General features: G+C 36.2%; 3 protein-coding genes and 1 pseudogene across 11 annotated transcripts; 2 read left to right on the forward strand and 2 right to left on the reverse strand.

Annotated features, from left to right (window-relative positions):
* Positions 1–75,841: 75,841 nt before the first annotated feature.
* On the reverse strand, positions 75,842–323,346 carry ARAP2 (ArfGAP with RhoGAP domain, ankyrin repeat and PH domain 2). 9 transcript variants are annotated; one of them, XR_010126032.1, is made up of 37 exons: positions 322,082–322,427; positions 307,004–308,070; positions 292,886–292,944; positions 291,707–291,783; positions 290,863–290,954; positions 288,866–289,216; positions 272,159–272,228; positions 265,998–266,118; positions 256,467–256,645; positions 245,512–245,627; positions 243,489–243,688; positions 240,118–240,203; positions 239,147–239,329; positions 238,020–238,194; positions 237,417–237,551; positions 229,603–229,747; positions 227,096–227,198; positions 225,903–226,101; positions 225,651–225,714; positions 211,641–211,804; positions 206,873–207,085; positions 203,190–203,295; positions 199,529–199,676; positions 198,001–198,069; positions 195,424–195,498; positions 192,527–192,644; positions 185,931–186,059; positions 170,219–170,358; positions 153,669–153,751; positions 152,553–152,588; positions 150,520–150,583; positions 144,009–144,143; positions 128,007–128,186; positions 116,556–116,695; positions 115,816–115,913; positions 83,043–83,311; positions 75,842–77,484 (listed from the first exon to the last, which is right to left on the reverse strand). XR_010126032.1 is itself a non-coding variant. In XM_054484483.2 (33 exons), exons 2-33 carry the CDS (start codon positions 307,909–307,911, stop codon positions 138,550–138,552), a joined length of 5,115 nt encoding a protein of 1,704 aa, XP_054340458.1. In that variant the 5' UTR covers positions 307,912–308,070; positions 323,256–323,346; the 3' UTR covers positions 136,641–138,549. The 9 variants fall into 9 exon arrangements, 8 of the variants coding, with proteins under 8 accessions (XP_054340458.1, XP_054340459.1, XP_054340457.1 ...); XM_054484483.2 differs by lacking the exons at positions 75,842–77,484; positions 83,043–83,311; positions 115,816–115,913; ... (1 more) ...; positions 128,007–128,186; positions 322,082–322,427 and adding exons at positions 136,641–138,921; positions 323,256–323,346; XM_054484484.2 differs by lacking the exons at positions 75,842–77,484; positions 83,043–83,311; positions 115,816–115,913; ... (1 more) ...; positions 128,007–128,186; positions 322,082–322,427 and adding exons at positions 136,641–138,921; positions 322,652–323,321.
* On the reverse strand, positions 135,735–136,338 carry LOC129034523 (LIM and senescent cell antigen-like-containing domain protein 2; annotated as a pseudogene).
* Positions 318,067–352,287, forward strand: LOC129034524 (taperin-like). Its single transcript, XM_054484055.1, has 6 exons — positions 318,067–318,091; positions 322,482–322,684; positions 322,767–323,304; positions 323,698–323,832; positions 326,991–327,115; positions 351,610–352,287. Exons 1-4 carry the CDS (start codon positions 318,067–318,069, stop codon positions 323,727–323,729), a joined length of 798 nt encoding a protein of 265 aa, XP_054340030.1. The 3' UTR covers positions 323,730–323,832; positions 326,991–327,115; positions 351,610–352,287.
* A 7,828-nt stretch (positions 352,288–360,115) lies between these two features.
* DTHD1 (death domain containing 1) lies at positions 360,116–426,903 on the forward strand. Its single transcript, XM_054485288.1, has 10 exons — positions 360,116–360,386; positions 362,333–362,948; positions 368,741–369,071; positions 371,892–372,071; positions 373,164–373,408; positions 384,538–384,702; positions 386,556–386,845; positions 394,558–394,802; positions 418,504–418,561; positions 422,880–426,903. The coding sequence occupies exons 1-10, from the start codon at positions 360,116–360,118 to the stop codon at positions 423,200–423,202; spliced, it is 2,724 nt and encodes a 907-aa protein (XP_054341263.1). The 3' UTR covers positions 423,203–426,903.
* The last annotated feature ends 149,813 nt before the right edge of the window (positions 426,904–576,716 follow it).

Consider the following 576,716-nt stretch of genomic DNA (forward strand, 5'->3'; position numbering starts at 1 on the left):
CATTGTACATAAATTCCGAGCAGTATTTGACCAGGTTGAACATGCAACTAGGTTTCTGGGATACCTTAAACAAATTGGCAGTATCTTCCTTCTTAGGCTCTATCTTCTTGATCTCCTTTACTGGTTTTACCTCTTGAATAAATATAATACCAGGTGGTCCAGAACTTGATACAAGTTTTCTTTGTAATCCTTTACTTATATTCTTTCCTTGAGAAAACTCATCTGTTTCTATTATTCATAATATCATCAATGCCCTGATAAATATGAAATTTATGCCTCTAGTCCAGCACCAGCTGTCTCCTTTGAGTTCTATACTGGTATATCCAGCTGCCAATATGCCACTTCCACTTGGCTACATATTGAACACTTTTAATGTAACATGGCTAAAACATCACCCTGTATTTTTCCTTCCAAATTCATTGTCCAAAAACTTCCCTAGGAAATGGTACCGCTATCTCTGCAATTATACAGAACAAAAGCCCACAGCTTTCTTGATTCTTCCTGTTTTGTCACACCCCTAACCTTCCCACATGGAAGGTCTGTCACTCTTATTCTGTAATATAACCCAAATTTCAGCCCTGAAATGCCAACCATCTTCTGCTTTCTCCTGATATAAAACAATCGACTTATAACTGCTCTAACAGCCCTCATAATCACCAGCCTCCACATCCCAAACTTTATTCTTCATACAGAAGTCAGAGTGAACCAAATCACCTTACACCCAAATTTTATTTGAAAAGCTTTAAGTAAATAACTTACTTATTATGTAAACTACAATTGTGTTACTTACTTATCATGTAAGTAACAAATAAACTGAGTTTCATAATAAGTGATAAGTAAAAATACTATAAATAATAGTAAAGAAAAAACAGTATTATTTTATTAATTGATTTTTAATTGAAAAATAATAATTTTTTATACTTAGAGGGTACAGTGTGTCATTTTGACCTATGTATAAGTAGATTAAATCAAGATAATTAGCATATTCATCACCTCACCAACTTCTTATTTAAAAAAAACACTATACTTGGTTTATAATGTCTTAAAAATCTAGTTATATCTTTAACATCATCTGCCTCTGTTCCACCTTTATTTATAATCACTCCATTTATGTTTAAAATTTTTGATTTCTTGAACACTTCAAGCTTATTTCTATTTTTAGTATTTGTATTTTAGTATTTGCATTTAGTATTTTTCTGATCTCTACATTTCTTCCTCCTTTTTATCATTCATATATCAACTCAAATATCATTCCTTAGAAAATTTTCTCAAACCACCTTTAATAAAGCATGTCACTTTCAATACTGTATTCCATATTACACTGTTTTATCTTCTAGATAGCTTTTACCATTATCTGATATTACACCATTTCTTGTTTACCTGTTAGCTTTTTTGTCTTGTACTGTTGAACATAAGTTCCTTGAGAACAAGGGCCTGGCCTTGTTCATAGCTACTTTCCAGTGTCTAGGACAGTATTTGTCACATAATAGGTTCTCAATAAATATCTGTTGATGGATTTATTCCAGGAAAAATTTACCATATTTTAACAGTGTGGAACTAAAACAGAAATAGAAACACAGATACTGCTCATGTTTTTATTGGCATTGCATTAAAGTCTCAATTTGCTTAGGGAAAAAAAATGTCAATTATAGTGTTGTCTTCTATTCTTCTTATCTATTCCAAACAAACTTAGAATTGTTTCTGTAGTTATTCAAGTTTTCTTAGTTATTCACATTAATCTTTCTTGGGCTTCTATGTGTGGAAGTCTGGTACACTGTGCATTGGTATTTTATTCTTGTAAATGAAGACTGATTTTTACTGCACTATCTATCTGGCTAATAGGAATATTATAGTTTCTCATAAAGGAGAAAAGGAGTGAAGCTTACATTACAGGGGCAGTATTGATTAGCTCCTTTGTTTTTGTCAGTTTTGTTTTTTGAGAATCAAATGACATAATGTAGGTAGAGTGGTTTTATAAACTGTAAAGGGTTACACGAATGGTAGTTTATATAGTAACTATGAACTATAAATGATTGTTTTCCTTATATCGGTGCTGTCTATAAGTGATATTTTCATTATTTCTTTAAAAATATTATTCCTTATTTTGACGGTTTGCATGTACAGCATAAAATCTGTGCCTTGTTTTGACAGTGTACGTGCCATATATTATGTTGGAGATAACAGTGGTGGAGAATTTTTAAAGTTTCCCAATTCTAATCTGTGCTCATTCAGCTATCTCAGCATGGAAATTATTTGTGTTCTCTTCTACACCTTCTCAAGCAGCAACTCCTCTGTGAAGCCTTCCCCAACTCTGCTTTTCCATTGTACATATACATGCTATTCTTTACTTTGTTTCGATTGCACTTAGATGATAGAACATAATGTTTGTTTCTGTAGAAACTTAAAACAATATAGTCAACCATTACATAGTACCTATCCCATGTCATACACAATGTCTACACATTTTACATGATTTATTTTCTTATCTTCTTCACAAAAATCATGTAAGGTAGATATTCTTTGTTTTTCATTTTACAAATGAGGAGATTAAAGCAGAATAAAATATAATTTGCCCTGTGTCCTACCTCTAGTAAGTAGCAGAAGCAGAGTGTGAGTTTGTTTTCTTTCCCTGCCTAGCTCCTCTCTATAATTCAACAGAGTAATGAAACTTCATAAATACAAAAGTCAGATCACATTAATAGAAGCCTAATATTCAGAATGGTGTCAGTGATAATAGTCCAATCTGTGCAGCTCATTCATTCATTAATTCTTTCAAGAAATGTTTATGAAAATATACCAAGTGCTAGGCATTGTGCTTCACACCCATGACACAGAGATGAGGTAGCATAAGTCATTGGCTTTGTTAATTTGTTCATGAGAAAAGGTATGGGAAGAAGCACTTGGAGTGAAGAAGAATCAGATCATTTCTTTTTTTTTTTTTTTATTTATTTTTTTTTTTTTATTTTTTTTTTTTAGTGTTTGTATTTTTTTTTCTTTTTTTTTTTTCTTTTATTATCATTATTATTATTATTATACTTTAGGTTTTATGGTACATGTGCACAATGTGCAGGTAAGTTACATATGTATACATGTGCCATGCTGGTGCGCTGCACCCACCAACTCGTCATCTAGCATTAGGTATATCTCCCAATGCTATCCCTCCCCCCTCCCCCCACCCCACAACAGTCCCCAGAGTGTGATGTTCCCCTTCCTGTGTCCATGTGTTCTCATTGTTCAATTCCCACCTATGAGTGAGAATATGCGGTGTTTGGTTTTTTGTTCTTGCGATAGTTTACTGAGAATGATGATTTCTAATTTCATCCATGTCCCTACAAAGGACGTGAACTCATCATTTTTTATGGCTGCATAGTATTCCATGGTGTATATGTGCCACATTTTCTTAATGTGATGTATTTTTGCTCTATTTGAGGACTGTATCTTAAGAAAAAACTAATGCATTGGCACATAATAAATGAGAAAAAGCCACAATATAAAGAAAATTCAGAACCAACGCATAGAAGAAATGAATGAAATAAGAGAGTCTACTTAGATATTTAGCCTGGAAAAGAAATAAGACAGAAATATTCTCATAGCTAGGTAGTTTTGGAAGACAGAACTAGTTCTACAGGGAGAAAGACATGCAGTAACAGAATTAGCTTCAGAATGAAGAACAAATTTTTAATAAAGTCATTCTACATTGCAATAAGCTACTTATGTTAAATTCCCTGTCATTGTAGTGGTTAAACCTAAGAATGAACAACTTATTATTCAGAGAATTGTAGAAAGTCTTTCTATATCAGATTAGAAAGCTCAACTCCGCTAGATGACTTCTTCAGTCTATTCTGAACCAAAATCGATTCTGCTGCAAATAGTTGGAGAACAACAGGATAGACTGTCAGAAACTGTGTAAGATCTGGGATTCACTGTTTCATGGATGCTGTCAGAAAAAAAAAAAAAAAAACTGAATGAGGGACAAAACGCTTTATTGCTCATGGCAAAAGCAGTAGCTAGATCTTTATGCTTGTTTGCATAAATTCCCTTTGTCCCCCAAGTCCCAAGGTGGTGACATCAAGAATCCATGACAGCTGCTTTCATTGAAAGGCTAGAATCCTGAGCTTGGGGTCATCACCACTTTCACGGTAATTGAAAGTAAACCTACTCTTTGCCCGATGGAGACAGTACCTCATCCTTCAAGGTTAAGGGTTGCAAACAAAACAAGGTTGAGAGATGCCTCGATGGTCAAGGCCTTGCCTTCTTGGAATACACAGCAAGAATATGCAGGGACACTCAGGGCTTATGCTGGATTGCCTCTCTCAACAGACTAAAAAGCCATTCAAAATTGAGATTCCTTGGGTATGCCAGAGTCTCTGATTACCAAAGAAAGCAGATAACAGGGAGGAAAGATATTTCAATGACACAGCTCCTATTTAAAAGAATATCCGAACAGTGAGAGATAGACAAGATAAAAACAGTTTGCTTCTAAACCTATTGAATAAAGATAGAAGTTACATATGTCATCAACCTTCTTGTTTGCATGCCAAAAGAACTAACCTATTTGGTGCAGGCTTATTTATAAGGTTTCTAATGGCATGAAGCACCCATTTTTCAAGTTCAGTATTGCCCAAATCAGCTCTTTCCTATGCAGGAATTTTCATTAGATTAAAAAAAAAAGAAGAAGAAAAAGGAAAAAACTCAGACTCCTACTGCTTTCAAGAAGATAAAAATTTCTGTTCAAACATTAGTAGATGAATCAACATTGCCACCTAGTGGAAAAATTCATTTTTCCAGCAACATAAAATTATATTTTCTACAGCTCTATCCACTTTTTCCTTGTGTTTTGTGAGCAAAGATGAGCTGTTTAAACCCCTACTTCAATCAGTCTGTTTTAAAGAATTAAACTTTCCTTTTATTCCTTCTTAAAAATTTATTTTTATGCACAAATCATATACAATTTAAATTGTGTAAATGGGAACAGTCCCTAAAATAGAACTTTAAGGGATGCTGGTCATAACTTAAAGTTTAAAAGCTTACAACTTTTTGCTGTTGTAAAAGCAAGAAAAACAAGGTTGTTACTTTTGTTACATCAGAATTTAAAGTTGAATGTGTGTTTATATACATATATGTTTATATGTATAAATATTTTTAATATTGATCACTCTAAAAAGTCACAGTGACTCTAATTACTGTAATTATGAGTCACAAACAGATTTTTCAAGGACTTTCAGACTTTTTAAGGTTTTATTAATGACCTTTTACATTTCATTTTTTTAATTAAAGTACTTAATTATCGAAGCTGGAAATAAAGCAAGGCATTGAAAAAAATAACATTTTAACAACCTTTTTAGAACAAAGAATTGGACAAAATTGTAGCCTTTTGTTTTAAAAAGTATGGGACATACGTTACAGTCTAGTCAATGGGCATCTTGTGAAAAGCCACCACAGATACTACAGAAATAAAGACCACTTCTATAATTACATTTTCCAGTAGCTTTCATAATCTTGTTGGTATCATGGTCAAATTTTTCAGGTGAAATGGAAGAGAGAAAAATGAAACACTCAGAGAAATCAAAATGAATTTGAGTCTCTTTCCATTGACTCCAAAATCCCATTATTTTTCCCTTGAATAAAGCAGTATAGCCAAGTGATTATGATCATGAACTCTGCAATAATGTTTGTAGGATGGAATTATATAAAATGGTGTTTGGGTTTTTTTTTCTGTAAATCAAAATAAGTCAAATATTGACAGTTTCATATGGCTCCACCTGTACGTTAAAATCTTAACTTCATATGTAACTACAAAATTTTCATTAGGAAAGTTGATTTACCTCAATAAGCCTTAGCCTCCTCATGTTGTCAATAGGAATAATAATACATATCCCAGTAGATGGTTATGAGAAATCAGTGAAGGAAGTCTCAGGCAGTGCTTAACAACTACCCAATCTTTAGTGAGCATGCAATGAATGACTGCTGTCATTAATAGCTACTTTTCAAAACATACGTTTGGCTACTACAGAAAAAATGCTTATTAGCTGTCAACAATTAAAATATGTAAATGGTAAATTAGAAAATCACTTTCTAACTGCCTCTTTGTGAGTTTCTTTCTGATTTTTAGAGTTTCTGTCTAAGCCTTCTTCATGTACTTACTCTTCTCTACTTCATGTACTCACTCTTCATGTAACCACCCTTTTAAAATTTATTTTTCTAACCAATTAGAAGAGACACAATCAATTTCTTTCACTAGTGCCCCTGAAGGATGAGTTGCCACTCAGTGGTTGTTTCTGCTGATCTAGTCTTCTTTGACTTAGTCACGAACAAGAGGACAGATAATGTTGAAACTTATGCCCCTCTTTAATGTGGAAGCATATTCCACTACAATGTACTTCTCCTCTGTCCTGGTATCTCAGTTCTACTCTATATTTGTGAGCCCCAGTTAAAATAAAAACATAATTGCATTGGGTTCTAGTGTGTTATGTATTTCCTTCTGATGTACTCATCATTTTCCCAGGATCTCTCTAAAGACAATGATTTTTTTAATCCACAAAGGAAGTGGTGCCATTTCATGATTAAAGGCATAGTCTCTAAAGTTAGGTTGCCTAAGATAAAAACTAGGCTTGAACAGGTCTTAGGTATATGATCAAAGGCAAGTTGCTTACCACCTTTAATTCCTTTATCTGTGAAATGGGAATAATGATGGCACTTGTCTAACAGAGTTGTGGTAGAAACATAATGTACCTGCCTGGAGTAGAGTGAGTCCTCAAGAAATGTTAGTTATTACTAATTCAGGAGTCTTGTTCTGAGAGTTTCAGGCATTCAGAAGTTCAGAGAGAAAGTAATTCAAAGCATTCCTTCTTTCATTCTAATGTTTGAGTTGTACTAACTACCTCGTGACGTGAAAAGGTAAAGGTTGATACGGTTTCACTTTCCACGAAATTTACAATTGGGATGTCAGCAAAATAGAGAATTGGGACTATTTTTGATGATCACAGATGTGTCCCAGGAACAAATGGACACAAAGGAAAAAGAGAGTATCTGTCTGAGGAATTTCCTCACCATGAGGATGCTGACATTCTTCAGAAGGCTCCCAGGCTTGTTCAGTGCCATGGAGAAGAGAGCTTCCTTTGAGCCTAGTCCCAGGAAGAGTAATGCTGTGAGTGTTCACTGTGTGCCAGCCAGTTCGTGTTCTATTTTCATTCTTTTTTCAGAATATTTCATAAGGTTGGCACATTTATAAGTAAATAAATTAATTTTCAGAAAGATTGAATGACATGGCCAAGACCACCACAATAAAAAATTTTAGGTCAAGAATCTGAACTCAGGTCAACTTAGCTCCTAAGGCACACATGCCTGACCTTTTCTTGAGGGCTACGTGTGGTGGGAGGTACATTAGCTTGAGGTTATTATAAACAAATCTTGCAAATACCAGAATTGTGGCACCACTGGAATGGAGAGCAGAGATGCCCCATATTATGAGTAAGAAGAACAATGGTTTATTAGGGGGAAAAAAAAGAAGTCTATAGAATTGAAAAATGTAGGATAGGCTACCACAAAAGCCAACAGGTCTGTATGAAGCCTGATGAGCGTGGGTGCAGGAAATATGGCCAAACTTGCTCTAAATTTCTTATGTCTTGCCCTTCGCCAAGCTTTTTTGAACCTTCATACCATTCACCAGGGCAGAAACTGTGCCATTCAGATATGCCAGCTTTGCCTCACAAGATGTTCTCAGATTGCAACTCAACTTACTCATTTCTTTTTTTTTAATTTTGTTATTATTATACTTTAAGTTTTAGGGTACATGTGCACAACGTGCAGGTTTGTTACATATGTATACATGTGCCATGTTGGTGTGCTGCACCCATTAACTCGTCATTTAACATTAGGTATATCTCCTAATGCTATCCCTCTCCCCTCCCCCCACCCCCCAACAGTCCCCAGTGTGTGATGTTCCCCTTCCTGTGTCCATGTGTTCTCATTGTTCAATTCCCACCTATGAGTGAGAACATGCGGTATTTGGTTTTTTGTCCTTGCGATAGTTTGCTGAGAATGATGGTTTCCAGTTTCATCCATGTCCCTACAAAGGAGATGAACTCACTCAACTTACTCATTTCTAAAAAGATGTAATAATACCTGCCTTACCAAATCCGGGGAAAATTCAGTGAGGTGGCATGTATGCAATGCCTATCCAACAGACTGATACATAACAGATGTTCGATGCATGTTAGTTCAGTGTATTTCAGACCGCAAATTGTAAAATCAATTTCATGGTTCACAACCAGACACTGGAATGGAAAGGAATAGATCAGAGTGTATTGTAATTAATAAGAGTAAGACTTGTTCATGAATCTTCTTTAAGATATGTGTATGACATTTACATATGTGTGTTTGAATTACAATATAAAAATCAATTATCATGAGTCACAATTAAAATGTTGCAAGCCCCTGCACTGTCTCACCTTCTCCTTAACACATTTCCAACTAATATAACCCATAGTGAGCATTGACTAAGCCCCAAATCATTTATTCAGAAGTTTACAGGTTGGTCTTAACGTTTTCCATTATTGTTTCATGGATTAATTTCATTCCACCTAAAATACTTTGCAAGTGCTTTTATTACATAGCATTTATATCCCACAATTATTATTATTTGTTCATATGCATTTACTCCCTCTGTGTTTTAAAGGGTGAGGACCTATCATGATTTCTTTACTCTTTTCTAAGATTGCTAAGAAGACAATGATTTGTTGCTATTGTTATTAATAAGAAAAACATCAGTTAAAAATCTATAATTTTCCTAAAGTAATGTGATCATATTTAGATGTTCCTGGTAGAGCTTTTAAACTTCCCTTAATTATATTAAAATTACAAAACTATTGAGGAAAAAAAAATGCGAAGAAAAGAAATCGGCCTGGACTTGGAAGAAATGTGGTTTCCAGATAGGACTGCTATTCCTCAAAAGGTAACCTCTTGAAAGTCATTTACTCTCTGTTGGCTATAGTTGCCACCTTTTCAATGCAATTGTAAAAGTGCAGGATTTTTAGTGTCTTCCAAATTTAATGTTTTTGATTTTGTTGGAAATTATGTATGGCAGAAAAGCATATTCAATGTGAATGACAGTAAACAAAAGACAGATCCAGAATTCAGACCCTTAATTCTATAGTTATTTTTTAATCCTTCAATCTACATTATAATATAATACAGATTATAAATTTTGAGTAAAGAACTAAAAGCATTCAAAACAACAGTGCTTTGAGGAATAAAGGAACAATTCTGACCACCAGTTTTAGTAAACTAGAAAAACAGGAAGAAGAAATAACAAGTGAATCTTGCTTGCTTATCAGCTTTTGGTTTCATCAAGCGGCTGAAGTGAATCTTTTTTGTAATTATAAATGATTATTATTTATATAGTAATGCACTAGAATTATTGTTCTTAACTTGTTTTAACGATGTCCAGAAAATGGTTAGGTATTTAATAGGTGTTCATTTGATATTCAAAAAAAATCCCATAGTGTATAAGAGACTGTGCTTTCCATTGTAACGATGAGAAAACCAAGGTTTACACAAAGATATCTCAAAACTTTGTATCTTTTATGGAATTGAAAATATAATGAAATATACGTGAGATGAATAAAAAGATATTAAATAGGAATAAATGTCAGACAAATTGAGTATAAGCTCCAAAATCAGAAATGGATTAGGGTTTAAAGCAAATTCTTAGATTATAAACTTCCGTTGGAATTTTACAAACATTCAATTCAGTTTTTTGTCCTTCTTGGTTTGTTTTGGATTTGTTTATTTACGTTGGTATAGGGTCTCTGAGGTATTATTGAGGAAAGATTTATGGCAACACTCTTTTAACAATAACAAAATCCTTATTAACTAGTCAGCATATAAATGAAACATAATGATCAGGAATTAGAGACAATTCCTAAATTTCTTATGTCTTCTCTCTAATTGGATCACCAGCAAGCAGCATTCACTTTTTAGTACTGTCTTTGAAATCCTTATTGTTTCTATGTTTCTGGGATAAAAGCTGCAGTAGAAATTTAAAAATTGCACTAAGCAGTGTTGGTCTTATGAGTGATCTGACAGACCAAGTGTGCACTAGTGCCCTGTGTCTAACACCAAAGTGTACAGGGGCTCATTGGCTTGCTGCCAAGATAAGATTACTTGAAATCACCCCTGACAGGCTAAAGGTAGTACAGTCATTTGGAAAACAAACAGAGCGGTCTCTTTTATTTCAAAAGTATCTCCCATATTGCCTTGAGCATTTAAAATTACACAATTGCAAAACATACTATTGAGGTTTGCTTTTTTTCTTTTTAAGAGAATGAATGTCTTTGTATTTATTTGAAGACCTTAATAAATACTGACTTCAGTTCATTGTCATAGTCAGTAGATTTTACATTTAACCTTCCAGTTTAGGATCTCTACAAGACATTACATTGTAAAGCATCAATAGTATATTGATTTCAAATTCAAATGTCATATAAAACACGGGTCCTCACCACCAGATAAGGCCTGCAATTATTTCTATGTTATTTCACACCAAATGAACAACTGACAACAAGAATCCATCAAGAACTAATAATTGACAAAATTTCTTGCTTTAAATCACAAGGTTAGAAAAATCTATTACATATTTAAAGTACTTTAAAATAGTCTAGGTCTATTTATTATAATCAATGTTGTCATGGAAGTATTCACATCCCAGGGAATATTTTGTGCTGATTTATACATTTGAAGGGAAATGGAAATTATGTCATAAAGTCATAATCATCTCACAGGCTTTTAAAAATTTGCTGAGACTTTCATATACAGATGCTAATCTGAGCAATAATATTGACTTTTCATTTACCTGAATGGAAATAAGACTGATGGAGTAAAGGCAAAGGATGAATAGAACAGGGACAAATCTCTGCAGTCTTTGAAATACAGAGTAAATAGACAAAATAGGAAGAAAGCTGTGTTTCAATAGTATTAACTATTTCACTTCAATTTCACAGTCATGCCATGCGTCAGCAAGTGGACTAGTTACTTGGAATTGATAATAACAGCAAAAGACACAAAACAGGAAAACTTAAATAGCAAAGGTGAAAGCACTGTTAGCAATGTGAAGTGTGACTTCATCTTGGAGAAGAGTCAAAGCAAAGCAGGCGACAAATTTGTGATCATTTTCTATAAGAGTTATAAGCTGAATTATATCTCCCCTAAAATGTATATATTGAAGTCCTAAACCCTAATAACTCAGAATATGAGCTTATTAGGACATAGGATTGTTGCGAATACAATTCATTAAATGAAGATGAGGTCATACTGTTGTAAGATGGGCTCCTAATCCAATATGATTAGTGTCCTTAGAAGAAGACAAGCGTGCTGGGAGAAGTCCACGTGAAGATGAAGGCAGAGATGCGGGTGACTGAGGAAAAAAAGGAATGCCAAAGATTGTTCACAAACCACCAAAAGCTAGAACAGAGGCCCGGGACAGATCTTTCCCTAGCCCCATCAGAGGGAGCAAGGCCCTGCTAACACCTAAATCTTGACCTTCTAGCCTCCAAAATTTGAGAAAATAACAATTTCTGATGTTTACATAATTCTGTATGTTGTATTGATACAGCCACCCTGGGAAACTGAAACAATAATCATGATATACTGATTTTCAAAAGTATTACATTTACTGTTTTGACGAATGAGATCTACATGCCAAGTTGCCTTTGGGAAAACAAGTAAAAGAGTGGCAGAGAAGCTGTGGTGCAAGTGGGAAGCAATACTAAGAAACAGGAACAAAGAGTAAAATTATAATCGCAATGGTTCTCATTCAAAGTCACCCAGGCTCATTTCTTAATCACTTACCTATTTTTAATTTCTATATGTGGTTTCCCTTGCCCTCTCCTGGGGGGCCACATTTCTCACCTCAGTAGTACTTGAGGTTTTCATCATAGGTCCACCCTGAAGAAGATAAAGTGAGTACCCAGTATGTACAACTATTATTTCCCTGATTGAATAATCCAACATGAAAAATACAGCTTCATAAGGAACCAAATACTTACTTGATGTGCCTTAATGACCTTCCTCAAACGGCATAAAATAACTCAGAGCTTATATAAATATCACAACATTCTCAGGCAGTGAACCTTTTTAAATACATTAGACTTACAGAATATAATAGACGGAAAGAAGAAAATTACTCATAATTGTAGGATTACATAGAAAGTGTCTTTTAGGAGCAATTGCTCCATTTTCAGGTTTTAGTTTGCCAGATTTGCAATTTTTTCCCCTAGGGGAGGTACATGGTGAAATTGCTGATGAAATGGCAGGCTTAAAAGAAATCAAGTGACCCAATTGATGATCCTACATTAGGAAAATTACTCCTACACTTTCACTCCATTATGGTCAGTTTCTCAACAGGAAAAGCTGAGGCAGAGGGCAAGTGCCATTGCTTTTGCAAAGTATTTCCCTGAATTGTATTATTTCAGAGATTGTGTTTCTGGTTCAACTTCCTTATGTTACAGATGAGGAAACTCTAAGATTTTTTTGGTGTTTTTATATGCCTTAATCAAAGTCACTCAGGGAGAAGCAAACAAAGTGAGAGCACCAGTTTTTCTTATATCTGTTTAATACATGATCATCAGAGCAAAATATGTCACCAGTAATGGTGATGGCACCATTACTGGTGTTGCCACACTCTTATTCTGTTCCCTCTAAAGTCATTGACATGAAAATGCTGAATATATTAAAAGCAAAAATAAGTACTTTTTCTCATTGCATCTTAAAGGGATGTCCACTACTTCCCAAGTTCTTAAATTAAGCAACAGATCATCATGTGGGCTACAGATTCACTGTTGCGCAAGTCACCTAAACCTTTATATATTACCTGTGCCCTACAATCTATATTGCAACACTTAGTTCAAACATAAATAACTATGATAAATGTTGTCAACTTACTTCAGAAGTAGGTTTCAAGTTATAATTTTGCATTTTTGTTAAGTCTTTTACATTTTTATTATTCTGTTTCTGTGTCTTATTCTAAAGCATATTTAATGGTATGATATCAAGTAGGATAAATATTAATAGAAATAGTAAAGTGTGATACCTCAACCCAATAAGGCTTGACAAACAGAAGATATAGAAATGGAATGTTGCTTGATCATTTTGGTCTTATATGTGTTTAATAATTTTTATTTCTGTCCAGTTTTTTAAGCACTTGAAGCACAGAAACGAGTTGTTTTAGTGTCACCCATAATTAGCTGTAAATTGTGTCACAACTCAACAGAAATTAAGATATTATCCAAAGGGGCATGTTCACCTTATTTTGCATATTATAAGCACTGGAGGATTGATTGTATTTTTGGTATTTGTTTCATTTCATTACATCTTTTATCTAGAGACTTTGTGAAGATAAAATAAAGAATTGACATACTATAGACCTGTTTACTACAAACTATAGATGATGATCAGTATGTTTTCTGATTATATATTTTTAATTGTCATCTCATTAAGGAATTAACAAATTCAATTTTCCATGCATAACATAAAGACTAGTCTATGGTGTGTCACTTGGAAGTAGTGAAGTGGTAAAATCCAGCAAAGAGACCAAGAGGCGTGAAGGAGTTAAGTTGATATAACTTAGGGAAAAATTCTTACAGATCAACTAGAACTTGTGGAGAAAGACAGATAAATCAAGAACTATGGATTGACTTGCAATGTTTTTAACACAAGAGTAAAAAGAGCCCAAATTAAGAGGAAATTTGAGTTAGAGTGAATTAGATTTAGAGTTTGAGCTAGAGCTAAAGTTAGAACTAGTGTTAGAGCTGGAGTTAATGTTGAGTTAGAATTAGAGTTCTAGGTCAAATCTATCCTGCTTCTGTTCACTTTCAGATGCCAGAGACTAGAAAAACCACAAGTCAGAAGCAACCAGTCTCTAGACAAAACACTATAGGTAATACACACAAGTTAAATCCAGATCTCACTTTTCAGTAGCTTGCTGTTCACCACTAGGGTTCTAAGTATCAGTATATTTATCTCTAACAAACATGGCAGCTGCTAGTTTCTTGCCCCTTTAGAAATGGTGCTGCTTCTGGACAGCCTCACCCTGGACACTGCATGAGCCTGTCCTCTGGTCTGTCTTTGCTCTGAGTACACTGCGCAGCTGTCTCACTATTGGAGATTTTTGCATCATTTCATCAATGTTGTACCTACACTGTAGAAGAAAAAAAGCATATAGTTGGGTTGGAGGATGTGCTTTGGATGTTCTCTGTAGAAAAATGATTCCCTGGCGGGCACTGTGGCTCATATCTGTAATACCAGCACTTTGGGAGGCTGAGGCAGGCGGACGACGAGGTCAGGAGATCAAGACCATCCTGGCTAACACGATGAAACCCCGTCTCTACTAAAAATACAAAAAATTAGCCGGGCATGGTGGTGGGCTCTGGTAGTCCCAGCTACTCGGGAGGCTGAGGAATGTCAATGTCATGAAAGGCAAAGAAAGACTAAGGAACTTTTCCAGATTGAAGGAGACTAAACAGACATGACATTTAAATTTGATATGTGGTCTTGGACCTTATTCTTGAAGGTACAAAGGTATCGAAGGTATTACTGGGACAAAAATCAGATTATGACTCATAGAATTAAGTATCAGTGTTAAATTTGTATACTAGATAACTATACAGTCCTTTTGTAAGAGAATATCCATGTTCCTAGGAAATACTAACTGACACGTTACGGGACAAAAGACGATGATGCACAAAAACTACTCCCAAATATATTCTTTTTGAAGAGTTAAATTGTTTTTGAAATTCTTGGATGTAGGCAGATTTAACAGACATTATGAGATTTTGTGTCTATTTTTGGTACACATCTGAATACATTGTTTATTTTAAATTTTTATGTTAATCAGTTTCAAACTTTCAGAAAAGTTATAAGAATAGTACAGAAATCTTATACACACACACACATACACAAGGGGGAAAAATCAAGTTTAAAGAAGATACCCCCTCTTTGGGGCAATTATACAGCATTTAACAAAAACATAAAATAAATTCATATAGTTATTTGGCCACTGAGAGAATGAAAGAGACATGATCCCAATAAATATCTATCTGTTTGCTATATCATCTGCATCCAACATTAAAATTAGAGCGGAAAGTTGAGTGTATTGATAACTATGCTTGCATGGTAAGTTATTTTTGTTGCACTAGAGTATGACTGAACTTGTTAAGAGAAAAAAAACAACAACAGATCTATAATGAAAAAGCTGTTTATAACTCCTTCTGGATAGGTAAAATATTCACTGTTAGACAGGTGTCACAGGTGTCATTTCTTTGGAAAATAAAGAGTAAAACAGATAAAAGCATCATCCATACTCAGCAGTACCTAAATGTTCATGATCGTGTTATTTCTAACTAAATCTTCATTTTTTTTTTTTTGTCTTTCATATCCCACTTTGAATCCTCCTAGTAGAACCCAGCTGAGCTCAGTCAGACATGCAAGGCTGAATGTGCCTGCCAGACAGGCTTAACTATTTCCTATATATCTTAGTAGATACTAAAAAGTTACTATATTAAAATTGTTGATGAACAGGAATTAAAAGCATCCTTCCTCAGGTGTAAGCCAGCATGTGATATTTCTGAAGATGAGATGATCTGGCAATAATCATAAATACTGAAGCTATTGCTCATATAAGTTAGTGTACATTGCCAGAATGAATTATTTAATGAATTTTACTGATGAATACCTCAAACAGCATTCAGTTTAGACAGTGATGTGCTTTCTAGTTAAGGAAAGCATCTAAAACACAAACATACTCATGTTTTAACTACTAAAATCCAATATATTACTTTGCATTAACAATCATATATCTCAACCATAAAATTCACCTTCTCTGACTACTTGTTAAAATCTAATCCTGCACCGCTTTTCTCATGACCCTTTCTAAGAGGCCATGATTGTGTTTATTAAATAGTGGTAGCCTTACTCACAAGAGTAGCAGTGCTGTGCTGTGTCAAGAGACTGTCAAAACATTAGGAGAAATACATTATTTCTCTGGATTTACAAAGGAAAAAAAAACAAAATTTTTAGAAGATAAAATCAATACATTAAATAGTTAAATGCAAAACATATATGTTTTTACCCATATATGTTGATGTGATTAGGATGATGATAACTTTCCTGCTATGAAGTTCATTGATCCCAAACAATGAAATTCAATTACACCTAACTTTGGAACAAAAAGAACCTACTGAATCAGACACAGTAACTAACAGAATTGAGGGAGAAGAGGAAATGAGGAAGAGACCAGCCTTAAGAAGGAGTAAAGTTAGAGAACCAGGACTCCAAAGAGTAGTGACTAAAAGTCTCTTCAGCATTCTTTCATCTGAATGACTAAGCTAAGTTTAAAGGAGAAAAGAAAAGATAATGTGAACAGTTTAGCTATCCTCAAATAAAGGATCTTAGGCCGGGCGCGGTGGCTCACGCCTATAATCCCAGCACTTTGGGAGGCCGAGGCAGGCGGATCACGAGGTCAGGAGATCGCGACCATCTTGGCTAACAAGGTGAAACCCCGTCTCTACTAAAAATACAAAAACTTAGACGGGCGTGGTGGTGGGCGCCTGTAGTCCCAGCTACTCTGGAGGCTGAGGCAGGAGACGTGAACCCGGCAGGCGGAGCTTGCAGTGAGCCAAGATAGCGCCACTGCACTCCAGCCTGGGCAACAGAGCGAGACTCCGTCTCAAAAAAAAAAAAAAAAGGGATCTTAGATCAATGAAGAATGAGACTTATTCTGAGTTATATTCAGAAGGAAGAATATAACTCAGTGGGGAAATTTTTGTCTAATGACATTACTTTCAACTCAGTAACAATTAGAATCACTCTTAAAAGAGGTCAAGGCCAGGCTCGGTGGCTCACACTGTAATCCTAGCACTGTTGGAGGCCGAGGTTGGCGGATCACTTGAGGTTAGGAGTCTGAGACCAGCCTGGCAACATGGTGAAACCCCATCTCTACTTTAAACACAAAACTTAGCCGGGTGTGGTGGCCCAAGCCTGTAATACCAGCTACTCAGGAGGCTGAGGCAGGAGAATTCCTTGAACTGGGAGGCAGAAGTTGTGATGAGTGGAGATCACATCACTTCACCCCAGTCTGAGTGACAGAGACTCCGTCTCAAAAGAAAGAGGTCAAAACACTCTTCATAGATGTGTCCAGAGAGCAGCTAGGTGACCATCATGTAACCCATCAGGCATGGAACAAAGGTAATCTCTATCTTGGTTGTCAGTTGACCAGGTGACTACCCAGACCCTTTTCAACTTAAGATTCTGTGATTTCCCCCTGAGGACAAAATAATTTTCTTCTCTAATAATATTTTTCCTAGGAAATATGTCCAAAGCCCAAATGTGGATGCTTAAAGGGTTCTTTCTCTTATTTCAAAAGAGATTATTCTAGAATTTAAAAAAAATATATTAACTTTCAAAATTCCCAATTAATCTAGAATTTCTCCATTTAAAACCCAAAGCTGGGTATATTTTATTAGTGTACTTTTTCTTCTAATTGCTCTGCTTACTAGTATTAATTGCCAACTGCAGAACATCTGGGTTCCCGGGCCTGAAGCTGTGGATTTGGAGTATGTTAAAACTACGTGTTAGACATACATTATAATAATTAATCTCTAAAAATGTGGTTATTTTAAATTAAATTATTTTTGCACGTAACCAAATAGATTCTATGGTACAGTTTTAATAAAGGTCTATCCTCTTTCTGAAAAAGCTTTTATCATCTCGCCTTTAGAGTCTTCTTCAATATAAATTGTGCAAAAGATTAACAAAGATTATATATTTGAAAATTCTTTGCAAGTATTTTGATATGTACTTCCAGTGAGAAAATATACATTTATCAAAAAAATCTTGTCTATGGCAAAATAAATGTAAGCACAGATTTGCAGCTCATTGGCTTATATTATTTACAAACAAAAAAGCTCAACTGTTTCTGCCTCACAGAGATACACATGTGCACACAAACACACACACACAGAGAGAGAGAGTAATATACTGGGTGACTACACATAAAAGTTTTACTAAATATCAAATAAAAGTCAAGAAATTAATCAAAGCATACAATTAACGAACATTGGTTCCAAGAACTAAGAGTTTCTAGAGAACTAGTAGAAAGAAAATATACAAGTTAGTTGTAAAATTAAAAGACAATGTTGACCTTAATATTCTCATTTTAAAATAAAAATGTGGCCAGATTGGTAGAAATAATAAATGGAGGAAAGTGTGTAAAATTCATTAGAAATTTTCTAAAAGGAGGTGGCAAGATTTCTTTGAAAAATCAAGCTCCTAACAGAGTATGGGAGATTTTCTTTATTTTTAGTTCAAAATCTGTTATGAAGAAAGAGTTCCAGGGAAGAGAAATATAAATGGCAGCACCAGACCTCCAAAACACTGCAGAGTTCTAACACCTCCAGGAATTGCAGTTGTCTCTTCCGCCTACAGATTTCAATCATCCCTGCAGCCTCAGTCTTCAACCATCTGAGGACAACCCATCAATATAACTGATAACAAACCCAATCTGTGTTCTGGAAGGGAAAGTTAATAGTGAACATATTCAGAATACCATCTATCCCAGAAGACACATTGACATTCTAGAGTTAAGAAATATGGTTTCTTTTCAGATTACTTTCATTGTGAAAAATTGTTGACTATTTTGGAGTTTAGCTTTTTGATTGCAATTTGAATGGTGAATTAACAGAAACTACTGGAAGGCATCTAGAGGTTGTGTAGGTGAATGAAGCACTGATAATGTGTTACTCAAATCAATCTATTGTGTTATAAAGCAAATCCTTTTGTCCTTGTATGTTCTGTCTCAAGAGATAATTATAACGCATATTTATTACTTACAGCAATCTACTTTATATAACATAATATTAATAAATATCTATTGATAAACTAATATTAGTATATTGATACCTTATTTTGATGTGTTTTTTATAGCTTTAATAAACTGAAAATAAAATATAGAATTTTTTTTTTAAAAGAGGAAAAACAATCCTCTGTTATTCTACACTAAAATCACTGCTTCACAAAGAAAGGAAACTTTGATGGATTAGAAACAAATACTGTATGATATTTATATTGTGCTGTTACTCACATAGACATTAATACAATAATGCAATAAGACCAGAATGGTGAGCCAAATGAAGGAGTTAAGAGCATAGACTTTGGAGCCAGATTTACTGGACTTAAATCCTGTATTTAATTAAAGTTGAATTGTTTATTGCAGTGTAGCCTTGGGAAAGTCTCTTATTTCATCTATCCAATATGTAAATATTGAATGATATAGTAGTGATATTGCTAGGGTTGTAAAAAAAAAACCATGAGTAAAATATATGTTGTGCACTAGAAAACACTTCAAGCATGTTATCATGTACAAATAAATATTTGCTATTAAATTGTATGTTTGTGCATATACACAGACACAAATGCTCTTTTCCAAACCTACACTACACATATATTAACTAAAATTGCCATGGGGGTTATTAGTGAACAGAGATCTATTGTGAAAACAGAAATGGTTATGGAAACAGAAGGCTGGAGTTCAGTTCCCAGCATAAGCACTTTACTCCCATTGTGCTGCAATTTATTGGATATTTTAAATGCTCCCCTTACCCAATTATTTTTTGCAGCTAATTTATCCATATTCCATAAATACAGTATGTATAGGCTTCATAAGTTCCAAATACATTTCTCTGGTTTACCCTGGATCTTGTACTTTATTCTTGAGTGTACGTTTTGTAATGTCTATGGCTGTTTTCAATACTAGAGCAGTAAGACAAAAATTTAAATAGGTATTTATTATTTAAACAATTGTAGAGGTTTTACTTTAGGATTTCAGGTGGGAAATAATGAGAGGAAAACACTGAAATTTAGACATTTTAATCTTTATATCATATTCAATTAGACTTTGAATCCAACAATATATCAGGGCTTATAGTGATTAGAAGTCTAAGTATGTTGAAATATAAGAGTAAAGTATATTCTGTAGATCCCCTTTTTTAAAATCTAGGTTAAACATGTCAGTGTAATGGAATAAACAAACAGACAAACAAAAAGCAGTGACTACTGCTAAATGTACATACTTTCCAATATTATTCCCATGTTTTTGCTTTGCCTCCTATACATATGTATTTTCACGTATGTGTTCACACACAGATACACAAAGCTAGTGGACCTGTGGTGCATATTACATTGAGAAAATATCAAATCTGTTGAACTTAAAGATATAATCCAGGGGAAAGTTAGGTTTTCTTAATGACTCCTTTTTGTCTCTTTCATTTTCTTAACATGTAATATATTGAACAAATATTTAAACATTTAATATATTGAAACTATAATGAAGAGTGTTTACTATGAGAAAAGAGAGAGGACAGACAAGAGAAAAGAATGGCTAGAATAAGCAGCAGGACTGATATACCCAGAGATGAGACAGAGAGACAGAGGTTTACATATTCTATGATCAACAATTATCTGTGTCCTAGACCCTATTTGCTACACTCTCACAAAGTCTACAACAAATAGGATATTAGTCTGTTCTCACACTGCTATGAAGAAATATTAAAGACTGGGCAATTTATGAAGGAGTGAGGTTTAATTGACTCACAGTTCCACATTGCTGGAGAAGCCTCAGGAAACTTATAATCATGTTAGAAGGCAAAGGAGAAGCAGGCACCTTCTTCACAGGGTGGCAGGATGGAGTGAGTGCAAGCAGGGGAAATGCTAGACTCTTGTATAACCATTAGATCTCATGGGAACTCACTCACTATCATGAGAGCAGCATGGGGGAAATTGCCCCATGATCTGATTACTTTAACTGGTCCCACCCTTGACTCATGGGGATTCTGGAGTTTACAATTTGAGGTGAAATTTGGGTGGGGACACAGGACCAAACCATATCAGTGTGCCCTTGGCCCCTCCTAAATCTTATGTCTTCTTACATTTCAAAATGAATTATGCCTTCCCAACAGTCCCCCAAAGTCACAACTCATTTCAGCATTAACTCAAAAGTCCATAGTCCAAAGTCTCATCTGAGACAAGGCAAGTCCCTTTTGCCTCTGAGCCTATAAAATCAAAAGCAAGTTGGTTACTAGCCAGACACAATAGGTTTACAGGCATTGGGTAAATACAGTCATTCCAAGTGGGATAAATTGGCCAAAACAAAGGGGCTACAGGGCACATGCAAGTCCAAAATCCAATAGAGAAGTCATTAAACCTTAAAGTTCCAAGATGATCTCCTCGTTTGACTTCATGTCTCACATCCAGGCTATGCTGATGCAATAATTGGGCTCCCATGGCCTTGGGAAGCTCCATTCCTGTGGCTTTGCAGGGTACAACCTCCCTTCTATCTGTTTTCACAGACTGGCATTGAGTATCTGCAGCTTTTCCAGGCACACAGTGCAAGCTGCCTGTGTATCTACCATTCTGGTGTTTGGGGGACAGGAGCCCTCTTTTCACAACTCTACTAGGCAGTACCCCAGTGGGGACTCTTTCTGGGGACTCCAACCCCACATTTTCCTTCAGCACTGCCCTAGAAGAGGTTCTCTGTGAGGGCTCCACCCCTGCAGCAAACTTCTGCCTGGATATACATGCATTTTCATACATCCTCTGAAATCTAGGCAGAGGTTCCCAAATCTCAATTCTCAACTTCTGTGCACCCACAGGCTCAACATCACATGGAAGCTGCCAAGGCTTGGGGCTTTCACCATCTGAAGCAATGGGCTGAGCTGTCCCTTCGCTCATCTTAGACATGGCTGGAGCTGAAGCAGCTGGGATGCAGAGCACTATGTCCTGAGGCTGCATAGAGCATGAGTGCCCTGGGCCCAGCCCACAAAACCATTTTTCCCTCCTAGGCCTCCAGGCCTGTGATGGGAGACACTGCTGCCAAGGTCTCTGAAATGCCCTGGAAATTTTCCCCATTGTCTTGGTGATTAGCATTTGGCTCCTGGTTACTTATGCAAATTTCTGTGACCAGTTTGAATTTCTCCCCAGAAAATGAGTTTTTCTTTCCTATTCATCAGAAGGCTGCAAATTTTCCAAACTTTTATGCTCTGTCAACTCTTGAATGCTTTGCTTCTTAGAAATTTCTTCCTCCAGATATGCTAAATCATCTCTCTCAACTTCAAAGTTCCACAGATCTCTAGGGAAGGGGCAAAAAGCCACCAGTCTCTTTGCTAAAGCATAGCAAGAGTGAATTTTACTCCAGTTCCCAACAAGTTTCTCATTTCCATCTGAGACCACTAGGCCTAGACTTCATTGTTTGTATCACTATCAGCATTTTGGTTCAAAGGCATTCAACAAGTCTCTAGGAAGATCCAAACTTTCCCACACCTTCTTGTCTTCTTCTGAGTCCTCCAAACTGTTCCAACCTCTGCTTGTTACCCAGTTCCAAAGTAACTTCTACATTCTCAAGTATCTTATAGCAATACCCCACTCCTGGTACCAATTTACTATATTAGTCTGTTTTCACACTGCTATGAAGAAATACTCAAGGCTAGGTAATTTATAAAAGAAAGACATTTAACTGACTTGCATTCCTGCATCTCTGTGGAGGCCCCAGGAAACTTAAAATCATGTTGGAAGGCAAAGGAGAAGGGCAGCAGGACACAGGGCCACAGGACAGAATGAGTGCAAGCAGGGCAAACACCAGATGTTTGTATACCCATCATGATAACTCACTCACTATCATGAGAACAGTATGGGAGAAACCTCCCCCATGATCCAATTACCTTCACCTGGTCTTACCCTTGACATGGGGAGATTATGGGGATTACAATTTGAGGTGAGATTTGGGTGGGGACCCAGAGCCAAACCATATCAAATAGCATCTAAGAGAAATAATTTTATCCTGAGGTACATGAACTACAACCTTCCCAAGATTTTTGTGCCCCAAGTTGAACAAAAGCAGCAGAATAGCAGCCATCCAAATGCATTAGGCAGTGCAGGGTAATAGGCTCCTTGACAAGAAGTCTGTGGATATAAAAGCTGGTACCTAAGAGACCTCAATGTTTTGACACTGTGTGAGATGTGGGATTATTTTATCTTACTCTAAGTAATAAATGTCACTATGTAGGTTATAACTAAAATTCCCCCATATTAGTGAAATGAAGATCAACATCAAATTTAATTTGAATAAAAATGTTAAAGTATGTATAAAGACTTCTAGTTTCAGCTCTAATATGTAAAGATCTCAGTAATTTTTATTCTGAAACTTACAATAATGAAAGTCTAGATTAACTGAAAATTATCACTTTATTTGGACTTACAAAAGAGCTGAGTTTGCAGGGCAAACCACTATCATAAAAATTTGGAAGACAGATGAATCCAGAAAATCACAGCAGAGACCTAATTACCTGGAACAAAAGCCACTGCAGCCGTAAAATGATGTTAAAGATAAATGGTAATTTTGAAAAATTGCTAGAGGCTGAAAGTAGACTAGCATGAGATTTAAAAACTAAAACCAGAGTAATAATAGGTAGATCCCAAAACTTTCATAGGAAGGTACAGAAATATAACCAGGTACTCACAGTAAAGATTCTGGAAAGACCACTTCCAAGATCTGACTAAAGGAGAAGGGCATTTACTGGGAAATGTACCCAGAGCCTTCTCCATAACAAAAGCTTAGTATTCAGAAGGAAAAATCTTACCATAGCCTTCTCCCAGACCATGTGGGAAGGGTATTCCTTTCTCTCCAGCTCCTTTTAACCTTTTTGTCTCAATTATTGGAGAGTGGAGATTATAGAATAATCCCCTGTTTTCATAATGTACTACCACACTAACATAACTGTAGTATAACGACAGTGGATTACAGCTAAATGATCTACATGACACAGGTTCTGACTGATAAGGAGCACGTAGGAGAGGCCAAAGTCAAGAGGAGACCTAAAAACAAGAGGAATTCAAAGCCTCTAGCACCTACTGTTACATCAAACACTAAACACAACCCAACTTCTTACCACATTAACGTAAATTCTCAAGTTTAAGCCTGTTTATCTCAGTTCCTATTGCCAGATAACATGTCTGGCTTTCAGTTAAAACAACAAAAACGACAACAACAAAAAACATGACTCATGCCAAAAGGCAGGTAAAAACACAATACGAAGAAACAATGAAAGTAACAGAACCAGACTCAGATATGAAACAAACATTGGAATTATCAGACAGGAAATTTACAATGTCTAATGTTCATGTGTTAAGGGATATAATGGAAAAAATGGACCACATACAAGAGCAGATGTGTAATGAAACCACAGAAATAGAAAATCTAAGATGCAAAAATAAATGCTAGATGTTAAAAACATTGTTATAAAAAGTATCTTTGATGGTCTTAGTATAATCAAAACAGATCAGAAAAAATAATCTCAAAGTGATGTTAATAGAAACTTCCCAAACTGAACTGCAAAAAGAAAAAAGAAAGACAAAAGCCAAAAACAGCAAAAGCATCCAAGAACTCTGAGACATTATTAAAAGATCTTTTCATAACTGGAATAATGGAAGAAGAAAAATAGAAAGCAGAGCAGAAGGAAAAACATTTAAAACAATAATTGGCCAAGAACTTTTCAAAATTAATGACATACACAAAATAAGATTCAATAGCCCAGAGAACACCAAGCATAACAAATGCAAATAAAATACAATTTCACCTAGGAATATCATATTCAAGACAATCAAAAGCAAAATTATGACAGAAGCTGGAGTGTAGGCTGAACTCTTACCTATAGAGCAATAAGGATAAGAGTCACTTTGGACTTCCCATCAGAAACCATGTAAGCAGGAAATGAGTTTATATATACAAATGTGTGGGTGCCTGTGTGTGCATTCTCAATTTTTATTTTATGTTAAAGGAGTACGTGTGCAGGTTTGTAAATTGCATGTAGCTGGGGTTTGGTGTCCAAATGATTTCATCACATAGGTAGTGAGCAAAACACCTAATAGGTAGTTTTTTGACTCTCACCCAATTCCCACCCTCCCCTTTAAGAAGTCTCCAGTGTTGGCTGGGCACGGTGGCTCACACCTGTAATCCCAGCACTTTGGGAGGCCGAGGCAGACAGATCACGAGGTCAGGAGATCGAGACCATTTTGGTTAACACGGTGAAACCCCGTCTCTACTAAAAATATAAAAAATTAGCCAGGCGTGGTGGCGGGCGCCTGTAGTCCCAGCTACTTGGGAAGCTGAGGCAGGAGAATGGCGTGAACCTGGGAGGCAGAGCTTGCAGTGAGTCAAGATCACGCCACTGCACTCCAGCCTGGGCGACAGAGCGAGAATCCATCTCAAAAAAAAAAAAAAAAAGAAAAAAAGAAATCTCCAGCGTCTACTGTTTCCATCTTTGTGTCAGTGTGTACTTAATGTTTAGCTCCCACTTATAAGTGAGAACATGCAGTATTTGGTTATCTTTCCAGCATTAATTGACTTAGAATAATGGCCTCTAGCTCAATCATGTTGCTGCAAAGTACAAAATTTTGTATTTTTTATTACTGCGTAGTATTCCATGGTGTATATATACCACATTTTCTTCATCCACTCTACCATTAATTGGCATCTACGTTGACTCCAGGTCTTTGTTATTATGAATATTGCTGTGATGAACCTACATGTGCATGGATCTTTTTGATAGAATGATTTATATTCCTTTGGGTATATACCCAGCAATGGAACTGCTGGGCCAAATGGTAGTTCCATTTTAATTCTTTGAGAAACCTCCAAACTGCTTTCCACAGTGACTGAACTAATTTACATTCCCTCCATAATATATAAACATTTCCTTTTCTCTGTAACCTCACTAGCATCTGTAACTTCTTGACTTTTCCATAGTAGCCATTCTGACTGGTGTGAAATGGTATCTCATTGTGGTTTTCATTTGAATTTCTCTAATAATTAGTGATAATAACCCCTTTTCCTATGCTTGTTTGATGTGTGTGTTTCTTCTTTTGATAAGTTTGTGCTCATGTCTTTGGCTAATTTTTTAATGGGGTTATTTGGTTTTTGCTTATTGATTTACTTAAGTTCCTTGTAGATTCTGGATATTAGGTCTTTGTCAGATATAAAGTTTGTGTACATTTTCTCCCATTGTGTAAGTTGTCTGCTCTGTTGATAGTTTCTTTTGCTGTGCAGAAGCTCTTCAGTTTAATCAGATTCCGCTTGTCTATTTTTGTTTTTGTTGCAATTGCTATTGGAGACTTCATCTGAAATCTTTGCCAAGGCCTGTATCCAGAATGGCATTTCCTAGATTTTCTTCTATGTTTTTATTGTTTTAGGACTAATGTATAAGTCTTTAATGCATCTCGAGGTGATTTTTGTATGTAGTGAAAGAAAGTGGTCCAGTTTCAATCTCCTGCATAGGCTCACCAGCACTTTTATTCAATAGGGAGCCCTTTCCCAATTGCTCATTATTGTTGACTTTGCTGAAGATTAGATGGTTGTAGGAGTGCAGCTTTATTTCTGAGTCCTCTATCCTGTTACATTGGACTGCATGTCTGGTTTTGTACCAGTATTATGCTATTTTGGTTACTGTATCCTTGCAGTATAGTTTAAAATAAGATAATATGGTACCTCCACCTTTGTTATTTTTGTACAAGATTGCTTTGGGTATTTGAGCACCTTTTTTTGGTTACATATGAGTTTTAAAATAGTTTTTTTTTTCTAAATGTGTGAAAAAATGATATTGGTAGTTTTATAGGAATAGCATTGAATGTGTACGTTGCTTTGGGCAGTATGGCCAATTTAACAATATTAATCCTTCCTATCCATGAGCATGGAATGTTGTTTTGATTTTTTCATGTGATTTCTGATTTCTTTGAGTAGCATTTGGTAATTCTCATTGTAGAGTTCTTTCACCTCTCTGGTTAGTTGTATCCCTAGATAATTTGGTTATTTCTTTTCTCCTGTTAGCTTTGCAGTTGGTTTACTCTTGTTTTTCTAGTTCCTGTAGGTGTGATGTTAGATTACTAATTTGAGATCTAAGTTCTTGATGCAGTGCTATAAACTTTCCTCTTAACACTGCTGTAGCAGTGTCCCAGAAATTCTGGTACGTTATATCTTTGTTTTCATTTGTTACAAATTTATTTTTTATTTCTGCCTTAATTTCATTTTTCAACCAAATGTCTTTCAGTAGCAGGTTGTTTAATTTCCACGTAATTCTATGGTTTTGAGCAATTTTCTTAATATTGATTTCTTTTTTTATTGTGCTGTGGTCCAAGAATTTGGTTGGTATGATTTAAGTTTTTTTTTTTAATTTGTTGAGGATTGCTTTATGGCTGAGCATATGGTTCATCTTAGAGTATGTGCTATGTGAAGATGAGAATAATGTATATTCTGTTGTTCTTAGGTGGAATATTCTCTAGATGTCTGTTTGATGCATTTTTTCAACTGCTGAGATTAGCCCCTACCTTTGTTAGTTTCATGTCTTTGTGATCTGTCAAACACTTTCAGTGGGGTGTTGAAGTCCTCCACTATTATTGTGTGGCTACCTAACTCTCTTTGTAGTTCTCTAAGAACTTGTTTTGTAAATGTGGGTGCTTCCATGTTGGGTGCTTATATATTTAGGATAGTTAAGTCTTCTTATTGAATTGAACTCTTTACCATTACGTAATTCCTTTTTTGTCCTTTTGGTCATTGTTGATTTACAGTGATTGGTCAGAAATAAGCAAAGCGATACCTGCTGTTTTATGTTTTCTTTCTGCTTGACAGATCTTTCTCCATCCCTTTACTTTAAGCCTCTGCTTGTCATTGCATGTGAGATAGGTCTCTTGAAGACAGCAAACAATTAGGTCTTGCCACTGCGCCTTTTAAGTATGGTGTGAAGTCCATTTACATTCTCAGTCAGTATTGATATGTGAGATTTGATCCTGTCATTGTGTTGTTAGCTATTTGTTATGTGTACTTGATTGCATAGTTGCTTTATAGATTAATACATAGTTAAGTACATAAATGCACTTACTTTATTTATTTATGTATTTATTTTCAGATGGAGTCTCGTTCTGTCTCCAGGCTGGAGTGCAGTGGCGTGATCTTGGCTCACAGCAACATTTGCCTCCCGGGTTCAAGTGATTCTCCTGCCTCAGCCTCCCAAGTAGCTGGGACTACAGGCAGATGCCACCATGCCCAGCTAATTTTTTTAATTATTTTTAGTAGACACAGGATTTCAATATGTTGGCCAGGATGGTCTCCATCTCTTGACCTCATGATCCACCCACCTTGGCCTCCCAAAGTGCTGGGTTTACAGGTGTGAGCCACCACACCTGGCAAATTCACTAAATTTAAATGTGTTTTTTGGTAGCAGGTATTGTTCTTTTGTTTTCATATTTAGTACTTCCTTAAGGATCTCTTTCTAGGCACATCTGGTGGTAACAAATTCCTTTAGTGTTTACCTGTCTGAAAAGGATTTTATTTCTCCTCTGCTAATGAAGGTTAGACTGGCTGGATATAAAATTCTTAATTGGAATTTCTTTTTGTTAAGATGCCAAAAATAGATCCCCAATCTCTTATGGCTTATAAGGTTTCTGCTGAAAGGTCTGCTGCTAGCCTGATGGTCTTTCTTTTGTACATAACCCGTTCCTTCTCTCTAGCTGCCTTTAGGATGTTTTCTTTTGTGTTGACCTTGGAGAATCTGATAACTATGTGTCTTGGGGATGGTCTTCTTATATAGTTTTTCACAGGGGTTCTCTGAGTTTCCTGAATTTGCGTGTCAATCTGTCTAGCAAGATCAGGGAAACTTTTGTAAACAATATCCTCAAATATGTTTTCCAAGTTGCTTGCTTTCTCTCTTATATTTTCAGGAATTCTAAAGTGTGGTAGATTTAGTCTCTTGACACAATCCCATATTTCTTGGAGGTTTGCCCATTTTCAAATTTTTTTCTCCTTTTTTGTCTTTCTGAATGATTTGAAGAAGCAGTCTTCATGCTCTGAAATTCTTCAGTTTGGTCTATTCTGTTATCAATGCTTCCAATGGTATTATGAAATTTCTATAGTAAATTTTTCATCTTTAGAAGTTCATTTTGGTGCTTTCTTTAAATGGTTATTTTGTCTTTCAACTTTTGGATCAATATACTGCTTTCCTTAGATTGGGTTTCAACCTTCTCCTGTATCTGATTGAGCTTCCTTGCCATCCAGATTATGCATTCTATGTCTTTCATGTCAGCCATTTCCATCTGGTTAGGATCTATTGCTGGGGAACCATTACAGTTGTTTTGAGGTAAGAAGACACTCTGGCTTTTGAGATAAGAAGACACTCTGGCTTTTAGAATTGCCAGATACTTCTACTAGTTTTTCTCCTCTGTGTATGCTGATGTTCCTTTTATCTTTGAACTTTCTGTCTTCTGGATGGAGCTTTTTACTTTTAGTTTCTTCAATACCCTTGAGGGTTTGATTGTGGCATAAGTTGAGTTCAGTCAGTTGGCATTTTTTTCTAGATGCTTTCAGGGGCCAAGTCTCAACTAATCAGTCCTGGGTTATGTGCTCTACCCTAGGGTGCTGGGATGAGGCCCACAGTTTTGTTCTCTTGTCCCTTAAGGTCAAGTACCTGCTGCATGGAGAGGCCGAGGTATTTCCGGTATACTAGCAACAACACTCTGACAGGGGCTGCCAGCAAAAGCACTGCAGTGAGGAGGCTGGGGGTCCATAACACTTTGTGCACCAATGGGGCAGTGGGTGTTTGCAGGCACACTTGCAGGGTGGCAGGGATTTACACACATGTGCATGGTGGGGGGTGGTGGAGGAAGGCTGCAGGCCAGTGAAGGCTGTGGCCAGATGCAGGTAGGCCAAGGTTTGATATGGTTTGACTGTGTCCCCACCCACATCTTATTTTGAATTCCAACATATTTTTGGAATGGCTACATTTACCCAATGCCTGTACCCCCATTGTATCTAGGATGTAACTAACTTGCTTTTGATTTTACAGGCTTATAGGTGGAAGGGACTTGCCTTGTCTCAGATGAGATATTGGACTATGGACTTTTGAGTTAGTACTAAAATTAGTTAAGACTTTGGGGGACTGTTGGGAAGGCATGATTGGTTCAGAAATGTGAGGACATGAGATTTGGGAGGGGCCAGGGGTGAAATAATATGGTTTGGCTCTGTCCCCATCCAAATCTCAGCTTGAATCCACACATGTTGTGGGAGGGACCCCATGGGATGTAATTGAATCATGGGGGCAGTCTTTCCCATGCTGTTCCCGATAGTAAATAAGCCTCATGAGATTTGTTGGTATAATAAGGGGGAGTTTCCCTACCCAATCTCTCTCTTTGCTTAATACTATCCATGTAAGACTTGAATTACTCCTCATTGCATTCCACCATGATTGTGAGGCTTCCCCAGCAAAGTGGAACTGTAAGTCTGTTAAACCCGTTTTCCTGTATAAATTACCCAGGATCAAGTATGTCTTTATCAACAGTGTGAAAATAGACGAATATAAGTTTCATCTGAAAAAAGCACCCAATGTGAAGGCAGGGTCTGCTAGAGAAAGAGATATAGTGGTGGCTACTGGCAAGCATTGTAGTAGGGCAGCTGAGGCTGCTTTGCAAGAGGGTGCAACTAAGCAGAAACCCTGCCAGTAGACAGTGGGGCGTTCAGATTATACTAGCCCGTTTCCTGAGGCCTCCCCAGCAATGCGGAACTAAGAGTCAATTAAACCTCTTTCCTATATAAATTACTCAGTCTCAGGTATTTTATTAATAGCAGCGTGAGAACAGACAAATACAGGAGGGCAATTTATAGTGTTTCAGATCTAAAATCTATAACCTACATTTGTACTTTAGGAAACTGGAGAAAGAACAGCAATATGAGCCTAAAGTAATAAGATGAAAAGAAATAATAAAATACAGCACAAAAATCAATGAAATTTAAAACACAAAAACAATAGAGAAAAATTGAAATAACAGTATACTTTTTGAAATGATCAACAAATTTAAAAACATTATAGTAAAGCTAACCAAGAAAAAAACAAAATTACTAATATCAAAAATGAAAGAAGAATCATCACTATATATCTTAGTGACATTAAAAAATAAGAAAATACTATGAACAACTTTGTGCCCATAAATTAGGTAACTTGAATAGAATGGACCAATTTCTTAAAAGAAACAAGCTACTAAATTCACATGGGAGTAAGAGATAACTTGAATATTTCTATATATAATAAAAATATAGAATCAATCATTCATTATCAGCATTCCCCTCCAGAGCGGTATATTTGTTGCAATTAATGACCCTACATTAACAATATCACCCAAAGTTCATGGTATTACATCAGGTGTTGTACACCGGTGTTCTACATTCTTTGAGTTTTGACAAATATATAATGATATGTATTATAACATCATACAGTATAGTTTCACTGCCATAAAAATCTTGTGTGCTTTGATGATTCATCTTTCCCTCCCCTTATCCCCTAGCAACTACTGATCCTTTTACCATATCTATGGTTTTTGCCTCTCCCAGAATGCCATATGGTTAGAATCAAATAGTATGTGACTTCTTTTACTTAGTAATACACAAGAGGTTTTCAAATAATTCATGGAAAGTGTATATTATTAAAAAAAAACTCTGCATGGATATCAACTATTTTGGACCAAAATAAACTTGTACTAACTTGGAATAACATTGCTGAGCAGGACCTAATTTGAGGAAATACGAAGGATAAAACATCAGTTTGAAAAGAGCCCCTGTCAGGGCAACATAAATTTTGCTAATATTGAAGCAATAATAAATATCAAATTTATGGTGAAGCCTGGGTGGAAGAGTGATAAAATCATTAGTGGTTTATGAAAAGCTTATTGAGACAATGCCCCAAATAAATCAGCAGTTTATAAATGAATAACTTATTCTAAGAAGTGATGGGGCAATGCTGAAGTAGAAGATTGCAGAGGTAGACAATTCACATCAATTTGCAAGGAAAAAATTAATCTTGTTCATGTTCTATTTGAAGAAAACTAACAATTTACAGCACAAACTATAGCCAATACCATAGGCACCTCCATCTGTTAAGCTTACAAAATTCTGACTGAAAAATTACAGATGAGGAAATTTTCTACTTGGTCGCTGGCAAAACCATTGCACTGAAATCAGCTGCAGGCAGGAGCAGAGCATTCAATGGAAATTTCAAACAAGTCAATCAAGCTCCGGAAACATTTATTCTGGACCTCAAAGAATTGTAAAGAGAGACAGAACATGGCTTTACCAGTGTGATCTTGAGGACAAATCCCAATCAAAACAATGGCTAACAAGAGATGGAAGTGGTCCAGACAAAGCAAAAGTCGATTGGTCAAGAGCAAAGGTCATAGCAATAATTTTTTGGCATGCTCAAAACATTTGGTTGTTGATTTCTGCAAGGTCCAAGAACAATAATATCTGCTTATTATGAGGGAGGGGCTTTGAGACAGACAAAGCTTTAACAGAACAACGCCTGGAAAACCTTCACCAGAGTCCTTTACCACAATTCTCCTCATTCCTCTCATCAAACAAGAGCAATTTTGCAAGAGTTTTGATGGGAAATCATTAGGCATCCATTTTGTGGTCCTGATTTGTCTCCTTCTGACTTTGTTTTGTTTCATAATCTGAAAATTTTCTAAAAGGCACCCTTTTTTTCCCAGTTAATAGTGCAAAAGAGACTACACTGACATGGTTAAATTCCCATGACCCTCAGTTCTTTAGGGATGAACTAAATGGCTGGTATCATTGCTTACAAAAGTATCTTGACCTTGATGAAGCTTACATTGAGAAATAAATCTCATATTTTTATTTTTATCTTTTAATTCCATTTACTCCATGAACTTTTTGAAGTCTCCTTGTACATTTTTTTCTCCATGTCTTTTCATGGCCTAATAGCTAATTTCTTTTTAGTTTTAAATAATATTCCTTTACATGAATGCATCACACATTCATTCGCCCACATGAGAACATCTTGGCTGCTTTCAAGTTTCAGCAATTATTAATAAAGCTGCTATAAATACCTGTGTGCAGGTTTCTGTTAGACATAAGCTTTCACCTCCTTTGGGTGAATACCAAGGGGCACTATTGCTGGATTACATGTTAAGAGTGTATTTTGCTTTGTAAGAAACAGCCAAACTGTCTTCCAAGGTGGCTGTACCATTTTACATTTCTACCAGCAATGAGTGAGAGTTTCAGTTGTTGTACATTCTTGCCAGCATTTGAATTTTGCCCATTATAATCAGTGTGTAGTGGCATTACATTGTTATTTTTATCTGTAATTCCCTGATGACATACGATGTGTAACATCTTTTCAGAGCTGATGAGTTTCTAAATATGGCATCTGATCCATGAAGTAAAACGGATGGACTTTATTAAAATTGAAAACTTCCACTGTGCAAAACACACTGTTTAGAATAAAAAGAAAAACTGGGAGAAGATATTTCACAACACATATTTGAAAAAGATTTGTATCCACAATATGCAAAGAAATTACAAAAATAAAAAATATGAAAAAGACTAAATTTTAAAATAAGCAAAATATCTGACTAGACACCTCACTAACAAAGATATACAAATGACAAATAAGCATACAGAAATGTTCAACATGGTTCATTGTTAGGAAATTGTAAATTAAAACAAGAATATGATACTGCTACACAACTATTAGAATGGCTAAACCTTAAAAATTGACCATACTAACTGCCAATGAAGATATGAAGCTATAGGAACTCTCATTTATTGCTGCTGGGAATAAAAAATAGTAAAGCTACTTTGAAAGACAATTTGGTAATTTCTTACAAAGCTACATATAGTCTTACCCTACAATCCAGCAATCATACTCCATAGTATTTACCCAACTGATTTGGAAACTTATGGCCACACAAAACCTGCACACAAATGTTTACAGCAGTTTTATGCATAATTTCCCAAACATGGAAGTAACCAAAATGTCCTTCAATATGATAAGCAAAATCGATAAACAAACCTGTCTTACCTCCATATTCAGCAACTTTAAAAAATGAGCTATCAAGCCATGGCGAAACAGAGATGAATCTTAAGTACACATTGTTAAGTGAAATAAACCAATCCGGAAAAGTCACAAAATGTATGATTCCAATTATGTGACATTCTGGAAAGGACAATCTGTAGAGATGATAAATAGGTCAGTGGTTGCCAGGAGTTCAAGCTGGTGGAGCGTGGGGAGGTTGAATGGGTGAAGCACAGGAAGTGTTTGCACTGTACTCTAACTGGTAGAGTAGTTTTTCAGAGAGAATGGGTTAACAAGTGAAACGACAATACATTTATACTGAAATTGAGCTAAGTATATAAATTGTGGATGTTAGGAGCCAGATTTCTCACTGTTGGGGGTAAGAGTTTACAGATAAGCAAGGATAGGAAGCTAGAATGTTCATGCGGTAATGGAATGTAGTGGAAGACATCAGTGGGGACTCATGTTGAGCTTAATACCATTACTTTTAATGACAAAACTCACATTTACTTTTGCACCAACTTATTAGATATAGGTGGTTGCATATAGAAATATCTGTAGCTACGTGGATATGTTAGGCTGATATACATGCATATATTTGTTTTTTCTGTCGGCTGAGAAGCCCTAGAAGCAACCACATCTTAGCAGCAATGAGCACACCTAATGACCAGAATAAAAGGAATCATAGCTTCTTGGAGAAATGGCTGATTGTAGGACTCTGGCAGGAAGATGTACGAGATGAACCAACAGCAACCGTAGTGCCAAAAACATAGAAAATGGTAATAATAATAATAATAATGATAAAACTACAATGCTGGTGGTATTCAAAAGGATATGGCAGCCAATGAAAGACCTTTTAATGGCTGTAACTGGAATAATTTGAAGAACAAAAAGAAAATACCATTGGGTTATAACTCAAAATATTTTGAAAATACAAATATTTGTACTGATTGAATACATATTTGTATAAATAATTAGAGGAAAGAATCAACACATATCATATATAGAAGAATTCCTGGTAACTTATGCAGGTATTCCTCCCTCAAAAAAGGAGGATCCAGCTCCCACTTCTTGTCCAAACTGTGCACAGTGACTTCTTCCCAAAGAGCACGGTATAGAACAAGAGAAAAAAAAGCTTTCAGTGATAAATCTAAGACAGTAGCCCAAGCTAGGTGATCGAGGTTAATATCAACAGTGATTACTTAAATTGGTAATATGTACTCTTGATACGAAGTGATGATAAGAGAAATTTGCCTTTTTGGTATTCCTTCTATAACATAGTGACCCATTCTAATTATGAGAAAAAAATAAAACAAATTTGAATTTGTTCATTCCACAAAATATCTGGAACATTCCACAAAATATCTGGAACATTCCACAAAATATCTGGTTAGCATTCCTCAAAACTGCCAAGGTCATAAAAGATAAGGGAAGTCCAGGAAACTCTCACAACAGACAGCCTGAGGAGACATGACTGCTAAGAGTCATGTGGTATCCTGGATGGGATCTTGGAACAGAAAATGGGCATTGAGTAGATGAATAAAGTATGGACTTTAGTTAATAATAATGTATCAATATTATCTCATTAATTATAACAGATGCACCATACTAATATAACATGTAATTGATACTAAAGGGGAAATTGGAAATAGAGTATATGAGAACTCTCTGTACTCTCTTGGCAATAATTCTGTTAATGTAATGCTGTTGTAAAGTTAAAAAGGTAATTTTCAGATTTATATATAGTCATATATGCACATATGTGTATACGTGTGTGTGTGTGTATAGGTGTGTGTGTGTGTATAGGTGTGTGTGTGTATAATGTTCCCATGAGGTCCATCCTCATGTCTTGCCAATTTCTCTTGGCACACAGCACACCGAACTTCTTCCAACAAAAACTTGTTAGCAAACTTCTAACAGCTCCTCCATTATCACATGTTCTGTTTTGCCTCTATACTGCCTCTACTAAACCTTTCCTCCCACCTTCTTTTCTATGACTAATGCATCTTCATTCTTTTTGTCTTATACCAGGAAATTCCAGAAGTCTACTCTAAACCCAGCTAAATAAAGAGGCTTTCCTAAGTATTCTGACAGTATCCCACACTTTTGTCAAATAAAAAACTTCTTTAATATTTATACCCACAGTAGAGTGGGAGTTCCCTAAAAGGAGAAACGAGGTGGGACCCGAAGCTGTTTCTAGAAACACACCACTCCCATCTCACCCTCCACATCTCCCTGCCATACTTCATTTCACCATTTCACACACACACACAGTCACACACACACACCCCCATATCTGTAAAGCTTTTTTCACCTTTCCGCTTTGTTAACTTGTTTGTTGTTCAACCCTCAGCCAAGGGGTCACATTCTCCAAAAAGGTCTTCTTGAATTTATGGAGATTTTAAGTGATTCTTTAGCATCCTACTTCCTTGAACAGGAAGTTATATTTGTGTTCATCTCTCCCACTAGTCTAAAAATGTCATTCATTTTTGTACCCCTATACTTTCAAAACGGTCTGATACATAACAGACTGTCAAGAGACACTTAATGAACTGGCTTGAACTGAACTAGGCAGCAATTTTTCTCTGGAAGAAGCATACTAAAATTGGTGGTTCTATTTTTTTCCAAAAGGGGATGAATCAATTTGGAAACTGAGAGTTAAATTTCAAACGAAGTACCAGCAAATGCCTCGGGCAAACTAACTTTATTATTAATAGGACTCATAATCTACAACTAAATGTTCTTACCGCTGCTTTTAAAAGCCAAGTATTACTATTCTAAAACTAAAAATGAGAGATAGTTTCGATGAGTAATATTTTCAAGGTAATTCACAGAAATAATTCTGATATTCTTCTCCCTTGAAAATCTTAACATCTCTAAAACACAAAATTATGTACAAAAATAATATAAATGCTAATTTGTAACATATTTTGTTATTTTGATTGTGGAAATGCATGGATATTTATTAATATTATTATTGTTATTATTATTATTGTCTTACCTTTGTCTTCAAATATTGTAGAATGCCCTAATCTATTTGTTCTTAGGACATTCCTTTACTCTCTTTTTTATTTGTTTCCGAAAAAATATGTGCCTTGTTCCAACTTACTAAATAAAAATTGAAGATCCTACTAACTTCAGGCTTATGTAATGTTAATGCATTTCTATTTTATTTTCCAATATACTTTGGATTAAATATTACTTTTGGAAAAAAGTTACCAAAGTAGCACAAAATGTAGCTTTTTAAAAATAAAAGCATCAAGAAAGACTAAAGAAAGCAGGATATTGTGCCAAAAAGAGACTTTAACAACAGTGTTATGGTCACAGAAGCCTGCTGTTTAAAAATTAATTTTTAGTTTGAAAACATTACTGGCAGGACCAGGAGTATGCAAAACATATTCTCTCATTAACAGAGCTGCTCCTTGGAGCATAAATGCCAATGTTTCAAATTAAGGACAAAGAATACTTTGAGCCTTAGAACAATGTGATGTAGAACTGAAAGTGTATAAAATTGTCTCCAACTAATACTTTCCTAAGCAAAAATATTTATAAAATAAAAAGCCAAATACTTACTTGTTTCATACATAAGCATGATATACCTTGAGATCTTTTTTTCAGTATTTGCTTTTGAATAACTAAATTTTTCTAGAGAAGGAGAAAAAATTATCTTTTAAGTTAGTAGAGTGACCTTGGAATAATTTTCTCTCAAATCACTTATGCCCTCATTAGACGTTAACTAAGTACCTGACGTGAACCAGGTATCCGGCTAGGTGATGCCTACAAAGCATAGTCATTGGCCTCAAAGTGCTCTAACTTTTATCAGGGATCAGACAGCAAGGCAATCAGAACTCAACTACAGAGGCAAAACTGTATAGCCAGCTCAGATAATGCTCGATGATGGTGATCATTTACCACAAAGCTTTAACTAACAGTGTATGCGTAGGATGTTAAGCATTTAGCATTTCCACCTAATATATGAAGTAGTACATAGAAGGATTTGAGATATGCTTACATAAAGAAATTCGCGAAAGGCTTTTAAATTTGGTGCATGTCTTGGCTGGCTCATTTATCAGGGTTGTCTTTCTCTTTGTCTTTGACTAGGCTATTTCACTACTCTACAGAGATAGAAATTTGTTTACAGTGCATTAATACTGAGGTAAATAATTCCTGTTCATAAAACTGCAAATTATATCATTGAATGCAATTGATTATGGCTCTGTAGACATTCAAGAGTTTTGCCAGTTTGCATCCATTTGTAAATGTGTTTTAGCATCTCTTATCTGACTATAAATGTGCTGCTTTTGACTTATCTTACAAACCAATTGTCATATCTCACTGCTTTTTTCATTAATTAATGAGTCAAATAAAATATTTGACAAGTGATAATTTTATATCTCTGAGAGTCATAATTTTATGCTTTTTTAAAAAATTATTCCTTAACAGGTGGATAAAGAAACCTTAAATCAGAAGAGTGTCTCTGAATATTGGTATGATTTATATTTCAAGGGAATGATTCAGAACTTACCCAGGGTTCATATGATGTTATCATTAGTACTTTTTGTTATGTATTCCTTTGGAAACCGGAAGTGATAAGCTGAAACCATGAGTTCCAGGAGAAGTATGCCGCAGCAAAGAGAAAAATGTGAGACAAAAATCACATGGTAAATATTTAGAAAGACAGTCCGTGGTTACTAGCAGCACTTATTTATTCTGACCAAAGTAATCAAGAAGCATATATACTCTGAAGCATGTGATGCCTCCTTTTATAGCCAACTCTAGAACACTGAGCCACGTGTTCATAGCTCATGGAGTCACTTAAGGTATCTCCATTTGCTTTCGGAGCAATAACACTTTTTCAAATAAATTAAAAGCCTGACTGTTTAAATTGAATCACTTCATATCTTAAAAATACAAGCAATCTTAAATGGAAGAAAATACAGGCTTTACATGTTTCTTGATGTAAATGAAATATACCAATTTACCAGCTTGTCTGCAATATGGTTCAAAATAGTTATAGATAAGTGCATACATAGAGATATATGTAACAGGAACTTAGAATGAAAGTTCCAGAACACATAAGAGTCAGCAATATCCATGCTGGACATGGTGCCTCACGCCAGTAATCCCAGCACTTTTGGAGGCCAAGGTGGGCAGATCACCTGAGGTCAGGAGTTCGAGACCAGCCTGGCCAACATGGTGAAACCCTGTCTGTACTAAAAATGCAAACATTAGCCAGGCATGGTGGCATACATCTGTAATCCCAGCTACTAGGACGGCTGAGGCAGGAAAATCATTTGACCCCAGGAGCTGGAGGTTGCAGTGAGCCAAGATCATGCCACTGCACTCCAGCCTGGACAACAGAGTAAGACTTCATCTCAAAAAAAGAAAAATAATCAATATCAAAAGTGGTATAGAAGTTAAAAAGTACATTGTCAGTAATAGATTAAAGAGCTTTTAAATTCCATGCCACAATAAGAATATAAAAGCATCAGATGATCATAGAGAAAAACAAAACAAAACAGGAGTGTTGAGGAAGATTCATTGGAGAGAGCTGTGCAGGGAGATACATATCCCCAACTGGGATGTGTCAGTTGTGCTACTTTCTAACTCCGTGTAAACAGAGAGACCTTAAGGATACCACTTAGATGCTTAATATGCATCCCCACAGGGAAACACAGTGGACTTGTGTCTGCCACCTACCTGGAAGATCACAGGCAAGATACAGGATTACTGGCCATGTTTATAGCAAAGCAAAAAAGAAACTTCTAAATTTGTGGCTATTCACATTCTCAAAATTTCTCTCAAAGTGGAGAAAAGAATACCATCACCATTCCTATGGATAAAATGTTGGAGAAAAAGAGAATCAACATTAACTCATCTTAGGTTCTGCTGTCAAAAAGGGTCACCTGGAAGGTGTAGCAGGCCTCATAAGAGAGAAGATAAAAGTACAGGCATTTGTAGCAATAAAATATGTCATCCTGAATGACCTGCAAAAATAACCTGAGCTTGACTGGGCGCAGTGGCTCATGCCTGTAATCCCAGCACTTTGGGAGGCCAAGGCAGGCAGATCAACAGATCAGGAGACCGAGACCATCATGGCCAACATGATGAAACCCCGTCTCTACTAAAAATACAAAAATTAGCTGGGCATGGTGGAGCATGCCTATAATCCCAGCTACTCACAAGGCTGAGGCGTGAGAATTGCCTGAACACAGGAGGCTGAAGTTTCAGTGAGCCGAGATTGAGCCACAGCACTCCAGCCTGGCGACATAGCGAGACTCCATCTCAAAAAAAAATTAAAATAATAATAATAACCTGAGCTTATGGGATAAAAAGGTTAGAGAGAGATGACAAAACCCATGCAACCTTTGTAATCTTATTACTAAAAAAAGAATAGAAATACACACACACACACACACACACACACATAATTGCAAAGGAGATAGATAACTCTAACATGTAAAAGCACGTGTTAAATTCTGAATAAATAAACACAATAGTAAATGAAGGGTTTTATCTTTAAGACAAAGGGAATACAATGGTAGGGCACATAGGAAGGCTTGAGACTGAGAAATTATGGAGAGAAGGGCAAAATGAACACAGAATAGAGATAATAATGCAATAAGCATTTCTCAGACAGAGCATATGGCCAAGCTAGGCCAAGAAGGAGAACGTGCATTGATTGGATATCATATCTGCAACTGCATACTTCAGTAGTTTGCTGTGATTAACTCTGTTAGTGTACTTTGCGTTCAACTGCTGATACTGGTGGCCGAAAAACAAACTCACATGACTTTCTGAAACTTCTTCTGTTATATTGATATCATTCCACTATTTACCAATCATGTACTATCTAATATGTTACAGTAACATTCTTTTTAGCAGAAGAGACTATCTCAACAGAGTAATAGACGCTGTGACAGGAACAAGCAACCAGTGGTAGCAGAGAGTATTTGCCATTGTCAATGTAACTAAAGGAGAGATGAGCAAGAGTGGAGGGATTCCTGTTGGTGAGGAGTTCAAAGAACACAACAGTTCTCAAGAGTGTTTAAACTCCCGGCCCTAGATAATTCAAGGTCTATTCACAAAAGTAGCAGTATTATAAAAGCTTTCCTTCTCTTTTTGAATTTCTTCTTCCTGTTCCCAGTTCACCTTGAGGGAGGGAGAGAGTGATATTTAGATGAGAGAAAATTATATTTGTAAAATGAGAGACAAAAAAAGTTAAATATCAAGGTGGAGAAAGAGAAAAGTAGCCATTTGTGTGTCCCTCCTGACTTTGATGCTTCCGTGTCCCCACCAAACAAGCTAGAGAAGGGAGGGATATTTAATTGTCAGCTATATGGCTTTGTATGATGACAGAGTGAGCCTGAAAACCACAGAGTTGCCAGACAAAGGAAGATTCAGCACCATCCAGTTAATTTAATGTTATAATAGATAATGAAACTTGAGGTGCTTCATGCTGCAAGCCATTAGCCCTGAAGCATATACCTCAAAGATTAGTGCTGATAACAATCAAGGTGTCCAATTATCTGAACGGCATTTTGTTTTTGTTTTTTTGGGCATTTTGTTTTTGTTTTTTTGGTCCTTTGGTTTGTTTGTTTGTTTGTTTGTTTTGAGACAGAGTCTTGCTCTGTCTCCCAGTCTGGAGTGCAGTGGCGCCATCTTGGCTCACCGCAACCTCCATTCCCCTGGGTTCAAATTATTCTCCTGCCTCAGCCACTGGAGTAGCTGGGATTACAGGCATGCACTACTAGGCTCGGTTAATTTTTGTATTTTTAGTAGAGACGGGGTTTCACCATATTGGCCAGGCTGGTCTCAAACTCCTGACCTCAGGAAATCTGCCCACCTTGGCCTCCCAAAGTGCTAGGATTACAGGTATGAGCCACCACGGCAGGCCACAGATACTCGAGTTTTACTTTAGGCAAAACAAAAACTAGATTTGATGTCTTTTTAAAAAGTTGGGACTACACAGTCTAAAGCTATTACAGTGCCTTGGCCTACCAAAGTGCTGGGATTAGAGGTGTGAGCCACCGTGCCTGTCCCTGAGTAGCATTTTGATAACAGACATAGAATAAGAAACACACACACACACACACACACACACACACACACACTTTATTCTGTACATTTCATTTTCAGGAGACTGTCCCTGTGCAGTCCCACTTCATTCTTCAGATATATAGGCAAAGACTAAATTATAAAAATGCATTATTATATTATTATAGAAGAAAGATGGATACATAATACTATAAACAGGAAAAATATGTTAGATTTCATATGCCACTTATCTAAATGTACTAGTCAGGACAGTTTCTTTTGTAAGGCATGAAAACCTAACTCATTGAACAAAGGAGGTGTTGGGGGACTCCATCCACTCTCATAATAGGAAGTTCATAGTTATACTAGTTTCAGGCATTGACTGAACCAGAGAATCAGAAGATAGCATCCAAAGTCTTACTGGCCTTATACCATCCCTAAGCACTGTTATTTTCTGTGTGGACTTTTTTCTTTGGCAAGTAGACTTACATCAGTCTTATAACTACTCCTTCCAAGGGAATAGTGGTACCTATCTTTCAGTGGTTTCACCAAAACACCATAGAAGCATTCATTCATACTAGTTGTTTTGGTTTTATCTGCTTTCTCTTAAACTACTGCAGCCAGGAATGTACTGTTCTGACTGGCCATGGCTTAGTCATGTGCCCAGATTTATGGCATTGGGTCTGAACTACTCGGAACAAATTCATCATAAAGAAAGAAAATATCTATTACCAAAAGAAGGAAAGAGGAGAAATTCAAAGTGGCCGAACAGATAATTTTAGCCATCACAATGGCTACTAAAATAATGTCTTCAGAGTCATTTAACTGAGATTAGAAAATTGGGATAGATTTAAAAGAATAGATGAGATATTGTATTGTGCATGTCTATAAATATCATATTTATCTTTATTGGTAGGAAAATAGATGGGTAAATAAATATATACACAAATGAATAGACCATGGATGTTGACTTTTAAAATGATATAGAGGTATACTAAGATGATAGAATTCTCTAAAATATTAAAAGGTATTCTCTCTGGTGGTGAAATTATGAATAATCTATTTCCTTCTTCGTTCTTTTTGTCTCCATATTTAAGATATTGAATACACACATATATCAGAAAATAATCTTAATTTTATAATCAGAAATAATCTTAAATAAGTAAAAAAACTGCATTAAATCTGTCAAAATAATTTTCTGTGTCATGATGTTTACTATCTAAGTGAAAATGAAGTTTATTCTAGTGAAATCTAATGAGAGGCAACATTTATTTATCAAAATGCTTGTAATAATAACCTCTTTTCTTCCCTGCACTTTCATTACTCTGCTTTCCCTCTCTCATAAATTCATAGGAAGTCAGTGTTAAAAGGGGCCTTTGGGGTATCTAGTCCCAGATCTTTATTTTGGAAATGATGGAACTCTAGTGCAGAAAAATGTGGGGACTTGCCATCAGTCAAAACAAAACAAAACAAAACAAAAAACAGAGTGGCAAAGTAAAACTATGTTCCCACTCTGCCTGCTCTGAATTGTGTAACCCATTCATCAAATCTTTTTCTTATTCATTATTTCAACATGCATTAATTGTATCTAACATTTTCAAAATACTCTGCTAATTTACTGTAATATATACAAGGGCATATTTTGTCTAGTAGAGAATTATATATGTTCATATATACAATATAAATATAACATCAGGTAAAAATTACTAAGTGTCTTAAGAGGAAATTTTTTTTTCTAGAAAGATGAGGATAAATCAGACCATGCAAACTGAAAACACAGTAGACTTCATAAAGCATATCTCTATATAAAAAGTACAAAATGTTTTCCATGTATTATGCAATATGTTCCTTAATGTGTATGTTCAACGTGGGTTACAAATATTTATTAACTATTTTCAAGCCATACCTCAACTAGGAATCTTCCAGTCAATCTCCCAATTAGGGTTTCAGGGACACCAAACACAATTGGTCATGTGGTAGGAATTTCCTTTTCAGTAATTAGAGAATATATTATTAATCATTTTATTCCATCAAATAACTTAAACCAAGAAGGCTCAAAAGCCACAAGGATGACTCCGTATCTCCTAGGAGCCAAAAAATGTGACATATCAGTTGTATATATATTGTGAAACCTGAAAGAAAGATTTTGGTAACAAGATTATATATTAGTGCTACAAAAAGCAATAGAGAGAGAGAGACGGTAAAGTAGATAGGTATTCTTCTAAACTATATATGTGGCTGCAAGTTAATCTTGATTTTCCATAAACCTTTAATTATATAATTTTACGTCTTCAGGCTATAAGAAATTCCTCACAAAATTCTATTTTATTAAAAATATACTGGTTTCATTAACATAAGAATGTGTATTGATGGAGTGAAAAATATGCTTGTAATAATGTTTATATACTTAAGGAAAATTCGATAATTTACATTGAAGACCAGGGTACATTCTTGAAATTCGATGATGGGTTATATTTTAATTCTGAGGTAGAGCTATTTTAAATCTAGAAATAAATTAACCTCTTAGTAAACTCTTTGCCCAGAAATTATTTATAGTATTTAAAAAACTACTTATTTCCAAGTAATAATTTTTATTAAGTGGTGTACTCATCTGAATGTTAAAAATTTATGTCCAAGAATAGTCACTGTTTTAAGAGTGCTTTTCACACTCCCCCTCCTACCTCCAGTCTTACTTTTTTTACACTTATTTGGCTTATATTCACATTTGACTTTCTGACATTTTAGAAAACCTCTCTCCCACTGGATCTGAAAATGTAACGTTTTAAATGTGTAGTGTTTGTTCACAGTAGGCTACTTTATCATTTTGTGCTTATATGATTTTCTTATAGCTAATGATGCATTTCCTTTTCACTTACTGTGGCAAAAAGAGAAAATGCAATCCATGCACATCGTTCTATGCAATCTAATGTGTACAGCAGTCTGAATCAGTGATGATTAATAGATATCTAATGATTCTTTTAGTTTACTATAATTCCTTAACTCCTATTAATTGTTGAATTTTAATAATTAACATTGTAATGTGAATGAAATAAAGAAGAAAAGGAAGGAGGGAGGGAGGGAAGGAAAGGAGAAGGAAGGAAGGAAGGGAGACTAAGTTCTCTGGAACCATTATAAAAACAGCAAAAGAGAGGAGAAAGAAGAGTAAGGGAAGGGATAGAGTGGAAAGAATAGAATGAGGAAAGCTGAGAAGGAAGAACAGAATGAGTAGAGGGAAGAAAAGAAAAACATGATTAATTATATAACTGAAAAACTATGGGGTATCAAGTCAGAAGGAATCAACTCTGAAAATACATGTCCTTGTTGTGCTTTATTGAAAGCCGAAATTTACACAAACCCACTCTTCATAGTCCAAGTTTGCCAGATATTTGACAGCATCCCTACACACAAGTTGCTTTTGTTATAAATGTTGTGATTGCATATACTGAATAATAAATGCACACATTTGCATTACTTAAGCAAAATAATATATTCAAGTCTCCAAAGTATCATATTCAACAAGCATTCTGATGGTAAATCAATTATTTTAATCGTAATTAGAGCAAGACCTTTTCTCAATGTTGATCATCAGTATCTGTGACGTTTGAGCTTAATCAACTTGTGCCTTAGTATTCTCATCTGTAAAATAGCAATAATTACTATTATCTCTAATAATTACTATTACCTCCTTATTAGAATTGTGAGACATGAACAATTTGTATCTTGCAAATAGTAAATGTTCACTGATAAGTGCTAGCTATTATTATCTATTACACAGAGCTTTCTGAATGGCTTATTTTGAAACTTTGAGGAAGATAGCTTTGGGGGGTTTCCCCAGAAGCAAACCCTGAATTTTAGTGCAAGGACTTTATTTGGGAAGTGATCTCAGAACACACGGTAGATTGCAGAGTTGAGACAGAGAAGAAAAGGGTGACAAAACAGGGTTGTAAATGAGAAGGTATCCCAGAGGGGCAGTAGAGACTTAGTCCAACTGAGGACCTCGAAGTAACACTGGAACATTCCTCAGACTTTTCCCACCCAAGGAGTAAGACAGTGGGTTACTTTTCCAATGACTCCCACCTGTCATTACTTTGGAAGAATAACTCTCCGGTGTTCTCATCCTGCCTTGCACAAGGGACATACCCGCTCTTGTTGCAGGAAAAAGCTTTAAGGCAGGGAGCAGCAGAAGTCTGTAACATGAAGTCAAGGGTGTGTACAGGAGCAATGGAGAGCCAAGAAAATACAAGCAGATCCCTGAAGGGGATAGTTACACATACACACGTTTTTCAAAATTCTGCTTCTAAAATATTCTTTCCACAAATATGTAATGAGCTTCTATTATTCTCAAATTATCAGACCAATTGGAACTAAAAGATAAATCAGGCATGACTTTGCCATTCAATGAACTAACAGCCCATTTGAAGAGTTGAGGGAATAAACAATGCTACCTTGATTCTCAGGCATCCTTCTGCCTCCTTCTCCATAATTTCTTTTCTTCAAATATGAAAAAGTGATGCATATTTAAAACCTCACTCTTGATGAGTAGAATAAATTCTTGGTCGTACTTTCCCAAATTTCTGGCATGTATTAGAGAGGATAAAATTTTTCTGGTGTTCATTTGAGAGTGACTATGTGGCTTTGGGCTAGTTATTTAACTTCTTCAAAAGTCAATTATCCTTATCTGTAAATGGGATGAAGATATCTGTAATATAGGGTGCCTTGAGCATTAATTATGCATCTAATGTGCTTGGCACTGTGCCTATCATAAATTTAGGACTCAGCAAATGGCCATTTGTTAGCAAGTTGAAATTTTTCAAATGCCCACAACCCATTGCTATGGAGTGTTTGGAGTTATAAGAAGAGAGCAAGGGTTTGTGGAACAAGACGTTGAACTTTACTAGAGTAGAGGAGAGATTACTGACTGAAGAGACAGACTCAGGTGTTTACCACTTGTCTTCACTACTACAGTTGTGCCAAATATTTGAATTATTTCAACTTTTCTGATACTCCCTTACCTCATTTAGAAAACTAGGATAACAATGCCTACTTAACCAGCCACGGTAGGAAAGCGTGAGACATTAAATAGAAATCCGTAAGAGCCATTTGGAAAAAATCAGCCAATATATTTAGAAAGAAAAAGTGTTAATTTTAAATGAGCAGAGGAAAAAATGTTTTCTCACATTAGCTATGATATTTCAGTGGAAACAAATCAGACAAAGACAACCTAATTTTATTAATATTTTTGCAATGTTATTAGACAAAGTGTACATGCTAGATAAGCCATTAAATATATCCATTAGTTTATAACAACAAAAATGTCATCTTAGGATATTTTGTCATACAGTTCCTAAGCTCTTTTGTCAGTGATCTTAGACTCTGAACTGAATTCTCAGACAATTTGATAGAATGGAAGAAACATTTCAGGTAGTGGATTTGCTCCCTGGGGGCTACCACCTAATGCTAATAATAGTTATGGTACTTTTGTTGGAGCCATAATGACATAAAACATCCCTTCAGACAGCTCTCAGCTGCTGTCACTTTCATTTTCACTCTTATTAATTCATCAAGATTAAAAAGGTCATTGGAATAAGATGGGTAGTGAATGAGTCATGTTTGATGTGAAGTTATGGAGTAGAGTAAGCCATTCTCTTCAGGTTCCTTAGTCCAATCAAGCTGAACAAAATGCTATAGACTGGAAGGTTTATAAACAGAAATTTATTTCTCACAGTTCTAGAGATTGGGAAATCCAAAATAAAGGTGTCAGCAGATTCAATATTTGGTGAGGGTCCATTTCCTGGTTCATAAATGTTGCCTTCTTGTTGTGTTCTCACATGGCAGAAGGGGCAAGGCAGCTCCTGAGGGCCTCTTTCATAAGGGTACTAACCTCATTCCTGAGGGTCTCATCCTCATGACCTAATCATCTTTCAAAGGCCCCACCTCCTAATACCATCATCTTGGTGATTAAGTTTCAACATATGAATTTTAGAGGAACACAAACATTCAGATTATAACAGCAGAGAAACTCAAGTTTCCTGTTGGTTTCTTTTTAGAACTCTCCTAAACTCAACATATACTACCAAAATAAACTATGATTTATTGTCACTCAGTTTTATTGGTCTGGAGGTTAAACATGTGGTTGACTCTATACAAATAAGTGACACAGTCTTCTGAACAGCAGTGTAAAGAAAAATTAATTGACTAGGAGTCAGAAAGGATGAGTTCTAAACCTGCTTACTTGTTATTATTCAGTCTTTCACTTGTAAATAGCAATAAAAATACCTGCTTTGACTACCCTACGGGGAAGTCAGCAGAACCAAAACGCTACATATACTAAGAGGAAACCATCTGATGTGGTTTGGCTGTGTCCTCACCCAAATCTCATCTTGAATTGTAGTTCCCATAATCCTCATACGTCATGGGAGGTGCCCAGTGGGAGGTAATTGAATAGTAGGAGCAGTTACCTCCATGCTGTTCTCATGATAGTGAGTGAGGTCTCACAAGATCTGATGATTTTATAATGGGTTTTTCCTGCCTCTTTGTTTGGCACTTCTCCTTGCTGTTGCTATGTAAAGAAGGATGGGTTGTTTCCCCTTCTGCCATGATTGTAAGTTTCCTGAGGCCTCCCCAGTCCTGTGGACCTGTGAGTCAATTAAACTTCTTTCCTTTATTAATTACTCAGTCTCAGGTATATCCTAATAGCAGCGTGAAAATGGATTAATGCACCATCTCTGTATTTATGCTCAAGTTTATAAATACAGTCCCCTCATACATTTTACAATTAATTGCTCTTGTACTCACCTGGCCAGTCATAGAAGTCCAAAAGTTTTTGGTAGTGTTACAAAGCCTAAATGTCATGTGCTGTTCTGACGTCTTTGAGTCTCACTGGGCCCTGAAGGCCTAACTGTGACTTCTTCTGCTCTGGCCAGATAAGATTCCCACCCAAACAGCCAGTTTCTTTATCAGATGGACAAACTACAGTCCATCCAGTCCTCAGCCTACCCAGTTTTACTTCCCTACCAACACAAGAAATCATTGAAATCAATCACATCCTCCCATAGAAACCAGGGGATATCTCATTCTTGTGTAACTACCAAACCTGCCCCCCATAGTTGCTGTTTTTTAATACTGTTCCCAAGTGTGATCTCCACAGGGTTCTTCGTGGTGTGAGGTGTCCTCCTTTCCTGGGCTATGAGTATATTTGACTAATAAATGGCTGTCTATCTCATCTGTCTGGGGCCAGATATTCAATTTTCAGCCGTATTGTACTAAGGTTAGGGGAATCCCTCCTTCACCAAGAGGATAGACAGCAGGTGATCAAAATACCCGCTGAGGGCTCCCTTGCAAAAATTACCAGAAGCCATGAAGACTGAATCCAAAAATAGAGCAGAGAAAGCATTCAAATCTGATCAGTTAACTACTGCCCTTGGTTCTTCTTGACTCACATTAATACTGAAGGTGAGGAACAAGTGTAAGACAAATGCTTAGTATCTGGAGTGATGCCTTTCTCCTCTGTCTCCCAGCTGATATTTTGTAGTGGTCTCCACACTGGGGACCAAAATCACAACTCTGTCTACTCATATTTACCCTCTCATTCATTGTCTCCCAGCGTCTCCAAAGTTGGCTATATCTTGAAAGGATATTTGGCTTCAGCAACAGATTATACCAAAAGTAATCATCTTACACAATATCTTAATCCTTTTTGTGAGTCTAGATTTCTAGTCCTCAAGGTCATTTAATTTCCAGGACTAATTACTCCCTCTACTACTGGCCATAATCTAAACCGCTTTGTTTTACACCTAACTAATTCTCTAACTTATATGCCTGGAGTACTGAAGTTGAGATATTGCTTCCTACCCCCACTCCAGAATGCCCTGAGATGCTTATGAAAATTGATTTGCTCTCCATCTAGTTGCTAAGTCAATATCTCAACTAAGAAATTTTTGCTAACCCATTCCATTTTTAGGCAAGCTGTAGCTCAAAGAGGGCCCATTTGCCTTACATTTACATAGTTAAATGTGTACAGCATCTCACTTCTACCAAGGGTATATGAGAATTTACTGAATAGACTAAAACAATAACAGAAACATAGATTTATTCTGCTACAGATAACAGGAAGAAATATTGTATTGTAATAAAAAACACTTTTAACCATGCTCTAGAACAGCATAGTCCAAACTAATTAGAATATGAGCTACAGATTTAATTTTAAAATTTTAAATTAAAGTAGCCACATTTTCCAAAATGAAAAGAGTAAGTAGGTGTAATTAATTTTGATAATACTTCGTATTTAACCCAACTTATATAAAACATGATTGTTTCAGTATGTAATCTATAGTTAAACTTTTTGTTTTGATAGGAAGTATTCAAAATTCAGTGTTTACAGTTAGAACATATCTTAATTAGGATTATCCCTATTTTAAGTGCTCAGTAGGCATATGAGGCTAGTGGCTGCCATATTGCACAGTGCAGTTATAGAGAGAAAATGCCAGAATTTTCATCCCGGCTTCATTTTCTATTGGCAGTGTAACCATGAGCAAATTACCAGAAATCTCTATACTTAGTTTCCTTACATGTAAAGAAAAGACGATGACAATTGTTTCTATATCAAATGGTTGTTACCAGGGTTAAATTAGCTAGTATTTAACAATATGGAACTAGTTAGTTCCAATTAGCTAGTATTTAACAATAGGGCCAGGTGCAGTGGTTCACGCCTGTAATCCCAGCACTTTGGGAGGCTGAGGTGGGCAGATCACCTGAGGTCAGGAGTTTGATACCAGCCTGACCAACATGGTGAAACCCCATCTCTACCAAAAATACAAAAATTAGCCGGGCATGGTGGCGGGCGCCTGTAGTTCCAGCTACTCGGGAGGCTGAGGCAGGAGAATGGTGTGAATCTGGGAGGTCGAGCTTGCGGTGAGACGAGATCACACCACTGCACTCCAGCCTGGGCAACAGAGCAAGACTCCGTCTCAAAATAAAATAAAATATAAAAAAAAAAGAATATGGAACAGTACCAGGCATATTAAAACTTAATAAATAATGAATGCTATTAATGAGTACAGAGCCAGAGCCAGAACAAGTGTCTCTCTCTTTTTTTTCTCTCTCTCTCCCTAGTCCTGTTTTCTTTCCATTATTATGTACTGACCACATATGACTGCTTTTCTTTTAGCATTGGGAAAATCGTGGACCACAGAAGCACTTTACTTTCAATGAGTTAAGTTTTCCAACTAATCAGATTTTAAGTGAAAACTTAATCAGGTTTCTCTGACGTGTTTCCTTTTATTTCCTTATCGCCTCTCTGACTTTCTCATAATACCTCTCTTTTCCAACACTCTTTGTTCCCTTCCTCAGTTCTTCTCTGTCATTGGTCAAGTTACTTGATGTCTCTGGAACTCAGTTTGCTCATCTGTAAAATGTGGATCAGGCAACTTTCCTCTTGGAATTGCTGTGATATTTAGTGATGCAACACAGTAAGGTACCTATACAGTGTCAACCGTTAGCGTAAGATATTTGCAGTAAGTTTATATCTCTATCTCCAAAATTAGTCTCTTCTTTCCCTGTAACCACTTTGCCATACAATTATTATAAGTGCTTACATATAAACAGGGATAATAGAAACAATTTCAAGTAAAGTTTTTTTTTTTGCACTGCAATCTGTTATTTTATTGCATATACTTATGCACAGAAATATAGACTCTCACACATACAAACATGCACATGGGGCAGACACACACAACTGAATATATTGTTCAAGGAATCTTTGATTTGAAAATTGAAGGTACTCTAAGGATTATCAAATCAAGGCTTCTCCCTTCTTTTGCATATTAGTTTGAGAGAATTATAAGGAGGTTGGCCATTTCCAAGGTTACACTGCCATTACTGATAGGATTAAAAATAGAAAACTGAAATGATGCCAGTCTATTTTCCTGTTCCATTCACAGCCTCTTACATGGACCCAGGGAAGAGAAATGTAAGAATCTTGCAGTCTTGCTCTTCAGTTTGTACCAATTATGTGATTTTATTAAGAAGTTAGTTCTAATAAACATTCTATTTGTTTTTTTAAATTTCAAGTATTATTATGGACTCAATAAAAAAGAAGTATATGAAGTAACAAATATGAAAAGCTAAAATTTTACAGATAAAAGAGAATGTTAATTTGGTATATATGAAGTAATCCTTTGAAAAAAATCTTAGTTGCTGACATTTATTCAATATCTGAAAATTTAAATAAAACAATTAAATATATGGTAGTTGTGATTTTTAAATGTACTATGAATTATCTAACTAGCTAGTAACATTTTCCCATAATATCTTTTTACTATTTTATGTATTACAGTAGAAACAATTAAAAAATTTAGAAGGAATAGTCATTAAAAACTAGAGTGTAAATTGTGACCAAGCAATATAATTTTTCTCTTTTTAAAACTAATACTTTCAATCACTAGACAACTAATGATATAAACAAACACACACAATATTTCTCTTGAGAAATCTGCACAACAAATTTTGTGAGCACAAGAAACAATGCATCTTCAAAATAGTTATATCTGTGTATTGTTATTAAAATATATAAAAATAATTTATGATTAAGTTAGATGATTACGTGGTAATGGCTATGAGTTATTATTGCTTGTGTAAATTTATTTGTTACTTGATCCTGATTCTATTTAGGGTGACATGAACTTTCTATTCAAACATTTTATTTGGGAATTTTAATTAAAATTGAAGTATTTATGCTTAATTAAAACAAATTAACTTTGCAGAAGATGTTTAATCTTAGTAAATAATATTAATAAATTAGGGAGAAATATATACATTTTATGAATAATTTATAGCAACATAAACCATTTTTAAAGTCTAATAATGTTAAATTAGTCTTAATGACACTCTTACATTTAGAAATTGCTACAGTAAACTATTATTAAAACAGCCAGATATTTGTCATACACATGCATACACACACACACCAAAAACCACAATAAAAGCAGTAAATGAAATACATTGTATTATTATTCCAGAAGTTTTTGTTTAACAGGAAGCATTTTCTATATCTTTAATCATATAATTTAAAAGTGCTCTTTCTTACCCAAAATGTATAATTCTCTGAATGAAAATAAATATATAATGTCAAGTTGTGAGTAGGTCAACATACAGTTACATAGAAATTATGGAGGGGAAAGTTGCAATAACCAGGATAAAAAATTTACTAGATAAACTCAACAGTAAATTTGAGGTGACAGAAGAAAGACTCAGCAAACTTTAAGACAGATTAATAGGGATAAACAATCAGATCAGTGGGTAAAAATAAAGAAAAATGAATAGAGCCTCAGAGAGCACAGTGCACCATTAAACACACCAACAGGAATGTAATGAGAGTGCCTAAAGGAAAGGAGAAAGGGAGAGAAAAATGTGAAGAAATAATGGCTGAAAATTCTTACAAATTGATTAAAAACACATCTACAAACCCAAAAAACTATATGTAGAATAAATGAAAAAAGACCCACAACTAAAATTATCATAGCCAAAATACTGAAAGCCAACGATAAAGAGAAAATATTGTATCCTGTAAGACAAAAATGATTCATCACTTAAATGGAACTCCAGTAAGATTAACAGTTGACTTCTCATTAGAAACAATGAAGAACAGAAACAAGAAACCAAACTGTCTTTTACAAAATGAAAATGAAACAAAATTAATCCCAGATATGCCAAAGCTGAAACAATATATTGCTATCAGATCTGCCTTAAAACAAATGCTAAAGGAAGTTCTTCTGGCTAAAAGCTAGTGACATCAGGCTGTGGTTTCAAATCTACATTTGAAAAACCAAAGAAGTAAAGGGAAGTATGCAGGCAATTATTTAAAATATATATATATAATTACAGCATATTTTCTCCATTCTTATCCTCATTTTAAAAGCAATTGCATGTCCCTGGAAGCACTCAGATAGCAGGGCAAGTGACACCACCCACCACCACTGGTAGCCAAGCAAACAATTCTTGCTCCAGCTTTGGACCCAGTGGTCCTACTTTTTCTGAAATCACCCATCAAGCTTAGACTCCTGTTATCCTGGGAAGCACCTGTACAGCAGAGCAGGTGACCCCACCAACCTCCACCACTGGTAGCCAGGCAAGCCTCACTTGCTGGAGCTTCCAGCCCAGGAGTCTCACTTCTGCCTGAATTTTCTAAGGGGCACAACCTGCTGTTACTGTGGAGACACCCAGATGGCAGGGCAGGCAACACCATCCACCCACACCTGCCTCTCGTAGCCAGAAGGGCCACACACACTACAGTTTCCAGCCCAGTGGTTCCATTTCTGCCTGAACTCTGTGGGCAGGTAAAACCAAGTGTTGCCCCAGAAAGCACTAAGACAGCAGATTAGGTCTAATCCAGCAAGGATACAGCCTGTCTCCCAACTGTGACTCCGGACTGAGGAAGCCTCAGGGACAAGAACACCTATCAAAGAAACACGCACATGAAGAAAGTCATTGAAATGGGCTCCTTCAAGACCCATGAGCAAACTAGAATCAAAGCCAGTCAGCTGAACTCACCTTTATATCACAATCAAACCCCCAAACGCATAAAAGAAGATAAAAATAAAGGAACTCATCCAAACGATGGCAACTTCAAAGATTGAAGGAACATTGGTCCACACAGATAAGAAAAACAAAAACAAAAACAAAAACAAAACAGTGTAAGAACTCTAGCAACACAAATAGCCAGTGTCTTCTTACCTCCAAATGACCACACTAGTCCCCCAGCAATGGTTTTCAACAAGAGTGCAGTGGCTAAAATGTCAGAAATAGAATTCAAAATATAAATAGGCATAAAAATTGTCAACATTCAGGAGAAATTTGAAACCCAATCCAAGAAATCAAAGGAATACAATAAAAAGTTGTGAAACAGAAAATATAAAATGGCCATTTTAAGAAAGAACCAAACTGAAATGATAGAGCTGAAAAACTCACTTCAAGAATTTTATAATACCATTGCAAGTAATAACAGCACAGTAAACCAATATGAGGAAAGAATCTCAGAGCTTAAAAACTCGTTCTCCAAAATAACTCAGTCAGAAAAAAATAAAGAAAAAATAATGAAGGAGAAAGAACAAAACTTCTGAGAAATATGAAACCATGTAACAAAACCAAATCTATGCCTCGATAACATCCCTGAAAGAAAGGGAGAGAAAGCAAGCAATTTGGAAAACATATCTGAGGATATCACACATGAAAATTTCTCCACCTTTGCTAGAGAGGCCAACATTCAAATACAGGAAATGCAGAGAACAGCTGCAAGTTACTACACAGGACGACCATCCCTGAGATACATAGTCAACGGATACTCCAAACTCGAAATAAAAAATGTTAAAAGTAGCTAGAAGGAAGGCGCAGGTCACCTTCCAAGAGAACCCCAACAGGCTAACAACAGAACTTTCAGCAGAAATCCTAAAGCCAGAAGAGTTTGGGGGCTTACATTCAGCATTCATAAAGAAAATAAATTCCAACTAAGAATTTCAGATCCAGCCAAACTAAGCTTCATAAACAAAAGAGAAAAAAGATTCTTTTCAAACAAGCAAATGCTAAGAAAACTTGGTACCACCAGATGTGTTTTACAAGAGGTTCTTATGGAAGTGCTAAATATGGAAAAGAAAGGCTGTTACTGGTCACCACAAAAGTACAGTTAAGTACAGAGACCATTGGCTCTATAAAGAAATCACATCATCAGATCTGCATAATAACCAGCTAACAACAGGATAATAGGATTAAACCAGCACATATCAATATTAACTTTGAATGCAAATGGATTAAATGCCCCAATTAAAAGTTGGATGTAAAAGCAAGACACAACTGTATGCTGAATACAAGAGAACTGTGTCACATGCAATGACTCCCACAGTCTAAAATAAAGAGATTAAGAAGATCTACCAAGCAAATGAAAAGCAGAAAAAAAGCAGAGATTGCTATTATAATTTCAGACAAAAAAGACTTTTAACCAACAATGATGAATGAAAGAAAGGGGCATTACATAATGAGAAAGATTAAATTCAACAAGAGGACCTAACTATTCTAAATATATACATACCCCAAATAGGAGCACTTAATAGAAGAACTGATCAAGTAGAAGAAAAAATTAGTGAGCTTGAAGACAGGCTATTTGACAATACATAGTCAGAAGACACAGAGAAGAAAACAAATACAAAGCAAAGAAACATGCCTATGGATCTAGAAAATAGCCTTAAAAGAGCGAATCTAAGAGTAATTAACCTTAAAGAAGAGGGAGAGAAAGAGATAGGCTTAGAATGTTTATTCAAAGGAATAACAGAGTTTTCCAAACCTAGAGAAAGACATCAATGTCCACGTACAAAAGTTCTAGAGCGCCAAGCAGATTTAATCCAAAAAAGACTACCTCAAGGCATTTAACTGTCAAACTCCCAAAGATACAGGATAAAGAAAGGATTCTAAAAGCAGCAACAGAAGATAAATAACATGCAATGGAGCTCCAATATGTCTGGCAGCAGACTTTTCCGTGGAAATATTATCAGACAGAAAAGAGTAGCAAGACATATTTAAATTGCTGAAGGAAAAAAAAACTTTTACCATAGAATAGTATATTTATTGAAAATCCTTCAAACATTGAAATCCTTTCAATCAGAAAGAAAAGGACGTTAATGAGCAATAATGAGTAGACATTTCTCAAAAGAAGAAATACAAATGGCAAACAGACATATGAAAAAGCTGGACATAGTGGCTTATGTGTGTAATCCCAGCACTTTGGCAGGCCAAGGCAGGTGAATCATTTGATTCTAGGGTTTGGAAACCAGCCTAGGCAACATGGTAAAACACCATTTCTACAAAAAACACAAAAGTTACCTGGGTGTGGTGGCATATGCCTGTGGTCCCAGCTACTAGGAAGGCTGAGGTGGGAGGACCCCTTGAACCTGAGAGGTAGTGGTTGCAGTGAACCATGATTGTGCCATCACACTCCAGACTGGGCAACAGAGCCAGACCCTGTCTCAAAAAAAAAAAAAAGAAAGAAAGAAAGAAAGAAAAAAAAGAAAAAAAAGAAATGTGATCAAAATCATTGATCATCAGACAAATGCAGATGAAAACTACAGGGAGATACCATTTCAGCCTGTTAAAAATTCTTATAACCAAAAAGACAGGCAATAACAAATGCTGGTGAGGATGAGGAGAAGAGGGAACTCTCATAAACTGTTAGTAGGAATGTAAATTACTACACCACTATGGAGAACAGTATGTAGATTACTCAAGAAACTAAAAATTGAGCTACCATATGATCCAGCAATTCTGCTGCTGCCTATATACCCAAAAGAAAGAAAATCAATATATCAAAGATATATCTGCACTCCTATATTCATTGCATCATTATTTATAATAGCTAAGATTTGGAAGCAACTTACATGTCCATGAACAGATGAATGGATAATGAAAACGTGGTACATATACACAATAGAGTACTATTTAGCCATTAAAAAAGAATGAGATCCTGTCATTTGCAAAAACAAGGATGAACCTGGAGATCATTATGTAACCTGAAATAAGCCAGGCACAGAAGGACAAATATCACATGTTCTCACTTACTTGTGGGATCTAAAATTTTGAAACAATTTAACTCATGGACACATAGAGTAGAAAAATGGTTTTCAGAGGCTGAGAAGGCTATTGGGGAGCTAGCGGGGTGGGGTGATTGGATATTTGATGGGTACAAACTATGATAGTTAGAAAGAATTATTAAGACCTACTATTTGGTAGCGCAACAGGGTGACTATAGTCTTTAATTACTAACTAAAGAAGTATAATTGGATTGTTTGTAACACAAAAGATAAATGCTTGGTAGGATGGATAAAAAACAAACACACAGGAGTACTAGATTTATAAAGCAAATTCTTAGAGACCTATGAAGAGAGTTAGATAACCACATAATAATTCTGGAAGACTTCAACGTGTCACTGACCATGTTAGACAGATCATCAAAGCAGAAAACTTTGACCAAATGGACCTAGCAGACATCTATATAACTCTCCACTGAAAAACAACAAAATACACATTCTTCTCGACTGCACATAACACATACTCTAAAATTGACCACACAATTGGCCATAAAACAATCCTCAGCAAATTAAAAAATCTGAAATCGTAACAAAAACACTCTTGGACCTGAGTACAATACAAATAAAAATTAATATGAGAAAATCACTCCAAATCATACAATTACATAAAAGTTAAACAACCTGCTCCGAAATGACTTTGAGTAAACAATGAAATTTAGGCAGAAATGAAGACATTATTTGAAACTAATGAGAATAAAAATATAGCATAGCAGAGTCTCTTTGACACAGCTAAAGCAGTATTAAGAGGAAAGTTTACAGTGCTAAATGACCACATCAAAAAGATAGAAAGATCTGAAATGAACAACCCAACATCACACCTAGAGGAACTGTAGTAACAAGAACCAACTAACCCAAAGCTAGTAGAAGACCAGAAACAACCAAAATCAGAAGTGAAGTGAATGAAATTGAGACAGAGGAAACCACACAAAAAAATCAATGAATCCAGGAGTTGATTTTTTAAAGGAATCAATAGATTGATAGACCACTAACTAGACTAATTGAGAGAGAGAGAGAGAGAATATGCAAATGAACACAATCAGAAATGCCAAAGGGGATGTTACTACAGACCCCACATAAAAAAAAAAAAAAAACAAAACACCTCCCAGAGGCTAAAAAACACACCTCTGTGTACACAAATTACTAAAATTAGAACAAATGAACAAATTTCTGGAAGTATAGAACCTCCTAAGACTAAACCAGAATTAAAATGAATCCGAGAATGGAACAATAACAAGTTCCAAAGCTGAATCAGTAAATAAAAAACCTACCAACTGAAAAAAATCCCCAGACCAGATAGATTCATAGCCAAATTCTACCAGATATGTAAAAAGAACTGGTACTATACCTACGGAAAGAATATGAAAAATTTAAGGAGGGACTCCTCCCTAATTCATTCTATGAGGCCAGCATCATCCTGATACAAAAACCTGGCAGGAACACAACAAAAACAAAAACTTGCAGCCAATATCCCCTATGAATATAGATGCAAAAATCCTCATAAAATACTACAAAAATGAATCCAACAGCACATGAAAAAGCTAATCTGCAATGATCAAGTAGGTTTTATCCCTAGGATACAAGGTTGCTTCAAAATATGTAAATCAAAAATTGTGACTCACCACTAAAAACAAACATAAGATGATCATCTCAATAGATGCAGAAAAGGTTTTTGATAAAACTCAACATCCTTTCATGTTGAAAACCCTCAACACACTAGGCATTGAAAGAAAATACCTCGAAATAATAAGAGCCATCTGTGACAAACCCACAGGCAACATCATACTGAACAGGCAAAAGCTGCAAGCATTCTCCTTGAGAACCAGAACAAGACAAGAATGCCTACTCTCACCAATCTTATTCAACATAGTGCTGGATACACTAGCCAGAGCAATTAGGCAAGAGAAAGAAATAAAAGGCACCCAAATAGGAAGAGAGAAGTCAAAAGATCTTTGTTTGCCAGCAATATGATTTTCTACATAGAAAACCCCATAGTCCCCACCCAGAGGATTCTAGATCTGATAAGCAACTTCAGTAAAGTTTCAGGATACAAAATCATTGTAAAAAATAAGTAGCATTTCTGTACACCAACAAAGTTCAAGCTGGGAGCCAAATCAAGAATGCAATCCCATTCACAATAGCCACAAAAAGAATTAAATGTATAGGAATGCAGCTAACCAGAATGAAGAAAGATCTCTACAATGAGAATTACAAAACACTGCTAAAGGAAATCAAAGATGAAACAAATAAATGCAAAAAAAATTCTATCCTCATGGTTAGGAAGAATCAATATTAATAAAATGGCCATACTTCCCAAAGCAATTTATAGACAAATGCTATTCCTGTCAAACTACCAATAACATTCTTTAAAGAATTAATTAGGAAAACCTGTTTTAAAATTGATATGGGACAAAAAAAAGAGCTCAAATAGCCAAGATAATTCTAAGCAAAAAGATCAAAGCTGGTGGTATCATTTTACCTAACTTCAAACTATGCTGCAAGAATACAGTAACCAAAACAGTATGGTACTGGTACAAAAACAGACACATAGACCAAAGAAACATAACAAAGAACCCAGAAATTAAGCCACACACATACAACCATCTGATTTTCAACAAAATCAAGAAAAATCAGCAATGAGGAAAGACTCCATATTTAAGAAATGGTGCTGGGCTAACAGGCTAGCCATATACAGAAGATTGAACCTGGACCACTTTCATACAGCATATACAAAAACTAACTCAACATGGATTAAAGACTTAAGGGTAAAACCTCAAACTATAAAAACCCTTGAAAATAACATAGGAAATACCAATCTGGACCCAGGCCCTGGCAGTGATTTTATGACAAACTGATGCCAAGTGATTTTATGACAAAGATGCCGAAAGCAATTGCAGCAAAACAAAATAGACAAGTGGGACCTAATTAAATGAAAGAGCTTCTAAACAGCAAAAGAAACTATCCATAGAATTAACAGTCTACAGAATGGGAGAAAATATTTACAAGCTGTGCATCTAACAAAGGACTAATATATGGAATCTATAAATAAATCAACAAGCAAAAACAAACAACTGCATTAAAAAGTGGGAAAAAGACATGAACAAACACTTTTCAAAAGAAGACATACATATGGCCAATAAGAATATGAGAGAATGCTTCATATCACTGATCATTAGAGAAATGCAAGTCAAAATCACAATGAGATACCATCTCACACCAGTTAGAGTGGCTATTCATAAGAAGCCAAAAAATAGCAAATGCTGGTGTGGTTGCAAAGAAAAAGGAAAGCTTATACACTCCCCATAGGAATGCAAATTATTTAAGTCCTTGTAGGAAGAAGTGTGGGGATTTCTCAAAGAACTTTAAGTACCATTTTAACCTAGCAATCCCATTATTGGATGTATACTTGGAAAAATATAAATTGTTCTGCCTAACAACACATGCATACATATGCTTGTTGTAGCACTGCTCACAACAGTAAAGTCATGGAATCCACCTAAATACCCATCAGTGGCAGACTGGATAAAGAAAATGTGGCAAGTATATACCATGGAATACCATGCAGGCATAAAAAAGAATGAGATCATATCCTTTGCATAAATATGGATTGAGATGGAGGCCATAATCCAAAACAAACTAACCCCAAAACAGAAAAGCAAATACCACATATTCTCACTTGTAAGTGGGAGCTAAACATTGAGTACACATGGATACAAAAAAGGAAACAACAGCCACCAGGGTCTACTTGATGGTGAAGGGTTGGAAGAAGGAGGTTGAAAAACTACCTATTCATTACTATCCTTATTACCTGGGTGATGAAACAATCTACACCAGCCGCCGTGACACATAATTTACATATTTATCAAATCTGCGCATGTATCCCTGAATCTTACGTAAAAGTTAAATGAAAGTAAGTGCATAGAACAATGTGAATATATTTGTATTGTTGCTTTTATACAAAAATGAAATGTATTTACCAATAACAGCCAAAGGTAATGGGTGGGAACAAAGTTGTAATGAAATAGGAAATTAGAATAAAATGTTCACTTAGAATACATAGGAAGAAAGAAAATTGGTATTTTCTTCCAGAATTGGTAATTCAGAAGGTAAATATAAAAAAATTCTATAAATATATATTTGCTCTCCTTTCTGTTCTCAGCTTTTTACAGGGCATAAAAAGACTATATACAAAGTAGTAATTGCAACACTTTTGATTGGGCTTCTAATGTATGTAACACAATATAGATAAGAACAATAGCACAAAAAACAGGGGAAGGGAATGAAAATACTTTAGAGAAAGTTTCTATCATCCATTGGAATAATGTTATTTTTAAATCTGAAGTTAATTTTGGTCACTTGCGATGTATATTTTAAGCCCTAGAAAAAAACACAAGAAACATAGTTGAAAAATATAATAAAAACGTTAAAGTGGTTTTTATTACACTAGAAATTATCTACTTAATAATAAAGAAGTCACTAGAGGAATAGAAAAACAAAGTGACATGAGGCATATAGAATACAAAAAGCTAAATGGCAGAGGTCAATGCACACATGTCAATTGTAACATTACATGTGAATAAATTAAAAAACCCAATTAAAAGTTAAAAATTATCTTATTGGATGAAATAATAAGATCCAGCTATGTTCTGTTCACAGGAGACTTACTTTAGATTCATTGATGTAGAAGGTTGAAAGCACCTAACAAAAAACACCACGATACATGAAGTAAAAATTGACAGAATTTAAGGAAGAAGGACAATTCAAAATTAATAAAGACTCAAGCAGCTCCCCAACCTTTTTTTTTTTAAAACAGAGTCTTACTCTGACCCCTAGGCTGGAGTGCAATGGTGTGATCTTGGCTCACAGCAACCTCCACCCCCACTGCATTCAAGAAGTTCTTTTGCCTCAGCCTCCCTAGTAGCTGGGATTATAGGTGCCCACCACATCTGGCTAATTTTTGTATATTTCGTAGGGACAGGGTTTCACCATGTTGGCCAGGCCAGTCTCAAACTCCTGACCTCAAGTCCCAAAGTGCCCACCTTGACCTCCCAAAGTGCTGGGATTTACAGGCGTGAGTCACCACACCCAGCCTACCCCACTTTCAACAATAGATGGAGAAGTTAGGCAAAAAAAAAAAAAAAAGAAAAAGAAAAAGAAAAGAAAAAAAAGAAATGGAATATGTGGAAAAAAATAGTACAGGAGAGATTACTTCCAAACTCATTCTATGGAGCCAATTTTATCTTGATACTGAAACCAGACAAAGACATCAAAAGAAAACTATAGACCAATACAATTTTACTGCAAAAATCCTCAGTAAAATACTCAATAAGCCAAATCCAGCAACTCTTAAAAATAATTTTATGACATGGCCAAATGGATTCTATCCCAGGAATGCAAGATTGCTTTCACATACAAAAGTCAGTCAGTGTTATGCCCCATATTAATAAAATAAATGACAAAAACCATATGATCATCTACATAAATGCAGCAAAAAAATTTGACAAAAATTTAACACTCTATCGTGATAAAAACACTCAAAAAATTAGGAATTGCTCTATAAAATCTGGTAGCCAAAATCATATTTCATGATGAAAGACTGCAAGCTTTCCTTCCAATATCAGGAACAAGAACACAAGGTCCACTCTCATCACTTATTCAACATGGTACTTCAAATGCTAGCCAGGACAGTTAGAAAAGAAAAATAAATAAAGGCATTAAGATTTGAAAGGAAAAATAAAACTATATCAATAGATGGCATAATATGTGTAGAAAATGGGAAGACATTTTTTAAACTGTTAGAATAGATATGGTTAGCATAATTATGGGTTATGAAACGACACACACAAAAAAGTTTCTATATGCTGGCAATAAGCAGTATAAAAATGAAATTAAGAAAATTTAAAAATTAAGAAAAAATTTATGTACTATATAATAAAAAAGAACATAACAGGAATAAATTTAGCAAAATAAATGCAAGACTTATACACGGAAAACTAGAAAACATTTTTGAAATACATTTTAAAAGACTTAAATGAAAATATATTCCATATTTATAAATTGGGAGGCAATTTTTAAATGGCAATAATCTCCAAATTCATCTGCAGATTCAATACAATCCCATCAAATTACCAACTACCTTTTTTTTGCAGAAATTGATGAAGTAATCCTAAAACTCATAGGAAAAGTGCAAAGAACATAGTGCAGCAAAAATAAATTTGAAAAAGAAGAATAAAGTTGAAGAATTCACATTTCCTGATCTCAAAACTTATTACACAACTATAATACTAATACAATGTGGTATTTGTGTAAAAATATAATTATAAATCAACTGAATAGATTTGAAAGTATAGAAATAAACCCATAGATTAATGGGCAATATATTTTCCCCAAGAGTGCCAAGACAATTAAATAAGGAAAGAAGTGTTTTCAACCAATCATGTTAAGACAACCAAATATCTACATGCAATGAGTCGAATCCCTCTCTTACATCATAAAAATATAAAAATATGAACTCAAAATGGATGACAGAATTACCTATATAAGCTAAAGCTATAAAAATCTTAGACAAAATCATTCATATGCGTGAATGTTCATTATGCTGGATTAGGCATGAGTTTCTTTGCAATGACACCAAAAACACAAGAAACAAAAGAAAATAAAATACTTTGACTATATCAAACCTAAAAAAATATTGTGCTACAAATGATGCCACATAAAAAAGTTAAAACTTTTTTAACATAAAAAGTTAAAAGACCACCCACAGAATGAAAACAAACTTTTTTACTAATAATATACATGATAAGAGACAAAGAGCTGTTACAAATCAATAATAAAAATACAAATAACCCAATTTTTTAAATGGCAAAATAACTAAATAGAAACGTTTCCAAAGAAGAAACCTAAATGGCCAATGAGCACATTAGGCAAATACACATCCAAAGCACAATGAGATGCAAATTCACTTCTACTAAGAGATTTCACTTCCACTAGGAGACAAGATACAATAACACACACAACAGCACAAAGAGACATGCAATAACAAATATTGGTGAGGGTGTGGATAAACTGAAACCTTTATACATTGCTGGTGGGAATGTTAAATGGTGCAACCTCTTTGGAAAACAGTTTGGCACTTCCTCCAAAGTTTAGACATAGAATCATTACATGACCCAACAATTCTACTTTTAAGTACATACGCAAGAAAAATAAAAACGTATTTCTACACAAAACCTTATTCATAAATGTTCATAGTAACATTATTTATAAATGCCAAAAGTAGAAACAACTCAAATATCCATCAACTGATGAACGAATAATCAAAATATTATTTGGCAATAAAAATAAATTACTGATACATGCAACAACACTGAAGAAACTTGAAAACATTGTGCTAAGTGAAACAAGCCATTCACAAAAGACCGTTTATTGTATGTTTCCTTTTATATTAAACGTCTAGGATACGCAAAGCTATAGAAGAAAATTTAAATTAGTGCTTGCCAATGGCTGGGGAGTGGGCAGGAGGGATGGTGATGGGTGTGATAGCAAATGGGTATGAAGTTCATTTTATGGATGATGAAAATATTTTATTTTATTTATTTTTTTATTTTTTTATTATTTTTATTTTTTTTTTTTGAGACGGAATCTCACTCTGTTGCCCAGGCTGGAGTGCAGTGGTGCGATCTCGGCTCACTGCAAGCTCTGCCTTCCGGGTTCACGCCATTCTCCTGTCTCAGCCTCAGCTGGGACTACAGGCGCCTGCCACCACCCCTGGCTAATTTCTTGTATTTTTTTCTTTAGTATAGATGGGGTTTCACCGTGTTAGCCAGGATGGTCTCCGCCAGGCATGGTGGCTCACGCCTGTAATCCCAGCACTTTGGGAGACCGAGGTGGGCCGATCATGAGGTCAGGAAAAATATTTTAACCTGTCTATATATATATAGTAAAAGCTAGTGAATTTTATGGTATGTGAACAGTATCTCAATAGGCACATTTCAAAAGTGGAATAAAATGTAATGTCATCAGAAAAATATAATGCCTCAGAGAACACAAGATTTTTGTTTTCATAGGTGAAGTCTTTTACCTAAGTAACAACAACAACAACAAAAACAGAAACCAATAGCATATGTACTTTTTAGAAAAGGATATAATTTATTGTTCTGACACCATAAAAGAAATAAATATACATTCACAAGAGAAACTTCCTTCCACTTTTTTTTTTTTTTGAGACGGAGTTTCACTCTTGTCACCCACAATGGAGTGTAATGGTCCGATCCTGGCTCACTGCAACCTCCGCCTCCCGGGTTCAAGCCATTCTCCGGTCTCAGCCTCCCGAGTAGCTAGGATTACAGGTGCCCGCCACCACTCCCGGCTAATTTTTTTGTATTGTTAGTAGAGATGGGGTTTCACCATGTTGGCCAGGCTGGTCTCGAACTCCTGACCTCAGTTTATCTGCCTGCCTCAGGCTCCCAAAGTGCTGGGATTACAGGCGTGCGCCACTGTGCTGACCCTATAAATTCTTTAAGACTAAAAAAACTGTAAGAAGTTAGTCTAATGAAAGGGAAAATATTCTCAAGATACTTGATTTTAGAGCATACAATGGAATCAAAGAAATCCTAAGCCTTTTTTAAGCATTTGAATCCGTGGAGACTTACCCCAAAGCACAGCAATCCTCTCGTTATATTATGTATAGCTGTTAGAGACGATATATTTTTATTTTAAAAAATGCCTTGAAAAGTCAATATGATTTATTTCCTTTTATCATGTGATGAACCACTTTAGTTGCAGGTTGTGGAAAATAATTTATCTCGATATTGCTTCAAAGTCCACACATTTATACAGGGTGTTATTTAGCACACACATTCAGAAATAATCCTTGTTAAAGCAGCATTTATCAGGACTATTTCAAATCTATATGTCTGTATGCATATTTGCATCAATTTGAGGAGAGACCACAGTTTCAGCAGAAGGGAACACTCCAATAGTTAAGAAAAATTGCTGTATACTATTGTTTTACTTTTATATTTTTCCTACAATTTTTAACTTAATCTATCACAAGTCACTTGAAAATTCTAGCTCATATTTTCCTAAGAGATAAAAAGATTTGAATTAATTAAAGTTATGAACTTGCCTCTAATAGCTTATATATTTAATTCTTCTTTAATCTCTCTAGGTAACAAACTTTTAATCTGGCTAGGTAACAACTTTTCCATTTACCACGGTTATACTTTGCTGTCAACTTCTGCATGTTTTCAAATGTGGTACTGGATTTCCTGGTGTCATTACAGATCTCTCATATCTCACATATAGTCTGCCGACGTGTATCATCATGTCCTACTTGTACATTGGAGCAGCATCTCTCTTGGATCCTATTACGTCACTTGGCTTTCTTTGTCACTAGAAATCATGTGGTAAACATTTTATTCTTTTTCTAAATGTGAATTTTTATGAACTGTTTACTACAGCCAGGTAAAAACGAACAAATATTATTTTGTTACATAAAATGTGCTTATAATCGTTTAAATAAAAGACTTGCATTTCTCAGTCTAACTTTGTGCCTAATATATGTTAATAGTCCACCTCTCTACAGCCACATTCTTGATATATATCAAGTCTCAATCATATAATTGACATGGAAACAAAGCCTGAAATATGAGATAATAGAGGTAAAAAAGTTAATGAAAAACTTTGGGAGGTCGAGGCGGGCGGATCACTGGAAGTCAGGAGTTCGAGACCAGCCTGGCCAACATGGTGAAACCCTGTCTCTACTAAAAATACAAAAATTAGCCAGGTGTGGTGGTGCATGCCTGTAATCCCAGCTACTCAGGAGACAGAGGCAGAAGAATCGCTTGAACCTGGGAGGTAGAGTTTGCAGTGAACTGAGGTAGCACCACTGAACTCCAGCCAGCGCCACAGAGCAAGACTCCACCTCAAAAAAAAAAAAAAAAAAAAAAGAGTTAATGACATAACCACTCATCTAATAACCCCAAAAAGAATCAAGGAATTTATTTTTAAACTCTTCCTCTTTCTCATCCTTTATGTCCTTTATATACCATCTTTCTTATAGTATTATAAATTCTATCACCTAAATGTAAATCCAGAGTTCATATTCACATTCACTACTTTCATTCATATCTTCATAATTTCTCAAGACCGTTGACATTATTTCTTAGATGCTCACTCAAAAGGTTGCCTGATATCTCTGCCATAAACTTATAACTTTGCTTTGAATAATCTTTTTTTCTTTCTTTTTTTTTTTTTTTTTTTTTTTGTGAGACAGCTTCTTGCTCTGTCACCCAGGCTGGGTACAGTGGCTTGATCTCAGCTCACTGCAATCTCTGCCTCCTGGGTTCAAGTGATTCTCATGCCTCAGCCTCCCAAGTATCAAGTAGCTGGGAATACAGGCATGTGCCACCACACCCAGCTAATATTTGTGTTTTTTAGTAGAGGCAGGGTTTTGCCATGTTGGCCAAGCTGGTCTTGAACTCATGGCCTCAAGTGATCCACCCGCCTCGGCTTCCCAAAATGCTGGGCTTATAGGTGTAAGCCACCACACTGTGCTGCTTTGAATAATCTTTTTAAAAATACAATTTAAAAAATAAGCTCAGCAATTCCACCTCTAGAAATGTATTATACAGAAATAGTTTACGATCCAAAATACTGTAAATGAATTGTAACTGTGACATATGAATAAACCTGATAATATGTGCTATGAACAAATAGATGTTTTTAAAACTTCCGCTTTGTGTTTCTAAGGGTATAGGCCCAATTTAAGAGAACAATAGATTATAATTATAAAATGTAAGACATATAAGTAGTCTAATTGAGAAGAGATTGATGTTTAGCATAATAGAAACATACTTCACATGACAGAGTAACAGGAATTTGAGGGTGACCACTGGTTGCCTCTAAATTAAGAGTGAGTGTCATGAACATTAGTTAAAGCTCTCTGATAGGAAGAGAAGATTTCCTAACGATACAGCAGTAGATCTCATGGTAAGAAGAGATACACAGCCCTTATAGATTTCTTGTTGTGAGGAATGTCTGGTTTAGTTTTTGAAACTATAATACTTAACATTTCATTTTGAACTTGTTTCCTTTTTTAGTGCTGAAATTATTCATTTTTAACTCAAAATATGTACTGTAAGTGTGTTATACACAACAGCCTTGGATGTGTGGTGCTTTGGGGAAGGAAGTTATAAAGATGTCTGTGCATTAAGCAATGCAGGGCAAAGAAAAGACAGTAATCAAAGAAGCAAAAACTAAGAGTGCAGAATCAAAATGGAGCCAATATCAAGAATCTGGAGCCGGAGCTAACAGCAAAACATACCCTACATACTGGGGAATCCTAGGCAATGTTTGGAAATATTTACTCAACTTTTGATAGTATATGAGCTATAGAGCTTAGGTCATTTTATCTGGCTATATTAAATCGCTCCAAAATGCAGGAAAACTTAGAGACATTTTGGCAGATTTTTCATTGAACTATTGATAGTTTTATATCTATAAAGTGGGAATTCTGAGATGAAGTAGAAGTGAGGATAGAGGACTAGAGATAATTTTTTCTAAATTTATATATTTCAGTGTGATTTAACTTTTTACCACAAGCCTGCATTACGCCATTCTTTGTGTTGATTGTAGGAATACCTGAGACTGGTAATTTCTAAAGAAAAGAGGTTTAATTTTCTCATGGTTTGCAGGATATACAAGCATGACACTGGCATCTGCTCAGCTTCTGGGGAGGCCTCAGGAAGCTCACAATTATGGCCTAAGGTGAAGGGGGATCATGCGTCTCACAAGGCAAGCGCAAGAACAAGGGAGAGTGGGGGTAATGACATGTAAACAACCAGACCTTGAGAGAACTCACTCACTATCGCAAAGATAGTGCCAAGCTATAAGAAATCCCCCCAACCCACTTGACCCAAACACCTCCCACCAGATCCTATCTCCAACACTGAGATTACAATTTAACGTGAGATTTCATGGAGATAGATATTCAAACTATATCAAAGACTATTTTAAAAACCAATAAGGCTTTGAACATTTCATCTCCAGTATGAAGTGTTCCTCAATTCTACCATATGGAGAATTGATCACTTTCTTCTCTGAGATCTTCTCAAAGGCAGGGGCCATACCTAGCATAGTACTTGACACATGAGTCACTTAATATATGTTTGTTGAACAATCATTTAGTTTAACATCATTATTTCACAGGTTAGATAGATGAGAGACAAAACATTAAATTTATCCACAGCAGTTTCTCAAACTCTGGTCCCCGAGCCAGAAGCATCAGTATCTCCTGAGATGTTAGAAATGCAGTTTTGGGCCCCACTTCAGACCTAGAAGTTCAGAAACTCTGGATGCCACAGAGATCTGTGCTTTATCAAGCTCTCTTGATACTTGATGCACACTCAAGTTTGAGAACCATTGCTCAAAGGTAACATAGGTAGTATGGAATAAACAAAAATAGATATTTGAAATGAAGGTTTATATTGAATTATAATGTATGACATACAAAAACGGATTCAGTGCCTAGAATAAATATTTCTAAGTTGACTTTTCACTGCAAAACCAACAAATTCATTTTTATATTTGTCTCACTTAATGTTACTGCTCTGGCTACATAAACTCTGCCTGTATCATAATGCTAAAACATAAAATGGAATGATCAACCTTTGAAATACTGAGTTTATTCGTAAACAAATGAGCCATCTCATTTTCATGAGCAAATCGCTTTAAATTACACATTTATGATCTTAAGTAAATCCAGTTACATGTTAATTATATTAGAATGAAAATGGAGCTAAAGATGCTGTAATAATTACATGAAAACTATTATTTTATTTTCTATGCTTTATGCTTTGGAACATTGAAAAGAGGGTCCCTTTCTATAATGATGATGCTCACTGTAAAGAGAATACTATGTTGTAGTTATTGTGGGGGCCTGTCAAACACAATTGCTTACATATTTGCAACCTGAAATTGTTTGTCTATATGATCTCAACATATATTTTTCTGCTTAAGGGGAAAATTACTCTATTAAGAAAAACTAGCTAGAACCACATCACTACGAAAGAAGTCATTGGTGACAGTGGTATGTAAGAAAAGAGCAGGTAAAATCATATTAGTTGATGCTGTGGTTGCAAATAGTTCTAATAAATGGATCTGTGTTTCTACCAGCTACATCCCTGAAACAAAGATAAAATGGTCATGAATTGGACTTTAGAATATACACAGTATGTAAGCAAGTCTTAGGCATGTTACCCCACTTGTTATTCCTTGACACATATTGTTTAAGAACATATTTACTGCTTGTATTATGTTTGATTCAAGTATTTTATACTAAATTAGTATATATGAAGCACAGGAGAAAGGAAGAAATAGTGTTAAAATATTTCTAATTCTAAGTCTCTCTCTATATAAAACAAAACTGATATTTAATTTTAAAAATCACTTGTAATAGACTCTCTGAGCTTCTTCTCCAAACAAGGGTCAAATTTCCATCTTCAAGATATGAACTTTGACTTTACTAAGGGAGACCACAGGCTTCAAGTATGACCTATAACTTTGCATCTCTGTACTTGTCATTCTAATTGAATCATACATCTGCTCTATCAAAGCAAATATGTCACTTCAATCCTTCCTTTTAGCTGTACTAAAAGATTAATAAGAAGTGGATTATCCATATCTCATTAATGAAGGAATAAAGCAACATAAAAATAATCGTGCAACCTTGCATTACAACACTGCTTTCAAATTCAAAAATAAAAGCTAGTGGATTTTTTTTTCTTTGTTGCTTGGCTAGAGTTTGTCTTGTTATATTGGTTTTGATGTTTCCTCCAGTCCAGTTCTCTTCCAGTAAACAAATCTGCCTTGTTTCCAGATAGCAAACTCAATTTTTCTATTTAGCAAAACTCTAATAATATTTTGTTCGTTTAGTATCATGTCTTCACCTTGATTTTTTAACTTTGGGACATATGTACATTAGTATCCGTTAAAATTTACATAAATGATTTAATTTTCTTACTCTAGTCTCACATTTATTGTCATGACAATATGCAGAAAAAAGTGATTTTTTATTGTGCTTTACTTTTAAGAAATGATTGTTGATATCGTGCAAAAAGCTTTCATCTTTGTTGGATTTCTCTCTGATTTTATCTAGAAGTCTCTCAGGAGAGTGGTATAAACTCTCGCACTGCCCTGACAGGCCTCCAGGGAATTTGATCATGGATGTTTACAAGGTGTCTTTCACAAAATATTTTTTGACCCGACAGACAGCCTGATGCCTGAGTGTTTGACTGGTGACCAGGTGTCCCTCTCACAGGAAACTAGTTTATACTGGCAGATGCCCTTGTTGCTCTTGTCTGACCTGTGTCTAGTTTATTTCTGCCAAAATATCCTCTTGACTGGGAGAAAAGTTAGGTTTGGATGTGTCAGCTAAGTGAGACCCAGAGGAGGCAACACAATAAAAACAGATGAAACTACAAGAGCAGTTTATTACTCACAGGTCCACAAGAGAAGAGGGAGACTGATAAGGGCCAATGGGAAGTTCACAGGGACAATATGCTCAATCAGCAAGTGGGGAACCAGAAAGAGATGGATATATGGGTACAGGACTTTACTGTTATCCAGGGTATTACCCAAGCAGCTCTCCCAAGGGGAGTTCTAATAAGTAGCTTTAGAGGTAGCAGGCATGTACTCTAAGTGGTCACACTGTGACTGAAAGGTGTTTACATATCTTCCCAGTCCATGAAGGTTGTGGGTGTTGATGGAATCAGTCAAGAAGGTTGTACCTATATGTCCCAGAGAGAGGTGGTCACCAGGAGGTGGTTATATAAGCCAGTTATCTGGATTGACAACACTGAGGACTTGGAAGGAGATGCAAGACTAGAAACTGTGTCAAGGGTGAATAAGCTCTGTTTCTAATATAAGAAAGTTAAACCCATATTCAAAATGGATGCCAGGACAACATAAAGTCATAGAACACCACAACCCTGCAATAGGAAGAATTGCATACCATTTTCTTACATTAAGATTCATTTATAAAATGAGATGATATTAACTACTCTGTAGAACTGAAATATGTGGACTCATTTAGGCCAAGAGCTGCCATATAGGAGAAACCCCCAAAATAGTGATAGAGCCTGAAATTTACAGAACATACTAACTGTAGCCAAAGATTTAACCAGGGGATGTATATTATATTCCACTCATACGTATAGAAATCAAACAATGTTTATTCCAGCAATACACAAAAATTTGGGTACATTTTCATATACGTAACTGAGATATTTCAACAATTCTATCCATAAACCCAACTGATCATTTAAAAGAGACACAGTGAGGTCCTATTACACAAATTATATAATATCAAGATAGCTATCTTTTTATAATTTAGGGATTATATTTATTCATTAAACATATATTTAGTGAGCACCAGCAATATGCTGGGCAATGAATGACAGAGAAGGTCTCTGCTATGAGAAAGCATATGTTATAACAGTAGGAGATAAGCAATAAACAGGAATGTATATATCAGGTAGTTCATACGTGTATTGACCAAAAACAAAAATCAACAAGCTGATGTAATGGAAAGGGATTGAAAGTCTGCTTTAGATTGAATGATCAAAAAGCGATTTGCTGAAAAAGTAACATTCAAACTGAAAATTGAATATCAAAAGTAGCAAACTAGGTAAAGAATCTTAAGGCAGGTTATTACAGCAGGGAGAAAAGCTCCTTCAAAGGAACTCAGAACATTAGAGGACTACAAAGAGGCCCACTGTAGCAAGCAGAGTTTGTCTAAAGGAGGGAGCTTTACAATGAGGACTAAGTGGAAGGCGAACTGAGGGCAGATGACTGTGCAGAAAGCTTTGCAGGCCAGGATAAGGAACATGAATTCTATTCTATGTGGAAAAAAGATGCCATTTAGGGTTTTAGGTAATGAATGACATGACTTATTGTAATCATTTTTACCTGTTTTAACAGTCAAAGGTGCTTGAAGCATGTATCTTTTCTTCCCCCCTGAGGTACCACTTTTGGATCAGCTATTAAAAGTATCCAAAGATCTGTTGGGCACGGTGGCTCATGCTTGTAATCCCAGCACTTCCGGAGGCTGAGGTGGGCGGATCAACTGAGGTCAGGAGTTTGAGACTAGCCTGGCCAACAAGTGAAACACTGCCTCTACTAAAACTACAAAAAATTAGCCAGGTAAGGTAGTGGGCACCTGTAATCCCAGCTACTCGGGACACAGAGGCAGGAGACTCGCTTGAACCTGAGGGGCGGTGAGCCTAGATTGCACCCCTGCACTCCAGCCTGGGCAACACAGTGAGACTCCATCTCAAAAAAAGAAGAAAAAAAAAAAAAGAAGAAGTATCCAAAGATCTTCCAAATGTTCCAAATGTTCTCAAATGTTATGTCAAGACACTGAAATACTTCACTAAATACCTCCTATGGGGATTGAAAAATATGCTGTTTGCAATGGGCATTTTCTTTCTAATGTTTGTTTACTCTGGTATACTTAAGTCTAGGCTTCTTAAATGTTTTTCTTAGAATGAGTTTTCACACCAAGTTGATTTTTTATTGCAAGTGTTGTGCTTGGCAAAACACTAATGAAATCCATAGCATATTAATATTAAACAGAATTACAGTTCTGTGATTTTGTGCTATTGTAAACACTAACAATAAAGGCTATTGAAGAAAAAAATAAGATTATGGTTAACAGAAGAGTATATACTTCAAAGAATTAGGAATTATATTTATTCATTAAACACACATTTAGTGGGTGCCAACAATCCTGGGCAATGAATGACATAGACAAGGTCTCTTCTATGAGAAAGCATATGTTATGTGCTTTGGATTTTGAGTAGGTAAAGTAACAGAATACATAATCCTTGAATTCAAATGTTATCTTCTACTCACTGTTAGATATTTCAATCAGGAAAAAAATGGAAAAAATAGCAAAGCAAATAACCTCAATAGATTGTTTTATTGTTGTCATTAAATATTTAATAATTAATCTAAAATGGTGAAAAACTTCCAGAAGAAGCATAGTGGATGGGAAATGTCAGACAATATTTTAGATTCACAGCTAAGCTGGTCAATAAATAAAAAGAAGGTGCAGAAATCTTGTTAGACTGGCATAGTGCACAACCGCCTGACTTCTGAGAGAGGGAGAAAGCAATGTCATTCATCTTGCATAATATTCCCTCTCTGGTAAGATTAGTTGATAACACAAGAGAATTTTCCCTGGCTTTACCTGACAAAAACTTGATACATCTTCTAGCAAGAGCAATTTTTCTACCATATTCAGCAATAGTAGTTTCTGAAGGGCTCTCTTATCTCATTTCTTATTCATCAATCTCCAAAAGACATGTTAGAAATAGCAAAATGTAAATCTCTTTATAACAAAATTAATCAAATTTTTTTACTTGTCTTTCAAGTGACACTGACTCATTGTCAGCTGAACATATGTAACAAATGCTTGTCATTTCTGAGTACTCAAAGAGCACGATCTAAAAGAGAGATAATTTCTTTTGACAAATGTATGTCAACACAAGGAACTACCTTTTTTGCTAATGATTCACCTGTCATGTAATCTTTTAAAATTAATACTTACCCACAGGTTATGGAGGAAGACTATGATAGTCACTTTATATAATTATGGTTCTGAGGAAGCATATTTCCTTGAGTTTCTCAGTTTAGCGTTTTGTCAAAATGGATAAGAAAAAACACATAACTCTATACTCTCATATTTTTTCTTAAAACATTCCTATTAACATACAAATTAGATTTCATGTGATATTAACCCTAAATTTGGCACAGCGAAATTTAATTGAAGAGAAACACTTGATAAAAAATCAATTTCCCTAATAAATTATGTTTGATTTACCTTATCCTTGTATATTATTGCCATTTGACATTTATAATTTTATTTCTAAGAAAAGTGTAGAAATCTTTAGCTGTACAGCAACAATTTGTATGTTCTGAAGAAATAAAATTTTGTGAAAAGAAAATCCAAATATCAAGTTTTCTTCCTTGATTGTATTTCCAAGTAGTTTAAAATGTTTTGTATGAATAATTCTTAGAATCCAAACTAACATGTAATCAAAAAATGTATTTCACTGGTTGTACGATAAAGCCTATAAAATTGAATTGCATTGTTTCCCAATATACCTTAAACTTTGTCTCAACAACAGAACATTTATATTTTAATTATTACTTTTTTATTAGTTACATACCATGGTACTTTATAAAATTATGAAGAGGCTTATAATTTTCACTATAAGTGACATAGTTATTAAATACTAAGTCACATTGTTCCAAAAACAAATTCAGGTGGCTTTATAAGAAATGTACAATACACTTAAATAGAATAAATTAAGTAAGGTAAGAAAAGTAAGCAAATACAAGATAAAACATGAAAATCCACACACAAATGAGGCTAGTCAAAATTTTATATTATACAATTCTATACATTTGCCATAAACTGACCACAATTTTGCCTCTAAGCTGTTTAACAGAAAACTCAGGGAAGAAAATCTAGTAAATCATGTATTCCACATAGCCCTTAAGACAAACACCAAATAGAGTAAAGTGACAGTATTTCTAATATTAGTATCAGAAAAAAAGTTGTCTCCTAAGGGTTCTCAAAAAGAAGATGCTGTGTAATGGAGTGAATATCTTCAAAGGTTTAGGATCTCTTTTTTCTTAAAGAGTCTCTCAGGGTAGACCAGTGGCATTACAAGCAAGTGCAATTTCTACAAAAGTTCCTGTAGAGAAACCATTTGATGCAACTAGCTTCTCGGCAACACTTCCTTCCAATTGTTGATTCTCTTTGATAATCTTTCAAGAAATAGAGTGTGCCAGGGAGTTTGTTTCCATATTGAATTATGGGCTCTTAAGATGTAGCTCTATGTTAGCATTTAAAGGCAAAGCCTTAACTGACAGATGAGAAGGGAGAAGGGTTAGGGGACCCAAGGACCACAACATGGACATGTTCTGAAGAGAGGACTATTCCAGTTCCTCTGAGAGAGGTCAGATGAATAGCTTATACAGGGCTAGGGCTACCTGAAAAATAATTTTGAACCTACTGTAGCAGAAAAATGGACAGCTAAGGAAGAAGTTTTCACTGCCTTGATTTTTAAGAAATAGTGTCTTAAACGTTTGTTGAGTTTTTATTGTATTATACATTATTGCTGTCAAAAACACTTGAGGAGCACTGACTCATGAGTTGATAGCATTCTTATGCAATTATGCAGATAGGAAATGAGGTTAAGACATTAGCCTAAGATCGTGTGGTTAGTGTGTAGTAGAACTAATAATTGAAGCAAGGATTCCTGGCCCCAAAGTCCGGACTCTTCATTGCTATCAGTAAATCACAGGGTGTTACAATAGACTGTTCTTTGTAACAATTTGAGTATATTATGGCATTGATTTAACTTTTAAAAGAGACTTCCAAAATTATTTGCCTTTGCAACAGAAAATAAAATAAAATTTGGAATTATTCTTATGTATTAAAAAAATCTGCTCTATATGAGAGCAGGCTATCTTTAAATTTAAAAAAATATTGTTGGCAGTCATGCTAAGCAAACAACTATTCTGCAAATTCAAGAGGAAGTGACCTTTTATATAACATATACCAGCAAATTATATTAACTGATGGGTTACATATATATGTATAAAATTTTCATTAAAATTGAAAAAGATAACAAATAAAATTTTTAAAAGAGAGAAAGTACCCAGGTGAGGTGGTGTGAGCCTGTAGTCCCAGCTACTTGGGAGGCTGAGGTGGAGGAGTAGCTTGAGTCTAAGAATTCAAGGCTGCAGTGAACTGTGATCAGGCCATTGCACCTCAGCCTGGGTGACAGAAGGAGTCCTTGTCTCTAAAAAAGGAAAAAGAGAGAGAGTGACATAAAACTAAAATTAGCACTATAGCTGTATCAGTTTGAATAAAATATCTAAACATGATGGAACGATGTCAAAGTAAAATGTATTTAGCTTGGTACTTGTAGAGGGTTGAATTGTGGCCCCCAAAATATATTCTAGATTCTGCCTAGAACCTGTGAATATGACTTTATTTGGGAAGAGTCTTTGTAGATGCAATTAAGTAAAGTAACTTGAAATTATGCTAAATTATCCAGGTGGGCCTTTAATCAAAACACAAGTTTCCTTAAAAACAGAGAAGACATCCATTGATAAGAAGGATGAGAAAAACAAATGAAACAGAGATGACAGAGAGAGAAGGGAGAAGAAAAGTTCATGGAAAATGGTGGCAGAGATTGAAGCTATGTCATCTCAAGCCAAAAATTGTTTGAAGCTACCAGAAATTGGAAGAGGCAAGCAAAGATATCTCCTATATTCTTTGGAGAAAGCAAAGACTTGCTGAACCCTTAATTAGGACTTCTGACCCCATGAAGCATGAGAGAATCAATTTCAGCCCTTTTTAAGCCACCAAATTTGAAGATGTTTGTTACAGGAGCCCTAGGCTAATTCAGTGGCTATCTACACAGATATTTCAATATGCCCATAAGTGGGTAATTTCAACTGACGTTGAATCTCAATGAAATTAAATGTTATTAATCATAAATATACTATGCTTTCATTTCTTTTTTTTTTTTCTTGTTTCTCAGAGACAGTCTTGTTCTGTCAGCCAGGTTAGAGTAAAGTGGCATGATCAAAGTTTCGGGATGCAAAATCAGTGTACAAAAATCAGTAGCAGTTCTACATTCCAATAACTTTCAAGTTGAGAGCCAAATCAAGAATGCAGTCTCTCATAATTGCCACAGAAAGAATGAAATGCCTAGAAATACAGATAACCAAAGAGGTAAAGGATTTCTACATGCAGAATTACAAAACACTGAAGAAAGTAATAAAAGACAACACAAATAAATTAAAAAATAACCCAAGCTTACAGATTGGAAGAATGAACATCACTAAAATACCCATACTGCCCAAAACAATTTACAGATTTAATGCTATTTCTATCAAATTACTAATGTCACTTTTCCACAAATTAGAAAAAATCAATTCTAAAATTTGTATGGAATCAAAAAGAGCCCAAATAGCCAAAGTAATACAAAGCAAAAAATAAATCTGGAGGCATCACATTACCTGACTTCAAAGTATACTATATGGTTACAATAACCAAAACAGCATGGTACTAGTACAAAAACAGACATATAGACCAAAAGAAAAGAATAGACAATCCAGAAATAAAGCCACATACCTATAACCATCTGATTTTCAACAAACTTGACAAAAATAAGCAATGGGGAGATGACTTCTTATTCAATAAATGCTCCTGGGATAGCTAGCATGTCTATATGCAGAAATATTACACTGGATTCCTACATACCACCATACACAAAAAATTAACCTAAGATAAAGACGTAAATGTAAAACCTCAAACTATAAAAATCCTAGAAGAAACCCTAGGAAACACCCTTCTCAATATCAGCCTTAGCAGAGAATTTATGGGCAAATCCTCAAACAAAAATTTATACAACAAAAACAAAAATTGGCTAATGACAGGACATAATTAAAGAGTTTCTGCATAGCAAGATAAACTATCAATGGAATAAACAGACAACCTAAAGAATGAGAGAAAATATTTGCAAACTATGTACCCAACAAAGGTCTATTATCCAGAATCTATAAGAAACTTTAACAAATCAACAAGCAAAAAACAAATAACCTTATTCAAAATTGGGCAAAGGACAAGAGCAGACACTTCTCAAAAGAAAACATACATACAACCAACAAGCATATGAAAAAAGGTTAATTGTCATTAATCATCAGAGAAATGCAAATCAATACCACAGTGACATACCATCTCAAACCAACAAGAATGGCTTTTGTTAAAAAGTCAAGAAATAACATATGCTGGTGAGGCTCTGGAAAAAAAGAAACACATACACTGCTGCTGAGAATGTAAACTAGTCCAGTCACTGTGGAGAGCAGTTTGGAGATTTCTCCAAGCCCTATGAATTGAACTACCATTTGACTCAGCAATCTCATTACTGTGTATACACTCAAAGGAAAATAAATTGTTCTACCAAAAAGAACAATATGTTCATCATAGCATTATTCACAATAACAAATATATAGAATCTACCCAGGTGTCCATGAACAGTAGATTGTATTCTTCAAATGTGGTACATATGCACCATGGAATACTATGCAGCCATAAAAAGAATGATTTCATGTCTTTTGCAGCAACATAGATATAGCTAGAAGCAATTATCCTAGGCAAACTAACACAGAAACAGATAACCAAATAATGCATGTTATTACATGTGGGAGATAAACATTGGGTATACATGGTCTGGTCATAAAAATTGGGACAATAGACACTGGGCAATACAAGAGGGGGTATAAAGGGAGAGGGTAAGGATTGAAAAAGACTACCTATTGGATACTATGTTCCCTACCCGGGTGAACAGATTCACTCCAAACCTCAACATCACACAATATACCTTTGTATCAGATCTGCATATTTATCCCCTGATTATAAAATAGAAGTTGACAAAAAGGACGTTACAGAGTCCACTAAGTCTATTTAAAGCATCAAAACTTTCTAAAGGAATATCTTAACAGTTGGTACATTCTTATTTCACTGAGAACATCAATGCCGTTCTGATAGAAGCCAGGGGATGAAAAAGGAACTCTTTCCAGATGGAGAAGGCAACTCTATATAGGAAAGTCCCTCTCTCTTGTTGAAATGAAATTCAGGAGCTCCTTGTTTTTTTTTTCTTTTGTGGGGGGGGTGGGTGGAATCATGAATGGAAAATTTCTAAATGTTCAAGGTTATTTCATACTGAATTTCTCTCTTTCCTTGAGATTTGTTTTTCTCTTCTGTTAATTTTTTGTTGCTAACATCACATAGGTCCTCAGTTGTATACTATACTCAAAAGTTCTTTTCATCCTTTGATTCAAATACAAACAGTAGTTTCCTCCTTTGGTGAAAGGCACAGCTGAAATCAGGGAGTATTTTCAGAGAAAACATTATAAATAAATAAATAAATAAATATATTTATATGTTGTCATGTGTTAAATACTATATGTTATATGATAACGTGCTATATATTATATTTTATATATTGTATATTATATATAACTGATATAGGTGAGCATTTTTAGAAAAAATATAAACAAATATACATCACATATTACATATATATACTATTTGAAATCATTGAAAATAAATAAAGAAAGGCTAGAAAGAGAAATGAGCTTGCTCATTCTATACAATAGTCTAGTCCTACTATGAATTAGCATGCTTTCCAGAGTCACCCTGACCAACCCCCTATGACCAGTAAGGAGCCATCTACTGCCTATTTGTACATTTTATGGATGTGTCAAGTGCCTCATTTCCCAGTCCCAGTTTTACCTCCATATGTGAAATGACACTGATTCACATACAAGCACCAGCCTCTTAGGCACTGGATACATTTGTGCTTATCAAAGACAACAATTCTCTCACCCAGTTGCCATCCTGCTGCTCCCTCATCAGATTCGTGAGGGACCTAAGGTTTTTTTCAAACCAAATGACCTAATGAATCCTCTTGCCTTTCCCACAAATTCGACCCCTTACATAGACTAATGGCCTTCCCCCTCACTTCTAAGAATAATCATTAATCCTGTTCCCCAAATATTTCCAGCTCTCTGTCTTGCGGGATATATGGTAAGATAGCATTTCCTGGCCGGCTATTATGGGCAGAGCAGTTTGACTAGTTCTGCCAAATGAATTGTGTCGTATATCTTGGTGCCTTGTGTCAAACATGTTTTACAAAATATTGCCCAAGTATTTTATCAAACTTTTGTATAATTCATAATGAACTAAATGTCAGACAAATACAGACATTTCCTTATAAGACTTGAAGAATATTTAATGGTAGTTGAGGTTTTAAGGTCAATTGTATCTTGTGTCTTTTGTGTCTGATCAAAATTGTCTTGATCCAGCAATGTCCAAGAAAGAGTGGCTCAAAGTGAAGACTGCTCAGGAAGGAACCCCTACCAAACCTACGATGGACTTGTCTTGTGAATGAGAAATAACTCTACTCTTTTATGCTACTGAGATTTTTAGTTTTGTTACTGAAGCATCATTTTGTTCATCCACTGTAAAACCTCAACCACCATTACATGTTTTTCAAGTCTTATAAGGAAACATCTGTATTTGTCTGACCTTTAATTCATGATGAATTATACAAATGTTTGATAAAACACTTAGGACAATATTTTGTAAAATATGTTTTATAAAATAAAATAGACTTTTAAAAATAAAATTGCATGTAGATTTAAATTCTGATTAGTATATTAAGGCCCTGTAAATTCTACAGTAGACAAAGTCTGCCTGAAAGTCTAGCTCACATCTTCAGTTTCCCAGCCTTATTTTATCATCAAACTCTTTTTCCACAGAATCTTAGAAGCACCCACAGAGCACACTGATGGTTTAGAGATAGTGACTGTGATGATTAGTCACTTCTGGCAGGAAGGGAATGCAATGGCTTGAGAAGAACACATAACACCTACAAATGCACCCTCATTCTCCTTCTTATATTGATAATTCTGCATATAGGCATTTATACTATCATTATTCTTTAAATCATACGTATAATTACATGCCCCTTTTGAATATGAAGTATATATCACAGTTTTAAAAGGTAGTAAACACAGCATATTAGTGGAATTAGGGAAACTGAAACACAAGAGAGCTATATTGCTCTCTTCACAGGGAAAAAGATATGGATATCAGCTTTAGAATAGTTCCTTATCAAGTTAATGGGGGTAAAAATACTTTGAAAATTATTAATGATAATAATGCATTATTATTTCACAATTTAAAGCAAGGATGTGTTCGACTGATCAATTATTCTAAAATATCTAAGGCATTGTGAAATGATCATAAGGGAAATGGCCTCAACATTTTTTCATGGTATGTCATTATTAAATAATTTCCAATGAATTATTAATTTGAAACTTTTAAAATGTGTAAATTAAAATGTCTACGATTCTTCATAATATGTCAATTGTGATTTCTAGGCTTTTTAGAAAATGTTATGGTTTTCATTTGGAAACTCTCTAGATGTAAAATTTTGCTTCAGCAAAAAGTGTTAGTCTCATGACTTTAAAACATTTTATTTTTGTCAGGTACAACTTGGACCTTAGGTCAATAAATTACACTTGCTTTGGTAGAAAACACGCCATTTCTTCTTTGCTTAACATGTTTTCTTAAAGACTCCAACCAGCCACCTGTCTTCTTTGATACCTTTATAATACTGATTATTTTTCAACTTTACTTAGTGTTGAATGTGCTTTTGCTTTATCAATATGTATGTAAGTGGGTCTGTATAGTTCAATGTAAAAGTGACAGACATATTTTCTGCATAGCTTGTCCTGCACATTTGTATAACTTTATAAAATCTACAGCAAAATCATTTACAATCCACATCAAGTTTCTCATCCATCCATGTTCTTCAAAATGTAAAGCTCCTAAGAGATCAGAAGAACTCTTTTAAAGGGCGATGTAACCTCTTAACTGTATTCATTTACATTTCCAAAGGGCATACTTCTTCATGTTGTACATCTGGTTCCCTCCGAGTAGAAAGGAGATTCCAGGGTTATGGAGAGGAGTGCACACCAGCTAATTCATGTTACTGATGGTCAGAACTCCTGTGGGGATGTGTTTCTCATTCTGACCTTGGCTCTTTCCTGTGGAAGACATACATTTTTCAAGAACTCATGGTATCAAGCTTTGTAAAATCATCATGAGAAGGTGGCATTGTCTTGTCTGCTTTACCAAACTTTATGTAGGTAACATGCATTACAATATACACCAATAAAATTATAGTCTAAAGTTTTGTAAATATAATGCCTTTTGAAGCAACAAAATATAGACTGTTCTTATAAAGACTTAAAGAGTTAACAAAGGTGGAGTATGTTACATATTGAATATATTTGTAGCCTAATGAAGTTTTATTATCCGTGAAGGATATTCCTGTTGCATTATCAACCTTAGGTTTTAAGGAATACAAAACATTCTCCTTTAAAAAGTGTGGTCCTTGTCCATGACCAGTGAATAAAGGTAGAAAGGCCAGAAAAACGCCAAGGAACTTATCAAAATTTAGAATTTTATAAGGTGGCTTCTATAGCTCTGTGTACATGACTGCCGTTTAACTAAATGATGTAATACCCTTTCTGGAATAAGCTCACAAAAGAATAGGAGGATAATAAATGGTTACTGCTAGTATAAATGTCTCTCCCTAAAAGAATCTACTAAAAAGGGTGAGGAATTAGTTGAGTGATGATGTGGTGTCAACATTTTTACCATGCCTAAATGACACTTGAAATAATAGAGTAGAAAGGAAGAGACCTATAAGCATGGAAAGAAAAGGGAGAATTATGCATACAGGGTGTTTGGGCAGGTGAGATTTTACATTACAGGAAAGAAAGTAGCATATATGGATTTAGATCAAGATAGGTTAATATATTTGCTGATGGGAGCAAGCGGAATTTAAGAAAACTATGACAGATCATAGCAAGAAATGACCTCATATAAAGGAGAGTTAGCATACATTAGAAAATAATAACCTACCCAGAGATTTAATATAATACAATTATCTTAAGGGAATAATTGGTGGACAACACCAATTCTGATAATAGGTAATTATAGGAAAAACATATATACAACAGAATCCACACTGAATCATCAAAGACAGAGACTCTTAATGAGTGAAAGAGAAAGCAGTTACATCAAAAACATTAAATAAATAAGTTAGAACAGATTTCTCATCAAGAACAGTAGGAAATCAACCTGTTGAATAAAAGTAAGTAGCAACTGGCTGAGCACGGTGGCTCACGCCTATAATCCTAGCACTTTGGGAGGCTGAGGCAGGCAGATCGCTTGAGCTCAGGAGTTCAAAGTCAGCCTGGGCAACAAGGTGAAATTCCATCTCCACCAAAATTACAAAAAAGTAGCTGAGCATGGTGGTGAGCTCCTGTAGTGCCAGCTACTTGGGGGGCTGAGGTGGAAGGATCTTGAGCTGAGGGAGGTCGAAGCTGCAGTGAGCTGACATTGTATAAGTACACGCCAGCCTGGGTGACAGAGTGAGACCCTATCTCAGAAAGAAAGAAAGAAGGAAGGAAGGAGGGAAGGAAGGAAGGAAGGAAGGAAGGAAGGACGTAAAGAGGGAGGGAGGGAGGGAGGGAAAGAAGAAAGAAAGAAAAGAAAGAAAGAAAGAAAGAAAGAAAAAGAAAGAAAGATAATGTAAGTAGCAACCACTGCCACCACCTCTTCCAGTCAATATTTTATTAACAGTGCCAAAAAACAAGGAAAATAAATTGGGGCAATGAAAAGAAGAGACACAGTTGTCCTTAATTACAATTTACATCACTATCTGTATAAAATTCATAAAATTCTATAAACTATTAAAGAAAATAAACAAATTCAGCAATATTGTTATTATAATGCCAAAATCAGAAATTCAATAACTTTTCTATATTTCAGCAAGAACCAGGTAACAAATGTTAAATAAAATACCTCATTCACTATCTGTTATACACTGAATGTTTGTGTTTCCCCATAATTCATATGTTGAAGTCCTAAGCCCCAACCTCCCAATGTGATGATACTTGGAGGCAGAGCCCTTAGGAATAATTAAGTTTATGTAAGGTCATGTGCATGGGGCCCCATGATGGGATTAGTATCTTTGTAAGAAGAGGAAGAGAGACTCATCTCTCTCTCTCTGTGAAAGATTTCTTTGAAAAAAAAGGTTTTCCTATTATAACACAAAGGCCACAGTGCATTATGTTATCGCTCTGTCTCATGCCACTCCAGGCTTTTAATGTATGCAGATGTGGTATGTGTACCTGTTAAAGTTTTGAGTATGAAAAAAGTGTTAGGGGAAACACAGAGATATTAACATAAAGACATGATGTTACTGAGTCACAAATCAATGTCTAAAACAGCTTACTTCCAGATTTCTTGTTATGTAAGAAAAGTTATTCCTTCTTATTTAAGAAACTATTATTTGGATACTATATTTATTTCATTCTATTGATTTATATCTGAAATCATTCCTCTGATATAAAAGATATTCAAAATGCTTACATAAATGATGAATAACATGTTCATAGGTAGTAAGATCCTGAACAGTATAGCAAAGTTAAATGTCTAACAACATCAATTTTATTGAGTAATTTTATGTTGCATAACAAGCACCCTAAACTCAGTGCTTAAAACAACTATCACTTGCTCACAGTACTGAGGATGAGCAATTTGGGCTATGCTCAGATAAGAAGTTCTGTTCTTCTTTGGGATCATTCATGCAGTTGTGTTTATCTGTTGGTTTGACTGGGGCTCAGTGATCCAAGGTGACCTTATTCAGATGTCTGGCAGTTGGCTGTGACATCCATTTTCTTCTTCACAAGTTATAGCTTTCTCCAGCAAGGCAGGCTGGGATTCTTCACATATGGTATATGGGTTCCAAATAGAAGAAGACAAAATCTGCAAGGTAATTCAAGGAATAGGCTATGGAACTCACAGAATGTGATTTCCACCACATTCTACTGGTCAAGGTTTGTTATTAGCAAAGAAAGCCAAATTCAATAGATGGAAAATAGATTCTACCTCTTGAAGTGAGAGGCTACAATACGCTGTGGCCATATTTTCAATCTCTATCCAAGTAATGGCAAGAATATGTACAAATATTTAGAGATTATTGATAGTGTTGTAAAATGTCTGATAAATCCCAAGAAGCGTTTGGCAATATACCTCAGGAATAAATATGCACATATCCTCCAAACCAGCAATTCCGCTTCCATGGAAAAACTCTAAAAAAAACATTGCATGTGTAAAGGAAAGCAAGTATAAGGAGCAAATCACAGCATTGTCTGTAAATAGAAAAACGATAAATCAATTTAATGTCTGCCAAGTACACAAATTAGAGTACATGCATAAGCCAAAAACTATATAGTAGTTAGTTGAAATGAATGAACTACAGGCATATGTCAATAACTATTAATTTTGGAAATTAAAATCTCTAATGAATAAACAAGTTACAAAAGAATACGCATAGTACGATAGGACTTATTTAAACTTAAAAAGCCATATAATACTATACATTATTATGGGTGTATATGTAAGTCTGAACATGAAAAAATATATTGGGAAAAATGCACATAAGCTTCAGGATAATGTTTACCTCTGTGAATAGAAGAGTATGAAAGCAGTAGAGATTTCCACAATGTCTGCAACATTTTGCTTCTTAATATATATCTAAAGCATTTTGCACAAACATTATTCATACAATCTATTTGATATGTACATTTATGTCTGTTCTATTATCCTTTATAGCTCTTGCCTGCTTGAAATCTTTCAGAGTTAAGAGAATTTTAAGTGAAATATAATCCAGATTGTGTTTGCATAGAATATCTTTAGAAATTTATAAAACTGATTAGTACCAGTGGGTATCTTTGAGGAAGGGAATCAGAGAGTTAAAGGGTACATCGGGTAAAAAAGACTTTGCACTTTATACATTTTGATACTCTTTGAATTTTTATACCATGATCATGTGTTACGTTAAAAATATATTATTTCTCCATAATGAACATGGCTCACTTGAAAATGTGAGATAAATCACACAACCTCTTGGCCATTCTTCAATTTGAATGACTTGGATGATCCTCATTATATATTCTTTGAGAGACCTCTGTCTGTCACCCTCATTCAATGAAAAACTTTCAGGTGGAGCCTCATTCCATTTATGGTACACTTTTTTTGACCTTCCTGGGGCTGCTAGAAATTTTCTATTCTCGTAAGTCTGACAAGGCCACATTCATTCTGCCCTTTCACTCTCATTGTCATTTAAAGGTCAGATTGTGTCAAATCCATGCTCATTTGTTTTACCATATGCTATTTGAAATTGCTCAAGCCTGAAAATCCTGAAGCCCAGCACATAAAGAGACAGTTGAAAACTTAAATATATATATATACACATAATTTTCATGAAACTCATATTCAAATATATATATATTCAATTTGATGTCAAGATAAAAATGAAAAATGGATATCTACTTCTTATTAAATAATTAATGTTGACACATTTTAAATGAGATAGACTCATTCACTTATGTATTTAATAAATGTAGAGAGCCTCCTGTATGCCAATCACTGTTCTTGGCATTAAGGAGATAGCACTGAACAAAAAACTAAGTTATTTCCTTCATGCATCTTACATACTGTGGGGAAGAGACAGAAAACAATTAAACCATTCTGTATGTCAGGTCATGATGAGAAACAGAGAAAAACACACCAGGATAAGGAGAACAAGAGAGAAAGGGAGATGGGAGGAGTTACTCTTTTACAGAGAATGGTGATCAGAGTCTGTGTACTTTATGCACCAACATTTAAGCAAAGACCTAAGAAAGTGGTAAAAAAGCTTTCTGAGGAATCTTCCAGGCAGAAGAAACAGAATGTGCAATGGTCTTGGGGAGAAATGTGTTTCCTCTACCCCTGGGACAGTAAATCTCATGACTGCCCTGTAGTGAGTGAAGGAAGAGTGTAGCAAGATGTCAGAGAGTGGTAATGGTTCATACCAAAACCTTGCGAGACACTTTGTAGAGACCTTTGTGTATACTTTGGCTATTATGCTGAGGGGATTTCTGAGCAGCAAAACAGAGTGAAAAGAAAAAAGCGTGGAAGCAGGAAGACTGGTGAGGAGGCAAGAGATGACAGTGACTGGAAATAATAAGATATTTGTGGGCAGAGGAAGAAATAATAACAAAAATCATGTATGATTATTTGAATTCTTCTATTATAGTATCTATGATAAAGTCCATTTTGATTGTACACAAATTGTGTTGAATGTATTTACTGTACTTTTATGACATATGAAATGTATACAATTTCAAGTTTATAATAAAATTATTCAGTTTTGCGGTGTGTGACTTAAAGTATACAAAGTTTAAAATGTTTTAAGTCTAAATTATTGTGGCCATGAAGTGTATCATGTCAGGGCCTTCACCACTTATTTGTCCCTATGTTAGAGAAGACCCAAAAGTTACTGGGGAGCACCATGACTGAGGTCGTGAGTTTCAAGAGTTGGAATGGACTACACTGAATTGGGTGTTCGTTAGGGTTCTCAATATTCTATGAGAAATTGTCAACCCAACCCACTTGCTCTGATATTTGGTATTTGTTATAAAGCACCTGGCTCTGCACTTGACCAACAGCAATGTAGAACTGTTGCAACCACCATACTTCACAGAATATGAGAGACAACTCACTCAATATCTCAAAAAATAACTCAGCTAAAAAGTAAAATGTATGTTTATTAGAATTGCCTAAAAATCATGAAGTTAATACATACCTCCAGACCTACATTATAAATGAGAGCACCACCACACAATGATCTGGTCGGAGGTATTTAGCAAATAAATTGTGTGAACACTTATATTCTTGCAAATATGAGTAAGACTGATTATTTTCTCCCATCGTCAACTTTTCCCACCTTCCATCTAAGTAGAACATTAGCTGAGCATATACTTCCTAAAATAAAGGCCATATTTATCAATCTCCTGTGCAGCTAAATGTGGCTAGGTGACTAAGTCCTGGTCATTCACACATAAACAGAAGTGACATGAGAAACTTTTAGCATGTACTCTGGAAAATAATTGGTAGGATTTCTGTTTTTCTCTTTCCACCTTCCTGTTGTCTTGAAGGTAGGTAGGGTTAAATCTTTTTGAACAATGTGGATGAGGTCAACGTCCTAGGGAGGGCCAAGCTAAAGAAAAATGGCATATAGGCAGAGGAGAGCAGCTTGGAATTTGGGGTAAGAGAAATAAATTCTGTCTTTTAGGAAACCATTTGGCGATTTCTGATAACAGCTGTTGAATTTATGTCCTAACTAATACACAAAGATTTAATATACTTTGCATATATATTTAAAACACATCTTTTAAAAATTGTCATAAAAGAAAGTTACCTTTATCATAATACTGTTCACTTGTTTTCATCTTTAGTTATGCTTGGTTCAGTAGTAGAATAAGTAGTGAAGTTACAGTGAAGACCGCAATCACTCAAGGGATGCTGTTCCTGCAGAGGAGCATTTTGCTGATGTATCATATACTGTTAATGATAGGATATCACACATTATTATTCCGTTGAAATAAACCCTTTTAATGTATTAAGTCTCAGTTTTGTCAATGTACTAGGAGCTCAAAGTTACACGGCAAACAAAGCAGGCATAGTTCAAATCTCACAGAGCTTTTGGTTTAACAAGGACAATAGAAAACTTAAAAACAATTTTAGGAATTGTGATACATGCTATGATGGAAGATTGACCTGGAAGAATATCAGATACAATTTTCCTCATCTTATACTGTAGATGTGTCTTTGTGTGTATGTATATGTATATACATAAGGGTAGACCCAGGGAAAGGCTTCCCATAAACCAAAACAAGAATGATGTGTAGGTGTTAGGTGAAAAGAAGAAAGAAGACAGTCAAAGGTAGATCAAAGGGCCAATACAAAAGGTATGAGATGAGATAGTATATGAAGAACTGAATTATAGAGTTTGAAGGTGGGAGTGGCGAGAAATAAGTTATAAAGAGGGAGGGAAAAGGTCTCACTGAGTGTTATAAGATATAGGAAAAGGTTATAGTTTCTCCTTAAGTCCATGACAAACTTAGTAGGAGAGATTAGTCTCTCCTTATGCAACAGAGCTGTGTTCCAAGACCCTCAGTGGATGTCTGAAACCTCAGATAGTGCTGAACCCTATATATACTATGTTTTTTCCCTATAAATACATACCTATAACAGAGTTGAATTTATAATTTAGGCATAGTAAGAGATGAATAACAATATCTATATGCCAGCATCACTATTCTTGTATTTGAAGGCCATTGTTAGGTCAAATAAGGGTGGCTTAAACACAAATGCTGTTATTATAATACCACGAAAATCAGACAGGGTGCGGCGGCTTATGCCTGTAATCCCAGCAATTTGGGAGGCCAAGGCGGGCAGATCAGCTGCGGTCAGGAGTTCGAGACCAGCCTGGCCAACATGGTGAAACCCCGCCTCTACTAAAAATACAAAAATTAGCCAGGTGTGTTGGTGGGTGCCTGTAATCCCAGCTACTCAGGAGGCTGAGGCAGGAGAATTGTTTGAACTCGGGAGGCAGAGGTTGCAGTGAGCTGAGATTGTGCCATTGCACTCCATCCTGGATGAAAAGAGCAAAACAAGGCCCCCACCCCCATCTAAAAAAATAAATCAAGCTGATAACTGAGATGGCTACTAAGCGACTAATGGGCAGGTTAGCACATGTAGCACAGAAACACTGGGTAAAGGAATAATTCACGTTGAGAAGCAGGATGGGTGCTGGGATGGAAGGGATGGAGTGGATGGCATGAGATTTCATCACCCTACTCAGAATGATGCACAATTTAAAAGTTATGATTTGTTTATTTCTGTATCATTCCACGAAATATTTTCAGGCCATGGTTGACTGCAGAAAACTGAAACCACAGAAAGTGAAACAGTGGATAAGTCGAGACTGCTGGTTAAACTGCAGAGTGGGTGATGGAAATTGGATTTTTGAAAGTTCACCTTTGGTTGCATGACTGGATGGAGATGATATCTAAGGCACGAAGATCAATAAGTGGCTGTGACATTCAAGTTAGATATAATGGTGACCTAGACCTTGGTAGTGCTAACAAAGTTTGGAGTAGTGAAGGATTCAAGAACTTTTTACAAGATAGTATATACAAAACTTAATTACTAATTAGATGGATTGCAAGAAGGAAAGGGAGAGTTTCCGATGTTTAAAAAACTGGGTGAATGTACATGTGATTCAATTAGATCAGAAAAACGAGAAGAAACCGTTAAGAAGGAAAGACGATATGTTCCCTTGGAAATGATAGGTTAGAGGTACCTGTGAATTGTGCTTATGCACCTATTCAGAAAGGAGATAAATGTACATAAAGTTATACTGGTACTGATTTCATCATCCAGGTGCATATGAGTTGCAAGCAGTCAAATAAAGTCAACAGTGTTTTTTGTTTTTCAATCAAGTGAAATAGAAGGTTCATGGCAAGAGTGTTAAGTGTACTAAAAGTAAAGGGTAATTTTTTAAAGAAATCATAGGATATAATATGATTTGGATCTTTGTCCTCCATTCAAATCTCATGTTCAATTGTAATCCCCTGTGTTGGAGGTGGGGCCTGGTGGGAGGTGATTGAATCACGGGAGCAGATTTCTTATGAATGGTTTGGTACCATTATCTTGGTACTGTTATCACAATAGCAAATGAGTTATCACGGATTGGTCATTGAAAATTGTGTGGCACCTCTGCCTCCTTCACTCCTGATTTTACCATATGACATGAAAGGTCCAATTCACCTTCTGCCATGATTGTAAGCTTCCAGAGGGCTCCCAAGAAGTGGATACCACTAGGCTTCCTGTACAGGCTGCAGAACCATAAGCCAATTCAACCTATTTTCTTAAAAATTATCGAGTGTCAGGTATTTTTTAATAGCAATGCAAGAACAGCCTAATACAGGATATGTGATATATTGAACAAGAAACTAAAATTGGTGATTTCAAGTAGATAGAGAAAAACAAGAGAACTGTTGGTGAGCATGCCAATGAGTTTATGAGTTGATATCATAAATATCTAATGATACATCCTCTAATGATGGAGATACATTTTGAGAAATGCGTCATTATACGGTTTTGTTGTGTGAACATCAGAGTACATTTAAACAAACCTAGATGTTGTAGATCATAGCACCTAGACTATATAGTATAGCCTATTGCTCCTAGGCCACACACCTTCACAGCATGGCACTGCACTGAATAGTGTAGGAAATAGTAGCACAATGGTAAGTATTTGTGTATCTAAACCTATGTAACATAGAAATGATTTAGTAAAAATATGTAATATGGTCTTATGGGACCACTGTAGTATATGTAGTCCATCATTGACTGAAACATCATTATGTGATGCACGACTATAGTGGAGAGGTAGATTAGGAAGGAGACTAAACCACTCTCTGCAACTGGGATTACACTTATTTTGTTAATTTAAGAGGTGCGGAAATTCCAGCTACATTTATGTTTAAGGATCACAGCCATACATGTAGGTGGCTGTTATAAAGTGAAAGATAAGATAATTTGACAAAAAGAGATTAAAAACTAAGAGATTAGGATGTTGAGTAAATCTTACCCAAGATAACGGCAGGACTTGGCGGAAAAGAAAGACTGGAAGCCAGATATTTACGCTTTCAGTGAGCGGGGAGTGAGCAGACACTCACAGGATGGCAGCCTGGAGAGGTATTAAGGCTGATGCAAAAAAGCAATTACATTCACATGAAAGTGAAGAAGTAATCATTTAGATTAAACATAGGGGTTACAAGGCCACCAACTACACATCACAAAGCAGTTTCTAGAAGTCTTTTCTCAAGAAAGTCACAGAAAGCATTATCCTCAGAGAAGAGTCATGTTCCAGAGTGCATGATAGAGAAGTGGTGATAGAGAGGAAAAGTGAGAGTTTTTAAGAAAAAATATTATTTTCAGACTAAAGCGTTCAGAAGGAGGAATGGATAACCCCTCCAAAATTTCATTTTGATCAGTGAACAAGGATAACAGAGATTTGGCATACTGTATTACATTTCAAGGTTGTAAGAAGAAAAACCTTAGAACTTGAGTGTTCCCTGTACTATCGGTGTCTTCAGGTAACATCAGAGAATACATGGAGAAGAAAATCCAAGAAACTATATGAAAATCTCTGAGATAGGCATCCTTTCTCTGAATTTTTTGGATTTGAGTTGACCATAAAGTCCCATGCAGTGTTGCCAGTCTCTCCTTGTCATCAGTCAATTCAGGACATAGCTACCAAGGCATTCTCCATTATTTCTTATATCTTGTCCTTAACCCACTCAAAAGCAGTCACTGTCACCCCACAGACTAGATATGATAAAACTTTAACTGTCCTAACTAGGCTCCCTGTGACTCAGTCAAAGAATTTGGCACCTGCTATGAGCTGGGGAAAACCAAGCACAGAGGAAAATAAAATGTCACTTGGGTCCCCTTTGAGTGTGATGGAATGGATGAGATGAATCATTTGCTTGTATAGCAGAAGTAATTACAGACATTTGTAACAATGTATAACAATGAGGTTTTCCATCATGTCATATCAGCAGTTAGGTCGTCGGTTGAAAAGGGAGCAAATTATTGCATGATGATCTGCATCTTGTTGGTATGCAACAGGGGGTTAATGCTCAGACTCCCTTTCATATGTTGGGAACATCTGTAGGAAAGGCAGCTGGCAGTATGGCAGACCACAGAGAAGTGCAACAAAGTTTTAGTTTCAATCCATGTGAGATTAGATATGTCAACCAAATGTTTGCTATTAATCTATATTGCCTGATTTGCATCTTACTGTACCACATGTTAGTGTTCTTCCAAATTGCCATTGAATGAATATGATAATTTGATATTTATTGAATTTCAGCAGTGAACTCGACAACATGCAGGACATAATAACGGAGAGATTTCATGGGCAGAGACCTTAGACAGTGCTGAAAAGCAAGAGGCAAAGTGGGCATGAATGTTGATGTGAAACTTAATTGGAAATTATTCATTTTATTGTCTTGTATTAAACTTGAAGAGTGCACATTAAAATAAAGAACAGAAGTGGTTTGAAGAAGAATTTAAAGATTTTAAAAAATGATGTTTGTGATTCTGTTAGGAGAGACAGGCATATTTCCCTAGAAGCAACCACATGGGATCATAGGGTTGGGTGAACCTTAAAACTTGTACTTGGATACCTGCAAAGTAACTCTTTTCTTCATGTGAGTTAGAAATTTCAGAAGGATGAAAGGTAAACTTCATATCGGAGTTTCCATCCAAATCAGTCTCATTATCTCTAGCAACTGTAGGGTGAATAGCATGGAAATCAGATGATCTTCACCTTCCAAAAGTTGACCAAGTCACAATGATTTATGAATAAACATGTTTATTCAAAATGACATTGCATACCTGTATAAAGCATATGTCACTGATACTGTATCATAAGAGCATATGGTATACCCAATATTTAGTTTTCTAGAAAACTGAAATGCATAACATGTCTGCTGAAATAAGTGTAAGAAAAGAAAATATTGGAATGCATAAGTCATTGACACATTCCACAAACAATGCTAGGTACTTTGTTCAGCTGACAATAATCTTGTAAGTTAGATTTTATTATTCTTATATTGTAGAAGGAACAATACAACCAAAGATGTGTTACAGTACATTAGGTTCGTAAAAGAGTGAGCCAAAACTTGAATCCAGTTGTACTAGCACCAAATTCGTACACTTTCTACTGTACTACCACTCAACTCAAAAATAAACAAATATTTAAAAGTAAAATGTTTTTTAAAAACAGTTGGTCTAAGAAAACTAACTTGTCAATATGGGAGGTAGGAACATTGTAATATGTGTATAATAAATGCAGAATTTCACAACCTATTCAATATGTAGGCTAGTTTATCTCTAAATACTATATATTATATTTTTACAAAACTTTATATCTAAATAGGATAGAATTATAATTACAATATTATAGCAAATGTGGGTTTTCTGTTACTACAGACAAAATTAACTTTCTGCTAGTCCTTGAAAGGAACCTGTGTGCAAAAGACATCTTACTGTCATCTGTAAGGTACTGATATTTTCTCCAGTGTCATTATAGTTTATAACGAATCAGGTCAGAAAATGTACTAGTCCCTTTAACAATGAGAATTGTTCTAAGATTCCCTTACTAATCACATATTCAACTTTGGCGGGGGGTGGGTGTTAGAGATAATTCATAGTCAAAAAGAATTATTAAATGATAAGCAGCTATTATTTTGCAATGCCATTCTGGGAGTCTTTGGGGATTTTACATTTACATGAGTTACACTTTAAGAAGTAAGTGGCTTAGGAATATTTTTAAACTTATTAGTGATAAAGAAGGAAAACAGCTATTGACAAGTGAGGATGAGCACCCACCATATGGATTTTAACATTTTAATTATTTTGTTCTTTTTCTTTTTAAAGCAACTCTTAGTGGTAATAATTTTTCAACTAATTAAAGACCAGCTGCTACTTAGCAAGCTAGACACCCAATTAGGAATGTGAAACCTGCTAAACAACCTTTACTGCCAGCCAGCTAGCTGAATCACCTCCTATCACTGGCGTGGAATTGATTATTTTTTGTTTTGTTAAATGCATGTTGTTGTCACACAAACTGGATCTCCAGAATGTTTGTCTTTCAGAAGAGTTGAACAATCTGACATCCCGTTCAATCTCAATTTTTGGATGAATTTGAGATCTGTAGCAAGGTCCTTCATCTATCTTTGTAAACATAATTATGGAATGACTGTGGAGAATTACATTTTGCAGAAAGAAAAAAAACCCTGAAATGCAGAAGGCAACCACCCACGTTACTTATGATTGACAGTGAGATAATGGTATCATGCAAAACGGTTTTTGTATACTCAGGAAAAAAATCACAAAATGATAATTATATTTCTATTTATGACGAAGAAGTTTGGTCTTAAATGTTAATGATTTTTTCTCCCAAGAGTATCTTAAAAATCGGAATGAAGGTGTCAGGATAAATCATAGAGAAATAAACTTGTAAAATATAGTCTTATTGTATGCACGATGTTTTTTTCCCCTCTGTAATAGTTAGAAATAGTTTATCTTCACAAAACAAAACCTCTCAAAGTGCTGGAGGAAAACAACAATTTAGCATTGATGCTATGGAAAGTCTTTAAATGTAATACAATACTCAAAAATTTCTTTCTCACTGTTTTAAATAGTTGTTGCTAATGAAAATAGGCTCTAATAAATACATAAATCAAATTGAAACCCAGAGATAATTGATCATGGATAACAAATTCTCAGACACTTTGACTCATAAAGAGAATTCAGAATTCTCTCTTAGAATTGTCCAATGCCTGGCGACTTCCTGTCAGACACCTTAGAAATTGGCAGAGCTGTAGCCTGTGAGTCACATATTTAGTTGTATCGAATAATCCTTAATGACCTGGAAGAACTCATGCTATTGGCAGGGATGTCAGACAAGACACAAAGATCACTACTTTCTCCCATTGCTTGCTTTGCTGTGCTGGTTTTTTGTAGCCTCATTTCTGTGCTCTAAGCACAGTGGGTGCTCAATAAACATTGTTGATTGGATGTCATTACATCTGCTGTGAGTGACAATGAGTCTGACAGGCCTGAATCCAAGGATCCTCTGGAAGCTCCAGCAAATGGTGAGGACAACACACTGGATATCATGGGACTGGAAGTGTTAAAGCTCTCAGCAGGAGACTAACTTTGCCTCCAGGAGCCTGAAGTTGATTCGGAAAAGATAGTACAAGGGCTGGCAATCAAGAACATGTTTGACTCTTTCTTGGCGGCATGGTGTAAGCAGTGTTTTTGATGTGAATTATGGCTGAGCTTCCATCAGGGTGCCTCTCGAGACAGATGCTGTGGCCAGAAGGCACTTTCTTGAGCTGAGAATTTTCTGCTCTATGTTGACTACTGCTTACACTAAAATTGTTTTTGTCACGTGCGCCAGCAGGGCAAGCAACAGCAACTAGAAGTCAACTTTTCTTCTACCATTCTTCAGGTCTCTATAATGCGGCCATAGCAGTTTTCTACAAGGCAGGTCAGATCATGTCATAATTGTGCATAAACACTTTAGTTGTCTTGCATTGCCTGTATGATCACATTCAGGGACTTCAGCGTTGCGGACTAATCCGAGTGTGAACTGGTCCTTGCGTAATTCTTTTAAATCTTTTGCAAGACTCAGATTTGCGTGGATAATAATACATCATATTTGGTATTTCTAATTTGCTAGGTGCTTTTCTCTGTACTTGACATATGTAAACTCATTTCATTCTCAAAATAACTCTATGAGGTAGGTGCCATATATTATCATCTCTGTTTAAAGATGAGTAAAAACTAAAGCACAGAGAGCAAAGGTAATTTCAAGGTCACGCAGCTGGTGGAGGTGAGATTCTAACCTAAATCCATCTAAGCCCTTGCTCCTGGCTACCATGCTTCTTCCCATAGATTCCCCTCTGATTGTAAGCCTCCCTCGGTGCCTTTGTATTTGCTGTTTCCTTTATCTTGAACGCCTTTCTTCTTCATGACTGATTGGGCTCAGCTGTCAAGACTCAGCTAAAGGATTTATTTCATTACGAAGCAATCTCTGATACTCAAATCAGAGTTGCCTATCTTCATGACTGGGCTCAGCTGTCAAGACTCAGCTAAAGGATTTATTTCATTACGAAGCAATCTCTGATACTCAAATCAGAGTTGCCTATCTTCATGACTGGGCTCAGCTGTCAAGACTCAGCTAAAGGATTTATTTCATTACGAAGCAATCTCTGATACTCAAATCAGAGTTGCCTACTCCCTCTTTTTGGCCAATACTACTACACCTAGGGAAAAAAATAACCACAACAATAACTACGATTGCCACTACAGTCTTAACAGCATGATAATTATTATCATGTATCTGTTACTTAATATGGCACTATTTGCCTGGTATTGTGACATACCATCTTCATCTCCACCATGGTGTGGCACAACATCATGACACAGAGAGGTTAAGTGACTTACCCAAAGATAAATGGAAAATTAGTGACAGAGCCAAGATCTGCTTATGTCTAATGTGCAATAAATTATTTAACAATAATTCCTTGTTAGAAAATGATGAAGAATTTCAAGATGGCTTCAAAAGAGCATTAAGTAAGGGTGCCTTTTAAGCATGAATAGCTGTGTGACAGCACTGGATGCATACCTATGTAGCCAGTCCTCTTCAGGAACCAATGGGACCAATGGGAATGCAACTAAATATTTACCCATTAAACATGTTCTCAGCTTGAGGATTGGGGTACATAAATAGGCATCCTAATATTGAACGATTCTTGCATTCTCAGAATAAATGTTACTGGTTTATAGTGTATTTACTATATTTTGAATGTGGTGTAGAATTTTACTTGCTAATGTTTTATTTATAATTTTACATCTATGTTCTTAGTGTTATTATTTTCAACGTATATATTAAAATTATGTATGATTCATTAAAAGAATTAGAAAGAAGATTTCCTTTTTGAATGGAAAAATGTATGTAGCGTTATAATTATGATTATCTAGTCTCTACAATGCGGTAAGAGTTCCTCCATAAAAGGAACTAAATATGGTGCTACTTCAAGTAGAGTTCCTTTTTAAAATCCTCTTATTTATGGAAATAGCTTGATTTAAAAATTCTATCTCTCTTCTAGTAAAATTTGATTATTTTTATTTTTATTGGTTATTTTTCCTTCATCTAGGCTTTCACATATATTTGTATGGACTTATACAGAGTAATCTTTCTTGATTTTTCTAATTTTTTTTTGTTTCAGTGGTTATTTTCCTATTCGATTTTTAAATTTGTGCTTTTTCATTTTCTTTCTTTATTAAATTAGCTATGTTTGTCTTCTGTTTTTTTCCTGAAAGAATCAGTCTATTGATTTATTAATTATGTTTTTTCCTGTTTTCCCTTTCACTAATCCTGTACTTACACTTTTTCCTTAAATCCTTGTGTTTACTTGCTTTATTTTTCTCTTACTAATTTTTAAATTTGGACTTGTTTTGTGTTTTATTTTATCTCCTTGGTTATTTTTATTTTTTGGAAATTTTACTATTTTTATTTACAAATTTTATTTCTATTTTATCTTTTCCCCTACATTTGTGTAACAGAGATTTTTCCTTACAGATGAAAGGGCCATTTTTTTTTCTTATGGTTAATTCCAGTTTTGTTGTACTGTGATTGAAGAATGTTGTTACCATTATTTCTACTTTAAGGAAATTAATGAGGTATTATTTCACACTGAATATATAATCAATTTTTGTGAAGAGAAACTAGTGCTTGGGAGGAAGCTATATTCTGTATTACATGCATGTAAAATTTGTATGTAAACACACACCAACACAAACATCACAATAAAATCTACCTTATTGATTGTGTTACTTATATCTTCTATATCTTTATTTATTCTTTGTTAGCCTATCTTGGACTAAGCATAGTGTGTTGAAGGCCAAAATATTTGATTATGTGTTTCTACTTATTTCTCCTTATACCTTATATGTCTTCTGCTCTATGTATAAACTGCTGTATTTGCTGCACTAATACTCATAACTATATCATCATTGTACATTTTGGCCTATAATATTTTAAGGTGTTCGTCACTGTAAATTTTAATACTTTTTAACAGGATTCCCCCTCAACTTGCATTAAGATTAAAACACCTGTTTCCAATTGGTTTCCTTTTGTTATACATTTGTCTCATATTCATTTGTCCACCCCTGTGGTTTTAGTCTTATTGAATATCTTTATTTTTAGTCTATCTTTACCTAAAACATAGAATTATGTTTCGGTTGGAAGGCAATGTAAAATGTTATTTCTTTTAATACACAAGTTAAGTTGATTTCTACTTATGAATATGGTTAATATGTTTGTTGTTAACTGGGTATAATATTTTATATATTCTTTTCCCTCTCTGCATGTGTTCTGTTTTATTTTCTTCTTTTCTATTTTTCTTTTTTGTTATTTGTAAAGATTTCAGTTTTTCTTCTAGAAGGTATCTTTTTGATAACACCTGTAATAATGTCTTTGGTCCACTTTTCTCTTAATTAGGTCTTCTCTCTTTGACTTAGCAGTTTACAATCTACTCACTGACTACATCTATCATTTATGTAACCATTGCTGAGTGTATTCTCATTTCTTCATTATCTTCCTGTTTTCCTTTTTGTCGCATTATTACTTTTTAATGTCAGAACAGATAATAATTACATTCTATTCTTCCACCCTTGTCTCCATTATAAATATGATTAAATATATTCAATGGTAATCTTAATTTTTTTGCCAAAATTTTACTAGTCAACTCTAAATTGGATGATACTCAACTTTTTGTAAATTACTCAGAAGGGCTTTTGGATACAGTATTCTCGAGTTCTGACATGTTTAAATTTGTGTCTCTATAACCATTATACTTGAAAGACAGCTTGGCTGGAAACAAAATTCTTGGCTCACATTTTTCTTTCCTCAAGTTATTTTGAAGCTGCTGTTTAATGTTATCTTTATTTCTATGTTACTATAAAAATTCTGAGTTCAAAGTTATTTTTCTTTTTTTTATTATACTTTAAGTTTTAGGGTACATGTGCACAATGTGCAGGTTAGTTACATATGTATACATGTGCCATGCTGGTGTGCTGCACCCATTAACTCATCATTTAGCATTAGGTATATCTCCTAATGCTATCCCTTCCCCCTCCCCCCACCCCACAACTGTCCCCAGAGTGTGATGTTCCCCTTCCTGTGTCCATGTGTTCTCATTGTTCAATTCCCACCTATGAGTGAGAATATGCGGTGTTTGGTTTTTTGTTCTTGCGATAGTTTACTGAGAATGATGATTTCCAATTTCATCCATGTCCCTACAAAGGACATGAACTCATCCTTTTTTATGGCTGCATAGTATTCCATGGTGTATATGTGCCACATTTTCTTAATCCAGTGTATCATTGTTGGACATTTGGGTTGGTTCCAAGTCTTTGCTATTGTGAATAATGCTGCAATAAACATACGTGTGCATGTGTCTTTATAGCAGCATGATTTATAGTCCTTTGGGTATATACCCAGTAATGGGATGGCTGGGTCAAATGGCATTTCTAGTTCTAGATCCCTGAGGAATCGCCACACTGACTTCCACAAGGGTTGAACTAGTTTACAGTCCCACCAACAGTGTAAAAGTGTTCCTATTTCTCCACATCGTCTCCAGCACCTGTTGTTTCCTGACTTTTTAATGATTGCCATTCTAACTGGTGTGAGATGGTATCTCATTGTGGTTTTGATTTGCATTTCTCTGACGGCCAGTGATGATGAACGTTTTTTCATGTGTCTTTTGGCGGCATAAATGTCTTCTTTTGAGAAGTGTCTGTTCATATCCTTTGCCCACTTTTTGATGGGGTTGTTTGTTTTTTTCTTGTAAATGTGTTTGAGTTCATTGTAGATTCTGGATATTAGCCCTTTGTCAGATGAGTAGGTTGCGAAAATTTTCTCCCATTTTGTAGGTTGCCTGTTCACTCTGATGGTAGTTTCTTTTGCTGTGCAGAAGCTCTTTAGTTTAATTAGATCCCATTTGTCAATTTTGGCTTTGGTTGCCATTGCTTTTGGTGTTTTAGACATGAAGTCCTTGCCCATGCCTGTCATGAATGGTAATGCCTAGGTTTTCTTCTAGGGTTTTTATGGTTTTAGGTCTCACATTTAAGTCTTTAATCTCCTTAAGCTGATAAGCAACTTCAGCAAAGTCTCAGGATACAAAATCAATGTACAAAAATCACAAGCATTCTTATACACCAATAACAGACAAACAGAGAGCCAAATCATGAGTGAACTCCCATTCACAATCGCTTCAAAGAGAATAAAATACTGAGGAATCCAACTTACAAGGGACGTGAAGGACCTCTTCAAGGAGAACTACAAACCACTGCTCAATGAAATAAAAGAGGATACAAACAAATGGAAGAACATTCCATGCTCATGGGTAGGAAGAATCAATATCGTGAAAATGGCCGTACTACCCAAGGTAATTTATAGATTCAATGCCATCCCCATCAAGCTACCAATGACTTTCTTCACAGAATTGGAAAAAACTACTTTAAAGTTCATATGGAACCAAAAAAGAGCCCGCATCGCCAAGTCAATCCTAAGCCAAAAGAACAAAGCTAGAGGCATCACGCTACCTGACTTCAAATTATACTACAAGGCTACAGTAACCAAAACAGCATGGTACTGGTACCAAAACAGAGACATAGATCAATGGAACAGAACAGAGCCCTCAGAAATAACACTGCACATCTACAACTATCTGATCTTTGACAAACCTGAGAAAAACAAGCAATGGGGAAAGGATTCCCTATTTAATAAATGGTGCTGGGAAAACTGGCTAGCCATATGTAGAAAGCCGAAACTGGATCCCTTCCTTACACCTTATAAAAAATTAATTCAAAGTTATTTTTCTTTGTAAGTGACTTATTTTTTGTTTTGTATTTTATTGGTGTCCTAGGGGAATGTTATCTTCAAAGTTAAATATTTTTAATGTCTTCAAGATGGCAATTCTGAGTTAATGTTTCCATGTGCACCATGTATCCTTTTTATATATAATTATAGATCTTTTATTTCCCTATGGTTTTCCTGGAGAATATTTTTAACTATTAATTCTGTTGGATTGTTTTGTTTTTCTTCTTCATGTAATTCACCTTGAAACGTAGATCTGTTTTCCTAACTGCATTAAAAATCATCATTCTCTCTGACCCTTTTGAGCTACTTTTAAGGTTTGGTTTTGTTTTCTTTTATTCTCATAAGCACATTTATACATTGCCTCATATCTTTTCATTATGTTTTTAATTAAATTTATTCTACTTTTATCAGCTTCTAATTTAGTCTTAATTACTATGACTATTTTGTCTTTACCTTCGATTCTTTCTTATGATCAGTCAACTCTTGTTTGACATTGTCCAGGTTTTTTTTTTTTTGTACTATTTCCATTATAACTATTTAAATTTCCGGCTGGGTGCATTGGTTCACTCCTGTAATCCCAGCACTTTGGGAGGCCTAAGTCGGGTGGATCACAAGGTCAAAAGATCGAGACCATCCTGGCCAACATGGTAAAACCCTGTCTCTACTAAAAATACAAAAATTAGCTCGGCATGGTGGCACACACCTGTAGTCCCAGCTACTCGGGAGGCTGAGGCAGGAGAACGGCTTGAACCTGGGAGGTGGAGGTTGCAGTGAGCCGAGATCGTGCCATTGCACTCCAGTGTGGCGATAGAGCAAGACTCGTCTCAAAGAAAAGCAAAATAAATTTCTGATTCGTGGTGTTTTCATCTGCATGATGATTGATTCTGAAGAAAAATTTTCACCAGAAATAATTTATTCTCATTTCATCGGCATGATGATTGATTCTGAAGAAAAATTTTCACCAGAAATAATTTATTCTCGTTTCATATATTATTTATATTATTTCCCTTCTATGGATATAGTCCATCATTTTCAGTTCATTTGATAGTATCTTGTTGTCCTTGTATACAACCATTCCCCATTAAATACGTTATGATAAATAAATAAAACTGTACTCCATTGTAGCAATCGAATGCCTTCTTATACTAAGAAGTTTAGTCACTGAATTCACTCACTCCTCTTTTACTGAACTGGGAAAATAGGATATTTCTTTTGTTGTGTTGTGTTTTGTTTTTCTTTGGAAGGAAATAAGTACTTATATTTCAAAATATTCACAACATTACAAAGTTAGTTAACATAACAAATACCTATACCATGCCTCTTGACCAGAAAGCTAAATTGGATCTCATATGTGGTAAATAGAAAGGAATCAGACATACATTAAAGAAAAATGTTTCTTTAGTCTGTCTTCATAATAGGATTTAAAATCATTTTTTTTTTCTTTTTTGAGATGGAGTCTCACTCTGTTGCCCAGGCTGGAGTGCAATGGCATGATCTTGGCTCACTGCAACCTCTGCCTCCCAGGTTCAAGTGATTCTCCTGCCTCAGCCCCCCACGTAGCTTGGATTACAGGCGCCCACCACCACACCCAGATAATTTTTGTATTTTTAGCAGAAACGGGGTTTCGCCAGGTTGGACAGGCTGATCTCGAACTCCTGACCTCAGGTGATCCACCCACCTCAGCCTCCCAAAGTGCTGGGATTACAGACGTGAGCCACCATGCCAGGCCAAGTTTCTGTACTGCTAATTGATATTTTTTATTAAAAGCTGTTAAAGAAAAATTATTCTGATATTTGCTAAAACAGCAAGAAGGTTTTATGCATCATTAAAATAGTAAAGAAAGACTGAAATTAACTTCCAATATGACAAAAGGTGAGTATTTATATTATCAGAATAAAGGAATCAGTGGAAGAAAACTCACTAATAGGAAACATCAAGGCTAGGGGATAGTTACTAAATTGGCCTAACAGCATTCAGAGGTCAAGAACATAGACACCAAAGGTAGGAGGTAAAGAAATTGATCAGATGTCAAGGGTAAGAGATTCTTGCTAAAGACAGGCCAAGGTCAAGGCCTAGTCAAGGAAAGGGCTCAGAGGAGCCTAACTAATGTTTTGTCAATGAGGGAGTGTTTGTCAAAGCCACCCAAAAGCTTAGTTTCTACTCTTTAAAATAAATTCACTTTTTTATTATTCACAGTAGATGATCATACTTAAATTGAGTACAGAAACAAAATGCTATAGGTAAATGAAATCTTAATGAATACAAACTACAAGCAAGAATAGAAGAGAGTTAATATAATTTACTCCTCTGAAGAGATTAAATAGTATAATGAAGCATTTATTATTAACTTCAATTTAAGATTATAAAATTATAACATTAGCATCTTTATGACATTTTCTTACCTTATGACAGATTTTATTTTATTTTTTAACTTTTATTTTAAGTTTAGAGGTATATGTGCAAGTTTGTTATATAGGTAAACTCCTGACACAAGGGTTTGTTGTACAGATTATTTTATCATCCAGGTACCAAACCTAGTACCCAATAGTTATGTTTTCTGATCCTTGCCCTCCTCTTACCCTCCACACTGAAGCAGGCCCCAGTGTTTGTTGTTCCCCTCTTTGTGTCCATGAGGTCTTAACATTTAGCTCCCACTTATACTTGAGAATATGCAATATTTGCCTTTCTGTTCCTCCGTTAGTTTGATAAGGATACTGATGTCCAGCTCCATCCACATTCCTGTAAAAGACCTGATCTCATTTTTTGTGGCTGCATAGTATTCCACACTGTGTATGCACCACATTTCCTTTATCCAGTCTGTCATTGATGAGCATCGAGATTGATTCTATATCTTTGCTGTTGTGAATAGTGCTTCCATAAACATATATGCTCATGTGTCTTAATGGTAGAATGAGTTATATTACTTTGGGTATATACCCAGTAATGGGATTGCTGGTTCAAATGGTAATTTTGTTTTTAGCTCTTTGAGGAATTGCCACTCTGCTATCAATAATGGTTAAACCACTTTACATACCAACCAACAGTATATAAGCATTCCCTATTATTTGACTTTTTATTATTAATAGCCATTCTGACTCGTGTGAGATGGTATCTCATGTGGTTTTGATTTGCATTTCTCTAATGATCAGTGATGTTGAGCTTTTTTTCACATGCTTGTTGACAAGTATGTCTCCTTTTCTGAAGTGTCTGTTCGTGCCCTTTGCCAGCTTTTTAATGGGGTCGTTTTTTTTTCTTCTAAATTTGATTAAGTCCCTTATAGATGCTGTATATTAGACCTTTATCAGATGCACAGCTTGCAAATATTTTCTCCAATTCTGTAGACTCTCTGCTTACTATATTGATTATTTCTTCTGCTGTGCAGAAGCTCTTAAGTTTAATTACATCTCATTTTTAATTATTTGCTTTTTTTGTGATTGCTTTTGACATCTTTTTCATGAAATCTTTGCCCATTCCAACATCTAGAATGGTATTACCTAGGATGCCTTCAAGGACTCTTATAGTTTGGGGTTTTACATTTAAGCTTTTTATCCATCTTTAGTTGATTTTTGTATATAGAGTAAGGAATGGGTCCAGTTTCAATCTTCTGCATATGGCTAGCCATTTTTCTCAGCACCATTTATTGAATAGGGACTCCTTTTCCCAATGCTTGTTTTTTTCAGCTTCATTGAAGATCAGATGGTTGCAGGTGTTCAGCCTATTTCTGGGTTCTCTATTCTGTTCCATTGGTCTATATATCTGTTTTTGTACTAGTAGCATGCCGTTTTGGTCACTGTAGCTATGTAGTATAGTTTGAACTCGGGTAACGTGATACCTTCAGATTTGTTATGTATGCTTACTATTGCCTTCACTATTCAGGTTCTTTTTGGTTCCATACAAATTTTAAAATAGGCTTTTCTAGTTCTGTGAAGAATGTCATTGGTAGTAATAGGAATAGCATTGAATCGTAAATTTCTTTGGACAGTATGGTCATTTAAATGATATTGATTCTTCCTATAACTGAGCATGAAATATTTTCCATATGTTTGTGTCTTCTCTGATTCCTTTAAGCAGGGTTTTGGAATTTTCATTGCAGAGATCTCCCACTTCCTTGGTTACAAGTATTCTTAGGTATCTTATTATTTTTGTGGATATTGTGAATGGGATTGCCTTCCTGATTTGGCTCTCAGCTTCGCTGTTGTTGGTGTATAGGAATGCTAGTGATTTTTGTATATTGATTTTGTATCCTGAAACTTTACTGAAGTTGTTTATCAGATCTAGAATCTTTTGGGTGGGACTATGAGATTTTTCTATGTATAAAATCATATTTCCTGCAAACAAAGATCTTTAGACTTCTCTCTTCTTATTTGGGTGCCTTTTATTTCTTTCTCTTGCCTGATTGCTCTGGCTAGCATATCCAGCACTATGTTGAATAGGAGTGGTGTTTGGTTCTCAAGGAGAACGCTTGCAGCTTTTGCCTGTTCAGTATGATGTTGGCTGTGCATGTGTTATAGATCACTCTTAGTATTTTGAGGTATACTCTTTTAATGCCTAGTTGAGGATTTTTAACATGAAAGGATGTTGAATGTTATCGAAAACCTTTTCTGCACCTATTGGGATAAGTATGAGGTTTTTGTCTTTAGTTCTTTTTGAGTGATGAATCACATTTATTGATTTGCATATGTTGAACCAAACTTGCATCCCAAGGTTGCCTATTCAATTGTGGTAAATTAGCATTTTGATGTGCTTTTGGATTTGGTTTGCAAGTATTTTGTTGAGGACTTTGGCATCAAAGTTCATAAAGGATATTGGCCTGAAGGTTTTTGGTGGTGTTGTGTCTCTGCCAGGTTTTGGTATCAGGATGATGCTGGCCTCATAGAATGAGCTGGGGAGGAGTTTCTCTTCTTTTTTTTAATGATAGTTTCCGTAGGCATGGTACCCACTCTTTTTTGTACATCTCTTATAATTCGTCTGTGAATCCATCAGTCCTGGTCTCTCTTGGTGGGTAGGCTATTTATTACTGATCCAATTTCAGAGCTTGTTATCAGTCTGTTCGGGAAGCCCATTTCTTCCTGCTTCAGTCTTGGGAGGGTGTATGTGTCCAGGAACTTATCCATCTATTCTAGGTTATTGTGGACCATTTCTTCTCATTGGTGTATGTTGTACCATTGTGTGAATATATTTATAAATTCTACTATTGATGGTTAATTGTATATCTTCTGTTTTTAGCCATTGTGAAAAGTGATGCTATGAAGGTTCTAGGATATGTTTTCACATGAGCAATAATGTATTTTTTGGATATATGCCTAGTAATGAAATTAAGTCAATTTTCCAAAGTGTATGTGCCTATTTACATCTCCATCAGAGTCTATGAGATTTCTGGTTGCTCCAAATCCTTACCAAAACTTGATGCTTTCAGTGTTTTCCATGGCATATATAAGGAATCCAACTTATCAATTTGTTCATCAACACATTTTTTAAATTTTTGTTTAAGAAATATTTTATTCACTTCAAGATGTCAAAGATGCTCTATATTTTCTCTTATTGTATTACATTTTATATTTAGATTTGAATCTGCTGAATTTTGGCAGAAGGAATATGATGCAAGGTAGTTATCAAAACTTTTTTCCATATGTCTGTCCATCTAAAATAGGAACAATTATTGAAAAGACAATTATTTCTCAACTGTTATATAGTATTAACTTTGTGAAAAATCAGATGATGATTTTGCAGTCTGTTTCTGAAATCTCTGTGACATTGGTTTGTTATTTTTTTCATGCTGCAACGTCATACTATCTTAGCTACTATAGTTTTAAAATAGGTCTTGCTGTCTTGCAAAGCAAGCCCATTTTTGTTTGCTTCTCCTTAAAATTGCACTGAATACTTTTTCTGCCTTTTATGTTTCCATGGAAATGGTAGAATCAGGTTGTCAATACACACCACACACAAACAAATACACATGCAGACTCACACACAAATATTTGCCCTATAGATATTGATATTTAGATTGGGATCCAAATGGTTCTATAGATTATTTGAGGAGGAATGGAATGTTTACTAGTTTAAATCTTCTAATCCAGGGACATGGCATATAATTTAAATTTTCATTAACTTGGCTCAATAACATTTATTGTTTTTGCTGTCTTGCAATATTTTCTATAGGTTTATTGCTTTACTTGATGTGTGTTAGTTTTTGATGTTGTTGTGGCAGCTTACTTGAATTTATTACATTCTTCAAAATAAATAAAAGGAAATATTCTTAGTCAATGATTAGATACTTGATGAATCAATCATAATGATTAATATAATTATGTTTAAATGAAGATAAAAATTGTCACCTTAGGAATAAAATAAATTATCTGTACACCACAGTAAGTATTTTATAGCTTAGAATTACGTCCTTCAGTTATATTTTTAAATATGTAAAATTATTAAGTATGGAATCATACAAGATGAAATTTTAAAGTGACTAAAATATCTACTCCAAGCATCTATTCCGCAATATCTCTAAGTTTCTGTTATATAGCTTTTGCTAGTATAGCTACAAAACCAGAAAATTTATTTTCTCATGGGACAGATCCTTTCATCATTGAGAAGCTCTACCTATTAAATACTTACATTTTATATACTTTTTGTAATGATCTAAAAACTGTCTTCATATAAGTTTCACTCTTTGGTTCTTATGTAATCTAATATCAATATACAGCCAGTTTATATCTTCTTTCATGTGATAACCCATTGGATTATAAAGGTAGTTTTCATGTTCTTATTCTTCCCCTCTTCTTTTCTCTGGGCTAAGTGTCTTCCCTAATTCTTCATACAACATGATTTCTAGTCTTTTCGCCTCATGGGTCTCTGTTCTCTGAAAGCACTTCAAGACCTCCATACACTCTTCACACTCTTTAGTATGGTGCCTATTATTTCTGAAAAACAAAAGTAGCCTAGGAATATCTCCTCACTTTGAACTAGGTTCTCTACTTCTCTACCAATGCACTGACATTGTGGTGTCATCATAGAAGCTGCCTGGCAGACAGTCAGCAGCCTTGTAAGTATCTATTTACCTTATTCATTTCACCACTGTCATTCCTCAGCTTTGCCTGCCTTGTGACTGGACTTTGGCAGGACCTGTACTTTGGGGATGTGATCACACTAAGCAAGCCTGAAAGAGGAGATTAGCCATGCATGTACTCCAGCTAGTCTTCTTTCCCTGAAGAAAAAGTCTGTCTTGCAAAATAAAATTATAATCATAAAATTGATTGGTAAGCATAGAATGGGGGCAAGGGGAATGAGTTCAGCATTTCAACATTAAATTGCATCAGGGTTTTGATAGACAGATTCATCCCCCATCAAAATAGAGACATACGAGACATACCTGTACTAAAACTAAGCAGGTTGGATTTTGTGTACTTATACCGTTTCCCTAGAACAGGACTGGAGGGAGGGGCTGGTATCATCGGTTGCCTCGTGGACTGTTTTTGGTTTTCTGTATTCTGTTCTGTGCTAATCCATCCCTGATTCAAAAAAAAATCCTTTTAAAATTCACTAATATTTTATTTTATATTGCTCTGGATGTAAAACCAACTAATCTCTTCAAGGTGATTGTGAATGTCTCATTTGCAGTGTATTTTATGACTTAACTCAGAGCGTAATCTTATTTCTCTGGTTTCCAAATTCTTAGAGAGCTTCTCACTACCACTGAATTTATAAGATCAAACAACTAGTCAATGAAAAAGATTATCCAATATGACTGCATTCAGAAGCTAGATCCTTTTTGTGCCTTTTGTGTCTTCTCCTTCTGCCACCGTTTAGCAGGAGGCATCCTGGGTTCTGGAGAGTCTAACCATAGGAGTCAAGTGAATAACATTAGGCCTTTGGATGGCCTGGCATACCTTAGACAACCACTAATATCTTAGATTGGCCCATCTCGGCCTACACAGCTTTATCGTGAGGGCAAGAGGTCTCATCTGCCCAACCTCCCATTTGCTTCCACAGCTTTGTTGTGAAAAGTGAAGATATGCATTTATGCCTAATATTTTTTTCTAAGGTATATCCAATTTTAGATAAAAGTACTACTTGTCTCAAAAGACTATAAAGGATCAGGGAATCATGGAGGTCAGAGAAGCAGTTAAAAAGCCTCACGTGTTTCATAAATATTCAAAGAGAAATTCCTTGGAATATATTTTCCTCAGTGTAAAGTAGCATTTATATTTCTGGAGTTACTTCAGAATCTCAAAAGACCCTGACAATATGTCTTGGCCTTACATATTGGCTAAAATGTAACTTCCGTGACTCAGGCAACAGTTATTTATATTTTACTGTCTCTACAGAGTTCCTCAACAGAGCTATATAAGTAGATGCAGAAGGCATAATCTTTTTATACAGCCACTTTGAATATATCTTTTTTTTGTACAGCCACTTTGAAGATATGAATACGAATTGGAGAGGAAGGTGAAGATGAGAAGCAACACCATAAGGAAAATGTGTATCTTTGTAAAAGCTAATTGTGATGATAATTACTTTCTGCTTTGGAAGCACATGGATAATGTTGGCTCTTACAATGGAATTTGTTCAAAGAAATAAAATAGATTGGGCTATTCAACAGTGACTGAATTGTTCATTATGTTAAGAATGGAAAGCAATCTTGTAAAATGTCATCTTTTGCATTTATTTTAATTTTCTGAGAACATTTATGCCAACTAAATGTAAAATTTCCCCAATATCACTCCTACCTCATTAAAGGGGAAAATAATGTGGCTAAATGCCTTTGACAAATAGTCATATTATTGAAATAATTATCATTTCTTTTCAGCACAGACACAGACAAGGAAAAATCAGGTGAAGGAGTAAAAGGAGAATTTGGGTATTTGTCAAGGACAGGGAGATAAGAAGGAAGAAAATCATTCATGGGGAATTCACCCTCTGCTGCAAACAGTGGCACCTGCAGAGCTCTGCCTCCCTCTGGAAGCATCCTGCACCTGCCATCCCTTAATCACATGCAGAAAAATGACTACAAACAAAGGCAAAAAATAAACCATTTCCTGTTCTGGAGTCACCAGCCCCACACTGTTTATATAAATCTGTACATCTCTTCCAGATTCTGCATAGCCGTTACTAGTCATCTGGTTTAAAAAATATGCTTCCTATAGTTTTCTCAGGCCCAGTTTGAATACTGGGTTGGTGCCTGTGTAATTGGCATGTTCCTGCTTAAGCATTCCTTTTCAAATTGGGCCACTGGCGGTTAACCTATCTGGGTCTGTGCAGTTCACATAGGCTTCTGCTTGTGCCCCCTGGTTGGCTTGAAACTTTGGAAGTCATTCCTGGACTGAATGCTGAGCCTGAAAATCCCGCTTATATTTTTAAACTGGCCTCATACTCACACTCTAAATTTGCTTCCTTCCCAAGCCTTGTGATGATCATTTGTGCCCTTCCCATTAAAACAATCTTCTGTGCAAGTCTATATCTAGGGTCTTTGGCTTGAAATTATTCCAAGCTTTTCCAAATACTCTTGACTTAGCAAGTCACTGTGATGAAGGAGGATCAGCAGGATTGGAAGAGGTGTCATAAAGAAAGGCATGAAGACCAGGTGTCAGATAAGGATGGAACAGCTCTGAGGACAAACTTTGTTCTCTAAAACATATTAACTCAGCAGAAGAAGTTTGGTTAGGGCTGCCAAGAGATGAAGGCCCAGAAAAAAAAGAAAACAGTGAATTGTGGAAAAGGAAATAAACTTTTTTAGTTTAGGGAAAGTTTTTGAAGGAGACCACCATTAGAAGAAGTTGTAGACTCATACCTAGAGGGATTTGTATGAGAAAGCACACAGGAATAAATGGACATGTAATACTCTATGATTGCCCCTGAATAAGTGAAGAATAATGTGTTTAGTTTAAAATGATAATTTTTAGCATTTGCAATTTGAATCATATTTTCCTCATAAAATAGATTTTTGTTCTGTCTATTTACTTTGTTATTCCTTCCAATGACACATAAAGAGGTAACCAAGAGATTTGGGGAAGGGAATGGGATGAGCAAAACAAAATCCTTGCAGTGTACAAATTTGTCCATGTGGACACAAAACACATATGATGCCCATATATATGAAGTAATACTAACTGTTGGGAAATTCTTAAGAAAGAATCTAGTTCTGTGAAGAATTAGATTGGTAGTTGGGTAGGAATAGCATTGAACCAGTAAATTGCTTTGCACGGTAGGGCCATTTTAATGATATTGATTCTTTCTATCCATAAGCATAGGATGTTTTTTTCCATTCGTTTGTGTCTTTTCTGATTTCTTTGAGCAGTACTTTGGAATTCTCATTGTACAGATCTTTTAACTCCCTGGTTAGCTGTATTCCTAGGTATTTTATGCTTTCTGTGGCAATTGTGAGTAAGATTGCCTTTCTGATTTTGCTCTTGGCTTGGCCATTGGTGTATAGGAATGCTAGTGATTTTTGTACATTGATTTTGTATCTAGAAATCTTGCTGAAGTTATCAGCTGAAGGAGCTTTTGGGTCGAGACTATAGGGTTTCTAGATATGAAATCATGTCGTCTGCAAACAGGAATAGTTTGACTTCCTCTCTTCTTATTTGGATGCCTTTCATTTCTTTCTCTTGCCTGATTGCTCTGGCTACAACTTCCAATACTATGTTGTATAAATTTATAACAAGAATGCACATAAATTTGCCAGAAGCTAAAGGCATACAGTTTGAAGATGAAGCAAATTGTCTAAAGCTGGGTACAATGACACGTGTCTGTTGCCTCCACTATATAATTTCAGAAACTCAGAAGGCTATGTGAGGATCATGTAAACCCAGGAGTTCGAGGCTGTAGTACCCTGTGATCGTGTTTGTGAAGAGCCACCTCACTCTGGGGCTGGGACATGTAGGAAGACCATGAGAAAGGAAAAAAGAAAAGAAAGAAGAGAAGGGAAGGGAAGGGAAGGGAAGGGGAGGGGAGGGGAGGGGACGGAGAGGAAGGGGAAGGGGAAGGGGAAGGGGAAGGGGAAAAGGGAAGGGAAGGGAAAAGGGGAAAGGAAAAAGGGAGGGGGAAAGAAAGAAAAAGAGAAAGAAAGAGAGGAAGAAGGAAAGAAAGAATTGAATTGTCTGAGATACATATTTGAAGTAACTAGTGAATACATAATATTTGAGGTAATGCTTCTGGATGACATAACTCAGGAAATGAGCACTAGTATGGAAGAGAAGCACTTAGAGGAATAAGCAAATGAACATTTTGTGGTTTATGTTTACATTTATTTAGCATGTAGTGTCCCGTTTACCAAGTGAAAAAGGATTTGGAAAGAGTGATCATAAACCACTGATGTCAAAGGCCACTGAATAAAGGAGTTATCCAAGGTATGAGAATTAGACAATTTATTTGGCAAACTAGAGGCCATTCATGATCTCGATTAGAAGTAGTTTGTTTTTTTGGTGGTGGTGGGTCTGATTAGAGAAACTTCAAGAGCAAAATGGAAGTAAACAAGACACTAAAGAGAATTTTAAAAGTGGTTTGCTATTGAGATATTGGGAGGTAGCAGCAGTAGAATATGGTGTCGAGAGGGAATTTGTGTGTTTCTATCATTTCTTTTTTAGGTTAAGATGGAAGCTATTATAACATATTTGTATGTTGGTGATAATTGGCTATTCACTTGCTGAAACTGGACCTTTACCTCACCCCATATATAAGAATCAACTTAAAAGAGATTAAAGACTTAAGTGTATGACCTGAAACTGTAGAGGAAAACATAGCAGAAAAGCTCCATGGCATTGGTCTGGGCAATGATTTCTTGGATAAAACCCCAAAAGCACAGGCAACAAAATAAAAATGGAATAGACAAATGAAACTAGATAAAACTAAAAAGCTTTTGTATAGAAAAGTAAACAATTAACAGGATGAAGAGACAATCTATAGAACGGGGGAAATATTTTCAAATTATGCATCTGATAAGGGGATAAATTCAAAATATTTAACAAACTCAAACTACCCAATAACAAGGAAATAACCCTGCTAAAAAAAAATGGCCAAAGAACCTGAACAGACATTTCTCAAAAGAAGATATAGAAATGGCCAACAATAATATAAAAAAAAAAAGTGCTCAACATCACTAATCATCAGGGGAATGCAAAGTAAAACCACAATGAGATATTAACTCATCATACCTGTTAGAATGGTTATCATAAAAAAGATGAAAGACAAGAAGTGTTGGTGAGCATGTAGAAGAAAGGAAACAATATAAATTGCAGGTAGGTATGGAAATTAATACAGACATTGTGGAAAACAGTATGGAGTTTCCTTAAAAAACTATAAACAAAACTACCATGGTATCCAGCAATCCCAGTTCTGGGTATATATCCAAATAAATTGAAATAAGTATGTTGAAGAGCTATCTGCACTCCCAAATTCATCACAGCATTATTCACAATAGCCAAGCTATAGAAACAATTTAAATGCCCATCAGTGGATAAGTGGGTAAAAAAAGGTGGTATATATTCACAATGGAATACCATTCAGCCTTTAAAAAGGAGGAAATTTTGTCCTTTACAACATCATGTATAATCTAGAGGGCATTATGCTCAGGGAAGTAACTTAGGTACAGATAGATAAGTACCATGTAATCTTACTTACATGTGGAATACAAAAAATTGAATTCATAGAAATACAGAGTGGAATGGTGGTTATCAGAGGCTGGGGGGTTGGAAAGAATGGGGAAAGAGGAAGCGTGAGGCAAATGGTACAAAGTTTCAGTTAGACAAGAAGAGTAAATTCTTCTAGTCATCAATTACACAGGATGGCAACTATAGGTCATAATAATGTATATTTCAAAATTGTTAAAAAAATCGATTTTAAATGTTCTCACCACAAAGAATGTATAAGTATGTGAGGTGATAGATATGCTAATTAGACTGATTTGATCATTCTAAAACATATACATGCATCATAACATCACATTATACCCCATAAAGATATGCAATTATTGACAATTATCAAATTAAATAAATAAATACAGAAAAAAACTCAAAATGAATGGAAAATTTATAAAGTAAGAGAGAGAGGGATAAGAGGGGGACAATTGTCAGAGAAGTTTACCTATGAGGAAATTAAGGTACAAAGCATTGAGAAACTTACCCATTTCCATAGCTGTTAAGTTTTAGAGCTTCAATAAAATTTCAGAATGCCTCACTCCAGAGATTCTTTTGTTAATTTCTACTCTATGTTGTCTTTTCCTGAGTAGAGGAGGGAATAATTAACCAGGTCATTGTAAACTAGGAATATATTGCAAAATATATTCATTGTACCAGCCTATAGTAAGTGAACTCCTGACCAGTATTCTCTCACTCTCTCTCTCTCTCTCTCTCTCTTTCTCTGTTTTGAGACAGGGTCTTGCTCTGTCACCCAGGCTGGAGTACAGTGGTGCAGTCACAGCTCACTGCAGCTCCACCTCCTGGACTGAAACAACAATACTCAGTCTCTTGAGTATCTGCGACTACAGGCTCATGCCACAATGGCTGGCTAATTTTGTTATTTATTATTGTTTTTTTGTACAGATAAGGTCTCACTATATTGTCCTGGCCAGTCTCAAGCTCCTGGGCTCAAGCAATCCTCCCTGTGCCTCCCAAAGTGTTGGGATTACAGGTGTGAGCCACTGCACCTGGCCTTTCTCTGCCATAAGGTTTTTAAATAGACTTTAATGGGCCTAAAATTCCCATATGGATGTTAAAAAAAAACCTAATGCAGACCACAGAAAGAATCTATTTTGAAGTGATGTAGAAAATTAAAGGCTATCATCCCCAAAAGTTGTATGTAAGAGGAGCAAGCAGCAGAGCTAACCAGAGCACTGGTCTACAAACCTAAGCAAAAGCACTCACCCATCACAATAGGAAGGCAGAACAAGGAAACCAAGAAGTTTAAGTTTCTCTTTTCTTTTCTGTCCAGGCCAGAGTACAGCAAGTTCACCAAGTTCAGCAAAATCTCCAAAACAGTGACAGTGAGACATATTGTTACCCACCTCATTAGGACAGGAAGATAACTTCATTAGATAGAAATATGTGAACAAAGCATGTTTAAATCATATTACCATATACATAAATCTAAATACTAACAATTTTCCACTCTCACCTGCATGGTCAGGAAGCATATATTTTGGGTGCCCACTCCTCTAGAGATCCCATCCATGTTTGCTGCACCTTCAGAATCCCATGTGAGTTCAGAAGCACATGCTGGGATCTCATGCCTTACAGGTGATGTAGATCTATAGGACATGACTTACATTGTGCTATGTCTTCATCTTCTGCATACCAGGTTTCTCTCCACCATGGCATCTGCTCACCAGATTAGCAGGTGGAGACCAGGTTTTCAGCTATCCTCCTACAGGCTGCACACAAGCACACTTCAAACAAAAACAGCTTCCCAGTGCCTGAGCAACCAATGCAAGCTTTCACCAGGGGACAAAGTTATCTCCCATCCAAGAGAATGTAGCACTTGAGAGAAGGTATAATTCATCTGAACACAATTGACATTTGAGAGGTCTAAACTCATTCCAGTGGCCATATAAGCTAACTGACTTTCCCATCTTCATAATTTTGTCCATAATCTAAATTATAGGCCAATCTAATTATCTAGTCTTTTCAACACAACCATCCTGTTATGTAAAAATTTTATATTCATGCTTTCTTTTATTGATCACTTCTTTATTGAAGCAGCACTCATTTATTGTGCTATCAGAAACCCCCATTCTATGATAATTAACTCATTTATTCTTCAATATTCATTTTCCCCATTTGGCATAACTGAATTCATCTTATTCCTGAGGTTACCACTTCTTCATCCTCCTCAGGTGGACACTGCTTATTCTTTTGAGGCTCACATATCTTAAGATCCAGATAGCAGCAACAACTAATATTTAACAAGTACATACTCCAATGCCTTTTAGGTTTATTATCTCTGAAATTTCGTTAGTATTCTTATTAACACTTTTCAGATGAGAAAATTCAAGCACAGAGATCAAGTAAATTTTCCCAAAGCCACACAATTGAAAGATACAGAAACAAAAAGTTCAAACAACCTGGGTCTAATCCAGATATGCAGTTAGAATCTTCTTGCCAACATGCCCCTTCCTTTTATTCAGAATATATCTGAATATACATTACAGTGAAGATGGCACTGAGAACTCCGAATGCAATGGGAATCAGACATTGGATTCTTATGGATAGTGCTGTGTCTCCCTGGTAAGCACAACATATATGAAAGCAGATTTTAATTTAGACGTTACTAAGTAAAATGCATGAGGAATAATGCTGCATATACCCAGTAAAAGATTAAAGTCAATTGATCAATTCACTATAAATGCACAGGTTTATTTCTGAACTCTTTATTATTTTTGTTCTTCTTTTAAAAATAATTTCAACTTTTATTTTAGATTCAGGGGGTACATGAGCAGGTTTGTCACATGGGTGTATTGAATGATGCTGCAGTTTGGGTTATGAATTATCATCACCAAATAGGTAGTTTTTCAATATTCGCCCTCTTATGTCTCTCCTCCCTCTAGTAGTCCACAGTGTCTATTTTTCCTATCTTTATGTCTATGAGTGCCAAAGGTTTAGCTCCCACTTATAAGTGAGAACATGTGGTATTTGGTCTTCTGTTCCTGTATTAATTCGCTTAGGATGATGCTTTTGATGCATGTTGCTGCAAAGGACATGATTTCCTTCCTTTTATGGCTGCATAGTATTTCATGATATATATGAATCATATTTGCTTTATCCCACCACTGATGGGGACCTAGGTTAATTCCATGTCTTTGCTATTGTGAATAGTGCTGCTATGGACATAACAGGTACATATGTCTTTTTGGTAGAATGATTTATATTTCTCTGGGTATATAGCCAGCAATGGGATTACTGGGTTGAATGATACTTTTAATTTTTTTGAGAACTATCCAAATGCTTTCCCTAGAGGTTCAATTAATTACATTAATTGAATTACATTCCCACCAGCAGTGTATAAGCATTCCCTTTCCTCTGTAGCCTCATCAACATCTGTCATTTTTAAAATACTTTTGAAGAATAGCAATTCTGACTGGTGTGAGACAGTATCTTATTGTGGTTGTGATTTGCATGTTTTATTGGTCTTATATGTCTGTCTCTAACTGGTACCGTACTGTTTTTATTACTGTAGCTTCAGAATATATTTAGAAATCAGAACGTGTGATGCCCCCAGCTTTGTTCTTCTTTCTCAGGATTGATTTAGCTATTCATGGTCTTTGTAGTTCCATATGAATTGTAGCATTGTTTTTATCTATTTCTGTAAAAAAAATGTCTTTGAGATTTTGATAGGAACAAATTGTGTTTTTTAAAGTGATAAATTATTCTTAAGTTTAATTAAAGCTTAAGTTGACAAAAAATTTTTTCTGACTCTTTGGGAGAAAACTTCCTGTATAATTAAATGTTTGCTTTTCCAAAAAAAGAAATGTATTCAATCATTCTTTAAGAAAATTGGTCATTTGGAGAAACACTATTCCACAAAACTCTAAAGCAGGTGGCAAAACTGTTCTTATTGTTCTAAATGTGGGCCTCCTAATTTGAGTCCCAAGTCTCACTGAAAATGACTGCCACAGGGGCCTAAGGAGAGGCTATCTTTGCCTTTTATGACTATTTGATTTTTTTGAGGAATGACTAATTATTACAGACTTCCCGCAATTGATTTAAGTATGTCTTTATTTTGTAATTCACAAATTCTGCTATTTCAAAATATGTTGTTTGCAAATTAATTCTTAAAATTTCAAAGCTTTGACTTTGTCTCATAGATCGGTATTCATCTCTAATTGAAAAGAGATGAGTGAAGCCAATGCGTAACCTAGTACACTTTAAGAGTTCAATAATATTAAAGAAAGCTAAAAGGAAAAGAAAAACACTCTACCTAAAAAGGATTACAAAAAGCCAATAAACATGGAGTATAAGGCTTTATATTTCATTTGAGTGTAGACAGATACATGAGTATGTATCTTGACTTATTACAGTTTATCTTAAATTATTTTTCACAGTTACATTGCTCTTTGAATTAAACATGCATTATTAAAATAATCTTAATGGAGAGAAGACATTGTATTTAAAACGGTAAGTTATTTTTGTGTTAATTAGTTTTTTACTTATTGATGTATTTGTTAACCCAGATTTGTTTAGTGTGGACTTTATGAAAGCTTCAACAGAAAGAGGTTTTGATAGTTGCATGATGACCAAAGGCTTGGTTTTCATGCCTAGGAAGGAGTCTCTTAAACTTGGTTATGTATTGACAAGACTATACCATATTTTAGAAGAATCTTAGTTTAATAACTCTAACCACAACAATGTAATTATCCAAATGCTTTGTATTCTAAATACATACAGCATGCTTTGGCACAGAGCATCTGCAGCCAGTGTCTAAGCAGTGTATTTCAGCCAGAAAGTCAAAACCATATCGTCCGAAACTCATGTCTGATAGTGTTTTACCTTTAGGTTTAGCCAATTAGTATAAAATTAGTACAAAAGTAACTCTTGCAGCAGTTTTTTGGAATTCTCTCGCAAAATAAGGGTATTCCAAACTAAAGCACAAAAACCTAGAAAAACATATTACACTGCAAAGCATGTCTCTGAATAAGAACAGAAGGATTTTCATGTGTGGCATTCTTTCATCCTGGCATTCTCTTCTCATTCTAATCTAAGAAGCTGCTCTGTGAGCAGTTTTATTTAAATAAGTGTTTCAAGAAAGCATTGATTTTATTAAAGGCAGTATCGAAAACTTATTTTCTCCCTTATACTTTTTTTTCTAGAAGATCACATAAAAGTAGTTATTTATGTATTTCATTGCTGAAGTGGAATACCATAAAATGGGGCATATTTGAAATATAGGTACTTTCATACAACTGAATACTCCCACAAAGTACTTGTTTGTTCACATCTTCTAGCAATTTATTTTTATCTTCTAAGGAAATGCATTATGTTTCTTTTAATGTGATATTCCAGCCCTCTATTGCAGGTAGGACAAGTATTTCCCTAATTCTTTTTGGTTTTTATATCCATCACTCAAATATGACTTATAAATATGAGTTATTTGTAGAAGTAACATTTGGTAAAGTAACATAATGAGTATTAACCTTTAAAATTCCTTCTTTAAAAATCGAAGAGATATGTCTTCACTTTTTCCATGTTTAAAAACTATCTCATGTATCATGAAGACTTCATATTATCATGAATTAATATTATAAGACATAAAATTCCTTTAGGGTTAATTTCATCACTAATGGTAGTAGGTATAATTTCAGCTAATCTTCTTACTAACTAGTTTTAGGTAAACTTTTGGTCATATAACCTTGAGAACATCATTGTTTTAAATGCATAACAACGGGCCAGGCATGGTGGCTCATGCCTGTAATCCCAGCACTTTGGGAGGCCGAGGAGCTGGAGACAAGCCTGGCCAACATGGTGAAACCCCTTCTCTACTAAAAATACAAAAATTAGCTGGGAGTGGTGGCAGGCGCCTGTAATGCCAGCTACTCGGGAGGCTGAGGCAGGAGAATCGCTTGAACCCAGGAGGCAGAGGTTACAGTGAGCTGAAATCACACCATTGCACTCCAGCCTGGGCAACAGACCGAGACTCCATTTCAAAAACAAATAAATTAATAAATAATAACAAGAATAATAGTAAATAAATACATAAATACACACAAGCATAACAAGGCTACGAACTTCTCCAATTTTGTGGTCAGGAGGATAAATTGATTTTGTAATTTTCTTGTTGTTTTCTAATGTTTACATTATTTGTATTATCTCCATTCCACAGATTGTCTTTGTTTTATCCTTTCTCCTTTCTTGCTTACTCTTTTAGAAGTGTTTTAAACCAATTATCCTTTTTGCTTTAACTTAGTTAAAATTAGTGAATATTTATAAATTTACTTAAACCGTCAAGTATGAAACACAATATGGTACAATGAGCTTAACTATTAACTCTTCCACATTGTAAAGCACTCACTCTTTCTTCAGGCAATTCAAACGCTGTTTGTGACATGTGACTGTTTGATAAAGACCAAAAGAGCATGTCCTAGCCAATCTATATGTTGAATATTAATAAAGCTTTTTAAAAATAAAAAAATGCACATAGTATTTTTTATATGCTCTTCTGACACCTTTAATGAAACTAACCAATTTCTGGACCACTGCTCTAGTGCTTGCTGTTAGAACAGTTCATACCTGAAAAATAGAGCAAGTTAAATTTATGAACTATGAAAATTTTCTGAAAGGTAAATGTTGAACATCCAAGTAGAGTCATTGAACTTGTAAACAGAAATAACAAACAATAAAATGCAACATTTATTAGGAAAAATATACATATCAGTAATATGGTAATTTGAATAGGAATATAAAAGTAAAATTGCCAGGAAACACAAACATTAATAGCTTTTAATTAGAACGCATTGGAAAGGAAGTAGGAATGAAAGCAGCAAGTTATTGAACTTATTCATAAAGAGCAAACCCAAATTTATTCTAAGTTGTTAGTGTTAATATAGTCTGCAGCAGTGGACAAATCAATGTTAATTGAGTTCTAAAGCAACGCGTGCAGGAAACAGCTTTCAGTATTATGAACAGTAGCTACATATGAAAAGGCAGCTTTGAAATTAAATACAATTTAATTCAGTCCTGAATACTTTTATTGACATAAAAATTGCTAAAGAGAATGAATAAATTATATGCACTTCTAATGCTGCATTATTTTCTTTCAAACACTTTATTATGCAAACATTTGAACTTGCAGCAAATTTGAAAGAACTTTTTAATGAACACCCCAAAATTCACTACCCAGATCTACTATTAAAATTTTACGGCTGGGCGCGGAGGCTCACGCCTGTAATCCCAGCACTTTGGAAGGTCGAGGCGGGCGGATCACGAGGTCAGGAGACCGAGACCATCGTGGCTAGCACGGTGAAACCCCGTCTCTACTAAAAATACAAAAACAAAATCAGCCGGGCGTGGTGGCGGGTGCCTGTAATCCCAGCTACTCTGGAGGCTGAGGCTGGAGAATGGCGAGAACCCGGGAGGCGGAGCTTGCAAGTGAGCCGAGATAGCGCCGCTGCACTCCAGCCTGGGCGACAGAGCAAGACTCCGTTTAAAAAGAAAAAAAAAAAAACTACAATACATCCTTATTTATGTTATTGATTCATTTATCCCTTCCTATATCCATGAATTCATCTTATTTCTATCTATTTAATGCAAATCGCAAACATCTCAACAATCTCCCCTAAATACTTCAGCATGCAGGGTTTTTTTTTTTTTTTTTTTAGATGGAGTCTCATTTTGTCGCCCAGGCTGGAGTGCAGTGGCGCGATCTCGGCTCACTGCAACCTCCGCCTCCCGGGTTCAAGCGATTCTCTGCCTCAGCCTCGTGAGTAGCTGGGGTTATAGGCGCCTGCCACCACGCCCGGATAATTTTTGTATTTTTAGTAGAGAGAGGTTTTACCATCTTGGCCAGGCTGGTCTTGAACTCTTGACCTCGTGATCCTCCCGCGTTGGCCTCCCAAAGTGTTGGAATTACAGGCATGAGCCACCGCGCCCGGCCCAGCATGCAGTTTTTTATTAAAAAAAAATTTACATGAAATGAAATACACCTATCTTAAGTGTACATTCCTCAACTGGTGCTAAATACATGCACCTGTGTAGCCTAAACTTCTACCAAAATATAGAACATTACCATCCCAACCAGAAAGTTACTTTATTACCTTCCTAGGAAATCTCCACTCCTGCCCAGGATAACTACTGATGATGTTTTCCATCAAGATGCTGCACTTTTCTAAAAGTGATGAGCTACTAAGTATAAAGGAATTACTTGTATCTTCAACTCCTGGGCTTCTAGATTCCAGAGATATCAACAATGACACCTTTCTCTTTAAAATAAAAATATTTCAAATTATCCTTGTAAAATATTTATGCATCTTTAATATAGTTGAGTAAAAATTGAAGAGTTTTTAAAGTAAAAGGAATTTATTAAAATGGAGGCTGTGTTTACTTAGAGAGTGAATTAGGTAACTTCTAATCAAATCCCAGAGTGCTGGCAAGTTTATTTGCATTATGGATGAATAACAACCACATTTCTTGTTCTTCAGCTAGTTGATTATCTTACAAATTTAGATCCACTTATGAAATTGCTAAGTAGCTCAATACCAGCCATACAGCAGATACACAACATATATTTTTAAATGGAATAAAAGAGTGAATGAGAACAAGAGAATGAATGCAAAGGGAATTGATGATTGCTGTGTTTAGGACATGTGACTAACAGAATGCTACATGCTTTCAATAATTGTGTTTTTCCATAAAACTATTCTGCGAATTAGGCATGCCTTTCACACCGTGAATGCTCGATACATCACTACAACCACTAAAATGCGCCACTATAACTGCTGAAATGTACAGGCCCTAACTAAGGAGTTTTTATCCTCAAGAACATCAGAGCAGCAATTGCATTAGTCATCTGCAGTAAGGTTAACTAATCTTTTTATACCCCAAAGTTGTCTCTGTGTCTGGAACAGAGAGGAGCAGCTTAAAAAAGATTTTATAAATATACACCATTGGCATTTACTAATCTATTGCTCAATTATTCTAAAAATGGGAAAAATAGCAACTAATTTTTCTGGATCAGATAATTGGTAAGTAGAGAGACCTACAAAATCTCTGATAAGTGGGACACATACATTACTAGTGCTGCTTATTAAAGGTGATTCAATGATAATCTATTGGGGAAGTGAGATGAGAAATTAGTAAGGATACACACCTTCCAAAATCAAGCTGGAAAATGGATTTTAATTATAATTCAGGGAGAGCAGAGCTTGACTTCCAGTATAAAATGATGTCTATAGAGACTTTTCAAATTTTTTTATTTAAATACCATTAACAAAACCAGAGCTTGACTTCCAGTATAAAATGATGTCTATTTAGAACAAATGAGACTTTCCAAATTTTTTATTTAATTACCATTAACAAAATGGAAAAAGCAAACATAAAAGGCAAAATATACAAATGAATACACAAAATAACATTAAACAAAAAATATTACATCATTACCACATACTACCAAATAAGCTTTATCACAATTTGGAAATACTTTTCACTAAGTGTAAAGCTGATGACTACTCATATTATGCAGCCACCAGAGAAATACTTTTTAAGTACTTTGTCCTAGGGCATAATAGAAGATCCCCTGATAGTCTGTAGGCTACTTTAAGGACATTTTATAATGATTGGCGATGGATTACAAATGAGGTCAGGAGTGTATTTCTTTTGCAGTAGTAATTTAAAATGTGTATTGCTAGGAATTCATTATTTAAGTTTAATGACGTTAAGTGATTGCAGTTTATGTCTTTTAAAATACGTAATAACCCTAAGGGTTGATTTTGTCATTTGTACAGTCAACTGATAGAAATGATTTAAACAGTTCTAGTATTTTGATTATATTGGATCTATGAGTGCATTTAAAATATTTTAAGCTTTTGAATCCCTAGACATAGGCACAACATCTGTCACTGAATGAGATTTAGCATTTCCACTAAGGCCCTGACAGGAAATCTAAATCCTGTAATTTTGTAATATGGTTATAAAATCTTGGATAAGATCTGATTTATTTGGAATGTGTCCATATTGTTCTTTGCCCGTGAGTGCACACTGTTTATTATTCATGAGATGGAGTAAAACAGAAAGTCATTATGTTTTGGAAAATCATCCTCATAAGAACCATCGCATCTCTGGTAATTTGATTTAGCATGTCAAATGTTTGATTTCTAACTTGTTCTAAAATAGTTGTTATATGTCTAATTTCCTGATTCAACTTGGCAGTCTCATAGTGTGGGAAGTAACTGTTTAACCATTTAGTTTCAGGTACTTTTTTTTAATTTTGATTTTGATTTATTTATTTTTTTGAGACGGAGTCTCACGCTGTCGCCCAGGCTGGAGTGCAATGTCGTGATCTTGGCTCACCACAACCTCTGCCTCCTGGGTTCAAGTGATTCTCCTGCCTCAACCTCCCAAGTAGCTGGGATTACAGGCATGTACCACCACGCCAAGCTAATTTTTGTATTTTTAGTAGAGACGGGGTTTCACCATGTTGGCCAGGCTGGTCTTGAACTCCTGACCTCAGGTGACCAACCAGCCTCGGCCTCCTAAAGTGCTGGGATTACAGGGGTGAGCCACTGCGCCCAGCCAGTTTCAGGTACTTTTATAAGGTAATTTCACAATTTTATTTCAGAGTGGGCAAGAGTTGGTATTTAGTAATAATAATACATACATGATAGCACAAACCAGATAAATTCATTGGGAGCAAAAGCTAAGTTCATCTAACAAAGAAGAAATATATTTCATTAAATGTTACTCTATTTTTATTAGGTACTTGAGTAGCTGGGCAGAAAATGATTAAGAAACATGGGATTAATACAAATGTACTCAAGCATATTGGCTACTTTCAATAGGTCCTGAACTATTTTCAATATAAAACTATAATAATAAAAATTCTTTCATCATTGTAACCATTTGTATAAAGTATGTGGGGTATATACACTTGCAATGGGGCCAGAGCATATTTATAGAGTTCAATTTGTACCACAGTAGGCACTTCCTCTTGTCTGGAGTGCATCTTCTTACAGCATGAACATGAAACCTGGACTGTGACCCTTGGAGCTTACAATTTTATTGGAACTGTAAAGCGTTTATTCATTTAACTCTCTGGTGAAATGACCACTCCTTTACAAGCAATGTCTCTATCTGAAGTAATGTTTCCTGCCTTAAAGACAACTTTGTATTTTCTTAGTTTTGGGAAATCAGTTTTCTTTAGATTATTATCTGCAGAGTATACATCTTTTTCAAACTTTTACTTTCAACATATGTCTATATATTTTATGTGTGTCTCTGAGAACCAGAACATGTATAGGTTTTCTTGTTGTTTGCTTTTAATTGAAGTGCTTAGTTTTGTATGTAATTACTGATATATTTAGCCTTATATCTACCACCTTACTACTATTGTTTTCAGTGTGACCTGTTTTTGTCCCTTTTTCTTTTTTTCTACTTTGAATTACTAAAATATATTTTAGTTTTCCATTTCTCTTTTCTATAAGCATGAAAGTCATATGTTCTTTCACTTTTCTTTTAGCAGGTACCCTAGAAATTAAAGCATGCATCCTTGACATTGTAATTAATACAAATTATTACATTCACTTCTTCCCTGATAATGCTTGCACATTTATTCACAAGACATTATATTGTCATGTAGTACAGTCAATATTAATTTATGTTTACCTGATTTTTTTAACTTTCCTTTGCTCTTTAGTTTTACTGCATTTTGGCACTTCTACATATGACCAATTTCTCTCTATCTGAAACATTAGTTTTTTTTGTTTTTTTTTCAGTGCAGCTTAACTGAGGAAATCTCTTTTTCCAAAGTAGCCTTTATTTTGCCATCTCTTTCAAGGAATATTTTAATGGATATGGAATTCTAGTTGGCATATATTTTCATATAGCACTTTAATAATTGTAATTTTTTTTTTGGCTTTCATCTTTTATGGTGAGAGGCCACTGTCATTGTATTGTTATTACTTTAAGTTTGGGGTTTTGGTATTCTCTGGATAATTTTAAGAGTTCCTCAGTAACTTTTCCATTGTTTTATTATAATGTAATTTTGTGTAGGTTTTTTTTTAAATTTACCTTGCTTAGAGTTTGGCTAACATATTGAATCTATTGGTATAAATAGATTTAAAAAATCCATTAAAAAAACCTGTTGGTCATTTTCTCCTCCAATATTGCCTCCTCCCAATTTTCTAGATAACACATTATATATATGTTCGACATTTTAACAGTGTCTCACATACTTCTTTTATCTACATATTTTGTTCTTCTGTTTGTTCATTTTGGATATATTTGATTTTTTTACTAACCTGTCTCCAATTCACTAACCCTTGGTGCATGTCAATTATGCTATAAAACCCATTTGTATTTAACTTTAGTTACTATGTTTTTAACTTCTAAAATTTTTATTTGATTTTTTAAAATTCCAATTCTCTGACAGAATTATCCAATATTTTCTGTATTTTTTCTCTATTTTCTTGTTAATATTAATATTAATCATTCCTGTTATTTAGTCCTTCTTTGGTAATTCCAACAGCTTGATCATTTGGGGATTTCTTTCTATTGTCTATATTTTCATCTTAGCATTTTGGTCAGAGGTCAATTGTCTTGAATTTTTTTCCTTTTTCTTCATTTTTAAATGGCAGAAATTGAAAAAAAAATAGAGAAGTTCTATAGAGGATTTACCTTTCCATCTTTTGGCAAAGAGGCTAATGATCCTGATCCAATGGGACTGAGCTGAATTGAGGTTGTGGGCAGTTTTGATGATGAGCAGAATCTTCTGTCAAGATTCCAATTCATACCTGCTCCAACCATATGGCTTCCCAAGGCTTCCAAATGAGAGCTTGTATGCTCACAAGGGTCTCTCTGCATGGTAGTAAATACAATTGAATTTTTGTATTCTTAGTATCATGAGACTACAAACAACTCCACTGCACTATTGGGGATTTTCTGCTAAGCTTATTAGCTTACTGTCATATGTGGCATCACAATTCAGCAAATGCCTTAAAAGGAAAACCAGCTATTGTTAGTTTTCTATTCCTCCATTCTTGCTAGGATCTTAGTGCCTTGAGTCTCCAATGTTGTTTCCTGAACAAGACTGCAAAAGCTCTGCTGTTTATTCTGTCTTAAAAAATCATCTCAACCCGAGCAAAGACTAGATTTTCAACTTTTTGTCCTGTGTAGAGATTCTTTAAATGCACCCAGAAAAATAGCAGCTATAAAATATTAGCCCACGTCTTTAATGTTCCTACTTCTTCAGAATCTGGCCACCCCTATTCCTCATTCCAGCAACAGCCGAGTTTGTTTTTGTTTTTGTTTATTTTTTATTTTGTTTCCCATTGTTTCTAGCTTTCAGTGAAATCATTGTTCTTCTTCAAGCTACTTCATTATGCCATGATTCATTCATTCAATATATGTTTCAGTAGTGAATATGAGATAAGGCACAAGCACTATTTTAGATTCTAGGAATATAGTGGTTAATCTAAGACTTTGCATTTGCAGTGTTATATTCTAGTGGAAGTAGATCATTAAAATATATACTAATAAATATGTCCATTATCAGGTGGTGATGATCCCAATGAAGTAAGAAGATAAAGGGGATAGCAGGAAGATGATGATGTCACTTCATATGGCAAGATCAGAGATTGTCTGCCTGGCAAGGAGATATTCAAGGTGGTCTATATGTAGTTAACAGAGTGATCCATGTGTATGTCTGGAAAGAGTGTTGGCCAACAGAAGAAACAGTTAGGTGAAAAGTTCTAAGGCCTTTTCATGCCTAGTGATGCTGAGGAACAGTATGCTTATAGCAAAATGAGTGAGGCAGAGTGTTTAAAAAATAGCAGGTGGTACACTGGAACAATCATTTCCAACTTGTATTTATATTTAAATATATTTTAAATATGTATATTCATAAATGCAACATGACATTGATAAAGACATTCCATTTTAACTTAACTGAAATAGACAGCTATTAGGAGAAGAGACACAGTCTTTTATTTTAGAAGTTCACTCTGTCTTTTGCTTCCTTCCACATAGTAGCATGCAATTAGGGAGACAAGTTGAGAATCTTGTGCCATAATTCAGAAAAGATATAATTAATGGCAGATTGTAAAAGTGTGGCCTCTTGAGCTAGACTTCCTGGGTTTGAACACCAGTTTTGCCAATCATTAGCTGAATAACGCTGCTTAATATCCCTGTACCTGAGTCCTAGACAAGGAAAGGCTGAGGAGCAAGTAAAGAGCTTTAGATATATTTGAGATGCTAGTTGTACATTCAAGTGGAAATGTAAACTACAGTCTGGAACTGAATGAGTAGATTCAGACTGAAGTTAAACATATGGGTAGCACAGAAGATGTACTGTATGCAAAGTTACGAGACTTGATGTGTTCCTCTAGGAGTTAGGCTACCCAGTAAAGGATCTGGGAAGACTGACTTGCGAGGAAAGAGGAAAACCACAAGATAGTAGCATCCTAGAGACCAATACTAGAATTATTACACAAAGGAGGGTGCTTAACTTTGTAAAATGCTATAGATGGTGATAGGTCAATACAATGACTGAAAACTGGTCATTACAGTCATGAATAAGGTTATTGTGACCTTACCAGGAGCAGCTTTCAAAGAGCAATGGGAAACAAAGGCTGAATAAAGAAGGTTCAAAGAAAGAATGGGAGGTTAAAAAGAGAAGGCAGCAAGTTAGACAAATGTAATGAAGAGTCTTGCTGCAAACAGGAGCAGACAAATGAGGCAATAGTAGAGGGGAAGATGAGATCCTACCCAGTGAGATATAAATGCTACTTCCATCTGATGAAGGTTGTTGTTAAGCCAGTCAACAGGCTGTAAAATCATGGTTTGGGTCAGCTGGGTTGATTGAAGTGAGTTTTTCTGTCTCTGTAGTCTAGTGTATTTGTTGATTGCTCAGTCGTTTAACTGAGAAGCTCTCTTGGTTTTTCTTTGAAAGGTTCAGCAATATTCTTTATCAGATGTTATGAAAGATAGGGCATCTTTACTCTGCTGGAAGAGTGGCTCTTGATATGAGAACTTGAGTCTTTACAAGCAGACTCCAACAGTAATTTTGCTGAGCCACAATTTTGAATTTTATGCTATATTATTTTAGTGTTCACGTTATTTAGCTAGCTGATTTCTAAGCAGTTACATATCAACATGTCATTCTTTTCCTCCATTAATCATATGGTTATTGTAACTTTGATGTGATGCTAGAAAGTTATTCTGAGATTTGGAGCAATAAGAGCACAAGGACTAATTATTTCAAGTACCAGAGGGTATTCTACTCATCATATATCAATATTAACAAATTAACACAAAAACGTGATGTATTACTTTACTAAGGTTACCATAACAAAATACCTGGGTGGCTTAAACAACAGAAATTTATTTTCTCATAGTTTTAGAGGCTGGAAGTCCAAGTTCAAGATGTCAGCAGGTTTGTTTTCTTACAAGGCCTTTCTCTTCACTTTGCAGATGGCTGCATTTTCCTTGTGTCCTCACATGGCCTTTCCTCCGTGGCTGGGCATCCCCAGTGTCTCTTTGTATGTCCTAATTTCCTCTTATGACACCAGTCAGAATGGATTAGGGCCTGCCCTAATAACTTCATTTTAACTCAATCACCTCTGTGAAGGCCCTACCTCCAAATATAGTCACATTCATTCTAAGGTATTAGGAATTAGGATTTCAACATAAGATTTTTGGGAGAAGACAGTTCACCCCATAACTTGTGGTAATCTGCTTTATTAGTGCATAACATATGTTTTAAAGGATGAAGAAAAAATTTCTAGAAGCAGTTTTTAATTTTTAAAAAAGAATTTTAATTTTTATGGGTACATAGTAGGTGTATACACTTATGGGGTATATGAGATGTTTTAATATAGGGATGCGATGTTTACTAATCACTTCATGAAAAATGGGTTATCCATCCCCTCAAGTATTTAACTTTTGTGTTAAACAATCCAGTTATACTCTTTTAGTTATTTTAAAATGTGCAATTAAACTGACTATAGGCACCTTGTTGTGCTATCAAATGCTGGGTCTTATTGATTCTTTTTATTCTTTTGTATCCATTAACCATTCTTATCTCATCCCACCCACCCTCTCACTACCCTTCCCAGCCCCTGGCTGCCATCCTTCTGCACTTTATCTCAATGAATTCAATTATTTTGATTTTTAGATCCCACAAATAAATAACAGGTGGGTCACTTAGCATATTGATGTCCAATTGCATACATGTTGCAAATAACAGAATCTCATTCTTTTTTATGGATGAATCGCACTCCATTGTGTATAAGTACCACATTTTCTTTACCGATTCATCTGTTGATGGACACTTAAGTTGCTTCCATATTTTGGCTATTGTGGATAGTGCTGCAACAAACACGGGAGTGCTGCTATCTCTTGGATATACTGATTTCCTTTCTTTGGGGTACATATCCAGCAGTGGGATTGTTGGATCATATGGTAGTTCTACTTTTAGTTTCTTGAGGAACCTCCAATTGTTATCCATAGTAATTGTACTTACATTCCCACCAAGAAGGTTTGCTTTTCTCCACAATCTCACCAGCATTTATGATTGCCTGTTTTGGGGGTATAAACAATTTTAACTTATGTGAGATGATTTCTGATTGTAGTTTTGATTTGCATTTTTCTGACAATTTGTGTTGAGCACCTTTTCATCTTCCTGTTTCCCATTTGTATGTCTTCTTTTAAGAAATGTCTATTCAAATCTTTGCCAACTTTTAATCAAATTATTAGATTTTTTTCCTATACAACTGTTGAGCTTCTTATTTATTCTGGTTATTAATCCCTTGACAGATGGATAGTTTGCAAATATTTTTTGCCATTCTGTGGATTGTCTCTTCACTTTGTTGGTTGTTCTATTTGCTCTGCTGCAGTTTTTAACCTGATGTGATCCCATTTGTCCATTTTTGCTTTGGTTGCCTGTGCTTGTGGGGATATTACTCAAGAAATTTTTGCCCAGCCTGTTGTCCTAAAAAATTTCCTCAGTGCACCACGCTGCTGCTGCTAGGGGATTGGGGAGAAATAGTGTTGATTCAAGACCATATATCCTACCCCTTCAGTGCCTCCCTCAGTGATATGAAGTTAAATCCAGGTACTGTGAGTGCTCATCTGAGTTTTGGTTCATACGAAGTTTGTTTTCTGTGTGGATAGTTGTTATTAGGTTGGTGTCCTTTTGTGAAGGACAGTTGGAAGAGCCTTCTATTCCACCATCTTGATCTGCCTGCTAGAAGCAGTTTTTAAAACGATTAGGGTCAACTAAGATCAAATGAAAGCTAGGAGGACTAATACATTGATAACTAACATTTATTGTACCTCTACTATGCTGCTATATATGTATCTATTTCATATACCTGGCTCATAATTTATGTGTGTGTGTGTGTGTGTGTGTGTATAAAATCATTGTTGAAAAAAGTCAACAAGCTAGTCAACATTCCTACTTCTCAGATGAGGACATTTGGGCTCTGAACTTTAACTCATAAAAAGAGTTAAATCTGCCGCGGTATCTCAATTATTAAAACTTTTATATTCAACATATAGTGGCTGTGGCAGAAAAGGGGTTAATACAATGTAATTTATAATATTTTAAATAAAAAAAGTTAAAATAATTATACAACTTAAAAACAAACTTTAGTTACCTGATTCATTTCTGTGCTTTGCATTTCCTTTTTATTATGATGATGATGATGATTATTATTATTATACTTTAGGTTTTATGGTACATGTGCACAATGTGCAGGTAAGTTACATATGTATACACGTGCCATGCTGGTGCGCTGCACCCACCAACTCGTCATCTAGCATTAGGTGTATCTCCCAATGCTATCCCTCCCCCCTCCCCCCACCCCACAACAGTCCCCGAAGTGTGATGTTCCCCTTCCTGTGTCCATGTGTTCTCATTGTTCAATTCCCACCTATGAGTGAGAATATGCGGTGTTTGGTTTTTTTGTTCTTGTGATAGTTTACTGAGAATGATGATTTCCAATTTCATCCATGTCCCTACAAAGGACATGAACTCATCATTTTTTATGGCTGCATAGTATTCCATGGTGTATATGTGCCACATTTTCTTAATCCAGTCTATCATTGTTGGACATTTGGGTTGGTTCCAAGTCTTTGCTATTGTGAATAATGCTGCAATAAACATACATGTGCATGTGTCTTTATAGCAGCATGATTTATAGTCCTTTGGGTATATACCCAGTAATGGGATGGCTGGGTCGAATGGAATTTCTAGTTCTAGATCCTAATCATCACATTTGATAATCATCACATGTGATAATCATACACAGGACAGAAAAATGGTCACATTTTACAACTAATTCTGTCTTAACTAATTGGTAACAGTGAAACAGTAGAAAAACTAACATAACTAACTCCATTTTTGTTTAAGGGGTCTTTACTCATTCCTGCTTATAGGCTAATTTTAGAGCACTGAGAAAAAACTCAAAGAAAACAGTCATGTAGTTTTCTTAACTAACTCTGTTATTAAAGGAGAAGTATGTAAAGAGCTATGTTTTGTAAAAGATTTGCAGAAGCAAACACCGCATGTTCTCACTCATAGGTGGGAACTGAACAATGAGAACACTTGGACACAGGGTGGGGAACATCACATACGACGGCCTGTCGGGAGGTGGGGGTCTGGGGGAGGGATAGCATTAGGAGAAATACGTAATGTAAATGACGAGTTAATGGGTGCAGCAAACCAATATGGAACATGAATACCTATGTAACAAACCTGCACATTGTGCACATGTACCCTAAAACTTAAAGTATAAAAAAAAAATTTGCAGAAGCATTGTGACCTGACCATGGACAAAACAGCTCCAGCTGCCTCAAACTCTCACTAGTACCCAAATGTCTGCAACTGTGGCTCACCTCTTGATCCCAACCCCTTCCTCTTCCTGCTACCCTAAACGTAAAAAGAGCTTGAAATTTGTACTGACTTCAAATGGTATTTTAGAACACTAGTCAGCCATCTTCTTGGTTTGCTGGCTTTCCAAAATAAAGTTGACTTCCTTGTTCCGCCTCCTTAACTTTACTGGCTGTTGTGAGGCAAGCAAAATGAGTTTGGGGTTGGTTACAAGTTCTTTTGAGTAAGGGAGAATATGTAAGTCTTTGTGCAAATTTTGTTGTGATGGTGAAAGTTTTAATCTTCCTAAAGTGATTATTAAAACTTTAAAAAGATGCAAATATCTGCATGCTATGACCTGTTCAAATACATTTGATGCATTTAAAAATTGCTTTTGCATTATAGTTTATTTTTTACTTAAAAATAATGCAATTCAGCAGCTAATATAGTTATGTTCATAAGTCATATTTTTGCTTCAATTATTTTTGTTTGGTTTTGAGTTCTCAGTGACACTTTGATGAATCATCAGGTAATGATTTGTTTAGAAATCAAATATTTAAAAACCATGTCCAATAATTAATTTTAGGGCTACAGAAATAAAATTGAGAGTGCCTTTGAGCACTTTGCTTTTTGTTTTTTTCTTTTTTTTTCCTGTGACTAAGCCTTCATTATGCAAGCCTGAGTCCCAACATAAGGTCTGCACTGGTTGTGGAGGAATCCTCCTCCTTGGAGGTGGAAATAAGCCACCTCTGACCCTACCACCTCCTATTCCCAGCCACACCCAAAGTCTCAACACAGGTTCTGGGCTAGGGGAGGGGAGAACCACAGTGGCCTAGCCAGAGGCAGGGGCCAAGGTTGGATTTCAGAAAGTCTGCTTAATGGAAGTGGGCTCCTGTCCCTGCCGGTAGTGAATGGGGTGGCAGGACTTGCTGGCCCAGTTTGGGCACAGGGATACTATTTGGTTAAGTGAATGGTGAGAGATCAAAGGGTGGTCCTGGTCCTGCAGCTCAGGTGGGCTGCCCTGGCTGTGGGTACACTCTGGGGTGGAGGGTCCCACAGGAATATGTGCAACCTGGTCCCCTGTGGGGAGGGACAGGTTAGGATAGGAGCTCTGGTGACCCCAGACCCTGATTTGCTATCCCTGGAGTTCTGCAGGCTGACGTCCATGGACACAGTAGTAGATGCAGTAGTAGGGCATGGGCCCAGGTCTTTCACAGGCTCCCCACCTCTTGGGTCCCTGCCTCTGCACAGAAGGAAAGAGAGAAGCCACCACAAAGGAGAGAAAAGACATTGGGGAAGGCAGAGATAGGAGAAAAGAAAGGGTGGAGATGATGAGGAAGGAGACAAGGGGAGGACGAGAAGCAGGTAAAGGGAGATGAGGAGTCCAAGAACAGACAATAGAAGTGGGAGGTGGCTGTGAGAAGGCAGTGAGCTGGAGAGGGAGAAGGCAGAGGTCCTCTGGGAGAAGGAAGGGAGGGAGAGAAGGGCCAGGCAAGAGAGCCTTCAGAATTGAGGTTCCCAGACTTGCGCTAGGCCTAGCGAGACGTGAGCTCCGATGACTTCTTCAGCCTCTTCTTCAGTTCCAGTGGGAAGTTCTCCTAGCACCTTTTACACACAGGCTTCATGTCAAACTCCACAAACTTGATCTTCAGAGTGAGCTGCTCTTGCAGGTGGAGCAGAAGCAGTTCACACACATCAGGCCTTGTTGAGGGCCAACACCATGCCACCCTTGACCGCATGGGTGCAGCTGTAGCAGATGTCCCAAAGAGCTGGCTGTAGTGGATCTCAAAGTAGGCCAGGCCCTTCTTCTCATAGTGCCAGAGCCCCAGGAATGGCTTCTCACACTCAGGGCAAAGAGCTCTGCATGCCACCGCTCTTTGCCCAGTGTATTCACTATGTGGCCCTTGATGGGCTGGCTGCAGTCCCTAGAAATGGGGACAGCATCTTGTCAATGCAGGGCAGGCAGCAGAGTTCACCCTTCAGCTCATGGGCCTCACCAGTCAGCTCCTTCCAACAGTGGATGCAGCTGCAGTGGCCTGGGTGGCAGGCACTGTTCCTGAACATGAGGGACTGCTCATGAATGACCAAGTGGCACTGCTGAGGTGCCAAGCACTTGTGCCAGTCCCTTGGCCTTCTCATGGTACGGCAAGGCTGGCAGAGATGCCTATAAACAAGGGGTGGTACTATGCATCTTGTAGGGATGTGGCTGGTCAGCAGCCTCGTCAATACAGGCCACAGAGCCTGTAATTGTGCCTGGTTCTCAGCAAGTGGGCCTTTAAATAAATAAAGCTACTTATAGTGACCTGTTTCGAAAAACAATACAGCCAGTTTGAAGTATATATTAAATTAAATTTTTTTAGAAAAGAAAAGAAAGCTAATCTATTTTATCTATTTCACAATAACAACCTTCAACTTCTGAAAACAATAAAGTCACATTCAAGTAGACTTGTAAAACAATTTTAATGTTTACTCAAAATAAATGAGATGTCATCATTAGCCCTTATCTCACACTTGAAAAATGGAGACAATTGTTCAGAATAGAAAGGGAAACAGCTATTAGAGTTTAAGCTCAAGTTTCAAGAAGAATTCAGATAAGGCAGGTAAAAACTCTAGATACTTTTCCACTGTCCAACATCACCAAATATTAATTTCTACATACCTCTTTTTCATAAAAATATAAATATTTATTAGAAATAGTACGTTTAAGATTAGTTTTTCTTTCTAAATAACATGATTTGTTGCTTTAAAGGAAGATTCCCTAATAGTGCCACCTATTTCATAAACTGTCCTGCAGTTTTGTGCTTTTTAAAAATTCTAATTTACTTTGATTTAAAGAATAAATATCTCATACCCATGGTGAACTATTTTATCACCCCAAAATACAAATGATCTGTATTTTACAATGAAGAAATTCATAGCATTTACCACCACATCACTGTACTATGATTGGACTGACTGAAGTATGGGCCTGTGTATATAGATTGAAAAATAGAAAAGAAATGCTAAAAAAAAGCTTAGCTATATAAAATAATGTTTAATATCAAAACTCACCAGACAATCCAATTTTAAAGAAACCGATGAAAAATGCTTCCCCTAACATGAACTATGATTAGATAGTATTGTCTGTCAGGAAAATCACCAATTCAGTAGCTGATCTTTATGTGGAAACAAAAATAGGCCTTTGTCCTTATTCATAAGTACAGGGAAGAGACCACTCCCTTATTAAAAAAAAAAAAAAACCTAGATTAAATGTGAACAGGTAGCCCCCAAATGTATAGTAAACCACCAACTAGCCCCTGGCTCCATAATGGCCATATATTGTATTCTTCCAGTTATTTCTGACAATTTGGAGAAAAGCATTACAACCTTACTTAATAATAATAAAAAAAAATCTAAAAATCAAACAAAACAACAGGACCCTGTGGTGATGAATTTTGTTCGTACCAAAAGTATAGTCAGAAATTCTGAAAAAAAAAAAAAAAAAAGATGCTTGCATACAATGACAGTGCAATCAGCATCCAGGCCAGGTTCTGTGTACACAACCTCTCCAATGCAGTGTAAGTTTCCTCTTAGCAGCCACCAACAATGAGCTCAAACGTAGTGAATCTGTAATGTGGCTGGTTTTCTAACACTATAAATATTAATAAGACTGGCTAGTGCTATTATTTACATCTGTTGGCCGAATATTACTTTTGGGAAATAAACACTGGACTTTTTTCTTAACAGGTGGTTTCTCATTGACAAGTTCTGGTCATTAGTGAACTAGAATGAATCTTAGCTCACTTCCTTGTTTTGTAGGACATTTAACTCCTTGCTTCTTTTAAAAACTCCAGTGTTTTTAGGCAGCCACTACAATAAATTCTCCCCGCTTTTTCAATTTACTTCCCTTTCTTTTCCCTAACGTAGAACTTCTATAAACCTAAAAACATATGGTAATTTAATATATAAGGTTTCTCAAAGTGCAAAATATGTTACAGATAGTTTCTTAGGCTTCATTTAAACACAGCATTTTATACAATACAGTACAGTTTGAGATTTCTGCTCATAAATTATACCAGTTAACAGACAACTACTTTAAAAGGGCTGACCACCTAAGTAACCCAATGTCTTCTTACACAAAGTTAATACAATGGAACTTTACAAGCTTTGTTCAGACCAAAATAAAGTTAATCTTACATTCAATCACATATATACATATTTTTAAATGCTCCTTAAATGCCTAAGTATAGACAAATTTGCCTATCAACAGGCAAATTCTTATGAATTATCTTATAGTTCAGTTTCGGAGTTACACATAAAGATTGCATACAATATTAAAAAAATAATCTGGGGAGCAATTCATTTTATTTCCTACTTCAAAATCTGCTCATCCTGTAATTCTTTTGGAAGGGTTCTTGACCGTTGTAGAACCACATTAAGTTCTTCAATTACCCTTGATGGTAACTTATGATCAGAGTCCAAAGTAGCTTTGCTATTCCTGTCCTCAGTCTTCTTCAATGTCTTTAGGCCTTTATGGCCTTTTGGTTGCCCAAGTGGGGCTTCAGGCTCTGTGTCCTCCAGGCAGTTGAAACTCCGATGTTTTCGGGTTCGATTTCGAAGTTTATCATCCTTGTGCTCCAGGCAGTGGGCCACCATGGAAGCTCTCTCCTTTAAGCTCGAGTCCACGGACTCTTTATCACACTTTTCACTGAGCCGCAGCCTTTCAAGTTCTGCTCTTGCACTCTAAAAATAAAATAAAATGTCTCACAGGGAAGCAAGATTTGGCATGATTTAGGTTTAGAAAGTGCAATCCATATAAAAGTTGATGCTTCCTATAAAAGATCTCATTTCTATGACTTAGGTCCTAACTTTACTTCGATACAAGTGGCATGTCTGAATTTATATACTAATCTTAGAGCTACAAAATCAACTACAGACAGTCCCTGGCTTACAATGCTTCAATACGATTTTTTGACTTTACAATGGTGAAAAACAAATATGCATTAAGTAAAAAGCATACTTCAAATTCTGAATTTTGATCTTTTCCCCGGTTAGCGATGTGTGGTAGGATACTCTCTAGTGATGCTAGGCAGTGGCAGTGAGCTGCAGCTCCCAGTCAGCCATGCACTCACGAGGGTGAATAACTGATACAGTGTGCTGTGTTGCCAGATGATTCTGCCCAGCTGTAGGCTAATATAAATGTTCTGAACATGTTTAAGCTAGGCTAGGCTAACCTACAACATTCCATAGGTTAGTTGTATTTAACACATTTTTTATTTTATGTATGTTCACCTTATGGTGAGTTTATTGGTATGTAACCCCATCATAAGTTGAGGAACATCTGTAAAATGCGATCCATGGAAATTCATTTTAACATGCATTCAGTATACCACTTCAAAGATGTCTTTTGGGTTAGTTATTCAAATTGAATCTCACTTCATACTTGCCTCTTCTAACTCACTCCTGCTTAGGTATGTCTAGCAAGGTTTCCATTTTTTTTTCCTTTTGTTTAATTAGTTCACTGAAGTGTGAGCCTTGTACACACATAGGAAATGATCAATAAATATTTTTGAATGAGTAAATGAAGAAAAGTTTAAACAGTTTCCAGTATACAACACTGTTCTATTTTCCTTAATCTCAGTAGATCCAAACATAAATTTATAACAGAAAATTCAAGTGGAATAAAAATATTTTCATGAATATAATGTACAAATAATTTTGAAATTTGGAATTTTCTGATAAGATTCTGATTATACATCTTAAGCTATATATATTTTTCCTACTCTGAAATTTATAGGAAGAAATGTTTAATATCTAGCTTAATTCCAAAGTTTCATTAGAATATGTTAAAATACTAAGAAAAAGAGTAGTGATGGTTGAACAACAATGTAAATATGACCAATGCCACTGAATTGCATGTATTTTTAAATAAAGTAGAAAATTTCATGATATATCTATTTTATCACAAATGAAGTAAAAAAAACAAGACAGGGTTTATAAACAAACTTAAATCTTGTTAAAAAGTTTCACTTGGCATCTATTACTTGGGAAAAATTAAGGATAAATATAGAGAGGTTTTATATATCAGACTGACAGTTCTCATTATCTTTCAACCATCAGCATAAAAACTTTGGGACTCTCTTAGATACAGAATTTAAGGGCCAAGTAATAACATACACAATGCTGAAATTTCAGGTACACTACTGATATGGTTTGCATCTATATCCTCACCCAAATCTCATGTTCAAATGTAATCCAGTGTTGGAGATGGGGCCTGATAAGAGGTGACTGAATCGTGGGGGTGGGGTTTTCATGAGTGGTTTTAGTACCATCCCCTCTGTGCTGTTCTCCTGAGTGAGTTATCTTGAGATCTGGTCATTTAAAAGTGTGTAGCACCTTTCCCCTCTCTCTCTTGCTTCTGCTCCAGCCATGTAAGATGTGCCTGCTTCCCCTTTGCCTTCTGCTATAATTATAAGCTTCCTAAGGCTTCCCGAGAAGCCAAGCAGATGCCACCATGCTTCCTGTGAAACCATGGGCTAATTAAACATCTTTTCTTCATAAATTACCCAGTCTCAGACATTTCTTTATAGCAATAAGGGAATGGACTAAATACATCTATAATATTAGCCTAAATTATGTAACCTTAAATGAAGGTGGGGAGATGTGATGGAAGTGAATTGTAAAGAGTTAGGGATGGGAGAGTGAGGAAGAATTTTGCATGAATAATATGGTGTGCCAAATTGCCTTGAATGTTATGAAGAAAGAAAGCCAAGTGCATAGACAATGGGGAAAGAAAGTCATAGTTTATACACTGTACTGTCCTTAAAAGATTAGGCATTCATAATTTAAAAAGAGAGCGAGATAAAGTCTGAAAGTAGAAGAGCAAGAGATGGCTTGCTACGGGCAATGCCAGTTCATGTCACAGGGTGCTGAGGGAAAACCAGTTGTTTGAACGGAAATCATAATCTGAAACAGAGTCTGTCTCTCCCAGTGGCAGACAGAGTAGTTTTTACTTATCATAGCTAGAGAATGGTATAATGGATGGGTTCTCACAGCAAATCATTCACATGGCTTTAGCCTGTGCCTTCATATTTTCCATTAAATCTAGGGGCAAGCCAATGGTTACAGAGGTCTTAGGACACCAAAAAGTAATACGACCAATACGTACAGAGTATACTAGAAACTCTCTTAACTGGCTTTCATTACCAAACTCACTGTATTACTTAATCTTTATGTTGTAAAATACATAATCATATCAATAAATTTAATCATCACAACACTTTAAACGCTTTAAACTCTGTATTATCCATAGTTTAAAGTAAATTGTCTGTATCTTAAGATGCAGAAATAGAAACTCAAAGAAAAAAATTTGCCCCAGGTTGCATAAGTGAGAGCTTGGGAGGGGACCCCAGGTTGGCCTTTCTGAAATCAATGTGCTGCTTTCTACCGCATCAAAATGTGCTCAGGATACTAACAACAAAGAGAGGGGCTTATGGGTGGGATTCTATGTCACTATTTTCTGCTTCACTGCATCATCATTCTTTGCTCATTATTTTTGTTTTACAGATATTGCTCTTAAAATAGCAACTTTGAAAAAAACTAACGAATTATTCCATATCATCTTCCAAGTTCCTTAATATTTTGTCTCAATATACGTTAAAGATATGCTAGTCATTATTCTAATAAAGTTTCATGTATAATGTCACTTAATCATCACAACAGCACTATAAGGTGGGGGCTTTTATTAATCCCACATGCTTACAGATAAAGCAGCTTAGAACAATGGCGTTACAGTAAGATATCCGTGATTTTATAGGGACTCAGTAGGAGGACCACAGGTAGTATCTAGTTTGTGCATTCTTAAGCATTCTGTTTGCCTCTTCATGTGTGATTTCCTCTGCCAACAACTTGGCATATTCAGCTGGCTCACTACTAATTTCCCCAATTAACTTGAGAAGTCACTTCCACCATGAAGCCTTCCCTACTGGATAAGGTATTCTTATATTACTTTCAATAGGACTGAATGAAAGCCAGGCTGAGCCACAAAATTTATTAATCTGCCAATAACTTCTTTGAAAAATAATTCTTCTTGAATATATTCATTGTTATGACTAATTTTTATTAATATATTATACTTAATATTTTAACTCACTTTTCATTTTTAAAACAAAGGGTCAAAAATGGTTAGTTATTTTGTAAATATATTTTTTAAAATTTTTATATGAATCTAATTCTATGGCAAGTATTTTCATGGTTTATATGAAATTTTTTTAAAAACATTTCTATTATTGCCTTATAAAGTAGGTTTCATTATGTTTTTCCAACATTAAACATTTAAAAAATGTCTTTGCCAAATTTATCAAATCACCAAAATACCTTATATTTACTAATCTTACAAAGAGCTTGGTTTATTTTAAAGACTCAGAAATTTTCCAGTAATTGAAAATGCATGTAATTCTTTTAAAAGCTTGTAAACACTCATAGTTTCAGTTCTTCAGTTTTCCTATCTTAAATATGTTAAAAATTGTCTCTGAAATTGTGGATTTGGGATAAGGCTAAGAAATTATTATACAGTCAATCATCATCTATACTAGATACTGGTTAATATATTTTGATCCCAATAATTTATTTTGCATTGCTGATAATTGATCTGAAGGCAATGTCAAAAGATTCTACAGTCACTGTAGGGCGTATCTCTCCCTATGTTAGTTTCATCTGTTCAGCCTGTGTTCCCTGTCCTGGGTTCCTGGGAAATGTAACTCTTAGAATTTTAAGATGCTTGATTAGATAAGGAACTCTGCAGAGCAGTTTATTACCTAAAAAAAAAAAAAACAAAAAAAACTCGGTACAGAATGGAAGAAATGAAAAGGTCATGATTTCCTGGAGACATATTCCTTACTTTGATTACATCAGGGCAGAATGACTAAGCAGTAAACAAAGGACCATTATTTTTGAAGCTTTTCTCTTTTAGAGAAGGAATATTACAGTGGGATAAATGTTCAAGAAAGGATATGCACAAAAAGTTTAAAAATCTGATCACTAGGTTAAAATGGCTTTTGTCTTTCAAAAGTTATTTCTGTTTGGAGAGCAAAAGATTCGAACAGCTTAATTCCAAATTTAGGCTCAAGGAAGATATAAGAACACCTTCTAACTGCTTTTCTTTTTGCTTTCAGGGACTCAATTAAGACACTGAAATATGTGTTGGTCCCAAAATGGCTAATGAGTTTTGAGAGTAAACAGCCTATGTTCTTTGCTGAAGAGGCCAAACTTCATGTCAAAATTGATGCCGCTTATGTTCTCCCAACCCTCAAGGTGAGAAGGAAAACAAACAGTAGCTCTCATGAAAGATGCCAAATCTTTTTTTTTTTGATTCTCAGGGTTCATCTTGTAGGTCCTTAAATTAACTGAGAGACCGCATCAGTTCCCAAAGCACTAGAATGTGATTATATTACTAGAAAGTTTAGTTACCAGGGCTCCAGACATATTCTGCTATGGGCTTACTCTGAGGGTGTTTTAAGTAAGCTTGTAAAATGAATTTGAAGTTGTGATTTTACCACCAGAATTTCTATACACATATTTTAAATTGGCTACTTTAGAGGTAAGAAAACAAGTAGTATTGTGCATATGTGATTGGGTGGTCAATGATATTAAAATAAAAGGTATAAGGTTATTCATACTGTTTTCTTGCTGTATGTGATTATTACCATGCTTTTCAAAGTGATTATTATTGTGCTTTTGAAGCCAATGAAGTAATTAATGACCTAATCACATTATGACATAGGAAAATATATTCTATAATTGAATATAAAACAAACAAAATCCTAACCTACCTCGATATTTTTCCGGGCCAAGGTTGCATTCCCCTCATGCTGTATAGGAATCAGAGGCAAACCTCCAATTTTGGGATTTTTGGTTATTGAACGTTTTCGTTCCTTTCCAGCTGGTGGCCATATATCATATTCATGCTGTGGAAACACAATTTCTTGCTGTTGGTGTGTGATTTTATTATGTGGTATACTATGTCATAAAGCCACTTGGTTTCTTTCCCACATATCCACATCGAATGATCTGATTTCCATGAGAATTCCATTTGTGATTATGATGTTGACTCTGGTGGCAGCATCGCTCCAGGACATGAAACTCTTAACTGAACTGAGCTTTGAGGTCTCAGCTCAATTTCTAAGTTTCAAATACATGCCTTCTATACTACTTATCAAACCAAAAGGGGAAAAATATTTGAGGCAACTGGCAAATCTCTTTGTGGAAGAAAAATAGTACACTTGTCTACATTGCTAGGCACTGTAATCTAAGTAACTATACATTTACACCAAATATGATTTCAGTGCAAAAATAATTTCATCTTATATATCCCAAATCAACCTAAGGCATGACTGTCAGAAAAATTAGCCTAACTTTATGACCTCTTGAAAAATGTTACTATTTTATCTAATTGAGTTCCAAAGAAATATCATCTTTTTACTCAGACATTTCAACATCTTTACTGAAAATCATTGTACAACGGAGAGTGGGGCACATTTGTTCTCAAATCATTGACTATATATTCTTGCCTTCTAAATAATTATACGTATGACTGGAGAAAGGTTAATTTGGATGGGGATAAATGTTCACAGGTAAAAAGATAAGCTCTGGAGTGATTCATCTCTGATACATACATATAAAAAATTCTTTAAAGAATTTTGTACTCTCTAGGGTAGACTAACTTTCCAGAATTTGGAAAAAGTATATTGATTTTCAAACAACAATCTATGATGTAAACACAGAATACCAAGTATAAAATGAAAAGTTTACAGATATTGTAATGAAATGAAAACCATTTAGTTAACTATATAGCTAGATGCCTACTCTTTATTTCCCTCAATTCTTAAGCAACAGATTATTGTTCTTAGGTTGCAGCTCTTATTTTAATGTGTTGCTTTATGGCAAAGAACTCATTTAAACAAATATTTACTGTCTACCCACCATATAATAACACTAATTTAACTAAGGGGCAAACTGCCAAGCTGTATGTTTATCAATGTACATATAATTTTCATTTATTCCTCAATGATCTTACAGTGCAGATCCTTTAATGTGCATCGTATCTACCCTTGAATGTTAGTGAAGCATTTACCTTAGTTCAGCAAATCTATAATGGTAGGTTATACAGTATTTCAATTGGAAGGTTATAGCTTCATATTATTTTTATGACACAGTACCAAACATGGTTAAAAAAAGGATATTATATATATTATATGATGTTCCCAAAACATAAACCTGGGAGAAAACTGACTGAGAGGGAATTAGGCAATTTTGTGAATTACGCTTACGCTTTCAAATCACTGATGTGTAGTGCATACGCTAAAATATATTTTGAAGAATCTAAGAGCAAATGCGGTTCCCAAATCCATATTTCTCTTTTCTGAAATAATATACAACTGTGAATACCAGCTAACTCTCCTTGAATTGAACTAAGAGGCATTTTTTTCTACTTTACATCCAAGTGATGTGTTCTGATTTAACATTTGTAGTTATTTGTAAATGACTTCAAAAGTCATACAGCGTGGATCATATAGGTGAGGATCAAACTTTCATTTTATAACCAAAGACCACACCTAAACATCTCCATTTCTGCCTTCCAATTTCTAACCTTTGCAAATCTTTCCAGCTAACTAAATTTAGTTTCATTCATTTTAACTATTCTTTTCACTCCTTGAGACCTCTAATCCACCACCACTCTTCTCACAACATTTTTGACCACTTCCCTCATTGTCTGGCTTTCATTTCATGGTCAATCAGTAAACTCACTTCCTTGTAAATATCTTCAAGTCCAAATTTTATCTGATTACTTATTTATTTTCTTGCTCCTTCGTTCTCTATCATACTTGCCTGGCAAAGCCCCAAACCTAATTAAACACAATTCAGCTTATTTCATGAGTGCCTGTCAGCTGATGGAGGACAAAAATAAATTACTCTGTAGATCCATCACACTTTAAATTTAACCTTAAATTTTAAGAAACCATTCAGCACTGCCTTGAAGTTCTACCATGGGACAACTGGTTTCCTCACTCTCTGAAGATTACTTCTCTCCTTTGCCTCTGCCCTTACACTTCAAAAACCCTGCCTGTGTCACATGTGGTGATCTCACTGATTCAATCCAACAATTATTACTGATCATTTAAGAAAATACTCCCATCATGAAATGTACCAATCTCCTTGCATCTATAGTCATCTAAGTGAGTTTACTTCTTGCAATCAATATTTGCTGATTGCAAATAACTTTTATCCAGTCATATCTATAATTGCTCAGTGGGTCATAAATTGAGGTGGTCAATAATTTGAGAAGAAATGTGCCACAGTCTCTGCTATACAATGATTTTTAATAATGAATAACCACGCACTAGATCATATCATTTCATGTCTGTTCAGGGCCTCTGCTTGTTTAATAACATCTCTCCTCTTCTATCCATTTCTTCTTCCTGATTGGATTGTCTTCATATAATGTATGCAAATACACACTCCCCCATCTTAAAGATAAATCAAAACCCCCAAACCTACCTTCACCTCTATCTAGTCACAACCTCATTTAATTACATAAGAAATTACTTGACAGAATTTTCTGTACCCATCACCTGGTTTTCCTCCTTTCTTACTTCTTATTATTGCTTTTGCTGTTTTTTTGCCTTCTGCCTATGCTTTAAATTTTGAAATGTCCCAGGGCTTATTCCTCCGTTCTCTCTCTCTCTCCCCCTCCCACCTCCATGCCTCCCTCTCCACCTCAAACCTTCTCCCCCAGGCATCTCATCTAATCCTATAGCTTTGAATATAATCTAAGTGCTGACTTCTCCCAAATTTACATTTTATCCCCAAACCTGTGCCTGAGTTTTTGATCCATACATCCAATCTGCTGCCCAGCATACACATCTGTGTATCTAATAGGCATCTCAAATTTTATGTGGCCAAAACAGAACTCTTCATTTCCTTCTACATCTCTGATGATCCCACTTACATCTGACAGTTGCCAAAAAACATAATTTTTTCTGATTTCTACTCTTCCTCTCAAACTGCATTAGCCAATGGACACAGGAGTTAAGAAGGAATTACTTAGCAGATAGCAAGGGCATGGGAGTCCTTGGTAAGGCTTTTCTTTTTAATGAAAAGCAGTCCCAACCCATTTTCTAACAAAGAGCAGCCTGCATTCTAGGAGCTTGCAGGGGTGAATGCTGACAGGAACCAAGGACTAGACGTTTTCAAGATGGCGGCTCCATCTTCCCTTCTCTGCCAGCCAAATGCATTGTAAGGAGAGGACAACATGGTGTCAATCAACTGGAAAGCCCATTTGCATAAGAAGATTAGGGTGGGGGTGACCAGACTTACCCATACACTATGTAAACGCCGTATCTGATCAATCCAATCTGTGAGCCCTTCGTAAATCAGACACAACCTCCTCAAACTGGACTATAAAACTGCGCATTCTGCACCAGCTGGTCCTTTCTGCTTGGAGACCTCTTCCTGTATAGAGGAAGCTGTTTCTCTTTCTCTTCTCTTCTACCTATTAAACCTCCTGATCCTAAACTCCTCGTGTGTGTCTGTATCCTAAATTTTCCTGGCGTGTGACAAGGAACTCTAGGGTATACACCACAGATAACGTAGTCGCTTCACAATAATTCCAAAAGCCTTATTGGCTCTACCTTCAAAATATTCCTGACTCTTAATTTGTCTTACCATATTCATTGTTACCACCCTAGTCTGAACTGACATCTTCTTTCCTATAGCTGTTCATCCCACTTGCATCTTTGACCCTCTACACTGCAGACTCAACGAAGTGAACAAAATAATTATTTTCAATTAAAATTAGATTATATCCTTCCCTTGTTTCAAACTATTAACCAGGAACTACATAATTTGTCACAAGCCTTCCTCATCTCTAATATCTTACCTTCATGATGTTTATAGAATAAAACAAGACAGTGATGATGTCTCAGGACCTATCCTGCTGGCCCCATCCCTGAATGATCCTTCCTGGAAGCCTGCATGATTCCCCTCTCATTTCAGACTGGTCTCAGGTCACCTGTCACCTACTCAGAAAGCCATTCCCTGAGAACCTTGCTCAATTAGTGCCTTCCTTATGTCAGTCACATGCTCTCCTTACCTGACATATTTTATGATTCTCCTATTTTATCACATGGATATCCATTTGAAATTTTATCTGATTACTGATTTTCTTACCCTATTTCCTATTTTAGAAATACTAACTGAACATGTACTTGACATACAAGTCAAACATAATGAAGAGTCCTTCTTTTCACGGAGTTTACATTTTAGTAAGAGAGACAGACATGAAATAGCTAATTACATTTTTTTCTTTATTAATTAGTGTCACAGTGGAGAAGTACAGGATGCTAAGGGTGATAACCTGAAGGTCTAAGTCATCTGAAGGTCAGGAAAAGTTTCTCTGAGAATGGGATATTTAAGCTGAAGTCTAGACGACTTTTGAGTTAGGGGTGTGGAAAGGATGGAGATTACAAAAGTACTCGGAATACCAAAAAGAGCTCATTATAAAAGGGGTGTTTACTGTTAATTCGCATACATGTTTGTATGTCTACGCTTTTAACATATATATTAATATTTGCTATTTTGCTGTTTCCCTACAGAGATGAACCATAAATCCTTAAATCCAAGAAGGCTTCTGTGTTTATCTTAAGGGAGGACCTGAATAATACCAAGAAGTAAAAAGAACAGAGGAAAGATAATTAGGCTAAATCTTTGAGACAAGGACTAGGATTAAAACATGAGACACTGAGAAATAACCTCGTAGTGAGAGTAGGCTTTGCTTCCTGCATTCATTCCTTAAATTTCAACTGCAGAGTCTACTGACTCCAATTATAAAAACAAAAACATCAATGTAGTTGTGCCACAAACGACACTGTAACAGCTTTAGACTCTATAGTCCCAACTTTACCAAAAGACTTCAAATCCAGTTTTTTGTTTTTCCTAAAGTAGAACTCAATGTGGCCTAGTGCAGTGGCTCATGCCTGTAATCCTAGCATTTTGGGAGGCCAAGGTGGGCAGATCACCTGAGGTCAGAAGTTTGAGACCAGCCTGCCCAACATGGTGAAACCCCAACTCTACTAAAAATACAAAAATTAGCTGGGCATGGTGGTGCGCACCTGTAATCCCAGATACTCAGGAGGCTGAGGGAGAATCACTTGAACCCAGGAGGCAGAGATTGCAGTGGGCTGAGATCATGCCACTGCACTCCAGCCTGGGCAACAGAGCAAGACTCTGTCTCAAAAAAAAAAAAAAAAAAAAAAAGAAGTTGAATATCTGAATTTTAATAAGTTACAAAAAGAAGAAGAAGAAGAAAAGCCTCTAAAAAGTTAGCAGCCAGTCTCTTGTGCACACGTTTTTCCAGGTAGTAATGGTAGAGAAACACGCTGAGAAGAGCTGTGTTTATTAACCACTGGAAAGGTTAATACATTAAATGAACAGAGAAAACTATTTTCAGAACAAATAAGAAATAGATTTTGGAGTGAGCTAACTTATTCCTTGTAAGGGAAACAGGAAAATACCTGCCATTAAGAATAGCAACTTAATCGTTACCAGTGAATTTCAATGCTCCATGAGAAGCATTGTTGGGAATTTAGCTAGACAAGGTTGGGAAACAAACCAGTCCAATTAATGGGACTACTTAACTGTTCCTCAAAAGGGTAAGTCCTGCTCTAGGAAGGAAAACAAATACAGAACTGAGTATAAGCATTGGCCTCAGACATCCCTGGGTTTAAACTACTAATTAAATATATGGTCCTGAGCAAACAACAAAACATTTGTTTTATAAAACCAAAAAACATCTTGTATGGTTTGCTGCAAGGAATACATGAGTTATTCTTATGAAGTATCCAGCACACAATAGTTATTAAAGAAAAGTAGGTTCCTGTCCTTGTTTCTGGAAAGGCAGGGGTGGAGAGAGTGGGAGAACAAGAAGGGAAATAGAACACTTTTCTAAATGAAGGTCTGTGTGGGATTGTGGTAGGATGACAGCTTAGATAAGTCCCTCTTTCTTACACGACCATTTTAAAGCAACACACCTCACCTAAGCCAAGGAGGCTGTGGGGCTGGCAGAAAAGAAGCTTTAATGGAATAAACTGTCTTTCAAAAGGTAATGAATAAATTTGAACTTTAATATACTATTTTAAAAACTAAGAATGAGAGAATCAAAGTTTATGTCAATTGTATATACATTTAAAATGCTTATTAAAAATTCTTTGGAAATCACCATCACACTAACATTTCCTGTAAACAAAGTTATTATACTCTACTGGATAGTTCAAACAAATCTTGTACCTGGGCAATAAAGATACTGGTCATCCACTCCGTCTGAGTTTGTGAACTATCACAACACAGGTGCCTGCAAAACGAGATTTATAAACTATGTCATTCAAAAAGACAATTGACTATTCTCTAGTGTATCTGCTGAGTGATTTGGTGATCAAAAATCTCTTTGGGTTTCTCCTGATTAATGACATAATGCAATCACAAAAGTGGAACATTTCAGTACAAGTTGTTTTGGTCTTCTGCTAAATGTACAATACAAAGTTACAGTGTAAATATATTGGTTTAAACAAAATACAACTGAAGCCTTTGGTAAGTGCTGCAAAATGATCACCAATATTTTTTGGAAAGGCAGAAAGATCTATTTCATTTTGCCTTTTCAAGTACATGATGGTAAAACACTGTATTCCACTAAAATTCTGAGCCTGAGAAGAAAAATATGTGCACATTCTCATAAGAGCAGATCTTTCTTTTAAAAAGGCTGAGACATAGTCTCCATCATTGTAATTATAAACACTAATATCCACAGATTCATAAAAAGTAAAACTACATGAAAAACCACTGCATATCCAATAACAGTGATTAAGTAACCTTTTATTGAAAGACTGACTAAAACAGAGACCTTGTCCTGAAGGCTCCTGTAGTCTATTAGGGGAGCTAAGCATGTAGACAAATACATTACAACACAGTGAGAAAAAGCAAAAATAAAACTGAGTGCAAACATAGAAACCACAGACTTGGGGATGAGGAGAGGGTTGTTCTTTATAAGAGGAAAATTTTATAATTGATATTGGAAAGACCTAATAGGCATTTCAAAGTAATTGTATTCTTTACATTCCTGTATTATCAAAATAATTTACCTGAAAAATGCTGAAAATGAAATTTCTAAAAAATGTGTGTTTTCTTCATCAGCACCTCATGAAAACATTGTCTTTCCCTATTACCATGTCCAGGAAAACCATTCCTGCCACAAATCATTTTAATTATGTACCCTTGTTTATAAAATACTGTAGGTGCAAAGAAGAAATAATGATGAGAGGTGAGAGCTATTAGATAAGGCTTTGGGGCATTTGAGCTATGATTTCAAAGAACATTGACAGTTGAGTTGGTTGGGTCATCAGGGGAGAATGAAAGTATGAGAGGAAAGAGAAGCGAGAAGTATAAACAAAGGTTCAGTAGAGGGACCACGTACATCACACATGCAGATCTGAAACAGCAAGGAATGCGTGGTGATTCAAGATAGATGCTTGTTTTGTCACTAAGTGAAAAAGAAAAGCTGTGGGAGATGAAGTTGATGGAGTCATATATAGCCTTGCATGCCACGCAACAATTCTGTGCTTGATCCTACAGGTGAAAGAATTCACAGAAGTTTTAAAGCAGGAGAGAAACATGGTACAGCATAGAAAACACTCCTCAGTGGAGAGGTGGAGAATGTACGCCAAAACAAAAGCAAAGAGGCCTGAAAAGCACTTAGGACTCCTGGAATAATCCAGGCAGATCAATGAAGGCCAGGCCCTCAGGGTAGAGAGGTGTAGGTGAGTGAGGGGCACAAGGAAGAGGCAGATCTCCTATGGCTCAGTGACTGATTAGACACAGGGAGGTGAAGAGAAGGAAACACCTAGTACAATCTCTAGAAATACTGATGGATACTGGTAACAGTATATAGCAAAAAGTACATATATAGAAAGAACAGGGTTGAGAGCAGGATATACGTTTTTCTTAAATCTGATTTTAGCTAGTTCTTATTCTATTTTAAAACTATCACCTACTTATCTCATAAAAGCTGAATTCCAAACTCATAATAACTATGGATGAAATCAGACGTAGTTTCACTTCAGAGGCATTGCCAAATAGGATACATGGAACTTGAACCCTGGTACAAATCTGTTTTCCTCTTCTTAGGCTCAAAGTCTTTATAAACAACCCTAATTTCACTTAGGCAAAACACTTTCTGTCTATAGTTCTATCTGCAATTACTGAAATTATTCTTTTCCTGAAATTGTCACCAATATATTATGTCCAAAAGTTGTCAGCTGCTAACTTACCAGTGATGTTTCTCAGAATATGCGGTCAATCCCCAGCTGCATCACATAGAAAAAAAAACACACATAAATTAAAAATAATACATTTTACAAGGCAGAAAACAGGATTAGATGTTAAGGAGATGAGATTTAACGGTGGGAATGCATAGACTTCCATAAGCGATGATTCAATGTGTTGGACTTAGCTAGAGGTGAGTGCTAAATGCTAAGGGATCTGGCTACACATTTATATAGAGGCAAGGAGGCTTGTGATGATATGGGGCAGAGAGGAGATGTCTCTGAGAAGATACTCTTAACTGAATAAGGTCAAATGTCTAAGAAAATGACTGGAATAAGATAATATAGAGAGACGTACTGCTACTGGGGGAGGTTAAAGAACATGCCTACTAAAACACGGGTATATCCTCTAGGCTTAGAAACTGAGTACGAAGGCTAAAGTGAAGAAATTTTCAGCAGCAAAATCTCAGAAGCAAGCATATATAAATAATGTTCATGATACTAAGTATTAGTGCAAACATTTATTAGCTAATCAAAGTAATCTGTGGTAAGAAATTGTGGTGTAAACCAAATGCTGGGGTACATGAAGTGTTAAAGAGGCACACAATCTGTAGGAGGCACCCACCTCCTCTAGCGTTTACATGCTATGATGGGTTTTCAGTACCAAAGTCAGCATAGTAAAAAGGGAAAATTACAGAGCCAGAACCAAAACATTGTAGAAGCCAAGCATCAGGAAGCTGGAGGGCAGCATTTGCTTTCCTGTGTGTAGACTTGCCTGAGACGCCCTCAGGTTGTGATGTGACAGCTCAGGGAATGAGATGCAGAGGAAGCCATGTACTTCCCAGTAGACAGGGCCTCCCGGGATTTCTTACTTTACACAGAGAGACTGCAATCACCAAGGAGCTTGGTCTCAGTCTCAGTGGGAACATCATCCCTCCTTATCTACTCATACAAGTTCCTTGATCTGCCATAAGAACCCTGTGAAAGGGTAAGCAACTTAAAAAAAATTGCTTAAAACTTACTTCATAAAAAGTTAGACTAATGCCACTGATCCCTAAATCCTTAAACAGACATATTTTTCCCATAATTTTTTCCTTTCAGCACTTCCCTTTCAAACTTTACCTTGTTGGAGGCTTCATTTTCTTTTTCACTCCACGATAAAACTTCACGGAACTGAGAGAAAACATCTTGTCATGTTTACTACTCTGTAAGGAAAAAAAATAATTTGTAATTAAATGGATTTACACATTTCCTTACATTTTCTTTGAGCATTAACGATTGGGTTTAGAATTGTTTAGTTTCTCAGTGTTTCACAAAACAAACATTTCATGAGTTTAATAAATGAAGACTCTTCGGATTTACAATGAAGACTCTTGGGATTTACAATACAATCAATACATATTAATAATGTTGGATATATTCATGTTATATATGTGTACACATGTATATACAGACATGCACATGGCTCTATAATTCTTGATTCAAAAACACTTGATGTCAGATGTGCATCATGTCATGGTTAATACTGAGTGCAAACTTGATTAGATTGAAGGATGCAAAGTATTGTTCCTGGGTGTGTCTGTAAGTGTTGCCAAAGGAAATTGACATTTGAGTCAGCGGACTGGGTGGGCATCATCTAATCAGCTGCTAGTGTGGCTAGAATAAAGCAGGCAGGAGAAGATGGAAGAGCAGACTTGGTAAGTCTTCCGGCCTTCATCTTTCTCTGTGCTGGATGCTTCCTGCCCTTGAACATCAGACTCCCAAGTTCTTCGGCTTTTGTACTCTTTGACTTACACCAGCAGTTTACCAGGGGCTCTCAGCCTTCAGTCACAGACTGAAGGCTGCACTGTTGGCTTCCTTACTTTTGAGGTTTTGGAACTCGGACTGAGCCACTACTGGCTTCCTTGCTCCTCAGCCTGCAGACGGCCTATTGTGGGACTTCACCTTGTGACTGTAGGAGGCAATACTCCTTAAACCTCCCTTCATATATATCTATCCTATTAGTTCTGTCCCTCTAGAGGACCCTGACCAAATCACATCAGAAGTGATTTTTCATATTTTAAAAATATAATACAATGCGCATCTGCCATATGTTTTGTAACTCCTCATCACCAGTGTTGACTGGGGCAGTACCCTGCATTCAAAGATATTCATATTTTCAAGATAAAGGCTATATATATCTTCATGTTGTTGTGGGTCAGATTTTGCCACCAAATGGGCTGGGATTTTCTATACTGTTTGGATTTCAGAATTATGGAAAACAGACTCGTGAATATATATGACCACATATTGAGGTATCTCAAAAATCCAAATTAATGAAAATTATCCTAATTAAAATAGACTATTAAAAATTTACAGTTGCCCTAGAGCAATTATATTTTCTTTATACCTCTTGCAATACTCAGCAGTCAAAACAGAAAAGGGAGGAAAATATGCTCATAAAATTAAAAATTAGTTTCATAAAGCAAATAGGAGGATATAAAAGAAATACAGAAGAAAAGTAACCAGGAAGATGATCAGAAACAATGCTGTGGTGACCAAAGGCCTGGAATTTACATGGTGAATTTATTCCTAATCACTATTATCAGTAAGTTCACTATTATCATCATAGTAGATAATATGTTTTAAAAAAACATATTTTGAATTTTTCCCCTTATGGCTAGATTTCTAGAAATTTAACCACTGAGTCACAGGCTAAGAATATGATTCACAAGAAAATCTTGTCTAAACTGTTAGGGTACATTTATTTGCCCTATCAAAACCACTAAGGTAACACAAACGTTAAGTGTGATTGTGTATTTATGTATTTGCTAGACATCGGCAGTTTTGATGTGGTAAACAGTTTATCCATGTCTTTATTTATTTGTTTGTACTAGTTCTTTATGTATTTAATATGAAATTGCCTTGTCTTTTTAAATGAAATATTCTATCCAAATTGCCCTTTGCCTTAACCTAGCTCATTGTTTACCCTATTTTTAATAAGTCAAATATATTGGTCTTTTGGGGGTTGCTTTCTTAACATTTGCTTAAATTTAAAGTGTTCCCCCATAGCTGATAAATATTCAATTGCACGGTCTTGTAGCTTTAAGGGTTGCTTTTTTTTAGGATTTAAATCTTTTGTCAATCTGGAATTTTTTTTATATATACAGTATAAATGATAAGTTAGACTGAAATTTTTTTGTGGACAATTATTCTACCTCAATTTATGGAACAAACATCCCTTTAGACGAGCACTTCCTGTGACATATTAAAATCAAATTCTAATATAAGATTGTTTCCCTAAATTGATGGAACAAACATCCCTTTAGACGTGCACTTCCTGTGACATATTAAAATTAAATTCTAATATAAGACTGTTTCCCTAAATTGATGGAACAAACATCCCTTTAGACGTGCACTTCCTGTGACATATTAAAACTCGATTCTAAGATAAGATTGTTTCCCTAAATTCATGGAACAAACATCCCTTTAGACGTGCACTTCCTGTGACATATTAAAATTAAATTCTAATATAAGATTGTTTCCCTAAATTGATGGAACAAACATCCCTTTAGACGTGCACTTCCTGTGACATATTAAAATTCAATTCTAATAGAAGATTGTTTCCCTAAATTGATGGAACAAACATCCCTTTAGACGAGCACTTCCTGTGACATATTAAAATTCAATTCTAATATAAGATTGTTTCCCTAAATTGATGGAACAAACATCCCTTTAGACGTGCACTTCCTGTGACATATTAAAATTCAATTCTAATATAAGATTGTTTACCTAAATTGATGGAAAAAACATCCCTTTAGACGTGCACTTCTTGTGACATATTAAAATTAAATTATAATAGAAGATTGTTTCCCTAAATTGATGGAACAAACATCCCTTTAGACGTGCACTTCTTGTGACATATTAAAATTCAATTCTAATAGAAGATTGTTTCCCTAAATTGATGGAACAAACATCCCTTTAGACGTGCACTTCTTGTGACATATTAAAATTAAATTCTAATAGAAGATTGTTTCCCTAAATTGATGGAAGAAACATCCCTTTAGACGAGCACTTCTTGTGACATATTAAAATTAAATTCTAATATAAGATTGTTTCCCTAAATTTATGGAACAAACATCCCTTTAGACGTGCACTTCTTGTGACATATTAAAATTAAATTCTAATAGAAGATTGTTTCCCTAAATTTATGGAACAAACATCCCTTTAGACGTGCACTTCCTGTGACATATGAAAATTCAATTGTAATATAAGATTGTTTCCCTAAATTTATGGAACAAACATCTCTTTAGACGTGCACTTCCTGTGACATATTAAAATTAAATTCTAACATAAGATTGTTTCCCTAAATTGATGGAACAAACATCCCTTTAGACGTGCACTTCTTGTGACATATTAAAATTAAATTCTTTTTTTTTTATTCTTTAATTTTCAATCTTTTCATTATTATTATTATTATTATTATTATTATACTTTAGGTTTTATGGTACATGTGCGCAATGTGCAAGTAACTTACATATGTAAACTTGTGCCATGCTGGTGCGCTGCACCCACCAACTCGTCATCTAGCATCAGGTATATCTCTCAATGCTATCCCTCCCCCCTCCCCCCACCCCACAACAGTCCCCGAAGTGTGATGTTCCCCTTCCTGTGTCCATGTGTTCCCATTGTTCAATTCCCACCTATGAGTGAGAATATGCGGTGTTTGGTTTTTTGTTCTTGCGATAGTTTACTGAGAATGATGATTTCCAATTTCATCCATGTCCCTACAAAGGACATGAACTCATCATTTTTTATGGCTGCATAGTATTCCATGGTGTATATGTGCCACATTTTCTTAATCCAGTCTATCATTGTTGGACATTTGGGTTGGTTCCAAGTCTTTGCTATTGTGAATAATGCGGCAATAAACATACGTGTGCATGTGTCTTTATAGCAGCATGATTTATAGTCCTTTGGGTATATACCCAGTAATGGGATGGCTGGGTCGAATGGAATTTCTAGTTCTAGATCCCTGAGGAATCGCCACACTGACTTCCACAAGGGTTGAACTAGTTTACAATCCCACCAACAGTGTAAAAGTGTTCCTATTTCTCCACATCCTCTCCAGCACCTGTTGTTTCCTGACTTTTTAATGATTGCCATTCTAACTGGTGTGAGATAGTATCTCATTGTGGTTTTGATTTGCATTTCTCTGATGGCCAGTGATGGTGAGCATTTTTTCATGTGTTTTTTGGCTGCATAAATGTCTTCTTTTGAGAAGTGTCTGTTCATGTCCTTCGCCCACTTTTTGATGGGGTTGTTTGTTTTTTTCTTGTAAATTTGTTGGAGTTCATTGTAGATTCTGGATATTAGCCCTTTGTCAGATGAGTAGGTTGCAAAAATTTTCTCCCATTTTGTAGGTTGCCTGTTCACTCTGATGGTAGTTTCTTTTGCTGTGCAGAAGCTCCTGAGTTTAATTAGATCCCATTTGTCAATTTTGGCTTTTGTTGCCATTGCTTTTGGTGTTTTAGACATGAAGTCCAGGAATTGAACTCAGCTCTGCACCAAGCGGACCTAATAGACATCTACAGAACTCTGCACCCCAAATCAACAGAATATACATTTTTTCCAGCACCACACCACACCTATTCCAAAATTGACCATATACTTGGAAGTAAAGCTCTCCTCAATAAATGTAAAAGAACAGAAATTGTAACAAACTGTCTCTCAGATCACAGTGCAATCAAGCTAGAACTCAGGATTAAGAATCTCACTCAAAACCGCTCAACTACGTGGAAACTGAACAACCTGCTCCTGAATGACTACTGGGTACATAACGAAATGAAGGCAGAGATAAAGATGTTCTCTGAAACCAACGAGAACCAAGACACAACATACCAGAATCTCTGGGATGCATTCAAAGCAGTGTGTAGAGGGAAATTTATAGCACTAAATGCCCACAAGAGAAAGCAGGAAAGATCCAAAATTGACACCCTAACATCACAATTAAAAGAACTAGAAAAGCAAGAGCAAACACATTCAAAAGCTAGCAGAAGGCAAGAAATAACTAAAATCAGAGCAGAACTGAAGGAAATAGAGACACAAAAAACCCTTCAAAAAATAAATGAATCCAGGAGCTGGTTTTTTGAAAGGATCAACAAAATTGATAGACCGCTAGCAAGATTAATAAAGAAAAAAAGAGAGAAGAATCAAATAGATGCAATAAAAAATGATAAAGGGGATATCACCACCGATCCCACAGAAATACAAACTACCATCAGAGAATATTACAAACACCTCTATGCAAATAAACTAGAAAATCTAGAAGAAATGGATAAATTCCTCAACACATACACCCTCCCAAGACTAAACCAGGAAGAAGTTGAATCTCTGAATAGACCAATAACAGGAGCTGAAATTGTGGCAATAATCAATAGCTTACCAACCAAAAAAAGTCCAGGACCAGATGGGTTCACAGCCGAAATCTACCAGAGGTACAAGGATGAGCTGGTACCATTCCTTCTGAAACTATTCCAATCAATAGCAAAAGAGGGAATCCTCCCTAACTCATTTTATGAGGCCAGCATCATCCTGATACCAAAGCCTGGCAGAGACACAACAAAAAAAGAGAATTTTAGACCAATATCCTTGATGAACATTGATGCAAAAATCCTCAATAAAATACTGGCAAACAGAATCCAGCAGCACATCAAAAAGCTTATCCACCATGATCAAGTGGGCTTCATCTCTGGGATGCAAGGCTGGTTCAACATACGCAAATCAATAAATGTAATCCAGCATATAAACAGAACCAAAGACAAAAACCACATGATTATCTCAATAGATGCAGAAAAGGCCTTTGACAAAATTCAACAACCCTTCATGCTAAAAACTCTCAATAAATTAGGAATTGATGGGACGTATCTCAAAATAATAACAGCTATTTATGACAAACCCACAGCCAAAATCATACTGAATGGGCAAAAACTGGAAGCATTCTCTTTGAAAACTGGCACAAGACTGGGATGCCCTCTCTCATCACTTCTATTCAACATAGTGTTGGAAGTTCTGGCCAGGGCAATTAGGCAGGAGAAGGAAATCAAGGGTATTCAATTAGGAAAAGAGGAAGTCAAATTGTCCCTGTTTGCAGATGACATGATTGTATATCTAGAAAACCCCATTGTCTCAGCCCAAAATCTCCTTAAGCTGATAAGCAACTTCAGCAAAGTCTCAGGATACAAAATCAATGTGCAAAAATCACAAGCATTCTTATACATAAATAACAGACAGACAGAGAGCCAAATCATGAGTGAACTCCCATTCACAATTGCTTCAAAGAGAATAAAATACCTAGGAATCCAACTCACAAGGGATGTGAAAGACCTCTTCAAGGAGAACTACAAACCACTGCTCAAGGAAATAAAAGAGGATACAAAGAAATGGAAGAACATTCCATGCTCATGGGTAGGAAGAATCAATATCATGAAAATGGCCATCCTTCCCAAGGTAATTTACAGATTCAATGCCATCCCCATCAAGCTACCAATGACTTTCTTCACAGAATTGGAAAAAACTACTTTAAAGTTCATATGGAACCAAAAAAGAGCCCGCATCGCCAAATCAATCCTAAGCCAAAAGAACAAAGCTGGAGGCATCACACTACCTGACTTCAAACTATACTACAAGGCTACAGTAACCAAAACAGCTTGGTACTGGTACCAAAACAGAGACACAGATCAATGGAACAGAACAGAGCCGTCAGAAATAATGCCACATATCTACAAGTATCTGATCTTTGACAAACCTGACAAAAACAAGAAATGGGGAAAGGATTCCCTATTTAATAAATGGTGCTGGGAAAACTGGCTAGCCATATGTAGAAAGCTGAAACTGGATCACTTCCTTACACCTTATACAAAAATCAATTCAAGGTGGATTAAAGACTTAAATGTTAGACCTAAAACCATAAAAACCCTAGAAGAAAACCTAGGCATTACCATTCAGGACATAGGCATGGGCTAAAATTAAATTCTAATAGAAGATTGTTTCCCTAAATTTATGGAACAAACATCCCTTTAGACGTGCACTTCTTGTGACATATTAAAATTAAATTCTAATAGAAGATTGTTTCCCTAAATTGATGGAAGAAACATCCCTTTAGACGTGCACTTCTTGTGAAATATTAAAATTAAATTATAATAGAAGATTGTTTCCCTAAATTGATGGAACAAACATCCCTTTAGACGTGCACTTCTTGTGACATATTAAAATTAAATTCTAATAGAAGATTGTTTCCCTAAATTGATGGAAGAAACATCCCTTTAGACGTGCACTTCTTGTGAAATATTAAAATTAAATTATAATGGAAGATTGTTTCCCTAAATTGATGGAACAAACATCCCTTTAGACGTGCGCTTCTTGTGACATATTAAAATTAAATTCTAATAGAAGATTGTTTCCCTAAATTGATGGAACAAACATCCCTTTAGACGTGCACGTCTTGTGACATATTAAAATTAAATTCTAATAGAAGATTTTTTCCCTAAATTGATGGAACAAACATCCCTTTAGACGAGCACTTCTTGTGACATATTAAAATTAAATTCTAATAGAAGATTGTTTCCCTAAATTCATGGAACAAACATCCCTTTAGACGTGCACTTCTTGTGACATATTAAAATTAAATTCTAATATAAAATTGTTTACCTAAATTTATGGAACAAACATCCCTTTAGACGTGCACTTCTTGTGACATATTAAAATTAAATTCTAATAGAAGATTGTTTCCCTAAATTGATGGATCAAACATCCCTTTAGACGTGCACTTCTTGTGACATATTAAAATTAAATTCTAATAGAAGATTGTTTCCCTAAATTTCTGGAACAAACATCCCTTTAGACGAGCACTTCTTGTGACATATTAAAATTAAATTCTAATATAAGATTGTTTCCCTAAATTGATGGAACAAACATCCCTTTAGAGGTGCACTTCCTGTGACATATTAAAATTAAATTCTAATATAAGATTGTTTCCCTAAATTGATGGAACAAACATCGCTTTAGATGTGCACTTTCTGTGATATATTAAAATTAAATTCTAATATAAGATTGTTTCCTTAAATTGATGGAACAAACCTCCCTTTAGACGTGCACTTCTTGTGACATATTAAAATTAAATTCTAATAGAAGATTGTTTCCCTAAATTGATGGAACAAACATCCCTTTAGACGTGCACTTCTTGTGACATATTAAAATTAAATTATAATAGAAGATTGTTTCCCTAAATTGATAGAACAAACATCCCTTTAGACGTGCACTTCTTGTGACATATTAAAATTAAATTCTAATAGAAGATTGTTTCCCTAAATTGATGGAACAAACATCCCTTTAGACGTGCACTTCTTGTGACATATTAAAATTCAATTCTAATATAAGATTGTTTCCCTAAATTGATGGAACAAACATCCCTTTAGACGAGCACTTCTTGTGACATATTAAAATTAAATTCTAATAGAAGACTGTTTCCCTAAATTTATGGAACAAACATCCCTTTAGACGTGCACTTCTTGTGACATATTAAAATTAAATTCTAATATAAGATTGTTTACTTAAATTTATGGAACAAACATCCCTTTAGACGTGCACTTCTTGTGACATATTAAAATTAAATTCTAATATAAGATTGTTTCCCTAAATTGATGGAACAAACATCCCTTTAGACGTGCACTTCCTGTGACATATTAAAATTAAATTCTAATATAAGATTGTTTCCCTAAATTGATGGAACAAACATCCCTTTAGACGTGCACTTCCTGTGACATATTAAAATTCAATTCTAATAGAAGATTGTTTCCCTAAATTGATGGAACAAACATCCCTTTAGACGAGCACTTCCTGTGACATATTAAAATTCAATTCTAATATAAGATTGTTTCCCTAAATTGATGGAACAAACATCCCTTTAGACGTGCACTTCCTGTGACATATTAAAATTCAATTCTAATATAAGATTGTTTACCTAAATTGATGGAAGAAACATCCCTTTAGACGTGCACTTCTTGTGACATATTAAAATTAAATTATAATAGAAGATTGTTTCCCTAAATTGATGGAACAAACATCCCTTTAGACGTGCACTTCTTGTGACATATTAAAATTAAATTCTAATAGAAGATTGTTTCCCTAAATTGATGGAACAAACATCCCTTTAGACGTGCACTTCTTGTGACATATTAAAATTAAATTCTAATATAAGATTGTTTCCCTAAATTGATGGAAGAAACATCCCTTTAGACGAGCACTTCTTGTGACATATTAAAATTAAATTCTAATATAAGATTGTTTCCCTAAATTTATGGAACAAACATCCCTTTAGACGTGCACTTCTTGTGACATATTAAAATTAAATTCTAATAGAAGATTGTTTCCCTAAATTTATGGAACAAACATCCCTTTAGACGTGCACTTCCTGTGACATATGAAAATTCAATTGTAATATAAGATTGTTTCCCTAAATTTATGGAACAAACATCTCTTTAGACGTGCACTTCCTGTGACATATTAAAATTAAATTCTAACATAAGATTGTTTCCCTAAATTGATGGAACAAACATCCCTTTAGACGTGCACTTCTTGTGACATATTAAAATTAAATTCTAATATAAGATTGTTTCCCTAAATTTATGGAACAAATATCCCTTTAGACGAGCACTTCTTGTGACATATTAAAATTAAATTCTAATATAAGATTGTTTCCCTAAATTTATGGAACAAACATCCCTTTAGACGTGCACTTCTTGTGACATATTAAAATTAAATTCTAATAGAAGATTGTTTACCTAAATTTATGGAACAAACATCCCTTTAGACATGCACTTCTTGTGACATACTAAAATTAAATTCTAATATAAAATTGTTTAACTAAATTTATGGAACAAACATCCCTTTAGATGTGCACTTCTTGTGACATATTAAAATTAAATTCTAATAGAAGATTGTTTACCTAAATTTATGGAACAAACATCCTTTTAGACGTGCACTTCTTGTGACATATTAAAATTAAATTCTAATATAAGATTGTTTACCTAAATTTATGGAACAAACATCCCTTTAGACGTGTACTTTTCGTGACATATTAAAATTAAATTCTAATATAAAATTGTTTACCTAAATTTATGGAACAAACATCCCTTTAGACATGCACTTCTTGTGACATATTAAAATTAAATTCTAATATAAAATTGTTTACCTAAATTTATGGAACAAACATCCCTTTAGACGTGCACTTCTTGTGACATATTAAAATTAAATTCTAATATAACATTGTTTACCTAAATTTATGGCACCGCACCATTGCTCTTTGTTCACTCTTATACAAGGATTATAATATTTAAGTATTTTAGTTTTATTGTATATCTTAATAGTTGGATGGGAAAATAACTCAAATCCATTTTACTTATCTCCCAAAATGTCTTCAAATTATTCTTATCTATTTATCCTTTGAGGTGAATTGTCAAATATTTTTGAAAAGTTATAAAAGTAATTTCCTTTGCAAACTTGAAAATAATTGCATTAAACCTATAAATCAATATTAGCAGATTTAACACCAATTTTACTCCTATCAGAGAAGTCTATAGTTTTTTTCTCATAAGCTTCCACTTCTTAAGGCTGTTTTCAAGTAGTTCTTGCATTTTCTCTTTTAAATCCAGGTGGGGACTGATCTTTGTATATTGATTCTGTAGCCTGCTAATTTGCTGAATTTTAAGGAAGAACATTTTAACAATTTGAACTGTCTAGTATGAGGTAGCTTTGTAAGGTAGTAAGTGCCCACAGTAGGATACATTCAAGGAGAGGAGAGCTATCAGGAATGTATGCAGTATAGGTGACTCCTAGCCACCTGTGTCAGAGGTTAAATCAAATTACAACCAAGGTTTGTGTTCCTTTTAATAATTTTGATTGCTATTCCCTCAGACGCAGTCCCAACTGAGGCAGCAGGGTTGGCTGCAACTCTAGCAGTATGGGGAAGATAGGACTTGCATATAGGAGAATGAGAAGCACTGTGCCTGAACCAGTCTTCATTTACACAGGACATTGATGATTTCATGACTGCCTACATTTTGAAAAACTTTTGGTAATAAGTAGATTGAGAGTCGAGGTAATTGACTGCCCAAGTCACTCTTGGCATGCAGGCTCATTACTTTATACCACAGCCTGTCCAAAGAAACACAAATGATATAATTTGAGAGGAGATCAGCAATTGTAGAAACACATTATTTTCCATTTCAGTTTTGAAACTGAATATTCATAAAGAAGAGCTATATAGATCTTAATGGAAAGTTCTATAAAAGGAAATGTCGTTTGGCAAGATCGCTTTACTGTTGGCTTATTACAACTTTCTCTATCGGTATGTGTAACTTACAGAGAACTTCTCCAAAAACTTCAATATACTAGACTATTATGAAGTCTGAAACGTGTAGCCACTCTATTTCAAAGTGAAGTTTTTAAGTTAGCCAATTAAATGAGCGTGCTTAAAAAATTATTCCTGGCACCTAAAAAGAGTTTGCTTATTGAAGTATAGGCATCTTTTAATGATCCCTTTTACCCATTTGCTTTCTTCACATCATTAATGGTATAATGGTAATATTCTCTGAAACCTCTCTCCTTTTATGTAAATTAAGTCTGAAAACAATTAACATTTTCTGTTCAGGGAAAACTTGCAGAACAAAAGATATCTTTCCCTGTGTATTACCCCAATTTGTCCTTAATGAGTACTCTTAAATTATCTCTAATTAACACAAAGTCACTTTAAATACACTTCTCAATTTGTAATTTTTCCTCCCTTTTAACTAAATCATTTTTAAAATATATACAAGCAAGCATATATTAATGGCAACCACTAAAACAAATGCTAAGTCTTTACTCAAAAAGGTTAGATTTTACTATTGATGATTTACTATAAAATCATTTAAAAAGTTAACATCGCCAATGGCTTCACCATCACTATTAATAGGGACAGATCAGTAACATGAAAAAATAACAAAATGAAATCATGTGCTGAAAATAATCATAGTTTGAGTTTAAAGGAAAAGCATGAATCTCTCATCTGCTTTTCAAAATGTAAAAATTAAAGTATCAGTTGCATTAATCTATTCTGACAGATATGCAAATATAACTTTCAAATGCTTAATAATCAGACAATAATTCCATAACTTGAGGTCACTGTTATTAAAAAATGTGTTCAGTGTCCTTAAAGAGCACTCTTTTCAGAGAAGTTCTTGAGACTATCACTGCCTACCAGGTTATATAAGTTAGCTCAGATTGAGCAAGATGATCCTTTCAAAAAGATACAAATTCTTAAAGCTAAACTTAATCTGTTAAGGGATATGAGACCCTTCATCTCACTTACAAAAACAATGCATCTGTAAAAGTCACTGCATGAACAGCCTTCCTTGTGGCAGATATTAAAGTGTACATCAGCTTGAGAGAAAACACTATAAAAACTGAACTGTTTGCATTTCCTTATTTAAAAATGTTTGATACTATTTAATAAAAGTAAACTTATTCTCTACACATAAAATTCTTTCAGCAAAAACACTAAGGTAATACAAATGTTAAATTTCCTTTGTAAGTTTCTGCACAGAGCCTTTGGAGTCTAATGCCTGGAAATGAATTCTGACTCCATCGCTTACCGTGTATGTGATTTTGGACAAGTTATGTAACGTCTTTGAGAGTCTATTTCTTCATCTGCATAGTGGGAATAAGAGTACCAATTTCGTGGGGGTAACTGTATAGATAAAATGAGATAATCCAAATAAAATGTATGGGACTCTGCTTCGCATAGAGTAGCCACCTGAATGTTAGTTGCTGCTATTATTACTGCACTGTCATTACTACTACCACAAACTACTATATTTGTTTTTAGCAACCTTCTGTTGCTACACAATGAAAAGTGTCAGTTTCTTGACGGGATGAAAAAGTTCAGGTTGATTTCTAAATATGCCAACTGCAAAAGTGATCCTTAACCAACATATTATGTATATGCAAGGAACGTGATTAAAGAAATCAGTCTTTTGAAAATCAAGGTGGGTGGTCCACTGCACAAAACCAAACAAAATTCTAGCAGATTCAGTTCTAGCTGACTAGAATAATAAGCTGTGAAGTCTAGCCTGTATTTTCACAAGCATAAACGTAAAGTTTGTGAACCTTAAAATCTGATGTGTTCCATCACATAACCCCATAATTCTACGAAATCTACTATTCCTCTATGGGTAAAATTGAAGAATGATAATAAATGATAGTAACCACTTGATACCCACACAGACTCCCTTCTGGATATCAAGTGGGGGTTCAAATGCAGTATATAATATGAATCTGTGATAAGGGCTGCAAAATTCAGGCTGTTTTATTAGTCTCCGGCCCAGACATTCCACTGTCCTTGAGGAAAGCAAACATTGGAATGTATACACAGAATACAATGCTACTATGATTTATTCATGCCCACACGGAGGCTCCTCTGCTGGAGGAATACACAGAGAAAGTAATTAAAGCACAGGGAGTGCTCAACAGCAGCCACAGAACAATACAGCCACGGATTTGGAAAGCTGCCTAACAATTCTTTCTTTGGAACATATTAACAGATGTTACAGTCTGGTCTTTCTTTGTGCATCTCCACAACAGAACACAGTGAAGCACCATTCACTTATAAGTGTGCAAGCAATGTTTACCCAAGTGAATTTTATAATTCAATATTTAAAAAGTATTTTCCAGGTCCTGCTGACTTCCATTCTACATTTAAAGTAATTGCCTTGGTACTACTTGAATCTCAAAGAGAGTTGTTGCTGCATACCCCCATGTGACCACCATCCAAAACAGGATAAAGAAGATTTCTATCTAGAAAGTACCCCACTGACCTTTTTCCTTGGCAATTCTGCAGCAAACTCTGTCCCCAACCTAAGCAAACACTTTCTGACTTCTATCACCATAGAATGGTTCTGCCTGTTCTTAGACTTCTTATGAACAGACTTATAGGATACTATTTTGTGTCAAGTTTCTTTGGTTTCCAAGGTTTTAAAAACTCACCAATGTTGTGGCTTGTTTTAATATTCATTTTTGTTGCTTAGTATTCCATTACATGAATAGAATATTTTCCTATTGGTGGACATTTGGAATGCTTCCAGTTACCAGCTTTTATGAATAAATCTGCTTATGAAAATTCTTGTACAAGTGCATTTGTGAATATAATTCACAAATGCTTTGAGTAGAGCTGCTGGATCATGGGGTAGATTATGTTAGTAACTTCATTTGAAAACTGACAAATAGTTTTACAGAGTGATTGTGTGATTTTACCCTTCCACGAACAATTTATGTGGGAGTTCTAATTACTCTACATCATTTTTTAACATTGGGTGTTATCACTGTTAAGATTTTAGTCATACCAAGGAGTGTAAAATAGTGTTTTGTGGTTCTAATTTTAACTTCCTGATTACTAATGATACTGAACACTTTTGGTTCAATGGGTTATTGGCCATTTCTACATCCTCCTTCATGTAATGTCTGTTCTATCCTTGCCAAAATTTTTATTGAACTGTTTTTCTTATTGTTGATTTAGAAGAGCTCTTTATACTCCTGATATGAGTCTTTTCCTGATATATGTTAATTAATACATTTTCTCAATCTGGGACAATTAATACATCTATTAATACATTTTTCTCAATCTGGGACTTGCCTATTCATACTCTTAGTGGTATCTTTGGATGAGCATGCTATTATTATTACATTATATTTATAAAAAGAATTTTCACATATATTATTAGACCACTAGCTTGACTAATAAAGAAGAGAGAATATTTGATAAACACAATCAGAAACAATAAGGGAGATATTACTACTGATCCCATAGAAATATAAACAAACATCAGAGAATATTATGAATACCTCTATGCACATAAACTAGAAAAGCTAGAAGGTACATTCTGGACATTCCTGGCCACATACAGCCTCCCAGACTAAACCAGGAAGAAACTGAATCCCCGAACAGACCAATAACCAGTTCTGAAATTGAAGCAGTAATAAAAAGCCTACCAACCACAAAAATCCCAGGAATCGAAGGGATTCACAGCTGAATTCTACCAGAGGTACAAATAAGATCTGGTACCATTCCTACTGAAACTATTCCAAAAAATTGAGGAGGGACTCCTTCCTAACTCATTCTATGAAGTCAGCATCATCCTGATACCAAAACCTGATAGAGATACAACAAAAAAGAAAACCTCAAGCCAATGTCCTTGATGAAACATCAGTGCAAAAATCCTCAACAAAATACTGGCAAACTGAATTCACCAGCACACCAAAAAGCTTATCCACCACGATCATGGACTAGTATGCATCCATAAAAAAGAATGAGATCATGTCCTTTGCAAGAACATGGATGGAACTGGAGGCCATTATCATTGGCAAACTAACATGGAATAGAAAAACAAACAATGCATGTTCTCACTTACAAGTGGGAGCTAAATGATGAGAACACATGGACACATACAGGGGAACACCCCCCACTGGGGCCTTTTGGTGAGTGGAGGGTAGAGGATCAGAAAAAACAACTAATAAGCACTAGGCTTAATACTTAAGTGATGAAATAATGTGTAAAACCAATCCCCATGACTCAAGTTTACCTATCTAACAAATTTTCACTTGCACTCCTGAACTTAAAAACCAAAAAAAATTTCAACAAATTAAAGAAAAATGCTGTTAACCTGTTGCAGTCTTATAAAAACCAAATCCCTGGAGGTGGCGCCTGTGAACATATTTGTTTTGCTTTTTTTATCCTAATGCTTTTTCAAAATTGCAGTGTATATATAATACATATATAAAAAGTACACAAAACATACATATTTAGCTCAATGAATTTTAATAAAGTGAACATACTGGTGTAACCTGCACCCAGAGAATATTTAAAAAATCATATATTATTTTTTAAGCATTAAAACAACCTGACAAGCAGAACTCATACTATCTTAAATTATGGATTCGGATACTGAGGTTGAGAGGTTAAGTTACTTATTCATGTAACCAGCTCTTCACAGAGATGAGATTTTCTGATGTTAAGTTCAATATTTTTATAGCTACATCATTTAACTACTCCCTCTTTTATATCTCTAATTCTCTTATCCACTCTACAATTATTTAGTAAGATCTTTTAGGGAACTAAATTACAGGGAATATATCAATAAGATTACACTAATACATATGAAATTAAAAATGAGTCAATTCATTCAACTGTATAGGAGAGATACTAAAAAGATTTATTTTAACTTTTGGGTTTGGTCATTTTATTGCCCCTTTTATTAATTTCCAGTAGCTAATCTGAAGCCTTTTATTTTAGGGTATCACACATTCTCTATTAATTTTATTGACTGAGATGTTGATTTATAACACATATTAGACTTTTCTTCAGGGCTTAAGTCATTCACTGTCCTACAAAATCTGAGGTGCCTAAAAAGGCCTTATAAAATTCTTCACTGTGTTACTGACTGTATTAATATCTTATACCAGAGGCTGAAGGAAATCATCAGCTTACCATGCATTTTATATACTACAGGCAGTGACTTCCAAGAGAGATGGCTGACAGTAGCATAAAATACGAATGTTAATACCCACACAAATAAAAATGTATGCATGTTCAAATACTATACCTTCACATCCTTGTAAAGAAAGAGAAACCCATCTCGTAAAACAAAATACCGGTCTTGAAACTTATTTCCAGATAGCATTTTGGATGGTTCTTCTTTGATTTTCAAGATTCCTTCTTTGATGCTTCCCAGTGTACTCCGGTCTGTAAAGTACAACATTACGTTTGTGAGTTGGGTACATTTTTACTTATTTGAAACACAGTACCAAACATTTCTGTATTGTCAGTTTTAATAATGTAAAATAAGAACTTGTTTACCACCACTAAAGTCTAAGGTGAACTTCTGGGAATACCATGTGTCTGAAGTATTGCTGTTTATCACGTATGGGCCTGCCTTGACTGTTCAAGTAGCCACAGGCTAGAAACCACACAAAATGTGGTTTGTATGGGTTGAGAGGTGCTATAAGTGTAAAGTTTCTACTACATTTTAAAGACTTTATATGGAAAAAAATATATATCGGCTGGGTGCAGTGGCTCACACCTGTAATCCTAGCACTTTGGGAGGCTGAGGCGGGTGGATTATCTGAGGTCAGGAGTTCGAGACCAGCCTAGCCACATGGGGAAACCCCGTCTCTACTAAAAATACAAAAATTAGCCATGCGTGGTGGCATGTGCCTGTAGTCCCAGCCACTGGAGGAGGTTGAGGCAGGTGAATCGCTTGAACCCGGGAGGCAGAGGTTGCAGTGAGCTGAGATCGTGCCATTGCACTCCAGCCTGGGTAACAGAGTGAGACTCTGTCTCAAAGAAAATAATAAAAAAAGAATATATCACAATTTTTAAAATATTAAGTACATATTGAAATGTATTTTGGATATTGGATATGTGATATTAAATAAAACATACTGGTAATTTTACCTATTTCTTTTTACTTTTTTCTAATGTGGCTACTATACAATTTATAATTACATATATGGCTTATATTATATTTCTTTTGAACCCCACTGGTATAAACAATGCAAATATGCAGATAAAAAAGGAAACACCTTTAAGAATTCTGACTCAAATCCACAAATTTTTAAGGCATTAAAGAAATTTTTATAAATGTGAAACAGGCAAGGGTAAGAAAGGCAAAACTGCTAAGGTAGAACATTTACCCATCAATGATAGACTGAATAAAGAAAATACAGTACATTTACATCATGGAGTATTATGTGGCCATAAAAAGGAACAAGATCATGTCATTTGCAGGGACATGATGGAGCTGGAGGCCATTATCCTTAGCAAACTAATGCAGGAAGAGAAAACCAAGTGCCACCTGTGCTCACTTATAAGTGGGAGCTAAATGATGAGAACACGTGGACACATAGAGGGGAACAACACACACTGGGGCCTATTGGAGGGTGGAGGGTGGGGGGAAGGAGAGAATCAGGAAAAGTATCTGATAGGTACTAGGCTTAATATCTGGGTGATGAAATAATCTGCACAACACACCCCCATGACCCAAGTTTACCTATGTAACAAACCCGCACATGTACCCCTGAACTTAAAAGTTATTTTTTTAAAAAAAGAAATAACAGGAGAAAACAGAACTGATTTGAGAAATAACATATTTGAAAAATTAAATCTAAACATGCAAAAATTGCTACAATTTATTGATTACCTATTAGACACCCACGAATTATATATGCTCTCTAATAATAACACCAAAAAATTGTGATTATCATGTTCATTTTACACATGATAATACTAAGGCTTAGAAAGGTTAAGCAGATTTCTCAAGGCTGCAGAGCTAACTTAAGGAGATTAAAACTCAACTTTAAAAAAAAAAATTGTGTTTTGGATTCAGGAGTACATGTGCATGTTTGTTACAAGGGTGTGTAACGCTGAGGTTTGGGGTTCCATTGATTAAGTCACCCAGATAGTAAACATAGCACCTGATAGAAAGTTTTTTCAGCCATTATCCTCCTCCTTCCTTTTGGAGTCCCCAGTGTCTACTGTTTCCGTATTCATATCTGTGTGGACCCAAGGTTTAGCTCTCACCTGTAAGTCAGAACATAAGATATTTGATAAAACCCCAATTCTAAATGCATGTTCTTTTCTAGACATTGCTGCCTCAGAGAAGAAACTGAGGAATTTTACAATAATTGAGTCCAAGTTTAAACCTAACATATCACTAGAGAGAACCCCTCACATTTCCATAATATCCTTTTCCTACTATTATGATGGGTCTAATGGACATTGACTAATAAGCCAGAATTCCCTCCAGTTTGGTTTACACATTATTTTTGTAGCTCAGAGATTGGCAAATTATGGCTGCAGGCCAAATCCAATCCTCTGCTTATTTTTATATGGCCCATGAGCTAAGAATAATTTTTACATCTTTAAACGGTTGAGAAAAATTTCTCAAAAGTTTGATGACACACGAAAATTACATGAAATTCAAATTTTAGTCCTATAAAAATAAAGTTTTATTGGAATGCAGCCTCACATCATGTCTGCGAACATGATACAGGGACAGAGCTGAGTAGTTGTTTCAGAGACCTTATGGCTTACAAAACCTATAACATTAACTCTAGGCCTTTTACGGAAAAAAGCTTGTTGACTCTCACTTCTCAAGAATAGCCTTAAGGGAAACTCCTCTCCACCAAGAACCTGTTCAATCTCTTTGCCTTTAGTTCAGTAGTTTCTTTATTCATTCTTCCATCAAAAAAGTACTTTTTCTTACTATCAAGCTTTGTGTTAGGCACTGTGGTAGAGGGACAAATAAAATTATAGAATTCCCAGGAACACAAAGGAAAGGGAAAAGGCAAAGGATATTTCAGAAAGACAGAATATGTGAAGGCATGAAGTGATAACATAATGGTAATAATCTGAGCACCCTTTAGTGAACAACTCATATAATCACCTCTAGTGTTTGTGGAGCATGAGGCAAGCACTGTGCTAGCCCTTTCCATGAATGCCTCATTAAAGGCTCAGAATCACACTTTCAGGTAGACTAATCACAATTAATATAATTTTATAGATGTAGAAACAGGTTTGATATAATTATGAAACTTATCCAAGGCACACAGCTAAAGAGTGCTGTCATCAGAATTCAAAGTCAGGTCCACCTAGCTAGACTGGGAAGGTGCTTTCACAGGTATTTAAAGATCAAAAATACCTAACAAAATGTTTGTGATTAAAATCCATTTTTGATGATGTGTGATGTATAAAGACATGTCAGATTCATCTGTTTTTGGATTAATTTGTATTGACAGGGGCATCAGAAACTGAGATATTCTTTCCTTCCCAGGAAAACTCTGGCTTATATCAGAAAAGCTCCCCTCCTTTGTCCCACAATTTTCTGCCCATGGCCCAGTCCTTGCAGGGTGGAAGAAGAGGAGGCAGAGCCACCAGCCATAGATGTTGTTCTATAGTTTGAATGCATGCCCTAAATTTTCCACTTAAATTGTTATAATGATTCATCTTTTTCTCCTTATTTTTACATTTTATTTTTAGCATGTTCTAAATGGCTAAATGTGTTTCTGGGATTCCTACTCTGTGACATTCAAGTTAGATAAATTTTGATCTGGTTTTACAAGCCAGAAAATAAGATTCAGAGAATTATAATGACCTGCCCAAATACATAAAAATTAGTAAGTGATAGAAAAGGGGATTGAAGACTAGCAGAAATAAATATAAAGCAAAACCAAAAAGCACAATACACTTTGTGCTCCCATGCACTGTAATTTTTTGTAGCTTATGAATAAAAGGCTCTGTGCAAAAAAGGGTAGATCCTTTAACAGTAATTGTATTTCGTGTGTAAAACTGACAATGTGCCTCACGTAGAAATCATTTCAACTAATTTTTGTGACACAAAAACACTTTTTTGTGAGAACATCAAATTTGTATGTGCTTTTTATCATGCACAAATTTGTCAGTATATCTCCAGTCTAAAACTTTCCCCTGAAATCCAGATACATATTCAACTGCTTACTTGAGAACTGAAGAACAATAAAAAGAAAGAGAAACCTCAAGCCAAATAGCCATGATATGGTCATTATGCTGTCAGCTTCTGCTTTTCCTGTAAAATAAGAGTAATGACACCTATCTTGAAGGATTGTTGTGGGCCTTACGTAGGATAACGTACACACAGGATGTATGGCAGAACACTGTATCAGGTCTATCAGTCTAATACCTTCCTGGTATTAAGGTGATAGAACTTTAAATATCCATGCATCATTTCTAAAATTTACAAAATAAAAACTTTAGAAAAAAAATTAGTCTTTCTGGGCACGGTGGCTCACATCTGTAATCTCAGCACTTTGGGAGGCTGGGGCAGGTGGATCATCTGAGGTCAGGAGCTTGAGACCAGCCTGGCTAACAAAGTGAAACCCTATCTCTACTAAAAATACAAAAAATTAGCCAGGCATGGTGGTGTGCGGCTATAGTACCAGCTACTCAGGAGGCTGAGGCACGAGAATCATCTGAACCTGAGAGGCGGAGGTTGAAGTGAGTCTAGATTGTGCCACTGTATTCCAGTCTGGGTGGCAGAGTGACACTCCGTCTCAAAAAAAAAAGAAAAAGAAAAAAATAGTCTTAAACCCAACAACCCTTAATCTGTTTGGGGAAAACATTTACTAATGCAGCAAATAATACACAAATGTTCACACTTAAAATTAGCATAAGAGAACAAAAGTTAAAAATACAAATAGTTCCTTACAACTCAAATATATGAGCATGGAATGACCACCTGGATGCACAAGTGCCCAGGATTAATCACATTACTGATCCTAACCATGAATAAACATATATAACAAACCCGATAGTTTTCATGATACACATACGGACCTCAGACAGTATTTTATTGATCACACTGTCATACTAATAGGTTCTTTTAGGTACTTTGTGACTTTTAAATAATTACTGAAAAATATACTGCTAAAATTTGTCTTCTGGTACAATGCCTTAATATTCAATTCCACAGAGAAATACTGTAAAGGATTTTTATAGCTAACAAGTATAGTAAGCAATTTGCTAAACATTGTATGGACTTGGTCATACAGCTGATTTAGAACAAGAGAGTCAAGAAAGGCATCTATAATGCCTTGTTGACTTACAAATAGGTATTTTTAAAAGCAAGTTATAATCAAGTTGTGAAATATAGATATTTAAATTGCTTAAGTCAGTAAAATCCATTCACACCTTCTGACAGTACTTTTCATTTACATTTTTGTTCAAATTAATAAACCTTTCCATTTTTACCAAGAAATAAGCCTATGTCTGGTATTAAAGTAAACAACTCATAGTCATAAAAAAAACAGACTTAGGGGAAACTATTGTTTAAATTTTAAATATCGTTTAAATAGTAACATTCACTTTAACAATCATTGTATGTGATTGAGCATATTGAGTATAAACCTTAGGGTGCACCCTATTAATGGACTCAGGATGAAAGTTTTGAAAGGAATATATGCTAAGGATGAGGGAAGAACAAAAAATACTTTGAAATTTGAAGCTCTATGATAAATATTATGATTTAAAAGACTTTCTAAAAGCTCTCACAACCAAACTCCTATCTGTTCCCAAGATGTTAAAATAAGTAGAAAGCCACCAATTAAAGGCCAAAATAAAGCTACACACTTTGGGGTACACTGTGTGTAACTCTATATGTTACAAAATGAAGGTCATGAATTGAATGGCTTCCAGTAATTCATTCTTCCAAACTGTTCAGGTACTGGTTGGACTCTCAACTTTGGGGTACTTCACTCATATTTTTTACTCCCTTGACCTCTTGCTAGACAGAAAGCTCCCTTGCTACTAGGGAAAACCATCTATTGTTTTCGTGTGAGTATAACAGGTTTGAAAGTTTAATGCACTCCCCAAAGCACTAAATTCTCCCAGAGATAAATCCTGGGATGCACATTAATAGGTACTATTTCATTTACTACCTTTTGATCTTTCATTCCAATCAAATTACACTATAATGTTACCTCTACTGAATCATAAAACCCTCCCCTATTCTTGGTAGTTGCTAGGATGAGAAAGGGTAGGTTGCAGTTTATTGAAAGATCTTTAGAATTAAAACTGTGGGTAAGAAAACAAACATGTATTGTAAGTTATATTGAGCTATCAACTTGTTATTAATTTAGAAAAGCTCTTAAAAGTCACACGTAGGAAACAAAGCAGAATGGCCAAATTTATTTAAGCAGAACAGACATATCATGTAACCAGGCAATGAAACTGAAAAGCTCGCACCTCCAAAAAAAAGTTTTTCTAAGCCATTCGAAAACTTCAATTTTTTAGTACAAAAGCAGTTATCTCCTAACCACCAGCCCCAAATCCCAATAGAATAATTGATAGGTGGAGGAAGCTGGGGTTGAGGGGAAGAGGAGAGAGAAACACACACCCAGGAATGGCATTTCTCAGATATATATCCCCCCCTTTACCCTCCATGTCCAGGCAGCTAGCAATCAATCATTATTCTTTCAGCAATTCTCTTTGGGATTCAATTCCACTTCATTCCCATTGTTATCACCCTACACACTTCCTTTTCTCTCTAATCCTTGGATTTCAGAATTCTCTAACTCCGTGTCCTACCTTCCTAATGCTCCAACACACAACTGCAGATTCTTGTTATGAAAACACGTCTTCATCATTTTATAAAAGCCCTGTCCAGAGCCCTACTTTTCTAATGATTAAAGCCTTACCTTCCTAAAGTCAAAAGCCTACACTCCTCTTCTGACTTTTAAAACATGAAATAAATGGACAACCCCTATACCTCTCTGTAAATTATTAAACTAAAATATAATATTTAAGTTCAATTGATAATAATACACTATTTGGAAAACCAATACTTGTCTTTGTGGTATGACTCAAGTTAATCACTTGATTGATCTTGAGAGAAATCCTGTTTTCTTTGATTCTGTACAAATTCGATTCCTACTTCTGGACCTAACTCATCCATGAAGATTCTTCCAGCTACTTCAGTCCATATTTTTTCTCTCATGCCACTAAACTCCAAGATCTAATATCACCCTTGAATTCATGAAACATCATATTTGCTTCATTATTTAACTCTTTTTTTATTTATCAACGTTTAAACTCTGGGGTACATGTGCAGGATGTGCAGATTTGTTACATAGTAAACATGTGCCATGGTGGTTTGCTGCACAGATCAACCCATCTCCTAGGTATTAATGTAAGTACCCAATAGCTGTTCTTCCTGATGTGTTCCCTCCCCCTACCCTACCCTCCCCACGGACAGTCCCTGGCGTGTGTTGTTCCCCACCCCATGTGTCCATATGTTCTCATCATTCGGCTCCCACTTACAAGCGAGAACATGCGGTGTCTGGTTTTCTGTTCCTGTGTTAGTTTGCCGAGGATAACAACTTCCAGCTCCATCTGTGTCCCTACAATGGACATGATCTCATTCCTTTTTATAGCTGCATAGTATTCCATGGTGTATATGTACCACATTTTCTTTATCCAGTCTATTGTTGATGAGCATTTGGGTTAATTCCATACATTTGCTATTGCCAACACTGTATTTTGAAAGAAAATATTTCTACTTCTTGAAGGGCATGGGCCTTATCTACAGTGCTGGGTTGACCTGGCTACAAGAAATCCACAGAAATGATAATCTAATAGTTACTCCCATTACAATATGGTACGCCTGTCATACAAGCTATAAAGGGAGAGAAAATTCACTTTTATTTGAGCTACTCTTTACTTCTCTGAGGCTTCCCTGGTTTGTGACAAACAAACATTGTAACAGTTTCACCTCTCTTAAGTACATATTCATTTTGTATTTCCTGTTTAAAATAATGTAGACTTTGGTTTATCTTCTTCAATCTAGGTAAGAGCTGACACAATACAGTGACTAAGAGCACATTCTGGCACTAGACTGCCTGGGCTTGAATGACAACCACATTCTCTGCTAGATAGCAGACAGTAATCTCTAAATCTCAATTATCTTTTCTGCAAAATGAGAATACATACAGTACTTACCCAGTGGATGTGGTATATAAATTGCTCAGAATAGAGCTTGGCAGAGAACAAGAAGAATGTAAGTCCTTGTTTAATTAATGGAGGGCGGACATAATTTTTCTCTGTGTTGCAGAATCTAAGGCAAACACTACAGAAACAACTACCCTTACAAAAGTCTGATGACTTATAGATTTAGTTTCTAAGAGTCTAAAAACCTAACAACTGATTTATCCTTGACTTCAGGATAGTAAGGGGTAAGGGGTTTAGGACAGAATATATAAGCTGGATACGGAGAGATCTTGACTATAATGCCTGTTTCTCCACTTATCAGCAGGTTGCCTTGAAAGAGTTACATAATACCTCTACGTCCCAGTTTCTCCATTTGTAAGTAGTAGTAAACAACCCTAAGACAGTAGGAAGATGACATAAAATAATGTAAGTAAAGCATTTAGCCCAGCGCACATAGTAAATTCACAGTAACTATGAACTATTGTTATCTCTCATATATTATCTGATCAGTGACAAGGAAATACACAACAAATTGATCTATTTTTCGTGGTCTGCACGTGTCTGTCTTCTTCTCTTGCTGACAAAGACTATTTCTTCAGAGCTGTGCCTTATCTTAAAAAATAATTTGTTCCAAGTTCCACCTGTCCCATGTACTCTAAGTGATGAAGGGCACAAATGGGCAGTTTCCATGAGAAGCAACCCCCTTGAAATTATGCCAAGATCAAGTAATTTTGCAATATTTGCAGGATAACATCTAAAAAGTCCTTCCGAATTCAAAATCATGCATATTTTCTCTTCTTCAGAATTGACTGTATAGATGCATTTTTTTTATAATTTTGATGAGGGAGAATTACTCATATATTTCATTCACTGTATGATATTCACTCAAAATGCATTTTGGTGAAATTTACATTAGAAGATACCAAACTGGGCATAATCGCTGCTTGAAAGTACGTTACTTCTTTCTTTCCTACTTTCTTTTTTTTAATTAACACTTGAAGATTTATTTTTAGAACACTAATGGGGGGGGCATCTTTTTAAGGCTAACAGATACAGACATATTGTGACACTTCAAGAAAGTAATCTATTTCTTAGGATAAGCCAAGTATGCCCCCTTTACTCCAATCTATTCTCCTTTATGTTATTTGTACAGTTGGCCCTCTGTATCCATGGATGCCGCATCTGTCAATTCAACCAATAGCATATCAAAAAATGTTTGAAAAAACAAAAATAACAATTTAAAATACAAACAGAAAAAAACACAGCATAGCTATTTGCATAGCATTTACATTGCATTAGGTATTATAAATAAACAGATGATTGAAAGTGTGGGAAGGATGTGCGTAGATTACATGCAGATACTCTGCCATTTGATATAAGGGACTTGAGCATCTGCAGATTTTGGTCTCCATGACAAGCAGGTGGCAGGGGGGAGACGTGGTAGTGTCCTGTACCTCCCCATGGATACTGAAGGAAGACTGCATTGAAGTAGCAGTGGTTAAAAGATCAAGTAGCCTGTTGACATCCTTCTATCATTAAATTATTTATAGTTAAATTATAAATATAGTTACTATTGGAACAGGATTTAATAAAAAAGTACCAGAGATTTTTTTTTTGCTATTTTACTACTAATGCAGCAAATTGCAGAAATCAGAAAATTGTTTTCCTATACTGTTTTCATTATTACATTGAATTATAATAAACATTTCTAAAATATAATTTAGTGTAAGTGATATATTTAGTTTATATTCAATAGTGTAAGTGATATATTTAGTTTATATTCAATGAATGTATAATTTTCAGCATACTGTTAATAAATGCAGAGATAGCACTGGAGTTTTCAGTGATCAGATATATTTTCTGATCACTGAAATCAGTGATTCAGATATATTTTCTTTCATGTGATTCTCATGCAACTTTGCAAAGTAGGGAAGACAGGTTATATCATCTTATTGACAAATGTGAAAACTGTGGCTCACAATTATGTGACAAGATTAGAAAGCAACATGCTAGAATATGAATTCAGGTCTCTTAATATCTAACATGAAATTCTGTCCTCTACCCTGGGATACTTCTAAGTAATAGTCATGATTACCATGACCACCATCATCACTATCAACCACAATAACAATACGTGTCCAGGTGCCTTGCTTGGTTTCACGCATCATTTTACACTGTTAAGCACTCTTTTTTCCTAAAAATTACTCCTTTGATAATTTATGTGGCATTGCTCTCTTTCTTTCTTGAAACTTTTCTGATTGTTCCTTCACAGGGCCTCTTTTGTTACACCTGTTCTTTAAATGCTGGCGTTGTGTCTCTGATATTCTTACTCTAACACTAAAATTGCATGACTTAGTATTCTGCCAAGGCTAAAACCACTTTCCACACAATGAGCTCTTAGGTTTAGGTATTTAGTTCCCTTCTAGACACATATCCTTAAACACACGTCAGACCCTTAAAGCTCAGCACATCCAAAACTGAATTCTGTGGCTCCGTCCATTACTCCCAACCAGCAAGCTCTTCTAGTCTCCCTATCTTAATATCCCAGGAGTTATCCAAACCAAAATACCAAGAACTACAATCCAGCTTTCATGGTAACGATCTGATGACATACAGTCTGGAAAGCATTCCCTAACTACCTAGATAAAAGTGAGTTGGCAGTCCTCTAAAATATGGTCAGTACTTGCTCAGTTATAAACTGTTTCATATATTTATATATTTTTAAAGTTTATTCAACATGTACTTTTAGTGAGTAAAAGAGTAAAATATAGCCTTGTTAAAGAAGGATAGCATGTACAAGAAAAACTAAGAAATTATATTTCCTTGAATAAGCCACATTCAGTGAAAGAAGAGATGTCTACAATTATCCAGTTGAACTACTTTTCTGTGATTGAAAGCTCTTCATAAACATCCTGACCTAGAGTAGTCTATTATTTCATGCTGTTTGTACTCTAATATTTCAACAGTTGTCATACATTTAGAATTTCTGTTCTTTCTGGGTATAGATTATGCTTAACAAAACTCTTAAATTTAAATACCTTAAATTTTCTGTAGATTACTGCATGATACAGAGAGTTAATACAAATTTACCAATAGGATTTCTCACCACAGAATTATATGTTAGAAAATGTCAGGAAATTGGTACTCCATAGTAAATATCAGTGACTATCATCAATTTCAAGAAAAAAGAAAAATTTCCAATTTAAGTAGCCTAGGTCTTATTTTAATATCTTCTACATCTTTGGCTTTAAGAAAACATGATGGGGAATGAAATGTAAATTATATCAGCTAGGTAAATTTATGGATTTGTATTATATTTGCTGAAATTGTCTTTTTTTTTAAGTTCATAGATAGTGAGTGGCTCAGCTTTCCAGGTCTGAATTTACTTGAAGTAGTTGCATTTTGAATTACACTATTCTAATGCAAATTTAATTCCATAGCATCTGTCTTATACAGCAATCTAAACTTAGAAATTCAAAGAAATATGCATTTGAGTTACATCTTATATCTCTCTATATAAGTATTTCTCTCCCATTTAGATCATTCAAATTTCATTCTCATGTATCATATTCTATTGGGATAATTTTCAAAAACCTTTAGTGCTTAAAATAAGACTTATGCAACTTGAGATTATTTATTCTGGAACCTTACAGAAGCTATACATTTATGGTTTGCTTGTGATAGATATGTTGAAGTTTAGTATAATATATAATAATAATAAATAATGGTTTAATTAGGTAAGCTATGACACTGTCTAAATAGCAATGTAAATGAAGTTTCATTCTCCCTCTCTTAATAGTTCAGTCATAATATATGGAGTTGAAAAAAATTGAGGACTATTACCTTTGTTTTCAAATTAGTTAGCTCTTTATTACAATAATGGCAACGGCACAAAATGTTCCTAAGAAATCAAATGCCTTTGAAAAACACAAATAATTTTTAAGTAGAGGCAACAAAAAATGTACTTACTCCTATCTAACTCTATAAATTATGTTACCTCCTTACCTTAAATGAATGAGCAGAAATTAACTGCTAGATTCTAAAATATATTCTTACTTACGTGTGAAGTCCACATTTTAAATAGTTCAGATAAAGAAAGAAAATTGAGAAAATTAAAACCCCTTAATTATAGCAAATTTTTATATAATATTCTTGCTTTAAAAGGAAGTGGTGAAAACATAATGTCAAGCAAAGTATATGGTTATAATTTGTTCTACATATCAGGAAAAAACTCTAAAACGAATGAAATGCAAGCCGTAGATAGACAGAAATTGTAAATGTAGGGACAGAGTAAAATTTCTGGCAACTAGGTATCTAATGTGGGGGTGTAGGGTACAAAGGATGTTATAGGGCAACTCTATGTTTTAACAAAATGTTAACATATTAGTTATTTGTTACTGAGAAAAAATGTGGTTGCAACCAACTGCTCTCCTTCTTTTTTTCAAATTCTGATGATTTCTACTTGGCCCCAGGTTAGAATAAGAAATTCTTAAGAAAGGAAAACAAATCTTTAACATTACTGCCATTTTTCTTTGAAGAACAGTTGAGTATTTCTGAGATGATTCTAGTTTATCTGCTAACACACTGACAGAGAAATCATATTTGATTTATCTTCATTATTTTCCTTTTAGATCCCAATTTTAAGGTGTAGTAGAGGTAATGAAATGGAGCAATAACTCTGGAGGAGGTAGTCATTATGATTGATTTAGGAGATATTTGACAAGACAAAAATAAATTAGACTGAATACCAAAATAATCAAAAGTCTATCACAAAGTATGCCCCATAAGAGATATTAATAAAGTTGAGGCTGCTTTAAGTCACAACTATAAGAAAAAATCATGACTTAAGAAATTGATTTTTAAAAAATATTACAGATTCCTTAAAAGGGCAAGCTTAAATTCAAACAAATGGAGAACCAACCATAATGAAAGAGATTATTTTGCTTTTACAATCTGAATATGAATCAAACTCTAATTCAATACTTATAAAAATTTTATGGGCTAGAAAATAAGAGTACTTTAGACATTTATTTTATAGGTTCTCTTATTTTTGACCAGACTACATAACTACAAATATGAAATGATCCAATTAATGTATTTGCTGATGGTTTTCCTTTAAAACACTATTTTTTTCATGCAAAGTTCCTGGGACAATAACAAGATGCATATTTGTTGGATTAAATGAGGTAGTAGGGATAGTTCAGGGACAGAGGTAGGTTTTATGGCTCCCACCCTGTTAGAGACGTGACGTGGGTAAGAGAGTGATACAGAAGTTTACTGACATTTTACTCCAAAGAATATTTCATCCTTGGGAGGTCAAGGCAGGTGGATCACTTGAGGTCAGCAATTCGAGACCAGCCTGGCTAACATGGTGAAAGCCAGTCTCTAATAAAAATACAAAAAATAGCCAGGCATTGTGATGAACACCTATAATACCAGCTACACAAGAGGCTGAGGTAGGAGAACCACTTGAACCTGGGAGGCAGAGGTTGCAGTAAGCTGAGATCACGCCACCGCACTCCAGCCTAGGTGACACAGCAAGATTCCTCTCAAAACAAACAACAACAACAACACAAACCAAAGAATATTTCATCCAAATCTCTGAAACATCACTTAAGCCTCCAGCTTGCTTTCTTCTGCTTCGCTTCTCTAGTTCTTCCCTAGCTTTTTTTCTACAAGATGGTTTGTCTAGATCTTACAGAGGCTTGATGCTTTTATAACAGAAGGACACACTCATATCTCCATCTAGAAGATGTAATGGGATAGGTGGAACATCACGAAAACACCAAATCTTCCTACCCAGTTTGTGGTCACAGCCAACCCAACGTAGCGGCTGTCACTGTACCATTGCTTCTTGCCCTTACACAACAAAGGTTTTACTCAGATATGACTGCTCTAAACTAGTGCAATCTACACCTTGTTGAGTTGTTTGCTACCCATCCCCAGCCATGCCCCGAAGATTAATAGCATTTAATGGTGAACTTGTTTTGGGTTACCCGCACCCTCAGACATACAGAACCTTCACTTATAACATAGCCTTTTAGGATCTAATTCTTACCTATTTTTATTCATATAGCCAACCTACTAGCATTCACACAACAGTAAAGGTATTATGTATAGGTGTAGGTTTTAAACATGTTGCAACATGGAGAATTAGAGATATTGCAGAGGAATATCGGAAGAAAAGAAACAAAGAAAAATTTCAACAGAAAGATAAACAATTAGAACAGATATCACAGATTATCTAAATAAGGGTTTCTCAACATCAGCATTGACCCTTGGTCTGTACCCACTAAATACCAGAAGCCCTGCCTCCCTACCCAATCTCCAAGTTCTGACAGTCAGAAATGTCTCAAGACATTGTATGTTCCATGTCTTGTGGGCGGGGAGGGGAAGGAGGGGAAATCATTCCTAGCTGAGAGCCACTGCTTTATGACATGTGCATTCATACATGTGCATTCACACGAGTACAGAGAAATCCTGTTGCAAACATTAAGAAGGCACAGGCAGTATATGGTCAGAATCATATGTAAGAGCATGAAAAAATTTCAAACAGGATAAAGGTCTCTGAAAGGCTACATTTCTACAGTATAAAGAGTTAATATCTGTTTTGGCTTTTTAGATGCTTATAAGAACACAATGACATAAAAGTTGTTATACTACTTGCATTTTGTAAAAGTACTTTCATGTAAGCAAAAGTATATAAGATATAAAAGACAGTGTCATTAAATCAGAAGTTTATATGATAAGCTTTGGTACAATTAAGAGCTCTGAATTATGACTATTAACTAGAGAATCTGCAATGATACTAGTAGTTTACCGCACTGAACAGCTGTACCATCCTCCCCACCTTTTTTCACATGATTAAAATTAGGAGGAACACCAATCAGTTCTTCAATTCAATACTTAGTAACTGAATAATATAAGGCAAATTACTTAAGTTCTCTGAGTTTCTCTTCCCTTCATTTGTAAAATTCAAAAGGTAATATAACTTACAAGGAAGTTAAAAAAAAACTTTAAATGAGCTTTGGTGTGTGTTGAGCTCTGCTGATATGCACTTAAGAAATAATAATGGTTATTATTAATATTAATCATAAAAGTAATCGTAAATTTCAATCCTTAGCTTTTTGAGTTGGATTGTATATAATCCTGGCTTGTTTTTTTCATCTTTCAGTTGATAACAACACAACAGAAGAATAATTAAGTTTCAAAATAAAAATTTTCTGAGATCTCATAGAGGTTCAGAAATGGTCTTATATAGTTCACTGTGCTAGCTAACTTACTTAATTAACCTTACATGCGCACTATCTCCTTCCAGTTGGATGGGAAGCATTCTTACTGGAAGTATTTTATTTTGTAAGTATTTATTTTCCAACTTCATCACAAAAATGTGAGATATAAAGCAAGCACTCTATCTCAGAGCCTATATAATTAGCATTCCTTTAACGCCCAGAAAGCTTTCCAACGTAAATGTAATTCACGGAGATGACTTGCCCTCAATCTAAAAATTGAGGAAAATATATAAGCATAAGCATGGTAAACAACCTTTAAAAACAACTATTATTTCCAAAAACCTGAACTTGGTACAATCAAATTAGCCAACTATTACCACAGAGCAACACATTGGGAAAATATATTCCTGTCCATATATTCTTCTTTCTTATATATGTACTATCTCAGTTCATTCTGTATCTAGCTACTCATTTTTCACATTTTCAAATATTACTTGTGCCATATTAATTACCCTTTAACCACTTGATTTTTCAATCATAGCTGCAATGTGAAGTAATGACACCTACCACTGCAGTGTTTAATTGTGTCAGTGGTTAAGAATCTCTTCACCACCAGGTAAGCAGAACCAGGTTCAGCTAATGAACTCCACCGAAGCACCTGCTCCAGTATATTTTCCTTGTAGTGAAGAGGACGCTCTGTAAAAAATAAATTCCAAATCAAATGGAAAATATATTAAGATAACAATTTTTTATTTTATAATTATAAATTTTTAAAAATCCATTTGAAAAGATCTGTAGGCAACATTATACACAATCATATCTTATATTATACAGTAATAACACTATGACTACGTAAAAGATATCCTAAGACCTAGAAAATTATTAAGCACATAATAACATTTACTATATAAATTAATCATGCAGGAATACCTGTTACTGAACTATTTTTAAAAATCAGAAGTACTTTTGATAAAAATCTCAGAATTCTACCCTTTGTACAATACTTTATTATTATTATTATTATTTTGAGACAGGGTCTCACCCTGCCACCTAGGCTGGAGTGCAGTGGTGCAATCATAGCTCACTGTAGCCTCAAACTTCTGAGCTCAGGCTACCCTCCCACCACTGCCTCCCAAAGTGGTGGGATGAACAGGCATGAACCACCATCCCCATCCTCTATCCTCGTTTTTAGATAACATACTGGTTTGTTTAGGGAAACCTTCTTATTTTTATATGCAATTAAATGGTTTTAAAAGGACTAACAAACTTAATATTGTCCGTTACTAAATAATAATCATAAATTAATCATAATCCTTTGTTTATCCCAACAAGATCAAACTCATAATTTTGGATCAATACTAGTGAATACCTCATAGCTAATATTTTCATAATCAATATAAAATTATAAAATGTAACTTCTATAGAAAACACTAAAATCATTTACAAAATAGTACTGAATAGTGTATGTTTAACTACTAGTGGAAATATAAAAAACATTATGTGTCAATATTATATATTAACTATTGACATAATAGGCCAACCAGCAAGAAACTACATGACATCTTCAATATATCTCTCTGAAGAATATTCATCCATACACATTTTGATTTAGGCAATCATAATTTTAAATGCAGCATATATTCTTAGCATAGAGTTCAAAAGAACAAGTTTTAGAATTACAATCAAAGCCTCACAGAAAAGTTTTTGATGATCAAAATATGCCAATCAGTTAATAAAATGTAGCAACAGAAACATATGCTGGAATAAAGGAAATTCAAACTTTTTCTCTGTACACTGAAAATAGCATAATTGAAATAACAAGAAAAGAAGCTCTGACATGAAGATGTCAATGCTGCTTTCCTAGCGTTGTAGCCATGTAAAAGTCAGTTCAACTCTTTCATACCATCCAAAACATAAAGCACATAGCACTTGAGCTTTTTGTTTTTGGTTAAAGTAATGAGGCTAAAGACAAACAGGAAAGAGCATATCAAAAGCATCATACTTATATGATCCATCATAATGTAACTGATAATAAAATCACAAGTTTAAATAAATATATCACATCCTCCCTAATACTGGTTTCCCCTGCTATGAACATATCATATCAGAAGTTATCAACAATTCCTAGTTTCAGATAAGAAAATAAATTGTCTGCTTCCAATGTAAATTACCAGATGTTTGCTTCCTATCCAGTAAAGAGAAATCCAGTTCTGCATTCTGTGCTTATTGGAGAAAGCTAACTCCTTATAATAATGGCAAGAATAAAGAAGGAAAGAAAAAATCCACTAGGCCATACATCCTGAAGACAAATATACATCTTGTTTACTATTATATATCCCCTATTCACAGCATAGTATTGAGTATATAATAAATGCTCAATAAATATTTGACAAATTATTGCATTATTTTCTTTGATGGCCCATAAATCAAAAAAACATATTAACAGAAAGACTCACAGATAAAATGAGTCATCATAAAGCCAGATAAAATCTTTTGTGCTATGTCAATATTACTTTTCTTCAAACAATTTTCTAAAAGATTGGGCAAAGATCATAACTGCTCACAATTTGCCAACGTTATAATTCAGTTGTTAACTAACTCATAAGTTTGTTGTCTTCTAATTGAAGCTAGATGTATTTGAAGGTAAAACTAATTATAAAATAAGCACTCCCTTTATGTATGGCTTTAAATACATTTTTTTAATTATACTTTAAGTTCTAGGGTACATGTGCACAATGTGCAGGTTTGTTACATATGTATACATGTGCGACGCTGGTGTGCTGCACCCATTAACTCGTCATTTACATTAGGTATATCACCTAATGCTATCCCTCCCCCTCCGCCTACTACTTGCAAGCTTTGAGATACTACTGATCCCAATAAAGATTGCCATTTATGGAATAACAATTATGTATCAGGCATTATATATACTGGATGCTTTAGTTATCACTTTCAAACTTCACAATAACACGCTTCACTAGATATTATTATTCATATTTCACATGTAAGGAAAACTAAGGATCACAAAGGTTTAGCCCCTTGCCTCGAGTCACATGGCTGGTTAAGGTGAGGAACAGAGATGTGCATCCCAAACCTATCTGACTTTAAAGTCCAAAATCATAACTATTATAGTTAATTTTATTCTGGACACATATGTAAGCCTTCCCATGATGGTTTTCTCACATGTAATTTGTTTTCTTGGGTAACATATGCAAAGTGAAAAACAATGTCTGCCCTGTCCACATAATCAGAAGATAACAGCAGTTTATGTGTCAGTCGGAATAGCTAGAAATAATCCTAATAAAAAATAAACAGATCTTCCACATCATAGTAGGTATGAGGAAGAAACAAGGCCATCTTTCTCTGATATTACTGCATAAAAAGTGACTGCTTCGCAAACTTGGATCTCTCAGTGAAGCCTATTTAAATGAGGGCCTTCAGCAGTTAAATGTCTTTCAAGATGTGAAAAACCTAGAGGGTAAAGGGGTCTACATTGGCAGAGGATGGGTTCGGATTTAAGGTAAAGCATTAAAATAATAGCATATTTTGGATGACTGGCTCTTATGGAAGAGAATCTAACTCAGCTTAATGTATATTTCATACCAATGTAATATAAAATGAAAACGTCAAAAATATTAAAATGTTTTAAATGGTTATAACATTTTTTCCCACGAATCTGACTACCATATAAACAAAAAAAGATGATTATGCTGTTTAGTCAGAACTCCCTGAAAAGTTGTGCACCATCTCACCAATGACAGTAATGGTGAAATATCATCTAAGTGAAAAAAAAAATGTACATGATTATAGCAATCTGAATTAGTAGCTGCCACATCCATGGTGATTCCATTTACAGGTTTAAGAATCTCTTTTCATCATCTTCAAGCATATAGGAGTTTCCCAGAATTTACATGCTAATAATGCATATGTTCCCTTTATTTTTATATTTTAATTAGGGTATTAATTTTTAATGAGTACAATAGGTTATCTCAGGACAGTAAAAGGAAGATTACCAAACATTTATTATACAAAGGAAACACTGGATATAGAGAACTCCTGCTTTAAAATATACAGATACTTAAAATCTAGCACTCTGGCTTACATATTTATAAATTTATATATTCATTCATTCATTTTTTTACTGCATTACTTGGAGGATTTATGTTTACATTAGAAAACACACCAACTGCCTGGCTGACATTCTTCTCAACTACAACCTTCTTACTACCTATGCCTTTACTTTTATCTCCTTCTCATATTTCACTTTATCTTCCCTGCATGTTACTAGATATAAAGCCTTCGACATGTGGTACACACATGTCCCACTGGCTTCAGTAAACCCACATAACCACAGGCCCTTTTGTTGCTCTCCTACCATTATTCCTCTGGAAGGTTTTCTCTTCCTGCAATTTCTACTTGTACAGTTGACCAAACATTAAGACCATGCCAAATTTGAATTCTTAACTCTAAGGGTATTCCTTCTAGGTGTACATGACACATTTCTTTGTTTATACATTGACACATTCACAAATCAAAACTTGATGTCTCCTAGTTTTTTAGATATCTTGGCATAAAGACAACTTTATTTTAATTAGAAGTAAAAATAAGAAAAAATCCAATTCAATCTTAGCATTTTATATACTAATTATCACATTCAAGTTTATAATTAGTCATTCTGAGGGTAAACATCCCTTGATTGCTCAAGATAAGATTTCAAAACAATGTTTCTTGGTATAATGCAACCCCTCTTCTAGCTATATATAATTCTTTCCTATCCTCATCCACCTGCTTGCTCCTCTTAAGATGGCCAGCAGCCAGAGACACAGAGCTCCAGTGGCACACAGATATGCTTTAGTGTACTCAAACTTTGAGAGGGCAGGGGAGGTAGGGAGGGGATGCCTACCCCTAAATCCACAATTCAGTATTCTGCTATCAAACTTTTAAAAAGCAGCAGAAATAGAAGCGTGTAGGAGACAATCATCTGTCCAAGCACTAAACAGGGCCTTGAGATCTCTTCATGGTTCTTAATCTACAGACAGAGATCTCTGTCTATGTGCCTCCCACATTTGGATGCATCTATACCAGGAACCACAATCCATATCACTCAGGTCCAGAATGCGTCTGCTTTTTTGCCCCACTTCAGTTGAAAAGGCTTTTGTGGAGTTTGATCCACATCAACTGCACTATGAGAAGTAGTCAAAAATATAAAGCCTAAAACACATGGTAAATGCCCTAAAAAAAGTATAGTCTAGGGCAGAACCAGGTATATACACATTACTATTCTATAAGTCATATAGTATGCAGTATTATAGATTTTTAAACAAATGATAAGAAATCAGTGTAAACATCATGAAGGAAGAGACATTTTACTTAGACTGTGAAGGACGAATATGCAATGAGGAAATAATAAAAGGGTTTTACGTGGTGGAACAATGTAAACCAATTTGTAATGTGGAAAGATATTTCTGGCAATAATGCTGACAGTTAACGTTTACACACAAATATAACAAAGCTGGTAACCGAGTGACCCATTCTTTACAATTAAAGACAAAAAATAAAAACTTTGTCACCCTTGTACCACAGAGTCATAGAAAATCATGCCTCACTTATTCAATAGATTTTATGGCTACTATATACTAGGCACTATGCTAGACATTAGAGATTAAAAAAAAAAAAAAACAGAATTGCTCCTACTTTCCAGGGAACCCCCATCAAAAGAGACAAGTACAAATCAAGGTGATAAGTACTATAAAGAGAAATGAGACAAAGTACAATGAAACTTTTAGTCTAGGTTTTAAAAGAGGTAATAGTGTGAGCCAGATGGAGGAAGAACAAAGGTATATTTGGGGAACACCATTTCATACATGTTAGTCAAGCACAAAAAATAGAAGAGATTATCTAATAATAATAAAAAATAAAACAGGTAACATGAGAAAAAATGGCAAAGGAGGTTGCAGCAAGGAAAACCCAATGTTTAGAAAACAGAATAAGGAGAATCTACAAAAGAGGTAAAATGATCAGAAAATCATGCAGAGAATCCAGGCAGTATGGAAAGCAGAGTGAAGATCATCAGATAAAAAGGGAAGAGTCATTAACAATAACGCCATAGAAGGTCAGGTAAAGTGAACCCAGATGTGAATCGGGGGACTTGACAGTTGGGGGGTCATAGGAGTCATTTGCCAGAGTATTTCTGTGCACGAGGAGGATTGAGACCGATTGAGGGAGACACTGTGAACTGACATCAAAGTACCATAGTCATTAGATCTTGGCAATGTACATTTGAAAATAACATTGAAACGTTTTAAATTTTAAAGAACTATGCACAATCATAATACAGGGATAAAAACATAAAGACAAAGTACTGACAATCCCATTTCATTTTATCACTGATTGCAACACTCCTAATAACACACTATGGGGTATTTTCAACATTGAATTTTAATTTTTATCCTGAGCTTGAGGGTGGCAAGATTTTCCTTTTAGCAGTTTGGCAGCTATACTCCAAAGTGTCCCAAGACCTTAGTAGGTAGCAGCTAGACAGATGGTGAAGGTATAAAGACATTCTTTATCTTATTTTTTTTTCTGGAGGCCTTTGAAACCACATGGTGTCATTAAAATGTTAAGTTCATTCAGCACTTGACTGTTGGGGTAGTCAAGGTGCTTTAAATGCTCCCTTTATTCCTAGGCATCTTGGAGATGAAAGACAACAAAATATGTGATTCACTAAAGATAGAAAAAAGAAAAAGACAAAAATGAACCTTCTGCTGCTCTTAAAATTATTTTATAGAATAATCAATATTTTAAATCAACATTCCTTGTTCTTGTTAAATAACAGTTTTCTTGTTAAATAATAGTAATTCACACCACTCAGAATATTGTGCCAAATCAAATCGCTTGTCCTTATAAACAAAGGTCTTCTTTCCTGAGGCAGCAAAAGAGATACCTAAAGTCTTGCACTATATTTTTATAGTCAATAAGGTAATATAATTATTTTGATGACTAAAATCACAAAAAGGCAACCTCAAACATATATTAACACATGCACTAAGGTAAAAAAAAATCATGACAAGATGTTAAGACATAAAATGTTTATAGTCTTGTCTTAAAGAGTACTTTTTTACAGTATAAGTAATTTAAGAATCCCTAGCATAAAAATCACTTACCTAGCTCTTCATTTTCAATGACTTCAAATGTGGCCCAAATATCACCTTTTGTAGGAATAATATTTTTTATTGCTAATATATCATTAGTTAATTCTTCTGCTTCCATCACAGGAGATATCTGTAAGAGAAGTAATGTATTTTCAAAAAACGTGTTAGACACAGAAGTAGCCTTATGCTAGGTCAATAATATTCCCCATCCACCATTTAATGATTTCTTGAATTTATTTTGAGCATGGTTAAAACCAGCTTCCCTAATCCCGTACAGAAAACAGCATGTTCAGATCTTTTCCATAAAATGTACATAACTACAAAAAGAGATTACAATATAGACATAAGAGAATATTTTTAATCACTTACTGAGCAATTAGACCACTCAGAAGGAAAGAATATACCTAATTACATGCGGAATGACCTTCGCCAGATAATGAATCCAACAGTCATCTAAATGTAAAACTTTTTACTCATCAGTTCTATAATTAAGAGTGTAGAGTGACTTGGTTTATCCAGCCTAGATTCTAAATTATACACAGTCGATGGCTATCAGTCATGCCAAAAAGCTCCAGGGTCTCGGTAGTCTGTGGTGTGCCCTGCCATGCCAAGTGACAGATGGTGGGATACCAAAGTATGCTGGAACCAGGATTCCAGGGCGGATGTCAGAGTCTGCAGTGCCAACCTGGGGGTCGGTTCTACAAAAATCCCAAAGCCTGAGGCCACTGTATAAGCACATCACCTCTTCAGGGACTTTTGGAATTTTTTATTTGCTTCTTTTTGTTTTTGCTTATGCTAATCTTAAGTGCATGCTGGCCAAAAGCAAAATGGCTTTCTTCAATTAGAATTTAGTTATAATGATGTTTTAAACATTATAATACTGCAGTTGCAACTTGGTTTGCACATTTTCAGTAAAAGGATGTCTCTACTAAAAGTTCTTTAGAAATGTATTTGTTTCCATTTCTCTTGCCCATAATTGCTCATAAGCCTACTACACATACATAAATAACAAAAAAACCTATTTCACTGCAGGTAACTTGCAAAGTCTACCTTTTGTATTTTATGAAATTTAGTGCTTTTTTGGAATATAATTATACAATGAAGTCCACTATTTTCTATTTAGAAAAGCCCAAAGAAATATAAACTTAAAAGAAAAAAAACTTATTACAGCATCTAGGAATAACAGAGAACACCAAGCAGTATGGAGTAGTTGAATCATTTCAGTGATGCTGTTGATATGCATGAACAAACAATATTTTTAAGGCTAGCACTTTCTTAAAAAAATAATAAATTATTGAGAAACCCACTTGTGAAACAGGCAGCAGGAAGCACCTTGGTCTGAAACAGGAAGACCAGAACTCTATTCCTTGCATCAAGAGAGACCAAAAGCTCCTCTTTAGTAACACCTAACACTCCACACTTGGGAAATTATTACTCTACAGAATATACAGATCAGTATACTGAATGTCCCGTCGAGATTATGATGACCCAGGTTTGTATTTCTGCCCTTAGTATTCTTACTTCCCAGTTTCCGTTCTTATAAACTTGGAACATCACCTGCTTCATCTACCTCCATGGGTTGAGGTAATAACTAGCAGAGATAAATGTAACTAAAGGGTTTTGCAGAATCATAAGCATTAAAATCTAAGTAATTGGTTTTAAATAGTTTTTGTTATTTTCTAAAGAGCATTTGGAGTTACTATAGGTGAAACTGGAAAGTCCTTTATCTAAACACACCGGATAACATAAGAACTTGGCTCAATTATAACTTCTGTTGTGACTTTAGAAGATAAAATTAAAATGCGCTATTAAAGAGCCTGCGTATAGATTTAAGTCATGAGCTTTGAATACCTTCTCCAGCATTAGTGATGAACTTGTGCTAATTGGTCTTTACTAGTTCCTCACATCTCTTATGATCAGCATTATGCATTCAGTATAAGAAATATGACATGGCCAAGGAATGGCAAGGCAAATGCCTCATAAAGACAAAACCTATAATTATAGTACTAATATTTCAGCTTCATGTACTAAGTAATGTACTTAATGGTGTATAGTTACAGTTCATAATCATTAGAAACACAAAACTTAAAATCAAAATATATTTAACTTAAGTCCAAACATATCTAATGTTGTGACTCTGTTTAATCCTGGACTTTAAAAAAGATAAGTAGCTAAAGCCAAATTTCTGTTACATGGCAGAATGTCTACTGTTCATACAAATAAAGCAGTCTTACCAAATAGCGACCCGAAATATCACTTACTATCGGTAAGGCAGACAAATTACTAAATATAGTAGCATGACAAACATCTATTTTTAATTCATCACAAATGATCAGTACTCTCAAGGGAGAAAAGAATTATCCAAATAAATATCCCAGAGTTATATACAAATAAATTGGAAGACTGGATGCTAAAGTATAGAAAACAAGGGTAACAGATTATTATTAATTGTAACAGCACTAGTAGTAATAGTCATTTATTAAACACTTACATGCTAAGCAATGTGCTAAGGGTTTTACATGCATTATCTTATTGAATCCTCACATCAATGCTATGATGTAATACTGTGATTTTTCCTCATTTTACAGGTGAGAAGACTGAGGCTCAGAGCAAATAACTCGTCTAACGTTAGGAAGCTAGGAAGGGGAGGAACAAGTATTTAAGCTCGGGGTATTTTCCAGAACTTGAAGAAAATCTTAACACGTAATCCAAAGCACATAAGATGTTCTCTTTCAAAACAATTAAAATACAGAATTCCTGGGGGATATCAGTATAAAAAGTCTATGTTGTCAGTCGTTTGAACTGGAGAGGTAACATAAAATATAATAATGGAAAATTCAAAATATATAAAATAATGCTAACATCTGTGACTTCCAACAGTCCTCTTTACATCCACCTTTAGAACTTACCCGAATTATAATACTACAGTCAGGTTCCTTCCTTTCTACATATACTTCAATTAACAAATCTCCAGCCTGGGAAACCTAGAAAAGGGCAGAGGTAGAAACAACACAGATAAACATGTTGTAAAAACACACATTTGAAACTGAAGACAGTTATAAAGCCCTAGTCATATTTCTGAATATTTTATAACAATGAAACAAGCTCAATTCCCCTGCTCACAAGCATGATGTGCCCATTTCCAGATATGGTTGATTAAGGACAAGGCATTTACACAAATGTTATAATCAGCAACAACAACCACAATGATTTTCTTTTTTATCTCTTACTCAGGAGCTTAGTGCTCTCAAATACCCTTACATTTTTCCTAAAATAATGAATCTAGCTACAATGGAAATATGCTGGCTGTGACAACAGAAGTTGTAGGAGCCATCAGCATGTACGTTAACAGGCTAGACAAAATGAGGGGTGAAAACAAAACACATGAAGTTTTGCTTCAAGCTATAATGTGTGCATGATACCAATATTTAAAAGGCAAAATATGGCTTGCTACATTTTTAAAGAGAAGATATGCACGAAATTGAACTTTGAGGATAAACTAGGTCAGAGCTATATTAAAACTACAAATAACATAAATTTAGAAAGAAAAATAAAAGTGAGGTCATTCATGGAATATGGCAGATAATAAAAAGAAGTTTTTAATTATCTTTGGCCAAGAATTAAGTACTAATTTAGGTCATTATTATATCCCAAAAGACAGACAAAGTGAAGAAGATGCAAGCCTGAAAATAAAAGGCCTTACGATATCATATCACTATATAGATTAACAGTATAGAAGGTTAACAAAGAACCATATGAATCTATGAAAAATATTTTGAGTAACTTTTTTCAGAAGTTCCCTTAAGTTATGTAACCAATTAGAAACAATATCACCTGATTTAAATAAAAAAGATCATAATCAAGAAATCATTCTCAAATTCACCTCAGCATGCAATCTAATGAGTAAACTTGTGGGGAAAACATTAAAGATGAACTTTGAAAAAGTTCCTTAATTTTTCTGGCATTACAGGCTTAGAAAAGTTTATTTCCAGTTTTTCCTCCTGACTTTCAATGCTACAGATACATTTCAGTAAGGAAAAGATACAGCTGACACTTTTGCTTTTCACTACGTTTGCATAAACAGCTCTCCAGGAAGGACACATTTTAAAACTTAAAAAGTTAAAAAAAAAAAAACTTAAAAAGTAAATACAAAGAACTCATAGAATGAAATAAAAAAGAATAGGTAAGAAATTCAAACGGGTAAGACAAAGAGACGGAATGTCAGAAAAAAATACTCCAGAAGACAGTTTTAAATGGATTAGAGGAAAAATTTAAGTAAAAAAACAGATTTTCCCAGACTCTTTTACTTATCTTTTCCAAATACTATTATTTTTACTTACATATACAGACTGAACTGAAAGCATTCAAAACTTACTTCTTTATTGTAATCTGAATATAAAAGATAAAAAATGCAAAAGGATACTCAAACATTTTTAATAACAATGTAGATAGTGTGGTCAAAGGTTACTTCTCAGCCTCACACAATCCTTTATTTCATGACTAAAGTCTTCCTCCCCGCTCCCAAAAAAAGTGAGAATTTAAGATAATTGATAATGACCTAGATTTTTTAAGGTTAAAGCTAACTCCTTTGGAAGCTGCATAATTACTCTGGGTCAAAATGGAGAAAATAATTCATTAATATCGTAGTATCAGTACTGATCTAAGCCTTCCTCTATTTTCTTTATATGGAATGACAGTTTCAATGACTCCTCTTGTTAGTTGTGGATATTTCAGGACTGAGGAGAATTTACTGTCTGACTAACAAAAAAACCATTTGCCTCATTATGTATCTGTAAACAGAGCACGTCTGATCCATTTCTATCATTTATATTGGTACCCTGAATCCACTCTAACTCCTAGTTACTAGAAGATGATTAATCATCAACCTTAAGAAATTCCAGTGAATATTCACCAAACAAGCATAGTGCAACCAGAACACAAAAATCCAGTATAATGTGACTGAGGAAAACAGGACAGGATATAGAAAAGTCAACTTAGGACAAAAATTAGAATGTGTTACAAAGATCATATTAGAAGCATTCCATTAATACAATCATCTGAAAGCATGCAAAGCAAAAGCATATAAGAAATAATTTATAGTTTCAAAATAACAATAGAAAGAATCACTAGGCTGTCTGAATTTTCAATTTACTCTAAGTATTTCTTTGGTTTTAAATGTTTCCTTTGAAATCCATTAGCATTTTCAGTCATGGTTTTATACACAAAAGTTGATTTTATAAAGAACACCTTGAAAGGTATATTAAAACTTATTTTCTCTGTATTTTTAAAAATTTACATTAAAGTATTTTGCATATATGTATCAGGTTGCAGAATTTCACAACCAATTTACTTAGGTTTTTTTTTTCACCCGTTACTTTCACTTTGCTTAAAATAGGAACTTGAAAATACACACAGCAAATGTCTTTACTTACAATGGAAGTCTTTGTTTTGTTTAATTCTTTAGAGATCTAACTATTACTACTCACTTGGGTGTCTTTCCACTTGGTAATAAAGCTATTTTCTATGTCCATTTGTTTGACTTGATCTTCTTTAACCTGTTTAAAATATAATTCGGGACATTCTAATAATGTAGAATACGAAGAGTGATGACACTCATCCTCATGTAATCTTCAGGAATTTAAATACCAACAACTTAAAAATAAATGAGAATGGCCATCGGAATTAGTATGAGCCCATACAGCTAGGTTGGAATTAAAGCCAACAAGATAGAGTATCCCAAAGTTCAAAATATTTTATGATGATACTACTTCAGGCTGCACTTGCATTGATGGAAGTCCTATTTCTTAGGAAACTTAAGCAAAGGATCTGATTACTGGCTTAAGTTTATGTAGGTTGAGAAATAAAGCTCATTTATCAAACTGAAATGTTCATTAGGTGCTTATTAAATTTCCATCATTTAGGTAAAGTTCAATTTAACATAACTATGAAGATAACCATTTTATTAATGGAAAACTACAAATACAGAAAATAGAGACAGCACATAAAGCCATACATCATATTTTTCTTAATCTTTATTTTCTCAGCATCAGATTATTGCAAAGAAGTTGCTATTGATCAAAAACAGTGGACACATATAGAAAGAAGTAAAGAGGAGATCAAAGAGCAAAGAAAATCCCACAATCTGGTGTCTATTCCTGTGTGAATTAAGATACAGACTGTGATTTTGTTTTATTAAAATAGCTCCTTTTTCTTGTCTAATGATAAGTGATTATAATAAGAATGTAAGAACTCTACAATGTAACCAATTACACTAACTGTCTTGACTTCATTTGTTATAGCCATACTTCTGGAAAACAACTGGATTCATAAACACCGTTTAAGGGAATGTTCAAAAGGTTAAATGACAAAATTGAGGTGCTAGAACTAGTTATATAATAGAACTGGACCTCTTGCCCAAATCCACCAATTTGAATCCTGGGCTTATTTCCTCTATTTTTACTTCTTTGAACCAAGAAATCATCCCTATTCCAACAGTTTTCTGACGAAACATGAAAATATTAACTTTATAAAATGGAAAATTAAAAAGTCAAAGCAGATGACTTAGTAAAACGCCATAGAATAATAACATTTTAGAATGTTATTTGTTTCCAATTGGGGACACAACTAAAAGAAAAAACCAAAGGGCTTTCAACTGCAGAATTTAAGAGTCTGGTATTTATTAATGAATTGTTCATTTTATAACTTCACACTTCTAAGTAGATATAATTCATACACATGAAGAAAAAGAAAACACATTCAAAAATCCTATAAATAGAAATATTCTGTCAAACAGACATCAGATGGTAAAAAGTTTTAAATGCAACCAAATTTAAATAATGACTATAGCTTAAAAGCTACTTATATCTATAATTTTAAAAAATATGACTATTCCTTATTTTACATATTTCTAAATATTAATAAAGATCTGAATAATAACACCCTAAAGCATATATATTTGTTGGCAAACAGTGACATTATAACCATTTTAACAAGGGCAGGATACAAAATAATTACCTCAAATATTTCTACATAATTATTAATTAGGTCCTCAATTACATTCACTTCTTCACTAGTTTGTCCCTTCGTTTGAAACAAACAGGATGAAAAGACCAAGGCCAAACTATGGGCATTCATGTGATTGATTTCTGAGCATTTCTGAACCCTGTCAGAGAAAAGCATAGTTCATTATGATACACTTTTATCTGGAAATTTCATAGAACAGAAAGCCAGTTTATCAATTTTTAAACACACCAATATTGGAATTCTCTGACATAAAAGATACAGTGGTGACTTAAAAACACATGGTTCTTTCTTCTAAGTAGCTTATAATCTAGTGAAGAACATGAGAAAAAGTACTGTTAAATAGATTAGTAAAAGTTACAAAGTTATACTTAATTGTTGATTTAGAGAAAGGGCTGACCATATTCAAACAATTGCAAACTATAAAACAACCTGTGGCCAAAGCATAGAAGTATGCTTGCAGAATGGAGTAAAATGACTTGTGGGGCTGCAGCATAGGAGGACGAAATGGGGCAGGAGGTATGTAGAAAACAGGCAAAAAAGGTAGGTCATTAGACATATAATTGACAGTTCCAAATTCCAGGTGCCAAGCTGGGCTAAATTTTCCAGAAAGTGCAAATCAAATGAGAAAGAATATCTGGGCCCATGTGTCCATACAGTTATTCCAAATAAAGTATTATCACAAGGTAGACTACTTTAAAATGCAATTACATTTTTCTTGGATATAACTAAGAACGGCTTTTTATAATGAACAGAAATGAACAAAGGAGTCAACTCTTTCTATCAGTAGGCTATAACACTGGGGTCTTAAAAGAGTTGTTAAACTATTTACTAATAAGTACAAAGTAATTAAAAAAAATTAAACCCACAATGAAATATCATCTCACACTCACAATAGTCAGAACGGCTATTACTAAAAAGTCAAAAAAATAACAGATGCTAGAGGGGTTATTGGGAAAAATGAATGCTTTTACACTGTTAGTGGGAGTGTAAATTAGTTCAACCACTGTAGAAGACAGTGTGGCGATTACTCAAAGACCTAAAGACAGAAATATCATTCAACCCAGCAATCCTATTACTAGGTATATACCCAAAGGAATATAAATCACTATATTATAAAGACACAGACACACATATATTCACTGCAGCACTGTTCAAAAAAGCAAAGACATGAAATCAAACCTAAATGCCCATCAATGATAGACTAAGGAAAATGTGGTACATATACACCATGGAATACTATGCAGCCATAACAAAGAATGAGATCATGTCCTTTGCAGGAACATGGATGGAGCTGGAGGCCAATATCCTTAGCAGACTAACACAGGAACAGAAAACCAAATACTGCATATTCTCACTTATAAGTGGGAGCTAAATGATGAGAATACATAGCAAACAACATACACTGGGGCCTAATGGAGGATGAAGAGCGGGAAGAGGGAAAGGATCAGGAGAAATAACTAATGGGTACTAGGCTTAATACCTGGATGAGGAAATAATCTGTACAACAAACCCCCATGACACAAGTTTACCTATGTAACAAACCTACACACTGTATCCCTGAACTTAAAAGTTTACAAAAAAAACAAAACAACTCCCTGAAGCATCATCCCTAAGAAAGGGAAAGTTACATTGCTAAAAATGTAACACTCGATCAAATGAATATAGTAACTCCATCAAATGAACGTAGTAAGACTAAGCTAGACATTCCCATCTAAGAAGAACACAGATTCAGGTAGCTACAAGAAAAGGTGAATAAACACGATAGCAATATATATGTTAATGTAGGGAATCCATAATAAAATACCAAACTGCATAGCAGAGATGGTGCAAGTGCAATCATCACACGTGATTTACAAGATGCAAAAGGAACTGGAATTTAATAGAAGAGGAATGTAATAATTGTGAACACCCCTCTCAAAACAATGTCTATGCTTTTACACTACACTTAACTGTAAACATCTGGAAAATTTATCTGCATGTCTGTCTCCGTTACTAGAATCTAAGTATCTCACAGTCAGAAACTCTTTCATCACATTGTGGTGCATGATAAACACCTGGCGAATGGAAGTAAGAGGATATTACTGATGGAGGAAACGCTCTTTTAGCTAGGGTAGTGATTGAATTAAATGCTAAATCAACTTGTCCTCATCCAAATTTACTTCTCAGTCTTTTAAGGATGTTATCTTTAAGGACATTCCTGCATTTCTTGAGACTTCCTTCTGCAATATCATCCCATTTGGTACTTTTCACCTCTCTTGTCTTTAGTTTAAGTGGCTGCCTTAGTTTCTGGGACAAAATAGGTGTAATATAGTGTTTCCTTTTCTTCCTTTACTTCTCTGCTCCGAGGTGTTAACATTTCCAAGTGTTCCATATTCAGCTTGCCCAGTCCCTTCTCCCCCAGGTCGTCTCACCAGAAACTCAACAAAACTGTTTCCTAGTTAATCTGTCTCTATGTGACATCTTCCCTAACAATACCATCATAGGGATTATTATCCTAAAACATTTGATCAGTTACTTCTTATCACTTAAAGGATAAAATCTAAATGTTTTTGCATGACCTACAAAGCCTTCCACAACCTCCTGCCAGCCAACTATAACTCTCTCATCTTCTAGTACTCCTATGTCCCAGACATTATCCTTCACTCATTTCTCATACTCTTCTTTCACACCCAGTTCATATGTCCCTTTAAATCTGAAGCACAGAAGCATCCCCTGGACCACAAGACACAACGAGTCATTCAGTTTATCCTCTATAATTCCATGCTGCACACTAAAATTCTCTATATTAAAGTTTGTCTCAACATCTCATAGGCATAGAGATAGGACTATATAATGTAGACTATATTTGTATGATACAATAAGAAAATCAGTTTTACAATAATGGAGCTGACATAAATGAGAAGCAGTGGTTGGGAAAAAAAAGAACAGGAGGAAAGAACACAAATTGTGAAAGATTTCTAAATTGAGACTGCAAATAAGGTACTTTTAGCAAAATCAGCTTTATGGAAAGTTATTTAAGAGAGTATTTCATCCATTCAGGGAGCTACAATATATTCCTTAATCAAAATTTATATTTATTTAAGTTTTTGTAATAATTCCTGCTAAGATTAAAAAAACCTAGTTTTAACTTAAAAGGTTATTTTCAAATGTCCTCATCCTTCAGATCTCATTTGTAAAGTCACCATTATATTCCTCATATCTTTCCAAACGCAAGGAGACTTTCATGCCTTGACATAGAAAATTGTTTTTGATTTTTAAAATTTCCTCACTGGATCAATAGCCTGATACCAAAATATAAAGGTCAGGTAAGATATAAACTGATAATAAAGAAATGTCCACCATGAGAAAATACTGTCATCACAGACAGATTCTTGTTACAGAATTCTGGCCCCTGCACATCCTTTATTCTCCAGCTTCCAAATCAAGTGAGTTTTAAAATTCTTGTTATGCGTCAGATGCATTTGAGGACACTGTATACAATTATTTCTGATTAAGAAATTCCCAGTGCTATTTATCTGGAAATGTGACTTAATTACAGAAAGAGAGACTAAGGTGAGTTCTTATGATATGTAGAAAGATTCACAATCACATAAGAAATGACTTATTGAGTGCTGTGTTTGAAATGTCTAGAAAAGTTCATTCATCTACCCACCTATACAGGTGTTCAATGATAGCTGCTAGTGTTGCTCGGTTGACCCCTGGAAGAGAACGTATAAATGCTCCATATTTTTTAATTCTTTCCTTGTCATCTTGCGTATCTGAAGGGGGAAAAAAAAAACAACCTTGAGATGTAAACTAATTATCTGTGTTGTGAATCTGTCTATCAGCAGTATTGTAAAATAGTCACAAACAAATGCATTTTAATAAGTGATACAATCAGGTTTCAGTAGACAATCGTTTGAAGTTCTAAAGTAATTGCCTATTAATCTGGAAAAGCATTTATTTACATAACATTCCAGCACTATGTGCTCTAGTTCTTATAATTTGTAATTTAAAATAAAGAATTTTAAAATAGAAGGTTAGGTGGGATTATATTTTTTTATCTTCTACTTTATTCAACACTGAACTTAACAGGAATACATTCAATTAATTACTCAAACTGGAATACAAATTAAGAGTTAAGCCAAAAGTATTTTAACTCTGGCTACAGACATGTTTTATCATTTGTATTTGAAAATGACATTTCTGATTTTTATTTCTCATGAAGTTATAAAAATCTTTCCAAAGCTATGAACCATCCTGGAACTATGAACTGCACAGTAGCCCTTCGATCCAGGTAAAGGGTACTTTCAAATCTTTTGAAAAGGTGAGAGTGCAATGGAAGAAGTCAAACCCAGGCCTTAATAACTACAATCTGGATTTAGAGGATGACAGACCTCCTGCTTTTGTCGTGAACAGAAATTTGGTGGTTTATGGAGAGGAGGATGAGAAGGACTTACCCTCCACTCACCTGACTCCAAGAAGGCAAATATCTGGAGAAACTAGAGACAGGAACCCCCAAAGATCTAGACTCTCTGTAGAGGGTGTGCAGTGACAGTTTAGTCTACACTACCTGAAGTGGAAATAGATCATTCTTCAAATAAATCAGTTGTGCTGACTTGGTAACTCAAGGAGACCGCACTTATTATTTCCTCTCAATTCACAACTATCTTTGGAAACAAGACTATTTTATTTCTTGCTTAGCCTTACCTCTTCTATTCACAGAAAATCAGCAGCAAACTAATGATGTCTTAAAAGTACAAAGTCACTTGTAAAGGACATTAGGATCCCTGGCTAGGTAAGAAACTCTGTATGACACAGTTTTCAAGTGCACTCCTATTCAAAATTGCAAGTGATATCTCTTTTATACTGATTTAGCCTGTACATGAAATCAATAACCATACACATGAGTATACTGAATTGAGTGCTCTAGTAGATGACTCTCTATAAGAGGGGGAAACACCCAAATTACATTCAAAGACATTACTGGAAATTAATTACGTATAATTCCCAGTATAATCCAAACATTTATCCTTGTGTTATCCAGTTTGTAACTGTAGGAGAAATTGCATTTATTCCTTAAACTTTAACACTACTACGGTTAAAACAAAAAGTCATGCTAGTATGCATATTCTCACAAATCTTATAAAATAGATGATATTTTCAAAATAAAGCTAAATAAATTGAAAGTAAAACTCAGGAAAGATTTCAGGCCATATAGAAAATACAATGAGCAATTCAACTAAACATATAATTTAACAGTCCTCCTAAAAGAACAGATCGTATGTCATATAAATATAGGTGGTACACGGCTATAAGGCATTCTCTACCTCAGGTATACAGTACGTCAAAAGAGTTTTATGAATTCACTCAGAAAGTACTGGTTTATTCTTTTCAGGCCCAACATGGCCACTTTTGAAGGGTCCGGCTAAACTATACTGTTTGCAAAAGCAAGGAGTTAAAGGTTACTTGACCCAGTATTCAAAGCCTTCTCCAAATAAATTCTCCAAGAACTCACATGCAAGTGAAAGGTGAACACTCCTACCCCTGCCGACTACCTTGTTCTGGTAGACTGAGAACAGTGAAGACTTGTTTGTCAATTTGACAACTTTAGCAAATATATATTTGTCACTGTTGTTGTTGTTGTTTAAGACGCAGGGTCTCAGCCCTGTCACCGAGGCTGGAGTACAGTGGCACCGTCACAACTCACTGAAGCTTGGAATTCCTGGGCTCATGTGATCCTCCCACCTCAGTCTTCAGAATAGCTGAGACTACAGGAGCACATCATGCCTGAGCTAACACTTCTATTTTTTGTGGAGACAAGGTCTCACTATGTTGCCCAGGCTGGTCTCAAATTCCTGGCCTCAAGCTATCCTCCTGCCTTGGCCTCCCAAAATGCTGGGATTATAGGTGTGAGCCACTGTGCCCAGTCTTGCCACGTGCTACTGATAACCAATTTTATAATAAAGACAAATTATAAGTCTATAAAGTAGAGATACTCTAAACAGCTTCACACATTTCAATACAATTTTCTTAAAACAAAAATGAGGGTTGCAAGGTAACTGAGCTTAAAGCAATGTATTTATCCCTGTGTTTTATACCTTAGAAAATTATACACTTAATTCTTCTTGTGATTACAGTGAACCCTACTGATTTGAGAAACATTAGAAGGCAAATGAAAGACTTCTGAAAGGTAGTTATATCGTGAGAAGCTTTATTTTCATTATAATGCTACTCTTGCTGACACTAACTAGGGTAATTCTTGGGATAATTTTCAAGCTGTGCATGTTTTGTGACATCATTTGAAAATTAATCTCTTTAAATATATCACTTGTTTTAGATTAAACAAATACGTTCAATGAGGAAAATTACTTTTCAATAGAGGAATGTCATGTGACCAGATTCAAAAGCCATTTTTCAAAACTTGAAAGAGATGAAATATATAAGAGACAAACACATTATAATTATGGAATAATTCAAAAGTAAGTTTTAAAACCTAGAACAAAAGAAAAATAAAAATTATCATTTGTAAAATATTATAGATATATGAGAAATGCTTATGGTTTATTAATAAAAATTAAAATGTCATATACATAAATTATAAAAGTGGAGAAAAGGACTATAATATGGAAAAATAAAAGCAGCTTCATTAAAAAGGTGGAATTAAAGGCAATGCTTATATTTAAGTCTTTGTTATTGTAATGTTTCAATAAAAGGACTTGTTTTAAATCATCGGAGGTTAAAAACAGGTTTTACTAAAATTAATTTGACCCATGAGGGATTTAATAAACTCCTTTTCTAGGGTCACCTCTTAATTAGCTTTTCTTACAGTGTATAACAAAACTCTATTTCATTAGATGGAATTTAGAATAAATGAAGCAAAAGTTAAAAAAATTGTTATATACACTAAAGATGTAGAACACATAATAGAAGAAACACAAAAGAGTCATAGGTGAAAATCTTGCAAAATGTACCCTGTAGTAAATGCTTCATTTTATTTTTAATGAGAAATTAGTAGCACACATGGACTTGACTGTAACATTCCAAAGTTGAAGCAAAGTATGCACTAAGAAATCCACTGAAAACTAAGTATATACCAAACAATTTAGTGAATATTTTGAATTTCTCTTGAGGTAGAGAGAAACAGCTATTGATATTTATATAATTTCGGTTCTAAGCCATTATGTACATTGTTTCTTTCAACTAAAATTTCAGCTTATCAAAGATGTTTAAAGTCTAAGTATTAAAAGGCAAGCATGTATTATGGTCTATATTATATATATATATATGTATATATACATATATACACACACACACACACACATATATATCTACATATATCTGTATAAATATTACCTAAAGCAGAGATCCAATATGGGTAGAGCTCCTTAGTAAGCAATGCATCATCAATGTCAGAGAGAAAACTTTTCAATACACCCGTCACATCTTCAAGCTGATGTTTTCCAGCCCTCAATTTAAAGCTTCTTGCATCCTTTTTGAAACTCTCCAGGAGTTCACTTATATGCAAAGGATCACCATTCTTTTGATAGATATATTTGCATCCTAAACCTTTGTTTAAAAAAAAAGGTTATATGTTAAAAGTCTAAATTCAAAAGCCAGTTTGATAGTTAAAAAACAAAACAAATGTTTGTGTTGAGATGAGGAGTAAGATGATGAAATCATTACGCAAGAGATGATATAAACATGCATGAGCAGGAAAGGCTTTTTACTCCTGATTTTAGTATTTAAAATGTAAACCTAATTAGCAAATCATTGCAGCCTCAGCTTTTGGCAAGCCCCTGATCAGTCCTTCCTCCAGCTCTGCATAGTATCTTTTTCAAATGTTCTTTTTCTTAAAGTGCCCTATCTTCACTTAGTCTCCCAGCAAACTTACCTCCATTTCTCACTGACAAAAGTGAGGCTCTCTGGTATAAATGTCATCAACCTCCTGCCCCCATATTGTATATTAATTTCTGTATGCTCCCATCTTCGTCTTATTTCCAATGGAGAGTTGAGTTACCTCTTTTTCATGGTTACTGATTCATGAAGTGCTCCATACCAAATAAAAGGAGCAGTGGTTAGGAGGAAGAGTGATGATGACAATGACAATAATTCAAACCCAAAAGCCTCCCTTGCCTCCTCCCAGGCTTCTTTCCCCTGTTCCTTTCACAACCAGGCTGAGTTTTCTATATTTATTCTTTCTACTGTCTCACATGCCTGTTCATCCTTTGACCACACAATCTTGCTTCTCTGCCCAATCCCCATTCCGTTGGGGTCACCCTTCATCAATAATATTAACAACGTTCTTTTTTTTCTAGAGGCTTTTTGGTTTTTATCTAGGGCAAACTCCTTGTAGCATTTGACATTCTGAACGAATCCCTGTAAATTCTTTTAACCCCCTAACTTTCACGACATCATAATTTCATATCTCTTTTTTCTCCCTTCCCTGTGTGACTGCTCTCTCAGTCTTCTAATTTTTTCTGCTCATCTCATACTTACTGGTCATTCCAGGGATGCTTCCTCAATTCTCTTCTCCTCCTGCCCACTGGGTGAGAACCCATCCAACCTCATCACTTCTACATAAACATTTTAACTCAGGTTTTAATTTCCATGATTTCACACATACACACATATATATACACATACCATTACATATACATGCAACATACACACACACACACACACACACCCCCATATATCTTATGGCAAATCAAAATAACCCAAAGGAATTAATTCTCCTGCCCTGTTTACTACCTCACCTTCCACCCCCACCATGTTCTTTATCTTGTCCCTCTCTACCTCAGTATATGGCATTGCCTTCTGCCTAGCCCTTTACAAGTCAGAGTATTTCTTTCTCAATCAGCACATTAAAAACAAAAAATACAGTATTGCATCACATAGATTCTTCATCAGGATCTCACTCTCAGAACTGCCCTCTCCTTTCCATCCCATATGCTATTATTTGTGCACTGAGTTCTCACTACATTGTCACAACTCCTTGCCCATATTCTTCTACAGCCCTCTGTGTGTCTCAACAATGATAACAGCATGGTTTAAAATTCAAGTCTGTATGTATTACCAACAAGCTTAAAAATCTGAATACTGCCCTCCTGCTGCCTATGAGGCAAAGTTTGAGGATTTTAGTTTGCTATATAAAACCTTACCTGAATTGGCCTAACCTGTTGCCTTTTATATTGATCAACTCCTCCTTCTCACAGTAAGCTCTGGCCACATTTACTACCACAAAGCTCCCAGCACAAACTTTGTGACTCGATACCTTGGCACACACTGTTTCTCCTCCTGGAATCCCTATCCTCTTCTCCTAACTAGCTCCCATTTTCTCTTAGGGCTCATGGTAAGCACTGTGCTTTACCCATGAAGCTCTCTGTTCCCACGCCTTCTCTGGGTGAAATTTACCCCTACACCATGGACACCGGTAGCACCCCCTGAACCTCTTTACTAGAGAATTTTATACATTGGCTTGTAACTGCTCATGTATTTGTCTCTTATTCATAAATCTGCAAACTTCCAGAAGGCAAAAATTATGTCTTATTTTCTGTGACATATCTCTGTATATATCCAGCAGTTACACAGTGCCTAGAACTACTCAGCACGTATTCAATAAATGATTGTTTAATGCAAGAATAAGCAAGTTCTACAAAAATCAATACTGACTAAGTGTTTGAGATAGTATATCCCTAGCTGAATGAATTTCTAATAGCTGGCACTCAAGTAAGTTAACTGAAAACTAATTTGAACATAATTTTGTTTATATAACTGAAATAATTTTCCCCAAGAACTAGTGTAATTTACTTTTTAAAAAATTAAAGCCCTAAAAGTCATACTATGAACTCAGTCAAGTTCAAACCTTGACACAATGACACAATGAGCACAGAAAATTGGTCTTGAGATTTTAACCCACAGGTCAGGGGGTTCAAAATAATTGCTACAATGAAACCATCTGCATCCTATAATCACTGGGTATTTTCTAAGTTTCTGTCAAATCTTTCTTCTATACATGCTGGTAGCATTGAGGTTTCCCCAATGTTCTGAATATAAATATATATATATATATTTGTATATAAATATATATTAAATATAAAGATATATGATATTAACATATTATCATAGCAGAAAGCTTCTTATAGTAGTGTCCAATATGTGATTATGTATATACTTTCAGTAGATATATAATAGACAATCATATGTATAATTATATATAATATAAAACTATGACACATATATATAAAATACATATACATCATATGTTATATAGGACTATATGTGTATATATATATGTATGTACACATATGTGTGTATATATGTAAGTGTGTGTGTATAGCTATTTGTATAAACACAATCTTTCATTGGCTTTATTATTCTAACATGCAAATGAAGGCATCTTGTAATAGAGGTATAAAATTGTTATAATATATGAGTTTTAGTTGAAAAAATCAAATGCTGAGTTATTTTAAACTCAAATAAACACAAGGAAAATTCGGATTTCCCTAGAAAAACATTAAATTGGCTACGTCAGAGCTAGTCAAGGCATTTTAATTATTTCTTGCTTAAGAAAGGCCTTATGCCATTATGAAACTAACATGGTGTAAAGATTCCCAATAAGGTTATGCTCCTGCTTAAACATAACATATATGTGATTCATGTATATCTGCAAAATGTACTAACACTGAGCGACTGTAACAAATGAAGGTAACATTCTCCTTCCTCTGTTTTTTAGTAAACAGATAATTATAGCTAATAAGAAAAACATGAACATACTATCATAGCAGGAAACTTTTATAGTAATGCCCAAATATGTGGGCCTTATGTATATGTTTTCAGTAGATACATAACAAAAACATAATGAATCTGGACATTAATAATTGCACTTGAATTACATACAAACTAAGAAAAATACTTAAAATGACACGCTCCCTAGAACAAGAGATTAAAATATGCCTCTATAGGTTTAATTTCTGAAAAGTGTTTCCTTTATCCATATCATTAGTTCTGATATTTTGTTACATATCAGTGTATTATCAGTTTCCCATACTAGAAGATTTGTATAGAAGATATACAAAGATTCATAGCTTTGTCTTGAACTTTTTACTTCCACCACTGTGTTTCTAAGAGTGAGACCAGTGACTGGCATACAATAAGCACTCTATAAAGAAGCAATGAACTAATAACACAATGCTTTACTGCAGCCCTCTCACTATTAGTACCTTCTTTTCAAATTAAAAACACCCAAAGACACCTCTAATATTAGGAGAATAAAAATTTTTAATACAATCCAAAATATCAAATCATTTTCCACTTTTCCACATTTGTAATCTAAATAGATGGCATTTATCTACAGGTTAAAAGGGCTCATGGTAACATTTTAACATTTTTACATTTAAAATAGGGTCAAGAAATTTACAGTATGAAAGACATATGCAACAAAAGGAATTTGAAGAACTCATAACCATTTGAAAATAAACATGAAGAACAGAGGATATCTTTCAGGCATATCTAAAATACTAACATAGCATATAAAACTGACATGAAGCTGGACCATGGTACAGATCAAACGTATTTTTTATTTGCAAACTATTCATTGAAATATCTGTTGAAAATGAGCACAAATTGTGAAAATTAATAGCTATGCTCCTGAATATAAACTACACGCACACTTTATGTATGCCAAAGAAAGCAAATTATTTTACATATTGTTCCACAGTTCATCACTTCTAAAAACATGCTTAGATGTGTTGTGTCCCCGTAGGCTTTAATCTAGCCTTGTAATCTCTGAAAGATAGTCTTCAATCTACTATTTTTTCTTACTTGACTAAAACATATAATCTACTATTTTTATGTACATATTATAATTTAGATTATTTCAATGTTATTTAATATTTTATGCATATAAAGGAAGGAGGAAATGGTTAAAATGTATAGTTTAAATGAGTCTTATTGGGAGAAGGAATGGTAATTAGCTGAACCGTAAATCTGCCTTTATTTTTCACTAGGATACTTACAAATATAAAGGGTTTTAATTCAGTCCAATAGAGGTACCACTTAAAAACCTGTAAGAATGATACGATCAGTTCTAGGGGTTGAATAAAAACTCAGTGATACTTACCATACTGTGTAACAAATGCTATACAGCTGTTCACTATAATGGGAACATCGTTTTTGCTGAGCTGCTGATCTTGTAAAGCATTACCATCTGTACCTGCTGCTTTTTCAATTGCAGTATGCCAGACTGTGAAATCCAACTTGGTATGCCCATGGATGTATAATGTTCTGTAAAGTTTAAAAAGCATTTCAAATTATAATTTTGCTCTTTAAAAAAAAAATCTTACTCCAAGACAGATTACCCTAAAATCCACACAATCGTGCAAAACAAACTCTTCTTTTATCTCATCCACCACGAGCTTCCACTCAATCCCTCTTTTGCCTGTATAGTCATGTCACTCCATAGCATTGAGGAAGCTCTCTGAATTTATGGTCTCACTTCCTTTCATTCCCCAGCCTCTTTTGTTCTCTTTCTGAATAACTAAACTAAAACCACTGTGGCAATCACCTGTGACTTCTAACAGATACTTCTGGTTATGTTTTTCAAGGTTTTAGAATTGTTGATTTTATTTCTTAAAAAAAGAAAAAAACTGGCATCAAATTTGAATTTTATAGCATAATTCTTTCTGGATTTTCCTCCTATCATTCTGGTCACTTAGTCTCTTTCCCAATCTCCCTTCCTCTTTCTGAATGACAAAGTCGTAACCTCAGCACACACAAAAGCTCCATGGACTCTCCAGGGACATGCCATTCAGGCCAGTAGTTTCATCTTTTCACATAAATTAGTTTACTTCCAAATCCCTATCTCCAGGCTGTAACTTTCATAAATCAGATCTCCATGTGACTGAAAAGCAGGAGAATAGAGCACCTGAGAGTGGGAATGACAATCAGACTTTTTTAACTTAAATTTTAGCTCTGCCATTTACTTCCTGTGTAACTTTAGACAAGTCAACCTTATTTTTGCTTCAGTCTCATCATTGGCAAAATAAATATAATAATAGCACCTAGGACAACACTCAATAGATGTAACATTAATGACTAATGTATAAACTATACTACTAAGGAATATTTATATTTGAGCATCTTCACCTTAATGTGCAATAAGCATATCAAAGCTTTTGCTCTCCCATACCAAGCTTCTGGCACCAAAAATTTTCCACGTACCCCACGAGAAATTTAGGATTAATTAAGTGTAGATCAGTCTCTTTACCCAACCACTGCCACATGTCTTCAGTCACAAAATTCTGTTGAGTACAGTTTCCCAATGTATTCACTCTGTCTTCTCTCCTTTCCAAGACTGCCTTATTTCAGATCTTCATGTTGTTCCTTCAGGTCACTACAGCCCCTCCTTACAGAATTCCTTTCCCAATTCTCAACCCCTGTAATCTCTACTCCTCACTATTGCCAGAATGATCTAAAATGCAAAGCTAATGACATCACTTCCAGATCACTGTCTTACAGTTCTTGAGTTTTCAAGATAAAAAGTCTTCATAATCTAGCCTATATTTTTACCTGCAACTTGATCTGTCATTCTCCTTAAGATACTCAGGAAACATAAACACACACAAATACATACATACATACACACATACACACACACACACACACACACACACACACCCCTCCTGGATTTTGTAATACATATTGCCTGCTCTTTGGCTGGCTACTCCAAACCTTCCCCCAAAATTATACTCCAGGTAAAACTCCTTAACACTGTTCCTGATCTCCCTCTTATGCTTAGTATGTCACAGATACTCCTTCTCAGTCTTTCAGTGGTGGCTTTGTCCTGCATCGTATCACTTTCTGTAGCTATCTGAATGGTTTAGCCACGAAACTCCAACCTTTACACAGGCAAGCAAACAAAGTATTTCAGTATTTCAGTCATTAGCATAGTGTCTGGCATTTAGTGGATACATACCAGTTTTAAAGACCTATCACTAGATACAAAATTTGCTTTAAAACATAAACTAATTGTTGATGTATTTTAAGTCTATTTACACCAAAGTAAAATGATATAATCTTGATTTCAGACTTGACAGGGCTAGTTTATATTCAACCCAAAGAGGCATGAATAAACCACATGAATTCTGGGGCTTTGGGGGCCAGGGGTGGGTAATAAGGAACGTAATCTTTTACATTTCTGATAATCACTGTACCTAACATAAAAAGAGAAACAAAAAACTTCCTTTCTTTCCTTTGTTTTCTTTCTTGAAATGCTCCTGTAAGAAGACAAAGATACCTGCACCTTATCACACTCATTTCTAACATCTGAACTTGCCATAACTACTACTGTTTTACTAATACTGGTGCTTGTAATCCTCATCTCTTGCTTTTTGACATCTTTATCTATTGTTTCTATTTTCCACAGCACTACAGCAGTCCTGACCTCCAGGTGTTGTAATTTTCTTTTTGAAGAATTCTGAAAGTTTCCCTAATACACCTGACATGCTACAGCCTTTTCATTGATCTTATATCATCTTTAGCTCAAAAGCATTCTATTGCTGGATGTATTTGTCTAACTGAAATTATATAACTCAGATAATTTTTTGAGAAATATCAAACCTCTTGATTACGTGAACTTAATCAAAATTATGTCTTGCTATATTCACAAGTTTAGGTAAAGAGAAAAAAAAATTTTTAAATAATTTATCTAATAATTGAGCTTTAAATATGATATAAAATCTTTGTAACTATTTGCTTATAAACAACTACAATGGGTGTTTTAGCAAGCAGTGAAAGAAATCCAAAATACAGTGGCCCTCCTACAATATGAGTATAATTCTGCCATAAACTGTGACATTTTCAAACTTCAAATTTTCTTTCTAGTCAGAAAAAAATCTACTGATGACGAGTTGAGCTGTCTCCTTGTGAATTAGTGAAGAGTAGAACTTTCTCAATTTGTCAAAGGGAGAATCCCAAAATATATATGTAGTGCAATAGATGGTTTGACATTTAATAGCATTGGTGCACTAACTTTCCTCTCTGATGCTTACCTAAAATTTGTGGACACTGAATAAAGCATCGAAAGATATTTTCAACACAAATGCTGGACGACTTTGAGATTTCAAGTGTTATCAGATTCACATTCCTGGATTAGAATTCCAAGGAAACATTTACTTATATCCTGACAATCTGAAAAGTAATGCTGATGAACTCTAATTACAGAGAAATTAGTTATGCTAATTGTCTATTTTCTAAGCATAAGTTCCAAAGGGCACTTCAAAGCCATATAAAGAAAAATTCTTATTTGCTATAATGAATCAAGACAGTTCAATAAGACCTTAGAAACCAAGTCCTAGGACTAACAAAAACAATTATATTAAAACTGCAATATAATAACCATGAAGCATAAACAATCATATTTGAGCCTAGTCTATGACAAGAACTAGAAGTGTCTTCACAAATAATAGATCAATAAACTTGACCACATAAAAAATAAATATGCTCATATAAAGAAGATTTTAAACAAAACTGAAAAGCAAATGAAATAACCTACAAATATGGCTGGAAAATATAATATCCTAAGCATTTACACAAAAATAAAATAGTAAGTCCTCCACAGAAATACGGTCATCAGCCATGGAAAGGTAAGTCACAGAAAGAATTAGCCGATGTAACCACAAACCAGTCTAAGAATCAAATATATATATGTGTGTGTGTGTGTGTGTGTGTGTGTGTGTGTGTGTGTATCTCAGTTCTATCACACCTAAGATTCACAAAACAGAATTTCCTGAGCAACTTATTACAAAGTCACACTATTAGAATGGACACACACACACACACATACACACATATATATGTAAAATCAATGATGTGTCAAAGGCAATTTATCAAAGATCTAAAATGCATAATGTTCATCACTGGAGTATAACAAGATGAGCATAGCATTTTAAAGACTGATGAGATACTCTAAAAATAAATTTGAAAATATGTTCTAAGAATCTTAAAATACGTATGCATTACTTTTGACAATTAGTTCCAACCACAGGACTCTTTCATAAGTACATGATTTGAAATGAAGGCACAATATCTGTTTCTTTCAATATATTTCTGTCCCTCTCTCATGCACATGTGCACATGCACACAAACACATGCATTTAGCCGAGCATTTCAAAAATGGAAATAAGTTGAAATCCCAAAAACTAGGGAAAGGTTAAGTGATTTAGCTACATCCAGAGATATATATTATAAACTTAGTACAATGAGCAGAGAATGCGTAATTGCACGTATGTATAAATCCAATTGCATTTCCTAAAATGTTAAATTAACTCTGGGTAGAAAACTCATGGACATTTTGTTTCCTTCTTTATACATGTCTGTGTTTTTAAAAATGTAATTAGAAACAAATCACATAAGTCGAAGTTTTGACTGATCCCTTGAAGGAAAAGATATTTAAAGCCGTCTGAACCACGCCATCTTAGACTGTCATTGAGCTTTTGAGCCAGAGAACTGGAAATATCTCTGCCAAGTTTTTTTTTTTCCATATATGACTAGGAAACTAAGAGCCAGAAACAACATGTTTGAGGTATCAGAACTAGGTGGGAATTGCACATTTGAGCTACTCAGTACTAGCCTAGTTCATGAGCCTTCCTTTACCTGAAGAATCAGATCTCCATAATTTAAAACTCTGGTCCTCAAGTCCAAAAATACTTATTCCAGAAGTGAAATGCTGATGTGTATTTCTGTTGCCTTTCTTCTTAGTCCTATCACACCTAAGATTCATGAAACAGAATTTCCTGAACAATTTATTACAGTCACACTATTAGAATGGACATGAAAGATGATCTACTAAAGCCACTCATAACAGAAGACCTATTTCTCTTCTTCAAGACTGTACACTTACATTCTGCCTTGAAAAGCATCCTAGGCATGTTGGAAATGTAATGGATAGGACTTTGGAGGATAGCTTTAGAAGGGTATGCTGTGCATTTTTCTTTACATTTCCTAAGCAACCTCTCAAGGAAGACCCTTCTTCTCATCCAAATAAGCTTTTGGGTTTGTTTTCTTCTGGAAAAGTATGAATTGTGTTATTTCAGTGAGTGATGTTTGGTCATTAGAATTTTTAATGAACTCATTTTAAGTGTATGGTTTGAAATATTTTTGCAAATGTGTACACTTGTGTAACTACCACAATGATTAATATGTAGACCATTTCCATCACTCACAATGTTCACTCATAACTCTTTGCATTGCATTCCTCTCCCCACCCACAATCTTAGGCAAGAACTTATCTGCCTTCTGTCACCATTCATTAGTTTCCCAGCTCTAAAGCTTCATAGGAATGGAATTATACAGTATTACTCTTTTGTGTCTGGCGTCTTTTACTCAGCACAATGTTTTTTAAGATTCATTCATGTTGTTGTTAATATAGGTCCCTTTATAATGATAATCAGTACTTCACATATGAACACATACCATACTCTGTTTACACATTCACTGACTAAAAATCATTTGGGGTCTCCTCACTTTATATTATAAATAAAGCTGATTTGAATATTTGTATAGGAGTCATTTTGTGGACATATATTATGATTTGTTTTGGGTAAATACCTAGCAGCTCATTTGTTGGGATGTATAGTTAAGTGTAAACCAACCGTATTATTTTAAAAAACAAAAACCTGCTAAACTGCTTCCCAAAATGAATGTACTATTTTACAATCCCACCATACTTGCCAACACTTTGCGCTGCCACTTTTTTAAAAACTTAGTTTTTTCAGTGTGATCTCACTGTGGTTTTAATTTGTATTTCTCTGGTACTTAACTTTACATGTGCTTGTTGGCTATTCATAAACATTCTTTTAGACATTTCTATTCATCATTTTTTGCTATTTTATTGGGTTTTTGTCTTCTTCTAGTTATATGTATTCTGTCCATGTTTTGGATATGAGTGCTTTATCAGACACGTGTATTTTGAATAGCACCAGTGTATGATTTCATTTTATTAACCATGTTGCTTAAAGAACAAATTATAATTGAGTTTTTAACTTATAATTCCAATACTTGTGATTTTTTCTAATTTCCTTGCTTTATCATATTAAACCCGCAATATTAAATAGAAGTGGTGGGAATAAATATGTTTGCCTAATTCCTGCATTTGAGAGAATTTTTTGATTATATCCAATGTGTTAAATTCATTGGTATGAAGTTGGCCATAATATTTTCTTATATTTTAAATATTAAACTGATGCACAGTTTTATGACACTGGTGATTTGTATCTTCTGTCCTATCTTCTAGTTAGAGTTTTATCAATTTTCTTAACTTTTCCAAAAAAGGTTAAAAATTTATTAAATAAATTGATTATTTCAAAGGACCAGCTATTGGTGGCTCAGATTTTTTAAAAAATATATTCCATTTATTCATTCTTTCTACTGTCTGTATCAATTCATTCTCTGAACCACTTTGGGTCTAATTTGCTCTTTTTTAGATTTTTAAGGTAAAAGTTTAGAGGATGGATTTTAGATCTTTTGATTTAGTGTAAGCATTTAAAGCTTTCAACTTCCTTGTAAATAGTTTTATAGCTCCATCACACAATTTTGATGTTATGATTGTATTATCATTGATCAAATATTTCCTAATTTTTCCTGTGACTTCTACTGTGAAGTATGGGTTATTTGGAAACATGTTTAACTTCCAATTACTCTGCAATCCTTTCCAGAATAAGGCAAGTTATGAACTAAATTCAATAGAAAATACTAATAGAGTATCGATCTATCTTTCCAGGCCCATTGTCACATGCGTCCTCCTCAAGCATTCAAGGTTAAGGCCAACCCATACTGAGGTTGTTTCTAGCCCATCCTATTTCTCTGAACCTATTATTTCTACCTCTTGGACTACCTTAGTGTCTCAGGCCCCTTCATTTTTTCCTACTAAAGTCCTTCATTGGATTGTAGATCCAGTTAAAAATACTTTTCTTTAAAAAACAAAACAAAAACAATACACACACACACACACACACACACACACATCTTAGAGGGATTTGCTCATTCTTTTGTCCATTTTTTCCTCATCATATCATACTTATTTCTTCACAAGCTTATCTCCTGGTACATAGAGGTACTTTGAACTAACTGAAACAAAATTGTTGAAGCAAATAATATACGTTTTAAAATCTACCTTTTGTTAATAGACATACATTCCCTTCATCATAATTTTCTTTAACATAAAATCACTTAATATTTGTTTTATAATAGTCTCTTTCTTTTTTAAAAAACCTGTGGGAGTGGTGAGAGAAGAGAATCTCTTGTTCGCCTTGGCAATACTCAGATTAAGCCATCTCTAAGAATTAAATCATCAGAAAGTTACAAAAGCAGTCAAGCTTATATTGTGGGCAATAGGCTACTGTTTAATTTGCAATTACATGCACAATTTAAAAACCACTTTAAGATAATTCAGCCTCTGGAGTATTGCTAACATATTAGCTGCTATAAAACACATTCAAGGGGGAGAAAAGATCATATGGAATAAGGTGATAGGAAATAAGAAGTATTAAACTTAGGGTGTTAATCTCCCAAATTGAGAAAAGTAATCTGTTCCATAATTGTGAAACATATTGATAAAGTGTTTATTCCCCAGTGTTAAGCTTCTTTATGTGAAGAATTTGCAATTAAAACTGAAATGCAGTCAAGCTTGGGAGACATCAAGTGTATTATGCTTTATTACATATCAACCAAAGAATCTAAAACAAAAAAACACAACTAGTCTTTTCTGTTTCTGATAACACAGTTTACTTATTCACACTGTGTTTATTAGAACCAACAATGTTTCAACAAAAGCATAATAAGTGTCTATGGCAATGGGCATGCAGCTATGGAATGTGAAATGGTAAACACAGTAACTTATTTCTTAGAAAAAGATATGCAGAAGATGTGGGTTAAAGTGCAAAAATAGTTCTCAAATTTTGAGAAAAAGATGTAATTTCTTGAACATTTCAGTCAAAGTGATGATACAATTTCCTACTGTCCAGGAAAATGCCTTCTGCCTTCCTGGTCTAGAATATTTGCTAACAAGAGATATTTGACAACATGATTTTTTTTTATTTGCACAAACAGTACTAAGGCCTAAAAGAAAAGCACAGAATCTAAGTCCCAATAACAACATCAAATAGCATGCCAGAAACCCCTAAGTGTAATCAAGAAAGCTTTATTTTCCAAAATAATTTTTAAAGTATACAAAGAATACACATTAAAACGACACCATCTGGAACACCTTCTGTTTAGAGCTTTTTAGAGCAAAAATGCTCTGTGTGTGGAAAATATTATTGCAATATTTTTCTGTCTAAAGACACTCATGCTATGCATATAGAGAAAATGACCATGAAGATTAAAATATCTATCTAAATAGTGACTATATACAGGGGATAATTATCAATTTATGAACATTTCCAGTTTAGGGGGTTCTTTCTCCTCCTTGCCTTTAAGAAACATTAATGTATTTTAGCATTTTAATCAAAGGTAGATAAGAACAGGAAAAATATGTGAAATTAATTCATTAAATTTATGTATGATTTACATTTCTGGCTCAAGCTGTTACTAGCAAAAATATAAGGTTCAAGCTTATAGCTGGTTGGTTTCTCTTTCTTTCAATTATTCACACTATCTCTATAGGCCATGAGTATAAATAATTGGAAGTTGTTTTACTTCCAAAAGCCACAATTTTATCTGTCACTGACAAGTCTAGCAGAATCTACCATTGCTGACAGTCATCATTTCCCAAAGGGCTAACAGATCAAAAGGGAGATGAAAACAAGGGTGGTACAATGAAATTTTCTCATTTTGGCATGGTATTGAAACAGCTTTTCAACAATCACAGCTATAATTAACTAGCTATGTTTGAGTACTGGGAGAGAAGTGCATATTCTCTATCTTGGCAAATGATACTATCATTCATAGCATCACCCAGGCCAGAAGCTCAGGGGTCATCACTCTTATCTCCCAGTTCACAAAGCAATTGAAAATTGACTGGTATCTCTCTCAACATTCCAGTACCACATGGAGAAAACTATCAACATCCAAAATCATCCATCAATTCTTCTTTTCTTACTTCTGCAGTTGAGGGATCTTGCTCTCTTGTTTGTACTCTCTCTTAGACCTTCAATCTCTCCCATTTTGTTTCTTTTCCATCAAAATTTAAACTTGTATAAGTTCAAGCCATCTGAAAACAAACTGCACATATATACCCTTTCTGGGTTAAATCCCTTACCTCGTTAATCCTATGAATCTCCCTCCAGATATCTTTGACAAAGTGACCTCACCAGCTGTCTCGGTTTACTCAGTTTCCATTCTTAATCTGATCTAGTACCTGCCTGTTCACTTCTGCTCTCCCCTAAGTCACCAGATGGACTCCAAATCACTTATCTCATGGAGTATGTATTCTCACTGGGCATGTCCTTCTGTCAGCACTTGACGTTTTTAACTGATCCTTCCTTTATGAGACACTCTCTTCCTGGGCTTTGTAACACTTCGTACTCTCTCTTAGTTTCTGGCCTCACTCTCTGAGGAAACAAGCAGCTACTTCTCCCTGACAAATTCCCCTAACCCAAAATGATGTATAGTCATCAAAGCTCCAACACAGGACTTCTTCCTTTCTCTTTCCATAGAATCACCCTAAGTAATTTCACTTTCTTCCTTCTTTACGCTGGTAACTTCAAAATCTGTATCTCCAATCTGTTAATCTTTTCATGAATATCTTATCCATAAAAAATAACTTTCTCCCATCAATTTATTCTTAGATGTCTTGTAAGAATCTCATGCTCAACATGTCTTAAACTCATTATCTCCCAGGCTCTCTCCCAAACCTGCTCCTTTTTCCACTATTTCCTATATGATGTCTATGTAGTCACAGAATACACAAACATATGCTTATATGTCTATGTAAATAAGTAGATATGAGACTGTTTTGCACCATACAGGGTGCTGTGCCTGTCACGTATGTATAGTCTTTGTTCTTGTTCTATCAGGGTTCATAACCTCACATTCTCGGCATCTACTGTGCAGATTTTTTACTTTTATGCACACTGTGGACCTCCCTTCTCTCCATTTTCAATTAGGTAGGAATTGTATGGACATGTTTTCTAATAATTTTATAAAAATGTTTTCTAGTAAACATTTTTATTTTTCTAATAAATGCTTAAATATTGAATTCTAGTAACTTATAGTGTCTATCCAGACTCCTAGAACACTTGTTGATTTAAACCCTGAGAAAGAGCTCTACAAAGGTATTGGTAAATTAATATTGAACACTTGATTTTTTAAAAAATATTTAAGTTACAAATTGACCTTACTTTAACTTCAAAATGAATTATTTTCCTCAATATCATACAGGCAAAAGAAGGCTGTTTAAGTACTTAAAATAGGGCTTGGCACATGGTAACTGCCCCCATTGTCATCATTGTTATTATCAGATGATTACTGATTTGGAGTAAAAAGGAAAAGCAAGTAAACCAAATACAGAAGCATGTGAAAATATAATTGCTTTTAAATGGTGGGTATGGTACATTAGCTATGTGAAGAGATTTATGGAAAATAACTTGATTATATTTATCCTCACATTTCTCCCACTCCTGTTATTACTCTTCACTTTCATAAAAATACTTTCAACATAACTTGTTAGTAACACAGTAGACAAAAACTTTCAATTACCAAAAACGTTATTAACTGTCTGTGACCATTATTTTGGAATTTCATTAGTTTTCTACTTTTCCATGAACTCAAAAATAATATTACAAATGAATTTCATCTCCTGATTTCTGCAGTCCAGTGGTAAGATCAAAACGTACAAAATATCAAAATATTTAGTGCTCTGGCTTCCGTATCTTCCATTTATGAGGGGGTGGACTGCATGCAGTAAGCACTAAATAGAATTACATCAAACTGAACCATTCTAATCCATGTTTGCTACATTTTAATTAAAACCTATGTATCATTGGTCAAATACTCCATAGGTTAAAAAAAGGGTACAAAAATACCTTGGTTATAATAACCTGAAAAAATGAAAAGGATAAACACAATTGTTAAGCTGATACTTGTCTATTTGTTTAAGAACATAAGCTCTGAGGGGTCAGACACCAAGTTTGTATTGTTTACCTTTTTTATTTTCCTGCCATGGAAGTAGCAGTCAGTAGGCATTCCACAAATATTAATAAATGATTGTAAAACTGCATTTATGCTTGTATTTTAATGTTAAATCCTATCTATACCTAATAATTCCTCATTATTTCTGGACATAAAATTAACAATACTCTCACAGTACAGTGAAATCATCATCTAGTACCAAAAATAAGAATCTAAAGTAACATTAACCATAATAATCCAAGAAATAAGTAAAAATGCAAAGTCCTAATTATGCCTAGAAACTAAAAACCACAATCTGACATAAATATCTAATCGGCAATATGCTTGCTGTATGTATAAAGCTCTTGATGTCGTCCCATGAAGTTGAAGGAAAGGCAGGTTCAGATAAGCACTGAAAGTCATTATCCTTGTCACAGCAATAAAAATAATCAAATGAAGGCTTATTTAGCTATATGTTTATATTGCAGTTAAACACTGAACAAGATAAGATTGAACTGCACAGATCCCTTTATACACAGATTTTTCTTTTGCCTCTGCCACCCCTGAGACAGCATGATCAACCTCTCCTCCTCAACCTACATATATAAAGACGACACAGATGAATACCTTCATGATGATCTACTTCCACTTAATGAATAGTAAATATGTTTTCTCTTATGATTTTAATAGCATTTTTTTCTCTAGCTTACTTTATTGTAAGAATACAAATAATCTTGCACTATTATAGAGCAAACCATATTGAACCAGTGTAATTAAGAGTTTTTTTAAGCAAATTACAAGAAGCTAAGGGGAAAAAAACCAATTGGTTGAAGAAGAAAGGCAGTTTGAAGATTTCCCAAAGAACTAAAAATAGAACTACCGTTTGATCCAGCAATCCCACTACTAGGTATATATCCAAAGGAAAAAAAAATGGTTCTACCAAAAAGACACCTGAACTCATATGTTTATCACAGCACTATTCAGAAGAGTAAAGAAGTGGAATCAACTCAAGTGCCGATCAGTGGTTGACGGGCTAAGGAAAATGTGGTCATATATACCATGGAATACTACACAACCATAAATAGGAATGAAGTCAAATCCTTTGCAGAAACATGGATGCAGCTGAAGGTCCTTATCCTAAGTGAATTAACACAGAAACAGAAAATCAAATACTGCATGTACTCACTTATAAGTGGGAGTTAAACAATGAGTATACATGAAAATAGAGATGGAAATAATAGACACTGAGGACTCCAAAAGTGGGGACCGAAGGGGATAAGGGCTGAAAAACTACCTATTGGGTGCTATGGTCACTACTTGGGTGATGGGCTCAATAGAATCCCAAACCCTAGCACTACACAATATATCCATGCAACAAACCTGCACATATGTAGATATGTGCCCCTTGAATCCAAAATTAAAAATAAAAGAAACTGTCTTCCTTATTGCTCTGGTATGTCCCTGGCTGCTCCTTCCCAGGCTTCTTTGCGTGATCATCCTCCTCTTCTAGACCTTTACATATTGGGGGACCTCCGGCTATGTCTTCAACTCTCTTTTCCATCTATAATCTCTGCGAGGTGAACCTGTCCAGTTCCTTGGCAAAATAGCATCAACACAGTGGTGACTCCCAAATTTATATCTCCAGATATAACCTCTTCACTTAATTTTAGACATGCGTATTCAACTGCTTACTCACCAGATCCACTTTGCCACCAAAGAGACATCTCCAAGTTACCATTCCCAAAACCAAACTCTTGATCTACTGTCTTAAACTTACTAATATCCTACCTCTATTCTCCAAGTATTTGTTCTCTCAAAAAACAGCAACATAATTCAGTAATTGCTCAGGTCAAAAATTCTGGGATCATCCTTGACTCTCACACTTATCTAATCCATCAGCAGATCCTGACACCTCTAACTTCACGAAATATCCACCCACTCCTATTCTCAGGTAAGCCACTGCTTTCCTGGCCAGCATCCTAACTAAACACCCACTTTCACTTTTGTCCCCCAGAAGCTTATTCATCTGGAGTCACAGTAATCCTGTAAAAACATAAATCAGACCATTCTACTTCCCAGCTCTCAAACTGAGCAGCTGCCCATCATATTTTGATTAAATTTCAAATATTCACACATCATGACCGATAAGGCCCTATATGATCAGGTTGTGGGTATCTCTGAAATCATTTCTTCCCACTCTCTCTTTCATTCAAATATTCCCAGCCACCACAGCTTCCTTGCAGAACTTGGACATGCCAAGCACAACACTCTTAGCGTTTTCAAATACTCTTGGCCCTACACCTGAAATACTCTATCTGGATTACTGCAAAGTTTACTTTTTCGCTTTATGAAGATCTTTCACCCAAGATCTCTTTTCTTAGCTAGCAAACACGGATACTATGCCATCAGACTATTTTTATATTGCTTATTTTTCTGTGTAGAATTTAAAATTGATGGACAGAATAGCATATAATTATTTTTGTCTGCTTACACTGTTTTCCCTAATAATATACATGTTTCATGATGGTAGGGACTTGTCTGTTTACTCATCATGGTATCACCAATACCTTTAAGAGTCCCTGATGCACAGTAGATGCTTAATAGTTACTGAAAAACTGAATAAATTCAAGAAATCAAGTTTTAGCTATGCATGACCCACATGCATAGATAATTCAGAATATAATTTATAGTCATCGTATTCTTACAATGAAGATATATTTATAATTATGAAACTGCTTTCCAAATATTTAAATGCAAATGTCACAGAGGAATCTAGGTCTATGGAAAACTATACAATAATTGATCACAATAAGTTTGTCATAAAAATTATAAAAATATGTAAATATCATTGGTATAGTCTTTCCAAAGAGAGCTAATATATACTATATATGTATAGTTATATGATTCAGAAAATTTCAACAGGTTTTAAAATATTGTTTTCTCCCTCAAGATAATAACAACAACAAAAAAAATCCCACTGCCCAGAGTTGTTGAGATAAAGAATAAAAAGCAAAAAGGCACTTACCTCCCTTTTTCTACCAAGAGTAAGACATCCAGTTTTTCCCCATTTTGAACCATTGTGCTGATTGCTGAAGGGAGAATGAAAAGCAAAAACTTATTTTTTAAAACACTACAATAAACACCCATGAAGACACAAATATTAATACAGCTTAGTCATAAGTTTGGGAGTGAGCCATCAAGATTTTACTAAAGGCTATCATTATTGTATGCAATAAAGAAATGTGTTCCAAAGATAAGTGAAGAAAAAAGCTCTTACTTAGCTCTTGCAGTCTTCTTAAGTGCATTCTATCTCCCTGAACTTCTTGCATTTGAAGGCAAAAATGCAAGCTGGATTTGTCCATAGCAAACCAGCCTTTTCTCCACTGATCCAGGGCATGGCAGTCTTTGTAGAAGAGTTGACCAATCAAATCATAGTCAGCTTCTGTTAAGTTTTCAGCAAATAAGGGAACAAAATGCTGTTAAAACAAATACAAAAAAAAAGTAATAAAGACAGTGAAAATAGGAAATCCCTTCCCTATCTACTGATATGAGAGAAGGTAGACAAATTATCTTAGTTTTTCAATTTTAAAGATTCAAGGGTAACACCAAATTCAAAACAACTAAACTTGCTAAATGATGAGTTCATGTCCTTTGTAGAGACATGGATGAAATTGGAAATCATCATTCTCAGTAAACTATCGCAAGGACAAAAAACCAAACACCGCATGTTCTCACTCATAAGTGGGAATTGAACAATGAGAACACACGGACACAGGAAGGGGAACATCACATTCTGGGGACTGTTGTGGGGTGGGGGGAGGGGGAAGGGATAGCATTAGGAGATATACCTAATGCTAAATGACGAGTTAATGGGTGCAGCACACCAGCATGGCACATGTATACATATGTAACTAACCTGCACATTGTGCACATGTACCCTAAAACTTAAAGTATAATAATAATAAAAAAAACAAAACTGAACAACTATAATGCATTTTTAAATGGCAGCATTTCTTAAACCATTTTTCTTGCTATGTATAGAGTTGAAACTGCAAGACATTCTCTTAACTGATTTGTGGAACTTTTCAAAATGTCAACCTTCAGCATTTTTCTCCATTTATATATTTTCCTGAATCTGCTCTTTTCTCCTTTGTGTATACCTTGAATAAAATATCTACCTATAAAAAGACATACACAGAAATGACTTTACAATATTGAGAATATCCTAACCATCAAAAACATGGCCTTAACCTGAAGAATGATTTCTCCAAGCCTTACTTTAATTTCTTCCCTGCTTAAGGCTCCTAGAAGGTAGCTACCTCTTTTGACTACTTTTTTTGAAAATCCAATGAAGTATGAACTTTATTCCTACAATCTTATATAAAACTTTCATGGACCCTGAAGCTCAAACACAGACTCCCAGTTCAGAATCTTCTCTGGATTTAGAGCAGTAACATAATATTTAAATACCTTGGCTATTGCCTCTGTCCATTTTCTTTGAGCTTGAGATGTTTCAGCTCCAAATAAAAACACACGTTCTGAGGGTAAGTAGATCTCAAAGATAAAGATGGGCCTAAAACATGCACAAATAAAAAGATACTACCAGTTATGTTTAGCTCTTAAGAAAACAAATAACACAAAGGTCATGTTTTTAATTAAATTCCTTTTAAAATAAAGTAATGCTGTGAAATCATCCTATCAGATTCTGTTAATGGTTTGCATTTTATTCAAATGAGGTAAATGGAACACACTGGATTGGTCAAAAGGAATATTTTGTATAATCACTTAATCTTAATCATTCTATTGTATAACTTTGTTTACGCCCTGGACACTCATCAGTTGACTGATGTAGCAAAGGGCTCTCCTCGGTCTCCTCTTCCCTCTCTCATCAGTCCTTGATTTACTCTGACCAACTGTTAAAAGCAAACATTGCCCAAACAGTTTTTAACCCTCTTCTTGTCTAACTTCAAATGGCCCCAGTCACACAGCAGGTTCCCTCCAGAACACAAACACATCAAGCATTAAATCTTACAGTTTTCCTAAGAAAGATAAATTTTCCTTTCATCATCTCAACTTACCCCAAGTTTCTTATTCTTACTATAGATAAAATTAAAGCAACATCCCATGCTCTGAATTCTTTCCTGAGTTCCTCATTCACAACTCCATTTATTTCTTAGCACATGCTAAGTATGTGTGCTATTCTTACCTAAAAATCTCAAAATACCCTATGCCAAAGTCATCTTCCTTTCTCCTCTTTTCCACCCCAAGCCTGTTGTACCCCCTTCATGTCCTAATTTAGAAGCATCACAATCAACCTCATCACAACAAGCTCAAAACCCTTGAGTGTAACTTGTTCTTCCCCTTAACATCAACTCTTGTCCAGTCAGTCATTTAATCTTATCAGTTCGCCCTCTTCCTCTAGTTAAATTAGCAACAATTACAGTCTCTCTTCCTCCAATCTCCTTACCACTTCTTCCAGCTCTCTTCCTAAAATATGTCTATGTAAATCTTCAGTGCCTACATTATTGAGGTCATACTCTCCAATGTGCTATTTGAGGCAATTCAGCAAGAATTTTATGGCAACAATTATTTTTTAACCACATCTCATTGTAGATACTTCCTCTCTGCATAGCTACTTGTAACAGTAATGTTATCAAGAATATTTTAAACATATTAATATACTGATATAAACTAGTATTCTTTTTTATATTTCATTTACTACTTAGTAACTTAATATATAGATTCCACTTATTTTAACATTCCATAAGTCATATTACATTGAATAATCATTTAGAGTAAAAGCACTATTAAAACAAAAACAAGTCAATTAATAATCAGTTTTGTTCGCATCAAAAATCAAATCAGATTTACTGTAAAACAAGTCATCTCAACTAGTAATCATATAATAAAGGTAATATGTTCAATGTAGTTTTATGTAAATAACAGCTTTGCAAATCTCTTCCCTTTCTTATATAAAAATCTTATTTAAAATCTATGCTCCTATAAAACTGATTTTTTTCAGATTTTAATATCAATGTTTTTCATTAATTACATCAAAAAACATGATAAGACACTTTCACACCAAAGATCTTAGGTGGCCTGCTTTTAAAGTCCTGACAGAGATTTATTTAAACAATAGTATATGTGAGTCAAATATATTACATAAATAATGCTTAATCTATTCCTTGTTTCTTTTTCTGACCACTAAATTAACAAATAGCTCTTTAAGAAATTTAGCATTTCAATCTGCTACTAAATATTGTTTATTTTAATGTGAACAGATCGTCACAGAATATTCTCCTTTCTTACCTGTTTTAATTATGATACTCATTAAACGAATAAACGAATTTTACCACTAGTCCACTATTTTAAATAATAAATAACAAAATTAAATGACTACAATGGTCATAAGTGATATGCTATACATTTACATAAGATTTGGCCAGGCACGGTGGCTCACGCGTGTAATCCCAGCACTTTGGGAGGTCGGGGTGGGCAGATCACTTGAGGTCAGGAGTTTGAGACCAGCCTGGCCAATATGGTGTAACCCCATCTCTACTAAAAATACAAAAATTAGCTGGGTGTGGTAGCACGTGCAATCCCAGTTACTCGGGAGGCTGAGGCAGGAGAATCACTTGAACCCAGGAGGCAGAGGTTGCAGGGAGTTGAGATCGCCTACTGCACTCCAGTCTGGGTGATAGAGCGAGACTCCATCTCAAAAAACAAAAAAAATTACATAAGATTTGATTCAAAGATGCTAGCACTTCATATTACCTACCATAAATATTTTAGTTTTCTTACTTTGTAGTGAATTCCCAAAAGAAATTTCAGAAGGTGCAAGATAAGTAAGCTTCAAAAACCATTCAACCCTTCTATTAGAAGCAACTAAAGAACTAAAATGATAACAAAACTCTCATTACCTGTTATAATTATCTGAAAATACCTTTTACCTCCTAATTGTGTAATGACAGACCTACCCAGTATTTAAATAGAAGTCCTCTTTGTGTATAGCCAGGCAGATAACTTCATTGATATTAATGGTGCCATTAGGTGTGGTAGACTTATCATTTTCATAGTAACTCAAGAAGCCTCCTTCCAAAACACACCATTTTTTATTTGTCTCTAAGAATTTGAAACAAAACAAATAACAAATTGAACTAATCACAAATCCAATTTTAAAAACAAATACATACTTCTAAATAATGGCTGGATGCAAGTAAATAAATTTATTAATTTCCTATTTCACATAAAGTATATGTTATTGCTGCATGGGATATAAAGTTGTCACATTCTCTGCTCTCCAAAGAATTTACAATCTAGTAGCAAGGAATGTACAAAACAAAAATGACTGTGACATTGATAACCAGAGAAGGCAGAGCCGTAAAGAGGTTGCTGAAAAACAACTCTGAAGCTACAAAGAATGAAATGCCTGTACAGAGTAATAAAAGGAAAACCAAAATGTAGCATGAAAAGTGAGACTGCAGCTTATGGTAGGTATGCAAAGGAAGAAGGGTCAGAATCTGCAGGGCCCTTAATGCTTGTTCAGAAGATTTCAAATTCATCTTATACTGAAGTCAGCACACTACCATCTGCAGGCTAAATCAGAACATCACCTAAAATATAGATTACATCTACAGACATTAAGACTACTAAGGTCTATATATTAGATATAATGGATAAAGTTTATATATTAGATAATTTCTGAAGCTGGATTACTGTTCTGTGGTTACTTTAAAGCATTATTTATAAATGCCTTTCTTTTTAAGAAATGCATACTGAAGTACTAAAGGTAAAGAGGTATCATGTCGGCAACTTACTTTTAAGTGTGCATATAAAGTATGAGATAAATAAATATATACCCGTATATACATACATATGATGCATATGTATGTGTATTATACACAGGCATATATATACACATACACAGAAAGAAAAATACAGCAAATGTAAAATGCTAATAATTGATACCTCTGGGTAAAATGTATATGAGAATTAGTTGCACTATTCTTAGAACTTTTCTGTAAGTCTCAGATTATTAGTCAAACTAATTTAAAAGTTTAAGAATATATTAAACTAATTTCAAATTTTTCCTTTAGCATATGATTAGAATCTTAGGTGGGTGTGGGGGTGACATGAAAGAAAATAACACAATGTATTTGGCTTCAAAAAACAATCACAAGGGGTAACCATCAAAACGGTGACACCTAGAGAGCTAGATAGGACACAGTATTCTGAAAATTAATTACCAAATGAAAAGTCCAATCATAACTGGTGGAAGCAAATAGCATAAACAAATCCTTTATGGGCACTGGAAAAGAAAGTTAACAGAGACCAAAGCAATTCCTGGTCAAAGGTGATATATAATTCCAGGGCCCTCAAATCCTGAGTCACAGTGTATGCCCTGCACAGTCAGATAAAAATCATGAAAAGCCACAATTTTTAAATGAACATTCATTGCGAGTTTCTAAAATATAAGAAAAGGTAAAGTCAAAATACGAATCAAAGGGAGTTTGGAAGTAATTTCAAAACAATGTACTCAGATGTCTAGAAGAATCTTCATAAGAGAATAAATTAAAAAATGCACAATTATTCATTACATAGATAATCATTGGCATAGATTAGGAGATCCACCCCTGTTATCAGGCAGCTTATAATCCAATGAAAGGGGAGATGTGTCCAAAATGATAACCAGCAGGTTGTCTCTTTAGTAGATTAGAAGCATCCAAGGAGGTAAGCACCCTCACCATACTGAAGTGATAAAAAAAAAAAACTGCAAAGAAAAAAGTCTATAAAATAATCCCTTATGATTTCGGAGGCATGTTTCTAAAGTAGCAAAAAATGCATTCAGAGCTACAATCCTTCCATAATACCAGGAAAGAACAGTATGAGGGAAGTCATAGAAAGGTGAAACTGCAAAAACCCTATTTGCCCAGAGAATCAGATTACACATGAAGTTGGGAAATGGGAAACAAGATTGCAGGTTCATGGCAGAGGCCAGACCCCAAGAGTCTCACTTGACAGATGTTCAGGAGTTTGTGCCTCTCTCACTTAGACAAGTGGGAGCCATTCAAAGGTCTTAAACAAACAGTGCCAAATCAATTAAGCATAACATAAATGTGACTGCAGAATTTCATTACGTAAATTCTAATGGGAAACAAATGACAGATCTCTTTAAAAGGGTATGTACAAACTCATTTTCAGGTAGAATAATAAGCTTCAGGAGAGTCAGTCCTGTAGCATTTTCATTTCTGTAACCATTTCTTAGCTTTATTTTTGTAAGTGAAATGGGCCAGAAGTCAGACAAGGCAGGTGCACATATTGTCTTTGAGGGTTTATAATAAGGAAGCTGTGACAGGAAATCGTGACATTCCCATTGATATGGGAAGCAATTTAAAGGTTTAACAAGATTATGTTGTATGATACTGGTCTGCTTGGGCCAATTTAGATATTCACACCTAAATCTGACTTTGAGAAATGTCGGTACCCTCCATGAAACCCTCTCTGCTCCACAAGTCATTTTAATTGTTAAAGGAAGCTGTCTACCAACATAAAATTGGGGCCACAGAATGAATGACACTCAGGCCTCAGCTGTTCCATAAACAGGAACTTATATGTAAGATGCAAGTAAAGTTAGTGGACTGGCAAGAGGGGTTATTCATTCTTTCAATTCAATCTTCATGTTGGGATCAGTGAAGAAAAACATTACGACAGGATTTACTCAAGCACAGGTAAAGAACTCCCCAGAGGTGACCCACTGAAATGCTACCATGGAATGATATGCATAATATAGTTGGACACCTTGATTGTCAGCTACAGCCTACAGGACAACATACCTAAACTCAAAGGCTAACTGGAAGCCAGGGGAAACTGTTTAAACATAAGCCCTTCACTGCTCCTCTTCTTCATCATCATCATCACATTTATGTGCCATGCACTGTTCTACACATTTTACATGCTTTAACTCATTGAATCCTCAGACCAACCCAATTATGTCAGTTATATTGTGCCCCTTCCTTGTGCCCTTTTCACTGGCACATAACAGTTAATCGACATTCCTGAGGTCACACTAAGTACTTAGGATCAGAGCTGGGGAAGGAACCCCATGCAATTGGGTTCTGAAAGTTGCTGCTTTAACTTAACAGGAAGATGGGTTCTGGAAGCTGCCCTCTTAATGCCTGCACACAGTTACTCACTGTATCTGTTATATGCTTGAACTACATACATTCAACTCAAAAAATGTATTACGGTAAAGAATGTGTACAATACAGCTGAGGTAGTTAAAACAAAACTATTATTTTTGAAACTGAATTTGTTTCATGATGAGGAATTTCCTAAATTAATAGTATTTGGCACCCACTACAAACAGTAATATACATTAGTAATCCTTTTCATTTAAAATACATGTGATTTAGCCTTGGAAAAACATCTTTAAGCTATACAATCTAGGATTTCACGGAACAAAAGATCTTCAAAATTCCTCAATGCTAATCTACAAAGTTAAATATAAACAGACAGATATAGAATTTCTAGTAATCAACATCAACCACTTTCTTTTTAAAAATCAAACACTACGTAAACAAATCAAGGTAAGATATCAAGGGAAAAAATATGGTTGAGGTGGGAAAAGGGAAAACAAAACCAGGATGCTATTATTCAACGGTGTACTTAGGTTCAACAAAAGCAATCCATCTTTCTTTTCATGAACACTAAATTGAAAAGAAAAAAAAAAAAGAAAGAAAAATACAGATCAGTCTTCATAACCAGAGGCTAGAAAAACTTCAAATCTTAAAAACCTGAACTGACAATCTGAAGCCTCTGTAACTCTGGGACTGCATGCATTTTATTCTCAGACTTTTGTCTTTGTTTTTAACCATTTTGCTCTATGGCTGTCCTGACAAGTGCTGATGGAGTGGTAGCATCCAGGTGATTACTTTCAGAGGCAAAGGTGACAACCACACTTTAATCTCTAAAACTTTCCAAATAATTTATTTTTTTCCATAAATCTGATGTTCAACAGAAACAACACTATTGCACAAACTTCAAGGGTGAAAAAGAAACAAATTCAGAAGTTTTTCTGGATAGTTCAACTTTTCCTGTTCATTTGTAAATAGGGGCTTTCTGCACAAAATATGCTTTGTGCCAGCAATTATATCTTTTTATCCACAGATCAAAACCAAAATATTGATATATGAGTCACCCATTTACACTAGTAGTAACTTCCCTAAAAAATGATTCTTCATTCATTCCACAAATATTTATCATGTCCTACCATGTGCTGACACTGTTTGGGGTATCAAAGATTTGATAATCCTTGACAAGCTAGAAAAAGCTGATGCCTCATTGAGCTTTCACTTCAGGGAGAAAGAGAAACAAATAAATGGAAATAGGATCATCTCCATGTGATCAGTGGTAGGACAAATACACACAGCATCCTATGAAAGAGAAGGGCTGGCAGTGGGCTCACACTTTAGCAGGGTGCCAGAGAGGCCTCACTAACTAGGGGACACCGAATTGATTCCTGAATAAGAAGAAGGAACCAGACTAGGGGAAGTGCCCTCTTTGCATAGGGAACAGCAGGTGAAAAGGTCCAGAAGAGGCAGAAAAGGACTTGGCATGTTCCAGGAATAAAGAGGAAACCAGTGCAGCCAGGCAAGTAACCACGTAGAGGACCACGCCACCATGGAGAGGAATAACAGTAGATGAAGGAGATGAAGGGAGGGAGGTACAAGAAGGTCTTTTTTTGTTTGTTTGTTTGTTTGTTTTGAGACGGAGTCTCACTCTGTCTCCCAGGCTGGAAAGTGCAGTGGCACAATCTCGGCTCACTGCAAGCTCCGCCTCCCGGGTTCACACCATTCTCCTAAAAAGGTCTTTTAGATCACAATAAAAAATAAGGTTATATTCTAGAATGAGGAGCCACTAAATATACTTGAGCAATGGAATTACATGATCAGTTTTCCTGTTTGTTTGTTGTTGTTGTTTACTTTTAGAAGACATGGTCTTCCTATGTAGCCCAACCTGTGTTCAAGCAATCCTCCTACCTCAGGCTCCTGACTACCTGTGTGATTTCCATTTTTAAAGATAATTGGCTGGGCGCAATGGCTCACACCTGTAATCCCAGCACATTGGGAGGCTGAGACCGGCAGATTACTTGAGGTTAGGAGTTCGAGACCAGCCTGGTCAACATGGTGAAATCTCATCTCTACTAAAAATACAAAAATTAGCTGGGTGTGGTGGTGGATGCCTATAATCCCAGATATTCAGGAGGCTGAGGCAGGATAATTACTTGAACCTGGGAGGCAGAGGTTACAGTGAGCTGAGATGGTGCCACTGCATTCCAGCCTGGGTGACAGAGCAAGAGAAAGAAAAAGAAAGGAAGGAAGGAAGGAAGAAATGAATGAAGGAAGGAAGGAACGAAGGAAGGGAGGGAGGGAAAGAACGAGAGAGAGAAAGAAAAGAAAGAGAAAGAAAGAAAGAAGAAAAGGAAAGAAAAGAAAGAAAGAAAAAAAGGAAGAAAGGAAGGAAGGAGGGAGGAAGGGAAGGGAGGAAGGAAGGCAGGAAAACAAAAAAGATAAGCCTCTTTTTTGGAGATAGTTTTGAAGGGAAGCTAGGGTAAATACAGAAAGACTATTAAGGAAGGCTCTGCAGCATAGGTAGGTCAGGATGGTGACTGTGGCTGGGAGGACTTCAGTGGAAACGAAGAGTAGCCAACTGCTTCAAGATCTGTTTTGAGTTTGAAATGATAGAACTTGCTGGTAAATTGGACGGAAGATATTAAGACAATCAAAGAATACCCTGCCAGATTATTTTCACTAAAATCATTGCCATTGAATTATACAGACAAAATACAAAAGCTCGCTTTCGTATTACCTAAAATGCAATGTTTTAAAATGGAAAAATATCCCTAGTTAAATTACATATACAGATAATGCATCAGTTTCTTTTTTTAAATAAATTTTAACCAAAAATCCATCGTTAATATATTTTAAAAAGGAATTATTTAGTTACAATTGTTTATTACATCAATGCGGTACTCGAGTAAATTTAAAAACCAATCTGTTTCAAGAAAATATTAAAGAAGACTGGTAAGTTTATAAACATTATAACCACAATTGTCAAAAAATAAAATAAAGCGTATTTTTAACGTGCAGAATGCTTACAACATATTGAAAAGCCTTAGGAAGAAAATCTCATGTTTTGATCCCCATTTGATCTTTATAAAAGTTAAGTGGTTTGAAGAGTGAGTCTGTGATATCCCAGTATTTAGAAGAAACATTCTCCTAAACTTTTTTTAAAGTACCTTAATTATTTTGATGATTGATATAGTCAATTCACAGACTGTCTAAGAACTTTCATCTTCTGATCACTTATCTTTTAACTACTTAGGGATAATACTGACAGTAAAAATGGAAGACAAAAAAAGAACTCAGTAAAATCTGACATTTATTATTGGTTAGGCTGTGTAAAGGATGACAAAAACCAATTGTTGAAAGAATCAAAAACAACTAATTCAAAGGATAAAAATGCTCTGCCATTCTACTGTCATCTGGCTGTCACGCTTTGACCAAAGCCGAAGTGCTCCTGTAACAATGATAACACAAATCAGGTGTAAAATTCTGCTTCACGCTGAGCTTCACTATTCAGGTGAAAACTAACATCACATCAACAATCTTGCAGACTTTCATGAGGATTACAATTAATGTATGTAAAGTACCTAAAGCCATGCCTTACACATAGTACATGCTCACTCACTACAGGACAGCTATTCTTTTCAGGAAAATCTAATAATGCATAGTTAATCTCAACATAATTCTGCTTTAGGATATATTATATTATATATTTGAAAATAAAGCTTTTATATTGAAATAAGAACTTCAAATCACATACATGAGGATTAACACTCTACAGTGAGTTTGTCATCCTATCGTTCTTTTGATTGAGTAATATAGCTGAATTATACCACCTAGTGAATTAATGCTAGGCTCCCGAGCCGATCAATGGCCACCATCAATTGGCATGTACAGCTTAATCTCTCTTACACTGTTTGTTACAGTAAGGCAGACTGCATTATATTTTCCTGCCTATATTTCTCAGACTTGTTCCAATGTATATACATGAGCATAAGGACTGTGTCTTAGTCATTTTTAAATTCCCAATACCTAGCATCGGTTTGACACAAGGAGTTGGAAGGATAAATGAATAAATGCCCCATTGTGACTCTACTCAGATAATTCCCCAAACCTATAATATGTTGTTAAATCAGATTCCCATCATTTTTTGAAACCAAGCTTAAGTTTTATTTTACTTAAACACACACGCACACACACACACACACACTTTTCATCAGAAAAAAAAAAAAAACTGAACTATTTGATATTACTTAGTACTCCAATTGAATATGTACTAAAAACTTGAATTTCTTCCTATGTGTTCACATTTATCTACATTATCTGGTGAGCCAGTTGGGGTGTCCATCCCTAAGGAAAGGGGCTGAGTTTCACTTTTTTTTTTTTTCGGAATAACTTTTATAACTTGAAACAGAATTGGTTAGCCTTAAGGTAGACATAAGTGAATTCTGTTGAGAATTCACTCAGCATTCCAACCCAATGGTAAATCCCTGCTGCAGTACATGAAATAATACTTGTACCCAGAAGCGTTTATAAATCCTCAAAAAATCTCTACTTGGAGATCAAATCTAACATCTCAAAAAAAAAAAACAAAATCTAAACCTAATTGTTTTGATAATGGAATAAAGTTTTTATCCGATAATAACTAAAAGGAATAGAAAAAATACCTTCAAGCAGTTTTTTCTCCGAAGAGATTTTAGAAGCAGCAGCAGGAGCTTGATACAAAAAGTCACAAAGGAATGTGGACTGGGAAGACTCTTGACTTAATACACCCTCGGAATGAATATCATGTTGAGGGAAATCTAGAAAAATTAAAGAAATAAGGCACAAGAAATCTAAAATGTAAACAATTTTCCTTTTGTTTATAATATGTACATGAGTTTTGAGCTAGAAGAAAAACTACTTCAAATTTACCAAAGAATAATTATAGAGGGATATTTATTTTACTTTGCATAAAATTTGCAAATAAGCACTTAAGTCATGTTTATTATTCATATATGAAAATCGGATTTAATGTTGGTGGAAATGATTATGTGGGATTAGCTATTTTAATCTTCCATTTATAAGATTAAGGGAATATAAAAGATTGACTTCCTAAACTTTTTATTGAAATGATATAAAAAATAGTCTTAGGCATCTCCATCTTTTTGGTAATTACATTTTTCTTCATTCTGATGGTTTCTCTTATTTGAAAAATAAACAGATTTATGCTTCAGTCCTTTTATGGATATATCGGAAGAGACCAGGTTAATGAAGAGACAGTGACGAACCTGAGAATTTGTTATGGTAGAGAAATTCCATTTGCAGACTTTGCCCAGCCTTCTTGGCTAGCAGATAGGGGGTGCTATGCACGGGGTCTCCAGTGGCACACATGACATCTGCTCCACTGAACAGCAAAGCCATTGTTTCTAGAACATCCGGTTTCACTACAGCAGCACACAGAGCCTGGTCATTAAAAGAAAATATACATCTTAAGGAAAGAAAATAAGACTCTAGCTATTAAAATGAGTGAAAGTCTAACAATTCATGTATGGGATAAAGTCTGTATTCCTTTTATCCTAAGGCGGCTAATAATAATTATGCCATGAATTAGGCAATAGGCACAAAAGGCCTGGTTTCTGTGAATTTAAATTTCAACCCAAGACCTCCAGGTCTCAATTCATTGTTTGGTTGCTATGATGTTCCTTCTAAACCTAATCCATCATACTTGCTTTGGAAGACATTTTTATGCTTACATACTATGATAATGGCTGATGCGCAGAGAATCAAAATATTTCAATACAATAATGAAGTAACCATTAAGCGTTTTTCATGTGAATGTTAATATATATTTTCCAATCTAATCAGGAGCTGCAGAATATTTGAATTATTAAGTGCTATGGGAAATCGAAAGATGAGTGCAAAGCAAATTCAGGATCTTCCCCTCAGGGGCTGAGGATAGGAAGGAGGAAGAACAGTGAGAAAGAGGCAATAAAAAAATTATTGACTTATGTTATATATCATCTTTGTACAAACAATAGGAACTGCTAGAATCTTTTTTTTTTCTTTTGCCTTGAAATAATAAGCTGCCTCTACATCTCTTCTCATCCTTTCTTCCCACATTATATCAGTCCTCAGACTTCACTTTACTGGATCCCCATTTGCTTCCAAATCCTCAGATTGTGGCAACATGAGTTAGCGGGAAACTTCAATTATGGGGGAAGAATTTATGCTCTTTTGACAACGAATCCTTAAGTGAAACAAGGGGGAAACCACTGAAATAATCTCACAAAAGGAAATAAAATAAAATTAATAATTTTGTCAGATAGTATAAGATTTTTTACTTTTTCTCAAGAACCTTGGCAAATCACTAAAAAGACATTAAAATCCATGTCTGCTGTTATGTTTAACTGAATACCTTATTTAATTCTTCTTTGGTGAGAGATGCCAAAAAGGTTTTTCTGAATTTTCCTTCTTTATATTTCTGAGTAATAAAGTTTTTTCTCTTTTCTACTGGTGAGTCCATATGTAATTCTTCATCCTTTTGAAGATTACCAGCCCAAAAGTCATTTGCTCTTTTGTTTCCAATGACAATAAAAAGCTGAATTGTCAAAAAAAACCCATAATATATCAGTTCATAAAATTTATTTGAATCTGCAGGAAACTGAATTATATTACAAATTAAAGCATAACTTAGTATAAAATACAGGAAAACACATGAAAGACTCAACTATTCCAGAAAAAGGAAGTATGAAAGCAGATACTATGATCAGTTTTTAATACAGCCTAGTCACTTTAAATAATGGAAAAAAATTAGCTTGGAAAGAATTGCAAACAACACAAATTGTAGAAAAGTATTTTCATTCGTTGACACTCAAACTGAGACAGATTCACTTTAAATGGCCGAGTAGGTGGGCTAATGCTGTCTAAAGTGCTTGGTGGTGGAACAAGAGCTGAAAATGCAGACAGGACACAGCAAAGTAGCCTCTATCACAGTTAATGACAGAGTATGGCCAAGGTAAAGAATAGTAAATTTTTCCAAATGTTTTCATTCACTCTCCTATTATTTTACCCATGTTGGGTTTAAAACACACACACACACACACATACAGTTCTAGCATTAAAAAAAAAATAAGCTGGCAAAACTTGCTAAGTACTTATTAAGGATCTTCTGTACTTTTACTTTTAAAATAACTATCTCATTTAGGAAGCATTCTCAAAAGAGTTACTACTATCAAAAAGGCTATAAGCCATTTTCATAATGTGGTGAGAACTTTATCAAACAGCCCTGAGAAAAATTCCTGCCACCCTACCCCACGGCAAACCTCCTCCCATTCTCTGCAAACTGAACCCCTACCACAACCCCCATTCAGGTTAAATAGGACTCACCTCGATGAGTTCATTGCTCCAAATGCTAGCATCCATTTTTAGACTTCTAACCTTGGAATCTTTTGGTCCTAAAGATCTATGCTGTCCTAGAGTAAAACACAATTGCATTTCTATTTTATTTGTATGTAAATTTATTTTACCATGTTTTGAAAAAAAGTGCATATGTCTGTGCATGTTCATTGCGTATCTTCTCAACTTAAAACACGTCAATACCTGCTTTCCTCAATGACAAGATGACAAGAGCACTAACAGTAGTGGTGAGAATTAGACAAATCACAGCTGGCTACAATAAAAACAGCAGCAATCATCATCAGCATCTGCATTGAAAAAAAAAAAAAAACAAAAAACTACTTGGCCGGGCTTGGTGACTGACGCCTGTAATCCCGCACTTTGGGAGGCCGAGGTGGGTGGATCATGAGGTCAGGAGATCAGAACACCCTGGCTAACACGGTGAAACCCCATCTCTACTAAAAATACAAAAAATTAGCCAGGCATAGTGGCAGGCGCCTGTAGTCCCAGCTACTCGGGGGGCTGAGGCAGGAGAATGGCGTGAACCCAGGAGGCGGAGCTTGCAGTGAGCCCAGATCTTGCCACTGCACTCCAGCCTGGGCGACAGAGTGAGACTCTGTCTCAAAAAAAAAAAAAAGAACTACACTTAAAAATATATATATATGTGCATGAGTGCATATGTACAGACACATGTATAAATATTTCCTCATTTGGTAATCAGCTAGAAATAGGCCACTGAAAACCTTTTGTAAAGCTTGCTAAAACCCCATGTATGTAAATGCAGATAATATTTCCTTACTGTTACAAAAACTTGACTATTGTAAAACTAGTTACATGTCTAATAAGTGTGTACTTAAAAATCTGACATGAATACTTTATTCAGCAAATATGTCTGGAAGAGAGTAAGAGCCCAGAATTTTATTACTGTCAATTCAATTGTGCTGTATAAATCATCATTCGGTCATTACTGAGCAACCAGGCTATGTCAGATTATTTCAAAGCTGAGAAGGAAAAAAAGTGTACAGTCCACTATCCTTGATCTTAAGGGCCCTTTGTCTAATGAACAATGAATGTTCATTCCTTTCCCTACAATAGGTAAGAGGTTCTTGTCTTTTTTTTTTTTTTAGGTAGAAACTATTCAAAGCACAAAGCCCTAAATTCCCTTGGAAGAAATCTGCATAGGTTTGCATTTATAATGACTACCTACAGGCAATACAGTACCCAGAAGGTAAAAACTTAAAAGCCTGTAGAAGAGATGAAAGGGACTGCTGCAGTAACCTAGGCATGACAGATTCTGAGTTGAGGCAGCAGGAAAACAAAATGGAGCAGACAGATTGAGAGAGATGGATAAAATAAAATGAATGAGACTTGGTGGGTTTGAAGGAAAGAGGAAGGGTCAAGAAGGTGTCTCAAATTCTAGGCTTTGAGAGTGCAGCATAGACAGTATTGCTTTTGACCAAGATTGAGAATATATGAAAATGTGCAGTTTTATGAAATGGGCTGAGGGGAACAATGATGGCTCCATTTTTGACATGTTACATTTGAGGTGTATTTGGCAAATCTAAGTAGAGATTCTAGTAGACATATAATCGTAAGAGTTTGGTGTCCAACAGCATGAGAATCATTTGCTTAAAAATGAGTGTGGAATTAAAGTGATAAATAATATCACTCAGGAGCAACACAGTAAAAGAGAAGTGAGAATGTAACCCAAGGGAACACATGTATTTCACAAGCATGGAAATACATGGAAAAAAAATACTGGAAAAAAAAAAGACTGGTAATAAGAACACAAAGAGAGATTGGTATCTTGGAAGCTGAGAGAGGATGGATGTCATAGAAAGACATGTTGTTGAGAGACTCAAATAAAGAGACAATAATAAAGATAGTAAGTGACCACACCGAAACTGAGAGGTAAAATACGTTGGTAAATGTGGTGAAAAGATTTGTACCGCAGTTGAGAGAAAAGGTAGCTGATTAGCAGTTAAAAGGTAGCTGATTACAGAATGCTGAAGAAAACTTAAGAAGTTAAAGGAATGAAAAAAACCTATGCACACTACAACTTTTCATAATATCTTTTCTATGAAAAAAAAAGGGGACAGAGAATGACACATAGAAGGAAATGGATAACTTTTAGAAATCCTGATGGTGGTAATGAGACAAACTTGTGCAAGTCTATACAATGAAACAAAAGAAACCATGGCTGAATACTTACATAAGAGAGTGAATAAATGATGAACTGGTATCCTAAGGAGGGAGGAAAGAAAGGAAGCAAAGCTAGAAAAAAACAGCTGTGAACAGCACAAAGGCCATCTCTTCCAATGAAACTGGAGAGAAGAAAAGGATGGGATAAAATACAAAGTAGAAGGTGATTCACTGGCATTTTTTGTTGTGATTGATATTATTAATTAGCTGGTGAGGAAATCTATCTTAGTTTGATGAGAAATGCAGCTGAATAGTGCTCTAGAAAAGCGTTCAGGATTTGAAGCAACTCCTGTAACTGCACTACTCACTGCATTCTAGTCCAAAATTCGTCTCATTATTGTGGAGGAAATGTCATGTCTTATACACGTTTTTAATTCCCCACAGCAGCACAGTGCCTAGTACTCGAGTTGAATTCTCTTTCTCTCTCTCTCATTTGTGTGTGTGTGTGTGTGTGTGTGCGTGTGTACATACAGTGGTGGAGAAGGTGGTGGGACACAGGTAGTCCAGGAGAACTGAAGTTTAGACTATGGTTAACTTTCTCCAAAACTTCCATGACCACACACCTAAGCTGGGGTCCACTTCCTTCCACTCACTTGGGCAACTGTCTGAGCTCTCAAATACACTGAGATGTCAGGTTGTCAAGTGTGAGGTCGCAAGAAGAAAACCAGTCATTGTACTGGTTTATATTCATAAACATCAATAGTCTTGTGAAATGCTTCTTTATAAAAATTCTTATTATAAGAGATACCAGATCTGGCATATGAAGTTTAGTGCTCAAAACAACACTGAGGTGAAAAATATGTCTTACCAAAAATGACTGGGGAAAGGTGGACAAATCTTCAAGTTAAAGATGCAAGCTTGTTCAGGATCCATACTAAAACATACTCACCTAAAATCTAGAATTTTCAACACTGTCTTTTTAAAATCTATACATGGACCAGTAGGCACAAAATATGATTACATGCTTAAAAATCCATTTTTATATCTAAGTCATACATAAGAGAAGTTTAGACTCATTTCTGAATTTGATTTAAATGTAATAAGCTTTCTCTGGTTTTACTTTTCACAACCATTAGCTAGGATATATAATATACAACAATGAAGAGCATTCAAGCCAATCTGCCACAAAGCAGTGATGAGCATAACTTGTCACTAATTACCTGCACACTTCTTACAGATGACAACACAGAGATTGATGGATGCCCAGTCAGGATCTGGGGCTTTACAATCTGCACAGCTCCTGTTGGATTCATTGAACCAAATCTTCTCAGCTACTTCATAATCAGAGAGAGTTTCTGCTATTGATTGCTGCACAGCTTCAATCCAGTCTTGTTTCTCTTTTTCAGTCTCGGCTGTAAAGCTGAAACAATTAACGTTTCTGTGTTATCGATCTCCCTTGTAAAGGCCAATTAAGCAGTATGTTCAGTTTGCATATTCATTTCACTCACAAATTAAACAACAGCTGAAAAATATGGCTGCTAGGCAGTTCTGGGTTGTCTTTTCTGTTAAAAATCATTTAACTTAACTTAATCGTGTTTTTTCCTTTTAATTTTCCACATTGCTTATGTCTTTGTTTACGCATCTTAAACCAAAATTAACATACACATTTTCTAAAGAAAACATAAAATTTGCCTTGTTAGGTCACAAGCCTAAACAAGAGGCTACGTTTCCTAAGCAATGGTTATGTAATCATCAATAAGAGATTATTGGCAGAGTTTCAGGGCTACTGGAATATTTTGCCAAGCAAGTATGCCATGATAGTCTGAAACTATGTTATCAAAAACACCCACCAGAAATGTGACTTTTTTTTCAGATTTAAGAATAGATTCTTTTTTTTTTTTTAATTAGAAGAATGCCCAGATGGTTCTAAGAAACTGGGAAATCAAAAAAGTTTTAAGTGGTTACTATTCTAACAGTTTTCTAACACATTTTTAGCCACGTTCTGATTTATTCTGAATCTTAATGTTTACTGGGAACTCGAGTGAATGAATAAAAACATTAAACAGCTGTTCATTCCTTCAAGAAATATTTACTGAGCCCCTGCAATGTGCAAAGGAATGTACTACAGTGCTACATACTCGGTCAATGACCCACAAAACTGATTCATATTAAAATTTTCTGTTGTAAAGAGGAAAATGCTTTGAAATATAATGAAAATCACAGCTAACATATTCTAAATAATCCTTAAAAATAAATGGCCTACATGAATTATACTTTTTGAAGCTCTTTAGGATTCCATCACTCTTAGTGGTTTCTGGTTCTACTAGAAATTTGTCACAGCCAATATATTAATATCTATATTTTTAGTTTTGGCTAGAATCTGCAAATGTAAAAATAAAGCTTGTTAATTTTATGCAATCATTTTTTTCTCAAAATTTGAGGCAATGGATATATTTTAACAGGCAAAATGAGTAACTACAATTGATAGTATATTTCAAATTCCTAATTGTTAGTCCTTTAAAGGCCTAGAACAATTGCCTCTGACTTACCCACTACCATGTGATGTGATTATTTATAACAAACAAATTAGTATAGTTGAACTCAAAAGATGTTGACTTATGCCTATTCTGTATACTAAAACTATAGAGTCATTTTAGTTTATTAAACCATATTAATACTTTATCTGTTTCATTGTCATAATGATGCAATTAGTAGAATACCATAATACCAGATATATAAAAAAATGCTAAAATATTTGGATCAATAGGTGCTATGAGATTCATTAAATTTAATATCATTTTAAGCCCTGGAGGAAATCATATGGAACAAATGTAATTAGGAATTGACTTTAAATGAGGGATTGTATTTGATCAGGCTAAAAGAAGATAAATAGCAATACAACTTAAAGACAATGTAATATGTTTTTATTTTATTCCTTCTAAATGAGAAGGAATTTATCATATATTTTCAAAAAAAAATAACATACACCATGCCTAGTAATAAAAATAAGTATTAAGAAATTACTCAAATTTCATGAAATAAATATTTTTGCATGTTTTGTGATTATTGAGGTCACTTTTACAAGGTGTTTTTATATAGCGGCTAACAAATTAGACAATATGGAAAAGTAGGAAGATAATTTTAAATGGCCTACAAGAGAAAAATCACCACGAACAACATAAAGGTGGATCACCCAAGCTTTCCTATAGTAGTACGAACACAAAATGTTTAAAAATAGCTTACCTGAAACTCCTATAGGGAGTGATTATTTCAAAAGATTGTTTCACAGTTCGGTCCACTTGCTTTACATTTGCTACATTCATAGGAATTATGGTAATACCAAGTCCACTCTTAAAATCCTAGTTTGGAGAAAAACATAAAAAACTATAAAGAAACAAAAAAAAGATTTTGAAAGTATAATTACATTTTCTAAATTCCAATAAATTCTACCAAATTTTACAACAAAGTCAGTCTCACTTTAGGTAGCCACTCTCAATACATAATAGCACTGGGCCAACTTAAGCTTGACAGTCGGAGTATTGATAGCGTACGGGTTTCTTCCATGTGAAAGAAACATTGACTAGGCCACCGACACTGAACTAGACATGCTTCGCTTCTGAAAGTAGGCACAATATTCACCTTTATCCATTCATTAAAGGAAGCTAAATATTAACTACCTCTTGATATATGTCAAGCAGTTTCCTAGGTGGAAATGATACTAGGAGGTTAGCATCATTACTAGTTATGTAAAAAGATGGGAAAACTGAGGCACAAAGGAAGAAAGTTACATGGAAAATTCAGCTAGTTGTATGTGGTAGAAAAGATCTGGAGCCCAATATGATTGCTCTTTCCTTGTTTTACTATCTTAGATTACCTCTGCTGTTTATCATTATTTTTCTCCTCATTCACTCTCCAACAAAAGCATTACTTGTCTTATGAGGTAAACAATTTTACCTCATTTCCAATATTTTATTGCTTTCATCTCCCTTCAATCAGATTCCTAAAAAGCTCCTCTACTGCTACTTTGGTATAAAAACTGCCGTTTGTTCAAAATCTATAGTTACTATGTTCAGCTTGTCTCATGAAAATTCAAAATTGTTCAAAAGGCTACAACAGACTCTGCATTCTAAAAGCATTAAAGTTTGCAATATATCATCTACCCACATGGATTTCAGAATGTGACTTATCAAATTAAATAATCTCCACACTTTACAAAACAATATGTACATCAAAAAATGACCTATTTGAATAAATTCAGACTAAATGTGCTCTGAATTCCTAAAGTATGACTAAAGAAAAGTAGCAATATTAAAGGCAAAATACAAAAAAAAAAAAAAATACCGGCCCATTTTCAGTAAGGACACTTGTTAGAGACTGTGAAAGAAGCCATTCATCTGCCTCTTCTCTTTGTCTCTCCTGCTATATACGCCAAAAGTAAAAGAAGTATATTCTCCTCTCCCCTACACTTAGAAGTGGCCATGTGTTGTAGTTTCCTTCAATCAAATTTAAACAACTCCTGGTAGGATGGAGGAAGAGGGGCTGAAAAGCCTTAGAAGAAGAAAGCCTTTCAGCCCTTATTTTTCCACCTTCTGGGGAAGTAACTGCTAGAAGCACAGAGTCATTTTAGAACTTCACAATCCTAGAAAAGTGAAGATTGAGGACAAATTCTTAGGCTCTAAGGATGCCAAAGTGAGGACAAAAATAGGGAGAACCCTGTTCTCTGGTAGTACCAACTCTTAACTGCCTACACCACCAGATTTGTTAAAACAAATCTCCATCTAGTTAAGCTCTTCTTCAGGTTTTTGTCATTTAGTACTAATGTGTTCCCAGCTTATAAAGTGGAGAAAAATAATTCTATAACAAATGCCCCCCAACTTGTAACAGTATCCAGAGTTTCCAGACGCAAATTGCGGGAAAGCCTCTCTTACATTTTTAATAAAGTTTTTAGTTAGAATAAGGAAATGACTCATTTAGAAAACAAATCATCAACTGAATTTTTTTTCTGATGAAAGAACTAATGGCTCACTTTACTAGGAGAAACTAGCCAGAAACTGAAAATCAGTGATATAAAAGAAAAGATGCAGAGAAATGCTGAGTGCTGTAAAATAATGAGAATGGGAGTGCCACACTTCCACTTTGTATAGTAAGCCCACTGAATGAAAAATGGCACTTAACATGATCTCTACGGAAGGAAGGAAATCAAGCTTTTCCAATCTGCCTCGTTTTAATAAGTTTCAGCCTATTGGCACAGGGTTATACTTGATTATTAATTTTTTTTAAATTCTCCAATTATCCACAGCTATGCTCCTGCTGGATCACATACCCGTTGGATAAACTTCCAATGCATGTGATTGGGAACTCAATCTCTCTTTCACAAGTGAGGAAATTAAGTAAGGTAGGAGTAGCAAGATAAGGCATTTTTAAAACAGCTTTTTGATGGCTCACATTGATGCAGGAATAAACTTTAGAATAAATAAATAAACTCTAGAATAAATACGTGGACTGCATGTCCTTCAAACAATTCTCCATAATGAGGCATTTGACAACAGCTGTGTATCACATCACTCCAGGTTATATTCTCTGATGCGGGCCTGGCCTGCAAGTCCTGTATGTTACTAAGGGAACACATAATACTCTGACCATCATACTAGCAGATGGTAAGAATGACAACCTTTTATGGAAACTGATGAGCCTCATCAAGGCTCCTGCATGAATAGATGGCTGCTCATCTCCACAGCAAGTCATAAAATGTCCACATGTAAAGCTGTAATTTCTGTTAAAATAAGGGAGTGCTAGCTGGTTAACACCCCAAATTTCCCCCAAACAAGGCAAAGATGACCTTTTTTTTTTTTTTTGAGACAGTCTTGCTCTGTCGCCCAGGCTAGAGTGCAATGGCATGATCTCGGCTCACTGCAACCTCGGCCCCCCAGGTTCAAGAAATTCCCCTGCCTCAGCCTCCCGAGTAGCTGGGACTACAGGTGTGCACCACCAGGCCCAGCTAACTTTTTTTGTATTTTAGTAGAGACAGGGTTTCACCATGCTGGCCCAGGATGGTCTCCATTTCCTGACCTTGTGATCTGCCTGCCTTGGCCTCCCAAAGTGCTGGGATTGCAGGGGTGAGCCACCGCACCACCCACTTATCAGCTGCTTGCCATGGCCATATGGTTTTGAGTAACTCGAGTATCTACAGAACTGACCAGCATAAATTGACTGTAAAATATACATAAGAGTAACAAAATAAATGTCAGTGCTCTTAAGAGCTATCATATATGAAACAACTGCATTTTCTATTAAAAAATTGTGGACATTAAGTCATTATTTTCACAGTATTTAGACAGTATTTAGAACATGTTTAGAATACATCTCATCCCTAGATACTCATAAAAATTACCTGTGGTGATCTCTCCCTCCCACCCAGAGACTCTGATTCCATGAATCTGGGGGCAGAACCTAAGAATTTTTAATTTCCAAAAACAAAAGTACAACCTCATGGCTTTTATATGTGGTCAATGCCAAGAAACACTGATTTAGATAGCAGAACCATTATGCAACTAATTTAGACAGTGTAAGTATGCAATATGTAACTATCAAGACATAAATACTTCTCTCTTGACCAGGCACTGTGGCTCACACCTTAATCCCAACGCTTTGGGAGGCCAAGGTGAGAGGATTGCTTGAGGCCAGGAGTTCAAGACCAGCCTGAGCAGCATAGTGAGACCCTGTCTCTACAAACGAAAACCAAAAAGACTCCATTTTATCTGCTTCTGTAGAATGCATGCAATCAGAACATACAAAAACCAAAAACCATTTGAAATAATTAAGACTATCAATTTCAAATAAGCAGGCCAGAACAGGATGACACATTGGATTGGTGAGATCCTATTTGTCCTGGGTGCCAACTCCTGTGTCAATGTCCAGAGGTGTTAAAAGCATCTGTCTTCATTAAGCATATAGAGTGGACTCTGTAATTGGTATAATATCTATTTGTGCATGCTATGAAGTTTACAAACAGCTATGAACTCTCGTTTGATTTCCTAAATAGTTCTGTGAAGTAAGCAGAGCAGATACAGTCATTTTTTAATGGGAAAATAGTCCTGGCAAAGCAAAGCAGTGCTTAGTAAGTACCTAGTTGTGCCAGAAACTGTGCATAGTCCTTGGGCTGCAAAAAAGCATAAGACTGGGTATCTGCCTTGGGGAAGCTTTTGGTCTAAAAATGAGATAACAGAAAAATGCAGTAGGTGAAGAAAAAAAAAAAAAGGCTGGTGGTAGGGGTACCGAATCCAACCCACAAGAGAGAGTTGTGTTCCTAACAGGCCTTCCAAAAGTTGTGACATTTGACTGGCCAAAGGACAAAACCCAGACCAGTCTTCTTATTCAGGTATTCCTCTCTTGCTTGTTCACTTATTTGCAAAATAGGGATAACAGTAGCACCTATAGCATCACTTTCGTGAGGGTTAAATTAATGGAACAAAAATGTTTAAAAGATTATAAATCATGCTGCTATAAAGACACATGCACACGTATGTTTATTGCGGCACTATTCACAATAGCAAAGACTTGGAACCAACCCAAATGTCCAACAACGATAGACTGGATTAAGAAAATGTGGCACATATACACCACGGAATACTATGCAGCCATAAAAAATGATGAGTTCATGTCCTTTGTACGGACATGGATGAAACTGGAAAACATCATTCTCAGTAAACTATCGCAAGGACAAAAAACCAAACACCGCATGTTCTCACTCATAGGTGGGAAATGAACAATGAGAACACATGGACACAGGAAGGGGAACATCAGACTCTGGGGACTGTTGTGGGGTGGGGGGAGGGGGGAGGGATAGCATTAGGAGACATACCTAATGCTAAATGACGAGTTAATGGGTACAGCACACCAACATGGCACATGTATACATATGTAACAAACCTGCACCTTGTGCACATGTACCCTAAAACTTAAAGTATAATAATAATAAAAAAAAATGTTTAAAAGAATGCCTGGCACGCAGTAAGTACTACACAGGACTAGCTAACTCTTGTTATCATTATTTTTATTTTATACCTTTTGAATTTGAAGCCAACTGAACATAGTATCTATTTAAAACTTAATTACAAAAAAAAAATGTTCTGTCCAAAAATAACTAGCAGGCATAATTTTTAAAAAATAGAATACAATGTGAATGGTAAATGTTCAACTAAACTAAAAATAAATTGCCCATTAACTACAATCTGATTGCAAGCTTTATTCTTATTATGAAAAATAGGCATGAGCCAGGGATAAGCCAAACTATCGACCTTTAAAATGCTATAAACTGGATTGAAAAAGACAGTAGCACAAAAATTCAGTGGGTAGAGTTATACTATCATAGAAAGTAGAAGGCTGAAAATAGATTCTGAAGTAAGCAATATTTTAAATTTAATTTGCTGTGATAGAACGTAGGATGTCAAGAATCATGAATCCCACTAAAATAACAATGGCTATGCTTGGCTTAGCAGATCTGGCCACTGCAAGGGTGGTACAATGACCATGTGGGCACTGCAGGTCAGACCTAGGGAGAATCGAAGCTGAGCCATTTACTGGCTGTTTGATCACTGGCAAGTTATTTAGTTTATGTAGACCTCAGTTTCCTTATTTATGAAAATAGTCAGGTCTACCTTACATGGTATTATTATAAAGGGTAAATAAAGCAACATAAATTAAGGGTCTGATACATCCACTTAATTCTTTCATTTTAGGGTACTAAAAGCAGAATTTATCTTCAATATAAATATTTCCATTTTTTAATAATTACAGAAAGTATTCATACCAATGATTCCATATTAAACATTCAGATAGAATTAATGGTAAATATTTACCAAGATACTGAAACGGGTTATTCATATGAATTTGCAGCAACAGAACCTGGCGAAAACTACATTTTAAAACTACAAAGTGAAAGAGGAAAATACAAAACTGACTCCTAAAAAGAAAAATAAGGAAGGGTTTGTTAACCCCAAATCTGCTGAAATCTCAAACCTATTTTTGGAATTACTGGATGCCAGGTTTCCATGCCAGGAATTTAAGAACTCGGTGCTTAAACATTTGTTGAAAACAGATGTGGCATTGTATGACATTGGCACCAGCTTTCCTGGGAAACACCAGATGCAGAGTTTGGCCAGATACAAAACCCAGAGAATTTGAGGCCACCACCTCCATCCTGCTGCTCCTTTCTGTGCCACACAACCCATCGCCCTATGAGGTCTATTTAAATTCTATTAGAGTTTCACTCCCATGCCAGAACACCAGGGAACATTATGTTGGGGGGGAATGAGGGAGGATGAGTCGCTTGTTATACCCTGATTTGAGAATGTTTAATCAAGTGAGTTTATGTAGTTAAAACCTCAATGCCACAATTATCATCAAATGGATACCCAAACCCACCAAGCAAGACATCTGGTTGTAATGAATTCATTAATATTAACATGATATTAAAAAAAAGTATCAAGAGAAGAAGGGAGACTGGTTGTCAGGACAACAGAACAAATGGAAACCAACGCCAATTGTCTTAACTCTTCCTCATGTCCACTTGCAGAAATTCCTTTCAACTAGCAATACCAGTTATTTAATAATTCATATATTTAAATATATGTCCATATTTGATTACCTTATTTAAACTTTTAAAAAATTCTGACTTACACACTATACCCCTATCATTTAAAGATAAATAATTTCCAAAATAATTTTTGTTCCAGAATACGGAAGCTCTATCAGCTTTGAACAGATTAAAAAACACTTTAGTACATAAACAAAATTTCTACAAAACAAAAAGGAACTGACAAATGAAAAGCAAACAAAATAGTTCAGAAAAAATTGTAGAAAATATGAAGATTCATGTCTTTCTTATATAAACAGCATAAAGTAATTAGCAAGAAAGACATAAGATCCCAATAAATAAATGGACAAAGAAGATGAGGAGAAAATTTGAGAAAAAAAAAAATTTAAAGAGAATTGGAGGGAAAAAAACTCTTCTGTCAAAACAAAAACAGCTATAAATGATCATTAATTCAACAAGTTCACCCTATCTATGTTTACTGAGTGCTAGCTTATTGCCTAAGGACACAGAAGTGAATAAAGTAAATATTCACACTGTCAATTTGGGAATATAAAAATGATAAATCTAACACTTTTAAGGTTATAATGTAACTGAATTCCTATCACATAGCTGTAACATTTTAAATGTAAACTACTCTTGAGGAACAGGTCATAGGAATTCTTGCCAATGATAATAATCATCATCATCAGAAAGGAAGACAAGGCTATATATAGAAGGTTACCAGAAACCTAATTTATTTATTTGACATTATGTGTTACCCCATCAGGAAGGCCCCAGAAAGCAGAGATCTTGTGGGTTACCACTGTACCTCTAGTTTCTAGAGCAGTGCCCAGAAATGAGAAGATGCCCCCTACATGTGTCACGTGGATGAATGAATCCAGGAACATGGTCACTATAGTGTAACCTATACAAACCCAATTACACAGCTCATTTTATACAATGCTGAAATAATAATATGAAAAAACTGTCATATTATAACACATTGCAGGCATCCAAAACATAAGCAGAGATAAGGAATGGAAGAAAATGTGCAAAAATTAAGGCAGAACACAGTTGTGAAATGGTGCTAAATATTTAAGGGATGACATTTAATTTATGTGATATTAGCACCCCACTGTTTTGCAGCACGGTAATTAGGTAAAGAATCTGAGTGTCAGTTTTTACTATGCCATTTTCTACTCTAACAAATGTTTTTACAAATATTTTCATAGTTATTTTCCACTTCTTCTTAAAACCTATCTTTAGGCTTTAAGAAGAAAACAACTGAGAGCAGTGTTTTACAATGTGTGTTTTTGGCTCATCCATCACAGAATCACCTGGGGTGCTTTTTTGTGAATTCAGATTCTACAACTCCTTTCCAGAAATTCTGAATTAACAAATCTGAAATGAGCTCAGAAATGTGGAATTTTAACATGCAACTTAAGTAATGGCCTAAGAGATAGTAATCCATCTCCCTTATTCACATAATGCCATTTAAACCTAAAGAGACTAACTTAATTACCAGAGCCAATTAATAGCAGAACAAGAATAAAAACCCACAACTGCAACCTCCCAGTCCAATCTTCTTTGCAATAAATGAGATTCCTCTTTAAAAAACTCTTCAACATTTGCTGTAATAGCTACCCTTCCACCTCTAGCCACTGTCTGTTTACTCTCTGTGGAGTAACTGCCAAAGTACATTACTAAAACTATGTATAAATTAGAGGCAAGAAAAATCAAAATAGTTCCTATGTTAGGGTAGTGTAGGTCAATTTCATTATTTTTTATTCTATTCATGCTATTAAGTTATGTGGGCAATAAATCCCATTTTAAAATAAAAGTAAGCCTTGTTGCATGTCACTAAATTAAATCCAACATAAATTAAGATACAGAGGTTCAAATCTAACATCACTTACATTTTTATGATGAATAGATTTTTTTCATCACCTTTAAAAGATACACAAGATTACTGTGTGTGTGTGTGCTTGTACAAAACTTTTCGAAGTTGCATCAAATCATCTTACTATTGTTTAGTGCTTTTCCTAAAACACAGGTTGATGCCCACACTGGCAGAAAGCCCTCTGCATTGAGGAGGAAGACCCTTTACTCAGCATGTTACCAGGTTTTTCACATGTGCTCCATCATGGGAGAAAACCAATGGGCAACTTTCCTCTGCGGAAAAAGACACATACCAGGATGTGAAAATAGATGAAAATGGAATGGTATGCCAGAGCCTGAATGTGGACGGCCTTCCTTATCGGCTCATTTTTGAGCCAACTCGTTCTTTAAGACTGACTAAAGACCAAGTCCCTTAAGACCTGAATCCATATGATATAATGCAATTTTAAAAACACATACATATACACAAACAATAGTATACATTTTAAAGGTGTGTATTTGTGTGTGTGTATATATACGTATATATGTATGTTAATGCATAGAGAAGAACTTGCATACAAGCATAAAAATATGTTTACTTATCAAAAGATGGAGAGGGGTTCAGCCTTAATGCTTTAATTTTTAAGGAGAATATACTCATTTCTCATGTACATGGAAATGCTTCTAATTCACTGACTTCATCAGATGTCCTTTTTTTGCACCTCTCTGTAACTCCTGTACAACCTATTATTGCACTGACCTCACCATCCATCATATATTCTGGTCTTGTTTGACTTTTCCTCTTGGAAGACAAGACTTGTGTCCTTCTCAGTAAACCCATCATTTTTAGTGTGCCTGACATGGTATACAATGTTTATTGAAAGCATACCCTGAAACTCCTGGGCAACTAAATTATTCAATGAAAGAATCCTTAGGCTATTTCTAAAAGTTCACAAGTCAGAAAATTTCTCTTCAACCTAGACTTTAAAAAGGCAGTTTGTAGAGTGGTTAAGAAGCTAGAATTAGAGTTATACAGTTCTGGTTTTAAACTCAACTCTGCATTATAAACTGTAATTCCTAGACCTATTACTTAATCCTCATTTTCCTCATCTACAAAACATAGACAACCATGTCTTCCTCCTATATTTGTGGTGAAGATTAAAAGGAAATGTCTACAAATTAATTACCATTCTACCTGGTACTCAGCAAATAGTATTCATTATGCTTTTCACACTCAATTCCTAATACTAAGGCAATAATTTCATGTACATTTTCACTAATCAGAAAGTGTTAATAAAACTTTTTAAATATCTATCTTATTCCTAGAGAATAACAGAAACTCAGACAGTTTAATGTAAGCAATGAAACTAATCATTTGAACTCTATGCAAGTCTATCAAGTCTTGCTATCAGGTCTATGCAAGTATAAACTGAATACCTCAGTTAATTTGGCAGAGTAACTTCCATACTGATACATGCAAATTATGCATTTTTAACCTCCATTCCAATAAGAAAAGCTGCAATCATCTTATTTTGTAGACTGAAATGTTCATATTCAATTTGTATACATTATTAAGCTATGCTTGAGGAATATGCTAACTACCCACATTATTAATAAGCCGAGAGTGCTTGATGATGCCTTCAACTGTTAATTGGCTAAGACATCTTCTCCTCCAAAATATTTAATGTGTAAGTTCACACTAAAGTTCAGAGGATACCTATAGTTAATTGTTCTGAAACTACTATTTGTTTTGATATTCCTATTTTTGTTATAAAAAAAAGTCAGCATTTATATTCCACCTTACTATAACCCATAATAATGTATCATAAAATGAGTTCATCTTAGATCAGCTATCCAAAGTGCACAGTTCAATTCCACAATTATTAAGCATCTAATATATTCTAGGCTGAAAGATTTTAAAAGGAGTTCTTCCCAAAAAAAGGGGTAAAGAATTATATATTATACATATTAAAAACATATACATATTTAAAACAAAGAATGTTAGAAAAAAGAAAGTCTACAGAATCAAACAAAGCTAACAGGATTTGTTAAAATTTTAGTTTACCATCAGACTCATCAAAACATTTAAATACTCTATTGAGTCCTTTGATATTAATCAAATTTAGTAACCAATAATTTTAATCGATTTTATTTATGTAGATGTGATATGTGTGTATAGCTAGATGTATGTATGTATGTGCACTTGAATTTGTACTTATGTAGATGTGTGTGTGTGTGTGTATATATATATATATATATATATATATACCTTACATACAACTGCTCAAAATAAAACAGGCCAATAATATTCTGTAAACTCAAGCAAATATGTTACCTGTGCTTACCCTATAATTTTCTATCACAAAAAATAAAAGCAGCACAGGGTGCAGAACTGGTCCTATTTCATCAACAGCTGTAAGGGTTCATTGGTCCTTAATTGTTCTCTCATGTAATTGTATAAGGTTATTTCAACTAAATAATACTTTTCAAAAATTATTTTCAATAATTTTACTTCCTCAATACCACAAAAGGTGATGTCCAGTTTCAAGTTTGATGGAGGTACTTTCTTGCTGGTGGAGACACCAAGAAAATTCAACAAAATCACTATTTCTTTGGTATATTTAGTGGAGTACACAATGCCAAAACAAGACTCTATAAGTAAAATCACTAATAATTCTTCCAAACAAAACATAGTCGTTACTATAATAAAATAGCAGCAATTTGCAATGACTATAACAGAGCTCACCTGTTCGTTTTTGCAAAGCCACACACTGTTTCCACTTAACACAGTAAAAATTTTTGCCTTATAGCCTCTCAGTTCAAGATATCCCCATTTCTCAGGTGTAACAACAGCTTGAGACTGCGAGGTAAGGGATTGTGATTTCAGTGCATTTAATAGTATGCTGATCCAGTCATTTCTCTCCTCTGAAAATAAAGACAGCAGAAAATACGTAAATCCATATATAGGTTACATAGACACAGAAATGTCAAGAAGAAATCCACGCTCTTTGCAACACATAAGTGACAGATTCTTTCCCACAACCACAATCTAAATGCTACTGTAAACAGGGCCAATGAGTCAATTCTTTGAGGGAAAAGGAGTAACACTATCGAGTTGTCCTGAAATCAGTTCCATTGGCTTTACCTAAGAGTTTATTAGAAGTGCAAAATCTCAGGCCCTACTCCAGATCTGATGAATCACAGGCTGCATTTTAAAAAGAACTACAGATGCTCTGTATCTCTGTTAATATTTGAGAAGCCCTCTTTTAGATCACTCATGAGATTAGATTTTCTTTTAATAGAAGAATGTGATATTGCTACCCAACAATTAACAGATTGTATGTGGAAAGTCAGTTACTCAAAGACCCCGAAAATCCTATTTTCAAACAATCACTTGGAACCTACTCTAGAGTATGCCTGCTTCAGTGTCACTTTCCCATTCCGCTCTCACCACAGTAAATAACAATAGCATTTCACCTGGCAAATTAAAATTTGGTTCTCCTACTCCTTCCACAAAAGCTAAGTGACCTTCAATTATGAACAATGCACTGTGTTACAGGCATAGGAATTCGATCTAGTACCCAAGGAGCAATTAAACCTATAAGTCAAGCAAGATTTGAACACATAATGGAACACAGTAGTATAAATGTCATATACATGGTATCAAATAATATATGAGTCAATTGAGATAAGTGATTTGCTGAAGGTCATATAGCAAGTTAGCATTAAAATGAGGAGAATCAAATGTTTTAACTCTCGAACAACTTTTCTTGAAACCATGGAGGTAAAAAAGAGGTATATGTGGTAGATCTTGAGGACAAAGAGCAATTCAAAAGACAAAACTGGAATTTGGAAGAGGGAAGAGAATAGGATTCTGAGCAGAGGTTACCAGAAGAACAAAGGCAGAAAAACCAATATCCATTCAGGGATTAATTTATCAATGAATACATTTATAACTCTGAACTCACACGGAAAAAATGGGAAATACGACCAGAGAATTCATACTGCCTGTTTAAGAATGTTGTCTTTATTACAGAGGCAAAGGAAAACCATTTCAGCATTTTTAGCAATAAAAAGACATTATGATAATACAAACAATGACAGGTAGACCATACTGGAAGCCTGAAGATCAGGAACCAGGCAACGAAGACTTAAAATACTGTGAAAATTGAAACAAAATGACTTATGAGGAATTAAGGCATTTAGGAGAGTGAAAAAAACTAGTTGTATATATATCATGGATGTTGATAAGAAAAACAAATTACTCAGAATAAAAGGTAACGTGGCATCAGAAATTGGCCAGGCGAAGAAGGAGAACCCGATTAGTTAACAGAACAACCTCAGGTTTTCAGTGCCATGGCATGAGCATCCAGGCAGACTCATAGCACTATGTGAACAACAGTAACCTGTACATGAGAAGACCCATGGAAATGAATAAACATAGAGTGTAAAAGGAGAAGAAATTGGCAAACCTTGAGGTACAACTATATCTATAAGGCTGGAAATTGGGCTACCAGAACATATGGAGAAGTAGTTATCAAAGCAAAAGGAAATAAAGCAAAACATACTGAATCACAAGTAGTAAAAGCTTTCACAGGATGAAGGAGGAAGAGAAAGCAGAGTCCAGTTTGGGAAATGGGACAGTTTATCAGATCCTTGTCAGACAGGTCTGCCCAGTGACTTCACTGTGGATTGAAGTAAGTCTCCGTAGTATTACACTTACTCATATTCAAACATGAATCCAAAGTTATTTCATAATGAGTCTTACTTTTTCAATTATCATTGTTCTTGTTCACCTTCAAAACTAATAAAAACAGTTGATTGTGTTTTTAATGACCAAAGTCAAAATGTTTATTAAAAAACTCATTCAATAGTGCTTTATTGCAGGTGTTACATAATCTTCCAGGAATTTGTGCTTGATGGCTGGGTGTGGTGTGTCCCACACCCATAATCCCAGCGCTCTGGGAGGCCAAGAGGGGAGGAACATTTGAGGTCAGGAGCTCAAGACCAGCCTGGCCAACATGGTGAAACCTGGTCTATACTAAAAATACACACAAAAAAATTAGCTGGGCATGGTGGCAGGTGCCTGTAATCTAAGCAACTGGGGAGGCTGAGGCATGAGAATCGCTTGAACCTGGGACACTGAGGTTGCAGTGAGCCCAGATCGTGCCACTGCACTCCACCTGGGCAACAAGAGCGAAACTTCGTCTCAAAAAAAAAAAGAGGAAAAAAAAAGATTTGGTGCTTGTTGCAATATATCAGGATGAAATATTTATCAAATGTCCCTTGCATTGTTATACATCATAAACCAAAAGACATTAAAATATTCAAGTAGCTAAGTCAATGTCCATGTGCAGCAGCTATTCTACATTTTTCCACCTACATAAACAGATCCAGATTGCACTACAATAATTTATTACATTTTCAGTTACAGCAACAGAACTTCCACTTAACCTGGTTATTACTTGTGATCATTAGTTTCACATAAGATATTCCTGCCAAGTAAATGGTACATAATGGTTTTTGTTTGTTTCTTTATTTGTGCTAACCCATATAAATCACTGTGTTTGAAATGTAGGTCATAATTTAATGAGTTGGGCCCAAGTGTCTATGGCTTTTAGATTACTGCTAGCATATATTTCAGTTTCTCAGGAATTAATTTAAAACTGGCAATCGCATCTGTTGGAATTAAGCTTACTTTGGCTGCATCTCAACACATAGCCTAGAAGAATTATCTAGCTCCTGAGGGCCTCAGTTACTAATAGGAAGTTAAACAGTCATGAAGAAGAACAGGAATTAACAGTAGCATTCAGTTTATTCTGAATTAGCCACGTCAATGGAAAGGAACAACAGAACAGATAATCTAAACACAATAAAATAGATTACAAGTGTCATCTGTTTTTGGCCGTGCAATGTGAGCATCCCGAGATACGGGGGAATATGCTTTGACAAGTCACAATATTCCAAACCAAATAGTGATTTCCCATTGAACAAGAGTCTAGGGCAAAGTTAGACACTGTGCTAGCTTTTGCCTGTTCTTCAAACCAAGATACTTCTTATTCTTACCGATAACAAATATCTATTGAGTGTCTATCTCGATCTTAGCACTGTGCTAAGCACCATTCCTCCTGACCTACATATGGCTTGGCTCTAAGAATAGCATTCCAGGCTGGACAAAAAGAAAGGGAGTCGGGAAAGCAAAGAATAAGTGTTGAAATTGCCATTTTCTTGTGATTATGCTAGAATGTAAATAAAAAACAATAGTAAACTCCTAAAACCTCAGATTAGTCTTGATGTTTTCAGGAATGCCAGCTTAGAGTATAAGAATAAAAAAAAAAAAGAGGTTTAAGAAAAATCAAGACAATATTCTCTGGACTACTGGGTTTAGCAGTAGGCATATTCCTTAATAACAAGGGATTGGTTATACTAGAGATTACTACATAAGGGCCATGCAAAACATCAACAACATTATCTAATAAAGTTTAGCTGGACCTTTACTTCTGATATGTTAATATGATTTGACTAAAGTTCCCTCAATGAAATTCCTGATCAATATCAGACAAGGAAGTAGTGCACATAAGTGTTGTTCTTCAAATTGATAACCAATCACTCATAAAAATATCTACTAAGCCTATTATGTTCCCAAACCTATTCTGAATACCAGGAATGAAGCAGTGAACAAGACTGACCATGACCTTACTCTCTTGGAGTTTACACTCTAGTGAAAGGAGGAAGGCCATAAGAACTTAAATATACATTACACAGTGGCAAGTGCAATTGGGTAACATAAACACAAGATGAGGGGCCCAGGAAGTATTATTTTGTACAGGATACCTAAGAAGCCTCAGAAGAAGGGGATGGTTAGCCGAAAGCCTGAAGGGAAAGGAAGTAAAGAAGCAGGTCCAGCTGAGGAGCGGGCTGGAGGAAGAGCATTCTAGGATAAGGTGAACATGTAACAAGGCGCTGAGACAACAGCAGATTTGGTATATTCAAGGAACAAAAGGCCCCAGTAGGTGAACCAACCACAGTAAAGGAGAAAGGGAACAGAAAAAGATAAGGACAGAAAGACCAAGGCCAGATCATGCAGGGGTTTTTGGACCTCACAAGTACTTTTTACTCTCACTAAGATGCAGAAACCGGCCGGGCGTGGTGGCTCACGCCTGTAATCCCAGCACTTTCAGAGGCCGAGGCAGGTGAATCACGAGGTCAGGATATTGAGACCATCCTGGCTAACACGGTGAAACCCGATCTCCACTAAAAATACAAAAAATTAGCCCGTGTGTAGTGGCACACGCCCATAGTCCCAGCTACTTCGGAGGCTGAGGTAGGAGAATCGCTTGAACCCGGGAGGCGGAGTTTGCAGTGAGCCGAAATTGCGCCACTGCACTCCAGCCTGTATGACAGAGCAACACTCCATCTCTAAATAAATAAATAAATAAATAAGATGCAGAATCCATGGAGCGTAAAGTGAACTGACATGATTTGCCCTTTGTATTGAATAACTGCTCTGACAAGTATAGGAAAAATATGATGACAGCCGATCTCATGAGAGATGATTAAAATAATCCTGATAGCAGTGGAGTTGTTGAGAATTGGTCAGGATCTAAACACATTTTCAAAGTCAAACTGATGGACTAGATATGAAGTGAGAAGAAAAAGATTCAAGAATAACTCCACACTTCATGGCCTAAGCACCTGAGGCTTCTATTTGCTGAGATGAGGAAGATTACAAGGGAGAAAGTTTGGTTGAGAGGGTGGAAATGGGAATTTTGATACGTCTCAAGTGTGAGGTGTTACTAGGCACCCATGTTGGCATGTCAAGTAGGCTGCTGAATATATGACTGTGGAGTACAGGAAGAGGTCAGGATGGAGATACACATTTGACATCAGTCACCCTAAAACCAAGAGATCGCCTTTAAAACCAGATTTGGGGCCCCACAATCGAGTATTTTAAACAGAATTTGGAGTCCTAGCAAGTTCCTAAAATACATTACGTCAGAAACTTCCAGAATATCATGATGAAGTCTTCAAAGGAAACACTTAGCAAACCATCATAATGAGATTAAGGAGGGTGAGTAAGTAAAGGGATAGTAAATGTTTCATGCCTTGCTTCTAAAAACATTGAAGCTTTCAAAAGAGGTAAGAGACTGCTTGCCCAAAACAACTAAGGGGGGCATTTATATGTTCTTTTTAATTTTTTTTTAATTAAAAAAAAGACTTTTCCATATCAGTATCAGAGCTGCCACTGGATAGCTGTATGATGTTGTCTAAAAGGAGAATTGACAGAATAACACATGTGCATGTTTCCCACAGGGTCTAGAATCTGCTAAGGTGGACAGAAGCACAGGGCCTGCAGGTGAGCACCAGTTCTGAAAATGGCCTTGGAAAGGGAATGCCCACTCAAAATTCTTAAGCTCTCTTCTAACCACGAGAACTGTGCACTCAAAACATCACGAGTGTTTTGAAGTATCACATCTCCATGTGTGACTGCAGGTGCAAAGGAATACAGACTGATTGGAGAGATCAATAGCTGTTATGACCAATTCCAGCGACTCTGCTTGAGAACAACAAGAGTCAGACCAAATTTCGTACTTGGGGAAGTGTATTTTTTAAATGTTATTATTTCAATAAAATTCACTTGCAACTAAGAGAAGAACAATGTTTCATTAGGAAATTGGTGGGGGAGGGATAGGAGCCTTAGAAAACTTGTGAGGAAAAGATTCCAAACTATAATCCTGTCTTAGTAACACCAGGGGGTGATGGAGCAGTTTAGAAATAACAACATTGGTCGGGGAAGACAAAGAATAGCTATTGTATATAGGTCATTCAAAGCCTTATCACCAAAAGTAAAGAATTCATGTCTGTTAAGATGCCAAAACTTTCCCCTTTTTGTTCTAAACTTTAATTTTGCTTCATCACTCAATCAAAATAGACCTGAATTTAGCTTAAAGTTCATTAAGTCAAAGTCCTTAAGCCACTATAGTTGATCTACCAGTTTCCACAAAATAAAAGATAATCAACCATTTGTATACATGGAAGCAAAAAAGATCACTTAATAAAACATATTTAGTGTACTGTTGAAAGTTCCATATGAAACATAGATGCATAAACATATATATATGTACACACACCTCTACACACACTTATCTTTAAAATTGTGAGTTGTTACTATGTAAAAAGAACTTTTAATCAAAATAACTCATTCAGTAATTCCATGTTTATACAGTGTTTTCACTGAAGCAATATGTCTATGGTTTCAAAAAATTAAAGACCTACAACTTATTTTAAAAACGATAAATTTATACTGAAGTTAATGAAATTTTTATACTGCCCCAAGTTTATATCAGAAAGATGAACTATACACCACAGAAGGATTTATCTGTAAATTGTGAACATGCAATTTTTAAACATGTGTGGATTAGTACACTCTACTTAAATAAAACGTGTCTGTTTAACTTTTAATGTGGCAAGTAAATATGGCTAAACAGATTTTCATACAAGTTGGAGGCTTTATTTAGTATGTCTATCTTAAAACGCAGGCTACGTAGCAATGTGAAATTCATTTGGAGAGGCCAAGAGAAAGGTGATAAGCACCTCAAAGGAACAGGCAGTCACCTTTCAGGGTGGTGGAAACCAAACCACAAGGAAAGACTGTCATGACAGTCATTCAAGAGAAGCAATGCCATGTGCTTCAAGAAATACAGTAAGAGAAAAATTGTGATTTCAAATGGAAGTCCCATATCAAGTATCACAACTGTGGACAGTTTTCTGAATTTCAGGCAATAATTCACAAAAAGTGGCTCCTCATATAGGTAATTCTAGGTAAAATGCTTGAGGGCAGGGGTTTGCACACTTTGTCTTTGAAGAATCAGATAGTAAACATTTTAGGCTTTACTGGCTGCAGTCTGTGCCACAACTACTCAGTGATACACTGAGTGCGAATGAATGAGAAATGAATGAATGACAGTGGTCGTTATCTAACAGGACTTTATTTACAAAAACAGGCACTGAGCCAGATTTAGGCTGCAGATCAGTTTGCTGACCCCTACTCTGGGACTCTAGCTTTCGTTCAACATTATTTTTAAATACTAAGTAAGAAACTTTTTTTTTATGTTACATCTATACACTATGTACATAGATAGGCTTCACAATATAACACCTACTTTAAGCAATGTACTTTGATATTTATTATTTTCTGTTTGGGGTTTGTCTTTTTATTGAGGGAGGGTGTTTCTGGTGACATCATAAGCCACTAAGTTGATCTCAGTAATCCGCAGTTTGAACAAAGCTGCTCCAGTGTGAAGGTCTGCTGGAATGTACCCATTTATTGAGTACCCCAAGAAACAGTGGAAACGTTTTAGTAGTATATAATATTTCTTGACTGCTTTTTATGTGCTATGCACTGCCATATGTGCCAGGACTCTAGCAGTTAAAAAAAAAGAAAATGTTACCCCATAATAGTTAACACTGTAGTCATTTCCAACTGGTGGTGAACTCTCTTATCTGTAAAAATAGGATAATGGATGGGCGCGGTGGCTCATGCCTGTAATTCCAGCACTTTGGGAGGCCAAGGCAGGCAGATCACCTGAGATCGGGAGTTCTAGACCAACCTGACCAACATGGTGAAACCCCGTCTCTACTAGATACAAAAAAAAAATAGCTGGGCGTGGTGATGCATGCCTGTAGTCCCAGGTACTTGGGAGGCTGAGCCAGGACAATCGCTTGAACCCGCGAGGCAGAGGTTGCAGTGAGCTGAGATTGCGCCATTGCACTCAAGCCTGGGCAACAAGAGTGAAACTGTCTCAAAAAAAAGAAGGATAATAATTTTAATACTACCAACCTTATAAGACTGTTGTGAAAATGAAGAATTAGCAAAGTGTCTGGCACATATCAGGTATTCAGTCAATTTCCCTTACCATTATTATTCAAATAATTAAAGCACCAAGAAGTACTTCTAAAAATCAAGTTGAATTATATATCTATTCCTAAATAAAAGTTGTCCATAAAATAAGTTAAAATACTAATTCTTAATGCCATGGTATTACCTAAATTACTAAAACTAGTGAATTTATAGTAATGACATATTATGATAGTCAAATAAAATACACAACAGAGAACTTTTAATTTCTCTTGCTCCTCCCCAACCCTTATTCAAACAAAATTCAGAAAAGATTTCTCTGTACACATTTAAACTCAATTCAGAAAACATGTGCCATCTTTGGATTGGCTTATACCATCAAGTGTCCCATAGATGATATAGATGAAAAGAATTCAAGAAATATAAAAGATGCTTCAAAATCTACCATAGAATGATTACTGTGCCTGTGCAGTCAGCTAAAGCGGGGGTCCCCAAACCCCAGACCATGGACTGGTACCATTACATGGTCTGTTAGGAACAGGGCCACACAGCAGAAGGTGAGCAGCAGGCAAGCCAGCGAAGCTTCTTCTGTATCTACAGCCACTCCTGGCTGCATCTATAGCCACCACTGGCATTACTGCCTGAGCTCTGCCTCCTCTCAGATCACAGGTGGCATTAGCTTCTCACAGGAGCACTAACTCTACCGTAAAATGTGCAGCGAGGAATTTAGGTTGTGTGCTCCTTATGAGAGTCTAATGCCTGACAATCTGTCACTGTCTCCCATCAGCCCCAGATGGGGCCATTTAGTTGCAAGAAAACAAGCTCAGGGATCCCACTGATTCTACATTATGGTGAGTTGTATAATTATTTCATTATACACTACAATGTAATAATAATAGAACTAAAACACACAATAAATGTAATGTGCTTCAATCGTCCAGGAACCATCTCCCCACCACCGGTTCATGGAAAAATTGTCCTCCACGAAACCAGCCCCTGGTGCAAAAAAGGTAGGGAACCACTGAGCCTGCCATAAATGTCCATATAACCAACTTAATAGTTAGAAAAATTGTTTTTGCATATCAAATAACTATTTTGCATTATCAAAACAACATCTCAAAGGTTAGCTCCATGAAAGCAGAGAATTTTTTCTACTTTTTTTCACACTGTATACCCAGAACTTATGAGTCCTTAGCATACAATAGCCTCTCACTAAATATTTGTTGCATGAAAGAGAAAACAAATAACTTGTCAACTTATTTATGCTTTAACATTATGCATTTGAAAAATTAATTTTAAAATGTAAATTATCAAAAAGTAATACATTTAAAGGTTTCTTGACATTCCTAGTCTAACTTGTTTATTAATATGATTAGTCAGAAATTAATGTATTTCATAGAGACAAAGAAATAATCTTACCTTCTTTTTCTACTCTAAAAACAAAAGTTCTTTGTGTTGTAACAACTTCAAATTTGTTGTCTCCTTGAACTCGTACTGTTGATATAGCAGAAAGGGGAATTATTCCTTTCGAATACATCTCCTGTATTGGTTAGAAAAAAAGAGAAGACATACGAAGATGAAATTCTCTTGATCTTATCAAAAAGGAATGGCACAGTATTTATAACTGCTTCTCTTTTATAATTTCAATCCAAATTTTTTAAATGACATACAAGTAATATGTCCACTCATATTCTCATGTAATACCCTGGAAAAGAAACTATTAAATATTCCCTTCTTTGAAGTGAGATCTTTTCAACTTTCTCTTCATCTGGAATTAAAAGGGAAAGAATCAAATACAAACAATCCTACTAAACTAGCAACACAGAGTTCCAAAAACCAGCAGCATGTTCTTTAAAACTATCTGCTCAAAATGATTTTATGGTGTTTGCAGGCATCTGCTGGCCACAACAGGTACTGTAACTGAACAATTTTGAAACGAGTTTGTTACATATTCGGAACCAAAATATACCTTAAACACATATTGGGTTTTCTAAATTAACCATGTTACTCAAAGCTCTGATGATGAGCATCTCAACTTCAAACTGTATCATTTTAATTTTTACTCTCCAATGAACAAAGAATAAAAAAGATAGATTTTTCTGTTTCCAAACAGCATATAAATATTACAAATTTTGTTTAAAAAAAGGTCATTCTTAAGACTTTGATAACTTTTTAATCCATCTTCATTTTCCTGGACCCTCTCAAATCATGTCATGGTAACTACTTCACAATTTAACTCTTTATATTTTCTGGGCCCCGTGTTGGAAAGAAAATTCAGAGTGCTTATACTTTCAAGGAGCCTCAAAATGAAAAACCAGCTACTGCAATGAGAGTAGAGTTTAAAACTGGGTAAAAACTAAGGGATTTAAGAGTACAAAGATGGAAAATCTCAATTCTGCTTAAAGGCTGTGAGGGATATCTTTACAAACATGGTGGTATTTAAACCTGACTTTTAAAAAACCTTAATTTTAACCAGATAGACAAGTGTAGGGCGGGGGGGCATTCTAGTCAAAAAGACTGAATAATGGAAGTGTAAAGCAGAGAAATAAGAGGACAACAACATAGAGTCAAAAGACAGGAGGCTGATAACGCATACCAAGGACACATTATAGAAGGTCTGCAATATTAGAAGAGTTTGGATACATCCTTAAAGGACTTCTTTATCTCTTCCCTTCCACAGCGTTATCCTTGGAACCCACACTTTTGAGCACGTCCCAGATATAACTGATTTGGAAAAAACAGCAAACCATTCCATGCAGGGAGCAAGTACTGAGTTTATATTTCTCCTAGCCATAAACTCCTGCCTTAGCAATTGGTAAGGGACAGTCATCATTAGCGTCACGGCATTCCACCAGAAGGATATCCTCTTCTGCTATTTACGAAGATACACTATATCATCATGGCATTATCTCTGAGTATTTTTCAAGTTTCTTCTGCTTCACTAGCTCTGTTCCAATCTCCCATCCCTGACTTTATTTATCCATCAAAATCCTATCCATTCTTTAATGTAATCTTAAATACCAATGCAATGAAGGCTCTCCTATGTCCTCCCATGAAGCCAAAACTGAGTATGGCAAATGAGCTGTGATTCAGGAAGATGAATGGGCAACCTTATACAGAAAAGAGAGAAGGATGTCAAGAAATAAGCACTTAGTGAACAACTTATTTTCTCTCCTTTTTACTTTATCTTCTCTCCCTATAAAAATCCTTTTCCACTAATTTTTTTAATTTTCTAAATTAACACACAATAATCGTTCGTATTTGTGGGATACATAGTGATGTCATGATACATAGTGATGTCGTGATACATATAAAGTATAATGATCAGAAGAGGTAACAAGCATATCCATCATCTCAAATATTCATCATCTCTCTGTGTTGAAAACATTCAATATCCTCCTTCTGGCTGTTTGAAACTATATTAAATTAGTGTTAACTACAGTCATCCTACAGTGCCATAGAACACTAGGACTTATTCCTCCTCTCTAGCTATAAGTTCCTGTCCTTTAACAAATCTCTCCCTACGTCCTCCTTTTCCCTACCCTTCACAGCCTCTACTATCCTCTGTACTACTTTTTACTTTGGTAAGATTCACTTTGAAAAAAGCTTCCTCATCAGTGAGAATATGGGCTTTTTAACTTTCTGTTCCTGCCTTATTTCACTTAATATAATGTCCTCCAGCTCTACCAACTTTATGGAGAGTAATCTAAAATTTCTCTCTTCCTTTCTTATCTATTCATTTCACTCAATTTCACTGCCATATTTCAAGTTGTCAGTAGTCTATGTAACTGTCTCGTAAGTACCACAAACTTTAAAACTGAATTTATTTTCACCTGAAGACTTACACTCTCTTTATACCTGTCCATTAAAATATCAACTCTTCTAGTCCATCTGAAATAGAATGAAGTCATCTTTGACCTTTGCTGGTTCCTTTGCACCCACATAGCTTGCATTCTCCCCACGTCTAGAATAAACTTCCTCCCCACAACTCACCAACTGTGAATTACTGTCACATTGGTTTTCCTGAGGTTTCCTGAATATATCACATTTCTACCCAAGCCAGTGCCTTTGCATACACTGTTTGCTCTGCAAGGAATTGTCTTCACACCCATCTGCACATACTTACTGCCTCCTCATCCTTCATATTTCAGCATAAATATATCCTCCTGAAGAAAGCCTTTCTGACCAGCACATTCTCTCAGACCCCTCATTCTCACAGATAACCCTAATTTAAGCTAACAGCAACCTGGATTTTTCCTTTATAACAATTATTCACTGTGATTTAAATGGTGACTTTATATTTACCTGTGTGATCATTTAATTAATATATTCTCCCCAAATAGGCTTCCGGTCATTTATCTACGTTCCTCACCACCTTTCATGTAGTTAATACTATAGAAATATTTTCTGAATGAATGAATCCTATGTCTAATCAATCACAATTATAACAAACTCTGATGGCTCATTTTTAATATTTCTTGAAATTCCTTTCTTATCACTTCCGCTGAGCCTCCACTGAGCCTATACATTAGTCTACATGCTAATAATGCCTGGCTTAGTGCAACAGTCTCCTGATTTGCCTCCCTACTTTTAGTTTGTTTTTCTTCTGAATTTTCCTGCATATTATTTTTCAAATGTCATACAGTTGGAGAAAATAAAGAAAAGCCTCATGGAGGTGAATAACAAGATGGGTCTGATGTTTGCACAGAATGTTGATGGATGGCAATGGCCAGGGAGGCTCAGATGGAAGAACAAAAACACAAGGGGAACATGTAAGAAAAGACATGCTCCAGTTTCCCATAGTGTATACTCAGTCACTGTTTAAAAAGATCATTAGGCAGAGACACCTGACATGATTGGCTTAACAAAGGAAACTCTATAAATCCAAGTAGGTTAAAATGGCAATACAAGGCCAAAACTAGACCAATAAGTGCTCTAGAAATTCAGAAGAGGACGATAACATCTTTCCATTGTCAGGCAACCTAAGGATGTGGGAAACGGCACAGCATCTTTGGGGACAGTGTAAGAGCCCCTCTCCTCTAAGTCTGTAGTGACTGAGACCAGACAGCAGGAATTAGAATGCCTAAAAACATTTACAGTTTATCCCCTATGTGATCTGTTTCCAAATTTTAGTTTGCATAAGAATTAGAGGAACTTATTACAACATCCCTCTAGTGAGATAATTAACTATTTGTTGAGGAAAATGTTACCATTAACCCATTTTGTCACTAGAAATAAGTAGCCCTGTACTGAAAGAAACAGGGACTAAAAAAAGATTATCTTTCCAACAGATCCCGTTAAAGAGAAAACAATTCCTTAAAAAATAACCTACACACCTATAGCAATGATATATTTAACAAGTAAATATTTCTGGTAGAATAATAGAAAAAAATAATTCCCCAGAAGTGATCAAAATATACTTAACAAGCAAAATACTATGTCACTATAACCTCAGAATGTTGTAGTTTATCTAATGGCTGATTTATAATCTATTATGAGAGCCCAAGAAAAATCTTGTAATTTTTAACACTGTAGAGCTGATTTTTATATTTGTCTCGCAACAGTACAAGATAAAGACAATAAAGAAAAAAAAACACTCAAATGACAACAATGCTCAAAATGCCTGTGTTTTTCAGAGTATAAAATTTTCCTTAAGGAAAGAAATTTAAAAGCATCCCTTGAGCCTGTAACACACAGATATCTAGGGCAAGTTTTGTCATTTATCTACCAATTTGAGACAATGAAACGATCACAGGGCAATTCTGCCCACAGCTGGGTGAAAATGGGGGTGAGTTAGATTTCTTTGCAGGGGATAAAATATTAGGGCTGTTTGGATCATGCCATTTTCTGTGATATAATGAAGAAGTCCTTACAGAGACGTGATTGGCGGCCTCAAAGAAAGTGGAAGAAACCTAGGGAATGTTTAACTCTGCACACTACCTCCCAAAGGCCCAACCACATGCTCCTCAAGTGCACATTTAAACATTAAAAGACCCAACTGTTCAGTTCTCATAGCTGTTAACACTGGGTCACCCAGCCAAGATAGTGGCTATGGCCACACCTATGCATCCCTTTTGCTAGAAGAGTCACAACAGAAACTCTCCTTTTAGGAAACACCAAATCCAGTGTTTCTGTTTTTTTGCCAAAACGTAACCAACCATCTAGACAATAAATGGATGAAATGTCACAGAAAATAACAACTTAAATTTTTTTAATATTAAGCTAAATGATTTGCAATGTCTCATTTTTATATGAACTTTTTAATCTCAATTTCAAACCAAGCTGCATCATTTTCATTGCATCAAGAACTAAAAACGTGAGAGGTCCTCATCTCTTCACTGCAGTTGAGATGAGCTTTAAAAGAACAAACAGAGGGAAAGAGGGAAAAAGAGTCCAGTTTGACACAGTTACTAGAAATAGTCTCAAATGAAAATAATGGTAGTGCCAGCAACAGTCTTATGGCATGGAAGCCTGTCTCACTCCTGAGTAGTTTTCCTCCTCATTTCAATCAAACCAGAACAGGTTACAGGTGCTGGAGAAAACCAGCAGTGAGATTCCATCAGCAATAGAGACTACCTTCTACTCAACCTAGGCAACGAATTGTCTTAACACTCAAATGTACAAGTGAACTAGAAAAAAATAGTAGCTAAAACAGAAAACAGCTTTTAAGGCTGGTCACGGTAGCTCATGCCTGTAATCCCAGCACTTTGGGAGGCCAAGGTGGCAGATCACTTGAGATCAGAAGTTCAAGACCAGCCTGGCCAGCATGGTGAAACCTTGTCTCTACTAAAATTACAAAATTAGCCAGGCATGGTGGTGCGCACCTGTAATCCCAGCTACTCAGGAGGCTGAGGCAGGAGAATTGCTGGAACCCAGGAGGCAAAGGCTTCAGTGAGCCAAGATCCTGCCACTATACTCCAGCCTGGGCAACAGAGGAAGACTCTGTCTCCAAAAAAACAAAAACAACAACAACAACAACAACAAAAAAAAAAACCAGACCAAAAAAAAACCAGCTTTTCTAAAATATTCATCCAACCATCTTGCAAACCTCCAAGAGATGTGTTTATACCGATTTGATGCTCTGAGTCACTGCAAAGTGAAACCAAACAATTAACACCTCTCTATATCTTCCATTATTCTCAGCCATAGAGCATGCAGTGTGTGTTATGTTGCAGTATGTGTTACTGTCTAAAAGCATATATTCTTCTGTCCTGCAGCAATAAAGAAGCAATATATAAAAAGAAGCCTAAATCTCTATTAGAGCCACAGGTATTGCCAATATTAGGGGGTGGAAATCTCTAAATAATGAGAAAGTTATGTTAGATTATGAGCTACAAAAAAAGAGCATGTGGTTAAATCTTAAATTTAGTGTGTGAAGAGAAAGTACATACTTAAGACAAAAATCATCTGATTTTAATTAACTAAGCATATGGTAATATATTTATTAGTTGCAACTTCAAATTCTTTTCATGTTGAGAATCCACCTCCTATTCTTAAAAACCAAACTGCTTGCTTAGTTTACTGAAGTACACCTAGTATGCATAAAAAAGCAATTTTTGAAAACTGTAAAATGTATTTACCTTCTCATTATTGTAGTAAGAAATGCTAAGGCCATCAAATTTCACCCATCTCTTCTGAAACATGCGTTTTCTGCAAAACATGAAATTGTTATTTTACATTCAAGTACCATGAACTTAGATTGTTAAATTCATTTGTAATGTAACGGTGTAAATATATTATCATTTAATGTTAAACAGCATAGACAACAATAGGCTACGATAATACCCAGTTTTGGCCATGGCACATAGGAAAAAATAGCATAATAGTACTTTCTAATCAGTTGACCTAGGAATTTTTTGTTAATGACAAAATTAACAGTGTTGTCACACACATTTGTAAGGTTCAGTGCGAAACAAAATGTGGTCAGAAACACTGTCACTGAACCCATTTCTAATAATAAAGATAATCCTTTCACGAAGATAATATAAGCTTTCATCCCTCATTAAGCTTATATATCTATTTTATTTTCCCTTGATTTTTGTTTTAGGGCATAAATATCTTACTAAAATAACAAGGCTTTGTCAATTGGATTTACATGGAAAACATATTTAATTTTGATTGAGTAAGGTGAAAAAGACCTGAACAAATATACAGAATCATTTATAAGCATTCAAAATTCAGTGAAAGATTAGTATATTTTTTAAATGATCATATGAAAGGCAAAGGTAGTTTAAAATGGCTACTGACATGAAAAACAAAAGCAAAATAATATAATCACATGTTTCAGGCTTAAAAGAAAAAAGAAACTATTTTTCTGACTATATAAGGAAGAAGTGAAGAACTGTTTTTACTTAGGCTTGCTTTATATTTTTATTTTATATTCTCCTTCCCTGAAGGCAGACAATCATAAGTACTTTTGGTCTTTAACACAGAAAATATACGAAAACAAACTTCCTATTTTTAAAAAAAATATTTCTAAACAAACATCAACTCTGTCTACCTTATGCTTTTGCAATTTTCTGAAATGTTTAAAACAAGGAGTTGGCATAACTTCCCTTGGCTCTCAGAAGACTTAATAGAAAAACAACTTCAGGAAGTGTAGAGAGCTTGTCTCTGGGCTGGTTCCCTAGCCACAAATCTATTATGCATGTGAAACACAGCAAGCCTCCCAAATTAATCGTTAGCAAATATGTTCTGCATAAGATAAAATTATACCAAATCTGATCAAATATAAAAAGTTTTTAAGATCCTTCAGTGCAGACACTTTCACATATAAGCATTGAATTAATTATGAAGTAATAAGAACATGTAAATTTACATGTAAAGATCTTAAAAGCATATAACCACTTCATATTTAACTCTAATTACAGAAAAAAATAAAATAAAAATTTTGGCCAGGTGTGGTGGCTCATGCTTATAATCCCATCACTTTGAGAAGCTGAGGTGGGTGGATCACTGGGCAACATGGCAAAACCCTGTCTCTACAAAATATCCAGAAAAAAAAAAAATAGCCAGGCATGGTAGCACACAACTGTTGTCCAAGCTATTTGGAAGGCTGAGGTGAAAGGATCATTTGAGCCCAGGAGGTGGAAGCTGCAGTGAGTTATGACTGCACCTCTGTACTCCAGCCTGGGCAACACAGTGAGAGCCCCATCTCAAAAAAAAAAAAAAAAAAAAAAACTTTAAAGCATATTACCACAACTGACCACCCAGCCCTCTTTCCATCTTATTTTTCATCTTTCAGTCTTTTTAACTTTTCTTGGCCTGTCTGCAATGGGTTTTCCTCACTTTGCAACATCCAACAGTGTTACAGCCATCTGGTTTTTACTTTTTCTAGCAACACAGGGTTCCTTAAATTCTCAGCATTAAATGTTGAAAGGTAAAGAAATATTATACACTGGATAAATTAGTCACTTTTTGCTCATTTCATATTTATCTCCTCTACACTTAAAGGCAGAGAAACACATACCTTCTAACACAATCCAAACAGTAATTCAGTAAATCAAGATTTTGCTTTGGGACACAACCCACTTCACACTGTGAATGACAGTAAGCTAGAGCTCAATTACACATATAATCTTCCACTTTAAGATAAAAATAATTAACATCTGTGGGGGATAGAGGCCTTAGGGCCTCCCATTACCCCACTATTCCCTTTGCTGACTACTTATCTTTCAGTTACATCTGAATCAACTACAAAGAAATCCCTTCCCTGATGACCCGATCCAAAGTGGATAACAAAGTTACTCTCTCTCTCAATACCCTCTACTTTTCCTCATAGCACTTAACACAACCTCTAATTTTATATATTTGTTTATTTGCTTAATGTTTGTCTCCCACACCAGGTCTTATGCTTTACAAGGACAACGTTTATTTCCTTCTGTATGATCAGCAAGTAACACAGAGAGGAATATGGCACTGAAAAAGAATTTGCTGAAGGAATGAGTGACATGATTAAAAGCATAGTCCTTCTGGCACCATGGGCGGGATGACAGACAGAAAAAACTCAAATGATCAGCACTCATATAATCAGCATCTTTTAAAAGAAAGGTTGAGGGAATGCAAGAAAACTTTAGAACATGCAGAATTAAATTCAAAGTTTTGAAACCTGCCAAAACATCAGGTGTAAAAGACAACCTATTTTCACATGTCTTACTTAAGATTAACTGCAGCCACTCCAACACATAAAACTTTCTTAGAATTCCATCACCATCTTGACAGACAGTTTGTGTCTGAGGCATCATCCAGGAACTTAATATTTGTGTCCACAGAAAAAGGAGGAGGGGAAGAGTGAGGGCAGATAGCTTGCTATGTGTTAGGCTTAAGGATCAGTCGAAGATGCAGCATCTGACTAGCTACAACTCCTCTCTCAGGCGCTCATAATGCAAAGGACACACCCTACCACTGGCTCTCTGAGGAAAACCTCAGCCTCTGAGAGAATCAGCTTCTAAGATATTCTCCCAATTATTTTAATTTTTTTCAACTGCCAGGTGACTATTTGATGTCTCCAACTATTTTTAACTCAATATTTTAAAGATTATTAAATCTCTTTAACATTCTATGAAGGGGCAGGTAAATAAGACAAATCCCAGCCCACAGTGAAATGGAATGAGAAACCACAGGGTGTAGCAGATGAAAGAATATGAAAGAACAACTGTCCTACAGGTGGAGAAAGCTATTCTGCACTCCTATCATTGAAAGTTGGCTTCTGTGGTCATGCATTCATCCAGTCAGCCATCAAAATCTGTGGGTACATACTCTGTGGACACCACTCTCTGGCCGCACTGCCTCTCTTCTCCAGACTCTTTCTTGCCTCATGGCCTTCCCATATGCCATTGTCTCTGCTTGGCATGCTGCCTGCCTGCTCCTAACATGGCTGGCTCCTTCCTGTTCTTGAAAGTTCATCTTTAATGTCTTTCTCAACAAGTGACCACTCCTGACTATGCATAGATCATTGAGGTCTCTCTGTTCTCTTGCTCCATTTCTTTACTTAACGACACTAAGCAGAATGTGTAATTATATATTTGTTTTGGCTTCATATGCCACCCATACTAGATTTCTTTTTCTTGAGCCTTCCTTAACTTTTTGCAAAATATGCATTTTATTGATATATATTAATTGACCTACTTATGGGGTAAATGTGATATTCTGACATACACATACAATGTGTAATGATCAATCAGGGTAAATATATCCATCACATCAAACAGACTTTGAGATCCTTAAGCACAGAATCCATTTCTGTTTTGTTCATCAATATAAAACCAGTGACTATCATAGTTCCTCACATATAGTGAAGAAACAAATGAATGTATTTTTCACTAAAAGATATTTACTTGAATTTCTATTGTACAAATATAAACACTACTGAAAAACTTCATCCTTAATTTTATTTTTGCAAATATTAAAAACCAGATTTTTATATGACAAAATAAACACTTTGTAAAACTACTGTTGCAGGATCCTCAGGGTGTTGCTTTTCTGGCCAGAAGTCTCTGTGGCTGGTGGCGCCTTTGCCTGAGTTCTGGGTTTGTTCCACCCATTCTGCATGAGCAGGCTGCGCTCGGCTCACGCTACCGGCCTGGATCCCATGACTGCCAACAGCGAGCCAGGTGTGGAGCAGTGAGGGGTGTGTGAGCAAGCGAGCATGGGGTCCAGCCACTGCACACAGTGAGGCACACCGGCTGCTGCAGCGGGGCAGCCAGCACCAGGTGTCTACACGGGCGCTGGCTCTCTGCAAGGCTGCAGCTGGACCAGGCACACCACAAGCAGCTTCCACGGCTGCCACCAGGAAACGTGGCGGCGGCTGGAAGCTTGAGACTCCAGGAACTTAAGAGGTCCAAAGAGGTAGTCACAGCCCTGCCTCGGGGAGCTTCCAGGTCTCGGTTCCCCAAAGGGCCGCAGCTCTTCTCTCCTTGTCTTCACCCATAACATGATGAGAAGGCGAAGTGTTTCAGCCCTGTTTGTGTTACAGCTATTTCAGCCCCGACATCTCCCAGGTCCCAAGTTCTTGTACTGTGTCCAGAAAGAATGAGGTACGCAGACAAGTGGAGGGTGAGCAAGGCGAAGAGGAGCTTTATTGAGTGACAGAATAGCTCAGAGGAGGTCCTGGGTGGGGAGCTCCTCTCTGCAGTCAGGTCATCTGATGTCTGCAGTTATCAGCAGAGGGTAGGCCCTGGCCGTGGGTAGCTCCTCCCTGCAGCTGGTTGTCCTGATGTCTGTGCAGCTCTGGCTGATCCGGGGGCTTTCATGGGCCTCAGGGGAGGAAGTGCGCCCCAACTGGTCCATGGGCGGCCATAGACAGACCCAGAAAAGGCACACTACAAGTTCCTACTGTGGGCTGCAGGACTAGCCGGCTCCTACCCTTCAGGCCCTCCCTGGCCTGAAGGTGGGGCCTCACCGAGGACCTGCCCCCTTCTGCCCATGGCCCAGCTTCACCTCCTGCTGCTGTTCATGGCGCCCAGGCTGTTCATGCCAAGAGGTGTCTGCAGGCCAGTGCTGCGTTGACCTCAGTGCTCCCTTGGCTTTCCTCCCTCCCATGCTCATCAGGACCCAAAGTCCAGAGTGGGGCTGAGGCAGCAGGGAGCTGGCATGTCAGCACTTCCCCAAGAGTGCACAGATCCAGATGGGCTGTGATGGTACCTGGCCCCGGCCCCATTCTTGCTCTGAGATAGGAGCAGACACCGGGAGCAGGGAGAAGCCAGGCAGTTGGAGCAGACACCTTTGAGCTTGCGTAGGTAGGGGGTGGCCTTCTGGTCCCCAAGAGTGCAGAGATGCCTGGCTCTACAGCCCTGACTTGGGCAGAGGCTGCTGCAACCGGGAACACAGGGCTCCTGCCTGCTTCCAACCTCCACCAAGAGCACAGAGAGGCCTGGACTCATAGCCACGACTTGGGCATCTGTAGCTACACCCAGGAGAGCAGGACTCCTGTCTGCTCCATGGAGTGGGAGGCCTAGGTCCCAAAGCCACAACTTGGCAACTACAGCTGCACCCGAGGAGCTCCCACCCTACCAACTCGGAAGGGGCAGGGCTCCCACTTGTCCTTGGCTCACGCCATCTCTGTAGAGTATGCAGCCCTGGCCGCACCTCTCTGCTGCAGCCAGTGTGATGGCAGCAGCGGCTCAGATGGGTCACTGCTGCCATCACTACCTTGTTATTAAAAAAATAAATAAATAAGAGCCTACAGAAAGCTTGAAAAGTTTACCATTAATTTCCATGTAATTTCAAAATACATTTCAGAATTTAAAAAAAAAAAAAAGTTTTTGAGGTGGAGTCTCGCTCTGTCACCCAAGCTGGAGTGCAGTGGCACAATCTCTGCTCACTGCAACCTCCACCTCCCGGGTTCAAGTGATTCTTCTGCCTCAGCCTATGGAGTAGCTGGGACTACAGACACATGCCACCACATCCAGCTAATTTTTGTATTTTTAGTAGAGACAGAGTTTCACCATATTGGACAGGCTGGTCTCAAATTTCTGACCTCATGATCTGCCTGCCTGGACCTCCCAAAGTGCTGGGATTACAGGCGTGAGCCACCACGCCTGACCAAATTAAAAACTTTTTAACCAACATCTCACCATTAATCCCACCTCCCAGTCCCTGTTAATCACCATTCTACTCTGTTTCTATGAGTGTATTTTTTTTAGATTCCACATATACATAGATACCACATAAAGGTTACAAACTTTCAGTTATAAGAATAAATTCTGGAGATCTAATATATAGCATGGTGACTATAGCTAATAATAATGTATTGTACACCTGAAATTTGCTAAGACAGTACATCTTAAGTGTTCTTATCACACACACACACACAAAAAAACTCTGTTAGGTGACAGTTGTTATTAGCTTGTTTGTGTTATTTCACAATATATAGGGATATCAAATCATCACACTGTATACCTTAAACACATATAGTCTTTGACAATCACATCCCAATAAAGCTGGAAACAAAAAGAAAAATTTAAATATGGTTATTTAAAATGTATGCATTTGATACTTTGCTATTTAAAAATGTTAAATAACCAATTTATTTTTAAAACTAAATTCATATAAACATTGAATAATCTATTTTCATTAAAACTATCAACATTCAATTAGCTGTTTTCCACATGTGAACTTCAACACTGAATTCCAATAATTAGTTAATTAAAGATAAAACTTTACACTTAGATCTTTTCTCAGCACTATTCCCTTTTCTAATTTTTAATTTTTTTTTTTTTTTTTGAGACACAGTTTTGTTCTTGTTGCCCAGGCTGGAGTGCAATGGTGCGATCTCGGCTCACCACAACCTCCACCTCCTAGGTTCAAGCCATTCTCCTGCCTCAGCCTCCTGAGTAGCTGGGATTACAGGCATGCACCAACATGCCTGGCTAATTTTGTATTTTTAGTAGAGACGGGGTTTCTCCGTGTTGGTCAGGCTGGTCTCGAACTCCCAACCTCAGGTGATCCGCCTGTCTCGGCCTCCCAAAGTGCTGGGATTACAAGTGTAAGCCACCATGCCCGGCCTCCCCTTTTCTAGCACATGGAAAGTTAGATTAATTCATATTGGTAAACCTTACAAATTAATCAAAATTTCAACTAAACAATAAAAGGAAAAGCTTGATAAGTCCTGTGCTTCTAACTGCCCATGTAAAATTAAATTAATAAATATCAATGATTACTAAATGTTTAAGAATTTTCTTTTCTGTGCAAAAGTTCAATACTCCTCACATGTGTTTTTAAACACATATTCACTATCCAGCAACTAATTTCATTGTAATTACATGTACTTAATACATACACTCTAAGAATTTGCTAAAGTACTTTGAAAGTTTTCTCTGAAGTTGTATCTTTAAATTTCAATTACTAACTTAATTTGCTTCACAAATTTTAAAAAACAGGAAAAGATAATGTATACAAGACAATGCCATCTTAGCCTATGTTCCGGCTACCACACAATACAAATTAGATCTGAAATAATGATGCATTATTGCACAGAAAATAGATTTAAAGTTGAAGTCAATAAAGAAGTTATTTGGTACTACATTTGGTAATAAAAATAGCAAACACATAGTCCTTTGTTCCAAGAACTGTGTGGAGCCACACACAAATATTAACTCATTTAATCCTCCAGACAACCATGTGAGACAGGTAACATTATTATATCCATCTTAGAGATGAAGGCACAGAGGCAGTGGTTGCTTAAATAATTTGTCCAAGTCATACAGCTAATATAGAACATATCTGGGAGTGTCTTCCCAAAGACTGCTCTTAACTGCTATACAAAGCAGACATTAGTACATTTTATAGCAAAGTACCCAGGACATCCCTGTAGGTAGTAATAACATTTGACCTCTACATTTTATATGTGAGTTCAATCTTGCAAAGTACTTCAGAATTCCTTCAGGAAAAAAGGTAAAGCAGACATGAAACACATTAGCCTGAGTTTTATCTCATTTTGTTTTTAGGGTTCTGAAGGGAAACATTTATTTAAGAAGCTTTTTTCGAATAATTTATAAGACTTGTGCAGTATTATTGAACAGATTTCTATAAACTCTTCCCTTGGGCTCTCGTAGGGCAGGTGATGTAAAGTTTCAACTGCTTTCATAAAAACAGCTTCACCATCTGGTATCAGTTTTTGTTGTCTCAAAATGTGTTTCTTAAAAATTATTTTTTAACAACACTGTATACACACACAATTAAATCTCTATTTATGAAGTACTCACACAGAGGCACTCTTGTTTAATTTCATTCCTAAGTGCCAGCAGAGTTTTTTTTTTTTCAAGATTACATCTTTAAGCTTAAAAAACAAATCCTAATATCTAACAAGCATGCTAACTAACCAATGATACCAATCTAAGGTGTGAGAGGCTACCAAATTGTCTTTAAAAATCACACAATTGGAAAGAACATCAAAGACATTAAGTCAAATTTATGGCTTTTATTAATCCTGCCATTTAAGGCAATGAAAAACATACTTCTCAAATATTCTAAACAATCTCAAAGGAAAAAGTATCACCATGCTGTGCCAGATTCACCTGCCTTGTTTACACAGCCCTAAAGAATCACAGCATACTTTATGTTATTCCCTCCTCTAACCCTAACGAGACCCAATATTTTCTAGGACTACAATCTCCATACGTATATATTTTTATTTATCTAATTACTCATTTTTATTCAGCTAATTATTTATCCAATTATTCTTTTAAGAAGTAGAAGACTTTTAAATGATACAGTAACAAAATATTTTAGAGAGAGAAAGATGCAAGGAATTACTAAAATATTTCTATAAAATGCCAGCACTTCTCTATTCTAAAGAGCATTTTCTCACTTTTGAGCAAACCAAAATAACAATTTCCAAGATTATATGAACCAAATGAGCTGGGGCCAGAAAACGAAAATAAAACAAAAAAAGTATCTTCAATCTCAGCTTCCATCTCTGCTATATCTACATCCTAAAATGAGAAGAAAAAAAAAGGTACTCAACATAAAATTCTAGGGGCTAAAAAGATTCTTGGAAGTCAATGATAAAGCCTGAATTTCAGTGTGCAACTACCAATTTTAAAAATATCTACAAAGAGCTTAGTGCTTTCATAAAGTGGTGTATAAAAAGCTATGTTAAAAGATTCACACTTATTTTATGGAGTCATATTATATAAAATACAACATGAACCAGCTTCCAGTTAAAAATCTCAGTTAAAAGCTTGCATTTACTTCTACTCCTCCCCAATCCTCACTAAAAGACATCAAAGGGTTAAGAAAGAAATAAAAATAAATAAATGCCTGCAAATCAACACTGACCAGAGAAGTTGAGGACAGTAACAGTATCTAGAAATCTGGAAACAGAAGGAGAGATATGAACTGATCACTAATCCAGCATTAGATTAAATTAAGAGAAAAACACATTTACTCTTGCATTACCTCTGAAAATCTCAGGAAATAGACATACCAAGTAACTCTGGAAGTGACTATGAAAGTGAGGGTGAGGTGCTGATAATGGATATATTGAAAGGCAGTTTAAGATGTAGACTTGCACTCCAACATCACAGAATCCTTCTCCCCTACTTCTCACTGTTGGAAAACTGTCTCTCCACCTTCACTCAATATAATAGTCTAGTTTTATTCAATGGAGAGAATAAAACAGGAGGTTTTGGGGCTGGGAGACTCAGGCATGGCTATATTAAAGCAGAGGAATCAAATAAAAGTCTACATCATAACTGTCAATACTCAAAGTCCACTTTCCCACATGAGCCACCCAAAAACTGGTTACCAGGCCTGGCGTAGTGGCTCACGCTGTAATCCAGCATTCTGGGAGACCGAGGTGGGTGGATCACCTGAGGTCAGGAGAATCAAGACCAGCCTGAGCAACATGGAGAAACCCCATCTCTACTAAAAATACAAAAATTAGCCAGGCATGAAGGTGTATGCCTGTAATCCCAGCTACTCAGGAGGCTGAGGCAGGAGAATTGCTTGAACCTGGGAGGTGGAGGTTGCAGAGAACCAAGATCGTGCCACTGCACTCCATCCTGGGTGACAGAGCAACACTCCGTCTCAGAAAAAAAAAAAAACTGGTTACCAGGCCTATAACGCTCAGGAAGAAGATTAATTTAAAAGATACTAGCATGAGGCTTCTGTATAGAAATACATTACCAAAAAACCTACCATGATCGCCTTACAAGAAACAAACAGCAAGGCCCATCAGAGCCTACAGTGCTTCCAATCAGTTTTGCAGTACTTTACTCTAAAGCGACAGCTCAAGATTAACATAACATTTGAGAAAAATACCACTAAGGTAAAAGATAGGGACAAAACCACCCCTCCAAAAAGTTAAAAGAAATAGACTCTACAGGAAAGCTTCAAAAAAAAAAGTATTAATATCTTCAGAGAAGTAAAAGGATTTGTGAAAAAGTAACACTATGCCATAAAAAAATAGTCAAAAGAAAATGTTTTGTATGTTAACTACAGTATAACAACAATAACAACAAAAAACTGGGTTAGGAAACACAACTGACGAAACTTCCTAATGAGCAGAAAGGGAAAATGGAAAAGCTAGATTTTTATCAGTGTTTCAGGGCAAGAAGTCCAACACCAAACTATCAGGAATTCTAGAAAGAAGAAAAGTAATTGAAGAATAAAACAGGAAAATCTCCAAGAACTGAAAAATAGGCTATGTATAAAGTATCAAAAATGAGATTTCTCAATATTACCTCTAGATTACTAGGGATCTAGAATACAAATTACTGATCTGGAGAAGGATTATTTCCAGTTAAGATTTCTAAAACATCATAAATCAACAATAACAATGTTTAGGGGGAAAAAAAAGACATCTTCAAACATGGAAGATCTGAAAACATTGACTCCCTATCCACCTTTTCTCAGGAAGCTTCAAAGAGTCGTGCTTTATCTAAAGAAAAAATGGAATGACAAAAACACTAGAGAGAAGCATAGAGAATCCCAAAGATGATACAAGGGAATCCCAAGATGTTAGTGTGCACTTGGCCTGGGGAACAACCAGCCCAAACTAAAGTTTTCTTAGAGGGCTTTAGGATGATGAAATTGATAGGTATATTTATTTTGGTTACTTCAGAGATTCATATGTTGAGGAAGAATTTTCAGATCAATGAATACACATACTGAAAATTAAGCAAACAGGCTGGGCACAGTGGTTCATGCCTGTAATCCCAGCACTGTGGGAGGCCGAGGAGGGTAGATCAGGAGTTCAGGAGTTCAAGACCAGCCTGGCCAAGATGGTGAAACCCCGTCTCTACTAAAAATACAAAAATTAGCCAGGCGTGGTGGTGGGCGCCTGTAATCCCAACTACTCAGGAGGCTGTGGCAGAGAACTGCTTGAACCCGGGAGGTGAAGTCTGCAGTGAGACAAGATTGAGCCACTGCACTCCAGCCTGGGCAACAGAGCGAGACTCCATCTCAAAAAAAAAAAAAAAAAATTAAGCAAACAAAAAAATCAACAATTATTATTTCAACAAAAACTAAACATTGTCAATGAAAAAAATTAATCATACTAAGCTATATTGCTCAAAAATGAGTAGCCTTTACAGTTATACTATAAAACAAAATTACAGATATCTAAATATTTTATGTAACTATTTTAAAAGGATAATAGGAATTGTGTCTAGAAGGGAAGGAGGGAACAGTGGTTAAAATGAATAAATATGATCTTCCATGGTCGTACATCAATAGCTAATCCCTAACACTGAAAAGTTAAAAAAAAAATCAGTATAAAAGCAATAAGACATACAAAACAAATGCTAAAAATAACTATAAAAGAGTTGAAAGTGGCTGCCTCTTATGAAGAGGTTGGAGGGAAGAAATGTCACTTTTTTTAATAAGCTATGTACTACTTCCTGATACTTAAACTCTGGGCTTTTATAACAATCAAAAAAATTGAATTCTGAAAGTTCAATGTGAACACATGACTTCTTTGCCTTGTATTTATCAAAGTATGAACTGACTAGGACTCACAGTAACATTATTTAAGGTCCTCTGCAATAAAATGGTGTCCTGGAAAAAAAAAGAAAATCGAGGTTTATTGAGCATCAATTAAGAGTGAGGCCCAAAGTTACCTACTTTTCCAAATGATTTCACAGAGGTAGTCTTGACCTCACACATTTATATGAAAATGGAGGTTCTAAGAAATTGAGTCACACAGCAAATGAATGATGTCTGTCTGATTCTACACCCTATTCATTCCTCTGCAGCTAGGATGGCTGAGAGGAATTAACCAGGTAATTTTATGGAGACTGAAACTTTTCTCCTCCTCAAACTACAAAAATATTAAAACTTTTTATTTCCTTGGCACAATGTTTACAAGTAGCTAGTGGTTTAAGAAATGCCCAGCTAATTTGCAGATTAAAAAAGAAAACATACTTTTTATCAGGGATTTCGGATTCACTTTTAAGATCAACAAGGTGACTGACATATAACACCCTAGTCGAACGTGGACTTGCCAACTTTCTGCAACACCTGCCTTTCACCACAGCCCCAAGAAAGCATACTAAGAGACCCAAGGCACTCAAACACTTGCTTAGCCAGGTGGGGAATTGTTCCAGTAAAGGAGCCTTGGAAACTAGATGATGACATGGAAACCAGTCACTGACAAAGGCACAAACAGCATAAGCTCTGAACTCCTCCCAGGTCTTGGGCTATTGGCTTCTGGGAGCTCTGACTCCCAGTCGTTGTCTGAGCTCTGACCTTTTCTTGGTATTTGATCATTGGCTTTTTCACTTTCCCTAGTTACCTGTTCTCTGAACATGCTTTTCACTGGCAGTTTCTCTCTCCTGGTCCTAGAACCCAACTGTCCATCTTCAATAAAATAACTCCAACCTCTACCTGCTCACTATCTCAACCCTCAAGTACATCTAGATATCACCTCTATCAGTGCCTTTCCCTCTAGACAGAAAAGCATTTTACCTAAAAATGCCAGTTAAAATCTTATCCATTTTCCAAAGGGCAATTCAACTGCTACCCTCTCCTTCCGGGAAGGTCTTTGAAGAAATGCTTTCTCAAGCCTTGGTAACCTCAGGACTCTGTACTCTGTAGACCTTTTTGCACCAATTATTCTACTTTCGTCTTTGGGTTTTATCGCTATTCACATATATATTTCTTTTCTGCCCTAAATGGAAGCTACAAAAAGACAAGTAACACATCTTGCTCATCTGTGTCCTCCTCCACCTCCAAGTGCTGACTTAACCTCACATGATCAACTTTAGCTGTCTCAGGCTCACACTGCCACATCAGTCCTTCTCATGGCCAAAAAAAAAGTTAAATTTAAAAAAAGGAATTTCCCAAGTAAGAAATAAAGTCCTAAAACATTTCAAGTAAAATAGAAATTCTTTAATATACACTGCAGTTTTTATAAAGATGCTCTGTGTATTATGCTGAACACATAAACATCTTTAGAAAATAGTAATGTAAAAATTCAAAAGGGTTTCCTTATTGCAGATATTCTTGGAGATGTTAATTTATGCATCTTCTAGAAGAGGCACAGCACATCCAACCATGTTCTCTTTTCTTTACAACAGCTTCAAACATTTCTTTTCTGAGATGCATATTTGGGAAATGCTGGAATAAATTATATCCAGTCTTTCATATTTGCATCTATATAAATCTGCTGAAAAGCTTAAGTTTATTATTTACAGCTGAGAAAAAGTGAAGAAGATGATTTATTTTAATCCTCAAAACCCAGTGAGAGGTTTTTAAAAGCAAGTATCACTTATTAAGCTTTTCATCTGCTTTGACCTGTTTGAAATACGGCCCCCCAAATTCAACATTTTATTGTTTCTTTCATACAGTTTTTAAACCACTAGTTTTAGGGATGTTATATGTAGGTCAATCAAATATTTAAACAACTTTTCATATTTTAAACTGGAAATGTTTCAGTATTTCTTTTGTTGTATGGTGTTATACAATTATATTCTTAACCAAATATGGGACAATGTTCACATATTAGGCATTGATTCAGAATTGTCATTTCCATTTCAAAAGTAAATAGACAACCACGTGAAATAAGTTCAGATTGTGAATGTGATTATTTTGTTTAATGTCATTCATTAAACAAAAGACAGTTTCAAACACTATTTGCAAAAGTATAAACTAGAATGTGTCTGTTAGTTTTTAAATTTTATTTTGACAATTGCATTTTGATAATTTATGTGCATGTCTTTAAGGGGGAAACAAGTATTTAAAAAAAAACACCCCAAGAGTTCACTACCCTGTTAATGTATATCAGTATTATCAATGGTTCCTGGAAATTTTCATCCACAAATATGTTGTTGGGTTCAGCAGTTTGTATTACAATGTTCTTATTAATTGCTGTTTTAGAAAAATTAAAAGAAAAATATGTCTAATGCTAGGTTTTTCACAGATTCATTCCACAACAAATACTAAGCATCTACCATGTGCTAGACAATGTTCTGCTAAGGCTATCACAGCACAAGAAAAGCAATGCTGATGCCTGTCCCCACGGAGCTTGTATGAAATAAATAAATCATCTGGCCTGTAAGCCCCATAGAAGAAAGTAATTAAGGGAGTGATAGGGTGGCAGGGAGAGCAACAGTTGTAGGAGTAAATTTGGTGGCCAGGGCTTAAACGCAAAGGAGACATTATAGCACGAACTTGAGAGAGGTTCAAGCCGTGTTACTCTTGGGGGAAGAGCATTTCAGGCAGAAAGAAGTACAAATGCAGAGGCCCCTAAGGAGGACCTCTGCTTTTTATTACTTCTGTATTTTATTGGACCACAGCCTCATTCATTGGCTTACATATTGGCTACGTCTGCTTTTATGCTATAACTGTAGAGTTAAATAGTTGCAACAGAGACCATTTGACTATAAAGCTTAAAATATTTACTACTTGACCCTTTACGGAAAAAGTTTGTTGACACCTGCTATATGGAGTTTGGAATCCCATCTCAATCAGTGCTATCTGCATCAAAGAGACACGCAGCCATGAGTTAAATGAAGCTCAGCAACCACTGCTTAAGGAAGGGGTAGGCATCACTTTGTCTACTTTAATGAACATCTTAAACCCTCACAATAGCCTACAGAGCCTGATTAGGAAAGGAAAAATTCTCCATTCTACTTCTGATTTAATGAATGCATGCCTTTTGGCCAGCTACACATATTTCTTTCAAGTCATAGCAATATAATCACGTAGAAGCGTTTTAAAATTTCTTGGTGATATACCAAGCTCGTTGGTTTATTTTCTTATATCCATTCATCCTGGTGTTTTGGTTGGGGGTGGGGTAGGGGGGAGTTTTAGGACAGAAAATGCAATTATTTCCCCTAAAATGGAAAAATAGAAATCCAGAAAACTTACAGCATCTAACCTTAAGCAGGTTCAGAATAGAAAGAATGGAAAGTCAAACTTCTGAAAAAGAGAGACAGAATATATCCTAACTGTCCCAGAGGTGGCCAACAATAGTGAAACTTTCTCAATGTGCCTGGAGCATAAACAGACCAACCCTGTAAAGGGCAAGATCTCACCCAGGACGCACAGGAAACCACAGCCGCTGGGGGCTTTGTACTCAAAGTCTGTTTTTTCTTCCAGTGATACTTTAAGAGAGCACTTGGACCTCCCTAAATACTTAGATTTTATAGAAATGAAAGATTCAAGAATACTCAAGTTCACTGATTCATTCCACTAGTGTTTAGACCTGAGCACTGATCCACATGTTCAACATCTGAATATGCACTCACCAATAATACTTAGGACTAAAAAGAATGAGCAGAGGGTTTTGTCATCATAATGTAACCAGAAAGAAGTGACACACATAGCTGATAGTAAGAAGTAATCTGCTTTGGTTTATTCAAAATCAAATTTCCTAAAAGGATGAAAATATATAAGGTATTAACATATAATTACTAACCATACAATTTCGGGGTGTTTTGCTATCTTTTGAAATGTTAATTCCTGCTTCTATTAGTCATCTGATGCTGCTTCTGGTAGATTTTTTTTTTCAATTACAATTATTTTAGATCAAACCAATCCTTTCTAGAAATGACACACATTTCAGGAGAATAGGAGAGAAAACCAGCACACTGTAGGGGACTCACAACATTAGCTACTGATACATGAAAGCTTTAATCTCAAAATAATTTAATAATTCATGAAAAACATTTCAAGTAAATATTTCAAAAAGACATCTAAAAATTAGGATGCCAGTAAACAATTCTAATTAAATATAATCCTTCCCCAAAGATTTCTCAGTACTGTAAAATGCTTAAGGGACAAAAGTTTCTTTGTAAACATTTGTTGATAAATCCATTGAAAAGTATAATATTCACAGGACTCTGACCTTCTGTGTAACATACAAAAATCAAAACAATATATCAATAATAGTGAAGACCTAAACCTAACAAAGATGTACTTTTCCCTAACTACAATAAGCCTTGTATTCTCAAACAGAACACTGTTATGAGCAAAAGCCAAACAGTGTGGGCTGAGTAATACTAACTCAGTCTGTCTTGTTTTTCTGTTACATACTAGGACACAGATTAGCACATTTTGATGCGAACTTAGAAGGTAACATTAAGAAATTATATGTGAGGTCATAACTTTCTATTTTAATTTGCGACTCTGGACCTTAATGCAGCATTGCATTGCACATCTCTCTCCTTATGTCTAAAAAATAGCACTGGCAAAAGTGTGCTCAAAGTCCCTAAAAATGGCATGTCTGTGTATGTGTGTCTGTGGAGGTGGAGTGGGGGAACAGCAACCCAGGAGGTTTAGAAATGAATAAACTTGAAATTTTAAAAATATGCCACTTATGAAATAAATGAATACGTACATACCCTTGAGGAGAGAGTTTATCCAGCCATCCTGATTTAACCTTCTTTGCAGATGCTCCATAAAAGCAAGCATAGGGAGATATTGCCTGCGAAGAAACGGCTGATGAATCAGCATTTCCACTTGTTGAGCTTAACGGATAACTGTGCCTATTAACGGAGTCCAAAATCAAGGCTTTTTGAGTCCTAGATTTAGATGCCTTTGAATTTTTTCTTCTTAAACTCTGAAAGCATTCTTCTACTGTTGAGTATTCTGATTCAGAAGCAGTGTCTATCAAAAAATTGTTTTTGTCCTCTCGAGGTATCCAAATATCTTCCACTTTGTCCTCGCTTATTTTCTTTCTGTTATCGTATATGCTAAATGGAAAAATGATGTAAACATTTCAAAGTGCTATATGTGATTTAAGACATCAGTGACATTTTGAAAATTTATAAATAACTAATAACAGAAACATAAGGCCAGGAAAATCCTAGAGTTTCCATTAACCCTACTGAAAATTTTTTGAACTCTTCCAGAAAAGCTAAGTAAAATTATTTCATTAACCTATGACATTTCAATACTACTACAAGTTTTTTCTTAGGTATAATTTAATCTTATCCCTTTTATTTTGGAAGGTTAGGGGCAGGTGCTAAGGATGGAGACTGGGTATATTCTTCACATCACAATTTAAACATCTTTAATAGCACAATTAAGTGGCCAGCCCAATCTCTCTGGGCAACATCACGGACCATTAACTCATCTATATGGAGATCTTATTTCCAATTTGTTTACCCCTCTCTACTATCCTCTAATCAACTCCAAGGACCCCATGTTTCACCATAATGCAATAAAACAGAGAGTATGCCTGACTGCTGAGAGCATCAGTATTATTTTGCAATGCTGATGAGGAAAAATACTGCAGCACACTGCTAGCTAGAAAACAAGAAAGGGTCAGTGTACATTCAGGAAGTAAAAGCTAGGTAATGCACATATTTATTGGAATGCATTCATAATAGCTAAGCATATTTCTACAGATTCAAGGAATGACATAATAGATCAACTCATTCATTAATGCCAAAGGACATTTTTTGCTAATCAATGAAACAGATATGCCTGGGCTCAAATTACATCTTTCTAGATATAGCATTCTAAAAACCATTAGTGCCTCAAAGAATAATTTAGCCTGGCCCTTTCATATTTTGCATTATATTTGATTATGTCAAATGTTTACTAAAGATGTTTAATTGTTTAGCTTTAACTGAGGGAAACCTATAACAATGTTAGCCTTAGAAAATGAAAGACAAAAATAAAATGAATATTCCACTAAAAGAGTATAATTAAACTGTTGGCAATACAAAAGAGGAATGCTTTGGGGGATGAATACTCCATTTTCCATGATGTGATTATTATGCTTGTATCAAAATATGTTATGTACCCCAGAAATATATACATCTACTATGTAATCTCAAAAATTAAAAATTAAGAAAAAGAAAATGAAGTATCAGGTAATGTGCCAGAATGCCAAGTTCCAATAAAGCTGAGAGAAAAACAAAATTGAGGTTGGTGCATACAAATTCTAACTCCGTATGTGATCCAAATAACTGGATAATTGCCATGCTTCTTGCCAGTGCTGAAACTCCAATAAAAAGAATCTATTACACTTGTAAAAGTCTGCAACTTGCATAGTGATGTTCTGCACTGCTCTTTTCTCCTTTTTATTAACATAACCTCTCATCTTTAATGTGCAATCACGGTCACCTGTATTTGCTACTGTGGGGAAGGGGTGTGGTTTCCACTAGAAAAAGACAAAAATAACCTGCCACAGAATGCAACTATTTACTTGATCTACAGAGCATAATTCAAGTAATAAAATGGGTGCTGCTATGTTTACATTTAGAGAGGAAAAATTTGAACTTATCAACATAAACTATTTTCTCTGACACATAATATTATACTATGAGAAGTCAACATTGTATGACAGTTTATTCTAAATAGTTTATCATCATAAGTCATGATCTCATACCTTGATTTGATGATAAAAGAGTTTGTTGCAGTAGTTGCTTCCCCTTTCAGTGCTTCTTCCTGGGTCAAAAATTCATTCTTTATAGATCGCTTCTATTAAAAAAGCAAACAAACAAAAAACACATACTGTTTTGCTTTTTGGTTTAGGGATTTGTTTGTATGTGTAGCAATATTCTACAAAAATCCATAATATCTGAGTTTAGTTTTATTAAATAAGTCTAATTACTTAGATCAATTTTCAGGAAAAAAAGATAGTCTACATTAAACAGACTTTTGATTTTTTTTCACTATTTTATTCAAATCGTTAACTCATCAATTCAAGTAAGAATAAAAGAAGATGGTAACCAAAAATAAAATTTATGTACTTCTACTCCTTGATTCATTTTTGTCTTCCAAATTCTCTTTTATCAAGACCAAGAAATAAAGTAGCATAAGAGCACAAGTAATAGAAAAGAATGAGTGATAAACTAAATAACTGAAATATATACATACTTGGAAGTCTATGCACTTCAGAAGTCTGCACTTGGCTACAAGGCAAAGCAAAAATCTAGAGAGTGTTCAAGTTTTATAGTTTGTCTTTTGTTTAATTAACCCAACCTTGTGGCAAATTTTTAAAACTCACTATCCTGGATTCCTGAAGTCAAAATAAACGTGTGTTTCTATAATGTATATTGAAAGATACAGATTTTACCATAATTTTACTGAACAAAAATTTTTCTGACTGGAAATTTCAATCTTCAATATAATGCCATTCTTCAAATAGCTTGGAGAAAAATGAAGAGGTACAAATAGGCAGAAAAGCAAATAATTGATTATGGAAAATAATTAAAATGTATGGGACTAACCTTGGAATTTTCTAGTCTCTGGAAGAGAAAGGTCTCTCCATAAGGAAAGATGGAAGATGAATTCTCCTCATTTGAATCTTTTAGGGGAATTACAGGATGGGAATAGAAAGATGTGAATAATGTGAAATACTGTTTTTAAAAAAAGATTAAAAGCATGAGTTTTTATGGCATTATCACAACGTAAGCTTTATTCTGTAAGAGTCTAAATTACGCTAATTCTTATCCCCAAATCAATTCTCCCCATCGTCTTCTTGATATAACACTCATGGTATCCACCACTTGCTTCACAAACATAACTCACTGCTCCTTAAATAGCAACCTGTCACATATGTCCTTCCCAACCTCTAGGATCCACATTAATATAACCAAATACATTGCCCACATACAAAAGAAATTGTCATGGTGCCATTTATAATGCTAATTCCTAAATAAGGAAATATTCTAAATGGCAGAAAATTAAGCTTAATTCTATAACTTACAATAAATAGTTATAAAAAGGTCACTAACATAATAGCTAGATATCACTTAAAATCCCAGAAGGCATTTAATATAATTCCTCTAATGCCATAGCTACTAACACATCTGTAAATAAATTATTTCAAGAGAAGTTCCACCATCCTTGAAATATACTAATCTACAAAAAAAAGAATTCTCAATATTTGCATTTCTACTCTGGCAAAAATTTTTCTTAAAGATTCAGTACCCAAGTGTTTGACATCTTATTGTCAAAAAGAATGTTCCCAAACTTGTATAATCAGAATTTTCAAAATGAAAGAAGAGCCTCTGTCACTGTTCAATTTGCCAGAGCAACAATGACAGCCCTTTCCAGTTACCATGGCAAAATCACTTTCTGTACATATATCTTTGTTCTGTAGCTCAGACTGCCAGAAACCATTTAATTTAGTTGAATGCCTGCAACTGTGGCTAATGATAAATGAAGCTTGTATAAAAAGAAAACTTTTTACATTAGCATGTACAAATTTCCAGGAGTCAGAGTGTATGTTATTGCCTTTTATTCAGTCCACTTTAAAAGTGTCTGAAGTACTATGAACACTGGCAGACAGTTATTTCCATTGTTCCCTATACCACATGTGGGCTGCCTTCGCAATCATGATTTTAACACAGTTAAGACTATCAAATGAGCTCTAATTTAAGGAGACATTAAACACATAGACTCACTTTGCCATGCCACAGATTTTTCAGTTGAGGTAGCAACATTTCTTCTTTCACGGAAATAGCTTAAAAAGCAAAGGAGAAAATATTTATGAGTGAAAATATTTATGATATTTATAAGCAAAATTAAAATTATTAGAAAATATTATGAGAAAATATTTATGATTTATATTTAAGTGAAGGACTTATTAGAGAGATATACATTCTTTTGGGTAGAAAAAACAATATTCAGAAATTAATTCCGACTTGAAAAAAGCTGAATAGCCAAATTCCACAAATGTATTTTTCTATTTAGACTTTTAAAGGAAGAAATTTTCTTTGCAAAGGACATTTTGTACAAGTGTTTGCTACTCACATCTATAATTTACAAAAGTAAACATATTTTTCCAATGCTAATATGCACATAAAGTAATTTCAAAACTGCTAGTCATATCTCTGAAACAGATTTACTAACTAGATGTCAGTATTTGTGTAGCTTTTTGTCTTTAGCTTTATAATACTGAGTCAAAAATGGCTCTGTAGACACAATATGAAAATACACACAAGATCTTTCAAAGATCTTACAGTCTCGGAAGGAAGATATTACATGGCAATTATTTAGAATACAACATGATAACAGCAGTGGCAGAGGTAAACATTGTAGAAGCAGAGGGTGATGAAGGCCTTCTATCATATAACAGAGTTCTCTTTTCCATCTAAAAAATGGAAAAATAACTTTTAAAAAGGCGAACAAAACTGGGAGATTTATACTATACAATTTCAATATTTAATCTAAAACTACAGTAATCCAATCATTATGCCATTGCTGAAAGTACAGATATAGAAATCAATGGAAATGAATAGAAAGTCCACATATACAGTCCCACACATCTTTGGTCCATTGATTTAAGAAAAAAGTTCCAAAGAAATGCAGTGGAAAAAGAATAGCCCTTTCAACAAATGTTGCTGGAACTGGATATCTCAATGATTAAAAGAAATGAATGTCAACTTTTGCTTCATATTATGCACAAAAATTAAAGTGGAGTTGGGACCCAAATGTTTAATGCTACAACTCTAGAAATTCTGAAAAATATGAGATAAAAATCATTGTAACATCTGAGTAGGCAGATTCCTTAAATAGAATAAAAAACTAAAACCCTAAAAAACATTGAAATTTAGTCTTTACCAAAATTTAAAACTTATAATGTCATGTACTAGTGACAAGTGATTTGCCCAAACCAAAAAAAGGACTCTTACAATCCAGTAATAGGAAATACAACTCAATTTTAAAATGGGTTAACCTGCCATGGTGGTGTTCACCTCTGGTCCCAGCAACTCAGGGGGCTGAGGTGGGAGGACTGCTTGAGCCCAGGAGGCGGACCCCTGCAGTGACCCATGATCGTGCCACTGCACTCCAGCCAGGGCAACAAAGCAAGACTTTGTCTCAAAAAAACGAAAACAAAGCACACACACAAGAACAAAAAAGAACCAGCATGGGCAATATAGAGAGACCCTGTCTCTACAAAAATAAATAATAATAAATGCTATTTTTTTAAGCCTGGGCACAGTGGTTCATGCCTATTATCACCACATTTTGGGAGGCCAAGGCAGGCAGATTTCTTGAGCTCAGGAGTTTGAAACCAGCTTCGGCAACATAATGAAACCCCATCTCTACAAAAAAAAAAACAAAAAACGAAAATTAGCTGGGTGTGGTGGTGCATGCCTGTAGTCCCAGATACTTGGGAGGCTGAGGTGGGACGATTACTTCAGCCAAGGAGGTTGAGGCTGCAGTGAGTCATAACTGCATCACTGCACTCCAGCCTGGGCAACAGAACAAGACCCTGTCTCAAAAAATAAATAAAATCAACAAAATGGAAAAATGCAAATAGTTGTATCACAAAATACATGAATGTGTGATACCACCACATACACATTAGAATAGCTAAAATTAAGGCTGTCGATATCAAGTGTTGGAAGATATGTGGAATAATTAGAACATTTAAGTAATGCTGGCAGCAAATAAACAAACAAACAAATAAATAAATAAATACTGCTGGCAGGAATGTAAAAGGGTGCATCCATTTTGGAAAATTGCTTGTATTTTCTTATAAAAATAAACATTCACCAAACTTCAAGGCCCAGCTATCACAATCCTACCAAAAATATTGAAAACAGATGTTCACAGAAAGACCTGTATACAAATGGTCACAGCAGCTTTATTCTCAATATTCAAAAACTTGAAAAAACCCAAATAGAAATCAAGAAGTAAATGATTAACAAATAGTGGTGTATGGATCCAAGAGATTACTACCCAGCTGAAAGAAAAAAAACTACTAAAAAAAACCAATAATCTAAATAAATCTCAAAAATCATCATGCTGAGCAAAAGAAGCAAGACATAAGAAATACTGTCATGCATGGTTTAATGACAGGGATACATCCTGAAAAAATAGGTTGTTAGGCAATTTCATCATTTTGCAAACATCATGGAGTGTACTTACATAAACCTAGATGGTACAGCCTACTTCACACATAGGTTACATGGTATAGCCATTATATTCTTACAGGACCAATGTCATCATTGTGTGGTGCAGGACTGCATATTCTATCTTATTCTATATGAGCATGTGAAACAGGGATGGACTGTATAAGAAACTAAAAAACTCTTAGAAGTAACAGAACTGCTCTGTTTCTTGTTTGTGGTAAAAATTTCATAGGCTTACATATCTTTCACAACTCATCAAATTACATGCTTTAAGGTATTATAATTTATTATATATATTTTTCGACCTCCAAAGGAGTTGTTTCAGAATGAATTCAGCAGCCAAGCATGGTGGCTCACACCTGTAATCCCAGCACTTTGGGAAACCAAGGTGGGCAGATCACCGGAGGCCAGGAGTTTGAGACCAGCCTGGCCAACATGGAGAAACCCCATATCTACTAAAAACACGAAACTTAGCTGAGCATGGTGGTGCGTGCCTGTGATCCCAGCTACTCAGGGTGGCTGAGGCAGGAGAATCTCTTGAACCCAGGAGGCGGAGGTTGCAGTGAGCCAAGATCACGCCACTGCACTCCAGCCTGGGTGACAGAGTGAGACAGCGTCTCAAAAATAAATAAATAAATAAATAAATAAAATACAAAATACAAAAATAAAAAATAAAAATGATTTTAGCAAACTTATGAATAGGGTTGACACATAAATATCAATTCCATCCCCAAATATCAGTAAACAAAATGAAACATTAAAATGGTGCCATATAGTATAAGGGCATTAAAAAACTACCAAAACCTAGAATTAAATCTAGCAAAAGATTTGCAAGAACTGAACTAGAAAACATTACTGAGAAAATTAGAAAAAAATCTAATTAAATTAGAAAAATATGAAATACTAGATATTGCAAATATGACAATACCCCCTATATGAATCTGTAGTGTCAATGCAACCCTAATCAAAAGAGTTACAGGGAAGGGAGTGTGTGAGATTTAACAAACTGATTCTAAAATACATGTGAAAAACAAAGGACCAATAATGACAAATTTTTAAAGAGTACAGTGAGAAGACATACTCCACCAGGTTTCATGATTTATTATATAGCTGTAGTAATTAAAACACTATATTACTGATAAAAAGGATAATAGACTATTGAACTAGAATTAAGAACCCACTTAAAGAGACCCAGTTACATGGATGGAGCTGGAGGTCATTTTCCTTAGCAAACTAATGCAGGAACAGAAAATTGAATAGCACATGTTCTTCCTTGTAAGTAAGAGCTAAATGATGAGAACATATGAGCACAAAAGAGGGAACAACAGACACTGTGGCCTACTAGAAGTGGGGAAGTGAGAGGAAGGAGAGGATCAGAAAAAATAAGTATTGGGTACTAGGCTTAGCACCTGTGACACAACTTATATAACAACCCAGCACATGTACCCTAAAACTAAAATATTAAAAAAAAAAGAGAGATACAATTGCATTTAAGCCAAAGACATCAACCTATGGCAACGAGGAAAGTATGGTCTTTTGAAAGACTAGATCACCTGTACATCTATATGGAAGCAAATGAAAATTTACTCCTACCTCAGACAATACACAGAAACCAATTCAAGACAGATTATAAATCCCAGTGTAATAGGCCAAACAATAAAGCTGGAAGATAAAAATAGAAGATTTTCATGTGTCCTAAGATATAACAGTTTTAACTCTAAAGGAAAGTGCACGTAAATTTGACTAAATTAAGATGAAGAACTCTTACTCATTAAAAAGTCACAATTAAGGAACATAAAAACAATATGCAGAGGCAGAAAGATATATTGTATAAGGGGTTTATACCCACAATTTATCAGTAACTCTTAAGAATAAATAACACTTAAGAAACACAAAAAAATGCAATTTAAAACAACCAAAACCAAAATAGGTGAAATATCTGAAAAGGCACCACATCAAAGAAGATATAAATGTAGCAAAAGGTCAATAAACAAGCACATAAGGTGTTCAATCTCATTAGTTATCATGAAATGCAAATGTAAACCACAATAAAATAACACTACACATGTATCTACATGGCTAACAAAAAACACACAAATGTTGAGGGTATGAAACAAAAGGAATGCACATACACTGTTGATGGTAATGCAAATTCATACAACTACTTTATAAGAACCATTTTGCATTATCTACAAAAATGGAAAATATATATATCCCATGACATAGCAATCCTACTCCTAGGTCTGTACTCAACAGCCATGCATACAAATACGCCTCAAAAATAACCACCCAAATATATGTCAATGGGCAAATGGATAAACAAATTGGAGATTCACACAAAGAAACACTATTCAGCAATAAGAACAATCTGACATGCAACAACAAAGACACATCTCAAAAACATCTTACTGAATAAAGATGTCAGATACAAAAGATGACCTGCTGTGTGACTCTATTTATATAAAATTCCCAAATAGGCAAAACTAACTAATAGTGAAATCTACAGGTGCCTGATTCAGGAAGTAGGGAATTTACTGCAAATGGTCACAAGAGAATTTTGGGAAAAGTGGAGATGAGTGACGGAAATGTTCTAAATCTTAATTGTTATAGTGGTCACATAAGCATGTATATACTGAAAATTAGTCTATTTTATATGTAAATTATGTCTAAGTTGATTTATATGTGTATACACATATTTACATTATATGCATGTATATATATACACACATGCACCTACAAATAAATACATACATAAAATATTGGATAAGGTAGAAAATATGAAATACCTAACAAAATTAAGAATGGATATTATAGCATATTCATACAATAAAATACTATACAGCAGTAAAAATGAACAAACTATAACCACAGGCACAAACATGAATGATTCTCAAAGTTAAGTAAAATGAGCTAGACTAAAAATATACTCACTATAACACTGCAATTTTTTTAAGATCACAAAATGGGCAAAGCTATACTGTTTGGGTCACACCTAAAAGGTAAAACCTTTTTTAAAAGCTTCCTTTATTTGTTCATTATCTCCAGATTCTTGATGCTTTTATAAAGCTGTAATTGTTTCCTGATATTTGTATACTACTAACGCAAGCACTTACTACTGATTTGAACCCTTGAGTGGAGCAGTACTCAAATTTTGTACCTCTTTGGTAACTTGCATTAGTAATTAATATTGCTACTTCTTACTGAGCATTTACAATATGCCAGATAGGTCTCAGATTTTTACATATAGGCACGTGTGTGTGTGTGTGTGTGTGTGTGTGTGTGTGTGTGTGTGTGTGTGTGTAGTCATCCCCTGCACGTTTTGATCAATGACTGAACATATGACAGTGATCCAATAAGAACATAATGAGAATGAAAAATTCCTGTTGCCTAGTGACGATGTAGCCATTGCAACACCACAATACAACACGTTATTCATGTTTGTGGTGATGCTGGTGCAAGCAAATCCACTGCACTGCCAGTCATATAAAAGTATAGTGCATACAATTATGCACAGTACGTAATACTTGATAATAAGTGATCATTTTACTGGTTCATATATTTACTATACTTTTTTATTTTATTTTAGACTGTACTCCTTCCACTTATTTTTAAGATAACTGTAAAATAGCCTCAGTAAGGTCTTTCAAGTGGTATTCCAGGAGAAGGCGTTGTTATCATAGGTGATAACAGCTCCATGCATGTAACTGTCCCTGAAGACCTTCCAGAAGATGGGAACGTGGAAGAGTTGTAAATTTTATATGTTTTTAAAAATTAATTAAAAATAGAAAAATGCTTATAGAATGAGGATATAAAGAATATTTTTGTGCAGCTGTACAATGTGTGTTTTAAGCTAAGTGTCATTACAAGAGAGTAGGAAGCTTGAAAAGTTAAATTAAAAAGTTATATAAGCTAGGGTTAATTTATCATTGAAGAAAAAAGTATTGTTATAAATCTAGTGTAGCCTAAGTGTACAGAGTCTATAAAGTCTACAGTGGTGTAATGTCCTTGGCTTCATCTTCACTCACCACTCACTGACTCACCCATGGTAAGTGCCCTATACAAGTGTACTATTTTTTATCTTTACACCATATTTTTACTGTACCTTTTCTAGGTTTAGATTTGTTTAAATTCACAGATATCTACTATTGTCTTGAAATTTCCTACAATTCAGTACAGCAACATGCTGTACAGGTTTGTAGCCTAGGAAGAGTAGGCTCTACCATATAGCCTAGGTGTGTAATAGGCTATACCATCTAGGTTTGTACAAGTACATCCCGTGATGTCCAAATAAGGACAAAAGCACCTAATGGCATATTTCTCAAAATGTGTGGCCATCATCAAAGGACTCATGCATGTGTATAAACACACACATATAGTACACAGATTAAAAAAAACAATGAGAAATAAGATTATTATCCACATTTTTAAAAGTAGGTAAAATTGGCACAGAAAGGGGTTAGGTCACTTACTCAGGTTCACACAGCTCATAAGTAACTAATCTGAGATCAAACCTAGGCAGTCTTGTTCCTTACCCAGGACCTAAGCCACAATGCTTAACTTATATTTTAAAAAAAAAAAAAGATTTTGAATATTTTAAGTATATCCATTAGTGGAATTTTTAAGCAATATTTTGTTGGTTTTACCAATAAATAAAATATGAAGAAAAAAGTTTGTGATAATTTGTATTGATTTCCTCATGTAATATCTACCTACAAGGGATTACCAAATCTATCAACCAAGTTCAGATGAACTGCTGGAGATGAAAAATTAGCACAAATATAGGAAGTAAGTTGTTTTGAAAACTCTTGAGTAGCAACTTACATTTTCACTTATCTATTAATAAATTATCACAACCTTTCTTATAGTCTAACACCTACTATGCCCAAAGGAAAAAGCAAGTGGTTTTATTTAGCTACAGCTCACATTAATTCCTTGTATCAGCCCTATGAGGTAGGACTTGGTATCCTAATCCTACCAATAAAGGCGGGAAATTCTGCCAGCCCAAGTCCCCCAGCTGAGAAGAAGAAAGCCAAGATTCAAGATCAATTTTGTCTTTCTTTTCTACTATTTTACCACCAGTTATCCTGAAAACTGCTTTTAACTTTGAAATATAAAGCATGTTGATTTGTGAAAATTAAAAACTGAACCATAGTCATCATCCTCTCCTGTTCTTACACTTGTATGATGTTAGCCTAGTTACTTAAAAGCTCTGAACCTGCTTTCCACATTTATTAAAGGGGGGGAAATCCAGGACCTGCTGCCTAGGAATATTACGATGATTAATGAGATGATGCTTTCACAGAGCATAAGGCAGCGGCCTACATAATATAAAAACTCAGCAAAAAATGTTATTTTTATTACAGAAAAAAATTGTTGGTCCTCCTGGTAAACCTAATGTGTGCATTTGTTTCTTAAAGTCCTCAAAATGAACACTTCATATTTGTAATAGTGAAAAAGTGTCAACAACCTAGGAGAATAAATTGCGTTTTTAAAATCAAACATTATACAGCAGTTATTATATAAAATATATATATTGACGTGGACAAATCCCAAAAATATTAAGTGAAACACCAAACTACAAAAGAATATCATTTTCATTAATCAAAAACATCTATAACAATGCTATTGCATCTGTAGTAAAAGTACAAAAGCATACATGAGTAGGATAAACACCAGTTTCAGAATATTGGTTACTTCTGGGCACAAAGGAAGGAGGCAGAAAAGTTAGCTGAATTTATTATTTCTCAATAAACTAAAGTCTGGGTCCACTATGGCAAGAGGTTATTGTTTTCATCTAGATGGTATTATATGGTAACATGGTATTTTGCATACTCTTACGTATGTTTGAAATTTTCCAATTTATAAATAATTTTGTCTTAATATTTTTGTTGTGGCTTTCAAACCATTTTTTAAATATGACTCATACTACAGTTTCTGACCAGGAAGCCAGAATTACTAGCTTAACTCCAAATAGGGAGAAGGTACCTCCTTCTTCCTCATAAATTCCCTGAAAGTCATAACCTCATCTTCATCTTTGCATTGCACCCCTTTTTCCCCTCCCCTCAGTGCTTTGGACCAACAAGCTAAGCCTTGTTGAAAAAAATGCCCCAAGCATCATAAACATATCCAGGTAATATATGTCATTGTTGAGGGGCTCAGAAATCTTGTCATATGTAAATGAGCTTGGGAAATAAAGCATGTATATTTACAACTTGATTTATGGAGTTTCAAAAAAGGGAAATTTTAAAATAAAGTTTTATTTTAGTAAGTTAAAACTTATGTTCAAATGGAAATAATGTTTTAAAACCCCAAATAATAATAAAATCTAAAAATAAAACCCAAATCAAAAATATCAATGATTCTGATTCACATTAACTTGCTAAATGTCTTGTTAATATTTTCCCTATGTCAATTTTATTATTTTTAAAACCCTAAATCCGAAAATAGAGGAAATCTGCAGATGTTCAATTGTGATGGACTGACCTACTATAAACAGTCGTTGCCTGTGGAATGTAATATGTTTGTAAGGTCTTTGAAAATACCTAAATTCTATTACTTAAATAGAGAATTAATAAATTTCTATGCAAGTAAAGAAAAACTATTGTTGTGAATAAAATTGTGTCCCCACCCCACAAAATTCATATGTTCAAACTCTAACCCACAACGTGACTGTATTTAAATTAGGTAAGTAATTAAAGTTAAATACAGTCATAAGGGTGAGGCCCTGTTCCAATAGAACTGGTAGCCTTCTAAAAACAGAAACCAGAGATGGCTCTCTCTCTCTCTCAGCCCAGGAACAAAGCCCACATAAGCAGACATCAAGAAGGCCACCGTCTGATAGCCAGTAGAGAGCCGTCACCAAAACCAAAGGATGCTAACACTTTGATTTCAGACTTTTAGTATCCAGAACGATAAGAAAAATTTCTATTGGTTAAACTACCCAGTCTATGGTATTTCGTCATGGTAGCCAGAGAGACAAAGACAACTATCATTGGTATCAGAATTAAAATGGTTTGTTTAAAGAACCTTAATATAAAAGAAGAGAAAGTAATGAATGATTATAAAAGTGAATGTTCAGCATACCTACAGGTTTTATTTTTTTAAATAATTTTAATCACTAAAGTTGCCCAGAAAAACAGTGGCATAAAGGTTAACGTCAAAGATACCCCCTTATGAACTGTACTTACTTACTACTTAGACAAGGCAGCCAAATAAAAAGAAACAATTACATGCCATATGTGGATCATCATTTCACAAAATGTTAAAAATAATAAATAAATAAATAAATAAAAACACAGTTCTCACAATTGATTACAGACTATGGGTCATTCTAGAGTGAAATTAAAAAAAAAAAAAACACACAATCATTAGGCAGCAGTTTAACACTGCCCTGAGGTTTTCATAGTATCTAACTAAAACAGACAAATCTGAATTCAGAAAGCATGAGAGTGTAATTACAGCATAGACCAATAATGTGAAACTGACAATGCACAGATAATTAAGCCTCAATCTGTGAAGTTTTAAAAAACATCCTTAGGGTAAGAATGAATTATCATTACAGAACTACTGCAACACATAAGTTTACAACATCATGAATTTTTTAATCTGCTAGCAAAAATTTCAATTTTATATGTTTTTCAAACAAGATGGATTTACAAAAATGAAATATAAATGTAATGACTTTTTAACTTAGATTATTGAGCAGATAGATACCCTCACCTTCTAACAATAAATCTTACTATTTAAATTTAGATTTAATTATTTATATATTCAATTCAAAATTTAGCAAATATTAAAATAATTAGCCTTTTTTCATAGAATTTAAAAAGAATTTTAAAAGAAAGAAATCAAAATGTTAAGATTGCTAAATATTTTTCTACTATAATGTAGAAAATTTCTACTATAATGTAGAAAATTTCTAATATAATGTAGAAAATTTTCTACTAAAATTTTCTTGAAGATGAAAATGAAGGATATCCTTCTGTATATTTCTTATTCAGTGCAGAAAACAAATGCTGATTACTTTTCTGTACTTTTTGCTCATATGTATTGTTGACATTAAAATCTATAAAATAGTGTCAACCATTTTGGATGTCTATGTGAATACAGAGGAAAAATATCCAAGATTTTTATTTTTAATAAAAAGTTCAAAGAACACAGGAGACTTCAGGTTTAGATTTCAAACTTTTGAAAAGCCCTCAAAGGAGTCAACACAGCACCTCAGTTTTCTAATAGCTGTACTTTCACAACAGTGCAGCTTTGCACACCATCCCTTTCCCATTACTTGTGCTTCTTCATTTGCCCTTACCCCCAAAACATTCAGAGGCACTACACCTTAAAAAGAAGGCTTTGAGACCTATCCCAAGGATAATACAATTGCATGAAAGATGTATAAAAATCACTAAAGTGAGAAGGAAAAATGTACTTCCTTCAGTAGCTGTGAGATTCCTTCCTGCCTGGGGCACTAAGAAGACTCTGCATAAGATCACATGACACACCTACAACTCCCATGGCAATGCGGCATCCGCTTTCTGCTTGGAGGGTTCCCAGGGACCAGCAAGGCCTCCAAGTGAAGGTGATAAGGAAGGAGCTGGTGCTTGGAGCCTAGTCCTGATCTAGCTCTCAAGAATAGTTCAAAAGGTAACCTGAGGTTATTGTCCAGGCCAGCCCTCCAGTTAAAAGGAGCAGGCAGGAACTCAGGGAAGAACCCAAGTCCACAACAAAGACAAAAAATTTGATAGAGCATCAATTCTATCAGATTCTGTTGAGAGGAAGGAGGCAGGAGGGCACGTGTCCAGGGAGAGAAAAATAAAGAGCCCTATGTCAGGAAAACACTTCAAAGTCGACATCTACATTCCTTTGAGCAGCTGTATGAAATGTTTAGTAATTCCTTTAAAAACACAGGCCATAAAGAAATATTTTCATTTGGTATATCAAGGAATGCACTAAATATCATTTGCAGGTGTTATTACTTGACCAAAGAGAAACTCACATCACATAACCCACCGTTCGATTTAAAAAGTCATATTATAACACTTTAAAATCATGGAGTTACTATTTGCAACATAGGGAAGGAGCACAAGGAAAAACAAACAGTGAAGTCTGAAAATAATTTATTTGCTCATTTTATGATCTGAGCACCACAAAAGCAATGCTGCTATTAACTTCCATAATCAAAGAAAAGAAAGGTTAGGATAGGTAATCTGGCCTAAAAATCACATGAAAAAAAAAACAGTGCTATGATATAGCTAGCACTAAATTATTTACTACTAATTTTAATGTTGTTTCCACTCTCAAAGACTCAGTCACAAATTGAATAATGAGATTTTCATATGATACAAAGCTTACAATGGAAGGAGTTGAAAATATACCACTCTGGCATACTTACTATTTTGAATAAAGGCATTTAATCCAAATATTGGAAAATAACAGGTGTAAAAAGAGGACTCTGATCTTCCAGCCTCCTTAAAAGCAGAAGATGAAATTCCCCTGAAAGAAATTAACATCCTGTCCTCAAGGACAAGAAGTTGAGGCCAAAGAATTCTGTACAGACCTTGTTAAAAAAAACTTATCTTTTAAGCCCCCCCACACAATTTAGTTGGTTTTTCACAACTTACTACTCTTTTTGCAATTCATTATTTAAGCGTTTCACTCTAACTACTTATTTGGATCTTTATCTCTTTATGAGGATTCTCGTGGCACATAAAACTCACATTACTTGTATGAAATAAATTTGTATGCTTTTCTCGTGTTAATCTGTTTTATATCCATTTAATTCTCAGGCCCAGCTGGGACCCTTAGAAGAAAGAGGTGGAGTTTTGCTGCCCCTATACAACTAAATGAGTATCAAGATTCTCTGTAAAATTCATGAAAATTAGCACAGACTGTTTGAAACTTAAATCAAATGCTTCTTATGTGAGGTGATCCTTTACAGCTCCCAAAGGGATTCAGTCCTGGCAAAGATGCAGCTTTAACGTGTACACACATCATAAACCCTTCTGGCGTGTCAAAAGCATCTGCCATCTGAAGACTTGACATTTTTCATTCACTTTCTTTTAATTATTCAAAATTAGCAAACTATTTTAAAGCTAAAGTGTTAAACCAAATGAGTGTCCTTTACAATCCCAATAAATAATCCAATTCTTACATAGGCAATCAACATTTTCAACAATATTTACTCAATGAGTGGTTAAGGAAGTGGGATCTAGAGTCAGATGTACTAGTAGGAAATCCTAGTTCACTACCCATGTGATCTTGGAGAAATTAACCCAAGGCTCAGTTACCTCAAAAGTAAAATGGGGTGAACATTACCTACTCCATGTTCACATGGAGTAGGAGTGGCCCTCACATTAGATAACTCCTGCAAAATTATAAACCAAACTAGCGTTTAATAGATGACACTAGTTGTTTAATAAATGTGGTTAATACATGACACTATATTGACTTCCTAGTAAATACCAGACTTTGCTACTGGCACTAGGGATGTCAAGATAAAGACAAATTAATTACAGCCTCTGCCATCAAAACGTTTATGCTCTAATAGGGGATACTTACATTAACAGAGCCTTGTAAACAGTCATGTTTTCTCTCACAAACACTAAATTGCCACCTTTTCTCTTGCAAATACTATTTGCACTGCAATTACCAAAGGTACCTAAGGCCAAGAGAATCAGTAGCAGCCATAGATTCAAAGGGAGTAGCGGGAACAGCAGGCACGGGGGGAAAGAGGAATCCTGCTGAAACTGCAGTGTGGAGCCTGTGCAGGAAGTGTGTAAAGCATTTAGTGCCACTACAGTAACAGTCAAACTTGAACAGCCTCGTGTCTCAGCAGAGAGACAAGTGTTAACTTTTAATGGGAAAAGCAATATCCTACTCCAACCCTGGAGAAAACCACAACTATTTTAGGTATAACTTTGAGATTCATAAATTCTGAAAGCTAAAGCTGATGACCTCTTTTGCTATAAATTACCTCCTCCCAAACTGTTTAGGTAATCCTCCTGTTACCTTGGCATACCAATGACTTACTACCTGGGCATAAGAACCTACACTGGTAGAGCCCCTCTTTGGGGTCCCAGAGGTCTCGTCTCTAGTGAGCCTAGCTTCATACTGAGCTGTCTGTCACCATCTTTTTACATGTGACTTCTATACGAGACTGCAAGTCACCGTATTCCTCTTTGCATCCTTCCCACCGAGCACAGTGACTAAATACCAAGTTCAATAAACGTGTGCTGAATTATTACTTGGTGCCAAGCACTGTACCAGGCAGCACAGATACAAACATTAAAAACATGTTCTCTGTCAAAGAACAAATCATCTACTGGGGAGACAGAGTCAACATTTCAAATATGAGAACTGCACTAATGGAAAGACTACAATACTAGGTGTGGAGACTTGGTATGGAAAGGAATATCCGGGTAGAATTAAGGGAAGGGATGACCCCCCAGTTAAATAGGGAAAAGCTAAAGAGTCCCAGGCATTATTAGCTGGAAACAGACTCTGTGAAATAATGTCCAGTGGGATGAGGACTTTTTTTTAAAAGAAAAGGTTGGTTGAATAGGTAAACGAATATAGTCAAATTTAGATAGGAACACTGAAAATATAACTGTTAAAATATCACTAAATTCCCTCAAATTGAATAAAGCTTATTGTAAAGATTCTTACCTCCCAGAAACTCCTTTTGTTGACCCTGGAATCTCTGGTACAGGTCGATGTCTTAGCAGAAAAGATCGAGATGGTCTTGAAACCAACTTGCTACGACTTCTCACAGGTGCTAGGATTGGTGATGATGGAACATACAAGTCATTTACAATCATTTCTCCTTGAAACTTAAAGAATGGGGATGGTGGTGGTGATCCTTCTAATAAACCATTTGTTCCATTTCCAGAATTTGTTCCTGATGTTGAACAGCCAACAGAAGAAAGGCATTCAGAGTCTGCATTAGGGAGCTTACTGAGATTTTCTGTGATCAATTTAACTTTTTCTGTTTGTTGTTCTTCAATTGTGTGATCCATAGTCTTCTTTGTAATCAACGATTCTATTTTAATATTTTCACTACCAAATAAAGAATCATTCAAAGAACCCAAATTCAGGTGTGGTTCCTCTGCAGTGGGGAAGTCGCATTTAGGAGGAGACAGCTTATCATCTGATTGAGGATACTGGCTTCTTTCCACACTTGCATCATTGTCTTCAAGATTTTTTGTAACAGTCTCCAACTGCGGTGGGCTAGATGTCTGAACACTACTAGAATTGGAAAGTTCTATGCAGATATTCTGATCAGAAGATGGAACATGGTAATCCTTTGAAGGGTCATCATTCTTCTTAGTTTTATGAACATTTGCATATATTGGAATATCTTGCATTTTTGACAAGATTATCTGTAACTGTTTGAGTATCCTCTTACGGTGACCTGTAGGTGATATTCCAATTTTCTGCAGCAGGCTGTCATTTATTGCTGCACAGTCCTTCACAGTAGTAAAACCAGACTCATGGAAATGTAAGAGATACTGCTCCAAATTAATGCTCATTAGGAAATCTTTTATATCCACATTTACTTCACTGACTGAGGACATAATGGTGGCTTCATTACTAAGCTGAGTTACAAAAAGTGGCACGATGATACACACACACAAGAAGACGCACTTCTCTACTGGCTTTTCCTCTATCAATTGTGACAGAAAAGTTTCTTAAAATGTTATTTTCTTCACAGTGACTGCTTTACGTGCTTAAGCCTAGAAAAATAAAATAAAAAATGATTAGGCTATTTTAATTATTAAAATCTACTTTTATATACTTTCTCTGAAAAAACAACAGAAATTAGGACACTAACTTTCACTCTGCATTTGGAATCTTTGTGCATTGCTTTGCATGCCCTAGAAAACCAGTTTCTCAGTATGTGAAGGTACAGGACAGAAATGCTATGACAGCATCAAACTATGACTTTCAAAAAGGTGAAAAAAAATGACGCTGACACATGTACCAAATGAACATATATCAAAAATTTTATTCAACTTATTAATTCAAAATGAGGGAACCAGTAAGTCAGTAAGATTGGATCCAAGAGCATTTCTGGAAAAGATGTATATCGTTCATTAGAAAGGGTTTTTTTAAAGTATTAGAATAGGACAGCTAGGTTAGATAAAAAACTGTTTAATGTCCTACAGGATAATAAGCCATAACATTTGGGGTTATCTTTTCTACTGGACAAAAATCTATAAGCATACAGGTAACTTCTCAGTGTCTATGTGCTACTCAAATAATAAATAGCCAAGTCAAGCACAGGAATTAAAATTGGGATTAAAATATCTCTAAGGTGGTCCTGTTAAACAGTATTCCCGCAAAGGCACTGAAAGCATGTTCTTTTGACTTTCAAGTTTTATGCAATTTTCTTAACAGTAGTTGAATATAACAACTTTCCCTTTCACTGCATTTTCTTTTGAACACTTAAAAAGCAGTCAGAACATATTTCTCAGTTCAATAATTTTCATTTCATAAAAGCAGGCAGCATTGTATATAAACAATAGTGATATACAAGATATGACACTGAATAATCAGCTAATTCTTAAATACATTAGATAACAGAAAGTATGCTAATATGAAAGGACAAGGTAAAGGTTTAAAGGTCACGTGTCCTCCAATGTACATAGCAGATTCATAAAGGTTTATTTTTCTCCCAAACAAAATAAACTTTTTTAAAAGTCCATTTTTCCAGATGCTAATTATACAGGTGTGTTCAGTTTATGAAAATGCATATGTGCAACTTTCTGTACATTGTGCGTCAATAAAAAAGTACAGAGCAGGCATGACACACATACACTGAAGTAATAAAATGAGACACACCCAAACAAGGGAAATTTCCCTGAGCAAGCTTTGATGCAGGACTGAAAAACCCCTCTACAAAAGGCACTACTTGGACTCTGCATATGCCACACGCCAACTGCCCATAAGCTACGGTTTCAACTATTTTAAAATATCAGCAAGCAGTAACAAACAGGTATAGGATAAAAGGGAAAGAGTATATCTTCTTCAGGACACACTGCAGGAGCAGAGAAATAAAAATACAAAATAAATGATGAAAGGCAGGAAATGCCTTTGTCAATAAGGCATGCCAGAGTAACACCTAAAATGCTAAAATGTCACACACAAAGAAGCTACACCTCGGCCGGGCATGGTGGCTCACGCCTGTAATCCCAGCACTTTGGGAGGCCGAGGTGGGGGGATTATTTGAGGTCAGGAGATCAAGACCATCCTGGCTAACATAGTGAAACCCCATCTTTACTAAAAATACAAAAATTAGCTGGGTGTGGGGGTGCGTGCCTGTAATCCCAGCTACTCGGGAGGCTGAGGCAGGAGAATAGCTTGCACTTGGGAGGCGGAGGTTGCAGCAAGCCGAGATGGTACCACTGCACTCCAGCCTGGCGACAAAGCGAGACTCCATCTCAAAATAAATAAATAAATAAATAAATAAATAAATAAATAAATAAATAAATAATTTTTAAAAAAGAAAAGTTACACCTCAACACTACATACAAACTCAATTCTCAGATAAGCCACTCTTTTTCTACACAATTATTTTGCAACAAGTGTATTGTCTATTTTTACTAGCATTATCACAGGATGGAAATAATTACTACCAATGGAACAATAAGTGGACATAATGTATTCAGCCACTTTAGAATTTATAAACATGATAAATCGGCCAATAACTTGAGAGGATTAGAAGCATTTTCCTTCTGAAGTAGAATAAACTATAAAAAGTCGTAGTTTTGCTTACCCCTGTCCACAAAAACCTTAATAGGAGAAAAACAATTTTAATAAAATACATACACACACTCACACCAAGAAACCTCCTGATCTGTCCCTACCCCAAATCTAAAGCCTAGACTGTATTCCCAAGTCCACCTTTGTATTATCCACCACATTCAAGGAATCAGGTGAGCTACCGATTTTACTTCTTGCTACTGATAGAATCATGTCCTCCCAAAATTCCTATCTTGAAGCCCTAAGCTTTACTGTGACTGTACTTGGAGACAGGGCCTCCAAGGAGGTAATTAAGGTTAAATGAGGTCATCAGGAAGGGACCTTGATAAGACAGGATTAGTTTCTTGTAAGAGACACCAGAGAGTTTTCTTTCCCCCAGGCCCAGAGCCCTCTATGTAAGGACATAGGGAAAAGGTGGCTATCTGTAAGCTAGGAAGAGGAATCTCACTAGGAAACTTATCAGTGGGCAAGTGGATCTTGGACTTCTCAACCTCTAGTGCTGTGAGAAAATAAATTTATGTGGTTTAAGCTACATGGACTCTGGTATTTTGTCACAGCAGCTGAGCTGACTAATACACTTCTCCATCCTCACTGCTTTTGCCATGGTTCCAAACCTCATGACATCTTTTGTATGGATTACTGCAATGGTCTCTGAACAAATCTCTCAGCCCAGTCTCCATGTATCAGTCAGTGAATTATCAAACACACAAATTCGGTATGTAACTCCACATGCTCAATCAGATAAAGTCTGTGCTGATACTGCTTATAGTGCCGAATCACATTTTTGTCTGTAACAATAATAATAGCAGGTGCTATTGATGTAAACAGCAATTATGTGTCAGACACCATGCTTATATTTCCTATAAGACAGGCATTCCTATGTATCAACTACAAGCTCATACTCAACCCTTGCCAAACATTCTACCAATATCCTTCATTCACTTTAGTCCACTCTTGTCAATTATTTCCCTGAGGCAACAAACTGTTTAGCAGCTCCACACCTTTTTGCATACACTCTATCTGCTTTCTTAAGCACCATTTAAAATTATAACTAGGCAGGTATTACCCCCTCTGTGAAGGCATCTTATCAACCCCTCAAAATAGAATGAATCACTCCTTCCTTAACATACATCTATAGTTTCTATACTAGAGCTTTGCAAAGCACTTGGAACATGTTTAAGAGATGTGAGAGAGGCTGATAAAAATGGCAGAAGAGATTGAGAAGCCTATTGTATTAGTTTTTTGGAATGCATGTGTATATTTTTGTTTTAATACACAGCCCTTTCCTTTCTTTGGCAGATACATATATACTTCCTAGGTGGTCAAATCAAAGAAAGATATACCTAAAGCTCTACCCAAAACCATCTCTATCACTCAACATGCTGAATATGGTTAATGAATCTGATTCCTTTTCATGCCATGGAAAAGCCTGCCTCCCACAGCCCTAAAATCCTCTCTGCAGGTTAATGTCAACTCTGTCCTCCAGTTGCCTGACATTTTAACTGTCTGAACACCCAAGAGTGTTCACAGATCCATTTCTTTCCTTAGAGGCTCTAGCCCCAAGCACATCATTAGATACACAGAGATGAGCATGCCTAATTATAAAATTCCAATATGTGAAAGCTCCTTAATACGAAATTGAAGCTCTCCAGGTTTTGACCTCCAATTGCAGTCTATGGCATGTATGCCACAGTCTAGATCAGTGACCCTCCAGGTACTGATCTGTGGATCTTCTGTATATCAACAACTGCTGTGGGTCCTACGAGTCTACACCTGTTACACCCTCCAATTATAACTGGGATGTGTGACAAAATGTGGTAATTACAGTCCTAAGTTCTTGAGGCTTCCCAAACATGCTTTATACCAGCACACCTGAGCCTAAGCTCATCACTGTCCTCCTCTTGGATAAAATCCCCCACCTAACATCCTGCACACAAGTTTGTAGTAAGACTAAATTAAAATCCCAACTCCTCCACTTTCTAGCAGTGTAAACATAGGCCCGTGCCCATGTCAATGTCTCCACTTCCTTTCCCATAAAATGGAAATAATCCAGGGTACCTAGCATTGGTGAGGATTAAATGAGATAATCCATCATAAGTGACTCGCACATAGTGCCTAGCACGTACTGATGCTTAGTAAACATTCACTTCTGTCACTACAATTATTTTCACCACTATAGTCATTGTGTCCCCACAGTTAAAGTTTCTATTCTTTGAGGTCTAAAACACTTTCCTTCACAAGAGTTCTAGTGAACAAGAAATGCATCCTCTTCTCCATATTCCTACACTATTTACTTCTTAGAGTGTTGTCCCAGTCCGTTCAGACTGATTTAACAAAATACGAACACTCTTGGACTTACGATGAAGTTACATCCCAATAAACCCATTGTATACTGCAAATATTATAGACTGAAAACGCATGGCCGACTGGGAGCCAGGGCTTGCTGCCACTGCCCAGCATCACTAGAGAATTGCGGTTTCTCTCAAATGCATCACATTCACTCCATCATAAAGTCGAAAAAATCCCAAGTCAAACCATAATAAGTTGGGGAGCATCTGTACCTTGGATTGGGTAATTAATAAACAACAGAAGTGCATTGCTCAGAGTTCTGGAGGATGGGAAGTCCAAAGTCAAGGCGCCTGCAGACGTCATAGATAATGCCTTCTATGCGTCCTCACACAGCAGAAGGGCAAGGGGCAAACAAACAAGCTCCCTCAGGCCTCTCTTATGAGAAGACTAATTCCATTCACGGGAGCTCTGCCCTCATGACCTAATAACCTCCCCCAAACCCCACCTCTTAATACCATTCCCTTTGGCAGTCAGGTTTCAACATACAAATCGGGAGTCGGGGGTGGGGGACACATACATTCAGACCACAGCAAGTGTGTAACTATATTCTGCTGTTCCATAGATAGTGTAATATAAATGCCAAGACTCTGAATCCAGACATCTTGTGTTGAATTCCAATTCCTCCACTTACTAGCTTTATTATCTTGTGTATTTAACTTTTCTGTGCTTTAGTTTCTTAGTCAAAAATCATGGGAGTAATATTAGTACCTACTTCACAGAGCTACTGTCATAATTAAATGAGTTAATACAGGCACAGCACTTATAACAACAACTGGACATTAAAAATTCTAAGTAAGTGTTGCCACTATCACTATTATTTTATTATAATAAACTCTGCCAACAGGACAAACCCATATAAGCTACACAATAAATACCAGATTACTTGCTTATAAGCATGGTGCATCATGTATATGCAGCACATGTTTAGAGAATGTATAAATAGTTGGCATTACAGACATGGCTGTGCATTTCCCTATGCTATCCTGACCCAATTCCATGAGGCAATAAAAGGGAAGTAATATTTAGGAGCACCTGCTACATGCCCAGCTTACCATATCACTCAATTAACAGCACCTTTTTACTTTACTGTGCTATGCCTTTAAACTATATCCTCAATTCAGTAACACTACCTACCTCCCCTGCTCACATCCTAGCCTAAGCCACCATCATATCTCCCTTAGACCACTGCAATAGCCTCTTAGACTGATATTCCTGATTCTGTCCTGGCCCCCTCTGCCCCACGCAGTAGATTCTCTCACTACAGGGGCCAGAACAATTAATGTCATAAGAAAAGTCACACCATATCACTCCCTATGACTTCCAAACTTAATCTTCCCTCACTTTCCCCCTCCATCACTTGACAGCCTCAGGGCCAGCCTCCTTTCTGTTCCTTCCTCAGACCTTACTTCTTGATCTTGTCTCTTTACAACCTTCTTCTCCAGCATACACGTATGTCTCCACAACCACTCCATCACTTTGGTATGTCTCTGCTCAAATGCGCCCTCTTCAGACAGGTGATCCCTCCCTAATCTATGCTATACAAGCATGCCTTGTGACTCACCATCCCTTATCCTTGCTTTATCTGTCTCCACGGCATCTACTATTGCTGATATCTGTTGACTGCTCTGAGAGGTCAGAGATCTGGTCTACTGTTCACTGCTCAGCTCAATAAATGTTTGCTGAATAACTTCTTCCTTGCTTTGTGATGAGAAGTGGAAGGTGCACATTGTTTTAAAATGTTGTCTATTTAAGTAACCAAGCTAGTATGGAGCGGATTGATTTCAAGCACAGATTTCTCCAATTCATCTAACCATTAACAGAGGTCTTCAAATTAGGAGTGAGTGTGAGGGGTGGGGCAGTAGGTATCAATTAGAAACATTCTAAACCATCTGTGGGACTTTTAAAAACTCATGGGTTGGGCCAGGCTGGGTGAGGTGGCTCATGCCTGTAATTGCAGCACTTTGGGAAGCAGAGGTGGGTGGATTGCTTGAGCCCAGGATTTCCAGAACAGCCTGGGTGACATGGTGAAACCCTGTCTCTAACCAAAATATACAAACATCAGCTGGGTGTGGTGGTGCACACCTGTAGTCCCAGCTACTCAGAAGGCTAAGGTGGGAGGATGGCTTGAGCTCAGGAGGAGGAGGTTTCAGTGAGCTGAGACTGCATTGCTGAACTCCAGTCTGGGCAACAGAGCCAGACCCTGTCTCAAAAAAAAAAAAAAAAATTAATGGGTTGGACAACCTTCCCCCTCCTAATGTCTCGAATAAGGAAAGCCACTATAGTAAGCCCCTCCCAAACTCCCTCCCCATCACCCATTACCAGTGGAGCTTTGTCATCAATCCCCTAGTTGAACAAGGAAAGCAAACAACTGAAAACCATGGGTTACTTCATTAAACCATGATGTCATTGAGACAACTTCTAGAATCACCTTTGCCTAACTATACATTACAGGATGGAAAACAGCACAGTACAATCTAATCAGTCATATGATCAATCCATTAAAACAAAAAGAGAGCATACCACTGAAAAATCAGAAACACATTCTTAGCAAAGTTAGAAACTTTGTGAGAAAATGGGTTTAATAGTAGTCAGAGGGTCACACAACTAAGAAAAAAAGCTTAAAAATATAGATTTACAAATTAGGCCGCCAAATGAATCATTAAACTTTTCAACATTATCAATACAAGTCTTACGAATTCCAACAACAATGAGAGCTGGCTGTATTCCAGAACAGTGGTTCCCAATGGATTGGAACTATATCCCTTGATTAGATTCAGAGATATATGAGAAAATGCTTTTTCTGGTCTTAATGACCAACAAATGACTAAGTGACACCAGTAGACAGAAAAAGTGACTATGACATTCTGCGATAGTACCCAGGTAAAAAATTCAAGTATGATTTTTACTCCTTCAACTCTGTATAATTGATCAGTTCCCAATATGGTACCCAACACTATAGATGATCAAAGAGAAAAGTGTCCCTGCAATACACCACTTCAGTTTGATGTGTGTCCATGTACATGGCTAAACCTAGAAGTCTACATACCTTTACATTTAACTGCCCAAGAGTTAAGAGGCAATGACAAATTAAGGGAGAACATCTTTGTAATTGCCGTATAAAGCAGTGGTAATATAGAATTTAGTTTACCAAAATTTATTGTTGCATCTATCATTGTAGGAAGACAGCTCATGCAGGACTACAGTACAGCTGATATAAGGCAACAATATGAAGCCAAAATCAAATAACAAATTATTATTTGCTAATAAACATTGTGGAGAAATCACTAATTCCTTGGAAAACTGGACGTCTCCATATGGACAACATTCTGACCTAATTAGCTGAGGGTACAGGTCTTCTAGAAGTCCACCTGATATGGTTTGGATGTTTTGTCCCCTCCAAATTTCATGTGGAAATGTGACCTCTGATGTTAGAGGTGGGTCTAGCAGGAGGGGACCTGCCGGTGGGAAGTCATGGCGGTGGATCCCTGATGAATGGTTTGTGTGGTCCTTGTGGTAATGAGTGAATTCTCTATGAGTTCATGCAAGATCTGCTTGTTCAAGAGAGCCTGGCACCTCCTCCATCTCTTGCTCCTTCCTGGCATCTGATATGCTAGCTTCCCCTTTGCCTTCCACAATGATTGTAAGCTTCCTGAGGCCTCACCAAAAGCTGAGCAGATGCCAGTTCCATGCTTGTACAGCCTGCAGAACTGTGAGACAAATAAATCCGTTTTCTTTATAAATTACCCAGTTTCAGGCATTCCTTTACAGCAATACAAATGGACTAATACACCACCTTTGCTTCGGTACAAAATACAGAAATAGGTGCCATGTTATTTGCACATCAAGCAAACTAATATCAAGATATTCACTCCAAGTATAGATAGACATGTGCAACTTGACTCTTTCCCAGAACCATGTAATAGAGGAAGTGTTTTAGAGAAAATATGCTTATGATTGTATTCTTCCATCCCACAGTATAGAGCAGACTGCGAAAGGATGAAGGTCAGGCCTGCTAACTTATTTTTCTAGTCTGAGTGCTTAGCCCCCCAAAAAAGTATAAAACTGGTCTTTTGGCATCTCTCTCCTCCGCCATCCATTCACTTACCTTAGTGTGTGGCAACATCAGCCCCATTAAACCCCTTACAGGAAGCCCAGTTCCCTCAATGTGGTCATCTCTTTAAATTGTGGTCACTCACAGGCTCTGACCTCCTCTGCTCCCTGTTCTCTACCTCAACCACCACTCCTTTCCCACCCACCAAAACACATCTATCTTCTTTCATTCTCCCTCAGAATTACATTGCTAATAATAATAACCAATAGTTGTGGATGTTTGCAAACCATTTGTGTAGGATCTCATTTACTCCTCACAGCTGCAGGGGAGAAAATCCGATGCTGAATGTCACGCAATAGATAAACGGTGGAAACACTAACTTAAGTGTTTCTAAGAGTCAGACTCCACAACCTGTGCTATGAACTGTAATGCCTCATAGTAGATATAAAATTGATTTAATAATAAAGAGGTAGCAAAGACTTAACAGTCTCCCTCTCCTTTGTCTAGCTGTTCATAAGTGCTTACATTCACACTAGGGAAATGCTGTTTAAATATACCATATCTTGCAAATTCAAGTTTTATACACCATTTAAGTTTGATATGTGTCCATGTACGTGGCTAAACCTGGAAGCCTACATTCATTTACATTTAATTGCCTGAGAGTTGAGAGCCAATGACAAATTAAGGGAGAACATCTTTGTAATTGCTACATAAAGCAATGGTAATGTAGAATTTAGTCTATTAAAATTTATTTTGCATCTATCACTGCAGAAAGACAGCTAACACAGGACTATAGTACAATTGATATAATGCAACAATATGAAGCCAAAATCAAATAATCAAATATGACCAAAATAAGTATTCACTGCCCACATGAAATCAATGGTTATGGTAAAAAACAAAAACAAAAATAAATCTGCTTGACGAGAAAATAAAGTGTTCAGGCCAGGCATGGTGGCTCATGCCTGTAATCCCAACACACTTTGGGAGGCCAAGGTGGGTGGATCACCTGAGGTCAGGAGTTTGAGACCAGCATGGCCAACATGGCAAAATCCCACCGCTACTAAAAACACAAAAATTAGCTGGGCATGGTGGCACACACCTGTAATTCCAGCTACTTAGGAGGCTGAGACATGAGAATCACTTGAACCCAGCGGACGGAGGTTGCAGTGAGCCAATATCATGCCACTGCAGGGACAGAGCAAGACGCTGTCTCAAAAAAAAAAAAAAAAAAAAGAAAGAAAGAAAGAAAAAGAGAAAGTATTAATACAAAAAAGATACCCGACTATGATCTTAAAGGTTTAACTTCAAATGTGGTGCAAAAGTAGATAAGGAGTGGAAGCAACCCAGATATCTATGAATGGATGAATGGATAAATAAAGTGTGGTATATACACAAAATGAAATACTAAGAAGCCTTAAAAAGGAATAAATACTGTCACATGCTACAATGTAGATGAACCTTGACGGTCATCATGCTAAGTGAAAAAACAGTCATAAAACAGACAAATACATGATTCCACTTACATAAGGTATCCACCATAGTCAAATTCATAGAAAGTAGAACCATGGTTACCAGAGACGAGAAGAGAGGTATGGAGTTGTTTAACCAGCATAGAGTTTCAGTTCTACCAACTGGAAATGGTCTGGAGATCTGTTTCACAGCATTGTAAATATACTTAGCGTTACTGAACTATACACTTCAAAATGATAAGATGGTAAATTTTATAGTATGTGTTCTTTTTACCCAGTAAAAAAGGAGATCAGAAGACAGACTAGAAGATCTGGGCCAGTCTCTCAGCTCTTATTCAAATGGAACTCCCTGTACATACCTGGACTTTTTTTCTCTCCTTTGGGAGCATATTCAAGTCTTACAAGTACGGTAACACCACATTCATGAGGCTTCCCTGCCTATCCCATCCCTCCTCAATCCCTTATTAGTTCCACCCAGGCAGTAGTATAGATAGCACAATGCCAGAATTCCAGTCCAGGCTTCCCCACTTTTTAATTATGTAACTTAAGTTATTTAACTTCCCTGAAGCTTGTTTTTCTCATTTATAAAATGAGGGTAATATACCCCATATTGTACAGTATTTCTATTAGAATTAAACAAGTAAAATATTTAAGATATATAAGAATATCTGACATGAGTTACAACTGCACCATAAATGTTGGCTAATATTAATTCACCCATTGTATACAATATTGCCTTTAATCATATTCATACCACTATATCGCACTTGGTTTGAATGGAATTCTTCAGTCTGCATGGTAATATTACATTCCTTTAAATTATCACTGTAAATCATTCTTCTAATAAACCCACAATGCACCTAACACAGCAGTTAACATAGTTTTATTAATGTAGTAATGTATACATGTAGTTAGAGTTGTAAGAATGATGACAATTTCACCTGAAGACTTAATACCTGGGACACAAAGCACAGTGATTTACCAGGGATTCCAGCTCTGCCATGTGCTACCTGTGTGGCCTTGGGAGAATTCCTCTCTTTTCCTGAGCCTCACTGTTGTCATTTGTAAGCAGGGAAAATAATAGTGCCTACCTCACGGGGCTATTTTGAGGATGAAATGAGCGCACATGCATTAAAATCTTAGAACAGTGCCTGGTGAGCAACAAGCATTTAATTAGTGTCTTCTGGATGGAGAATAATGGAAATTTTAGCTGAAAATAGGCTCTGGGCAAAATCATTTCATAGCTTTGATCAAGGAGTAAGGATTGTCTAAGCTATGTTTTGATTATTTTACTTATATTACAATCTGAAAAATACAACTAAAAAAACTAAAACTTAATATCAATTTCCATCCAGTGAAGGCCACAAGTACAAATTCCTTTACTTAGTAAAAGAACATATTAGTAGCATAGGAGATACCTAGGTTTAGGTGTTCTGGATAATATCACAATAGTTAAATGCTTGATAATCTCCTTAGCTTCTGTAAGTCTTTTGTCTTTCAAGCTGTCCATCCAGATTTTAAGTTAATTCACTAAGATTTGAGAATTTTTAAAAATTCTAATGGAGAGAGATCCCTAAGGCGAAGCCATAATTCTTGGGATATCAGAGAATAATTTATTCTTCTAGAGTTCCTACAAAAGCAGAATTTTAAAACTTTTGTATAAATGTATACTCCACCATTTCTCTGAATGTAAGTCATATTTTTAGACAAACAACCAGATGTTTCAGAACAGCCTACTGTGTTTTCTCTCTTTGCATTTATAAATAGTACTCTGACCTCTTTTCCAACTGAGTTTGAGGGTTTATTCCTATTGGTTTAGCAACTGTCAAAGTTTTTTTTTTCTTATAAAAAGAGGGCATTTCTTATAAAAAGGTCTCCTACCTTACTGGACCATTTTTTAACATGTATTCATTCAATATATATTAAGCAACACTACTCGCTCCAAGATAAGAGAGGGAGATATTTGGAGTTCAAGACAACAGCATCTGCTATCTCATTTGACAACAGTGCTAAGGGCTACAAAGAAAGTGAAGATACAGTCTTCCCTCCAAGAGTTTACAATCTAAAAAGGTAGATTAGACATGACTATAAGAAAAGGTAAATGGAACGTATATGAACAATCAGTTCATTATTACTCAGTAAGTGCCAATAAAGAATACCAAAGACACCACAAAAAAAACTTTTTGCAAAGAATTTGATATATTCCGAAAAAGCACTTAAATTGTAATGGTGAGAAAAATCCAATTTTATGACCTTAATTTCCACATGGTTTTATATTTTAGTATTGTTTTAAATACATAGAGAAGTGGCCCCATCATCCTTCATGAGTTCTCAGGAACTCTAAAAAATCTCAGATCAGCCACCTAAACCACTACTTCAACCGAAATCAGGCCTCCTTTGTTTTCTCTGCAGCATGGGTAAATAAGTAAGCTTGTGCTGAACAGAAACTGAAACAAAATTTCACAGGACAACTTTCTAACTAGAAAGGATCACGTGAGGAGAATACCATTGAGTACTGTTTCATTTAAAGAAGAAACAAGTGAGCAAAATGGTTTAACTACCATTATATATTTAATGTGGCCAATACTTAGAAGTAATAACTAAAATGATAAATTACAAGGTCCAGAACTTTGCAGAAAAGACTAAGACAGCGTCTCATAGCCTCTAATCTCACATCCACCATATGTGGTCAAAGCTAAGACATATTTCCCAGATTATTAAGAAGTTCTCTACCTAATTAATATTTCATCAATAATTCCCAAAATTCTTACAATGTAGCATGTGCAAAGATTGTATCCAAGAAATGTGTCAATAAATAAATGAGGGCAGGTGGAAATGTGTGCTATAAGAAAACTATTAAAGCAATGACTATTATTAATACTTAGCATTTTTATAGTCACTTTCAGCAAACTTTCTCACAGTTGCAGGGAGGTGGGTTAGAAAGTAACAAAACGAAACAACAAAAAAAAAACCTTCTCATATATCATGAAGTCTATAACCCAGAATCCTACGTAGACTTTAAAAACTTCACAGTTTCAATGCGTTAATGTTAAAGTTCTTAAGAAAACTGTAACTCATTATAATCTGAGTTCTATACTTATCCACAGTATCCAAGAATAGTTGGATCTGGTAAGTATTATTGCATATCCATGAGCCTTACACTGCAAGGAGCTTGCAGTGATATTAGAAAAACAAGAATTTGTTTTTAAATGTACCATCAGCTTCTCCTTTTACAGACAAGCCACATAAAATCTGACAGGTTTACAGACGAAGGAAAAAATACAAACACAAGCACACCCATATAAATAAGTTTTAACAAGCTCTCTCACTTACCCTCTAGGTACATTTTAATTCAAATAAATCTTTGAGTACTGACAAATCTATATAAAACCTTCTTCGTGTTAGGAACCACCTTAAATGTGTATGTGTTAAATATGTTTAGAAAGAAGCCAGGAAGATATTTGCACTTAACCCTAGCCTAGTTCCATGACCCACTTTTTTTTCTTCTTTAAACGTTGTTGGACAAAGAATGTCATGAGTATTTTCTCTCAATATTTCTCCTGTAAGTGTATGGAAGTCATAAATAAGAGTTAAAATAAAAAGAGTTTAAAGGTATTTCTCTTTTTTTCCTTAAAAAAAAGTTAGCTTCCTTTGTATCTTCCAATTATTAGGCAAAGTTCCACGAGCCTGTGGGGGTGTAGAGTGCTTAAGTGCAGAGAAATCAATACTGAGCTTGTAAGTACAATACTATTATGGGTAATAACAATGACATCCTATTAAATGTACTTTTAAAAATAGCTTATTTTCAATACACTTCTTGTTTTTTTTTTAAACCGAAGGCTGTATTCTACTGAGCAGCCTACTTCAAGGACAAGCTTAAAAAAAAAAAAAAAAAAAAAAAAAAAAAAATTTGCTATCAGGATACCTACTTACAACAGCCTAAGATGTCATTGTTCCACACAAATTAGCTTATTTTCTTGTGTTTTCCTCTAATTATCAAAGGCTATATAATCCACGAACCCTTTCCCCAAATCAAAATAACTCCAGATCACCTCAAGGTAGGAGAAGTGTTTAAGAAAACAAGCCATAATTAGATAAAATAAAACTTACTTTATTAAATAGGATGGACACCACTTCTCCCAAGAGAACTGTCTCCAAAAGTAAACAAGAAAGATCAATCTGGTAAACTCACATCATACAGGTTCCCGTGTAAGGTATCGGGTTCAGGCAGGTGGAGGCCAAATGATCGTAATTAAAGTTAATTAACAGGCCAGTCGTCTTAACGTGGTTAACAAGCAGGGTGCGGGGCAGCACAGACACCAGGGCAAAGTCATGATCTCTACCGAGTAAATAACTTGGTGCCTGAAACTCACTACAGCTTCTTCTTATTTGGAGGTGGGGGAGAGGAATGGAGGGAGTGTCTAGCTGTCTATCCGGATCGTCACCCTCCCGGGTCAAATCCCAGAAGTGGAGTTCTTGGATCACTTACCGGCTTCTGGTTTCCTTTCAGACGCCCACACGCGGGAGCTAAATCCAAGGGGCGGACACCAGAGCCGAGCACTTTGCGCTGAGGAAATTTACCCGGTGAAGTATCGAAAAGCCCTAGCCCCTCCAGACAGGGTCCTCCCACCCCGGCGTGGGCCATCCCGGCCCAGCCCTCCCGAGGCCCCGGGTACTCGCCTTACGCGCGGGTCGCGGAGTTCGAAAAGCGAGGTGAGGCGGCCTGGGAAGCCCAGCGCCGGCGTCTCTCCCAGCCTTGGGCGCTCGGTCCTCGCCCCTCTGCCCGAGGCGCCAGGCCTCCTCCTTCCTGGTCCCCGCCGGCTGTCGGCAGCCGCCTCTGCTGCCTGGCGGCGGCCGCGCGGGCGGCGCTGTTAGTGGGGCCGGCGCTGTTAGTGGGGCCGGCGTGTCGCGGCCGCCGCACCTGGAGGCGGAGAGCGCGGGGAGCGCGGGCCGCGGACCCGCGCTCAGCTCCGGAAACGCCGAGCCCGGCGCCCGCGCCTTGCTCAGGTGCTCCCGCGCCTCGCCTCGGCCGCCGCTTCCCCTCCGCCCGCGGGGGCGGGGAGCAGCCTACCCGCGCGGGGGAAGCCGGAGCTCAACGGCGGGGGCGGCCCAGCCGGCCGCCCTGGTTCCGCAGCATAGTTGGGTGACTGACTCAGACCGCCGCGACTTGGCCGCGCCTGGCACCCTCGCCACCTGGCGCACCTCGGCCCCGAGGCGTCAGACCCCGCTGGGGAAGCTGCGGGGGCGCGCCCTGGAGTCCAGAGCGACAAGGGCATTTACCCACCTTCCCGGGACGGAGATGCCCGGGACCTTGTGTTGGCTCCTCCTGGCCAGTGGGTTTGTCTGTGCGCACTCATGGGGGGTTGAATGTCAAATGGGCGGAACCTCGCCACGACTGATTATTAGTATTACTCTTCCAAGTATTTAAAGTGTTAGCTCAGCGTTTCCCAAACTGAAGACTCATCTAGGGCACTATTTTCCCCAGGCTGCTTCTATGTAAATTGGCTGCTTCTATGTAAATTTGCTCCTTCTTGCACCTGTGGCGGTTAGATCCCAGAGGGGCATTTCCCCTTTGAGTTGGACTCTGACAAAGGCAGCGAAGGAAAATAGGGGATCCCAAAGAACCCTTGTGGACCTCCAAATATCTAAGCGTCCGTAGAATCCAGTTGTTTGCAAGTGAGTTCACAGACCAACTACTTTTTTTTTTTTTTTTTTTTTTGAGACAGGGTCTCACTTTGTCACCCAGGCTGGAGTGTAGTGGGGCAATCTCAGCTCATTGCGCCTCCGCCTCTGGGTCCAAGCTATCCTCCCACGTCAGCCTCCCAAGTAGCTGGGATTACAGGCGCGCACCATCAGCCAAGGTAATTTTTTTTTTGTATTTTTGGTATAGACGGGGTTTCGCCTTGTTGCCCAGGCTGGTCTCAAACTCCTAACCTCAAGTGATCCACCTGCCTTGGCCTCCCAAAGTGCTGGGATTACAGGCGTGAGACACTGCCCCCTACCAGCTGTTTTTTTTTTTTTTTTTTTAAATAAACATCTCCCACAGACTACCTGACATTCTCTTCGTTAAAAGGTGAAATGTATTTATCTTTCCCCTGTTCCTGTTGATGGAAGTGAAGCAATTAAGGAAAGTGCAGACCTTATTATGAAAATGAGATAATTGGTGAAGTGTGGAAAGAGATTCTTCAGTCATCACCTTCACCCACACTAACTACCTGCCCAAAAGCATCGTCTTTCCCTGGGGAGACTCTGAAGCAGTTCTGTCTTACTAGAGATACCAAATATCCAGTTCCTTTTGAACTTAATACCTCATAGCCGACCTCATTTCCACCAGGAAAGTTTTATTGACATTTTCCAAACCACGGGAACTTTTTCTTTGGATTCCTACAGCCTTTATAGGAGGAATTTTATTTATGTGGCTCTTTTCTGGCTTCATTCTGGGTATGTGTGTGTTTCTTTTGTTCTTTTTCCCTTTTCGCTCTCCAAATTCTCACATACTTCTCATTTATTTTTTTATCTCTCTCTTTTTTGTTTTTGTTTTTGCTTTCGACTGAGTCCCGCTGTGTCGCCCAGGCTGGAGCGTGGAGTGCAGTGGCGCGATCTCAGCTCACTGCAGCCTCCGCCTCCTGGGTTGAAGCCATTCTCCTGCCTCAGCCTCCTGAGTAGCTGGGATTACAGGCATGCACCCCCACGCCTAGCTAATTTTCGTGTTTTTAGTAGAGGCAGGGTTTCACCATGTTGGCGAGGGTGGTCTGAAACTCATGGCCTCAAGTGATTCGCCTGCGTTGGCCTCCGGCAGTGCTGAGATTACAGGCATGAGCCACCATGCCTGGCTCTATTTTTATCATTGTAAGCCATCTTCGGTCCTTCTCTAAACAAGGTGGGTTATAAATAAAAATTATTAGGTCAGTTATCTTATGTGTGGGAGGTTCAAGCATTGCTTTGTCCTCAAGTTACTTCGCTTGGTAGATTTTATAAACTAATTGAGAAATTGTCTCTCTCCCTCTTCGCAAAAATATCTTAGTTCTTTGATTATTATTTAGTTATTTATTCTTTAAAAATTATTAATCACTGTTTGGCATCTTGAAAATACAGTGGTTAGCAAATATAATGCTATCTCTGGATTTAGTGTTTTCTAAGAGGAAATAAAGATAAATGCTACAAGGTACAACAATGACTTCATAATAGCCCTGGGAAATAAAGAAGAACAATGCTCACTTATTGAATGTATACGTTAGTTATAAGGATGTATTCTGGTTTAATGAATCTTAATATATGGAGGAATATAAAAATGTCTGAGGAAATATGGCAAAAGCTACCTTTCATTAATTGATCGATAGTCACCAGACTGTAGTCAAATACCTAATATATATGCTGTGTATACACAACATGTGTGAGTTAAAATTCTTTTTTCAATTTTATAAATATAGGTTTAATTGAAACTTAAAGAGGTTAAGTAGTAAATAGTGAATACATTGAACACATTTAGGCTATATTCTTATGGTATAAATTTTTTATTTCGCAACCTTCACAGTGAGGTATTCAGAGAGCAAAGTACACAGGGAAATTAGCTTTGCAAGGATTAAGGTATGGGCCAGGCACAGTGGCTCACGCCTGTAATCCCAGCACTTTGGGAGGCAGAGGAGGGCAGATAACCTGAGGTTTGGAGTTCGAGACCAGCCTGGCCAACATGGCGAAACCCCATCTCTACTAAAAATACAAAGAAATTAGCTGCGCATGGTGGTGCGTGCCTGTAATCCCAGCTGCTCAGGAGACTGAGGCAGGAGAATCGCTTGAACCTGGGAGGTGGAGGTTGCAGTGAGCCGAGATCGCACCTTTGCATTCCAGACTCCAGCCTGGGGGACAAGACCGAAACTCCATCTCAAAAAAAAAAGGTATGAAAGTCTGTTTACTCTCAAGACCATTGGAACAAATATTCCCAGTAATTTTCATCTAGGCTGGAATGATTCCACAATGACCAGCTCCTGCACATTTTCCCCAGATTTTTAGTAAAAAAGCAGGTAAAGATGTGTCTATGCCTATCTGTGTATTTACTATTGTGATCTCTTTTTCCCGAATGCACTCTACTTGTCGAGGAGACAATTTGAGAGAGTGAAAATCTTCCTCCTCTCCTCCTCCTCACTCTCTTCTCTCCTCTCACCCTCCTTTTCCTCCTTCTACTTTTTCTTACAACATGATGGCTAATACCCATTGAGCACTGTGTGCCAATTGCTGTTCCAGGCATTTTACTTACAAGGGCTCATTTAAGTATTTCAGCAGTTTCTTGGAGAGACGTTATCTCCTTGATAAGAAAACTTAAGAGACAGAAAAATTGACTGCTTTACACAAATCAAACAATTAGGACTGTATGGGAGGGAGAATTCCAACCCAGTCTTCTCCAGGATCTATTCTGCACCGTATTGTGTCTTGGAGAAAGTAGAAGGCTTGGAAAAGCAGTCAATCTGCATTCAAGATGGAACCAGTATAGGTTGCGGCATTTTTTTGAGCAAATTCATTAACTTACCTGAGCCTCAGTTTCCCCATATGTAAACTGAGAATAATAATACCTGTGAGAATTTAATATGATTATATATCTACAGCACCTAAAAAAATAGTAACCCCTCAATGCATTTAGTTTTAGTTTATTTTCTCAAATTACTCTTCAAGATTTGATTCAAATCCTACCTCCTTCTCAAGACTTTCCAAATCTCTGATACTCGGAATTATTTACACAACAGAATTTAGAATAATCTTTCCTTTTTTTTTCTAAAAGAAAATCCAGTATTGCTTTTGCCAAAGATGAAAATTAGGTATATAGATAAAATAAGCAAATGTCTACTTATTTAATTCATCAATTTAGATATCTATAGAAGTAAAATTATATTTTAAAATATACTGTTATTTCCACTTATATTTTATGAAATATTTTGATTCACATTTTCAAATTTTAACATTCAATGACTTCATCACTATGGGCTAATTTTTTCTTTTTTCTTTTTTTTTTTTTTTTTTTTCTGAGACATAGTCTCATCACTGTGTCACCCAGGCTGGAATGTAGTAGTGAAATCTCAGCTCTCTGCAACCTTCACCTCCCGGATTCAAGTGATTCTCCTGCCTCAGCTTCCTGAGTAGCTGGGATTACAGGTATGCACTGCCATGCCCGGCTAATTTTGTGTTTTTAGTAGAGACGGGGTTTCTCCATGTTGACCAAGCTGGTCTCAAACCCCTGGCCTCAAATGATTTGCCCACCTCGACCTCCCAAAGTGCTGGATTACAGACATGAGCCACCGAGCCTGGCCACTACAGGCATATTTCTGATATATTTTTTTTCTTGCTTTTCTGTATACCATCTCAGCCCTATCCTTCAGCCCTGCTCCCAGGGATCCACTCCCCAGTAAAGTGTTCACTTATAGGTTTTTACCTCAGGCTGTATTTTCTGGGGGAACTTTGGCTAAGACATTTTTCTTCACCTCCTCTTATATTTATTTGTTCAGTAGCTTATTCTCTGCTTTAGATACAAGCTTTCTTTTTAGCCTGGAAAAAGGTAAATTCTTTTTTAAAGTTTTAATTGACAAATAAAAATGTATATACTTACCATGGACAACATATTTTGAGTATGTTTACATTGTAGAATGGCTAAAACTAGATAGTTAACATATGCTCTACCTTGCATTCTTTTTTTTTTGTGGTAAGAAAACTTAAAATCTACTTTCTCAGGGATTTTTAAGAATACAGTACATTGTTATTAACTTTAATCACAATATTGTGTGCTAGATCTCTTGAACTTATTTCTTTTATCTAACCGAAATTTTGTATCCTTTTGCCAGTATCACCCCAACTCCCCCCTTTCCCAGCCTGGTAAGTACCATTCCACTCTCCTATAAATTCAACTTTTTTAGATTACATGTGTAAGTGAGATAACATGATATTTATCTTTCTGTGCTTTATTTCACTTAACATAATTCCCACTAGGTTCATTTACATTGTCACAAATGATATGATTTTCCTCTTTTTTAAGGCTGAATAGTATTCTGTTGTGTATACATGCCACATTTTTTTTTAATCCATTGATTCACTGATAGACACAAGTTGATTCCATATCTTAGATATTGCGACCCGTGCAGCAGTAAACATGGGAGTGCAGATACCTCTTCGACCTCAGGAGTTTAGTAGTTTGCCATTCAGATTAATGCACAATAATGGGAGGAAATATAGAAATAATAAATAAATTATGACACATATATTTTTGTACCAGGCATTGTGACACATTATTAGCTTTGTAAATTCTCTCAACAGGGTTAGGAGGTAAGTAATATCAGTATCTCCCTTTTAGCCAATGATGAAACTGAAAGGTTATCCAAGAACTCACGAGCAGTAAATAAGGTAATCAGGTGTTGAGATAATGTGAATTCAAAGTACATGCATTAAGTATTATGCTGTGATGCCTCATAGAAGGCTTTTTAACATTTTGATGATAAGGACCTTTTGTTCTGAGGCACTATTTACTTGGGAGAAATGATGTACCTTATATTTAGGAATTTATAATACTCTCTCCTGATTCTCCTACTGCTCTTTTTTTTTTTTTTAAATCTCTATTGAGTACTCTTGTCAGTCAGTCTTGCATTATGCATACTTGGAATACTTTATTTATTTATTTATTTTTATTATTATTTCATTTTATTTTTTGAGACAGAGTTTTGCTCTTGTCGTCCAGGCTAGAGTATAGTGGTGTGATCTCAGCTCACTGAAACCTCTGCCTCCCGGGTTCAAGTGATTCTCCTGCCTCAGCCTCCCCAGTAGTTGGGATTACAGGTGCCTGCCACCATGCACAGCCAATTTTTGTATTTTTAATAGAGATGGGGTTTCACCATGTAAGCCAGGCTGGTCTCGAACTCCTGACCTCAAGTGATTCTCCTGCCTCGACCTCCCAAAGTGTTAGGATTACAGGTGTGAGCCACTGTGCCCGGCCTGGAATATTTTTATTACTATTTGTATTCCCTGAAGTACCCAACCTAGAGCTTTAGGTAAATGTTTGTTTTTATCAAGTTTGAAATATTTGTATTCATTATGTTGACTGCTTTCAGTTCTTTGTTACAAGCTATGAGTTACTTTGAAAGTTTTATTCATTCTTTCTCGAGGCAAGAGAGCAGTTTAGTGGATGGCACTGCAGGTTACCCTAGACAAAGGAGCAGTGAAAAATATTCAGTCAATTCAGTCATTGACCAAAAATTGATGGTATTGTGGAAATAATTTATTTTAAACATAAGGTTTTAAAAAACCATTTTAAAGTTTAAAGAAAAGTAAAAAATTTTCCTGTAAAATTAATATTTCAGAAACTCATTTAAGCACTATAGATGAGAGTATTTCATTAATACTAATATGCATATTTTTACACTTCTTCTGAAAGAGGAATTCATCTTAAAATGAATTACTGTTGGCCAGGTGGCAGTCACAACATAATTGTCACTGCCTACACGCTCCTGAACTTGATCATAAGTGTTTTATATTGTCATCACTTTATTTGAGTTACTTGCATGACAGTACTGCATATGTTGAGTTCATGATTCAAAATATCTTCAAAAAATTGCACTGGGTTTCTGCAGAAAGACAAGGAAATAGAGCAGTGTGATTTTGTGTGATATTTGATAAAAATCCATGTCTAAAAAAACTCAAAGAACATTTTTGTAGATATACAGTATATAAAAATTCTAAGTATTTATTTTAATATTAAATTTTAAATTTGTTGACATCCAGTAGTTTCTGCCACTGCTAACATAAAAATCTAGTTTTATTTTTCTATGGAAAAAATGTTTCCTAAGAAAAATCATTGCATGGGAGAAAATATTTGCAAATTATGCATCTGACAAAGGTCTCATATCCAGAATGGAATTTAAGCAATTCAAGAAGCAAAAAACAAGTAACACCATTAAAAAGTGAGCAGAGGGCATGAGTAGACATTTCTTAAATCGAGACATACAAGTGGCCAACAAAAATATGAAAAAAAAATGCTCAACATCACTAATCATCAAAAATGAAATACAAATGAAAACCAGAAATGTAAATGAAAACCATAAGATACCACCTCACACCAGTCAGAGTGGCTATTATTATTAAAATGTCAAAAAATAAATGATGTTGGTGAGGCTGCAGAGAAAAGGGAATGGTTATACACTGTTGGTGGGAGTGTAAACTCGTTCAGCCACTGTGAAGAGGAGTTTGGAAATTTCTCAAAGAACTAAGTTGAGCTACCATTCAAACCACCAATCCCTTTAATGGGTATATACCCAAAGGAAAATACATCATTCTACCAAAAACATGCACGTGCTCATATATTCATCTCATTACTATTCACAATAGTGCAGACGTGGAATCAACTTAGATGCCCATCAAGGGTGGATAGATAAAGAAAATGTGGTACATATACAACATAGAATACTACTCAGCAATAAAAAAGAACAAAATGATGTCTTTTGCAGCAACATGGATACAGATAGGGGCCATTACCCTAAATGAATTAACTCAGAAACAGAAAACCAAATATTGCATGTTTTCACAAGTGGAAGCTAAGCATTGGATACCTGTGGACATAAAGATGACAGCAGTAGTCACTGGAGACTTCTAGATGGAGAGAAAGGAGTAGCGGGGTAAGGGCTACAAAACGACCTATTGGGTACTATGCTGACCACTTGGTGATGGAATCATTCACACCCCAAGCCTCAGAGTCAAGTAACAAACCTGTGTATATACCACTTGAGTCTGAAAGAAAAGTTGAATTGTAAAGAAAAAGAAAAGAAAAAATATTACTAAGAGAAATGAAAGAAAACCTAACTTTTGCCCAATGGATTTATAGACAGAATACATTCACTGTATATAAATTCATTGCTTCCACTTTAATGTGTCAGTTCTTCTCATGTACGTCTGTAGTTGAGTTTACTAAACACATGAAAAAATGGATTTATTTGTGCTGTGGCTTGAAAATACCGTGTAGTTCCATTTTTTCCTTTTTGTGAAAAATGCTACACTTAAAATAGATAATTAGCTTTAAAAGCTCTTCTGACATCAAGAAAAAAATGGAAGAGGGATTTGGAGAAGCAAAAGATAGGTAGAAATGCAAAAGCAACAGCTAGAAATAGATTTCTTATAAAGCACTGAAATTCAGCTGTTAAAACTTATTTGAAAAGCACAGAATAATATCAATGTAAAAAGTAAGTGAAATACACTAAAAGTATTAATAAAACCTCAGACCACAAGACAACTGTTCTCAAAGCAGAGGTCACAAACTAACTGCCTGTGAGTAGCATGAAGGCAAAAAGTTCACAGTATGATTCAGACCACAGAAATTTTTTAGTTTTCAAAATGTGTATTTTTATTTTAAAATAGGAATTTTAGCTTCTCTTGAAAAAAAAATCAGACGGCCTGATAGTACTGCATTCACACTTGCCAAAGCAAGTCTAAATGGATTGGAGGCTGGGTGGGGTGGCTCATGCCTGTAATCTCAGCACTTTGGGAGGCCGAGGCTGGTGGATCACCTGAGGTCAGGAGTTCGAGAACAGCCTGACCAACATGGTGAAACCCCATCTCTACTAAAAATACACATTAGCTGGGTATGGTAGTGCATGCCTGTAATCCCAGCTACTTGGGAGGCTGAGGCAGGAGAATCGCTTGAAGCCAGGTGGCAGTCCAAGCCTTGCAGTGAGCCAAGATTGTGCCATTGCACTCCAGCCTGGGCAATAGAGTGAGACTCCATCTCAAAAAAAAAAAAAAATGGATTGGAAAACTGACTGCCCTTTTTGGGCAGGACATACACTGTTTAGTTTGCTATAGTCCCTCCTCACCCTCTTTCTCTCTGGGGTTATGACTCCAGCGCTGTGGAGGTTGCAACTAGGAGATGTTACCTGAAATTATAATCCATTAAGGACAAACAGTATGAGCAACCTTTGAGGCAAGCTTATGAATTTCTGAAATGGAAGTCTTACAAATATACAGTCCAGATCAGAATTTAATACCCAACACATTAAGACTGTTTTATCGGCACAAGCAGAAGCAGTATAATCATAATAGGTACCATCTACTGAGTTCTTAAGTCAAATTACATGTCAAACGCCTTACAGCTATTATTCAACTAATTTTTATAGATATTTTGTGATGAACCACAAAGATACAGTGGTAAGCAAAGTAGATCTACTTCACTCTCATTTTAGAGCTTACAGTATGATTGCAGAGCGAATATTACCCAAATAATCACACAAATGTGTATATATGTATATGGGTGTGTATGGCATATACATGTATTATGAATACACACAAATATTACATATCACATACTGTATGTATAGTATACATATATAAATCTATATTACATAGACTCCATAGGATACCTAGGCATGCATACATACATATTTCCATGTGTATACATTTCCATGTATAATTATGTTTCAATCATATGAATATGGTTATATTTGTCTCTAACCTCAAAAACAGTCAGTGCATATGGTTCAAGTTCATAAATTTTAGTTGAGATGGAGGAAATGCTTTTTTGGTCTTTAGTTCAGATGGAGGGAGTTTCTAACCCTCCTAACCTTTTTTGCCTTCTCTGCGTTCCACTCCACACCTTCAGCCTGTGATAGGTCAGTAATTTATTTTTTGGCGTGTTTGGAAGGAGGCACTGGCCCGATGATGCCTTCTCCTTCATCCCCTCTTTCTTTTTGTGTGGGCTGCCCTCAGAAAGCCAGAATTCTGTGTTGCTCTTCCAAGCTATAAGACCTATGGGAAGTTTGGATGTAACCATAGCTTCCAGAGCCTGACATGCCTAAAATTAATAAAAGAAGTATTGAATTACTCTTCTGCCTGATTCTTGTCTGTCTGTCCATTCATTTCAAACCAGGTACCACAAACATTTGTGGTAAATATTTAAAACAACATTCTATGCTACAGAAAAATAAGGAGAAGGGATGATTTTTGATTGGTAAATCTGAAAAGTCCTTTTAAAGCAAGTGACATTTAAACTGAGATGTGAAGGCTGGGTGGGAGGGAGCTATGTGTGCTGTGAGGAGGAGGGCGGAGATGTGTTCTAGGCAAAGAAGATAATTTGTGAAATCTTGGAGGCAGCAAAAAGCAAGAACTTCGGAAGAACTGACAAAAAAAAAGCTTTCAGCTAGGTAGTGAATAGAGTAGACAAGATGAAGTTGGATGTACAGGTAGCTACATCATGTAGGGCCTTAGAGGCCATGTTCAGGGGTGGAGATTTTATCTAAAGGACAATAGAAAGTCATTGAGTGGATTTAAGAGGGGAGAATGTAATTCACTTTATTTCCTTACATTATATAATCTTCAAAATAACCTTTAATGAAAGATACTGTTATTATGCCCATATTTCAGCTGAACACATGCAGATGCAGGGAGATTAAATTTCAAACGCATTACTAGATAGCTCATATATGATTTCAGGGCCATCTTTTCACCCACTCTACCATAGTGGCATACCATGTGTGCAAAGAAGTCCACAATCTAATCTATAGAATTGTCATGGCATATGAGCATTTATAGACCATAACATACAGATAATACATAGGAATAATTAATCTTTTTGAGGTCTTCATAAAATTATTTTGTATTTATAATTCAATACTTCTGGGTTTAGAGAAATAAAAAAGACATCCAGTGAATTTATCCTTCCATTTTCTACAGTCGAATTCTAAGCAATTAGGGAAGATTTAATTTGTTTGAATGTGAGATGCCCCTTTTGTTTTATGTAAACAAATTCAATAATTATCCCCAAACCAAGTAACTAAAAATAGATTGGAGGAAGGGGAACAGAGAATAAGAATGTGTCAGCACTTCATGAAAAGTTTTTGGTAGATTGGACAGTAAAGATGCTAACCTAATTACTTTCCCTGTAGCTAGTTCCAGAAATTGACACATGATTTAAAAAGACATTAATCATTGACTTAACGTACAGTGTGTACATCAGTTACTAGTAACTTGTATGCCAGTGAAATCTGTTGTTCTTACTTTAGAAAGCAAAAATCCATATATCCTGTTTTTCTATCAGAAAAGGTAGTGTTCTCAGTTTCTCTGAAACACTTTTTTAGAAAAGGTATCTACCATTTGATCATTTTTCTATGTGTGAAATATGACATACCATCTCAGTTATGCTGAACAGCAGGTGCACAGAGCTTCAAAGGCCTAACTCGCAGGTTTGCATTTCCTTCACTCCACAAGGCTTCTGTGGCATCCTGTGTCATGTTTTGTGTTCTTTCCTGTGGAAACTCTCATACCCACATTACTTCAATCTAGTTTAGCAATCAGAAAACATGGTGCCTGCCCAGTAGATTTTGCAAACATTTTAAGGAAACTGTGGTAGTCATGCTTGATTGAACTGTTCTTTCTTTCACTTGTAAAGGAACTACTGCTCATGCCTTCATTCAGCCATGAATGCTTGGCTTTTTCAAAACAGTTTCTAGGACACTAGAAAGAGGAGATTTTTGTTTTTCATTCATCTCCAAAAAAACCCAAAATGAAACAGCACTGGAAGTACTCCTTTTATGCTCTCGGTGAAGACAGTTTTTACAGAGCAATTTTTTTTTTATAAAAGAAAGCAACTTAATTTATTAGATTATCTTTATAATCTACAGAGCAAACTTCTAAATAAAAAGCAAAACATTTGAATAATTATTAGATGGGTAAATGTTTTATTGAGACAGCAGAATTGAACAGGGAACAACGAAATATAAAGAACTGAAGTTTTTCTTTTATTGTCCCTTCCAAACTGTGCTTCTGAACTTACACTTCTCCTGCCCCCAAGTGAAATATAGGGTGGGCCTCCTAGGTCTTCTCATCTGTGTCAATGACAAGAAAATTTATGTCATAAAAGTGTCTGGTCTAATCTAGTATGCAAGACTATCTCTAGTATAGTTCATTCATTATAAAGCCTACTGTGCTCAGTCACCACCCCTCTCTTACAAGCCTGCTTTAAATCTGAAAGCCTGTCTTGCCTGTTTCGGTGTGGTGAGTGAAATGGAGAAGGCTAAACTTTTTCTTCCCACATGCTCACTTCCTGGCTTGTTTGCTAGCTGCTGCATCTGGCCCCTCAAGGGTAAAGTCAAGGGGAAAAGGAGATTGAGAGGAAGGGCAGTCTGTGAATTGGTGAGTGCAATTGTAATTTTCTGGCTCTTACTTTCTCTTTTCTACTTCATCCCCCACCCACCGGCCAACCACTGCTAGAGTCTGGAGTCCTCCAGCTGCTCCTGAGATTCTGGGAATACTTCCTCTCTAGCAGCAGCTTTTAACATCCCTCTTGGGTCCCTTTTTGGTGCATTAAGTTTCTTTTATAAATTATGTGTCCCCAGAGGCCTACCGCAATCTTCTCTCATAGTCCCTACAGCCTCTAGTAAAGTTCAAGATACACTGCTGGCATTTGCCTCTGATGTGTGAATTGATGTCCTACCTTCTTCAGTGCTGAACCTCAAACTTGCTTTGCACACTATATCTGACATAAACTAAGAATAAGAGATAAGAGCCTTTGGCCAAGTATATCATTCAGGAGACTGGAGTTAGAAAAAAACAAGCCACTACATCAACAAGGCTGGAGTTTTTTATTATTAAAGGAGTGTGTGCATGCATGTATGTGTGGGTGGTCATATTTATTAAATACTACCCGTATGCAAGCCCAGTACATAAATAACTGTTTATTATTAATAATAAAAACTAATGCTAATTTATAACTCATACTAGGGTTATATTTTTTATTTTATTATACACATACACACACACACACACATATATATGTTTTTTTTTTTTTTTTTTTTTGAGATGGAGTCTCGCTCTGTAGCCAGGCTGGAGTGCAGTGGTGTGATCTTGGCTCACTGCAACCACCACCTCCCGAGTTCAAGTGATTCTTCTGCCTCAGCCTCCCACGTAGCTGGGACTACAGGCGCATGCCACCATGTCCAGCTAATTTTTTTTGTAATTTTAGTAGACACGGGGTTTCACCATATTGGCCAGGCTGGTCTCGATCTCTTGACCTTGTGATCCACCCGCCTCAGCCTCTCAAAGTGCTGGGATTACAGGCATGAGCCACTGCACCCGGCCAGTTTATATTTTTAAAATACTATCCGTATTCAAGCCCAGTACATAATCTCTTTTTTATTATGAATAATAACTAATGATAATACTAATTAATAACTATTACTAGGGGTTATATTTATTAAATACTACCCATATTCAAGCCCAGTACATAAACTATCTTTTTCAATCCTCACAGCAACTCCATGAATTAGATTCTATTACTAGCCTCATTTTATAAATGAGGGTATTTAGGATGTTTAAGAGTTAACTTGCTTAAGGTCACCTACTTTGTAAATAGTAGAGCTGGAACTCAAGTTTAGTATCACTGTCAGATGCATAGCTTAGCTCACTGTAATTACTGTATCAGACCAACTCCCTATGGGACTGGAGTTTATTAGTTTAAATAGTGACTGGAGCTAGACTATTAAAATGGCTTCTTGCATCCATAGCCAAAAGTTAGCCCAGATAACAGACTTCAACAACAGCTTTCATCTGTGCTATTGATAGAAATCTTTCACTGAGTGTGGTGTGTCCTGGGTAGAGGCCTTCACATGATGATAATTTTCTTACTAAACAATGTGAAACAATAACAAGAGCCAAGTCTTCAAAGTATTCCATCCACTCCCTCACATATCTTCTCATGTATCAATAATATAGCCAATAATTACTGATTCGAATTTCTTTTGACAAATTTGTAATTTAGTTATGATTTCTCAGAATCTAGCTATGCATTCTGAATTCTAATTTCCAGTTAGGTTCCTTGTGGCATCATTGAGCATTGAAAATAATTTTATGACTCATAACAGCTCATGAGAAAATAAATGGGTTCAGTCAGTAACATTACCAGGCAGGTCATCCGCAAGCCACAATAATATCATGGAGAATTCAAAGCAAATGGATTTGCTTACTAGGCAAGATAGCCTGTCAAAGCCTTGAAAAAATTAAGGCTCTTGGCTATTAGGCCTACAGGGACCTCAGTTGCAAGGTTCAATGAGGGCAAAAGCCAGAACTGGGACTGAGGGCAGAACCTTGCAATAGTGATTATTTTAATGCATAGTGTCTAAGGGGGTTTAAGGAGCAAGAAATAGATCCAAGAAAACATCTGACTAATGGTTAATCTGTTGGGACAGTTATGTCAGCAGAAACCCATGAGGCTTTCCAATGACCTTCCTTAAGCCAATCAAACAATAAGCATTTCCAAACTATGGTTTTCTGTTAGGTGTATGTAGTGCTTTATAAAAATGAGAGCTACTTGATCATGTAATCCTAGAAAATCCTTCAATCATTACTCTCTTCTGGAGATCTATGGTTTACCTTTACCATGTTAAAGTCTTCAAGGGATTCCTGCTGGCAAGAAAGCTGTTTAATCTTGTTTAGTTTAGCATTTCCCAAATGTATATGATCAGGAAACCATCTTTTTGTACAATGCGTTTAGTTTACTGAACCACATTTTGGAAAAAAAAAAATGGTCCAATGTAATTAGGGAATCTCATAGCCAATAGGTAGCACTCACAGAAGATTATTGAATATTACTTCTTGCAACAAAGCTATTGAAAATTTTCTGGTGGGCGTGAATTAAAAGTAAATGATCATTAAAATGTTACCAGCAGGCAGATATTCTAGATGTCTGTTCAAGGTCCATAGACTTCAAGCTAGAAATAGGGCTAACAAGCTCATTTGAGAATTATAGAGCCCCTACGATATGGGCCTCTGTAGGTCAATCCAACTCTTCACAGAAATGAAATGAGAAAGTCCCTAAGGATAAATCTAAAACATTTACTTAAAAATTAAATGTGAATGCAATCTACTCACAGCCAATTATCAGTTAAGATCATAAAGCTCTATCCTATGGAAAAATTTAACCTAGAAAATTTGTTAGTGGATGGTAACAAATGTCAATAAAAGTCCTAAAAGATATCACTGTAAGTATCCTTAGGACACGCAGTCTTGAAAAACATAACTTACAAAGAAACTTTTGAAATGGTTATTTCCCAAAAATACATCTGTATAACTGAACGGGTTGAAATACTGCTTTAATAATACTACCTCCTATTTGGGAAGGCTTATTTTGTGTCAAGTATAGAGGCATGCACTTAAGTGGATTAACTATCTTAACCCTTATAGCAACCCCACATTTTCTTCATTTTTAAAAAATTATTTTGTTTATTATGCCTGAAACTCAGCTTTTTCTTAATTCTTTTTTTTTTTTTTTTTTTTTTTTTTTTTTTTTTTTTTTTTGAGACAGGGTCTCACCGTGTTTCCCAGGCTGAAGTGCAGTGTTGTGATATCAGTTCATTGCAACTTCTGTCTTGTGAGCTCAAGCAATCCTCTTGCCTCAGCCTCTCGAGTAGCTGGGACTGACTACAGGCATGAACCACCACACCTGACTAATTTTTTTGTATTTTTGTTGAAAAGACGGTTTCACCATGTTGTATGGGTTAGTGTCAAACTCCTGAACTCAAGCTATCCACCCACCTAGGCCTTCCAAAGTGTTGGGATTACAGGTGTCAGCTACTGTGCCCAGCTGCAACCCACATTTTATAGAAGGGATAGGAACCTGAGGCTAAGAGACTTTAAGTAATTTGCTCAAAATCAAAAGGGGAGTAAGTAGTTAGGCCAGAATTAACCATTCTATTTAATAGTCCAGTGTAGGATATTTATGTATATGAGTTTTATAAGTTAACAAAATTGTTTGGATGCAGCAACAAAGGACAATACAACAGTCACCTAAATAAGAAGTTTATTCTCTCTTAGTTCATGTAAGTAGTCTAGGACTAGATCCAGCTCTTTCTATCTCTTAGGGACTGACTATATTCCTCACAATTCAAAGTTGGAGTTCTTATACCCAATGTTATGATATTAGATATAGGAAAGTGATTAGGTCATGAGAATAGAGCCCTCATGAATGAGATTAGTGCCCTTATAGAAGAGACCCCAGAGAACTATTGGGCCCTCTTTCTTCCATGTGAGGATACAAGGTGAAATCAGCAGTCTGCAGGGAGGAAGAGAGCCCTCACCAATACCCAACCATGCTGGCATCCTGATTCTAGACTTCCAGCCTCCAGAACTGTGAGACATAAATTTCTGTCATTTAAGCCACCCAGTCTATAGTACTTTGTTTTAGCAGCCTGACAACATAGCCAACCAGCCAGCCTCTCCGCCAGCCTAACATCCATGTTCTCAGCCAGCCTTCTAGCCAGCCTCTGGATCTGCCAGCCATCCAGACAGACTTTCAGCCAGCCATCCATCCTCTCAGGCTGCCTCCAAGTCAGCCTCTCGGCCTATCTGCCAGAAAGCCTCTAAGCCAGCCAACTTGGTGGCCACCACCAAGCCAGCCTCTTTGCCAGCCTCACATCTAGTCCCTTGGCCAACCTCCCAGACATCTTCTTAGCCAGCTAGCCATCCTGCTTCTCTGCCTGCCTCCCAGCCAAACTTTTGGCCTGCTGGCAATCCAGTCTGTCAGCCAGCCGTGCAGCCTCTCAGCCTGCCTTCCTGCCAGCCTCTTGCCTGCTGGACAGACTCTAAACCAGCCAACTTGCCAGCCAGCCACCAAGCCTATCAACATGCAGCATATATCCTATGGCCAAATATGTCTGCTCTAGTTCTTACCATTACATCCCCTTTTCAGTTGGTGGGAAGGAAAGAAGAAAGGACACAGTATACACTTTTTGTCCATTACATTTACCCATATTCTATAGACTAGATCTTAATCAAATGGCCACATCCAACTTCAAAGGAGGCAGAAAAATGAAATCCTTATTCTGGGCATTCATGTGCTTTGTTAAATTCCAGGGTTCTGTTACTAAGAGAATAAAAGAAGGATATCTTATTTGGGGATTATATATATGTGTGTATATATATATATATATGTATATACATACACACATAGAGTCCCAACTGGCAGTTTTTGTCATAGAATCATCCACTTCTAGGCTAAACATGAATGTTCTATCAAATATTTTGATTTAGCTTTGAAGTAGTTAATACTAGGCAATCCTTACCGCTAGAAATTGAATAGCAAGGCTTTTTGCCTGGGATGGCACGAAGCTTGGGTCAATACAAAATTATTTGTTAACAAGAATAGGAGAGTGTTGATTTTTCTGTGATCATGATGGAAAGTGCATCCAACTTCTTCAAAAGTAATATAAAGTCATTGGAAACTAGTTGCTGTTCCATCTAGAGATAACAAATACCTCCTATATTGCTGTGGTGCTATTAAGATGTAGACTGTGGTTACTAGGGCCTGTGGGGGACCAGGAGGAGGGAGAGCATCAGGATAAATAGCTAATCCATGGGGGACTTAATACCTAGGTGATGGGTTGATAGGTACAGCAAACCACCATGGCCCATGTTTACCTATGTAACAAACCTGCACATCCTGCACATGTAAACCGGAACTCAAAATTAACTTAAATTAAATTTAAAAAAATTTGTTATGTTGGAAAGAGAAAAAATAAAATGCAGAAAACAAGCAAAAAAATTTTAACTGTGGATTGTGTTAAAGCCTGAAAGATCTACACTGAGCCCATGCAGATGAGTCCGTGAATAATACATGTCTGCAAGGGTCAAGGAGTAGTCATGATCACTATTGACAATCAATGGATTAATAGATTAAATGAATCATAAATAAGAAAATATAAATAATATGCTATTCACTAATTAACTTAAAACAGTCACATTGTAGGCAATAAAGAACAGTTATTCTAACTAAAAATATAAATGCACATGTGAAAACCATCTGTCTATCTATGAGATTGTCTATAACATTAACTTGGACTACATGGGAGAGAAAAATCAACATAACAGCAACCCATTCCAAAGTCCATGAATATAGAATACATCAAAAACATTCTATAGACATTTCCATTAAAAGTCATTTTCTTTTGAAGATACATATACAAAAATAACTACGGAACAACAAAAAAAATTATTGAAAATATTGTAATACTAAAAGCAAATGGCTCAATGTTGAAGACTAATGTTTTCCCACATTTTGCTTACTTTAACTAATAAACACTAACTTACAGGGAATTTACCACTTTAAGAAAAATGAGTCAATTAAAAAGAGCCCCTTTATATGGCTTCGACTTATATAGAGTTCTAATTTCATTTTCTGTATTTTCATCTCTCTTTATTTTTTTTACCTTGTCAAATATTTTTCCATGCATTCACTTTGGGAGGAGCACTGTGAATAACTACAGCTCTCTTGTTTAGTACTAGAGAGCTTTTAAATCCCTTTGTATGTAATTTTCATTTACTTCCTACATTAGTAACTTTCGTTTACTTACTAATGCTTATTAATACAAAGTACAATGTCTTAGAATGTCTGAAGGTCAATGTTTCTGAATTTTCTCCTGTTTTGTAAAATCCAGAAGTTCTGATTTATAATATTTTTAACTGACAAGCATTCTCCTGCGTTCTGGAGCCTTCAAGAAGCACTGAATGTAATTAACAAGTTCACTGGACCCACCAATACCATTTCAAAAAAGTGTAGGTTTATATTTCTTAGGAGGTCATGTAAACACAATGATACTCTTTAACAAATAAATAGAAAATGTATTCTTTTCTAAATGTTATAAAACCTTGGATTTTTAGACAGAATTTTAATACAGAAATTTTTATGCAGAATCCTAAGCGTTATGGGCTACATGAGTATATTTTATATTTGTAGTGATGGTCTCAGCTTGAAACTTAGATATTTTCATTTTTGGACATAGATAAATCTGAGCACATCTGGAGAATCAATTCTAGTGGTTTTGAAAATATTTTTGTATTAGAAGACTCCTTTGTTCAGCCGGGCCCAGTGGCTCAGGCCTGTAATCCCAGCACTTTGGGAGGCTGAGGCAGGTGGATCATCTGAGGTCAGGAGTTCAAGACCAGCCTGTCCAACATGGTGAAACCCTGTCTCTTTTTTAAAAAATACAAAAATTAGCCGAGAGTGGTGGCAGGCACCTGTAATTCCAGCTACTCGGAAGGCTGAGGTAGGAGAATTGCTCGAACCCAGGAGGTGGAAGTTGCAGTGAGCTGAGATAACGCCATTGCACTCCAACCAGGGTGACAGAGCAAGACTCTGTCTCAAAAAAAAAACAAGAAAAGAAAAGAAAAGGAAAAAAGAAGACTCCTTTGTCCAAATAAAATCTTCAGAGGAAATGAAAATAAAATAAAACAGATGAAACGGATACAGATCTGGTTGAAGTAGAGCAGGGGTGGGGTGGGATCTCTTAAATTACATAATAATATTGAATAACTTAATTAAGCACCTTGAAGATACATTTTACAGGCAATTTTAGACACAGTAGAAATTATTTAATATTAGTAGCTTGACTGATAATCCCTGTTTTTATTTTCTGCTTTCTAGGATGCAAAAATCACAAGGCTCAAACAGGTACATTTGTAGGTGCTCATGCTCTTTTAATTTTTTAACAAAATTTTGGCTCTGCATATCACACATTGTGAAAGTATGAATTATTACATTGAGAAACTACAAATGAGGTATTTCATATTACAAGTGAGGTATTTTAATTTTGGTAACTTCTGGTCAAATTTCATTCTTGCATTTGGTATTTGAAACAAATGAATTCTGCTTGCTTTAATCCAAAATAGAGGATATTGGACTCTGAATCCAAACTGCATAGATCTTAATCCCTGGGCTAGGCCTAAATTGCTGATTCCTTCAACAGATGATTATTACACTGGTGCTATATCAGTCAAGGTTCAGGCAGAGGAGGAAAGTCCCTATGTGTTCTAGGAAAAAGGACTCATTATAGGAATTAGATTTTATACAATGGTGGAAGGAACTAGAAGGTGTGGGAGGATGAGTTAAAGGATCAGAAGAGAAATTAGCGAGGAGCTAATCTGAGAAGCCAAGTATATTCAGTTGCTAAATTTGAGCCACAAAGGGGAGCCCATAGGGAGTGCTCCCTGCAGAGACCAACTCTACAACTCTAGGGGTCCACAGCCAAATGTCTGGAAGTATGTCTTGAGGCCAGCATTGATCTTTAGGGCCAATAGGCTGGAGGAAGACCTAGTAGCAGAGCAGAGAATGAAGGCACACTGGAACCTACTGAGCACCACTAATCTATCCATTACCTCCTCAGACTGCAAAACAGCTTTCACAGACTATTGTCTGCTGTGTCACTTCCAATTTGCAAATCTTTTGCAAGCTTTTCTGTTCGCTAACTCTATATTGGTAAGGGACTATATAGGTGAGGGGATTCTGGGAAATGTAGTTCTTAGTTTTACCAAGATAATGTAATAGTGTATCATAGCCTGTTCGTGTGAGAAAATGAACTAAGTAATCTGTAAAATGGGAATCATAACAGGGTATTTGAGAAGATGAAATAACATAATGCATGAAAAGCTTTTAACATTGTCACCTACTGAATATTCAAAAAATGATTTTAATTATTATGTATTAAACAAATAGACAAAAGTGGGAAGTAATATGATTAACTTGCTCAAAGTGCATTAAAGCAGTAATATGCATATTGCTGTGGCTCCCACAAGAATGTGCATCTTGGACCCCTGACTGCTGAGAGGGTAACTAACCAAAGGCTCTAGCTGCTAAGCTCTGGAACTCATTGCCTCAGTTGCTTTAGGACCACAGTTTCTCCTTGGCTCTCAGCCAATGTCTGGGTGTGGCAGTGACACCAAGGCAAGTGTGTTGCTGGGAAACCCAGAAGTCCTTTGTGAGTAGAGATTTTTGGCTTGAGACCTCCCAGATGGCTATGTTGATCTTTCCTTAAAACCGCAGGGCTGCAGGGCCCATCTAAAATGATTCCACCCAAAGCAACTTCCTTCCTTGCTTCCTTCCTTCTTTCCTTTATTCCTTCCTTTCCTCTTTTTCTTTTCTAACCAAGGTCAGACCAAGCCTTTCCCAGCTCCCACCCCTTTTCTCTCTCTGGCAGTTCCCTTAATAAATGTCTGACATGTTTAATCTGGTACAGCTATTTGCTTCTTGGATGACATGGATGAACACAACTGCGAAAGAAAAATGTTAGCATAGTAAGAAAATAAGGTCTAGAACCAAAGAGGGCAAAAAGGAAAGTTAATAAACAAATAATTAATTTAGAAAAATTGACCTCTATAATTTGATTAGACCAACAAAACTGCCTGGGTGCTAATTCTAGACCTTTTTTTCACCACATAGAGTTTCAAGATAAGAGTTTCTTTATATAGAGTTTACACTCATAGTTCACATACCCTTCCTTCCCTAACAGAAGCCAGGCTATGTCTGGAAAGTTCTGTACTTAGAATGGGAAAATCCAGTTGTCCTGAGACCACACGGATGAACATCCATGGAAATTTTTCTGTTCCATGCCTATGTTCTCACTCACTTCCACTAGTCTTTTGTCTAAAGTGAAGTTATCTCTGAAAGAGTATCCGAGAAAATACACCAACCTTTTCCAAGTTCCAGGAAATCCGAGTAGGTGAAGATACACTTCACCTCACTGTATATAATGCAACATTGATTGGACTGACACTTATTCTGGCCCAAAGCATAGTTGATCTAATATTTGAATAAGACTATAAAGGATCAGCTCATCTTCATTTCTTCCATTGCTTTATCTTCTATTTCAGCTTCCATTGAGATGATCAAGAATATGCCAAGTTAGTACTCTATTGCCTAAAAGAAAATTAGTTCCCAGGAAGACAGTTTAATGTTCAAATGCTTTCACTGGATTCAATATAAGAACCAGGAAGAAATTTTGATACTTTTTCAAAGCCTCTTTTGGAGACCTTGTTCATTATATTAATAATCCTTTACATAAAGATCTAGATGCTAAAATCATCTGTAATTCAGTACCTGATACCTCTCGGATGGCTAGGTTTATCACTCCTTAAAACTGCAGGGTCCATCTAAAATGCTTCCATTCAAATTTCCTTCCTCCCTCCCTCCCTCCCTCCCTTCCTTCCTTCCTTCCATTCTTCCTTCCTTCCCTTTCCTTCATTTCTTCCTTCCCTCTTTTTATTCTTCAACCAAGTTCAAACCAAGCCTTTCCCAGCTACCTCCCCTTTTCTCTCCCTGGCAGAAATGTTTTATACCTCCTTTCATCTAAAACTGGGACTAAGACTTTATTCTGCCATTGCCTTGATGGCCAGGAAACTCGTGTGAAGGTCAATGCTTAAGAACGATGTTTCCTCTTTCCTAGTAATTCTTTTTCTCTTTTCCCTGTATAATTTTTTATTTTTAAAACTTTATTAGTAGTACTTACATTGTGAGTTTATTTTAGGCAAGCTTAAATAGTTGGATTTTTTAGAGGGGATGGAAATAAGTAGGCTATAAAATTTTAAATAAATTGTACGTGTACATATATATCAAGGTTTACTATGCCCAAACCATGATTAAAAATCACTGAAGAAGTTTTAGAAATAAACAGACCAGGTGCTGTGGCTCAAGAATGTAATCTCAGGATTTTAAGAGGCTAAGGCAGGTGGATCACTTGAGCCTAGGAATTTGAGGCAGCAGTGGACTATGATTGTGTCACTGCACTCCAGCCAGGGCAACAAAGCAAGACCCTCATCTCTAAAAAAAGAACAAAAAAGGAAAGAATACTGAAGGGAGTTGTGAAAAATTTAATAGTTTCAATTCAAGCAAGCATGTGAATTTACATCTCATAGCTTTTTATTTAAAGGAATGGATCTTTTTGTTTAACCTGTGTCAGGTAGTAGCACTGGAACACGAAGCTGATTGGTTACAGATCTGGTTCTGTAGTATCATGAGAGCCAGCTAGCTCTTCCCTCGGTATCTCCATTCATAAAGTATGAGGGTTGGACGAGGAAGACCTAAGGGATCATTTCTAGCTCTGGAATTGTATGATTTCTTCTGAGTTTAAACTTACTCTACTTCAATATTTAAACATCTAATTATCACAGGAGAGCACGTTCAAGAATGACAATAAGAGGTGACTATGCAAGAGGAAGTTTCCTAACTCTTTTCTCTTTACAAAGACACGCTGAGGACATGGACTGTAATGAAGCATTTCCTTTCAAATTAGATTTGAATATTACATCAGATAATGAAGCTTTTGAAGTTCTAAGAACTCAAAATTCCATTCAGTGGTCTGATGTCATGAAAATGGATCCTTAACCAGTCAAAAGAGCTAATTCATTTTGGGAAAAAAAAAAAAAATGAAACAAAACCATCTACAATTTCTTAGTCATTATAGTAGCTCTGTGAAACTATTATATAACCAGCTTAAAAACATACTGTTTTGGTATATATTGTGCAAAAAGATTCTAAGCTTGACAACAACAAAGAATAGACTCAGTAACTATTTAGAAATACAGCAATTTGCTTTGTTTCAAGCATAGCTGTTACTGATTACTTTATTCTAGCAGTCATGATAGAGCAATACTATCTGAAGACCTTGGCATTAACTTTGTTGTGAAATATCAGATAGTCTTTGCATGCTGCAACAGGTTGAGTATTTATTTACCTGTAGCATTAATTTGATCTCCAAACAAAATTATATGATATGGGCAGATTACATAGCAATAGAAATGTGTTTATTTAAGTCCAACTAACATAGCTAGCTAGCTGTGCCATGTAGGTTAACCTACACAAACATGATGTAAGATACATACTTTAATTTCAGCTGCCTGAGAAATGAAACTTTTCTTCTCAGTGCCTAGAAGAGTAGGCACACAAACGTGAAAGCACATAGTAGATGCTTAGTAAACATTTGGTAAATAAACAGGCTTTTATGTTATCTTGATAAGCTTAGTGTCTAAAGTGGGAGTTATTAGCATTCACCAAAATGGATGAATTTTATTTCTCCATAACATATGGAATTTATGATAGAATGTGTGTATAACTCTATATGTATACTTAGATGCCACTGATATTAGTTATATTTCTGGTGTTTTGTTTAGTCATTTATGGTGGTTGCTCTTGTTTTCTTCAAAAATATTGAAACAGAATTGTCTACTCGTGAGAAGTCCTTTCAGCCTGATCTTATGAAGTGCTATAAGCTATATTTTACCTTAGTATTGAGGCTCTCCAAAAGATGTATCTTTCAAAACCTCAAAGGAAACTGTATCTTGTGTAGTTAATGCAATCAGCCACAGCATAAAAGACTTTTCTGAAGACTTGTAAGGGATCCAAACTTCCAATCTCAAGATTTGGCTGAAAGGGGCTAGAAGTAATTATCTGATAATATATACTTCTATTGTTTTCTCCTTTTTGTATCCAAGAAAATCATTTGAGAGTAAACATAGGGAAAAAGTTGCATTAGCAAGTAATATACAGCAGAGGTAAAAATCCCAGGAACACCTAGAGAAGGAGCAGGCAGGAGTAAAACTGTTTCTTTCATGTCTTACACATTGTAGGTCAGAAAAAAAACAAAACAAAACAAAACAAAAACCTTACATTTTCATTCAAACTCACATCCACAAAGTCTTCTCTGGGTCAACCAAATTAAACTAAATCCACCAGCATGAGAAATTCAAGGACTGAGCAGAAGAATGTCTCATCATTAATAATAAGCTGGTATATAACCCAGAAGACCCTTCTTTCTTTCTATTAAGTTCAAGATATGGCTGCTTCCGAATTCTTGTCCCCATGGAAACAGGATGTGCTTGATATAACCAGATGACGGAGGGAAACAGCTTCACAGCTGTGGCTACATCCCTGGGGCTGGTTTCACTGTGAAGTTCTTCTGACTGCTACACTATTGGTTCATCTGTGATTCCCCCGTTCTTTCCACAAATCGAGGTCTATGCAACAGTTTGAAGTTGCATTTGAGGACGTCTCAAGTTTTTGATATTTGACATCTATTGGTTGTGTTTCTCTCTATTGCTTTCTTGTCTATTTCATGCATTCTTTAAAAATCTTGTTTAATACATTGCTAATTTGCTCTTTTGAATGTACGTTTTTAGTTTTCTTTGCTCTTTATCAAATGCAAGTTTAGTCACTCCAGCTAGATTTTTAAGATCCACAGAAGAAAAACTATTTAAGCCACCTACAAGATTAGAACAATGCTTAGTATACAATAAACACAATATACATTGGCTGATGGACAAATGACTCACTTTAGGGCTCTTATTCTCTGTAATATGTAGTTACACAGGTCAGTAGTCCTCATTTTTAGCCAGCAGAGATTTGGTAATACATTTCGTTCCCTATAGTGGATGACTGTTGAGGATCTTGACTTGCTGTTTGCCCTATTCACGGCTCACGGGTGATGTTAATTAAAGTCATCCCTAAATGGGCTGTAACATCAATTACTGGCCCAAATCTCACAGCTAAACTGCAGGTTGGGCATCACCACTATCACTTGGAAACAGTTAACATTGTATGGAGGCTGACACTCTACACACATAGCTACATGGTGATGTGCAAACTTTCTCAAGAATTCACTTGTCTATTCTATTTTGCTTCTTTGTTTGTATATCTCAGAAAAGGGCATTGCCACAGCTGCTGGATTACGTAATCGCTCAAAATAACAGTCTTCAAGGTCGTTCAAACACAGGGCTATCTCTTTGGACCAGAACAAGAATTCCAACTTTCATTAAAAAGTCATCATAACACCCTGATTTACTCATAAATAGTCCTCGTATGAATTACCTTTTCTCAAAAAGCATACTGAAGATATTTTCTTGCATTTGTTGTTGTTGTTTGTTTAATTTATGGCATGTCCCATGCTGTCTTTGAAGTACTCCACTTTCTGGGTCCTTAAGAATGTTGAGATTTTTCTCCAGGTATTAAGTTTAGATCTTACTGCTGAAATGAGACCAAGTGAAGTACAGTAAAATATTTGAAAGTCTGTATTTTTAAAAAAAAAATCTAGAGTTTTTTAATAAGACTATTTTGAATATGTTAACAATCCATATCTTAAAATCTTACAGCTTATTTCATAAAATGCAATCCAAGGTCTTCTTGTACTTCCAGATATTGAATTAGTAATCATCAGTTTTTTAGAAATTACTCCTTTTTCCTATTCTAAGCTATCTTTAACATTTTGAAAATTTAATGAATGAAATTGTGGTTTTTAAAGGAACCCAAACAGAGGCACCAGTTTCTCCCCTGAGTGAATATATTATTACTCTTGTACATTTGAAATAGGAGAAGTCCTCTAGTACTGAACATTCTGGCATATATTTCCTAGTACCATCGGTCCTTCTTAGGACATAATTGAGACACTGAGGAATTAAGTCCCTCAAGACACAAGGAAGCCACTTCCCACCAGAGGTTCTGACTTTATTGTACTATCCTGTATAATCACATGAATTCATATGGCACCATTACTGAAGTATAATGAGATCATTAACTCCTAAGCACCCAGTTTATTCTAGACTTTCAAAAATACAGACTGATTTAAGATTAAGAAGCGATTGCAACTACGTATTTGCAACAAAAGCAGTTATGAGAAGAGAGATGGGGAAAACAAATTGTATTATACTATTTAAGCTCGAATTTCCTTACTCTCACCCCCACCTGGACAAAATGGCTCATATAACATCCACTATCTATTAAAGTTTTCGCTTTTAAAACAAAATTAATATTCCTAAGAAACGCAAATATAAAAGGCAATAAGTCTTTTTTTTTTTCCATTTCAAGGATGGATCTGATTTTAAGACCTTATTTTCAAATGGTTCTCTCAGTGCTTTTGTAGGTAAGAGCCAAGAATTAAGAACGACCCTCATCTTGTGTGTTAGATAATACCACAGAGAGTTTCTCTATCCTCAGCTTTAACTCCTGTCTACTGACTAGACCTATTTAAATTGCCTAACCTGTTTAATGAGCTCCAAAAATAAATGTATATTATAGAGAAAACCAAAGGACACCCACTATTTACAGAGAAATGACACGGAAAGGGCATTTCTTCAATATATGACCTAAATAACCCAAATCAGATTTAATTCAATATGGGAATCTGGGATTACATCGGAGCTGTTATCTGGGTCTGCCAGTAACTGCAATAACATCTTTAAACAGTAGCACAATCTTGGATAGACTCTGTCTAACAAAAATGACTTCTCCACTAGGATAGAAATTAATTCACCCTTGCTCTCATTTTTATCACAAGGAGGCAAAATAAATTTTTAAAAATCAAATGCAGCTTCCTTGGAATGTTACAGCTAATTCTGAATTAAGAAATGAACTAGTTAGTAGTTATGTATTTCTGACAGTGCTGAAAACAACATGCTCCTAATATCATTTCACATACAGACCTAACACATAGGCTGAGATGCACCTGGAAAGGCATCCCATAGAAGCTTCAGATTTTATTATTACAGATTCATTCTTTAAAAATTTAAATAGGGCCTGGCACGGTGGCTCTCAGCATTTTGGGATGCTGAGGTGGGTGGATAATTTGAGTCCAGGAGTTTGAGACTGGCCTGGCCAACATGGCGAAACCCTCTTTTTACTAAAATTACAAAATTAGCCATGGGTGGTGTTGCGTCCCTGTAGTCCCAGCTACTCTGGTGGCTGAGGCACGAGAATCGCTTGAACCCCAGAGGAGGAGGTTGCAGTGAGCCAAGATTGTGCCACTGCACTCCAACCTGGGCGACACAGCGAGACTCTGTCAAAAAAAAAAAAAAAAATCAAGTAATGCTGGTGAGGAGACTCAACACCTGCCAAGACTCTAATGCAAGTGGGTTTATTCGGGTGATTTTTGACAGATGACACAAGGCAGCAAGAGATAAACAGTAACTTGGAAGGTACGCTGAAAGGGGTAGATGGATGGGAAACATGGCCAGAAAGGAGATGCCAGTGATAATTTCATAATAAACATGCTAGCCTAGGGCCGGCCATGGCTGTTCCTCCCACCTATTGCCACTCACTGAGGTTCTAGAATGTCCCTGAACCTGGTAATAAGAACAATGATGAGGGGAAGTAAAGTAAAAAAGAAGATTGATAACATTTTCTCTTCTGATATTGGACATGGTTAATACCTATAGTGGTTATAAATAATGTAAGATAGTTGATAGCATAAGGTTAAATGTGTCAAGATAGCAACAGTCTAAGAGGGGAAATAGTTACACTTCTAAAGAGCTTAATATTGTCCATTTATAATATATATATATTTTTTTCTGAGAAACAAATACTCTTGAAGGCTCATTGTATACAGTGTCATCCTTTTAGTAATGATGAACACTATGGGGTCCTGAGGTATTCTTAGCTCACAGAAATTTAGCTGGAAGAGCTCAAATATTTCTAAAAAGCAACAAATTAGGCATTCTTTTGCATCATTTCCCTACTTCAAGATAGAGTTTTCTTGATGTTGAGGGTTGAGTTTATGCTGAATAATTTGATTCTTGCAAATTTATTTTTACAGTACGAGGGATATTTCTGCTGACAATTCAACATTCAAAGGGATGAGTGTATGACGTCTCTAAGAGATGTCATAGAGTGCATGTAGAAGGGACTTTTTATGGAGGTAAGATGTAGAATAGGGCAGTCATGTTTAATTGATGAATTTTGTTATGATTGTCCAGAAGTAAAACAGAGAACTTGGAAGTGATTTGGAAGGAATATGTTACTGTCAAAACATATGAGACCTTTTCTTTGTCTTCTTTTTTAAAAACTCTTTTTCATTCTTGTGTTTCTTCTTTGTCTTTTTCAGAACTACTTCTCAAATCACTAGTCACATCCTGGTAGAAGTCAAGCAATGAAGATGGCACAGAAACATATCCCAAATACTATGATACCATAAAGTATACTGTAGCAATGCATCTGGCACACCCTCATTTGAACATCTGTCTCAGAAGATTTTGACAGAAGATAAAACTGTCTAGCTTTTATTTCATTGGTTTCATGAAAATTTATTTCACTGGTTTCATGTCACAGGCCCGTGACTGTATAAAGAGTCATAATCTTTACAAACACAACAATGACTCACAGAGACATGTTGCAAAGCTGTAATCAAAAACACTGATGTTAATTTCAGAGGCCATTAATGGTGTTAAGAAGGAGCTTTTGTTAACCAAATAATTGAATACTCCTAGTTACTTTTCAGTTCTAGTTCAGTTCTTGACACCAAAATAAACCATTTTCTTTACATAGTGAATGTAGAACTTGCCAATAAGAACTTTCAATACTAAACTTCTATGTAAAACAAAACATCTCAAAATCAATAATACTTTAATGGAATGGTGAAGAATTTACTTAAACACAAAGGAATGAAAATATCTCTGCAAATATGTCTATTGACTTTTCAAATTTGGTGACCTCTTTCGAATTAATTCCCTTACCTCTGTTCCTCATCCACATAAAAATGACAAAAATGAAAGATAATTTTCCAGCCTATAATTAAATTTCTCCATTGTTGGTGTGTGTTTTTTTCAAATACATTTTTCAGTTTTCATAATTCATATGAGAATTATTAAAAGGGAGTTAGTTGCCTTCGAGGACCTTATTTGGAGCCTACTTCTTAAAAATTGTGTAAAAATAATTGTGGCTTTTAAGAGACAATTGGAAATTTGAACCTGACCACATATTTTGTGATATTAAGGAATTTTATTAATTATTTTCTAGGTAGGGGAATGACATGATGATATTCTTAAAATAATGTGTGGATTGCTTATTACATTTCAACATTTTCTTAATCATCAAACATTTGTTGACCTTCTGCTGTATCTAGAGCTCTGTGCTCCAGATGAAGTATTAGATATTAAGCCATTACCAGGTGGTAGTTACTCTACCTCTGTTTGAAGTTCATGCCCAGCCCATTTGTTGCTTTAAATTTGAGTTCATTCTTGAGCATGTGCCACTAAATTCCAAGCATTTTCAAATGGTGAATTACTTCTTACAAACTCAATGGAGTGTATGTTAGCTGATCTGAAGTAACCCACTTGAAGTGATGCCTTGTGTCAACCTTAATATCACCATCAAATGATCCCTAGGGAATGCAACATTTGGCTTATTTCATTTTTAACATGTGAATTTAGTTTATATCAAAGTAACATAACACACATAGTTTAAAAAAAATCATATAGTATGACAACAACTTGAAAGAAAAGCAACAGATCCTTGCAGGTTGCCCTTCTCCCTCCCCAAGTACCTGAGCGTCTGTCATTGTCCTCCAGCATAAGACCGTCAGGAGCACACCTATAATTGAATAAGCAGGACTCATTACCTATTTCAGTGAGGGAAAACTCATACCGCAGAGAATCCTGGGGTGTCTCAGGTAAAGGATGTTAAAAGGGACTTATAACAGGATTTGGGCTTTGGTTGGGTGACTCGACAGAAGTTTCCCGCTCTGAATTGGATGCAGTCTAACAGTGGTTATAATCTGTGATTGGGTATCTCAATAAGTCTTATCTTTGGAGAGGGCAGACTAGAGTAATGCTAAAGATGCAATTGTTAAGAAGCAGTCCTCATTCGCATTAGTTGAGAGAGGGGAATGTTTCATATTTTGTGGCTGGAACAATGCTCGTGTTTAGACATGATTGTAGAGTGATCTTCAATTTGTTTTGATCCATCATAGTGATGATGTCCTGTGATTTTAACGTTCAACAGAATGCTAACACCTAGCCGTGAGTACCAGGACAGCTGGTAGCAACCCCAAGGCTTTGCTGGTAGTGCCAGGCTAGCTCCTGGAAGTCAGAAGTTGCTTTCTTCTTTCCCATGTCTTTTCCCAGAGGCAATCACATTAAACCTTTTAGAAGTTTCTTCTGGCACTTACCTCCAGATTCCTAATAGTTTTTCTTTGTTTTTAAATATTTGGTTTATTTTTAAATATTTGACTTCCTGCTATAGAAATAAGACTTTTTGCTCTCTCGTATCCACCCTGCTATACACATTCGCTATGTACATACCTCCTATACCTGTCCTAATAATACACATATATCACAATTTTTATTTTTATTTTGAGATGGAGTCTTGCTCTGTCGCCCAGGCTGGATGGAGTGCAGTTGGCGCGATCTTGGCTCACTGCAACCTCCGCCTCCCGGGTTCATGACATTCTCCTGCCTCAGCCTCCCGAGTAGCTGGGACTACAGGCGCTCGCCACCATGCCCAGCTAATTTTTTGTATTTTTAGTAGAGACGGGGTTTCACCGTGTTAGCCAGGATGGTCTTGATCTCCTGACCTCGTGATCTGCCCGCCTCGGCCTCCCAAAGTGCTGGGATTACAGGCGTGAGCCACCACGCCCAGCCCACAAGTTTTATTTTAAAGTAATTATACACATCTTTATTATTGTGGCCATGTAAATATTATTCATAACAGAACTATACAATACACTATAATAATCTATCCTTTTCTTTACAATTTAGTTTTTCCTGGTTTTAATAATTGTCTTTTGTTTCTGTTGCTAAATTATCAACAATTCTTTTCCTCAATTCTCTAATAGAATTGTAAAACTTCTCTTAAAATGTTTAAAACATCAGCTAATTCATCAGTTCCATTTTTTCTGCTTGCAGACAGAATTCTGAAGCACTCAGGTGACTGCTGCAGTCTGGAATGGGGGCTTTCTAGGGCCACAGCATTGCTGTCGCCCTGGGACTTCATCTAAAGCATTTGATTTAGCTCTCTCTCTTTTGCTGGATTTTCCATTTCCTGATTCCTATGTCTGCGTTTTTCTTGTGTCATTCTGTTTCTTGTAATAGAGTTCATCTGTGAGTAGCTTCCCAAAAATGGGTACGCAGGAGATAAGTAGTTTGACATTTGCATACTCGAAATGCCCTTTGTTTCTCGGCACACCTGAATGATGCTTTGGCATTTGGCATTTGGCAACAGAATCCTGAATTGGAAAGAGGCTTCCCTCAGAATATTGCAATCACAACTCATTATTTGCTAGGTCTTAGTGTTGCTGTTGAGAAGTTCAGTGCCTTTTGATTTAAATGTGACAGTTTTTTCCCTCTTTGAAGGCCACTGGAATGTTGATCCTTGGTGTGAATTTGATATGACTGGTTATGATTATTTTTTGCATACACTGTTCTGGGCTCTTTCTGTCTAGAATATCATATACTTTAATTCTGAGAGATATTTCGATATTATTTCTTTGATAATTTCATTCATTCTGTTTTCTCTTTCCAGAACTCATATTAGTGGGACCACTTGGATTTAAGCTTTAATTTTCTTAACCTCCATTTTACCCCTATTGTCCATCTCTTTGTCTTTTTGTTTGATGTTTTGGGGAATTTACTCAACTGCTTTTTCTTTCCCATATTAAGAAAATTCTATTATCATAATTTAATTTCTGAGTCCTTTCTGATTGCCAGAATGCTCCCCTTTTAAAGAAAATATTTTCAGCCGGGCGCAGTGGCTCACGCCTGTAATCCCAGCACTTTGGGAGGCCGAGGTGGGCCGATCACAAGGCCAGGAGATTGAGACCATCCTGGCTAACACGGTGAAACCCCGTCTCTACTAAAAATACAAAAACTTAACTGGGCATGGTGGCGGGCGCCTGTAGTCCCAGCTACTTGGGAGGCTGAGGCAGGAGAATGGCGTGAACCCAGGAGACGGAGGTTGTAGTGAGCCGAGATTGTACCACTGCACTCCAGCCTGGGGGACAGAGCGAGACTCCGTCTCAAAAAAAGAAAAAGAAAAGAAAATATTTTATTGTCTTGTGAGTGTATCATTTTTCTTATCCTAGACTCTGAACATGCTAATTATAGATTCATTTGATATTTTCCTCTTCCCTGTGTTTGTTCTATTGTTGTTTTTTTCCAAGTTCTTTATTTGTGTTTGTTTACTTTAGTCTCTAGTTTTATATTAGAGGCTTTTTCAAATGCCCAACCTCGTTGGTTGTTATTCCACTTAAAGTGAGGCATGAAGAGCCTAGTTTGGAAGCTTTATATGATGCAGAGCTTCACTGTGGATGATCTGGCGGGGGCAGAGCAGGCTTTTGGGGTTGGAAATAGGGAAAGGGACCCTGAAAGTTTCACTATCAATACGTTTTTCTCATGGAGTGTTCAGTTACTCCATGGAGGAAACTTTGCATTTTCTGCCTGGGTGGTTATGCTTCCCAGCCCGTGTTCTTGGAGTTGAGCAGAAGAATAGAGCGGCAGCTCATAATTTAACGTTGCAGAATTTCACTTAATCCTCATGGTCAGCATAGCACCCCCTCCAGTTCTCTGCTCTGCTGAGCGTTGCTGCCACGGATTTATTCATAGAGAAAGTCTCTAGCTTCTGATGTGTGGGAGAGAGGTTGTTGCCTGGCTCTTTGGGGCAGAAGCGAGGAATCTAGGAACCTACCTGCTCTCCAAACAGAGTTTCAACAAAACCACCTGTTTACAGCCCTAAGTTCACCTTTACTTTCAGAGGTCCTAATTGTCTCTAATTCTGGGAACTTCTGAGATTCTGTGACAAGAACTCACCTGTTTTCCACTGTCTGGGTGCCTAGGTTTCAGCTCTGTTTGATTATTTACTACTTGCCCGTCTGCTTTTAGTCTTCCAGGAGTTTGTTGACATCTTTTGTCTATCATCTGATTGCCCATTCTCTTTATGTTTTGAGATTTATATATTATCCTTTTCAGGGCATCTCACTAGAAATCGGAGATGGAATATATATCTAATCTACTTTGTTTAATCAGTAGTGTTAGCTTTGATTTTTACCAGGTGGTCTTTGAAAACATTTTAAAATTGATAAGTACATTAAAAATTTGAAAGTATAATTTATATTTTACTAGTCCAAAAGTTACTAAGAAAACAAAAACAAAACAAAAAGAAAACAATTTCTTTTCCTTCTCCATCCACTCATCATCCAAATGCATGAGTTTATCTTAAACAGACAAAAGATGACCAGACATTCAATATGAATGTTCGAAAGGGGAAACATTATTCTGGACTGTAAGTACCAAAGTCTCTGATGTAGGCAACTACAGAAATTCAATGAAAATAAAATCACATTATAGAACTAATTACATTGGCTCATAATACTTCAGGCATGCATAACTCTTTTGCTTACATCTGACCTACCCACCACTACCCACTATAAATGCCATGAAAAATGACACTCTTCATTATGCTTTAAAACTTTATTGTCTTCAGAACCTTTGGAATTAATAGCCTGTCATTAATAGCCTGTCTAATCAATTGCATATTTTTATTTCTTTAGGTAGTAAACAAGGAACTATCCTACTATTTGAATTTTATCTCTAATCCACTTTGATAGTTTTAATGTTAAGAAAAACTGTTGTCTTTTTGACCACATAATGGTATGAATTCAAGACTGCATACTAACGTCAATGGAAGCACTGAATTCTCAGTAAGAAAGTAAAAGGAGTCATAATAACTAGTAGCAACAATGAAGATGATAATGAACTGTTAAAACCATCCAGATGAATTTCTGCAGTGAACTTCTGTAGGTGTCTTGACTGCAAATGTCTGTTCTTTCTGTGGTTAGTGACATCAATTAATGGAAAACAAGGTGCAGGAACATGCTGTTGCGTGTTTTAACAAGTAAATGCAGCGTGGCCTGTGGTAGGTCTCACTTTGCAAATATTATATGTTCTTAAGAAGCCAAACAGAGAACAAGTTTAAACTTGAGGATAGCAAATGTGAATGAAACAAAGAGAATGTCTGGGTTTGTTTTTTTTCTCCTTGAGAAAGGCTTTTCCCACATATCTAGAAATACATGTAGATTGCTCAAGTGATCAAGCAGTATTTCATTATCAGTTTTATTCAATACTTAAAATGTGCATGGTAAATTCTCCATTGATCTCTTCTGCTTCCAGGGATTCATTTACCACTTATTTACTGATAACATTCAAATTGCCAATATTATTCTAATTTTTAAACTTAAAACACATTCTAAGGAATTTTTCTGAGTTAGCTCAAACTCAACAAATCTAAAATTATCTACCCATCAAGCCCAAAATCCCACTTAAATTCCTTAATAGTCTTATAGTCTATGCAATCACCTAAATTAAATATTTCAGTCATATTCTAATACTAAGCATAGTTCTTATACTAGTGGTCAATAAATATTTCTCAAATAAATGAATGCATTTTCAATACTTTCTGTTCCTCTCCCTATAATCTGATGGTTTGGTAAGTTTAGTAAGTTCTATCCACTGTACTTCAAATCCCCTCTCATGCCATCCCCTTCTCTCATCTGCTCTGTTGCTGTTTTAGTACAGACCTTCGAGCCTCCTAACCCTTATATCTCTGCCATCTAATACATCTGCATCTCTACAGCACAGATTTCATCACATTGCAGTCTGATTCAAATATATTCAATTTCTCTCTTATCTGTAAACCAAAATTCTAATTTCTTTTCCTCACTCTCTACAATTACTGAACTCTTCATTTGCCACTTCTGACTCATTAACTGAACCTTCCTCCAAAGCCATACTTTTGCATTTTTGATCCTACTGTGTAATCTCATGCCTCCGTGACTTTGATCATATTATTTCCTATGCTGGAATTTTTTTTCTTTTACTCCATAGCCTGCTTATCCTTTGGTTTCTAATTCAAACATTTTCCAGGCCTCTAAGCAGAATTATTTTTTTAACTCCTCAAAGCTTTTATGATACTTTTTCTTTATACTTCTGCTCTAGCTCTCAACACAGTCTAAGCTTTATTTCAATAATCTGTTCATGCATCTATCTCTTGAAGTCCTAGAAAGGCCTGACCTCCAGCACTTAGTTCCTGTCCCACAGTAAATACTATAGGAAATTTTCAAAATTGGCATTGAATTAAAGCCATGTGTACATTATTATTGAGAATGACACATCCATTTAAGGAGTAAGAAAAAGAAAATACAATTGAATGAGTGAGTCTTTAGTTTGAGAAGATTTAAATGATCCAATCCATGAAGTGATATGAACTCATACTGCAAAAAAGGTCCCCTTTTCAGTGAACAGAAGTTAACTGAAAAATAAGCCACTTAGTGGTGAAGGAGCCCCTCTCCACTCTGCAGCCACAGTACTCAATACTGCTCCTTTCCTTCAGGGTTTTTGACAGTCTTTAGGGCAGTGGCAGGCATTCTTCATTATTTATTCTCTGGGCTTGTTTTTCCCATCTTGTCTTCCAGGTGCCCTGAGTGTAGCTCTTATAACTCCAGGGCTTAAGATGAGATAATGTGTTGCCTGTGGGAGGGAAGAACTCCGGCTTCCATGTGAAAAGCTTTCATTTTATTCCAGTACCCCTGAGGGAACATGAGCCTCTCTGGAATGTACTCGCTGCCCTCTTCCTTTGGCTTGGGTGTGTGTTCTCTCTGAGCAGTGGGATTGGAGAGAGGGAGGCAGACTGTTCTGGTTTCCTCCAAATACCCCCAAGTGCTGCATTGCATAGCCCCATATATGATGCGCTGGCAGGCAGATGGGCAGCAGTGGGGTGAGCTTGTTGTATCTGAATTTTAATTACACATGGTAAAGAATCCTTGCTAGTTTAGAGAAAGCTACTCTTCAGGTTTACTTTCTTTCAGTGAAGGGGCATTTTATCCAATTAGAGGGAAATTATCAGAGGCCAAGTTCTTATCTCAGTCTCTGCAGATTTACCACATAAGAAGATGCTAATTATAATTACCTAACCAATGCAATAGGCTCTGCTCCAGTAGAGGAATCTTTTTAAACTTTTGGTTACTATACATATACATATTAATTAGAGTGAATTGTCAAGACCCCATGTGTAAACATATCCAGCTTCAACATTTATTAATTCTTACAGAAAATTTTATACCTCTACCCACCCCTATGCTCCCAGATTATTTAAAAGCAAAATCAGACATCACATTATTTCATTCATAAATATTTTTAAGTTTACAGGAATCCTGCCAGCAATATTGTTCATACAGTTTACCCTTGATTAATAAACTTCTTACCCTACCTGGAATCCATATTTTGTTGCCTCAAAACTTGAAAAGTATTTGGTACTTCCACAGTATATTGAATTTGTAAAACTTACACAGAGAGTTGGATCATGTGAGTTAGCTCTGCCCCAGTGATTAATGTATTCTGTACACAATAGCACCCATGGTACAGGAACGCCCCTTCTTCGGTCACCTAGTAACTTTTCACTAGTCAACACCAAACTGAATAAACCACTATGTTGTGAGAAAGTGCTGGGCTAGCTGACTTGGATCATCTCCTAGCGTTTAGGAGAAATAACCATCACCAAGTTTGAATTTGCAAAACCTTTAGGCTTTGCTGGCAGAAGAGAAAATACCACTTTTGGATCATAAAATGGATACGGAATACATGGGCTCAGGTAAACTGGGCCAAATATTGAAGCAGATTTGGAGACAAAACCAGATGCTAAAGCAGGCACTCTTGGGTGATGACCTTTGTGAGGGGGCTGGTGGAGCCACTTGGATGGCCACTGTGGTCTTTCTGGGTCAGGAACTCAGCAGGGCCCTTCACCAGCTGCTGGAGCACACCTCAGGCACCCTGCGTTCCACCTGCCAGCAGCTGCATGTGTTGCTTGACAAGGAGAATCAATGTGTCTCGAGAAAAGGCAAGTATTCTTTTTTTTTAGTTTATTCTTTCTCTAAGAAATATTGATTAGGGCAAGATCTGAGAGGGTCTATGAGTATACCAGATAGGCTAAGATAGAGTTTCTGTCCACAAGAGACTAACAATTTCAAAGGGGAAATAAGTTGAGACAAATGCACAGTAATGCCAGGGACATTGGGGCCAGTCCCATTAGAAACACATGAATGAAGTGCTTTTGGACTTCAGAAGCAATTTAAATCCCATCTGTAGGGTGGAGAATTGAGAAGTTTGCTAAAAAATGTAGTATTTAAGCTGAAGCTTAAAGAGTGAATTGGATTTATGCAGCAGGAAATAGTCGGTATTTTTAGTAGGATCCAAGACTTAGAGACAGGAAAATACAGGCCACTGAGGCAGAGCTAGTAGTTTGTTTTTTGTATCAGAATATAGTATTCTCTCTCTAGGGTCATTTGAGCTTAGCCTTATTGATTGCAAAATTACTGGGAAGACTGGAGTGGGTTGGGATAGGGAATTGGATCCCCATGCACTGGGGCTGGAGAGGGATTCTTGGGAATAGGTCCAGTTATGGATGTGGAAAAGTACAGTAAGGCAGGAAGAATGTGGAATCTGATGAATATAATCCTAGATAACAACAGTTACTCCAGATAAGCATATAGGTGGCATCATGAAATTCAACTCTAAATAATACAGCATCAAGATAAGTGGGCAGGTTCCATCTATGAGGGAATCCAGGGTAGATGATATTAAGAAATTCTATCTAAAGGGCAAATAGTGGGCATCAGGGAAATGTGTCTAAAGGCAGCATGACTGAGAAGCCATCAGCTGCAGCCTCTGGAGGAAGTGGAGCATGGTCTTTGGCAACATAGCAAGACAAATATATATTCAGAAAAAAGCAAGGACTTGGTTACCAGAATAGGAGTTAAAAATAAAGACAAGTTCTCAGGTATAAGACAAAAACAAAACAAAACAAAACAAAACAAAACAGAACAAGTTGTCAGAACTGGATCCCAAAGAAAAGCCCTGACTGGTGAAGGGATGATTTGGTGATGGCTTTAAAAACACTAAGCTATGGGGCCTTAAATTACATATTCTTTAGTTAAGAACTGAATTCTAAAGACTAGAGAGTTACTAAGCCTGCAAGAAGTCACTACTGAGGTCAGGTGACCTCAGTAGTGAGGAGAAGCAGGATGAACAAATAGCAGAGTGGGAAGAATGATGACGGAGTGAGAGATTATATAAGATTTGACCATGCTGAGAGTTTACTCCAGAGTGAAGAAGGTTGACCTGAGTTAGTAGGCTTTGAGTAGCCACTTCAGGTTCCAATCAGAGAATTGGTATGGTCAGAGCTATTCTCTGAAGGACTAATTTGAAAATTTCCAATGATCACAAATTCATCAAGAGGAATTGTATAAACCTAATCCAATTCTTATAGCAGTAAACTAGGCTCCAAAACATAGCATCTACATTGGCAGAAAGAATGGAGGTATGGTGTTTCTGGAACCCAAGCCTCATCTGGAGTGTTCACCTAATTTTCAGCCCAGCATTTTAAATGGATCATTGATAAACTATTGTACATCCAGTGGTAAAAGAAGAGTTCTCAAAATCATACCAAATGAAAAACAACTGAGGGAGATGTTGACTTCAGTTCTTTTTGGGGGAGCAAGAGGTTATGACGTTTGTCTTTAAATATTCGAAGTATCTTTATAAGCAAGAGGGATTAGATTTACTCTTTGCTACCATGTTAAAAATGGTTTGTTGTCAATCCTACAATTGTTAAAAGAGTGACAGTTGTACAATTACTTCCCCTTCAGGAGGTTGGCTTAAATGCACAGTAAAGGTCTTTGTAGGTTTCTAAAATTATCTTGCCATGTTTCATTAGATGTCAGTGCAGAAACATAATTTGGTTTAGTTTTGTATTTATTCTTTGTGTGTCTATGTATGTGTGTGTAGAAATCATTACTTTCATAGACTGCCTCATAAAAATAACTGAACATTTGGGGAGCACTGCTGCACTTCTAAAGAAAGAAGAAAAGGAGATGTGTAATTTATGCGGCATGCATGATGAATGTACTCCACAGCAGACAATGTCCTCCATTCAAGATACCAAAGCAGCAGACATTGCTGCAAGAGGGGAACTAAATGTCATAGAAACAGCTACTGTTTCTCCTACAAATGGAGAGGAAAGTCATTACACAAACCAGGTCCAATTAGAAAAAAATAAAACACATATGAGTTCAGCATTAGTGGAAAAAGAAAACAATACTTCACTGAATGGACGTGTACTGGGGCAAGAGGAGTCACAGAACAAAATGTTCCCAGATAATGCAGAAAATGAAGATGATAAACAAATAGAACATATGACTGTTGAGAACATAAATGGCAACAGGGAAGAGATTCATGGCATAATTCAGACAACAGAGAGAGAAATTCAAGAGACTTCAGAAAGCCCAAAAGAAGAGATGACCACATCCTCAATAACACGTGATATCTCCAAGAGATATATAAATAGTACTCTTCCCAGTGATTCAGAGAATATAAAGCACAAGAATAACATAATGGAAAAGGAGTAAGTAAATGCAATGTGGGAAGTGCTTAAGTATGCCTACTTATATGTGTGTTTCTATAGTTAGTACATGTCTTAGTTCATTCAGGCTGGATAACAAAACATCATAAAGTGAGTAGCTTTTAAACAACAGATATTTATCTCTCACAGTTCTGGAGGCTTGGAAATCCAAAATCAAGGTGCTAGCATATTTAGTGTCTGGTGAGGGCTTTCTGGTTCATAGAAGGTGCCTTCTTGCTGTGTCCTCACATGGTGGAAAAAGTGAACAAGCTCCCTTGGGCCTGTTTTATAAAGACATTAATCTCATTCATGAGGGCTCCACCCTCATGACCTAATCATATCCCAAAAGGACCCACCTCCTAATACCATCACCTTGGGGGCCAGGATTTCAATGAGTGAATTTTGAGAAGACACAAACATTTAGACTATATCAACATGCATAGTATTTACACATGAATAAAATTTCCATTTCATACCTCCCAAAGATATTGTAAATCAGTAATTCAGCTTAAATCACTCCTATAAAAATTTATATGGCCACTATTATTAATATTATTTATTTCTTATATCTTTAAGAAACAAACACATTACTTTTTTTAAAGAGGAAGGAATTGAGTAGATAGGAAAGTGGTTAAAATGAGCAATTATCCAGATCATGAACACTTTGCAAATTACTACGATTTCAATTGTAATAAGGAAAACTAGAAGACTGTAGGGTGTTAGAAGATTTGGAGAGAATGTTTTAGCCTCATATTCACTTTATTTATATTCTCAAGAAAATCATTATGAGTTTTAAACCTGTGTCTGTAGAACTCTAGGGATTTTATGGATGAGCTTTGGGAGGTACTTAAAATTGAATGTGTATGTTCAGACCTATTTCATTTCCTTGGATATGGTCTAGAACTGTCATCAGATTCTCTAGGAGACCATGACTTCAAAAAAGTGAGAAAGACCAATCTATTTTATAAATTTTCTCTCCTGTGCAAAGAGGTAATAAGGCCCTATTTGTCCGTATAAAATAAGATATTCACAGACCATATTTTCCCAGACAAACATAACACGCTTAGAAGTGAAAAAAAATTATTTGTTTTGGGAATCAGACAAACTTAAATTTCACTTTCTGTTTTATTACATACTAATTCTGTGACCCTGGGCAACTTGCTTCATTTCTTACCCTAATTTACTTGTTTGTAGAAATAATATATATATCCTGGGATTATTTGGTAAGGTCAAATGAGAAAATCACTTAAACGACCTAACACCAGGCCACTTTTTCAGATATTCACACCAGGTAAATGTTAGTCTATTCATTTATTTTAGCTCCAAAAACTCTCACTTTCTTCACCTGTCACTCACTACCATTGTTCCATTACCCCCATCTCTGCTGTGATGTGCTGATGCTCTTTCAGGTGTACGATACCATTTTGAGGACTATGATCTTAGGCAAGTCATTTTGCTCACCTTGACCTTAGTTATCTCGCCCATAAAATGAAGAAGTAGTTCTAATTTGGCCATAATGTTTCTACAGGTCAGAGTCCGATGAATTCTATGGTTGAGGATATTCAGTGCATGATAGATCTACCTGATTTGTAAGAATTACCGCTCCAACAAAACAACTGCTAAAGTAGTCTATATGTGGTTACCTGTTTCACTTGAGAAAAACATTGAAGCTCCATATTCTCACATTCAGAAATGACTCAAAGCATCGGTTAATGAGTCATTGCCTGAACTACTCCCTCTAACACCTCTTTTAGGTGTTTCCTGGTTAGTGACTTCCTCTTTGCAGCACCCAAACCAATTATGCTTGGCTTGTATATTTCAGAAGTTGAGTACTCATTGCAATCCCTCGGCCTAGGAAGCCGTCATGCCACATAAAAGATGTGTGTGATAAACAAAACCTCACTCAGAATGTGTTGTCAATTCCCCCGTATAGCTTTCTGAAAGAAACCTATCTCTTCCCAGCTGTCCTGGTGTATACAAAAAGGGAAAATAAGGCTAGAATAAACCAATGTGATTACAGTCATCGGTTACTTAATGATGGGGACATGTTCACAGAAATGGATGGTTGGGTGATTTTGTCAATTGTGCAAACACTGCAGAATGTGCATACACAAATCTAGATGGTATAGCTTACTGCACGCTTAGTCTATATGGTATAGCATATTGCTCCCAGGCCACAGACCTGTAAAGTATGTTACTATACGGAATACTTTAGGCAGCTATAACACAATGGTAAGTATTTGTGTATTTAAACATATCTAAACATAGAAATTGCCCAGCAATAATACACTATTATAATTTTTAGGACCACTATTATATGTGCAGTCCATTTTTGACTGGTATGTCTTTATGTTCTATATACTTGTATTTTATTTTTAAAAGTTTTAATTAAAAAAAATTTCTTTTCTTTTTTATTTCAATAGGTTTTAGGGGAACAGGTGATGTTTGGTTACATGAATAAGTTCTTTAGTGGTGATTTCTGAGATTTTGGTGCACCCATCACCTGAGCAGTGTACACTGTACCCAGTGTGTAGTCTTTTATCCCTCACCTCCCTCCCACCCTTTCCCCAGAGTCCCCAAAGTCTATTGTATCATTTTTATGCCTTTGCATCCTCAGAGCTCAGCTCCCACTTATAAGTGAGAAAATAAAATGTTTCTTTTTCCATTCCTGAGTAACTTCAGTTAGAGTAATGTTCTCCAATTCCATCCAGGTTGCTGTGAATGCCATTATTTCATTCCTCTTTATGGCTGAATAGTATTCCAGGGCATGATATAAATATCTATATGTAACAATTTCTTTATCCACTTGATTGATGGGCATTTGGGCTGGTTCCATATTTTTGCAATTGTGAATTGTGCTGCTATAAACATGAGTATCCATGTATCTTTTTCACATAATGACTTCTTTTCCTCTGAGTAGATACCCAGTAGTGGGATCGCTGGATTGAATGGTACTTCTACTTTTAGTTCTTTAAGGATTCTCCACACTGTTTTCCATAATGGTTTTACTAGTTTACATTCCCACCCACAGTGTAAAAGTGTTCCCTTTTCACCACATCCACGCCAACATCTTTTTTGTTTGTTTGTTTTTTGATTATGGCCATTCTTGCAGGAGTAAGGTGGTATTGCACAGTGATTTTGATTTGCATTTCCCTGATAATTAGTGATGTTGAGCATTTTTTCATATGTTTGTTGACCATTTGCATATCTTCTTTTGATAATTGTTTATACATGTCCTTAGTTCACTTTTTGATGGAATTGTTTGTTTTTTCTTCTGGATTTGTTTGAGTTTCTTGTAGATTCTGGATATTAGTCCTTTGTCAGATATATAGATTAAGAAGATTTTCTCCTACTCTGTGGGTTGTCTGTTTATGCTGCTGATTGTTTATTTTGCTGTGTAGAAGCTTTTGAGTCTAGTTAAGTCCTATATATTTTTGTTTTTATTGCATTTGCTTTTGGGTTCTTGGTCACGAAGTCTTTACTTAAGCCAATGTCTAGAAAGGTTTTTCTGATGTTATCTTTTTTATTTTATTTTATTTTGAGATGGAGTCTTGCTCTTTCACCCAGGCTGGAGTGCAGTGGCACGATCTCAGCTCACTGCAACCTCCACCTCTCAGGTTCAAGCAATTCTCCTGTTTCAGTCTTCTAAGTAGCTGGGACTACAGGCGCCCACCAGCATGCCAGATAATTTTTACATCTTTAGTAGAGATGGGATTTCACCATATTGTTCAGGCTGGTCTTGAATTCCCGACCTCCGGTGATCCTTCCACTTCGGTCTCCCAAAGTGCTGAGATTACAGGCGTGAGCCACTGTGCTGGGCCTCTGATGTTATCTTCTAGAACTTTTTATGGTTTCAGGTCTGATTTAAGGCCTTGATACATCTTGAGTTGATTCTTGTATAAGGTGAGAAATGAGGATGCAGTTTCATTCTTCCACATGTGGCTTGCCAATTATCCCAGCACCATTTGTTGAATAGGGTGTCCTTTCCTCAGTTTATGTTTTTGTAAGCTTTGCTGAAGATCAGTTGGCTGTAAGCATTTGGCTTTATTTCAGGGTTCTCTATTCTGTTCCACTGGTCTATGTGTCTATTTGTATACCAGTGCCATGCCATGTAACTGTATTTTAGTGTCTAGCCTAGATCTATTTGACTAGGGCTAAAGAGAATGGAATCATTTAAAAGTCACCTTGTTCTACTTCATCTGTCAGTTGAGAAACATAACTCCTGGAAGAAAAGTGTGTTCAGATGGTTTCCAAGGCACAGAGGAGAGTCATTCCTAAAGTTATACAATGCTGGGTCACTGTATCCTCTATTAAACAATGTTTCTCGTTTTCTGAATTACTTTTATCACTATCACCAAAGAATACTCAAGCAGAACAATGTGCTGAGTCACTTTCTATTCCTTCTAACTATGAGTTTAGAATTGTAAACATAAATCAATGACCCTCTCTGCAATTTCTACATATTTTTTTGATTTCTATGTTAAATTGTACTTTAAAATTCTATTTACAAGTAATTGAAAAACGTCTAAAATCTGATTATTTTAGAGCTGGACGTTAATGCTATGTTATATATATATAGATCCTCTTATTTCTCTTCAACATTGCCGGTATTTCAATCACTTCACTGGTATAAATGAGAAGTAGTAAAAAAAGAGGTACTCAAGTTGGTAATTTTAATGTAGAAAATCAGCATTTATTGAGCATACATCTTAGGCCGACACATTATTATAAGTTTAAATGTTTTATCGCATTCAGTCTTCACACTGTTATGAATTAGATATTAGTTTCATTTTGTAATGAATAAAGTAACCAGCACTTTTGAATGATTTGAGGAATTATGATATTGTATTCAAGAGTTTGGACTTTCACATTAAAGATAGATGGAGTCAATTATCTGTTCTAAAACTTACCATCTGTGGGATCTTTAAAAGAAAGTTAAATTTTCTGAGCCTCAGTGTTTTCATCTGTAAAATAATTATGTTAGTAGCACCTACCTAATAAAATAGTTGTGAGAATAGTGTGTAGCCTAAAAACTACTTAATAGAAAGCAGCAAAATATTAACTATTTTAATATTAATTATTAATGTGTAAGGTCAAGTAAATAGTGACTGATCTCAAATCTGAATTCAAATCTATGACTCTATAATCCTTGGCAAATTTGATGGTTAAAAAAGAGTAAAATGAATGATCAAAATAAAATTTTGGATTGATTTTTTGGGGATTATAAGTAATCTTTGCCTAATTACTATGATTAATGATAAATTTACAGTTCTTTTGTATCTTTCTCAGCTTTTCTAAAAATATATAATCATCATCATCATTTGATCTAGTGTGTTTAGACAATTCTAATACTTCATATATATGTTTACTCCCTCTCCTCACAATTGAGGAAATTATTCAAGTATTAGTACTGATTTTACCAAGAAACTGCAGCAATCTTCAGCTTCTTATTGTGGAATAATCAATTGCTTAAATAACAATAGTAACAAAAGTAATTATAGCTAATATATATAACAACTATGGTGTACCAGACATAGCTCTAATTACTTAACATGTAATGGTTCATTTAATTCAATTCATACTCCCGTGAGATAGGTATTATGTTATCATCATTTTACCATTGAGGAAACTGAGGCACAGAGAGGCTGAGGATCTTGCCCAAGGTCACAGGGTTGATCAGAACTGGAATTCACACCAAGACAATGTAGATCTAGAGTCTGTGTGCTTTTCTGCATTTAGCTGTAAAGTACATAAATCAAATAACTGGAAAAATGACATTCTTTTTCCCCTTCCAGGTATCTTGATGTGCTGAGTGATGATACTGGCCCCCAAGTGTCTTGTTATATTACAGCACCATCATATGTTCTACAACAACTAGAATGCCGGATAATAAATCACATGAGTTCTTTAATAGTGGGTGATAATGAAGAGTTAGTTAGCAACGTCGTAACTATTGAATGCTCAGATAGGGAAAAGAGACTTCCATTTCCAATAGGCATTGCAATTCCATTTACTGCACGTTACAGAGGAAATTACAGAGATATCATGGTGAAAGTGTGTGACATAAACCTTCAATCAAGTTACCTAAACCCAAATTCACTAGAAAGAATGAAGGGAGGTTATAAGGTTAGTAAATTCTTGGCTATATCTACATTTGCTGTTTGGCTCCTCTTATAAGTATCACTCAGACTAATAGATTGTAATGTAGATACAATTGCTCCACTAGTAATAAATGGAAGGATTTTTGAATTTGTGCCAGTGCGCTCACAATTTATTGCCATCCATAAGGATCAAAGGATGGAAATGATTAGCCAAAGTTAGGAATGGAGAGCTTGGGTCGAACACCTACCAAATGTTATTTTTTTCACCTAGGAAACAAAACCAAAATCATGGCTTAATTACTTTTGTGCTTTAGACTAACTTCAGACCAACATTTCTAATATGATGGACCCTTGTCTAAATTTAAGAATGTTAGAATCTCCAGATGATAGTAGCTTTAATTTTTATTATTCATGGGTTGGGAAAATACATAAAAAATTTAAAAATTTGTGTATGTGTGTGTGTATGCCTTGAGATTGTTAGTAGGTCTAGAAATGAAATTTGGTCTATACATGAGAGAAAGTATATGTGGTAGTTAAGATGTGGACTGTGGAAGAAGACTGGTTAGGTTTGAAATACAGTTTCTACACTTTCTTGCTGTGTGAACTTGGGAAAATTATGTAACCTTGCTGTGACTCAGTTACTTCATCTGAGAGATAAACATGATAATAGTGTCTACCTGGTATGGTTGTAAGAATTAAATAGATAGTAAACTTATGAAGAGAGAAGGAAGCCTAGAAACACATGTTAGTTGTTAATAAATTATCATTTTCATGTCAGACTTTAATTGTAATAACTCTGAGGCTCTGTATGATCACAAATTCATATGCTGTGAAGAGAGAATATAACAACTACTAAATTTAGTATGGAGGCCAGGTGTGGTGGCTCATGCCTGTAATCCCAGCACTTTGGGAGGCCAAGGTGGGCAAATCACCTGAGGTCGGGAGTTCGAGACCAGCCTGACCAACATGGAGAAATCCCGTCTCTACTAAAAATACAAAATTAGCTGGGCCTGGTGGTGCATGTCTATAATCCCAGCTACTCGGGAGGCTGAGGCAGGAGAATCGCTTGAATCCGGGAAGCGGAGGGTGCGGTGAGCTGAGATTGCACGCCTGCACTCCAGCCGGGGCAACAAGAGTGAAACTCTGTCTCAAAAAAATAAAAATAATAAATTTAGTATGGAGTTTGTGGAGACTAATACTTAAAGTTTTTCTTTGGGCCTCTGAACTTCTTTTTAAGCAATTAAGATATTTATCTTTTTCAGCTTTATGTAAGTTGTCATTCGATGAGGCAGGCAGGGAATAAATGTAAAAAAATTCGTATATACATGGAATTATTTATTATATATTTATATTGTGATTTTTATTTTTTCTGGGTTTCAAATAAGGTTTTATAGTTGAGTATGAAAGCTAAGCCTATTACATTTACTTACTTCAATTCTTGCAACTAATACATTTTACATTTAGTATTCGAAGTTTATAGGCTATGATAGTCTAGTCAGCATTGCCCTTGATTGGGGCGCTTACGTTTTGGCCAGTCTGTGTAACTATCACAATACAAGCAAAAACTGCTTGTAGCCCACTTGTCACAAAATGGGTTTGGAAGATGTTTAGTAAATGGATAATTAAAGCAAAAAAGAGAGAGAAAGAGGAAGAGAAAGAGAGAGAGAGAGAGGGAATCATTGTCTGTCATAACAAATACAGGCATGAATTTTTATCTTTATAGTAAGAAAAACATTTTAAACTCTGGATTACTTCCAAATTTTTATGTGGATCGTATGACATTTTAAAATTCTAATTATTTAAAAACCCTTTTGGACTTTCAGTATCTATCAAATATGATCGAAGTGCACAGCAACCACCATTGGTTTCTAGAAGATCTTTCTTTTTCACCTCTCACAATTTTCCCTCTGGCCAGTTAACAATATTCACCATGCCCTGAATTTTCCCAGAGACAGATTCATTCAGTGATATTGTGAAATCTCTTCCTTAGTCAGCTTTCAAATGGGAGACTGTTTTCCATTGTGATTGTCCCTGAAATGTTTTTTTGTGTGTGTGGGCATGATTATCCACTCATGCTGGGGCAGAGCCCGGCTGCTGTTTGGGGAAGTTTGAATAGACCAAATTACTTGTAAGTCTGCCTCCTCATTTTAAGCTTTGGTGATTATAGGAGAAGATCATTTTGTTTTCATTTATGTATGCAGTTCCCTTTTGTGCAATAAAAAACCTTGAGTATGTGTCTGTATATATGCATTACAAATTTGAATGTCATTGTATAAAAAGAAACACAAATATCTTAGTCATTTGCTCCCACTGCACAGAGGAGAGGCAAAGAGAAAATGACTTTATTTGGGGAACCTAAGATACTGTGAGCTATTAGAAGAAAGAATTTGCTGACAGCACAGGTGTTACAGTGTTTGAGCAAACTACACGAATAATGGAATTCCAGTCCTTAGGATTCCCTAGAACAGTGTTGAATGTTTTGGATAAAGGTCAATATTTAAAATCGATTCTCGCTAATGGAGGCTAGAATTCTAGGAACAATCATATTTGTGAAAACACTGAAAATAATTGCCCATTATTCACATAATTTTGGGGGAAGATTTAATTTAAATTTACGAAGTATGTTTATTTCTGTTTTTTATTGTGTAGTCTAAATTTGAGAAACTCTTATCTATTTCTACTTAATCTCATAAAATGACCATCCATTTAGGCTATTGGAATCATTTTAAATTGTAGGTGATTAAATAAAGAGTGTATAGATTTTTTGACAATCCCTAGAGTCTATACAGCAAATATTTTTCAAATCGGTGCTATAGCTTATTTTAATGTTCTTTATTCTATACAGGGGACCTGTGCTTCAGTAAAAGTTTACAAATTGGGTATCTTTTCTGTTGTGTCTTGTTTAAAGAAAGAGTCGTTCACGATAACAAAGAAAGGCCTCACTCTTAAGTCAAGCATGGATTCCCGAATATCCTTAAATTACCCTCCAGGAGTTTTTACCTCTCCCGTGCTGGTGCAGTTAAAGGTAAACATATTAAAAATAGGTGAGTTCCTGCTCATAGATTTTGTGGGTCATCAGGCATGGTTCTAAACAACAAAGAAGGTACTAAGATTTAATATAACAATAAATGGATTATTTTCTTATAGTTGTAATGGCCTAATATATAGTGATATCAGCGATAATGTAATGATTTTGAGCATATTAAATCTCATTAAAAATAAATCTTCTCTTTATTCGAAAGATTTTCCCAGTTAGTCTTTTGTGTTGTGTTGTTTTGTTTATGATATTTATTGGGAAAATTTGTGTTGCATGGCTATGAAAGAATTGACAACAGACTTTGGAACATTCATATAATTCAAAGATTTTGATCAGCAAGGATGGCAAAAAAGAGGATAATCAATTAAAATATTTATTATAATAAATATTTGGTTATATTTAATTATGAAACAGCCATTTTCTGGGAGTAAGGATTTAATATATGCAAACACTATTTGCAAAGGGCATGTAAATGTATATTTTACAAGACTTATTTCCTCAAATAATATTCCCTGTTCATCTAGCCTCATTCCCCTCCCATGCTCTCCTCTCTATTACTCCCAGTTGTTAATGTAAGTGGTAAGTGAAGAAGAATGATTAGGAAGAAAACATATAATAAATATCTTATTTATAGATATTTTCCACGCACTTTGAAATGTTGGAATCATCTTAGCTATTTTTTATTTTTAACCATTCTTATGTGAAAAGAAACAAGTCATGTTTTTCTAGTTTCTAAAGATCACTTGATCTAACAATAGTTCTAATTAGAAATCATTATAAAACATCTATTTTGTTTTCTAGGTCATTTTGTTGCCTGCAATTAATTCTGTTTCTTAGTTATTTATAACATAAGACAGGGAACCCAGATTTCAGAAGGACTTTGTAAAAAGGGCCCTAATACTGTGTTCTTTTATACATTATAAATATTTTATAAAATGCATTGTTGATTACAGCTAACAATGTATAGAGAAATGTATAAAACTATGCCCCATAGAATTTTCAAAAAACTGGATTAGAAATGTACCAATTGTTTGCATCTTTTCTATTAAAATATAAGAAAAAAATATATTTTTTGTTTAGATCCAACCAGTTGACCCAGCTCTGGTGGCACATTTAAAAGCACAGCAAGATACTTTCTACTCAGTCCAATCCACAAGCCCTCTGATTCACATCCAGCACCCATCAACTTATCCTTTTCAGAAGCCAGTCACTTTATTTTTACCTTGTTCTCCATACCTTGATAAAAGCAATCTTGATTCTGAGATAGATCACAAAAGAAGAGCAAGTGCCACAATAAATAGGATTACACCTTCATATTTCAACCGGTGAGTAAGTTTCTAATATTGTAAACTGGCTTAATGTCAAACAAAGAAGCTTAGATGATTAAAACTTGTAGTCAAATGTCTTATATTTAAATTCTGTATTAAAATATTATGAAATATCTTTAATCTAGAAAGAAGATATTGTGGATCCACAAAAGGTAATAATTTTAGCTGTTATGGATCCCAAAATTCCTACAAGTATAAAGATAAAGATGGAGACAATAAGAACTCTAGCAGAAATGCATGCTGGGGTGGCGCATTTTGAAACCTTCAATCTATTCAAAGCGCTGGAAATTTAGTCAGCACAGGTAGGAGAAAGACATACCTTAGTCCAGAGGAATTATACTCAGTAAAAATGGCTAGATGCTGACAATTGAATCAGATATTATGCAAAGGGATCTCGTCTCTAGATTCAAGAAAGAGATTCAAATAGCTACCAAACTATAAAAGGTGGAAGAACATTCATTCAAGGGTAAGAAAAAAACCAAAATCCTACATGGTGTTTTAAGAAAAACAAATCAATACCAAGATTTCTAAAGAATATATATGTAAAAAACTTGTAGAAATACAAAGGAAGAGAGAGAGAGCATCATCCTGATATTTCACAGTCATTTGAATAATGAGAATTACAGTTACCTGGAGAATATTAAAGAAACCTATTTTATAAGTTTAGTTGTAGCCAGTAAACATAATTGCCAAGAAACACTAGCAGAAAATCATCAGAATAGATGAAGAAAAGATGAAAGGACAAAAGGATGTGGCATAAAGTTAACAAGCTGACATGAAAAGGGACCAAAATATGATAAGGAGTCATTTCAAAGTGCTGCAAACTAATAATTATAGGTACCATTGAAGAAGAGGCCAAGCAATCATTAAAAAAGAAACAATCAAAGGCCTAGATGAATTTGATTTTTTGATGTTGATTAAAGCCTTGAGTTAAAAGTGCTGATTGGTTACTAGAAAATATTTATGAAAAAAGATCCATACTTAGACATAACATGGCAAACTGAAATGTAGGTTTAAATAAAACATAATTCCGTAAGCATCCATTAACCAGAAACAGATTATGTAAAAAAGGAATGAAATCAGTCTGGTGTCAGTTTTATTCTTTGCAGCACTAATATCAGGAAATAGAAATGGACCAAAATCTTCAAAGTTCTCAAGTTCTCAAAGGGCAAGATTGGGAAATCAGGGTTTTCATCCTACAAACAAGTCATTTTGTTTTTGTTTTGTTTTGTTTTTAAATACAAGGGCTCTCAGAATGGACTACTCACATGCTCTTATCTACAAAATAAGTAGATAAAATTAATAGGCTGACTTAATAAGATTCAAGATATCGAGAACAAGCAAGTATTATTCTTATTTTTAAAATTTGACACTGAGCATAAATAATATAAAAGCAAAAAAATCAAAAGTAAAAATTTATATGAAAGAGAGATAACGGAAAGAAAACAGACAAACAAAACATCAGCATGGTGATATGTGTCTACTTTTAAGAGCAAGTGTAAGCAAGATAATATAAGTAAAATAATCCGTTATGACCATAAATATAAATGAGTTAAACATAATTTATATTATTGTCCATATTTCATAATCTTCCTTTGATATTTTTAAATACTTTATATGATGTGGTTGGGTAATTTCCTTAGGTTTATTATACACATTATTAATTTATTATCATTTGTTTAAATTGTTCATTTTATTCACTATAATTAACATTTCTAAAAGCTTAGTGCTTTTTCCAATCTGCTTCATTGTTTTACTATGCTTTATATAGTTGATCCTTAAGCAATGCAGGGGGATTAGGGGTGCCAACCACCAAGCAGTTGAAAATGTGTGTATAACTTTTGACTCCTCGAAAACTGAACTGCTTATAGCCTACGGCTGACCAGGAGAAAAGCCTTACCAATGATATAAACAGTCTATTAACACATATTTTGTAAGGTATATGTACTATATACTGCTTCTTATAATAAAATAAGCTAGAGAAAAGAAAACATTATTAAAAAATCATACAGAAGAGAAAATATATTTACTATTCATTAAGTGGAAGTGGATAATCATAAAGGTTTTTATCCTTGTCATCTTCATGTTGAGTAGGCTGAGGAGGAGGAAGGGGAGGGGTTGGTCTTGCTGTCTCAGGAGTGGCAGAGGAGCAAGAAAATCTGTGTACAAGCAGACCCACAGAATTCAAACCTGTGTTGTTCAAGGGCCAACTGTATTTCTTCCTTTATTCCTTTAATTATTTAAGCATACTTATTTTATGGTCTTTTTTAGATTGATTATTCTATCATCTATCTATTAACATGATGTATAACACCATATCATCTATCTAGGAGCACAGCGTAATCTTGCAGAATTTCATACTGATTCTGTTCTATGTCTCTTGCCCTTAGACATTCATTTCCAAGTATTGATTTTAATTTTTGATCAGATACAAATATCAGTTCTTCTTCTCCCTTTTCCCCCAATCTGAAGCAATTAATTTTGTGTGTGTGTGCTTCTTGACTATTTTCTTGAGCCAACAAGCAAAAGGGTTTTGGTTATTGCTAGCAATAACCAAATAACCAGAGAGTGTTATGCCTCTCTCACGGCCAGTGATGCCCTTCTGAGATTCCAGCTTCATGACTTAGTTCAACCTCCCTCCCTGTGCAGCTGGAGGTTGTATCTTATGTCTGGGAATAGATATTAAACTGTATCTCGAGCCCCTGGCACGTGTGCATGGTTGGGGTTGAGAAGAAGAGGCTGATAGGGGAAGGAGCACCCACAGAATCAATTCCTAGAGTTCCCTAGGGAAGAATGAGGATTCTTGCTTTTTAGATCCTTGAGTCTAGATCTAGGGGAGATTTCTTTTTCAGCTTTTGAGTTCATATAATTGTGTGTGTGTGTGTGCATGTGTGTGTGTGTGTTTATGTGACATTTTGTCCAGAATTCCTGTGGAATGGGAAAATGGCTATTTGTCATCAGTTAAATTGGCCAAGTTGCTAGAATAAGCCATTTTTTTTTTTGCCTTTGTACATAATCTGTCTTCTAGAAAATCTTTCCTCTGCCACATTTAACTGATATACTCTTGCCCATTCTATAAGTTCCAGTTCAACTCTTTCTTTTTCTGTCCAGATATCCTAAGCTCTCCAGGAGGAATCAAGTGCTCATTTTTTTGTGCCAACCCCATCCTTTGTACACATCCCACATTCTACTGTAGCAATAATATATATTCTCTTTTATATGTCATGACAGCACAATTGCAACATAGTAAGTGCTAAAAACATTAGGTAAATTAAATAAATTAATGAGTAAACTCGTGGAAATGTAAATTGTATTGCAAATTCATCTGCACTTTTTGACAATGTTAAACTGATACATTACAATGTGCTATGTTGTTATTAGTCTCAGACATAGTAGGTGCATTTTTTTCCATCTGGTGGAGCATAAAACAAGCAAATGAGACTCCATCTCAACTGTTTATTTAACATTCTTTAATCAAAGAATGAAAGCCAGTTGGACATTTTCTATGGAAACAGAAACACAAAAAGCAATCCATACCCCATGTAATGAAAAAGGTAAAAACTATTTGAGGCCAAAGCATAGTCTGAATATTAAGAATGAAAGATCTGTATTGTGTTATATTCCTTTATGTCTGAATGATTTCTAGTGAAAGGATGAGAGTCATTTAATTATGAGCCAGAAAAGATTTCTCATAGCAGTAAAGAGGAACAATACTTTATTAAATAGGAGCTCATTACTTACTATGCAATCAATATTTTAGATAGTTAGACAGGAAAATGGTTTTTGCCCATGAAAAATGACATTTCCTACACAATGCAATTGTTTTTAAGTTGTTCAAATGTAATATGTGATTCATACCTGAGAATATTTATAAAATATATGTAAGTCACACCATATAATGAAATGGACAACTAGTAAAGCTAATATCAAACAATAAACTGATCATTATCGATAAAAGTATGCATCTCCTTAGTTGCCCCACCTCATTCCATCCCCTTTGTCCTCACCACAGTCACTCATCCCCACCAAATTTAACCACTATTCTGAAATTTTCAATTACTCTTTTGCTTTTATTATTTCTCTGTTTGATCACATATACTTATATTTGTCCTGATACATTTTCTTCTCTTCTCTGGCAGCACTCTATACGTTAAAGTTGAGTCACTCTGGTTTGTTTGGGAGAGAGCATAGTTCACTAGGTATCGTCTTTGAAGACCACCTACCACATTTTATATAACATGCTAGGATGAAAATGAATTTTTTCCACTTCTTTGGAGATATTATGTCACTCTTTATTGCTGTTCTGAAGACTGCAGTGGATGCAATTTTCATAACTTTATGGGTGATCTGCTTTATTTTGCCTGCTGCTTTCAAGATCTTTTCTTTGCACTTGGTGTTTTGCATTTATCTATGATGTGTCTAGATACAAATTTTAGACTTTTTCTGAATACAATATATTGTGCTTCCTGAATAAGTGGATGTATGCCTTTTCACATTTCTGAAAAGTTCTTATGTGCTTTCTAATCAAATGCTGGCACTTCTCCATTGTATGCACTCTGTCCTTCTGAGTTTCCAAATAGGTGTATATATGACCACCTCTTTTTAAATTCCGTATTGTTTTACTTCCCTTGTGTTTTCCATCTCCCTGTCTCTATGTGCCATATTCTGTGCAATTTATTCACATTCCAGTTTGAAATGGCAAAAATAATGCATACCTTAAAAATGTACTTTTAATCTATAATTTGAGTTTTGTCTTAGACAATTATATTTTTTATTTCTTAAAGTTCTATTTTCCCAGCTACTGGGGAGGCTGAGGTGGGAGCCCAGGAGATTGAGGCTGCAGTGAGCTGAGATCATGCCACTACACTCCACCCTGGGTGACAGAGTGAGACCCTGTCTAAAAAAAAAATTAAAAAAAAAAGTTCTACTTGGCCCTTATTTAAATCTCCCAATTATCTTTAGAGTTTCTTCCTGCCTGCTTATTTTTGGGATACTGTCCTTTATTAAACTTTTCATATATAGTTGTTTTCATCTTAAATCTGCTAAGTCTAACATCTGAAGTCTTTGGGCGTGTTTATATCTGTCATCCATGGTATTTAGCTTCTAATTTGTTTGAGAACTTTTGCTTGTGAGCATGCAAACGTGGAGTTTCTTCAGGCGTAATGGAGTTGGTTTCCTCAAGGTGGCATTTGTTCCCACCTCTGCTGAGAACCATCTGCTACCTACCTGGGTCTACATTAGCCTTCTTGATAGTCTTGGTGAAGGTCTCAAGTTCACCTTTCCCACATGGCTGTGATCCCAAAGACTGACAGTGTCATGTTCTGCTCACTTGATTATTGCTTACAGTTTGATGCTCCTGCATCTACATTACAGGAAAGGTGTTTGCCATCTTAGGAATCCCCTCATTCCTGCCTGGTTGCTCCCTTAGCTGCAACCCTGACTTCACACATTTTATTTGGAGAGGAGTTTGGAAAATTTCAAAAGAATTTGTATCAAAAAATTCTTTCAAAAGTATGAAAGCCAAAAAAATATATATCCAAAAGCACATTTATCAAGATCTAGTTGTTTTACACTAGAGATTATTCTAAATTTGTTATTTATAATTCTGGATTTTGTGTATTAAATTTATGATATTTTAGAGTCTACCTAAGAAGGAAATGATAATTTTATAGATAATGAAATCACACATACTACATTTTCCTTTGTGCTTCTCGATGAGTGCTGTATTGTCAACGCAGGCAAATCTCATTTAATAGAGTAAAATTGTTTCAGTGAAACATTAAAGTAAATGCTTACTGAGAAAATAAGATTTGTTTCATGTGTTAAACTTGGAGGTAGTGTACTTAGAGTATTTTTAATTCATAAATACTGTTTTCCTTAAGAAAATAAGATTCCCTGTGAATTGGAATGCCAAATGAGAAATAATTTAGTTTTTAAATAAAAAAGAAACTATCCTTGAAAAATTCCCAACAGTGTCTATTTCCCAGTTACAGAAACAAAATATTAAGGTGCATTGGAGCAGATTTTTTAATCTTGTGAAAAATCTTTTGAATATTGTTTATGAGGTATTTAGGCCATTTAACTGGGAAAGATGTAATTGTGCACTGTTAGGCTTGAGAAAATGCAGGCTGGAGGGTATATTGCTTTCCCTGCTAGATACCTTATATTTTGGGAACTGTACTACAATTTCTGCAAATTGCCCTTTCTATCCATGCAGATGCAATGGGAGCTTCTATGTTCATTAATATCCCTACATATAATTAAACACTTGAACTACAAGAGGCTGATCATAATTCCCTGATGCCTAATAAAAAGGGTAATTTTGGGAGTAGCTCATATCTTAGGATATAAAACTCAGGAGTTGTCAACAGACGTGATTTCTGCTGCTGGAAAAAAAATGATCATTAATCATACTAGATAAAAAAGGAAAGATGCAGAGAAGAGAAGTAATTAGATAAAGATGATGTTCCAATTCGAGACAGAGTTTTTATCTGACACCCTCCACATTTGTCTGTTTGCCCCATTAGCAATCAAGGATTACTATAATTAATTCACTTATAACTAAGTAAAATGGATTTGGGTTTCTGTTAACTGTACCCCAAAGAGTCTTAGCCAATACGTCTACTTATCTGTATACTCCTTGGTATATGAATCTTATCGTCCCTAGGGATACACAGGCAAATCTACGGAGTGAACAGAACCTCCTGAGATGAAAGAGATTGAAGTCATCACTCCCCCTTTTTTTTTTCCTGAGGTGCAACGTTATTGAAACATTTCTGTTGGGTTTAAGTGGATATTCTGTGTCAGCTGGCAAGAAAAGATAGCATAATAGAAGAAGAAATTTGAATGGATGACTAAATTTCATCCTAGGATGACCTAGGCTCATTTTTTTCCAGAAACTGGATAAAATATAAGACAGTTCTAGCACTGTGACAATTTCTTTGAAAAAATTACTGTGTGGGCACTTTGGGGGCTAGGGTGCGTGGGTCCACTAAGGTACAGTGTCATTGGGAGCTCAAGCTCAGGGTGGAATAACTGAACCACATGTAGCGTAACAGTGGAGAGAGAGTTTTCTTGTTTTTCCTTACCTTAAAAACTATTGCCAGAATAGTGGCACATGTAGGTAAATACACCAAATGAGGACATTGCATCAGATCATGGAGGATCTTCTGTTTTCAATAGCAGTGAGGCAGCAACATCAGCAAAGCAAAAGAGAATGTGACCATACATGAAGACTGAGGACTACTTAGATTATGTAGGGTTTTTTTCTCTGTACAATAATTGTAACTGTGACACCTTGAGCTGGGTAAAGGTCCAAGGGTAGATGGACCTACAGTCAGAATGTACAGTTACATCAGGAGCGAATGTTTCTCTCAGCTGTGTGGTAGGCACTCAGGTCATTTGAAATGATATCCGACAATGATGACACCGGTTACAAATGGTCAAATTAAGGTACACAATTTGTCATAAAATATGTCAAATATTGACATAAATATGGCAATATTTATGACATAATATTAACATAAATATGACATGTTTTAAAATATGTCAAATATTTCACCACTTTAAAGACAAATAACAATACATGTAGAAATAAAAACTACCAGAAATGTATTAATATATTATAATATTTGACTTCAGGCAACGTGGCTATGTGGACTTTCTTCTTCCCTTTACTTTTCCATTTTAAATGAATTTTATAATCAACATGAATAACTTAAAGTGGGAAAATATTTGAAGTTTTTTGAATACAGCACACTATTTAAAATTAATACTTTAATGACTACATTATACTTTTCTGAGAAAAAGTTAACCTCAAAACATTGGTGACATTCATGTTTAAATATCTATGCATCATGAATATCACAAAGAAAATATCCTGAAAGTAAAATACAATATAGAATGAGAATTTTGATGGTTTGAATGCTTGTCAAATTCTGTATCATATATTATTTTTTTCCACTGATAAAGTAGCATGACATTTTAATCAGTAGCCTCAGAGAGATTAGTACTGTCTGGGTGAGTCCCAAGCAAAATTGGTCATTTTAAAATAAACACATTTAAAAAATAAATCTTTACTATTTTTGGAACTATCACTGTGTCAGCATGTTGCCTTTTATGGAGTTTGATCAAGTGCTGTTCACTGTCAGACAATACTAGTTGTCAAACTTTGTTAATAGCATATATTAAGGAAATAGTTTAGTTGCAGAGCTGTTACCAGCTGCGAGACACAAGTATACTATCAGACTATTTAATTTGAATGTGGACTGTGCCTATTAAAGTTTAAGTTTAATCTTTATATCATTAAGGACTCTTTTAAGTGATAGGAAAGCCAATCCAAAGTGTTTAAGCAAAAAATAATTTTTGATATATGTAAATTAAAAATCTGAGGATGTATCTATCTATATATTTTTTCCTCAACCAGGAAGAACCTAGTCTCTCTTCTTCATCTCTATCTGCTTTCCTCTGTGCCAATTCCATTCTCTGACATGCTTGTTCCTCATTCTGGCAACATAGTTACATCTTTATAAGTCCAAGTTCAGTGGAAAAGAGGAAGCTTTTTCCCTATGAATATGCATAAAAGCGCAGGGCCTGATTCTCACTCCAGATCTGTCACAAATCCATCACTGAATGGATCACTGGAACCGGAAGACAGATATAGCACAGATTAGCCTAGGTTATGGCATGATAGCAAAACTCTCAAATCCCAAGGGCTTAAATGACAATCTTTGCATCTGTCATGGCCATCAAAGGTAGGCTGCTTCTTGGTCATCCTCACTCTAGATAGAACAGCTACTGTTCGGTTGCTATCACAGTGGCAGAAGAAAGACCTTTGGATGGACCTATATTAGCAATTAAGTCCTTGGCCTCAAAGTGACACATATTTTTTTCATTCACATCATTTACTGGAACTAGTCACTTGGCCCCACTCAACCACAGAGGCCAGGAAGTGTAACCCTGTCATGTATTCAGATCAGGGCGAAACTGGATATTCTGGTGAGCAGCATTAATGAATGACCAATGCACTATTTGGCTCAGGTTATATACCCAATGGTCTTGGGAGTAGGGACAGCCCCACTACCCTTGGGAGCCTGTCAGTCTCCACAGATAATTTAGGTTTTTGACAGAAAAAAGTGAATGAATGCTATCAGAAAAAAATTACATTGAAGTTAATTTCTAGTAAATGACCAATATTCTGGATTCAGTAAGAGTGTAACTTCCTGTGTGAATAAATTATTAACTTCCAAGGGTTACAGAATTTACCATATCTGTGGTTATAACCCAACAGCATAAAAGTAAACGTTATTTTTCCCCTAAGCTCCTAATTTTAATCTAGCTGATCCCCTGAAGTAACCAATACAGAGTAAGAAATTTTCAGAGTAGACATTTTAAATCAAGTTCAGTTTCTAATCTGAATCTATGGGTCATAGGACAGGTCAACCTGTGAAAGTAATTTGGTTTTTAAGCCTGTAGCTCTAGTTCACTTCACAAATGAAGACATGAAATTCACATTCTGGTCTCCATTCTTATACCATGGTTCTGTCTCTTTGTGGAGTGTAGGTAGCATCATTAGACTAGGTATTTTTCCCCAGAGATGTTCAGTATTAGGGACTTTTCTTCCTTTAGTTGTAGGGAACAGATGTTCACTTAAACGAATTCAAGAAAAGAGTTTATTGTGAGGCCACAATAGTGAACCTCTGCTTTCTCCATCTCTAGGACTATATGGATCCTCTCCTCTTGATTTTTCTCCTTTTCTCTCTTAGCATCTATTTTTCCTTTCTGAATAATCTTTCTGCTTATTAATTTTCATTGATCAAGGTACCACAGAAACAGGACTGTGACAAGTTATAGTCCCTGGGCCACTTAGTCAAATTCCAAAGAAAAAGAATCAAATTGGCTGGCTGTTGGAAATTGATATACTGTTAGTCACATGAGCTGTGGTTGGGGAAAACTATCACATGGTACATACAGCCAATTTCTTCAGGGCCTTTGGGTGGGGCAGGCTACACAAGAAGGAAAATTGTGCAAGAAAGCAAATTGACTGTGTCTACAGCAGAAAGCAGAGTTAGAATAATAATACTACTTATGCTCACTACAATTATAAGTGCTTTACAAATATTAATTCCTTTAATCCCATGATGTTGGTACTTGTACTAGTCCATTTTCATGCCTCTGATAAAGACATACCCAAGACTGGATAATTTATAAAGAAAAAGAGGTTTAATGGACTCACAGTTCCATGTGGCTGGGGAGGCCTTGCAATCATGGTGGAAGGTGAAAGGCACGTCTTACATGGCAGAAGGCACGTCTTACATGGCAGAAGGCAAGAGAGAATCAGAGCCAAGTGAAAGGAGAGACCCCTTATAAAACCGTCATATCTCATGAGACTTATTCACTACCATGAGAACAGTATGGGGGGAAACTGCCCCCATGATTCAATTATCTCCTACCAGGTCCCTCTCACAACACACGGGAATTATGGAAGCTACAGTTCAAAATGAGATTTGGATGGGGGCACAGCCAAACCATATCAGTACTATTATTATTTTCATATGATAGGTAAGAAAACAGATAGAAAGAAATCAAATAATTTTCCCATGGTCATACAGTTCATAACAGGCAGAGTCACCCAGGCTTTGAAACTGGGCAGTTTTTCTCCTGGGTGTGTGCTCTTCCCTTTTTTGCTATACAACCACTCTTTGCTATTCTAGAGCATCTGGGTTTACATCAGCGAGTTTATTAATGTTTTTGGGTACTCTCTTAAATCTATTTTGCCAGTTGTAGAAAGCTTGTCATTCTCCAAAGCTCATCTCAAATATTAGCATTTTCACTTTGCAAGCTTCCCAAACCTCTTGTTTCTGCTCCTAAACCACCCTGTACGTTTCTTTAATTATCACACAGGTCACCTTGTGCTGTAATCAGATAATACTGTGTTACTACGTGCTTCTGTAGGGCAAGGGTTATATACTTTGCTCTCTGTATTTCTGGTGCAAAGCATAATTCCTGGCACATAGTATGTACTTAATGAATTGTTATTAGATCATTCACAACGAAAGACTGAATGTATTAAATAAGATTTATACCATGTAAATTGTACCAATATCTCTTCTGTTACCATTATATAGGACAAAAAGTGCCTCCATAAGAAAACCTGGGAAAAATGCCAGTGAATGTTTGAGATTACTGGGATTCAGAAGCCAAGACAGTGGTTGGTGTGGGCTTGATGATGTTGTTGTGAAAACCATACAGAGCGGCTTGGTATCAGTTGAATTGTATGAACATTTGGAGAGGTAATACCATCAAAAACAATCAAAGTTGATGATACTCTTTCTTGATGGTCATAATTGGTGTTTATAGAAATGGAATAATAAGATTAAATTTTTATGCTTCAAATAGAAATATTAACCATTCTTTAAAGGGTACTTAAAATGCAAACCAGAATTGACATGGATATGCTATCTGTAATTTCATTTATGATAGTTAAACAAGTACTTTTGGAAAGCACTCATAACTACAGGTTTCTGCTAACTCCAAAATAGTTTTAAAATAGCACCTTCGTTTCTGAAATACCATGGAGATAGTAATTAACTCTTCCTATTATGCATATCTCATAACTATGTATAGATAAGCGGAATTTGTTATTTCAGTGCCCTCATTTTGCTTTCTCATTTCCATGTTTTCTAGACAGCCCATTATGAGAAGAGTTTTAGACAGATTTAAGGTTCGTGAAGAGTAGCCACTCATAGAGACAGGTGATCATATATCTAAAGATAGCTTTTATTTCATAATGGGAAGTTTTACATTTATGATTGTCTTGAATCCAGTTTCCTAGGAATAGAGTCTGAGATGAAAAGCAAGTGATTTATTGAAAGAGAGCTCTTGGGTGAATCCTGTAGGGCAAAGGAGGAAGATGGAAAAAACGATGGTTTCAGATGAAGTATTTCTGTAGCCTGACACCCTCCGGGGAGCTCTGCAGTGCAAGTACCAAGGCGGCTGGCCTTACATCCCCACATTGGTCAGTCCTTGTCTATGGATATAGGGCTGTTCTGGGTGAGGGCCTCTTTTAGGCCAAATCACTGAAGAAGAATTTGAGAATGGGTAGCCCAGTCCAGAGAAAGAGGTCTGTATTAGTTTGTTAAGGCTGCTCTAACAATGTACCACACACTGGTGGCTTAAACAACAGAAACTTATTGTTTCACAGTTCTGGAGGCCAGAAGTACAAAATCAAGGTGCTAGCAGGGTTTGTTCCTTCCAAGGGCTGTGAGGGAAGGATCTGCCCAGGCCTCTCTTCTTGGCTTGTAGATGGCCATCTTCATGGTCTCAGGGTGTTCTCTCTCTATGCATTTCTATGTATTGAAATTTCCCTCTTTTATGACATCAGTCATACTGGATTAGAGAAGACCCTAATGACCTCACCTTAACCTGATTACTTCTGTAAAGTCCCTATCTCCAAATAAGGTCCCATTCTGAGGTACTAGGGGATAGTACTTCAACATATGAACGTGTATGTGTGCGGGGAGGGTGAGACACAATGCAATTCCTACCAAGGTCCATCCTAATGATCCTTCCCACCTACACAGAGATGCATATTTTAATCCCCATTTAATTATGGTATATATTCTGCATCCTATGGAGAGTCATTAAATTATTGTGCTCATCTTTCTCTTCTGTATTTTAAATATGCTCTTTTGTAATTCTAATTAAAATATCACTTAAAATATGCTGCCATGTTTAGAGCTGAGCTGAGACTGTATGACTTCTTCGTTTAAGAACATGTTTTAGAATTTATTTTGATTTGAGCTGGTTTCTTTTTTCTTTCTTTCTTTTTTTATAGAGATTGAGCTTTGCCATGTTGCCCAGGCTGGTGTTGAACTTCTGGGCTCAAGCGATCCACCCTGCATGGCCTCCCAAAGTGCTGGGACGCCTCCCAAGTGGCATGAGCCACTGTGCCCAGCCTGAGCTGGTTACTTGATGGCCAAGAGTTTCTTTACAATCAGTAATGAATCTAACCTGTTGGCTTTGAGAATACTTGATTTTAAAAGACATCTGTTTGATATGGCTCTTTTCTTGGGTGTTATTAGATATCAGTGATGTTCTTGACGCTGCATTTTTCCCTCGGGTCTCACCTCTTTCTTCCATGCAGGTTTATTGTACTCCACCTCTCTTCCACCATGGACAATAGTCATTTGGTTACTTTTGTGAAATCTTTAGAGGAAGCCATGCTCAGCACCACTGCCTGCATAGTACTGTCTCACCAGAAGGACAATCCACATAGAATAGCTGTTTTAGTGGTGCCTTCCAAAGACTTAAGCCAGGTGCTTAAGGACCTGCGCTTAGAAGGGTTTGGGGGACCTCCAGAGCCATCTCATCATTTCCAAGTTCGAGAAGGAGAACAACTTCTTTTAAGATTTACTGGAAACATATTTGCTTCAAGTAAGTATAAAGAAATCTTTTTATATATTTTATTGGCTATAAGCCACAAGCTCTTCAGAAGAGTTTGCTAAACTTGTGTTACTAAGGAAACCTTCAGAGGATTGACGAGAGACTTTAGGAAGTAGGAAGAGAAAAAGACTTATTTATTATACTTTTTCCGTTCCCATTTCTTTATTCTCTACTTAGGGAATGCATGTTCCTTTATGGGAAGATTCTAAGTGACACTTTTTAGAAATAGCCTTCTCCACAGTTACTATCTGAGTCCAAGCTAGGATTATTTCTTTCCTACAGCAGTAAAGTTGCCTTCTAAGTGCTTCCATTATTGGCCATATGAAATCAATTACCATGTGGTAATCATTTAAAACATAAATCATACTATATTATACCAGTGATTACAACCTTATTTTTACCTCCTATTCTATCTAAAATAATATCCAAACTCTTTAAGATGTTTTACAAAGAATCTAACCTGGGGGTCAGTGGACTCCCAAAAGATGTGTGAATAGATCTATATTTCAGTATAATTGCTATATTTTTAATTCCATGTATTTTATTTTATATTTTTCAAAGACTACTCGGAGAATCAATGGACAGTTTTCACCAAACTCTAAAGGAGTCTATGGGAAAAAAGAAATTAAGAATAATTGATCTAGGCTGGGTGTGTGGCTCACGCCTGTAATCTCAGCACTTTGGGAGGCTGAGGCAGGCAAATCACTTGAGGTCAGGTGTTTGAGACCAGCCTGGCCAACATGGTGAAACCTCGTCTCTATTCAAAATACACACAACACACACACACAAAAAATTAGTCGGGTGTGGTGGCAGGTGCCTGTAATCCCAGCTACTGGGAGGCTGGGGCAGGAGAATCGCTTGAACCCAGGAGGCGGAGGTTGTGGGTTGCAGTGAGCCGAGATCGCCTAAATGACATACCTTGCTTAGTTCTTTTCCCATATTTCTCTAGTGCTATTTTTGTTTTCACTCTAAATCTTACCACAATTTGAAATTATTTAATTAATTTATTTACTTTTTGTTCATATAGTTATGCTATGTCCTTTACCCTTCACCGGAATGAAAACTTCATGAGGGCAATGACCATGTCTTTCTTGTTAATACATCCTCTGAGCCTAACATAGGAGCTGGTATATCCAAAACTTTTTTTCTTTACAAAATGCTTTATTTTTTATATCAACTCAACTAAACATTGACACCAGTAATGTATTACCAGTTATTGTACACTTTAATCAAATACACTGAAGAAATATCATTGACTGATAAATAAACTATCATCTTCATTTTTTTCTGTACAATGTTTGATAGATTTATGTCTAGAGAATGATTTCAATAATGAGTTTTTCAGCCCTTGTAGTCTCCAATTTCTATTGTTGCCATCTTCATGTCTATGTGCACCTAAGGTTTAGCTGCCACTTATAAGAACATGCAGTATTAGGTTTTCTGTTTCTGCATTAATTTGCTTAGGATAACGGCTTCTAGTTGCATCCATTTTGTTGCAAAGGACATTATTTTGTTCTTTTTTGTGGCTGCATGGTATGCCATGGTGTATATGTACCACATTTTCTTTATCCAGTCCACCATTGATGGGCACCTAAGTTGATTCCATGACTTTGCTATTGTAAATAGTGCTGCAGTGAACATGCAAGTGCTTTTGATAAGTGTGTAGTGAATGAATGATTATATGACAGTGATGAGGAAAGCAAGCAGGATGAATACGAGAGGTGGCAGGAGAGATTAGAGAAGTGAAGGAATAGATGAGACTAAAGAGGTCAAAGGAAAGAGATGAAGAGAAAGAGAAAAGGAAGAAAAAGAACACGAAGAGAAAACAGCTGTGTGGGAATAGACAGCAAACGTCTTTGCAAGAGTTGCCATCGCAACAATTTCTTTTTCAGTAAGCCAGCACCTTCCTCTTTCTAACTGCTTGCCCTGTGGTGGAATAGAATCTAACAGGTGTGTGTGGTGTGTAAAAACGAGGTGAGAGGGAAAATTCCGGACAGGTTTTATGAAGATTTTTGGTCCAGGAGGCTTTCTACATACTTTATTTGAGGGGATGTGCTCCATTTATTTATAAATTAATATGGATCCCATTTAATTTTATTATGCCTATTTTTTCTCTGATTCAGGAAATAGCTCCAAGCTTCATTGGTCCTTTTTTTGACTCAAAAAAGGGACAAGGCTTGAAGCTGATGTTGTCCTCCCCCCTTTTTTGATATCTCAGGAATAAGTGAGACCTAAAGTGTCCCAATTTTAAGTGTCTATTCTACTCTCACATACAGGATCTCAGCATCTGAGCCAGCTGACGGGACTTAGTGAGCAAGTGACAAAGATGGCAGAAAAGGGACCAGGGAAGAGAGAGCAGGGAGAGGAAGGAAGGGTGGAAGAGGCCCCTTCCTACTTGGCTTCCGGAGCAGAAACCACAGCGTCCACCCTGGAGAAATCTCTCTAATGAGACGTAGTACTAACCAGAAGGGTCCCACCCAAATGAATGATGCAAATGATTTCCTGTAATACTGTGGACAGCAGCTGTGTTTACCAACCACCCTAAATAGGAGTGCATTACTGTTCTACTCACAAGCAGTGGTACTGAATATCCCACTCCCTGTTGTGGAGACTGGGGAGCACGTGCTAAACCAAGAGCGTCCAAGGCAGCCGGCACCTATGCAATTCCTCCCTATAAGTGATGGGGAAGAGTTCATCTTCATTCAAGGAAAATGAGCAGGCAGGATACCCAGATCCTGGGTTTGCTTTTCCTAGGGAGACAGGCTCAGATCTGGAGCCTCACTGGGTTTTTCTCTGCCTATGAGGGACAAGATCCTCAGTAAACAATTGATACCTCATCCTGGTAAAAGCATTGATCCATCCTTTTATCAGGGCCTAGAGTAGTCTCTGTGAATCTCAAAGAGATAAAGCTAGAGATTCTCTACCTGGAGGGTTCTCCTCGCTCTCCCCACCCCCACTCTCACCCCCAGTTCTCTCCTGCTGTATCTTCAGATCTCACCTCAACGATCATGTTCTGAGAAGCTTTCTCTATCCTTCCTGACTATGTCAGAACTTATTTTATTTTTTAATAATTCTATTATACTTTTGCAGATCCTCCTTTTTTCTTTTGTGGCCTTTGTCACATGCAATTTTCTATTTTTTCATTTGATTGTTTGATCAATGCCAGTTTCTCCTACCACAGTCCCATCCATGGAGGCACTGTCCTGTTGGTGGGCAGCATTCAGTCTCCATCCTATTGGAGGGCAGCATTCAGTCCCCAGCACCTAGGGCGGAGCCTGACAGTTAGAATAAACTCAGTATTCGTTGAAAGAAATGAAGACCAAAGTTTAGAAAAAAAAATTATAGTATTAAGTGCAATTAAAAGTATTTAAAACTTTAATTAATAAATTTAGATTACTGCCTTTGAGAAATGCCAAAATCTCTCTATTCACTTACAGAGAATATGAATGACTTTTCAGTGAAGGTCACAGGACATGGACTGTATTTCTATCTCTAATAGGAAGGAAGATGGATAGGCGCATCCTTTGGTTTTTATGATGGTTTTTGGCATTCTTCTGGAAACAAGCTACAGCAAGCTTTCATTCACTAGGTTAGAGTTGTCAGTTTAGCACTTGGATTATTGCATGATATCCAAGCCCCCACTGCACACAAAATCCAGAAAGTGTTTTAATATGATTTTATATACTGACACCATGGCATCATCCATAACATCTAGTAATGCCCTGTGAGGTCTGGCTTTTAAAGTTGCCCTGAATGCCCTTTGGCCCAGGGAAGTGATTTTTCTAGATATTCTATAGGATGTATCTCTACATGTATCTCTACACCTATATAATAACCATTCTTTAATTTGCTTAACAAAAATTTGTTGACCTTATGTATATTAAAATCTAATGAAGAAAGACAGAGAATAAGCAAATAAGTAAATAAAATGCATAGCTTAATTTGGGCTGAAAAGTGAATTATAGAAGAATAAAGCAGGGAAAGGTTAGGGGGATCTTAAAGGGAGTAGCAGGCTTACAGTTTTATCTCAGGGAAGACCTTTCTGGAAAGGTGACATTAAAAAAAAAAAGTCTCTAAGCGGGTGAGGAAGCAAGCCATAATCCTATCTCAGGGAGTTTATCCCAGGTAAAGGGATTGCCAGTGACACTGAACTCGGTGGAAACTTGCCCTGTGTGTGTGAGGAAACATGGGAGCCTGAGATGGCTGGATCAGAGGGAGTGAGCACAGGTTGTGGGAGATGAGGTGAGAATTGATCATGCCTTGTAGGCCATTGGAAAGACTGCCTTTTCTGCTGAGTAATTTGGGGAAACATGAAGGGTTTTCAGCAGAGAAGTGATCAGAATTAGATTACAACTGCATTGAGAATAGGCTTTAGAGCAAGAGGAGAAGCAGGGAGACCAGTTACTGTTTAATTGCAGTAAACCAGGCAAAAAATGGCATGGCTTAGAGGTAGAGCTGGTGCGGAATGGGTTACAATATAGAAATACACTGAGCCAGTGGTTCTCACATGGTTTTTCTGGTTTCCCGGACTGCTAGCCCTTTCAGTTTTTTTAATCTGACTTCCCTAAGCAAAAACATTTATTCTTACATTTGTATTTTCTATGTCATCAATGAAAAATATTTAATGCCCATTATTGAGAAGAAAATATATTGCTATAAGGGACAGCAGGTAATCCACAAAATATAAGTACATTCTGGAACTTTTTACACGACAAGTATTTACTAAACAGCTACTATCTCAAGACACTTCTAGGGGACTATATACTTAAGATATTGAGAAAAAGAAAAAGATTCTCAAAAGGTCAACTAGTGGTTAATTTTACACTTTGGGTATGGAATGAACGAGTTTTTCTTTTATTTCCCCTTTAAATATGCCAGTGAGGGAGAAAAAAAAAAAAACAGAGTAGTGCAGTTTCTTCATGCTACTTCTCTTTTTTTGGATTTGTTTTTTGTTCGGGGACCAGGAGTCTTTAAAATATATTATTATGCCTTAACAACAGTGAAACTCCAACTTTAAAAAATTACATAATGGTTTCTGTTTACAACATGATGATTATGCTATTTACTACTAGTAAATCTTCAATAATTTCACCCCAACTTCATATATAAATGTGATCTTTAGAGAGTTGCCCTAGAGATCTTTAGTTTTAAAAATTGGTATACATTTTAGGTCTCAATTGAACCAATGTGGCTATGCCTCATCCTCAACCCTTATATCCTCTGTGTAAAACATTTCTTATGAATAATTGTGCCCCCGGCAGAGAGTATAATGTCTTTCAAGGGATAGAAGGGGAAATTTACTAATTGGTGTTCCACAAGGACCAAAGTAGTAAAAGTTTTCTTGATAGCACTCTAGTAGTATGGAAACAGAAGTTAGCCAGATGTTACTCCAGTAAGCTGGAACCCCCAATTTACCTAATTTACTATTTAGATAACATTTAAATGACCCCAAATAATCTACTTTTTTTTTTTTTAACCAAAGTGAGACACTCTTAAGAAGACAAACCCTGGCTAGTCATTCGTCTCCTAGGAATCTTTTTTTTTTCTTTTTTTCCAGGTAGCCAGGTTGCCTCTCAAATATAAACTTTTGCAAAGGGATCTACTCCTACACCATCTGTAATCTGGAGTTATTCTATTTCTAGATTTAACTGAGCTTTAGAAAAATCACCAAAATGACCTCAAGCAGTCAGGACCGGGAGAAGGGTCATGGTATCATCTACGTCTCTCACTGAAGTCTTTGTTCACTGGGCAAAATGGAAAGTTTTCCATGAGGGAGAACTCTGGGCAGTCAACTGTATGCTGGCTTACAGTAGCCGAAGGAAGTTTCCATGTAGACATGAAAGCTAAATCTTGGCCAGATGCAGTGGCTCATGCCTGTAATCCCAGCACTTTGGGAGGCCGAGGAGGGTGGATTGCTTGCCTTCAGGAGAGTTCGAGACCAGCCTGGGCAACATGGTGAAACCCCGTCTCTACAAAAAAAAAGAAATAAAAATTAGCCAGGCATGGTGGCCCACATTTATAGTCCCAGCTGCTTGGGAGGCTGAGGTGGGAGGATAGCTTGAGCTTGGGAGATGGAGGTTTTAGTGAGCTGAGATTGTGCCACTGTGGAGCTGTGTCATTCCAGCCAGGGTGACAGAGTGAGGCTCAGTCTCAAAAAAAAAAAGAAAAAAAAAAAAGCTTCACCTTGACATTTCTTTAAACAATCTGAGTTTTTTTTTTTTTTTTTTGCATGCAAATTCCAAATAGTGGAAGAATCCTGCCTCTTATCATTTTCTATCATTGCTGTCATTTATTGAGCACTTACTGTGTGCCAGATCCTATGACAATTATTTTATCCAAATTTTCTCATTTCATTTCCTAAACAATCCTAGGAGTTAAGCTTTGTTTCTCCTGTTTTAAGGGTAAGGAAGCTAAGGGAAGCTCAGGCTCTAAGAAGCTCAGAGATATGAAAAACAATGGACAAATATTAACAGATAAACATTACAGAATACACAAATCATAGAGGCTGCACTTGAACCTAGACCTATACATCCAAGACATATTATCTTAAGTGCTACATTATAGCTTCCTACAAATTTTACAAATTTTGATGTAGACATATATTGCCTTAGGAAACATGGTAGTATTTATTCTACTGTTGAAATAACAAGGTGAAATATCCTGACTGTCATGATAAAACCCAATAAGTGAAAGGTTATGTTCACAAAAGCTCTAGAATTTTCAGTAAGGAGTTGATAAAACATTTATATATTATCATCTTAGGAGAATCTGTCAGGTTTTCATAGAAATTTCAGTAACACAAATTCAATAACTATTACACCTGAAAGTTCTAGATCAACACTGTCCAATTCCACACTTGTGGAAGTGTTTTATATCTGTGCTGTTCATTACGGTAGCCATTATGCCTGTGCTGTCATTGAGACTTTTAAATATGGGTAGAATGACTGAGGAGTTAAATTTAGTTTTATTTACTGTTCATTAATTTTCACTTAAACTTCAATTGCCACATGTTATAGGAGAGTGCAGTTCTAGAATGTCTATTGTGAGGTCACAATATGAATAGTTAGGGGAAAGGAAAAAGATAATTCTCAACGGGTGAAAATAATTTTCTAAATGCTGCAAAAGCTGAATATTTCAAGTAGTTTCTGGTTATATCAAAATGGAATAGAGAAAGAAAAGCTAAAGATTATTTGATTTAGAAGCAGCCAGAGAGCACCTGGCCCAACAACCGATGAGAAATCTTTTGAGTCATCTACAAGGTCTCTGCCTATTGCTCCTTTGTTAGGTTAGGTTTTGACAAAAGATAATGATACACAAAAGTTGTAATCGTATTTTTAAAATAAAATAATTATTTGGATTTTTTTAAAATTAAGTAACACAAAGTGACACATCTTTTTTGTTCGTTTGTTTTTTTGAGACGGAGTCTCCTTCTAGCGCCCAGGCTGGAGTGCAGTGGCGCGATCTCCGCTCACTGTTAAGCTCCGCCTCCTGGGTTCACGCCATTCTCCTGTCTCAGCCTCCCGAGTAGCTGGGACTACAGGCCCCCGCCACCACGCCCGGCTAATTTTTTGTATTTTTAGTAGAGACGGGGTTTCACCGTGTTAGCCAGGATGGTCTCGATCTCCTGACATCGTGATCCGCCCGCCTCGGCCTCCCAAAGTGAGATAACTTAATGGTAATAAATACATTTTACTTCTATTTAGGCAACGGGAAGGATTATGGAAAAGACTACACACTTATTTTTCACTTGCAAAGAAAACCTAGGCTGGAACTCCAAATCAAAGAAGTGGACGAATTTGGAAACTATAGCTGCCCTCATTATAAAGGCACCATTGTTGTTTATAAAGTACCTAAAGGAAAGATAGTCCCCAATTTGAATCAGTCTGTCGTAATTAATGAAAACCATTCTCAGTTGCCAATTTGCAAATTACCATTGAAATTGCCAAAGGTGAGTTATTTTACTTTTCTAATTACTACATTTTGTTAATTATTTATAATTCTGTAACACAATCAGTTTTTCAGTCATAGAGACAAATACAGTTAAAAGAAAAGGTAAGAATAGAGATAATAAAGAAGGAGTAGGTAGGTCCAATTTTAGAGTATTAGAAAATGTGTTAGGATTTCTCCTTTTGTTCATATCAGCCTTTCTAACAAGAATGCTTCAGATTGGTCTGGTCCCCACAGCATGTTGTTGCTAACTATGAAAATAATGTCATTCATTTTCTGTAACTGCCTCTGAGTCACTGGAAAATCATTTATGAAAAAAATACATTTCAGAGCACATCATTTTAAGGAAAAGTCATGGTGAAGAGAAAAATGACCTCAAAATATTTACACTGAAACTTACCAGATTCTGCATGTTTGTTTCATGAGTTATGTTTGCCTAAAATTCTTACTCATGTCAGAAAGTAGGATTAAATTATTTCTTTGAATATGTAAAACACACAATAAATACATTTTATTGCTGTATATTACAGTTTCTTTCAGTGAAACAGGACTTGGTGAATCTAAACTACCTTTTTAATAAGAAATATAACTGAAAAATTTACTTCATTAATCTTGAGGTAAAAACAAACTTCTTATTCTTTAAAGAAAGCTAAAATCATTTTCCCATGTTTATATTTTTTGTCTATGACTAGCAGAAATGTGTTTTCCATGCGGTTAGATTTTGTACTGATTTAAAATAAATCAATAAAGTAATTTAGCAAATATTAATATTGAACTTCTGAGATAGGGGATGTGCTGCGCTAGGCTTTGTGATAAATACAGAGCTGTAAAGGATAATACATGCCCTAAAGCTGTGTTTTTCTGAATGGTCACTACTGCCCATATGTGGCTATGGAGCACATGAAATATAGCTAGTCTAAACTGAGATGGGCAGTAAGTTTAAGATACACACTGCATTTCAAAGACTCAGTACAAATAATAGTTTAAGATACACACTGCATTTCAAAGACCCAGTGCAAATAATATATAAACTATCTCATTAATAATTTGTTTATATAGTACTTGGTAAATTTACATTTTGGTTATATTAGGTTCTATAAAATATATAAAAATTAACTTCCTCTTTTATTTTTTAAACATTTTATATAGTAAGTATTAATAGAATATTTTAAATTACATATGTATCTCAAATTATATGTCTATGGAATAGTGCTTCTCTAAATGAATTTATAATCCAGTGAATAAGTACACAAAACAATACACAAAATTAAGTTGTAAGATAGTAACTGATTGAAGTTATATTTAGGTGACATAAACAGTGGTACTAATAGTTGGTACTAGATGTACTAGATGGTACTAATAGTTGTTCAGAGAAGGGAAATGGCTTTTCTATAATCTGTAACCAGTAGAAGTTTTGTGGTGTTTGTGACATTTTATCTGAGCTTTGTAAGTTGGTGGAAATTCAGCCAGTGGAAATGAAGAAAAAAGGCAAGTTAGAGGGAGAAAATATAATGCATTTGACTGGGGCGGTAAGCATAGCTTAGCGGGAATTCACAAGTTGTGTAATAACCATTGTGATAATGTCTAATATGCCAAAGGCCTTTCAAATACTTTACATGCATTGTATCACTAAACCCTCACAAAAATCCCATGATACATAATTGTTCTCATTTTATGGGAAACTGAGGCACAGAAATTTTAGGCAACTTGCCCAGGTTCTCATGGCTAAGTAAATGGCAGAGCTAAAATTCAGAGCCAAGAAATCTGCTTCCTGTGTGTTGAATGGCTATTATGCTGTCACTTTCTTAGCACATAAAGCTAGGATTATCAGTCAAAGATACAAGATGGATTTTAGGGCATCCAGGTACACCTTTGACGTTGTATGATGTCTATACTATGCTTTAGTACAGAGATAATAGAAATATTTAACAAATGATATGACCTGGACACCAACCAGTGAACTTGAAAGCAGCCCTCAGTACAGAGGAATAGGCTCCTGGCGTCATTAACTTTACTTGCTGTTTTTGGGGAGATCCCGGGGTTCCTGGGAAGCATGCATAAGTAGAGGAATTTATTAAGCCTTTGATACTGAGAATGAGGCTTTGATGACAGTATAGCCAATCTGGTGTACATCTACTATCAGTTTTGCTTCTGTGCATTTTCTTTTTCCTTTCTTTTTTTTTTGAGACGGAGTCTCGCTCTGTCGCCCAGGCTGGAGTGCAGTGGCGCGATCTCGGCTCACTGCAAGCTCCGCCTCCTGGGTTGATGCCATTCTCCTGCCTCAGCCTCCCGAGTAGCCGGAACTACAGGCACCCGACACCACGCCCAGCTAATTTTTTGTATTTTTAGTAGAGACAGGGTTTCACCCTGTTAGCTAGGATGGTCTCTATCTCCCGACCTCGTGATCCGCCCGCCTTGGCCTCCCGAAGTGGTGGGATTACAGGCATGAGCCACTATGCCCGGCCTCTTCTGTGCATTTTCATTTCCACCATAAGACTGCACCATACGGCCGTTACCTATGCATGCGGCAATTTTCCCTGAGATAGTACCATAGCTGCTTCTTTATCGTTCAGGGCTCAGCTCAGATGTCACTTGTTAATTCTTATTCTCTTATCTCCTAATCCGAAGTCACTTTTTTAACTTGTTACCCTTTCTCGATTTACTTCCTAACACTCATCATTGATATTTTTAGATTTATTTGTTCATATATTTTCTATTTTCCTTTGCTTCTTTAAAAAGCAAACTCCATGATTGAAGGACCCTGTGTATTCTCTCCAGGTTCCTTCTTCTGTGATTAGAACAGTGCCTGGCACATAGCAGGCACCCTAAATATCTATGACTTGGTGAATAAGGGGAGGTCTATAGCTTTCTCCAGATTCTAAAAGTTTAAGAACTATTGACTTGAAGGAATACTCAAATTCTCTCTGTTCCGTAGTTTAGAGCCTGATTCTACAAACTCTTAACTGGCAGGCTAAGGCATTGATGTGGATCAGCATGAAGATCTGGAGTGGAGAGGGGTACATAAGGGCTGCTCTCCAGGCAGCTCAGCTGGCATATTATTTCCAGAGAGCCTCATGTTGCCTGCTGCCATGAGACGATGAAAGGGAGACAAGCTAGGGATGGCTGGAATTCTCTGGCAAGAGGTGGTAAGGGCCTTACTGAGATGACGGCAGACCATGGAAAGAAAGGCCCTTGTGTCAGAGAGGACAGACGTGAAGTCCAAAAATGTGATAGGAATTCAGCTTTCACTTATTAGTGTTTTCTCTGTTGCCTGACTTTATAAAAGTAGCCAAATTAGTCAAGCCAAATTAGCCAACATAGATAATTTAGGGGTTTGTATAGATTTTCCTCAGTAAAAGTCTGTGTGTATGATTGTCCAGTACTTTTGCATCAGCTTCTTCTCTGTTTTGCTTCTAACACACCATTCCTTACCTATGTGCCTGAGTAATTCTTACTGAACCTCTTTCACATCGGTGCTTAAGTACAACCTCTCCAAGGAAGCCTTCCCTCACTCCTCCTTTGTAGCAGGTTAAGTGATCCTGGTATATGGAGCTACAGCGTTTTGTACTTTCCCTGTCACTGTAGTTACCATATTTCATGACAACCACTTGCTTGTTTCCTTCCCTTGTTGCTGTAATGGCTTTTCAGGGAGTCTTTTTTTTCTGAAATATTTTTTTTCTAATCACCCCTCCTTGTGAAATTTTATTACTACAGATATACTGTGTGTCTGTTTATGTACTATATATCTGTGTTTTATACATCTAAAAGAGTAAGCCTTTTTGTGTCTCACCCAAGGATGAATTTTCTCTCCCCAAGGGTGACATTATCAAAATTGAGAATGCATGCAACAAACTGCGCAGGCACAGACGCTGTCCAGCTCAACTCTGTATTGCCAGTGCAGATAGTACATGCTTGATAAATATTTGTGACTAACTAGATGAACAAGATAATTTCTGCAAACCTTACAGTTACTCAACCTTGAAATGGATAATCCTGAAACTATATTGGCATGTTTAAAAATAGTACATTTAAATGTCTGCTGCCTTTCATAGATGAATCTACTGCCAATAGGCCATCTGTGCTTTCTTTTTATCCCAGATGGGTTTGTATAGGGCTTTCCAGATTCGCTCTCTGAGCCCTTTCTTGTGCCCAAAGTCTTCAGAAATAAGTTTGTCAGGTTGAAAAAGAATCTGTGGCTGTGGGAACTTTTTTCTTTTCAAACTAGTATAACTAAATGGGAATTGAAACTATGACATTTATTTTTGCAAGATGAGACTTATTTCATCAGAATTTAAAAAATTCACCTCAACTAAGCAGTATTAGAATGTGCTATTTTTCAGGAAATAGAAGTAGCTTGGCATTAATTAATAGCAGTAGCTTGGCATTAATGAACATGACACTGTGGATATTTATACATGTAGCATAAAATAGGTGAAGGTGTTTGTCAAAATTAAAAGTGCTTCACAGAGAACAAGCAGTAAATATTTACATATATGTTTATAGGCATAGAACCACACATAATTATAAAGTGTGATGTTAATATGCTGTGTCTGATTCATAAAGATGACAAGACATATCACTTTTTACTTCATACTTGTGAGGATCTCTGTGTCTGTTATTCTTCAGCCTCTGTAGTTCATTCATTCATATATTAATTAATTCAACAAACAGTGTATCCCAAAGGCTCAACGTATAGTGGTGGTGTCCTGGTATGTAGGGTCTTATTCTTCCCTTTCTTCTTTATAGCATGTTTTCAACTCAGAGGCAGAATTATCCCTTAAAGCAGGAGTCCCCAGTCCCTGGGCCATGAAATGCTAGCAGTTTGTGGCCTGTTAGAAACTAGGAGGTGAACGTTGGGCAATTGAGCAATGCTTCATCTGTATTTACAGCCACTCTGCATTGCTTGCATTACTGCCTGAGCTCTGCTTCCTATCAGATCAGTGGCGGCATTTGATCCTTGTATGAGTGCAAACCCTATTGTGAAATGCACCTGCCAGGGATCTAGGTTGTGTGCTTCTTACAAGAATCTAATGCCTGATGATCTGTCACTGTCTCCCATCACCCCCAGATGGGACCTTCTAGTTGCAGGAAAACAAGCTCAAGGCTCCCACTGATTCTACATTATGGTATATAATTATTTGATTATATAGTACAATATAATAATAATAGAAATAAAGAGCACAATAAATGTAACTTGTCTGAATCATCCTGAAACCATCCCTCCAACATGGAAAAATGGTCTTCTATGAAACAGGTTCCTGGTGGCAAAATAGTTGGGGACTACTGCCTCAAAGCATCAGTCAAATCATCTCATGTCTCTGCTCCAAACCCTTCAGTGGCTCCCAGCTTCCATCAGAATAAAGGCTCCGTGTGAACTTGGCCCTCACTGACTCCAAGGTGTTCTATGCTCTACTCGCATCCTCACTTATTCAACCACAGTGACCCTCTTGAGTTTTTGGAATATACCACACCTGCTTCTGCTTTAGGTCTTTGTGTTAGTGATTTGTGAGGAAAAGCAAGAGAGATCAGATTGTTAATATGTCTGTGTAGAAATAAGTAGACATAAGAGACTCCATTTTGTTCTGTACTAAGAAAAATTCTTCTGCCTTGAGATGCTGTTAAACTGCGACCTCACCCCCAACCCCGTGCTCTCTGAAACATGTGCTGTGTCAAACTCAGGGTTAAATGGATTAAGGGTTGTGCAAGATGTGCTTTGTTAAACAAATGCTTGAAGGCAGCATGGTCCTTAAGGGTCATCACCACTCCCTAATCTCAAGTACCCAGGGACACAAAAACTGCGGAAGGCCGCAGGGACCTCTGCCTAGGAAAGCCAGGTATTGTCCAAGGTTTCTCCCCATGTGATAGTCTAAAATATGGCCTCGTGGGAAGAGAAAGACCTGACCGTCCCCCAGCCCGACACCCGTAAAGGGTCTGTGCTGAGGAGGATTAGTATAAGAGGAAGGCATGCCTCTTGCAGTTGAGACAAGAGGAAGGCATCTGTTTCCTGCTCGTCCCTGGGCAATGGAATGTCTCGGTATAAAACCCGATTGTACGTTCCATCTACTGAGATGATAGGGAAAAACCGCCTTAGGGCTGGAGGTGAGACATGCGGGCAGCAATACTGCTTAACAAAGCATTGAGATGTTTATGTCTATGCATATCTAGAGCACAGCACTTGATTCTTTACCTTGTCTATGATGCAAAGACCTTTGTTCACGTGTTTGTCTGCTGACCCTCTCCCCACTATTGTCTTGTGACCACGACACATCCCCCTCTCTGAGAAACACCGACAAATAATCAATAAATACTAAGGGAACTCAGAAGCCCGTGGGATCCTCCATATGCTGAACGCTGGTCCCCTGAGTCCCCTTATTTCTTTCTCTGTACTTTGTCTCTGTGTCTTTCTCTTTTCCAAGTCTCTCGTTCCACCTAACAAGAAACACCCACAGGTGTGGAGGGGCGACCCACCCCTTCAGTGATTCCCCTTGCTGGAAAGTTCTTCCATCAGATACCTGCATGTCTGTTACCCTTACTTCCTTCAGTTCTTTGCTGAAACTTCACCTTCTCTCTGTGGTTTACCCTGACTCTAAAGTTGCAATCTACTCTTACCCCTACAACCTGACATTCCTAATCCTCTTTAATCTGCCCTATTTTTTTTCCTCTAAATCATTTCTCTGTTTTTACATGTATTTCTTCATTTGTACATTTCTTGCAGAAAAACCCTATCTTCCGTAACTAGAAAGTAAGCTCTGTGAAGACAGGGAACATTTTTTGTTCACTGCCAAATCAGAAGTACCTAGAATGGTGTCAGGCATAAGTTAGATGCTCAATAAACATTAGTGAATGGGTATATATAAATAGAACTTGCATTTTATGGACCAAAAATGTGAGGAGGAAAGTGAGAAGTGCCAAGGAAGAAAATAAATTAGCATTAGAAGATGAACAGAATTGGTGGTGTGAGTTGGTAGGTGGGATAGCTAGGGAAGACCTCACTGTGGAGGGGACTACTGGGCTGAGGAGCAACCGGAGACCAGAACCTTCCTGTATGGCCAGGAGAGCATCCAAGTGGGAGACACAGCAAGTTCCAAGACTCCGAGATGGGCACGCATTTCAAGTCAAGGACTTGAAGGAAGGCTGTGATGGTCAGTTCACATGTGAGGGCCACAGAAAGATGATGAGGTTTGTAAGATAGTAAGGGTCCTGGTGATACTTCATATTCCATATAATCTTCTGAAAATAATCCCATAAACAATATATTTGAAAATATGTGGCTGAAAAGAATAATGATTCACCACTAAACCTTTCTGAAGTTGTACCTCAGCCTTTCTCCTTTCACAAAATATTCAAGTAAATTCAGTTCACACTGCACATAATTGTATTTTGGCAGAAACAAGGCAAATTTCAAAAAAACTCTCAAAGGTTTTTTAGATGGAAAGGGGTGGAGAGAATATTTTGTGCATGTGTGCGTGCGTCTAAAGTCACACCAGATAGGTGACTGTAGGCCATTTGCTTATTTGTGCTAGCTTGGGTTGTGACTGCTTTTGACTCCTTCCTCCTACTTGGAGGTTTTGCTTTGAAGGAAAGAGGGGCTCCAGATCTTATTGCTGTCACCTATTCGAGGCTGGAGTTTCCCAGTAAAACCTAACCTACACATTTACGTAAGCCATCTGTTGACCCAAGTTTTGCTTAGCCTGAACTTCCTGGATTATTTTTTTTTTTAAACTGAACTCCTGACATGTGATTTCTAGTAAATAATGATACTGCTTCAACACTTTCTTTTTCACCACATTAAATAACTTGCTGTGTCAAAGGGAGGAAGCAGGCAGATGGCAGTGCAGGAATCAGTTCATCAGAATCGCCACTTTCACCACTTTGGATTTCATTACCATCTCATTGCTCTGCTAGGGATAATGTTGTTCCTATATTATTTTTTCCAACAATATGAAATACCAAAGCAATTTTGACTAGATAAATGAGATGATCCTGAACCATTAAAAATATTTACATTCACAAGCGTTTTAATTCTACTCAGACTTCTCAGTTGCAGTAATTTTACAAAATTATATTAGGGTTCAAGGATCAAATGGAACTTATTATGTTATTGCTAGGTATTTTAAAAAGCAGATTGAAAGAGCACATTAGAAGAAAGTCCTATAAGAAAAATCAGGATTTTGTTTTGTTTTGTTTTGTTCTTGCTGTGGTTTTTGAGGGAATAGTGGCCACATTGTGATTGTTAAGTTTTCCATAATTTAGTGTCATGCTTTCTATACTAGAGTTAATTCCAGTAACAGGTTTGGTGCATCATGTCCCTTCCCCTATCAATTATAGAAGAAAGCCACTAGGTTCTTTGTAAGTAGAAATATTATGTTAATTTTTTAACCTCTAAAAGTTTCCAAAATCTTCTCACTCTTTCCAGTGAGAAGGATGGATGGAGAAGGGAGAACTCTGGCACTCCATGCGTCTCCCTTACATGTTATCCTCATGTCTGCAGTTCCACCTTCCTACAGGCAACCAGAATGACCTTCAAAGCCACAGTTTTGACCAAGTCACTAAGAGGAACATGAGGGGAAAATGAACAAAGCCGGTTTAGTCAGAAACAGGATCCTGTGTTCTTTTTTGGAAAGTACTTTGACAACCAGTTTAATGAGAAGAGATTATTTCCCTTCTCCTCCCCCCATTCCTTTTTCTTGTTCCCTTTTCCTTTTCTTTTTCCTTTCCCCTTCACTCTCCTCCCCTTATCTCTTCCTCTGCACCTTCTTTTTTCCGTCCCTTCTCCCCTTTCTCCTTCTCTGGCCCCTCTCAACCCCTCCCTCCTTCTTCCTCCTTCAACCCTTGGCTTTAAAAGATAAGATTTTCTCTGCTTAGAGGGCAGTATAACTAAACAGGAATTGGGCACTATATTGTTGTAGGGCTTTTGATATTTCTTTTACAAACGAAGCACAGATATTCCTGCCTATCTAAATAAATTTGATAATTAAAAAGTCATTGATGTGTTTGCATTTATTCTCTTAAAATTGTAACATTTAATAAGTAAAAAGTTATGCTCATTACCTCAAACAGATTTTAGTTTATGAACTTCAACTGTTTTTGTTTTTATTTTTTCATCTGTAGATGTATTATATCAGTCAACATGTTAATTTAGCAACCACAAAATGCCTAGTATATACAAGATATTCTGTAAGGCCTAAAAATAATAATAATAATAATAATAATAGAAGCCAAAATTCTAGCTTTCAAGGAGATTACAGTCCAGTTTAGGAAATAAAGTATAAATACTTTAAAAGTTATAAAACAAAGCAAGAGATAAATAATAATTGAATACAACAATACAGCAGTAGCAAAAGACAGGAACTGATTGTTAATTGCAAATGAATAGTAAGATGTTAAATGCTAGGGCATTTCAGAGAAGGGGGTGATCCCTGTGGACTGAGGTGACTTGCGGGTGCTTCAGGGAGCGAAATGATTGCAGAGAATTTTTACGGTCTGGAGAGGAAGAGAGAAAGGGGCAATGAATTTCACACAAGAGAGATGGCATGAGTAGAAACTTTGAAGCGGTCAAGCACAAGATGTGTTCCGAGAAAGGATGATGAATGCACCTGTTTCTTCAGGGGAAGATTTGGAAATATCGTGTTGGAAATAAGTTGGGGAAAGATTATGGAGAGCCTTTAATTCCTTACTTAGGTTAACTAAATGACTCTGTAGTTGTGGTAAGCAAGATTTCTGTCAAAATTCACCAAAAAACTGATTGATTTCATGACATAGAGAGCACATGCAAACCAGAGACCCTTAGTTTTTGAGTAAACAACAAAATCTCTCATCTACTGATACTCTTGAAACTGGTATGGCCATAATTGAGGATGGAGAAATAGGTATCTGGTTTGTTTATAATTAAGTTGATCTTTTATCTTTTGAGTAACGGCTCAAGCCATTGGAAAGCCATTGGAAAATTTTAGCTAGGAGAGTGATATGATCAAGTTTTGTTAGCAACATTACTACGACAGCCTGTAAGGATAAACTAGAAGTGGATGAGCTTAGCAATAGTAAAATAAAGAGCTAATGAAATAGTCCACAGAAGACAGTGTGATAGCCTATGTAAGATCATGACAGTAAAGATCGCAAGAAAAGAACAGAGTTAGAGAGAGATTCAGGATTTGAGATCAACAGGTCTTGGTGATAGAGTGAATGTGTGTGGGACTGGGTGGCAGGAGAATATTGGCAGACAGAGGAAGTCGTGAAGGGGATTTCCAAGGTTGCTCTCAGTACACTGGTTTGAGCTACTGTCCTGTGATACAATACAGTGTTTGTTGATTTTACTTTGGAAATGTTGTTTAAACTTGCATTTCATCTTCAGTCCCTCTAATACTGCCCTAACACACAGATGATAGCAACATTTTCCTTGGAGGCCTATCACTAGTTCCCTTGTCTGCTTTAGGCTGCCTTCCTCACAATTGACAGCTTGGTTTTTCTCAAAAACAAATATGATTTTATCACTCTTCCAAAACTTCTCATTGGATGCCTATTGATTAAAAGTCCAAGCCAGTTACCGTGGCATATAGGGCCCATTACAAACTCCCACAGCTCATCGTCATAACCCTTTTATATTACATTTCCCCAACTAATATATTTTGCTCCAGTTCTACTTAAAGCCTCACTTCTCTTCAAGACTCTTCCCACGGGCTGCCATTGTGACAGCAATGACTCCACACTTAACCCTATTATCCCCTCTTTAGGAGAAGTCTTTAAATTTTCCAGGCAGTATTAGACACTGCACTGTATCTGTAACTAAAGCACTTTGAATATACATAACATATATATTATATATATAAACATATGGTCCATTATAATTTTTATTTATATAAAAATCATGGTAATGATAATAATGACGAATACCTACTAAATTATTCCCTGCTAGTAACTTGACAAAGCATTTACACATTAACTTATTTATTGAAAAAAAAACCTTAAATAAAAGTTTCTTCATTTAAGAAACTGAAGCATAGAGAGGTTTTCCCCAAGGGGAAATGGCAAAGCTACTGTTTGAAACCAAGTTTATCTGATTTCAATGGCAACACTCCTAACATTATACTCTACTATCTGCTTCTGAGACTGAGTTCCTCAGGGCTGAGAGCACTGCTCATTCAATTTTGTAATCCCTTCTCCGAGGATGCATTCAATAATGTTTTGCTGAACTCTTTAATGAATAAATGAAAGCATGCTGGGGAAATTGAAAAAGCAATTGAAGGCGGAGTTTTAATAGCTGACAGAAGCCTTACCTGTTTTCTTCCCAGCTAGCAGTTCCATTTAGTAGAAGCCTTTCATGACTTTAAAGGAATGACTAATATGATTTCACAAACTGCGGCAAGACCTGGGAGGGAGACATTTGGTGTGTGGCTGTCCAGGCCTTTCCCAGAAACATTCAGATTACTCTTTCTATTGGAAAAACTATTTCTAGCTATGTCCCAAAAAGCCAAACCAAAACAAAATATCAGGATTTTTTTCTTTTTTCTTTTTTTTTTTTCTTTCTTCAGACGGCATCTCACTCTGTCACCAAGACTGGAGTGCAGTGGCATGATCTCATCTCACTGCAACCTCTGCCTACTGGGTTCAAGTGATTCTCCTGTCTTAGCCTCCCGAGTAGCTGGGATTACAGGTGCCTGCCACCTCACCTGGCTAATTTTTGTATTTTTAGTAGAGACAGGGTTTCACCATATTGGTCAGACTGGTCTCGAACTCCTGACCTCAGGTGATCCACCCGCCTTGGCCTCCCAAAGTGTGGGGATTACAGGTGTGAGCCACCGTGCCTGGCCCAGGATTTTTTTAAATCTGCTATAATAACCTAGAAAGAATTATGCTAAGAGTTAAATAGGCACAGGAATAAATAGGGACAGGATTAAAGTGGAGTGACAAAACCTGTGGGTATTATAATCTAAAAGTGGAACAATAAAGAGAGGAGGTTAATATTAATGCAAGTTCTGGCAATGCTGTATATCTTTCTTTGATTTGTTGAGCTGCTTTAAGAAGTAATAGCGTCTTCCACATAACTGCATTTATGGGTCAAGGACATCTGCTCTTGACAAAATTACTTGGAATACTGAGCAAAATCTTATGCATTTTAACAATTATTCAGATTTATGGAGCGCTTGCATGTTTGAAGTGCTTTATGTGCATTACATCATTTAATCCTCATGGCAACCTCATGTGGTGCACCTACTTTGCCCATTTAGTAGGTAAAAAATGAAAATAGAGACATGCATTTAGAAATCAGATTTATCTATTCCAGACTGCTTTTGATAATTTTTCTTCACTGCTTCCATATATATTCCATTTATATTTTCTGAAATATCTAGATCTTTGCCCACTTTATATCTGTACACATTCCTGTACGCCCCTTCCTTCTATCTGTCTGCACTCCTTAGATTCTTTGGAGTTATTTGAATTCATCCATCTGGTTACCAGGGGCCTAAAGCTGTCTTCTTTTGTCCAGTCAAGGACTGAAAAATTTATCAATCCCCCCTCCCCTTGAAAAAACCATAAGGAGATTGATGTTGTAAATGAGTGATTTTCTAAGAAGCAGGCAACTGACAAAATAATGAAGAAGCAAAATATAAAGCTGGCTGCATAAAAAAATGTGCATGGGTTTGAAGCAAAGATCTGAGCTAAGCAAAGCTACAGATCTACACTGCTTCCATGATTGGTAGTAGCCTGATTTTGTTTCCAAATCTAATTTCTGTATTTACCTCCAAGTGAGACCACTATTGGTCAGCACTTCTTGCTCTAAACTCTGTTCTTATTTTGTTCCACAGCAGTCTTACTTCTCTGTGGATTTGTGCTGGTTTCCAGACCTCTCTATGTGGAGGTACTTCCTTTTATTTTGAGGGCCAAACATTTCTGCCTAGGTTTTCAGGAAGTTCTACACTGTGCAATTATAAAAAAGTTCACGAAGACAACAACAGATTATTGGTGGATGCTGGTACTGGGATCTTTTAATGTACTTGTTTAGAAAAAAACCGTGTGTGTGTGTGTGTGTGTGTGTGTGTCCACGTGTGCACGCCTGTGGGCGTGCACGTAAGCGTGTGCAAATACTTAAATACACACAAAAACAGAGAAAATATACAATGAACCTACATGGACCCACCTCCCATCACTTTCTGTCATACTTATTTTGTCTAGTACCCTGGTTTGTGAGTTTGTTTTGTTGGAGTATTTTAAAGCAAATCACAGGTGCAATACCATTTTATGTGTAAAGACTTCACAATGCTTCTCTAAGAGGTAAAAACTTTAAAAAAAGACACATGACCACATTACTATTGCTATACCCAATAAAATTAGTAATTACTACACTATATCAGCTACTGCCCAGCCTCTATTCCCTATTTTCCTACTGACTCAATATTTTTTTTCTTTTTGCAGTTGATTTGTTCAAAAACAATGTCCAATCAGGGCCTACACATCTCATGTGGGTTCATTTGTTGAATTACTGATGTAGGCCCTGTCATTTGTAGACATTATCTCAGTCAGTTAGAGACTTCAGTAAGAGAGTTTAGATTATTGGCTCAGCTTGTAGGACTTCACAGGAGCAGAGCCCACATGAGGACCCAGACTACAAGGTTGTTTTTCTTTTATGCTTTACCAGCTTCCTTCTATTCCTTGGGCAAGCCAGATCCTTGTTTTCCTTATGTCCACCACTTTTACTACTACGTCATACCGCCTGTCATTTCCTTTGTACCTTTAGAGTGTTTTGCAAATCTAGATCTTTCAAAGAGCCAGTTAGGAGGAAGGGTTGTACCCTTTGCCGAAACTAAGCTTTGGAATAGAACTCCTGTAGCCTTGGATAGTGGTTTTTCTCTTTACCTAAAATTTTCAGCTCCGGAGTCAGAAGCTGACTTCCTCAGCCATCTTGATTTTGAATGCTTTGCCACTTCTGAACAGTTTAGTGTTTTTCTGTTCTATCCATATGGTGACATCAGCTCTTAGTTCATTGTCAGAGCAGAGATGACAGCCGTTCCTTGAGTAGGACAGCTCCAGTTTTTTCCAGTTTAAGTTATGAGTTCATGCTCCTTGCATTTTGTTTATGACTTATCATTCATATCCCCTAAAATGTTATCTGTACAGTTTTGAAAGACAGAAATACTTCTCATATAAGTTTACACTGAATGATATGACTCACAGCAAGTAAAAGGGTTGCTTGGTTATACTGCTGTTTCCCAAATTTTGGAATTGCAGGTGCTGTTTTAGTACAATATACACACCAGTTTTAAATAAAAAGGAATCGAAACAGTGAAACAATGTTCTCTTTTTAAACTTTTCTCTAATCTGAGTAGAACTCAGGTTGTTGTTAACATGTTTTCACATCTCCTTAACAATTGCAAAGCTTTCTTTTTGACAGAGAATAGCTCTTGGGTTCAGAGATCTTGGCTGGCAACCGAATTTAATAATATTGTTAAGTTTTAATTGTATTTTTAAGGTTTTCTAGTATTTATATAGATGAAATTGTTTTCCCACTTATGGTTTAAATAGAAGTGTTTCTTTTAAAATGTATTTATGTAGGCAACAAATATGTTTTAAAAATATATTAAGTAATAACTGGTACTATTTTGAGCACTTATTATATATGATACCCTAATTTCAGATACATGATATAACTCAATGCCTCTTTCTAATGGCATTGTATATCCTTACTTTTGAAAGGAGAAGACTGAGGCACAAGAGATTACTTTGCTTAAGGGTACAAGTTTAATGAATATGTTAGGAGTTGAGCTCTTTACCTCCATCTAATACTACCGCCAAGTCAGTAAAATTGATATATGTAAATAATAAGCATAGCGCCAGAGGTACTGAAGTGACTGAGTGGAAAGTTCCACATTACAAACTTCATGTTACATACAAATGTTAACTTAAAGTTACAAATACAGGATCTGGATTCTTACTGATGTCAGTTTAAATGTTGTATTTGTCATTTAGCATGTATGTTTTAGTCAAACAATTTTATCTTTCTAAATATGTTTCCTTGTTTGTATAATAGGCATAATAACCTCACAAGGATGAGTGTGTATGTTTATGCTGGACTATATACCATATTATACTGTCAAGGTTCTATAACATACTTCAAGTTTTTGGAGTAATTCCTGGTACATGGCAATTATAGTAGCTGGTATTATTATCTGGAGGAAGTATTATTTATTGTTAGAGCTTCAGACAGACCTCAGTTTCATGACTCGTTTTGCCATATTCTAGCCATATTACCTTGGAGAAGTTACATCTGTGAAATGGGGATAATAACGCTTCAAACCATCGTTATGGGTTTGCAACGATATAGTTACAAGTACATCCTCACTCAATACTTACATAAGCTTTTATTTGATTTGTGATTATGTTGAACACATAACTACAGCACAAAGCTTTTATGGTAGCAATAATTTTTGTACCAGATTACTTTCTTGATCAATACAATGTCCAGCTTGTTTATAATGTAAAATCATTAAGAATTGTATGAGTCATACATTATAAAATTCAGCATACCCTTTACTGTTATGCAATAAATGAGCTCAAGTTAAGCAAAACTTGAGGTCATACATCATAAAATTCAGCATATCCTTTACTGTTATTATTATTTACCCTAGAGCATTTATACATGAAGACATTCTAATAGGTGATTATTGTGATGTCTGTTTAGGATTTTTCTGATAAATAAGTCTTTTATGTCGTTACTAAAATACATACAGGTAAAAGTGATAAGATTATAATAAAGTAAATAATCCTTTACTATTATGCAATAAATGAGCTCAAATTAAGCAAAAGTTGAGCTCATTTATTGCATAATAGTAAAGGGTATGCTGCATTTTATAATATATGACTCATACAATTCTTAATGATTTTACTTGATAAACAAGTTATGATTTTACATTATAAACTAAGTAAGCATTGCCATTTGCTTATGGCGACGCTTACTTAGTTGAAGAGGTCTATATGCAAAATAAATACAAAGTACAATAAGCAGGAAAAGTCAGGACTTATAATACCCTAAATGATTCTGGTAAAAATCCATGCTAAAGATACACAGAAAAATACTAATTATATATACTTTCTTAGTCTATTGTTAATCCTATCACTTTTACCTGTATGTCTTTTAGTAAGAAGATACTTATTTCCAGAAAATCCTACAGTAAGTACGTGGGAATGGGAGGAGTGTGAGGTTAGGGCAGCTGGATGAAAGAGATATTGCCACAGATATCACAATAATAACCTATTAGAATGTCTTCATGCATAAGTGCTCTAGGGTAAATAATAAAATTAATAAAAACAGCGTGTCATTTTCTTTCATTGATTGTATAAAATTGATGCTTAGCTACAAGGCTACATGGCATCCATGCTAAATGGTGCTAAAAGTATCAGAAAATTCTTACCGTGTTCCTTTACAGAAAAATTTGCTCTGTACTAGAGTCCCCAAGAACTGCAAAGCAGTAAAAATTGCAGAGGAGAAACTCTACAACCTCTTATGCCAAATGGCAATAGTATTGTTTCGGATGCCCTTGAAATTAGTGACCACACAAGGAACAATTAAAAATAGGGCATTCTGGTTGGGCGCAGTGGCTCATGCCTGTAACCTAAGCACTTTGGGAGGCCAAGGTGGGCTGATCACTTGAGGTCAGAGTTCAAGGCTGAGGCAGGAGAATCGCTTGAACCCGGGAGGCAGAGGTTGCAGTGAGCCGAGATCACGTCATTGCACTCCAGCCTTGGCTACAAAAGCGAGACACTGTCTCAAAAAATAAAATAATAAAATAAAATAAAATAAAATAAAATAAAATAAAAATATTGCTCTAGTATTCAAAGGTAGCATTTTGTTTTACTGTTTTGCCCTTCAAAATATGTGTAAAATGGAAAGAAGAATTTACAATTTTCCAGACTTTCCCCTTTGTAACTTTCACCTTAGGTTTTACTGGGTATTGTGAGGAGCCCCATTATGTTTGCTGTGCTCCCTGTGATGATCTGTGTTAATTCTTTGCGGCTGGGAAGGCACTATGATGACAGGATATCACCAAACAAATCAGCCCTAAAGCTGGTCCACAATGGCAATTGTCTTTCCACTGCATTGTCTTTCACTCTTGTTTTCATGCACATGTTTCTACAGTGACATCAGCTTAGTTAGTGCCAGTACCACCCCAAAGCTCCCTGAAAGCACATTACAATGAGGGTGAGTCCCCGCCAGGCTGAAGCATTGAGCTTCTTTCCAGTCCCAAGCACTGTCAGAGACTAGTGTGGTTAGCTCTCAACCAGGAGACCTGATCACACTTGATCCTTGATATTGCATCTATCACAGAGGAAAACAGTAAGAGCTCACCATCTTCCACACAATTTTTTTTAATTTCCATTTTTTTTAATGAAAGGCAGATAAGGTAACCAAGGAGAAAACAATTTTTATATGACTCAGATTTGAGCTCAGGCTCAATTCTGAGAGTTCCAGACATGCCTCATAAGTGTGCAGAGAAGTAACCAGGCTAGAAAGTTATTTGCATGAAAGCTGAGGTGTTCCTGGGGTAAGAAATGAACCTGAGTTTCAGAAATAACTGCATATATGAGATATGACTTGACAGAATTCTGTATGCAGGGGAGTTAGGATGGTTTTACCTAAAAATGCATGCACATATTTTATAAATTTAGCATATAAATTCATTAAATACATATGAATGTATTAAATATTGCACGTTAAGTATATAATATGTAATATAAATATATTATACATTATTATATACCATAATTATATATAGTATATGTTACACATATGTGAACTATACAAATATATATCATATTATACACTGAAAGCTCGAGTCATCAGGGGCCAGCAAGTGTTTAGAGTCGAGCACTGCAGCTATTGGTAAAATCTATCTTCCAGTTCCACTCCTTAGATGCATGATTATGTCTGAAGGAAAAAAGTTTTAATTAAAAAACAGAAGGCCTATTTTATTTAGTTCTGTGGCATATCAGGGCACCATCAATATTACTTTAATGTCATGTGACATGAAGGGTAGGAAGCCACTTCCTTTATCCTATCGTGTTTTACCACACAGCTCACATACCGGGAGAGTTTAGGGTGGCCACTAACAGAGAATTGCTTCGCTTGGAAGAGAAGCAGGAGAGACCAAGAGCTCCATATAAAGCAGGTGCAGTAGTATCACTGCTGGTGGGACCCAGCAGAACAGCAGTAGGGCAGCAGCTGTGCGAACCTGTGAAAACCACAGATGTCAGCTGGACCTATAAGGCACCATGAGAGCAAAATTGAAGGACAGGTAGAAACTGTCATGGCATGCTATGTGGTGATAGATGCATGGGGAGAAGCTACTGTGCCCACAGAAGGAGTGTGGAGGGCTGCATGGTCCAGCTGAGCATTGGGGGGCACCTAGTGGAACAGTGTGCATACCAAGAGAGTAAAGCCTATGGAACTGCCAGAAATACTTGAGGAGACTTTGCCAGAAGCTGAAATTTCTGCATGAGAAGATGGGCCCCAGAGCTAGGTCATCTGTGTGATTCCTGTGAGGTAATTTATGAAATTACTTAATAGAAATTAATATTTTCATTACTACATCCCTATAGATTTAGGTAAGGTGAAGCAATCTGAAGTTTACTTTTGTACTGATGTGACACTAGAAATCTTCATCACTTTTTGGATAAACATATTTCTTTCACTCTTCCATGCATTCATTAGGATACATAGGGGTGCTAGCTGATAATTCATGTAGGGTTTGATACTTGATCAGCTTTTTCTATGTGCACTCAGCCTCAGCATCAGAATCACCCAGTTGCTTATTCCAAATGTGGCCTTATCTGAGACCAGTTGAATACAAGTGTGAGCTTCCCCTTTTTGCCCTTTTCTCAAGATTCATTTTCAGGAACACTCAGGTTTGAGAACCACTGCCTATTTTTCTTTTTTTCAGTTTTTTTTTTTTTTCAGACAGAGTCTCACTCTGTCACCCAGGCTGGAGTGCAGTGGCACGATCTTGGCTCACTGCAACCTTGGCCTCCTGGGATCAAGCGATTCTCTTGCCTCAGACTCCTGAGTAGCTGGGACTACAGGTGTGCACCACCACACCTGGCTAATTTTTGCACTTTTAGTAGAGACAGGGTTTCACCATGTTGGCCAAGCTGATGTCAAACTCCTGACCTCAGGTGATCCACCCACCTCGGCCTCCCAAAGTGCTGGGATTACAGGCATGAGCCACCATGCTCAGCCCACTGCTTAATTTTCTCAATGAATAGAAAACTAAACGCCTCATGAGAGAGTGGTAGACAGGGTGCAAGACATGTGTTTTTCAAAAAGCAGCGGAGATCTGAAATGTGTTCTGTAGGAAATGGTGGAAGAAATCTTCATAGATACATAAAATCCTTGCTGTGCAGATTGTGTGAACAGCTAAAACTGCTGACCTTAAATGTATGATGATAACAATCCTTGTGACTGTCCATGGAGGGCCATTCTGGCTACTAAGTATTTATTAAAGGTATGATGTGCTTAAAATGTGGCAAATGTAAGTACTGATATAAAAGCAGATGCAGAAGAGGACACAACAAACCACTGAGTGTCTAATTGGGGAGGGAAAACAACATATATGAATGGCATTAACAACAATATAATATTAAGTTGTTAGACAAATTGTGTGTTAGTATAGTGCATAAATTCCCAAATAAGAAACTAATTTATAAAAGAGGTAGAATTTGACCAGTTCCTTGAAAATATGGCAGGATTTGAAGGGGCATGTCATTTAAATCGAGAGATGATATCATCATGTGAATACAAATTTTTGTTAAGTTTTTTGAGTGGGGGCGCTCTCACTCTGTCATGAAGGCTGGAGTGCAGTGGCGTGATTTCAGCTAAATGCAACCTCTGCCTCCCAGGCTCAGGTGATCCTCCTACCTCAGCCTCCCAAGTAGCTGAGACCACAGGAGTAAGCCACTACACCTGGCTATTTTTTTGTATTTTTTTTGTAGAGATGAGGTCTTGCTGTGTTGCCCAGGCTGATCTCAAACTCCCGAGCTAAAGCTGTCCTCCTGCCTCAGCCTCCCAAGGTGCTGGGATTATAAGCATGAGCTATTGCACCCAACCAATAAAATATTTTTTACCACTTTGTGTGTACAACACCTTATCTACTATGATGTCTAACATATACAGGAATGAGATATACTTTCCTGGCCCTCAAAAACATTAAGTCTATTGAGTAAGGAGAAGAATGATAATGGCTGGATCTTGGAGCACTGAAAAGCCCCAAGGAGGGTTAAAAACTTTTGGAGGTTTCTTGGGAAATAACACTGGGTAATTGAGTAGATGTAACCAAGTCCAGTTTGTTGAGTTGCACACGAAAGATCAAACTTTCACTCATGTGAGTTCAGGTAAACAATGGTTTACTTAGCTTTAAGAATTCAATACAGGGCTATAATTAGGGAGCATGGAAAGCGTAGTCAGTAATCAAAGGAATCCTAAAGATAGTGGCTATAAAACTCAAGACATTCATACCTCTTTCTGGTGTAGGTGCCTGTCTTTGGTTTCAATTTTTTAAATGACTTCTAAATAGATAAGGCTTGCATTGTGCTTAACAGCATAAATAGGACACATCTGTACATATCTGAATTGCTTATATTTTTATACTGATGCCCTCAAGAGGCTTATAATTCAGGGAAAACTGCCACATGAGCCCCACTATGCCCATTTAAATGTGGATTGTGCAGCAAAGAAACAGTTTATAGAGGGCTGGAAAGTCACGTTTAAATTTGTCCAGCATTTCTCCAGAGCAGTGACATGTTGCAAGTGGCATTTAAGATATCGTAGGTGGCAAATTAAAATATGCAACATTAACATAAAACAGATTACTTGAGAGGAATAAGAAATATTACTTTCACAAATAGAACCTGAGAAAATGTAATCGAATGGCACCTTTTGTTGTTGTTGTTGTTTTGAAGGGAAAGCAGTTTTGCTAACCAAATGCTAGCACTTGGGGGAGGGGCCAAGCTAATGCCTTCAAATGACCATTTCAACATTTTGGGCAGAGTGAAGGAGTTTAAGAAGGAAAAGGTGTGGAAAGCATGCAGGAGTCAAGCAGGAGAGTGCGGGTCTGAGTGTCTTGTTGTAATGGCTATCTTGAGTAATCACCCATCTGGAGGTCTAGTTTGTGTGATCCTGATTTCAGACTGGTAGTGGTGGGCTGTTTGCAACTCCCCCTAATAGGGAGGATTTCACAGCTTGGTCTCTCTGCCTGGTTTGTTTCAAGATTGGCCCCTGGAATTTCTAATAAGCAAGCACATAATAAGATAAGCAAGCATGGTTCACAGAAGTGCCTGGTGGCAAAGGGAGAAACAAACAGTTTCAAAGTATATTTCAAGGCTAAAAGCAAGAAAAGAAAAATAAAAGTTTTAAAATGCATTTTGAGGTTGGGATACTCAGTTACAGAGTTAGACTTGGAAAACTGTGGAATAGAACCTCCAAATAAAAACTAAATAAGAACCAGAGAAGTGCCTTTAAAAGAATCTTTTGATTGCAAGGAGGCAAGAGAGGAAAGTGGGGGGAAATGAGAGCTGTTTCTGCTAAGGAAGGCATCCAGTGAGCCACATAAGGATGCTGGAAACCTGTGAGAAGGGAGACTGCAGGAGGCCAAATGTTGGCTGACTGTTCTGCTTGTAGCTGACCCTGAGCACCAGGGAGGTTCAAAAGGTAGTGTGCAAAGCAAAAAGAGGGCACAGACCAAAATCATGCAAAAAAGGCTTGGGGGCATGGAGAGGAGGAAAATGAAAGTGAAGGGAAAAGAAGGCAACGTAGAAAATCCTTTATGAAGGGGCCACATAGGAGACCAACACAGTGCCTGGAAGTCTAAAAAGAGCCTGAGCTACCCCAATTCACTGCTTCTATGGTTGTGCATCAGGTGAAGTACTTGAATTGCAATTTCATGTACATGAAAAAAAATTTAAACACTGGAACCATTCTGTGTGCATCAAAATGTGATGAGACATCTGTGAACAAAGAGTTATGGAGGGGAAATACTACTGATATAAAGAAAAGTCTCAATATGTATCTCTTGTCCAAGGCTATGTGCCCTTTGATAGGAATGATACAATCTGCTGCATTATTTAAATTAGTATTTCTCTCTCAATATTTTCAGGGGTTCAAACACATAGTTGATGCCTTGAAAATTATATGCACTTATTTTGCAGTGCTACAGTATAATAACATACTTCAACTCATGCTATGTTTCTTAATTTTTTCCCATTAAAACTTCTTAATGGAAGTTTTGTATGCTTCCATGTTTATGTAATATTTGTGACAAGAATGCCTATAAAATATGATATTCAGATTCAACTAACTTGTATTAGAGTGCTCAGTGGGAAGCAGTATGCTACTCATTAACATGTAACACTTACGTCATCCTTGTATCACTGCTGTGAAATAAGCTTTAAAAAAACGTTTTGACATACAGTAATTATAGATTCACAAGAAGTTGCAAAATATAGTACAGAGAAGTTCAATGTATTCTTTACCCAGATTTCCTTAGTGGTTGCATTTTAGATAACTATGGCAAGATATCAAAACCAGGAAGTTGACATTGATACAATGTGTATGTATAGTTCTCTGGCATTTTATCAGGTGTAGATTTATGCAACTACCACATTCAAGATATAGAACTATTTTATTACCACAAAGATCCCTTTTGTGCTCCTTCACCCCTTCCCCCTTCATCAGTAACCCTTGGCAATCACTAATCTGTTCTACATCTTTATAATCTTGTAATTTCAAGAATGTGATATAATCAGAATACATAACCTTTTGAGACTAGAATATTTTTCTTAGCATCACGCCCTGAGGCCCTTGCAAATTGTCCCATGTATCAATGTTTTGTTTTGTTTTATTACTTTAGTTCCTGTAGTGTGGATATTCTACAGTTTGTTCAACTATTTTTCCACTAAAGAACATTTTAGTTGTTTCCAGTTTTTGGCTAATTCAAATAAAGATGCTATGAACATTTGTGTGCAAGGCTTTGTGATGTAGGCATCCATAAAGACATTTCAGGGCTGAGGGTGAGCATTTAAATAAATTCTCCAAAGTGCAATGCTACTCAACCACTGGCTAGGGATCTGAACCCAGATAATTTTATTTTATCTCATATGCTGTCTTCACTATCTCATATTACCTGAGAAAAAACTGTTCTGCAGACTGTGCAGAAAGCTAGTGAAATAAATATATTTACTTCTTGATAAAATGTTGATTTTCGAATAATATCTGCACACTGATTTGATTGTTTTTAACCTGTTAGGTGCCAGGTTCTGTGCTGAGTGTTGAGGCAAAGTGCCTGCCCCACAAGGGATTTTACAAAATACAAAATACCATCTTTATAGCTTGCTGGTAGCTTGCTCTGTGCTAGTTGGTTTAACAGTTTTAAATTTTAGTTGGAAAAATGTTCATTTAGAGTTATAGTTAAGCTGAGTGCTATAATAATATTTTAATGTGTATTCTTAAATTTAAATGTGCTGAAATATTTGGGTTAGTATACTTTGCTTTATCTTAGGAAAACAATTGCTGAGCATGCATGCACAAATACAGTATTTATTTTGCAAGGTATGCTATTCAGTACTTCTTCCAAATAGAGATGAGGTTCAGATGAATTTTTGTTGTAGCTTATTCACAAATTAATTACTTCTTCTGTTTATTTTGTGTTCCTTTCTCCCAATAGCATAAGAAATTAATCAACCGTCCACAGAGTACCAAAAGAGTTTCTAAGGATCCTGTAGGTGAGGAATATTTGCTTTGTCATCATTATAGTGCTTCCCCACCCCCTTATATGTTACATATATGTGAATCGTTTCATAAAAATTAATGGAGAAAGTGACTTTCCATTGAAACAATCATTAACTTTATTGGTCTAATAAATACTTATTTCCTGGGAAGTCATACACAAATAAACCAAACTAGCATTCTTAAATCTGCATGTAATTAAAGCTGAGTTGAAATCAACAAGAAATATAAATATTACTGAGTTTTATTTTATTTGTATGACTAGCAATTGCTTAGTTTACTAATAGATGACTATACTTTGAGCTGAAATGTTAACTCTTAAGTTGTAAATCTTAAAGTACATTCAATTCAGATCAACATTTGAAGTCAATCTATTTGAAATTGAGGTATATATTGATATGAAACCATAAGAAACATTTAATATTTGGTTGTCATTATGCATAATTCAATTACATAATAATGCTACAGATTTCAGGGTAGAATTGGAAACTTTTATTCTATTTTAGCTCTTGAAACATTTTATTTTGTGATATCAGTAGCTACTAATGTGATAATTTATTGGTCTTCAAAAGACATCAATGAGGATGTTCTTACTAGTGCATCAGGTCCACTATGAATGATATGAGGTTGCCCTTACGGATTGGTACAGAAAATGTTCAGGTCTTATTAAACTCCATTAGGAATAGGATAGAATAAACACCATATTATAAATCCTTTCAGGGATAAATAAACTGTGTTTAAAAAGAGAGCAGGTGATATAGAAAACAACAACAGCGATAGATAAAAGCTTTGCAAGTTTAATAATGCTGTTAACCTTTGAAGAATTTGATGTCCAGATAAAAGCAGAATCACTGCCATCATTAACAGTCACTGGAGAATACAAAGGTAGAAGGATCCTTCTTATGGGTACTAGGAGGTTCTAGTTTATTACACAGGTTGGGAGATATTTGTCCTCACATGAAACCTCCCACATGACCAGCGCCATCAACACTGCTGTAGGAAGGGTGACAGCAGATGAGGCTAGACATTTCGAGTGGGAGAAAACTATGAAAAGTTTTAAATGCCAAATAAAGACATTTAGACAATAGGAAGATCCTACAAGAAACTTGTTAATGGGGGACTGGCAAAATCAGATTAGACTTTCAAGTGAACCAAAACTGACAGCAGGGGTACAAGTTAGAACCCTGGATCCTGCAATAGGCAAGGAAGAAGCTAGGTAGGACATGGTTAAGATTGAGTCAGCAAGGCAGGAAAGTAAAGCAAATATTTGAGATGCTCGGAGTTAGGAACATTAGGACTTGGGTGCAGGGGATAAGAAATAGGCTTTGAAAAATGTGAATAACATCACATGTCTCAGCTTGCTCAGCTAAGTGGTTGCATTAACTAAGAAAGTGAATAGAGTGAGGGAAGATCAAGTAGTGAAAAGGAAAGGCCATCACTGATCATTGTGATTTTAGAAATATGACATTTGTATTGGCTGTAGAATACACTGATAGAGATAATTAGGAGATGAATATTGTGAGCGCTACACCAGGATTTAGGAAAATAATGCCAAAAGATAAGGTAGATCTAGGATGTTTCCCATAGTTAGTGGTGATGGTAATGTCAGTAAGAGTTGATGCATTCATTGAGGGGCGAGGACAGAAATAGAAGAGGCCTGAGATGGGATGCAGTAATGAAGCAGTATTAGGAGGAAGAGAGTTAGCAGGGGGAAAAGAATATTGGAAGGAAGACAGCTGGCAAAGGGCAAGAGAGGAAGAGGAGAAGCAGGGGAGGCCAGGGACTCCAAGGAGAGGAGTAAAATGCTGCACGGAAGTAAGAGAAGACACAGGCCAGGAGTCAGTGCAGTGAGTAGTAAGTAGGAGGCCTCTCATAAGATTGGAAAGAAAGGCTTCAATAGAGTTTTGAAGAAGGGCATAGAACGCCTAAGTAGTGAGTTGATAGTGAGGAACTTGAGGGCTCAAGTTTACATTAGATTTTAAAAGAGTATGTGATAAAGAGAAGGAAAGAAATACCACAATAGCTTGACACAGTAGCAGTAGCAAGGGATGAGGAGGCCTGAGAGTGTTTGTAGGAAGCAAGGAAGGAGCCTTGGTGAGGAGGAGATTAAGGGGCAGGTGTGAAGGGAAAATACTTGATGAAAAGCAGCATGAGGGATGGAATGCAGCAAACACAGAGGAGTGAGATTTTGTAAGAAAGTAATTTTGAAATGAAAACAAAGTTAGGAGAACTCGAGTCAAATGGCTTTGGGTAAAGTAGGAGAAGCAGACATGGGCTGAGGGAAACAGAATGAGAGTGACTTTGGGGCTAAAGATAGGAGAAAAGATTTATGTCATTGTTACGAACAGACTTTTATTGAGTTCAGAAAAAATATTTTTAATGGATTTGCAAGCGACTGAGGACTCAAATGGTATAAAATAGCTTACAGTTTGTTGATCACATTCAACATGTTTTCCTAACCTCAGGCAGCCCAGGTAACTGAATGCAATCTGAATAACGCAAGATTCAGATTGACAAACTGAGAAAAATGAAAGCTGAAAAAGACAATGTATTCTAAGGTGGACACAAGACTATCATTGACGTGCATAGCTGATCACTAGGAGCAGTGCAGGTACAGAGATATATGAGACCCTGCAGAGGTGACCGAATGACTGGGGGACACCAAGGGATCACTATAGTAGCGACGGCAGCAAAGAGCATATTGAGCAGAAGCAAAGGAATAGAGGCCACGGAATAAGTTTAGGAGGTAGAGGTCAGCAGTAATATTAAGGGGCTGAAGTCATATGGAGATGGAATAATTCTGGCTGAGCATGAAACATGAAGATTGGCCTTGAAAGTCAGTTTCTAGTTTGGAGTCACAAGATGTGTCATTGGAGTTGACAAAATTAAGTAACTGGCGTCAGAGGTGTGAATGATGATCCTCAGGGCTGCTGATGAAGTTGCCTACAGAGCGTTGCTGATGACGTGGATGGGACGAGAAAAGCCTGCCCAGATAACATGGACTTCAAAATGAATGCATTGCATGGAGGTAGCAGAACACTGGGTTGAAAGTGATGATGGAGAACAAGGAAGTGCTGTCTTCACAGAAAGGTGGCTTTGTATTGTAAAATCAGGGTGCAATTTACAGGAGTGTGTAGGAGGAAGGAATAGTTCAGTAATGGAAGGCAGATAGAATGCTTGCTTAACACCAGACCAGGGAAACTGGTGCGGGGGTGAGCATAAGAGTGGGAGAAAGTGGCTATGTTGCAGGGGAGGGCTGGAATGTGAAAGGAGAGAGATAGTAGGGGACAGAGGTTTTATTCAGAGTTATGGATCTAAGTTACACATCGGTAACAACCATAACAACAGGTGAACAGGAGTCAACAGACGACGGCCCAGTGGAAAGTGTTGGTGTAAAGGATCTTCCACAGAATTGTTTTTGGGTGGTAGATCATGTCGTGTGTGTGTTTGCGTGTGCGTGAGTGTGTGTATAGTTAGGGATGTGTGTGAGGATTGGCTAGCTGCTGGTATAATTCATGCATCAGATTAGTACTAATAACGAGAAATAGGTTTTGAACCTAAAATGACTCTTCAAAAACAGTGCTACTCGGCCAGGCGCGGTGGCTCACGCCTGTAATCCCAGCACTTTGGGAGGCCGAGGCAGGCAGATCACGAGGTCAGAAGATTGAAACCATCCTGGCCAACATGTGAAACCCCATCTCCACTAAAAATACAAAAAAAAAAAAAAAAAAAAAAAAAAAAATCCCGGCCTGTGGTGGCTTGTGCCTGTAATCCCAGCTACTCAGAAGTATGAGGCTAGACTAGAATTGCTTGAACCCAGGAGGCAGAGGTTGCAGTGAGCCGAGCTCGCACCACTGCACTGCAGCCTGGAGACACAGCGAGACTCCGTCTCAACAAACAAACAAACAAACAAACAAACAGTGCTACTCAAAGCATGGTTGGGGACCTCAGTACCAGCATCTTCTGGGAGCTTGTTAAAAATGCCAAGTTTGCTCCCACCCTAGTTTTGCTCAATTAGATTATGTAGAGCAGAGTGTAAAAACCATTTTAACACGCCCTCTCGGTTCTCAGGTACATTAAAATTTCATAAGCATTTAAAACTGTCTGCAATAGCTAGTACCCTCAGGAGATGATCCCAGAATGCCAGGGATTCAGAGGCTTTTGATTGTTACTCCAGGTAGTCTCATATCTCTGCACTGCTCCAAGGCCAAACAAAAGAGCAGGGAGACTTCCTATAAACAGGTGTGGAGGGTTAGACCCATGCATCCCCCGGGAAAGGGTCCTAACCGTGAGTGTTCCTCCTGTGCCTGACAGATGCCCTTTGGGATAACTTGCTCCATTGGCTGGCTGAGGAGCTCTCAGAAGAAAATGCTGAGTCTCTTTCCTCAACTCTCCCTCTGCGCCGTAGCACCATTCAGCTCATCAAACTCAAGAACCCTGATGATCTCACAGAACAGATCCACGAGTTTCTTTGCTTCTGGAAAAAATCGCTTCCAACTTTCACCGACAAACTTCGCCTCCTGGCTCGACATCTCCGCAAGATTGGCAGGAGTGATCTTGCGGAAGAGCTCAAATTCAAGTGGGAAAATAAAGTGTTCACTGAACCACAGCAGTGTTTTGATGTAGCCCCTGAGTAAAAGCCTGATCACTCTTCCTTTACCCCTAGGAAAAGGCACATGATGGGTTTTTAAGATTGTTTCTGTTAACATTTTCCTGGCAGTTTCCGAGTGATATTATTTGAAGTCAGTCTATTTAATGATGTGCTGTGGGGAAATCAGATGAGACAAAGGGAGAAGCACGGATCAGACAATAGAAAGCATTCCTGGGTGTGAGCGCTCCTCTTTCGTTGAGTGATTATGTTTTGCAACCATGACTGTCTTGAGTTTGGCCTCACTTAATAGCATTTGCAATTGAGTTTGACTTGTTCACATTTTAAAAGCTAAGTGTAAAGACAAGATCTGATATATGTAATTACTTATTAATTGCTATCTACATAAAATTAAACTAGTTTTCTATGACTTCAAGTATGAGCCCAAAAATATCTGAGACAGTTCTCAATCAATTTGGAAAGATTATTTTGCCAAGGTTAAGGACAGGCCCATAACACAGCCTCAGAAGATCCTGATGACACATGCCCAAAGTGTTTGGGGTAGGGCTTGCTTTTATGCATTTTAGAGAGTTATAATGTATCAATCAATACATGTAAGATGTACATTGGCTCAATCTGGAAAGGTATGACAACTCAAAGGAGGGGCTTCCAGATCATAGGTAGATTTAAAGATTCTTGATTGGCATTGATTGAAACAGTTATTATCTAAAGACCTGGAATCAATAGGAAGGCAATGCCTGGGTTATGATAAGAAGTTATGGAGACCAAAGTTTTATAATGCAGATGAAGCCTCCAGGTAGCAGACTTTAGAGGGAATAGATTGTAAATATTTCTTACCAGTCCTAAGGTCTGTTGATGTTTATGCTGGTCAGCTTTTCCTGAATTCCAAAAGAGAGGAGTGTATCATGGAGTCATGTCCAACCTCTCCTTCCCATCATGGCCTAAACTAGTTTTTCAGGATAACTTTGAAATGTCCTTGGCTGAGAGAAGGGGCTTGTTCATATAGTTGGGGGACTTAGAATTTTATTTTTGGTCAACTCAGGCAACCAATTCAAGTTACATAGATACCATAGAGCCTACAGTAAACAATACAAAATAAATTGGGCTGAAAGACTTGGTGTCGGTGGTAGTAATTCACTTTAAAAAAACTTTTCTAAGCTCAAAATAAATTAAAAGTAGAATAACACTTCAGCCATTTGCTGCCACAAACTTTTCCTTTATAAAAATATAACTTGGAAGAGGGGAAATTCCATATTTTGTTATTAGCGAAATGAGGCAGTGCAGAGAAAATAAGTTATCAGTGAAAGAATTCAAGGCCTATTTCTTCTACTTAGGAAGAAAACCTGCTTTAAAATTAGTTAACAGAAGCCTTATCACATAAGCCCTACATATACATCATTAAAAACAAAGAAAACATCTGTAAATAGAACATTAAAGTGAAAGAAAAAATTAAAACTTATCTAAACCCCTCTTTCTATTGATAATCACTATTAATGTCTAGTACAAGCTTTGAGTTTCTGGAAAGCCTAAAGCCCTTTAGCTCTCTGAAGCAGTTTGATATAAATGGGACATTGAACTAGTTTCACTGACTCATTAATGCAAAAACCATTAGGTCGTTGGCTTGAAAACATTGGTAGCAATTAGTTTCAGTTATTGAATACCTAGGAATTAATTAAGTTATATTACAAAATTAAATGTTTTAATGGCTCTCAAATTTAAACGCAAGATTTCCTTCTACAAATTAACCAGGGATTTAGATAGCTATTCAGTTATATACTGAAAAAGGCAATTCCAATTTTCAAACATAGTCCCATAAAGGAATATTTCATTAATCAAGATTTTTTTACATGCTGCCCAAAAGGTACAATATACATTTTCATGTATTCTTGGAGCAAAGAAAACAGACTAAAATGTTCATTGTTTTCCTGATTACAATCGAACAAAAAAGTAAATGAAAGTTGCTTCTTATCCTGTCATTAGAGATTACTATTATTAACATTTTTGGCATAATTTCTTCTAGTTTTTCTTTTTTTCTGGAAGAAAATATTTCTATTTCTATCAGTATAGATGTGTCTAAGGACACTCACATATGTGTTCACCTGCATGCACACAAGCTAATATGTATGTCCCTTCACACACATCCCTGCCACACACCTCTCACAAATGCACCCTCAAACACACAGGCCTGCCCTTTATCAGCACAGTTTTGCGTCCACCTGTGCACCTCACATATGCTGTCATAAACACACCCCTCCTGCACAACCCGCTCCCAACTCTCTCACAGAAACACACCTATTTACATACATAAATACATGCGCACACACACACACCCCTCACACACATATAGTTTCAGATCCATTTGTACACTCTCACAAATGTCCTCGTTCACATATACCCCACCTCCACATTTCATATACGCATACACTCATTAATATGCTTCTCCCACAGATACATGCACACACAGACAGGACATCGACATCTCACTTTACCTATACCACTTCACCTGCACACATACAATCTCATTAAAACACTCCCTCTCACACCCCTCCCGCCTTTCTTTCTCTCTCTCACACATACACTCACATACATTCACTCACAGCCACATATACACATCTCTTCGCACACACAGATACATTTTTCCCCCAGAATTAAAAAAAAACACTGCACATATTGTTGTTACAGTAAAGCAATATAAAGGTATATAAAGAAAACAATTGATCATCCCTGCAGCATCTCCTCTCTTAAGATAATCCAGGAAATCAATCCCATGTGTAATCTGTGCCACTTGGATTGAGACCTGCCCCTGAACACCCTCAGTATTGAGAGACACACCCATACCCTTGCGTACCCATTTCTCTGTCTGGTGAGCCAACATTTATGGACCACATCAGAGATGCCTTGTTGGCTTTTGCTAATGGAAAGCCCCAGCAGAAGACAGAGAGGAGGAAGGAGAGTGAATTATACTATTCCCCTTTTCCTCCCTGCGCTAATCTTGGCCTGTCTGTGTCCCTCGTCTGCAACCACTGCTCCTCTCAAGAAGGCCACCTCTAGCCAACTCTCTCCCGTGCTTTGGTAACTGGTCTTCTTCTTGTCTCTTCAAGTCTAGGGGTGGTAATAGCTCTCTTGTTGTTTGGAGTAACTGTGTTATTCCTTGCAGTTCCCCTATATCCTGCTCTCCCCTTTTTAAAATAAAGCCTCCTTTTATTATTCTAATTTGAGTACATCACTGTATTTCTTATTGAGACCCTGATTGATACCTCTCTGCACACCTTTCTTATGCTCCTAGCAACTTATACATATACTTCATTTCCCAGAATGGGAGTCATATATTATATATACAGTTTTTAAAATTACTGTCTTATTAAATTATGAGTTTTTAATGTCTTTGAATGTTTTAATAACTGTATAATATCCTATTTCATAACCATAGCACAATTAATTTTAGTATAATCAATTTCTGAAATTGGTTAAAATGAAATTTTGCAGTGTATATTCTTTTATGTTTGACTTTTTATTCAACTTTATGTTGCTGAAATTCATCCATGTTGCTGTGTGTGGCAATGGTTCATTCTCATTAATGTATAATATTCTATTATATGCACATATTAAAATTTTCATATTGATTAGACTGTAGTCCCAGTATATACCTAAAAGCAAAATGATAGTTTACCATAGTTCATTTAACCGTGTTCTATATTCAGGACCATTTAGCAATTAAGCTTTGAACATGATTATTCATGTGTTTATTTCATACCATGGAGGTGCAAGAATGCTCTACCATTTAGAATCTATACATTTTTAATAAAACCAATTTCACTATTGAAAAAACCATTACAGTCACCATTTTGCTAATTATTAAGCATCAAATTTTATAAATAAAATCTTGTAACATTTATTATTTGAATTACCAAAACCTATGTCCATAGTCATCTTGATTAGATACTCACTGTATCTGGAGTGTAAATTCTTGATTACAGCAATTGACTATCACTAAAATGTGGCCTAAATGAACACATACATATTTCGTTGTATATTCTGAAGTATTTTATTATTATTAATTAATTAATTAATTTTTTTTCACACAGGGTTTCACTCTGTTGCCCAGACTGGAGCTCAGTGGCATGATGTCACGGCTCACTGTAGCTTTGGCCTCCCAGGTTCAAGTGATCCTCCCACTTCAGCCTTCTAAATAGCTGGGACTACAGGTGCAGGCCTTTACACCTGGCTAATTTTTGTATTTTTTATAGAGATGGAGTTTTACCATGTTGCCCAGGCTAGTCTCGAACTTGTGGGCTCAAGCAATCCACCTTCCTTGGCCTCTCAGAGTTCTGGGATCACATGTATTACCACGCCTCACCCTTCCAAAGTATTTTAGATTAAAATAAATACCTTAACAAATGAGGTAGGTAAGCTTTGAGCACATTATAATCTAATTTTCAAAATAGCTAAATCTTTTGGACAAAGTTTTGTTTTTCTAACCCAGTGTTTCCTAATGAGATGTTATTGGCATTGTGAAAGAAATCTTTTTTCAAAAAATTAACATGCACTGGCTCATAAATTGCAGACCATTCAGTATACCTGACCTTGTCCACCAAATGAACAAAATGCCTCTTCATCCTAGTGAATGTGACAAGCCAAATATCTTACACATTGTTCTGGTTATGAGGGTTGGGGTGACAGAGTGGGTGTTGAGGACCATGTTTTAATCAGCTTTTGGTTGAAGTAGGGCATGAAAGAAAGGGGAAGAACATCTAATGGAAATTAGAACATTATAAGCAAACTAGGGCTTTGCCTAAACTCTTGAACTGCTACCCGTATTTGCAAGAAATGTCAATGGCTGTCTGATGGCTTTTTCAAAAATGTTCTCAATGAGAAGTCCAAAACTGTGGTATAGAATAAGAAATTTATCTAAGGTACAAAGTCAGGCTTTCTGAAGTCAGAAGAACAGGGAAATATTGAGTGAGGTCAAAATTGTGGCTGACACAGGCCAGGGGATTCCCTCTTAGCTTAGCTAAGCGTGACTTCTGTGATCTAACCTCACCAGAACGCCCTGTGCTGCCTACACATTTTGACAGATGTCACAACGAGTCCTCAATTCCCTCCGCCTCTCCCAGGACTCCTCCACTAGCAATTCTCTCCCCACCACCTCTCGACATTGATTACCTAACATAGTAAATAATTTACTTACTAGTTATCGTTTTTATTTACTTTCTGCAAATAAACACCTGCTTTAATTTCCAGGGTGCTTGTCTCTTTTTTTAATCGATATATTCCTATTACTTAGAACTCGGTCTGGTACTCAATGAATGTTTCTGTTTTGTTTTCCATACTTTACAAGCGAGAAAACTCTGAGTTACAGTAGTAAAACCTGGATTAGAAGCCAGATGATTATATTTTCAAAGTCCTTTTTCTTTTACTTCCACCTTTCTTCCCCTTCCCCTACACCCAACTCCCCATGATTTCTCTCTCTTCCATAATGTCTGATAATATTTTTTCAGTTTCTGAATACCTTGGACTGGATTAATTGTCTGTGGAACTCTATTTTAAATCCAGCTATAACATTTCTATACACTGTTGTAATTGCCTATTTATTTGTTCTTTTCTCCAACCAGTTTGTAAGTTTCTTGAGAGCTGAGGATTGAGTAGTGTTCATCAGTGAATTTTCAGTTCCCTGCACAGAGCCCAGCACATAGTAGGCACTCAATACATCTTCACTGAATTAATTCATGAATAACATCTACACACTGACATGTTATCGGGATCCTCTTTTTGTGCCCTATATTTCTTATTGGAAGCAACTTTGTGGGGATAGCTGCCATGTCTGAGAAGGTAAAACAATTAGCTCAGACTGTAAAAATCTGCCCCACCATTCATCAAGCTGGAATAACAGACACCAATGAAGCCACCTGCAAAGTTAACAGGAATCAGTGTTTCCTCCAAGCACATATCGCAGCTATAATGTGTCCCCTTCTTTGAGTGACTGCTGCTTTCTTATACACTGAGAAATTTTTGTTCTCCCAAATCATGGATTATCAGAAACCTTACTGCCTGAAATCATATCTGTGAGAAAGACGTATTATTTTCTTGCCTGGAAGATCTAAGCCATTTTGACACAGAAAAGCATTCTTGATTTCTACCCAGTTGCAGAGCTTCACATAAAGGGTTTCTGGATACAACATTGCATATCTGTCTCAACATTCCTGTTGCCAAGGAAGGAAAACTCTGGGTCCACTTTGCATTGCAGACCTGATGACGACCCCTTTATACACAGCTCTGCTTTGCTTTCAGCCTATCAAAACACTAGGGTCCACCCTCCTCCTGTGTACTCAAATAACTCCATCTTTGCTTTTGTTTACCGAGGCACTCACAGTTCCTCTGTGTGCAAGCCCTTCATGGCAATGAATTAAGAAATCTAACTTTGTGGAATTTCAGGTGTGTCCCTGGTTGTCTTAGCCTGATGGGGACACTCCTGTGACCTTTCTGTTTTCCAGCCCAGTGTTTCTCAAATCAGCAGCATACTAGAATCTGTAGGACATTCCTGGAGCCTTTCTGAGAAATTCTGATTGAATTAGTCAGAGGCGTGTTCTGGGAATCAGAATTACAAAGTTTCCCAGTTGATTCTAATTTGTAGCCAAGGTGATATATGCCAAACTGACCCAGGATACAAGATTCCCTGGAGTGGATGTTCAAATTCAGTTTCACAGGACCAAAACAGCCTTCTAAATCAGAATCTTTGGCTATGTACCTGAGTATTCTATAAGGTTAATGAAGACCTCAAGACACACTCTCACCTTGGAAGTTTAAAGACGTTGCCTATCATATTCCACTTCCTGTCCAAAACACTTTCTCAATTTTTATTTTTACTTTCCATGCCTATTAGTGAACCAAGGGTAACATAGGAGGGAAAAAAAGGAAACAGTGCAAGCTCTGTCTTATGCTGAATACCCATTTTTTCCTCTTAGAGTCCTCATTTGAGATGATTTATCTGTTCACAAGAATAAGCAGCGTGGAGCGGGGAGCCGAGGAGCTGAGGCATGGAATTTGACTGGTTGGGAAGGAGGAACACTTGGCTTAATCCCCCATCAACAGAAGATCTCAAATTTAAAATTGTAGTTAATGAGAAGAGCCCACCACTATCACAAAGATTAACTGACTTCCCTGGAAGCTGCTCAGTGTGCACCTTTAAGCCTGGTTCTATGAATACATGTCGCCTCCATGTATAAACTTTGAATTAATATTTTTGACCTTTTCTCTCTTTTTAAAGGATAAAATTATATTCCATTGCATTTGTGTATGCTAAAAAATTTAAAATACACCACAATATATTCTATCTTTATTAGACTTATTTTTGGTAATTTTTACATATGCCAAGAGCCTCAAAAATTTGAACTGATCCAAGCCTCACTCCACCTGCAAGGCCCTGTTTATGTAGACAGCCTGAAACTCTTCTTTAGAAATAGTCACTGCAGATGCCTAGATGCCACCACGAGGGGGCCTCTGTGTCACAGATAAAATTAAGGAAATGTTCAAGACCTCACAAATTCCTTTATGTAGTGAAAGATCTGTTTTGCAGGATACTTTTTTTTTTTTTATTACGAAGTTATTGTAGAGCTACAGAGAATAATCTGACCTATTGTCAATATACTATCAATGCAATAGTACATTATTTTGTGGCTAATGTAGTGTTCTAATGTTCTGAAATGTCTAATTTCCATTCTCTATGAAGAAACAAAGTACTATCTACAAGAATTGGTGGATTATAGAGGTCTTTACATTACAGTGTATCTTCTGTTTCCTTAATCAAAGCAACTGTAATGATGACATATATTATTGATCATTAGAACTGACTGTAATTTCTCTGAATTACCAGGAAATGGAAACTGAAAGTATAAACTATGGATAGTACTATGAAATAAATGTACTTTTGATTCAATTCACTCTCCAGTAAATGATACTGACTGACATTCTAAAGAATTACCTTCTCGATTTTGAAATGTTCTGAACAAGGGTGTTTCTGTGGTTTGTTGGTTTACAAAAAGTGGCTAGCATACATTAAAAGTGAATATCTAAATTAGGATGATTTTTTTTTTTCTTTTTTTTTATTATTATTATTATAATTATTATTATTATACTTTAGGCTCTATGGTACATGTGCGCAACGTGCAGGTAAGTTACATATGTATACATGTGCCATGCTGGTGCGCTGCACCCACCAACTCGTCATCTAGCATTAGGTATATCTCCCAATGCTATCCCTCCCCCCTCCCCCCACCCCACAACAGTCCCCGAAGTGTGATGTTCCCCTTCCTGTGTCCATGTGTTCTCATTGTTCAATTCTCACCTATGAGTGAGAATATGCGGTGTTTGGTTTTTTGTTCTTGCGATAGTTTACTGAGAATGATGATTTCCAATTTCATCCATGTCCCTACAAAGGATGTGAACTCATCATTTTTTATGGCTGCATAGTATTCCATGGTGTATATGTGCCACATTTTCTTAATCCAGTCTATCATTGTTGGACATTTGGGTTGGTTCCAAGTCTTTGCTATTGTGAATAATGCCGCAATAAACATACGTGTGCATGTGTCTTTATAGCAGCATGATTTATAGTCCTTTGGGTGCTGGGAAAACTGGCTAGCCATATGTAGAAAGCTGAAACTGGATCCCTTCCTTACACCTTATACAAAAATTAATTCAAGATGGATTAAAGACTTAAATGTTAGACCTAAAACCATAAAAACCCTAGAAGAAAACCTAGGCAATACCATTCAGGACATAGGCATGGGCAAGGACTTCATGTCTAAAACTCCAAAAGCAATGGCAACAAAAGCCAAAATTGACAAATGGGATCTAATTAAACTAAAGAGCTTCTGCACAGCAAAGGAAACTACCATCAGAGTGAACAGGCAACCTACAAAATGGGAGAAAATTTTCGCAACCTACTCATCTGACAAAGGGCTAATATCCAGAATCTACAATGAACTCCAACAAATTTACAAGAAAAAAACAAACAACCCCATCAAAAAGTGGGCGAAGGACATGAACAGACACTTCTCAAAAGAAGACATTTATGCAGCCAAAAAACACATGAAAAAATGCTCACCATCACTGGCCATCAGAGAAATGCAAATCAAAACCACAATGAGATACTATCTCACACCAGTTAGAATGGCAATCATTAAAAAGTCAGGAAACAACAGGTGCTGGAGAGGATGTGGAGAAATAGGAACACTTTTACACTGTTGGTAGGATGATTTTTAAACAAATAATTAGGTGATTTTTCCAGAATATTTTTAGTTGTAATTTTAAAGTAATGTATTTTGTGAGATAAATTCTAAACAAAGCTGAATATTATGACTCCTTCCACAATACATCTCTAAGCACATAAACCAACAATGTGGTGTCAGTAAAACAGCCCCTGAACATAAAGCAAAAATGAGCAGCATAATTGAAAACCATTAACTATATAAGGATGAGCACTAATACGAGACTGATTGTATTAAGATATTTGCTGCTCTTCTGTGGGGGAATTATGCATTCTGCCCCATGGATGTTATGCTTGGTCATATGATTTAGAGTACCCAGTGAAATATGAGTGCCATATTTAAGCAGAAGATTTAAGAGCCATGGGGTGGTTCCACCAAATTCCTTTCCTCTCTGCCTTGAGACTATCAGTGGTTTAGGGAGGGGTATTTCATTGGCCTAGGTCCTGAAGCATGGGAGAGATCCATAGCCTACTTGTGATAAGCAGTACGCAAATATGTAAAAATGCATTTTTTTATTGTTGTAAACTCCTATTATCCTGACCGATACAACTAATTTACTAAGCATAAGGAAGAAAACACTATATGGCTATTAAAGATATCTGACTTCAATGTTGATCAAAGAAGTAGCAGAACCAGTAGCTCTACAAGCAAGGGAAAGAGAAGAAAAATGCAAAGATTGAAATTATTGCTGGTGTTAGCAGCGGACTGCTGCAGCAAACCAGAGACATTAGAAGTCCTTATAAAAGTGGTAAGCCACTTTTATGCCACTGTAGAAAGATTAATACTAGGTGCCAATTTATTGAATATTAACTATGTGCCAAGATCTCTTTGTGTATAATCTCACTTTATTCTCATAAGCATCCTTCAATTCAGTGCTGTTATTTTTCTTTCTCAATGATGAAACAGGCTTTGAAATTTTAAGTTCATTCATTTACATATTCCTTGTTCATTTGTTCACTTTTTCACTCATAACTCAATCAACAAATATTTCTTAAGCACCTATTATAAATAAATCAGGTGGCAAAGTTAGGTTTTTAACCCCTCCCTTTCTGATTTCAAAGTCCCTGTCTTCTCCATTGCATGGAATTCTATAGCATACAGAATTGTAGGATGACTCTCCCAGATTTCCCATCCTCTTGTCATATACACTCAATAATTCCCCACATTATGAATTGAAATGGATTTAACTCATAGGATTTGGTAATGTTAAATGGAATTAGGAAAGTATTCAACTGGGCCTGACCTAGTCACCTGAGCCCTTTTTTGGCTGGTCTCAGCAGGGGAAGTCAAAAGCAACATGAATGAAATTCCAGTTGAAGAAGGTTCTCCATTCCTGAAGTAGAAGGGGCCACCTGGTGAAGCTCCAAGTGTAGCCTTTATTTTTTTCTTAATTCAAAAAAAATTTTTGTAGTGATGGACTCTTTCTATGTTGCTCTTGCTCAGTCTGGTCTTGAACTCCTGGACTCAAGTAACGCTCCCACCTCGACCTCCCAAAGTGCTGGGATTACAGGTGTCAGCCACTCCACCCCACCCAAAGATAGTCTCAAGAAGAAGAGAGAAATCCTCACTGACAGCTAGCAATACCATAGGGACATCAGTTCTACAATCACAAGGAAATGAATTTTGACAACAACCTGATGGAGCTTGGATGTGTATCTTTCCCTAGCCACAGCTCCAGATGGGGACACAGCCATCTACACCTTGAGTTCACCCTTCTGAGGTGGACCCTGATCAAAGGACTAGCTAGAATGTGCTAGACTCCAACTATAGAAACAGTAAGCATATAAACAGGTGCTATTTCAAGTCACTACGTTTGTGATAACTGGCTACAAAACAATAGAGAACTAATGCCCTCTTAGACTGATAACTTTCAGTCATTAATACAAATATTAATTATATTTAGAACTATCTGCATAGAAGGTAGGAAAGTAGAGTTCAGAAATATGCTTGATCAGTAAAGAGTAAGGCAAAAAAAGTGATGAGAAATAATTATACTATAAGATTGCTAAGTTGTCTTCTAAATTGTAGAGCTTGTGATTTTATTTTCTGATTTGATGACCTCTCAAGTCCCTTTTTAAAGTAATTCTATGAATTTTATTATTTCACCATATACACTAATTGACATTTTTGTTGAATCTGGGTGAAGGTTTCTGAATTGTTGTGGTCCACCCATATTATACGACTTTGAACAAGAAATACTTTCCGGAGCCATGAGTCATTTAATTTAAATATTTCCCTATTTGAAACTTTGGCATGACTGCACAATTCTTTGTAGCAGTTAGACTAGCATTCTTAATTCTTTTCTTTATGTGGACTCAGAAGCCTATTCAAAAGATTTCCCCATGGTGACAGTATGAACAAGTATAAGGGGACTTTCATTGCTATAGTCTTTTATTTATATGCACATATTTCCTACAATAACCTTGAACTCTCCCCATTATTTTTTTCTCTGTTGTTATTTATGTAGCATAGGTTAAATATTCATTGAGCATTGAATTTTGGGGGGCAAGTTCCATGATTTTTGTGTAAGATTTTTTATTTAACCTTCGTATTCTGTAGCAAAAAGTTCATGAATAGTTTTAATTTTTCCTATACATAAAATGTATCTATAATAAAATGTCACTTAGCTAAACTACATGGAAAATAAATGACTTTAGTTTTTAGGGAATTTCTTTCCAATTTCAAGGTCTATGGTAAATATTACTTGGTATTATTAGAGGTGTTCGGACAACATTCTACAAGAGAGCATAAAAAACATGGTCTTGAAAGTTTGCTGAGTTTACAAACAGAAAAATAGGGCACAGCAGCAGCAAATTGTTCATCTAACCTACAGCTCTATGAAATGAAATCTTGAAATGAGAAATTATTCTCAGATCCATTCCTCAGCAATGAATCTCCTAGTGTTTCCCTTGAAATGTGCTCCATTATTCATTGGTATTTACAATTAGAATGCCCTATTTCCAGGTCTGATTTTCTTTCTTTTTTTTTTTTCATTTTAACTTGTTACATTGATTATACGTCTTCATTCAAGAAAACAATCCTACTTTCTCTTTGTTTAGTAACATTGTTTCAATTGATGTCTTAAATTGCCTTTCTAGAAGCAATGACTTGGCTTGGCTTGGCTTGGTTTGCCTTGGAGTTTCCAATGTTTTGAATAGCATGTAAACAACTTAAACTGCCACTCCAATCCTAATTAATTAATGGAATGTGATCTCTCTCTCTCTCTTTTTTTTTTTTTTTTGAGACAGGGTCTCGCTCTGTCAACCAGGCTGGAGTGCAGTGGCGTGATCTTGGCTCACTGCAAACTCTGCCTTCCAGATTCAAGCAATTCTTCTGAGTAGCTAGGATTACAGGCGCCCGTCACCACACCCAGCTGTTGTGTGTGTGTGTGTGTGTGTGTGTATGTGTGTGTGTGCATGTGTGCTTTTAGTAAAGACGGGGTTTTGCTGTGTTGGCCAGGCTGGTCTCAATCTACCCTCCTCAGCCTTCCCGAAGCGCTGGGACTACAGGCGTGAGCCACCACGCCTGGCCAGAATGCGATATATCTAAAGGAGTTATTTATCTAGTTTATGAAATCTTGGAAAGAAACAATCTATCTTCTGGAGGAGACTCTGAGGTCCGAGCATATAAAATTGTACAGGCTGTGAAGTTACTGCCCTATGACATATAAGAGAGCATCAGTATTAGATTATGGGTTAGAGGTCCCGAGTTCCTAGTTCAGGTTCTGGAACTAATTTTCTGTTGACTTTTGGCAAGCTCCTACATATTTTCTTCAAAATCTTTTTCTAGTTACAGATAAAAGAGTTGGAAATATTTAAGATAGCAAATGTACTGCTTGAGGGTTGTTACTTTCCGCCATCTCCATATTCATCTATACAGATAGTTAAACCTGACCCTATTCATTCATTCATTAAAATTTGATAAAAACCCTCATTCTTTATTATTATTATTGTTATTATTATTATACTTTAAGTTTTAGGGTACATGTGCACAACGTGCAGGTTTGTTACATATGTATACATGTGCCATGTTGGTGTGCTACACCCATTAACTCGTCATTTAGCATTAGGTATATCACCTAATGCTATCCCTCCCCCCATCCCCACCCCACAACAGTCCCCAGTGTGTGATGTTCCCCTTCCTGTGTCCATGTGTTCTCATTGTTCAATTCCCACCTATGAGTGAGAACATGTGGTGTCAACCCAAATGTCCAACAATGATAGACTGGATTAAGAAAATATGGCACATATACACCATGGAATACTATGCAGCCATAAAAAATGATGAGTTCATGTCCTTTGTAGGGACATGGATGAAGCTGGAAACCATCATTCTCAGTAAACTATCGCAAGGACAAAATCATTCTTAAACTTTGTAGTTTTCAACACACGTATGAACATAATTGAATTGTCATTTAACATGAATATTACTACTCCCAGAGCAGATGGTCTCCAAGTCCTCTTCTATTTTCCTAGTATTCTGTGATCTTGCATGGATCCTTCTGTGCAAGAAATTTTGCATAACCTCTAAAAGGGATCCTTTTTGCTTCAGTTCTTGACTATGTGTCTGGGTTGACTGCCTTTTCCTTAATGCAGGACACACTTTTCTCATGAGTACAGTAAATGAACTATTAGAACATTAGTACCCACACATTTGTGTGCATCACCATCTGGAGAAACACAGATTTCTGGACCCCACTTCAGTTGTTGATCCAGGAAGTCTGGAGTGAGACGCTTGAATTTGCAATTCCAACAAGTTTCTAGGTGATTGTGATGCTGCTGCTCCAAGGATAACTTTTTCAGAAACATTTCTCTCTAAAACATTACTGAACCTAGAGTTAGTAGATCTCCAATCATCTATGGATAGATTTCAGGGAGAGTATAAAAAAGAAAAAGATGGTTTAAACAATTACATTTATATCTTACTAACCTACTATGAATGTAGGCAACAAACCACAGAAATATTAGTTGTACCTGACTTTGTCCCAACATAAATAAGACATATTTTCATATCATCCTACAATGGTTTCAGATATCTTGAAATATGGTTTATGCATATCACTACTCTGACATAATATTGGTTATTTATCTGTCTTTAGAATTGATTATTTTATGAGTTATTAAAAAGGCCATTTGTTATTATGTCTCAATAAAACATGTTGGTAACTTATTTTAATACAAATTTTTCTTTTTAATTTTATGCATTTTATTTTTAATATTGAAAATATTATTCTGAATAGAATTTATAGGCTTCATCAATTTGTTAGAAGGGTTCATGGTGGGAGACATAAACTCTCTTTCTAAATGATGAGAATAATAAAGATGTTAAGGCCAAGTCGTGTGCCATACACCAGGACCTTCGTGGTTATGCCCACACCATCAGAAAATCTGGCAGCCACAGAACTGGAGGTGCGGGTGATCTCTCTCTCCTGTCACCTTCCCATCTGAGCAGGTAAATATCAAGCTACATGGTTGGACAAATATAACTATATGTTTGGTTTTTTTTTTACATTTTTCATGATGAAACTCTACATGCCATTTTTGCTATTCCAGATGACACTTATAGTAAGATGCCTCTGATGTTTCTTTAAGTTTGATTATCACTCAGAGTAGCAGCTCTCAAAACACGGTGGCAGTGGTGAGGTCTCTGCAACCTTTTCATGGAATCTCAAAAGACAAGGTAAAGGCATTTTATGGTGCTACTAAGATGTTATTTGCCCTTTTCTTTTACATTTTTATTAGTAGACAGTGGAATTTTGCAGAGGCTACGTGATGTGTGATGATTGAATGAAAAAGAAGATATGAGACTTCAGCTGAATTGTATTAAACCAGGTGTTAAAGAAATTTGCAAAAATTTAAACTGTCACTTTTTTCATTTTTATTTGTTTTGTAAAATATAGTTATTTTAGTGAAAATGTTATTTATGTTAACATATAATGGGTTTAATATAGTTGTTATTTATAAATGAATTAATCAATAAAAATATCAAGAGTTTCTGTTTTGGCCACACACGGTGGTTCACACCTGTAATCCCAGCACATTGAGAGACTGAGGAAGGCAGATCACTTGAGGTCAGGAGTTCATGACCAGCCTGGCCAACATGGTGAAACCCCGTCTCTACTAAAAATACAAAAATTAGCCAGGTAAGGTAGTGGACACCTGTAATCCCAGCTACTCGGGAGGCTGAGGCAGGAGAATCACTTGAATCTGGGAGGCAGAGGTTGCAATGAATTGAGATCGCACCATGGCACTCCAGCCTAGGTGGCACAGTGAGACTCCTTCTCAAAAAAAAGAATTTCGGTTTTAATTAATAACACAGAAAGTATAGTTAGATACAACCAACATGAACAGGAGCACTTCAAAGTCTTTAGTTTTCAAGAGTTACGCTCTTCACAAGGGGTTTTGGATTAAAAATATTTTTCTTTAGTATTAATTGTCCAAGGATCATAATTGTTAAAATATTTAATATCAAAAAGTCCGTTAGTGACCGTGTACTCTTGCCAAGTCTTGAACCAAGTACATAACGCCATCTGTCTCTTGAGAATTTACTAATTAATCTACATTGACAGAAACTAATATCAAAAACAGAAAATAGATAAAACAGGAAACAAAGTGATTTAAATAAGTTAATTTAAAAAAAATCCAATAGCTTTAGGGGATGACAGGGTTAAATGGAACCCGTGTTGGAACACACAGGTTGAGTCAGATGTTTTTTTTCCCTTCCAAGTCTCTTTTATGTGCTTGCCATTACTATTCCAAGAAGAAATAAGATAGTACAAATATTTCGGACAGGAAACACATGGAGCAAAATTCTCCCGAAAGTATAAGTAACTGCTATTAGAACATCAGGTTGGGGCAGGAGAAAGCCAGACACCTGAGGAGACAAGCAGGAAATGTAAAAGTGCAAAGCCCTCACAGCTGGGGAGTGCGGGATTGTGAGCTGGACTGGACTTCATTCAAATGCTGACCAAGCCAAAGAGATCCTGGCTGAAGTCTTTCCATCGGGCAACACATAGGTACAGTCCCTAGATGATGTTCTAATAGAGTGGAGTGGAAGATGAGCAAATGGGGACCCAAAAGAAATAGTAGAGCATGAGAAAAAAACAGAGTTCAGCACAATGTTCATCCACTTCAAACTAAAGTTTTTGGCAAGCTTGGTAAGTCGAAATCATGATTAAGGGTGAAAAACAAGATCTGTCCTTTTACGTATATAGCGGGCAGTCTTCTGATGGAAACTGAAATATGGAAAACTCCACCCTGGCTCTAAATTCCTCCTGGAAGCAGAGACATTTGAAAGATGTTGCAATAGTTTATTATCCGGGAAAAGACGCATATTAACTAAAAGATACATTAATGTGGATTAACTCAGATGATTAGTTCCCAAAGCTCTCATAAATCATTACTGAACAAATGATCACATTAATCAGATGACTAGACTTGCTGGTCAGGTACAAACACTGTAGAAGCCCCATCCCCAAAGAAACAACGATATCCAGTTATTAGTAACTTGTGATACAGCCGTGAGCATCTAGTCAACAAAATGCAAGGAGGTTCTCAGTTATGTTTGTTTATATGCCCCAAGTGCTGAGAAAGTACATAAGACATAATTGGTACTCAATAAATGTTTGATGAGCATATTCATTAGGTAGTGTAGGTTGAAAGTAGGATGAAATTTAATTCAAACTAGATTAGATAACAGAGTGAATTTTTAGTTCACATAACTGATAAGAGCACAGGTAGGGAAAGATTTAGAGCATTCTCTCATATACAGGAAGACCTTCAACGCTATTACTAATTCTTGGTGATTTGCTCAGACTCAACATTATCAACCATTTGACTGTCCATAGGCTGCCTTTGCCTATGATTATAGCACAAGAGCTTCTTTGGCATCACTATGAGGAGAAGACATCACAGCAAAACCCGTGACCAAGAACCTTCACCTCGCAGTATTTGGACCATCCTAAATACATCTTGATGATCAGGAGAGTGCCAGGGTTACTTGGTACACTGATAGTGACAAGGAATAATGCAATCAACACATTTATCCATGCTAATGCCCAGCAGTTTCTTCTTCCTTAAAGCTCTGGTACCACCATGGTTCGCCTTCCTTCTGTATCCATGCATTAGTTAAAGTACATCCCTCCATAAAATTATGGTTATCTTACCAGAAAAAAAATAGGTTAGAGAAACTGTTCTTCACTTTGCTAAACTCAAAAGATGTGGCTGCCAAACCTGGATGGTTATCAGAATCATTGTTGTGTTTCCTAAATATTCAAATCCTAGGCCCAAACCTGGAGATTCTAATTTAGTAGGTTCCTGAAATAATCCTGACAATCAGATTTCACAATCATTGCTATAAAGCACTGCAAAAATGTATGGTACCATGTTTGAAACTATAGAGCTTGTTTGATTATCAGGTTTGATGCTCATCCTCACAACGTTGGATATTTACTTATGTTTTTCCTAAAATTATAAGCATATTAAAAGCAAAAATTGCCTTACTTATATTTGTATATGCGTTACTACATCATCACATGTGACATTTGTGCATGATGTTCAGTCAACAAATTTAATCATAATAAGTTAATTCAAAGGACAAAAAGATGAATTACGGAGAAATTTCTTGTGTTTGACCCAACACTGCAGAGGAGAGGAGTAGAGGTTTGGGCACAACATACCTGAAAGGTCACCTGGAGTCCAACAATGCTTTTGGGAACCAAAGGCTCTGAATCCCATATTTCACCTAGAGCAACACTGCTGATCAATCAGAAGCACCGCTGTTTCACAATAATCAGGGAATAGCCAGTATGATAGGGCAATGCTATGTTAGTTTAAATATTTTACCAACATAAACGCAATATATCTAATGTAATATTTGACATTTTCACAAATTCCATGTCAAATTTATCAAATAAAGTTAGAGAACAAGAATAAACAAATAGGTTAAAAAATCAATACCTCTTCTGGGGACAAGCAGAGAGATGACAAGCCAAAAATAAATATGCTTGCACGTATTTTTCACTATTAAAATTTATATGAAATCCTGTGCTTTTCTACTGTAAAACAATTCAACAAGTAATTTTTATTTATACTTTAAATCAAGACAAGTTGAAATCTTAAAAACAGATAAATATTAACATTAACACTTAAATAAATGTGGAATTTAGTTGGATACTCCCTTTAGTGTAAAAAGTAAATAATAAAGTGAACACATAGATATATTTTATAAAATATGTAGATCCCGTAAAATTTGGTTTTCATGTGAGTTATAAACTGAACTTCCTTTTGGAAATCTGAGGTGCAATTCTATGGCTATTATTTACAGAAAATCTCATTTTTTTCTATGTATGGAGTCACAGCTGATCTAAATTTATATTTTGCCAATAATTAAATCAATTATTGAAATTAATGAACTACTCAGCCAGTAAAGCACAGGCCTTCTTTGTTGGCTGTTTACTATTCTCACTTCCTAAAGTAACATTTACCATTCAGTGTATTTATCAAGCATGTAACTTGCTGCCAGGAAGTACTTAAGTTACAGGGAACATTTGTCTAAGTTCTAATTTCAGCTCTCTATTCAGTAAAGAATGTACACACAATTAAAAGCATGTGAAAATATGTTTTCCTTCTAAAAATATGAAATATAATCAAAGTTAGAGCTAGAAAGGAATCTTCAGGATCAATGAGATGTGACACCCTCATTTTGCAGATGAGAAAACTGAAATCCAAAATGTATAAATAACTTTCCACAGGCTACACACCTAGTTAGTGGTACAGCAGGGGTACAATCCAGGGTTCTTGATATCCAGTCCATTTTTCTTTTAGTACAGGAAAATCTCCCAAAGTCTGATATGTATAATATGGTAGTAAACTAGATAATTCCAGGTAGATGAGGATGAACATTGAAAAGTTATTATATGTTTATTTGAAAATGTAACAGGGACTTCTGGCTTTTTCATAGGATATAAAAACTGAGAAAAGCATTGCTTACACTCTAACAGCCAGAAATAGCAAGGTATTCTGCAAAATGATACAATTTCCTGAATGCTTTAGAGAGCTGAGGTCACAGGTCAATCAACTAACCCAAAGTTGAAGGAAAATAGGTACTTCTATGGAGGAAAATATAAGCCACATATCTGACTCACCTGAAAGACCACAGGTGAAAGATGGGGCTTCCAAGCAAGTTTTAGGAAGAGTTCAGCTGAAATTTAAAGAAGAGTTGCTAAAAGTGGAGTGTGGAAAAGTGTGAGAATATAGAAGCCCTGGGAACTGATAACAGAAGGGGAATTTGTATCTGCGTGCAGGCTATTCGCAGCTCTCCACTGGGTGTTCACAAGAAAGACTGGGGGCAGATGGGAAAAGAGAGAAAGTTTCCCTTGTGGTTCAGGCCTGGAGAAAGGGAGAGAGCACAACCTGGCAGAAAGACAGAACGTTCCATTTGGATGCTTCTCCCTATGGGAAAAAATGCCTATGTCACTGGGAAGAACAGCAAACCCTACCACACCCAGGTCGCAGGTCAGGACCCACTGTAGCTCGTGAAAGGAAAATGTTCTGTACATCTTGGTAGGGGCACAAAACCTACTGGGCCAGACCACAAGATATCTTCTACCACTGAGGGAGAAGGATCATTGTGAGAGCCCTGAGATGCAGTGATATGAGGCTGAATCAGGGCAACAGAAAATCCTGCTGCCCGCCATCAGCAGGCTAGCAAGCACCACCTAACAAGCAATGGCTGTCTTTGACTGGTGAGGGCCAAAACCTTGCAGAGAAAGCCTCTCTGAAGGGCAAGAGCACAGGGAAAACGTAGAGCTAACAGTAGAGCAGGAACGTGGTGAGAAGCCTTCCAGAAAACCAACCCCTAAGCACAAGGTGACAGTAGAGGAAATGGAAGCCAGTGAGGCACTGAAGGTATCACCACAACAGCTAAACTCAAATCCAGCTCAACTCTTCCTATATTGACTCCACTCTTTCCCTGCATTCCCATACATTAAAAGCCTAGCTGAAGAGCTATACCCATTTCCAGGCAGGAATGCTATTTACTTCAGTCTCTGCTGTCCTACACACAATGTTAAACTTTCAGTACAATTATGAAACACACACAGAAGTAAGCAACATATGTTACACTGTCAATGGGCAAAGCAATAAATAAAGATATACTCAGATATGACCCAGATATTGGAGCTATCTGACCACAATTTCACATGACCATGACTGATATGTTAAAAGCTCTAGTGGAAACGTTGGACAATATGGATGAACAGGTGGATAATTCAGTGGAGAGACGGAAACTACAGGAAGATGTCAAATGAAAATACTGGAAATAAAAGTAGAGAACAGAGATGATAGCTTCTGTGAACTCATCAGTGGACTTGACACAGCTGAGAAAAGAATCAGTGAACTTCAAGACTGGTTGACAGAAATTGCCTAAACTGAAACACAAAGATAAAAGACTGTGAAAAATGTATTAGAAAATGCAAACAGGACATCTAAACTGTGATCTGATCCTGACTTCTGAAGTGAGGCTGAAGTGAAAAATAAATAAGCTAACATCAACAGAGATAACTCACCTAGACAGTGTGTAATCCTGATAGGCTGTGACGAGAAGGGAACTTTACCTCGGTGGTCTTCCTCACAAAACCTATAACCCTGTCTAATCATGAGAAAAACATTAGACAAATTCCAGTTAAGAAACACTCTACAAAATACCTGACACTTACTCTCCCAAACTGTCAAGGTCATCAAAAACAAAGAAAGACTTAGTCACAGCTAAGAGGATCCTAGGCAGACATGATGACTAAATGTAATGTGTATTCTGGATGGGATCCTAGAAGATAAAAAGGATATAAAATATTAGTTGGGGCAAAAGTAATTGTGGTTTTTGCCATTAAAAGTAATGGCAAAAATAATGTTTTTCTTAGTTTAATTAAAAACTAAGGAATTATAAGTAAACTATGGCCTTTAGTTAATAATAATGTATCAGTCTTGAGTCATTAATCATGGTAAAGGCACTCTCCTGACACCAGATGTTAATAATAAGAAAAATTGAGTGTGTGGTATGTGGGAACTCTCTGTACTATCTTCACAATTTTTCTTTAAGACTAAAAATACTCTAAAATAAAAAGATTATTTAAAAGTCAACAAGTTGATTTTTAAATATCATTTAAATAATTATACCAGTAGCATGTGGAAATGGCTAAAAAATTGTAAAGATGGTTTAAGAATAAGTGAGATTTGGGAAACACCGAACTAAAACAGTTAAGTGACTATACTATACCATGCTAATTCCCAGCTTATCTGACAGACAAAATTGTGATTTCTCTGTCCTGGGTTTATACTCTCACTCAATTCCTTGATGATTCTGTATGCTTCCTTAGCTCAACAACATAACTCTCCCTCAGATCGAACACTTCCTGAGGGAAAACCAAATGCCTGTCTTTCTTTCTTTCTCTTGGGGTCGTGCTTGACAATATTCAAAATGGATATGGAGTAATTATACACAAAGTCAACTAGGATGAAGATGGAGTCTTCCTTGTACATTTAAAAAAAAACCTTATGTCACTCATTTCCCTCAAGTGTTGAGCCATCCAGATTATTATCTTTTCCTTTAGAGTCATTCTAACATTTTGATTACCGATAATCACAGAGTTATCACAGGGATTTTTTCCATGATCACTTACATCACCTTATATTGAGATCAAGATAGGTGAATTTCTTGATATTTGCCAGGTGTCAGTAAGTCTCCTTAGAGCTGGGAGAGCAAACAGGTATCATTTTGCAGGCCAATTTCAATCCCTTAGTGACAGCTGCCTGGAAATCTGTCCTGAGGAATCTGAGGCTTTGAATGCCAAGACCAGCCTGTAGGAGAAGGAGGGAGAATGAAGATGGCATGACAGCCCATGTGTCACATACCTGGCAAACTCAATTTGAAGACTATTTGACACTAGCAAGTGTTATCACTCCCATGAAGGGCCTCCAAAAGCTTGAAAGATGTATTATGGAAATGTATACACTTCCATGTGCAAATGTAAACATTCTGACACGTGGTGGGTGGTGAGGTGGGCATGGAACCTTCCTGGCCTCTCTCAGTTCCAACCATAAGAAGGTTCGTCACTTTTCCTATTTGTGAGGTTGCTTTTTTGGGTAGTTTTTCATATATTTTCAGCAAAAGCCTTTTTGAGACTAGCTGAAACTCAGTTTTTAGGTAAAAATTATGAGTAAAAAATCATTATTATCATTTATAAGGGAAAAAGAAAATAAATTCAGATGAACATAGGGAAGTAAAAAGTTTCATTTTATAGCTTAGAATTTATTGGAAGCAAAGAGGCCAAAAGGCAATCCCTCAAATTTTAAAAAAGGCTTCCTAGTTATCCCGATTTCTGGGAAATCTCTGAATCACTTTTGACTTATCATATATGCCAATATAAGTCTCCCCAACTGAGTTTATTCCAACTCAGACTGAGTGGGAAGAAACTCAATCAATTACCTCCCCATCTCACCTTATCTGCCACCCTGATTATTCCTGGCTGAGAAAGATGGTACCATGATTATCAACCAGTTACAACTAGTCAAAAGGTTTTCAGAATTTCTACTTATAAGGAGAGTGTTTCTAGAAGACGAATTAGTAGGTAACCCCTGCATTGCATCACTAATCAGCTACATTGAGAATTAGATAAATGTTTCATTAATTTTGCTTCTCTGGGGCCTGGGGCAAATAAATCAGATTTCTCCTCCTCTGTCTTCACGCTGAGAGTGATTTGACTCTGATACATGCAGTTTCCTTCCTTCTGCCCATTTATCTCTTTATCCATTCATCACACTAATCAGCAAACATTTTATTGAGCATCTACTGTTATCAAGCATACAGAGATAAATAAGTCAGTTTTTGTTCCCAAGAAGATCATACTCGTGTGGGAGAATTACATGCTCCAAGCGTCAAGTGCTAGGACAGAGATAGGTACAAGGTGTGCTGTGGGTAAAAATGGAGGTAGTGTTGCTTTTTGCATCCGGTAGATCATGTACATGGAATGAATGTGAGTCAAGCACCATAAATGTAACAGGCAGAAAAGGTAGAGAAGGGCCTCTACAAAGCATGGGCATCAAATAAGAGTATAGCTCTCTCTCTATTTCAGTTTTCTGAAAATAGATCAGAAGTGCAATCAGTGTCTGCCAAGGTTTCAAGGAAAAAAAATTTGAAGAGCAGAAAAACTAAATGTCAATGCTTTTATAAGAAATGTCATCTCCGGATAAGCTTTTCATACAAATTGGGAGTTAAAGTACAGGGAACTTAAGGCTGACTCTAAAGGGCATTACAATTGAATGATTTCTATCCAATAGAAAGCACCTGGATCGATGATGAGGCCAAGTAAATAAGAACAGGAGGAAGCCTCTCCCTGAGCCATGGCAGAAGCATTAGACTGATGGATTGTGGTCCTTGCTTCAGAGAAGGATGCCCACTCTTTTGTTAGTTGAAATATCTGCTTTGTTCATTAATCTGACAATTGAACACAGGAGACTTGCTTGAAAACACATCCATCTCTTCCTGGACTCTGCAAAGATACTTTCCTTGGCAGATGAAAAGTCAGAAGCCTACCTGCAGTGACATTTGCATCATGAGTGACAGTAACAGATGAAAATTTAAACCTTCCATGCACCATTTGGAAGCATCACTGGGAAAGTCTCTATTCATTAGTTTGAAGCCTGGGGCTTCCATAGTGCTCTGTTTGCCAGCCAAACTGGGAATGTATTTATTTGGCTATATTAGGGCTGTCAACCTAAATAACAGAGAGAGGTTTTCCAAGAGAAAAGATGTTCATTTGGGAATAGAGTATTAAAATACGGATACACATGCTGTAGTACACTATGTGCATATCCAAGGAGGTAAAGAAAGACAAAAGTTTTTAAAAGAAAACAATGAGAAGAATTAGATAATTGTTTTTAAATAATTATTTTTGGCTGCAAAAATCAATAACAAGGGTGAGTGATTCCAGTTCAAGGTTAGACGTGCAGTTACTGAACAGATACACTTGCAGAAGTATTTTCTTTGTGTAAGGTTGAGATGGTCTTTGTGCAAGGTAGTGGTTTTGTGGAGTCTTCTTCATTATCAGGCATACAAATGTGAGAACCCTCTCTTCATGGCCTCCCTTAATTCTAATTTTCAGGGTTTTTTTTTTTTTTTTTTTTTTTTTGAGACAGAGTCTTGCTCTGTTGCCTAGGCTGGAGTGCAGAGGCGTGATCTCGGCTCACTGCAAGCTCTGCCTCCCGGGTTCACGCCATTCTCCTGCCTTAGCCTCCCTCCTGAGTAGCTGGGACTACAGGCACCAGACACCACACCCAGCTATTTTTTTTTTGTTTTTAGTAGAGATGGGGTTTCACCGTATTAGCCAGGAGGGTCTCGATCTCCTGACCTCGTGATCCTCTCGCCTCGGCCTCCCAAAGTGCTGGGATTATAGGTGTGAGCCACCATGCCCGGCCCAGGGTTTTCTTAATATTATGGACGCCATCTTGATTTTGCCAACTTTCACAGTTCCCCTTTTGATCAAGATCTTTCTCCAAAAGCATCACTGATGAATAATCCTGTAGATAGGTTTTGACGTGCCCTCATGTTGGGATGGATCTATCTCAGTTGCTGGTCTTGTCCCATATCACAGAGAGTGATTGATGATAAGGAATCAGTGTCAAAACCCTTTCAGTCACATCTGAGCAACAAAGGAAGTTTGAAGGAAGTGACTGGAGTCCATATTAAGTTCAATTTTGTCTGTTTCAGTGTCTTTAGCTATCATCTTACAATGCTGGTCCAGCATTACTTTTTTAGGACTTGTGCATCTGCAAAACCTTAACAAGTGATAGACACAAAGTTTTAAAAGGAAAAATATAAAGTAAAATTAACAGTAATATGACAATTCCAGTTTACATAATGGCTTTGAGCCATGAACCTAGGCTTAAAGACAAACAATTGAATTATTCCAATGACCAAAAGGAATTAGGTGAGATCTATTGTAACCATGTGGCCTGTTTACTTATTTTGTGTTTCTGGGTCTCAAAATTCCCTAGGAAATTATTCAAGTATAGCAAGTGGTATTAGCAATAGCATGACCATTTTCTTATATAAGTAATGGATACTAAAGGATTTTTTTTTTAAGTTTAAATTACCAGAAGAAGCTATTAACCATGAAATTTCAATTACACCATTATTCTGCAAGTAAAAAGGTAGCATTAAGGGAGGTAAAATTCTCATTATAATATAAAGTCTTGTTCCATCATCTTGGGAAAGCTGTCTACAGCATGAAAACATTAACTGTTGGTTTGTAATTTTAATGTCTGAGGTCATGACATCAGGCAGCTTTATAAATTTTTTATGTGGTCCATATATCATGCATGAGGTTTATTCTTTACAGTCTATTAGTTTCAGCTCATGAGGCTTTAGAAACAGGGCAGATTTTGTTTTGAGTTGGAGAGTTGTAGCCAAATATTAGAGGAAATCAAGAGAATTCAAGATCTAGTTCAATTGTCTTAAGTTCTGGGACCGGCTAGGAAGTGACAATTTTTATTCATTCACTGTATGTCTAGGATCTTTTGAAGCCAGGAATTTTATGCACATTCTTAACTGTAGTTTGACTTCTAGTCAAAGCCTTGGTCATATAAACAGTATTTCCAATTGTATCCTGCTTATAAGGCAGACTTTCACTGAGCTTATATAAATAAAAATAAGAATACTCATAAATAATTTCTGAATTTTGAAGGAATCAGGTAGGGATAAAAAGAAAATGTCTCTACTTTTGTTCATAAAAGTATACTTTAAAAACTTATCTCTTTTTAATGAGCTGTTTGACCTATTATGCTATTTTCTGGATGGGGGTATAAAGCACAGTCTTGTCATATTCAAGCTTACTTCAAACTCAGTAGTCTCTGGGTTATCAGTCTTTGGTCTGCCAAAGATAATCCTCATGGGAAAGTTTTTGCCCGAGGAAACCTCTCCATGATTCAAAATCTGGTGGTTTTGACACATATCTGTGTTGTTAACATTATACAACACATGCTCTCTCATTCTTGTTCTACTTAAAAGGTAGTGCAATATAGGGATCACTGGCACAAACGCCTATGCGGCAGACAACATAAATGATGAAAGGATCCAGATCAGGAGGGAACCTGGCACTTCAGAAAATCCACACCCAATCTAGAGTAGGCAGTCACTCCTTGGCTTCAACCAGTTGTTGCCACAGTGAAATGTGGACAGTGTTGACAGATGAGGCAGAGATACAGATTTCTGTTCACATAGAGATCTCTAATTTAAAAAAAAATGTTGGCAAGTAAGTCAAACTGTTTGGAAATATTGGAGGTGGCATATTGGGAGGATAAGGCGTCATCCAATTAAACTCGGGTGTTTATGATGGGGGAGAAATAGCAGGTAATGGCTGAAGGATAAGGGCATCTTCTGGAGAACCTTGACTGTCACACATAAGGAACTTACCATAGAGTCTTTTAGGTCTGAATGATCAGTAAAGGATTTAAGTAAGAATAGCCCACAGTTAGTATGCTATTTTTAAAAGATCAGTTGGCAGTTGAAGGGGCAGAGCTGAGAATTGAGTGGTGAATTGAAAGTCTATCATTAAGTGATAGGGTAAAGGCAAAATGACAAAGGCCTATTTACTTTGTTCTTTTTCCTACCAGATTGTAAACTCCAAGACAAAAGGGCCCTGTCAGTCTTGTTCATTGCTATATTTTCAGCACTAAGCAGAAAGCCTGTTCAATGTTTGCTGAGAGAATACATGAAATCAAGGGGGTGAAGGTGAGAGGCATTTGTAGGACTGGGTTTGAGAGCCAACTACTTTGAGAGGAGTAGAATGTTGGTAATAGTGAGAACAGTCATAGGAGTGGGGAGCCTTGGTAGAGTGTTTCCTTCCCTGAAGCTTCCTGTATAAGCCTTCAAAAGAGGTTATTTCTCAATGTAGAAATAATGGACACAGGTTTTTTAAAAAGACCATTGCACATTTGATTCCTGGTCCTTCATGTGGCTTTTTCAGTCGACCGAAGGAGAAAATAGTAAGCACCTTGAAGGACTGAAAGCAGGATTAAGCAAAAATTCAGGGATGATTAATTTCTGTCCTTCCCTAAGTCCAGTATTCCCAAAGCACACAGAAAAAGGGGACTGACTTTGGCTTCTGACCCACTGAGGATCACTTTCAGGGTAGGGCGAGAACTGATGACCCTTGGAGTCTCTGGGCTTTGCCCTGGAGAGTTCCCAGCCTAAGCAGAGAGGGCAACCAACCCACACCTCACTCATGAAAGTATACTTTACCAAATTGTTGTAAAACTATAGATAGCTTATGAGAGAAAATTTTCTTAAATCTAGAAAACAAAACATTTAAGTAAAGGACTAACACTGTTTTAAATAAAAGTCATAAAAATAATCTTTATTAATTATTTTACTTTATGTAATTAATATTTGTTTGCTTTATCTTAATTAGCAGTTTTATAAACCCATCAGTTTCTTTATTAGAGTTTTGGAAATTTATATTTAGCTTATTCATCTTAATCTTATAAGAAATTTGTGTTCAAAGGTGTTTGTTAGAGTTTTCCTATGAAAAGCAATTTTGGACTATAGCTGATTGCAAATGCATTTAAAGAAGAATTTAATAACTGTGGATGACAAAAAGTTAAGATAGTCATGGTTAAAATCTGATGAATGTTCCCAATTGACAAGGAAATTTAATTATTTCTGTTACCTGCAGTATGTAACAACCAGGATCATTACTGACAGTGTCACATTAATACCATCAAACTTTATAAATTTCATATAATCTTTAGAGTACTCACATTAGTAACATGAAAATATAACCATAGGAAAGATTTAATATAATCAAAATTATGATTGATAACATCAGATTTTTATAAATTTATATTCATTTTAGAAATTTATATCAATAACATACCCATAGATGTAACTGAAAAAGGATCTGGTATCATTTATTATTTCCAAATGCCTTTTATGCAATTTGCTAAATAAGTCTAATTATTTAATATCTATATAAATATTAAACATTATTATAGATATTAAATAATATAATAATAAATAAAATTAAATAAATACTAAATAATATTTAATATTTATATAGATATTAAATGATTATCTAATTATTTAATATATATACTCTTTCCAGGAGTCCAACTGCAAAACCACAAAGTTAATTTTAGGTCAGAAAGACTTAATTTGGTATTTTGATCTTGGAGAAACCTGCCAAAAATGTCAAAAGGTTCAAAACACTTGATCAAAACAGAATTACAGGTCATTGCTAAATAATAATTATTTTTCTAACCAGAGTAATAATGAAAATACTTCAAAAGTGATACAGAAATATATATGGATGTAAAAACTTTAACCCTTTGAAAGCTCAGTTTTCCAAAGTAATAAAAAATCTAATAAAGACAACCCAGAAATTATTTTGAGTAAACAAAGTCATTTTCTATGGCTAGTTACCTAAAAGATAAAGAAAAACCTCCTATAGTGTGATTGCTCCTCTTTATGGGAAGCCCATTTTGATAAACTGGAAGTCAAACCTGATAAAAGGTGCTTGAATTTAATCAGATATAGGAAGAGTGTATCTGGGATTATAAGCATACACTACATTATAGAGAAACATAAACAAGAAAACTAGTACCTTCAGCAGGGGAATACATGGCTCTTAGTAATGGTATGAGAAGTTACCTGGTTACGTGGAACAACTCAGACATATCAACAAAAGCCAAGAGTATAGAATCAAGTTATATTGAGGGAAAATATTATTTTTCTAGATATTCATATAAACATTTCAGTGCCAGGCCATTACAACATATAGAATTAAAAAAAATAAACATATAGAATTTGACAAAAAGGTTGAAGGAAAGAGTTATCACCCAAGCAAAACGATATGCTTTTTCAAGGGGAGAAAAAACAGAAGGCAATGATGGATGACTTGCAAATCACATGCAGTGAGGTAAGCAAAACTTGAGCTCCTGAGATCTAAATCTGAGTGTTTCAAAGACAAGCATGTTTCACAATCAAAAATCAAAACCTCTTGCAAGTATACTGAGCAAATCCATATTGTAAGAAAAATCTTCTTCTAAAATAGAAGACCACAATTTTTTAGTGTCATATTAGTGTATTTTTAATATCAAATTTCAATCTTTAGAAAGACTATCACAAATAATTCCCTTTTAATTATAGTCAATCACACACAAAATTCCTTTCATAAATTCTCTTTTCATGAATCTCATCACAGCTTTACTCAGATAATTGATGTCAAGCTTGTACTTTCTACTTTGCCCTATATTTCTTAAATAATCAGTCATTTTACTTTAGGACAAAAATTCACCACATGAGATTCTTTCTCATACAAAATTACTTTCTTTTCTTTTTAACTTTTCTTACCTAAAATATCTCTTCGTATTTACAACTTTTTTCACATCTCTCTTCTACTTACTGGTTTCTTTCTATCTTGTTTCTATTTTTAATTCTTATTTTGAAGCAACCTTGAAATAACCTCCAAATTAAATAAAATTATTATTTTTCTTAATAAAGAATATTTTAATAATTTTTATACTATTTTTTAATTAAAAGCACATCTTATATATTTTAGGGCACACTTTGTGGACAGAACTACATATTAATTAAAATTTTTAATTCTTAGTAGCCTTAAATTTTAGTGAAAACTAAATTAGAAGGCAAAATTTTGAATTAACTGTAACATATCAGTGTTTTATTAATAATTATCTTATAATTTTTAGAAACATGTTTTCCTATAACATAATTTTTTAATCCTACTTGGAAATGACTCCGACATTGAATAAGTATCTATTGTTTAACTTAACATGACTTTAAGGCTTCAAATTACACGAAAAGACTTACTTACTTTTTTAACAGTTTACCTACATTATTTATGAGAACTGAGATATCAGACAAAGCTAGTAATCATTTCAAGTTATTTCTTTGTTAACCATATTTATAGGCTGTGAATATTATATGATCACCTAAGAAAGAACCTAAAATTTAAATGTACAGATATTTTTCTGATAACTCAAAAGATACAGCTGTTTCATTAAAATAACAATATTAAATTAGTTTTACTTATCAAAATTTACACAAAGATCTCCCCGTTTTAGGCTGGGTTTATACCTTCCTGTCAAAACCTGACACTTTAAAATATTTGGTAAAGGCAAATATAAAAACTATCTGACCAGTAAACCCAGGCAAGAATATATGCTGACTATTTTAAGACATTTCAATTTCTATTTTACCCATAATTTTAAAACCACCATATTTATTAAAGATTTACTTAATTCATGTGAACTAAGAGACATTTGGCTTAGTTAATAATGTTATATTTTATGTGAGGACTCATTTAACTTTAAGGGGTTTCTGGTCAACTATGCTAGATTATAGCACATAGATAAAACATATAATAGATGTACGTATAGGTAAACAAATCTAAACACATGTACATACACACACACACACACACACACACAAGATCTTTCAACTTTTATTTTAGAATTTTAGTACTGAGGTAGTAATACCAACTCACCAGTTTGTACAAGACAATATTTCTGACAAAATTGGAATCTGTTCATACGGTTAACTTCATTTTCCCTGACAGATAATCTAATAAATGCTGTGGATCAAAATTTGGAGAAAGCAGTTTGTATGGCAATATGATTTTTTAAAGCCCCTTTTACCATTTTATTTTCCTTTTCAAATAATTTTAGGGTTAAATTTTCAGTGTTTACATTTTCGCTAGGACTGGATGAATTGCAGAAGAAAAACAAAGTCTTCAAGTAGCCTTGAACTCATAAAAAATCTATCTTCTGTTTATTAGCAAGATGTGTTTGATTAGCAAAATGCAGATGGGAAAAAATTTTATTTAGCAGTGTTAAATTTTTGGTTTTTGGCTTTTTCTTTTTGCCCTCTGTGTGAAAGGAAAAGCACAATTTTTACGCTGGGCATACACTATATTTTACTTTAAGCTTAAGATTTTTGACCTGTTTGATCTGAGATCCTAACTTATAAACATTTATCTAGTTCTTTTTTTGGATTATTAATTTTTCAATGAATTTTCTATCACCATAGACAATTGCTAATCAAGCACACCTAAATTTATATTTCTAAAAGATGTCTAGGTTTTTGGAAACCAGGGAGCTATTTTAGTTTGCAAAGTCATTAATCTGAAAGCCCTTTAAGACATCTCTATCATCTGTCTATCTATCTATCTGGAATATCTATATATATTCAAATCTTAGCTGGAACACTACAAGCAGTTTTTATCTTAACACCAGTAGAAAAGTCAACAGATTGAAAAAAAGCAGAAAAAAAATATATAGAGAGAAAAATGAGAAGACTCGGCATATTAACTCTATAGTTGTAGGTTTCTCCAGTAATGACGATTTGAGTTCTGAATTTTCCTTGATGTAATTTGTCTATCAGTTTAACATGTACACAAGAACAGACCTTAATATGTAGCTGGCTAGATTCCCAGAAAACCTGGCATGTCAGTATTTGAGAATCCTATTCCATTTCTTAATAATCTCCAAGGAGCAAAGAAAATCCTATAAATGCAATCAGGAAATGTCAGGAGTTTAAACTTGTGTTTTAGATGGCTGCAACCACCATAGTGGCTTTTAGTTAGCCATCTTACATGCATCACCTTGAATGTTTGTTTGTTTGTTTATTTTTGAAACAGAGTCTCCCTCTGTCGCCCAGCCTGGGGTACAGTGGCGCGATCTCTGCTCACTGCAAGATCTGCCTCCTGGGTTCACACCATTCTCCTCCCTCAGCCTCCCAAGTGGCTGGGACTACAGGCGCCCGCCACCACACCCACATAATTTTTTTGTATTTTTAGTAGAGACGGGGTTTCACTGTGCTGGCCAAGATGGTCTCGATCTCCTGACATCGTGATCTGCCCACCTCAGCCTCCCAAAGTGCTGGGATTACAGGCGTGAGCCACCATGCTCAGAGTTTCATAAGCAAGCAAGGAGATCAAACCAAATCAAAAGAAACCAAGATAAAAATGTTCACAAGATATTAACATAGGCGTATAGTTAAGATAAAATATTAAACTTGGTGATCAAATCAGATAAGATATGCTTCACAAACAGAATGTACTTTCCGTAGAAATCATAATGAGAGGTGACAACGTGCTAGGAGCCCTCACTCTTGGCACCTCCTGGGCCTCCGCGGCCACTCTGGCAGTGCTTGAGGAGGCCTTCAGCCTGCCACTGCACTGTGGAAGCCCCTCTCTGGGCTGGCCGAGGCTGGAGCCAGCTCCCTCTGCTTGTCAGGATATGTGGAGGGAGAGGTGTGGGTGGGAACTGGGCCTGCATGTGGTGCTTGCTGGGCCAGTGTGAGTTCCAGGTGGGCGTCAGCTCAGCACGTGAGCTGGGTGGGCCCTGCACTTGGAGCGGCAGGCTGCCACCGCTGGCCCCAGGCAGTGAGGGGCTTAGCACCCGGGCCAGCAGCTGCAGAGAGTGCACTGGGTCCCCCAGCAGTGCCGGTATGCGCTTGAATTCTCACCGGGCCTCAGCTGCCTCCCCACAGGGCAGGGCTGGGGGCCTGCAGCCCGCCATGTCCGAGCCTCCCCGCAGGGGCCCTGGGCTCCTGTGCAGCCGAGCCTCCCCGACGAGCACTGCCCCCTGCTCTGTAGCGCGCGGTCCCATCAACTGGGGCTGAGGAGTGTGGGCGCAGGGTGCAGGACTGGCGGGAAGCTCCACCTGTGGCCCTAGTGTGGGATCCACTAGGTGAAGCCAGCTGGACTCCTGAGTGTAGTGGCGACTTGGAGAACTTTTGTGTCTAGCTCAGGGATTGTAAATGCACCAATCAGCACCCTGTCAAAACAGAACAATCAGCTCTCTGTAAAACAGACGAATCAGGTCTCTGTAAAATGACCAATCTGCAGGATGTGGGTGGGGCCAGATAAGGGAATAAAAGCAGGCTGCCCGAACCAGCAGTGGCAACCCGCTGGGGTCACCTTCCACCTTGTGGCAGGTTTGTTCTTTCTCTCTTTGCAATAAATTTTGCTGCTGCTCACTCTTTGGGTCTGCACTGCCTTTATGAGCTGTAACACTCACTGCAAAGTTCTGCAGCTTCAATCCTGAGGCCGGCGAGACCATGAAGCCATGGGAAGGAATGAAGAACTCTGGATGGGAGGAATGAACAACTCCAGACATGCCACCTTAAGAGCTGTAACACTCAGCGTGAAGGTCTGCAGCTTCACTCCTGAAGCCAGCGAGACCACAAATCCACCAGAAGGAAGAAACTGTGAACACGTCCGAACATCAGAAGGAACAAACTCCGGACACACCATCTTTAAGAACTGTAACACTCACCGCGAGGGTCTGCAGCTTCATTCTTGAAGTCAGTGAGACCAAGAACCCACCAATTCTGGACACAATAAGTACTCAATCCAAAAAGATACTTGTGTTTATGTCAGAAAGGACTTACAAGAAAAGACAAAAAGCTTTTATTATCCCAGGAGGAATGTATGGTCTTTTATTAAGGTGGCTTTTTCCAAACCATATCCATTTAAAGCCACTGACAAAAGGAGGGAGGGTCAAGCTGAGAGAAGATTCACCAGGGTGGAAAAGCCTGGCTATTAAAGTGGAGAGCTTAAAGGACTCGAATGGGTACTGCACACAAGTTCCAAGCATCACTGATTCTTTCCAAGTGACACTTTTCAGATCCCAGTTCTGTCACCATATGTGTAAATCTAAATAACAGAGAGAAGCTCTCTAATGGAAAAGTTGCTTATTTGGGAACTGGGCTTTGCAATGGGAATACACATACAGTTTATACATACTTATTCCCATTTCAATGCTCTATTTCCAAATAAATACCTTTTCCATTAAAGAGCCTCTCTTTGTTATTTAAGATGACAAGATGGTAAAATCAGCAGATAAGTTAAAATTTTGTGTATCTTCATGATTAAAGAAAACATCAGAAGAAAATGTGAAGTAGAGGCCTTCCCTTTTAAAGAGATGTGCATTTTTTTTAGTGGAGATGATTTTATTCTTTTATTTAATTATTTATAACAGTTTTTTCATTAAAGAAATTATTGAATACCATCAAACTTAGGGTCAGACACAATGCTAGAATTGTGACTTCAAGGACTTGTAAAAGTTTCTTTCCTTTAGAAGCTTTCATTCACCAATTCTTTCATTCAGCATATGCTATCTGAATGTCTATGTGCCATATACTCTGCTAGTTTCTGAGGACATAACAGTAAACAAAACCAGTCATGGCTAAGTCTCTGCTCTCATTCTTTTTGAGTTTTCATTTTAATTCTTCACAGAATTCTAATAAAACTTATTAGGTGCTCTGTGTCCTGAGGTTGGGGGAGCAGACTAAGTAGTTCCAGTAGAGTACCCTCTTCTAGCTATAGAATCAGGGAAAGAGGAACAAAAGGCATCAGAAACCTCTGCAGACTTAAATGTCCCTGTCTGACAGCTTTGAAGAGAGTAGTGGCTCTCTCAGCATGGAGTTTGAGATCTGAGAATGGAGAGACTGCCTCCTCAAGTGGGTCCCTGACCTCCAAGTAGCCTAACTGGGAGGCACCCCCCAGTAGGGTCAGACTGACACCTCACACGTTTGGGTACCCTACTGAGACGAAGCTTCTAGAGGAACGATCAGGCAGCAACATTTGCTGTTCAGAAATATTTGCTGTTCTTCAGCCTCTGCTGCTGATACCCAGGCAAACAGGGTCTGGAGTGGACCTCCAGCAAACTCCACCAGACCTGCAGCTGAGGGTCCTGACTATTAGAAGGAAAACTAACAGAAAGGACATCCACACCAAAACCCCATCTGTCAGTCACCATCACCAAAGACCAAAGGTAGATAAAACCACAAAGATGGATAAAAAGCAGAGCAGAAAAGCTGAAAATTCTAAAAATCAGAGCACCTCTCCCCTTCCAAAGGAACGCAGCTCCATGCCAGCAATAGAACAAAGCTGGACAGAGAATGACTTTGACAAGTTGAGAGAAGAAGGCTTCAGACAATCAAACTTCTCTGAGATAAAGGAGGAAGTTTGAACACAACGCAAAGAAGTTAAAAACCTTGAAAGAAGATTAGATGAATGGCTAACTAGAATACCCAGTATAGAGAAGTCCTTAAATGACCTGACTGAGCTGGAAACCATGGCACGAGAAGTACATGATGAAAGCACAAGCTTCAATAGCTGATTTGATCAATTGGAAGAAAGGGTATCAGTGATTGAAGATCAAATGAATGAAATGAAGCGAGAACAGAAGTTTAGAGGAAAAAAAAGTAAAAAGAAATGAATAAAGCCTCCAAGAAATATGAAACTATGTGAAAAGACTAAATCTATGTCTGATTGGTGTACCTGAAAGTGATGGGGAGAATGGAACCAAGTTGGAAAACACTCTGCAGGATATTACCCAGGAGAAATTCCCCAATCTAGCAAGGCAGGCCAACATTCAAATTCAGGAAATATAGAGAACGCCACAAAGATACTCCTCGAGAAGAGCAACTCCAAGGCACATCATTGTCAGATTCACCAAAGTTGAAATGAAGGAAAAAATGTTAAGGGCAGCCAGAGAGAAAAGTTGAGTTACCCATAAAGGGAAACCCATCAGACTAACAGCTGATCTCTCGACAGAAACTCTACAAGCCAGAAGAGAGTGGGGGCCAATATTCAACATTCTTAAAGAAAAGAATTTTCAACCCAGAATTTTATATCCAGCCAAACTAAGCTTCATAAGTGAAGGAGAAATAAAATCATTTACAGACAAGCAAATGCTGAGAGATTTTGTGTGGTGACCAGGCCTGCCCTACAAGAGCTCCTGAAGGAAGCACTAAGCATAGAAAGGAACAACCGGCACCAGCCACTGCAAAAACATGCCAAATTGTAAAGACCATCAAGGCTAGGAAGAAACTGAATCAACTAACGAACAAAATAACCAGCTGAAATCATAATGACAGGATCAAATCCACACATAACAATATTAACCTTAAATGTAAATGGGATAAATACTCCAATTAAAAGACACAGACAGGCAAATTGGATAAAGAGTCAAGATCCATCAGTATGCTGTATAGGAGACCCATCTCACATGCAGAGACACACATAGGCTCAAAATAAAAGGATGGAAGAAGATCTACCAAGCAAATGGAAAACAAAAAAAGGCAGGGGTTGCAATCCTAGTCTCTGATAAAACAGACTTTAAACCAACAAAGATCAAAAGAGACAAAGAAGGCCATTACATAGTGGTAAAGGGATCAATTCAACAGGAAGAGCTAACTCTCTTAAATATATATGCACCCAACACAGGAGCACCCAAATTCATAAAGCAAGTCCTTAGAGACCTACAAAGAAACGTAGACTCCCACACAATAATAATGGGAGAATTTAACACCCCACTGTCAACATTAGACAAATCCATGAGACAGAAAGTGAGCAAGGATATCCATGAGTTGGACTCAGCTCTGCACCAAGCAGACATAATAGACATCTACAAAACTCTCCACCCCAAATCAACAGAATATACATTCTTCCCAGCACCACATCGCACTTATTCCAAAATTGACCACATAGTTGGAAGTAAAGCTCTCCTCAGCAAATGTAAAGGATCAGAAATTATAATAAACTGTCTCTCAGACCACAGTGCAATCAAAGTAGAAGTCAGGATTAAGAAACCCACTCAAAACCGCTCAACTACATGGAAACTGAACAACCTGCTCCTGAATGACTACTGGGTACATAATGAAATGAAGGCAGAAATAAAGATGTTCTTTGAAACCAACGAGAACAAAGACACAACATACCAGAATCTCTGGGACACATTTAAAGCAGTGTGTAGAGGGAAATTTATAGCATTAATGCCTACAAGAGAAAGCAGGAAAGATATAAAATTGACACCCTAACATCACAATTAAAAGAACTAGGGAAGCAAGAGCAAACACATTCAAAAGCTAGCAGAAGGCAAGAAATAACTAAGGTCAGAGCAGAACTGAAGGAGATAGAGACACAAAAACCCCTTCAAAAAATTAATGAATCCAGGAGCTGGTTTTTTGAAAAGATCAACAAAATTGATAGACTGCTAGCAAGACTAATAAAGAAGAAAAGAGAGAAGAATCAAATAGATGCAATAAAAGATGATAAAGGAGATATCACCACCGATCCCACAGAAATACCAGCTACCATCAGAGAATACTATAAACACCTCTACACAAATAAACTAGAAAATCTAGAAGAAATGGATAAATTCCTGGACACTTACCCCCTCCCAAGACTAAACCAGGAAGAACTTGAATCCCTGAATAGACCAATAAAAGGCTCTGAAATTGAGGCAATAATTAATAGCCTACCAACCAAAAAAAGTCCAGGACCAGAGGGATTCACAGCCAAATTCTACCAGAGGTACAAGAAGGAGCTGGTACCATTCCTTCTGAAACTATTCCAATCAACAGTAAAAGAGGGAATCCTCCCTAATTCATTTTATGAGGCCAGCATCTTACTGATAGCAAAGCCTGGCAGAGACACAACCAAAAAAGAGAATTTTAGACCAATATCCCTGATGAACATTGAGGCAAAAATCCTCAATAAAATACTGGCAAACCGAATCCAGCAGCACATCAAAAAGCTTATCCACCATGATCAAATGGGCTTCATTCCTGGGATGCAAGGCTAGTTCAACATACGCAAATCAATAAACATAATCCAGCATATAAACAGAACCAAAGACAAAAACTACATGATTATCTCAATAGATACGGAAAAGGCCTTTGACAAAATTCAACAGCCCTTCATGCTAAAAACTCTCAATAAATTCGGTATTGATGGAACGTATCTCAAAATAATAAGAGTTATTTATCACAAACCCACAGCCAATATCATACTGAATGGGCAAAAACTGGAAGCATTCCCTTTGAAAACTGGCACAAGACAGGGATGCCCTCTCTCACCACTCCTATTCAACATAGTGTTGGAAGTTCTGGCTAGGCCAATCAGTCAAGAGAAAGAAATAAAGTATATTCAATTAGGAAAAGAGGAAGTCAAATTGTCCCTGTTTGCAGATGACATGATTGTATATTTAGAAATCCCCATCATCTCAGCCCAAAATTTCCTTAAGCTGATAAGCAACTTCAGCAAAGTCTCAGGATACAAAATCAATGTGCAAAAATCACAAGCATTCTTATACACCAATAACAGACAGAGAGCCAAATCATGAGTGAACGCTCATTCACAATTGCTTCAAAGAGAATAAAATACCTAGGAGTCCAACTTACAAGGGACGTGAAGGACCTCTTCAAGGAGAACTACAAACCACTGCTCAACAAAATAAAAGAGGATACAAACAAATGGAAGAACATTCCATGCTCATGGATAGGAAGAATCAATGTTGTCAAAATGGCCATACTACCTAAGGTAATTTATAGATTCAATGCCATCCCCATCAAGCTACCAATGACTTTCTTCCCAGAACTGGAAAAAAACTACTTTAAAGTTCATATGGAACCAAAAAATGAGCCCGCATTTCCAAGACTATCCTAAGCCAAAAGAACAAAGTTGGAGGCATCGCGGTACCTGACTTCAAACTATACTACAAGGCTACAGTAACCAAAACAGCATGGTACTCATACCAAAACAGAGATGTAGACCCATGGAACAGAACAGAGCCTGCAGAAATAATACCACACATCTACAACCATCTGATCTTTGACAAACCCAACAAAAACAAGAAATGGGTAAAGGATTCCCTATTTAATAAATGGTGCTGGGAAAACTGGCTAGCCATATGTAGAAAGCTGAAACTGGATCCCTTCCTTACACCTTATACAAAAATTAATTCAATTTGGATTAAAGACTTAAATGTTAGACCAAAAACCATAAAAACCCTAGAAGAAAACCTTGGTATTACCATTCAGGACACAGGCATGGGCAAGGACTTCATGTCTGAAACACCAAAAGCAATGGCAACAAAAGCCAAAATTGACAAATGGGATCTAATTAAACTAAAGAGCTTCTGCACAGCAAAAGAAACTACCATCAGAGTGAACAGGCAACCTACAGAATGAGAGAAAATTTTTGCAATCTACTCATCTGACAAAGGGCTAATATCCAGAATCTACAAAGAACTCAAACAAATTTACAAGAAAAAAACAAACAACCCCATCAACAAGTGGGCAAAAGATATGAACAGACACTTCTCAAAAGAAGACACTTATGCAGCCAACAGACACATGAAAAAATGCTCATCATCACTGGCCGTCAGAGAAATGCAAATCAAAACCACAATGAGATACCATCTCCCACCAGTTAGAATGGTGATCATTATAAAGTCAGGAAACAACAGGTGCTGGAGAGGATGTGGAGAAATAGGAACACTTTTACACTGTTGGTGGGACTGTAAACTAGTTCAACCATTGTGGAAGTCAGTGTGGTGATTCCTCAAGGATCTAGAACTAGAAATACCATTTGACCCAGCAATCCCATTACTGGGTATATACCCAAAGGATTATAAATCATGCTGCTATAAAGGCACATGCACACGTAAGTTCATTGTGTCACTATTCACAACAGCAAAGACTTGGAACCAACCCAAATGTCCATCAGTGATAGACTGGATTAAGAAAATGTGGCACATATACACCATGGAATACTATGCAGCCATAAAAAATGATGAGTTCATGTCCTTTGTAGGGACGTGCATGAAGCTGGAAACCATCATTCTCAGCAAACTATCACAAGAACAAAAAACCAAACACCACATGTTCTCACTCATAGGTGGGAATTGAACAATGAGAACACTTGAACACAGGAAGGGGAACATCACACACTGGGGCCTGTTGTGGGGTGGGGAAAGGGGGTAGGGAAAGCATTAGGAGATATACCTAATGTAAATGATAAATTAATGGGTGCAGCACACCAACATGGCGCACGTATACCTATGTAACAAACCTGCACATTGTGCACATGTACCCTAGAACCTAAAGTATTAAAAAAAAAAAAAAAAAGAATCAGGGAAAGAAAGAGAAGGGAGATTCCTTTATTTACCTCATGGGGGAGGAGTCACAGTTAATCTTTGCCTTGGAAATAAAGTCTGTGAAATAAACAGTTTAATCTGATATATATTTGCCATATCAGTGTATTGTGCTGAAACATGGATTAGGGTCAGTGCAAAATAAATTTTGGGAAGTATGATTATAGATATAAAACTGATGAAAAAACTTAGAGAAACAGTAATAATTATTCTTCCTTGATTTTATTTAGTATTCTTTTTATCAGTATACGGTTTTCAGTATACTTTGATTTTCACATGGAAATGACACGAAACAGAACAAGAGCCTGAGAGAGAATAGGAGAGTGTCACGGCTGTGGTTTTTGATATGCAGCCTTCTCTCCATCAGGCTATCTTGTCCTCTGACATTCGACATCCCTAAAAATCTGACCAGGTGGTTAGCATTCAGGTTTCTTTGATCTTACACCTGCTAGTAGAGGCTAGAGATTTAAAAAAAAATGAACAGATGAATAGCTTTAAGTAGAGGCCATGCCAAAAAAGATGCATGAGAAAAATGAAGAAAAAAAATTACACAAAACTGAGGCTGCTTTTATAGCTTTTCCGGTTTGTTTTTCATAAGAAAAGCTAGAAAGTTTGGTATGAGATGGCTGAAATAAAAATTCATTATTTGGGATATGAAGGAGAAAATTCTAAACAAGTGGAGAGGTCAGTGCAATCACTCTCCTCAGTCCCACAAACATGTCACATACAGAACTGGCCTGTTGCACATGCTAATTATTTCTACCCGGAATATACTCTTCTCTTCAAGCCTCTAATCAACTGATGAGGTTCTCAAGTCTTCTCTTCTTTATGGCTTTTCCAACTCACAGTGATCTCTGAACTCATTGTACACCTCACCCCTATTACCCTTTTCTGTTTAGCCGTATGCTTCTTGTGGTTTTTTTGTTTATTTGTTTGTTTTGAGTGTTCATTTGTTATTACTTAGCTCTTGCTGGTACACATAATCTCATTTTTTCCTTACTTCAATCATAAAGTTTTTGAGATCAGGGATATTCCCCTCACATATTTCTATATTATTTAAATGAACTAGACAGAGAATCAATACCTGAAATACTTAATGACCTTAGGTAACTCAGAAACTACTCTCTACATTTGGAACAAGTAGCTGGAGCCATAACCAAACCTGAAGTTCACATCTGAACCTCACATATCTTTTGTCCACTTTTTTTCTTTTATGAATAATTTCTGAATCTTCACAATAAATTTGTAACTATTAAATACATGAACAAGTAAATTGTGTCTCATCTGGCAGTCTTCTTGTGGCTCCAAAGTTATAGAATATTTTAGATACTTGAGATGAGAAAAATCGTGGAAGAACATTTATTTGGTAAGAAGTCTTAAGAAGGATGTAAGGTGATATCTCCAACCCCATGTATCAAATACATGAGATGTTGTAACCTAGACTTTACTCACGATAACGTCTTGTATAGTCTCCCCACCTCCTTCAGCCCCTCTCTCCTGTTTCATCCATATCTTTACTGAGAGGAGCATATTCACAACAATGTTTTTTCTTCTAAGACTATACTGCAAGATCATTTTACTCCAGCTTTACTCCTACCTAGCTTAGGGTACTTTGTTCTTAAGCCTTAATATTGTAGTTACTTGAAAATTTTAATAACAGCAACTAAGAATTTGGCTAGTTCAAAATTGCAGTAACACTAATACTGCCAAATTGACTATGTCTTTCTTTGACGTTTCAGAAGGCCCTTGAGCCAGCCTCTCGATCCATTTTAGACTAATCATTATGAACATTAATTACACGTGCCTTAGGAAGAAAAGAAGTGCTCTGAGCTTTCTAATTACATAATCACTGTATACATTGGTATTTAATATTTTAGCTTACTGGGATAAGAAACATTTGTACTCCTACTATCAAACATAAAAATGTTTGAAAAGGTGATGGAAACATAAAAGTAATTCTTAATGTGTATTGAATACTCACATTTTCTAATTACATGTATTATCTCTGTTGTCAATTCTCATTAAATACATAGTGAATTTGTACTATTTTTATCACCATTAAACAGATAAGGATTGAGATATAGGAAAGAAGCAACTTCGTCAAAGTCACATTGCAAGTCAAAATTCAAACTCAGACTTTTTAATTCTGAAACTTATACTCTGAATTCTGGTAGCAGGAGTGATTTCATCTGGCTCATGGAACTGACAAATTATCAGGGATTTTGTGAGCCAGTTGATGTTACATTGGATGTTACATTGTGAGCCAACTGATGTTACACTGATTGCTTGAAATTGTCCACGGTGGGTGTGGTAGCCAGAATGATGGTCCCCATGAACAAAGTTATGCATGTTTGAATCCCTGGAACTTGTGAAGACATTACTTTACATGGCGGAAGGAACTTTGTAGATGTGATTAAGGTTAAGGACCTTAAGATGGATTACCGAGGTGGACTCAATATAATCACATGAATCCTTAGAAGTAAAGATCCTGTCCCACCTGTGATCAGAGAAAATGATGTGAAAATAGAAGTAGGGTCAGAGAGATGCAGCATAAGAAGGAAATTGTTATGGCAGCAATAGAAAACTAAGGAGTTTAGTGGGAGTATTTACTCCAAAGAGATCAGCAAATGTTTTTTATATATATATATATATATATATTTTTTTTTTTTTTCCCGGAGAGACAGTTGGTAAACACTTACCAGTACATCACTGTTCTTAACCATTATATTACGCTGTATCCTATTAAATAGATGAGAAAGTACAAGCATGAAAAGTTTAAATAACTTCTCCAAAGGACAGAATAGAGATTCAGTTGTCTTTATAAAAATATTCGTTGTAATTAATATATAAACATGTTTTTAATCTTTGCAATAACAAGGAAGTTTAATCAATTCTAGATATTTGGTTATCCATAGATGCAGGCAGAAAGCAACAACAAAACCCCAAAACTACCATTTTCTCATAGAGCTTAAGTTCTACTGGAACAAAACACAAAATTACCCCTAGGCACAGAATGTTAATTTGGGGATGGGGAGGTAGACACTTTCATATAAATACATGTGTCATTTTGGAAAAGTCCTTAGCCAAATAAGAGAGTTTGAGGTCCCTTTTTTTTAGCCTCCTGGCCTTTCATTGCTCTTCTTTCTTCGCATGCTACTCCTCCCCTTCTTCCATTTCTTCCCTTTTATGTACCCTTTTATGTAAACTGAGTCTCATCTAGTAAGGTATTGTTAAAGTTTCTGGCAAATAAGTAGAAGGTTCAAATAGAGTCTCTATTGAAGTCACTACTTTTAAAGAGTCATAGGCAGAGCTACAAAACAAACACAGGATATACGGGGGCGGTGAGGCACTTAGAAATTGACAATACTAAGTTCCTGTACTCTGAAGGAAGGGCCATATACAGGAACTATGTTCATGGAGAGTCGCAGCCGTTGCAAGAGACACAGCACCAAAGCAATGAGGAAGTGAGAAAAAAACACCACAACACAAGACCTCACTTCTTCCGCCTTTTGATCTCCTGCTAGTGCTTTTCACTAGCCATCTCAAGTAGAAGCCAGCCAAGAAGGGAACCTGGGTGGTTCAGTCTGCTCTGGTCAACACCTGGGGCATAGAGAAGGTCAGAGGAAGGATCTGGATAGGAGGCAAATACAGTGGAGAGTTGTCAGCACAAAAATAGATTAAGCTGCAATTGGACACATTGCGTTATTTGCATGTTAATAAAGGGATATACCTGTTTGTGGTTTAAATATATAACCTTCTAATAGTGAAATTTAAGGTAATGTTAAAAAGTATTTTTGGATGCTGAAGACTTCCACCTGACCCTCAGACCACTACCAGTGTGTGACAAGTTACCAACCCTACCACATGCTTCCTGTGTTACTAGAACATGCTGCTGCTTTCAGTCATTCACAAACTTCTAAGCCAGTTCCATTTGCTGATTTATCAAGTTAATGTATTTCCAGGGGAAAGCTCTAGAGTTTAAGGAAATAATCAGATATAGATGAGGAAGCCCAGATGTTGCAACTAGATTATCTTTTATTCTCTAATTTATTCGTGTTTATTTGTGTAAAATGAAATCCCATGGGTTACAGAATGGATCTATGGAATCCTTTGGGGGAAAGGAAGTCTTTCAGCCCTGAGGACATTGTCCTTCCATGGGGAGCCTTGGGGAGGTTATCCACTGATATATTTGGAACAAAGAAAAATGAGCTTTTTTTTGTATCATGTACACACTTAACCAGTAGATGTCATGCAAAGTCCTATGCATGTGTTTCTCTGCTTATTGTTGTCAGTAGAAGAACAGTGTATGAAATTCAGGGAAAAATATTCTCACAGGATTCTAACACCAAGAACTATCTCCTTGGTCTTTGAGAAGCAGCAAGTTTAATAAAAATCATTTTATATTTTCATACAATTAGGAAAAGACAAGCCAAGTAATCAGATATTGCCAGGTTAGTATTTTAATCTTAAACATAAAATCCTATAATTATTCTTCATTGGATTCTTGCACTGTACTGTTTAATAATAGTGCTGTTTTAAAATGTATGGAGGACAGGATACATCTTACAGTGCCTTCCACTGACGTTGATTTTGTTCCTTTGATAAATGATCTGGATTTTTTAAAAAAACTAAATTATAAAGATTTATGATTCACTGCCCTAGACTGAGGAAATGCTATTATTCACCACCAAATCTGCTTATTAAAGACAAAAAGAGTTGTTTCTCCACTTATACAAAAAGGATAGCTACACTCTAGTCTAACACTGCTCATACCTTACTAGAATATTTTTTCATTTCATGTTACATTGATATGAGAATTTTGTCATATGAATTCCCACTTTGTTCTTTCTATATAAACAAAAACCCCTGCAGATCTATTAATTCCGTTTTCATCTTTATTGTCAGCTATATCATTTACACTATTATCCACCATCCCATACGTTTTACTGATTTGCTATTATATTTCTTTTCTAAATGTCTAACAATTTGTTAGACATCACTGGGCTAAGTGCTGTGTTTTATGGTACCCTATTGGCGATCTCCTAACTATTTAGAAAAAATACATTATTATAATCTAATATATGGGATTCTCTTTTAATTCAAGGTAATGCAAAACACACCATTTACACCCAGTGGATGAATAAACCAATTATGCAAAAACAAATCAACCAAGCTAAGCAGGCAGTGGTTGTTAATGGCAAATGCTTAGGATGTTCAGTGTTAATTTTTTCCTTACATGTAGCCAGAACCTCAGAGTTACAGACCGTAAGACACTTCACTGCCCTTTGTTCAGTTTCCTCACCACAAAAATGAGAGGTTTATTTTAGGTCAGGAGTTTTCAAATGAAGCTGAACTTCAAAATCAACTGGACACCTTAAAAACACAGATTTTCAGTGCTCACTTGAGACTTATGGGACCATATTTTCTCCCTATGAATAGAGCCAGAGATCATGTGATTCTGATGCTGTATTCTGCTTGCTGGTGGTTGGGACTCTGCAAATGGTTTCTCCATTGTCAGATGATTTTGTAAGCTTTTCCAATAGAATTCACTGGAGGAAGACTGGAGTGCAGAAGGAAGAAAGGATTTCTTCTTTCCTATTCTGTTCTTGACAGCATCACTCTAGAAATGATCCTTTCACCCTGAAAGAAATAGATGATCCTAGTTTTCAGGCACTTTCTGAACCAGTCACATTCTGACTCCTTAGAGTCCCTGACTCAGAATCCCCACTCCCCATTCAATCCCCTGAGCATCAGTACACACAGGTAGTGGTCTGTATCAGTCTGCTCTGGCTGCCATAATAAAATACTACAGGCTGGGTCTGTGGTATTTTTTTCTCACAGTTCTTGAGGCAGAAATTCCAAGATCAAAGTTTCTCCTGAGGACTCTCTACTTGGCTTGCAGACAGCTGCCTTCTGGCTGTGTGTCTTTACGCAGCTTTCCTCTGTGTGCACACATCCTTGGTGCCTCTTCCTCTTCTTGTAAGGACATCAGCCATATTGCATTAGGGCCCCCAACTCTTATAATCGTATTTAGCCTTAACTGCCTCTTTAAAGATCCTACCTCCACATACAGTCACATTGAGGATTAAGGCTGCAATATATAGATTTGGGGTGGGAGGAGAGACACCATTCAGTTTTTTTCCTCTGAGGTATGAGTCCAAATCTCATGGAACACCTCCTTTGATTTCCCAAGCTCCCAATGCCAGATGGCCAGCCCACTATCAGATATCTGAGTCACAACTCCGTGGACACTCCTCGGAGTGACAAGGCTCTGATAACCTAAAACCATCCCCTTTGTTTGTCCCAGTTGGAGCAGTGGTAGCTGCTGCCTGCATTTACTATGTCATGTTAGCCTTAATGTTGCCTTCGGCTGTTCCCATCCTTCAGTACCTGCTTAACCAATTCCACAGCCAATCTTCTCCACTGAAATACCTAATATAGTTTCTGTGTCCTGGCTGATAGCCTGTTGGGCATTAGTGAACTAGCCTTGTGAATGTCTAGATGAAGAATTGTCCAGGAAATGGGAAGAACGAGTACAGAGCACTATTTGAGAAACAGCTAGGGGGGCAATGTGGTTGATGCAAAGTGAATGAGAAGCAAGTATTTGAAAATAATGTCAAAAAGGTAGCAGGGCCCGATAAATTACAGAGAAAGATTTGTCTTTCATTTCAACTGCAAAGAGAAGCCATTGAGCAGTTTCAGGAGAAGTGTGATGATAAGTTTTCTCACAGTTCTGGAGGCTGGAAGATGATAGGTTTATTTTTTTTAAGTAGCACTAGTGGCTGGTATATGTAGAATACATTTAGGGAAATAAAAGTTAAAATGGAGATACCAATTAGGAGCCAATTGCACTCATCCAAGCTAGATATGATGGTTTTCTGGGGTATTAGCAGTGGAAATAATATTAAGTAGTTCTATCATATTTTGATGTTGGAATCAACCAGGCTTGCCAATAAATTGGATCTAGGATGAAAGAAGAGGAAATTAGTCAAAATGGCCTCAAGGTTTTGTTGTACAATTGGACTAATGAAGCTGCTACTAAAAGAGTAAGGCTGTTTCTCTGGCGGGGCAAGGTGGTGAGAAATGAACACCAGGAGCTAGGTTTTCAACATAGTAACCTCAGACAGCTCTTAGACATCCGTGGTGTCACCAGATAGCTGTATATGTGGATCTGAAATATAGTGTAGATGTACAAGATGAAGATATACATTTGAGAGACTTTTTCATATAGATGATATTTAAAGCCACGAGACTAGAGAAAATCATCTAGGAAGTATAGGTAGAATAGGGATGAAGGCCAGTATGTGCCAACCAGCAGCGATTGAGATGAGGAGCCATTAAGGGCTGAGAATCTTCCAGAAGAAAACAGGAGCCACACCAGGAGAATGTAGCATCCTGGAAGCCAATGAGGAAAGAATTTCCAGGGGCTATTACAATAAGCAGTGACAATTTCTAATGGCTCAATATACACAAACTTTGTTTCATGCTCAAAATTATTTAAAATGTTGTATAAAATTACCTTCAGCCTATGTGTATATATATATATAAAGATATATAGATGACTATATAAAACATAAATGAATTTTTATGTTTGGACTTGGGTTTCCTTTCCAAGATCTCTCATTATGGATATATAAATATTTTAAAATCCAAAAAAATCAAAACTCCAAAACACTTGTGGTCCCAAGCATTTCAGATAAGGGATACTCAAGCTGTACTTTTAATGTACACGCTCCAATAATCTAAGCCCCCATACTGGATAATTGCTGGAAGTCTAGTTCTCTTCCCAAGGATTTCTGTGATCACTCCTAGCAAGTCCTAGAAATCCATCCTGTTTTCCACATTACCTGTTTTCTGCCCTTACAGGTTATCTCCAGCCGTCTCATGACCACATCTTATTCCTGAGCATCCCAAAGCATGGCCATAAGTTCCTAAACACAGCTATTGCAATGTTCTCAAGATTAAGATTTTACTTACCTTTGGGGACAATAATATGGTTGGTAAAATAACAATCACCTATTCAGTACTTTCTATGAACTCCACACTGCTTTAATAATATCATTTCTACTGTGTATACTTATATATTCATTTAATTATCCTACCAATCCTAGGATACAGGTATTATTTTTTCAATTTTATAGATAAGATTCTAAAGCACTGAGAGGGCATACAAATTTCTCAAGGACATGTTTCTAATATGCGGTTAACTCAGGATTTAAGCCCACGCAGTCTGGCTGTAGAGTGTATTCTCTTAAAGGGAAGGGAATTACAATGTAAAAATGAAAACGTTAAAACTGGCTATCTCATAACTTTCTCTATTTTGGGATATTCTCTTTGATTCAAGTTCTCTGGACATTGGACATGTCTTCTAAGCTGCTGGCTTATTTCCATATTATTGAAAATAATTATATTCCAATAGTATAATAAAAATTATATACATATTATTGGAATATAATCAAATTCTCTTACTGGGGACAAATTCATCCTTTCTCAGCTTTTTATTCACTCTGCCTACCTGACTCAGCCAGAGGAAACTTATATATCCCTAACAACATAATTATATCTGCAAAGACTAAGTCAACTCCAAGTAAACACAGCCTTTTACATGATTAAATGATTAAACAGAATTCTCAAAAGCTTGGTTTGAAGCACATTCATTTTCATTTCTACACTGCCTTACATCTATATGGTTAATAGAGTCACCCAAATGTCCCCAGTAGGTACAAAGGGAGAATGTTGGCATTTACCCTGAAGTTTAGAAATGGCCGTAGCCTTTAAAATGGCACATTTTGGTCCCCACTTTGTATGCAGGACACTGCAAAGATTACATGAAACAACAATGGCATTTGCTACTGCTAGGAGCTGAGAAGAAAAAAAGAGAGACAGCATGACATATGACTTCAAATGTTAGAAAGTAGTTCTGGGAAATAACAGCATTTTGTTCAGCAAAAATACCCTACAGTGCCTGAGGCCAGAAGTAAAAATCAAAAGGGATCACCACCAGCCTTTAAAAAAGCATTCATGTGAAGAATTTTATGTGGAAATATGCTGTTGAGCAATGGTGATGTTAGAAAAGACTGATTATCATGGCTACACTCAGAATGTACAGACTCCTGATATACTGGAAACCCAATGGCAAATCTGTCTTCTTCAAACATTTTGAAAGCAGCACATGCTTATGTGGTGTCCGGATAGACAAACAAACCAATCATGATATATCTCCTTATGAATACTGTACACTTCAGTATATGACACCAACAAATGCAAGAATAGCAATACAAACAGCTGCCATTAGTTACTCAATTAATTAATTTATCTGAGAGGCTGGTAAGCAGTGCCAAGAGCTGATGATCTAGTGATAGCAAAATAGATAAAATCTCTGCCTTCCTGGAACTATTTATGGAGTACTTACATGTGTCAGGCACTATGTACAGCTGAGTTTTCATAGGCAGTTATTATTGTTATTCTTCATGATAAAATTTTGAAGCAGATTCTCTTTTGGCAAGGATTATACAAGCATAGAATAAGAAGAGTGAGGCTTAGAGGGAGTGAATCACTGATCAGAGTCCAGTGACTAGTAAGTGAGGGAGCTGATCCTCAGACCCAGGCTTGTCTGACATCTGACTTAGAAGTTTAATGGCCTAATGCTTGCTTTTAAATACTATTTGTGCTGTCTCCTATTGCACACCTTTTGTTCTGTGAATTCTTTGACCCTCTCCCACTAACCCCAGGCTACCAGTTTGGCTTTGTCTCCCCGTCTCTTGCAGCAGAATTTCACTCCATAATAGATTTGGTCTCTAGGTATAATATATTTGATGACTGCATCCAGACATAGATGTAATCACAGCTGTACCATTAGTATCTCTTATTTTCTTTCTTACATTTCTCAAGAAAGCATTTACCAGCAGCATCACTGTGATACCCCAACTTATGGGATCCTCACTAAAATGTCATTATCTAAGTCCATTAAGTTGTCTAATAAAGGGTATACTCTGGTAATCAAATGGCCAAAGCAGTGTTCTAACAAAGTCCTGCATGTGCGCAGACTAAAATATTTCAAGCACACACACATTTCATAGCTTTATCTGATTTTTAGAAGGACAGAGTATACATATGACACCCACTGTGGTTAAATTGATTATATTAAGAGCTACATTTACCTGTATGGTTTCAAATTAGAGTTGGTAAAAAGTACTTCTGTGAACTTTGAAGGCAGAAATAAGGCAGTGGCCATGATTCTCCAAAGGTCTTTTCCCAACTCCATGCAGTGACAGACGTTCACAGAGATGCCTCTTCTGTGTTCAGTCACTCTTCCTACTCCTGGTCCTACTGACCAATTGAGGCAGTAGCTACTCAGAAGCAATAGCTTTTCATAGGTTTCTTCACAAACTCCCCTTCATATCTCTAGCTGGAAGGACATGGCTTCTCTAATTGACTGCTTGGTGACTCAATCTCTGATTCAATCCCTCATCTGGAACTGTGTTTCCTACAATTGTGTAAGGTCTACTTTCTATAATAATCCCTGCTTTGAAGACTCTCAGACTGACAGTTCTCCACCAGATAAAACTGTGTTGATTCCCAAAGAAATGATAAATGCTAATCATTAGTCAAATAGAAAGCAAGACATTCATTAATTATTCCAAAATACAGAATTCTCAGTAATAACATTCTAATGTCTTCTTAAGAAGTGTTATTCCATTCGGAAAGTTAATATACCATACATGAGTTGGTATCTTAGTGCCTCAGATGTTTTTGTAATGGTCTATCTTGTCTTGTGTTGATGTTAAGAAGCAGTGGCCTGAAATTGACAAGGCGAAGAATGACAGAACAATCCTGTACAAATCCCCAGACACATTTGAGTTTGCACATAATACAGAAGATAAAATCTACCAATAAATCTTTCAATCTGCTTCTTTACTTTCTTTTAAGTCGTTATTGTAGAACCAAAAATTATTGTTTCACTAAAAATAAATGAACCACGGGTTGTTTATGTAACTGTCTAAGGATAATATGTCAAAAAGTATTATGATTCCTAGCAACCTGATAGGGGAAAATAATTTATTAATTATACTTTTAAATGGTTAAAAACGTGTTGTAGATCATGTTTGAAATTTATATTCTGCCTCACTGAACTACATTATTTATATAAATAACTTATAATCATACTATTTTTTATTTAATGTGTACATTAACTTTTATGAGCACATGGGGGTTACTGCAAACTGCATTTTATGTTAAATATATCTGTATTTCATCGTTGTTTGTCTTATGTACTCTAAACACATCACAAAACATACAGCTGATCAAATTTTCATTTATTTTTTAAATTAGCTTTTCATTTTAGAACTAAGTTTTAGATTTACATAAAAATGTACTAGATAGTACAGAGAATTTCCATATATTCCATACCCATTTTCCCTACTATTAGTAACTTATGTTAATATTATACAACTGTTATGATTAACTTACCAATATTGACACATTATTATTAACTCAAGTTCATAATGTTTTTTAGATTTTTTTCCTTTTAAGCCAATGTTCTATTCCTTAATCCCTTTCAAAATTCCACATTCTATTTAGTCATCATGTGTCCTTTGCTCCTCTTGGCTGTGACAGTTCCTTAGACTTGCCTTGATTTAGATGACCCTGACAGTTTGGGGGAGCATTGGTCAGCATTTTGTAGAATGTTGCTTAGTTGGGATTTGTCTGATACTTTCTCTCATGACCAGACTGGGGCTAGGGGTTTTGCAAGGAAGACCACAGAGGTAAAGTGCCTTTGTCATCACATCATGCCAAAGGGTTCCTATCATTATGACTCATCACTGTTGATGTTACCTTGATCATCCAGCTGAGATAATTGTAAATTTTCTCTACTTTAAAGTTATTCTTTTTTTCTCTCTCTTTCCATTCTGCACTCTTTGGAACCAAGTCACAGTATTAGCTTGCTAGGGCTGACATAACAAAGTACCCCAAGCTGAGTGGCTTAAACAACAATGTATTGTCTCATAGTTCTGGAGGCTAGAAGTCCAAGATCAAGCATTGGCAGGGTTGGTTCCTTCTGAGGTCAGTGAGGATAATCTGTTTCATGTCTTCCTCTTAGCTTCTGGCAGTTTGCTGGCAACCTTTGAAGTTCTTGGGTTTGTAGATGTGTCATCTCGAGTTCTACCTTCAGGCTCACATGGTGTTCTTACTGTGTTTGTGTCTGTGTTCAAATTTCCCTTTTTTATAGATGCCAGTCTACCTGGCACCTACCATCTGTCATCTATTTACTCAATTCCACTACACATTGAGAGCAGTTTTCATTTACTTTTAATATACAGAATTATTAAAGTATAAATATGTATAAACCAATCATAAATATTTAAATATGCAAAAATTCCAGAGCAATAGTTTACATTTCCCAAGAAAAGCTGTAAACTAAATTGAAGTATAATTTCTTCTTTGGATCATTGTTAATGAGGACAGTGTCATTAGTGAAGTGCAATTGACTTTCTGTTTAATATAATATGTTAAGATATGCATTAGACCAATTAGAATCAATGATACAAACATCAGCTTCATGATTTCCTCAGAGTAGCAAATTATAAAGTTTACATACTTTTTTGCTCTTTTTCCCTCTCTTTCTTTGTGCATATATATATCTGTATATATCTATAACTTATGTATATAAATAACACATATATGCATTACATAGTATATGTCTATAATTTATGTATATAGATAACATACATAAACATACATATGCATATATATCTGCATATATATGTTATCTATATACATAAATTATAGATATGTATATATATACTCTACATACAGTTATAAATACACAATAAAAACTTCATTATGAACATTTAAAAAATTGTGAAGTAATCATTGAGTTACAATTATATCAAATAGATATAAAAATAAAGCTGAAGGATATTTTCAATATAATAAATGTTTTTGACCATGAGAGGGAAAAGAAGCCCCTGATACCAGATTTGTATTGGTAAGATTCTAACTATCTCAGACATGTCAAAATGTAAAATTTTCTCTATCATATGTGACATTGAATCTTGCCTTCCCTTTATATATTTTATATAGTGCAGTATTATCAATAGCACCTTTTCTTTTTGGTTATACATTTGGTTAACATTGCAGAGTCTTGTTTGCTTCAAGACAAAAACATTTGAATAAGTTTTGGAAATATCCAAAAGAAATGGAGTTAATACACAAAATGCATGTGTAAACTCTCTGCACTGGTCAGTGGTTGTATCCAAATTTGGAACTAAATTTTCTATCAATCCCTGTGTATTAGACACCTCTTATGCACCATGTCAGAGCCTCTCAGCCTCACCTGTCTCTTATCCCAGCTGCCACTGTGATGACCAGCTCAGCATGGGCTTGAACTGACTTTACACAAGTGTCACACAACAGTCTCAGGTCCTGAGCTAAAGCCACATGCTCTCACCTCTGATCCTGTAACTTCCTCTGTTGATATTGCTTTGGGTCCTGAAGTCTGCAATCTGATCACTGTCAATCAATACAGGAACATGACAATTTATTGTCTTTGAAAATGTAATTCCTAAGGTCATTTTTTTCTTCTATTGCTCTTTTCTTTGCAAGCCCTTATGTATCTCTATGTTTACTGTGTTATGGGGAAAGTATTGAACATCAATTGGCAGTCTCCCATGAGTGAGCCTCTGAATATATCAGGGAGAGAATAGAGTAAGTCATTACAGCACTAATAGAGTTAGTAATAGCATTTTTATCTGTTCAGGCTGCTATAGTAAAATAGACTAGATATCTTATAAACAACAGAAATTAGTTCTCACAGTTCTGGAGCCTGGAAAGTCCAAGATCTAGGTGCCAGCAGATTCAGTGTCTAGAGAGGGCACACTTTCTGGTTCCTAGATGGCCATATTCTCACTGTAACCTCACATGTTGGAAAGGGCAAAGGACCTCTCAAGGCCCTCTTGTATAAGGGCAATAATCTCATTCATGTGGACTCCACCCTCATGACTTAATCACCTCCCAAAGGCTCTACCTCCTATTACCATCATCTTAGGGATTAGGAGTTCAACATATGTATATTGAGGGGAGACAAACATTCAGACCATATCATTTGTCTTAAGAGTTGAACATGAAGCTGTGACAAGCTACATGTGCATCTGGAGAAAAGGCAGGTTACTCTTGGTTGGTCAAGGAACAAGGGACTTAATTTCTAGTTTAGGCTCACTGATATCTCTGAAAGCAAAAAATGCAGATTGTGTTGAAACGCAAACCCAAGATCATTGTTAGCTGGGCAGGTAGCCCTGGAGGGAACTGCCTTTCCAAGGCATTCACTTCTAATCCTAGGTCACATGTAGCCCATTCACTTGGTCTCATTTGTAACTAACTCCTTTTAAAATAAAGCTTGTGTCCTGGTGGTTCTTCTGACAACATCCTAAGACATCAGGGTATAGGAGGATTCTTAATACAAACCGGAGAAGAAAATAAGGAAAAAAGAGTGAAAAATTAAGATTTCCTCCCAAACCATCCAAAATGAAATTTAGACTGTGAAACAATGCTGCTTCCCTTCCAGTGGGGGACTTTATAACATTTTATTCATGGGAAATGCAATTAAAATGTCTGTCTCTCCTGTTTCCTGAAAAATTTAATTTGCATCTTAAGTTGTTACTGCTGTGCCCAAGATTTTCAAATCAAATATTAAAAATGAACTTGTCAACTCCAGCGGCTTTATGGTTGGAGCTAAACACTTCAAAAATTCTGTTTCATTTTGTAGCCTGTTAAGATACATTTATAACTGCATGTGTAGTGTCCTACATTGTTAGTAGGTAAATTTTATAATGAGTTTTAAATTAGACTCTTTCTCTGCACTCACTCACTAATCCACCTCATTTCCTACATGTATTTTTATCTGCATGAGAAATTCATGACCTCAGAATCCAACATAAGCCATGTGTTGTTTGTGTAATCCCAGAAGTCTCGTAGTCTAATATCTCATAAACTTGCTTTGCTTTTTTATATTTTTGAACTATTTTAGATTTGCTTAATGAACAATGCAAAATATCAGGATTCAATGGCCTATTAATGCAGAAATTATGACTTTATTATCTTCAAAAACATTTTCAAGTTTGAAACTCAAGTTTTTTTAAATGTATGTAACAAGAATAGATTGTAATATATTCTGTATAAGTAAGAATTATTTTCACTTGGAAGTAGGGTAAGAATACTTCACACTAAATTTCTTGCAAGTTACGGAGTATGGCAGATTTCAGTCATGGCTAGATCCTGGAGCTCCTTCACATCCTGTCCCTCTCATCATCAAGCCCTATACTCATATCTTTCGAACTTAAAACCTCTGTGGAAAAATAGTCTTTAGGACAGCAAGAGGCAAAGTTCACAAAAAAGCAAATTAGTGCGGCTTGGATAACATGATCATCATTGAACTAATTACTGTCACAAGAGCTCTTAAAAGCCCTGTTTGTCTCATCTTTGGCTCCAAAGAACCACATGAAATTGTTTCGCCCCAGAAAATATTAGCTTGGTCACCAGAGAAAGAAAGGAAAAGAAATGCTAAACAGACAAAAGTAACAGTAGTATATCTCTTCATTTCAGTCTCTCCTTACAGCTACCTTATATTATACTTTTCTGGATTATAGAATTCATCATGTTGCATTATAATTATTTTTATGTTTCTTGCCCTTATGATATCTGGAATATTCTGGAGACAAGAAGACAATATTATTACTTTTAAAAATTGTTGTAATTATTTTCTTTTCACATTTTAATCCAGTATTTGGCACTCACTAGCTCTTCATTAGATGGTTAATAATTCTACTAGTTAGTTATATGTATAACTGTTATATTCTCCTTACTCTGTTTTGACATTATTTTATTTTCTTATCTAGCTTTCTTAAATTCTTTCTTCTTATATTTCCTCTTAATTTTCTTCTCACTTCATCTAGTTCTCAAATCACTTTCCAAGGAAGTCAATGAGAAAAAAGCATGCAAGTTTAATAATGTATTTTATTTAGAACACAGATTTCCCTGTTTGGAAGAGGGTGATCTCTTGGGTGTATTTTTTTTTTAAAAAAAGCAAAAATGTAACAAATTTATTTTTTTCATTCTTGAAGCTAGCTAAATATACCTAAAATGTCATGTCTCATTCTTCATACACATGAGAGTATGTTGGTTTCTTGTGGGCCTTATCCTTAATTTCCAGTACCTTAGAGATGATTAATGACCATTCTTACTTAAAGTGGAACTGATTTGAATTATCTGGTGTTATAATGCATTTTTTGTTGTAAATTTTTCGTACATTTTTTATTTCATTGGCTGTTTATTCCATATCTTGTTATTATAGAAGCTAGTCTTCTATTTAAACTCAAAGAGATTTACGGTATTTCATTCAGTGACACTCTCATTCTTGTCCCAAACTCTTACGGTTCTAGATGTGTCATGAGGCTGTTGTATGGCTGAGATTACATTAGGTAAAGCGCCAGATTAGCAGACATATCCCAGATCATCACAAAGAAAAGTTAGTACAGCTTCCTATGTAGCTACTATGATATGCCAAACTCTCTTTGTGACTAGACAGTTCTTCCCTCATTCTGGCATCATGCCATGTTTTATTAGAATCTTTCTAGTTACTTCTCTCTAGAACAACCTCATAGAAATTCTTCCCCAAGTTATTTCTACTCATCCTTCGTCTTGGTGGTGGTGGTGGAGTTATGTACTCTTTCCTCAAAAAAAGCTTTCCCTGAACTCTAAAAAACAACTGGCTTACCCTCTTGTATACTGAGAAGTCACCTTGTAATTTATTTATGTTTTTATCACTTGCCATAATTGCACATTTTAAAATTAATTTTTGTGTTCTCTACTATATTGTAACTTCCATGAAAGCTAAGGCCACCTTGCCATGTCTATTGAATACTCAATCCAAATATAGCACATAGTAGGCTTTCAGTAAGTATTTGTTGACTGAGTGACCAAAGGAGAACTCAAAACTAACCCGGTTTCCCACACTGGAAACAAAATCTAGGCAAGTTTAGATTCTTAAGGCTGACAGAATTTAGGTTGTTTCCAACCATCAGTTTTGAGTGAAATCTAAACAAGATCAAAGAGAGAAATCTTGTCACTTTTATTTATTGCTGTATTTCCCAAGACCTAGAACATTGCTTGGCACAAGGTATGTGTTCAATAAATACTTTTTTGACTTAGTCAAGGAAACTTAAATACATAGTTTTAAAATGTCTTAGCATTAGAGAAGCAGCTGCTGAGCCAGTGATGCCCTCTGGTGACAAAAGTCATCATCGCAGCACTTTTCTTAATTCAGGCAATTGGACTTTGAGCTTCTCTTTTGTGTCTAGCATTTCATAGGAAAATATAAGTGGGGGCCGTCCCAAAGAGATACACTCAAGAAACCCTAGTGCAGTTTTAGCAGTATATGAATAATAACTTCTATATATGTGACTTTACAGTTTTCTAAAGTCTTGGGGTATAAAGATTAGTAATATGTAGACCTTATTCCTAACAGAAAAATGCAACACCCAGAAATATGCACTAATGTAGACATCTACATACAATGTGGAAAAATCAATGGAAATAAAGAAATCAAAGTATTTCCACATAATAGATGGCTGGGAAGGAAGAGCAGGAAAGATTTTATAGAAGAGGTAATGTTTCTTAGGGTTTTAAGGGAAGAGATGTTTTCCATTTAGACCAGAGGCTGGGAGGACATTCTGAGCAGAGGGAAGAGGTTGAACAAGAGTAGTAAGAGTAATTCATTATTATTTTCTAATAAAATTATTTTACTTTGTGTGTGGTGCAAGTATTTTATAATAACAAAATATTCCTAATTCCTCCCTCCCATCCCTTGTATCATCGATGTCATTTATTTCACTAATGCTTAAGCTATAATCATCAAATACATCGTTGCTATTGTTATTTTAAACAAATTGTTATCTGTTAGATCAATCGAGAATAAGAAAACTGAAAATTTTGTTATCTTCCCTTATTCCTTCTTTAATCCTCTTCCGTTTTTCATGCAGATCTGAGTTCCTGAGCTGTATCACGTTTTTTCTCTCTAAATAACTTCTTGTAAGACTGATCTACTGTTAACAAATTCCCTCAATTTTGTTTGTCTGAGAAAGACTTCATTTCTCCTTGACTTTCAAGGATAACTTTGCAGGATAGTGGATTCTAGGTTGATGTATCTTTTGTTTCAGCACTTTAAATATTTCCCTCCACTCTCTTCTTGGTTGCATGATTTTTGAGATGTTAGATGTAATTTTTATCTTTCTCCTCTGTAGGTAAGTTGTTTTTTTTCCCTCTGACTCATTTCAAGATTTTTCTTGACCTTTTATTTTCAGGCTAGGTGCAAATTATTGGGTATTTATCCTGCTTGGTTTTCTCTGTGCTTCCTAGATCTGTGGTTTGGTGTCTGACATTAATTTGAGGGAAATTATCAGTTGTTATTACTTCAAATGTTTCTTCTGTTCATGACTCTTTTCTTTCTAGCATTCTCATTACACATATGTTACATCTTTTGTCATTGCCTCATAGTTATTAGATATTCTGTTCCATTTATTCAATAATATTTATCTTCACATTTTGGTTTTATAATTTTCTATTGACACATTCTCATGCTCAGAGATTCTTTCCTCAGCCATGTCCAGTCTCCTAATGAACCCATCAAATAATTCTTCCTTCTGTTAAAGTGTTCTTGATCTCTAGCATTTCCTTTTGATTCTTTCTTAGGATTTCCATCTCTCTGTTTACCTGACCTATCTTTTCTTACATGTTGTGTACTTTGTCCATTAGACACCTTAGCACATTAATCATTATCATTTTAAATTCCCAGTGTGATGATTCCAATATCCCAGCCATGTCTGAGAGTGGTTCTGATGACTTCCTTGTTTACACTGTGTTTTTTGCCTTTTAGTATGCCTTGTAATTATTATTATTATTTTTTCAGCATTAGGGCATTTTTACTTTCCTTTTCTTCACCTTTTTATTTTAGGTTTACAGGGTACATGTGCAAGCTTGTTACATGGGTAAGCTGTGTGTCACTGAGGTTTGCTATACAAATGATTTTATCACTCATAGCACTTGGTAGGTTGTTTTTTGTCCTTCATTCTTCTCCTACCCTCCACACTCAAGTAGTCCCTCATGTTTATTGTTCTCTGTGTACTCAATGTTTAGCTCCCACTTATAAGAGAAAACATGTGGTATTTGGTTTTCTATTCTTGCATTAATTTGTTTGGGATAACGGCCTTTAGCTGCATCCATGTTGCTGCAAAGGACATGATTTCATGCTTTTTTATGAGTATGCCTTGTAATTTCTTGTTGAAAGCATGACATGATGTAGTGGGTAAAAGGAACTCTAGTAAATAGGCCTTTAGTGATGTGCCGGTAAGGTGTGGGGGGTTAGCTAGCATTCTAGAGTCCTATGATTATGTCTCGGTCTTTTAGTGAGCTTGTGTCCCCGGACTGTGAACTTCACAGGTGTCTCTCAGTTTTATCGACCAGTATGGGATGGCTACAGGGTGATGGAGTCAAGTATTTTTCATCCCCCATATGAAAAACTAGAGAGGGTTAGGGTTGGGGTTTTCCCTTTCCCAAGTATGTTAGGCTCCTATAAAACCCCTTCAGATCAGGATCTGATAAAATAGTTTCTCTTGGGGGCAGGCTTTGTAAAAAACAGAATCCTTCCCCCTCTGGAAGCTGGAGACTTACCTCTAATGTTTACTGGGCGAATCTACTTCATCTCCTGTAGGTAAAGCCAGAAAAGTGTGGGGGTACCTGATATGGTTTGGCTGCGTCCTCACCCAAATCTCATCTCGAATTCCCACGTGTTGTGGGAGAGACCCAGTGGGAGGTAATTGAATCATAGGGGCAGGTGTTTCCCATGCTGTTCTCATGATAGCGAATAAGTCTCACAAGATCTGATGGTTTTAAAAAAGGGGAGTTCCCCTGCACAAGCTCTCTTTCCTTGTCTGCCACCATGTGAGATATGCCTTTCACCTTCCGCCATGATTGTGAGGCCTCTCCAGACACGTGGAACTGTGAGTCCAATAAACATCTTTTTTTTTTTGAAAATGGCCTAATACTGTCCCCTATGATGGGACCCTGCTGGAGTATTTACTCCCAGTCTTGCCCATTCTTAGCTTCCCATTAGTCAATTACATTTTAAGTTTTCCTGCTTTAGTACTGGTTCCCATTCAGGTTTCTTCTCCAGTAGCTTGTGAGTCTCTGTATTTGCCTTTCTGTCTCTCTTATTTTGGGGACAGTGATTTTCCCTGTGACCTCACTTCTCTTATGGATTTAAGAAGAATGGATGATTTTTCAGATTTTTCAGCTTTTTTACTTGTTATGACAGAGTGGTGACCTCTAAGTTCCTTACATGCCAGACTAACAACTAAAAGTTGTAAGTCATTATTATTTAGTAAAACATATAACGTCTTAGTTCATCAGCAACCTAAAATCCACAAGCTCATTATTCCTTCCAGAAACAGAACAACCCACTACAGCTAGTCATTTCTGATATCCATTATGTTAATTGACCAAAATTCTGGTGTTGATAAAAGCTAAAAATAGATGAGGCTTATGAGTTGATGTCTTCTCTGGAGCATGCACTTTTGATTTGAGTTTCCAAATGAAAACTCCACAAAATATTCTAGAATAGGAAAAAAATACATCTTTCAGCACAACTTAGCTTGGGTCACAAATGACAGGGACACAGACCACAGACAGACTCTGTGATGGCACAGTACCTGCTTGGAAACAGAAGGGATCTTGACACTTGTTTACTCACCGCTGGAAATGGATTTTACTTTTTTTTTTATGAAGAAGAATGAATTTATTCTAGAATTATAACTCTATATACTTTAATTGTAACTATTAAATATTTCGAATATACAGAACATTACAGAAAATGTAATGAAAAATACTCTCTCCTAGATTTATCAAATGATAGCATTTTATTGCATTGGTTTGATTCTCTCACTCTCTGTCTCTACCTTTTAAAGAAAATAAACAGATAGCAATAGAATGCAGTCACTCTTCCATATCCTCTTTCACTCTAACTAGAAACATTTATGATCCTGCCACTGGTGTGTGTTTTTTCCACTTTTAAAATTTTTTATTACTTATGCTGATATCTACAAACAATACAACAGTTATATATTTTTAAAAAGTAAAATATTGCTTTTTTTGTACTAAAATTTGCATAAATGCTATCATTATATACTCATTTGCAGGTAGTTTTATTTTTCTCTGATGATTATGCTTCTGAGATTTTAATATGTTGCTCTGCATAGCCCTAATAGCTTCATATTATGAATTAGCTAATTGATTGTATGTCTGTGATTCATGAACTCATAGGTCATAAAATCAAACCCCCATGGGCAGCACTGAACATAGGCTTGGGAAGGACTAGAAACTCTAGGAATAGGCATGAATATGCCATTCTCAGTGGGACAGCTGCAGCTCAGACATATCTGCTGTTGCCATTTGAGATAGTGGACCTAGTGGAATTACGTCAAGTTCTGTTCAAAGGAAAATGGAAGTACATACTTTGTGTGTTACCCTGAAATGTTTGCAACTATTTTAACTTAAAAACTAAGGCAAAACACTCTGTAGTTCAAATAAAACACTCATGTGTTCAGAATACAACCAGTTAGGACCTCTTCCTAACTCTTTGGTTAAATCTATGTAATTCATTTTACATGGTGCATTTATTTATTGTCAATTGTTTCCTTCTGCTGGTGTAAAAATGTTTCTATTCTGAAATAAAACATAATAAAGGGGCTCTGAAAGTATTATCAGTGTGTATTGAATAGCTTTTTTCTTATACTTGTATTTAAGATACTGGCATCTAGGGAAAATTATCCAAGAAGCAGAAATATTTTTAATAGTAGTCTCCATACTTGGGCTACATATTGAAATCAGCTACATAAATATATGAATTCACGGCCCTCATCTAAGGAATCCTGATTATAAGTAGCTCTGGGATCCAACCTGCCTCCCAAGTTCCCAGCTGCTGATTTTTACACTGTGTCTGCGATGTTAAAAATAACCCAGCCTCATCAGTACTGCCTTCTTCTATAAAGTCTAATGATAACGCTGAATAAAGTGATAACTATTTAACGTAAGCACTCTTTTTATAACAAACGATATATTGCCACATGGATTGCCATCATAGTTTAGACTCCCACGTAAGTTTTTATTAGAATGATAATAAATGAATGCTGTATGACTAAATAAATCTTTAAAAATAATTTTAAACACATTTTGAACAGATTTTTGCATGTCTGAAAATTTAGACTGTAGAACTTTCTGAGAATAATTTTTAGGAGGGCGAGGAAAAGCAATACAGAAAGACTCAGATAGGGGGCAACGTATTGGATTTCACAAATCAGAGTATGTATGTTTCCACCTAGAATAATGTTTTATCCCTTTGCTATGTAGTTTACTTTGAAATATTTCATTAGAGACATTGTGATGTATGTGTTAATTCTCTCAGGAGATATGATTAATTACCATCACAAGTAACATACTCTACAGGCGACCTAGATACTATTTGAAAGACCCTGCTCATACATCAGAAATGACTACAACAGGGCTTCAGTTTTATTTATCTCTTATCAACATTAGAGGATATTTAACTAGGATAACTCATGTTGCAAACAGAACTCAATTGATAAAATGAGTAGTGAACAAGATTGTGACTTGACTAGAAATACTGTAGAGACACTGTTCATTATAGGAACCCTAAGCCTTGCAATCTATGTTTCTGGTGGTTCCTGTGTTTTTACTCCCAAGAAGTCTGACACTCAGTCACTAATTTGAAACAATCTGGTTGTCTGTTGCTTACAAGTAGATAAGCAGATTTCTGTCTTTAGCATATAGTCACATTTGTGTCTAGGAAAGATTTTGTGCAAAGCATGATCAAATCATTTTAAATGACAGAGAGCTGGGATTTCATTGAGCTTAAGGAACAGGTTGCATGACTCTCTTAACTCCTGTTTGTTATAAACAATTGTATGTGTATGGAATTCACTTTAATGATTGCTTTGATACCTGGCAGTAGGTGTCTAGAAGAGAGTCCTTAGTGCTCACTTGCCTGTGAAGATTGGCTGCTATGATACTAAAATGAAACCAGTAATTTTGAGGGGCCATATTGGCTCAGACTATTTTACGAGTTGATTCAATTTCACTGATTTCCTTGGAAGTCCCTTCCAAATTGATAACTTTGACTCTACCTTCTGCCTTGTAAGTACCATAGCAGGACTATCTATGAACAATAAAATCATAAGACATAAAGTTGTTTTGTTTAGTGGTAAGAGCACTGCTGTGAAAATCAGAAGATGAAGTTCCGGTCCTAATTCTACCATTATTTGGTAGTTTTTATTAATATGCTAATTTATCTTTCTGGGCCTCTATTTTTCTATAAAATGAATTTCTTTCAGACTTAAAATCTTTGAGCCTATATGAAACATACAGATTCTTATCTCTCTGGAAGGAAGCGTAGCCTAAGATACATCGGTATTCTAATAGAAAAATCAATGGGATTCAGAGTCAGCTAAATGCTTTGTGAAGTTGGGAAAGGAACTCAATTTTTCAGATTCCAGTTCTTCTTTTTAAAAACAGAGGCAATAGCTCCTAGTTTATGAGATAATTGTGAAGATTAAATGATTAAGACAATTTAAAGAAAAGATGTCTTAATGGTAAAGAATTACATAAACATCCTGGTTCACCCCACCCAACCTGGGAATCTTCTGTTTCAGAGAGACAAATATAGTATCTCTTTACTGACACCAGCTCAGATATCATCAGTCTATTTCTTGGGTGGGAAAGGCCACCGAACTCTTTCAAACTGAAAAGACAAATACTTCAACTGAATGTAAACAATTTTATTCCACAACTGCTTGGAGGTCACATGTATGAAACACTTTCCTTATAAACCAGTAATTCTTTGGAACAAACTCTAGTTAGGGACAACTTTCTCATTCAGTTCTTCTTTTTTTTTTTTCTCTCTCATTCCATTCTTGATGAAGATGATAAAGGACAAATTAGAGGAATACTCTGAAAAGTTGAGATAAGGAGAAAAATGTTATCTGTTTAATAATTCATGAATAACAAATAAGTGGGTCCTTTATGTTACTTTCTATGCAGCATCTTTCTTCTATTTTTAAATCACTTATAAATGTGATTTTGTTCTCATCATATTTTAACAGGTTTCTGTCTAGTGTGTTTTAATTAGGAGATGACATTTTTTTCTATTTCTTTAAAAAAATTAATTGAGATAAATGTTTTCAGAACACAGATGACTTTTCCACGGGACTTTATTAAAAAGAAGTCACCCTGTTTTGTTGCCAAGGGCACTAAAAATTGCTGGTTGAATGGTTAGTCATTTCTTTTCTAATGAAAAGAGACAGCATGGAGATTTCCCGGAAAATGAATCAGTGTAAATGGGGATAGCGGTTTGTAACATCTTTCTGCTGAACTGTTTAGAACATGACAGAGACCAAACTAGATTACAGAATAAAATGAATTGATAAAAAATGTGTTAAAATAATGTCATATTTTGTCTTTAACATAATTGAATCTGCTATGAAAATAGCCCATGCCAGCCAAGCGACTGAATATCAAATTCTGTGGGACTGGATTCTTCTTGTGCTGTTATAGACACTATGGCAAAGTGTCTCCTCTTTATTTTTTCAAGTTAATGTGACTTTTAAAATTGATTACTAGTCATTGTGCATTTTTATTCTTCTGAAGTTCAGAATTTAGTCTGTTATAAAGAATAACTGGTAGCTTTGATGTAATAAGAGATGATAGAGCTCCTGGGACTTAAAAGTAAAATTCTCTTAGGATGTAACCTATCATTTCAGGGAAAGAAAAGTATCTTTGGAAGCTGTATTCATTTGGACTACCATCCAAGAACTATCATATGTGCTATGTCACCAGTCTTTGATAGTTCAAACACAGGGAGTGTGGGCCAAGTCTGAAGGAAGATCAATGAGGGAAGGGAAATGGATCCCAAGCATGTGGTTGCCTAAGTGAAGTACAAAGAAGAAAACAACCTTCAAAACACATCCCCTTCCATTTCACTGAAAAAACTTTCAATCATGTATTTTATTATTTTTAAATTTCAAAAACAATTCCTGTTAAATATTAAACAACATATAGAAGCATGTGATCATCTTCTTTTTTTTCTTTTTTGAGACGGAGTTTCACTCTTGTTGCCCAGGCTGGAGTGCAATGGCACAATCTTTGCTCACTGCAACCTCCGCCTCCTGGGTTCAAGCAATTCTCTTGCCTCAGCCTCCTGAGTAGCTGGGATTACAAGCATGCGCCACCATAACCAGGCTAATCTTGTATTCTTAGTAGAGATGAGGTTTCTCCATGTTGGTCAGGCTGATTTCAGACTCCCGACCTCAGGTGATCCACCCGCCTTGGCCTCCCAAAGTGCTGGGATTACAGGCGTGAGCCACCACGCTTGGTGTGATCATCTTTTAATACGTCAGCTTGGCTAGGCTACAATTCCATTACTCATCAAATAGGAATCTAGGTATTGCTCTGATGGTATTTTATATAAGTGATTAAAGTTATAACCAATTGATTTTAAGTAAGATAGAGTATTCTAGATAACATGAGTGATCCCAATTCAATCTGTTGAAAGGTCTTTAAAAGCAGAACTGAGGCTTCCTTGAAGAAGAAATTCCACCTATGGACAACAACTTCAGCATGTGCCCAAGAATTCCAGTTGCCCTTTCTTCTTACTGAATGTCCTATGGTTTTTGGACTTGCTTACCCAGCCCTGAAAATCTCAAAAGCCAATTCTTTACGATAAATCTTTTCTTATATAATTTCCACTGGTTCTGCTTCTTTGGTTGAACTCTGACTGATACAAATTTTGGTATATTAGAGGAACAGAAGCTGAAGGATGAGAGTTATGAATCCACTCTGGGTTTTCTGGAATTGAGTAGACCAAATCTGATTAGATTTAAAGGCACTTAAGGCTCTATTTTCAGTAGTAAAGAGAGCACTGATAGTTCATGGCATGATGTGGCAATAGAGATAAGGAAAGTATTTTTTTTTTTTTTTTTTTTGAGACGGAGTCTCGCTCTGTTGTCCAGGCTGGAGTGCAGTGGCACCATCTCAGCTCACTGCAACCTCTGCCTCCCGGGTTCACGCCATTCTCCTGCCTCAGCCTCCCGAGTAGCTGGGACTACAGGCGCCCGCCACCACGCCCGGCTATTTTTTTTGTATTTTTAGTAGAGACGGGTTTCACTGTGTTAATCAGGATGGTCTCGATCTCCTGACCTCGTGATCTGCCAGCCTCAGCCTCCCAAAGTGCTGGGATTACGGGCGTGAGCCACTGCGCCCGGCTGAGATAAGGAAAGTATTGATTGCTATTGGATACTCCTAGTCAAATATCTATAGCAGGCGACGTTCTGGGTGACTATATATTTGCTACCTTACAACATTTTAGTTGAACTAAGTAATTCAATGGAACTGGCTGGTTGCTTCTAACTGTGCTGGAAAAAATGGAGAAATAAATTGATGAACTCAGGGCTTGAAATCCCCAAGTTAAGTTCTGCATAAGCTATTAGAAAGTTTCTATATCTTCCCTGACTACAGTTATAGGGCCAAGATTTCTGAAAACTAAATCCAGAGTTCCATCCTGCAAGTGGCTTAATTACAAGACAAATTGAATTGACCTCTCCGGGTGCCTTCTATTAAAGTCAGGGCATTGATTGGGAGGAAATGGGATCCTAAAAATTGAAGTAGGACGTTTAGACAGTTTCTGCTATAGCTGGGGATACTGAACTGTTTAAGTTCTACCAAGTCTTCTGTGCCAGAAAAACGATACTTATATCCCTGCCTGAGGAGGTTAGCCCTCCTTTACCTATGGAAACCTCAATGGACTCCCCTCAATTTGCTGTCTCACAAAACACAGCTGAGTCTCCTTAGGATCTATTTATCTAGGTGAGATATTTCCAGAGTGCGCACATCATGACGGATTTCATAACAACTCAAAAGGCTGATCATTGTTTCCCTTTTGTCCTAGAGCTATGCAGAGCCATAAAACTTTGTTAGAATCAAAACTTTCCTAACATGACCATTGCAATGCTAAACTATCTTTAGTGAAGGACTGCCACTTAACAAGTTAGACACAGGCACTGCGGGTATAATGTGAGAAAAATGGAAAGTGGGAGTCTTTTCTGGAGGTGGATGAGGCTTAGATGAGGATGAACAAATACAGACAAGAGAAGAAAGTACCATGGCCAGACAAAATTTTATGCTTTAAAATGATCAGAACTGTGCCATTTCTCTAGGGGCAGAGATTTCAGTTATAAAAGCCTGCAGTTTTACTAGCCTCCGTCTTTTTTTGAGCCCTGAAATTAATTTTTTTTCCTCTTTAGACATGCAAATATTTTGAAAGCTCTGATTGATTCCTAAGAATCACAGAACAAGTACCTGTAGGAAAAAAGGTGACTCTAAAGTGTGAAACTCCGCCCTCTGCTTTCCTATATTCTCCCAGATCTTGCTTTTAAATTCTTATTAAATTCTAAAGAAATTCTTCCTTGCCTTGGTAGGTCTCCAGTACATTGAAACAAACTTTTAAAAATATCTTGTTTAGCTTTTTTTGTTGTTTTTAGTGGGAGGATTTGTCCTAATTACCTACTGTGCCATTAGCCAAAGCCAAATTCCTTTTACATTTATTTTTAAGTGTAACTTGTGAATTTGGAGCATAACACTGAATTTTCTATTTATAGTAATGATGCAACATTTTCATTAAAATAAATTTAGTGAGTAAAATGTGAGTCAATTTAAGCAAAGATATTAAGTAAACATTATGTATACAAGTTAGGCAAAAACAGCAAAAGGCATTAAAGAATATGCCATTGACTGAAGTCTGGAAAGCACAAAAATGAAACAGTTGATATTAAATGACTGGTAGCTTGGCTTCCAAGGCTTTGGTGCTCAGAGATGTGCACCTCCCCTAACAGTAAGTCATTCTCATTGGTTCAATCTCTGATCATAGATTCTGTTTCCACAAGAACAGAGTTCCTGCTTGGTTCTTGTGCTGAAGCTCCTGTGTGGTTCTCTGGTTCCCCGGTTTTGCTCTTTTACACTTTGAGCAAACATTTATTTGGAATGCACTGTGTGGACTCAACATTATTAAATGTTGGTGATGTAGTACTTGATTTTGTGATGCACACAGCCTGTTTGATGAGATAGAGAAATGAGCAAATTGCATTAGTTACAAATACAACATAGAATCATGGGCAAGAAACGCAAGTAGGTGTGATTAACCTTCTCTTGGGGGTGAGAATCTAGGAACTGATAAATAATAATCTGACAAGTTTGGCAGAAAGAAGGTGGAGAAAGTCTAATGACATTTAAAGGAGGGAATTATTGGGAGAGAAAACAGCTTGAGTAAATGGGAAGAGGCATGAAGCATCATGATTTGGGTAATTGGATAAGAATCAATTACTACTGATATAATAATCGAGAGAAAGGAATAATAGGTTAATCTGGCTACAGAGAGAAACAGAAGTGCGATTATGAAGGTAAACAAAGACCTCTGACTATTCTCCACAGCCCACAGAGAAGCCCTGATGGAATTTAAACAGAGCAATGACATCATCACATTTGTAGTATCCACGGACATGTTTCTTGTTTCCAAGAAAAGCTGATTTGGGCATCAGAATGAGGGTTAGAGCCTTACAAAAAATGGGATCATTGTACAATAATGTGTGTCATGAGGTTTGTAAAATGTATTTTCAATAAAGTTACCTCTTTGATTGGAGTTGTAACACTTAATAATTTTAAGATTTCAACATATATTGTTCTTATTTATATCAATATTTTGGAGGATATAAGACAAGGAATTAGATTTTTTTATTGATTGAAACAATTAGGATTTTATGAAATGTACATTATAAACATATGTAGTAAACATTTACTTAGAGTGAAAAGTTCTGAATTATCAACATGTTTTTTCCATGAGAAAACACGAAACAACTAAACAACCCTATCAAAAAGTGGGCGAAGGATATGAACAGACACTTCTCAAAAGAAGACATTTATGCAGCCGAAAGACACTTAAAAAATGCTCATCATCACTGGCCATCAGAGAAATGCAAATCAAAACAACAATGAGATACCATCTCACACCAGTTAGAATGGCAATCATTAAAAAGTCAGGAAACAACAGGTGCTGGAGAGGATGTGGAGAAATAGGAACACTTTTACACTGTTGGTGGGACTGTAAACTAGTTCAACCATTGTAGAAGTCAGTGTGGCGATTCCTCAGGGATCTAGAACTAGAAATACCATTTGACCCAGCAATCCCATTACTGGGTGTATACCCAAAGGATTATAAATCATGCTGCTATAAAGATACATGCACACATATGTTTATTGTGGCACTATTCACAATATCAAAGACTCGGAACCAAGCCAAATATCCAACAATGATAGACTGGATGAAGAAAATGTGGCACATATACACCATGGAATACTATGCAGCCATAAAAAATGATGAGTTCATGTCCTTTGTAGGGACATGGATGAAGCTGGAAACCATCATTCTCAGCAAACTATCGCAAGGGCAAAAAACCAAACACTGCATGTTCTCACTCATAGGTGGGAATTGAACAATGAGAACACATGGACACAGGAAGGGGAACATCACACACACTGGGGCCTGTTGTGGGGTGGGAGTAGGGGGGAGGGATAGCATTAGGAGATATACCTAATGTAAATGACGAGTTGATGGGTGCAGCACACCAACATGGCACATGTATACATATGTAACAAACCTGCACGTTGTGCACAGGTACCCTAAAACTTACTGTATAAAGAAAAAGAATGACATTGGCTAGCAAATTTAAATATATGTTGTTTAATCATTTAAAAAAAAAGAAAATTATTTCTATATTCAAAAGGTAGAAAGTCCACTTAGAATCAAGTTAATTTTTGGAGCTGTATTGAAATGGGGAGAAAAAAAAAATCCTGCCAGCTAGCAGCATGCTGCCACTGCACAGCATGCATATCTGTAATGCAGCATTGGCATATTAATATGAAAACCCTTCAAACTAATTTTTGCTAAATGTCATATTAATGACAGCATAGACCATAGCCCTAATATGCTGGAAACCATTTTATTTCAACCTTTGTATAATAATTATAAATTAACTGAGAAACAGGGATCAGAAAAGAGATAAGTAAAATAATTTTTTATATTATTGCAATGATACAAGTTTTATTCCTCTTTACTCAATTGTCAATCCTCACGACTCATATTTAAAACTAATTATTCATAATTTTGATAAAATGAGAAGTTTAAAAAGAATCTCTTATAAGATAATGCACTCTGAATTCTCAGTGTCAAATACCTATGCCTCCTTCTTTTCTTCATGAATAAAATCTGAATAAATATGATTAATTCTAATAGAATTTTAGCTCAAAATTATTCTTGCTTTTGTTTGTTTTAATTACAATGGGCTACACAAAGGTACATAAAAGTATTAGTTTAGTAAAAAATCTAACTTTATTTTATTATTAGAATTATTCTACCAAATAATTTTATTAACTTAAATGTATTATTGATAATTTGGATCTTGAAGATTAAAAAAAACTCAACAAGGTATTTATATCTTTTAAAAATATCAAAATATCTAATGAAAACATGGGCAAATATATTGAGATTAGCAAGGTTTTCACAAATGTGAAATGGAACCTGAAATTTTAATTTTAATTCAATCATGCATTATTCTTTTAATGACTTCAAAGGATGATTACCCACATGGATAACTAGAGCATTAAGTATTGACCACTACAGAAAAGACATTATTTCTGCTTGTTACCATGCATCAATTTCTAGGGCTTTGAAAAAGTTTGTTTTTAAATATTTTATTTGGTTTTACAGCTTTTTTTTTTTTTTTTTTTTGAGGACGAAATGTGTCAATCGTCTCACTCAAACAAACTAGAAGTTCTACTTCAGTTTTCTTAAAGGCCAGAAGGACAGTTAATCAGTTTTCTATTGTAGAATACCTTTGCTAGTAGTGAATGTTGGGTCACACTGGGCTTTACCAATGATCAGAGAAGAAACTTTTTGAACTTAAACCTGGATAGCAAAATGGAGTAGGTCTTAATTTGAGTGAAATTTCAGAAGTACAATCAATGGAACTTGGTTACTTCATACTCACCATCTAAATGAGTATGAAGAAGAATGAATGTGCCTTTAGATTTCTCGCTTATGTGACTGCACAATCATAATTTTATTAGTTCAAAAAATATGTCTTTGTCTTCTGTTTTGTGCCAGGAACTAAAATAAGCATTAGAGATATGAGAAACAAAATGATGCTTGTTTGTATCTTTGGCTCGCATCTATCAATGGTGCCATCAAATATATCTGAGTGGCTAAAAAATTCACAATTATCTTGTTGGAATGATTAATTGAACGACTTTCATCAGAAATCTTCATAAATCTCAAGGTAGCAGGTGTGATAGTAAGCAGAGTGAAATTGTGAAAGAGTAATAATTGCTCATTTCCACACGGGGGCACTTGTAAACATAGAAACAGTTCCCTGCACTTGCTCAGATCTTACTTGGTTATTTGAGAATGGAATGATTGTGGATGTCTGTATTAATCTCCAGTATTTTAAAAAACAATTTTTGGAGAAAGAAAGACAAACAACTTGCACATTTTTTTTTATTGTTAGGGGGCAGAAATGCTATCTTTTGAAAACACATAGTCTCTTCATCTCTATTTTTCTTCTACTGGCTCAAGAAGTATTGTACAAAGAAGAAATCTGGCTTGTGTTCAGTTTTTTTTTTCTTTTCCATTTATTCTTCAATTACTTAGAAAATCTAGAAGGGCAACTAAGAGCTAATATTCATATAAGCACTTGAATTTCCCACATGATCTGAGATGTTTTAGTTAGCAGACACCTCTTGAGGAAAATATGAGAAGTTTGAGTGTTTTCTTGGCAAATACAAAGAATTCTCTACCTCTGAATTTCAACTTAGATGAAAGGAACACTATCCTTAGACTGGCAAAATTATGGGCTGTCTCTATAAAAAGAAACATGTCATTAAATAGTTGCTTTCATTAAATGTATTTATGTACTCATTTCTAGCCAAAATATGGAGCAAAAAAATTATTATCACTTACCTTACTGATACAAAAAATCTTCATGATCATCTCATCAGTTCTAGAGGGAGACTATGTCTTAGTCACTATTTTGTTACATCTCTTATTCGGTAAATATCAGTGGTATTAAATTTTTACTGAATAATTGATGTGTAATTACTTGCAGAAATACCTACTGTGATTTGTACAACTTAGTAATCTGTTCTGTCCTGTAGCTCATCTTTTAAATGTAAAATATAAACCTTTTATTTTTTCTAAGATATAGTCCCACCTCATCCCTCCTTGCTCTTAAATTTGGAGGTAGGAAAACAGAAGAAATGAGAGAGATTTTATCTTAATTGAGCATCTTACATGTACATTCTTCAGAGTGTTGAATGAATTACAAAAGCTGTAGAAACATGTTCACCTTCAACAAAATGAGAAAATTAATATATTAAATACTGGCTCAAAAATTTGGGGATTCCATAATTTTTCTATTACTTACTATGAATTAGTAAGACAATTTCTTAAACGAACATACCTATTCTAATTTATCCAGATGCTTTTTCTTCATTGGAACAGTCTTCTATATATTTATTCTAACAATGCTAATACTATTCAAAGCATGCCTAATACTCTTAAAATTTATTAAAAACTAGAGCAAATTGTTTTGGAAAATTTGACATGGAAGATCTCTGAGAATAAATTTAATTTTTAAAAGGCATCATATTCCTTCAGAGCCAAATATGGCAAACAGAATTTATGAATTCTTTAATTTCTCATTCTTTGTAACATTTTTTCTCTTCTCAGGTTATTTTTATTTTGTTTGTTTTTATTATTTCTTTTCATCATATTTTAATATAATGCTATATATTAAAATCATTTTTAATTTTAATCTAACTTTTCTACTACCCTACCAGTAGCAAACACTTGAACTCAAGGACTATTATCCTGATTCATTAGAAATGCTCTGTAGTTCACCAAAACATTTTTAATACATTTGGATGCATCAAGTATTCTTTAGATTTTAGATAGTTTAGAAATCACTCTTGGAGACTATTTATTGACTTGTCTTAATCTGGACTGGTAGCCTCGAAGCTAGAAGTACAATTTCAACATGGGATGTCACATTTATCACCATCCTGAACATTTTCTTTGCTACTCTGATGTATCTCCTCTTTTCCAAATCTCATGTCTTCCACTTACTTTATTTTCTCCTTTGTTTTTGTGTGGTTTCCTCAAACAAAGCTTCCTACAAAAGGGTACATGAGAGGTTGACTTTTCTGGACTCGCATGTCTGAAAAACTCCTTTAATTTGTCCTGAGATGCTTAAGGTCTCCATGTAGCTTCTGTTTCTTTCCCCTTTCATCTGATACTTTCTGCTCTCTCTATCCAAGTTTATGGAATCTCCTCTTGACTCACTTTTCTTATGTTTTCACAAGTGGCTTGGGTTAAGTCTGCTTGTCTTCCATTTTTATAGTGATTTTATGATTGTTTTAAAACAGAAAATTCATATTCTTCGGTCCTCGGAAATAATCCTGAAACTTTTTTGATGATTCATGCTCTCTCTTTTTTCTGTTCTTTATTTCTGGTAACCCTATGAGAGATTTTCTGAATTTTTTCTCTAATGATCTTCCCTTTTCTTTTCTTCTCTTTTTATCATCTTTGGTTCTACTTTCTGACAGTTTTCCCCAACTTTATCCTTCAATCTCTTATTGAATCTTTCTTGTGTACCATTGTATTTTCAGCATTCAAGGCTTCTTTTGTTCTCTGTATCTATTCTTTTTATTTTACTTTGTTCTTTTCATGGATGTAACACCTCTTATTCCTCTCAGGATAGGAATAGTATGCATAGTTTGTTTTCCTTTTTTTAATTTTTTGTTATTTTATTCTCCCTGGTTAGTATTTTCTCGTTTTCTCTTTTTCAATTGATTTTTCTGTTGGTTTGTTCTATTTTTATCTGTCATATTAAAATTTTTCCTTGCATATTCCATAGTAACATTACATTATGATAATTTGTAATACTGATGCAGGACTTTATACTCCTTAGCTAGGCTAAATCTGGGTTCCTGCCTCACAACCAGGAAAAATCAGGCACGCAGATATTGAAAAATGAGTGGAGTAGAATTTATTAAGCAAAAAGGTAAGCTCTCAGCAAAAAGAGGGGTCCTAAAAGCAGGTTGTTGGTTGCCCCCTTCACAGTTGAATACAAGAGCTTTTATATATCTGCTGATGCGGCTGGGTTTCCTAGGTGTATAAAGCGCCAATTCCTGGCGGCTCCACCCTGTCCTTCCAGTTGTGCATGCCGGCCCTTAGTCTGAGCCACTCCACATTGATTTATATCCCTTACCGAGCATGTGTTAAGGGACGGAATTTTTCACCAAGGGCATGTTTAAGGAAGCCCCCTGGGCACAATGTCCTTGGCAGGTCGGAGCATCTGCAGAGACCCTCCCGTATCTGCCTAGGAGAGTTCTCTGCCTTCTGCCTCTATCAATACTGTTTAGATATTATTTGAAAATATCTGGTTAATGGCTGTGTAGTATCTCATTGTATGAACTAGATGTATACACTTTTAAAGGTGAGTTCAGACGCAGAGGAAGGCAAACTACCTGCAGCACCCTTCTGAGCTTGCATTTCTCTACCTAGACTCACCATATTCTAATAAGAGTTTCTCCAGACATCTCCTCAACAGTATCACCAACACCCCATAGCACTTCTACCAATTTATATCAATCAACGCAGAGTCAGGTATCAAACATCAGGTGTTTTCATACTTCCACTTAGTAGAAGTGTTAGAATTAACAATTTGAGCGGTCTAAAAACTCTTCCTTTAAAAATAATGTTTTAAAATTATTTGGGGTATTTTAGGGTACTTAAGGAGACTTGGGACCAGATAACTGGGTTCAAGTCCAACCCTGTCACTTATTAGTTATCTGATCTTGAACAATTTATTTAAAGCCCTGTCTCCTCAATTATTAAAATTAAATAATGCCTAATTTATAAAATCACTGAGAGAATTAAATGAGATAATATATTTGAATTGCTTAGTGTAGTGCCTAGCACAAGTATTTCTCAATGAATTTTAATTTTTATGCTTCCAGATGAAGAAATGCATGCTTATCACATAAAATGAGACGATACAAAAAAGTATAAAGGAGAGAAGCAGTGGGTGATCCAGAGATAACCATACTTCACTAACCTACACACACGCATAGTTAGCTTTCTCCCCTCAATTGGTCAGAGCCTTCAAAGCAGAACTTTCAGGTCAGGGAAGAGATGAGTCTTAGGAGCCTAGTTGGTCAAGACAAGTGAAAGTGTCATTATTGAGTATGCAATTGTTTACCTCCGTCTTTTTCCTTCCAGTACCAGAGTCCTGCTCTCACCTGTAACTAGTGTCCCTCAGTTCAGAGTATCATTGATATCTTCTTTATGAAATAAATTCTAATCTTCTAGAAGTGAGTCAGCAGTCACCCAGTTGCAGAGAGCAGAAGATTTCTCACTGGAATACAATTGATTTTTAAATAGATTTATTCAGAGCTTTGAATAAATAACCAAGAAACACTGGGAAAGAGTTCAAGAATAGATACCCACTATTGTTCACTGTATCACCTCTTTTTTTCTTATCAGCATCTCTATATCTGTTCCTATGTACACCCCTGACTTCATGCCACCACCAGATTGCCCAAACACTCAATTTTTCTTTACCCATATTTTCTCATTCTAGGCAGATTCCCAGGAAACTGTTCTTCATCATCCTAAAGACAAAAGAACAACAATAGCAACAACAACTTAACACAAATAAGCAGAAAAAGACATGATTTCTTTTATTTCAGGGTCCTATTCTCAGTTTGAGAACTCATGAATTTAACAAGCTACTTCATTTTATCCATTATGTTTAGCACTGGTTAGATATTATTCATAACATGAAGGAATTCAGGCATACGGTTGCTGAACTTTAGTAACATTTGCCAACAGAGACTCAATAGAAACAAAGATTGTAGAAATGGCAGTTGCAAGCCTCTCTTAAATTGAATGAATAATCCAATACTTGGAAAGGGATGAGGTAAACTCAAGCAGAGTTTAGGTTAGTGTTTGATGTGGTGAGATTAGGGAGTGTCAGAGTGTGGGCATTCATTCCATCCAAAAGGCATGTCTGAGAAGAAATCACAGATGGCAGGTGAGGATACACCAGGTGAAGCAGATGTCATTACTATGGATCCTGGTGCTCTAACCATTTGGCAGCAAGGGAATGGAACATCACAGTAATGAGAGTCAGAGAAGCCATTAACTCTTAGGCTGTGTGTCAGGGCTTCATGCACACAGATGAAGAGCAGAGCAAGGCTCCAATTCTATCAGCCATGAATTGGAAGGTAAGAAGAGAAATGTGGCAATTTAGAGACTCTCATTTATCTAGAAAGCATCCAGACACTTTGAGGGAATTAGCTACACTCTTACTTATAAATACTATAGCATATTTCTTAAAGTGTAGGCTGTAGACATTCTAGACTAGAATCATAAGGTGAATATGCTATGAAGACATGATAGTGGCAGGAGGCAGACAAATCCTTAGGAAGATAGGGGTGGGTCCCTGGTGAAACCCTACCTTTAAGCCAAGGAGAGTTTAAAGCCTGAAAGCCAAACTACAAGTCTCAGATAAATCCATGGACCTGGTTGAGAACCTGTCTTCCCATTTGGCATGCTTTCCTCTGATTGAGCCTCACCCTTCCCTTATCTTATGTATACTTACCCTTCCCTAATTGGTTTCTTACACTATTGTGCCCACCTTTGAGTGGTGCCTTTGCTTTAGCCTTTTTTGCATACTCACAAACCAATCGGCATGCACTCCCCAATTCTGAGCCCATAAAAGCCCCAGACCCAGCAACACTGGGACAGAGACCATCTGATTTCAGTTGGGAACCATCCTCACATCCCCTCTGCACTGAGAGCTGCTTTGTCACTCAATAAAACTCTTCTCTGCCCTCCTCACCCTTCCATTGTCAGCATAATCTAATTCTTCTTGGACGCAGGTCAAGAACTTGGGATTCTGCTGAATGTGGGTATAAAGAACACAGTAACACTTTAGCCCTCCACCCCCTGTCAGTGCCCAGCAGCTGCCCCACGTGATGGGAAGCAATGGCAGGACTGGTCCAGCCTGGGAGCCACAGGGCAAACTGGGACAATTGACTGACAGAGCTGTTAACATCCCCTCATTAGTCAGGCTGCAGTGGGACTCAAAGAGCTGTTAACATACTGTAACACCCCCTCTGGGGCTTCAGGATTGCAGGCTTCCCTGCTTGGGTGCCACCACATTGCCCTCATCTGGACACTGGAGTCCCCTGCAGGAGTTGCTTGAGACACACCTAGTCCAGCTGCATGCCCCACATGGAGCCCACTCCTGTACTAGCACTCAGACCAGTCAGCCAGACCCTGCACTCTCCTGCCCACTCGCCTCTCCTGACAGGGATGAGCATCCAGTGATGGTGGCGGCATGATCTGCCCTGGAATGCAAGCCAGGCACCACCCGGCAGGACCAGTGGGTGGGGCGCCTTCTGTGGTGAACCTGGGGCTGAGCAAGGCCTGGGCAGGGCGTTGCCAGTTGGAGATCTCTGGCTGGCAAAGTGGCAGAGAAAAATCCTGCATCAGATAGATTCTATGTTCTTTCTGTCTTAGTTCTGCAAACAGTGAGTTCATGAGTTGATACTGTCACTGAAGAAAATACAGATATGCCAATTAGTAGTAAAGAATCTGTGTTTGTATGTTATCTGGGGAATGGAGTGTCATTCACACAGTCTTCCATTTGAAATAAATGAATTGGCTAAAGCAACTATTTAGGTTGGTGCAAAAGTAATTGCAGTTTTTGCCTTTTAATGGCAAAAACTGCAGTTATTTTTGCACCAACCTAATACAAGAGGTATTTAAAGCTGTACAATTATACAGGTATGTTTTAAAAATTTTGATGAATGTGATCTTGTGCTAACTTTTTTTCAGTAAGGTTACTATTTTTATAATCAAGAAAAAATGGGTTACAAGGGAAAAAAGTCAAAAATAACTTACAAGTCTAACAAGTTACTGTAATTTGCTGATTTTTACAGAATCTAGGCATATCCTTGCTCTTATGTTTTCCCAAGAAGTGATTTAGATAATGGGTTACTTTCTTGACTCTGAGCTAATGATGGAGCATGGCTTCAAAAGCTCTGATTATGAGAACCTGTTTTCTTTTTCACTATGAACATAAAGCACCAATGTCTGTGCACTAAAAAATTACTCAGTTTATTTAAGTTTAAGTGGCTTCTTCATTTCAGAATTCAATATGATGAGTTAGCAACAATGCCTTTTAGCCTAAGATTTATGCTCAGAAGTAAGTTTGGCACTTAAAAAAAAAAAGATTCACATTTTCAAGTCAGTAGAGTAATTCTAAAAATGAATATAAAAACTACCAGCCCATAAATAAAAATCAATTTCTGAATTCTCATATTAAAGCATGTATAAGTAAATAAAATATGTTAAAAATATCTAGCATCTTACAAATTAAGACACTTTGAAAACCAAATTTTAGCTGTTTTATTCCCTTCTTTGTGGTTAACCTGAAACTGATAAAAAATGTTACTTGGGATCAGACAAAATATATTTTCTAAAGTATTTGGAAAATGATCAAGACAAGCTACAGCTATAGCTACATAATGGAATACTAAGTGGTGGTTAAAAATAATAATGTATGTTTACATGTGTCTACATGAAAAGATATCTATAACATTTTGAGCAAAGAAAAGATCACAAGAATATACATAGTACCATCTTACTTTTCTAAAATGAATATATTTTTATATTTTTACATGTGTATTCTTGTTTGTAAGAGCAGTCACTAAAATATTAATTGTGAATAGACTGGGCAGTAGAATTGGTTTCAGGGAACTTAAATGTTTTTTTTTATCCTTTTCTGTATTTGGTTGATGTAGTGTTTTTAAATGTCCAAAAAGTGACAAGGTTTGTCCTAAAAATTGAGGTTTAAGTAAACAGACTTCAAATCATCATCATTAAGAAATAAAAAGAGGTCACCCTTCTTCAAGAGAGCATCTCGCTGCAGAGGCAGCGTTGTCTTTACAACCCCAAATCTTGGGCATTGACTGGGAAATATATGCTTGCTGTTTCTACTCCTCATTTCAATATAAATGTGACCCCTGCAATATTATACTAAGCCAACATTTTAGGGGAGCTTCTATGGACAATTATTTAGGAAGCACCTGGAAATATGTACTAATGGGATTCTCTCAATTCTCCAATCTACCAGACAGTAAAGCTCATAATGTAAATTAAATCATCATAATTAATATTGAGAAGACAAACATCTCTTTGCTTTAGTAGGCAAAGCTGGGAGTCTACTATAATGGTTCCACTTAATAGATTACTCCTTCAAATTAAATAAACCATTACTATATTTCCTCACTTTCCTGAACAGCAATAACTTAAAGGGTGCAAATAAAAGAAAGAATTCCAAATATTTTATTTTCCTCTCATCATAGGAAATGCTATTGTGCAGCACTGAAAATATTTGCATGGCCTAGAAACAAGTACAAGTGGGAGCCATAAGCTATGTGTGTGAATAATCAAAATTATAAGTCAAGTTAGTAAACTGTCCAATAAAATATGTTCTGGCACCCTTCCTTGTTATTTAACTCTACATGACAACCTGAAAGTCCATATTTGAATAGAGAAGTTGTGGGCTCCTGGGCTGGCAGCCCGTTCAATGCTCTTTCCATCCCACTTCAGCTGTGTGAGTGGCCTTGAACATAAGCATGTAGCAATGTTAGGTTGCACTTGTGACCTCTGTCTATATCTACAACATCTGCACCTTGACAACTCCTCTGGGCTTGGAATGCATCCACTGGTGGTGCTGTTAGCTCTAGGGAAGAGGCCAACACAGGCCTGGTATGTGGGTTTGAGAGTTATTTAAGCAGGGAATTCCAGGGTCTTGGGTACCTGGAGTGTGGTCTTGAGCAATTGCAGGAACTGCCTCAGCAAGAGAGAGCCACCTAGCCCAAGATTTCATTCTTCCTTGGCAGCCTGCATCCAATGACTGATATAAGTGGGCATGTAAATTCTTGCTTATTTTGTCCCTATGTGGAGCAACACTGATTTAAGCTCCAGTGCTTCCTTTGTGGTGGGCCAAGGTCGTCATGGAACCTGAATTCCCTTCTATCCAAACTTGCTTTCCTTCCCTTTCTTACATAGTTATTTACCATAAGGGTTCTCCCTTATAAACCTTCTGCACACTAAGCTCTGTCTCAGAGATTGTTTCACAGAGAACTCAGCTGCCTTACCCAGCAGGGCAAGGCACCTGAAAGTGCAGGGCCAGGGCAGGGCCCTTCTTGCTTCTTCCTAGTATTCTCTTGAAGCCATTTACCTCATTTTAAATAGCATGCATAAGAATCACCTGTTAAGGTGCTTCATTATGTGGACACCATGAGGCCACCTCCCAGAGATCCTGATTTATAGGTTTGGAATGCAGCTGAGATATACATAATGAATTTGAACAAATATCCCAGATGATTTTGATGCAGGTAGATTCAATTTGAGCAATTTTTCACTGTACTAAACATACTCTAAATATAGAATATATTAGGATATAAAAGGAGCCAAGAGCCTTTTTTTTCTGTTTTCCCTACCTCAAGTCAGGGAAGAACATATTGCTTATTGCTTAATACATGAAGCATATAGAGAAAACATTCAGGGCAGTAATTAGCAACAAAAACAAACAAACAAACTTTGCTTCTGCAAGATTGGGGCATTGCCCTTATCACCTGGTTAACATTTGCAACAATTTCCACCCTGACCCTACTCAATAACTTTCCCTACCTTTTCCTATAGCACTCATCATTCTCTGCTGTACTACATATTTTACTTATTTAATTACTATTATTGTCTATCTTCACCACTAGAAGTTAAGCTTCATGAAGGCAAAGATTTATGTATAACTTAATGCTATATTTTTAGAATCGGATGCAGTGTCTCATATACAGGAATGTTCAGTAAATATTTGGTGAGAGAAGAAATTAATTTAGTTAAAACCATAGTGGATTACAGAAAAGGAACAGTGGGAATACACTCAACAATTTCCTTTCCCCTCTGAAACACAAGAATTCTTGAAACATCCATCCCCACAGTGAAGAAGGCATTTCAGAGGCAGACATTCCCAGAACTTTTAAGGATTTGGAAAAGAGCTACATTTCCAGCATTCACACAGATTGTGCAAACAGCAAATAGAAATAGAAATAGTTAAAGGTTAAAAAGAAGTATTTGATGAAAATATGCACTTTATTTTACCAACAGAAGAAATTATAGGAGACCAAGCTGTATGAGCCTGACACAGGGACAATCATTAGAACTGAAGACAAACAGAGAACAAACACATGCACGAAAGAAAGATGATAACAAGAAAGTGCATAGACCCAGAACAGAAATGATTGCTTAGTCACTCATGGCTATGGGTTTTATCAACTCCTTAGCAGAGAAAAAAAGATTTTTTTTAAACTCAATTGGTATATTGTTTTATAATCTGTTTAACATAGACATATTAAAGTTAGTTATTTCCTAAACTGAATGTGGTTTATTCTGTAGTGTGACTGCAATAATTGTCAATTAATCATTTTACTGTTAAAAATAATATCTAGATTGGTCATTCAGTTTACTTGTGTCCTCACAAATGGAACCTGTTCTAGAATGCATGCCTGGATATGGACTTCCACTGTTGTAGATGATACCCATTTTTAAAAAAGTAAAAAAGAGCAGAGATAATGATGACCTTTTTAAATGGTACTATTAGTATTAATATCATTGTTATTTAATACTTTTGAAAAATGCTAAGTGATGAATAACTTCAGACAGTCATCCAGTAGAGTGAAGAAAAATACTGGTTGACAAAAACATCAGGGAAAACGTTATCAACTTTCACAAACTAGTAATAGTAGGACCTAAGCGATTCTATATAAGCATATGAAGTATATCTTGCATAAATAGGCATTAGTACACATTAGTTTCCAGTTCAATATTAATTTCCTATATATTTTCTAAGTGACATGCAATCTCAATAATTTTTCTTTTTATTGTTTTTCCCCTTACTTCCTTTTAGAATTATGTTGCTTGATTTTGAAAAGAATTGTGTTCTTATGCTTTGTTTGACTTTTGCTAAATTCTTTCCTAAAGAAATAATGGCCATTATATTACATGTCAAAAGACATGATAATCTTGCCATATTCCTAAAATGTTGCTAATTTTGCCAATTGGGCTGTAAAAGTTCCATCTTCAAATGACATTGGAATTGACATAAGTAATGAGAAAATTTTGTAGAAAATTAGTTAATTTAAAACACTCTTTTATTAGTGCTTTCTGTGAGCATTTTTCAGAAAAATGAAAAACCTAAGTATCACTTCATCCAATTAATTTTTGCCATGTCAGTGAAACAATACTCTTTTGAGATTATATATTTGAAGATGTATGAAATTCAAAATTGTAAGTCCTTTTTGGTAGATTTTCCATTTGCAAATAATTTAAAATTTGTTTCCTAGGTGACAATTCTTCAAAAAGGTGTTCAGGTTGAAACCTTATTATAGAAACCATGACAGAGACACGGATTTATTACTGCAGGAGAAAAATAGGTTACCCAATTTACAAACAGGCTGTAGTTTTCTTCTGAGATTTAGGGATGCACTTGGGCTTTAATATGTTGTTTCAATTGAAATATCTTCTCTATTTCAAGCAGATAGGTAGCTGACTTTGATAAACAAGCATACCTTGAAGATATTTCAGGTTTGGTTTCAGACCAACACAAAACAAGGGAATATCACAATAAAAACGAAGTCACACAATTTTTTGTCAGTTTCCCAGTGCATATACAAGTTAGTTTATATACTGTAGTCTTATTAATTGTGCAATAGCATCATGTCTAAAAATGCACATAACTTAGTTAAAAATACTGCATTGCTATAAATCTCTAATGACCATATGAGTCTTCAGTAGGTAGTAATCTGTTTGCTGATGGACAATCTTGCCTCAGTGTTGATGGCTGCTGACTGATCATGGTGGTGGTTGCTGAAGGTGGATGTGGCCGTAGCAATTTCTTAAAGTAAAATAACAGTGAATCTTGCCATATCAATGGACATTTTCGCAAAATATTTCTCTGTAGCACACAATGCTGTTTGACAGCATTTGACCCAGAGTAGAACTTCTTTCTAAATGGGAGTCAGCCCTCTCAAACCCTGTTGCTGCTTTATCAGCTAAGTTTATGTAATATTCTAAATTCTTTGTTGTCATTTCAACAATGTTCACAGCATCTTCACAAGGAGTAGATTCCATTTTAAGAAACCACTTTCTTTGCTCATCCATAAGAAACAACTTCTCATCCCTTAAAATTTTATCATGAGATTGCAGCAGTTCAGTCACATCCTCAGGGCCCTCTTATTCTAATTCTTTTGCCATTTCTACCACATCTTCAGTTATTTTCTCCACTGAAGTATTGAATACCTCAAAGTTATCTATGAGGGTTGGACTCCCCTTCTTCCAAACTCCTGGTAACTATGATAATTTGACCTCCTTCCATAAATTACAAATGTTCCTAATTTCATACAGAATGGTGAAACCTTTGCAGAAGATTTTTCCACTTACTTTGCCCAGATCCATGAGAGGAATCACCATCTCTATAAGCTATAGCCTTATGCAATGTAGTTACTAAATAGTAAGGCTTGAAAGTTGAAAAATACTCCTTGATCTGTGGGCTGCAGAATAGACGTTGTGTTAGCAGACACAAAAACAAAATGAATATCCTGAGCAGTTTAGGCCAAGATGTTGGATTATAAGCACGTCATGTGCACTGCCCTCGTGGAGAGGAAACAAAAGGGTTAGTGAACACTGACCCTGTGGGCCGACCATCTGAGAAACCACATTAGGATCCACAAGGCAGCAAGGGACCATGGAGAGCAGAGAAGAGTGAAGCTGGACACTAGCCTGTCTGAGCTCAGCATAGAGCCAGGAAAATCTCTTCAACATGGGAAAAGATGAATGGGTGAGACCCCTGGGGGGATTCACGATCTTCACAGTGACCTGAGCAAGACTGGGAATGGGAGACTCCTGCCCCCACTCCAGATCTCCCCACCATGCTTCTAGACTGAGGCAGAGAGCTACCCAGACACTTTGCAGGAGCAACTCTCCAGTCCAAGGGGACCTCTACAATCTTTGGGCCCCAGAGCAGACCAATATGCCAGCGCATCATCACCTTAGCCCCAATAGAAGCCATAGTTGTGGTGTCTGGGAGCAGTAAGATTGCTCCACTCCCCCTTGCTGGACAGAGCTTGGCACCAGCTTTCAGCCCAGGAGTTCTGCTTTGACCTGAACTCGACCAGCCAGTCCACTCACTCCCACCACTGGTAACTGGGTGGGCAATGCTTGCTTGAGCTTCTGGCCCAGCGGTCCCACTTTTTTGTGAGCTCATCTGGAGGGCACAGCCTCCAGATATTCTGGGAAACACCTAGATGGCAGGGCCTTTAGACTCACCCACCCCTGCCACTGATTGCCCGGAGGACAATGCTTGCTAGAGCTTCTGGCCCCGGGGTCCTGCTTCTGTGTGAACTCAGCTGGAGGACACAGCTTCCTGTTGTCCTGGGAAACACCTGTACAGGAGAGCACATGACCTCACCCACCCCTGCCACAGGTAGCCAGGCAGGCAATGCTTGCTTGAGCTTCTTGCCCAGCAGCCCTGCTTCTGTGTGAACTCAGTCAGAGGGCGCAGCCTCCTATTGTCCTGGAAAACACCCAGATGGTGGGGCCTGTGACCTCACCCACCCCTGCCACTGATAACTTTGTGGGAAACATCTACTAAAGCTTCCTGCCCAGTGGCTCCACTTCTGTGTGAGCTCAGCCAGAGGGTACAACCTCCTGATGTCCCTGGAGGCACCCAGTCAGCAGGGCAGGCAACTCCACCCACCCCCACCAATGTAGCTGATAGGTAATGCTTGCAAGAGCTTGTAGCCCAGTGGTCCAGCTTCTGTGGGAACTCAGCTGGAGGGCACACTCACTTGTTGTCTTGGGAAACAACAGGACAACACATCAGGTGACCCCACTCATCTCTGCCACTGCTAGCCAGCTGAACAATGGCCTGTTAAGGTTTCTGGTTCAGTGGTCCACTTCTATGTAAACTCATCTAGAGGATGCAGCTTCTTGTTTTCCCAGGAAACACCTGGATGGCAGAGCAAGTGATCCCACCACCCCCCTCACTAGTAGCCAACTGAGCCATGCTTGCTAGAGCTTCCAGCCCAGGGGACCTACTTCTGCCCCAAGGTGACAGGGTGGGTAATTCCACTCACCCCTAGCCTCTTGTAGCCCAAATATACATGCATCCAACACAGGAGCACCCAAATTTATAAAGCAAGTTGTTAGAAACTTTCAAAGAGACTTGGACTCTCACACAATAATAGTGGGAGACTTCAACACCCCACTGACAGTATTAGACAGATCATTGAGGCAGAAAATTAACAAAGGCATTCAGGACCTGAACGCTATACCTGATCAAATGGAGCTAATAGACATCTACAGAATGCTCCACCCTAAAACAACGGAATGTACATTCTTCTCATCACCACATGGTACATACTCCAAAATCAACCACACATAAAATAATCCTTGGCAATTTCAAAAAAACTGACATAAACTAACCACACTCTGGGAACACAGTACAATAAAAATAGAAATCAATACTAGAAAGTCATTCAAAATCATACAATTATACAAAAATTAAACAGCCTGCTCCTGAACGACTTTTGGGTAAACAATGAAATTAAGGCAGAAATCAAGAAATCTTCGAAAGTGATGAGAATAAAGATACAACATACCAAAATCTCTGGGACACACCTAACGCAGTGTTAGGAGGGAAGCTTATAGCACTAGACACCCACATCAAAAAGTTAGACCTCAAATGAACAACCTAACATCACAACTAGAAAAACTAGAGTAGCCAGAGCAAATCAACTTCAATCTATTGAAAGATAAGAAATAACCATATCAGAGCTGAACGGAAGGAAATTGAGATATAAAAACCATACAAAAGATCAACAAATCCAGGAGTTGGTTCTTTGAAAAAAATCATAAGGGAGATAGACTTCTGGCTAGACTGATAAGGTGAAAAACAGAGAAGATCCAAATAAACACAATTAGAAATGATAAAGGAGATGTTACCACTGACTTCATAGAAATACAAAAAACCACCAGAGACTACTATGAAAAGTAGTCATAGAGACTACTACGAAAAGATTCCTCCCTCCTAAGCTCATTCTAAGGTGCCAGCATCATCCTGATATAAAAACCTGGCAGACACACAAAAACAACAACAAAAACTTAAGGCAAAATATCCTTGATGAACATAGCTACAAAAGTCCTCCATGAAATACTAGTAAACCAAATCCAGCAGCATGTCAAAAAGCTAATCTACCACACTCTAGTAGGCATTATCCCTGGGATGCAAGGTTGAGGCATAACATACACAAATCAATACTTGTGATTCATCACATAAACATAACTAAAGCCAAAAAACACATGAGCATCTCGACAGATGAAGAAAAGGCTTTTGATAAAATTTAACATTCCTTCATGTTAAAAACTAGGGAACGAACATACATCAAAATGATAAAAGCCACCAGTGACAAACCCACAGCCAATATCATACTGAACAGGCAAAATCTGCAAGAATTCCCCTTGAAACCAGGCACAAAACAAGGATATCCTCTCTCACCACTCCTATTCAATATAGTATTGGAAGTCCTGGCCAGAGCAATCAGTCAAGAAAAAGAAATAAAAGGCATCCAAATAGGAAGAGAGGAAGTTAAGCTATCCCTGTTTGCAGACAGTATGATTCTATATCTAGAAAACCCCATAGTCTCTGCCCAAACGCTCTGTGATCTAAGAAGCAACTTCAGCAAAGTTTCTGGATACAAAATCAATGTATGAGAGTTAGTAGAATTCCTATTCACAAACAACATCCAAGCTGAGGGACAAATCAGGAATGCAATCCCATTCACAATTGCCATAGAAAGAATAAAATACCTAGGAGTACAACTAACCAGGAAGGTATTAATTCTCTACAATGAGAATTACAAAACACTGCTCAAAAAAATTAGAGATGATCACACAAATGCAAAAACATTCCATGATCATGGATAGGAAGAATAAATGTTGTTAACATGGCCATACTGCCCAAAGCAATTTACACATAAAATGCTATTCCTATCAAACTACCAATTATGCTTTTCACAGAACTAGAAAAACGATTTTCAAATTCAAATGGAACCAAAAAAGAGCTTGAATAGTCAAGGCAATCCTGAGAAAAAAGAACAAAGCTGGAGGCAACCCATTACACAACTTCAAACCCTACTAAAAAGCTACAGTAACCCAAACAGCATGATACTAGTACCAAAACAAACATATGCACCAATGGAACATAATAGAGTCCAGAAATAATGTTGCACTCCTACAACCATCTGATTTTGACAAAGCGACAAAAACAAGCAAGAGGGGCCGGGCGCAGTGGCTTACACATGTAATCCCAGCACTTTGGGAGGCAGAGGCAGGTGGATCACGAGATCAGGAGATCGAGACCATCCTCACTAACAACAAGAAACCCCATCTCTACTAAAAATATAAAAAATTAGCCGGGTGTGGTGATGCACGCCTGTGGTCCCAGCTACTTGGGAGGCTGAGGCAAGAGAATCGCTTGAACCCGGGAGGCAGAGGTTGCAGATATTGCACCACTGCACTCCAGCCTGAGTGACAGAGTGAGACTCTGTCTCAGAATACAAACAAACAAACAAAAAACAAGCAATGGAGAAATAAATAATTCCCTATTCAATAAGTCAATAAGTGGTGCTGGGATAACTGGCTACCCATATTGAAGATTAATCCTGAACCCCTTCCTTACAAAAATCAATTCAAGATATATTAAAGACTTAAATGTAAAACGTATAAATATAAAAACCCTGAAAGATAACCTAGGAAATATCATTCTGGACACAAGACTTGGTAAAGATTTCATGACAAGGACTCCAAAAGCAATTGAAACAACAACAACAAAAAAATTGACAAATTGGATCTAATTAAGCTTAAGAACTGTTTCACAGCAAAATAAACTATCAACAGAATAAACAGGCAACCTATAGAATGGGGGAAATATTTGCAAACTGCAAATATTGCAATCTGACAAAGGTTCAATAACCAGAATTTGTAAAGAAACAAATTTACAAGCAAAACACAAACAACCTCATTAAATAGTGGGCAAAGGACTTGAACAGACTCTTTCCAAAAGAAGACATACATGTGGCCAACAAGCACATGAAAAAATGCTCAACATCATAGTCATTAGAGAAATGCAAATCAAAACCACCATGAGATGCTATCTCACACCAGTCAGAAAGGCTATACAAAAAAGTCAAAAAGTAACAGATAGTGTCAACCTTACAAAGAAAAGGGAACACTTATACACTGCTTGTGAGAATGTGAATTAGTTCAACCATTGTGGAAAGCAGTATGGCAATTCCTCAAAGAACTCGAAACAGAAATACCATTCTACCTAGCAATCCCATTATTGAGTATAAACCCAGAGGAATATAAATTATTCCACCATAAAGATACATGCATGCATATGTTCCTTGCAGCACTATTCACAATAGCAAAGACAAAAGCTAGAGGCCTAGCTTTTGGCTTATCTCAAATTTGACATGTCCTTCTAGCTTTTGATTTAAAGTGAAAGACGTGCAACTCTTTCTCACTTTCTCTGCCATTGTAGGATTATTAATTGGCCTAATTTTAATATTGTTGTGTCTCAGGAAATAGGGAAGCCTGAGAACAAAGAGATAGATTGGGAAATGCCTGGTTCATGGAGCAGTCAGAAAACACACAGCATGCATCAATTAAGTTTGCTGCGGGCATCTTTCATGGTGTCCCCCAAAATTACAATAGGAAAATCAAAGATCACTGATTACACATCTCTATGACAGACATAATAATAATAATCATCATCAAGTTTGAAGTATGAGAATTATTAAAGTGTGACATGCAGAGACAGAGTGAGAATATGCTGTTGGAAAAATGGTACCAACAGACTTGGTAGAAGCAGCTTTGCCACAGACCTTCAGTTTGTAAAAAACAGAGTATCTGTGAGGTGTAATGAAACAAAGTGCCATAAAATGAGGTATGTCTGTATTTAGAACTATGAGATCTGTCTCTACAACCAAACACATTTGTAAAAAATATTTAAATTCTTTGTGCAAAATAATAGAGATACCAAGAGGACGAATAATAATCACTTGCAAGGAGAGTATACTCTGTAATAGGACATACCAAAAAAGTCATACACAGTATAACATGGGCTACGTGCCTATGATGCTGTATTAGGGAGATGGTAAGTGTATTAGTCAGGGTTCTCTAAAAGGACAGAACTAATAGGATAGATGAATACATGAAGAATTTATTAGGAGAATTGACTCACACGATGACAAGAATTGGCTGTCTGTAAGCTGAGGAGCCAGGAAGCCAGTCTGAGTTGCAAAACTTCAAAAGTAGGGAAGCCGACAGTACAGCCTTCAGTCTGTGGCTGAAGGCCAGAGAGCTTCTGGCAAGTCAGAAGAGTCTTAAAGCTGAAGAACTTGGAGTCTAATGTTTGAGTGCAGGAAGCATCCAGCATGGGAGAAAGATGGAGGCCAGAAGACTCAGCCAGTCTAGTCTTTCCACATTCCCCTGCCTGAATTTATCCTAGCTGCACTGGCAGCTGATTAGTTAGTGCCCACCCAGACTGAGAATGGTCTGCCTCTTCCAGTCCACTGACTCAAATGTTAATCTTCAGCAACCTTAACAGATTTACTTAGGAACAATACTTTGCATCCTCCAATCCAATCAAGTTGGCACTCAATATTAACCATCATGGTAAATAAGTTCTATAAAATAGAGATTGCTGTGGAATTGTTCCATCAAAAAGGCTGTGAGAAAATTTCTCGTCATCTGGACTTTGAAGTGCAAGAGTCAATACCATTCAGCAGACATTCATGTCATTGGCAAGACAAACTGGAAATGAAATGAAGTTAAGACTCATGGAGTTCTTCCTGTAGTTCAGGGGCTGCTCATTGTTCTTAAAATGAGTAGTTTTACTTAAGACAAAGAAGTAATCAATATCTTTGATTTGAAAGTGAAGAAATTTGATGATCAGAAAAGTTGAAGAAAGATTGTCCAGAGACAAATAGCAAGTAAAGAATTCAAGATGGGAGCCAGGGCCAGGTTTGTCTTTTTCCAAAGCCTGGTTTTTTGGGCACCATCTCTGTTCTTGAAGATGCAAACAGAATGGTCTGGGTAATTAAGAAAAGATGTGATATATGTGGTAGGGAGTTTGAAGCTGAATTTTGGCTGAAGCAGAATATTCTTGATGAAGAGGATTGAGATGTAAAGAGAGAGGAACTGGTGGCAGACTGAGAAGCTTCAATTTTATTTTTTAGGCAACTGATTAGTAATCATTGATTATTATGCCAATGTTTGGCTGAATTTAAACATTCTTCCAGTACCCGGGCTACAATACAACATAGACTACATGCCTATTATGCTGCATTAGAGGGATGGTAAATAAATTCTGCAAGGGAGAGGTCAATGTGGAATTGTTATGTCAAAAAGACTGAGAAAATTTCTCATCTTGACTTTGAATTAAACACTTTTTTTGTTGTGTTAAAAAACAAAATGAGATCTACCTTTTAACAAAGTTTAATTTTTTATTATACTCTAAGTTCTAGGGTACATGTGCACAATGTGCAGGTTTGTTACATAGGTATACGTGTGCCATGTTGGTTTGCTGCACCCATCAACTCATCATTTACATTAGGTATTTCTCCTAATGCTATCCGTCCCCCAGCCCCCTATCCTCCAACAGGCCCCAGTGTGTGATGTTCTTTGCCCTGTGTCCATGTGCTCTTGTTGTTCTACTCCCACTTATGAGTGAGAATATGAGGTGTTTGATTTTCTGTCTTTGTGATAGTTTGCTTAGAATGATAGTTTCCAACTTCATCCATGTCCCTGCAAAGGACATAAACTCATCCTTTTTTATGGCCACATAGTATCCTATGGTGTATATGTGCCACATTTTCTTAATCAAGTCTATAATTGATGGACATTTGGATTGGTTCCAAGTCTTTGCTATTGTGAATAGTGCTGCAATAAACATACCTGTGCATGTGTCTTTATAGTAGCATGATTTATAATCCTTTGGGTACATACCCAGTAAAAGGATCGCTGGGTCAAATGATATTTCTAGCTCTAGATCCTTGAGGAATCACCACACTGTCTTCCACAATAGTTGAACTAATTTACACTGCCACCAACAGTGTAAAAGCATTCCTATTTCTCCACATCCTCTCCAACATGTTGTTTCCAGACTTTTTAATGATCACCATTCTAACTGATGTGAGATGGTATCTCATTGTGGTTTTGATTTGCATTTCTCTGATGACCAGTGGTGATGAGCACTTTTTCATTTTGGTTGGCTGCATAAATGTCTTCTTTTGAGAAGTGTCTGTTCATATCCTATGCCCACTTTTTGATGGAGTTGTTTTTTCTTGTAAATTTGTTTAAGTTCTTTGTAGATTCTGGATATTAGCACTTTGTCAGATGGGTAGATTGCAAATATTTTCTCCCATTCTGTAGGTTGCCTGTTCAATCTGATGATAGTTTCTTTTGCTGTGCAGAAGCTCTTTAGTTTAATTAGATCCCATTTGTCTATTTTGGCTTTTGCTGTCATTGCCTTTGGTGTTTTAGTCATGAAGTCTTTGCCCATGCCTATGTACTGAATGGTATCGCCTAGGTTTTCTTCTAGGGTTTTTATAGTATTAGGTCTTACATTTAAGTCTTTAATCCATCTTGAATTAACTTTTGTATGCAGTATAAGGAAGGGATCCAGTTTCAGCTTTCTATATATGGCTAACCAGTTTTCCCAGCACCATTTATTAAATAGGGAATCCTTTCCCCATTGCTTGTTGTTGTCGGGTTTGTCAAAGATCAGAGGGTTGTAGATGTGTGGTGTTATTTCTGAGGCCTCTGTTCTGTTCCATTGGTCTATATATCTGTTTTGGTATGAGTACTATGCTGTTTTGGTTACTGTAGCCTTGTAGTAGAGTTTGAAGACAGGTAGCATGAGGCCTCCAGCTATGCTCTTTTTGCTTAGGATTGTCTTGGCTATGCAGACTCTTTTTTGGTTCCATATGAACTTGAAAGTAGTTTTATCTAATTTTGTGAAGAAAGTCATTGGTAGCTTGATGGGGATGGCATTGAGTCTATAAATTACCACGGGCAGTATGGCCATTTTCATGATATTGATTCTTCCTATCCATGAGCATGGAATGGTCTTCCATTTGTTTGTGTCCTCTTTTATTTCTTCAAGCAGTGGTTTGTAGTTCTACTTGAAGAGGTCCTTCACATCCCTTGTAAGTTGGATTCCTAGGTATTTTATTCTCTTTGTAGTAACTGTGAATGGGCATTCACTCATGATTTGGCTCTCCGTTCATCTATTATTGGTGTTTAGGAATTCTTGTGATTTTTGCACATTGATTTTGTATCCTGAGACTTTGCTGAAGTTGCTTATCAGCTTAAGGAGATTTTGAGCTGAGATGATGGGGTTTTCTAAATATGCAATCATGTCATCTGCAAACAGGGACAATTTGACTTCCTCTTTTCCTAATTGAATACACTTTATTTCTTTCTCTTGACTGATTGGCCTAGCCAGAACTTCCAACACTATGTTGAATAGGAGTGGTGAGAGAGGGCATCCCTGTCTTGTGCCAGTTTTCAAAGGGAATGCTACCAGTTTTTGCCCATTCAGTATTATATTGGCTGTGGGTTTGTCATAAATAGGTCTTATTATTTTGAGGTACGTTCCATCAATATGTAGTTTATTGAGAGCTTTTAGCATGAAGGGTTGTTGAATTTTGTTGAAGGCCTTTTCTGCATCTATTGAGATAATCATGTAGTTTTTGTCATTGGTTCTGTTTATGTGATGGATTATGTTTATTGATTTGCATATGTTGAACCAGACTTGCATCCCAGGGATGAAGCCAACTTGATTGTGGTGGATAAGCTTTTTGAAGTGCTGCTGGATTCGGTTTGCCAGTATTTTATTGCGGATTTTTGCATTGATGTTCATCAGGGATATTGGACTAAAATTCTCTTTTTTTGTTGTGTATTTACAAGGCTTTGGTAGCAGGATGATGCTGGGCTCATAAAATGAGTTAGGGAGGATTCCCTGTTTTTCTATTGATTGAAACAGTTTCAGAAGGAATGGCACCAGCTAGTCCTTGTACCTCTGGTAGAATTTGCCTGTGAATCCATCTGGTCCTGGACTTTTTTGGTTGGTAGGCTATTAATTATTGCCTCTATTTCAGAATCTGTTATTAGTCTATTTAGAGATTCAACTTCTTCCTGGTTTAGTCTTGGAAGGGTGTATGTGTCCAGGAATTTATCCATTTCTTCTAGGTTTTCTAGTTTATTTGCATAGAAGTGTTTATAATATTCTCTGATGGTAGTTTGTATTTCTGTGGGATCGGTGGTGATATCCCCTTTATCATTTTTTATCATGTCTATTTGATTCTTCTCTCTTTTCTTCTTTATTGGTCTTGCTAGTGGTCTATTTTGTTGATCTCTTTCAAAAAACCAGCTCCTGGATTCATTGATTTTTTGGAGGATTTTTTGGTGTCTCTATCTCCTTCATTTCTGCTCTCTTCTTAGTTATTTTTTGCCTTCTGCTAGCTTTTGAATTTATTCCCTTTTGCTTCTCTAGTTCTTTTAATTGTGATGTTAGGGTGTCAATTTTAGATCTTTCCTGCTTTCTCTTGTGGGCATTTGGTGCTATAAATTTCCCTCTACAACTGCTTTAAATGTGTCCCAGAGATTCTGGTACATTGTGTCTTTGTTCTCATTGGTTTCAAAGAACATCTTTATTTCCACCTTCATTTCATTGTTTACCCAGTAGTCATTCAGGAGCAGGTTTTCTGTTTTCATGTAGCTGTGCAGTTTTGAATGAGTTTCTTAATCCTGAGTTCCAATTTGATTGCACTGTGGTCTGAGAGACAGTTTCTTGTGATTTCTGTTGTTTTACACTTGCTGAAGAGTGTTTTACTACCAATTATGTGGTCAATTTTAGAATAAGTATGATGTGGTGCTGAGAAGAATGTATATTCTGTTGATTTGGGGTGTAGAGTTCTGTAGATGTCTATTAGGTCTGCTTGGTGGAGAGCTAATTCCAACTCCTGGATATCTTTGTTAACCTTCTGTCTCATTGATCTGTCTAATATTAACTGTGGGGTGTTAAAGTTTTCCATTATTATTGTGTGGGAGTCTAAGTCTCTTTGTAGGTCTTTAAGGACTTGCTTTATGAATCTGGGTGCTCCTGTATTGGATGCATATATATTTAGGATAGTTAGCTCTTCTTATTGAATTGATCCCTTTACCATTATGTAGTGGCCTTCTTTGTCTCTTTTGATCTTTGTTGCTTTAAAGTCTGTTTTATCAGAAACTAGAATTACAACCCCTGCTTTTTTTTTTTTTTTTTTTTTTTGCTTTCCATTTCCTTGCTAGATCTTCCTCCATCCCTTTATTTTCAGCCTATGTGCATCTTTGCACATGAGATGGGTCTCCTGAATACAGCACACTGATGGGTCTTGACTCTTTATCCAATTTGTCAGTCAGTGTCTTTTAATTGGGGCATTTCACCCATTTACATTTAAGGTTAATATGTTATTTTTGAATTTGATCCTGTCATTATGATGTTAGCTCTTTATTTTGCCCATTAATAATCCAGTTTTTTCATAGTATCGATAGTCTTTACCATTTGGCATGACTTTGCAGTGGCTGATACTGGTTGTTCATTTCCATGTTTAGTGCTTCCTTCAGGAGCTCTTGTAAGGCAGGCCTGGTGGTGACAAAATCTCTCAGCATTTGCTTGTCTGTAAAGGATTTTATTTATTCTTCAGTTATGAAGCTTAGTTTGGCTGGATGTGAGATTCTGGGTTGAAAATTCTTTTCTTTAAGAATGTTGAATATTGGCCCCCACTCTTTCTGGCTTGTAGGGTTTCTGCCGAGAAATTCGCTGTTAGTCTTGATGGGCTTCCTTTTGTGGGTAACCTGACCTTTATCTCTGGCTGCCCTTAACATTTTTTCCTTCATTTCAACCTCGGTGAATCTGACAATTATGCGTCTTGGGGTTGCTCTTCTCGAGGAGTACCTTTTGGTGTTCTCTGCATTTCCTGAATTTGAATGTTGGCCTGCCTTGCTAGTTGGGGAAGTTCTACTGGATAACATCCTGAAGAGTGTTTCCCAACTTGGTTCCGTTCTCTCTATCACTCTCCAGACACCAATCAAATGTATATTTTGTATTTTCACATAGTCCAGTATTTCTTGGAGGCTTTGTTCATTTCTTTTTACTCTTTTTCTCTCTAATCTTCTCACTTTATTTCATAATTAATTTGATCTTCAATCAGTGATACCCTTTCTTCCACTTGATTGAATTGGCTATTGAAGCTTGTTCATGCATCACAAAGTTCCTGTGCCATGGTTTTTAGCTCCATCAGGTCATTTAAGGTCTTCTCTACATTGTTTACTGTAGTTAGCCATTCATCTAACCTTTTTTTCAAGGTTTTTAGCTTCCTTGCAGTGGGTGAGAACATGCTCCTTTAGTTCGGAGAAGTTTGTTATTACCGACTTTCTGATGCCTACTTCTGTCAACTCGTCAAACTCATTCTCCGTCCAGTTTTGCTCCCTTGCTGGCGAGGAGCTGTGATCCTTTGGAAAAGAAGCAGCATTCTGTTTTTTGGAATTTTCAGCTTTTCTGCTCTGGTTTCTCCCCATCTTTGTGGTTTTATCTACCTTTAGTCTTTGATGTTGGTGACCTACAGATGGAGTTTTGTTGTGGATGTCCTTTTTATTGATGTTGATGCTATTCTTTTATGTTTGTTAGTTTTCCTTCTAACAGTCAGACACCTCAGCTGCAGGTCTGTTGGATTTTGCTGCAGGTCCACTCTGGACCCTGTTTGCCTGGGTGTCACCAGTGGAGGCTGCAGAACAGCAAATATTACTGCCTGATCCTTCCTCTGAAAGCTTTGTCCCAGAGGGGCACCTGCCTGTTTGAGGTATCTGTTGGCCCCTACTGGGAGGTGTTTCCCAGTAAGGCTACATGGGGGTCAGGGACCCACTTGAGGAGGCAGTCTGTCTGTTCTCAGAGCTCGAACGCCATGCTGAGAGAACCACTGCTCTCTTCAGAGCTGTCATACAGGGACATTTAAATCTGCAGAAGCTGTCTACTGCCTTTTGTTCTACTATGCCCTGCCTCCAGAAGTGGAATCTATAGAGGCAACAGGCCTTGCTGAGCTGTGGTGGATTCTGCCCAGTTTGTGCTTCCCAGCCTCTTTGTTTAGACTGTGAGCTACTCAAGCCTCAACAATTGCAGATGCCCCTCCATCCATCAGGCTGCAGAGTTGCAAGTCAGTCTCAGACTGCTGCACTAGCAGTGAGCAAGGCTCTATGGGCATGTGTCCTGCTGAGCCAGGCACAGGAAGGTATCTGCTGGTCTGGCAGTTGCTAAGACTGTGGGAAAGTGCAGTATCTGGTCAGAAGTGTACCGTTTCTTCAGGTACAGTCTGTCACGGCTTCCCTTGGCTAGGCAACGGAAATACCCGGACCCCTTGAGCTTCATGGGTGAAGTGACACCCTGCCCTGCTTCAGCTCACCCTCCATTGGCTGTACCCACTGTCCAACCACTCCCAATGAAATGAATCAGGTACCTCAGTTGGAAATGCAGAAATCACCTGTCTTCTGCGTTGATCTCACTGGGAGCTGCAGACCAGAGCTGTTCCTATTTGGCCATCTTGGAAGTGACCTAACAAAGTTTTAAGTGTAAAATGGAGCATTGTTAATTAAGCACAGTATAGTTAATTAAGCAGAGTATGTATAGCATATCTCTTTGCTTTCTTTTTATTTGTGATTTTGAAAATTTCCATATGTTCAAAATGTTTCATAAAGTAATGGTGTTTTCAATATTAATTTAATTTACCTTTTTCAGGTGATGTGTTCCTATGAGGCACTTCAATTTTATTAATGGCTGTTAGTCAAAGTAGATGCTTTTTTAAGAAAAAAAAAAATTTTCTGTCTTTAAAACAGTTATTTATTTTATTTTTTTGCAGTTGCAAGATTTAATAGAGTGAAAACAGAGCTCCCATACAAGGGGAGGGGACCTAAAGGGTTTGCCACTCCCTGCTTGAATGCCTGGGTTTATATCTCGATCATTGTCCCTCCCCCTGTGCTCTCAGGCAATATACGATTTGACTATTTCTTTAACTCCTGCTTTTAGCCTAATTTGTATTTTAGTGAGCCCTCTTTACTACCTGATTGGTTGGGTTTGAGCTGAGTTACAAGCCCTGTGTTTAAAGGTAGGTGCAGTCACCTTCTCCAGCTAGGCTTAGGAATTCTTAGTTGGCCTAGGAAATCTAGCTAGTCCTCTCTCAGTCCCCCTCTCAAAAGGAAAACCCAAGTGCTGTTGGGGAGGTTGGCTGACGACTGCTCTAACTGCTTCCTGCTGAATTGGGGCATAGTAGGGGTCATGCAGTTGAGATTTCCTCGGGAGGGGTGCCTTCCATGTCATCAACATTGGAGCATGGACTAGTAGGCCACTCCAGGGGTCCACGGTAGATCTTAGTCATGGACTGCATCTGGGGTTCCATTTGAGGAACCATTTGTAGTTTTACAGCTTTGATTCTGAAAGAGACAAACTTAACAAGGAGGTTAAAGATACAGGGATTGAAATGTATGGCCTGAAGTGCAGGGGCATGTGGGTGTGGGTGGTGAAAGTGGGGTTTCCTTTAGAAAAATTCCATATAATGGGGCATCAATATTTCCAGGAAGCTGCATTCTCCATAGAATCTCTTCATAAGGGAAGCTACTGGTAGTACAGTGGCATGGAGAGGGTGCAGTGAGTGTGAAAGGGGGTAAGAGAACAGTAAAAAGAAAAATATGACAAGGGAGGGCCATGGGGATCTATGATTCTAGTTAGTTTCCTCATGTTTGTCACTTGAAAAGCAGGCACAGATCCTCTAGAGGTTCACAAGAATAGCTACTGTTGTCTCCTGGATTTTCGGGTTCCTTTGGCAGTATCCAGGGTTTGACTCAAGTGTGATGTATCCAAGACTCCACTCCAGCCACTTTAACAATGGGGTAGATAAAATGACTGGGTAGGGTCCTTCCCAGGATGTGTCTAGGGATGGGGACTTAGAGGGAAGGGACTTGACCATGTCACCAGGGTGGAATAATTCCTTTCCCTCCTCTCAGGGACAGATTCCTTGTAATGTTTTAGAACTTGTTGATACTTGGCTAAGGAGGTGACATCTGCAACTAAGTTGACCATCTCTCAGTCAAGCACAAGGTCATTGGTTAGGAAGAGCCATCCATACAGCATCTTGTATGGGCTAGGTCCCGCTTTTTGGGGAGAGTTTCAGATTCTTAGTAAGGCTATAGAAAACACAGCAGGCCATACAAGGTGGGTTTCTTGGGTTAGCTTTTTTAGATGTCGTTTGACTGTTTCGTTCATTTTTCTCGACTTTTCCTGAGGACTCTGGCCTCCAGGTGCAGTGTAAGTGATATTGTATTCCTAACACCTGGGGTACCCTCTAGGTTACTGCAGCGTTGAAAGCGGGGCCATTGTCACTCTGTAAGCCTCGGAGAAGTCTGAATCTTGGAATTATTTCATGAATTAGTGCCTTTGTTACCTCTTGGGACTTTTCTGTCCTACAAGGAAAAGCCTTCACCCAACCAGTGAAAGTATCTACCCAGACTAGTAGATACTGAAATCCCTGAGATTTGGGCATGTGGGTAAAATCTAGTTTCCACTCTTCTCCTGGGTGATGGCCTGTTCTTTGTTCTGAAGGAGCTTGGTGATAAGGCAGGGGAATATTTCTTTGAAACACTTCACAGGCCCTGACAATATGCTTGATAGTTTTGAAAAGGCCTGGTCCAGTAAATAATGATTTGGCCATCTGATGGGTGCTGTCAATGCCTAAGTGAAAGGTCTGGTGAAGGGTTTTAAGTAATTTCCACTGGTTAGCTGCAGGCAAAAGTATTTTTCCTTCTTCAGTGGCTAGCCATCCTGAGGGGAGGAAACTAGGTCCTCGTGAGGTTCCCCATTCTATTTCTTCTGCTGAGTACTGGGGCTTGGTTCCCTGGAGGGGATTACCCCATACTAGGAGTCCTTCTATAAGCATTTCTAATGGATGGTCCTGCCTTGCAGCTCTTTTGGCTTCAATATCCACTTGGTGGTTCCTTTCTATTTCCGTTTCCTTTCCTTTCTGATGACCCCAGCAGTGTAAGACTGCCACCTCTTTAGGTTTCTGTACAGCCAATAATAATCTCCTAATGGCTTCCTGATGTTTGATAGGTGTTCCCTCAGAAGTTAGGAATTCCCTTTCTCTCTATATTGCTGTGTGGGCATGGAGGACTAGGCAAGCGTACTTAAAGTCTGTATATATATTTACCTTTTTTCCTTCTCCTAATTCTAGTGCCCAAGTGAGGGCTATTAGTTCTGCCAGCTGAGCGCTAGTTCCTGGAGTGAAGGGATTACTTTCAAGTATTCTGTTATCACTGACCACTGCATACCCTGTGTTTCGAAGTCCTTTTTCTACAAAGTAGCTTCCATCAGTACACAAATTGAGGTCGGGATCAGTCAAGGGGACCTCTAGAAGGTCCCCTTGACTGGCATAGGTTTGAGCAATTACTTGTTGACAGTTATGTTCTATCTTTTCTTCATTGTCTGGAAGAAATGTGGCCGGATTAAGAGTTGCACAAGTGTGCAGTCGCAGCACTGGCCCTTCAAATAATAGAGACTGATATTTAAGCAAACAGTTGTCTGACAGCCACAAGTCTCCTTTAGCAGTGAGTATGCTGTTCATATCATGAGATGTCCACACAGTAAGATCTCTTCCCCGTATCATTTTAACTCCTTCAGATACTAAGACTGCTACTGCTGCCACTACCTGTAAACAATGAGGCCAACCCTTTGCCACTACATCAATTTCCTTACTCAGGTATGCCACGGGTTGCAAGCTGGTCCCTTGGACCTGTGTAAGACTCCTACAGCTATTCCTGTTTTTTCTGTGACATATAAAGAAAAGTCTTGCCCCGTTGGCAAGCTTAACACTGGGGCTTGGGTTAGGGCCTTCTTTAGGGCCTGAAAAGCCACTTCTGCTTCAGGTGTCCATTCTACTAAATGAATATTGGCTTTCTGAGTTTCCTAAATTAGTGTGTATAATGGCCTGGCTATTTCGCCATACCTGGGAATCCATATTTGGCAGAAGCCTGTTATGCCAAGGAACCCTCTTAATTGCTTCAGGGTTTTGGGATGAGGATAAGCCAGTATAGGCTGAATATGTTCCTCACTGAGGGCCCTGGTGCCTTTGGATAATTCTAACCCTAAGTATTTAACCTGCTATAAGCATAGCTGAGCCTTTTGTTTGGAAACCTTGTAGCCACAGGCAGCAAGGAAGTTTAAGAGCACTTGGGTGGCTTGATGGCACAAAGTTTCTGAACTGGCAGCTAAAAGTAAATTGTCCACATACCTCCGATCCCTGTCTCCTAGGTACTAATGCTTCAGACTTTCACTTCCTCTCCCAAGTATTAGAGCAAGTTGTATCTCCAAAGGGAACTTATGAAGCTCTATGCTGCATCCTTGGGCATCTAGGCTATGAACCCACGGAGTCTTGCCCCTGGTGTCCCTCCCAATTTAGGTATACAGCTCTCGACATGGGCAGTTACATGGAACCCATTCCCCACCACCCTTGCCAGGGCCTTAGAACGATGACCCAATACTTTAACAACTGGAACTGGTTCTATGACAACATAATAGATCAGGATGAAAGTGAATTGAGTAAATTAAAGGGAGGTGCATATTCCTATAGTATCAAATGGGGGCAATGAGCGAATATCCTTCCACTGTGTTCCCAAAATCCATCTACCAAGAAAGAGAGAGAAAGAGAGGCAGAGAGAGAAAAAAGAGAAAGAAAGAGAGAGAAACGAAAGAGAAAAGGGAGAGAGGGGAAAGAAAGAGAGGAGAGAGAGAGAGTGGAAAGGGAAAAAGAGAGGGCAAGAGAGAGAGAGACAGAGAGGGAGTCAAATAAAATTTTTTTATATAGTGCTGCATCACTTGAGGATTCTGACAGTGAATTTGAGTCTATTAAGAATGCTTCCGGTAATAAGCAACAGAATACCTGAGTTGCTTCAGAAGTTTGGAGAATTAGTCCAAATATTTGTAACATATCAGTGATCTCAAGGCAGAGGCTCAATGGCTTTCAAGATATGGTGAAATTACCATCCTCCATTTCAGTTGATTCCAATCTCTTTTCTAAGTGGTTGACTCCTATGTAGTATTTACTAATGCATATTTAGAATATTACATATACCTCAATATCACCCAGTAAACAAATTATTTATCTCCCTTACTGTCCATTTCATTTTGGCTTAAAATGGCTAAGGAAACTCCAGAGGTCAGAATTATGTTCAGGGCAGGAGAAGGGGTAAAAATGGCTCATTTTTGACAGAACAACAAAATTATCAGAAATCCCTCAGGAGACTTCTCCTCATATCTCACTGGATAGGACTGTGTCCAATGGCCTTCCCTAACTGCAAGGAAGACTGGAAAATGCTTATGTAATTTTTCTTTTCTTTAGAGTGGAGAAAGTTATGGAATAGGGGGTTGAGTATGGATATTGGGTTAGTCAATCAATAATATCTGTCACAGAATTAGAGAAAAGCACTTGAAAATATTCAAATGGATTATTGAAGTGATAACCTCCAGTTTATTCTCAAGTCCTTAAGGTTGGCGGACAGGAGGGTGGGAAGAAAGCAAGAACAGAGATACCCAACTAGAAACCTTGAAGTCTAAAGGCAGATAACTTTTCTTATAGTTTGATGGAGCCACTTCTGATTCCATCACACAATTTAATTTTGGTTAAATTGTTTTTATTTACTTGTGATTTGAGTTCCATAATTATGATTGAGAGTACTTAAGTAATTCTCTCAAAGCATCTTTGTAATTAATTCTCTTCTCTTATGAGGTCTTCTGAGAAAATCTAATTTTATTTCATCTTCATGAGATACATAAATAGCTGTGAGAGTACTCTCATAAGAAAGAAACAAAAAAGACTAGAGAAGAGAAAACAGTATTTTCTAACTGCCTAGCACACATCAGCTCCTGTTACATAAGTTATTTCGATAAATCTTTATGAAACTCTATTAAGGGGAAGTAATATGTCCCAGTTTTATAGATGAGAAAACTGAGGCTTAGAAACATTAAGTCAGTTACTCAAGATCACGCTCACAGTAAATGGTGGAAGAAGAGCTTAATCCTTTCTCTGCTGTTTCAAGACAGAAATCTTCTTGAATTTACCCTCACATTCTGAATCAGCATCATTGTCTGGGGTATATACCTGGGTTTCATTGTCTGGCATCAAGAAGATTAAGGACACGGACACGTGGGTGAGTTAAGGAGCTGAAAGTTTAATAGGCTGAAGAAAAGAGAGAGGAGAGCAGCTCTCTCTCTCATGAGAGAGAGGAATTTGAAAGGGAAAGCCAGCTTTCAGCCGACTGCAGCAGATTTTATAGGCGGGCTTGAGGAGGCTGTGCCTGATTTACCTAGGGCCCACAGATTGGTTAAACCAGGTGTGACATTAAATAGCTGGTGGGAAGCTGGTTGCACCACCCTAATTTTATTTCCATTGGGCCACCCTCTCTGCTCCTTACTGCACACGTGGCTGGCAAAGAGAAGAAAAGATGGAGCTGCCATTTTGATCATGCCTAGTCACAGGTAGCCTTTCCCTATTGGCACAACTGCCGGCATTCACCTGTGCAAGCTTCCAGCTTGCTTGTTTTTGTCTGCAGCTAGATTTTACAAGCTGCTCTCTGTTAGAAAAGAAAATGACTTGGGGGCTGCTTTTCATAAAAAGGAAAACCTTACCGCGGACTCCCATACTGTCACTATCTGCCTAAGTACTTTCTTCTTAACTAGTGTATCAGTTATTCATGCCCAGCAGTGACTGGCTACAAAAGAACACTCAAATGTTTATTCAGTGAATTAGTTTAACTGTTTGACTCAAAAACCCTTGCTGTTTATACTATAATCTTTCATTTCCCAGGAATAGTTTCCATAGTGTTGGCTTCCAATTTAAATGCAGAAATGTCAATGTTTTAGATATTTGAGGTAATTTAGTAAAATCAGAATTAAATGTCAGTCATTTACCATCATTTACTATTCATTGACCCTGAGCAAGTTACTTAAAACTCTCTTGGCTACATATTATTTTTCATTTAAAAATAAAACTAACTAATAATAAAAAAATAATAACATACATCATGCTTTCAAGATGCCATTCTTCCAAGCCTTTACATAACACAACCTATTAATCTTTACAATACCACTGTGAGGTATATGTAGTTATCCTTGTTTCATGAATGTGGAAACCACTATTGCCATATAAAATGTTTCATAAAAATCACCCCCAAATTTAGTGGCTTAAATCACCAATCATGAATTTTCTTGATGATGTAAATGAGCCAAGGGGCATCTCCCTTGGCTGGGTTGGATTGGAAGTCTTTGCTGTTGGTTCTCTGGAAGTCAGCTGGGATGGGCAACTGGGCTCCACTCCAAAAGTTTTTCTTCCTCTTTTATCTTCCAAGGGCTAGCCTGGGAATATTTTCTCATGGAAATGGCAGAGTTGGAAGATAAGAATAATTTACAAGTGCTTTCAAGCCTCTGCTGTGCCAAAATCTGCTAACATCTCATTGGCCAATGCAAGATACAAGGCCAGGTCCAAAGTTAAGTGGTGGCGAAATATACCTCACTCTTTTAATCAGAGGTGGAAGGAAGTTAATATTTCTGAACAATGATCTACCATACTAAAAAGCCTAGCCATAAGCTCAGGTATAAACTCAGGTTGTTGGTATCTTAACCTGTTCTTACCACTATACTATATCTTATTACAACTGGAAATTTAAAAAATTCCATCCAGGATGGAATAACAGGGTGTTATTCACATTTAATAATATAAGGTATCAACATTAAGTGATATAATGCATATAGAACACTTAGCACAATGCCTGGCACATGATAAATGAAAAAGAAAATCGTCTGATATTTAGTTATTTCTCACATAGCCAGATATAACTATTTGAAAATACTCTTATAAATGAACTTGACAGAGATTGCCAAAGATTGTCTACATTGTGTTTACATATATTGTGAGTCATTTCTGAATTTGAGGAAGATAGGTATCGGTGGACTTCAATTTGTTCATCATTTAGGAGAAAATACAATTTACCAGTAGAAAAGTTCAGTGTTATGGAAGCCTCAGAAACACTACAGGAGAGTTCAAGATGTTTAAAAATTGTGATCCTTTCCTCTCTTTTGTATTCCATTAATATTTATTGTATATTCACTCTGTTTCAGTCACTGGGCTTACTTCTGTGCATACAATAATGAACAAGACACAATCTTTGCCCTAAAGAGGCTTATGGTTTACGATCTCATTCTCACTAGATCTTTGAATTCTTCAAGGCAAAAACCCTGTCATTCTCATTAACATGTGGATGACTGAGATAATCACAGGACCACGGGAGAGCCAGATAACTTGCCCCGGGTATGACGAAGGGTTTCTGAATGTGTTCATAGCCAAGGACAGCCCTAAAGGACAAAATATATTGACCAAGATCAATAGGCATGAGTTTGGGAACAGGAAGAATGAAAGAAGGATATTCCAATCCAGAAACATTCTCATAAGAAGTGAAGTTAGAGAAACCCAAAAACACCGGGGAAGAGGAACTGGTTTAATATGGCTAGAGAATGGAGCTACACAGTCCCAAATGGTAGCTCCTGGCCACAGGTGGATGTGCAGCACTTATAATATGGCTGTATATTGGATTTCAAAGATGAAGTACCACACAAAGGAAGTGAAATATCTCCTAAATAATGTTTTAAAAGTGATTACATGTTCAAATGATAATCCTTTGAATCTATTGAGGTAAATAAAGTCTGTTATAAAAATTAATTTTTTCTCTTGTTACTATTTACAATGTGACTACTACAACATTTTAAACAGCGTATGTGGCTTGCATTTGTGCTTATATTGTATTTCTACTGGATAACCCTGAAAAGCAACATCAGGTAGGAAATAACAAGAGATGTTGGGAGATAAAGGAGGGGAGAATAAAACGTTTCTAGATATTTTTCTTATAAAACCACAGCCTGTGAAGACAAACTCTCTCTGGAGGACTTAAACATCTCACCACAAAGTATCCACCTCCTCAGACACTAAAAATGTTTCCTCCTTGCTTCTGAGAGTTCACAAAGGGTGTCTTTAGTGTGCCACGTACCAGTCGAGAGACTGGAGTCATCTTGAAAGGGCAGCAGAATGTCCTCTCTCCCTTGCCAGCCTCCGGATTTGCACATGCTATTTCTGCAAACCTGCAGGCTAAAACAGCCCCGCAGGACACCATTGCCTACATAAAAGTGGCTACACTGGGAGCTTTTAGGTCTTGTCATCGCATTTGTTCTCCCATCCTTCATATATCCTATCCTAACTTCATTTCATAACACTCTTGCTTCCTTCTCAGTCAGGAGGTTTTAGGAGAGATTCACTCCTTCTCCCTAAGCTTCAGGTATGGATCCCTCTTGACTCCTTGCGAAGAGCTTGGCTGTGTGTCCTGTATCTTGGCTCGAGAGGATATGTTCTGAGATGGACGTGTAACCCAATCAGAACCAGTGAGATACCAGGTTATGTTTGCTGAGGCTTCTGGGGAAAAATAAAACACAACTTATTTCTCCTTCTGTGGAAAGCATTGAAAGAGATTCTTGGTGCTGCTGGTTGTGCAACAAAAACTTTTCTTCAGCTGCCAGCCATCTTGCAGTGATGAGGAAAGAGTCTGATAAAATGGGACCAACACTGAAGAAACAGGACTAAGAAAGGCAGAGTGAAGCCAGCTGTGTCCACCCTGGCTTGGGCAGTTGCACAAACCAATCAATGTTCTATGTTGTTTTAGCCACGTTGAGATGAATAGTTTGCCTTAGGTATTACAGGATATTCCCAAAGCAAAAAAACAAAACAAAACAAAAACAAAAACAAAAACGTTGTGTGCTGGAATAGTGGTAGGTGTAAGCAGAGGAGAGGAGAAAGTTTCCTTTTCTCTGTGCCACACTTTGTCACTATGTTCTCTGAAGTAGTTGGGTTTGAGCTCAGAGTCTCACACAATCATTAAAAATTAGGTCTGTGGGAACAGACAAAATTTTGGCTCCCCTCTTCATTTCTGCTTCCCCATCTTTGTTCCATCTTTTCTAAAACTGCTTCCCCTTTCTCAGTTATGCAGTAAACACATCCATACACATAACAGAGGTGTGAGAGTAAAGTGTTTTCTACCTGGGTGACAGCCAGACAAAAAAAGTCCTGATCGAGAGAAAGTAGTCAGTCACAAAAGGTCAAATCTGCATAATTCCACTCATAGGAGGTCTGGAAATAGTCAAAAGCATAGGAGCAAAGAATAGAGTGGTGGTTGGCAGGGGCCACTGGAAGAGGGGAAGGGTAAATTGCTAATCAACACGTATAACATTTGAGTTACGCAAATGAAGTTCCAGAGATCTGCTGTACAGCATTTTGCCTGTGGATAACAATACTGTATTATGCACTTAAACACACATGAAAGGAGTAGATCTCATGTTGCATTCTTACCACAAGATAAAATAAAAATCTGTTTATGTGATCAAATGACTGTGGACATGTTTGTGTATCTTTTAGTTTAATACAGCTTGAAAAAAGTTTCTGGTCCGGGTGTGGTGGCTCACGCCTGTAATCCCAGCACTTTGGGAGGCCGAGGCAGGCGGGTCACAAGGACAGGCATTTGAGACCAGCCTGGCCAAGGTGGTGAAACCGCATCTCTACTAAAAATTCAAAAATTAGCCTGGCAAGGTGGTGCATGCCTGTAATCCCAGCTACTTGGGAGGCTGAGGCAGGAGAATTGCTTGAACCTGGGAGGCGGAGGTTGCAGTGATCCAAGATTGCACCACTGCACTCCAGCCTCGGCGACAGAGCGAGACTCTGTCTCAAAAAAAAAAGTTTTTGACTTGTCAACTATTATTTCAGTTTTACAGATCGAAAATCAAGTATAAAAAAAGTTAAGTGAGTTTTCCCTGGAAGCAGTTATTTAATAGCTGATTGTATGCTCCAATCCAGGCCTTCTAACTGAAGAGTATGTAAGACATCTTACGTTAGATGCATCCAAAACCGGTAAATCTGTCTGCACAGCATGCAAAAATAGATATTTTATGTTAGAATTGTGCCCTCGTATCATTGGAATTCTATGCTTTGTCCAATATTAGAAAGGTGTTATAACTTGTACACATTTCTGTCATTCCTTAATTGGTCTTTTCTGAAACTGGTCTTGAAATTAAAATCATACTTTGCATACTGTGCTTTTCCAGAAAAGTGGCCTTATATGATTATTTTATATTGTTTGATTTTTAAAGTTAGACATGCAAAATAATTTAAAAACATACCAATGATCACTTTTCAACTCCTAAAATTGTGTGTTTTTTTAGGTTTTAATCACAGAATAATACTTATTTTAAAATTAGCAATGAAAATGAGTAAATTTTCAAAGATCTAAGTAGATTATTTTAAGCAAATAACTAATAAAAGACCATATTAAAAATAATCAGGATAAACTTATAATAGAAATTGATTGCATCAGTGCTATATTCATTGTCTTTGTTGAATGCTTTAGGTTAACAAATACAGATTTCATTTGGTTCTTACTATAACCTTGAAGGACAAATGTTATTATCTTCAGTTTATGGATAATAAAAGAAAGGTAATGAAATGAATCTATTTGCCCAAGATCATCTGTTAGGTTGCCAAGTTATGACCTCAACTTATATTTCATAGCTCTAAATCCACTACATAGACTCTAATATCAAGGACTAGAATAATCACTCTTAAACTGGGTTGCCAGACATATCAAAAGCAAAACAAAGATATGATTGTCAAGATGCAGACAAATATAATAAAATTAGTTGAAAAAAAGGATACATTAAAGGATTTTATACTACTTATAAAGTCTTACTTTCTAGTATTCCAAATAGGGAGCTCCATATAGTTATAAAGAATTGCTGCCACAGCATGGATTTGATCTTTGATTTAATTTTTCCAAGATTTTGGGAGGGAGGCCAAGCAGTGATTGCGAACTCTTATGAAAATCTCTTGTTCTTTTTTCTTCCAAGGCAGTATGAAGCCAGAAAAAAAAGCTCCTCTGATTTGTACACTCCAGAAGTCTTTCACTCTTTTGTCAATCTGGTTTTGTCCCTCTCTCTTGAGTCTTTCTATACATTTGTCCTCTTCATGCAGGCAGCATTAACTAGGGTGACCTCAGCACCATAGTAAATTACATTCTATTGTAGCACCTCTACCAATACCACAAGGACATAGCCTCCACCTCCATCCAGCCTCTCAGGGAGCCGAAAGTACTTTTTATATGCTAACCCGCCAGTTCACAAAGTATTATTTTTAAGACCTTTTCTGAGTATCAGTGATATGACAGTTATTTTCAAAATACTTCTAAGAAACTATGTGAGAGGTGACTTTTTCACTCTCATTCTTTCTCTCATTTCTAAAAAAGATTTACTAAAATTCTGCTAGTGGGAATGTAAATTAGTACAACCTCTATGGAAAACAGTATAAAGGTTTCCCAAAGAACTGAAAGTAGATCTACAATTCAATCCAGCAATTCTACTACTGGGTACTTACCCAAAGGAAAATAAGTCATTATATTAAAAAAATAAAAACCCTGCACATGTATGTTCATCAAAGCACTATTCACAATTGCAAAGATATGGAACCAACCCAAGTGCCCATCAATTAATGAGTAAATAAGAAAATGTGGTGTGTGTATATACATACATATACTCACACCATGGAATATTATTCAGCCATAAAAACAAATGAAATAATGTCTTTTGCAGCAACTTGGATTGGAACTTTAGGCAATTATCCTAAGTGAAGTAACTCAAGAGTGGAAAACCAAATATTGCATGTTCACTTATAAGCAGGAGCTAAGCTATGGCTAAGCAAAGGCCTATAGAGTGGTAAATAGACATTGGAAATTCAGAAAAAGGGAGAACTGTAAGGGAGTGAGAGATGAAAAACTACCTATTGGGTACAATGTACACTATTTAGAGTGATAGGTACATTAAAATACAAGACTTCACCACTATAACATTTATCCATGGAGCCCAAAACTATTGCAATAAAATTTTTTTTAAGTTTTGATAAAATGTATATAACTATTATATTCTATTTACTGTGCTTTCTTGTTTTGAAATATATTTTTCATAAAATATGTTAATCATATATCATGCAATAGTTTATTGTCATTTAAAATGAACTAATAAATATTGCTTTAAATTATTAATTTAATTCCAAATATGGTAAATATTTATAGATATAATTAATATTTATAAAAGCTCAATTGGAATCCCCAATATTTTTTTTCTTTTTCTTTGTTTTTTTTTTTTCTACACAAACCTCGAATGCAGACCTCAATAATTTTTGAGAGTGTAAAGAGGGGCCTGAGACGAAAATGTTTGCAAATCACAGATCTAAATATTTTAAAAATGAGACTCTTCTTACTTAAGTAGATTTTTTTTTCTCTCCTCAGAGAATGGATATCCAAGACAAGTGGACCAAGACAAAAAGAAATCTGTGGAGATCCACAATACAAGCCCATAAATGGAACACACACCAATACAGTGTGTGACTATCAAAGGTGTAGTTTTAAAAGGCATTCCAAAACGGAACTGAATTGTGAGTGTTAAAAACTGCTGTAAGCTATGCTTCACTTCAATTACTTTTTTCAATAATTCAAGAATAATTACTGTGGCACTGAGATCTGCTGAGGCAAAGTCTCTCCATGAAGTCTGTTATACAGAGCTTAGTGCTATTCCATTTCTTTTTTATTGTGGTAAAATCACACAGTGCATAAGATCTACCCTTTTAACAAATTTTTTTAGTGTAAAACTGCAGTACTCTCCACTATAAGCATAATAATGCACAGCAGATCTATCTCTAGAACTTTTTAATTCCCCTTAACCGAAACTCTACACCCATTAAATAGCACCTCCCTACAGTTCCTGGAAACCTCAACTCTACTTTCTGTTTCTATGAGTTTGGCTACTTTAGACACTTCATAAAAGCGGATCATGTAGTGTTTGTCCTTCTATGATTGGCTCATTTCACTTAGCCGAATATTCTCCAGGTTTATTCATGTTGTACCTTATGTCAGGATTTCCTTATTTTTATGGCTGAATAATATTCTATTGTATTTATGTGCCACATTTTCCTCATCCATTCTTCCATCTATGCAGAATGGTTGTTTCCATCTCTTGACTATTGTGAATAATGCAGCAATGAATATGAAAGTGCAAATATCTCTGAGAAACTTATTTTAATTTTTTTTTGAATAAAATATCCAGTGGAGGATTATTGGATCATGTGGTAGTTCTACGTTAATGCCTGTACTAATTTACATACCTATCAACAGAGCACAAAGGTTTCAATTTTTCCGCATCCTAGCCAACACTTTTCAATCATTCATCTTTTTGATAATACTCCTTGTAATAAGTGTGAGGTGATATCTCATGGTGGTTTTGATTTGCAATTCCCTGATGATAACTGAAGTTGAGCATGTTTTTATGTATCCGTTGGCCATGTGTATGTCTTTGGAGAGTAGTCTATTCAAGACCTTTGCCAATTTAAAAAATCAGCTTATTTGTGGGTTTTGTTAAATTTTTTTATTTTTTATTTTTGCTATTGAGTCATAGGAATTTCTTATATATTTCAGACATTAATCTCTTATCAGATATGTGAATTAATTTCTCCCATTCTGCAGGTTGCCTCTTCATTCTGTTGATTACTCCCTTCATTCTATTGATTGTTTCCTTTGCTATTCAGAAGCTTTTTAGCTTGATGTAGTCCCACTTGTCTATTTTTTGCTTTTGTTGCCTGTGCTTATGTGGTCATACACAAAAGTCATTGTCCAGACCAATGTCAAGAAACCTTCCTCAGATTCTTTCTTCTATTACAGTTTGAGTCTTAAATTAAAAATCTTTAATATGTTTTGAGTTGATTTTTATGTATAGTGTAGTGTAAGGGTCTAATTTCATTCTTCGGCATATGAATATTGAGTTTTCCCAACATTATTTGTTGAAAAGGCTATGCTTTTCCATTTGTATCCTGGTACTCATGTTGAAGATCAGATGACCATATATGCATGGATTTATTTCTGGGCTCTCAATTCTGTTAAATTGTTCCATATGTCTATCTTCATGTCTGTTGCATATTGTTTTGATTATTGTAGTTTTGTAATATGTTTTAATCAGAATATGAGGCCTCAAGCTTTGTTCTTTCTCTAGATAGTGTGAATATTTGGGGTCTTTTCTGATTCATGTTGGTTCACTTATTGATTTTATGCTTAATAACTATAATCATAAATCAAAATATTGTTCAAAATAGTCTATGCAGTAGAATTAATGACTAATGCTTACTATTAATGGAATATTCCTTAACAGTGTTAGGACATACATAACACTTCTCAAAGTATATGTCAAATGTCATTGATGTACTGATTTTGGAGAAAATCTATGAAAACATTTCAGGAAGGTATGTGCCAAGCTTTAGTTGGGGCACATATTCTATTACCTACAGAAAGCTACTTATGTCTATCTTTTTCCTTCCTCTGTGCTGCTATGTGCATTTATCAAATTGCCTAGATTAAATTAGGCACTCAACAATTATCCTACATGTTTATTGTATTGTTTGAGAGTGAATTCATGCCTAGGCATTTAGGAACATCTCCCCAATATTTTAATAATACCAGGATAAATATGATTGGTTTACGATAGATAACAAATGCAAACTATATTTTTAAATTAAACATGTTTTTTGTGATACATAAAAATTCTGCATTAGTTATTGTTCTAGGGCAAAATCTAGAAAAAAATAACATTAGAGACAATAAAATTTATCGTTTTAGGTCTAACATGTAAGTCTTTAATCCATCTTGAATTAATTTCTGTATAAGGTGTAAGGAAGGGATCCAATTTCAGCTTTCTACATATGGCTAGCCAGTTTTCCCAGCACCATTTATTAAATAGGGAATCCTTTCCCCATTGCTTGTTTTTGTCAGGTTTGTCAAAGATCAGATGGTTGTAGATACGTGGCATTATTTCTGAGGGCTCTGTTCTGTTCCATTGATCTATATCTCTGTTTTGGTACCAGTACTATGCTGTTTTGGTTACTGTAGCCTTGTAGTATAGTTTGAAGTCAGGTAGCATGATGCCTCCAGCTTTGTTCTTTTGTTAGACCTAAAACCATAAAAACCCTAGAAGAAAACATAGGCAATACCATTCAGGACATAGGCATGGGCAAGGATTTCATGTCTAAAACACCAAAAGCAAGGGCAACAAAAGCCAGAATTGACAAATGGGATCTAATTAAACTAAGGAGCTTCTGCACAGCAAAAGAAACTACCATCAGAGTGAACAGGCAACCTACAGAATGGAAGAAAATTTTCGCAACCTACTTATCTGACAAAGGGCTAATATCCAGAATCTACAATGAACTCAAACAAATTTACAAGAAAAAACCAAACAACCCCATCAAAAAGTGGGCGAAGAATATGAACAGACACTTCTCAAAAGAAGACATTTATGCAGCCAAAAAACACATGAAAAAATGCTCATCATCATTGGCCATCAGAGAAATGCAAATCAAAACCACAATGGGATACCATCTCACATCAGTTAGAATGGCGATCATTAAAAAGTCAGGAAACAACAGGTGCTGGAGAGGATGTGGAGAAACAGGAACACTTTTACACTGTTGGTGGGACTGTAAACTAGTGCAACCCTTGTGGAAGTCAGTGTGGCGATTCCTCAGGGATCTAGAACTAGAAATACCATTTGACCCAGCCATCCCATTACTGGGTATATACCCAAAGGATTATAAATCATGTTGCCATAAAGACACATGCACACGTATGTTTATTGTGGCACTATTCACAATAGCAAAGACTTGGAACCAACCCAAATGTCCAACAACGATAGACTGGATGAAGAAAATGTGGCACATATACACCATGGAATACTATGCAGCCATAAAAAATGAAGAGTTCATGTCCTTTGCAGGGACATGGATGAAACTGGAAACCATCGTTCTCAGCAAACTATCGCAAGGACAAAAAAAAACAAACACTGCATGTTCCACTCATAGGTGGGAATTGAACAACGAGAACACATGGACACAGGAAGCGGAACATCACAGTCTGGGGACTGTTGTGGGGTCGGGGGAGGGGGGAGGGATAGCTTTAGGAGATATACCTAATGCTAAATAACGAGTTAATGGGTGCAGCACACCAACATGGCACATGTATACATATGTAACAAACCTGCACATTGTGCACATGTACTCTAAAACTTAAAGTATAATAATAATAAAATTAAAAAATGAAAAAAGAAACACTAAAATTTAACTCTATCATGCTAAAAACCTTTAATAGGAAAATTGTGGCAAAATCTTTCCATATTCCCATTTAGCATTCACACTCTGCCAGCAGTGGGAATTAAGAGGTTTATATTTTTATTTTTTAAAGTTCAATTCTCTAGTTAGAAATGCTTATTAATTGGCCTAGATTGGGAAAAAAATTGCTGGCTGGCTTTCTTTACATTCTTTAACCCAGTCACACTAATCATTTAGAAACAGCAGAATAGATTTAATAAGTGAACATTTTAAAGCACTTATTCCAGATATAGCTAGCTCAGTGGTTCTGAAGTAGTGGGAAAAAGAGCTATTCAAGGAGAGACAGGAGTCTTTCACAGCAAGATGAAGGTAGAAAAAGTAGCAAGTGATACAGGAAATAGGTCAGAGTATTGAAGAGCCAAAGGTGGAAAGAGAATTCCTGATGGAGTAAATGCGTGAAAATAAAACAGCTGTCTTCTGACATTTGTGGGAAGAGAAAAATTATAAGGACATATTTGGAGAAAAGTAAATAATAAATTTAGATCTGTATTAGTCCGTTCTCATGCCACTATGAAGAAATACCTGAGACTGGGTAATTTATAAAGAAAAGAGGTTTAATTGACTCACAGCTCTGCAGGGCTGGGGACGTCTCAGGAAACTTACAATCACGGTGGAAGGGAAAGCAAACACATCCTTCTTGACATGATGGCAGGAAGGAGAAGTGCCAAGCAAAAAAGAGAAAAGCTTCTTTTAAAACCATCAGATCTCGTCAGAACTCACTCACTATCACGAGAACAGCAGCATGAGGGTAACCTCGCCCCCATAATTTAATTACCTCCCACTGGGTCCCTCCTACCACACCTGAGAATGATGGGAGCTGCAATTCAAAATGAGAGTTGAGTGGGGACACAGCTAAATCATATCAAGATCTTTCTTATTTTAAAGTTTATCTTTTCCTAATTCTCAAAGTAAAATCATTAACAATAAATAGATTAAAATTACATGATTGGGGGAAAATATTGGAAGCAGTTATTTGTATGCTAGTTATTAGTATATGTCCCAAAAGGCATGGATGCTTTTTACAGTTTTCTTTACTCACTATGCTCAGCAAAGAATTTGCTTCAGAGCCTTCAATGTATATGATTTGATGAATGAGTAAATGGATAAGACCACAGTACTGTGGCTTGGTGTAGGGAGTGTTAAGAATTTAGCCCCTCCAAGGAAGGCCTATGCTTGAGCCTCAGCTGCTGTTTTCTTTTTAGAGCAGAATTACATTTGGTTAGATAGGATAATAGCCAGCAGCCTACATTCTCCCTGGCATAGGAGAACACGACATGTGAGTGAGAATTAACCTTTTCTTTCTATGGAACAAACGTAAGCTTAACAGGTGATGAAAGAATTGTTGCCATGCCCTTTAGAAAGTTTAGTTCCTGGTGTATTTGTGCCTTCAATTTATCTATTGACTTGTGTGTGTGTGTGTGTGTGTGTGTGTGTGTGTGTGTAACAAAACAGAGCTGGCCCAAGTGTTGATGTCAGATGATGACATTTGTCAGGCTAGATTCTACTTAGGTTTTATCTGGCCAATGATCTGACTCTGGCATTGGCAAAAATATCCCAGGTAACAAGAATTTATTTAACACCTACTTTGCAACATTAAAAAAACCTAACTTAAAAAGTTTATGTTATCTAGAGACACATATACATCTTTTACATCTTAAAATAAAGTAATATTTATTTGGGACATGGTTCATAATACAAATATAAAAAAGTTTCTACAGAAGTAAAACAGGGCAGAGGTATCTTATTTAATATCAAATTCATAGTAGTATAAAAGCATTTCAATTAATTTTTCACAACATCCCTTTTTAGCTGCCCCTTCAAACTGTCCAGGGTATTAATTTTTTTAAGGTTATACCAGCTGCACAAGTCACTGAATTCTGATAAGTCATTCCAAGCAATCACTACTGACAATATTATTTTTTAAGTTAATTGTTTTGTCTTTTAATTTTTAATTCAACAAATATTTGAGTGTCAACCATAATTCTGCTTAACATACAGTTTGAAAGAATTACTGACTTCAAGATGTTCAAAATAAAGACAGATATGCAAAGAGACATATAGTAAGTATAGTAAGTTTTGTAACAGAAGTAGGGACAGGGTACTAGGAGATAACTGATAAAGAAAAAGCTGGGGGATCAAGGAAAAGTTCCTGGAGAAGCAAATAGTGAGCTAAGCGTAAAATGGGAATTGAGGTCTGAAGGAGGAATTGCATTTCAAAGCAATGGAAATAAGATAGAGCTAAACTAGGTAGGAAGCTTTCAGGTATTAAAGATTTCTAGAGCCCGAAGTGTGAGGCAGAATGCGGGCAGACAGGGCTGGAAACACAGCAGCAGCCAGGCATGAGCCTTGGTGAAGGGTTTAAGGAGAGAAGGGCTTCAGAGTTCTGTGAACCCCCTAAAATCATGTGGAAGATGTTTTTTAGTTTATATATGTATTTTTGTTGGGGAAATCTATGATTTTCATCAAAATCTCAAAGTGAGAGCCAAATGGTCAATATGCATATGAAAATGTGCAAAATGTAAGAATATTAGCCATTAGAGAAATGCAAAGCAAAACTACAGAGATAGCACTGTACATCTATTACAATATGTAAAATTAAAAAAAAACACAAAATTTGTGTGGAGATGTGGAGAAGCTGGTGAGAGTGTAAAATGGTACAACCACTTTGGAAAATTGTCAGTTTCAAAATTATATATATGCAACTATTTTATGACCCAGAAATTTTATTCTCAGAGCTCCTGAAAAACAAGTAAATTTTTCCACAAAATTATTATGCAAAAATGTTCCTAGCAATGTTATTCATAAATGCTCCAAAATGGAAATAGTTGTAAGGCCCAGCAACAAAATAATAGGCAATTTGTACTAGAGTTGTATTGGTGCTATGACAAATTACCAAAAATGTAGTGACTTAAAACGTTGATTTATTATTTTATAATTTAGGAGGTCGGGAGTCTGAAATAAGTCTTAAGGGACTAAAAAGTTGTTCGTAGGCAGATTCTTTCTGGAGGCTTCAGGGGAGAATCTTTTTCTTGTCTCTTCCAGCTTTAGAGGATGTGGCATTCTTGGCTCTTGGCTGTGTCACTTCCACCATTAATTTGCCTTCTTTCTTCTTTTCACCCCCTGCTTTCTTCTTAGAAGGATCATTATGATTACACTGCACCCAATGCCTAATAATAGGATAATGCAGAATAATCTCCCCCATCAATATCTTTAACATTATCACATGTACAAAGTCCTTTTTGAACGTAAGGTAACATTCACAGGTTTTAAGTATTAGGATGCAGACATCATTGGTGAAGCTTTAGCTTACCACCTAATTGTTTATAATTTATTCTTACAAAGAAATGGCACTCAGCAATATAAAAACGACAAATTACATATACACAAAAATATGTCCACCCTAATTTTGATATCCAATTATGTTCAAATAAAGTGAATATTGCCTTTGGTATATCTCTTAGAATCAGCTTTTCTTCTCTAATTTTCTGGTCTCTAGCCATCAAATTTAATCATCTAGTACATTCTCATAGGCACCAAACTGGCTCTTCTGCCACCAATTTATCACTTACCCAATTAGATCATCCATATTATTGCCAGAGTTATCTCTCTAAAAATCCAATTTGATAATATAATTACTCTTCTTATAAGTTTACAATATCAGTAGAATCTGAATGCCCATAATGCATATCATGTATCTTTTAAAAAGCAAAAATTTAGAACTCCACTCATTAATTTGAAGAGATATAATCAATGTATTTGTAAATAGGAAAAGCAAGGAATAGAACACTACACATATATTATTTTTGCTTGTGTGTTTGTTTACATAGAAAAACCTGGAAAAGTTGACACTACTTATTATCAATAGTTATCTCTGGACATTTTATGAAACTGGTGATTTTCATTTTCTTAGGTACATCTTCTGAACGTTTTCATTTTTTTTTTCTTTTGCTATGAGTATGTAGCAATTCAAAATAAAACACAACAGAGTTATTAAACATATCTACAGTTTTCCATTGGCTAAAAGATAGTCTGAACGCTTAGTGTGGATTGAAAGACCACACTTACAAAGTGTCTCCACCTGACTTCTACATCTTCTTATCCTGAAACTTTAAACCATTAAGCTCTGAGCTGGAGTCACATTGAACTTACGGCAAATTCCCTGAACACCTCAGCTTGGCCAGATCTTGATGTCTTTAATGCTTTTATACCGGGAATGTCTGTCTCTACTTTGTCTGGAAACTATCTAATCTTTCAAAACCCAGATAAAATGTTACCTCCTCTGAGAATTTATCAATGTTCCAGGCAGAATTAGATTCTTTCTCCCTAGTGTTTCCACAGTATTTTGTCAAACTTTGTTTTCTATAGTTTAGTATGTGAAACTTGAGTTTAATGTCTATTTTTCTTCACTAGATTTTAAGTCTTCAAAGTCAATAACTCTCTTGTATTTGTGTCTGTGCTCCAGTGCCTGACATAGTGACTGCAACAATTGTGCTTTCAATAGTTTTTAAAAAATTATTAAAAGTAATCTCTTTACATGGAGATATTTAAAAATCAATTGTCACATTTCCATCAACTAATATAATTTGTTTTGTTTCACTTTCTGTAATGCCAAAAATTGTTCTTCCTTCTATTCAGAGAACAAAATTCAGTAGGCTATGCATATTTGATTTATGCTTTCAAATGTTGCCATTATTTAGAATATTTGATTCCATGTTCAATTTTGGTGGCATTTGTCTCTCGGTTTGCTATATTCAAAAGCCTCTTAAAATCAAATATTTCTCAATTCACCATCCAGTTTCTGTGTAGTAACTGATGGACAAGAATAAATACAATTCTAAGGAGGAACAAATTGTAATTTCACATTGTATTTTCCTAGGCCTAAATTGCTGGATAAAAAGTATCCAGAGTTGCTCATCTCTCCCTTTTTTTTTTTTTTTTTTTTGAGACGGAGTCTCGCTCTGTCACCCAGGCTGGAGTGCAGTTGCTCGATCTCGGCTCACACTGCAAGCTCCGCCTCCCGGGTTGACACCATTCTCCTGCCTAAGCCTCCCGAGTAGCTGGGACTACAGGTGCCCGCCACCACGCCCGGCTAATTTTTTTGTATTTTTAGTAGAGACGGGGTTTCACCATGTTAGCCAGGACTCAATTTCCTGACCTTGTGATCCACCCGCCTAGGCCTCCCAAAGTGCTGGGATTACAGGCTTAAGCCACTGCGCCCGGCCTTTTTTTTTTTTTTTTTTTTTAATCACCATTGGCCAGCTACTCGGGAGGCTGAGGCAGGAGAATGGCATGAACTTGGGAGGCGGAGCTTGGAGTGAGCGGAGATTGCGCCACTGCACTCCAGCCTGGGCTACAGAGCGACATTCCATCTCAAAAAAATAAAAATAAAAATAAAATAAAAAAATAAAAAAAATCACCATTCAAGTAAAACTATTTGTTAAGATCATTTTTAGGAAATGTCACCTACATAAATATCCCAGTTTTAATATCAGGGCCAAGACCGGGGCTATGTCTAGTTAGAGGGATCTGACAGATAGCATTCATCTGCCTGATGAAGGGTCATTGCTTGGAATAAAACTAATTAGAAAAGAATGAACTAGGAAGCATAGAGAAGCATGCTTCTGACTTCAAAGACTCAGCATAAGATGGGCGAAACAGACTGGCATCAAGGATTTAAGTACCCACAACTATCCCTGTGAAATATATATCATATCTATCACAGAGAGATATATATCCTTGTGAGTATATATAAATTTACACATATGTAATGGTTAATTTTATATGTTTGCTTGACTGGGCTACGGGGTGCCCAGATGTCTAGTCAAACATTATTCTGGGTATTCCTATAAGGGACGTTTTGAATGAGATGGTAGCAGACTGAGTAAAGCAGATTGCCCTCTTTAAAGTGAGTGGACCTCATCCAGTTGGTTAAAGGCCTGAATAGAATAAAAATGCTCACCCTCCCCCAAGTAAGAGAGAATCCTTCTACCTTTAAACCAGGATGTTATCTTTTCCTTGCCTTTGAACTGAAACCGACACATCAGTTCTTCCTAGGTCTCAGGTCTGCTGACCTTCAGACTCAACCACACCATCAGTACTCCTGCTTTTTAGACCTTCTGACTTGGCCTGCAACTCACCATTGGCTCTCATGGATCTCCAGCTTACAACTCACCCTGTGCCTTGCTTCTGTCATTTTCTCTTTATATTTCTAGACTATATACATTTCTATATGAATAAGAGTTGAATATAAAAATGAATAATCTCACTTTCTTGAACTCTGTATTTTTTCAGAGAATAGAGCACTTCTAGTCATATATACAGTACAGTAGTATTTCAACTTTTCAATATTTCATGTTAATTGTGTTGTTTTAAAATTTGACTAGAATCCAACACATTCAAGGTTTCTGTCACTTTAAGTCTTACAATATTAAAAAGTTCTAGTTCAGACATGTTGAAAAAATGTGTTGTCCATCCTTCAAATTTTAAATTAACAGTATGTATTTTAATCACAGGTGCCAATAAGAATATAACAGGCCAAACAAAAAAACCACATTTTCCCCTAAAAAAGTCTGTTAAGAATTAACTAGAACAAGGGATAAGCTAGAACAATGAAAAAAAAAGTGAAGATGCTTTGTTTGCATTTTAATATAATTTTCACAACAATGGAATTATATCTTACTATTTGATTTCCTATGATGTGTGCCCAGTTTGAGCCAGTCTTAAAATGAGCTTTCACATTTCTGTTTTCTTTCAGTGTTTTTATGTTCATTTGCCACACTTCACTTCTGTCCCTTCTTGTCTTATACCTCATCCCTACCCTTTCCATTTCTCTGTGTCCCACTCTATCTGTATTCTCTCTAAAGAAAACATCTTGTATCCAAACCCCAATTTCCTGAGTATTCTTTCCTCCTAACATTAACATTGTTTACAAACTTGTTATGTGCCAGATACTGTTTTAAGTGTTTTACATACATTAACTCATCCAGTTTTCAAAGCAGCCCAGTGAAGAAGATGTCATTTTTAAGATAAGTAAACGGAGACATAGACAAGTTAAGTGAATTTCCAAAGGCCACATAACTGGTAAGTGGCAGAGCCAGCTTTGGAAGTCAGGCTGTCAGGTTCAGATTCAGGCTTCGCCCAGGATGACAAGACTTCCCTCAAAGCCCTTCCCTGGAAATTACAAAGGAGTGGACTTGTGCCAGTCTTTGGCTATATTTTGGCTCGCCAGTTCAGGTCACTGTCCTCCACAATCACTCAATGAAGCCCAAACCTTACAGTGGGTGTGGTGCTTGCTAAGTGATGGACTTGGGCTGATGATTTATTTCTAGTTTCACATTTATTCCTTAAATCTACTCTGTGAGTTAAATATTATTTTCTCATTAATAAATGAGAAAATAGATACACTTAGCAATTGTTAATTTGTTTAACATCATGTAACGTATAAAGACTAGATCTTGGATTCACACATCTGCCTGACTCCAGAGTGTTTACTTTTTGCCTCTACCCTATCAAAGAAAAGTAACATTTCTTATCACAAACCATTCACATATACCAATCTTTTCTTCCTTATTAGTAACATCAAAGACAATCTCATCTTTCTGCTTGGAAGTTTTTCTTCTCGACTGATTCATTGCAAGGACTTCAGCCATTCACTCTAACTTTATAGGTATTGTACTTTCCCTTCCTTATAAGGCTAATGTTTCACAGTATGGGTTTTTTTAGTCTTATGTACTCATTTATTAGATCCTCAAATACTTATTTGAGGTTATTACAGTCCTGAATGAAGACTGGGATCTATAGATTATGACTAAGACAGATGTGGCCCCTGTTGTCACAAAGAAAATAAGAATATATACCAATATTTAGATTATTATTATTATGCACAATATTAGACCAGGTTCCACATAGCTCCTAGAACTTTTCCATGATTTTCTGCTTCCTTTATTTCTTACATGTTTAATGTATATTTTCATTGCTTCTATTTTCAGTAAACTATTTACTGTAACTTGCAGACACATCCAGGTCTCCCTATGCTTTAAAGACAAACAAGTATATGCACAGTTTTCCCTCAATTCTGCTACAGTCCTAAACTCTTTTCTTCTCTCTCTCTCTCTCTCTCTCCATTTTAATATCAAATATTCTAGAGAACATTTAACTTCTTTATCACCCACTCTTACATTTTCAGAAGACTTGGCTTCCATTATAACTATGAACATTTCAGGATGCTTTTGCATTTTTGCAAGACTCTTGAGAACATTGTCATATGAAATTGCTTCCTTTTTGTGAGTTTAGACAGTAGTATAGGACTCACTGAGAAAGCTCATATCTCCAGAGGATCAAGTATACTTCCTTTCATCAGATAAAAAAGTATCTCAAAATGCTCATTTATTTACGTCTTTTGCTGTTAAAACTCTAGGGTTCAATGCACTCGTTCATTAAAATCACAAGCATCCTCTGTCTTAGATACAATTTTCTAATCCCTTTTACTATTCATTATTACCTTTTAAGTTTCCTTTAAATGTTTTAGATTTTCAATTTTTATTCTCTGTTATGTATCCATATACACTGTATACTTTTCATTCATGTATCCAGCCTCCTAGAGAAGAGAAATTCTGCCTGAGAAATTTCTCCCTATTTGACCTTCCTCCACCCTCCAACATAGTCTGAGGCTTTAGTTATTATACATCCTGTCACCAGTGGGTTCCGGCAGTTGCTTGGCTGTGGCAGGACAAGAAGCTTTGTATCGAGAGTTGAGGGAATGAGAGCCAAGCCACAATCAGTTTACCATGTTTTCCAGATTATCTTCTTCAGGAAAATTACATTTTCTAGTCTTATCATCACATTATATATGCACTTTCCTAGCATTTGTTGGGTTGTGTGATAACTGTATGTCCCACCAGCTATCTTATGTACATTGTCACATTTACATTTCATAACAAGTAGGTGTGTATTTTCCTTTTAACAACTAAGAAAATCAAGGTTCAGAGAACATAAAAATTTGTTCAATTGCACCCACCTAGAAAGTGGCATGGATGACATTCAACCCATTTTAGCCTGACCTTAATTGCCATTACTTAGTCACTATGTAATTTTGTTTCCTCATTTGTGATGAAAATAAAAATAGAAAGAAAGAACTGAATGGAATAATAAAAACATGAAGTGTGATCTCTTGCAGGCCATTCATTGCCTCCTTCATCGCAGACTTGAATGGCTGCCCTTGGCCACCACTCTCCTGACCTACCTATGGTTGTTAATATTAATTTTTACCACCCACAGTTGCCTTTGGCTCCTCCTTCTTCACCTCTCGTATCTAGTCAACAAGTCCTCTGGATTTAACTACCTTATTTTCCGTATTTATCTTCCTGATGCCATTCCATGGATGATGCCTGAGAGCTTCTCGACTGTTTCTACTCTCTCCACCAGCCAAGCTGTCTTCTAGTATGTTGACAGGTTAGTTTTCCTACTTCCTGAATAGCTTTACTTATGCCATTTCAAGGATTAAAAATTGTCATCAAATTCCCATGATTTGTGGGATAAAATCTAAACTTTTCCCTTGTTATGTTTCTTTATGATGTGGTTGCACTCCACCGATTCAGCTTCACTGCTCACTTTCCTGCACGAGTCCTGCAAAACACAACTATTCATGATATTACAAAGAGATCCAGCAGTTTCCTGTCCCTCTGCCTTTTCATATTCTGTTTCTTTTACTTCTACTCATCCATATGTTTCCTTCAAAGCCTGACTCTCAAATGTGCTATCATCCAAGAAAGAGTCTCTGTCTCTTTACTCCTCACTCCCAGCTAACAGTGACCTTGTCCACCAATCTGTGCTTATTTACTTACTGCCCAATACTAGCAAAATTATTTGAACCTACTGTCCTGGTATTGGTGGATAATCGCATCAGCACTTTTTTTAACAAAAGAGAGCATATATGAATGAAAAGCACCTATTTCATATCAAGTTATGGTCTTAGGCACAACTGTAAATCCCTGATGTTTCCTGCTCTTGGAAATGTAGATTTCCTAGATTAAAGAAATTACACAGATTAAAATAGCTTGCTCAAGAAAACAAAGTCTAGGGAAAAATTGAATTTGATCTCTTTGTGCAGCTTGCTACATTAGATTATGTTTATATATTTTTGATTGAACAAATTAGCATAAGTAGATATCTTCACACAAAACAATTTGATGCACCTGCAATCAAACGTTAAACAGGATTCAGCTCCCAAAAGTACAGATGATTTGAAGTATGCTCTATTATATTCATATTTTATGAGCACTTTATAAATGAACTCAAAGCAGTCATATAGACCACGAATCGCACCTTCACATTTAGAAATGCAAAAGATAGTCACGTATTGCTATGTTGAAAATGTCATGAAGCAATTTAGAAACACTCAGTTAATTAACATAATGGATTTTTTCCAATTTGAATTAATATAACTCTTTAGTTTTTGAATACCTTTGCGGTTATCATTTATACAATTGTCTGATGAAGTGGATGAGGTGTTATTAACTAGAAATAATGAGAAAATGCAAATTCAAACATTAAATTTCTCTTAGCTCAGCATTAAGATGAACGTTTAATGTTCCTAATGCTTTATGTCTTATTCAAGCCATTTTACTACAGTCTCAATTAGTGAATATATTCATAAATGGTGGCCGTACGAGGTCTTGGTTGTGTCACAGTGTTGCTACTAAGTGATGAGATCTGTTCAAAGACAAAGAAATATTGATTTTAATGTTTCAGAGCTTTTAAGACTAAAATTTTTTGGAGCTAAACAATATATTTTAACAAGCAAAATTTTTTAATTTTTAATTCAGTTTTCAATTTTTGGTCAATTTCATATTAACAAATATCTTCTATATTAATTCAAAGGATTAAAAATATTTTTCGAGTTCTTTAAAAATAATTTTTGCTTATTTTAACAATTTGGTCTTTGGTCCTGAAACAGTAAATAATTGAGTAAGTGGCTATAGAAAATATAATGGGTAGGTAAAGGAAAAATGATTTACTTCTTGTACTAGAAAAGAAAAACTTTTATGAAATAGCACATAAGTCTGCCTGGACAGTGATTATTTAAGTCTATCATCAGAATATTTCCAGTGCCATTGATTTAAAAATTAGAGATCTAGCTTTATTTGTGAACTTTGACTTAATTTTTAGCAAATGTGTTATATTTTGTTCATAAAGTTTATCCGAGAGTTACATACAGTAAGAAATACAGTAAAATTAGTTTTGTCAAAGTCCACTCTTGGTCTTCCAAAAAGATACCATCTCTGGTTGTCAAGCATCCTCTTATACCTTGTGTTCAACTGAATATTAGTTCAAGCTGACACTAAGGCCAGAGACATATATTGGGCAGAAAAATAAAAGGGATTTTGTAACAGATTCTTATTAAAAATAAAAGGGATTTTTATAGATTGTGAAAAATAAATATTAGCTCATTACAACTGAGATTTACAGAAGTTGGAGATGGTTGATACACTTGAATGGAATAAACTCTGAATATCCAATGCAATTCATGCATCTTCTATGGCATCTGAGATGTATGATGCAGAGAAAATATCTTTGTGCTTTTGTACAGTTACTGATGTTTTAAATTAAAATTAAATTAAAATTTTACTGAAATTTTGGATCTTGGACTAAAAGCAAACCCTCAAAATAATTTACAACTGTAGAGATAGTGAGAACTCAAAAGAAAACTACCAACTCTAGAGTTGTGTATTTACATTTCAGATGGGTAATGAGGCTTAGGAGTTTGGAAACATCTACAGGCTGCAAAATTAAAGACATTGGGATTATCGGGCCCTTGGATTTATTTATATTTCAAAAGATGAAAATGAGAATGCAGCATCCTTTTTATCCCATCTCTGAGGAGTAAAGGTTTATCTCCTTTTTTTAATAGTAGAAAATTGAAACAGTTGCGTCTTTCTTCTACATAAATAATAAATATCCAGATTTATTTTTTAAGCATTTCTTTATGTATAGAACACTTGACCTAATTTTATTATATCTCCCCAGGGGTAAGAATTGTGATGTGGGGAACCAAATGATTAATAATCAGTTTTAAATGAATAGTAATAATCTGTCTCTGATTCAAAAACCTTGTATATTCATTCATGACAAAATTAACAAATACGAAAATCTAAGTAAAATCTAATCTTAGATAAACATATTTCACATACAGTACAATCCATCAATGTAGACATTTCCTATGAGCAAAACTCTAGGTGGAGTTGAGATCAGAGGGAAAATATTAAACCTGTTATTCCTATAAAAATAGCAAATATATGTAATTTATAATATTACTACTTGGCCACTATTACTTTCTTCTCTGTTGCCACAATGTCCTGTACTATAACATTTATTACATCCTATAGTTACTTGTGTGACATTATAATATTTTGACATTAATTAATATTTATTTTTGCTCTGGTCATTCATTTTGACCATATGGCTCTCCCCCATTAAATTATATTCTGACATCTGTGTCCTCAATGTCAAGTAAGAATGCTGAGTGAAACAAAAATAAGGTTAAGTTTTTTAAAAAGTGTTTTGTGTTAAAAAAAATCCTGGTATTGAGTATTAAACTCTAAGGCTCTAAGGATCTAAGACCTTATGATCTCTTAGAGTTTTAGTTGAAAATCATAGACAACAGATTTATAGACTATTTAGGAGGGAGCCACATTTCTGATTCCTTCCTCTCTTTATCCAAATAAACAAAGAAAATTATTTCTGAGACAAAAATGAGAATTGGTAGAGAAAGAAAAACTTAGAATTTTCTCTGTCCTTAATAAGAGGTTCCCTCAATGGAATGGATTTGGATTAATGAAACTCCAGATAGGTGAAGAGCACTGACAACAGACAACGCTTGTGCTTTGCTTTCTTGATCATAACTGAGAAGGCACCCAGCCTCACAGGGTTATGGTGAATGTGTAGTCATGCATAGTGTCCAGGCAGATTCATCAGATAGGTTCACAGAGTCTCTGCTATGGTCTGAATGTGTCCCCCTAAATTCATTTGTTAAAACTTGATGAAACTTGATGAAAGTATTAAGAGATCAGGCGTTTAGGAGGTGATTAAACTGTGGGAGTGGAGCACTCATAGATGAGAGTAGGACCCTTATGAAGGAGCTTCTGTTCTTCTGCCATATGAAGACTCAGTGTTTGTCCCATTGTTGCTGTTTCATCCCTTCTGCCATGTGAGGACACAGCAACAAGGTGTCATCCTGGAAGCAGAAATATTGGGCCCTCACCAGGCACTGAACCTGCCAATGCCCTGATCTTGGCCTTTCCAGCCTTCAGAAGTGTAAGAAATACATTTCTGTTTTTTATAAGTGGCCCAGGTAGTGGTATTTCATTATAGCAGCACAAACAGACTAAGAAAGTCTCCATCCATTCTAGGGAGGTCACGTGAATAGCAGCATGATGTATTCAGTTGCAGGGAATGAACAGCATCTCACACAAAGAGCCAATGGGGCCAAGAGGCCTTGATGAGGGTCAAAGTAGATACAATAGCAATTTGTCTCTACAATCATCAAGACCACATGGAACAAGATGTCTCACCAAGTGACAAAGTGGACAGATGCCAGTCAAGGACCCCTACATGACACCATGGCACTACATAAATATCTCATCCTCTTGCCACTGATTTAAAAACTATCCAAGGAAAAGACAAGGGAACACTACACAGGAGATTACCCTGAATCAGCTAAAATCAACAGAATTGGCTGAGGTTTAATTTCTGCCCCCTAGTATAATGGAGTTCAAGCTAGAAAGTAAACTGAATAACAGCTAAACTGATAAAAGCTATCATTATTATTATTATTATTATTATTGTAGGCTGAATAACAGATTACTAAATTTACATGATTATATGTATTCCCCATGAGACTACATTCTCTTCTCAAAAAAGAGCAGTCAATGTCTATTATTCTTGCCTTTCCCTCCCCTGAATCTACTCGTTAAATGAATGAATAAGGCAGTGGTGAGGAAAGAGTGAAAATTGAGAAACTAACTGGTATGGTAGGTAATATGCATTTATGTATAACATCTCTTTTTTGTCATAATCTATAAGACATAGGTTTGTTTTGTCTTCACATTTCCCAGAATACGTAGTATTAGCCTGAACCTCTGTCTCGCAATTTTTGCTTGAAATTCTTAATGAAAACAATACCACAAGCTGCTTTAGTTTTCTTTTCAGGGAAGTATTTCTAGAGTCAATATTGTTCAGTTCCCTTATTCACTTTGGTAAAAATATAAAAAGAAATTCAGAAAATTGTATTTTCTATGATACTTCCTTACTGTTTCAAGTTTAAATTAGAATCAGGGGACTTTTTAAAAGTTCTTTTAGCTACAATATGCCAATTCTTTAGCCTATTACAGGAGGAGATTTCTCTTGTGCCTCGTTAGTAAGTAGCAAGGACTCTCCAAATGAGGATATCGTGACTGGTCATTAAATGAGGTGTATGTTGTGTGGGTGTGTGGAGAGAAGGGAAGTTCACATACATGCACATAATAAAGATATAGGGTGCATGACAACAGAATTCTTTGAAAAAATATAAGAAAAATAAATGACTTTGAAACAATAAGTCATTTTACAAACACGATATCAATTTCCATAAATGGTTGGGCACGGTGACTCACGTAATCTCAGCACTTTGGGAGGCCAAGGCAGGTGGATCACCTGAGGTCAGGAGTTTGGCCAACATGGTGAAACCCTGTCTCTACTAAAAATACAAAAATTAGCCGGTTGTGGTAGCGCACGTCTGTAATCCCAGCTACTCAGGAGGCTGAGGCACGGGAATCACTTGAACCTGGGAGGCGGAGGTTGCAGTGAGCCGAGAGCACACTACTGCACCCCAGCCTGGGCAACAAGAGTGAAGCTCCTTCTAAAAAAAAAAAAAAAAAAAAAAAAATTCTATATACAGCACAGTGGAACATGTTGCAATTTTGTTGAATGCATTACTTCCACACTAACAATATTTCTTAATTGACAGAAATTTTCATCAGAACTAAAAATGGAGCTAGAAAAAAACACCATGAAATCAATGTGAAAAATTATTTTGCTGTTTGGAATTAAAATTAGACATTTCTGACTCATTATAGCTAATAAGTAAGAGTGTGAATATCAATTGATTGCAAATCAGTAAGGCAAAAATGGTTTATTTAAATCAGTATCATTGAGTCAATCAAAGTTAATCACATCTCAACCAATATGAAAGAGCAGCACCAGAAATGGCCCATTGTAAAGAAGGGCAAATTCGGAATCCTCCTAACTCACTCAAGATCAAATCATGTCAAATGACTTTTATCCCTAATACTGCAATTTTTGGGGTCTGATTAAAGGACCAAGTAAAAAAGGGTTAGTGAAGCAGAGAAGTGATACCTAATTCACTGAGTAACTCAACTACAACAAGGCATAAACTTGGAGAATGGTAGGATGGTCCTAAATTTGTTCGGTATATGTCTTAGTCGATTTCTGCTGCTATGACAAAATACTACAGCCTGGGTAGTTTATAAATAAGAGAAATCTGTTACTCACCATCCTAGAGGTTGGGAAGTCCAAGATCATGGCACCAGCAGATCTGATGTTTGGTGAGGGTTTGCATCTACTTGCTGCATCCTCACATGGGTGAAATGAATGATTTCTGTGTCCTCATATGGCAGAGGACATAGAAGGACAAAAGAGACAAACGTGCCCTTGCACCTCTTTCATAAGGTCACTAATCCAATTTATGAGGCTCTGCCCTTATGAGTTAATCATCTTTAAAGTCCCCACCTCTTCAGACTATCACATTGGTAATTAAGTTGCAACCCAAAAAATGTGAAAGTACACAGACCTTCTAACCACAGCAGAGGTTTAGAGGCTAGTTTGTGCTGTGTCCAAGTAATTGAAATGGTTTCCAGGGGTATCTGGATTGAAATATTGCCTTTGCTGGCAATTAGCTGTATAATAATTGACAAGTTCCATATCACTGACAGTATCCCAAATTTTAATTTTCACATGAAATCACTAATTTATGATTTTCATGTACAAGATGCCATACTAGGTCACTTAAATTAAAAGAATAATAAGGCACTATCCTTAAGCTAAAGAGCTTGAAGAGTAATAAATGTATAACTATATACATCAATAATCACCATCAAGTAAGTTAAGAGCATTGACATTAGCTCTTAATTAACTAGTGAAAAGTGCATGAGAACCAAGGGAAGAGAGTGATTTGCCTAAAAGGAGGGTTAATAAAGGCTTTACAGAGATGTCATGTACTAGCTCTGGATTCTTTTCTGACAGAGAAAAATGTGTGGTGGTAACACTTCCTATGCAATGGGAATAGCACCTACAAATCCACAATGGTAGGAAACTGCCTGGGCCAATCAGGGGCTGCATGTTGTCTGGAATTGTTTGAACCATAGGTGTGAAGGGGAAAGATCAGAAATAAGGCCATAGAAACTCAATGAGTTTCCTGCATCTTGCTGAGAAGTTCAGACACTTTCTTTTAGATCATTAGCTTTCAAATGGTACTTCTTGGAGTCTTAATGATCTTTGGAGGATCTCCAGGGCCACTGATAATTCAAGGATGTGAGCCAGGGCAAAAGGAAGTTAGAAGTGAAACTGATAGGGATGTAGGTTTTTACTTAAACCATTTTCACTTTTCTTTAACCTGTCTTTATTTTGGGGGTCTGCATAAAAATTGAATTTGACCACCAATCATATTTTTAAAAGTATAAAGGATAAAAAAGTTCTGTTATAAAATACGAGGAATAATAGATGGAGCCCACACATGAATGAGATTGGACGTGTCCTACAGAAAGTGGCTGGGAAGGCAGTGATGGATTCTACAGTAACTGAAGTGATATTAAAACAAAGAGGTTGCTGGGCACGGTGGCTCACGCCTGTAATCCCAGCACTTTGGGAGGCCAACGGCGGATTGCCAGAGGTCAGGGGTTCAAGACCAGTCTGGCCAACATGGTGAAACCCCGTCTCTACTAAAAATACAAAAAAATTAGCCAGGCATGCTGGCATGCACTTGTAATCCCAGCTACACGTGAGGCTGAGGCAGGGGAATTGCTTGAACCAGGGAGGTGGAGGTTGCAGTGAGCTGAGATCACACCACTGCACTCTAGAAGAGAACTTTGACTGACATTATCTTGAAACATCAGAGTTCCTAATAATTTTAATCATCTAAAGAGAAAGAGTCATGGGCTTTATCTTATTCTGGGTGACAGAGTGAAACTCCATCTCAGAAAAAAAACAAAAAAAAACAAAAAAAACCCAAAGGGGTTGGGATGAATACTCACTATTCTCTGACATGGTCTACTCTGTGCTTGGAGACTCAAAGTGATTTTCCGCATTTGTTTTTCCTCTTTTTGGCCATTTTCACATGCCATTAATTCCTCTCCACTGCTGTTAATGTCCTTGTCTCTGCAGCGTGGCTGTCTAATTGTTGCAGCTGGAAGGTGCTTCAAAGAGAGGCCCGTACTCTGGCTAATTCTTACCCACCAGCCTACATTGGCTTATTCTCTAGGGGACTCTAGGTCTCGCAACATTGACATGAAAAAGTTGCCAGGATTCTTCCTTATAGAACCCCTTTTAGTACAGGGTTCTGTGGCTCTAAGTGAATCTCCAGCCTGCAGATAGAAAGCAATTGTGTAATTGATCCTGTAGAGAACCCTTTGGGGGTCTCAAAATCTCTACTTGATATTTTCTTAATTCTCACTCTAGGAACATTTGAATGCTCATACATTTGAATGCTAAAAATTTTGGCAGCATATTTGAAGGAATACAACTTCACAGGATGAGTCATCAATCATTATTACATAATTACTACTTAACTATAGCGATGTCTTGCAAAAACTCTAAAAGCATCTACAGACCTCCTGGATCTAAACTTAGTCTTCACTATTCACTAGCTGAGTAATTTTGGTTAAGGTCCATTACTTTTTACACTTTTGGCATTCTTTGAAATTTATATGAGATAATCTATGTAACATACTTTGTACACTGCCCAGTACAATTCCATGTTCAATAAAAATTAGCTACTTTAGGCCAGGCGCGGTGGCTCACGCCTGTAATCCCAGCACTTTGGGAGCCCGAGGCTGGTGGATCACAAGGTCAGGAGATCGAGACCATCCTGGCGAACATGGTGAAACCCCGTCTCTACTAAAAAATACAAAAAATTAGCTGGGCGTGGTGGCGGGCACCTGTAGTCCCAGCTACTCGGGAGGCTGAGGCAGAAGAATGGCGTGAACCCGGGAGGCGGAGCTTGCAGTGAGCCGAGATCACGCCACTGCACTCCAGCCTAGGCGACAGAGTGAGACTCCGTCTCAAAAAAAAAAAAAAAAAAAAATTAATTACCTGCTTTATTATTATTTTCAGATTCTCACATCATTATTATTTTCTTAACCCAACAATTCGCATTGTTTTGCCTTTTGAATATAATGGTTTTCTGCTCATATTTTCTCCCTTGCATATTCCTGAGGAAAAGGTTTTATGAAGTCTGTAACACACAAACTTAATTCTTATTCATTGCCAGCAACCTTGCCTTACACAATGCTTCATGGCCTACACAGCTAGTTTTCTGTTTGATGACATTCCATATGCATGTATGCTTAGTGTGTTAAGACTACCTTTTATACATCAGCTAAAATTAGGAGGCAAACCAACAAAGTTTTATACAATATCACATATTATGACAGTGGGAGAAGCATACTGGGCTACGCTATAAAAGCTCTGAATAAAAGTAGTAGCAAGGGTTGTTGATAAGCATTGCAGTGACATTTAGGAAACTGGAATTCTATCTTAACTTTCAGTTTTCTGATTTATATAAAGAGTGGGTTTAAGATACTTAACAACTGTAAGTGCTAGTCCAGTCACAGGCCAATGAGAAGAAGAAAACAGAGACCACAACATATGTTGGCATGTACTATGTGCAGGGTACCCTCTGATAGTGAATATTCATTTAATTCTTACATCAATTCTGTGAGGTATTTCTTATTCCAAATTTATCCATCTGACAAATAGATCTGATGCAAAGAGTGAAAATAAAGAGTGATGATAATTCAGAGTTAAAAATAACTCTCATAGAAAAGTAATATAATTACAATTTAAAAACTCACCCAAGAACAAGTTTCAAATTTATATAATCATATTAAATTTCATTGCAAATAAACTGGATATCTCATCAATAAAGTTGTATTACTGACTTTCATCTACACATGATAAAAGCAGACAAGCGCCTGGCACAGCATTTACAATATAGTCACTCAGTGAGTGTTGAAAGAATGAATGAACCTATGACTAACTCTATTGAACTCAGTACTTTTTTGTTATTTCATTATTTTAGGTGAACAGATGGATAAAGAAGGAATTGGCAGGAAGGCAAGTTAGAGTCTCAAGATTACTGAAAATCTCAGTAATAAGCTAAGGCCAAAGAGAGAGGAAAGAAGAACCATTTTATGCCTAAATCCATTTGTTCTTGATTATTGGAATGCAGCCATGGTTTCGTTTCCAAGGCACAAATGTGTGTACGTAAAAGCTGAATCCAACTTGAATAAGGTTTTTAATAATGTGCTAGCATAAGGCATTATCCAGGCTCAGCATTCAGTCATGGTTTTTTACTATCGATTTATCAGATCAAAGTAATTTTTGATATTTATTTCATAGAGCAAAACACCTCCATCATGAACTTGTAGAAGCAGGTGAGCTACAAATGATTATAATTTCTGACTTATCAGCATTAGTTGGTATTGAATGCCACTCTTTAGTCCCTAATAAGGTTAGATAAATTTCAGAAAAGGGTTGCTAGAGATCAAGGAACAACAGATATCAATAAACTTTAACAATCAATGTATAAATGTTGCTATGATCTGAATGTTGATGTCCCCCGCCCCAAATTCATATGTTAAAATCCTAACCTCCGATGCGATGATATTAGGAGGTGGGGCCTTTAGAAAGTGATTAGGAAGGGGGCAAAGCCCTCATGAATAGGATTAGGGTCGTTATAAGAAGCTGGAGAGAGCTTGCTTGCCTCTCCTGCCATGTGAGGTAAGAGGAAGAAGATGGCATTCTATGAGGAAGCGAACTGCTGGTGCTTTGGTCTTGGACTTTCCAGCCTCCTGACCGTAAGAAATAAATTTATGTTATTTATAAGCCCCCTGGTCTATGGTATTTTGCTGTAGCCTCACAAACAGACTAAGACAAATGGTTAAGTTGAAAAAAAAATACCCTACTCTGAGACTCAGACTTAAGAGTGACAAAATAAGAAATAGATGGATTTTTTAGATGGCAGCATGAGGAAATAAATAAATAAACAGATAAATAAATAAAATCCTGAGTTTAAATTCCAGTTCCATCATTTCCTAGCTGTGTGACATTGAATAAGTCATTTGTTATTAATTTCCCCAACTCCAAGATGGGAATGGTAATACCTACATCAAAATGTCATTGTAGGAATTAAATAAATTAAAATATAGTTAAATCACTTACAATAAAAGCATGTTACAGAAAATAATGGTTGTTGTTATTTCTATTTTTCTAATTATTATGAAAATTCTGTCCACTTCATATTACCCACTGCTTTGTGGATCAAGTATAAGCACTTATTCTGGGAGTAGAGTGTCATGTTGATTTATAATTAAATACAGCTAGTTTTCAACTACCCTGGGATTGAGATACAAGTTCCAGGTTTGGAGGACTTTTTGATTCTCATTCTATTCCAGAAAGCCTCTTTAAAAAGGTTAATTTCTCCTTTATATTCCACAGAAAGGTAGTCAGATAACAGAGATGAAACAGATGTCAAACCAATCTTTTATTAATTAATTACATAATTAATTTTAAAAATAAACATTTTTTGAGCAGTTATATTAATAGGCTCACAGCAAAATTGAGCAGAAAACACAGATTTCCCATAAAGCACTTGCCTCTACACATGCGTAACTTCTTCCATTATCAACATTCCATACTAGAGTAGCATATTTGTTATAATTGGTAAACCTACACTGATATGGCTTTATCACTGAAATCCACCATTTACATTAGAGTTCACTGTTGGTGTTGTACCTTCTATGAGTTTTGACATTAGAGTTCACTCTTTGGTTCTACCTTCTATAAGTTTTTTAGGACAGTGTCCTAAAAACCCTCTGTATTTGGTCTATTCGTCCCTCCTTCTCTCCAGCCCCTGGCGATCACTGATCTTTTCATTGTCTACACAGTTCTGCCTTTTCCAGAATGTCACGTAGTTGGAATCACGTAGAATAGAGCTTTTTCAGAATAATATCCCATTATCAGCATGTACCATAATTTATTTATCCACTCACCTATTGAAGGACATATTTGTTGCTTCCAAGTATTAGCAATGAATAAAGCTGCTGTATAAACATCATCTGCAGGTTATTGTATGGACATGTTTTGAACTCCTTTAAGTAAGTACCAAGGAGTGTTATTGATTGCTGGATTGCATGGTAAAAGTATATTTACTTTGGAAAGAAATTGCCAAGCTGTCTTTCTATGTTGCTGCACCAGTGTTCATTCCCACCAGCAATGAATGAGAGTTCCTGAAGTTGCTCCATATTCTCATTAGCATTGGTGTTAACCAGTGTTTTGGATATTGGCCATTCTAATCGGTTGTAGTGGTAGTTTACTGCTCTTTAATTATTTACAATTCTCTAATGATATATAGTGTTGAATCTTTTCATGTGCTTATTTGACATCTGGTGAGGTGGTTGTTCAGGTCTTTTTCCCATTTTTAAATCATGTTGTTTGTCTTCTTATTGTTGAATTTTAAGAGTTCTTTGTATGTTTTGGATAATAGTTCTTTACCAAATGTCTTTCGCAAATATTTTCTACTAGTCTGTGGCTTGTCTTCTCATTCTCTTAATCTTTTGTTAAGTTTTAATAGCTCTAGTAGTGTTGGCAGAGGTAAAACACTGGTACTAAGAACCCAAGAGTTTATTAAGCAGAATGAACTTTAATTTGGAGATTGTTTTCACAAATTCATTTAAAATATCAATTGTTTTTAGGAATTGCCTCTCTCCTAAAAAAAAAAAAATCTGCTAAACATTTTGATGAAGAGGAAAATCTAGTCAGCTGCATTCTGGCTCGATTAACTTTATCACCATTCATAAAATACTTATTTTATGAAAGATTCTATTTAGCCATTTAGGATTTAAATCTTCTTAGTCATGTATATGAATAAAATTTGATTGGGTATAGAATTGTTGGATCACAAATTTTTCTTTCAGTACTCTTCAGAGTTTAATACTTTCCTTCTTGAATTTAGCATTAATGAAAATCATGCAATTAACCATATTATTACATCATTTTTATCTGCCTGGATGAAGGGATATTTATCCCTTAAATAACAACAGAAGACAAGATGTAGGATGGATTTAGACATTAATCTCTTCCATTGATTTTGCTTTGTGAATGGCAAGAAATTTTGATCAGTAGACTAGGATATTTTGATTTTAATAGTTGCTACTTTTTCACTTGTTCTGTTTTTTCTCTTGAGGAATGCCCACCATACCTATATCTTTTTTTTCCCCACCCTTATCATAATTCTCATAGTTTTCTTCTTTATTTTTGCCTCAATGTGATATGCATCACTGATTTGGATTTCTAGATGCCATTTTGTTTTTTACCACCACTGCAAGTTTTACTTCTTGGTATTTCATTTTACTTCATTATTTTATTTTTCTCTTTAAGTTTTCTCCTCCCATCTCTGTCTGTTCCTCTTTCTTTTAATCTTCTATCTGTTAGTTTGGAGTCCAAGTTTACTTTAAATGTTTTCTAAAATTTTGTTTGTTTTTAAATAATATATACTTTAAAACTATGTCTTTTCTTTTGCATGGTTGAGACCACAATTCCTTAAGATATTGCTAGTCAATTATTTGCAGACCTGTGCAAGATTTTGTCCATTTAAAAATTCTTGTCAGAAAGACCTACTCTTATCCAATGTTTGGAAATAGGGTAAACAGAGTGCTCCAGAGCCCTTCAATATCAATTTAAGTTCAAGCAGAATCCATCTCTCCACACCCACCTTTGAATCTTGTATCTTCATAGATGCCCATTTCTGAGCCAAATCACCAATGTAGACCAGTCTCTCTACTCAGGATCTAAACCATACTAGAAAATTCCACGAAGACTCTTTTTCATCTCTCTACATGTGCAACCTCATAAACCATTTTAGACAAGATTGGGCAGGGTGGTATGCCCGTAGAACTCATAAACCACTTTAAAGTAAATAATGAGTTCTAAATGGCAGTTATAAGATGCTAACTGTTGTTGTTGGATCAGTTATTTAACCTATTGAAATCCTAATTTTCTTCTTTCTAAAATGGGGATAAGAATTTTTATGCTAGGGGCTGGTTAAGTGATTTAAGTGAGTTCATATTCGTAAAGCATTTATCCCAGAGTCTGGTCCAGAATATGCACTCAAAATTCATTCACTATTTACCACACATATTATTTTACAATATTTAATTTTGCAACTTACAGAAAGATCATGGATTTCAATACACGCTCCCTCTTGAATTTTATAATTATAAAAAATCTACATTATATCTTGTTAAATACAGCTATAACGAACATTCTTGCTGCATCTATTTCACATGACAAGCTACCACTGATGGAAAAAATGGATAATGCAAATGATATTGGTACAATAAATTCAGAGAGTACAAAATCAAGTTAAAATACATAAAGTTATTCAGAAGAACTTAAAAACATAATTTAATATATTAGTTTCAGATCATGATATTACATATAAATTAAGGACAAGAAAAATTGTGCCTGGATCCATATTCAGTAAAAAAAGTCTATTGCATAGATCAGGTCTGATGTAGTGTATTTCACGTCCAAGATGACATATAATAGTATTTTAAAGTCCCATTACTTGTTAGGCTGTAAGTCATAGATACATTTAGTCTGCAGTGAAAGAAATGTGTTTTTAATGGCATGTTGAATTAATTCACAGTGTTGGTTGACTTAGCAGTATGACTAAATATGTTTGTGTATCATCCCAATTTTATGGGCTAAGTCTGCCCATACATTTAAACTTCAATGACTTTCTTAGAGATTTAGTATGCTTCTTTGCTAGAGCAGATACTTGGAGAACACATAATAAAAGTCCACGCTCTATTTTCTATAATTATGTGAAGAGCACTGTGCTAGACCACTTTTACTACATTCTATGACAAAAAATCATGGGGAAGTAAGGCTTATAATCTATTTTTAATTCAATTTCAGTTGTGATTTCATCCTACCTGATACATATCAGCAAAAATTGTAGGACGGCTGTCTCTTCAAAGAAAAAGAAAAAACAGTTAAACCCAACATATGAAATAAATAAAAGGAGAACTATTTTGATGACCTCTGAGTAGACAATTTCAGAATCCTTTTCTGCTTGCCTCACCCAGAAAGCCCAGAGAGAGCTATGCAGAGGAGTTGAAATACAAATTCGTGTTTCTTAATTGAAAATGGGGCAAAGAAAATCACAGAATGCCATTTCCCACTACGATTCTATGTCTCCGGAGTAATTTCAGCTAACATTTATTCAATATCTATTAAAAAATATAATTTACTTACTCTCTAATAATACAAACTCTTTTATCTTTTTTCTTCTTATTAAAAAAACTCATAAAAAGATCATATGCCACTGGTAGACATTAAAATATATTAGTCTTATTTATTTCTTTAGGTAGTTTCTAAAGTTTTCCAATTTTACTGTTGGTGATTTGATTTATTATTTTAAGTCAATTCATGCTAGTTTAATTCATTTAGTAATTCTCACAATTTTTTAACCCGTTAAACTATTGGGCAGGCATTCACTTTTCATTACCAAATTTTTCTTATTCTTTCTAGCAAAAAAAACTTAAAAGAAGATTCAATTTACTTATGACCTGATGAATTGCAACCCAGGGCTGAAATATATATGTTGTTTGATACATCAGCTCCAAAAGGTACCAATTATGTTATAAACTAGGTACAAACAGAAATGGCAACTTGGCAGTCTCATTTTTCTGTTTTTGTTTGTTTCTTTGTTACTGGTAATACTGCCTATCTGGAAGGCAGGAAGCCCTCTCTAACCTGTCTCCATAGGATTTGTAGTGCATATTCTCTTTTTGTTTGAGCATGGAGTGAGCCACTCAAATGTCCTTTGGCATGGCTGCAGGACATGCTTTTAATTCTTTTTTCAAAAGAAAACAGACAAACAAAAAAAACAGATAAATGTAGGGTTTAACATAAGTAGAATATCTCAACGAAAAGAATTTCTTACACTAATTTAATGCCAATATACAATTGGGAGATATGATATCCTTTGAGTTTTAGGGTCAATATGAGAAGAGGAATGGAAGAGGACCTCAAACACAATGGTGTGGAGGACAGTGATTCTAAGGTAACCAACAGTGGTGATGGTACCAGTAATGAAGGAAGAATAACAACTGTAGCTACCTAGAGGAAACATTTTAAAAAATCACAGACAAGAAAAGAACATGCAATTGTATTCTAAGTAACAAAGCTAGGTGAGAGGTAAGAGTCAAAAATTGAGAGTGTCATTCAAATCCTTGACTGTCTTTAAATTATGTGTATTCTGTGATGAAAGATGACTAACTTGAGTCTATATTAACACACAATTATACGTATACCAATTTACCATATTCCCCATCAATATAAAGATCCCTAAAAAATCTAAGCAAATGTAATTCAGCAATGTATATAAAAAATATATACCATTGGCCGGGCACGGTGGCTCACACCTGTAATCCCAGCACTTTGGGAGGCCGAGGAGGGTGGATCACCAGAGGTCAGGAGTTCGAGACCAGCCTGGCCAACATAGTGAAACCCCGTCTCTACTAAAAATACAAAAATTAGCCGGGCATATTCCCAGCTCCTCGGGAGGCTCAGGCAGAAGAATGGCGTGAATACGGGAGGCGGAGCTTGTAGTGAGCCAAGATCGAGCCACTGCACTCCAGCCTGGGCGACAGAGTAAGACTCTGTCTCATTCAAAAAAAAAAAAAGTTAGTCGGGCATGATGGCAGGCACCTGTAATTCCAGCTACTTGGGAGGCTGAGGCAGGAAAATTGCTTGAACCTGGAAGGCAGAGATTGCAGTGAGCCCAGATCACGCCATTGCACTCCAGCCTGAGTGACAAGAGTGAGACTCTGTCTCACACACACACACACAAACACACTCACACACAATATATATTATATATATAAGTTTATATATATAATATATATGAGTTTATATATATTATATATATGAGTTTATATATATTATATATATATTTTTATATATATATATATATTAGCTAAATGGAGTTTATTCCACAGATGCAAGCCTGGATTAATATTTGAAAATTTATCAGTGTAGTTCACTATATTAATGGCTAAGAAGAAAATATTACTACTGACCTGATGCATGATAATTATATATGATCATATCAATGAATGCAGAAAAAAGATCTGAGAAAATTTACCACTCATTCATTTAATTATGACCTGAGGAAAAAACCTTAATGACAATATCGCAATATAATCATAATTGTAATACGATTATATTTGCAAAGGACTATTATCCAGAAAATATAAAGAACTTACTCATCTTAACAGTAAAAATTAAATAATACAATTAGAAAATGGAAAGAAGACATGACCAGATGATTTATTGAAGAGGATATACAGATATCAAATAAGCAAATGCAAAGATGTTTGATATCATTAGAAAAGTGAAAACTCAAACCACCGAATTCTCACTACACATATATCAGTTTGACTAAAATAAGAAATAGTGACAGAAACAAATGGTGGTCAGGATCTGGAGAAATTGGATCACTCATGCATTGCTGGTAGGAATGCAAATGGTACGGCTCCTCTGGAAAACAGTTGACAATTTCTTAATAAACTAAGCATACAGCTACCATATGATTTAGCAGTTAAGCTCTTGGGAATTTACCCCATAGAAATTAAGACTTATGTTCATGCAAAAACCTGTATGCATATGTTTAGCTTTATGCAACCCAGATGTCCTTCAGCAGGTGAAAGTTTGAAAACACAGTAGTATATCCATATGGAATACTTACTCAGCAGAAAAAGAAAGAAACAAACTATATGATACACTCAACAACTTGGATGAGTCTCCAAAGAATTATGCTGAGTGAAAAATGCCAATATTGAAAGGTTACATACTGCATGAGTCCATTTATATAACTTTCTTAAAATGACAATATACAGGAATGAAAACATATTAGTGATTTTCAGGGGTTAATAATGGAAAAGGGGTGTGGGAGGGAAGTGGTTGTGGTTATAAAAAGGTGACTGGAAGAATACTTGTGGTGATGAGATTGTTCTGCATCTTGACTACATTGGTATAAATGTCAGTATCCTGGTTGTGATATTATACTACAGTTTTGCAGGATGTTACCACTGGGAGAATCTAGGCATAGGGTACATAGTATCTCTCTGTATGATTTATTACAACTTCATGTAAATGTGTAATCACTTCCAAATGAAAAGCTTAATTTTAAAAAGTTTACCAGTTACTAGTTGCATACCAGGAATATATTTTATGCATAATTTATTTATTTTAAAAATGATTTTGGCATTAAAATTTTTTATATAGTTTGGAAAACTTTAGAGCTCTTACATAAATTAGAAGCTTTGAAACTGTGGTTGTGAAAATATTCCTCCTCCTTTTTTTTCACCCACCAAGAAAATGTGATGTTAGTTTGAGAATGGACTACAGACAATAACCCAATTTTGTATCCTTTTGTTTTATGTATAAAATATAAAATTAAGGTGTTGCAAACCAACTTAAGAGAGTTTGGCCTTCACAACACTTATGTTATTTTTGGCAGATAATGACAAACCCCCAAAGATGTTTAAGGAAAGGATTAGCTTCTTCCCCCAAACCTCATTCCAGGTATAAGAGCAAGGTGCAAGAGCAAATGCATCAATTACTAAGCCATTTAATACACAAAATGCATCAATCACAAAGCCATTTATTACACATTTTATTGGTAAGCAAACATTCAACCTGGTCATTCAACCTGTTCTGTGAGTTCAATGAAGTCTTAACACACACTCTCTCTCTCTCCCTTTCTCTCTCTGTGTCTTCCTTTTTAGGTCTTCTAATGATGGTTTATATAGAATTGTTCAATTGGGGCAAACCCAATAACATTCTACAGGCAGGATTTTAAATTCCTTAATTGGACATCATGCTATTAGAAAGCCTCCTAAACCAATGTTGGTCACAGACCCAATTAAGGATCAAACCTCCATAAAAACCCAGGTTACAGACCTCACTGTTTTTAAAAACAATATGCTTATTGAAGGGTTTGTAGTATCTCCATACTATCTTAGTTAATCTACCTATCTTGAATATTTTAAACGTTACTAATGCAATTTTCAATTTCAGTATGTCAATTAGCTAAATGTCAGTTGCAGATCAAGAGACATATAGAAGAATTTATAGTTGCTGCTTCTAAAATGTAACATATTACCGATCTTTTTCCATAGGATACTTATTGATGTCAACAAATATAAAGGAAGGAGAAATGATACTCTTAACATGAAAATATGTACTCATATAAATTCCATATTGTAATGAGGACAAGGATCTATATGAGACGTTCTAGAAAATAGCATTTTATTGATGTCAATAGAAAAGAGTATATTTTATATTCAAATTATGAAATATTAAGAGGAACAAAAACGGTAGATAAGGGATTGGAATGCATGAAGTCATAAATCAGTGATTCAGATTTGGTGGGGGGGAAGAGTCCTTTCAAAACAAAGAGATTCTTAAATACAGTGACAAAGACAAAAGAATTCTGAATGTTAGGACTGGGGAAAAATAGGAAACAAAAGGTTAAGAATAGTAGATTTAAGGCTGTACAAAGTCACTGCAAACTTTCTAAAGCAAGAGTCCAGAGGGATAGCCACTTGAGGGAGGGTAGATGTAGCTGCAAAGATAATCCTTATTTATAGGCGCTGAAAAAAGCTAAATCTAGGACCAGAAAAAATACTCAATCTGAGACTAGAAAGGTACAAAGTAATGATGTTGGCCTTGTACCAGGCGTTGGAAGCAATAAGCCCTCTTGGAAAAAAAGGCTGTAATTCTGAGAGTCAAATATTAGCAATTTAATGGGTAAATAAGAAAATGAGGCCGGGCACGGAGGCTCAAGCCTGCAATCCCAGCACTTTGGGAGGCCGAGGCAGGCGGATCACGAGGTCAGGAGATCGAGACCATTCTGGCCAACATGGTGAAACCCTGTCTCTACTAAAAATACAAAAAAATAAGCCAGGCATGGTGGCGGGCACCTGTAGTCCCAGCTACTTGGGAGGCTGAGGCAGGAGAACGGTGTGAACCCGGGAGGCAGAGCTTGCAGTGAGCCGAGATCGCACCACTGCACTCCAGTCTGGGTGACAGGGCGAGACTCCATCTCAAAAAAAAAAAAAAGAAAAAAAAAGAAAAGAAAACAAGCCTTCTGGAAGGGTGCATGTAATTAACATCATCTGTACATAATGAGTTTTCTTAAACTTTGCCCATTTCTATTTAGTTCAGTAACTCACCAAAGTTGCTAAGTAATATTCCTTTGAACAAGATGATATTACATAAGTGAAAAAGTTGACTTGGGATACTTAGCTCAACAGGTGTGGTTTTGGCAGTGTAATCGCTTCCACTTTTATAATGAAGTGATGATAATAAAAAGTTCACCTTAGACTCACCAGGAAGAAACACGACATTTTTGTCTTATAATGTGGCTTCCTGAATCTTGCTTGTATGAAGTATTATGACACTAAATCTTTGAACATGCTTTTGTTGCACTGACAATAGACAGGGAAGATATGTTCTCCTATTGTCTTTGTCAGTTTATACTTCTATAAAAATACCACAGAATGGGTAATTTATAAAGGACAGAAATTTATGTATCTCAGATCTGGAGGCCATGAGTTTAAGATAAAGGCATGGTGTCTTGGTTGGTGTCTGATGAGGGCCTGGTCTCTGTTTCTAGGATGGTGCCTTATTGCTGCATCCTCTGGAAGGGTGGAATGCTGTGTCCTTACATGGCTGAAGAGACAGAAGGGGTGGAAAATGGTGAACTCCATCCACCAAGCCCTTTTACGAGGACCTTATTCCATTCATGAGGGCAGACCAATAAATGTCTCTTAATACTGTTGCATTGGGGGTTATGTTTCAATATGAATTTTGCAGAGAACAAATACATTCCAATTGTAGCACCTGTTTTTATAAGCATGCTCTCAGTCTACCTGGAGCTTTCAGGCAACCAGCTCTAACTTGACACCCAAAGCATCTGTCCTATTGACTTGAGCAGGAGGAGATCTCTAAATACCCTAGAGTCACTTGGTGTCCAGATAAATATGCCTTCCCTGGACCTGCACTGGAGTTAAGTGCCTGGCCTGCTTCTGCTTTTAATTTTAGTCATGCTGTACAATTCCATCACGAGGAATCTTGGAATCTCATGTTTCTCTAGGTTCCTCTAGCTCAGCCAGCAGCTAGTACAGTTATGGACAGCAGCCATTTGGTATCTATTTATTTGAAGTAGACACCGATATTTCCCCTTAAAAAGCATTCTAGGAAGTTGCACATAAGCCTGCTAGATCTCATCCCTATGTCAGGCCTGGACAGCTTGCCTAAACATTCAAAGGAAAGATTTGAATGACAGCATTTAACTAGGCCTCTGTTTAGTCCAGGGGATTTTCCCTTTAGGTCTTTATCTTTTTACATAGGTTTAAGTAGGTTAGAATAGCATCTCCAAAAACTATCAGAAAAAATACTAGTTTTAATAATGTGCTAATAGACATTATACAAAAAAGTGTTCCATTGTTGAATAACTGGAAAACTCTAGATAAAACAACTTTACTAAAAGATTGTCAGAAACTGAGATTGTGAACCTCAAAGAGGGGACTATTCTATATGTGCCACCTGTTACATACTTGAATGACTATAAAATATTTTTGGTGGGAGAGGCTCATAGGACTATATTTCTGAGGAACACATTTTGAGAAAATCAAAGTAAGAATATTGTTGTAATGATTCCATGATATGTGTTGGATCTTTCTTGTGTGTGGCTACAGATCCTCTCATCTTGGCAAGCAATAATGTTAGGGCATGCCATTGGTAAGAATAGCAGTTTGATCATCAAACAATCTATCTCAAATAATGTTGAACAAAATTAAATTCCAACATTGTAAGTCATGCTTCCCATCTTCATGAATCACAGATTCTAATAGGAGAAAGATATAAACAAATTATGGTATAAGATGATAGTGATGTGTGAATAATAAGGTGGCTAAAAGAATGGAGTAATTATATGTGTATGGAACAACTATGAAAACATTTTGGAAGGCTGCAAGAGGGAGTGGAGTTTGTGGGATAATAAATATTCAGTTTTGAACATGTTATGCCTGAAGATGCTCATACATCATTCAAGTGGAGATGTAGAGAAGACAGCAGTATTAATGGGTCTGTAGTTCAGAGAAGAATCAGATACAGAATAAATTAGAAAGCACTTATATGGCTTTAAAGCCTTCAGACTGAATGAGATTACCAATAGAGCAGATGCATTCCAAAAAGGGATATGTCCAAGTACTGTAGCTCTTCGGTATTGAGCAGTTAGGAAAATGAGGCAAGAGCAAAGGAGAACATGAAGGAGCAGCTAGTGACATTGCAGTAAAACTGAGACAACGTCGCATGTTAGGAGTCAATCAAAGAAGAAATATTTATGATTATTTACCCTGCTGTGCATTCTAATCCAACTATATTTGGCAATTTCTGCCAATATTGCCCATGTAGGCCATAGGTACCTGTATCTGTTCCTAATCTGGAGGTCAGAATGGAGTTCTTATAATTCTCAATTATCTTCAGAGATAACAGATAAAGCAACACAGGTGCTTTATCTGCTATCTCTGCTGCAATTACTTGTCTGCCACAATCACTTATCTCCTTTTCCAAAATCCTAAAAGTTTTGAAAACCAAAAAGAGATTTGCCATTCACTTGGTAACAACTTCATCTGTCCTTTACTCTTTTGGCAGCAAAGCCTGTTTGATATGATAGGAGACAATTTATAATCTTCATTTCTTGCTTAAAGGAGATAGTCATACATTTTGCTTCCAAAAAATATTTCTGGATTTGATTTTGGCATTGCTATCTTAGACCGTTCAGCAGGTACCATGTATCTTTGATGTATGAACCTTATTATTTTTTTCCAAACCTGACAATTTTACATTCTGAATGACATCTGATTTCAGGGGTATTAGAAATGTAATTGCCATTTTCTATAAAATTATTCTAGCTCTGTGTACACTTCACATAAAACAATATAGTCTTCCTGGAAATACATTAAGATTGTAATAGGCTGCTGGGGAATAAAATAATTCCATTTCCCATCCTTACCTGGATTTAATCTACTTTCTCTAGGAAGAATAATTTTATAATTGCGAACCCAGAGAAAAAATTTCTTAACTTACAAGGATATTTCCTGAATTTTCTGGCTCCCAGAAGATCATTTGGAAAAAACATCAAACTTTATCCATAATTTGTGTGAAGTCATGTTTGATCAACCTTCTGCATCATTTTTTCAATAGATATTTTGAACCTACTCTATATTAGAACTGGAGGGAAAAAGGTTTTCCTGATCCCAATCTGGATGCCTTAATTTACACTTCCTCCTCCATGGGTGTAGGAAAAAATATAGGGCTCTTGAGAGAAAATCCTGACAGACGAGTAAGACTTTTGGAAACGGGTTCATTGGTGCAACAGTATAGGGCTTAAGGGCACTATGTCTGTGTAAATGTAGGGCATTTCTTGGTCACCAATCACCCAAACCTGCTCTATACCCTCCTGTTAAGATGGAGGGTGCCTATGATTTATTACTTGAATGAATGAATAATTTTTTATTTTAAAAAGTCTATTTGGGGAAGAAATTGTGTTTAAATTATTTAGTATTTTATATATATCAAGACATTTGTCAAGGGTCTTTGCCCATAATGCTGATTGAAAGTATTAAATGATGCATGGTTATAAAAATGCCAGAAAATTAAAGCCAGGAGACTTGTATTCTCATTTCAACCTTGTCACTAGCGCTGTGAACTACAGCACTCTCATTCTAAATGTCATCCTTTACAAAACAGGAATAAAACCATTCTTTGCTTCTTCACAGAGTAATTAGAAAATGTACATGATAAGATACAGATAAAAGGAGTGAAAGTATAAAACAATGCAAAAATAAAATCACAAAACAATTTTTATTAGAATTAAGCAAGAAGTTGGATATATGTTTGATATATTTCTATATTCTTTTAATGCATGAATTCTAATATAAATAAAAGGTCCTGCTTATAGAAGGCTAGAGACAAAGCAGAAAAGCTTTTTCCCCAGATGGATAGCAGAGCACTAGACCACTGGAGATGACAGTCTAGAGGTCATATCTCTTTTGATGGAGATGGCAGCAGCCTGGGCAATGCATTGATACCACACAGCAAAGCAGGAAAGACAGCAGAGGGGTGACAAGAGCAGTGATCCTGGAGAAAAGGACTGCAGTTCAGCAGGAGGCAGCTCTGATTCTATGAGACATTCTCAATGCCCATCTCTGACCCAGCAATTTTAACAGAGAAAATGATTTTACCTAGGATCTTCTACTGGGAGGGTTTAAAGTCTCTTAATTTAATTAATTTATCTAAGTATCACTGAGGATTCTCAGGAGTATTTGGGATAAAGAACATTAGAAGTTAGGGGGATCTTTTAGTCAAATTGAGTTTTAGATTGTAGATCTATAGAGTTGTACTCAATAATAGGCAGGGTCTGTGACATCCTAGTTATACTGTAATCCATAATAAATTGATAAGCAATTTTGGATTCTAATCATTTATATATGCATTTTCTCCCTTTATTTTATGAATATAATGTGTTCTTCTGTATTTTTCATTTACATTTCTAGCAATTGTAAACTCAATGGCAAGGAACATGGATGTATTTAACTTTCCATCCAAATTACTCATAATAATGCTGACTAATAATATAACTAAATATTTTTCTGGTAGATAAGGCAATGAATCAATTAGTTCTGTATTTGAAATGATGAAAAACAAGTGACTTTAATAAAATCTTTTGTGTGTAAAAAACCACTGCCCTAGTTATTACATAGCTGTGATAAACTCTTAGGATTTTGGTTGTTTATTTGTTTACTAATTATGTGACCTTTAGCAATTCATTTAACTTCTAGATCATCTTCAATTGTCCATGTATAGTAAAAAAATGCAAGCTGGACTAGATATTTCCTAAAAATTTTTTATACCATGAACATTATTTATTTGTATTTTAAAACCAAATAAGCCTCTGTTAAGATGGATGTGTGTTTGTGTGTGTGTTTATATGTAGATGTACGATATTGATATGATAAAATGAAGAGTATAGGAAGAAATCTCTGACCAAATGCTGGGATGTTAGTCTAATCAAAAACTAAATTTCCTGCTAGTGCTGTCTCTCTTTTAAGTCTCTCCTTTTGTTGTTTTCAAGATAGCATTGGGTGTTTTCATGGTGGCAGGAAGAATCCTGGAACCATATTTAAGTCTCTTGTGTGGTTGAATGACTTTGGTCTTTACTGCCAAACTTGGTCATCCCTCAATTAGTTTCGGAGAGTTCCTTGCTTTGACACTGTACTTACTCAGCCCATTTCTAAATGTATCATTAGGCATATGAGAATGCATTACATCATATGTAGGTTGTAGGGAATCTGGGACACTCTCAGCCACTGTGAAGCTAACACAGGATGGATACCAGGGGGACTGTGGCATCATGCTGAGTAAATAAGTTTTCCAAAGGTTTAGCAACTTTCCCAGGATATGGGAAATAAAGCAAGGAGCAAGCCTGGAAGTTTTTTCTCTCTTTTTTTTTTTCACCTCAAAACACACATGCATTAGTTTTTTACATTAAACCTATTTGGCTGTGTCTACCATTCTCTCCCATGAGGTTGACACCAGGGACACCTATGTCTGACCTTTTGTTCTGCCAATTTTTACTCTTCTTTTCAACAACAGAAGAGCTTTCAAACATGAATTCATGTTTCATAGAATCTTCATTTACATTATCTTCCTTATCCATCCGTATAGTTAAAGTAAATATATAAATTAGTCTTGAAAATGGAATAGTATTGAAAGTAAAAAGAAGGGCAAATGGTAAACTGGATGAACGACTGAACAAAATTTTGGCTGAAATCAAGACTGTCCTTGTCATCACATTACCTATGGTGAGATTGTATGATTAAAGCAAACTATGTTTTACTAATATTAAAGAGGAACTTTTAGATTTTAGAAGACTTATTTCTTAAGAAAGTATGACTTTCAAATGTATTGTTTTGCTAGAGACTCTATGAGTTCAGCTTTCAGGTGCCACGATAAGCAATGATGACTTCATTCTGGGCAGGAGCCACGTTTCCCTGAAGCAACACTCGCCTTTGGTGGTACTGATTGGGTGCCAGTGGGGGTGATAATTTTGAGACTGCCATCACAGAAATATCAAAAGGCCTTCATCTGATATTTTAGAATATTTTTCCTTTACATATAATAAGAGTCTAGGGTAAAAGGCAAGATTTAAACGTAAATTGTATCAATTTATGGACTGAGAGATTGACCTGTAGTATATCTTTCGTTTTCTACTTCATTTACTACTTATGTTACAACTTTATCATAATCATTTTGAAACTTTAAAAAATGAGAATGATGCATTTAATTGCACATGTACAGTGAGTTAACTGTTCTCTAAGTAAAGATGAAACCTTAATACTAGAGGTGGTGTGCAAAAATATTTTTCTCGTGCAAAATGAGGGGTTCTGTTATTTTAATATTAAAGAAAGTAGATGGCCAAATTGTTAATTGCTAACACGTTATATTCTGAATTCATGTTTTTGAGAAATGTATTACCAAGAAGTTTTATTTTCTTTCTAATATTAGCAGCCAGAACAATCTGGAATGTAGAATTATAAAGGACACAATTATTTTTCAATTGCATACATGGAAAGCCTCTAGAGCCCCCAGTAGAAGGAAATGCCATAGGTCATTTTAACAATGCTATTTATAGCTATCTAGGTGAGTAAGTTACCAGAGGATGTGACAGGACATTTTAGTTTTCATTATGTAGTTTTCTCATTTGTAAGGTTATGTCACTACTTTCTAGATGTATGTAGACTGTGTGGGAAGAATATAAATGGGTTGAAATGAGTGGACTCTAAATTCTGAAGTGTCCAGAATGTACTTTAGAATGGGTGAATGGCAAAGGCAGAGGGAAATGGAGGTCAAATGAATAATTAAATAGGGCTTTGATGGTTAACAATATCTAGGTTATTACAATTTTGTTAAGCATTTGGAGTTGGGGAGAATTAAAAAACATTAATGGAAAAATCAAAAGTTACAATTAAAAGCAGTTCAAAGCCCAAGTTTATTTTTTTAGAGCAAGCAAATTAGACTTTCAAAAGGTCAAAATAATTTTAAATGAGAAAAAAAAAAAAAAAACAAGTGTTAAAGGAAGAGAATATGAAGTGAGCAGTCATCTGGAAGGTACCCTGACAAGCAAAAGATAGGAATATCCAGCTTCCATTTGGACATCTATCAGAAAGGGTACAAGTTTTGTATAATGAACATGCATGGTTACTCATTTAAACAGGCTAAGGCTAAGAAAACCCAGAGAAACAAAAATGTTTGGGATGGGGATGTGGGTTGGGGTATGTTAAGTTAAAAATTTCGGCTGGGTGCAGCCTCACTTTGGGAGGCTGAGGTGGGTGGATCAAGGGGTCAGGAGTTCAAGACCAGCCTAGCCAAGATGGTGAAACCCCATCTCTACTAAAAATACAAAAAATTACCCAGCGCAGTGGCAGGCGCCTGTAATCCCAGCTACTTGGGAGACTGAGGCAGGAGAATTGACTTGGAGGGTGGAGGTTGCAGTGAGCTGAGATCATGCCACTGCACTCCAGCCTGGGTGACAGAGACTCCGTCTCACAAAAAAAAAAAAAAAAAAAAAAAAATTCATGAGTTAAAATGGAAGGAAGCTTTGGCAAAAGCAAATACAAAATTAGATTCTTAATTGCCAGCTTCCTCTATCAAATTGAGGAAACGATAGATTATACCATTAACATAAAAAATAGGCACAAGAGGCATACACAAAAAACATCATCCACTTAGAAATGAAGCATTTTGATATAAAGCCCCAGTAGAATTAATTCTTGTCTCCTGTGCAATTATAAAGCCACTTTCTAAAGAAAATTTGAATCATAAAACAAAACTACTTTCACTATTAATAAATAAGAAAAAGAGACAATGTTTATTTTTAAGTTTAATAAGACATTTCAAATTTGCACGAAGGCAGGTTCAACAAGACAGTTTCCACATACATCTGGTGGCAAATTTTCAGACCTGATAAAATGTTTATGAGCCTTTCTTCATTACTGTGAAATGTACAAGGCTTAACTGTTTTCTTTTTAATCAGCAAAGCTAGAACAAGATATTTATCTACTTCTTTAGGCATTTCAGTGTCTTCAGAAGGTAATAAAAGACAGGAAATGAAAATAAGAAAATCGAAAATAAAATCTACCATGAAATAGCAACACAGGCAAAATGTATACTTAATTTTGATTGTGTATGCCAAGTGATTTGTGTTTGTAACAGTGCTATGTGACTTGTGAAGACAGATTGTCAATAGTAGAATGGAAAATAACTAAATTCAAATGTTTCCCAAGGAGTTAGAGATAAGATACATGGTGCATTAAATTAACTACTGCATATAAAGAAGAACTGATGCACATAAAGCTGGAAACCAAATGATGCTACTTGACAAGGTCATTGACTAGATCTATGCAGATAGTACTCTGCATAACTTTACAGGATACCATTTAGGCCTCTTTATCCAGAGACTACAAAATAGTAGACTGTTAACTTTTTATTTCATAATTGTATTGGCTGAGCTAAACAGGTTAAATTCAAGATAGCTTAACCCCAAGTTGTCAGCTGGTTATTTGAACAAGTATTCCAGGGCTTTAGTTGAATTCAGGATGAAGTTTCTTCGCATCACTTCACTTTTCATCTCTTGCCACAATATCCTAACCTCAGCTTCTGATGTGGCGGATAAGATGACCCCTCCCCTCACTCCAATCACAATTGCCATGCCCCCACCTGGTGTCTGGGGCAGATACTCAGTGCATGGGAATCATCGCATTTCCAGCTTTCCACAAATTGAAACTAGTGTTGACTTTAAGGAAACAGAAGGTAGGTAAAATGGTATGGGAGAATAATAAGTTAAGCAAAAACTACTGCCAATTCCAGGTCTGTCTTGGGATCTCTTACTAGACGAGTTCTTTGGTTTATATCAGTTCTATGTCTCTTAGGGAAGATCACAGTGTCCCTCCCACCCCTTAACATCTAAAACCACTTAGAGTCTGGAAGGTTTCCTTTCTCTTCTCTATCTCCCGCTTCCACCAAGACCCATAGAGCAAGTTTACCCTCCAGCTTTTAAAAAAGCTTGCCCACTCAAGGTCTTAGTTGTCTAGGATGAATGACAGCAGGAACATCAAATCTCTTAGGGAAAAATATCAGCAACCTAACTTATAAGGATGTGCTCTGGCTCCAGTGCCCCTAAAGACAATTTTAAAGATATTACAACATAAGCACAGTGTGAAATATATCAGCCTTATTCATAGTCTCTTAATGTGGGTTGTGTGTTTATAATCACCCGTTTGTTTTCTAATCACCATATTTGTTAATGCAAAATTGTACAAAAGAACAGTCACTTTTATTATCTTTGGGCAGATCTGTACCTCTATTCTACTGAGTACATTATGGTGAATAATATTAACTTGAAAAAATAAAAGGCCAGTTGGCCAAGTTAAGTCACATTAGTTCAGGAGTCTATGAAGACCTAGGGGCTTAAATATCCTATTTCAACATCATGAAGTTTAGGGAGAAATATTATGTAGGCACAGGAAATAGAAAATAGAAGAAAACCCAATATGATCTTTGGGTACAAAAATCACATATATGTTTTCTATGCTTTATCAATTATCTAGAAGAGGTTCACTTTCTAGCTGAAACAACAATTTATGAATCTCCCATCATAAATGTTAATTTCCAAAATAATACCTTCAACACTTGGCACTCACTAAGCATCTGTTAAATGCAAATGCAGTATGTTTTTAAAGTAATGACTGTTTTTTTTTTATTATTATACTTTAAGTTTTAGGGTACATGTGCACAATGTGCAGGTTGGTTACATATGTATACATGTGCCATGCTGGTGTGCTGCACCCATTAACTCGTCATTTAGCATTAGGTATATCTCCTAAAGCTATCCCTCCCCCCTCCACCCACCCGACAACAAGCCCCAGGGTGTGATGTTCCCCTT

The sequence above is a fragment of the Pongo pygmaeus genome, chromosome 3, assembly GCF_028885625.2.
Source record: "Pongo pygmaeus isolate AG05252 chromosome 3, NHGRI_mPonPyg2-v2.0_pri, whole genome shotgun sequence".
Taxonomy (NCBI): Eukaryota; Metazoa; Chordata; class Mammalia; order Primates; family Hominidae; genus Pongo; species Pongo pygmaeus.

Excerpts from the sequence above, each read along its gene's own strand:
- DTHD1 (XM_054485288.1), top strand. The coding sequence starts at position 360,116 with ATGGATACGGAATACATGGGCTCAGGTAAACTGGGCCAAATATTGAAG. Across the intron at positions 373,409-384,537 it reads ACACCTTCATATTTCAACCG|GACAAAAAGTGCCTCCATAA; the intron begins GTGAGTAAGTTT and ends ACCATTATATAG. Across the intron at positions 418,562-422,879 it reads AGTTTCTAAGGATCCTGTAG|ATGCCCTTTGGGATAACTTG; the intron begins GTGAGGAATATT and ends TGTGCCTGACAG.
- LOC129034524 (XM_054484055.1), top strand. The coding sequence starts at position 318,067 with ATGGTTACCAGAGACGAGAAGAGAG. Across the intron at positions 318,092-322,481 it reads TACCAGAGACGAGAAGAGAG|ACGCCCACACGCGGGAGCTA; the intron begins GTATGGAGTTGT and ends GTTTCCTTTCAG. Across the intron at positions 322,685-322,766 it reads CGCGGAGTTCGAAAAGCGAG|GCCTCCTCCTTCCTGGTCCC; the intron begins GTGAGGCGGCCT and ends CCGAGGCGCCAG.
- ARAP2 (XM_054484483.2), bottom strand. The coding sequence starts at position 307,911 with ATGTCCTCAGTCAGTGAAGTAAATGTGGATATAAAAGATTTCCTAATG. Across the intron at positions 243,689-245,511 it reads ACTCCCTATAGGAGTTTCAG|CTTTACAGCCGAGACTGAAA; the intron begins GTAAGCTATTTT and ends TAATTGTTTCAG. Across the intron at positions 199,677-203,189 it reads ATCATTGAACACCTGTATAG|GGTTCAGAAATGCTCAGAAA; the intron begins GTGGGTAGATGA and ends TTTCTCTGACAG.